The sequence below is a fragment of the Acipenser ruthenus genome, chromosome 13, assembly GCF_902713425.1.
Source record: "Acipenser ruthenus chromosome 13, fAciRut3.2 maternal haplotype, whole genome shotgun sequence".
In the NCBI taxonomy this organism is placed as follows: domain Eukaryota; kingdom Metazoa; phylum Chordata; class Actinopteri; order Acipenseriformes; family Acipenseridae; genus Acipenser; species Acipenser ruthenus.
Genome location: NC_081201.1, coordinates 32,293,550 through 32,831,346, shown reverse-complemented (window position 1 = coordinate 32,831,346; position 537,797 = coordinate 32,293,550). Strand labels below are relative to the sequence as shown.

Genomic DNA, 537,797 nt, shown 5'->3' with positions numbered 1-537,797 from the left:
ACTTATATACAAGTTAACGGTGGGGTGTTAGTGTAGTTTACCCGGTGCACAGTATTTTTACAGTTTCCTCCAATGCGTTCCCAATGGTATACTATGCATTTACCACAGTTTATTTTTATTTTTATTTGTAATATGCGTTCACACCTCTTTGGGTTTTCCAATGCATACCCATGCTTTACCACACTCTATTGTGCTTGTAAACTTTTCATAAAAGAGCAAACAAAAAGATAGGAAAATGCTGTACCTTTGTGCTGTACTGAGAAGGCATGACATATAATTATGCAAGTGGAAACAAAAACGATGCTGTAATCAGAGTGCAATTATACCTGCTTCGTATTTCGCTTTACTCTTTAATTACACGTATTTCTTTCTTTACATAATCCCTTGGATTTGGGATATTTAACTTCAACGAGCGGGTATTCCTTTCAGTTAAAAGCTGAAAATCCAACACAAAGTGATGCCAAGGAACCAAAGTGCTTACAATCGTCACTACTATTTAAAAGATTATGTTTTGACAGAGTAAAGCACGTTTTAATGGAATACAATGCTAATGTGTTCTGTTGCATTGTTTGGGTATTGCTGGAGTTCTGCACCAAGATTATGGAACGCTCTTCCTGGGTGACCAAGGACTCGGAGACTTCGGGTATTTTGAAATCACGTCTAAACGTCCTTTTATACACTAGCATGTCCTAATGTTTATATCTTTACATTATTTAACTGTACAATGCTTTGTGATGTTTGTACATGAAATGCGATATATAGAATCACGTTTATTATTATTATTATTATGAAACGATAAACCCTTGATAGTCACTGGTACATTTTGCACACTTGGTGTTCAGTACAGTTAACCTCCTGGATCAAGCCCCTTTTATTTAACCGCTGGACCACCAAGCCTCATATTTATGCAATTCTAATTAGCGTTTCTTTCTTTCTTCTTTCTTTTTTCTCTGTCATCCCCACTCTCACTCTCTCCCTCCCTCCACTTTTCCCTCTCTCTGTCTTTATTCTCTTTCTCTCTCCATCCCTCTCTCCTCCACCTCTCTGTCTACCCCCCTCTTTCCTTCTCTCTCTTCCTTTCTCTTCCTCTCCACCTCTCTCTCTGTTTTGATAACACTCAGTAGGGCGCTTATTAATGGATTGTAAATCTGAGTGAGTCACGTGATAGGGGCAAGAGCATTGTGATGCTGACACCATTTCCCTCTATGCTCTATCAGACCCCGAGCAAATCTTTGTTTTTATCTTAATTGTCATAATTAATTAATTAATTAATTAATTAATTAATTAATTAATTAAATTAGCAGGAGAGCCTCTGCCACAGTTTGGTTGAAAGTAGGAGTTTTGATTGGATACTATCCTACTGCATTACACTATATGGACGGTACAATGGTATTTGTTTAAACATACATACATACATACATACATACATACATACATACATACATACATGCATACATGCATACATACATACATACATGCATACATACATACACACCTCTTTCTATCCCCTTCTCAGTCTACTTTCTTTCCTTCTTTTTTTAGTGCCCCATCGTCAGTGGGTGTAATAAATAGTTCCTGCTGAGATTGAATTTCCAGACAATGACCGCCAGAGGGAGCCCTTTCACACTTTACTTATCTGCTGTCACAGTCTCATAGATTCAAATTCAAATTCAAATTCAAAAATGCTTTATTGGCATGACGAGAGCGCTCAGGTATTGCCAAAGCTTTTATAATACATAACAGAAATAATAAAACAGAAATACAATTACAGAACATAACAAACACAAAAAACCATTGACCCCTTCCCTTTGAACAATATAACTACCTCCCTCCCTCTCTCTCTCCCTCTTTCCACCCTCCCTCCCTCCCTCCCTCCCTCCTCATCACCAGTAACCCATGGTCGTGTATGCAGGGTGTCACACTCTGTCCCTCAGGTTGTGGCAGGCAGACACATACTGTGCTGCTAGATTTGCAGTTCGCTCCTCCTCTCCTAGAAGGATGGGGATTTTACTCGAATTGGAGAGGAGGTTAAACTCTGTCATTTGTTTTTTGAATTGGGGGATATATCTCTCCCGTATCTCTGTGTATTTTGGGCAGGACAACAGGAAGTGCATTTCTGTTTCTACCTCTCCCAGATCACAGTGACAGCACAGCCTTTTTTCTTTGGCAATCCAGGTTTTTTTGTGCCGGCCAGTTTCGATGGCCAGGCTGTGGTCACTGAGTCTGTACTTGGTCAGGATCTGTCTATGTTTTGTGTTTTTGACCCTGACCAGATATTCTGCCAGGGTAAATTCTTTTTTTAGGGCCAGATAGCATTGTAATTTATTGTGTGATTCAATTTCGTTATTCCAATGTACTTTATAATTGTTTTCCAGATTTAGATTAATTTGTTTCATTTTTTGTGCTGGGAGTTTTTTGTTGGTGGTGTTCTGAAGCTCGCTGGTATTAATTTGACTTATTTGGCTGAGCTTCAGTACCATTCTACTGAGGGGATTCTCTTGTGGGGGCTGTGAGCAGCTCCGCAGTGCAGTGTGGTGGTAGGACTGCGGATCAGCCTGCTGTAGATGGACCCAGTAGTTGAGCGCTCGTTTCTGTATGGAGTGGAGTAAGGGGAACCGGCCCAATTCAGCCCTGCAAGCGCTATTGGCTGCACTCCTGTGAACCTGCAGGAGGTGTTTACAGAATTCCAGATGGAAATTCTCTATGGGGCTTTGATCCCATTTTTTATAATCAGGGTTCATAAGGGGACCCCATACTTCACTACCATACAGAAGGATTGGCTTTATTATGCTGTCGAAAATTTTTAGCCAAATTTTTATTGGTGGTTTAATTTTGTATAGCCGATTCTTTATTGCATAAAAAGCCCTGCGCGCTTTATCTCTTAATGCATTTATAGCCAGGTTGAAGTTCCCAGACGCACTGATTTTTAGACCCAGGTAATTGTAGCTGGTGCTATGCTCCAGGGTGTTGTTTCCCAGGGTGAAGTGGTACCTGTTTCCCTGAGATCTGGCTAGAACTACAAACACATCACATTATTATTACCTCAACAAGTGTTAACACCAAGTCAATGCTTTTCAATGAGCCTTATGGGGTTCCGAGCACTAAAAGGTTACAGTGCTTAAATGCACTGTTGCTATAGAATATACACAAAGCATACACAATGTTGTTTGTATTGCTGTATTCTGAACTCTTCTGGCAATTAAACAAGTTTATTTGAGTGTCTTATTCAGTTTAATCTGCACTAGTAAATATAGCTAGAAAACACAACTGTGCTCTGACTTTTGGGGACTGGACCAATGAGGGAACCCTACATGTGACCTGTAGCCAGGACCAATCAGAGTACTATAAAAGACCAAGTGTGCTCGTTTTTTGTGGGGCGTCTTCGTTCACTAATGGGGGGGGGGGGTTGTAGGGGACGGGTTTGCGTGGAAGGAGTAGGGCTTGGGGCTGTGAAAGCTGCCAGTAATTGCTGAAGAGCAGCGAGCTCTCTAGGCAACGACTAAAGTGCTTACCTAACAGAAAGTTTAGTTTCTTTAGTTCTATACCGAGAAGGTATCGTGGCGGGCTGCAAAGGTAAGCCAAGCCGATTTCAGTTTGAAGTCTTCCGCTGGTGATGGGAAGTGGGCCCGATCGTCTATGTCTGGTTCCTCTGCAGCCGCCCAGGCGCACCGGGATTGTTGAAGACCGGTTGGATTACAGTAAAAACCTTTCCGAGGATTGTAGAGTTACTTCTATTTCCTGTTTAGTGGATTGGGTTTGCTAAAGGTCTGTAAACGATTCCATTTACTGAACAGACTGAAAGCCATAACTGTGTTATAAGAGAAATAAGAACAGTTATAAGAAAATAAATAAAAGAAAGAACGAAACAACAAAATAACTGTTACCATTGAAATGAAAAAAGAAAGAAAGGAAGAAAGGAATCAGTAGTGTTATACTCTGGCACTCCTGTGGACCCCTGACTGCGGCCCAGCAGCAGTCAGATCTCGCTCTCCGTTCCCCTGCACCACCTCTCAATAATTCAGTGACCGGAGGTTTGTAATCAATATCAATAATTCATGGATGATAATGTTCTACAACTTCAGCATGACAGTTTGGTTTAGTGTGGAGAAGTGTGTGCTATCCTTAGCTGGAAAAAAAGGGAGAAAAACAGAGCAGCTTGTGTTTCCATGACATCCAGAATATAAATATAACCCATCCCAGCTCCAATGTGAACTCCACAGCAGAGCCACTTCTGAACTTGCACTTAAATGACCTGGATTCAGTTCAACTTGACTAGGGGTTGGGGCTAAAGAAGCTAAGAGTCAGGCCTGGTCATTACTTCTTTGTCTTCTTCTTGGACTGTGATCTGGTCAGTTCGGGAACTAAGGAAGAGAGGGGTCAAATCTAAAGTGTTGTGTCTTTGAGAAGGGTTCACATGTATTAAAAATGAGAAGTTGAAATTTCAAACAACGCCCCCACACCCCAGACTTCGGTATGGTTCCGGACTCCGAATGAAGCTTCGGCATCGTGCGCACAGACCAGAGGAGTGGCTGTAATGAATTCCATATAATACAAAAAAAAAGTAAGAAAAAGTGTGAGCGTCCGTGTGGAACCCTGACTTAAACTTGAAAGATATTTGCATAACAAAAGCTCCACAATATCTGTTCAGTGCGCTCTGTCCTTCTCTTGAGAAATTGCACAATTACATATTAATATATACCTGTCAAAAAAGTGGAACAGGTTCAAGTCCTTTTCACTTCACTGACTGCCGCTGTGGATTAGAAACTCTTTCTAATTCCTATTCTAAATTTACAGGCTATCAGAGGTGCATCTTCTCGCATACTTAAAGGACCGCTACCCTGTTAGCATTAATAACAATATTATAGACAATAAATATAAAAAAAGACTGTGTCTGAGTAATTGCAATCACCCTTATACAAGTTTTCCATAGTAAAATCATGGCAAAGTGTAATAAAGCATGGTAAAGTCTAGGTAAGCATTGTAAAGAATAGTGAGGTTTGGTAAAGCATATTAATTAACATGGGAAACTAGGGTAAAACTATGGTAAATGCATAGTATAACCATTGGAAAAAGGGGGGGGAAACTGCAAAAATACCATGCAAAAATACAGTGGCAAACTTTTACAAGAGCATTACCACTTAGAAGGACTGAAAACATGCTTACCTAATCTTAGTATAAAATTAAAATATATTAGCCACCTGCACATCAGCATGATGGCTGCTTGGTATGCAGCAAAAAAAAATAGAGACTCGTTCTGATTAGCTTTAACCCTAACCCTCCAACCCCCGCTTCACTTCCTCTACAATTCCCAGATCCTCAGGGGGCCCGGCCTGGCCCTAGCCCAGTAGAACCTCCACAGGGAAGGCATCGTTGGGAAAGCGGCAGGGGGTGGAGGAGGGGAGGGGAGGGGAGGGGGAGGCTCATTGCCCCGTCCCATGGTTGAACGGCACTGTCAGCGCGTGATGGATGCCTCCTCGGAGACGCGGCACTCTACCGTGAGCTGGTGCCAGCGCCAGCACTGCTTCAGAGTGCTCAGGTATTCATACTGTGAGCCAGAGCGATCACGTCAAAGCAACAGCACTGTCAATAAGCAGGGCTGACTCTATCAGGAGATCAACAACAACCAGGCAAAAATCAGCACTGAAACACAGCTGAGTGGAGCATGGGCCACAAATACTGTCCATTACATTCTTCTTCTTCTTCTTCTTCTTCTTCTTCTTCTTCTTCTTCTTCTTCTTCTTCTTCTTCTTCTTATTATTATTATTATTATTATTATTATTTTTGGATTCTGTTGCTCCAATGTTCAGTTATTATCATTTTTCTCTCTAGATCTGTTCTTACATGCCTTTTGAGCTTGCTTGGAGAATCCTAACTGCTAGCCATTGAACTCCTCATTCCTTTCAAATCATCATTTTGACTTGACCTGTCAGCTTGCCCCACCTCCTCTCTCTTTTTCAATTCTATAGGAAAGACGGTCTACATTTTCAGTTGACAATGAGAAAGCCACATGTTTGGGCTTATTATTATTAAGGTGTGGTAATGACATCGCTGGAGAGCTGAGAATGTCATTTTTAATGCTCAATTATGTTCTTTTCACACAGAAATACAATTTCACTGGGGTATTTGCCATTCGATACTGAAAGGTGTTCTCAGTAGAAATGTAACTGCCAACTAATGGTCAAGTTAATTGACAATCTATACACAGCTGACAGCTCAGAAAGTTGGGGGAGAGATAATTGAAAATTATTATTCCGCAATAACTCATTCAACCCATCAGAAAATCTAATTATTAGTGGGAGGTGAGTGAAGCTGGTGTTTTTTAATAGACTTTATAGAGCTGTACAATACCTGTGAGCAGGCTCCCAGATTATCTGGAAATCTCCTTTTTTAATTATCTTTCCCATTCTTGGGGTGATCATTTCTGCACGGCTCCATTAACACCTTACAATAGGCTGTTGTTTCTTTTAATCAGTGCAACACTTGTGTATTCATTTTTTAAATAACAATTCATATTCAACACTGTGGATGTGTACAGTATATGCGTGTCTGTCTGTGTATTTATGTGTCTGCCTGTCTGTGTCTCAGTCTGTCTTTTTATCTGTGTGACTGTCTGTGTTTCTGTCTACATCTTTGTTTCTGCCAGTCTGCAGTCTTTCTCTGTCTGTCTGCCTTTCTGTCAGTGTTTCTGTCTCTGTGTCTGACAGTCAGCCAGTTTGTCTGCCTGTGTGTCCATCTATCTGCCTGTCTGCATGTGTCTGCCTGTCTGTCTGTGTATCTAGCTGTCTGTGTGTCTGCCTGTCTGTCTTTGTTTCTGTCTGTCTTTCTGTTTTTTTGTTTGTGTGTCTGCCTGTGTGTACGCCTGTCTGTCTGTGTTTCTGATAGTCTTTGTGTCTGCAAGTCAGCCCGTTTGTCTGACTGTGTCTCTGCCAGTGTGCCTGTCTTTGCCAATGCCTGTGATTGCCTGTCTGTCTGTCTTTCTATATGTCTGTCTGTGTCTCTGCCTGTGATTGCCTGTATGTCTGCCTGTGCCTGTGCTGGTGTGCTGGCTCTTGATGTAACCTTGAAAGGCTGCCAGGTGATGGATGGAGCGCTCCTGCTCTCCTGCTCCCCTGCTCCCCTGCAATCCAGTGGAGACGATGACAAAACACAATTTCATCTGCAGTGACGCTAACAGACATTTTAAAAGGTACGCTGCTTTACTGAATTAGAGCAGCACTACCTTACAGGGAACAGTGTGTGTGTGGTAGAGCAAAACCCAACTGCTCAAACTCTTAGGAACGAAGAAGCAGCTTGTGTTTATTATTATTTATTTCTTAGCAGACGCCCTTATCCAGGGCAACTTACAATTGTTATAAGAGATCACATTATTTTTACATACAATTACCCATTTATACAGTTGGGTTTTTACTGGAGCAATCTAGGTAAAGGACCTTGCTCAAGAGTACAGCAGCAGTGTCCCCTACCAGGGACTGAACCCACGACCCTCCGGTCAAGAGTCCAAAGCCCTAACCACTACTCCACACTGCTGCACATGTTTGCTGCATTTTGTTTGGTAATTCTGGGGAATCCTAAGTGCCGGGACCAAACGGCCTTCCTAAATTCCAGCAAGATTCAGACAGACAGACAAAGAAACAGGATGTGGTTCAGCATATACAGGCCGAGGGATCCCGGCCTGTTCCAGATGAAATGCCACAGCACATGGTGGAGCAGTGAAGAGATGCAGGTGAAGAAAGAAAGATCAGCCAGAGCCACTGAGATCCAAGGGAGCAGGGGGACTCCCAATCTCAACATTCTAGGTGTCTTTCCTTCTTTCTTTCTTTCCAGAGCAGAGGGACCCTTCTAAAAATGTCCCATAGTAAAAGCACAGCAAAGTGTAATAAAGCACAGTGAAAGTGTGGTAAAGCATAGATAGGCATTGTAGAAATAAAGCACAGAGGTATGGTAAAGCATATTAATAAACATGGCAAACCAGGGTGAACTATGGTGAATGCATAGTATAACCACAAGAAAATCCGGGCAAAACTGCAAAAATACAGCAGTAAACTTTTATAAGGGGAGGTTGTTAAAAGAGTATAAGAGCCTCCCCTTTTCTTTCTCTTCCTCTTTCTCTGCTCTTCTAACACAAAGCAGAAGGAGGCTGTTAAGTGAGTATAAGAGCCACACAATAAGAACATAAGAACATAAGAAAGGTTACAAATGAGAGAGGAGGCCATTTGGCCCAGCTTGCTTGTTTGGTTGTTAGTAGCTTATTGATCCCAGAATCTCATCAAGCAGCTTCCAACAATTCTCTGTGTAAAAAAGTGCCTCCTATTTTCTGTTTTGAATGCCCCTTTATCTAATCTCCATTTGTGACCCTTGGTCCTTGTTTCTTTTTTCAGGTTGATAAAGTCCCCTGGGTCGACATTGTCAATACCTTTTAGGATTGTAATAATAGCAAACATGTCAGTGACATTCATCCCTATTGCCACTTGAAGCAACTCTATTTGGCTGCTATTTATAGTAGTGACGTTTTGCTTTAGTCTACAGTGCAGACGTTTCAGTCTTTTTTTCCCCTCCTGTTTTTATATTTTGCTGTCACTTTGTGTGTGCTGTAATAGCTATCGATAGGTGTTGAAGGAGAATTGATGGGGAGGGAGATTTAATTAACCCTGGTGCCAGCTCCTGAGGTCCATGGCTCGGCAGCCTGTGTCCTGATAATGGCCAGGACAGCAAGTGCTGCTGGCTAGGAAGAGAGGCGAGAGGAGGGAGAAGAGAGGAGGGAGAAGAGAGGAGGGAGAGGGAGAGAGGAGGGAGAAGAGAGGAGGGAGAGGGGAGGGAGAAGAGAAGAGGGAGAGGGAGAGAGGAGGGAGAAGAGAGGTGGAGAGGGGAGGGAGAAGAGAGGAGGGAGAGGGGAGAGAGAAGAGAGGAGGGAGAGGGAGAGAGGAGGGAGAAGAGAGGAGGGAGAAGAGAGGAGGGAGAGGGAGAGAGGAGAGAGAAGAGAGGAGGGGAGAGGGAGAAGAGCTAATGAGAAAGAGGAGACCATACGGTCCATCAATGCTGGTAGCCGATCAGTTCAAAACTGTCTCTAGTAGTTGGGTCTTAAAGGATCCCAACATCTCCTCTATTGCTATGGTGATTACAGTGTCGCCTCTCTCTCACTCTCAGATGAATAGACGGAGAGGTGATGAGAATGAGACTCATTTTCACACCTCATCCTGCCTTCATTCACAGCAGGTATTGAATTCCTCAAGTCTTCATGTCCTGACACGTTATGGTACTAGGAAGGGGGGGAGGCGTGGGGCAAAAGTTTACCAAGCAATCAACGCAGGGCAAGGGTGCGCTGGGCTCTCCAGGGTATTAATCCTGAGATTCATCATCCTGGGATTGACAGCAGGGGTCTCACGTGATCTAGTTACACCTTTCATACAATACTACTGAAAAACAATATATTGAGTTATATATACAGTACACCTCAAACTAAAAACCCAGAATACCCCCATTCTATTAAAAACAAATAAAACATTAAAAACTGTTTTGTTTTTTTTTCTGGAAAACTAAAAAAAATGAATGGTGGAAAAACTATATAACCCATTTCAGTTTTTAGAAAAATCATTTTATTTTTTTTTTTTTTTTATTAAGAAGCAAGGGGAGGCTATTGAAAGAAAATGTAAGTGTGGGTTATTGTAGCTTTTCCAGGATAAGCCTCCGTAACCCCATCAGTGAGTAGAAAGTTGACTATACACCAAATGCAGTAATACTGCATGTCTTTATCACTAAATGAAGTTTGTGTTTGGGAGGAAGGACTGTCCCCTTACACACTGTAGTAATAGGGTAATAGGGGTAACATATACATCTGATGTTATTTCCAGAGAATGACATCACAAAGGATTGATATACTGTAATGAACGCTAATTGTTAAATTCCTTAATAATTCCCCTTACAGCATGTTACATCATCCAATTCTAGCCTATCAGAGCTATATAAATAGACTGGTATCTTACTGCTGTATTGTATTTGATTCACTCACATCCCTCTGCCTCCCCCAACTCCACCCCTGCAGCTCCCCCTTGGTACTATCTGTTAATATTTTATTGATGATTATGTGACATATAGAAATGAATAAGTGCCTCCTCCACCCGGCCTGCCGGATGAGGCAGCAGACCCTCAAACCACTGGGTTTGAGGCAGTTACTTATTTCTGTATGTTGCATAATCATCAATAAAATATTCATCATTCACATTACTGTGGCGTGGGCTTTGTCGTGATCTACCGATTGTGGCTTTTAGACGCTAAATTTGATGGCATCTCATTTTGAGTTTCTGGAAAATAGTGATATGAAGGGGTTGGTTTACATTTTTTTTAGAAGATGCTTCTAAAACTACAAGCACACCATTGCAGCACAGTCACCCACGCTTAGGAGAGACACATGAGGAACACATCTGCAGGGCTCCCCGTGAACAGAAGTGATGATTCCCCACAGTCATCGTCTCACACATCGCAGTGTAAACCTCGTGCTCTCTGTGTGAGGGGAATGAGAGCCAGACCCTGCTCACCCTGGATCGCGTGAGAAGCTCACTGCACAGCTGAACCACAGCTACTGAGCTACAGGGGGGCTTTACTTCCCAATTACACTCCCTCACCACAGCTATTTTCAATAACAGCTCAGGAGAACTGGAGCTTGCAATGGATCTCCTCCTAGCGGCTGATCAGTTAATGAGACTGACATCAGCATACAACCTGTACTTACCTCTCAACTCCAGAGCTTGCTCTTCAGTTGAATGGTAAGACATTCCTCTTTGAACCACATGGTTTGCAGATCGCGTCCAGCCTTTGCCTTTCCATTCAGTTCAATGGGCTGGGATTCCAATTCATTACAGTCTCACTGCCACGCCAATCGCTTCTTTATACCCAGGAGCTCAACAGAGGATGTCGACGAGCTCCCGGCCCCAGGAGGTCAAAGGCCAGCCCTGCATGACTGTAGGGGTTTGCCGGAGTGTGGTTCTGACTCCCTAACCTGCATCGGGTCAAATGCAACGCTCCGATTGGAATCGCTAGCTAAGACAGACGACTTTGCAAAGCCAGAACGTAATCCTGCACACCCCTTTACTGCATGACTCACCCTGCACACCCCTTGTAAAAGTTTGCCATAGTAAAAGCATAGCAAAGCGTAATAAAGCACAGTGAAAGCATGGTAAAGTATAGATAAGCACTGCAAAGGATAGCAAGGTATGGTAAAACATATTAATAAACATGGTAAACCAGGGTAAAATATGGTAAATGCAGAGTATAACCATGGGAAAAACATGGGGGGGGGACTGCAAAAATGCAGTGCAAATATATTGTGGTCAACTTTTACAAGCGACCAAGCAGGACCCTGGATTAAATACGCTTTTGGCATTCATGAAAATGTTCTTGGTGCTTGCGGACATTCTTGAAAAAAGAAGATTTAACTCCTTCTGTCTTGATGCTCAGACAAAACCCCATGAGTGAAAATGCATACAAAAAATACATAAAAAAGCAATCTTCAAATGGCTCAATCGTTTCTCTCATACCCAGGTTTAAAATAAAAAAAACAGCACCATAGGGAAGTGGAGCAGCTGAGAAAAGGGTGTGGCCATTTTACTCTCACCGGGTGAGGGATGCTTTGATGCTGTGAGTTTTGATCATGAGGAAAGCCTTATGATCGGTTAACTTAGTGACATTTCTTTGTAAAACATGAATCGCAAATCTCTTAAGGTGAAAAAAATAACTGTTTTGGCAAGAAAAATAAGCTTCACCCAAGTCAGAGTAAAAACAAAAAACATCAGCAAGATGCGAGATGGATAAGGGGCCTGTGAAAGCAAAGAGATGGATAAGGGGCTTGTGAAAGCAGCGAGAAGGATAAGGGGCTTGTGAAAGCAGAGAGATGGATAGGGGCTTGTGAAAGCAGAGGGATGGATAAGGGGCTTGTGAAAGCAGCGAGAAGGATAAGGGGCTTGTGAAAGCAGAGAGATGGATAAGGGGCTTGTGAAAGCAGAGAGATGGATAAGGGGCTTGTGAAAGCAGCAAGATGGATAAGGGGCTTGTGAAAGCAGAGAGATGGATAAGGGGCTTGTGAAAGCAGAGAGATGGATAAGGGGCTTGTGAAAGCAGAGAGATGGATAAGGGGCTAAGGTAGCCTTAATAAACATTAACCTTATGTAATACTTGCGTGAAGTTTCCGATATGTAGCTAGTATCCTCCTGGTTAAAAGCAGAAAGAATTTATTTAGGCGACAAGACTGGGTTCTCCCCCATGTACAGTTTCAAGCAGTGGTACAACTACTGTTAATGACAAGAGTCTTGACATAAATACATTTATTTAACATAATCCATGCCCTTCTGTGCTTTATCAAGATCTCCCTATGTTTTTATACTATGCTAAACTTTTGTGAGGGTTGTTTCTCTGACTCTCCGTCACACCTGCAGTATTTTGCTGCTCGGGGAGATGAATCATCCAGCAGCGACAGGAGGCTGGGTGCAGGGTGCTGGTTGCAGGGTGCAGGGTACAGGTGGCTAGCTATTCCCCATGCTGCTGCAGCTCACTCGGAAAGGGGACAGGGCAGCCTGCCTGTCAGAGGAGATAAATGAGTGTGGAGCTGAGCGAGGCTCATTCCTGCTGAACAGAGCGCTCACCTGGGGCCAGGTGCTGCAGTGATGTATGCGTGTAATGACAGCGTCAGGCTGCTGCCTTCTCTCCCGCTTGCCCCCGCTTACTCTCCTGCAGTCTGTCTCGCTCTGATTTACTGCACAATAACAGGTCCACTAGCTTTAAAACACAATGGTTAGGAGAGGGACTTACATTGCCCATTTCTCTCTACTCTCATTAAATAACATAAGAACATAAGAAAATAAGAATATCAGTAGCTGATTGATCCCAGAACTCAAGTCGGGTGTCAAAGAATCCCAATGATAATGTAGCTTTGCAGCCCATACTGTACCCTCATCACTGTGTATAAAATAGTCTCCTACCTCCTCTGCTCTAAGTATGTCTCCACTCCCTCCTGGGCTCAGTATGAGCTTGACTCCTTTCGAAAGTAATCAAGTCTCCACTCACCTCCTTGGCCTAATAGCTTCATGCCCGCAACCTATTCTCATAACTCATACCTTTTGGGATTAGTCTGCTTGCTCTTTGCTGGACTCTCTTCAATGTCCTTTTTGTAAACTTGAATAGATAATTATGTATATTATGTATATCTTCCTATTGAGAAAACCGTGCTTTGTAACTCAGAGGCAGAGTAGCCTAGCTGTTAGAGTAGAGGACTAGGAGAGTCTAGAGTTTCAAAATGTTGGTAGTGATGGGAGAAACTGGCCCCTTTGTCCAGTTCTGGTCACCACAATACCAAAATGGCCCTGGAGATAGCACAATGAAGAGCAACCAGACGAATCCCAGGGCTTAAAGGAATGATCCTCAAAGATAGAACTGAATCTATTTCACCTAGAACAAATAAGAAATAAGGGGGGCATGATTGCAGTCTTTAACATCTTAGAAGGATCTGACATAGTTAACCCTAATCAATACTGTAAGTGCAGCACAGGAACCAGGACCAGAGGACACTCAGCTGGAAATGAAGTGGGGATAGATGGTAGGTGAGGGCATGGAATGTATTACCTAGCTTTTATTGATTAATCAAATCCACTTATGTCAAAGTAAGTATAATATAATGCAACTATATACAAACACAAAAAAAAGTTAAACTAATAAATGGTGATGATGATGATGACAATGAGGAGAAAAAGAAGAAGAAGAAGAAGAAGAAGAAGAAGAAGAAGAAGAAGAAGAAGAAGAAGAAAGTCCCCTTGAGGAATAAAGTAGGTGAGTTTAAATGCTATGTTAAGATTGCAGGCACAGACCTCTTCAAACTGATAGGACTCACTTGGTTGGTGTTCGTCCAGGTATATCACCCCTGTGCTCCTTTGTAGTGGGATACTGAGCATGGGAGGGGAGGGGTTGGGGGATAACTTAGAAGCTGACTTGGCAACCAATCACATGCAACAGAATTCAAACAGAATGCTGTGAGGAACCCAGTCCGTGTGTGTGTGCATGTGCCTGTGTGCACACTCTGAGCTGAGGTGTGCTGTCACCGATTCTGAAAGCCAAGCTTGAAAAACAAGAAAAAGAAAACGCCTGGCTGATTTAAAGCAGCATTTGCTAATATTTTGAGAAATATATATATCTCAATAGATATGGAATCGTAGTATTAGTATACCCAAAACATTAACAGTAATCTACATTCAGAGAAAATTTAATTAATCTAATACACAGCTTGTTTAAAGTGAAACTTGGTATGGGAATAAAATATCACAGTTATCCTAACTAATGTATTCTGAAGTAATAACTAATAACTAATAACTAGTTTGTGTGATTAATTAAAATGTATTAATTAAAACTCCTCAAAGAAAGAAAGAAAGAAAGAAAGAAAGAAAGAAAGAAAGAAAGAAAGAAAGAAAGACAAGCCCTGTAAAAAAAACCAGCAGGATTAAATTCAGTTCTTCAGAGCGAGAGAGGTGATAATTTCAATGACGAAAGCCACCTGGCACCAGCAATAAACACCTGTGAACCCCTGCAAGTCTCGACCTGGCTGCCAGACCCCACCCCCCCCATTCAGTCCTGTTCCGTGCCTCCCAGCGCAGAGTCCCCACTTGCACTCAGTCCAACCCAGTTCATCTGTACTTTTAAACACTCTGAACAAAAGAACACCCAGAACTATAAACCTCTCAATGTAAGACTGTGTACTAATTCTAAAAGAAACTTCTTTCTTTTAGAATTAGTACATATTCTTTCACAGACTCTCAATGCAGTCTTTCCATGAGAAAAGGAGGCGCTAGGTAAGAGAGGATTTACTCAATTTCAGATGGGGATATGAACGGGATTAGTTGGCAAAGGCTTGTCAGAGCATGTTGGCACTGCCTCCGCGTCTGTCAACGCGCCTGCCCATCAACGTTGTCTACTATCTAATAGCACATCAATACCAGGCTCAGCTCGGACCCTCCAGGGTCTCCTCAAATCGACAGCTCACTCGACAAGGAAAGTCATTACCTGTGCAAATAATTCAGGTGACTATCTTCAAAGACATGCTTACAGCCATGCCCTTAAAGAAATCATACATGCTGTGCACTGCCATTCATTAAATAGGTCTCCAATGTGCAGTTTTGAAAGAATTCTATTTAAAAAAAATGATATCTGATCCTACAATAGGTTAAAGAAATCTATGTTTGCAAGTCCTGCTTTTATCTACTGTAGTGTTGATCACCTGGAGGATGAAATTGTCCCCACCCCTGTCATTAACCAACCAGCTGCTTTCCCTATTAACTGACATGCTTTCAGACAGTAACATGACACAGAATACACTGCTGGGGTGCAATTACATAGGAAGTACAAGTCTAACAGATTTCCTGAGAGTAAGGCATGGAAACTGAGAGCATTCTTTAACCCTAATATATGTTTTGCTAATGCTTTCATTGTCATTGCTGTTGTTGAAACCAGAACAACACAACTACAGTATAGCTCTGTTCATCAAATATGTTACACTGTACACATCAGCATCGAATTAGTGTTACAGCAAACAAAAAGAAAGCTAAGCGCTCACATCAGTGTTTTATTACACATCCAATTCTGTACCCTTCCCTGTAATTAGCTCCACACTAATTGCCTCTGTTATTAATAAGGCAAACTTCAAAATAACAGCACTGTTCACAGTAAAAGTGGTCTGCAGTAATTTAAGAGTTTAGGAAACAGAATTGTGAGCGGAATGACTTTGAGTTTTTATGACAGGGCGGCAGCTGCAGCATGTGGAGTTGAAAACATGATTACAGAATTACAAACGCTCCAATCAGATCTCATGCATATTTCATAACGCAAAATCAGACTGACGGGCCATGGCGGCTCACACAGATAATTGTTTAATTAATATCCTATCAATTTGAACACAAGCCGAGATGCACCCCCTAATCCCTGAGACCCTCCTAGTGTTAATAATACAGAGAAGCCTGGCTCCCCCAGCCTTTCCAATGCAACCCAAAAATCTATTTGTAACGTGGTGCAAAAACATTATAGCACCAAGAGAATTACCCTGCCCCCTATACCCTCTCTTTACAGGCAGCTAATGATGGACATAACTGAATATCGGAGCAGGCAGGGGGAGGGGTTGTTAGCAGCAACTAAGACTGCAGCAATATACATACATACAAAACTACACAGAAGAAAGCCCTCTGCTTCAGTGGCTCCGTGGTGACTAACACTTCATGACAGTCACGCTGGTCTCAGCAGTGAGCCTGTCACCTCCCATTCCCTGTCACAGAGCACAGGGACAGGGGCAGATACGAGACAGGGCATTCATCCCAAAGCAGGGCAGGCCTGGTCCGGACAGATTGTTATCCAGTCAGGGGGGAATAATGGGATGTCAATCCCTGGGGAGCGGTGAGCCAACTCCCGCTAACCTGATCAGGAAAGCCCCAGGCCTTTGGATCGGATATGGGCTTCAGGGCATTACCCCTTTTCTGCTACGTTAAGCGACACGCTGATTTGCTGGTTTGTGGTTACAAGTGTAAAGAGAGTTTAGTTTAAAATGAATGTCTGTGTACTTTTTGGTACAAATTTTAACTGGTTTTCAAAAGTGGATAAAGGGGCTGTATCACAAATATTCTGAAAGATAACACTTTTGTTGAGAAAGCTATTATAAGTGGTTGTAAACATGTTATTAAATATCCTATTAACAGGTGAATTACAAATGTTACACTTTTCTAGGTGATTCCACTCACAAAAAGGGCTAAAATCTCGTATCGTACAGCACTTAGTGATTTTCTACATATAGTACACCCCAATGACTTCTATGGAAATTACATCACTTTGAGATTAGCCACAGTGTTTAAACAGCACCTCTTTCTCTCTCTCTCTCTCTCTCTCTCTCTCTCTCTCTCTCTCTCTCTCTCTCTCTCTCTCTCTCTCTCTCTACTGAATCTCCTTTAAACTAAAGCCTCAATCCTAACTTGACGTGTCTCGTTCTGTATCATGATCAAAGATTAATAAATCCAGAGCCATACAGGACATTCTGCACAAAAGGAAAGAAACAATGATGCATTTTTAGCAGATAAAAACAACACACAACACATGTTACATAATAAGAACATGAGCAGGCGTCAGTCATCTCACACAAAATGCCATCCTAGAGCGAGATGGTCCAGCAACGCTGACATAATGCTCTTGGACACCTGATGGCCCGGGGTGAGGCTGGGGTTGAGTTCAGTGCAACAACAGGCTTACTGGAATATTTAGGTTTATTATTAAAAGCTATTTCCAGGAATAAAATGACTGAGCTGAAGCAGGAAGGAGCAAGGAGCAGTTAAATATTACAAGGAACCAGGTTTGGTGTTATCAAAATGATTATATATATATATATATATATATATATATATATATATATATATATATATATATAGTACCCTTCACTAGTGTAATTCTATAATCCATTATTTTATGCATCTTTCATTTTTTTTTTAGCGTACAGCACAAGGTCACTTGGCCATGTCACGCTGCATTCTGCTGAGCACTGAAATTCAGCAAGTGGAACCACCAAAGGATGAGCAGTAAGATTTCAGGACAGCAGCCAGGGACTCCTTTATAAAGGCTTACTGTGATATACAGTAAAACCTGTCTAATCCTGCACTGATGTGCTGAATTAAACAGTGTACTGGATTACAGTGGTACTGTAAAATTAATACTGTACCTCCCCCCCAAAATAGCTACCAATGACAAGCTGAACTTGATTGTAGAGGGGGTCACATAGGGATTTGGTCAGGACCCCCAAAACTATACAGAATTATACAGAATGCCGGTTTATAGAGATGCTGGATTAGACTATAGTTTTAGTGTACCATGGTAAATGAATAGCAACATGTACTAAAACACAATAAAGCACAGGCAAGTCAAATCAATCCCAGACATGCTTTATAACTCACTGTAAAAACTGCATATGCATGTGTTGGTGTTTCGGATTCTGCTGGTGAGATGAGGTTAAATGCTTTATAACCACAAACGCAGAACAACCTATCTTCTGTCTAGTGGTTAAGGTGCTTGTGTGCGGTCTGCATGGTCACCTGTTTGCACCCGAATTTCTCCTGCGTCACATGAGGAAAAAAAGCATAGTAAACTATAAAATAACCATGGTAAACTTTTAGTATTAGGATTCTACGAATCTCTATTGATTCTGCAAAAGAGCCAGCTGTGATTGTAAAGACCCAGTATGCAAGCATGGTGTAGGTTCGGCAGCTTTATAATGGAATCAATATTCTGGTCAAGCAGAACCAGGAGCGGAAACAGGATTTCTTTGGAGATAACCACGGCTGAGCTCCTGGGTAGCCCAGCAGAAACCTGGCAACTGAAGAAGGGTGTCAGCTGTTTATCCTCTTATCAGGATTGCCCAAGCACCCAGGGGCAGTGCTGCTGTAAGGGGGCTGGGGTATAGGAGTTCAGGATTCAGAGGACTGCTACTGGAAGGATTTTCATACTGCAGGGTCACAGTTCTATTGTTGTTAATGTTAATGTGAGTTTATATATGTGCTTGATGGCTACCTTTAATCATGTTGAGAGTGTATTTTCCAAATGAAAATCAGATGGAAAGCTGACATTAATAAGTTTAATCTGTTTGTACAGAACGTGTTGTGGTTTGAACATTTAGAATGTTTTGTCATTGACATTCTGAATGTGAGAACCACACTCTCGGTTAAATCATAAGCGTAGATGCTACTATTTCTGATCAAATGCAAATAAGGCCAGGTAAAAAAAATGGTTGACAAACATCAGATCCTAACTTCAAGATTGTCAAGCCCAGGTAGATCACGTCTTGCCAGTGCTGTAATGTTTAAAGATGTCACTGCAGGAATGTTTTGCAAATGTGATCAGTTTTTATATTACTATGCATTTTGTATTAGTTTATAAATAATTTAATATACAGAGTGTCCCATATCTCAGCCATCAAAGGCAACAGATTGGCAATATGTACACACTTAATAATAATAATAATAATAATAATAATAATAATAATAATAATAATAATAATAATAATAATAATAATAATATATAGCACCTTTCATAGTGGACCACTATCACAAAGCGCTTAGGCTGTGAAGTGTGCATTATATGCAGAGTCACTTACAATAGGACATTGATTTAACATCTCATCTGCAGGATGGAGCACAAGGAAGTTAAGTGACTTATTCAGAGTCACACAGTGATTCAGTCAGTGGCAGAGGTGGGATTTGAAACAGTGACCTTCTGGTTACAAGCCCTGGACTTTAACCACTGAACCACACTGTGACACAGATAGGGACACAACCAATATTAACAATTATGCTTATGATAATCCCTGATTTGTGAAACAGCCTGTATATTGACTAACGATGAACGTTGTTAACACAAGTTGTACCCTGCCCTTTAAAATAAAGCATGACTGCATAGGGTTAGTTGTCAAGTTGTGAAGCAGCTGTAGCCTGTGCAGTGCACCATGCGTGTGAAGTATTGAGCCGGATATTGAGATGAATAGCTCTGGGATTAACCTGAGTACATCAGATCAGCCCACAGGTTGCACTGCAGGTTTGTGTTTCTGCCATCACCCCCTCTCTCCTCTCCTATAATTAGCTCCTGCATTCATCCCCTGCCCTAGCCCGTCACTGCAGAGGCAGGGATCTCAAACCCTAATAGATTTTTAATTAGTGGCTTTTTCCTTTTCTGGAACAGGAAAAAACATCAGCACTTTTACTTCACTAACCTTTCCATGCTGTCTGCCTTCAGAAATCACTGTTTCTCTCTCTCTCTCTCTCTCTCTCTCTCTCTCTCTCTCTCTCTCTCTCTCAATCTCTCTCTCTCTCTCAATCTCTCTCTCTCTCTCTCTCTCTCTCTCTCACTCATACACACACACAGTCACATACATTATTGTATTAACGAGTTTCATCTATAACTTTAAACACTAAGGTATACTGAAGGAGTAGTAATCTCATATTAACATTTGACATGTTATTGAAACTCTTGTTTGTCTAATTTTATGACTTTTATTAGAAGTTTCTTTTGATCAGAAAAGTAAAAAAAGGCTAATTAGATTTTATAATACAGCAAGGAAAGAAGATAGTAAAGAAACACAGTTTGGTATGCAAGCATGTCTTTTTTAAAAAGAAAGAAAGAAAGAAAGAAAGAATGTCAGGCTGCAAGGACTGTGATGAAAGAGAATATAATTAAATTCCACTGCCCTCCCTCTCCAGTAATTCATGAATTTTCATCAGGAAGGATGGAGACAGGCAAATCTAAATCCAAAATCACAACAGACAATTAGGGCTTGTCCTTCGCCCCTGCGGCTTATCTTAATGTCTTCTTGAACAGAAGCCTTGGGATTATTATTATTATTATTATTATTATTATTATTATTATTATTATTATTATTATTATTATTATTATTATTCTCCACTTGATGACATTTTGCGTTATCTGTGAGCTAGTGCGGGCTCTTTTCTTAATGGCTCTGTGGAGTACGAGAGGGAGTATGTCATTACTGCCAAACTCCCTAAACAATCACGTCAGAGTGCTTTGATGGATACTGTGTATTAATGTTGACAGTGCACGAGACAGGATAGAAATGGATGCTTTAGACATGCTTCACAGTGCTTTCAAAAAGTGCAAATACAGCTTGGAGATGTTTATAAACTAGCCGTGCTAATCAAGGCTATCAAAAGGTGTACGTCAAACACTACTGACTATAGGCAGGCTCGGAGCTGGCAGGCAGCTCCCTTCACAGCTCTGCAAGCCTGCAAGCGAGCGAGAGAGAGAGAGAGAGAGAGAGAGAGAGAGACTGTCAATTGTGCTTAAATGTGTAGTGCTGTATGCTTTCTAATGTGGATTGCACTGGTGTCCACTGGGGGCTAGATTGAGACAGCACTGACCAAACTAATTAGGGACCTGAGCTGGATTCAAACGACCGCCAGAATTAAAAGGTGTCAAGGAGTAGTGAGTTAGCCTTTCTACCTGGTATGCAGTGTATTATGTAATCAATTATGTAATCAGACACTAGCAACAGTACAATTTGGCTCTGTTTCTTGCCCCTGAAGATCTTGTTTCTTTGCACTTTTATTTTACTGGAGTGCAAATCTGCAGTTTAAAAAATAATATAAACAGTAATACACAAGATTAACATCTATGAGCAGACTTCTTCCCTGGTAGTGGTTTACCGCCCCTTTGACAAAGACACACTCATCTCCCAGCTCCTGAATTGAAGATGACAAATCAAACTGAGTTCCCAGATGCTGTATTGCAGCCATTTATAACTTCCTTCACAAAACCAAGGCAATAAAAGAGGAAAAAAAATGACTGGGGTGAATTATTACGCACAATTTATAAGCCATTAAACGCAATGGATTTCAAATCTATTTACCGAGGTACAACCACTTTCAGCACAAGAGAATCAATTTGGGAAACCAGTTGGCACACAGTGATGTTATTAATCGTCATTGCGTTACCTCTGCTTTGTCGTTCCGTTATAAATAATATCGAGCCTGTGCCATGCAAGAGTGCTTCAGTAAAAAATAGAAAAAGACAGAAGAAAAAAAGAGTAAACACTCAGCACTCCAGCCACTAAATGGCTCTGTTCCAGCATGTAGATTGTTGTGTTATTGTGAAGCTTTGAGACTGGCTATCATAAAAAAGTGTCTCTGCAAGTGAGTTAGCTAGAACAAACCTCAGACCTGACACTGGTGCTGCTGCTTAGATTTGAGATCTGAGCAGATCATCATCCAAAAAGACAAAGAAGTAGAATGAATCAGGGTCTTGATCATATCGTGGGCCAGGCTTTGCCAAAGCTACTCTCCCATTTGCTCATTTTTATAATAAGAAACAGAACCTTTCTAAGCCTGTAGGGAGCCAGTGGCAGATACGGATGCATTCCTGGTCTCGTCCCCTCCCCCCCATTACTTCAAGAGCAGGAGACAATCAGCCTCTTAGAGACAAATAAAGACAGTCATCAATTGAAATCACAGCTCCAGACCTTGCCCACTCCCCAGCCGAAGACCTTCACTTTAAAACATATGGCACTACTTCCCGGCCAAATTAGCCATTCATCAAGGCATAAAGGGACGTCCATCTCGCCAGCTACCCGTGGCTTCCACAGGCACCCTGGGTAATCTTGCATGGCAGCAGAGTTCAGACGCGAACGATCCGAGAACGCACGGGGGGGGGGGGGGGGTTCCGGAGAATATTGCTTTGTTATTTATTGCTCACTTAACCCTTCCATGCCCTGGCGTCACTGTAATTTACAACGACAATTCCTTAGGAAGGTACGCTTCATGACAGCCTCGCAGAAGTTTTATTGTTATCTTGATTTCTGAAGATACAGAGGCACCATTGCTTTTTCACTTTATCTTGTCATGAGAATCAAGATTAAAGTGTGGATTTCTCTCTGCCTTTAACCTTTTGATTTTTGTTGATCATTTTTTTGTGAAGCACAGTGTGTACCTTTACCAATGATTTCCCCTACAAAATAACCAATAATTCAAACATCTCAGTGTCATTCCCTGGAGTAGAATGCATTGAATGTGTCAACGCTGGCAGGATTCATCAAGGTTATTGGTCCATAGCCCAGATCCCCAGTTCTGAATCCAATATATTTACAGATCAGGTCGAAGCCGTTGAAACTGATCTGTTGAGAAGAATTGGAAAAGGATATCTCTTAGTCTTGTACACAAAGCAGTACGGTGCTGTCGAGGAACTCCATATTATTTTGTGTTAAGGTTAGGGTTAGATTTATCTATTTATCTTTAGTGTAAGTGATAGGGTTGGGGTTAGAGATAAGGTCATCTGTATCTCTTTGCTCTGTTCATAATCCAATACATGCAATATGCAAATATATAAAAAGCACTATGCATCTTTGAACAAAAACAAGTGAAACCTTTTTTTTTGGTTAAAAGTCATTGCCTGTCGCTGGGCAAGTTAGCTGACTGTAAAGTTGTCAATTTATTTTTGTTGAGTGGGGCGAGGGAGGTCCTGTCACTGGGCAGCATAGCTGTTTTTACAGATGACACTTACAAGACTCAGTGATTCCTCTAGTTAAATGCCACTGTCTCGCCAAATGTCATCTGAATGGCACCTGCTTCGCTCTCTCTCAGGTTTCTTATTATTTCTCATTCGAGCCACTCCAGAGTGGGGCCCTGCCTGACCTTCATCATGATTCTCAACTGTGTCTATCTGTCCGTGCCTGCCAGTGCCATACACAAACAAGGTGCAGTATACAGAGTAACCCTTTCCTGTCTGCACTGGGGCTGCTCTCAGCATCTTGGGGGGGAAAATTAGGATAAGTGATTATCACTCTTTCAAAGAGTTTGGAGGGGTCTGTGTTCATTGTTCCAGCACTTATGTGAGGAAGAAAATACATGTAAATGCCTTGGATAGGACTACTTCAAAGGGGGTGGGCAGTGATAATGTTCCCAGAGCTTATAATAGGTAAGAAAATAAAGTCTCGGTTAACATTCATTTAAATGATAATGATGGAAGTGCTAATAATATCCATTATTATTTAATTTTAAAGCCTTAGTTAGTACTCCATTATAGGTGTTCCTTAGTGTTAATAAAAGATAAGAACATACATTTACAAGCTTTAATTAGCACACTTTTAAATGGTTTGGGCAGTGAGCATTTGTGCTAATGCAAGGTAACAGATTTGAAAGGCTTGGTTAGCACTTGTTTCAATACTGTCTCCCTGCCGTACTGCCTTACGCTGATCAGGATCCCCTGAGACCAGGCCAGGTGCTGATGGGGTTCATTCAAAAACTGTGTCGATGGCGCTCGGCAGCAAAGCTTTTCTTAACCTCTGCCGTCGAGGGAGTGAGCAAGCGAGTTTACACAGACTGCTTTATTGGGGCTGTGTGTAAAACTGCTACAGAGATTCAGGCATGGTCTGAACTAGGGGTGTGCAGAGACTCTTTAAGAAGTATTTATTGACAGATATTCAATAAATACATTCACTGACATGTTGTTTTCAAATCAAGAAAAGCTGTCCTTCCTGAAGTTTACAATTGAGTACCAATTAATAGCAATTAACTTGTGCATTGATTGAGAGTTTTAGAAGAATATTTTCCTCTCATCCGGGGAGCTGACATTTTTACTGTCGTACTTCTGTGCCAGACCTGTCAACTCTCCCCAGTTCAGCAAATGTGTAGTAGACATGTTGCAGACTCACAAATTGCAAAGCATTCTGCAGAAAAGTCTAAAAGTCACACAAATAGTGAAAGATAAGCGTTTTTATTATAACTTCAGCATCAACATTGCTTTAAAAATTCAGATTGATTGATAATATGTGTTCATATACAGCAATAGTGTGTTCATTTAAAATAGAAGATAGTTGACAATGAAATGTTACTGACAGTGGTATTATTGATCCACCTCATAAGTGCGGTGTAATGAATAATTAGGTGCCATAGAGTGTCCTTTGATGACGACGTCAATGTGCAGTATCAAACTCAGCCTTTAGGTTTGTTGTGTGATCAAAGTAACAACACCAACTGTCTATGCTTTGCTGTCGTGCAAAATCAACTACAGTGGACCTGTTTACAAAGTACTGGTTGCTGCCAAACAAGCCTCCTACAACTACAGTACAATAAGAACCACAGGGGCCAAGAGAGAATTGGATTGTGAAGGATCTCAGGGCTGTTTTCCTGTTTGATATTTTTCCTTTATAAAAGCAATTAAAGGAGCTGCGTATCACAGTCTACCATTCTACCAAGTAATAAAGTGGAATAGTTGTATGCCTTTAAGAACATAAGAGCATAAGAAAGTTTACAAACGAGAGGAGGCCATTCAGCCCATCTTGCTCGTTTGGTTGTTAGTAGCTTATTGATCCCAGAATCTCATCAAGCAGCTTCTTGAAGGATCCCAGGGTGTCAGCTTCAACAACATTACTGGGGAGTTGGTTCCAGACCCTCACAATTCTCTGTGTAAAAAAATGCCTCCTATTTTCTGTTCTGAATGCCCCTTTATCTAATCTCCATTTATGACCCCTGGTCCTTTTTTCTTTTTTCAAGTCAAAGAAGTCCCCCGGGTTGACATTGTCTATACCTTTTAGGATTTTGAATGTTTGAATCAGATCGCCGCATAGTCTTCTTTGTTCAAGACTGAATAGATTCAATTCTTTTAGCCTGTCTGCATACGACATGCCTTTTAAACCTGGGATAATTCTGGTTGCTCTTCTTTGCACTCTTTCTAGAGCAGCAATATCCTTTTTGTAACGAGGTGACCAGAACTGAACACAATATTCTAGGTGAGGTCTTACTAATGCATTGTAGAGTTTTAACATTACTTCCCTTGATTTAAATTCAACACTTCTCACAATATATCCAAGCATCTTGTTAGCCTTTTTTATAGCTTCCCCACATTGTCTTATGTAGGTATTCACTTCAATTCAGGCCACTAAGATTTCAGTTTACAAAAGCTCTCTTATATTGAAAACTCAGTGTTGACAGGTATGCTGTACTGAGGTTGTAAACCGACTTTTCCAGTGCGGTTGGTGACTCCCAAAGATCAACAGTCAACCGCCATTCACTCTGTCAAGCCACTTCTGTGGACATGTGACCCGACTATGCCTATGCAAGCTGTATGAGCGTTGTAAGCAACTATTCAGCAACAATCATGGGAAACTATTCAGCAACAATCATGGGAAAGCAGAAGAATCTCAGACATTGCTTTCACCAGCTGCAAACGTCCATCAAAACAGACTCCTGCCCGGTGTTCCTGGAATGGCAACGTTTGCAACAAAAAATACCAACCAGAAAGATAGAAAGCACATGGATCAAGACCACAAACGTGTGCGAGGTATTGTGAGAAACAACACGTGCACAACAGTGTCCCAAATCACAGCAAACTTCATCACTGGGCAAGGCAGATCTGTTTCAATTCAACACAATGCACTGGTCACTTTTTGGCCAGACAGCGTAAAGAAAACTCAGTTATGCCTAGCTTGGAAAAGAAAGTCAAAACTCACTGTGCAGAAAGAAAGAAAGAAAGAAAGAAAGAAAGAAAGAAAGAAAGAAAGAGCTTAAGTGAACCAGTTAACAGTGACTGGTGTATTTTGAGCATCCACATACTCGCAATGAATTATTCATTAATCACCATGCATTAAACTTAATTAAGAGAATCGAATCTGTAATGACATTTTAGACACCTACCGCGGTGCCCTTTTGTTAATTTATTTTTTAGTGGTTTGGTTACGGGCCGCAGTGCTGCAGGGGTGACTACCGTTGTGTAGAAAACAGGTGTGCCCTAGTAATTCCCTTTAAGACGTTTGTGGTATTAAATTAAATGGAATAAAAACGAGTTCATTACTCATCACAAAACAAAGTGTTCCCTCAGTTACCTCTGGTTTACACAAATATTAAATATCGATTGACAATCTGAGTGTTTTAATATAAAACCTGACTAACTAAAACCACTATGTTTTCTACCTGCAATCTACCAACAAGAACCCAAAAGAGCACATGTACTTGTCTTTAAAACACCTTTTCTGTACTTATCAGCGGGGTCCTGTTTTGATTGTGATATTCTGGTTGTTTGCTTTTGTTTTTTTGTTTTTTTAATAAGCTTTTTTATAATGTTTTATTACCATGTTTTATTGGTAATGTCCGTTTTTACAGCATGTTCAGTATTTTATAGGTTCTTTATTGCTCTTAATGTTGTGCTTTTACTCTATTTATTACTCTTTCATGAATTCTACCAAATGGTTTAAAAAAAGGACCTTTAAAAAGTCTCTCTCTCTCTCTCTCTCTCTCTCTCTCCCCCTCTCCCTCACACGTAACACAGAAGGGTCTGTATTACAAGCAGCAGATTGAGGGATTATCATTAATTAGCTGTCCAGGGCTGAAAGGACTTTGCCTGTCTTGGCCATGATACAGTTACTCTGCTGAGCACCCAGATCAAGGGAGACCAGTGAACTGACAGAAAAAAACAGAGGGGGAAACAGAGGGAAAAATATTCACTCAACATTCAAACACTTGTATTACTGGGAATTACTTTGAATTTATATAGTTAAAATAACTACTTTTTAGTTTTTAGTGGTTGTCATGTACTAGTAAATAAATTAACATACACTATGATTTATTTTTACTTTTTTTAAATCATCTATGAATTGCTAAATTCTCCTGACTTGCATCATTTAAAAAAAATAATAAAGCTAAGTACTAATGATTTATATTTAATGACTTTAATTATTATAATTTATTTATTTCTTAGCTGAGGTCCTTACCCAGGTGACTTACAGTTGTATACAAAAAATACATCAAGAATTACAGTACAATTAAAAGCAAGATACAAAATACAATGACTTCAGTCCTAATAAGATATCAGGGCAGTTCAAGAGCAGATAACAGTGTTGATAGATACATCAGGGTTAGATACGAGTGCAAATGAAATACAAATTACTTTTAATTACTACAGATGTTTCCATTTTGATTGCAGTTTTATTAATTGAAAGCCCATTATACTACTACTACTATTTTTAAATTACTACTAATTGTTTTAGGTAGCTTTAAAGTATTTTTTAAGTGGAGAGAGATAGAGGCAGAGCAGAAGTCTTTTAATAATATACTGTTATACTGTTAATTTGTAATTATGTATATATATATATATATATATATATATATATATATATATATATATATATATATATATATATATATATATATAAATGTTAAATATGTATGTACATTTACTACATTATCTTTGGCAATTTGGGAGAGAGAGAAAGAGGAGGAAGATTTGAGTTTGAAGGAGAGAGAGAGGAATAACATTTGTGTTTGAAAGAGAGAAATAAAGAAAAAGGAGGAAGAGAAATGATAAATATTTTACTTTGAAAGAGTAAGAGAGAAAACAAAATGGAAACATTTCAGTTTGATAGATAGAAAGAAAGAGAGAGAGGGAGAGAGAGGAGACCAACTTGTGTTACGAAGAGAGAGGCCTCTTCGATCAGAGCCTATGAAAGGCACCCATCTGTCCTGCAAATAGGATTAGTCAGGCCAGGCCTGTTTTCTGGATGGAGCACAACAAATTTATCAGCTGAACCAGAGGAGAATGGCTGTTCTATGAGTCGAGACATCACTGCATCACTGTGACTCATGACCAGGGATATTCTTCAATACATGCACCATGGGGGGGGTGGAGAGAGAGACTGGGGCATTAATTCATACTTAACCCTGGCACAAGTCATGAAAAAGTACACGTTTTAAAATACAACCAGTATAAGCAGGTATTGGGTGTATGCTAAATTGATGATTGCTTCATAGGAATTCAATAGGCTTTTTTTGTTAAGTCAAATAATATTATATTAGAATTACTGTAACCCAAACGTTTGAGCTAGTGATAGATGTTGTTCTTGAAGTTTCAAGTTGCAAGACTTTGAAAATATAAAAATTGTGCAACTTAAATGTTCAGTAAATTGGGGTAAGTAATCAATAACGTGCATCTCTGAATAGTCTACCAGTTCAGTCACAGCTTGAGATCAAATCCTGCACTTATTAAAGTTCCCCACAGTCAAAACATACCGAAGTGTAATAAAGCACAGTGAAACAGTGAAAGCATAGGTAAGCATTGCAAAGCACAGAGAGGTATAGTAAAACACATTTAAAAACCTGGCAAACCATGGTAAGCTATAGCCATTGTCCCTCAACTTTCACGAGCACCGAATTAAACATATCAAATAAAAACCTCTTAGAATCTAATAACACCTCTGATTCCAATTCTGATGGTAACAATGGCTCAGTCTGTTCTTATCTCCCATGGAAAGGTGGCCACACTGTCCCAGGGTGCTTTTAATCCGATCTGTTCAGTCTTTCCAGTCCAAGAGGAACGTCGGTCCATATTAATTCTGCTCTGACGGGCGCTGAGGCCTTACCTGGTTACAAAGGAGATGTGAGAGAGAGGGGGAGTGGGGGGGGGGTGAAGAGAGACAGACAGAGGAGTCCTCAATCCTCAGGAACTGGGCAGTTTCTAGGGCAGATCAAACACTGTGCAGTGCTGCAGTTCTTTGACACAATGTTGCTTTTTTATTACAAAATCGAATTAATGTTCAATTAAACACCGCATTTGCTTTCCTAATAAAAAAAGGATGAACCACATCAAAGTTCCCCTCCTAGACCCCCTAGAGAAATTTACTCCAATGAGAGGTAATCTCCTTGCAAACAACTTCCACGCTCATGACTGACCAGAAAGCGTTAATTAGTATCTCAAGTTCATTAAGACAGCGCTATTGGTGTAAACCTGTGGTAGCTTTTTGTTACCACTTCTATTTAATTTTTGTTCCCTTGACCCCATCCACACCATCAAAATAACATGTTCCCTATTTAGGTACTTTGGTTAATTTATAATGACATCATTAGCAACTTGAATTATTAACCCATCAATGAATTGAGTGTACATGCAATCATATGTTGATAATGACAAACTTCAGTTTTTTACAACACCCAAACAGGGATTTTACATATGTGTTGATACATATGTGTTACATATGTGCTGAATACTGTCAAGGTTTCTTTTTTTCACCTTAGAAATATTGCCAGCCTGCGTCCCATGCTTTCTCTACCTGCAGCTGAAAAACTGGTTCATGCTTTTGTTTTCTCCAGGATCGATTACTGTAACGCCTTGCTCGCTGGGTTGTCTAATAGCATCCTCACTAAAATTCAATTTGTCCAAAACTCTGCAGCCAGAATTTTGTCTCGGTCCCGCTCAAGAGATCACATCACTCCTGTCTTGGAGGCCTTGCACTGGCTGCCTATCAGGTTTAGAATTTTAAAATTTTAATGCTGACATATAAGGCTCTTCATGGGCTAGCTCCGACTTATCTGTCAGATCTTTTATGTTTTTACACTCCCACTCGCAACCTCCGCTCTGCTGATCTTAGACTGCTGTGTGACCCGCCTGTTCGCCTGCGCTCTATGGGCGACAGGGCCTTCTGTTGTTATGCCCCCAAATTATGGAACTCTATTCCACTAGAGATCAGGAACTCAGCTTCTTTGATTGTTTTTAAAGCTAATTTAAAGGCTTACTTTTTTAGAAAGAAGTTTTTATGATTTTTATGATTGTTTTATTTCCTTGTGCTTTTTTATGTATAATCTTTTTATTTTATTTTTGTACTATTAATTGTGAAGTGCTCTGAGATGATTGCTTTTAAGGGCGCTATACAAAATAAAGTTTATTATTATTATTATTATTATTATTATTATTATTATTATTATTATTATTATTATTATATGTTTTATTTTGCAGGTTTTAATGTCACTTTGCGGGTCTGACACATGAAATGCTGGTCACTTGGGTGGTCTATCGTATTTATTTTTCAATTCCCAGCTTGTAGCAGTGTGATGTCATAATAGTAGCTTCGCCAGGCTTTGCTTTCAGAGCTCCCCACAGCAACGCCAACCTTTTGTTAAATCTGTCATAAACAAACAGAAAATGCAATGGCTCTTCATGGATAACTCAAAGGATCAATTCATTAAGACATAAACAACTCGGAACATGCTCTTTGTTTGACTTCCTTTGTTGCTTTCTTATACAGTAAATAGCACAGTTGTTTTCCCACACTTATACTGTGCATTTAACCACGTTTGTCGCCATGCTTTCCATGCAATTTGCCACGCTTGCCTGAATATTTTTTCACCATGCTATGCTTTTGCCATGGTGTATAGCTCAATAGTTTTAGAAAGGTTTAACCTGAGTTAGGTGAAGGTGAACCATCTATCACTGCCAAGTGGTAAAAAGTCCTCCTAATTGACCATCTGTAGATGAAATGTCAAACTGCGCACACATCAAACTGACGCGCGTGGTGCATATATGGGGGGGGGGGGGGGGGGGGCCTGGGACGACCCTTAAAGGAACCTGTCAGGAAATCAATAGAAAAGTAGTGATGAGGGGGTCTGCTAAGGCATCCCTATAACTAACTACACAAGAAGAGTCAGGTGCAGAGATTCCTCATCCATTCCATTCCCAAGAGCACAGCCAGGGAACATCGGCAAGGATTAGGTACTGATATCAATGTTATGTGACAGAGAGTTACAGTTTGAAGTTTCTTTATATCAGACAGTTTGTGTGCAATGGAAATGACGTCACATTTAGATGCCACACTAGCCTGCAGATAGATAGACAGACTGACAAGACAAGAGATTGTGATTAACCCAGATACAGACTGCTTTCTAACCCCTGAATGGTATTTTCGCATTTCAGTTATGTTTTAGGCAGGACCTTCTCTACAGTAAATACACCTGGAACAATGACCGTGTGAAGGGCAAATCTTTGCAACCATCTCAAAAAGCCAAGCAGAGATCAGACTGGGCTGTGTAGTTTGGAGTGTCAGAAGATGGGTGAAGATGGTTTGTAACATACAGCTCCAAGTCTAACAAGCAACGATCAGTAAATCATTTCACCTTTTAGTAGGTGCTTCAGGGTACTGGTGGGTCTTGACATAATTTAACTGTTCATATTTGATTATGATTAAGCTGGTAGGATGTACTGTATCCCCATGAAATAAAAAAAGTGGCCCACTAATTAAAAATGACTGTAATACCATACAAGCTTGACAATACACAGATTGGTATAACACGTGTGCATTGGCAAAACAACAAAAATGGACCATTGTATGGTTCTCTATTCATTATTAGGGTCCTTGTTCTAATTGTGTCTGTCTGTCTGTCTACACTGGTGAACACGATAACCACCTTGATTTTACACCAAACTTTTATCATACCCTCGTAACCTCCTATTGACATTTCAGATTGCATTTGACTAAAATCAGATAAACTCTCTGGGTTATTACTCAGTTCCTAGGACCTTCTGTATGTGTGTGCACTGGCTTGTGTAATAACTGTTACCAACTAGCTTTCGGACATATCAAAAAAGCGTTTCATGGTTAAAAAAGAGCATTGCTGAAAATACATTCCTGGATGGCATTGCAGCAGAGCTTAGTAAGCTTTTGCTTTGTTAACTTAAATATCACTTAAATATTGCTAAATCCCTACGATAAAATAATTTCGCTTTTTGAGAGTTTTTGTTATTATACCAGTATATATATATATATATATATATATATATATATATATATATATATATATATATATATATACATACATATATACATACATATATATATATATATATATATACTCTTTTTAATCTCTCCCTAATTTATACAGTATTATACAGGAGATGAAGGATTTGACATGCATCCAGTTCCAGCAATGATATTGTAAATTAGTTCCTACTGCATTCTAATCACAATCTGCATGTAGAGTTTTTTTTTTTTTTTTTTATGAAACTTGGTGCTCAGTTTAGTGATCATTATTATGGTGAGAGAGAGAGAGGTTAGAGGGGTCACGATAATCTTTTAAAGGTCATGACTTCTTGGATTATGATCGGTTCAGATCTCAGAAACTGCAATGTCTGAGAAGAGGCTGGTGGCCCCACTCCGTACTCACAATCTAACATTGCCATTGCCCAAACCGACCAGCTCTATGAAGAAACAGCCTTCTTTGTGCTGTCATGATCTCTCAGTTAACACAGACACTAACATGCATCTCAATAATGTCCAGCACTGTCCAGAGAAACAATCGAAGCGTTCAAACTGGGCAACGAGGGTATGAGAGAGGACGAGAGAGAGAGAGAGAGAGAGTGGAGTTGGGAAAGTTCCCTGTGGGTTTCATTAAAGCATTACCTTTGATCTGACAGAAACGAAGTAACCTTCCCTTTATAAGAGGGGAGGTGGTTAGCCTTGACCTTCTACAAGCGGAGTCAAAGAGTACAGAGACACAGGCAGGGGGAAAACCTGGAGCTACAGAGATGATGGCTGGACCTCCGGGACTACAGAGAGAACCTCCTCCAGTCTGAGAGGGCATATTAGAACAGACTCAGCATAATAACCTCAGACTCAAAGAACACAGACAGCAGGAATCGTAGTGTGTGTGATAAACTCTTTCTAGTAGGTTAGTGAGTTGAGTAATACTGTTTAAGTTGTGTCTGTCTGCTCCTCTAAGGGAGTCTGGCTTTTTTGGCACATCAGACAGACAGACAGAGACAGACATAGTGTCCATGACAGCTTTCTCTCGTAACTGAGCATGCATCAGTAAGACTGAATAAATACATTTTTCTGAATGCTGATACTGTTTTTTAAATTGTCAAACCATATGCTCAAATGGTTTAATCAGACTGTAATTCTGCATATACCTATTTTTTGTCATACATTATCCTTATTGAAAAAGTCAATACCTTGTTCTCTTGATCCTGAACATTGATTAAAAAATTGTCCCTGATTTATAATAGATACCCGGACTAGCAGCTACATTGTGTAACACTATTTTTAATGTGAAACCTGGTTTAAGCCTAATTTTACCAACTCCATTCTGGGTGCTTTATAGTGTTTAACCTTAAAATCAGAACCTTTACATAGAGTATAGAGCATTGCATGTAATGTAATTTACTTACTCATTTCTTTCTAGTTTTAATACTTGGCTTTTACTGCTTCACCTGTTCATATATTACTGCTTCACCTGTATATATAGTTGACCATATCACAATACTGCAATTTCCACTGTATCACCATATAATGAACAAGATTCTTTTCTCTAACTTATTCTGTTCATTTCATAAGATGATGCACGTGTGTCATGATGACAAGTAATACATACTTATTTATTTATTGATTCATATTGTGTCTGGTGGTCAACTCCATCTTAGAGAACACTTTGCTTGCTCCCTGAGGGGTGTTCTCTTAGCCGGAGACTACTGTATTTATTTATGAAAGTAAAACACCAATTAAAATTGAAAAAGTGGGCTGAGAAGAGGACTATACTCCGAAATGAAATGAAATCTAATTAAATGTATTTCTGGTTTGGTAACTTTATTGGTCACAATTCACCATTAATGGCAATTTGGAGTGAAGATCTTTGAGAATCCGACCTATAGTTTGTTGCACAGTGAACTAGAACCGGATGGAATTATCAGATAACAGTAACTCAGTAATCGCCAGCTCCAACACCAACTGAGGCGCCTCACCCCCTGGGGTTCCTATCCATCAACCCAAACCTGAACTCTATCCTGGGGAGACAGAGGAGAAGGGAAAGGGGTGACAGGAGGAGGGAGAGGGGATAATTAGGTCATGGTCTCTGCAGTAAAGACCTCAAACACCACAGTTTCACAATTCTTTTAAAAATGTAATTCGGAGAGAAATTATGAAAGCTGACCAGGCAGGTGCAGTACTGGGCTATCAGTGCCAGACAGTGCTGAGGGATTAAACATGTATTTGATTAAACCCTCTTGTGCTGCGTTCTCCCGCTGGGAATCCAACCAATTATTACCTCCGTTTTTAAAGTCGCGTGTCATCCCTGTGTCCACATTTCTGTTAAGCACAGATAAATTGCCGGCAGACAAAGGGCATTACAGGAAATCTTATGTATGCAATTTGAATTTAAAAGCAGCCAGTTACACTTTTGTGTAACTCTTTTTTTTTTTGGTTTGGCCCTTTTCCCTCAAAATCCCCCTCTTTTATTTTTACTAGATTTGTTGCAGTGGACGCAATTGTATCTGTAGTAGCTCACTCATAATAGACCCCGGCCTGGTTATAATGTGAAGGGCTCTCAAGGGCTCAACAAGAACACAAGCATATGTCTTTGGCTCAAGCACTCAAAGACCATATGCTACTGTATAGAAAAGGGTCATTACTGAAGCATTCTTATTATTGCAAAGCTGTAGAAGAGGCCTTTGAGAAACATTATAGCCCTTGGTTATGTGGGCGCTGTGAGAGTGGCACAGCAGAGGGGATTCTGAATCTCTTACAGAAACAGAATGTCACGCTAGAGTTGTACAGAGCCATGTACACAATGTTTTTTCTGAGGTGTGGGTATTTGAGGTTTCTTGTGTGTAAAATGAAAAGCAATCTGCTAAGCTTTGTGGCGTCATCAGTTTGTTGTCTTTCAAGATAAAAAAAATAAATCCTACATTTGTAGTCCATAAACCCTTACGAGAATAAATAAAATAAAATATTGATGTATAGGATAGCTGATTCTGGGCTATTACTAGGGCAGCAGTGTGGACAGCAGTACTAGGGCAGCAGTGTGGAGTAGTGGTTAGGGCTTTGGACTCTTGACCGGAGGGTCGTGGGTTCAATACCAGGTGGGGGACACTGCTGCTGTACCCTTGAGCTTTACCTTGATTGCTCCAGTAAAAACCCAACTGTATAAATAGGTAATTGTAAATAAATAATAATAATAATAATGTGTAAAAAAAAAAAAAAATCTAATTGTATGTAAAAATAATGTGATATCTTGCAACAATTGTAAGTCACCCTGGATAAGGGTGTCTCCTAAGAAATAAATAATAATAATAATATTAAATACAATATTTATCTAATGTATGTTTGTAAGTGTTCGGTGGCTACTCACACATTCTTTGCTGTGTCAGGCCCACAAGCAAAGTGACTGTGTCACACAAAGAATGCAAGAAAAAGTGCACTCTCAACTTGATTAGAAATATTATAAATTAAAAAAACAGACGAAAAGCTGCTATTACTGCATTGATTCTGTTGTGTTTAAAACGTTTTGAGTGCAAAGCTACATTATCAGCAAAATTATAAGTGTCGTTACCGCTAATAGGGTCCAATGGGGACGTAACTTTAAAATTACATCAGCACAAATATCCTACATCATGGAATGAGTGGTATACATAGTCTGTTCAATACTATTCGTACATTAAAATATATTGTGGATTACAAAATCTATTTGGAAACCTGCAGTACAGTATATTGTATTACATCTTATTCAGATTATCATCCATAACTATAAAACAAAAGTGATGGTATATGTAGTAATACTAAAAGAAATGTATAAAATGTCAATGGCAAACGACATTCTCAAGGTCTTCAAATGTGGAGTTCAGTGAGCTGGCCATCCCTTTCTTTCTTTCTTTCTTTCTTTCTTTCTTTCTTTTTTCTTTATCTCGCTCTCTTTCTGTTTTGTTACATTGTGAGGACAGCGGATGGAGAGCAGAACATCAATAGAGGTGAATCAATGGAGTTCAGTTCACCGCAAAGTGCTGAACTAGAGAGAAGAAAAGAGATACTTGCAAGGCTAATCCATAGTCAGAAACTGAAAACTCAATCCTACAGCAACGATCACTGTGGTGGGTCTTACACACACACACACACACACACACACGCTCTCTCGCGCACACACAAAGCTACACAACTGGTATACTTGTCTCAATGTAATTGTTTTTGGTTTATTATGCTCAACAACACGTTTTCTTATGTTGTGCTTTTTTTGTTTATGGTCAACCTATTCATAAAGTAATAATAGAAAAAAATCAGATACAACTTCTTAGAAAAAAAGATTAAGAAGTAGCAATAATGTAAAGGTGGTAAGGTTTTATTTTATATACCATTTTTCTTATTAGATTTGATTAATATTTACAGGGTAATAATAACAAATGATCAACATTTGTTAATGCGTCAGTAAACTAGCTGTTAATAAATGAAAACAATCGAATAGAGTGTGGTACTAGAAAATCACACACACACTGAAACACACACCCACACACACTGATGTTCACAATGCGTTCAGTTCAAGGACATCAGGTTGACTCCCATTATATTTAGTGTACTCTGTAACCTAAAGTTTTTAAAGTACAGCCAATATTTCAGGAAAAGATCAATTCAAGAAAACTGTTGTGCAATTGCAGTTCGGACCTTTATATTCTGGTGCCTGTACTGTCTTAAATGTAAGCTAACAGCACACACACACACACACACACACACACACACACACACACACTCTACCTCCCTATCTGTACCTTTGCAGGCTAACTAAAGCCCCATCAGACCTTGCAGAAGTCAATATGGCTGTAACTTGTAATCTTTAGAGTCTATAATTAATCCATCCAGCCGAGGAGTTATTAATACCACAGCATTGCACTTCTTTCCCTTGGGACAGCGAGCCTTTTCCTGTGCAAGCCTGTGCTGTCTGTGTGTCTGTCAGGACCCATTACCTTACACACGCACCCTAATCAGGGCTGCCAGGAGAGCAGAAATCTCTCCAGTAGCCCCCAGCTAAAGCACACATTAACAGGGCCATTTAATCCCCTGTACAGCACAGCAAGTCAATCCATTGGGATATTTAGCCATCCAGTGGAGCCACCACCTACAGTACAAATCTATAGACTCCCCGCAGTAAAGTAAATCACAGTGAAAACATGGCAAACCATAGGAAAAGCTTGGTAAAAATACAGTGGTAAACTCTTATGAGGGATCGACACTTTCAGCAGCATCAACAGATCAACCTTAACCTTAAATTTCACCACAAACCTTAATCCTAACCTTTAAATCACTATCAGATTGCAATATTGCCATTTAGTTACCGCCATATTCAAACCCTGGTCCCAGATAAGAACAGCAAGAGAAGCTGGCGAATTAGCCCTCTGTGCCACAGAGACCCCTTGAGCCTACCTCCTGTCCTTAAATGTGTTCCAATGACCCAGACTGGCGAGCGTTGCTGACCTGTTTGGTGCTAAACTGTGCCGAACACAGTGAATAGAAGGCTCTTAGACGCAATCTATGAACTAGAAAATGAAGAGGGCTCTAACTGCCACGCAACAATGGCAGAAATAATACTTCAGTGTAATCTAGTGTGCTTTGAAATGCTGTTATTAGGCCCTCTTGCCCTTTCAGCCCAGACAAGGACACTAACACAGTACCCAACATCATGTACAGCTCCTGAGTGGGCTTTCTAATGAGTTTTGGAGTGCGGCAGGCCTACTTTTCTGTCATTGGAAAAAAATCTGAAAAAGCAAAAAAATAATACGAAATTTAAGAAAAAAGGGCTATTTCCTGACCTGCACGTTGCTTTGTTTGAAAATGCAAACAGCAACCCAGCACATAGGTGAGGTGGAGCAACCCCAGACACAAGAGGTCTAATTCACTGTGCTCTCCTGTCTCTCACCCTCCGATGGCCCGGGTTCGGATCCAGCTTGGTTCAGCTACAGTATATATATATATATATACACACCGGTATATATAAATGTGTTACCCTCAATAAGACTAATGTCTTTCTCATGACTGGTAGTTTAATTGAATTTTTGTTTTCAATTTAATTGAGATATCTTTTTCCAATTGATTCCATACTAGCGTTTGAAAAGACATGTCAGCTCTTGTTGTGACAGGTGAGCTGGTGGTGCAGCGATGCTGGGAGAGATTGTACTGTATCAGGTGAGAGACAGTGTGCGAGACACAGCCAGCCTGCATTGTCAGGCAATAGCACACCTGCTAATTACACAACAACCACACAGAGTCTGTCTTTCTTCATTCCTTTGGATTCTAACACCACCACCACCACTCAAGAAACTGTTCATTATTTCTTTCACGAGTACAATGTTGCTCCCAATAAAATATGTTCTTTCTTTCTTTCTTTCTTTCTTTCTTTCTTTCTTTCTTTGATTACTGTAACAGCTACGTGTGCTGGTTAATCCAGTGGAAACAATTAAATGCACATAAAGCAAATGGTCCACCACTACATGACACAGCCTTGTGTAATGACATGTCATTAAAAATCAATCAATAGGACAAACTAATCTTTATTATAAAATCCATACGGCAGACATGAATCACAGCACAATATATGTGACAGGAACTGATGGCTTACTAGACAGAGGCCAAGCTGACCAGCCCATCAACCCCATTGTGAAGTAACGGCATTATCACTGCCGGTGGAATATTGATAAAGCAGTGATCTCAAATCGCAGTTACATTGCAGTAATAGACTTCACTGCTAATACTGCACCAGAGGGGATGTAGCAGAAATCGCACATGAAGGAGCGTGGTTCCTTTCTGTGTGTATGATTTGTGTTCATATTGTGTTTCTGTTGGACTCCAAGGATATCCACCAACTTTGAGATCAGTGGAAAGACCCCATGAAGTGATTAAGTACCAGGAAGATCTAAAGGATCTTCAGCAGCAGAACAGGGCAACCAACGATCATGTTTTTACAACTTGGTAAGCACATTTTTTTTTGCTGTTGCTATGAGTTATTAAAGCAGGTGATTTCAGAAAACACGTGTTGCTGACAGTCAAGGCACACAACCTCCCACACACTACTCCACCCATGCAACCTCTTGCAGCAGTATGATGTTATACAGTGCTTGACATAGAAACCATGTATTGGTTTTGTTCATAATGTAATAACCCTATTTTGAATGCGTCACAGTTCAGTTTGAAATACAGTGAGGGCACTGACACTAAGGATGACAGTGTGAATGTACTGCAAACACCATGTGAATTAAGCATGTACTTCAGAGTGCTAGAGTCCATTTTGCCTTCTTAACAAAGAAAAAAAAGACTGATTTGCAATGCAAAGCGGCTAATTTAAACCGTTGTGAGCGTGAAACAGGACCGGCTGAATCTGGGCGTAATGAAGCCCACGAGTTAGATCACGAGCGTGGGGTAACTGGATTTACTCTTGGCGCTGAATGAAGACTAACTTATCTTTAGGTGGGTTAAAAAAGGGACGCAGTGCAATTTATACATTTTAGAGATGGAGAGCACAGCGTGTCCTGAAATATTTATTAATAATATTACACATTTTCTTCTTTTCTTTTCTTTTTTTCTCTCTGCTTAGCTTTGGTGTATTAAATAATATACTGTTCTCCGTTATCTTTATTCTTCGTGCCTAATGGGAAATGCAGTGTAAATGATAAAGATTAATCCTCTGAAATGCATTACCTCCTGTCTCTGTCTGTGGTCTGGTAAGATTAGCTATAAACATTTTTATGTGCCAAGGGCTGTGAAATAATGGTGCTATCTGTATGTTCTAATTGCCTTTTATCAACGCTGAGCATTGCAACATTAACATGTTGCCAATCTGTATTTAAGGTGTCAGGCTTCACGTGGCTCTACATGTTACAAGGGGGTCCTGGAAAACAATAAAAGCACAATTGCAACACAATAAAAACATGTGTGGTTCAAACTCAAACCAACAGCAATCAGAGATCAAATAACTAAAAAAACAACTAGTTTACCTAGTTAGAGCCCTGTGCTTGAAATAAGCTATGTGCTACCTTATATAATTTGAAGAGTGTAAGAAAAAACTTTATTTATTGCTTCCTGGACATTAGTAACCCCTTACCTGCAAGTGCTTTCTGATGTGCGCAGGACTATGGTACTCCAAGGATCTGTATGTCGTTGTCAAACCGAATGTGATTTTGTAAAACATTATGTCTTTTTTTTTTTTTTTGTATTTATTTATTTTTACATTGACACCAGCGCTCCTTGAATTGAAAATAAATCAATCAATTTCGTGGCTAGTAGGATCATTCGTGGGTCACGGGCTATGTGGTTCTGAATCGGATTGTAAACCTAGTCTTCACCACTGTGACACCAGGGATAAAACGGGTGTATTTCTCGTGCTGCAGGGCAGAAGGCAGCACTAATTGTTGTCTCTAGTGTGTTGCTGTCAAGCTGGCTAACCTTGTCAAGTTCTTTGGATTCAAAAGTGCATTCAAACTGGACTGGAAATCCATTTCAAAAGGATTGTTTTGACATGCGGAATGAATGCTAATATTTAGAGGTAGTGATTTCTCTCGCTTCATACTGTATACGGATATATTTAGTCATAAAGTTGGTTTTATATTAAAATCAATGCAAAACCAAACAACATTCACTCCTTTTGTGATTTCATTTCTCTCCATTTCCTGTCTTACCAGTTGTAAGCATTAGGTATAATGAAAAGGCTTTATTTTCTTGAATGACTGAAAAATGAATGCATTTATAATACAAAATGATTGATCAACTTCAATCTAGTTTTGATTGATTTTGTTTGAAAGAATGAATCATAAGATCTCAATTAAATATATACTGTTTACACAGATGAGGGAACTAAATCAGGCATTATACAGCTGTTTTGCTATTGAATCTGCACTCCAGTCACAGCACGAACCTGAAAAACTAAATAAAATCACAGCCTGTAAGAAACTTCTTTTCTCAGTTTCAAAAAGGACTCATCAAGTACAGTGAATATACAAAAAACAACACTCAGGAATGCTGGCTGATGGAGCACACACAAAAGTTCACACATTAAAATCTGCATAATGAGATTGTATGTATACTTTTATACGCAAGCATTGGTTGGCAGAAATATATCCATCGTATATCCTCATTAAGTTGATTTGTTTTACAGTATGTGTGTTTGTGTTTTCACAGGATACACCATACTGGATGAAGGTAAAGGACAGACGGTTACCCTAAACACTCACACACAGGCCTGGGAAGATCCAAGCTACCGCCCCTCTCTCCCCTCTCTGCCTGGCCCAGGGAAGCGATGCGTTGCAAAGCAGCCCCGTGCTTCTCCTTCACTGAAATATTTATGAAGAGTGGGCTTCTTTTCCTGGCTTCATCTCCTGCACTGGTCCCAGCAGGCTGGCGCTAAAGATTATTTCCCATAAATGCCTTTTTTTTGTTTCGTATCCTTGGGCGCTCTTTTTAAGACAGTTTTGTTCTTGTTAAGATTAGATTCATAGAAGGCCACCGGGCACTGAATATTTAACAAGCCGTGTCGTGTTTCTTTTCATATCAGGGCTCAGAGCACAGTGAGCGCTTGAGTATTTCTCATTGTTTTTGATCATTACATTTACTCGTTTTTTTCTTCTTCTTCTTATTAATCTGAGCTGATGAATGCTCTATTAATCGTTATCTCTTATAAGCCCCATATGATATAGAGCTGCAGTTATTGTCTACCCACAAAAAAACAATACTTTAGTTTTGAAATGCATTATAACTGAATAGAAGGTAATAATATATAACATTTCTGCACTGTAATTCAATGTCATTAGCCATAATCTATAATGTTTAACAGCATAATTAATAACCCATTTATACTGTAGATGTATATACCCACTTATAACAGAGATTGGGAGCACCACTTAAGCCTGACCTGAGCCCCCTGCACCCCTGACCCCCGCCCCCCACCTGCCATTCAGTCCTGTGGTCTCTCTCAAGCAGAGACACAGCGACAACTGAGCTGAATGCTGTGTTGGTGTTTGTTTTGTGATGTTCATCACAGTAATGACCGCTGGGGTTACTAAGTGCTCTAGGAGCCCTCACACTTAATAGTATCTGTTGTGTAGAAAATGGCATTTCTAGCAATCGTCCTTAAGGTTATGATTAAACTAAAGGGTTTGTGGTGAAACTGTGATTTAAGGTTAGAATTGGGGTTTATGTGTAGATGCTCCTGGGTGTTCCTGAACCACTCCAGACCCAAGGAGAATGTGTGAGACCCACTGACCACACTCACTTAATCTGTGAACTGAGTCGCATTAAAAACCAGGCCCACTGTCTGTGCCACCAAGCCCCTTTCCAAAGACGTTTCTCACACGGTTATAACATACTAATAACATGTTTATCACATGTTTATAACATGTCTATAACAACAAACTAGCACATTTATTACATACTTATATGTTGTTGTTTTTTGCATGCTTACGACACAAAAATACATTTATAAAGAGTTCCCATCAAAAGTTTGCAGTAAGTTTCTTTACTCGTCTCGGTTTGTGTTCACCCAGGCGTTAGAGGCTAGGGTGTCAGAGTACCCTCGTAGAGCCGAGACTAAAATCACCAGGGTCTGTATAGCTGCAGAGCATTATTAAATATACCGAGCCCCCCGCCCTGCACTGAGGAAGAATTAATAATAATTTTCTAACAAGCTGGTGAGGTTGCTATAGATCAGCCAGCTGCAGGAGGATCAATAGGGCATTGTAATTAAAGAGATGCTTAAGTGTTGAGGAACTGGCGATGCCAGTAAATAAAATGAAGGGCTGGGTCTGTTTGGAGTCAGGGAGGCGAGGAGAGCAGTGACACAGGACTCCAGAGTCAAGCATCCATTACCTGAAAAACACACACACACATACAAATACAGGACAACACACACACACACAAATACAGGACAACACACACACACAGACACACAAACAAACACACACAAATATAGGACAACACACACAAACACACACACACACACAAATACAGGACAACACACAAACACACACACATACACATGAACACATAAATACAGGACAACACACACACACACACAAGTACAGGACAATACACACACACACACACACACACACAAACACACAAATACAGAACACACACACACACACACACACACACAAAAACAGAACACACACACACACTGTATTATACTTAGTACTTATAAAGTAGCGCTGCATTTAGCTGAAAGTTAATCAGTGAAATACATTGAAAAGGCACTTTTTAAAAGAAAGCTGCTTGCAAGTGCGGTGAAAAAAAAAATCTTACTCTGCAAATCAGAAAAAAAAAAAAAAAGCTGTTTGCGATTTTTGGAAATATTGCCAGTCAAGTGGGTTTGCTTTCCACAGAATATAAAAATACTCCAGCGGATACGACATTGTTAGCAGGGACAAGGAGGTGAACTCCTGGCTGGCAACTCTTCTTTTACAAGCTATCGGGCTCCACTGATAAATCAATGTCCTCTCTCTAATAAAACACTACATTTGGAGACATCGCTTTTTAGAAACATTAACTCAATCTGCAGAAACATATTGATTGCTTTGGGATGAATGCATTTCAAACTGAAACATGGAACGCTTGTCAGGACTATAAATATGCCCTCTGGGTGTTATAGGTTGTGGGCTTCTCTATGAAAGACGAGGTAATGGCTGGTTTGCCTGGGTTGTATCTCTGTCTGAAAACCTCACAATCATTTATTCATACGTTTCTGTATTGATTGCACTTAAAAACCTCTACCGTTATCTATAGTGACCAGCCTAAGTAAACACACAATCTCAAGCTTTTTCGAAAACAGACAACTCCTTTGTTTTCTAGCTTTTACAATATCAAAGCAGATTTCACTTATATAGCGCCTTTCATATAAAAAGTAGCTCCAAGCACTGTGCAAAACAAAACAAAATGTCTGTAGAGTAAAAAGAAAGCAAGATCAAAAATAAAAACAGTTTGGTATAATATGGGAAACATAATTAAAATAAAAAAAAGGTTAAAAGTTAATTTAGAAAAAGTTAAACTATAAAAGTATGTTTCTAAACCATGAACTGATGTGGCCCCTCTGATATGAGGCAGTGGTGCATTCCACAATCTAGGAGCAGAGTAACTAAAAGCTCTCTCTCTTACTCTTTGTGTATACTTGTGGGACGCACAGCAGGCCCGCATCAGCTAATCTTAAATCATGTAGAGGTATATATGTGAATCAATGCTCCTTTATATATGTTAGTGCCATACCATTTAGTGCTTTATAAGCACTAAAGTAATAAAGCCAGCGTTTGCACTGAGCTGTTAACTCCTTGCTCCAGACTTCACTGAGTTTGTACAACCACGGTGTTGTGCAATACCAGTGTTAGCCCGTGACTGTAATGAATCTCCTTCAGTTAATAATACTGACATCAGCATAAGACCCGTACTTACCTCTCGACTTTGCAGTGGAATGGCAAGACGTTCCTCTTTGAACCGTGTGGTGTCCAGCACTTGCCTTCCCATTTAACTCAATGGACTGAGATGCCAATTCATTACATCATGCATGTTTTCAGTTGTATTTGAATGCTTTTGTGAAGAGTCTACATATTGTTTTTGTCATCTTCCTTTTGAATAATAGTGTTCTCAAAGCATCGGTTATTGTCGATTGTTACCAATCTGGTATTCATTCGATTAGGAAACTGCTGTTTGCACCACTAGGCCAGAAAATAAGTCATTTCTATTGGTTACACTATGTTTGAAATGTGCGTCTACACTTTTACATGAATGCACCTTTGCATTTGGACTATTAGGGTTCCTGGATATTTACTGGGGTCGTACTTTATGTAGGGGATGCAGGAAGTGAGACTGGAACAGAGAAGTGTGAGAGAGACTTGTAAGTAAGTCTGAATGGCTGCACTGTACCCTTTTGCTCTGTACACCTCATGATACTGTTTACTCTCCCACTCGAAAGTTAATACACAAGCCTTCCACTACGGATCAGTACATCATATTGAAGTACAAAAGTGAACTCAATTGTGGGACTTCCCTGTAAAATGCTGTCTCATACCCAGCAGAAGCTCCAATTTGATCTGTAACGAGTTGAAATACAATTAAAAATAAGAGAATCTAATCCCATTACAGTGCATCGCTTAGACAAGCACACTGCAGCGCAGCTCGCTTTAGACATGTCTTCACGGACGTGTAACGTTATAGCAATTCCCCTGATAGGGCTGTCTTGCCTCTTGTATATCAGTTCCTATTTCATTAAAGACCCTCTCTTCTCTCCCCCCCTCCCCTTTCCCTCCCCTTCCCAATTCAATCCAGCCTGGCTCCAGCTAACAAGCCTGTCTTGGAGATTCCAGCCGCTATGGGGAATATCCATTCATTGTCCCATAACCTGAGAAAGTCAAAATTGACTTTGAATCAGTTGCCGGGAAATTGGAGATCGGAGGTGGCTGGGATCTCAGAGATAGAGAGAGAGGGAGAGAAAGAGAGTGGACGTGAGTGAGAGTGACACAGCACCATCACACACAGTAATATTTAAAGCTATCAGGACAAATGCAATCGCACAAGAAGCAGCTAGTAGGCTAAAGGCCTGGGTTAAACTCGTAATCAAATTGAGAAGTCATAAATCTGAAATGATGGGACCCTGTTGTTAATGGACTGAAGCATCTCTTCACAGGGAGTCTGTCTGTGTGTGTGTGTGTGTGTGTGTGTGTGTGTGTGTGTGTGTGTGTGTGTGTGTGTGTGTGTGCAAGTACCTCAACACTGAGATACACACAAAATCACGGTCTTCATTGAGATATTGCTATTTTCCAACAAAAACAGTTTTGATTCCCATTTATTTTCACGCTGTGTGGATTTTTTTTTGGTAGGACTCCTAAGTCATAAGAAGACATAATAGGATGCCATGTACTTACTAAGATAGTAGATTGATCATGCATGTGAGTCTGTGTGTGTGTACGTGTGTGTGTGTATTATGTATGTTCGCATGTTTTACTGAATTTAAGTACAATGGGACAGATTTTCAAACCATTCAATTGATGTTTAATTAATACCTATTTTTTTAGAAGGAGAAAAAAATATATTGTCTATTTATATGAATTAAAGAAAGCTTGATATTCTCAATAATTTGTGCAAAACTGTTTTTAATAAAGCCAGCAAAAGTCATTGTGGCAATGTGGCCACGCCCTTGTGCGTAGTTTGTGTTATATGTTGTATGTTGCGTGTGTAAATGTTGGTGTATAGTCATTGGTACACAGGATATAAATGGGTCTGTGTAACACAAGTGATTTAAAAATGTAGATTTGTATTTAGGCACGAGGATGGCACAAATCACTTCACGTGCTGGTTAAAATGTAATGTGTGGTCACGGAAGTACACTTAATTAATTCACGTGCTGGGATTCAAGTGAATAATTAATTAGTAATTGAATCCCAGCACAACAGTATAAATAGATGCACGTTTCATTCACTCGAGGTTGGGTGTTCGTGAGTGGAGAACGGGAGAGAGAGGAGGAGAACTAAAAAGAAACTAAAAAGATAACAACTGCTACAGCGTGCTGGAAGTGCCAGCACGGTACTTGTTAACTTTCGTCCACTTGTTTTGTGTGTTAGTGCGTTTTGTTTATATATTTATTTTGGCGTAAGTGCAGTGTCCTGTTTTTTGTGTTCTCTTGTTTTGTTTATTAAATGCTGAGCACAACCAAGTGCTCAGCTTCACCAACCTCGCTGTCTCTGTCTGTCTGTTTCTTCCGGGTCTGACGTGTCACCACTCAGCCAGCCTTGTGACAGTCATGAACATCAAACTGTATTGATTCCATTAAAGAATAGTTTCTGTATATAGAAGTCCCCACTTGTAGAAGTGTCATGCGTTTCTGTTATTATTATAGTGACTATCTTTGGTGCGACATTGAGAGTCTTCATTACACTTCAGATTGATATTACCAGTAGAGAATGAATGTAGTGTGTAGGCCTCCCTATCAAGAACACACGCACACACGCACACACACGCGCACACACAGACGGTACACGAAGGATAGCTGCCCTCCTGCAGTGCTGTATGAAGATTAATCCCAGTCGTCAGGACAAACCATTATAACTCACTCTCCTATCACCCCCCCTCGGGAGTAATCCACTGTGCCGTGATTCCGGAGAGAAATCTTTAGAATATCCCACTGAACCCCGCCATATATCCTCTCTCTCTGCCCCTTAGAGTCTCCTTCTCTTCTATTCTCACTATCTCTCCATCGGGCACATGTTTCTTTCTGTCTGTCTTTGCTTATGTAATATGAACTGAACCCTAATATTGATGTGACACAGAGATACAGATATTATATCAGATAGTTTGTATACAATGGAAATTACGACACATTTAAATGCCACTCTAACTGATAGATGGATAGATTCCAAATGACCTTCAGTGACAATGCAGAGACACTACATTGGCAATGACAGCAGCTACAGCACAACTACAATGGAAATATGCTGCTCTTTGTAGTAAGGCACAGCAGTATTAAGGCTGCCACATTTACAATTTTTTGTAAACTTGTAATCTACCTGCAGTAAACTAAACGGCACATTTAAACGATAGGCGGGGCATTTTTAAGAAATAATGGTATAATACATAAATATATAAATTAATAATATTAATTAAAAAGTACCTTTTAATTGGGCATTAAACACTACTATTCGATATTTGCTATACAGTAGTATTTAACAGGCACCCTAATTCGATTTTAAGAGGGCCCCTGTATTAGAGAGGAAAGGTAGCTGGAAGCTAGTATTTATTTTGTGTCAGATTGATCGTGTTTCGCTGCGAGCCAACTCTTTAATTTAGTCAACATTAATTTAGTGGCCCCTTGATATTAGCTCATTTGTCCTGCAGTCATTGTGTCTAATCAAACCTAATAAGCATCATGGAGGGGGGGGGGGGGGGGGGGGGTGTTGGCACGCAGCTGTTGGAGTGATGCATGGCCCTGTGAGATCTCTAACTCCTGAGTGCATTCAGGGCAAAGAAAACACTGCCGTACCTGTCCACGCTCTCACAGCACTCATCATGCACAGCAGCTGAGCAGAGGTTCAAACGAAAATATCACTCACTAGCTGGCTAGACAAGGTCTTTGTTAAGACTCACCAGCTCCAGAGATCAAATGAGAAATGTGCAGATTATAAATGGAATTGTAATTATGAGGGACATGCTATCTGTATTTCAAACTTGTGTCTTCCAACGATTGTTCTTGGCTTGCGTGAAATCGATTTGCCTGATTGGATCATTTCTTTGTTATTTTTTATTTTAAACATGCAATTTATTCATCACCTTTCCTGCAAGGACCTCCTTGAAATGAGATGTTTAGAAAAGGGATCTGATGTGGTTAAATAAATAAGTGTATTGTTCTTATTAAAAAGGTGACTAGTAAGTGGCTAATGTGCTTTGATCTCCCGGTTCTGACTTAATTAGAATTATTTTTACCAAGGTTCTGGTGTAATTCAGGGAGACAGAGATTCAAACTAACATAAAATCATTGACGGATCAGAGGTTTTTTGCAAAAAGCAAGAGGACGGATTAATGAAACCATCTTTTATCCTTTATCATCTCACAGACATGGGAATGGGGGGGGATAGTTCAATTAAGATTGAACGGGAGGCTAAATTATTATTTCACCATCTGGTTCAGATTGAAATATCACACTGCTAGAACAAGCAGTCCCATCAAAGGGATTACCACTGCACCACTGGGATCAGAGACTGAGTTTTCAATTCCCAGTTCAAAACCACGAGGGATTCCATCTCGAGACCAGACTGTCCAGGCTGTAGTCAAAACCATTCAAGTCCAATGCTGTGTCTCAATGTGTCCCCTACATTGTCAAAGTGATGCGTGGCAGTCCAAGATCTCTAAGTGCATTGAGGGCAAAGAAAGCACTGCTCTACCAGTCCGCAGTTAAATGGAGGTAAAATGCAAGCAAATGAACTTAACTTCATCCCAGTGAAGTGTCCCTCAATGCTGAGTGAACTCCTACAGTAGCTTTCTTTCCATACCTCAATGATAAACGTTTTAGAAGGTTTCAAATATATGTAGTGAACAATACTCACTACATCATCCACCTTAGAAGGAAGAGAGGGGAAGGAAGAAGTTGAGCAGGGTATAGGGGGCAGAGGTCAAAGAACACATCGTTAACATTCCAGTAAATATTCCCTGGAATCTATTTACCAACAATTTGCTGGTCTCACGTTTTTCCGATATGGTTTATTTTTTAATGAGGGCAAAACTGTGTAAATCTATTCAATTGATCTAAAAAATGATCTGAATACCTCCATAGTTTAAATAAATAAGGGAATTTGACAGAACCAACATCTCTAACAGTGTGTGTGTGTGTGTGTGTGTGTGTGTGTGTGTGTGTGTGTGTGTGTGTGAGTGAGTCTCTTAAGTGTTTTTATGTCTTGAAAGGTAAGGTAAACATGATATCTTAACAGGGGTGCTATTTAGATCTGTCAGCTGAAAATACCCCATTCTATTATCTTAGGTGGAAAATGGAGAGAAGGAGCCAAGGCTATCAAATATAAAACATGCCCTAATGGAAGACTCCCTCCATGGTAAACATTAGCATTAGCGACGTGCCAGCTTGATTCCCATTACTATTCATTAAACTTGTGCGAAGCAGCCCCCCTTGCCCCTCTTTAATTGCCCTTCTTCTTATTCCAATCATAATGACTGCAGACCAGGTTATCTCATTATAGCTCCGAGCCCTCGTCAGTAAAACGCTCCACACTTAAACAGTTTTTCTTTTTTTTTCATCTTATTCTTATTATTTCTCTCTCTGTAATGGGGAACGCGTTGTTTTCCATGTTAATGACACTGTTATTCCTGCTGCTATCTTAGTCCCTCTGCCTTTTTGTTATTACTCATTTAAGTGCTCGGTCCCTGTCCAGAATGTCTGCTGCAATGATATATCGATTTCTTCTTCTTTTTCCTTTCTTTCTTTCAAAAAAGACAGGTTTGCATTCCAGACTTAGATGATGTCAGTTCATCATGTATTGCACATAATATTGCAATATATTTGTTGTTTATATATATATATATATATAGTGCTCCCTCGCTATAAAGCTCTCGGTTATAACGCTCCTCGGATATAACGCTCCTACAGCATGTCCCCCAATTCCCTATACTAGTGATTCATGCAATATTTCTACAGTAAATACAGCACCAGGTGTTGTTCAAACTGTAAACAACTTTTAGTCTAACTTCCGTTTCTGTCTCTCCCTTTTGATATTTGATATTGTGTGTCCCCTGAGACCCATGGTATAGCGAGGGAGCACTGTATATATATATATATATATATATATATATATATATATATATATATATATATATATATTTTAGCTCAAAGAGCCAGCTGCCCAACGTTTCGATATGTTGTACATATCTTTCTCATATTTGTAGGACATGAACACTGAGCAGTTTGCATACATTCTGCATATTTGCAGGACATGAACACTGAGCAGTTTGTATCCATGAAGCATCGTTAGATTGAGCAGCTTTTATTTGGATACAAATTCAGTTTTCAGGAGGGATCCAATATGCTGCAATCTGTTCAGCTTCATTCCCTAGTCGACTGAACAAGTCGTCCAGCCAGCTGCAGTCTAACTGCTGTTCACTGACACACACTGCACTGCCCCTCTCTGGGACACGACACTCACTGCTGCAGAGGGTCACTTTGCTCTGCTCGTAGGGTAATTGCCTCCACGCAATAGCATTCAACAACAGAACATTTTGTTGTTCTTTTTGCAAAAGCAGTGGGCTTCACTTGCAGAGCTGCGGGAGACATCAAGACATCAATTTAGAACTTAGATTAGTTTTTCTTTATTTAAATAAAAGAAGAAAGTAATTTTTGCCTGTGGGGGCAGGGGGATCTAAGCTGGTTGACCTTGATAATTACATTGATTGCATTGTATTTTCCAAATAATTACTATGTACAAGAAAAACAATATTAAAAATACATTCTATTTGAACATGTCCATCAAAGATAACCTGGACCTGAGAAAATAAGACACAAACCCTGAAAGATTAACTCACAGAAGAGTCCTCTTTGTTCTGCTTGTTGGGTAATCTGCTTTACACAATCGACATTCAACTGTAATGAAGCATTTAGCCTATTTCCTTTCAGAGAAGTTGCAGGGTTCAGTTCTATTCAGTTTTAAACTAGTGTGTACTTTACCACTGCAGAAAGTAAGAAAGATCAAGAAATAACAAGACAAAGAAAGAAAGAAACAAAGAAAGAAAAAAGAAAGAAAGAAAGAAAGAGAATCTGTTCTTCAAATCTGACATCAAGTGTTTGGCAAGCTTATGAAACAATTTTAAAAACAGTGTATGTTAATGACTTCAAACATGCAATTATAAATCCTGTGATAGACTTTTTGACTGTGGACACTATGCGCACTGGCTATGACCTTAGAAGATACATTTCTCTGCTTGAGTTTCTTATAGCATTGCATTAAACAGAATAGAACTCACTTAAAAAAAAAAAAAAAAAGTTCTTATTTAGTTGGCATTTATTAGAGAGTAAAAAAAAGTCTGTCACACTTGAGTTTGCTGGTGCCAAACATATTGCGTCTGTCACTCGATCAGTTTATTAACATACCCGTGTGATCCCCAGAGTATTTAATGCAGCAGCTGATGCTTGTGTCTTTCCTGTCGCATCCTCCGTCTCTTGATTACAGCTGCTATACAACTGCTAAGATCCTTACTAGAGCTGGGGCAAACTGAGGCAGCGAGGCAGTTCTTTATAAGCTTTAAATCTCATTCTATGTTTATATTCTATTATTCTGAGTGGTTCTGGCTTCTGTTGCACCCATACTAAGTTATTGGCATTTTTCTTCAAATCACCTGACTTTGATCTTGCCCTGAGAATTCTAAAAACCGGGATTAACACTTCTCTTCATTCCATTCAAATCATGTGACAGTGTGACATTTCAACTCTCTCAGCACCAATCTACTCTCTCTATATAGTAGAGTGGGTGGGGCCAGCAGAGTTGAAAAGTCACGTGATTTGAATAGACTGGGGAAGACTCTTTAGTCCCTGGTATTTTAAGGTTAGGATTAAGTTTTGGGTGAGGGTGAAAATATTAGATAGTAGGCTAATTCCACTTTATATTGTAGTTTAATATGTCTTATTTCAAGTGTTATTATATACAGTGTACCAAAGCCAGGTTCAAGGGGGAAGATATTGATCCAATTCTAATCATGTACATATTTGCTTTTTATTCATTTATTTTCTGCAATATGTTTAGCAGAAAATGTTTTGAATCTGCAGCTGTCACATAGGTGAAGGGTAAAGGATTAATGGGCATTAAAGTGAAATTAAAACAATATTAAAAATGATCAAAACAAGGAACGCACAGGCAGCAGCTGGTCTCTGATTTGTATATTAACGTCTGTCTCACTGATTATCGTCTTGGATTCCTTCTCAGTCCTGCTCCTTCCTCATGTTTCCAGTTCATTAGCAGTTTCTATAGGCGTGGTCGGCTACCATATAATCGTACAAATAAATGTGTTGGCTTACACCCTGTTTTCTGAGAAAAGGTTGTTAATCCTTTGCTTTCATATACAGACGTGTTCAAATTTGTTGGTACCCCTCCACAAAAAACAAAGAATGCACAATTTTCTCTGAAATAACTTGAAACTGACAAAAGTAATTGGCATCCACCATTGTCTATTCCATATTTAATAGAAATCAGACTTTGCTTTTGATTTTTTATTCAACATAATATTGTAAATAAGAAAACAAATGAAAATGGCATGGGCAAAAATGATGGGACCGCTAACCTAATATTTTGTTGCACAACCTTTAGAGGCAATCACTGCAATCAAACGTTTTCTGTAGCTCTCAATGAGACTTCTGCACCTGTTAACAGGTAGTTTGGCCCACTCTTCCTGAGCAAACTGCTCCAGCTGTCTCAGGTTTGATGGGTGCCTTCTCCAGACTGCAAGTTTCAGCTCTTTCCATAGATGTTCGATAGGATTCAGATCAGGACTCATAGAAGGCCACTTCAGAATAGTCCAATGTTTTGTTCTTATCCATTCTTGGGTGCTTTTAGCTGTGTGTTTTGGGTCATTATCCTGTTGGAGGACCCATGACCTGCGACTGAGACAGAGCTTTCTGACACTGGGCAGTACGTTTCGCTCCAGAATGCCTTGATAGTCTTGAGATTGAATTGTGCCCTGCACAGATTCAAGGCACCCTGTGCCAGGTGCAGCAAAGCAGCCCCAAAATATGACCGAGCCTCCTCCATGTGTCACTGTAGGTATAGTGTTCTTTTATTTGAAAGCTTAATTTTTTCGTCTGTGAACATAGAGCTGATGTGACTTGCCAAAAAGCTCCAGTTTTGACTCATCTGTCCAAAGGACATTCTCCCAGAAGGATTGTGGCTTGTCAATATGCATTTTAGCAAATTCCAGTCTGGCTTTTTTATGTTTTTCTTTCGCTCAAAAAGCGACGGATGGTGTGATCAGAAACTGACGTACCTTCACCTTGGAGTTCGGCTTGTATCTATTTGGCAGTTATCCTTGGTTCTTTTTCTACCATTCGTACTATCCTTCTGTTCACTCTGGGGTCGATTTTCCTCTTGAGTGACGTGCAGGTTTATATGGGAGGAACACACCCTTGCTTTCTCTGATATCATTTCCAGAATGCTAAAAAGGAGCAGGAGAAGGTGATTTCAGCACTTCAGAGCACTTCTCCCTGCGCACTCGCGAGCCGCGGGGAATTCAAGCTTGCCTCGCAGCTAATAGTTTTAATGGGGCTCGATTTGTAATAGTCAGACAAGGAGAACGAGACTATTTGTCAAGACTGAGAGACTAGAGATGGCTTTGACAGTTCTTTACCTTGGTCAAAGTGTTGGGGGCAGCCGGAGCTGTAGAAATAACCCAGCAGAAAGCACTTAGGCAGCGGGAGAGGCGGCAGGGGTTCTGTGTTACCAACCAGGACTGCTCGTCCCACACATTTCATCCTCTGTTGCCATTCAGATTATGGGGGACATTTGCTGATTCTTCTTTCAATTTTAAGTTTAGAAATAAAGTGTCTATATTGCATCTAGTATTATTTTATATACCTAGCAACGGCGTGTATAACTACTGTATATTGTAATTGTAATTAATGATGAAACCAGCCATTGGAAATGAAAATTAAAGATCATGATCTGCTAAGATAGAACATACCCTACTCCAGGAACATCTGCACACAAACTGAACATCACGAAGAGGTCGGGCTCATACCTTTAGGTTTAGTTTCCATTAAGCCTCTGAATGGTACAGGGGGTAGCATCTAATAATAATAATAATAATAATAATAATAATAATAATAATAATAATAATAATAATAATAATAATTATAATGGTTGCTTATAAATCCTAATTCAAGCAAAAAAGGGAGTTTAAGATGAGCATTTTATTTTGTTTTGTTTGGCTAGAGTTTCACTGATTAAATCGAAACATTTATATTTTATTGGCTAAGTTTAGAGAAAAAGGAAATGGGCAATTTTAAAAACAAATCATACCATTAAGTTAAGGGAATATTTAAATGAAATAAATCCCAGAAGCATCCTGTACATGAGTTCCAATTATTTAGCTAAAAGGGACAATATTCCAGCAGCATCCTGAGGAAAGAGGGACCAGCTTGTGCACAGAAGCACTGTCGATGTCTTTCGTTTGCATGTAGATGCACATTATGTAACTGCACTGTAATTGGCAAGATAACTTAGCACCCAGTGCCACCAGGCTTCCAAACATTGTAATTGCGACATTAAACTTTAAAGGAAAGTGACATCTGAATTGTGTGCAGAACTATACTGACAGAGCAGCATGCCTCCTCCCCCTGGTCTTCAGTGAAGCTTGTCTCTATTAGAGCTGAATACATCCATTCCCTGCAGCCAATCACACTGACAGTGCAGAAGCTAGAGTGAAGACTGGTGACTCACAGCGCATGGAAAACTGCTGATATTTCTGAGGACTGATGACCCCTGTCTCCTGCCCACTTCAAACTGCCCGCGGGCTCTCCGCAGAAAGTGTGTATTTTGGAGAAGATTCAGTGAAATAAAAACGATTTTTCAGAGAGCTCATTAAGGTTTGGGACAAGAGGGAGCGCAGAGATGTAGGAAGGGAGGGTAAGGGGAGTCTCTCCAAGGTCAAACCCTAAGGAAAATCAAGTATATATTTACATATATATTACAGTATTGCAAAGATCCCCTGTAAGAGTTAACCTTGTAGTTTACCACACCATGTTTCTTGTAAGAAATGTATTTAACTAACTACAAGGTACAAGGTAGTCCGGCTTGCTTATCCTGACACACAGGGGACAAGGGTTAAAAGATTCAAAAAAGCTGTTTATGTATATGTATATGTATATATTAACGTCTGTCTCACTGATTAGATGAACTTGAATACTTTTTAGGAAGGTTCCCTGTGGGTTTTGTTTGTCATCTTTTGTATTTAAAATAAAAAGTTTACAAATGCATTACTATATATTTGTTACACTAACGGTACCAGTTTAAAATAACAGCCACAAATTCATATGAAATTGAAATAGCGTTTCACAGGATTGCATAGGAGTAACCTTTTTGAGTGACTCCTCAAGATAAACAAATGACCACAAATTCATAATGAATTAGTATTAATAATACATTAGAATTCATTGGAATCATTATTTTAAAGTGTAACTAGACAAACTAATAACAAAAAAAAATTAAGTAAGGTAGTTGTTAACAATTCTTATTTATTTTATTTTTTTAAGCATCCTTTAAAACAAAATAGGGCAACAACTTTGACAAAGATGCAAGTGGAAGCTATTGCTCTTTGAAAGAAGGGGATTCAAACAGAATTCTCAAGTTCCCCAGCAGTGTGGCTCTTGTCTGGGTGTCAGGCTGACCGTTCCAGTAAACCCACCGTCCTGCTGCACTCTGCACCAACAAACAGACCTTACTGGCAAATTCCAGAAGAAAATCCAATTCCCAGGCTTCAGTTTCAACATTACCATAAGCAACTTCTATTTTTCATTCCTTTGCTTTCAAAACAAAGACGAGATGGAGAGCAAGATCTAATCCATCTGATATTGGAAACTGTTTATTTTAAGATTAGGACACAGAATAGCCACGCAGCCTATTAAACATTTATTAGGGGCTTATTGGTGTCATGCAGTGCTATACTACACAGTGGTGCGCATTAAAGAGTGACAGCCTTGATCTGTTTCAATATTATTGCTTTCAGTATCGCTTGGTAAATGTTGTTTTTGATTTTTCAACACTGTGGTCTCTCGTCAATCTCCATTTCAGACCAATGACTAGCATGGAGACTCAACTGCTCCCTCCTTCACCCCCTAAGAGAAAGAGTGCTCCCTCCAGCCGTGGGCAGGCTTAAGGCATGGAGACTGAACTGCCCCCTCCCTCACCCCCTAAGAGAAAGCATGCTCCCTCCAGCCGAGGGCAGGCTTAAGGCATGGAGACTGAACTACTCCCTCCTTCACCTAAAGGAAAGAGACTTTCGGAACAATTGTTAAAGTTGTGTGTGAATAGATCATTAGACAGTTTGAGATGAGCTCACCGACAGCGTGTAATAACAGGCTGCCGTTATGCAGTTTGTACAGGTAGTGGAACATTATTAATGTTATTAGGTATAATTACACAGGGAATCCGCAGAAAAGATCATTCAATCACACCTTTAAGAAGGGAGTCGGTCTGGCTGTCAAACCCATAATCAAAAGCACTTAGTCACCCATTCAGACATGGCAGTGAATACAAATGCGGGAGGAGCCAGGAAACGCTTTTGTATTTTCGGGAGAAGGAGGTGCCCCCGATGTTTGAAGTCAGTCCAGTAATTACACCCACGTCAGCCTGCCAGCCTTCCCTACAGAAACAACATAGACACTGCAATACATCGAGAAATGTGTGCAACGTATGGATTCATTATTACAATATACAATATTTTGTATTGGATAATGTGTTTCAAGCATATATAGAGTACCCATATATTACAAAATATATTGATAAGTACCATATATCATTATCTGTAAATAGCCCCATACAATGCTCATTAGTTTCCATTTTAATGAAACCCATATCGACAGTGTTATGGCAGGTTTTTTAAGCTTTGTACACACACATAGTAACACTTCAGCACACAGATCAATGAGTGAAACCCGGGCTGATTGCCCAGGCTAGATGGTGTACACACTTTATGGGGCTGTGGGGTCAAGCGACCAGGCAGGGTTGCCTCCCCAGTTCAGCCCCAGGGTCCTTCTATCAGTGCGTGTCAGCATGTGTCCCTCCACTTCATTCCTGGACAGCCCACTGAGACACTCCCAAATCAATAAGGGCTGTAATTGCTTTCCCTGTCCCGTGGCCTGAACCTCCCCCCAAACCAACGCCAAACTGGACCCCATGGCTTGGATGTGGAGCCGTGCTGCTGTCCTGGGGGCTGCAGCTACAGTAGTGGGACCGTTCTCTTGCTCCATTACAGTTAACAATATAAAACATATACTAGACCCTGATATTGATGTGATACAGCCATCTGAAATTTCTTTGTGTCAGATGGAAAGGACGTCAGAATAAAATTAGCTATACTATTTAAGTATTATTTTTAAACTATATATTACTAAAAAAAAATAGTACAAGGTTCTTTGTAAGATGCAAGCTGATTTTCACCCACTCAAGGTCGGAGCGGGCAATAAGCCCACAAGTGGGTAGCCAATCTTACCTTCCGCAGTGGATATTAGCTTGTATCGTACAGCACTTAGTGATTTTCTACATATAGTACACCCCAATGACTTCTATGGAAATGACATAACTTTGAGATTAGCCACAGTGTTTAAACATTACCTACACAACTCTCCCTCTCTCTCTCTCTCTCTCTCTCTCTCTCTCTCTCTCTCTCTCTCTCTCTCTCTCTCTCTCTCTCTCTCTCTCTCTCTAAACATGCCAACATTTGCACTTATAAAAACTATACTGTCTTATTTTAAAATCAAAACTCAGACAGTATCAGCTTTCAGGATGCGGTTGGGCTTTATTCATAAAACATTAGTGCTCTGGTAAATGCATTGAATTGCTTTTCTTTTACTGGCATATTAAAGATTAATTAACACAATATACTGTAAATAATAACGGTATTGTGTTGTTGTTGGTTTTCAGTTTTATTTAACAATATTTAAATACGGACAGAGACAACAGACAGACAGAACAAAGATTTATGGATAGATAGACAGACAGATAGATAGATAGATAGATAGACAGATAGATAGATAGATAAATAGATAGATAGATAGACAGAGAGATAACAATACAACTACAGTACGTGCACAGATACAGAGTTCACAATAACTTAACTTCCCCTCTTTCTGTGTAATTTTGTCTCCTCTCTGTGTTTATAAAGTGCCGGTGTGTGTGTGTGTGTGTGTGTGTGTGTGTGTGTGTGTGTGTGTCTGTGTGTGTGCACACCTTAACATCTTAACCATCGCCTCTATTAAATCTCAATCCTTGCCGACACGATTTTTCTCATTTGCACCGATCACACTGGGAGAGGTCTGCGTTGACAGTTTAATTTTTTATGGCTCGGAGCAGCAGTGTCGCGGCCAGCACAGTTCATGGAGGCTGATTGCCTCTGAGCGGGGCTATAATTAACTCCTCACACCTTGCCTGGGGTTCAGCTACTCGCGGGAAAGGGGGAGGGGTGGGGGTGGTTTGGAGAGGGGGGAGTGGCTTGTGAAAGGCAGGTGAATAAAATATCCTAATTCTCTCTCAGCTCTTGGGTGAGAATCACACCTCAGTGAAGGTTATAATTGCTTTGGGTGTCCAGTGGCTAGACTTCTCCACATGAACCTCAGACTAGCGTTTCCATCTGTTACTCAGAGAGAGTTGAAAGTGGGTTTGAAATCTGTATCATTCGTTTCCACCAGCAGTGGACAAATTGAGATCAGACTGGTTTGAGTTGGCACTGGTTTGTTTTGGCACTACACTATGTGTCCCCTGTTGGCTCATATGGTGCCGGCAGAACTCAATCTCTCCAATGAAGGAAGTTATCTATAACTATTCAACACTCGATAGTGCTGAATTTAGAAATAATAATTTAGAAATACCAAAAGAAATGGAATGAATTCAATGACAAATGTTTCTGCTTTTTCAATGTCTGAAGATGTTGGAATTGTAAAATGCTTCTTTCTGGTCAAAATGTTTGTCATTGAATTTATTCGATTTCTTTTAGTATTTATAAATGGAGGAAGTTAACCTTCTGAGCATCCAATGCAAAGAACACTAAAGGCAAAACGTGATGTGCACACAAAGAAATCCTTTAAAATGAAATAATGACTAAGTAACAGGAGTTAGAGAAATAAAAAAAAAAGTTTGTGATTTATTTAGCTAAATGAGTAATTCCCAACTTCTTTATCCTTTTTTTTGTTATCCTTTGATGTTTTGTTCTTAATCATGATGTATTACTGTTGCAGCACTCCAGAATGTTTCTAAGGCAAATCTTCAACAATCAAACTCACTGTTTCAGGGGGAAAGAAATTACCAGTGCACACCCCCAGTAGTCAATTTTATACCAGCCTTATTCAGCCTTGTCCAGTAATGACATTACTGAGCTGGGAAAGGTGAACGGGATCTGAGGAGGGGGGTGGGGGGGTGGGGGAGAGGGGAGAGGGAGGAGATGCTAACGTTAATAGTGTAATTAGACACCTGCCCTGCAGCATGCACTGATTCCCATTACCGGTACGCAAGTCAAAACCCTCTGCTTTCATTTAGGATTCATTTCATGTCTGCATTAAAACTTGAATCCAAACAGATATTATTGTTTTATATTATATATATATATATATATATATATATATATATATATATAGAGAGAGAGAGAGAGAGAGAGAGAGAGAGAGAGAGAGAGAGAGAGAGAGAGAGGTAGATAGATAGATAGATAGATAGATAGATAGATAGATAGATAGATAGATAGATAGATAGATAGATAGTTAGATAGATAGATAGATAGATAGATATAGTTTTTTTTTTTAAGAGTAATTATATTTACCCAGCTTCTCCCAATTTTATGTTTTCATCTCAGCGGAGGAGAAAATAGGTGAGAGTGTTTGTTGGTGAGTGCCTTTGTTAACGTTACAATGGTCGAAAAGTTTGTCTACTCTTTTTGGGGAGGCTTGCTGTGATTCTAGGCATGAGGCTACAGCTCCTGTCATCTCCTTTCAGATAGCTTTTAAATTCAGTGCATACCTTTTCCAAAATGCCTGGTTTCGTTCTCCCCCTCCACCCATTGCCTCCTTCGCAGCTGCGTCTCCCTTTCGGGGGGTCGATGGGTCCCATCATAAGAACATAAGAGCATAAGAACATAAGAAAGTTTACAAATGAGAGGAGGCCATTCAGCCCATCTTACTCGTTTGGCTGTTAGTAGCTTATTGATCCCAGAATCTCATCAAGCAGCTTCTTGAAGGATCCCAGGGTGTCAGCTTCAACAACATTACTGGGGAGTTGGTTCCAGACCCTCACAATTCTCTGTGTAAAAAAGTGCCTCCTATTTTCTGTTCTGAATGCCCCTTTATCTAATCTCCATTTGTGACCCCTGGTCCTTGTTTCTTTTTTCAGGTCAAAAAAGTCCCCTGGGTCGACATTGTCTATACCTTTTAGGATTTTGAATGTTTGAATCAGATCACCGCATAGTCTTCTTTGTTCAAGACTGAATAGATTCAATTCTTTTAGCCTGTCTGCATACAATATGCCTTTTAAACCTGGAATAATTCTGGTTGCTCTTCTTTGCACTCTTTCTAGAGCAGCAATATCCTTTTTGTAACGAGGTGACCAGAACTGAACACAATAGTCTAGATGAGGTCTTACTAATGCATTGTAAAGTTTTAACATTACTTCCCTTGATTTAAATTCAACACTTCTCACAATATATCCGAGCATCTTGTTGGCCTTTTTATAGCTTCCCCACATTGTCTAGATGAAAACATTTCTGAGTCAACATAGTTCATAGTTCCCTTCTTCAATTTCAGTATCTCCCATATGATATTTATAATGCACATTTTTATTGCCTGCATGCAATATGTTACACTTTTCTCTATTAAATTTCATTTGCCATGTGTCTGCCCAGTTCTGAATGCTGTCTAGATCATTTTGAATGACCTTTGCTGCTGCAACAGTGTTTGCCACTCCTCCTATTTTTGTGTCGTCTGCAAATTTAACAAGTTTGCTTACTATACCAGAATCTAAATCATTAATGTAGATTAGGAATAGCAGAGGACCTAATACTGATCCCTGTGGTACACCACTGGTTACCTCACTCCATTTTGAGGTTTCTCCTCTAATCAGTACTTTCTGTTTTCTACATGTTAACCACTCCCTAATCCATGTGCATGCATTTCCTTGAATCCCTACTGCGTTCAGTTTGAGAATTAATCTTTTATGCAGGACTTTGTCAAAAGCTTTCTGGAAATCTAAATAAACCATGTCATATGCTTTGCAATTATCCACTGTCGATGTTGCATCCTCAAAAAAGGTTAGTTTTCTAAAACCATGCTGACTGTCTCCCAGGATACTGTTACCATATATAGGTAACTTTCTGTTTTGGATCTTATTATAGTTTCCATAAGTTTACATATAATAGAAGTCAGGCTTATTGGTCTGTAGTTACCTGGATCGGTTTTGCCTCCTTTTGTGGATCGGTATTATGTTTGCAATTCTCCAGTCTGTCAGTACAACCCCGGTGTCAAGAGACTGTTGCATGATCTTGGTTAGCGGTTTGTAAATAACTTCTTTCATTTATTTGAGTATTATTGGGAGGATCTCATCTGGCCCAGGGGATCTGTTTATTTTAAGAGCTCCTAGTCCCTTTAACACTTCTGCCATCCAGCCTAGGATGCCCTCTCACAGTGTTTTAATATAACCCTACATTTAATGAACGTTTTTATTTCTAATCTTTATCTGAGCTGTTGTCTCGTTGAATGAGTTAGTTATTTTTAACTAGGATAAAAATCACAGAGGTAGCAAGCAATCTCAGGTCCAAGTGAGATAACATTTTTCACAGCCTAAGACTTTAACAGCCTATTCAAAAGATAGTAGACAAGTCTAACCATCAAACTGATAAAAACACACATGCCAAATTTGCTGAAGGATTAACGATTACATGCTGAAAAAGGCAAAAGTAAAAGAAATCCGTGCCTACGGCCATATCATTGTTGAAACATCAACCAGACAATTCTAATTCTTATAGGAGGCTGTGTGGTCCAGTGGTTAAAGAAAAGGGGCTTGTAACCAGTAGGTTCCTGGTTCAAATCCCACCTCAGCCACTGACTCATTGTGTGACCCTGAGCAAGTCACTTAACCTCCTTGTGCTCCGCCTTTCCGGTGAGACGTAATTGTAAGTGACTCTGCAGCTGATGCATAGTCCACACACCCTAGTCTCTGTAAGTCACCTTGGATAAAGGCGTCTGCTAAATGAACAAAATAATAATAGAATCTGTTCGTCGTTGCTGTTATTTATTTATTTTTTTTAATAATCTCTTCTTGTACTGTAGCCGTGCAATATCATTTTCGATGTAATCATTTTGAATAAAGTGGATGACTGGTTTTGTAACCTGCTTGCTTGACAACTGCTGTCCGTGTGTGACCTCTTTGACAATGAGATCAGGGGACATAGCCACAACAAACGAGAACGCCGATAAACAAGACTGCAGCCGTCTCCTGACGTGCTATTGCTTGGTATCCTTTCCTTCTTCACAGATCCCATCGAGGCTCAGTCCTGGCTCGCACCCCTTGCTGTTCGTGCCTCTCTGTTACTCAGTTTCCATTCGTGTCCTCTTGTACTACTCTCTGTGCTAAGTCAAGATTTATTTTCTCCATACCGTTTTGTTTTATAATAACCATTCTTGTCTTTTTGTCTGGACGAGAAGAGTTCTACTCATTACTGTTTCTCAGGGCGTTTGGTATGTTTAATAAAGAATGTTCTCCCTTTGCGACACAGTCTCTGTCTGAGCAAGCCTGAGCAAGCCTGAGCAAGGTGGAATTTCCATCATGAGGACAGCTTGGAAATGACTTGTGAGACCCCCCACCCCTCAATACACAGTGAGTTTGTTTAAAATTGTTGTAATGGAAAACAATTCTGTATCTCCTTAAAAATAAAGTGACTGTCACCAGATCCACCTTAAACCAAAATATCAAAAGCAAAATAAATAAGAGCTGCTTTGCAGGCAATTTAATTCACTTGCAAAACTAGAAAAGCCATCTAATTTTCCCCTCCCTGCTCTGTGCTTTTTAATCTCCTGTGTTTGCCGAGATGTTGCCAGCTAAAACGAGAACAGGGATCGCTGAGTGTTTGCAGAATTATATTGTGAGCATACGTTAAATTTACATGGATAATACAGCAAGTGTTTGTTCAGGGTTTAGACAAAGATCAGGAATAATCATGGCGATGACTGATTTGGGGGTGATGTGGGAAGAGATAGAATAAATAAATGAAATGAATAATAATAAAACAGTAACTGGCCTGGTCAATATTTCTTGGATTAATGAAATTTATAATTAAAGTTCGGGAGGAGGGGCATGCACCAATCTCGACGTCACCAATTGAATCATTCAATTTACACGTCAGTAATTAATACCTGTAAGCATTGTAAATACCCTCTCCACTTACTCCTCATATGCGTTTCGATTCATTCATTCTCGCAGTCATGGAGAACATTCTGGATGACTCCGTTTCGTCGGACGATGAATTGTTTGCTCTTTCCCCAGAGCAGAAATCCTTTCCTTCAGTTCAACCAGCTCCTCCCGTGTCAGATGTATCTACTCAAAGGCAACTGCGATCTATAGTTTTTCCAACTCCAGCCTTTTCAGTCCAGATGTCCGTCTCTCCATCTCCTTCATCGGATCCCTCACCTACTCTCCATCGTAGCTGCAGATCAGCCCAACATTCTGGTCACTCTCCTGTTCGCCGTGGCTCCCACCTGTCTACTAGATCGGCTCCAGCTTCAGACATCAAAGACTGGACAATCGCAAAGCTTCAACAGTTTTCAATAAGAAAATATTCTGGCAAAAAGAGACTGATAATTGATCTTTCTGCTCCCCATAACTCCTCTACTCCCAGCATCAATAGTTTAATTCCCCATGAAGATTTTTCACTACAATATGCAACAACTGACCATGCAATTTCATTAATCAAAGTCGCTGGGAGACATGCATGGTTGTCCAAGGCCGACATTTCAAATGCATTTAAGATCATGCCCATAGATCCTGCTCTATGGCACCTCTTCGGAGCACAGTGGCGTTCCAAATTCTTTTTTCGGTTCGTCTGACTTTCGGCTGTAGGAGCAGCTAAAAGATTTTTAACACTCTGTCAGAAGCCTTGTGCTGGATTCTTCTAAACAACTACCGCATTCCCTTCCTGCTGCATCTCCTGGATGACTTTCTCCTCATTGATTTTCTTCATGCTCCTCCTGCCCAGAACATCACCATTCTCTGATCTGTGTTTTCAAATTTTGGTGTCCCCCCTAGCATCAGAGAAAACTTTGGGTCCACTCACTTCTATTGAGTTTCTAGGCATCACTCTGGACTCTCAATCTTTTTCAGCTTCACTACCTCAGGAAAAAATAGATTGCATCACATCTATCATTTCTACTTTCCATGCAGGTCCTCCTCCTACCAAACGTGATCTCCTGTCTCTACTTGGCCATCTGAATTATGCCATGAGGATAACTCCCCAAGGAAGAGCTTTCATATCCTACCTTCTCCAATTGATCCCATCTGTTGAGTCTCTCAATGATGTTATATGTCTAGACTCTTGCTGAAAGAATGGAACGGAATCACATTTTTCTACGATGACTGCCTCTTGCTCTCCAAAGATATTCAACTCTTTACAGATGCAGCTCCTTGCCTCGGCTTCAGAGGATACTACAAGGGCAAATGGTTTGCTGCTACATGGCCCGAAGAATTCAGTGCCATTCCCTTGTCTGAACAGTCCTTGTCATTGTGTGAGTTGCCGTAGCCGTATTTCTTTGGGGGTCCTCTTGGGCCAGAAGAATATTCAGAAGAATTACCTGGTTAGCTATTTGCCACCAGTTCGTTCTCAGAGCCCAACACATTCCTGGCCACCTAAACCTAATTGCTTACTCTCTTTCTCGTTTACAATTTCAGAAATTCAGATAACTTGCTCCAGAAGCCGACCTGCTGCCAACTCTGGTTCCTCTCTGTTCAGACCTGATATTCCTGTGAGCCATCCTCTGGTTCTGCAAGCCCAAGACAGCTTTTCTCGGTATTGCTCCCCGCACCCTGCAATGTATCAATTGCTGGTATCCAGTTCTTTTTCACAAACTCTTATTTGGTTCCCCTAGTTTGACACTTGGCAACTCTCAGATTTCACTAATTCTGAAAGGACTTCAACGGTCAGAATCGCCTTCCCCCAAACCTGCCTACCTATCACTTTTGACATACTTTCCCAGTGTATCTCCTTTATTCGTTCCGGTTACTCAACACAGTTTTTAGACAAAACTCTTGAAGCTCTATTCCTCCTAGTCTTTTTTGGGTTTCTGAGGTACTCAGAGTTTACAGCACACTCTTATAAATTTAACCTTCATATCTACCCCTGCATTTCTGACTTATCCATCCTCTCCTCTGATGCACTAACCTTCTTGCTCAAAAGAAGTAAAACTGATCATGAAGGAAAGGGATCCCTAATCTATCTGTTTAAATGAAAATCCCATGTAAGCCCCTATGAATCCCTGTCTATCTTTTCTTCAACTCTGCCTTTCTCAGGGTGCCTCAGCTACCGACCCTTTGTTCGTTTCCCGGCATTAGTTTATTTTCCAGATCCTTTCCAGAGCCGGATTCTCAGCCAAGCAGTTCTCCTCATTCATTCAGGATCGGAGCAGCTTTTTCAGCTTCTCGTCACGGAGCTCCAGACTAAGCAGCTAGGTCGTTGGTCTTCTGGGGCTTATCAAGGTTACATCAGGACAAACATCTTAGATCTTAAAAATGTCTTTTCTAAGATGTGCTCTTAGTATTGGTAACCCCCATTAGGGCTAGTCCCTTAGTAAGCTAATACTCCTACTTGCTGCATTGAGACCTGCTTGTTCTTTTGGGGTCTCTGCCTCGTCCTCACGGCCAGGCGTGAGTCCTCAAACCAAGTTAGGTTTGATGCCAAATTAATGTATCTACGTAAGTCATGTATTGTTATTTCTTCCACAGCTATAGCATACCCTGCATTTCTTCAATAAATAGTTTAAATCAAAGTATTTTGTGATTGGTGTTTTGTCCTGAACTACTGAATTTACATTTAGTACAATATAGTACTCGAGCCTCTACTGTAGATCCATACGATTTAGCAAAACATAAAAACTATTACACACAGAATCTTCCTTAGCATGTCATTGAATTAGCATATAATTGAATACAAACTTAGAAACAATTACCAGATACCAGTAAGTCTGAGAATTCAAATGAAAACTGGAAAAAAAGCAATTGTATCATATTTACAAATAGTTTGAGAATCAAGCACTTCATGTCTGAATTAAGTGATTATTTTTTCCTTTTCCTAAAATAAATAAAATAATTCCATAAACTGATCCTCATAGCTAAATCATTTTTACCCCTAGGACGATCATTAAGAATATGCTTTGGACTGCCATTGCGGAGGATGGCCATTTATGAATGTAAAGAATGCCAGACAGTGGTATCTTTCATTCTTTATCCATAACTGTTAAACACTCAACAGTGAGGAATTTATACGTACTCAAAAAAAAATTCAGAAATTCAGAGAGTCAGACATCAAAAAATGACTCAGTGGAAGATAAAGCAGAGCACAGCAAGTAGTATTTTATAATTCCAACACCTTCCTCCCCTCCTCCCCCTACACCCACAGCAGAAATGATGGAAATGGAAACCAATTCATTTCACCCTTTACACATCACACACTACTGCTCCTAAAGTCAGCACTAGCCCAGGGCGCTCGGCTCAGTGCAGGGACGTGCCCTTTGCTTGGCAAAGTGCCCGACTGAGACTGCGCAGGTGAGGAGCGAAGATACCAATGTAATGCATGGTGGAGCGTGTTCTGTCTAGAAAGACCAAATCCCAGCTCCCCAACACAGTCCCCCCCCCCCCGTCCCCCCCCATCAAGCCTCTTGCACGGAGAGCGATTTTTTCTGAATCCCATTTAGAGACGTCCTGAATGCGTGTATAATTCTCTTAGGTTTCTTTTTTATTTTTACTATCACTATTATTTTAGTGCCTCGTCCTATGAAACTAATTTTAGTGCTGCTGGGAGATATTAAAGGTTAAGTGCTATAAAGAAAGCTATGTACAATGCCTCTGGAGGCCTGGGTTTGATTCTGGCTTGACTGGTCACTAGTTTAATGAGTTTGGTCAGTGGTCTCAACCTAGTCCCCAGACAGTGATATCAGAGTACATATATATATATATATATATATATATATATATATATATATATATATATATATCTGTATATATATGAGCATCACAAAACAAACACCAGCACATAACTCAGCACAATGCCACACTCTGCTTGTATTGAGTGACAGAATCATACCCAGGATAAATGGAATGGCAAGAAGGTAGGGCATGATCAGGTCAATACTGACGGGAGGGAGGGAAGGAGAAGATAGATGAAATGAAAGAGGTGGAGATAGATGAAGGGATAGATAGGCGGTAGGAAGGGAAGGAGGGAGATGGATTGAAGGAAGGAAGGAGAGATTGATAGAGGGAATATAGAAGGAGGAAGGGAGAGCTAAATGAAAGGAGATAGATGGAAGGAGGGATGTCTTGAGGGGGCAGACAGGCCTGATTGACTGGCACAAACAGGGGGTTCTGTGTTTGTCTGTCTGTGAGCCTGCTCTCTCTGTCTCTTGCTCAGTCCTGGGAGGGTCCTCTGACAGGACACAGGTTGATGCGTGTCCCAGCTCTCAGCACCCCAAGCTCCGAGCTCTGTCACAGAGGCCACCACGTCAATTGGCATTCAGATGCAACAGGCATGACTAAATACAGGATTGGAGCTTCTCGTTTTCAAACTGCAGCCCAGCCTGAAAGTTTACTACACCATCTTTCCCAGCTTCTTGTTTTGCATTTTTGACCTCACACCCTTCTCTCTCCTTCATAACACTTTCCTCGCTCCAGGCTGCATAGCTGTGTTTTTTTTTTAACTATCTTTACCAGGCTTTGGAATAGTCGCCCCCTCCATCTTTAATTGTAGCTCTCACTCAAAGTTGAAATAACAAATAGCTAATCACATTATAGTAAACAACATGTATTTCTTTTGTGTTTTTTTTGCAGCAATTAGTTACAAGCAGTTACTTCTGTGACGCAGCATTTCTTTTATAGAGTTATATAAAAAGGTGAAGAAAAAACGCTAAATAATGAATTATAAAAACAAAATGTTTGGTATTGTTTTTTCCCCATTACAAGAACTCCAGTGCGCTTTGTCTCTCCTTCTCAATAACCGTTCACTGCTTTTCCTCCAAGTCACATGTTTTTGACATCGCTGTGCTCTTTCACGTGACCCTTTACAAAACATGTTGGGTCGCAGACTTGCAGCACTGAAATACCTGAAAGGGGTGATCTGTACGTTTTTACCAGTGTGGTGAGCAGAATGTACCCAGCAGACACATATAAACTGTCCTTCAGCACACAGAAAATGATAAAGTACCCAGCAGATTAATGTAAACTGTTTACACTTACTGTAAAAATCAGCATATTCTTAGTTCTAAAAAATGATCTTCAGCGCAGCAATAATCTCACCAATTCTAATAAGAGGTCATAAAATGGATTTCAAGACCTTGGTTACGATACGAAAACGAGTTCTATTGGTAATAAAGATTTATAAAGATTTATTACCTTTGGGTTCCACCCCACCTATGCATTAAGAAATTAGATAGAAAAACTGCAGTGCATAGAAAATAGGAGGAGGGGTAGCCTAGCTTGGCATGTGTGTGTGTGCATTTATTTCAATTTTCTAGTATAGAAAACTGCAATAAAAAATGTGGTAAATTAAGAATGTTTTAAGAGACTTAAAAGATGTGCATAGGCTTCAAAATTCTGGTACTTTAACAAAGTGTAGTTGATATTGGCAACATGCAACTACAACACGATCGCGACGATGAAAATCCACACTGCTATACTGTTGCAACATGCATTGAACCCAGTGGTTTACCCCAATCGACAAATGATGGTGCTCACATAGATGTAGCTCTTTCCCCCAAAAATCTGCTTTAAGAAAAAAAAGGGGCAACAATAGTTTGGTTTCCCCTCTTCAGTAATTTCATCTGATGTGGAGTTTTTGTGGCTTGGTGTTCAGAATTATTGTATGTAGTTATAATGTATGTTAAGTGTTGGTGGCTAACTCTAATTAAATTGAGAGTGTATTCCTCGTTCACTCTTTGCTGTGCCATATCTACAATAAGTGCAAGACAAAATGCACTTGATTTGGTTGCAGGTAGCCCTCGAACATTGACAAACATCATTGAATCTAAATAAGAAAAGTTCATTTTTTTATTCCGTTGACGCTGAACCCAGTTTAAATGTTTGTTTTCTCATTGACATTCTGATTGCAGAATCTGCACACTCTGCCTAATTTAAGTGCTGCTATAGGTTTCAATTGGGACGGGACATAACGATAGTCAATGCGATGTCCTCGCTAAGATAGTAAAGTGAACAGGCCTGTGTGTGTGTGCTTGAATGTGTTCGTTCTGGGATAACCAGGACCTGCCAAAGACCCCACCACTGCATTTTAAGGTGCACCTGAATGTACCATAATGTAAGGGTCAAGTCTTTGTTGTCTGTACTCCTTTCATTATTAATTCTAATTTGCATTGGGTGCCCCGGGCCAAAAGTCTCCAGAATAACATTTTCTTTTTAACATATTTTATATGTTACATTCAAAAGTCTCGTCATGTCACATCAATGATTCTTATTCCCCCAGGTCTGGATAGGTAATATTTTTTTTTTTTAAAATAGATAATGTAGTCAAAACGCTTTAATGAAACCCCCTCGTTTGCAATAATGAAAGCGCTCTCTGAATAAATCAAGTCTGGTAATGCGTGATGAATATTGTAATCTCGAGACTGAGGGTTGTTAATATGATATCCGTGGTTGTCAGGAGCAGTTCTGAGCCCCCGGGCTACAGCGCTGAGTGATGGGCCTCAGTCCCGCACCCAGGCCCCTGGCTTCGCACTGCACCAGTTTTCAAGTAGGCCACACTTGACCTAGATTTAATTAACCTGGGCACCCAATTTATTTTTCTGATTACGAGTCATTGTGACCGACTGTTAGCGGATACACTTCTATTAAACACAGAGTGTCGACCTTTGATTCTGAACGAGGCCCCTGTGTGTTGTGCTTTCGAATATTTAATGTATGAAGCTGAGATTGTGGAAGGGTGAAGGATTCGCACCAACCAACCCCGGCAGATAATACTGTACTGTACTGAACACTTCAGAAAAAAATATAATAATTATTATAGGGATAGCTACTGTCTGCACACCAGAACAAACAACTAATAATAATAAAAATAAAAAAAATAAAAAAATAATAATAATAATAATAATAATAATAATAATAATAATAATAATAATATTAAAACAGGGCAAAAATGGCTAGTGCACGTAACTTAAATTATTATTGTTATAATTGTTTTTCACTCACAGGTAGACATGTACAGTGTAACCGTACCTTGTAGAGCAGTGATTTTTTAGGAGTTACTGATCGGATACTGCTAAATCATACTAAAATATACTGCTTCTAGTCTTTGTTTTATTTATTTGTATATATAGTCAAACCCATTTACAACGGATATAACGTACACACTGATATAAAGAACCAGTATCGTGGAACCGAATAAAATCGTATTAAATCCTGTTTAAATTCTCCTTTTAGTACGTACTCTTGATAGTGCATACTTCTTGTTATTGCGCACGCACCGTGACGGCACGTGGTGGTATGTGCTGCGCAAATTGCGTGCTCGTAGGCCTACTTCTTGCTCTCTATTACTGTAATTTATGCAGTTTTATCATGGCCAGCTCTAAACGATGGTCAGTTTCACTTAAGGACAAACTGTACATTATCGGAGTAATCTTAAAGGGACGAAAGCAGTCAGAATTATGTTGTCAAAGCGCTCACGTTTAAAAAACAGCAGTCGTCTAAGGCCTTGTCCACATTAGAGCAAAAAAAAATAATCGACAACCGAGTTCAAAACCGATTTTGAGCGTCTATATTGCTGTAATGAAACCGAGTTAGTTTAACCCATGTGTTTCTGAGAAAAACACTTCGTTGGATGACTGTATCCCAGAAACCACTGTCATGTATACACGTTCTCCCCCCCCGTAAATGTTGTTTATTTTCATTGAACACGGGAGCAGAACAGAGGAGCTACGAGAAAGTGCCTAAGTAATCTAAAGGGGAATAATTCGTATGGGGGAGGAAATGCCCATGCCTTAGTAAATAAATTTGATTTGCATTTGCACAAAGGGAAAATCTTTAATTTAATTAAAAGTCAAAATAAAGACATTTAACTTGCTAATATGTGATGTGATCTAAGATAATTTAAAAAGTGTTTTGGACACATTTTAAGTTTTGTGTACTGCAGTATATTAGCATATCTGACTGTACCAATGGAATATGACAAGAATAAATCCTCCTGTATTTTAATTCCGGCTCGTCTCATATAAACGGGGGGGGGGTTGGGGGGGGGTTATGGCAATGCTACCGCAAAGCACTAGGGGATATCGAAGGATACTATGTAACCAGCCTCGAACACGGTTCACGTCCAGATTACAGTTAAACCAGTTTATCTAACCCAGTTATGCCGACAGCCGAGTTCGAGATGACCTCCTGAGTAGGTTTCAAACTCGGTTGCTGAACTCAGTAATGAACCATGTTTAGTGTGGATGAAATCAATTTAAGCACTGTTAAACAGGTTTTGAACCCATAACGAGGTTCTAAACGCTAATTTGGCCAGGGCCTAAAAGACTTCTTAAAATAGCATACAGGCAATGGTTACTGTACTGTACCTGAACCGACAGTTTGTATGGTTATGTTTATTGACTTGCATATTATTTTTATTATTATTATTAGTTTTATTCTATAATTTAATTATTACTGTACCTGTATTTTTATTATTAATATGTTTATTTTACTAATTACAGTACAGTATTATTCAGTACATTAATTACATAGAAATACTGTATTAAATAATTAAAATACAGAACGTTAACGTTACATCATTTTATATTGTTTCTTCTGTAATAAACCTTTATACTACATACATTGTATATATACATTAATCAATTAGTACTGTACTAGTTTTTGATTTTTGTACTGATTTGGCAGGTATGTGCATGTATTACATACCTTGGTTATAACATACTGTTTTTACGGTCCCAAGGCAGTACCTTGCATCAGAGTTTCCCTGTAATTCATTAAAAAAAATCAGTAACTGTTTGAATTACTATTAAATTACAGAGACAGCTGTAAACGTTTCACACAGCTCTCAAATAATTATTACACAAGTTTCTACAGTTCCATTTCATTATGACAGAATGGTTCCCTGCATGTATAAAATGGGAAACAATTCAAAATACGTTATATACATTACCTAGACATAGTTATAGTGCAGTGACCATTTAGTGATATTTACTACATGTACTCAGCACACGATTCTGTGATTGCCAGGATGGGACTCCATACATTAGCAATATGAACTGAAGTAAGTTATCGTCCTGTCTGTATCATGATGTTGTAAGTGCATGTATTAAACACTGTAACTGAAGAGCAATTGCAATGTCACTATAGTGTAGTTAATGCACCAGCATGTTGTAGTTTACCAGGGTTTACTACCCTAAAAGTTTATCATAGTAAAAGCACAGCAAACTGTAATAAAGCGGCGAAAGCATGGTAAAGCATGGGAAAGCATTGTAATGAAGGACTGTGAGGTATGGTAAAGCATAAACAGGGCAAACCAAACTATGGTTAATGTATACTATAACCAAAACATGGTAAAACTGCAAAAATACTGTGCATAAAAAAATACATGGGAAACATCTCTAAGCAACAATAAAAATGATCCTGTAACACTGCAACCTTTCAGCTTGGGGGACAAGATATGAATCTCCTCATTGCAATGGTTTCTCAGATCTCACCACAATGCTCTACTGCCTCCAGCAGCCTCTTCATTAAAATGAATGTCCACAGCAATGCAGGAGCGCCTGAAACAGTTTATTAATACTGTAAGTCACTATATATTCATTCATCATTAAAAAGCACAACGTCTGATAACATGTTAGTGAGCTTGTTAACGGTTGATTAAAGGCTGATTGATCACGTTTGGCAAGAATACTACAAGCTGATAATTGTGTGTAGGGTGTCTCTTAGTGTATAAGAGATTGGGAGAGAGGATTCTGGCTACTCAAACTGCAAAATGATGGGTCTTACAATAAGAGGCACCCTGTTGTTGTTGCATATATACACACACACACACACTGCTGTGCAAAAGTCTTAGACATGTTGCATTTTTCTACTCTGATGCATTATCAGCATCAACATTTTTACACAAAGCCTCCAATAGTGTTTTCTACTATTATAACAACCTTGACTTGCATAAAGAAGGAAACACATTGTGTGAAATAACTCGATTTTCAAGGTGTGGTATCCGAATCATAATCAACAAGTACAGAGAAATATCATCTGTAATTGACAAACCCAGGAATGGAAGACCCAAAAAGCTGTTTAACAAGGATGAGCAATACTTGAAGATGATATCCTTAAGGAATAGAAAGAAGACAAGCGTTGAATTGACAACAGAACTGGCAGAAGGCACAAGCACCTTTGACCATTGTTCCATAGTCTAATTTCTGTGTTCTTGTGCCTATTTTAGCCTTTTAGTCTTGTTCCCCTTTCTAACAGAGGTATTCTTACTGCAATACATCATTCAAGTCCTGATTTCAAGAGTGACCTTCGTACTGTTGATTTGATGGACAACGACACCTGTGCTTAAGGATATTATCTTCAAATAATGCTCAAACATTGTTAAACAGCTTTTTGGGTCCAAGACTGCAGTGTGTGTGTGTGTGTGTATATATATATATATATATATATATATATATATATATATATATATATATATATATATATAAACTTAATTAATCTTGATGGTTTTTGCTGTTATAGTTTCACATGAAAGTCGGGTTAACACTCCAATTGGACACTGATACATATATACGCCAACACCACCTACTAGACAATTCACATATTACAACTGCGTGAATTTAATCACATAGCTTATAAACAATCCAGTTTTGTTTTGTTTGTTTGTTTGTTTTTTGCAATCCCATTAGAAATCTTTACAATCTCACTATACCCAGTGTTTCTTCAAAATGGTAACAAATAATGTCATATTATTTAGTTGTAAAACAACGTAAAGTCGAAGTCAGCGCCTAAGTGTCCTGTAGTCTTGTCTGGGAAGCTGGCTGTAAGTGATCTGTTTAACTGCAGTTCAGCAATCCTGAATAATTTCCATTATATTACAAGTGAACACCAGTGCAAATGCTTTTAAGATATTTCTAATGCATGTGGATTGTTTCCAGTTCTAATTGCGTGCATGTTAGCAAACGTATATTGCCAATAGCTCTGTTAGAATGTGTCATTCATTTTTATTACTATGGGGTTATTTAACAGCAATGCCGTCAGCTTGCATAGGACCCAAGACATTCCACTGACAGGAGAAAATTCTATTAAGCCCACAAGCTACATGCTCTCATACCATAACCAACAATCACACTGTCTTTCTCCAGAAATACATTTTTTTCCTGTTTAACAATTGTATGCAGTATTTCAAATAAGTACTCCATTTAACTTGCATTCTGGTACTTAAGAGAAAAGAAACAGGTGAAAGGCACCTGAATGAATGCATCGGGATAAGAAAAAACTCAACTGTTCCAAAACTGTTGCAAACAAGCAAGAGCCTGCCAACCTTCCCCTGCTCCTCGCCCCGTCCGCGCCCCCCCAATGACTCCCTTGTTATCTCATGGTATTTCTTCATTTGCACTTTCTCCTTTTTAAAAAAGAGCACATTACTTCCGCCACTCCACACTTGTCAAAATCAATTTGTTTTCCTATTATCCACCAACCGATTTCACAGCTTCCCGAAAGCATGCCCCCTCCCTCCTTCCCCTCTACCTTACCCCACAACACCACCCCCCTGCCATCACCTCCCACCCTCCAGTCCCGCATTGACATCCCCCCCAACTTCATTCTCCATCACCAAACACCCCCCCTCTTTAAATCAAAGCCTGAGATTCCATGTTAGCCAGTTAACCTAAAACCATGACCAAGGTTGAACAAATCCCCAAATATAAAAAGCACCTCTCACCCCCTCTTACTCCCCGCCCACTCTTAAATCGTCACGCCCATGCTCCAATCAGGGTCCTGGCCAATGCTTGGCCTCTTAATTAGGAGAGTGCTCAATTATATCAACCGATATATCAATTGATATTTGGTTCCAAAAGCAATTAAACGCGTTGCATGGCATTCAAAAGCAACCATTATTTGGGGCTTGTCTCTTTAGAGGAACCCAGCATTGTGTGATATGACTCGAGCTTGGCCTTCCCTCTACATCCTCCTGCCCTCTCTCTCTCCTCCTTTCTCCCAGTTTTTTCCTCACCTTTTCCCCTCTCCATTTCTTTCTCCATCACACTCTCTCGCATCTCCCCCTTTTCCTCACTTCCCCATCTCTCGCTCTTTCTTTGCCCTTCTTTCTCTACCCATTCTCATTCTCTCCCTCTATCCCCCTTTTCTCTTCTCCCTTCCCTGTCTCTCTCTCCTCCTACCTCCCCTCCCTCACTCTTCCCTTTTCTCTCTCCCTATCTTTGCTCTATCCTCTGCCTGTCCTCCACTCCATTCTCATAACACTGTCTGTCTGTCTGTCTGTCTGTCTGTCTGTCTGTCTGTCAGTTTCAATTAAAGCAGATAGCCTGTCATTAAATTATTCAACTCAGTCGGCTCCCAGGGTGAGTTCATTGCAAGTACTGACAGCCGTTCAGTGTACAGTATTTTTATTAATATATCATCTGGCCTTATTCAGTCAAGTTGACACCTAGATATATGGAACACATTTTCAGCTTGTTGTACTGAAGTTTATTAAGTTGCAGAATGTAAGACCTGGACTGTCTCAAACTGCTATGCAATGGGAGTCGTCATTATTATTATTATTATTATTATTATTATTATTATTATTATTATTATTATTATTATTAGTATTATTATTATTAATTTCATAGAATGAATGTAAATCTTGGACTGATTCAAACTGCTCTGAAATGAGATTTATTTCCATCACTGTTGCACGAAACATTTGTCTAACCACCTACACCTTAATTATGTATATTATAATTAATTTATATTTCCAAAGCTCCAACACAAAAAGACACTTGCTAATGCTAAGCCAGGGTTTAAAGTTCTGGGTGTCTGGCTATTTTACTACCTGCAGTTTATTTTGCACTATTATTATTGTTTCCCTTGACATTAAGCCTGGTACGCATGAGATCACAGGGACAAAACTTAAAAGGCAGCTAGTGAGCAGGGTGGCTGGTTTAGCAGAGCATGTCAGAGCATTCTCTCACAAGGTCCGACGCTGATGAAACAAAGCAGGAGGAGCTGTTTACAGAGTCTAATTTGTACCCCCTCTTTAATCCTTAGGCAGCTCTCTTTAATTCTGCTTCATAGATCTTTACAAAAGATGGGAGACCTCCAGCTCTCTTTAATTCTGCTTCATAGATCTTTACAAAAGATGGGAGACCTCCAGCCCTCCAAACCCATGCCTTTGAAGTGAACTCTACCCCACCGAACAGCACCACCAAAGAAAAAAAGAATGATCTTTGCTGTTGGCTTTATAACATCAATCTTTTTTGTTTGGAAACATTGGCTTCGATTCATAATCGTTTGCATTTTCAACATCATTTGCATTGTCTGACCTTTCTTTTATCCTCTTGACATCGAATCATTTTGATTTCACTTTGCTTGTGAAAGTAGCGCATTGATGAACAGGCTTGTTTGGTTTCATTTAATACCTGTCGACAAAAGACTGGGGTTGATGTTTATCTGATGGGACAGTGAAATATTTGTGCTACCCATTTTCATTATCGATATCAATTTCTTCAGCAAAAAAAAGAAAACAAAATTGTAAAATACAAAAGCAAAGTAAATGTATTATCTGTATTGCTTTAAAAAATAGCTTATTCCCAACCCAGACATGAACCCTGTTGTATACAGTGGCAGACCAGGGTGCTGTCTCCTGTGTCATTCGGAGGCTCCTCGAGTCTTGTTCCCCAAGTTTCACTGGACAACCTGCACTCCTGAACCAATGCTTTTTCTTTAAGAGGTCTATCTGTGTAAACTGCAGAGGATCAGCTGGAGATGGTAGCTGACCACCCCCTCCCTCCCCCCAATTTAGTGCACAGCTTTTAAAACAATGGTGATGTGAAGTGATAGGAACCTCCTCTCTGGCTAATGCCACTTAAGTGCATTCATGAGAGGGACAGGCACAGAGGCTACTGCACGCTTTCTCGGTTAACAGTTTGGGGTCAGACTTTATCCCTGTCTGGGCACACCGTTCACAGTATCACACTTTACTGTCAAAGGAGAGCCTAGAAATCTGAGGGAGGGGGAGGAGGGAGGGTAGACTGAGGCGGAGAATGTGTGAGACAGGGGAGAGGAAGAGGAGTGAGGGAGAAAATGATAGTGAAAGGGAAAGGAAAGAGAGAGATAGGGAATAGGGAGGATAAGTGTGAGAACTGGAATCAAACAACCAAGTGACAATATTCAAGGTCTCTGGAGCTGAGGGGGAGTTAGGGAGAGAAAGAGAGAGAGAAATGGGGGGGAGAGGTACATGAGGAAAGAGAGGGAGGAGAGGTTCAGAGAGCTAGAGGGAAAGGAAAAAAGAGACAGAGAAAGGTAGAGACAATGAGATAGCCTGAGAGATGTATCATGACGGTCTCCCTTTCTTTCAATCTCTGTCAGTCCCTAATGCACCTTTGCAGTATTGATTGCTGCAGGGTCATTGGTTTCTAATAGTCTCGTGGATTACTATCTGCTGGTTCTAATTCAATCAGAAGCACTAACTCTGAGTGGGGAGGTATTGGCTCTGTATCTGTGATGAAGGTACTGGATGGAACATTTGACAAAGTTGTATACCTCGGTATCTGTCTCCCTTATCAATGACAGCTCTATTCAAATTCATCAGAACTAACCTAATTATTTCTCTATTGTATGTTCTCATCAATCAGCTTTCTACAGATAATGAATGTTTTTCAGTAATCACTATTCAGTATATGTACAGGTCAATTTTACAACATGGTCATTCATATCAATACAAATTGATCAGCAAGAATAAACTATCTTTGCAATTGAAGTATTTCGTATTTTCAAGTTGCAGGATTTTGTCTATAGTAATAATTGTTCCACCTGGGAAAAAAGAAACCAAGCTTCTCCACAGAAACATGTTTATTCATGGTAATTACAGATTTACTTAATAAACGTAATTGTCGATTAGATATTCGCAATACTTCACAAACCAGCGGGGCTCCAGCTGCTTGTATTTTGTGTTTGTTTGTTTTGACCGCCTACAGTATCAAATGAAACCGCTTATAAACACAACTTAGGCTGCATGTTTCTTTTTCTTAAATGTTCATTCCTTTTTTTGTTGAAAATCTTGCTTTATGTTTTTTTGTGTTAGTTTTGTTAAGGATTAAATGCGCTGAAAGCCGATTATCACACAAACCCAGTTGAACAGGTCTGGTATAATTAGCAAAGATAATTAGCCAGAACAAGCCGTTTTAGTGAATCATTAATGTGATGTTCTCCCTGCTTTAAATAATGCACCAGGCACAATCTGGATGTTTACATCCATTCTCTGCAAATTCAATAAAATGTGACCCATACTCCCCTGCGGAACTGCGGCATCTGTCTGTGTTTGCTTGTTCTCGTAATGAAATGTACAAGTCCAGTTTATTGCATTTGAGATAATGGGGAAGTGTTTTTCTGCTCTCGTCTTCAATGAACTCCTGGCAATTGAGTTCATACATCAAGTGTAGGGTGTCTGTTAACATTGGGAGAGAGGAGAGGAAAGCATAGCGAAGCTGAAACTATTAAACAAATAAAAAGTGTTATTTTTCCGCCCACTTTAGAATTCTATTTTCCCCCCCACTTTAGAATTCTATTAGCAGAGATTTCTAACTAGAACCTGACGTCTCAGCCCCTGTTCAAACTACCTGTATTATGGGAGATGATTTTGAAAAGGCGAAGTGAATGGCTCGCATGTGTTTCGTGGTGTGTTGCCCGTGCATATTGAAGTAGTTTGAAGGGTATTAGTTGTATAGTCCCGGCTCTTTTACAGAGCAAGTTGGTAGGGTTACAAAAATGCAGCATTCAATTTACTCCAAGTGCTCCTCCAGCGCTAAGTTGCCTTTCCCTCATTCTTTGTTTCGATGTTTCGATTACATCCTGGCAACTTTGTACATCGCCTTCTAGCTGCTTTTATTAAACGTCTCCCTCTACATTGTAATTATACTGCACAACAGTGATTGCACAGATGGTGGTGCAGTTACAATGCAGCAACCCCAGTCAGGTTTTGAAATGAGGAATGCTGCGTCTTTTGCAACTGCACTGTATTTAATGGTACACAAGGATAAGAGGAGCTGTACAAAAATGCCACTGAAGCTATAACAGGGAGGAAAGAGGATTTTAAAACCTCGCTGACTACAGCTTCAATGCACTCTCTATTAGCTCCATCCCTACCTCTCTCTATCTGAACTACAGTCAAAGGTTTCCTGACTGATTAATCGGGGCTGTGAACTTCTTAAAGAGATGAATTAATTGGAGGTAAGCACCAGATAGATACCATCAGAAATATAATTAAGCCCTGCTCTCTTCCAGCCAGCCAGAGACACTATCTCTCTCTTGAATAAAAATCAAAATATAAGCAGCATTTAATCAAGAGATGCAGGGGTGTACACAAAGCCAAACACCACAACCCAAGCCACACCCTGCTTTTGAATCCATCCTAATTCACTGGCCTCTCCTGCCTTTTACCTCCGTAGACCTGGATTCGAAAATGAGTTTGTCAGCGGTGTCAAATCAGCCGACACAAAACGCACCCACAACATTCTTGAGCACCACATTGTATGGAAGAGATGTAATCTCAGGCAGTTTGATCCAACTGTGCAAAATTATGTTTCTTAGAAGATACACCTTACTCAAGATGCATTATAACTAGGGCTTCTGATTTTCCTACTACAAAAAAACAAAAACAAAATTACCTTTCCTAATGCAGTTGTACAATGTCCCTCCTTCCTGACTTGTATCTATCATTGATTCGTCTGAATAGTATAAACCCACCCCAACTACTGAGTGGCAGCAAATTCCTACATTTCAATTGGAGACTCTGCTTGCGAGATTTAAAACGAGATTGTTCGCGGGATTTCAAGATATATTACAGTTACAGGGAGAATTTAAAACAGAATTGTAAATTGTGGCGAAATGTAAAAAAATGCCTAGACACGTGACCATAAGGATTTTGTTGTGGAAGACAGCAAAGGAAAGAAGGTACAACTTAAATGTGCAAGTACTGTCAAGTTACTATCGATACAGTGACCAAGCATTTTGAAAAGTAACTGAAAACAATAGTTTCATAGTATATAAAAAGCGAAAGCCCTGAAAAAAAACAATTCTAAAACTCAAAAATAAGCATCAAAAAATGAAATTAATAATTTTAGAATGATGCCTTTTGTACAGAAATACATCTGCACATGGGATAAGATTAACTGGAACAGTAACAGTGATTGGTTGATTTCTTCATTAAGCTCTCACTCTCTCCAACTGAGCACAACTCCATCAGCCAGTCCAGAACAAACCTTAAAAAAACGAGAGATTTATTAAAGGCAGGTGCATACCTCTTAAAGGGAGAGGCATTAGAGCATTGTTAATCTCCTCTGGTGCCTGGTCAGAGAAAGGGCCTGGTGAACTTCAAAAACTTCTTGGTTTCAAAAAGCAGGTCTTATCAAGTACTAGCACTGGTGGCCTGGTTATTCCAATAGACTCAAGCCTGTTCTTCAACACTTCTTTAAAAAACCCTTGCAACCATTAGGAGAGCTGAATTCAGCAGAGGGTTGCAAATGGCATTTCTTGGACATTAAAAATCGTCACTATTACCCAGCCTGATGAACCTAATTAAGTAATGTAGCAGCGACACAGCCGGTTACCAGACTAATGGGTGAAAAACACATCATTTCCCCATGATTTGAGTCGTTATTTGTGCAGATGGTTGGTTGATTTAGGTGATACATTATTTTGTAACACAGATTCTCAGATATATATATATATATATACATATATATAGAGAGAGAGAGAGAGAGAGAGAGAGAGAGAGAGAGAGAGAGAGAGAGAGAGAGAGAGAGAGAGAGAGAGAGAGGGGTATGCAAGCTGCTTAAAACAAACACAGCCCCTGCAAGTAAAAAAATAAAGAAATGGAAATGAAATTAGATGCCTGGGATAATCAGCGCTTGTGATTATAAGGTCAGGGAGAAATCATCAGATGGTAATTGGCCTGAGAGTAGATTATACACTGGCAGCGATGATCTTTCAAAAAGTTCCTGGCATTTATTTTTTGCAAATCAATATTGTTCTAAGAATTCATATCAAGAACCTTTAAACCCCCCTACCCCCCCCCCCCCTCCCCACCCCCCCTTCTACTGAGCCCTTTCTCTGACTGTTGAAAGTACACAATGTGACGTCATTACCAGTAAACTCCTGATTGGTCCTTCCCTGCTGAGTTAAAGTCTTGCTCTGTAAGTCTGGACAGGAAGGCAAGGTCCAGTAGTTTATATGTAAACCTGTGTGTTTTACAGGTTGACACAGCTTTCAAGAGAACTCAGAATCGAATTTCATCTGCCTTTTGCGATCATTTCTACACAAATCTGCCCTTTAAAACGTAATCCATCAACCTATGAAACTAATGCAAGTGAGCTGTGTGTTGACAAAATTCATAATGGGGTCCAAGTGATCAATCATCAGACTTTACTCCACTCGTGAGCAAAGGCTTGTATGCTCAGGGATCTGCCACTCCATGGTTTATATCATGTCTTCCCACACCTCCCTCTCTCTATATACATACCGTTTTATCTCTCTGTCCATCACAGACTGCCTTCATTCAGACTTTCCCTTCATTTTGCCATTGCTGATCTCTGATGACTTTTGGAGCAGCCTAACCAACAGGGCTGTGCTTGCTCCTGTGGCACCTGCTCGGCGTGCCTCCACTGCCTCTTTCCAATTAAATCTTTCCCTGTTTGTGGTAGACTGTTTGCAATTGCAACTGCTTTATAGTGCTGCAGTGATAACGTCACATTACTTGATTAATCTAATGTACCCAGTGGTGTAGTGGTAAAAAAAAAAGTAGCGGAGCGGTCCCAATGAGAATCAATTAAATAGTTAACGAGGTATTAACAGTTACGCCCACTTTCCATTTAACGCGATTTAATCGGGGTTTTTTTAATAATAATATAACACATATTTTACTTAACAAATTTCTGTAAAATCTCCCCTCTCTATAGAAAATTAAAAGTTGCACTTACCAATCACAGGTTGTTTTTAGTCAACTATAGGAACTGCCACAGAGCGTCAGGGGAGTCGCTGGAAATTGGAGCTGCCACCCGTGTACGGCTGTCATCTGCGGATCGATGATTGTGTCGCAACCAAGTGGTCACATAAGGGCTTGGATTCCACTGTCTCAAAGGGGGTCCATGAAGCTTGATAAACATTAAGGCTGAAGCATGTTTGATTAAAATTTTGGAACGCTGATCAGTTATAATTAAGTTCATTTGGCTGAATCCCCTTTCACATTCAGCAGTACTGCACGGGATCACACGTGTGCAGTTAATAAGTGGAGCTAAATCATCTGGAATTCTTCCGTTGTTCTCCTTAAAATCTCGAAATGCATTTTTGATAATACGTTCATTTAGCTGAAAGCGCCGACACAATCTTTCAACTTCATTTTCGCCATAACCCTGGGGTAGTTCTGCAGGCCAGTGGTGTGGATCCAGGACCAAGAGCTCAGAAAGAAGACTTTCATATTTTTGGCAATTCACCTCGGAAGAAGCCTGAAAGAATAAGCTATTTGAAATTAATGGTAGCATTTCTAAAATGTATTTTCGAAACCTTAACTGTGTATATATATATATATATATATGCGTTTTGTAGTTTTGAGTAGGATTAAATAAAGTAAATAATAAAAGTGAGATTTTGCAGAATACATATACTGTGCGGGAGTGTTTTTCTATTCTTATATTTACATTAGTCTATGCACCTGCGATGAGACTGACAGGAGTGCAGATGTTTATAATTTATTTGTATATACTTCTCAGTTGCAGTTTTATACTACACATGAAACTGAAATTAACGCCCCCCTCTGCTCGTTAATTGCAAACAATTAGGCTAGCTATTAAAATTAAAAAAATCTGTACAAGGTTTATGAACATACCTTCTCATTTGATGCAGTGGTTGTAAAAAGTCGTTCTTTCATATGATTGGCGAGTTTGGTAAGGAATTGTTTATGATTTATTTTTACATGTTTGGGATTCGACGTCAGCACTGTAGATTTAAATGTTCCTTCCATGGCAGCTATCTGCGCTTCAAGAGTCTTTGTACCTACATTCTCATTCATGGATTCAAAAATCCTTACTGTTCTACGTGCCATTTTATCTGCATAAACCAATGTAGTAGTCCGTTTCTGGAGAATCTCTGACAGCAGTGAAAGTTCGTATAAGGCATCGTACATAACTCCGAGGTCAATGAGAAATTCTGGCGAGCACAGCCTTTTCAGTAGACCGCTGTATGTCGCTCTTTCAGCAGAAGTCCGCTTAGAGCTTACGGCAGCTTTAAAATGAGTCGACAGAACTTCAAAACTTTCCCACACAGCGGAGACAGTCCTGAACGAACTGGAAACCCATCTCACATCCAGTACACGACCAATTTTCCTCAAGACAGCATCCAGTTCCTTCGCACAATTTCGGAGTTCTTGCTGATTTAGTGCTGATCTACTGTAGACTGAGTATAGCTTGTCCATGAAAGAATGAAAATGGTTCATGCCAGTAGTCTCAGAAACACTATCGGCAACTGCAAGTTCGAGTCTGTGATTTAGACAGTGCCAGACAACAATGTTGGGGTACATGTCTGAAATTCGTTTTGCCACACCAGATTTTTTCCCAAGCATTACACTTGCACCGTCACTTGCAAATGCAACAAGATTCTTCTGTAAGTATGCATGGTCAAACCCGTGTTTTTGAAGACACTTAGTAAGCGCTAACACTATGGACTCAGCTGACTGATCAAAAAGTTCAACTAACTCCAAAAACATGAAGTGAGGGTCACGTGTCTTGTCTGTCTCGCATTTGAGATGCACAATAAGTGCTGGGGAACCATTCAGAGCTGTTGATTCATCAATTAACACAGCAATTTTTCCATCGATGTGTATTATTCTCTCACAGGCCTTTTTGACCATTTCATCAGAAACGTGGTTGATAATTTGAGTGGCGCTGTATCTGGAATGAAGACCAGTTCCCACATTAACACCATTTATTTCTTGCAGTTCCAGTAAGGCCTGATGATCAGAATAGGGTCGATTTTGTTTTGCAAGGTAGTAAGCAGTAGAAAATATTTTACAGGTAGTTTCGTGATCTCGCCTTTTTGCACTGTCAACACATTTCCCAATAATGTCCTCTGTGTTCTGCTGTAACAATGCAGTGGCCTTGTTATGAGCGCTGGATTTCTTGTGTTCAGCTATCTTTTTTCTCAAAGATCGTAGCTGTTGCTCTCGAGTTTTTCCATTGTACCCAACACTGTAATTTTTCCACTCAGAAGACAGAGAAACACCCTGACTTTTCAAAACTGACAGCGCAGAAACACGTCTACAAACACGACAGCCCAGATTACCATCCGCACAGTCAAGGAAAGTGTAAAGTTGTTTCTTTTCTTCCCATACCTCAGAACTCCAGATGTTTGGCCATGGCTGTTTCTCCGCGCTTTTTTCTTCAACTGCTGTAGGTTCTGGTTCCACTGTAGGTTCTGCTTCTGCCGTACAACAAACGATCTTCTGTTTTTTACTACTATTGCCAAAATATTGTATCAAAGTCTCTTGACGAGTTCGTTTACTACCTCCGAGACCAGACATTTTTGATTTGCGAGTTGTTTTTTATTATTATTAATACCGTTACTAATATCATCACCTCAGTTACGGCCAAGGAACGAACCGCCTCCTTCTCTGATTGGTTGTCAGCAACATCACTTTCAAAATTGATTTGCTAAAAAAAAAAAACTGGAATGACAGCATATTTTAATGGCATAATAATGGACCAATCAAAAGCAGCAACTGTGCTGCTTATTGTGGTGACATCGTTTTTCAGATTACTTGATGTTTTAGCCGACAGCTTGTCTTTATTAAACGTATAGCTAGCTGTCTGTCTGTCGCAAATTCGCACAGCTGGCACAGAGCCGCAGGCAATGCTTACTACAAGTGTTTAGACAAAATTCGAACACGAAAATATTTTAAATATATGTATTTATAAATGTGAACATTTGCAATTGAAAAACATGGATTGAAAAAGTGCCGGAGCGCCGCTCCGCCCCGCTCCGGCTCCACTACACCCCTGAATGTACCATATACTGTATATATAACAAAGTTCCCAGTCAAACTATACCATTTGTCCAACATGGAAGAAGTTAAATCACATAAACAGTTCAATCCAGTTTACAGATGGCTGGAAGACACTCCAAGATATTCTGACAGTTTGAATGGCATGCCTAAACAGGTGTTAAAAAACGCAATATGCTGCTTCAATTAATTAGTGTCAATTGAATGCTCGGTCAAGCTATTTATAGGGCAGGGTTAGCGATGGGCACGGAAGGAAAGTTTAACTGAAGAAAGAAGACACGAGGCATGAGGCTGGAGCAGAGCATGTGAGCGGAGTGGAGCGAGGAGTGGAGCGGGACCATTTAACTAGGCGCGTGGAGTGGAGCGGGACCATTTAACTAGGCGCGTGGAGTGGAGCGGGACCATTTTGCTAGGAGCGTGGAGTGGAGGGGTTAAAGTGCCTGTGCAGAGCGCGAGCGCGAAAAGCCTCTGGCACTGCTCCCGCTCCAAAAGATGTTTTGCAAAACATTTGACACTATACATATAAGATATGATAAACGATGCAGCTTTTGCGATGCTCCGACAATATTGTGCAATCTATGAAATCGCCATGTATAAAGTTAACAAAATAATCAATAATATCCAATTTGCACAATAAGAGTTTTATTACAACAGTGAAAGCCATTGTGTGCTTTAAAAATATTTAACCACATGGTATGTGCAAAAGGGTCGGTGTATGTTAGGATCCCTTTTTTAGACAGCTGAAATCGTATAGTGTTCGGCTTGGGGTTGTCTTGCGAATGATCCTATCGAGGTGCAGAAAATTCACTCTGCCCAAAGCATTTTCATCACTTCATGTAACAGTGAGATTCATATATTTATAAATCCAGGGAAATAAATATAATTAAAAACAAAACAAATGTAAAAACCCCGTTATTGCTGTAATAAATATTTTGCAGACTTTTTTTTTTTATAAGTGTGAACTTAGAGAAGTGTGAACTTGTTTTAATAATCCATTTTACTAAAAACATAACAGTACTCACTGGAACCCGATCCCTGATATTTGTATCCGGTTTGTCGGTACCAAGCAGGACCCGGAAACCCGATTTCAAAGGAACCGGTTCGCACATCTCTACATTTTGGAAGCTATTTACACGAGCAGTTGGAGCTGAGCGTGAGTGGAGTTGGCTGCAGAATTAGAATCACCGGAGCAGACTTGGGACATAAAAGCCTTGGAGCGAGCGGTTTCAAAGAGAAAGAGAGCGAGGAGCGACGTTTATGAGCGCTCCACTCCGCTCACATGCTCTGCGCTGGAGCGTGGGAGGCTTTGCATTTTACACAGTTGAACCTAAACTATTATAATACAGCTGCTTATTTTTTCTCTCAAATATCTAAGGTAGTGTTTGCTGTCCTTATGCAGCAGTACCTACAATATATTTACAAGTTTACACTAATAAACCTGCACATTAATCTAGCAGTTCTTCCCCATGCTTTCCACATGCTTGCATTTACCATAGTTTGCCATCTTTTTTAATAGGCTTTACCATACCTCGCTGGTGCTTTACCATGCTTTCACTGCGCTTTATCACACTTTGATGTGCTTTAACTGTGTGGAACTTTTATAAGGGTGTGCTGGGGTGGTGAGGGACTCTGGGTCCCTTGCTATGCATTTCAGACAGACCTGAGACGATTGCCTGACCTCTGATGTCAATTTAAAGCGGATGCCAATTGAGATTTGTTTTAAATGTGTCTTTAGAGAGGAATCTGAAGCAGCAGCCCCCAAGGATCTAATGGCTGCCAGCAGCGGATATATGGATCTATAGATATAGGCTACAGGCTATAGGCTTTCACCTCAGAGACCCTGCCAGTGAGTGAGGTCAGAGGGTAAGAGAGTCGTGATGCACTCACATCTATACAGTGGAGCCTGCAAGTACTGACACCCTGTGATGCCTGCTAATAAATATCCATCACTGGGCTGTCTGCTTGTGTTACCTTAGCTAGCTAGATGCATGAAGAAAGACACACATTTAAAAAGACCATACAGGTGTTTATACTGTGCAACATGTGTTAAGAGATCTTCATATTTGACCTTACTATCACAGAAAGTTGGCAGCCCAGAAAATAAGGACAGTAAACATTGCCTATACTGCACATGCATGAATTTCGGATTATCAACGAGACTGTATCGGTTTGTGGATAATCGCTGGTTCTGCTTTCATATTTTCAGAGTTCAGCTGTAGGTTTAAACATATTTCCATTTACTTCCGTTGTACTTGTTACATGAACAGAATACTCCCTGAACATTGAGGGAGCGCTGTGCTTACAGCACCCGCAAGGCCATCCTCCTTTATAATAAAAACTACTGTAGAGGACCCAGTGAACTTTCATGGTGTATCCTTCACTTGCCATTCACACAAAATGAGTGAACAGCTGTACACTTGCTTTCCTCCTGTACTGTGGACAGATGAATAAACGCAGAATTGGGGGGGGGGGGGGGGCATCTGCTTACCAAAATATCTTGGTATCACTGGCTTGACGCAGTTCCATTCGTGCCTTGTGGAATGTGGTTCAGAAACTCTTCATTATCAAGCTGCAATTTCACCAAGAAATCAAATGTCTATTTAGTACCCGAGAGGAATGGAAGTAATATCCACGCTCTACTGTTGATCCATTTCTCTAGGGCTAGACACAGATACCCCTGACAGGAGCGGGGTTCCTGCATTCCTCAAGACGTGCCCTTGTATCTGTTAATAAATAATAAATAATGTGTAATGAATAATGAATGACTAGTAAGAAGGGGCATCCCTGTCAGTCCCCTGTGGAAAGACCAGCAGCAGGTATGTTACTGTCTCCAGACAATTTCATCCTGGCTTGTGTGTCTTCACTAAATATAGGGGCTTGCATGAAAGATGTACGGACCCCAGGGGAGCAGAGGACAGAAAGCCACTATTAGTGTCCCTCGCTCCAGGGAAGAGGGGCGATTACTCTCCAACAGAAAGCTTTGTTTTCAATTAGCACCAGTCCCAGGACCTGCACACGACATCATGGATTTCTTTATTTAAGGCTCTTCATCTGTCAATGCTGGTGAGAGGGAGGACAGCCTTATGAACGATGGGAGAAAGTGATCTTATAAACACAGTGAAAAGGTATGGATTGCAATAGCAGATCCATATTCTGTTAGACCCAGGTTAGTTACTGTGGGGTGTTCTTTCTGTAATGAACTCTGTTGAACAATTGCACCTTCCTTTGTAACCAAACAACACATTAAGTCATTTAACTCCAGGTCTCTTCTTAAGCAAGTTTCTCAGTTTTGTAACGTTACCAATAAACGTTAATAAAAGAGTATGGTCCTTTATGTTTAAATACATTCTTTGCATGTTATGAAAAAACATACTAACATTTGAGGATGATGATGATGATAATAATGAACTCCTGTTTCCTTGTATCATATCACTTATGCTGCAGGTCAATTTACAGAACAGAGGTGTGAAATTGCTTGTGCTCATTGCTCACAATGCACCTGGCGTGGGTTGTATCAACATGTATTTATTGATAAGGTGTTTCAATAGTCCTGCTTGGGGACTGAAAAGCATTTTCCGTTTGAATATTTCCTTACCTCATGAATTGTTAATAGAACTAACTGTTTTATTACTCTCTCTAAATGTCAGTAACCTTTTTTTTCAATTTCTTCAGCCCTGATGTGAAACCTTAGCCAATCTACAAAAAAAGAAGTGGAGCATTTTTTCCTGGACACATATTCTGATATGTGTTGTTAAATCGCATTAGTCTCTCCTGTTCAAAAAAAGAAGAAAAAAAGTCAAGAAAAAAAGATTGGATTGAAGTTGTTATTATTCTTTTCTTTTTTTTTTACATACAAGCTCTTGTCAGCCTCTGACATCAGTCACAATCTACAATAAAGATGTCACACTCACACACAAATGAAGGAAGCAATTGATTCATCTGTGAAGAGACAGGTGACAGTACTGCATTGCAGAGGAAATTGATCTTTATCAGCTTCCAGAGTGATTTATTTGTATTTTGAATACCTATAGAACTTTATGAACAGAAGCCCAGCACAGTGAGTGAACAACGTTTTTATCACGGGCAATCAAACACAGGATACAGAATTATTACTAGCAGGATCTTACAACCTGCTGACACAAAGCACCCAGCTTCCTTTGTTTGTATCAGATTGAAACAGACAATCATTGTATGAAATAAGGTCTCTGAGCTTTCCACAGCACTGGAGTTTGGCCTGTCTGTGACCCTGGTCAGTACTTTTTCTTGAAGTGTGATCTGCTCTGATCTCAGAAAGCTGAGCAGCTTTCTTCTCTTTGGGCCAGTGCTCAACTCGTTCCACAGCATCATCTTAGTATAGTACAGTATAGTATAGGTTCACTGTGCTGTAAGCGACACTGTCCTACAGGTAAGATGTTCATAAGAAGTATACTCTGTAAACACTATAAATAAGGGCCAGATTCCCCTTAAAAAGGAGATGCTGCTGCAGATCTCTCAGAAAGCAATCAAGTCTTGATTTGGAATTGTGATACGGGAGTGATGTGGCAGTGACCCCTGGCATGGTCCAGAACACAAAAGGCTGAAGCGGTATTACAGCTAAATAGGTTGGAAAACAATGACGAGGTGTATTTCAAAAGCAATTGCTAACCTGTCTGAAATTGTTTCAGAGACAGGGCAACTTTCCTCCTATGAGAGGCACTGCATGTAATCCTCCTGACAGTGAGATTGCTTTTTCAGACTCACCTGTCGGACTGCATTACAGGTGTGGGGCTGCCCGCATGTTCCTGCTGTGGAGTCAGTAACAATCACATAATCCCTGCAAAGAGCACGGGCAGAGCATCCCTGGAAATGAGATGCTGAAATTCAACAGACCCATCCTTACACAGCCTAAAATAACACTTTTTTTATGGCAAGGAATAAGCAGTTATTGCACTTGAATTACATGTTATAACACTGTATTTCATCTCCTGTATACATTGTTATACAGTGATTATACAATCTATAAACATGTAATCTATAAAGTAATTTATTGTTTTGTCTAATTTTGTTTATAATATCCTTTATAAGATATTTATAGATGGATTATTGATTAAAACAGAGTCTTAAACTATTGTACACAATCTACTCTGAGAGGCCCCTGCTGCTCTATACCATCCCTTTGTTCAGGAACATGAGAGGCTGTTTCCATTTTTAACACAAAGTTAAGCTCTAATTTCTCTAGCTTTAGCACTTCAGTTTCTCTTTGGCTAAGCAGTTATTTTGAGTTCCACAATAAAGAAAGCATCTTGAGGATTCCTTGCCTTGCCATGGTTTTACGCTATACAAGTTTTAATTGCATTGTATTGTAAATAGTGTCAGTCATTCTATTTCATAGTTAGTGTATGCAATAACTTATGCTATTTTAGACTGGCTTTTAATTGCGCTGTCCGTGCTACATCTGGTTCTGGTGTCGCAAATAGTCTTGCTGTTCAAAGCCATTACTTTAACAAGGAGGCGCTTTGTATTTTAAGCGAGTGCCTTGACACCGAACACGCAGCAGTACAAGACAAGGCTTTTGTCTGGCAGATGAACAGGGACCCAGCGCTCAGAGTATGACAGCGCAACTGATTAATGAGCCTCTCAGGTGCATATCAAACAACTAGAGCTCATACCAGCACTGCTGCACTCACTGAGATAACACTGTCCCAGCCCGCCGCAGTGCACGGCTCACCCAGCAGGTGTCACTGTTGTGAAGCAGTGTTACAACACCACCTAGAGGGCTGATGGTGCAAGTTGACGCACTATTAACTCGTTTGAATGCAAAATCTAACCTGACTAAATCTTGAGGAATCGACTCTCAAATCCTCTGTATTAAGTTCTGTATATGAACCAGTTTAGAGCTAGAATCTACTTGATTTTAAATGGGATTCAAGTGCACACAGATTCAGGAGCATCGATTCCTCTGAGCACCATGGAGTTTTGCATGTAAACTCTGTACATTTGTTTTCAGATTCAAAACAGTCAATTACAAAAGGATCGCTTGAAGCACAAGGAAAGACAAGCTGCTACTGAAAAGTAAAACATGTCTCAAAATTAAATTCAATATCCATGTTTGTCCTGATGCATGTGTTATTTCAAACCCTGAGCTGATACATACACAGTGAGTTGCAGTGAAGGGAATCCTGAGTATTCATCAATTAATGTTACGTTATGTTTGAAAAAGGGTACCACTTAATCATGCATATATATATATATATATATATATATATATATATATATATATATATATATATAATGTATATAGGGCCCTAATATTTAAATAAACCACTGCTGATATAACACTATTGGAACTTCAAAGGCCTGAGTCACATATGAGTTTTTGATCTACACAATCATACAGAACTACAGGAGGTCCAGTCTGATAGGCATCAGCTAGACCAGTCATCCCAGGAAATTACAGAGATATGATAAGTTGAGATGAGGTCAGGTTTGACTGAAAGGTCCTGCAAGGATGTCAGGATATGAATAAAGGAGTTTGTGTGGAGAAGAAATTTGATCCGAAAACCCTCCCAAACACACTGCATTATGTCTGATTAGTCACAGATGTCCCAACATGGAAACCTCACGCTTGAGAGCATGCATTGAGTCTAACAGATTAGCTCTGCTTCTTTAACAGCCATTTCGTTTAAGTAAAAAAAAAATGTAACTAATATTGCAGAGTACAGCGGTCTTGCAGGTTACAGATTCTCCTATGAGAGCAGCTACAGGAGCACCTACACCTAAACTACCTGCTCCCCATCCACACACAAACTGAACACAGGGTCAGTATCTCAACTACCTGCTCCCCATCTACACACAAACTGAACACAGGGTCAGTATCTCAACTACCTGCTCCCCATCCACACACAAACTGAACACAGGGTCAGTATCTCAACTACCTGCTCCCCATCCACACACAAACTGAACACAGGGTCAGTATCTCAACTACCTGCTCCCCATCCACACACAAACTGAACACAGGGTCAGTATCTCAACTACCTGCTCCCCATCTACACACAAACTGAACACAGGGTCAGTATCTCAACTACCTGCTCCCCATCCACACACAAACTGAACACAGGGTCAGTATCTCAACTACCTGCTCCCCATCCACACACAAACTGAACACAGGGTCAGTATCTCAACTACCTGCTCCCCATCCACACACAAACTGAACACAGGGTCAGTATCTCAACTACCTGCTCCCCATCTACACACAAACTGAACACAGGGTCAGTATCTCAACTACCTGCTCCCCATCCACACACAAACTGAACACAGGGTCAGTATCTCAACTACCTGCTCCCCATCCACACACAAACTGAACACAGGGTCAGTATCTCAACTACCTGCTCCCCATCCACACACAAACTGAACACAGAGTCAGTATCTCAACTACCTGCTCCCCATCCACACACAAACTGAACACAGGGTCAGTATCTCAACTACCTGCTCCCCATCCACACACAAACTGAACACAGGGTCAGTATCTCAGCTACCTGCTCCCCATCTACACACAAACTGAACACAGGGTCAGTATCTCAACTACCTGCTCCCCATCTACACACAAACTGAACACAAAGTCAGTATCTCAACTACCTGCTCCCCATCTACACACAAACTGAACACAGGGTCAGTATCTCAACTACCTGCTCCCCATCCACACACAAACTGAACACAGGGTCAGTATCTCAACTACCTGCTCCCCATCCACACACAAACTGAACACAGGGTCAGTATCTCAACTACCTGCTCCCCATCCACACACAAACTGAACACAGGGTCAGTATCTCAACTACCTGCTCCCCATCCACACACAAACTGAACACAGGGTCAGTATCTCAACTACCTGCTCCCCATCTACACACAAACTGAACACAGGGTCAGTATCTCAACTACCTGCTCCCCATCCACACACAAACTGAACACAGGGTCAGTATCTCAACTACCAGCTCTGGGAATTGGTTAATTGTAACAGATGTACAGGCTCCACCTGGAATGTCTAATCTTAACAAGTTAGAATTTATTTCAATGTTTCAATTATATTCAGCCTTTATGTTAATCAGCTTAAAACCTTCAAAACTACAAAACAAATCTCAATCTTAAACTCCTTTTTTTTTGCTTGAAAAAGGAACTGTAATAAAAATGCAAATTAATTACATGACCCAATACATCGATTTATTTATCCTGGATGTTAATTAAATCAAGGAAACCCTGGCCAAACTAACAAATATCCTAATTTTAAGTATGTTAAAAAGAAAAAGCCAATTTTAACCAAAGCCACTTTCCAACCCCTTCATAGCATTCAGTTTATGTATAGATACTCCTGGAGTTTTTTTCAGTAGATGGATGGATAACATGCTTAATAGAAAGATGTATCTCTGTGCTGTGCTAATGGAGCATGGTTATTTTGGTGCACCAGACAGACAGATAGTCCCCTCTTCTATAATGCGTTAAGGAGGCTAACATGCCTGCCTTAGCATTATTCCCCTGGGACAACTCCACATTCATTAATCACCCCCTGACTAATTGCCCTCCCTCACTTTAATTAAATAAATTAATTTGCAAGCCATCAATGCTCTTTATAGCTCCACTTGTTTGAGACCAAATAAACTGTCAAAATCAGTCTGTGTCTATTTCTGATTTATTTATTAGTACATCCCTTTAATACAATGGCATACAGCAGCCCAGCTATCTCAGCTTTGACAAAACACCTTTGTCTTCAGACTTGATTTATTTAATCAAAATAGGCTTTAAAAAGCAGCCCTTAACTAAACATTCCCTAGAATAGTCGTTATAGTTTTGTGAACAGGGCTCTGCTGTTTGTTCTGAAACTCTACTAATAAGTTATGGATGAATGAATTGACGGCTGTCCTGGAAAAACTTAATATCCCGCAATTTCATATTCGCTAAATATTGCTTAATACTGAATTACCATCAAAATCTGCTTTCAGAAAAAAAGTGGTGGAAAAACTTGATAACCCACAAAGATGTCAGTTTTCAGAAAACTGCATTTGGTTTGGTAACATGAAGCAAGTATGAGGTGAGACAACTGACAGCTGTCAAGGGTCAGCCAAGGCCGGGCAATGAGACCCATCGACCCACAAAGGGGTGATGCAGCAGCAGAGGTTTCACAATCAACACTTTTCCAAGAGTTTAATTATGAAACAGAGTCATCTCAATAACTTTAAAGGGATATCACGCGATCAAAAATAAAAACCGAAAACAAAGAGCCCAATCCATGCCATACAAAACTCGCTTGAGTTGTTACATCAGCTTCCATACTGAACGCCAAAAGAGCATCTGCTGACTGCAGAGGCATGTTTTTAAAGAGGCCAGCTTGTTTCTCCTCAAATCTGATCCAGGAGGATATTCAGATGAAAATGTGTTGTGACATCTACAGTGTGTAACCAATTTGTTGCAGCTGAGACACAGAGGTTTACCACTGTTTGCAGTGAAAGCAAACTCTTCCTCCCATTCTGGCTTAAAGCCTCATACTTTCGTTTATTGCTCGTGGAGGGTTTGCTCAATGCCATTGTCTCCACGAAACGAACACTGAATTCAAAATTGTGAACTTCACTTTCAACTGCATATCCGGCTTCACTTGGTGATCGAAAAACGCATGTGCCAGTGGTTTGGCCACCTCAGCTCTATAGTTTACCATGTTTTTTTAAAATATATTTTACCATACCTCTCTGTGCTTTACCGTGCTTTATTACACTTTGCTGTGCTTTTAATATGGTAAATAATATAAAGCGGGATCGGGCTTTCAAAGTAACCTTGCCAGTGTCCCCTAGTTCTCCGGACCTCAACACTGTTGTCTTTTTCCATTTTTCTTCTTCATTCCTTGATTTGAAAACAGGAAAACTCCAGCGCTGTTCAGTGAGTCTCTGCTTCTCTCTATAGATAACCTCGCGACCGCAATCAGCCAGGGTCAGTCACTCTGCACGCTCAATTCCCTTCCCTCCCTCGCTCACTACCCACGAGTAGAGAAGAACAATAAGACCTGTCCTGTCTGTTGTGTCTCCTGAACTAGCGGCTGAAAGTGCCCTAGTGTGCCATGGCAAAAGAACTGCAACTGTGCAGTTCTGCAAATCAGAGACCTGGTACTGCAGTGTTAAAAAACGTGGTTAAACATGGCAAAAACGCTTGATGTGTAGCACACAGACTGGAGGATACAAGTAACGCTACATGCGTGTTAAGAAACCACTTATTTAACTTGGTTTGAAGGTACAATTATCAGAGGTACAATTATCAGATTCTCCTGATGTTTGTCTGTGTTATCCGAAATGTGAGTCTGCCTAACTTAGTTTTTTTCTGGTTTTACCTCAATAACACAGATGAAGGCATTAGCTGAAACATTTGTCTACTTGACTTTGTTTTCTTTTCAATTGATGAGTCAGCTCTGCTATTTCGTCTCTGGCTAGTGTAGCGGCAGTGACCTTCTGAAGGAAGGCGTCTGTCACTGCCTCTGGTACGAGGTTCCATTCTTCACTGTCCCGCCTGATAATGTCCCTCCATCCCTGGGCAGTCGGGGGGTCAGTTAGAGTCCCAGTCCGAGCAGTGAGACCAGGGAGACAAGATAGATAGAGTGTGTCAAAGAGTGAGGGAGAGCAGTGGAGCACTCAGCAAGCAAGGGTGTGTTTGTGTGTTACAGTCTGTCCGTATACGTGTCTTTGATTGGTGTGTGTCTGTCAGCCTCATTGTGTTTGTCTGTGTCTGTCTGTCTCAGTGTCTATCCGTTTCTCTGTGTCAGTATGTGTGTCTGTCTGTCAGTATGTCTCTGTTGGTGTGTAGGGTAGGGGTGTTTCCTTTTCTTAACAATATGTGTTAAAAAGAAAGTTCTTGTAAGAGTATGACTAAACAGACCCCAATTGTTCCCGATTTCCCCTGTGGCTTTGCGGAAGCCTGATTTAAAAAATTCTAAAATATAACCTGATTTTCTTATCAACGAGAAACAATAACAAAAAACAGACAAGCCCACTCCCTGTTGACGTGTTAGGGATAAACTTCTTCACAAAGACGACTGTTGCTTTAACTAACAAAAGCAAAGAAAGGTTCTGAAGCTGTGCCCTGCTTGTGGGATCCAGTAGAGAGTATCGGATCCAGCTGTCTCTGACAGTACCCGCCTCTGTTCTCTCCCATCCTGTCTCTCTAATGAAATGATTTATAAAACAGCATGCTGTCTCCCAGCCCAGACTCTCATCCATCACGGGCTGAAAGCGTGAGCCTCTGCTCCTTGACAGACACACAGGAATTACTGCGCCACTTAGTTTGGATAAAATAATGCAATGGGTCATAAATAATCTGTGTTAACCATCACTTTCCCTGCCTGATTACCTTCATGTATCATTCTCATCAGGGCTGGTTCATTTTACAACAGAAACCACTGCCGAGAATGGCACAAATGTTATCATACTTTACATGAGACTAAGTACATAAATATATTTTAAATAAAGAAAAAAAAAAACTGCTTCATTGTATCATTGCCAGAACCAATGTTGGATTATTATTTATTTCTGCTAAAAACTATGAATGCACACTGTCATTAATCTTATAATTTGGTAACGCCAGTTTAAAGGTGCTCCATCTAATGAAAAAATGTCATGAATCTTACCCGTTGTGTGCGACCCTTAATTCATTTTCCATACCTCTCTATGCTTTACAATGCTTACCTATGCTTTGCAATGGCTTTACTGTGGGAACCTCTCTCTCTCTCTCTCTCTCTCTCTCTCTCTCTCTCTCTCTCTCTCTCTCTCTCTCTCTCTCTCTCTCTGTGTCTCTCTCTCGTTCTCTGTCTCTCTCTCTCTCTCTCTCTCTCTCTGTGTCTCTCTCGTTCTCTGTCTCTCTCTCTCTCTCTCGCTCTCTCTCTCTCGCTCTCTCTCTCGTAGCTGACTGAGTCAAGTGATATAAAGACCTGTGTGTCTACTCTGCTAGAGGAGCCTGATGGACAGTGCATTAGTCTCTGAGTACTGGGTTTGATCTTCAGTCACCATGCCTCTATATTGTGAAAAAAAACCCTGACATACCTTCCCAGAAGTGCTTTACAAACTTGGTTGTTTTCTTCCATGAAAAGGAAAGCAAATAGATTATTATAAATAAATAAATAATGAACAGAGAACCATGGAAAGTAAACAGCCAACAGATCCTCCAGTATGTGGAATGAATTACTGGTGGAAGCCAGTTGCTGTCCTGGTAAATTTATAACTTCACAGGTGCTCAAGAAATTTGAGGGTCACAACACACTCTAGAACCATGCTTTATATCTATTTCTGTGCTTTACCTTTTTGCCTGCAGTCATTTCAGATAACACAGTATACTTCTGCTTGCTGGTGGAGATAAAGGAAACAAGGGAGTCAGTTTAACAAATCGCCCTGGATTGCATCAACCACCTATCCAGCGTTATCCCGGGATTACCCCGAAAAATAATCCAGCTGTGATTTATCCTGGCGGGGTATAGGCTGGTCAAATCAAACCCTGTAAAATACACAATTAAAATAAAGTTTTAAACAAAATACTTCCCAAGAGACCGAATGTGGGTTAAACTCCTTTGAGACAGAACACCTTGAGGTTTCTACAACAAACGCATTACGTTATGTTTGCTGGGTCCCTTGTTATCTGTATCGCAGCGTTATATTATTCAAACATACCGACGGCTTTTTTAGTAGATCAGCTGGGGAATGTATTTATTTCCATCGGAGCACCAGCACTGTTGCAAATAGGAGCATGATCTGGATACACTGTGATGTTTAGAAGAAAAACACTATCTCCTGACGGATATTAGCTATGTATGAATAAAAACAGTAGAAAGAATTATGTCAAAAAAGATATTGCTGTGATATGGACAACATGGGATACAGCTACAGTAAAGTAATGCGTTTCTTGTAAACACTACAGAGGGTCTGAAACACTTTAAAACTAAGGTCCTTCAAGGCAAAATAATGAATTCTGCTGAGGCTGCTCGGAAAATGAAACAAGCAAACTGTCATTGCATGTGTTTCTACTTAATATAAATGAAAAAAAGAAGAAACAAATTAATTCAATCTGATTAAACAGTTTTTTGTATTATTTCATGCAAGACCTTTTGAAAACTGAGCCCAATTTTGTTTCTGTTGATAGCTGTTGGTTTATCTGGAATCTGCTTCAGCATCGCAATTTTATTATGGTATACTTGAAAACAAACAAACAAACATTTTTCAATTTATTTTTTATTTTTTTATATCTATGAATGTAATTGTATTGTCCCATATCTATAATTATATCTCGTTGCACTGTTTCCAATAGACATTAGTGGGGCCAATCTCTCTCTCTCTCTCACTTACGCACTGTAATCCAAGCACAGAACTGACCTTTTGAAGGAAAAAAAAAACCCTCAGAAATAAATGACTTGTCTATTGTTGCATTGCTTTCCTTTTAGTGGAGTGGCACTAGGCAGTGGGAGATTTAAAGTGTTGTGGACAGATGTTATTGCCACCAGTGTCGGGTTCCCATGCGAACACTGAGACATGACTGAGCCTACTGGCATCCCTGCTCTCAGAGAGACACACATTTTAATGCCAGTGTTCCATCGAATCTGGTCAGCTAAATATCCTACAAAGATTGTTCTTTATCAGATTACTGAGGGGAATTACTGCCTCAAGGAGCTCAGTGAGTGACAGGGAGCTGTACAGAAACTGTCCAATATTGGTTACTTCACACTTCGGTCACTTCTCTGACCTTTAGGACAAAAGTAGCCTGCAGTCAAATAAACCTGGGGTCTGCTCTGCTCTGATCTCAGAACGATAAAACGAAGCAGGAGCAATGGCAGGCCTGGTCAGTTATTTTTGGATTGTGATCTGCTCAGATCTCAAAGCTAAGCAGCAGCAGCTGGGTCAGGCCTGGTCAGTACTCCTTCTTCATCTGAGATTGTTGCTTCATACAGATACCACTTTTTACAAAACACAAAATAAAGGTTGCCTTTACCAGGGGGTGGCCTCTCCTCAGGGAGTCCTGCAGCAGGAGCGCACTCTCTCTCTCCCATCCATTCGCTATACAGTAAGGGAGTCCTACAAAACATGTTCCTATCTCACTGTTCTGTTATTATTTCTCTATATTCTTATTCATCTCCGGAACTTTCAAGCTACTCAAGAGCAAAACTGTTCACAATTTTCCTTTTACCTGCTTACTTTTAAAATCTAGGTGTCATTGTGATCTGGATAACAGTGATCTGGATTTTGTAATCCTATATTTCAGTAGTTCGGGACAAACACCAATCACAAAATGTTTTAGTACAAATATTTATTGTAGAGAATGCGGAGTATGCGATTTAACAGAAAAGTATGCTGTATATACACATTCATTTGGCATCAAACCTAACTTGGTTTGAGGGTTCGCTGCCTGGCCAACTGGACGAGGCTGAGACCCCCATTTGAAAAAACATAAAAACTGTTAAGAAAGGAGGAGATGGGGAGGTGGTGGGTTACGATGAAATCAAAACACAACTGAGAGATAAGTGAAGCGGGTATTTATAGTGCTAACAATTTAAATTAGCTAATGTGTAAATTGAATGATTCAATTTGGTGACGCGGAGATTGGTGTCTGACCCTCCTCCCGAACTTTAATTATAAATTTCATTTTGTGAGCAAAATTACTTCAAAAAAAAAAAAAAGATTTCACAATTGTAATTATTTGAAATCTGGATAAATGTAATCCACCAGTGACATTTTCTGAAACAAAAAAGATCTAAACAATCCAGATAAAAGTAATTTTGATCACAAAATATAGGATTACAAAATCCGGATCACTGTTATCCAGATCACAATGACACCTAGATTTTAAAAGCAATCAGGTAAAAGGAAAATTGTGAGCAGTTTTGTTCTTGAGTAGCTTGAAAGTCCCAGCCGATTGGGAATTCGCTGAACCAATCCGCAGTCTCAGTTATACCATAGTCTTTTTCCTTCCCTATAGCAAAAAGACGTTGCAATTCCCAGTGACAGGTATAGAACAAGAGCAAGGATGTTAAGCAACGCATCCCGTCTCTTTTATAACCTCGTGCTATCCAGTATCATGCTCGTCCCCACAAGGCTGTCTTTGTATGCGAAAAAATCCCTTTGCAAATTTAAAAACAGATTGCATGTCGAAAAATAACCTTAAAATGCCCTCTGATTCCCCAAAGTAAGCTCCATTTGTCAAACCGAGTAAAGGGAGATCCACTTAATGACCATTTCCCACCGATTTCTTCATTAAACGCTTATTAATTAGATGTATCCATCACCGTAATGATCCAGACTGCATTTTGGGGAGAATTAGTCTTAATTTCCATCTTGGAAAACAAATGAAAGATTCTGAGTCTGTTGTGTGTGTGTTATTGAGTGTGTGGAGAAGGGCAGAGATGGAGTTGGGTGAGTGTATGGTCAAAGTGATCTCAGATTTAAACTCATCAGGAGTCTTTATTTGAAGTGGACATTCATATGACACTTTGTAGTGTCCTGGGCTTCCACTGTGTAGAATGGGGTTCACGTCTGGGTTGGAAATGTGCTGCTTCATTTTTATAAGATTGTTTAGATTTTTAATTTCTATTTTGAGCGAAAATGAAGTTTAAGATTAGGATTTGGTTTAAGGTTTCATTGATTACAAGACATTGACATATTTATATCTTATTGAGTATTACATTTAGAGAAAGGTTAAGGGGTTGTTGTGTTAACAATTCATCATATGAACAAAGCAGATATCCCAGGAGAATCCTGATGTAACAGCGTGGAGGCTGGGCCCTGCACACCAGACCTGGGATAAATATAGTTATACATATGGTTTGTGAAAAGTAACTATTTGAAAATAATTAAATACAGATTACAGAAAGTAACTTATTTGAAAATATTTAAATATGGTTTGTGGAAAGCAATTATTATTTGAAAATATTTAAATATGAGTAAAGTAGTTAAATACAGTGAAATACTTTAAACTCTTTATAAATATGTAACTGTAACATACAGCAGCCTCATTATTATCCTGCATTCTAAGCAGGTTTTGCCTTGTCTTTGTTAACCACTCAGTTATCTTTTGGAAACGGCTCTGTTTCAATTAGATTTGATTTGATCAATTAATTGAAATATTTGAATATTTTATTTCAGTGGGTAAATATTTGAAAACAATGAAATATCTTTAACCACTGGTTTAATGGCCTGTTTTGAAGTTATTGAATTGAACGTGTTTAGCATTTTCCTCGTTAGAAATCTTCCTCAACCACCATGTGGCAATTGCAAGACTTGGTACAGTTGAAGATATATATATATTTTTTTCCAAATAACTTACATATACTGTATTTTAATATTTTCAAATTGCACTTGTTTTCTTCAAAGAAATTTAAATATTTTCAAATAATGTTTAACTTTGTGCAATTAATATTTGAATATTTAAAAACAAAATCCATTTATTTGAGCATATATATTTAAATATTTCAACTATTTTAAATAGTTGGTGTTTACAAATAAATATCAAACACAACTGTATTTGTCCCAGGTCTGCCGCACACCGCAAGCAAGCATCTTAACCACTGTGCAAAGAGCCGGGCTGGTCTGCATTCATGGTCATAGAGCTTTGAACCTCATCTCATCTCAGCGACAGCGGGCACCGCATCACACAGCACCGCCCATTACACTGAGGAAAGAGTTGGGTTACTGGAGCTGGCATGACTGGATGTGCAGAATCGCTGCGGTACTGTAGGTCCCACTTGTTAGGTTGAGGTTTTTGTCTTTTTCTTTGAAACGCAGTTAGCTTATTAATGACATCTATTGATAGGATACCCCTACCACCCCCAACCCCGCTTACTGACAAACACTGTAATTACCTTAATGAATAAATGACTTAGAAAAGGGGGTCTCGGGGGAAACACAGAACAAGCCAAGTGTCAAAAGAGATAGAGAGAGGGGAGAGAGGGGGACGAGGGAGAGGGGAAGGAAGAGGGTGAAGAGTAAGGGGAAGTTGGGGAGACGAGGGGGCGAAGAGAACAGAAGGGAGAGAGAGAAGGGAAAAAGTGTGGAGAAGAGGGAGAGATGAAACAGGGAGAGACAGAGAGAGGAAAGGGACAGAACAAGGTGTGGGTAAATGCTTTGTATCCTTTGTTTGTATCCTGAGATTATAACAAGACATAGTTCAGTTTGGAAAATAACTGTCACAAAGGCTCTCATTGACAGTGTAATGGATAGTGTTGTGTGACTGACAGAACAAATAAAATTATAAACCTTAAAAAGGAGTTCAATGCACTTGTCAATCATAGAATAGCTACACCCTAATAAAAGTCACTTAATAGGTTACTTGGTTACAATGGCACTTAATAGGTTAAACAAAACATAGCAAACCATGGTAAATGCATAGTGTAACCATGAGAATAGCATGGGGAAACTGCAAAAAGACCATGCAAATTTACCTTGGTAAACTTTTATAAGGATCTCTATGAGTGAACTCAGGCTTGTATACATCCTTTGTTTCTGTGGTTTAAATGCTTCATTTTTTCATTCCATCCTCTGTATTACATGAGGTATTAACAGATTGGGCTAAACTAATCCTTTAATATCCCCAGTGCTGACATGAAAAGTCTCTGTTTATATTGCAAGATATTCAAAGATTCGAGGTTCACGACCTTCCAATTCACCGGAATAACTGTCCGTCCCTTCTCAAGTGATTTTCAGGAACACGACAATTGTGATGCGATGGTTCTGCACAGTACTATAGCAAGCCTTCCCAAGTGATCTACAGGGACAAGGCAATGCCAATGTGATAGTTCTGTACAGTACTGTAATCTACAGGGACACAGCAGTGGCGATGCAGTACTATAGCAAGGGGCAATGGCAGCAAAAGTGCAGCAATAATAGGATAAGGTTGCCATTGGTAGAAGAATGGGACCACAGTATGTTAACTAACTATACCCTTCAATAATGATCTTCAATAGCAATGCAGACAGACAGACAGTGGCACTACAATTGAATGCAATAAGGGTTTTGCATTATATTAAGGAGCAAAGAACAGCTACAATGGGAGAGACTGCCATTGGTAGAATGGGACCACAGTAGGAACACTTTCATTTTTTTTATTTTTTTTAAATAAAAAAATTTAAAACAAAACTACATAAAGTGAACAAACCAGTTAATTAACGACCAAGACATTTAAAATTGTATTTGATGTTTTTGCTAATAAAAACAATTTGGAGTACAAAAGCTTTGGCTCAAAATCTAATATACCCTAGATTAGATTTGTCTTCAAAGGCATCAGTCACTGAAAAGCTATTTCAAGGAAACCTTGTACTAGGCTTTCGACAAAATATACAAAAAAACAAGGTACCTTTCAATTGAAATAATAAAGACTGATTCTCTGCAGTTATTTCTTCTTACATGAATGAAATGTGTTCAAGATCAGTTAGGAAAAACAACCTGAGAGTGGACAACCCCCCACCCAATTCAGTGGCTCTCAAACTGAGGTCCCAGGACCCCCGTTTAAACTATTGCATTTAACCCTTTGTTTAAAAACATCTACAAAACATAGCAATAACTATAGCATATTCTTACACAATTATCTACTGTATTATGCTATTTTATTATTATAAAAAATATTTTAAGGGAGACATACCTGACACCAGTACAGCCAGGTCAACATGTGGCACAAAAGGACCCCAACAGGGTTAATAATCAAAAAGATCCACAGCAAAATAATTTGTACCCCCAAAACACTTTGCATATACCTCTGAACATAATGAACAAACTGCAGCATCAAAATACATTTTTCAATAAGGAAAGATAAATGGGTTATCCTTACACATACAACATACTGTATGTACATTATCTTGTGATTCTCATTTTTTACACTTTTCAGTTTGGGGGTGCTCTATTCAAAATTGCTTTTCAAAGGGGTCCCGCAGTGGAACCCTGCCTGTATAATGTTACAGTGTACCTATACTGTACCAGTGTGTTTCCCAACACTCAATCGCTAATGTGCCGCTCGTCAGTTGAGATAATAAGTGCCTGGCTAATAGGATGAATTAATCTCCGGGCAGCTCACTCACAGCACAGTTCCAGGGGTCATTTTAATGCAATGGCTCGGTAAATGTATTACACTAACACAGAGACGTGTCGCATTAGCAGAAGAGCAGAAGAGGGCTCCTGTATAAATCTCTACTTACCGTTTCATAATGAATTGGGGTCAGGGCACCTGAGCGAAAGGGTCAGGGCTGGGTTTATTTTACAAACTGGTCGGCTATCTGTCTTAGCTCTGCTACCCCCACTCCCTTCCTCACGCTGGCTCCTGTCCTAACGGCGCGGCAGACATGGCACGGGTGAATACAGCTCCGTTCCATACACATTAGGGGTCTGCTTAACAAGCTGCTGGATACTTTATACCATCCCTAGATAAAGAATGTCCCAACCAAGTGTCATCACAATCAGATAAGTGCTATTGTATTGCCCCTGTCTGTCTATCTGCCTGTCTGCATTGTCATTGTATTGCCTCTGTCTATCTGTCTGTCTGCATTGCCACTGTAGTACCCATCTGTCTGTCTGTCTGTCTGTCTGTCTGTCTGTCTGTCTGCCTGCATTGCTATTGTAGTGCCCCTGTCTATCTGTCTGCATTGTCATTGTATTTCCACTCTCTGTCTATCTGTCTGCATTGCCATTGTAGTGTCCCTGTCTATCTGTCTGCGTTGCCATTGTAGTGTCCCTGTCTATCTGTCTGCATTGCCATTGTAGTGTCCCTGTCTATCTGTATGCATTGCCATTGTAGTGCCCCTGTCTATCTGTCTGCATTGTCATTGTATTTCCCCTCTCTGTCTATCTGTCTGCATTGCCATTGTAGTGTCCCTGTCTATCTGTCTGCATTGCTATTGCATTGCCACTGTCTGTCTGTATTGCCATTGTGGTGCCTGTCACTGAATCTCATTTGGGAAGGGGGCACCTATCAAGTGTTAATTGGGGGACAGGCTATTAAAAGAAATCTAAATTGTTCTTCTCACTGGAGAGCAGGCGCTAGCCCTGTGCGCTGGACCGCTGGCTCTAAAGGTTAAGCAGTTTGCACATTCATTAGAATGGTTTTGCCTCTGGCCCTGTTCTTTCGCTCTCCTTCACGTCTTCCCTCTGCTCCCTAATTCATCGCGAGGGCGTCCGTCCTTTTCTCTAAATAATTACCCGGAGTCATCTGCTTTTAAATAGGACACGGAGGAAAACTAAGGAGATAGATTTTAAAATATGTTGTTAGCACTTTACCATTCTGATGTTCCGGCGAGACACTTGTCGATTGAGGGAGATCATCTTTAAAGATCTGTGAATAGGACCCACAGACCACATGCTTTCAAAAAGTCAGCTCCTCCAGTATTAAATAACTCCTTTTTGTTTTTCTAAAGGAGAAAAATCCATGTTGATGTTACAAGATGAGAAACAAAACACTTTTTTTATTTCTTAGCTGTTTACTATCCAGGGGAGGGAGAGAATGAGGGAGTGTTTGAGGAAGGAAAAGTAAGAAAGGGAGGGAATGAAAGTGAGGGAGAAGGAAAGGGAGCCCAGTATGGAGAGAGATTAAAGCCATCATGGCGTCATTACTGTGTTGCTGTTTTTACCACAACTTCCTATCTTTGTCTGAGCACAAGGACATCACAGCCACAGAATAGCAAAGTGCTGATGGCTGGTGTTTTAATGTTAAAACTTTTAATTCTTATATATCAAAACCATGGTTTTCATTAGCAACAATTTCCTTGCCCTCAGTGTAAGAAGTCTCTTGATCAAAGTGTTCAGAAGAGCTCATTGTTTGTTTGTTTGTTTGTTTTGCTTGTTTTATCATTTGATATCAAGATCAGACGAGGAATTGAGCTCCTTATGTTTCAGAGACAGATAAGAGAGGAGATGTTCACACACACACACACACACACACACACACACAGGGGAAGTGTTTCTCAACTCTGCCCTAGAAAGCGAGAAAGGCTTTCTTTGAGAAATAAAAGAAAAAAGCAGGGTTTCATCCATTAGTGATAAAGCGCCCTGAACATGTTCACTTCTCAAACCCGCTATCTTTCTACTCTCTTACTTGTGCCAAGGGAGAGTTAAAAAAATATATATATACAGCTGTAGTCAAAAGTTTACATACCCCAATGGAAATTTATAATTTCTAGAAATGTCTCGAGAACAAAGAATTTTAAGAAAAATCTTTTGTAGTAAAAATTTTGATTTTGTGGATGAGGAAAAAAAAAAGTTACAAGAAATAGATCTCTACAATTATTTATTTCAGCAGTTGTTTTATTTACCCTTTGATGCTATGATAGTATTGTCTACAAGGTGCTAGAAATTTAAATAAGATAATGCAGAACCTAATTCAAGAAAGATCTAGAAAATGCTGGATTGTAGGTGAACATTCTTAGAGAGTATAAAAGGGTTAGGCATATGATGATTGCTGTCATTACCAATAAGTCAATATGGGGAAAACTAAAGAGCTATCTGAAAAATGATTTATTGTCATAAAGCTGGAGAAGGATACAAGAAGATTTCCAAGCATTTGAGTATCCCAATTTCAACTATTGTTTCTATTATCAAAAAGTACAAGACTCATGGTACTGTCACAATGCTCCCTTGGTCTGGAAGAAAGAAGGTTCTTTCACCAATAACAAGCAGAAGAATTGACTGCCAAAGATATACAACGTGAATTGGCTGCAAGTGGGACTGGGGTTTCCATTTCAATCATAGGTCGAGTATTGCATGGTGAAGGTCTCAATGGTTGCAGGCCAAGGAAAAAGCCACTCTGAGGACAATCGCTTAAAGTTTGCAAAACAGCATTTGATTGATGGATATGAGTTCTGGTCAAAGGTTTTGTGGAGTGATGAAACACTCTGAATTAGCATTTTTGGAGTTTTGCAAAAAAAAACATATCCTGAAATAAATAATTGTAGTCTATTTCTTGGAACTTTTTTCCTCATCCACAAAAGCAAAACTTTTGGTACAAAATATTTTTTCCTATAATTATGTGTTTTCGAGAAATTTCCATAAATTATAAATTTTCACTGGGGTAAGTAAACTTTTAACAACTGTATATGTTAGATTTTTGTTTTTGCTGCTGCAATTTAGAAAGTGTTATTGATCTTCTTCTTCTTCTTCTCCTTCTTCTTCTTCTTGGAGAATAAATAAAATGTTTTCTGTGGCAAACCTTGGAGACCTTTGGAAGTTGGAATTTGGAAAATGGAAGTAACAGGCAGCAGCACTGAACCCTGCCCTCCTCTGAGTCACTGCGGGGAGCACGCTATAGCAAGTAGGTGCTATATGTACAGAGGTCTGCACCCAGTTTCTACTGTCGGTGTACTGGAGTACTGCTTAGAAGTATCATAAGAACACTGGAAAGTTTACAATTGAGAGGCGGTCATTCAACCCATCTAAGCTTGTCCTGTTCCTTGCAGCTGATTGAACTCAGAACTTTGTCAAGTTGGGTCTCCAAAAAAGTGTTGCTCAACAACATTACTAGGCAGCCCATTCCATACTCTCAACACTCTATAAGATTACCACTCTCTATATAAGAAAATCCAGACCCTAACCGAAATGCATCAGTTTTATTAGTGTTATCATTACACTAGGGTTACAAAGTTTAATTTACGATCCAGACTGCCTTGCACTTGGATCAGATACAGGAATAGCTGACAGATTTTTAGAACGATGGCACTCACTGGTAGCTATGGAGACAGCATCACCGGAATGAGAAAGGCAAGAGAAATGAGAAGTTCCCAACGACTTCGATGAGGACCTGGGCATTTTGAAATCGTTTGACGCACTCTCCCAGGTCAGACGAAAAAAATGGATAAACAGCAATGAAAATATTTGAGCAACGGCTCCAAGAATGTTTAACATGTCTTTGAAACTGCTTGTTTTTAACAAAACAATGAGACATGTTGCTTAGGGGTAAATTAGGCTATAACTATAAGGTGCATTGAGTGTACAAAACATTATCAGTCTTCTGAGTGAATAAAATCCGAGACAAAGCCAAGGTTTATATAATAGCGCGGTTATACGCCTAGGAATTATGTCAGACTTCAAATGAATCATTAATTCTGTTGTTGCTATGGAGCCTTTGTGATGTTTGTTTATCCAAACTGTACTGCACTGTGTTACACTTAATTCCAGCCTCTAATTCCAGGGAAAGCCTGGAAATGCTGTTAAATGAGCTGCCTGTCGGTAAGTGGTGAGTCTGTACTTTCATCCAGCTGGAGCTGCTTCAGAAAGACATCCCGATACTCCTCTGCAGGGCAGTATGTCCATGATAATACAAAATAATAATGCTGTCATTTGCTTCCTGAATATTACAGATAGGTATGGTTAGATAAGGGTGGGGGAGGGGGAAGGGGGGGGGGGGGTCAGGGGTCAGGTATGGGTTTAGGAGTAAACAAAAATTCTGCCAGATCCATAAATATATTAATGACAGAGGTAGGAAAGATGTAATTTTAGAAGGCTCTGGCAGAGTTAAGAGCTGCCTCTTCATTGAATTTAGTGTGATTAATTGGCAGAGTATTGTTTGTATGTGTGTGGGGGTGGGGGGGGGGGGGGGTCGGATCTATTCCTGTCTTTTCAAACAAAGAGAGAAGTTGATGTGGCGTTGGAAAGAAGCCGGGCTGAGCTGTCAGATCAATGGGAAGATTCATTTCCATAGTTTAGACTTTAAGGTACAGTCAGTAAACTTACTTTCTAATCACCCTGTATATGAACTAAAATTTAATAGAAAAGAAAAATTCTCTTACCACTAGCATAACAACGTTCTTTACTTTCATCACAGCTGGATAGTTGGTCCTCTAGTTCTCTAGATTAATCTTTAAAGGAGTTGAATGTTAACCCTAACCTATATTTTAATCATAGCTCAGTAACCAGGACTGGAAGACACAGTTAGAAATGAAGTAGAGACAGATTTAGGACAGAAGGTAGGAGACACTTCTTCACACAGAGAGTGGTAAGGGTATTGAATGGGTTACCAAGCCATGTTGAATCACTGGGATCCTTTAAGACTCAGCTTGACAATGTTTCAGTATCAATCAGCTACTAGGAGTCCAGCCCAGGCTTTTGTTTGCACTAGGTCCTGTTGATTCACATAGATAGAGCAGCGCCAAGCTCACTGTAGCCACAGAACAGTTCACATCTCTCTGTCTGCCTGTCTGTGAGTGATGTCCTGGAAAACAATGCAGACTCAATACTAATACCACGTTTCTGATTGAAAAAAAAAAGAGAGACCTGTTCTTTTCAAAACAATTTTATCACATGACCTATGATCTCCCAATATGAACATAAGCCGAAATGTTTGTCTACTGAGTCACTTGCTTAGAAGTTTGACCTTGTATTTGTGATTAAGTGTTTGGAAGTTATGGGAGCAGGGTACAGGGGAGCAGGTTACAGCACAGGGGGAGCAGGGTACAGGGGAGCAGGGTACAGCACAGGGGGAGCAGGGTACAGCACAGGGGGAGCAGGGTACGGCACAGGGGGAGCAGGGTACAGGGGAGCAGGGTACAGCACAGGGGGAGCAGGGTACAGCACAGGGGAGCAGGGTACAGCAGAGGGGAGTAGGGTACAGCACAGCAAGGCCTGTAACCTGATTTCTTGATGAGGGCTAGTGCAAAACTCTTAGACCTTTGTCATAGCCATCGAACTGCCTGTGCTTGTATCCCAAACTGGTCTATTATTATTATTATCATTAATTTCTTAGCAGACGCCCTTATTCAAGGCGACTTACAATTGTTACAATTTTTTACATACAATTACCCATTTATACAGTTGGGATTTTACTGGAGCAATCTAGGTAAAGTACCTTGCTCAAGGGTACAGCAGCAGTGTACCCCACCTGGGATTGAACTCACGACCCTCCGGTCAAGAGTCCAGAGCCCTAACCACTACTCCACACTGCTGCCTGGTAAGTCCAGTGACATGCTTTCATTGGTTTGCTTGGCAACGCAACTAACTGCTTGGCAGTACCACACTGCCACCTAATGGACTACCTAGGTATAAACCTGCCCAAAGGAGCTGCGCCCGGCCAGCAGACAGCATGCCAATAAGAAGCTGTTGAATATTAGGCATTTCAAATATAAGGGCAGCTGGCTCTTTGAGCTAAATATATATATATATATATATATATATATATATATATATATACAGTGTATATATATATATATATATATATACACACACACACACAAAACAATAATAAAAACAAATGCATTCCCTGCAGTGCATCTTGATTGACTGACAACAAGCGTTTTAGACAAAAATGTAACAACCAACCCCCAGTCCCCATGTCCCCCACCCCAACCAGTCATATGTATATATTTTGTATGTGTGTAGCTCTCAGTTGTTGTTTTTTTTTTTTTGGGGGGGGGGGGGTTGCAGAATTGGGTTAAATGGTGAAATCATCGTGTGATATGTTATCATCTGCTCAGTATTGCCATGTGTCTGCCTGCATTGCCAGTGAATGTCAAAGGCTCTGCTTTCTATATAGCATAGCATAGCATAGGTTAGGATAGCATAGCATAGGATATGAGAGTACTGTATAGGTAGGATAGTATAATGTATAGTGTATTGTACTGTAGTTTAGTATAGTGGAGTATAGCATAGAGTAGTATAGTATAGCTTAGCATAGTATAGTACAGCAGAGTAGAGTAGAGTTTACCTCCAAACATGTGGACTCCATTGATCAAATGACCAACTTCCGTTCCATTACTGGGTGATAATGGAACTGAAAAAATGTAATAATGTGAGCAACATTAGCACAGACAGACTCAATGTTCTGCCTAAGGCCTGTTATACAGGTGGTGCCAACAAAGCAGAGAGGACACAGCGGGTTACGAAAAGATCCTTAAATACGAGACTGTCACACTACATTCCCAGATGATTAAATCACTAGAAATCTGTGAAAATCAATATTCAAGCAAATCACTATCCCATAGAAAAAGGGGGAAGAACACTTGTGCAGCGTCAGTATCTCTTTAACTCATTGGGTAAGGTCTATTTATTGAGCTTTAGAAAGAAAGACAAAAAAAGAGTGAGATACGAGTACAGGTCTCCAGATTGCTTATCAGCAGCCGGGAGGGAGGGTATTGGTTTACAATTTCCAATCCAATCAATTAGTGAATCCAGTCCAGCACAGGCCAGTTGACGAGATTATATTAACTCAATTGCAGGAGCCATTAACCCACTGGGGCAACCTTTTGACCCAGGCCGAGGGAGGATGTCAAAATCAAGGCTGCTAATGAAAAACAACCTCCGGGCTTCATCAGGCAATATCACCTCGGAGTTGAGCTCGGTAAGAGAGGAAACAGGAAGACACTGATACTGAACAGGCTGGAGTCATTAAGAATGCATGCACACTGAGTTTCTTAGAAGAGGAGAAACACTGATTCCATGCTGGGGGTGGGGGGAGGGGGTCTACTGAAAGACAGCTGCCATTATTGACCAAGATTGTTGTGTTGCAACACTATAAAAGCAAGCAAAACTGCAAATCTAAATTACGGTGCATAATTTTACACCAGTAAGCTTTTAAGACTGCAGTATATTGTCTTCTCAGAAATCCAGAACAACAAAAGCTAGGATGAATGTTTTTTGCAAATACATTGTGCTACAATCTCAAAGCTTTCTCAAAACATCAACTGGCGCCTCCAGTGGAAGTGTGTCCCACTTATTTATTTTGTTTTTATAAAGCCCAAAAATCAAAACAAGCTCTTCATATTCTGTGACTGAATCATTATCACTGGACCCTTTAAAGGAGTGCTCATCAAGGCTTTCAAATCTATGTTCTTGACTAATAATAGCACTAGAAACGTTACAACTGAGCCCTTATCTGTCCTTCTAGAGTTGTAGGTTCAATCAACTGGTGAAATCAACTAAATAAATGAATGAATGAATGTTCCTGGGGTGCTGGTGTGTAAGCAGCACAGATCGTGGTACCCTGTGTTCAGGTGGGACGGTGTACAGTATTATTGACTCTGTGTGCATGAAGGGTGGGGGGGGGGTTACTGGGCTCCCTGTTAACCAGTGATTTGTGCCAGGTGGTAATTGGAAAATTGACCAGGCGTGGCTCTGTGTTCTGGATCATAGGGTGGCCAGTCGATAGAGTGATGAGCATTGACAGGGCAGGAGAGTGATGCAGCTCCCTTGTTTTTCTTCTTAGTGATGGCCTGTGGTCATTGAGTCAATGTATCCGGCTTGCAGCCAGTTCAGCAGATAGATAAATCAACTAATTAGCATTTTATTATCCAGTGACAAAACTTCATAATACGTAGACAGATTTTCCACTGTGAGATACTGTACACCAGTGTTTCCCAGATTGGGGATTTTACCAGGATCAAAACTATAACTATTACAGCTCCTGTAATAGAAGTGTTTCTCGGTAAAGAGGGGAATCTCCAGCAACAGCAGCTTGTGGCTCCAGCTCTCAGCCCTTGCTGCTCTAACTGATACACTATAGATCACCTGGCTGTCTCTAGCAGCTTGACAAGTGGAGACACACCAGTAACCAGTACAGATGGACAGTACAGCCATTCAGACTGGACACCAGATACTGATGAGGCCTGGGCAGCGATCAATACATATCAAGATAGCGGGGCTGCTCTGTCTGCTGCTAATGACCGCTCCCCACCCAGACATTAGCATCCTCCCTGGGGGGAGGGGGGGTCCCAACACTGGGGTACCGCCAAAGCCCAACCATTCTGATAGGTAATAATCATATAAACCTTTAATAACACATATATAGAGGTTTTATAAACAGATCCTTGAACTAAAGCGTGACCAGGACGACCTCCAGGGCTGACAGATCAGATACGGAGAAGACGGGGAATAGGGAGAGCTGGTTGTTGAGGATCAGAGGGAGCAGCCTGCTGGTTTAAATACAACAATATCAATCAGAATAAATCAGAATATTCCTCGCTATCACAACACAAATAAAAAACTTGATGGGTTTCTACATGTAGGTTAATCCCAGGATAAGCAAGTTTCACCCCTAAATTAAAATTGAAAACCCTTCTCTAATCGCTACGTAAGTCTGCTCCGACACTGGCAGAGGTGCACAGATAGGAATAGCTCAACAAAGCCTCTGGATTTTAATAATGCTTTCTTTCATACAGCCCTGAAGCAACTGACGTGGACATTTCTGTAATATCAAGATAAAGTTTGCTTATGAACAACGTACTATTCGTTACCTAGTTTTTTCTCTTTTCACAGGTGAATAATAAATAAAATGCAGATTTTTCAAATGCAAAATGATCATAAATGATAAGTAAGTGTAGGTCAAGTGTTGCAAATGTACCGTGTGGCCTTGTAATGCATCTCCTCCCAGCGGCTGATGAGTTAACAATACTGACATCAGCATACAGCCCATACTTACCTCTCGACTACAGAGCCTGCTCTTTAATTGAATGGTAAGCCATATGGTTAGCGGTTTGTGTCGTGCCCTTGCCTTTCCATTCAATGGGCTGAGATGCTAAATGATTACAGCCTCTTACAGCCAAGGTACCAGGAGACGGCAGTGTAAACAATGCATCTGTGAGGATGTATTTGAAAAATCTTTAAAACGATCATAATTTGCAGATTGAAAAACAATAAGAGATACTTAATGCATGCATAATATATGCTGGACAATTATAGTGTTTAATATTTAATGGGACTAATTCATGAAGGCACAATAAATAATGCGACAGGCACCTGTTGTAAAGCAATACCATATTAATATTTAGTTTTCTGTATTAACTTCAAATACACATGAAATATTAATTGAGCACATTTGTTGTGCTGGTGGACAGGTCTTGGACATCTGTTTACACACAGTACATATGCTTGGAATTACATATTAATGCACTGCACAGACACACGCATGTGAGTGTTGCTGTTATATTAGGGATATTGCATGTAGACTCATTAAAATAATCATTCCTGATTCCTAAACCACTGAAGTCTGTGCATTTATTTTACCATAGTAACTTTGCACACTAATGTTGAAGTTTTCCCAACCTTTTTCCATGATTATTCTTTGCACTTGTAATTGTTTACCATGGTTTGCCATGTTTTAATATGCTTTACCATGCCCCTCTGGGCTATACAGTGCTTTTAATATACATTGTTACATTTAACAATGCTTCTACTGGGAATATTTTATAAAGGTAATGCTCAAAACAAACTTGTTTTATACCTTATATTGATTGGACATGATTAGTGCTAATCTTCAAAGTAAAAATAAATAAGTCTGGAAAACAAAACAATCCACAGCAAAAACAACAAGGGACTCCACCACCCCCTACCCCCTACCCCCTACCCCCTACCCCCTACCCCCTACCCCCTACCCCCTCCCTCTCCCTCTCCTCCCATTACTACAGACTATGAAATGAAAAGCAAACATCTCCCTACTCTATCCTCCCTTCTCCCCTCCACTCTCCCTTCACCCCCTCTCCTCCCTTCTTTCTCCCCTCTTTCCCCATTCTCTTTACTCTCCCGACCAACTGCAAATGTTTCCTAAAGTTGAGAACATGCTCAAACACACACACACGGAGTTAAGCAGATAGTGTGATGTCATTAGAATATTGCATATCATAAGTAAATCCACAGGCTGCAGGAATGTGACTGATTGCACTGATGCAGAGGGTTATGTAAGCCAGCTCCAGTACCAGCGTTCACCCACAATGAGAGCAATTCCAGGACACCAGTGATTGTATTTCTTTATCTTCTCTTCTGCAGCAGCTGCATATGTTAGACTGTCCTTTCTCTGAAGATTAGTGATACTCTTCACTTGGTTTAGCACGTACACACACACACACACACACACACACACACACACACACACAGACACTGTTTCCCTTCACTGTCATCGTGAGGACATGACGCCACCTCACTGGTTATATATTAACTTTATGCAACCCAACAAAAAATATAACTGAGAAGTTCCACTTTTTTGAAAACCAAAAACAAAGGTGTTAGGTAAGTTTCTGGTAGACTTCGATTGCAATAAGACAGTGGACAGGTGCTGGACGGGTACTAAGACTCAGGTGAGACTTATTCCTATCGCAGAAATAGCTATCGAGAGCCTGATGGCTCAGGTTACTGGCCACTGATCATTTCAGTGACACTTCTCAACAAGGCAGCTCTAATAATAACCAGGACTAGAGGATCCCTCTCCATACTTAAGATGGGTTTTCTCAGAACAAATCACATAGACCAGGGGTGCACAACTGAGGTGCTGCAGGTCCGGAGCCTTCCTGCTCCTATTCTACTTGCACCCTAAATTGCCAGAACCAACTCATCCTCCTTCCACGTCTCAGCCAGTTAACGATCTAACGAAGCCTATAAACCCAGGAGGACTGCGGGCCTGCAGGGCTGGATTTGTACATTCAGTATTTCTTTGATGGAAATTGCACTTTGATGCTCCTGGTGCCCGGTCCTGTCAAGAGTTCACTTGCAAAGGAAACCGGATCAATCTCTTAACCAGGACTGGGTGAAGATGCAGCTGGTTCTCTTTGAAAGCGACGGGCGTGATCTCGGATCCAGTTTCAACTCCATGTCAGAACAGCGCCTCTACATCTGTACGGCGCTGACCTCTGACCTGACCCCCTGGTACAACAGGCTTGTTTATCTTGGCAGTCATGATGTCATCAGTAATGTGAGCACTGGGACACGATACTCAGAGAGGCTGCGGGAGAGAGGGGATCATGTGCATTATCCAGTAATGGAGACCCTGGGACACACTTAAATACAATCGGACAACAGATGGACTTTTACAGGCCCCCAGGCAACGCATGTATTCCTTTACACCTGACGCTTGTATGTTTGTTGTATATTTCAAATGGCTCCCATTTGAGCGAGTTTTCTCAAAGTTTCGTCCCCCCCCCCCCCCCGGGTTCATTTTAACTTGATTTTCTTTTCTATCCAAAGTCAAACACCTTACCATTCAACTAAAGAGCAAGCTCTGCAGTCGAGAGATCAGTACGGGTCTTATGCTGATGTCAGCATTATTAACTCAGCAGCCGCTAGGAGGAGATTCATTTAAATAACAGAAAGCAAACAGAAGAAAAATGGGATCAGAGGGATATTTGCTTGTATAAATAAGTGGCGAGAAATTAATTTTAAAAGCTTAGTTGGTTTAAATTTCTTTACCATGCACTGATTTCCCCTCCCTTATTCTCCAATGTATTTAAATATACATTTTCAATATATTCCCCAAGTGCTCCACGTGTGTCTATATCAAAGCCAGATTAAGATAGATGTCAGAAAGTTCGAGTTTTATATTTAAATTAATAGCAGAGCAAGAGTTTGTGGAGTCAAGTATCCATCTTACTTAAAAAAAAAAAAATTACCTGTAAATAATTATATACAGAGAGAGAATATTGTGAAAATCATCTTATATCTTACACAGAAACCTATACTAAATGTTTATCATGTATAGCTAAAGAAGAATAATGAAACAATACAGCTAATCTTAATGTGACATATTTTCCATCAGATACAAATAAATTTCAGATGAATGTATCTCAATAATATCAGGGTCTACTACCTTATATATTATAATATTATTATTATTATTTGTTTATTTAGCAGACGCCTTTATCCAAGGAGACTTACAGAGACTCGGGTGTGTGAACTATGCATCGGCTGCAGAGTCACTTACAATTACGTCTCACCCAAAAGACGGAGCACAAGGTGGTTGAGTGACTTGCTCAGGGTCACACAATGAGTCAGTGGCTGAAGTGGGATTTGAACCGGGGACCTCCTGGTTACAAGCCCGTTTCTTTAACCACTGGACCACACAGCCTCCTAATAGAATACAATACACCACCCATGTTCCTTAAAATATATCAATTTATATATATATATATATATATATATATATATATATATATATATATATATATATATATATACACACACACACACACTATTAGATCAATTGAGCACAGTGCCATCAAGTGGACGGATTTGATAATGCAATTCTGTCTGGCAGGAGGCTAGGCTTCACATAACTACTAACTAGATGACAATAGCAGCAAGCTTGTTTGAAGCTAAAGTCAAGTAGTAAAAGTTCAAGGTCCCAGACGTACTAACATAAAAATCTAAGAAACTGGAGTGACCAGATCATTCTGTACATTTGTATCAAAATATTTACACACCTATGGAGAAGAAATCAGGTAAACATAGGGAGGGACCCAATGATTGAGTATTGCTAGGTTTGTTTAGTGATTTTCAGTTTACGAGTCATTTCTGACCACCTGAAGACACGCCGTGATTGAGTGGGGTGGAGATCCTGGGATCCAAAGTGAACAACAGGAAAGCATCAGGTATGATTGACACCTGTTTCATTTGCTGTGATTTTCCTCAGCTTGGAAATCTCTGTCTCGGCTACATTTGGTCAGCTGCTGGTCAGAAGAATAGAATACATTGAAAATGATTGCATTGAGTAGCAGAGACCCTGCAACTCGGTGCACAATTAACAGGTTTCATGATGTTTCAATAAAGAACCTGAGTCAAATCAAAAATCAATTACTCTAAAAGGGAAGTGATGTAATATGGTGTTTTGTGGGCCCCTGAAAATAAACGTATAAAATGGAGCAAGCCTGTGCATTTGGTAAGCATGATAAAGCACAGAGGAGCATTGTAAAGCACGGAGTGCATGCTAATGCAAAGATAAACACTTAAAAAAGAACTGCTGAAGCTTCCGTCTCTCAGCGTGCCTGCAGATGTGCTGCAGTCTTAAAAGAATAAAGAAAAGTGATGATGCGAGCTAGGGCAGCTGCTGCCACCTGCTGGTGAAAGGTGATCTGCCACAGAAGCATGAGACTCATGGGTTCAGTCTGATATCAGCAGCTTAAATGGGTACCAGTGGCAACGCCAGGATTCTGGAAGGGGGGGGGGGGGGCAAACAGATGGGCTTGGGGGGCAGAGGGGTTTTTATTATTATTATATAAAGGATAAGGGAAGAGAAACCTGTTGAAGATAAATTAAGCTCTAAAAAAGTATGAGTTTTTTTTTGCAGAATACTTTCATGTTTTTTTTTTTTTTAGTAAACTTTTAGTAAATTACCAAGGCGATTCGCAATGTAATATTATGTATTCACTGCCAATAAATTACATTCAAGATTTACCAATTGTTCAAATCAAAAAGTCATCCAGTGCTCCCCTCCAATTTAAGTCAAATAGCTGTAGTTAATTTTCATAATGTGACCAAACGGAGTAATCAGTATTACTTACTTTGCATAAAGTATCAGTATCCTACATCAGCTGGATTCGTATGAAGTGATGATTACAAGCAAACTTTTCCACAACAGCATCAAGGTCCACTTGGTTTAGCCAAGTCACTTCCCACAGTAAGAATGAAGATGAGAAAGACGTTCATTGCCCATTCAGTTTCACAGATATGTCTTTAAACGTTTCATGCATGCAAAGGTACGCTCAGCAGAAGCACTGGATGGAGGGAAGGTAATGGCAATGACACACAATTTGTACAGCTCTTGGAAAGCAATCTAGCCTCAGCTTCTATACTGTCACATTTATAATGCAAAGCACATGGTTTCAGCACTGAAGTGTTGAGAAAAGTATCACCTCTGGGATTCAAACTGCTATTATTTTCACTGAATCTGTTTCTCAGCTCAGTTACAATGACCGGTAAGTACAAGTCGATACGGTATTCTCCTGCTGTCGATAGTGATGCCTCTTCTTCACTAGTTACATGTTTAGTAACACATTCCTTGAAATGTGCAGAAATCGACATGGAAAAGAGAATATCCCATTAGCTGTTATGCTATATACTACCCAAGGGAACATTTTGTCACCATTAAAACTTTGGAAATCTGGTCCATATTTTGTTTGTGAAAAAGATTTCAGATGGGGTTACTTTGGCCCATTAGATATTGCCTGGGAAATATCAGAAGGTGCAGATCATCTTCTCTAACGTTTGTTAATATACCTTTATGGGGGGGGGAATTTGCCATGACAGCGCCTGCCCCCCCTCGGCGTCGCCACTCATGGGTACTAATTATTTATTTGATTCTGTTTGTCCGTTCATAGAAGCTAACCAAGCCTGGGCCACGGCAGCGCCTGGATAGGTGAAGCTCCCCTTTAATGTGTAATGAATTACAGAGTTACAGAGCAAAGAAAGCAAGCTCAGTGCCTTCTGGCAAACAACACTGGATCACACTACTACCAGCACACTTCCAATCAGTGAATCCATGGTAAACAAGGCAACACCACCTGAAAAGGGAAGCCATTTAAGAAGCATTATTGTGGATGGAGGGGAGGGGACGATATCGCAACCCAAAGATTGTATATAGAGAGACAGACAGATACTTCACACTTTTTTTTTTTTTGGTTCATATATTCTCTTTATTCATTTAACAATATTGTAACAAAACCTACCAGAATAATACACTCTTTGTTTCTCTTGTTTTTCTCTGCTTCTCCGTAAGTGCAGATTAAACTTGTTTTATACAACACAGCTAGTTTTTGGTTTCTTTTCCTATGGCAATATGAACAGTGATGAACGTTTATCAATGCTTGGAACGGCTGGTCAGGTGACTGGATGCGGAGGAGGAATTCTGTTTTGTTGGTATGATTTCCATTTAATTTCATTTTAAAACAGGATCTTCTACTACACTAAAGTTAAAGAAAGCTGTCAGTTTTTTTGACTTATGCTCAGGAAGGCTAAAGCTATTTCACTTCCAACAAGTCAAAGCATGTCAGTAAGGGATGAAGCAGCTGATTGGTTAACGACAAGAAAGAAAGCATTGAAAGGGCGGGAACTATTTCACTCTCTGGCTGAATTGACCTAGGAAATGCAAGACTACTTGAAAAGCTTTAACCTAGAGTGGTACCACATGTATTGTACGTTTCAAAACTGCCCAGCTAAGGAAAGTGCATGACATGTCACAATACGATTGTGACGCTCCACATAATTCCTCCCCCTTTGGCAATATTGTCCCAAAAAAACACAATAAAACAATTGGCAGTTTTCTGGTATTAAATTTCCTTTGATTCCTTTTAGATCACAGCGCCCGCAATAAGGTGGAAGTACCATCAGCATAGCTTTGAGTTTTAAAAGAATGCAACTTCAATATATTTGTACTCAAGGACCCTGCCTTAAATAAAACAGATTGTGCAAAAGCTAACATTTAAGGTTCCTGAAAAGGAGGCAGAGGCCAGAATCACAAGTTTAAGGCAGAGCCATCATTTTGATTTAATCCAGACCAGAAGCACTTATAAAAGATACAAATATTCGAAGCAGAAAAGCACACTTGAAAGCATACTGAAATACCAGTTTTCTTTTCAATATAATCCATGGCTTACTCATATTACTAAAATCCTATCTTTTGTAAGGCAATCAAACCCTGTCCTCCACACTTGCATTAACACCAGGTGACGCTTTGCTGTGTTTGTGGAGGTAGAAGGGGGGCAGATCAAGTCAGTTCTATAGTGCACTCCCTGGGTTTAGCTTCTATTTGGTCAGTTCTAAGGCAGCATCACAGACATTACATCAGAAAGACTAAATCTAAAAGAAAGGCTGTTGTCAGCAAACGTTTTAGCTCTCAGTCTCTCTAAAATGTTTTGAAAAATAAAATATATATTTAATGTTGTAAAAAATAAAAGCACAAAAATGATTGGTCCAGTCTTCAGGCATCATGGCTTTAAATTGGGAAAATGTGTCTTTGGATAAAAATCAACCACGCAGTCGGTCCCATGTTTTAGAGCTGTTTTCATTCCAAAGTATTCATGATCACAGTATGTCCCAAAGCTGCTTCGTAGGGTACATGGCAACAGTGTAGCTGGTTCCGTTTTTTAGTGTTTACAAGAGATCTTACACTTTTAGCCTTTGATTCTTGTTGTCAGATGTGAGATACGAGTACCTCTCAGCAGGGTCAGGCTTGGCCAGTACTACTGCTTTTTAGATTGTGATCTACTCTGATCTCAGAAAGCGCAGCAGCAGGAGCAGCAGCAGCAGGGTCTGGCCTGGTCAGTACTACTTCTTCTTAGATTGTGATCTGCATGATTCATTAACCCCATCACCCCTGGACATGTTCCCAGGGAACACAGGCAGTGAGAACACGGCACACTTTCACAACTAAAACTAGAAATAGAAATCTGTCTCCGTCTCTGCAGAAACTCAAGTCCTGGATTCATTTGAAACTTTGGTTACTTAGCAACGTGCAGCATTAAACCGGGCTTTGGGGTTTGATTGGCGGGTAAGGAAGGGGAGGGTCAAATGACATTGTAATCCCCCTCACAATCCCACCCCCCTCTTGGAACCTTCCCCCTGTACTGGCCGGTCGGTATTTTGACAAGCACGCGTCTGTCTGTCAGTCTCTACAGCATTCCGATGCTCTCAGGTTGCTTGATTCGCTGCTGTTGTTGCGAGACTCCCCCTCCCCCTTGCAACCCCCCCTGAACAGCACCAGCAGGGTCTCACTTGACACCCCCTGGAATTCGAAGACGAACGTCCCGTAGAAGACGAGGATGATGAAGGAGAAGATCCACTCACAGATCGCAGCGGCGTGCTGCAGCTCAAAGCTCTCCTGCACGAAGAACACGCCACCTAGAGGCAGGGAGGGTTAAGGAGCCGGAACAGGCTGGTATCGCTGTGGGTTTATGTTTTATACGTTAACAAGGAGTTTATTCATTCCAGCGTAGTCAGCAAGACTACTTTTACTATCATCATCATTTCCTCGGCTAGCAGTAACACGTAATACTGATCAGGTTGAGGTGTGTAGAAGTACGAAGTGTTTATCAATGTCTTACAGATGATAGGTTAGGATGGGAAGGTAGGGAATAGGGGATAGGATAGGTGAGAATGACAACGGCGAGGAGAGGTTAGTTCTGTGACAGTGCAATAGATAGTACGAGCTTGATGAAGGCGAGCAGGGTCAGTGAAATAGGGGGGGTAGAGGGTGGAGTCTAGGGGGTAGAGTGTAGGGGGTATGGGGGTAAAGGGTGGAGTGTAGAGGGTAGAGGGGTAAAGGGTGGGGTCTAGGTGTAGAACGTAGAGGGTATGGGGGTAGAGGGTGGAGTGTAGGGGTAGAGGTAGAGGTCAGGGGGTGATTGGTACACAGGGTAAAAGGATACTCAGTACGAGTGTGATGAAGGCGAGCAGGGTCAGACTGCAGCGTAGATGCCCCACTCCATATTCACAGCCAGTCTTGGCCAGGCGGTACGTCAGCACAGACTGCAGACAAGCAAACAGCATGCTGGTGGGGAATGCAACACCGGCACCTACATAGTGTAGCACCTTCACATTGTCAACCTGTAGGAGGCAGCAGAGAGGGGAGGGGTTACCGTAGAACAGGGAATTGCAATACAATTCAATATAATATAAGTCAATGCAATACAATTCAATTCAATGCAATATAGCACACAGTAGCATCTTAGCGTTGTCAACCTGTAAGGGGCAGCAGAGACAGGAGGGCTTACTGTAGCACAGGGCACTGAAGCAAAATGTAATATAACATAATTAAATACGATTCAACACAGCACAGTGTAGCACCTTAGCATTGCACAGAGAGAAGACAGGGCTACATCTAACAATTTCTCATGTACAAAAGCAAGTCAACCCTCCTATAATGTTCAGAAGTTAGGCATGTCTTATGTTTCGGGTTATATTGACATGGTGCGATTCCAAAAAAATTGAAACAGCCTTAAATTGATCAAATAGTTACTCTTATGTTGCAGAGAAAATGAGCCCCTACTAACCTCTGCCTTGTAGAGATGTGTATAAACCTGGTTTATAAACACCTCTCCAGACAGGTGTAGACATTATAATAATAATAATAATTTCTTAGCAGATGCCCCCTTATCCAGGGCGACTTACAATTGTTACAAGATATCACATTATTTTTACATACAATTACCCATTTATACAGTTTTTTTTTTTACTGGAGCAATCTAGGTAAAGTACCTTGCTCAAGGGTACAGCAGCAGTATCCCCCACCTGGGATTGAACCCACGACCCTCTGGTCAAGAGTCCAGAGCCCTAACCACTACTCCACACTGCTCAAAGTTCTTATTTTCTGTTTATAAGTCTGTGACCCCAACCTAGGAAAAGTCATAAAATATTTCAGGGATAAAACAAAAAGTAACATTTAAGATCAATGGAAACCAGTGTTGGGTCAAATAGACCCGAAACATGACAGGAGGGTTACTGCAACAGGAATGGAAATAAGACTCCTATTGCACAGCAGTTTCACCCATTTCCGGTTTTACTATGAGCTTGATTAGCCACAGTTTATTGGCAACAAGCTCAAACATTCCATTTAAAACATGAAAAAAATATCATTTTTTTAGGGAGGGAATGCAGCTATCGCAGAAGCTGTGTTTACACAGAAAACAGAAAGCCAACACTTCACTAAAAACTTGGATCCACTCACTGCTTCATACTTCATGTGTATGACTTCATTTACAAAGAATACATGGAACTGGCTTCCAGGAAAATCTGATTGTAGGGGGAATCTGGAAGACGGGCAGAGGCGTGATGTGAAAGTCAGAAGCTTATCATTCCCTCTAAAACTATGAAGAGAGAGGGAAAGGGGGAGAGGGGGGAGAAGGAGAAGAGCAGGTGAGAGAGGGGGAGAGAGGATCTCTATTGGGGGGAAAAGAAAGATTTCCGCACAACAGACTGCTTCACCTCACTGGAAGAGCAGAGGCACGAATATAGCTGCTTTGGGCTTACTGTTTATTTCAGATACACACTGGGGTCTGGGGTCCAACGATGGTCTGCGCTTGCACAGAACTGCCCCGACAATGTTAGGAGGAGTCCCACTTTTAATCCTTATTTAAAAAAGAATCCCCCCCCCCAACTTAAAGCTTGTTCTGAAGTGGAAACACAAGCGCTCATCCACCTAAGCTCAGGGAGAAAACCGCTCGCCGTCCCCCAGGATTCTCTTTAGAAAATCCCGGATCTTACAAGCCAGCATGCAAGTTCGCTATTGAATCAAGCAGCCTGGCCTTCGCTGTCTGTCCCTGGTTTCTGAGTTTCTCTCTTGTGAAAAGAACTGGAGCGTAGGAGAAGGGCGGCTGATCCATCATTTATACCAATGGTTTACAGACCCTGCCATTCTCGTTTTAATAGAGGCTCCCTTGCCAAACAGATGGATGTTTTTAAAGCAATACAAACAGATCCCACAGACTACCAGGCAGCGCTTTGCACAGAGCGAACTCCACCCAATCCCCCACTCCTCGCTTTAACCCTTAGAAAAGATCGCCATAGTGAAAGCATAGCAAAGTGTGATAAAGCACAGTGAAAGCATGGCAAAGCATAGAGAGGTCTTATTGCCATCCCTGTAGAGAATATTTTCGCAGTCTGTTGTAATGGACACCTGCCTAATAAGCCTGCCTGAGGAATCCTAAATGCTGGATACCGAACAAACTTCCTCTTTACTTCTCAACCCGCCTGCCCTATCTCCGTTTATCTTTACAGGTAGACCCTTGAATGTATTAGTGTTTTTAAACAGGAGTAATCACCCAGACTTTCCTGCTTGTTTATTACCTGAAAGTTTCCAACGACAATGAGCCCGGCAGCACAGATCCAGCCAGTGGAGAGAGCGGCGGTGTTGAGGACACAGTTCTGGTGCTTCTCAATGACATGGGCATAGCGCAGCAGCCCGACCACCATCACTGAAATACAGTAGAGAAACATGACAAACACACACAGGGACATCACTGAGACATGGGCAAGCCAGGGAAGACTCCAGTTGCATTCCAGGTTTTAATGCAAGCTTCATTCGCCACAATGTACTGTTAACAAGCTCAGGTGTATCTTATTAAATTAAACGCAGTAAAGTCAGGAATGGATCAAACTGCTATCCAATGGGAGTCTTATTTCAATCCCTGCAAACACAGGCACACAGAACAGGGGTACCAGAGAAACACAGGCACACAGAACAGGGGTACCACAGAAACACAGGCACACAGAACAGGGGTGTCACAGAAACACAGAACAGGACACTGACAATGTTACTTGTGCTAACAAGTGTTTTAATGAAGCCTTGGCACTCGCAGCACTGCTAATAAAGAAGCAAAAACACAAGCAGTCAAGGTAATCTCATCATTCACTAGACTCCCAACTAGTCGAGATCAAAGCCCGCTTTCCCATCTCATCCCGCCCATTTCCTCCTCTGAAACCCTACGCTCCAGCTTGTGGGCCTGACTGTTTCCATGCTGCAGGGCTTCGCTTGTTGGGATTCTTCCAAGGATTTATTTTTCCAGTCATGGTACCACTTTCCTGCCAGCTGTCTGCTGAAATCCACCTAACAGACAAAACACATGCCTGTGCAAAAGCATCTGGATCAGAGCAGAGCGGAGCAAGAGACCCAGAAACAGTCTACACAAGAGACCCAGAAACACAGTCTACACAAGAGACCCAGAAACACAGGCTACACAAGAGACCCAGAAAACACAGACTACACAAGAGACCCAGAAACACAGACTACACAAGAGACCCAGAAACACAGACTACACAAGAGACCCAGAAACACAGTCTACACAAGAGACCCAGAAAACACAGACTACACAAGAGACCCAGAAACACAGACTACACAAGAGACCCAGAAACACAGACTACACAAGAGACCCAGAAACCACAGACTACACAAGAGACCCAGAAACACAGACTACACAAGAGACCCAGAAAACACAGACTACACAAGAGACCCAGAAACACAGACTACACAAGAGACCCAGAAACACAGACTACACAAGAGACCCAGAAACACAGGCTACACAAGAGACCCAGAAACACAGACAAGAGACCCAGAAACAGACAAGAGACCCAGAAAACACAGACGACACAAGAGACCCAGAAACACAGACAACACAAGAGACCCAGAAACACAGACAAGAGACCCAGAAACACAGGCTACGCAAGAGACCCAGAAAACACAGACGACACAAGAGACCCAGAAACACAGACAAGAGACCCAGAAACACAGACAAGAGACCCAGAAACAGACAAGAGACCCAGAAAACACAGACGACACAAGAGACCCAGAAACACAGGCTATACAAGGGACCCAGAAACACAGGCTACACAAGAGACCGAGAAAACACAGACTACAAGAGACCCAGAAACACAGACAAGAGACCCAGAAACACAGGCTACACAAGAGACCCAGAAACACAGGCTACACAAGAGACCCCGATACAAATACAGCATGGAAGAAAGATTCTTGGCAAGCTTCACCAGAACTGGATACGCACCTGATATGCTATTTATGCTCTAGTCTAGATATATACACACAATTGTATGTGTGTGTAACTAGATGCTGTCTTGCTGGCAGTAGTGTGACTAAGCCTTGCCAAAGCCGTCATGTACAAGGCTCTGTATACAAAATCACTGGGAAACACTGTAGAGGAGTCTGGTGCAGGTCTGAGCCCAAACCCACTGCTCGTCAGGGCCCATGCATGACTCAATCAGGATGTGGTTATAAGAGGAGACAGAAAAATGATAGCAGATAATTCCAGTGTTAGGAAGCTGGAAGGCTCGATGCACTACAATCTCAGCTCCTCTTACAACTCCACAGAAATATTCCTTCCTGGAAAATACAAAACACTAATAGCTGCAGTTTCTGTTTGAAATCATGAAGAGTTCCTGAAACCGACACATGGTGGTTAGTTTAAGAAAATCCCTCCCCCATGCAGCACAGGAGCATGGTGCCAGCGGTTCGTATTTTCAAAGCCTTACCTCAGTCTAACTAACTCCTATTTTTTTTAAGCGGTAAAACGGCTGATAATTATACAAAACCTCAAAGTTAAATATTTCGAGTTCTCTCAAGCGCTCTCAATGTCTTTGTTTCTGTAACATTAACATGGATTTTTTTCCTCCGTTTAAAAAAATAGGAAACACTTTGAAAATGCGGCCTGATACGCCTGCAGCGCTAGAAAAAAAATCACACATTTTAGATATCAATTCATATTTTCTACTGTTTCTTGCGGTCGGAGATATAAATTAACACATTACAGGACTATTACAGGTGGTGACATAAGCACGTTCAGTCTAGACTATATAATCAAAACTGCGGTCTACATAATTGCTGTCTATAGGGGGTTTTGTCATGTACAATCCTGCTTCACTCTGGGGGAGAGAAACAGTTCCGGAGCCTATTGTAGCCAATGCTGCATATCTTTTTATATAGAGCTGGGACAAATATTAGAATACTGAAACGATCACTGCTTGAAATGTATTCAGTGACAAATGACCATGATTACATTCATTCATTCAGCAGAATGTATAAATGACTGTATCAGAAAGGTAAAATGCAAAGAAAACCAGTGCATCAATGACGTCTGAAATAAATAACACACTCTACTGTACAGAAGAGGGCTGAACTCTCCTTATTCAGGGGCAAGACTTACTGTAACGTATATTGTATTTCAATTTTTTTTTTTTAAGCCCATGTTTGTCCCACCACAAGAATATTTACTTATTGCTTACATTATAACAGTGAAGTGGTTAATGAAACAACTGACCTGTTCAAATCTCAAAACTCAGGTCTGCAGTTTTTATGGGGGTTTTAACTGATTAGCGTAACAGTAATGATCATTCAATTCAATGGATTAATAGTTGCAGCTAGTTTTTTTTTTTTTATCATGAATGTGCAATTGTTTCTGAACCCCAATTCACTGAAACCCTGGAAAGACAGGAGAGGCCAGTGAATTACCCAGCAGTCTCCCTGCACCACCTCCCAGGAATTTCTTTTACCAGTTTGTCTTTCCCTCCTGGAAGAGCTTCAACTGTTAGTGGAACGTAGTTGTTTGTTTTATTTTTCCATGCATGTCTTCAGACAGACAGTCAGTCAGCCTTCCCAGTGTTTATCAATAAACATGCCCTGCGGCCGCCAGAGTGGCCTCAACGACCTCGCTGACCCCCTCAAGCCGAAGGTCGCGTTTGGTCGCTCACCTACAAAGCGGCCGAATGCTTTTTCACATCTTCCTGTTGAGTTCACTCTCGTGCCTTAAACACAGACAGGTCATCAGCCAGGTTCTAATGGTGCTAGAGAACGGCCTCAGGTTTCATCACAATCGGAGGTGGCTCTCTAGATACACGTGTAAAATTGTGTTGGTACATCACACTATGGAACATGCTTGACTTCAAACATTCAGACGAAAAAAAAGGCACAAGGTCAAATCAGAACAAGTAGACAAGTTTTTAAGTTCAGGCTTCAGTCGGAATGTCCAAATTCTTATTAGCTTTTACCTTAAGGATAAAAAAGGGTTCTTGGGAAACACAGATTCATGCAGTAAACAGTACGCATGCATGCGGGTTCAGGTTTATTTCGATTCGCCTTTGATCAGAATCTCCACGTTTTCTCTTAACATGCTTTTCCTGAATGCTAAAAATGAACTGTGAAATAAATTAGGTCATATTGTAATACTATAAATAATGAAATAAAAAGCATTTACTTCTGAAGCTCCTTCTCTTTGGAACGCTCACAGGTTCTATTCGGAGTGCCACTTCACCTTTTATTAACGAGCTGTAAAGAGCTTTTCTTTTCCTCAGGCCTCTTCGCAGGTCTGCAGTGCTGAATGTTGACTGAATAGTTTCCCCTGTGCTTTTGCACAAGAAGACGCTACATGGTGGGCTCCCGAGTGGCGTATCCGGTAAAGGCACGCCGCGTGGAGTGCAGGATGTGCCCTACAGCCTGGACGTCGCGGGTTCGAGTCCAGGCTATTCCACAGCCGACCGTGGACGGGAGCTCCCAGGGGGTGGCACACAATTGGACGAGTGTCGTCGGCTCAGCAACCCCTGTAGTCTGGCCGGGTGCATGCGGGCTTGCCTGTAAGCTGCGTTGTCCTCCGACACTGACTCTTCCCCCCCCCCCCCCCCCCCCAAGTCTGCGCAGGGGTGGTAACGGTGAGCTGACCCTAAAAAATAATTGACCATTCCAAATTGGGAGAAAATAATAAAAATAATTGGCAACGACATTTAAAAAAAAGATAAAGCGCTACAAAACACAGCAGTACTTGGGGTATCAGCAGAGCACGCCTCCTTTAGCTGCAGAGACCTCTGCATCTCAGTTTAACAGAGGTCTTCTCAGAGCAAGGTCACACTGAGAGCTCTGTCCGAGGAGAGGCAAGCTGCTGTTTTCATTGGCACAGCCCCGACAGTAGAGCTTTCAAAACTCAGCACTCAGGAGCACTGAAGCTACTGGAAATAACGCCAATAAAATCAGACACACACTCCATAATGTGAGCGCTGTTCATACAAATGAGAGACATTGGAAGTGATCGTATGACATGATAGTCCTGTAGCCTTTAGCAATACCAAACACCACTTCAGCCACTGCTGTCAGCAAGCGTGGCACTTTCAATATAAAGACCAGCTAATCATTAAGGGACTGATATATGTAGGGAAATGTAATGTTGTAAAAAGAAATGAAAAGGGATGAAAATCAGACACTCCTATTGCATAGCAGCATTGTACAGGTAACAAGCTCAGATGCGTTTTATCAAACTCCATTGTAAAACCAGGAATGGATCAAACTTATGCAACTTATTTCCATCCCTGATGAAGGTCAATGGTCAACAAGAGGTATAAATAAATTCTCTTCTTCCTTCTCTCCGATGAGAATTGTACTCCAGTTCTCTGTGGCTCTGGGACAACACTATAAAAAGGGAAAACAACAAGGAGCCAGAAATAGCGCCTGTTATAAAACCCAGCTGACCTCTCTAGCTCACAATCCCACAGCCCCGGTCCACAGTCTGTGCAATCAAACAAGCAGGCTCTGGCTAAACACAGCCTTCTCTACCGGCACCATGATACACTCGAGTGAGGGACAGAGATAAACCAGAGTGAGGGACAGAGGGAGGAAGGGAGAATGGAGAAGTCAAATTTAAAGTGAAAGAAGAAGAAGGAGAAGGGAGAGGGAGAGGGAAGAAGTCAAATTCAAAGTGAGAAAGGCGGGGGAGGGGGGGAGAGAGAGAGAAGAACTGTGAAATAAAAAAATGAGGTCATATTGTAAAAAGATAATCCTACTATAAAAGGGAGAGGGAAGAGAGGGATAGTAAAATTCAACGAGTGAGGGAGAAGTGAGAGAATGGAGAGAGGGAAGAGGTCAAATTCAAAGTGAGAGAGGGAGAAGGGCGAGAGAGAGTGTTTCATGTGTCTTTTAAACGACTTCAGTCTCCGGTTTCTAAACATTAAATGAGATACCTCACTCTGAGGCTGTGACTCGAGAGCCAATCGGGGGACGAGAAGCACAGGATCTGCAAAGTTACCCTCGTTCCTCGCTAGAATGGAACGCGCATAGAAAAGCAGCTTCACGCGCAAAGGGAAACGTAGCATTGGCCTAACAGAGATATGTGTTAGCTGTGCTTTGAGAAGCATGGAGCAGAAACTCCTGAGTTAATGTTGTACCGGGCAGAATAAGACAACAGATAAAAATCACCCCATCCACCAATACAGGCTGAAGATTTTATAAAATACTCTAATGGGTAGCCTGAATCCGATTCTACTGATAAACCAGGTAACTGCATATTAAAAGAGGTAAATGTACACTTAAAATAATTCTGCCAGGACTGATACGACACCGAGGGACAGAGTGAGGGGGCATGAGAGGCTGACACTTACCCATGAAGGAGCCCACGCTGCAGATGAGACTGAACAGACAGCTCTCGGGGGGCAGGGTCCCACACTTACTGCAGGAGACACAGACGGGCAGAGACAGAGACACGGTGCAAGGTTAGGAGCAGTCTGAAGCAGGAGTGTTCAACTCAAGACTCAGAGACTCAGTCGGGCTCCCAGAACAGCTTTATTCAGGAGGCCCTTCCGAGCGCGGAGGCTGCCACTTGGGTGGATGGGATTTAAGAGTTTTCTGATTTGGGGTCGAAATGAGTCTTGAGAGACAGCACCCCGACTTTCACCTGCATTTAAATGAGAGAACTTCAAATTCCGATCAACCCATCGGAATGGCCCTTAAAAAGGTTTACCATGGTATTTTTGCCATGGTTAGACTTTGCATTTAAATAGTTTACCGTGGTTTGCCATGTTTTTTTTTGTTTTGTTTTTTTACATGCTTTAACATACCTCACTATATTTTACAATGCTTGCCTATGCTTTAAAAATGCTTTATTATACTTTGCTATGCTTATACTATGGGGAATGTACAGTACAGCATTTGCTCTATTGCAAAATAAATAATTCTATTTTTACATTGCAATGATTATTTTTATATACAGAACTCCAGCTAGTCACCTTTCACCTACTTCAAACTCAGAGCAGAGGAAATGCAGGGAGGGAGTGGAGGAAGGGGGGGGGGGGGGGTCGGTCTGGAGCAGACAAAATCAAACCAGCTCCCTCACCGATTATTAACTCTTTCAACACTGCACATATGAACACGATTACAGGTCCGTCTAATTCAGCAGACTATTGCTATTATTATTATTAGCATTTAACTACATACCTATAAACTGTACCTGTTTACAGCTCCTCTCCATCGAGCTACAGAGGGGTTGGTGCGGTGTAGACTCCACATGCCTGCTGAGTTTACTTCTGTAGTAATACATACTTTGTGTGTGTGTGTAATATATTATATATATATATATATATATATATATATATATATATATATATATATATATATATATATATATATATATATAAGACACACACACCCCCGCACACACAGAGCTCTATATCTATCTATTGTATGCACTACTCATAATACCCTCCAGTTCCTTACCTGACCAGCGGGATGTTGTCTGGGGTGCAACAAAATTCGAGGCCTTCCTGCTCGGCTAGCTCCACCTTACACGACAGATTGTACACCCTGAGAGAGAGAGAGAGAGAGAGAGAGAGAGAGAGGTGGGGGGGGGGTTATATCACATCACTATCAGGGTCTCCTATATATTACATAGATTATTGTACAGGCAGGGTGACCCCTGCTCAGGGTGTCAGTGAGTCACCGCTCCAGTTGTGCTGATGTCACTTCACCCCACAGAGGACACTGAACAAACACGGGCTTGTTACACATCACCAGAAAAAAAAAAAAAAAAACTCTCCTCACCACAGAGTCAATGTGTCAGGGCCAAAGTAATCTTTGTAGGATTAAAAAATGAGGTAATTGGACTGGCACTTTTACTAGTTATCATGTACAGAAGAAGAATAGAACAACATTATGCAACTTTAACTGCCGAATGGAAGACTCCAGTATACAAAAAGGAGGTTCTTTCTAGTGGCACGGGGGACTCTCTGTGGATGGGGGCTCTCTGTGGATGGGGGCTCTCCTTGGAGGGGGGGGGGGGGGGGAGGCTCGCCTCTACAAGGGGGCCTGTCTCTCAAAAGTTTCAGGTTAATCTCACTACCCAGTCATCACTGCTGCCTGACAATAAATGAGCAGCTAGGAGCCACACAGCATACTCCGAGGAAAACAATTGCGTTCGGTGCAACATCAGTGGGACCATTCCCACGATAGTCTCTTCTGTCCCTTAATGCAACCCAAATGCACAGTTGATCAGGCAAGCGTTTTAGCTAATGCTTTCATCACTGTTTTTTCTTTTTTTTGTTTTTTTACAGCACTGGGTAACAGATTGCACCAACCACCTAGCCCAGGCTTACTGCTACAAATACAGAGGTTGATACGAACCAGGTGGATCCCCCAGTGCTGTAAAATACTCCAATGAAAATCAAGCTCAGATGAAAATCAAACACAAGCGTTTCAGCTCCATCAGTGTCACTGAAGCGCTTGATAAAGAAGTTACTGTACCAGTTCTCTACAGGGCAGACATGTTGATTGAACAGAGCCAGGGCATATCTGGAAAGAAAAATACAGAAATATATTAATACACAAGTACAGCTCTGTATTGTACAGCACATCCAAAAATATATGTAATAATAATTAGGAAATACTGAACACAGTGACTTAGTGGAGGGCCCTTATACTGTGAAGTATAGCAGATGTACAATTCAACGCTGACATGCCCAGGGATTGGAAATAAGACTGCCATTACATAGAACTGATCCATTCCTGCTTTTACTAGGAGTTTAATAAGACACACCTGAGTTTGTTACTTATACACTGTGGCTAATCAAGCTTGTAGTAAAACTTGGAATGAGTGAGTCTAATTTCCATCCATGTGGCCAATCGGTGAATTAACTGAATCTGGGAAATAACAAGCAGGGTTGTATTACAAACAGATGAGGCACTCAAGCATTGTATATCTGTGAAGCAACATGAGATTCTGTAGATTTAAGAGATGCAGGCAATAATACAAGCCACTTATCAACTGAAAGGGCTCTCACTAAGCTGAATAGAAGAGGGGTTTACAACATGTACTGGACTATACTGTGCAAGAGGGAATCCACCAGTGCAAGGACCTGAAGTTCTAGTTTTATAAAAACTGATTGTAATCCGAGTTAACAGGTTCCTGCTCTGACTGCAGACTGGTACACATGAAACAGTTCTGCAAGCATACAAGACCAGATGAGATCATGTGCTTGGTATTGTTCAGCAGAGTGTCACCTGTTGGATTTAAAACAGTAGAATGTGTCAGCTAGTATCTCTAGCGCAACTGAATGGAAGTTTAAGTTTTAAAATATGTTTTGCCTGATGTGATTACATAGTACTGCATTACATTGGACTCCATTGATAAATATCAAAAGGGTATGTGTGACTGACTGCCCTTATAAAACTTTACCATGGCATTTTTTCAGTTTTGCCACGCTTTTCACATGCTTATACTCTGCAGTTACCATAGTGTGCCATGTTTTTTTTTTTAATATGCTTTACAATGCTTGCCTATGCTTTATTACACTTTGCTGTGCTTTACTGTGGGACATTTTTATAAGGCTAGGCAAAGTGTCCGGTGTCCCCAGGCTGTAGAGGGGTCAGTGCCTGCGAGGTCATTCCCCTGATTAATCACTCGCTGGACGGTCACTGAACTTGTCACTATCTATCCCTTCTGTGTCACACTTACTTTAACACTTATCCAGCCATTATTTTTATTCCAGCTACAACTATTGAAAAAAATAAGCAATACACAGCATGCAAACGTGAGGACTGCAGAAGATGTTTGAGACCTTCTGAACTTCATTTCCATCATATTTTATTTGTACATATTTTGCAAACCCAAGAAAGTAGTGAATGTAACGCTGTGCTGAGACTGCAAGAAAATAAAACAGCAGAACACTTCTGCTTTGTTTTTCTTGTGCAATTGATTGATCTGTAATCTCCTACTGCTGCAAGCAACGGTAGGACGGACATTTCTATTTTGCTCACATAGCGGCTAGCAGGTTTAAAAGCGGGTAATACAAACAAGCTGGACTTCAAACAAGGCTAAAGCAGAGTGCACAGGCGGTTGAACAACAATACAGTAAATGGAAGCCGGACGATTATATTTCATTGTGATTGTGGGAAACGGTAGACTTGGGAACAATATATTTTTTTTCTCATGAAGAAGCTACTATTCCTTCTCAGTGTACCTGAAGCTGGAGATGGATTGAGAAGTGCGTCCCTCTTTCTAACAAGAGGAGCTGAATTGCAGAACAGGGAATGTGGACAACAGTCTCCAGCTAGAGACAGAGACCTTTGTCTTTTATGACATGAGCTGGCATCAAGCAAGTTCAACTGCAGGGCTAACCACCAATTAAAAACATGCACCATTCATCATCCCTTAATAGATTATAGCTCACAGATCAGAGACTATTGAAATTATTATAATGACCTAATCAAACGCAAACTCTTAAAGGGTATGGGATGTTAATATTAAGGTTAATTTCTTACTACTTTAGTGTCCTCTCACTAGTGTTCTGTATTCTTTATCGTTCTTTCTGTTTAGCTCACATTTGTCATGCTCCCTAACTATGCCACCAAAGATCGCTTCTGAAAAGACTCCTCAAAGCGAGAGGGGAAAACACATCAGTGTGGCAACCCCTTATAAACATTCCCCATATTAAAAGCATTGCAAAGTGTGATACACACCGTGAAAGCATGGCAAAGCATTATAAAAGACTAGCGAGGTATGGTAACACATACTAATAAAACATGAGCAAACCAGGGTCAAATCTTGATCGGCACTCCCGTTCTCTATCCTGGGGGGAGAGCTTGCCTGAACCCTGCATTCCAGCTGGCTGTGTGCTTGTGCTTGGAAGCCGACAGACAGGTAGAGGTTGTGTACAGAGCAGGGGAGCACAGAGGGTAGATTCCTCTACCTTCCTGGAATGCAGTGCCACAGGCCACAGAAAAGCAAGCTACAGCACACCTATGTCAGCTCCTCTACAGCAGCACTGTATGAACAGCAGCAGCTGTGACACGACACCTGTACAAACACGCTGCTTTTAATAAGCAGGCTGGAAGTCTTTCACGGGTAAAAACTCAAGCCAGTCCTTTACCCACCCAATTCTGGGTTTCAGAACTCCTTTTTCCTATACTACTATAGCGCTCTCCAAAGACATGCAAAGAGCTACTCCAGACCAGCCCTGGTCAACACCTGACGAGGAACGCTCTGAGATTCACCCCAGGATTAAACTTAAAATGATGGTGCCGCTATCCTATTATCGCAGCTTTGAAGAAAAGTACCAAATAACAACTGTGTGCAGTTATGAAATGCCAGCACTGTTGCCAGTGGACTGCCAGTGGGCTCCTTCTAAAAGTGTCTCTTAGTAAAAGCACAGCAAAATGTAATAAAGCACAGTGAAAGCGTGGTAAAGCACAAGTAAGCATTGTAAAGAATAGCATAGTGAGGTATGGTAAAGCATAGTGATAAACATGGCAATCCAAGGTAAGCTATGGTAAAGATATAGTGTAACCATGGGAAAAGTATTAGGGAAACTGCAAAAATACAGTGCAGAAACACTGTGGTAAGCTTTTATAAGGGCAAGGTATAACATTTCTCATCCCCCGGTAGCTGCATGAACAGTAAACATGTACTGTACTCTTAATGGGAGGCTTGTTCATGCTGTAGATTTAGCAGGGCTCTGAGTGCTCAAAACTCCTGGCCCGACCAAGCTCTGAGTGAGGGCTGGGTGCGGGGCTAGAGTCAGGCTCTCCTATCACCCCATTGGAAATGTGAATGTGTAAAGTAAATGCTGCTCACACTATCCACATCCCGGTGATGGTGAAGACAGGCAGGCTGGCCGGGAGGAGCATCCACAGGAACATTGCCAGCCTGGGGGTCCCTCAGAGAACTTCTACCTTCCCAAATATTCCTTCTTTTCTCCCACACAGCTGGGTTTTTAATCACCATTGAATCCAGGAACTCGGGGCATTTAATCCATAACCGCCAGCATCCATCCGCAAACAATAACAGCAACAAAGACACTGTGTGCGCAGCTTTCTTCTACCCTGAAAATGAAACAAGTCTAATTATTATTAGTGCTAACCGATGCTTTCAATTTTCTTACTTCTCAATGATCAGAGATGGAAATAAGACTCCCATTGCATAGCAGTTTCGCCCATAGATAGATAGTTTTAGTAAAGTATGTTTGTTATAATCGGTGTTTCAGGAGGAAATCAAGTTTTTTCAATCCGGCGTTCTTTTCTAGAACGGGACATCATCTCCGCTTCTGAGCGACACCTTCAGGACACAGCTTGCGTAAATTTAAAAAATACATTGCCTCTGACTTTGGATACACGCACCCAGTCTGCGAGCAACGAAATGATGACCATGTGAAGTGTACACACCGAGAAAGGCATTTTAAAAAACTCCAACTGCCACATGCGCTGCTGGTTAAAATAAGTTTTGTTTCTAAAGAACAGTGACAAGAACGGTTCTATTGAAAGCAATCGGAGATTATGAATTATGTAACCCGTACTACATCGAATCCCTATGTAAGACATGCTCTTAATAGAAATTAAAATAGTGTTCTAAAATCCAATGGCACCTGAGAGTTCGATACAGAACGCCCAGACGGTAAAGACTTCTGAGCTTACCTGTTCAGGTACAGTCTGTTCTATGTTGAAAACGTTTTAAAATAGAACCATCAAGATATTTGAAGTACATATTAGTTACATAATGAAATACAGTCCATGGTTTGTGTATTGGGGTATACATTTGTATTAACAGCTGCCAGGTAAATGTAAAATGAAATGAGCGTTTTTGCAACCGCAAACAAGTCACGAAAACTAGTGCAATAAATGAGTTTAAAAGTTGTGCCGTGCCAGACAGTAAATGTGTGGGTTTTTTTTTTACTCTTACCTTTCTACTGCTCCTCCGATTCTTCTTCCCAGAATGAAAAAGAAAAGAAAACACGCACACAGTCCTCTCAGCTCGTAAGCGAATGCAGCTTTCTTGGAAATGCGTGTCTCTTTTCCACATAAAAGCTTAATAACGCAGATCTTCACATAAAAAACCAAACTAAAACTCCCGTAAAGCAAGTCCCAACAATCCGTGCTCACTGTGCGCTTTCTGGATGGTTAGTTCCTATTTGTAATTTGATTTGATGTCTGTCTGCCCCTCCCCTCTCTCTCTCTCCCCCTCTCCCTCTCCCTCTCCCTCTCCCTATCCCAGCCCGTGCACACTCGACTCCCAGAGGATCACACGGCAAGTCCCCACAATACGAAAAACACGTCGGTCCGTCAGGTAACTGCGAGGTAACAATTCGTTTATTGTGTTGAAATCTGCGCCATTTCCCCGATGTAATCGACTCCAAATTGAGATGAATGCATTTTCATTTAAAACAAGAACCTCACTTGGCTGAAGAAATCTCTGTTTGCAAGCCTTGCTTAGGTAGTATCGCACTTCCCTGGTTTAATTCCTTGAAATATTATATAAAACCATAAAGTACATAAAATATAGGCTCTGTATTTTTTTAATTATTCAAATCATATTTCAAACATTATTATTATTATTATTATTATTATTATTATTATTATTATTATTATTATTATTATTATTAAGGGAATATTGACAGCAATATAATGTACATTGAATTATTATTATTATTATTATTATTATTATTATTATTATTATTATTACACTCATTCACACTCTTTAAAGACTTAAAAAGCAGGACCTGGTCTATAAAACGAGTGGATAGTTTTCATATAAAAATAATAACAGAGATGTTGTTCTTACAGAAAAAAAACGTACTTTAAATATATAGTTATTGTTAGAATTATTGTTTAATGTATAACTAAAACCAATACATCAAACAAGAGCATAACATACTGTTTTGTAATAATAATAATAATAATAATAATAATAATAATAATAATAATAATAATAATAATAATGGAAACTATTTTAATGAAAACTTAAGGAAAAAGGAATATCATGTTTTTAGAAACATTTATTTATTTATTTTTAATTACTCCAGCAAATTGTAGACATTTTAATTTCTTTGACCAGCAGTTGGCTGTTTCCTCAGAATCTGATTGCACTTCCCCATAATGTCCGCCAGAGGTCAGCAAACCCTCGCCAGATGAGAAGGCTACCACCCACCCTCACCCCCCTCCCAAAAAAGATGCGTGCAAAACGCTTTAGGAATCACCCTGAGCGTGACTAAGCAGTATCACTTCATTCCAGTCTGCATTGTTCTGTACGGTTAATGTCGCACTGATACAGTGAAAGAGTTATATTATACTGCAGTCATACTGTATCTCAGGCGCCGTAGCTTGTATTCTCTGTATGCCGTTCTATGCAATCGTGTGTACCTGAACTGAAACTGTGTCGCTTTACCAGCACACACTTTTAATTAACTACAATTAAATATTAACTTTTTTTTTTTTTTTAAATAACCCGTGGAGTCGCTTTTGACTGGACTGGAGAAGTGGCTCTTGTGTGACGGTAAGGCTACAGCCTTTTTGGGTTATATAACCACAGTTCCCGGATATGAGCAGTGTAATATAGACGGGGCTGCACCTACCGGGGGTCATTTCAAATTAACGTGGTACATAATTACGTGTGTTTAAAATATGATTTGAATAATCATTTAAAAAAAAAAGAAATACTATGACAATATTTGGTGTACATTATTGTGTTTTTAAATAATATTTCTAAATGTAGTGGAACTGAAGTGAGGCTGGTTGAACTATATGCCACATGTAGAGAAATGCCAAATATAGCGAAATTATTCTGCAACATCAAACCACCGCTTACTCGTCCTGCGACGTACCAGATTTCAGGACTGGTGCAATATAATAATAATAATAATAATAATAATAATAATAACTAGAACTGCTAGGCAGTATTACGGCTCCAAAGCCCCAGTACCAGTAACAAACACTTAAGCATTACTTGAAGAAGCAGGTTTAGTTCTTGATGTTTGAAATCAGTAACTTCACCAGTTCTTCAGAAGAAGATTTTGAAAGTTTTTTCCAAACAATGCGTCAGGCGGCCATCGTGGTTCACGCACAAACACCGTTTTTGAAAAAGTCAGTTGTATTGATACAGGCATGATGGTTTTCAGGTTTGGAGTTAATCAAGTATACCGTTTTTAAACTGAAGCAATTTTAAATTTAAGAAGATGTAGGTCTGGCCGCCACCTTGTTTTACGAAAGAACACCATTTTGACATGTTTGAATTCCATTTTCCCGAGGATGATGCCAACCAAGTTAAGAGTAAGTTGGTTAAACTGTTTGCAAACATAAGCAGTTTGATGTGTGGGGCACATTTTGGAGAATTTGGTGGCAGCCACTTTGATAGTAAAATTTATAGCAGCAACCTTGAAGCGGTTTTGTTTGCTGATGATGTATGCAAAGTTTCAGATCAATCAGTTCACCACTTCCCAAGAAGATTTTGAAAGGTTTTTAAAGAAATGTGTCAGGCGGCCATCTTGCTTTACGCACAAACACCATTTTTGAAAAAGTAAATTGTATTGACAAAGGGAGGTTTCTTGTCAACTTTGGAGTTAATCAACTAAACCGTGTTCAAGTAAAACGGTTTTAAATTTAAGAATGAAACATAGGTCTGACTGCCATCTTGTTTTACGAAAGAACACCATTTTGCCATATTTCAATTCCATTGTCCCCAGGATGAGGCCTACCAAGTTAGGAGTCAGCTGGTTAAACGGTTTGCAGGCGGAAGCAGTTTGATGTGTGGGCGCGCTCTGGCGAATTTGGTGGCAGACGTTTTGATTGTAAAATTTATCGCAGCAACTTCTGCTTCGCAAGCTTGAAGCGGGTTTGGTTGCTGATGACATATGCAAAGTTTCAGATCAATCGGTTCGCTGGTTCCCAGGAAGAAGATTTTGAAAGGTTTTTGAAAAAAATGCATCAGGCCACCATCTTGGTTGACACAGAAGCGCACTTTTTCTTCATTTTAACTGTAATCTCCACGGGATGATACCTGCCAAGTTTCATGTTGATTGGTTACACCATGTGCAAACAGGAGCAGTTTAAAGTTTTGGGAAGAAAAAATAAAAATAAAAATAATAATAAAAGCATGAGTTGCAACACACACGTGTTGCCATACACTGTGCTTTCTTAAAGTGTTTCACAAACGTGACTTAGTCAAAGGGACCCACTCATGACGTGTTTGCACTGTTAGGAAACAAGATCCAGAAGTAAAGTACAGCCAGTCACACCGGGCTAGCCAAAGCTACTAAACTGTACAATGCGTTCTGTAACTTTACAAAGTTTAATGCAAATTCTAGTGCTTCCCATGTGTTTAAAATAACTAGAAAACAGAAATATGTTTCTTTACAATCACACTTGAGAGTTTATAGAGAGACATACCCAGGGAGGAGCGACGCTGTACCCAGTGCCACAGTGGAGAGATTGAGACTGAGACCCACTTCATCCTCCACTGTGACAGAGCGGTACTCCCTCAGGCTGGCAGACAGAATAGAGGGCTGTCTGCTCCAGAGCCATGAGCAGAAACTGCAGGTCTTTCAGGGGGAGGGTATTTGAACTTGAACTTGAACGAGAGGGAGAGAAAAACAGAGAGAAACGCAGATACACAGAGAGACCAACAAATAGACAATCCAGTCAATACTGTATACAGAGAGAGATCAAGAGAATTCGGAATCATCGATACCCTCGGGTGTAGCGCTTTGTTTATTTGTTTGTTTGTTTTGTTTGTACTGATCAGGGTAGTTCCAGTCCAGTATGGGAGCTCAGCTCTCTGTGGACCCCAGTGTCCACGTCGTGATCGTGGGTGGAGGGTTTGCGGGGATTGCAGCGGCCCGGCAGCTCAAGAGCCAGGGGGTCCCCTTCACCCTGCTGGACCTCAAGGACGCCTTCCATCACAACGTAGGGGCGCTGCGGGCCTCAGTGCAGAGCGGTGAGCGGTGAGGGGGGAGGAGTTGGATGAGAGGGGGAGGGAGGAGGAGGAAGAGGAGGAGGAGGAGGAGGGGGGAGTATTGAAGTTATCACAGAGAGATCTTAGAGCCAAATAAATTGCTCCTCCCCTATAGCTGCAAGAGCTCCTCCCAATAGCAAACCGGCAGCCTCACAGGTCACACTCATTCACGCCCAGAGAATTGCTTTAGTTTCGATTTACGGCTGGGTGTGCCGAATGTTCTGTGAGATGGAATTGAATTCCCCAGCATTGCAGTCAGAGCACCAGCTCATGAGAGGCGAAGCAGGAAACATTGAGAAATGTATTCCCAAGCTGATTCGTGACCCAGGATGATATGTGAATGATTATATATATATATATACACACACTGAGTGTACAAAACATTAGGAACACCTTCCTAATATTGCGTTGCACCCCCTTTTGCCCTCAGAACAGCCTCAATTCGTCGGGGCATGGACTCTACAAGGTGTCGAAAGCATTCCACAGGGATGCTGGCCCATGTTGACTCCAATGCTTCCCACAGTTGTGTCAAGTTGGCTGGTAGTGAATAGCTTGTTCCATCTCATCCCACAGATGCTCAATTGGATTGAGATCTGGTGACTGGGCAGGCCACTACAGTAAGATGAATTCACTGTCGTGTTCATGGAACCATTCCTGGACAATCCTAGCCTTGTGGCATGGGGCATTATCCTGCTGAAAAAATCCATTAGCAGATGGATACACTGCTGCCATGAAGGGATGCACCTGATTGGCAGTGATGTTTAGATATCCTGTGGCATTCAAACGTTGCTCCACTTTTATCAAGGAGCCCAATGTGTGCCATGAAAACAAACCCCACACCATCGCACCACCACCACCAGCCTGCAATGTTGACACGCGGCATGATGGATGCATGTACTCATGTGGTTTTCTCCATACCCTAGTCCTCCCATCAGCGTGAAACTGTTGAGCGTGAAAAACCCAGCAGCGTTGCAGTTCTTGACACACTCAAACCGGCGCGCCTGGCACCTACTACCATACCCCGTTCAAAGGCACTTAAATCTTTTGTCTTGCCCATTTACCCTCTGAATGGCACACATACACAATCCATGTCTCAATTATGTTAAGGCTTAAAAATCCTTCTTTAACATGTCTCCCCTTCATCTACACTGATTGAAGTGAATTTAACAGGTTACATCAATAAGGGATCTAGCTTTCACCTGGATTCACCTCATCAGTCTATTTCATGGAAAGAGCAGGTGTTCCTAATGTTTCGTACACTCAGTGTGTGTATATATATATATATATATATATATATATGTATAATTTAAAAAAAACAGGACTGGATCAAACCACAGTGAACTCCGGAACACTGTAGCCAGCATGGCTTTCCTTTTTCTTTCTCTGCAGGGTTTGCTCGGAAGACTTTTATACCCTACATAGCCACGTTCGGAGAGAGTTTCAAGCAGGGCAGGGTGGTCAGGATCGACCTGGAGACACAAACAGTGGTTCTGGAGGGAGGAGAGGTAAGAGACTGGATTTACTGGGAGTAGAGGTAAGAGACTGGGCTTACTGGAGGAGAGGTAAGAGACTTGCCTGACTGGGAGTAGAGGTAAGAGACTGGGCTTACTGGGAGTAGAGGTAAGAGACTGGGCTTACTGGGAGCAGAGGTAAGAGACTGGGATTACTGGGAGGAGAGGTAAGAGACTGGGTTTACTGGTAGGAGAGGTAAGAGACTGGGCTTACTGGTGTCAGTGTGTATCATGTAAAAAGTAGATCCGTCGGAATGTATCCAGTCCGTTTGTTACTCTGATATCAGACTAATGGCAAGCTCAGGAGTTTGATCATCAAAAAGTCACGTCATTTGCCAGCACTCCGACTTACTTGTCAGATATCAGAAACACAGTGGCTTAACTACGTGGTCAAGCCTTGACCGGCAGAAGTCTCTTTCAGTGCCAGGCGCTTGTAGAAAAGTTTCTCTTCTATGCTAAGAATCTTCTTTGGGTTACAATAAAGTATACGGAATATGCGTTTTTTGTTTTTTTTGTAATCGAAAGGAATTGAAGTTCTCTCACCTCATCCTGTCCACCGGCAGCGAGGGAGATTTTCCAGGCAAATTTAATGAACCAGTTACCATGGAAACAGCCATCCAGCAGTATGAAGACATGGTGAAGGAGGTAAGCAGGAGCCTCCATTTTAAGCACAGGGTCAGGCCTGGCCAGTACTCCTCCTTTTCCCTGTCTGATCCTGTGTTCTGCTGTGTGTATCTGGCAGGTTCAGGCCAGTACTCCTCCTTTTCCCTGTCTGATCCTGTGTTCTGCTGTGTGTATCTGGCAGGTTCAGGCCAGTACTCCTCCTTTTCCCTGTCTGATCCGGAGTTCTGCTGTGTGTGTCTGGTAGGTTCAAGCTGCAGAGAGGATCGTGGTGGTCGGAGGGGGGTCTGCAGGAGTGGAGATGGCTGCTGAGCTCAAAACAGACCATCCCAGTAAGGAGGTGAGGAACCAGAGAAGACAGGGAGTACAGTCTGGGGGAGAAGACCTCTTCCACCTGACACTCTCCTCCTACTTGCACTACGTCTGCCCCTCCCCCTCTCCATCTCTGTCCTCTCTCCTCACCCTGTTCATTTCCCTGTCCTTGCCCTCTTCAGGGATGAAAATACGACTCAACATGCTTGATTAGCCCACAGTGTATTGGTAACAAGCTTAGGTGCATCTCTCTCCTCTCTCCCAGGTGACTCTGATCCACTCCCGCGTGGCCCTGGCTGATGTGGAGTTGCTCCCGAGTGTGCGGCAGGGAGTGAAGGAGGGGCTTCTGCAGAAGGGGGTCCAGCTGCTGCTGAGTAGGTGGAGAGAGTTAAACTGACCCCAGTGGTCTAAACTGTACCCCGTTTACATGGAGAAAAGCAGCCTAGAGCCCTGCTCACCTGGGGAACATTCAAACTGAATTTTTGAAAGGTGCCACATCGGTAATAAATATTGATTGTCCTTCTCCCTCTACAGGTGAGAAAGTGAGTAACCTGGCTGAGCTCTCCATCAACGTGACCCAGAAGGGCATGAAGGTGTTGACGGACAAGGGGTCGGAGGTCACGGCTGACCTCGTTATCCGCTGTACAGGGATCCGGGTGAACTCTGCAGCGTACAGCTCTGTGCTGGGTAAGGCAGAGAGACCCTGGAACTACAAAACAAGAATTTTATTTAAGTACCCCTCTGTTTAAAACAGGCCGTGATATTTGAATGAATCTTTACTAGTGTTACGCTGTGTGTACATGCGAGGGGTCCTCACTTAGATCATGCTCCATCACTGGGGGGGATTTCTGTGGCTCGCTGTGCTCGCAGCAATCATTACAAATCCAAGCAGTTGTTCCTTCACTTGTTTCACTTTGAACGGTAAATTAGCCCAGTCAACACCCAGGACCCTCACCTGATTTCTGTGGATACTCGATCTCAATGATCAGTTGATGCAGCTGTATTGTTTCTGATATGTTTTTAACGTCCCCTCCATGTTTCTCCCAGGGGACAGGCTGGCGGAGAACGGCGCACTGAGGGTCAACGCTCACCTGCAGGTGGAGGGGCTCCAGAACGTCTACGCCATCGGAGACTGCGCCCACCTGCAGGAGCCCAAGATGGCATACCACGCAGGACTGCATGGGGCCGTGGCAGCTGAAAACATCATCAACACCCTGAGAAACAAGCCACTGCGCTCCTACACACCCGGTATACACCCTGCAATACACACCTGGTACACACCCTGCAATACACACACTGCAATAAACACCTGGTACACACCATGCAATACACACCCGGTACACAACCTGCAATACACACCGACACTGGAACCAGACACCCAGTGCAGAGCATAAGACTCATTGCAGAGCAGTTTGATTTTACAGTTATTGATACTGTATAGTAATAAGACTCCCCTCTCTACTCTGCCCCCAGGCTGTCTGAACATGCTGGTGACTCTGGGCCGGGACGATGGCATCGGTCAGATCAACGGCTACAAGGTGGGCAGCCTGGTGGTCAGGATGGCAAAAAGCAAGGACCTGTTTGCTGGGAAGAGCTGGAAAGAAATGGGACAGCCCATTCCACAGTGAACTGGGACCAGTACCACACCTGGGAATGGAGCAGCCTGCTCCCTGTAGAGTGTTTTTTTTCTTTTATATACATAAACGAAATAAAACGTTTGATATTCATGAACTTTCCTTGACATTATTTAACAAGCCAATACCAAACAGCTTAAAAACAAATACTATTTCAATCATTGTAGAATACCACAGACCTAAGATATATATACAGGACTGGTCTTTTGCTGAGCTGTGTCCGCTGTGTTTTTGCTATGGTGTCTTATACTCATACTCGTGATTGCTGTTTTAAAATGAAAATACGTGTTTACTATAGTGTGTGTTTCTTTCAAAACTGCACACTTGAGAACTGAATAAGGCATGGCAGTGCACAAGCTGCAAGTCTTACACGGTTACTTTGTTAGCTACAACCCTCTTAAAGTTCTGTGAACAAGGGGCCCACTGTGACAAATAGGAATATGATAGATAATACACTGCTCAATTTTTGCCAGAGGCGGGGAATTGTCTACTCATTATATGGCTGCAAATGAAGATGAAAAAAACGCCTTCGCAATTACTTTAAACCAGGGACGGAAATAGCAGTTTTATCTATTCCTAGACTTACTGGGAGTTTAATAAGACACACCTAATCTTGTTACCTATACAACCTAGGATGGGCACAATTGCTATGCAATAGGTGTCTTCTTGCCATCCCTGCTTTAAACACAAAGCACAGTCATTTACTCTAGCACACTTGCTTAAAAAGAAAAGCATTTGTTGGACCAGTTATTGGAATACATTTTAATGGAACAAAACCCTGCAGGACTTTACATAGATTATCCTTAACCACTGCCGCTCCCTTTGTTGCACTGTGTCCAGTTAGACCCCACTGTACCAGAGTTTCAATATATCAAATACAATAAAACCCAGTAATGCTACATTATACAGATATGTATTGTTCTTTTATTTAAAAACAAAAACCTGATTTTAAACAAGTTTGTACGCACAGTTGACCACGTCTCGTGGTGGAAGCGCGTCTTCGTTAAAACCTGATTTCAAACGAGGTTGTACGCACAGTTGACCATGTCTCTTGTGGTGGAAGCTCGTCTTGTTAAAAACCTGATTTCAAACGAGGTTGTACGCACAGTTGACCATGTCTCTTGTGGTGGAAGCTCGTCTTCTCGTTAAAAACCTGATTTCAAACGAGGTTGTACGTACAGTTGACCACGTCTCGTGGTGGAAGCGCGTCTTCTCGTTTTTCACTTTGGATTCAGCTTCGCAGTCCTCTTGTCCAAATGAAGTTCTCACAAGATGGCTCTCTCATACCATAACATTAACACTGCAACAAGACCAGCAGGGAGGCTCGTTCAGAGACCCCTGGGATCTCTACTTGTTCTTATTTACGTTGGGACAGTAACAGTTTAATTTCTCAAAAAATGTTGCCAACTGCATTTTAGTATAAAAAGCTTGCTAAAGCTTACCCAAATTGTCCGTTAGTGGGTTTGTGTTTGTAATAATATAAGCAATCTGTACAGGGTCCTGGTAAGTTTGTACTGCTTTAGAAAAGCTTTGTTTTAAGCTTCTGTGGTGATTTCAATAAAGGCATCATCTAGTTTGTTTTTGCATTGACTAGGCATCATAAACACTGCTGATTGTAGAGGTCTCATAGAAACTGCAGTTTACAGGTGCTCAACCCAACTCAACATGCAAACAAGACATGAAAGCAGTACCACCAGCAAATGTTTCATGTGTATATGGTCAGGAAAGCCATCACAAGACCAGTCTCCTGCCACAGCAGTGAGAGGCCATGCACCTTTAATACAATAAACAAACAAGTATGTGTTTTTACAGCGAGGGTTCCACAATCTTCTGGGGACCCCTGGTTTAAGAACTGGATTAAACCACTCGCTTGCTCGATCCTCAAAGCTATTTACTCCAAAATCATTGCAATACATTTATGAAACCAGAAATAAAACAACATCGGGGCTTGTAATAAAACTTTTATTTATTATTCATTTTAGAATGGTAATGTGTGTATTTCACTTTCAGCAAATGACAATTTGAAGTAAGCAGTGAGTTGCTTAAACATAAGAAAGAAAGTGTAAAACAATTAAAACTAGGGGTGTGCTGTTACTCATGTTCGAATTGCTTTTAAGAAGTATTTATCTACAGGTATTCATTAACGTGTTGATTTCAGAACAAGAAAAGCGGTCCTTCACAATCGAGTACCACTCAATCAATGGCAGTTAACTTGTGCAGCGAGTGTTTTAAAAGCCGATTGGAAGTGAATTTCTCTCTCATAAGGGGCGCTGAGATTGTTTACAGTTTACTTATCAACACGTTAATGAATGGCATTGAATAGCTGCTGATAAATACTTCTATAAAGAGAACGGGTATCAGCACGCCTCTAATTGATTGGAACCCGGGTCTCTAGGGCTGGGACAGTGCATCCCCATCACAGATCTGCACTGAGCTTTGGAAATTTGATTTTTTTCAAATGGGAGCAAGCACTCCCAGCACCCTCCACCCATTCGCTACCAGCAATATTCGATTCAACATCATCATACTAGTCTAGGACACAAACACAGTCAAACGTTGATCAACACCCCACCACCCCCACACCTGATGGCTTTAAAACAATATGGCTTCTTTATACATATCTCTGAGCACTCAAACATAATTAGAGTTTTGTTTTTTTACTGTTTTATTAGTGTGTTATAAATCTGTATCTTCAATGGCCTGTAGGGAATAGCAACACACACATATATATACATACATATATATATATATATATATATATATATATATATATATATATATATATATATATACACATATATATATATATATATATATATATATATATATATATATATATGCACGAACCACAACTTAACAAAATCGCTCTGTTTGCCCGAGGCACTTCTAGTTTTGCTTTAGTTGTTTTTATTTTCCAGACAATTTTCACTTTCACAGATTTAGTTCCTGTCAAACCACTCTTGTCCAGGACTAATGTTACCGAGGACAAGGTAGTCTTGAGATTCACAGTGCTAACCGGGTTCCCTCTCCTTCCTGTGTTACATCTAATAGGACCCTCCCCCTCCCATGGCCTGAGCCTCACACTTGGGTTCCATCCTGCACACATGAGCTTGTATTCAGTCTCTACGAGTTACTTAACGCCTACTTTATTTGTTTTTTTGAAAAGGAGGAAATTTGAAGTACCAACTTCCAAAGAACTATCTTAGGAGGCCTTGAATTACACTGTTACTTAGGTGTTGGGTTGTAATTTGGTAAAATTCTACCTATCCCCTGAAGTGGGGTCAGGAGGCCCTGTGACCTGTAACACACCTAGTGCAGTACTCCTATCAAACTTATTCTGTGGATGCATAACAAATTAGTTGCAGGCGATTCAAAGCAGTAAAAAGTCTAGGCACCAAAAAAAGATCAAGCGCCATACGAACGTGTGCGAATTGTGTTAAACCAACGAGAGAGAGAGTGTTGTTTCCGAGTACTACAGTCACTGCACCTTCAAAGAACTGATAGAAATATCAGCTTCAATCAATGACAACTAATCACAAGAGCAATATTAAAATAATACGTGTACCTGGGCATTATTTGGTGCAAAAAATTAATGAATTATTTACAGTATTTTGTTAACAGAATTGGGGCACCTCCCTTGTAACCAGGTGGAATAGCCAAATTGTTTATTTTCATTTTATGTAACCATACAATTGTGTGAATGCTCCGAGGTATAAATGCACTTATTTTCTATATATAAATATTCATATAGATATATACAGTAAATACAGACTACTTAACACACACGCACTACATATATCAATATCGTATATAATAATATTGTAGGATACAGTAGAATTATATATTATATAATAGAGACTGCATGACATTGAATACTGTACAGTTCAGTAAGCAAAACTTTAATACAACAAGTGCTGAAGGTTCAGCCTTTGGATCTCATTTTTGGCGTCTTGAGTTCAATCAATCCCGATGACAGAACGACCGGGAGAACAGCACCGTTACAAATTCCATTGCTGAGCAGGTAAAGAGCTTGATCTAATTAAAGTAATTCCCCAAATTCAGTTTCTTTTATCTTATTTAGGGTTAAACATACAGCGTGTCCTCTTCATTTCGACTTGGAGGAGTACAATATAGGACTTTACTGTCCACGAAAAACCAAGGGAGCGCTGTACTTCGTTCTCTATACGTGGCACCGCCTGCTTGCTATATAAACAGAATACTCTGTGGACATACGCAGCACTAGGGGCGGAACTATACACTACTGTCACAATGCGGTGCATATCACAGTATGATGCGCCTCACAATATGCAGTGCGATACCAATCATGATACAGTGCGTATCACTATACATGTGATGATCCTGATGAGCTACTTGTACGATGCACAATAAGATCAAACGACCATGTAATAGGTTAGGGAGAAGATGTATTATTCAATACTATAAAAACACACGTGGTCTTCATTTCAAGAAACAATTGGTGAACTGCAATGAACCATGTTGAGCTTTCGATATATCATGCAAAGAAAGTATCGTGATTCACCAACAGGCGGAGAGTCGTTACACCCCTTTATCAGCCATGTCACTTGAGTTACCATGCGTTGAATCGTCTTATTCTTATACAACACGTGAACAAGCAGCTCAAAGTTCACGCGTACCCACATCACAACGGTCACCGATCTGGGGAATTTTTTTTTTTTTTTTTTTTTTTTTTTTTTAAATCACATAAAATGCACACTATTCATGATTAGTGTTTGAAATAAACTGCTGTTTTAATGTTTCTTTAACTATGAAAGCTGAAGCGAGTCACAATGGATGTTGACAGCAACAAAAATCAGTCTGAAGCAAGCGGAAAAGCACAGCTGTAAAAACCAGCTTGTCTCGAGTCTTATTCTGTGTGAAAGTTCAAACTATCTAAAGAATGAAAGGAGTGTCTCCAGGGCCACAGTGAGCTTGCTCGGTTACTTTTCAGGTTGTTCTGCATACCGTTGTCCGCTTGTTAAAAGGAAGGCGCTGCCTTTTTTTTTTTTCTTCACTTGGGCCAGGCGAGGCAGTTGAGACCGAGAGACGTGCTACACATTCTTCAGCAGCGGAAATATACCAGAGCGCCGTACCACTGCAGAAATGAACAGGAACATTTGGGAAATTGAAATGTACCACAAACTAATGCCACAGGGGTGTCTACACTGTCTGGTCACTTCATTAGGACCACTGGGTGCCCTGCTCACAATGTGGCATAGATGCCACAAGGTGCTGGAAGGTGTCTCAAGGGGATCCGTTAAGGGAATGGGGTAGCCCTGGAAGATGCCTGCAGTCTCAGTCATTCACAATTCGAGCATGGTAGAGGGCACGTTATCCTCTTGAAAGTAGCCACTGCCACCAGGGTACAAGTGCAGCATTCCAGAGTAATCAAGGAACCCAAGGTATGCCAGGAGAAATCCAACAGGGGAGACAGCCAAATCCAACAGGGGAGACAGCCAAGACCAATAGGGGAGACAGCCAGGTCCTAATAAAGTGACCAGGCAGTGTAATCACAGGGCAGGAATGCATCTCCCTCGCAGTGAAGCTCAGGGACGCTTCAGGAGATAACTTGAGTCTTCCATGCAAACCGTGATCTACTGTGAGCAAAGCAGCAACAGAGAATGGCATCGAGAGAGACGGAGAACATACACAACACAGGACATTAGATGGGTAAGTTCAGGACAATGTAGCAGATACAGAGTGAAGTGTCCCATAATTAGGTTCAATGATGCTAATTAGCATGTCGGTGACACCAACACCCCCCCCCCACCTCATCACCATGACCTACAGCCACTGTAAGCACATGGAAATAAGTATGTTTGGCACAGATACAGCTCGGTACACCCCCTGATCATGATACACTCAGTAATGTGTAGCTAAAGAAGGTCCTCAGCAAGTCTCATCACATTCAGACAAGCGGTTCTCCAGAAATGATAGATAGATAGATAGATATATACACACACATACCTGTACAGACCGATCCAATACAATACAGCACACTGTCCAGTCACCTACAGCACAGTCCGTTCCAGTCTGTACGATACGATGATACATTGTGAAAGATTTAAAGTTTGTCAAAGAATATTTTCTTCATCATTACAGTCCAGTCTTTTACAGTTTAGTCAAACACAGCACAGACCAGTCTAATACAGCCTAGTCCAATACAGGAAAGTCTAAGATCAACCAGTCCAATACAAAAGCCGTCAAAGACTCTGGTCCTAATCTCCTCTAGTCTGCCTTGATGGTCTTCTTGCTGCTGCTGCTGCTGCTCCCGCCCTTGATGTAGGTCTGATAGAAGAAGGAGAGGAAGAGGAACAGGTAGCTGAGGTACATGAGGGAGGCCCACAGGATATTATCTAGGTAGGAGAAGCAGCGTCCGTCCTGCATCCAGAAGAAGACCAGGCCACTGACCACCAGCCCCATGACCATCTGTGCGATCTGCGTGGTGGTGATGAGCATGGCGAGGGAGCGGGGCACCCGCACGCCCGCTGCCCGCGCCGCATAGTAGCTGTACATGAGAGCGTGGGCCAGGTAGTTCATGGTCATGAACCAGCCCCCTCCTGCCACGCGGTCCTTGTAGGAGTACCAGGAATACAGCAGCACCGTGATGTGGTGGTACCAGTGCAGGAAGATGAGCCGCTGCTTCCGGAGTACAATGAACACCGTGTCCCCTGCACAGAGAGAAAGAGACAGAGAGAGAGGAGAAGTTAAAGAGGGACTGAGATAGCGAGGCAGAGTGTGACAGACAGAGAAAGGGAGTGAGGGGTTGACTGGGAGAGATGGGTTGGACCAGCAGGCAGAGAGAGAAAGAAAGGGAGTGCGATGCAATGGTTATTCTGGGGAAAGGGGAATTCTTACCCAGTTCGGGAGCCTTGCTCAGCACAAAGGCGTACGCCCAGAACTTGCTGACAGGGCCGCTGTAGAAGCTCTGGTCACATACGGACTGCTTGAAGCCACTGGTGTCCAGAATGTACAGCATGTACCAGCCGGTCCGCACAGCCCCGATGATACTGCAGAGAGACAGACAGACACAATGTACAGCACGTACCAGCCAGTCCGCACAGCCCCGATGATACTGCAGAGAGACAGACAGACACAATGTACAGCATGTACCAGCCGGTCCGCACAGCCCCGATGATACTGCAGAGAGACAGACAGACAGACACAATGTACAGCATGTACCAGCTGGTCCGCACAGCCCCGATGATACTGCAGAGAGACAGACAGACACAATGTACAGCATGTACCAGCTGGTCCGCACAGCCCCGATGATACTGCAGAGAGACAGACAGACAGACAGACAGACAGACACAATGAATGAATACTAGCTGTGGATCTGTGACGTCACCAGAATGCAGATTTTTGGTGGGAGTGCCCATTAACACACCTATAGAACTGTTCACACTCAATTACCAATGACATTTTATCTCATTATAAAGCAGGTGTGTCACTAAATCTGTGTTGCTGTCTCTGTCTAGACTTCAGCCCAGTTCTGCCTAATCACTGCAGTCTGGGCGTGGGTTCTTGAATGAGAAATGTTAATGTGAAATCCACTGTTAACAAGCACAAGATAATAAAACAAAAAATAACAAAATAGTCAAATTAATTATTAAAAAATTCAACCCTCACACAAGCAAATCCACATGCAGACACACAGAGAGACAGGTAGAAACACACACAGAGACAGACACACACACAAAAAGAAAGATACAGACAGATGGACAGACATACATACACACTGCAGGGATGGAAATAAGACTCCCATTGCATAGCAGTTTGATCCATTCCCTGGTTTTACTCAGTTTAATAAGACACGCCCGAACTTGTTACCTGTACACACCATGCCTAATCAAGCGTGTGGTAAAACTGCTATGCAATAGGAGTCTTATTTCCATCCCTGATTGAATGTGTGAAAGCTTGCTACCTGAAGACTGCCAGGCTGAGGGACCACAGGACCAGGGGCTTGCGGAGCTCCAGTTTTTGCCTCTGCTTCATAAACTGCTGTCCCCCGAAAATCACAGCGGCGTAGAGGGCTGAGAACACAAAGGACTTGCTCCTGCAAAAACAAGGAGACCGTCAGTGATGTACAGCACCTATTGCCATGGCTGCAAGTTCAGACATCACAGCTACTGCAGCACAACACCCATTATTTGGATTGAGCGATCCAGAAATCAGGCACTGGCAATCAGACAAGTAAAACTAGTGAAGAAACAGCTCAATAGGTTTCTGGTGACTGCTTTATTTCTTGGATTTTGTGGAGCACAGCAATCCACACAAACCCAAGCAGCTGTTTCTTCACTTGGAATGGTAAATGAGCCCAATCAGCAGCAACGACCCTCACCTGTGGAGATCTTGATCTGAATAGGTTCCTGCAGCACTATTCCAGCCATCAGTGACCAGGACGACTGCATCAACAGTTTTGACAGAACATTACAGTGTGTTCATTTCATGTGTATTAAGAGAAATGTTATGAAGTCATGAAAAGTACGTCATGAACTCATGCTTGTGACTTTTTGAATTCAATAGGAATTTCATTTGAAATCAGTAGGAAATCATGTGTTAGTTACATTGAAATTAATAATTAAGTAAGTGTGGCACACTGATACAAATATAACGATAGACAGACACTCCTTTTTAAATGGAAACCACATTTAAAAGATTTTCAGAAGATTGAATTTCTCACTTCTTGTTTATCATGCCATGTGTTATATATGTTTAGTATAATTCTCTGTTGCAGTTTGTCTTATACCAGTAGTTAAGTAAAGATCTTTTTTCAACCACAGTTGTGCACTCGCACACAATGTGTGCCAAAGGATTTTCTTCTAGCTAGAATTTTCTGGGAGCCAACAGGAACATTCTCAAGGTCAGCATCAGCTGCAGCCGCCGCAACCACCCTTCTTAGATAATAGAAATATTAAGCCTAGCCTATAACTGTTGTCTTTTCCTAAATTCTAAACATAGAATTATTTGGTTCCGGAAGGTTTGGAATTTCCAGGAAGGTTTGGAGTCTGTGCCCCGAAGATTCTGGACATTCTGCTATCCTGCCCCGCAGCTCTCAACAGCTGTGTAACAGTCTTCAAAATGCACAAGAGGCAAATACAACGCAAACAAAATAAATTTCCAATCGTCAGCAACTTGGGAAGATGCGTATGTGTGTGTGTGTGTGCGGTGAAAGCAAAAAAAAAAAAAAAAACACTGAGAATCAGCTAAAACAGACAGCGAGAAGCAAGGGGGAGGGAGGAGAGATGGCGGAACAGAAAGGGGCACAACAGCAGCAAGGAGGGAAGAGGGAAAAAATAAGGGAGGAGAGGAAGAGAGAGGAGAGGGCAACAGACGGAGCAAGGGAGAGATGGGAGATTACAGGGAAAGATTGAAACAAACGAGAGGAGGGAGGAGAGAGTGAAAGCATGATGGTGGAGTGAAAGAGGGAGATGTTAACTACAGGAAACTAAGAAAAGAAGCGGGGAACGGTGACAGTAAGAAGGGCAGAGTACAGAAAGAGGGGGGTCAGAAAGGAGGGGGAGAGAGCGAGGAGGGGGAGAGTAAGTGGGGAGTCAGAAAGGAGGGGGAGAGAGCAAGGAGGGGAGAGAGCAAGGAGAGGGGGTAGAGTGAGAGGGGGTCAGGTGGGAAGGAGGAAGACAGAGGTGCAGGTATTTTCTTTGCTGATCAGCATTTTAGAGGCTGCTGAGGTAGCTCAGAGCAGCTGTGTCCCACTCATCATGTGACTGAGGTTGCTGTGCATCTGAAACACTACCGGTGCACACATCTGCCGCGACCTTCAGGAAAGACCCTGAATGTGTTACAGTGCCTTGAATGATTGTCTTGCAGCTCTTGACAGAAAGCTGTCATTTCTGTCCATTCTGATTTTTTGTATAGAGCTTTTCAATACTAACTCATATTTGCCACAGTAGCATAAGGAAATAAGACTCCCACTGTACAGCAGTTTGATCCATTCCCTAGTTTTACTGTGAGTTTGATACAACACACCTCAGCTTGTTACCTACAGTATACACGAATTAAGCTTGTAGTAAAAACTGGAATGGGAGAAACTGCAATAGGAGTCTTATTTCCATCCCTGAAGTCCTGATTTCATTCTCTCTACATTCCTTTCTGCAGCGCCAGTTAAGATTAACTCTCTCATAAACATTATGCTCTGCTCCCATATCGAGATTGTTATCATTTTCCTGTATTGTTCAATCTTGCACTTCCTTTTTCCCCACCCTCAGGTTGATACAGGTCCGTTGTATCACCGAGCACGCCCGCCTCGCCCAAAGCTCAGCGGCTTTCTGCGAAACTAACCAACGAAAAACCTCCTACCGGGCTAGAGAGTCGGGCAGGGGGACTGACAGCGGTGTCATTCATACCGGTGTGCCTACTTACAATTCGTCTCAGACATTCTATGATGTAGCGACGCAATTTACACCTCCATCTTAGAACCGGACGAACCCGTTTCGCCAGAACTATAGTTCTTGCTGAAGCAGGAATGAGTAGTTCCTGGGTGCCCGAGGCTGCTACAGTACACGTGCATTCACATCAAACTATAGTGCGTTATTCTAACTTGTGTGCTAGTCCAGTACTTGACTTTGTTTTTGTTATTATTATTATTATTATTATTATTATTGTGTACGGCACCAACACACGAGGCATTCCACACCATGCAAAAAATGTCCACATTTCTGGGTTCAGTACAATTTCAAATGCCCGAATCTCATTAAACTCGCAACACCGAGACAACATACAGTAATGTGGATAACAAGACTATTTATCAGCAAAAAACAAATAACAACAAAATGAGTTATATTAAAGAATATTCCATTATTAAAATTGATGTACTCGGATGAACCACGGAGGACAACACCGTTTGCTTTAGAACACAAGCAAGCATTATTATTAATAATAATAATAATAATAATAATAATAATAATAATAATAATAATAATAATAATAATAATGCAAACACCAATGTTTTGTTTTTTTGTTTGTTTGTTTTGTTTTTTTCCTGTTTATTGTAACCGTGATTCAATAGCGGTTGAATTGAAGTGGATTTCAATAGAAAAAATAGCTGTTATACACACACACTGCAGCAGGCCTACCTATCCAAACAGTAATACTGACTGTACCCTTACCAACCGGTACCACTAAAACAATACAAAAATCAACGCAACACAGTGCCGTGACAGCAGCACTACCAATCCCGTCAGAACAACATAGCATTAGGATTAATTCAGAGACGTTTCGCTAGCCTGCAGGGCTGGGATTCTGTACAGAATCTCCATGTTATTCCACACGTTACCTTATTAAAAACCCGTTCCGGTTACTCACCAGTTTTCCTTCATCCATTCGATCGCCGGTCGCTCATCAAAGCTCCGCTCAAAGTCGTATTCCTGTAAAGGTGGAAGGTGCTCGCTTGCATTCATTTCTGTATCTGTGCGGTATAGTGTTTTTAATGCTGTTGTGTTAATAATAATAATAATAATAATAATAATACTTCTTATGCAGTACTCTTCTGTGATCGTCCCCCTTTTTATACTGAAATGCAGAACTAGATTTCAGGACATATACATAAATGAAATGACGTACTGTACCGGTAAATACAAATATCAACCGTTAACCCGCTGACTATTTAAAAAATGGCTTGCAGTTTTACTATTATTAACCACTGTAATTTCCAATATAAAAAGCAGAATGCACGAGTAACATGTAAAGGTGGAGAAAGCTCGTCTGTAACACACACGCTATGCTACACCACTACACCGACACGCTGCACGTACAGCAGACAGACAAACAGACCAACTGAGCAACATTTTAACTGCTGGGTGGGGCGGAGCACCGGCTCCCGGGACCTCCCACAAGCGCACGGTGTTGGGAGGGGATGTTTGTTCTGAAAATCTGCGCCTCCCCCTCGAAACGGGCTTCGGGTAGCACATCTTAACAGAGACCGAACTGAATGGGCTACATCAATTATTATTATTATTATTATTATTATTATTATTATTATTCAATATAGGAAGGTGATTCTGAGAGGCAGAAGTTCAAAATAGGCTAACCTGTGGTTTAAATAAACTGTACAGGTTTTAACCCACTAGCTCATTTGGAGAGGCACAGATGAGCCGTGTTGACTGTCTTGACTTTATATTATAATAATAATATTATACGACGAATAAAAACATTGTAGATAATGAAACGTATAAAATGAATTCATTTATTTGTGAAACGCTGAAAATATTATCTCAAATTTTTGTAGGCGTGTCGCAAAAAAAGGGGTACTTCTGCAGAACGAAGGCTCACACAGGGTAGCTCGCGGTAGTACTGTGTGCGCAACTCGTTAAAGACGTCATCATTATATGCTTCAGCCCGATCACATGATAAGGGTGTTACGAAGTTTATTTCATAACAATAACCTAACCCTAAACCTAAGGTTCGTGGGGTATTGGTCGTAACTTTAAATACACACAACAATAAACTAGCCGTAAACCTAAGGTTAGTAAGGTATTATGGTCACGTGGTAGGGGTGTTGAGGGTGAATGAAGTACTTCCTAAATTTCGAGTTGCGCACGCAACACTACCTTGGGAGCTACCCTGTGTGGGAGCTACCCTGCGAGAGCTACGCTGTGTGAGCTACCCCGCGTGAGCTACCCTGTGTGAGCTACCCCGCGTGAGCTACCCTGTGTGAACTACCCTGCGAGAGCTACCCTGTGTGAGCTACCCTGCGAGAGCTACCCTGTGTGAGCTATGCTGTGTGAGGTACCCCGCGTGAGCTACCCTGTGTGAGCTACCCCGCGTGAGCTACCCTGTGTGAGCTACCCTGCGAGAGCTACCCTGTGTGAGCTACGCTGTGTGAGCTATCCCGCGTGAGCTACCCTGCATGAGCTACCCTGTGTGAGCTACCCCGCGTAAGCTACCCTGTGTGAGCTACCCTGCGAGAGCTACCCTGTGTGAGCTATCCCGCGTGAGCTACCCTGTGTGAGCTACCCCGCGTGAGCTACCCTGTGTGAGCTACCCTGCGAGAGCTACCCTGTGTGAGCTACGCTGTGTGAGCTATCCCGCGTGAGCTACCCCGCGTGAGCTATCCTGCGTGAGCTACCCTGTGGGAGCTACGCTGTGGGAGCCTTCTTTTTATGTGTATTTTAAGTCATTAGTAGCCTAGATAAGTACCACACCTGTATAAATGCCCTAAAAAAGAGGTACATCCAAGTTTGTGGTTCTGGTTCAAAGACACAGGCCCTATTTGCCTTTCTGACTTGACATACGAATATTATTATTATTATTATTATTATTATTATTATTATTATTATTATTATTATTATTATTATTATTATTTTAATAACCATTTAAGCTGTTACAAATACAATTTGTTACAGTGTTGCATTATGCAGCTCTTAGCTAAGGAATGAGCTACGGAGATAGGCTGAAAGAACTTCATTTTTATTTTATAGATCCCTGTTTTTCTGCCAAAAAAATGTATAAGAATGTATTATATAATCAATTGTTGTTGTCTGATAATGTATACATGCATATCTACATAATGACTAGAGTGTAAAGAGGTTTGCAGTGGAAAACTGTTCCCCTGAGGTAAATAACGTTTTTGCTCACTTGTCACATTTTGAGGTCACTGTGATGTCAGAGGGAAATAATAATTTTGCTGGATATTGGTCCGAGGGAATCGTTTTCATAGTGGGGGGGTTCTACATGTCATAAGAAAATCTGTTAAAGAGCCCAGTAGTGGTGTGGGGGGCGGGATGTCATTTTTCATAGGATAGTCTTTGAAAAATAGTCTAAGGGGAGCGGGATCATATTTCATTGGGGACCAAATTTCAGTGTTGACCGCTAGAGTGACTATTGGCTGGTTCGTTACAATATAAGTGTATAATAAAAAAAAAAAACTAAACGTTTACCGCAGTAAATTTGCCCAGTAATTTTGCAGTTTGCCCATGGTTATACTCCGCGTTTGTCATAGTTTACCATGGTTTGCCATGTTTTTTTTTTTTTTTAATATGCTTTACCATACATCTCTGAGCTTCACAATGCTTACCTATTCTTTTTTTCACAATGCTTTGTTGTGCTTTTACTAGGGGAACATTTTATAACTTGTGTGTAGTGACTGAGAAAGAAAGAAAGAAAGAAAGAAAGAAAGAAAGAAAGAAAGAAAGGCTATCGAAGCACATATTAGCGGTGTATCCAGTGTGCAGCTGGGGATTGCTTCTGCAGGGTAAGCAAGGAGTCGATGCTGCTGCTTCCTCAAATCCATTAATGTGTCTGGGTCTTAATGTGTGTCTCTATGTACATTTGGCCTACAAAACAAGGTTAGAAGACATTAGTAAAGTTTGTGAAGGCCACTCTGCAGCCTCAACGCGTTAATCTATTCGGCGCGCTTTTTTAGTTCTCCCTCGTGTACTGCTATTTATATTATTATTATTATTATTATTATTATTATTATTATTATTATTAATTCAAACCAATAAAACTACACGGAATTTCAAGGCAATTTAATCCAAACAGATCCAAAATTAATTTCCTTACACTAACAATATGAATACAGGCAGGTCTATTACAATTTCTAACTGGAAATAACCGGTTTAATTACTTTGGATCTCTTCCAAAGTTTTTTGTTTTTTTAATCACAGCAGGTGATGTGTTGCAACGCCCTCCTTCAAACGAGGCGTCATTAACTCTGGGTTGCCAATAAGAGCATTTCCATGGTAACGTGGCACTGCTGTGCCAAACACGTCGACTCTTGGCAAGCGGACACGACATTCATTTCTGTTATTAAAAGGTATGTCAATTCTGATACAGCAACGTTTGTAGTGTCCTCAGTTGTAAGTGGTAAAATAAAGCCCCTGTTTCAGTTTAATCACGGCTCACCCCGAGGACGGTTGTAAACGCTTGGGTGTTGTTTTGTTGTGTGGCTATGTGTGCGTGTTAGTCCGAAAATCATGAGGTGTTTGGATTTCAGAAATTGCTCAAGCAGTTAAGTCTGTTAAACACAGGTAAGGTTTCTAAATAACAGCATAGGTCCCAAGTTTCATCAACTAATCAACTAGAATACCTACAATTACATTTCGAATCAATAAAATAAAAATAAAACGACAACTATATATATATATATATATATATATATATATATATATATATATATATATATATATATATATATATATATATAGCCCCTTTCACAGGTCACAACCCCCCGTAGTGTGAAACTGTGAAACCACGTACCCGGGTGGGCAGCGACCCACCTCCATATGTTAGGAGGCTGTGTGGTCTTGTGGTTAAAGAAAAGGGCTTGTAACCAGCAGGTCCCCGATTCAAATCCCACCTCAGCCACTTACTCATTGCGTGATCCTAAGCAAATCACTTAACCTCCTTGTGCTCCGTCTTTCGGGTGAGACGTAATTGTAAGTGACTCTGCAGCTGATGCATAATTCACACGCCCTAGTCTCTGTAAGTCGCCTTGGATAAAGGCGTCTGCTAAATAAACAAATAATAATGTTAAGTCTCATTTTGCGAGTTGTACAATGACTGTCGCGGTTCTACTGGTTTTAGTGTCTTTAAATCTTTTGGGTTGATATTGTCAGCTTGCTTGTTGTCCGCTTGAATGACCAGGTACACCTTGCAATGTGTCTCCCGCCAAACCTGCTTCGAGCTGGTTAAGGTTGGATGGCCGTCTTTCATAGTTGCCAGGCTTTTGTGAATGGAGCCCCCACTTATTTAAACCACTCTGGCAACGGTAATAATTAATGACTTTGTTCAAAACCAGAGAAACTGGGGGTGCTGAAAATGGGGGATGATGTATATTTATATAGCCTACAGAAAATAGTATTTTTTGTGTATTTCATAATAATATGCACACCAACTCAAGTTTTATAGGGAATAAGACGAAAAAACGCGGGTACATTTTTTTTTTACTTTTTATGTAACATTGAAAAACCTCATTAACTACGTTCCAAAAGAGATGTTACGCAAATAAAATGCAACGACCTCCGGACCTTAGATTTTTGAAATACTAACATACAAATACAATACATTAATCTTCGGCACTAATGATTTGATTCTGTTTGACATGTTAATTGATGTCAATTCATTCACAGACTGGCGTATAGGTTACTATTTCCAATGTAGCCTATCCAAAAACGACACCCATGCTATGTTTGCAACAGCTATAGAAACAATATCCTAAACGCTTACATTTTGATTTCAAACAAAACCTTTTAAAAACAGTAACGGAATAAACCGTTGTGTCATGACGGAAATAAAACATCAACCCATTTTTTAATCAAAACCACATCTTTTTTTTATTACTGAAACCAGTCTAAAAGGTAGATCTAGTGCACTGCTAACGGCTTTTCAAAATATCCAGCTCACTGTTGTGATGATGATTACTTTTGTGAAAGACTGAGAACTAGAGTTTAGTTTATCCGGATACCAACTTCAGTATGCTTGAAATGTTGATAACAAATGAGATAGCCCGTTGTAAGAAGCCCTCAAATAGACTGCTGTTTTTTTTTTTTTTTTGGTTTTGTTTTTCTGTATTATATACAGTATTATTATTATTATTTAGTATTATTTAGTTTAGCTATATAAGTGAAATTATACCTAAGGGAGTTTATACTTAAATGAGGTTTATAAAAATAAAAAAAACAGTACAGTATTAAGATTGGATTCTGTTTAGATCATTGAAATAGAACCATGTGTGTGTACATCATTTATATTTAAAAAAAAATCGAGTATTACAACTTGATATTTAACAGGCATATGTTTTGACAAGGTGGCATGGTTCATTGGAGGCAAATGAAAAACAGTCCAGGGAGACCATATTGCACAGACTGATCTATGGAGAAAAAAATACAACAAAAAACAGATTAAGTAGTCCTTTGGGCATCATTTATTTTGGAGATAGTGCTCTAAAGAAATGTATTAGGTGATATAATCTTTTTCATATAGAACGTACTATTACCTTTGTCAATATAGGGGCCACTACCAGCATGGATATGTATTTCTACAAAACAGTTAACTTATATGTAAACAGTTAACTTATTATATAGACCTATTATCTTTAAACTACAACTGCACCATGTTTTTCTTTTTGGGGAAATCTTCATCAGGGATCAATTAATTGAAGATATCAGCTAGAGAAATAAGGAACACAACTTATTTATTAGAAGCTGTGCTGTGTGTAGCGTAGCATTCTGTTCCTGTATTTGCCTGCAGTTGATGCTTTCTCCTTGGGTGAGTTTGCCGCTGGTGAGCGGAGCCAAACACAGGGATCCTCCAATCACACAGTTTGGAGTGCAGAGGGCCCTGCCCTCCAGGACCAGCAGGTGGTAGATCTGCTTGTGATAATGAAGAAGTTTAAAGACGCCATGCAGAAAGGTAATCCGTTCAATCCTGGCTCTGTGTTCACTCATATACAGTTAAAAAAAAAAAAAATCCTTTTAAGGGCACGTCACTTATAAAGACCACCTCACAATGAAGGCCTCTCTTTTACAGTCCCTTCAACGTATCAAATCCCTGTTAAATCACCTCTGTTAAGACCAACATGGTGTAAACTGCCAAACCATCTGGAAAACTTATTGGAAAAACAACTTTTAGAAACTAAAACAGTGTGTTTGAACAGTTTGCATAAAATACAATAATAATATCTTATTAAAATTCCTTGTCAAATGTTTCGTCTCTGTAGCTTCGGTAGCAAGGACACCGCCCTGTTAAGTCCACATTCAATACTTAAAGTGCAGCACAGCAACCAGGACAGAGGACACACAGTTCAAAATTAAGTAGAGCTAGACTTGGGACAGACCTTGATAATAATGATATACAGACATCTGTTTTTTTTGTTTTTTGTATCGGATAGTTTGTATCAGATGGAAATGAGGTCACATCAAAATTAACTAATGTTTATTCTAAAAAAAGAAAGTACAGATGAAGATACAAGCTAATTTTCACCCCAATCAGGGTCAGAGCAGTCAAAAAGCCTATGAGTGACACAGCCTGGAGTGGATAACAACATGTATCATACAGCACCCTATAGCATATTCTATATGTATACTGTATGCATCACATTGCATTGGTCTATTCTATATGTATACTATATGCATCGCATTGCAGGGTCTTGGTTCAGCCAGTATGTCCGGTCTGGAAAGGATGCGAGGAACACTCCGGAGGTGAATATCCTGACAGACCCCTCTTACTCCCAGTCCATTCAGCAAGTCAACCAAGTGCTGGGCCTCTTCTTCTTCCTCTTATTATCATAGGTACAACGCATGCACTCAGTACACGAAGTCTCCAACAAGTATTGGAAACTCCCATCTTGTGCTGTTTGGTTAAGATTCATTACAGTATTATGTTGTTCCTTTTAACTGTGTTTTAAATAGGAGTAATAATTGACCCTCAATGCAGGGAGATTTAATAAAATACGTATGTGAAAAAAAAAAAAAAAAACTAACCCCTTTTAAGAGCTAGAATACTTATGCAGATGGGCTAGTCTTCGACAATCAAATATATTTTGTTTCTTAAAAGAATAGTATTGTTTAATTTATTACAGATTACGAAAATCATGATGTGCAATTATTTCAAGTAAGTTAAAGAGCTACTTTGCTTGTCCACCCCACACCCCTGAGAGTGCCATGCCAAAGAATATTTTGAACCCTAAGTGTATCTATTTTTATCTAACCCCAAACCCTCTATAAGAGCACACAATTGCTTTGGAGGTTACAAGATTTACATCCTTAAATGGAGTAGCATACTAGTCATTGTTTACACTGAAACATGAGCCAGTTGCCAACTGGGTGTAAGTGATACCTATCAACAGTTAAGAAATCATTGGTGCCTGTATTAAATTACATTTCTGTTATTTGCAAGCCACTCATCTATACCGTCTATACCAATTGTTAACCAAAAAAATAGCCTAATCTTTTGCTAGCACCTCCCTATGTGTGGAAACCACATATTAAGCAGTAGTGTTTAGTCATGCAATCTGTGCAAAAGGTTGCCCGTATCTCAAGCCACCAGAAAAACTTCATTCCACAGATTCTCAAACTTTTTTGTTTAGGGGACACCTTTTTAAAACAACAAGAAAGAAAAACTGTAAAGCAGTGAAAGTAAACGTTGAATTTGTATATTGTCTGTGTAAGTGTCACAATGCCTGTGTTAGACCACAACAGTGAAAGCATACGTTAAAAATGTGTTGCTTTACAAAAGAGACCCGAACCCCAGTTTGAGAACCTGCAGATTTAATTTCTCACCTGTTTAATACCATGTTCCCAAAGAGTGTAAGGATTTATTGTCTACTGCTGAGTTACTGTATGGTATATAGTATCGAGAGAGAGAGGTGTGTAATGTTTGTACTGTGGACCTTATTGCGCTACATTGCTACCTGTAGTGTGGTGAGTGGGTGTGATTTGTAGTGGGTTATGGATACCTACTCTCGCTTTCTCATTTAATTCTTATAATTTAACAAAATAGTTCATCATTTACCCTTATAAAAATACAGTACATGGTCATTTTGTACTTTTGCCACAGTTATATTATTCATTACACTTTGCTTATCTTTTGTAAGGGTAATGATGATTATACCTTACTACACATCATCATGCAGAGCAGCCCATCTTTAGCCTACCTGTATCATGATACCTGTTGTATCGTGACAGCCTGCATTTTGCAGTCCAGGTGGATTCCCTGCTACTGTAAATGTTCTTAAAAATCAAGCTGGCTATACAGTAGGTTGCTCGACCCCTTTGTTTAGTTCAGGATGAGTTTGTTCTGATTACGCTGCCTGTGTTTTGTCTGGCAGTGCTTCTCTACGATGCGGTGTGCATCTCTGAAGAGGCGCGCAGGAGATTAGCTGCCATCGCCGCCCTGCAAAGTCAAAAGAACCACGTACAGAAGTCAAAGCATAACCGTCCAGGTATTGCAATAATCATATATATCGGTGTATACAGCCCAGCTTATACATGTTTTCTTCTTTCAATATTTGTTTGTTTGTTTCTTTAAAACCTTGTGAGGTGTGTAACATCAAACGCACTATATAAATGAAATGTTGTTTTATTTATATAATGTTTTAGTACCCTTGGTCATGTCATTTTACCAGGGCAACATCATGAAAGCAGTCTGAATCAATTCTAAATAATAATAGTAACAATAAATGCATATAATTATATTTAAGGCAATTAACAATTAATACTTAGCTTCAAATGTTCCTTAGGCACCATCTAGTGGTGAGACTGCACCAGTGAATGCGACAAGCCTTAGGGGTATTTCAGAATGGGAGCCTCTGGAAAGTAAGGGGTAGGAACAGAGACTAAGCAAATATTCAAAGGGGTTCTAGCTTTGAAATAATTCCATAAATCTTACCTGTGCTGCACTTCTATTCCCTGAGAAGGTCTCAAATGTGCAACTTGGAAAAAATCAGTTGTGTTCTGCTTCTGCTCTCAGTCTGTGGTTGTGCGGTGATATGAATGGGAGACTTTGTGATGTTTGTTTATCAAAACTTTACTGAAAGGTAGAGGAGCTGCTTTGGTAACTAATGACAGCATGCTTTCAAATAGACTAATCCCAGGGCTTAAAGGAATGAGTTATGAAGATAGGGTGAAAGAACAAAATCTATTTCGCCTAGAAAAAATAAGAATTGGGGGGGCATGATTGAAGACTTTAAAGTCTTAAATGGAGTTGACAGATTGAAGGTGACACTTCTTCACAGAGAGTGGTGAGTGTATGGAATGGGTTACCTAGTCATGCTGTTGAGGCAGAATCACTTTAAGAGCCAGCTTACAAAGTTCTGAGATCAGTCAGCTACTCGGAACCAGATGAGCCGAGGGACCACGTCTCATTCTTGTGTTCTTATGAATATATGGTTATCTCCACTGTAGACATCTAGGAGGATTATATACACATAAACAATAGAAGAACGGAAAGACGAAACAATGCGCTGGTGTGGTGAGGCCAAAGATTCTGCCCGAAGGGTTTACAACAAAACAAACAAACAGAACTCCAAAAAGACTCTTTATTTTACTGTACAAAAAACAGGTCATTGTTGCATGCGTATCCTCTCCCCACCATAACACCTTGTAACAAAGATTCCTGTAGTTTCATCCAATTCAGACATCAGCTTTCCAAGATGTAGCCCTGAATAGCTCTTGACAGTCAGTTGTCAGTGAAACAGCAGGTCACGAGGCTGTTATTTTACGGTTCAGTGTGAGCATTGTATCACATTGTAACAGATGCCCATGGAAACGTATGCCTCCGATTGGATCTCACAGCAACACTCTCTATAAAGCAGAAATGTAAAAAGTCACATGACCTCAGAGGCAGCCATATTTGTTCAGAGGTCAATCCCATGGTTACCAATATATTTAGTATGCATGCAGTGTTTTATGTAAACCTGCAAGTAGAGGTCAGTACTTCAAACACTCTCTGAGATATGAAGCTTTCAACAAAGGGGTCATTTTTCTTACACAACATCCACAGCCGAAATTGACCTAGAGAACTCGAGCACACCGAGTACAAATCCAGTAATTCAAAGCGTTAGGTCTTTATCGCCAAAAACATGACCACAACGTGGCAGACATCTAAGGTCACGGGCCAAAGGGTACTGTTAGATTTTGCCTTGGGAGTTTTCATACATTTAAATCTCAAATGGGTTATGCTGCTGCTGTTTGGAATAGCGGCTGTGGCAGATTTACAATAATATATAAGCTCTGTTCACAGGGATGGACTGCTTAAAAGCATCTGTGTTCACACAGGCTGAACTCACTACCTCTGAAATTGAAATACTCCACTTTATGTTCTTGTTGACGGATGCCAGACGGACCACCATCTCTTTGTAGCTGAGAAGACTGCAAAAATACTGTGGTAAACTTCTAAGGGAAACACAGACACACACACAGTACTTAAAAGACTAATACAAATACACTTAAAAAAACGAAATTGCAATTTGCCCCTTATACATGGGCAAATTATTGATGTCAGTATAATAAGAATACAAATATATTTCCATATATAGTCTATAATATGTCCTATATATATTGTACAGTATATTTTAGTAATCTCCACTGTAGTGTAATATACAAACCCATACACTACAGTTTCCCCAAAATTGCTCACTTGAATGGCTGCTAATTGTGCAGAGTACTGTGTACCCATACTCAGTTGTGCTGTTTGCCGTCTTTCACCAAAATGTAGTCAAGCAGACAGATGTTTCGGCTTGTGTCTTCACCATCACTGTCAATTGCTTTGTACATAAGCAGAAGACTGAACGTTCATGGAGTGCCGTATTTATTTAACTTGCAATGCAATTATTATTAGTAAGTCATTGATAGAATGCATGGCATCCTGTTTTGTGTTTCTTGCTAGTTATTGTTAAGTTAGGGGCTGCTGGATGACTGTGCAGAGAGCCTCGTACAGCCCCTCCTCCATCAGGGTCCTCCAGTCCAGGTGCACGCCCGTGCCCTTGCCCTGGACCCACATGACGATATCGTACTGGTCCCCATAGAAAGGCACGCCCACCACGGGCACGCCCTGGTAAATGGCCTCGTAAACCCCATTCAGGCCGCAGTGACTCATGAAAGCTCGCACGTTGCGGTGTCCTGGGGTGGGAGGGTCAGGGAGGAGGTGCTGGTGGGGATGTCACAGCATGGTCTAGCGGGTTCTAAACTAACCTGTGTTTTTACATTGGAAAAACCTTCAGTCTGGTATTAAATACCAAGAACTGAATTAATTGAGTTGAAGGACAGCTGGACATACTGTATGTAGCCACACGAAAAGTAAAGACTTCTGTCCTGGAACGAGACATATCCAGTAGGGAGTGAGACATTTACACAGGAGAGAGTGAGACTGTGTAGCACTCAACCAGGAGATTGTTCTGAGGGAGCCAGCTCATAATACAAGTGTTGTCACCCAGACTGCTGGGTGTGTCCACAAAATACCTGCCGAGAGAGAGAGGGAGTGAGGAATAGGAAAGAGGGGTATAGAGGGAAGAAGAGGGGATTGACAAAAGGTGGAGGAAGATCGACTAACCTCCAGATGACCCTTTGCAGAAGCCGTGCGAAGGCAGTGGCCATCTTGTTGGCCAGGTCAGGGGGGAGCTTCTGGATTCCAATTCCAAAAGAGATGAGGACCACCCCCTCCGGAGCAGCTTCTACCCAGGAGAGGAGCTCCTAGAGATAATACACAGAGCAGAGCTCACACACACACACAGCACACAGCGCTGGACCCCCTCTGGAGCAGCTTCTACCCAGGAGAGGAGCTCCTAGAGATAATACACAGAGCAGAGCTCACACACACACACAGCACACAGCGCTGGACCCCCTCCGGAGCAGCTTCTACCCAGGAGAGGGGCTCCTAGAGATAATACACAGAGCAGAGCTCACACACACACACAGCACACAGCGCTGGGCCCCCTCTGGAGCAGCTTCTACCCAGGACAGGAGCTCCTAGAGATAATACACAGAGCAGAGCCCACACACACACAGTACACAGTACACAGCGTTGGACCCCCTCCGGAGCAGCTTCTACACAAATCACAGTAGAGTGAGCACAGATTTTACACACACAGTAGTCAGCACAGCGCCCAGACACGCAACAATACTACACTGTACCCCCTCTGCTTCACTTTCAGTTTAGTTTTGTAAATAGCGCCCAGTGCTGCATGAACTGATTATTCGGCTTGAACGCTGCACAGAAATCAGGTGCTGACAATCAGGTCAGGGTCACTGGTGTTGACTGGGCTAATTTACCATTCAGTGAAACTAGTGAAGAAACAGCTGCTTGGGTTGCGATGATCGCTGCTGTTTCTTCACTCGTTTCTCTTGGAATGGTAAACTAGCCCACTCGACACCAACAACCCTCACTTGTGGAGAACTGGATCTGAACAATTGGTTCATGCAGCACTAATGACGACTAATAAATAGATGAAGGAGCTGGGTGAGTATCGCCCCCAACGAGCTCCACATTGGGCAGGGAGGGCCAGAGGAAGTCAAGGGCGAGGACATGGCTGAGCATTTCTGAGAGAAGAGGCGAGGGAGAAGATATTTCCCGAGAATAATAATCAAATTCAAAATGTAATGCATTTGTATATCCTCCTGATAAGTTCTGACGTAGTAAAACGGTGTGTTTTCATTCTTATTGGTGTATTCATAATAATTGAATAAGCGATTCTATCTGTCAAAAGTAATGTGTGAAATAGGGATGGAAAGACAGGCAGGCAGGCAGACAGACAGACAGAGACAGGGTGCTTCCATATACCCCCAGATTGTGACTGACCCTCAATAACTTGTGCTAACGTGACAATGCTATTGGACAAATAATGAGCGTGACTGAAACACGTTATAAAGATTGTCCTTAGAAAAAATCTTAAAATGACATTGCAATTTTTTTCATGGGACCTGCAGCTGAAAATACCAGGAACCTTACATAATGTAAACAAGCCGGACAGCCATCGCGTTCTGGTGTTTTTTTTTTTATGGAGTACAGTGCCCACAGAGGCAATGGAATAAAAGGCCACTGGTATGATATTGAACATGACTCGATCAAATAAACAGTGCTGAGGTGCTATAGCCAGTCAAATATAATTACTCGCATCACCTCAAACTCAACCTCTCTAAATCTGACCTCCTTTTCTTTCCCTCCTCCTCCCCCTCCTCTGATCTCTCTATCTCTGTTCCTCTGGAATCTACCACACTCTCTCCATCTTCCTCTGCTAAGAACCTCGGAGTCACCCTGGACCCCTGCCTCTTTTATTCCCAGCACATCTCCACTTTGGCACGCACTTGCCGATTCTTCCTGAGCAACATCCGAAGAATCCGACCCTTCCTCACCAACTACGCTACCCAGCTCCTGGTCCAGGCCTTGGTACTCTCCCGCCTAGACTACTGCAACTCCCTCCTGGCTGGCCTCCCTGCGTCCGCCACCCGTCCGCTCCAGCTCATCCAGAACTCCGCTGCCCGCCTGGTGTCCTCTCTGCCTCGCTTCTCCCACGCTACTCCACTACTCCGCTCACTCCACTGGCTCCCGATCACCGCTCACATCCAGTTCAAGACTCTTGTACTAGCCTACAGATGCCTTGACCAGACTGCACCCAGCTACCTCCAGACCCTCATCTCTCCCTACACCCCCACTCGACCTCTCCGCTCCGCCTGCACTAGAAGACTGGCTCTACCTCCGCTACGCTCCCCTGCCTCCAGAGCCCGCTCCTTCTCCACCCTTGCTCCGCAGTGGTGGAATGACCTTCCCACAGATGTCAGGACTGCCCAGTCCCTGACCACATTCCGGCGCCTCCTCAAGACTCACCTCTTCAAACAGCACCTGTAGAACTCCTCTGTTTGTATCCTGGGACACTATCACCCTTCATTTAAATGCGCTTTATTTTGCTCTTATCTGCCCCCTATTTTACTGCATTTAATCCTGTACTTCAGAATACTGTAATCTGCCAAGTGTTTAACCTGTAGTATTTTGTATTTAATCATGATTTGTGTTCAATAGCGGTTAGGTTACTGCGCTTTGCCATGCTTTCTACTTTGCTGCGCCATTATTACTTATTACTCTCACCATGATTGGCAAGGACTCACAGAATCTTTTACAGGTAAAAGGTGAGTGGTTTTAAAACGGTAGCTCCTTTCAAGCAGAGCCGCTTTCAAGTGGGAAACACTGCCATCTCCCGGAACAAACAGATACTGAGTTTTTAATTGCATTATACCATACAGAGACGTAAGGTCTTGTTGCCAGAGGAAAGGACATTTGTACGACACGGCCCCAGAGGCGTGACAAGCTTGTGGTTTCAACCGAGGGACTGATGTGATTCCAGCGATGTATGTTATGCGCCAATAACACGAGCTGCTGGACTGCCCTGGAATTCTTCTAGTATACACAGCAATGGTTAGTAAAGTAAACAAGCTGGTAGACCGCAATACAGTTCAATTGCGGGGCGGCATTGTAAAGCACAACGAGGTATGGTAAAACATATTTAAAAAAAAAAAAAAAAAACATAGCAAACCATGGTAAACTATGTGACATGCATGGTATAATCATCGGCATGGGGGGGGGGGGGGATTACCGTGGTAAACTTGCACGTGATTTATGGCCTGTTTTTGTTTTTTGTTTTTGTGTGTCGAGACTGCATCCAGGATTGCTCCCCAGCGCTGTCTGTGAAGGGAACGCAACCAGACTTGTAAACTGAGCTGGGCATGCGCAGACTGCATACAAAAACAGATTGCCTGTAAGAGGAGACGGACGTGGAGTAAAATTAGACAGACAGGCTGGCAGGCAGGCAGGGGCACAGCCCTCGTCCTGACCCCGCTGCATCTCCCACCATATAGGAACAAGACTCCCTCCCAGTGCACAGCAGTTTGAGCCTGGGTTTTACATTCACTCTGTGAGCTTAATAATAATAATACTACTAATACCCCCATTGCAGAGCATTGTGAGCCAGTCCTGGTTTTACATTCATTCTGTGCATCCACCTAAAATGTCAGTAATGTGGTTAATTTATTCTCATAAATGTCTTGTATCGGTAACTATTACAAATCAATATCATCTAGTATTTCAATTACATGAGAGTTGGTGTTAAAACTCTCTTGGACTCAGCGCTCGCCAAGATAAGCACCAACTAAGACATAGCTTATTTAACTGTAAACTAATGCGATCCCTCTGCGTTTCCTTCCATCTGATGTAGATATCCTTCTGCCTGGTATTGATGGCTGAAGTGTAATGCTGGCTTCAGGGATCAGCCTATTTTGCCTCCCTGGCGCATCAGCACACACAACGGCTGTGATGCCGGCTCCTTAATCTATAATCAGGATTCATTTATTTTTAATGTAAATGTATCGTTTTTTAAATGTGTATTCAATGGGAGGACCCATAGTTTTGTGAATATGCAGGGTCTGTCGATGCCAAGCAAGAGAACAAATGTGTTTACGTCGGCAATACAGCACGACCTAAATATTGTCTTTCTAATGCAGCAGTGCAGAACCTACGAATTTGAATGTGAGTTTGTGTGTGTGTGAGTGGGGGAGTGTGGAGGAGTGTGTGAGAGTGTGAATGGAAGTGTTGTATGCATGCGAGGGGGAGAAACGTGTCCGTGGGCCCCTCATCGCTCCTTCCTTCCTGTGAGTGCGGAGCTGGGAAAGAAAGGAAGCAAGGAAGAAATAAGGGAACAGAGGGAAGGGAGAACGAATACGGAGCTGTCCATTTCAGAACCACGCACGGAGGCTTCGGAAATGACTACCCGTTTCTCGCGGGGAATACCGGTGTTTAATTAAGTTGATGTTTTTCATCGCCCGTGTCTATGTAGGTGGGATATTCCATCAATGATTAATAATATCACTGCCTGTTTTTAAATCTCCCCGGGACTGGCACACACGCTCGCTTACAATTCACTGGCTGTAAACTACGAATACTGCTTCCGAATTGCTCATCGCTGTCTGTCTGGTAGGATTGTTTTTTTTAATATATAGCCTATATATTTTGTTTCTGAGTCTTAGTAAATAAGAAGCGAGGTCTTCTTTTCGCCGATATAATAATGTTTGCATCGCTGCCTTTTATTTTGAGCACTGCAATATTTAAACGTCTGTTGCTGTGAATCCTGCAGTCCGGCTAATTCAATTGGTGTCTTCAGGTTTATATTTAGAGAATGGGGCTCTGTCTGTTTCTGTGATTCCTTTCCCTAGTGACATTCGACAGAGCTTGTAGTGTGCACAAGCGTCCAGTATCTAAATATTGAATCGTGAATGACAAACTGTGTACAGCATCTATCTTTCTGTCTGTCTATCTATCTTTCTATCTACACCTGTCTATATCTATTCATGGTATGTATATACCAGCCTGTCTACATGGACAGATGTTTATTTTGGTATTTTTGATTCCAATATGCAGCTGATGTAATTAAACAGTAATGTATCCCTATCATGAATGGGGTGCCAGCAAGTGAAATAATTCCACCTATAGACCAGCAGTCACAGTGAGCATGGCTAGCTGTATAGTCCAGTCACAGTGAGCAGGGTTAGTTGTATAGTCCAGCAGTCACAGTGAGCAGGGTTAGCTGTATAGCCCAGCAGTCACAGTGAGCAGGGTTAGCTGTATAGCCCAGCAGTCACAGTGAGCAGGGTTAGCTGTATAGTCCAGCAGTCACAGTGAGCAGGGTTAGCTGTATAGTCCAGCAGTCACAGTGAGCAGGGTTAGCTGTATAGTCCAGCAGTCACAGTGAGCAGGGTTAGCTGTATAGCCCAGCAGTCACAGTGAGCAGGGTTAGCTGTACAGTCCAGCAGTCACAGTGAGCAGGGTTAGTTGTATAGCCCAGCAGTCACAGTGAGGAGGGTTAGCTGTATAGTCCAGCAGTCACAGTGAGCAGGGTTAGTTGTATAGTCCAGCAGTCACACTGAGCAGGGTTAACTGTATAGTCCAGTCACAGTGAGCAGGGTTAGTTGTATAGTCCAGCAGTCACAGTGAGCAGGGTTAGCTGTATAGCCCATCAGTCACAGTGAGCAGGGTTAGCTGTATAGCCCAGCAGTCACAGTGAGCAGGGTTAGCTGTATAGTCCAGCAGTCACAGTGAGCAGGGTTAGCTGTACAGTCCAGCAGTCACAGTGAGCAGGGTTAGTTGTATAGCCCAGCAGTCACAGTGAGGAGGGTTAGCTGTATAGTCCAGCAGTCACAGTGAGCAGGGTTAGTTGTATAGTCCAGCAGTCACAGTGAGCAGGGTTAGTTGTATAGCCCAGCAGTCACAGTGAGCAGGGTTAGCTGTACAGTCCAGCAGTCACAGTGAGCAGGGTTAGTTGTATAGCCCAGCAGTCACAGTGAGGAGGGTTAGCTGTATAGTCCAGCAGTCACAGTGAGCAGGGTTAGTTGTATAGTCCAGCAGTCACACTGAGCAGGGTTAACTGTATAGTCCAGTCACAGTGAGCAGGGTTAGTTGTATAGTCCAGCAGTCACAGTGAGCAGGGTTAGCTGTATAGCCCATCAGTCACAGTGAGCAGGGTTAGCTGTATAGCCCAGCAGTCACAGTGAGCAGGGTTAGCTGTATAGTCCAGCAGTCACAGTGAGCAGGGTTAGCTGTACAGTCCAGCAGTCACAGTGAGCAGGGTTAGTTGTATAGCCCAGCAGTCACAGTGAGGAGGGTTAGCTGTATAGTCCAGCAGTCACAGTGAGCAGGGTTAGTTGTATAGTCCAGCAGTCACAGTGAGCAGGGTTAGTTGTATAGCCCAGCAGTCACAGTGAGCAGGGTTAGCTGTATAGTCCAGCAGTCACAGTGAGCAGGGTTAGTTGTATAGTCCAGCAGTCACAGTGAGCAGGGTTAGCTATATAGCCCAGCAGTCACAGTGAGCAGGGTTAGCTGTATAGTCCAGCAGTCACAGTGAGCAGGGTTAGCTGTAGTCCTCAAAGTGTGGAGTGGAATTGACAGGGTCAGGGATGTGTGATGGGTTTGTTTAAATTCAGGCCAAGTGTCATTGTAGTCAGGGAGTTTGAGCGAGCAGCTGACAGGCACGCTGGCTTTGCCCTGAATTCAGTGAGCTGCATTAGCATTGCACAATCCAGCTGCTTCCACATAATGATGACTCTGCTCCCATAAAAATTCATAGCACTTTTAATTTATTACAGACATAGCCTCTCTCAACAGCAATTGGTGAATGATTTTATTTTCTGTGGTTTATTAAAAGCGAGCCTCTTAAAGGTACAAACAGCGCTTGCTTGTGTTGTGAAAGACACTTACCTTCTATGAGTGCCGTTTTCACCTCTCCTGTGATCATTGTGGAACCAACAATATATGGAAAAGAAAGCTTGTTTAACCCTAAATTGATTATTACCGAGCTCTGCCTCTGCTTAGCACCGCAGTGGTGTGATTTGGAGCAGCACAATTCGCCCCCGGTCATTCTGTCGTTGGATTTTGAAAATAGTTATTCAACACTATACTGTATCTCTCAATGCTTGTTGTATAAATGTACATTTTATATATGTACAGTGCCTATAGTAAGTATTCACCACCCTTGGACATTTTCACAGTTTGTTGTGTTACAACCTGAAATCTTGATGCATTTAAATTGTATTTTGTTGTTTTGATTTACATAACCTACTCAACACTTTGAAGAGGCAAGAGAATTTTTATTGTGAAACAGAGATTGTTATTGGCCTCTTGCTGGCTTCTCTGACCAATGCCCTTCTTGCCCAGCTGCTCAGTTTGGGAGGACGACCTGCTCTAAGCAGATTCTGGGTGGTGCCATTTACCTTCCACTTCTTAATGACCAACTTGACTGTGCTCCAAGGGATATTCAATGCCTTTGAAATCTTTTTATACCCCTCCCCTGATCTGTGCCTTTCCACAACTTTATCCCAGAGTTGTTTTGAAAGCTCCTTGGTCTTCATGGTAGTATCTTTGCTTTGAATGCACTACCCAACTGTGGGACCTTATAGAGGCAGGTGTATTTAATCTGAAATCATGTGAACCACTTTTATTGCACACAGATGGACTCCATTTAACTTACTGTGTGAATTCTTAAGGCAATTGGTTGCACCTCAGCATATGTAGGAGTGTCATAGCAAAGGGGGTGAATACTTATCTAATTAAGACTTTTCAAGTTTTTATTTTTAATTGATTTGTTTTTTCTCCCCCCCATTTTTTCACACGTTGAAAGTATTGAGTAGGTTGTGTAAATCATTTACTACTTACTATAGGCACTGTATTTCACATTGTGAATGCAGCTTTTATTGCGCACGACACACACTCAAACCAGTCTCCTTGAATTGACATGAACAGAGTCGTACGCATACATGCCCTACAGTCATTTTGCAAGCCTTCTGTCAAAAAGGGCTGCCATTCTACCTTGTGCCCATGTATCAAATCAAATGGCAATCATGGGTGATGAAAATGAGTTGAGGGCTGATCCACACTAATCTGTGGTGGCAGGTAGCCAGGACAGCTGGGGCAGATCCCAGAGCCCAGAGCCCACACTTCATCCTCACACAGCGAGAAAATAAAACACAGCTTCTAAATTCAGAAGCCAAGCAAGGAGTTTAAACTGTAGTAATTACACTCCATTTCAAGCGGATAGAGTAGGATGACCAGAGGCATTGCAACAAGCAAGGTAGACAGACAGACAGACAGCACTCTTTCAATGGCAGTCTGCAAATTGGATGTCAGTTCAAAGAATCTGAAACATACCTAATTATTTTCCTGAATGCCCCATGCCAATCAGGGCTCTCTGTTCACTTGTATTAGATCCCTGATTTAAAAGCACACATGCAACTGGTAATAAAACAGTTGTGACTGTTGAAAAACTAGAAACAAAGCTTACGGAGCTGCGTCTTCTTAAAGCTAAATTTGTTTCCCAATTATTTCACACCCTGATGTTCTCCCCTAATTCGGAATGTCAAATTACAATTCCCTCAGCACAACAATTTCCCACAAAAGCTCAGGAGAACCAAAGGTCATTGGGTGTCCTCCTATACCATGACCAAGCCAATTGCGTCTGTACACCAAGGGATTTGAGAACGGATGTCAGCAAGCTCTGGAGGACAGTAAGGCTGGTGTAGAGCTGTGAGGAGAAACACTCCCTGCTGGTTTTGGCCCCCGAACTCACAGGAGTGCCAGAGCCAAAACAGTTTGCTAATAATGATTTGGAGAAGAGAGCTTTGAGAATTTCACCCAAAAAGGGTGCTTTCATTATTAGAACTAACTGTGTTAATTACCTTGTCACTGAAACCATCAGAATAAGTAAGGTGCTGCCTGCCTGCCTGTCTGTCTGTCTGTCTGCCTGCCTGTCTGCCTGCCTGTCTGCCTGCCTGCCTGTCTGTCTGTCTGTCTGTCTGTCTGTCTGTCTGTTTGCCTTTGTGTCTTTTTTTGCAGAGTGTAATCTTCAAGTAGAACTCATATGAATTGCAGGAAATGGACAGGACTGTTGATTTGATTGAAGCAGAAGGGACTTAATATTTGAATGCTCTCAGTAAGCAGAGCGAGGTACAGGGAGGCACAGGGACTTCAAATCACTGACCTCTTAACTGTGACCTTTGACCGCTAACCCACCTGGCTTGACCCAGAGCTCCGAGAGATTGAGGGGAGAGGTTGGAGAGAGGGGAGTAGCATGAGTCACTGCTAAGTCACACTCAGATGGTACTGTAGGTTTTATGATCATGACATTTGGATGAAAACTAAGTGGACGAGCCCTGTATGAAAATGAAAAGGCGACGTTTCAAAGGTTTTGAAGAAGTTCAAACTTTCAATCATTTTTTCAGAGTGTGTCTGTGTGTGGATGTGTTTTGTGTTTGTATATGTCTCAGTGTGTGTGTCTCAGTGTATCTGTGTCTCAGTGTGTGTCTCAGTGTGTGTGTGTCTCAGTGTATCTGTGTCTCAGTGTGTGTGTCTCAGTGTGTGTGTGTCTCAGTGTATCTGTGTGTCTCAGTGTGTGTGTCTCAGTGTATCTGTGTCTCAGTGTGTGTCTCAGTGTGTGTGTCTCAGTGGATCTGTGTCTCAGTGTGTGTCTCAGTGTGTGTGTGTCTCAGTGTATCTGTGTCTCAGTGTGTGTGTCTCAGTGTATCTGTGTCTCAGTGTGTGTGTGTCTCAGTGTATCTGTGTGTCTCAGTGTATCTGTGTCTCAGTGTGTGTCTCAGTGTGTGTGTGTCTCAGTGTATCTGTGTCTCAGTGTGTGTGTCTCAGTGTATCTGTGTCTCAGTGTGTGTGTGTCTCAGTGTATCTGTGTGTCTCAGTGTGTGTGTCTCAGTGTATCTGTGTCTCAGTGTATCTGTGTCTCAGTGTGTGTGTGTCTCAGTGTATCTGTGTCTCAGGGTGTGTGTCTCAGTGTATCTTTGTGTTTCAGTGTATGTGACTCAGTGTATCTGTGTGTCTTAATGTGTCTGTCACAGTATGTGTGTCTCAGTGTGTGTCTCATTGTGTCTGTCTGAATGTGTGTCTCAGTGTTTGTGCGGGTCTCAGTGTATTTGTGTGTGTCTCAGCATGTGTGTGTTTCTCAGTATATGTCTCATTGTGTGTCTTAATGTGTGTATCTCAGCGTGGGTGAGTTTCTTTGTGTGTGTCTCATTGTGTCTGTCTCAATGTGTATCTCAGTGGGTGTGTGTCTCAATGTGTGTATGTGTGTGTCTCAATGTGTGTATGCTTCCTGCCTCCCTCTCCCTTTCCCCATGCCTGGGGGAGCATGCAGCATTAAATCTTCCCTCTGACCTCCTTCCTTGAAGCAACAGACAGCGTGCAGCAGCTCAACTATCGCTGCCATCTGCCAGCCTGAGCAGAGCCTTTAACACCACAAAGGGTGGGGGGGCTTTGCTCCATGTGATTGGTGGAGCTCTGACAGGGGGCGGGCACTGTTTCAGGCAGGCAGAGCAGTAAGGTGCTGAGATCGGAGTCAAGCAGGTCAGAGGACCTGCAGGGGGAAAGGAAATGGAAAAAAAGACAGGATAAGTGTTGTGAGACTCAGACACGCAGCATGGACGTGTCTGCGAAGGGGGATACAGCTACTGGACTGAGAGAAAGAGAGAGACAGAGAGGAGAGAGAGAGTCACTCTGCTAGTGCTGCAGCTGATTTTTGTGGATAACTAATTTTGAACAAGATGAGGCATTCTCTAATTGTCTAAGCCTCTAAGGTAATATGCAAAGAGCTGTTTTTGAGCTTAGCGTGTGTTGGAGGGTGGGAGGCGGGCGGAGAGGGAGCAGTGAATCCAATTAGTTAGAACAGTGACAAAGTCGGGCCACCTGCCTAGGGTTTTTCTGTTTCTATTTGTGTGAATGTGTGTTTGTTAGTGTTGCTGTGTTGTGTTTTTGTGTACTGCAAAAGTGGTCAAAAGTGTGTGTGTTGTTTGGTGTGTGCGTGTGTGTCTGTGTGTGATTTGGTGTGTCTGTGTGTGATTTGGTGTGTGTGTCTTTGTGTGTGATTTGGTGTGTCTGTGTGTGTGTGTTATTTGGTGTGTGTGTGTGTGATTTGGTGTGTGTGTGTGCGTATGTGTGTCTTTGTGTGTGATTTGGTGTGTCTGTGTGTGTGTGATTTGGTGTGTGTGCGTGTGTGTCTGTGTGCATATGTGTCTGTGTGTGTGATTTGGTGTGTGTGTGTGTGCGTGTGTGTCTTTGTGTGTGATTTGGTGTGTCTGTGTGTGATTTGGTGTGTGTGTGATGTGTGTCTTTGTGTGTGATTTGGTGTGTGTGATTTGGTGTGTCTGTGTGTGTGTGGGTTGCTGTGCATGTATACCATACCATATTGATTTAATTTATAGAGCACTCTTAATGTGCAAGCATCCCAGGGCTCTTTAACAGCAAACCAAAAGAGCTGTGCTGTGCTATGTTCTGCTGTGCTGTGCGGTTCTGTGCTGTGCTGTGCTGTGCTGTGCTGTGCAGTGTTCTGCAGTGTGGTTCAGTGCTGTACAGTGCAGTACTGTGCTGTGTTGTACAGTGTGGTGTCCTACCCTCACCCTTCTCTCCTCCCCCAGCACAGCTCTGTGCTCTGGCTGCTCACAGTGTAGTAGCAGCTTTCTCAGGGATTACAGCTAGAGCCTGATTAGATAAAGGGATAGTGATGCTTGCTCAGTCCCTGCCCCTCATCCCCGTCCTCCTTCCTTTATTCTCTCTGCCTCTCATTCTTCTTCCTTCTCTCCCTCCCTCATTCTCTCTCCCTCCAGACACACACACACACACACACACAAACACACACACACACACACACACACACACACAAACACACACACACACACACACACACACACACACACACACACACACACACAGACACACAGACAAACACAAACACATACAGCAGCTGGTGCAACAAAAAAGAAAGACAAAGGACAAACGGTGGAACGAACGAAAGTTAGCATACTCCCTCTGTCCCTACTCCTGCGTTCCTCTGAGGCTGGTCTGTTGGTTGTCCCCCAATCCAGGCTGCACACTCAGGGTGACAGGGCTTTTTCTGTTTATGCACCCACACTTTGGAACTCCTTGCCAAATTAGATTAAAAGTTCAGACTCTGGAGTTTTTTAAAACTTCTTTAAAGACTTACTATCTTAAATTGGGTTTTAACTGTACCTAACTGTACCTTTTCTTTTTGTTTGTTTAAATCTTGTAAAGTGCCTTGCTATGAAAGGCGCTATATAAATAATTTTTTTTTTTTTTTTGTTGTTGTTAGCTATTTGTATTTAAGGAATACTTTTTATACCATTTACATTTTAAGGAAGTTCAGTTTCTTACCTGTTTATTATCCAGTTCCCTATCATTCTCGAACTTATTTCTGTTTTTCAGCAAATATGTAATTATCTGTAAACTAGCACTCAGCATAATTTGTATTTGAATCATCTCCAGTTCTTTTATTAATTCATTTTAATTTTAATTCTGTTCCAGGTGTGAAGAACAATGTGTGTCCAGAACTAGAGAAGAGCAACTGGCACTATCTCCCTGGGCTTCATGATGCAACAGAATCACACAAGCAGTGGGGGAGAGGGGGAGCAGCGCTAACAACAAAGAAGAGAAGGAGAGAGAGAGGAGGAGGACAGAGGGAGGGAGAAGGAAGACAAGAGAGAGAGGAGGAGGAGTGAGAGACAGAGGAGAGAGGGAGAAAGAAAGATAGAGATAAAGAAAGACTGCAGCCATGTCCCAGATGGGTAAGATCCTGCACCTCTACGTGGAAGTAAGATCAGTCCCAGAGGAAGTGGGGGGACCAGTAGGGGAGATGTCGAGGGGTATAGACAGAGGGGGGGTCGTCAGGACAGAATCCCAGTCAACACCCCCCAAACAGAGACGGCCAGCCCCCAGCCCCTCTGTCCCATCAGAAACAGTGCTCAAGCACAGCACCCAGAACACTCCCAGCAGCTCCAATAAGCCCCAGGCTCGACTGACTGCATCCCCCCAGCAACACTGCCAGCAGCCAGCCAGCCCCAGGGAGCAGGCTGCACTGCAGAGACAGAGTCTGCTTTCCGATTGGCCCAGGCGAGAGGGGGTCGGGGGGCCGGAGCTGGCCAATCACAGGACAGTTCCCCTGAAGCGTACAAGATCAGAGTGCAAGCCGTTCAGAGGGGGCTGCAGCTCGCCCATCCCAACTGGCAGGACCACCGCTCCAGCGACGCCGAGCAATGGGAGGAGGGGAGGGACGGGGGAAGGGGGATGCGAGGGCCGGAGGTCAGTGGTCACCTATGGCTACATCGAGAAGGCTAATGTGAAGACTGTGTCCAGCCCCTATCTGTCAAGCCGGCGCCCTGATAAGAAGCTGCAAGAGGAGCCGGTGTGCGTGGAAAACCAGGGGCTCTCTCCTGGCCCCAGCCCCAAACTGGTGCACCTTGGATCAACCAGCAGCCATCCTGCCACCGCTCCCGGGCTGCTCCGCAAAACTCTGAGCTCCATTGCTAAGGCAGCCACCAGCCGCGCCCTGGAGGAATTTGGGTCACCGCAACTGAGAAGGAGAGCAGCGACCCAGGTGGGTTACCAACAAACCCAGCAAAACCAGCAAAACCAGCAGCCGCGGTGCCAGTCCTGGACTGGGAGCCCAGTGTTGTCGGGACGCAATAACCCGAGAATGCCCAGGTCATCTTGCACCATGCCTAGGAGCCCGGCCAGCGACCAGCTCTCTTCCCAGGGCCAGGGAGCAGACAGCCAGGATCCCACCTCCCAAAGCATGACCCTGACACCCCAGGTGCAGCAGTGTTGGACGGGCAGAGAGAGCCCCAGACTGGCCTCCAAACTGAGCCCAGCCCTGGAGACAGGGCCAGGAAGGCCGGCCGGCATCCTGCACCACAGCCCCCAGCTGCAGGTCAGCAGCAATAGCCCCAGGCTCTGCCACAGAGTCAACTTCAAGCTGGGGGATTCAGGGCCCACTGAGGGAGGAGGGGGACAAATTTCTCCAGCCAACAGCCCCGAAGTGGCTCGCAAGCTGGCTCAGGAGGCTAGCAAGCTGTCCTCCATTTTTCAGGCCAGGAGCTCCCAGTCTCCCACTCCTCCCCTTGACAGTCCCAGGATGGATGCTCACAAACTGGGGCGCCCTGTTTCTCCTGCTGCTGGTCTCCAGTACTCCAAATACTCCCAACAAAGGATAGACCTTCAGAAGACAGAGCCGGAACACACTAAGGATTCAGCAGTGGAGTCACCCAGCTTGAGACAGCAAAGGAGCGACGCCCAGGGGACAGACAGTCTGAAGCCTGGACACAACACAGGGACTGTGTCCACGGTCAGGCCTGCAAAGTCCTCCCCCGTGAGAGCCAGGCAGCAGCAGCGGGACAGTCCAAAACCACGGAGACACCCAGATGGACATCAGCGGGGAGACACAGGGGGTGCTGACTGTCCAAATATCCAGAACCAGTATGTAGAGGACAGGGGCTCGCCCAGCGCGGAAATGAGACAAAGAGAGGATGCCCCCAGTCCAAAAGCTGGACAACATGTTGGACAGTGTCCAAGCAGAGCGTCCTCTGTGATGCACGTGAAACAGGGGGACTCCCCCAGCCTGAGGACAGAACAGGAGGGACAGAGGGACAGTCCGAGGCTTGTACATCGTCCTGGACAGTGTGAGGGTCAGGCGTCTCCGGGATGTGGTGGGAGAGACAGTGTGGTCAGCTCAGGCCAGCAGACTGGACAGACAGGGGCCCTCAACGTTTCACAAGAGTCCAACACCAGCCGCAAGAAGAAAGGGAGAGAGGACTCCGACTCTCAGGTACCACGGGGAGGGTGTGTGTGTTGCTGTGCGGGTCTGTGCTGTGCTGTGCTGCGTTGGTTGTGTTTCACTCTGTTGCATTGATGTCTCTCTGGTTGTGTTTCAGTCGGTCAGCCTGTCCTGCTCGCTTGTCCCCTCCATGCACTCTCAGAGAGTTGCCCGCGCAAAGTGGGAGTTCCTGTTCGGGACCATGTCCGAGGACAGCGCAGCTACGGGGGTCAAAGGTCAGTACAGCGCTAACAAATCCTAGCCACTTACAAACAGTAGAGCTAGAAACCTGCGGTCACTATTTTATGTGGCGTATTCATAACGTAGAACACTACAGAAGAGCAGTTTGAGAGCAAGTCGTTCACTCCGCAGTGATTGTTTCGAGACCCCCCTGTAGTTTTTCTGTATCCCTATCCTGCTACTTTGAGGTTTTGGGCCAGTGCTAGGGCCTCATAGTTGACGCTTACATTTAATTTAGAAAGCAACCAAGACAGCATAAAAATCTCCCCTTTGCACCCCCACCTCTCTTCTGTCCACTCTCCTCCTGCAGACCCCCAGGACTCCACCACGCCCCCTAGTGTCGACTCCTCGAGCAATTCTCACACCACTCTGACGCCCCCCTGCTCGCTGGCCCTGAGGGGCAGAGGTGAGGCTCTAGCCAATCACAGCGTGCAGCATGTGGAGGTGGAGCTGGTGACCCCGCCCCCTGCGGTGGGAGGGGCCTGCCCACGCACAGGGATAATCCGGCGTACACTGCAGTACTCGGAGACCGACCTGGACGCCGTGCCACTGCTCTGCTACCGTGAGACCAACATCGACGAGCTGCTGGCAGAGCAGGATGAGGCAGACTCCGCCTTCGGCAGCAACCGCAGCGTCATCGCTACTAGCGAGGAGGAGGAGGGGGGCTGGGGGGACAGGAAACACCGGCGCGCCGCCCCTGAGAAGGAGGAATTGTTTACCCTGGGCCTGGAATGGTGAGACTGTGGTGTTCTTTCTAACCCCTCTATCCCTCTCGCTCTCTCAGCCCCTCCTCTCTCTTTCACTGTCTCTCTCAGCCCCCCCTTTCAGTCTCTTCCTCTCTCTCTCTCTCTCTCAGCCTCTCCTCTCAGTCTTCACTGGGCACCACTCTCAAGTCCCCAATTGATATTCCGGCTCCCCGCCACGCCTTGGAGGAGGGTCTGGACACATTCAGCCGGCACTTTGAGAGCATCATGGAGTCCCACCGTGCCAAGGGCACGTCCTACAGCAGCTTGGACAGCGAGGACCTCCTGTCCTCGAGCCAGACCGTCTTCACCTTTGACCTGCCCACGCTGACCCCCGAGATCCAGGGTCTGATCTGCCAGAGCGCGCGCCTCATCGAGCTCAGCTTCGCCCCCCTGGCCCCCGGAGAGACCCCCGGCCTGTCCACCACAGACTCCGCCCACACCCGCACAGACTCCGCCCACACCACCGCCCCCGAGAGCAGCGGGGAGGAGGGCACCGCCGGGAATACTTCCAGGTCAGTGGCAGGGTGTGCTATCGGACTCGGAACTGCCTTGCATTAAATAGATCCATGCATTAATGTGTTGATTCCAAAGAAAATCTGGCCTTCGGTCACCATTACAGTTGAATACCAATCAATTCACTTCCACGCAACGTGTTTAAAAAAAACATTGGAAGCGAATTGTCCTCTCATCCAGGGCGCTGTAAATGTGAAATATTGGTTTTCTGTATCGGCTTCATCAAGATCAACCCATCACAACACATCTGAGTACTGGTACACTAGTGCCCTCATGCAATGTGCAGGGTGTAGTAAGAGGTAGGTGCCAATAGAGGCTGCCAAAGCTTGCATTTCCAGCACATTTTTCATCCCTACAGTGCTTCAGTTTAAAAAAGAATGGCAGATGGTGGGCCGTGTATTAGAATACTCAGATCCCAGAGGATTATACAGTGGCAGTTACTGTATATACTTCCTGGTTGCAAGACTAATAAATGTGATTGATATTAATGGAAGTGATAATATTATCAGGAGCTGGCTTCATTAACTCTCATGATATTCAACGTGGTGAAGACTCCCATACCAAAGCAGTTTTATCCATCTGTGGTTTTACTATGTGTTTAAGGAGACACACCTGAGCTTGTTATCTATACACTGGAGCTAATCAAGCTCTTAGTAAAGCCTGGAATGGGGGAAATTACTTATTGCCATCCATAGTAAGTAAACTACAAGTGATTTTAAGATATTGACACAGCACTTAAAACAAAGTTTTAACTCAACAACCTGCTTAAAGCAGAGTTGTCCACCATTCTAAATGTTTACTATGGTATTTTGTAATATGCTTTACCATACCTCACTATTCTTTACAATGCTTACCTATGCTGTATGATGCTTTTACTTCATTAGACTTTGCTGGGCTTTTATAAGGGAGGGATTTCTTATACAGCCATTGAAGAAAAACTATCACTAAAGAAATCATTTAGTTTACTAAAAAGCTGACTAGATAGCAGCAACTACACTCAGACACTGCTTAAACATCTTGCATCAGTGCTGCTGCATTTTGACTCTACTTGCTTCTGCCTAAGACTACAGATTGTCCTTGCAGTCTTTCACACACATTAAACCCTTTAACTTCAAGAGAGCCATCATATTGTGGCGCTCAATGAGCTATGTGACTCGTATGCAGCCCTGACTTAAAGATGTATCGTTGGGCTGAAAAAAAAAAAAAATTGAAAGTGTCCCACAGTAAAAGCACAGCAAAGTGTGACAGAGCACAGTGAAAGCACGGTAAAGCATAGGGAAGCATTGTAAAGCACAGAGAGGTCTGGTAAAGCATAGGGAAGCATTGTAAAGAACAGAGAGGTATGGTAAAGCATAGGGAAGCATTGTAAAGCACAGAGAGGTATGGTAAAGCATAGGGAAGCATTGTAAAGCACAGAGAGGTGTGGTAAAGCATAGGGAAGCATTGTAAAGCACAGATAGGTGGTAAAGCATAGGGAAGCATTGTAAAGCACAGAGAGGGATGGTAAAGCATAGGGAAGCATTGTAAAGCACAGATAGGTGGTAAAGCATAGGGAAGCATTGTAAAGCACAGAGAGGGATGGTAAAGCATAGGGAAGCATTGTAAAGCACAGAGAGGTATGGTACAGCATAGGGAAGCATTGTAAAGCACAGAGAGGTCTGGTAAAGCATAGGGAAGCATTGTAAAGCACAGAGAGGTCTGGTAAAGCATAGGGAAGCATTGTAAAGCACAGAGAGGTATGGTACAGCATAGGGAAGCATTGTAAAGCACAGAGAGGTCTGGTAAAGCATAGGGAAGCATTGTAAAGCACAGCGAGGTGTGGTAAAGCATAGGGAAGCATTGTAAAGCACAGGTAGGTGGTAAAGCATAGGGAAGCATTGTAAAGCACAGAGAGGTATGGTAAAGCATAGGGAAGCATTGTAAAGCACAGAGAGGTATGGTACAGCATAGGGAAGCATTGTAAAGCACAGAGAGGGATGGTAAAGCATAGGGAAGCATTGTAAAGCACAGAGAGGTCTGGTAAAGCATAGGGAAGCATTGTAAAGCACAGAGAGGTCTGGTAAAGCATAGGGAAGCATTGTAAAGCACAGAGAGGTATGGTACAGCATAGGGAAGCATTGTAAAGCACAGATAGGTATGGTAAAGCATAGGGAAGCATTGTAAAGCACAGAGAGGTCTGGTAAAGCATAGGGAAGCATTGTAAAGCACAGAGAGGTATGGTATAGCACAGGGAAGCATTGTAAATCACAGAGAGGTGGTAAAGCATAGGGGAGCATTGTAAAGCACAGAGAGGTATGGTACAGCATAGGGAAGCATTGTAAAGCACAGAGAGGTCTGGTAAAGCATAGGGAAGCATTGTAAAGCACAGATAGGTATGGTAAAGCATAGGTAAGCATTGTAAAGCACAGAGAAGGATGGTAAAGCATAGGGGAGCATTGTAAAGCAGAGAGAAGGATGGTAAAGCATATTAATAAACATGACCAACCATTCTAACTAGTGTGAAGTATAACCATGAGAAAAGCATGCTGGAAAACTGCACGTTTAACAACGAGAACAACGTCCTTTTGTTTAAAAATAAAAAAAACTTTTATAAAACAACCCCCTCTTTAAATAACTTGAGGGCGTGTCCTCTGAGACCCTCCCCTCCTACCATTTTCTGCCCTGTCAGCCAATCAGACCTGGCTTGCAGCCAGCCTATCAGGGAGCAGTCTCAATCTGTATCCAAACCGCAGATTAAGTTCCTGGACCAGGAACATACCGGCAGTCTGTATGTCACGTCTAGAAACCTGCTTGTCTGATTGTGCTGACTCTTGCTAAGGATCTTCTTTATTGAGAGTACCAGAATCTGGGGATGTATGGAGGCACTCTGTCTGTCTGTCTCTCTCTGTCTCTCTGTCTCACTGTCCTATCAAGAGAAGCTCTTATTCAGTTGTGATGTAACTTGGTATGGACATACATTAGCCCAATCTATAGAGGGTATCAGAATTCTGGTGTACATGAATCCGTCTTTTATATAGCAATAGTAATTCATATTAGGTAAAACTACATACTTTAAATTCCTATGAACTAGAGATCTTAATACGCTCTATTTGAATTATTTACATACACTGTGGCCCCTCTTTACTGAATACTAATCCTGATAGTGTGAAAGGGAGAGAGAATAGGAGGTGGGAAGTGGCACATACCTGCAGCCGTACAAAGTGCTATTGTGTGAGAGGGAGCAAGGGAGAAAGATAAACAGAGAGAGAGAGAGAGAGAGAGAGAGAGAGAGACGAGCTGAAACAGGAGCCGTCTGGAATTGGGCAGTGCTGGGAACCCAAGGTCAAAAAGAGAGAGCTCACCAGAGAAGAGAAAGAAGAAGAGAAAGGGAGGGAATGAGAGCACAAGAGAAGAGAGGAGGGAGAGAGGGGAAAAGAAGAGGTAGAGAGAGGAGGGAATATGAGATTAAAACAGTGGAGGGGAAAGTAAGGAAAAGAAGAGAGAAAAAAGGGAGAACGGGTGAAAGACAGGATAGAAAAGAAAGGTGCAGTGGAGAGAGAAAGTGAGGGGAAGAGGGATTGTGTACCAGGGTGGTACTGTTCACTTGTGGGTGTAACCTTGTTCAGTTGGGGGTGACCAGTGAATCTAGGTGTTAATTCTGAATTTGGGACGGCTGTTGAATTTAGGGGGTGTGTCAGTGTTGGTTTAGTTGTAACTGTAAATTTTTGGTTTGACTCTTGGAATGGCCCGGCCGCTGCTCTGCTGTTCAGGAGACAGGCTCGTTCGTCACACCAGGGGGCTGTGAGTATCCTGCTGTCAGTCTTCCTCTCAGCTCCAAGGTTGGCTGCTGTATTGTGGTCCTGCAAGCATTACCCTCTGTACAGCACTAAATACTAGGCTAGAACTTTATATAGCCACCATGTTGGGTAGCTGTTGTCGTTCTATTCAATGTTTTATAGTGTTATATAGTTGACCGAGGTTTTTTCATTTTTTTTAATTTGCTTTATGCTGTATTACACTTTGCTATGCTATGCTTTACTGTGGGAGACTTTTACAAAGGGTGTCAATGGAAAGATGGTGTGATTAATCCAAACTGAAGCATGTGATACATTGGCCTTAGCTTTTAACTCCTTAGTCAAAGTCTAGTTTTTTATCAGTGCAATAGAGTTTGGGACTGAGACAGGCTTAATTAGCTCCCGTGATAAAGACATGGATGTTGCCTAGGGTGCTGCAGCCTTGGTGCTGGTTGAAGAGCTGGTGTAACTGGTTCAGGACTCTGTTATTGCTGTTTTAGCAGAACCTTGATTGCATTGACAGCTCCTCTGTGTGTTTGCATTGAGCTTCTCAGTTTCACCTGTCTGTCTTCCAAAGGAGTAGCCAGGTGCCTCAGTGCTCTACCAGCTCTGCACCAAATAATAAGCAAATAAAAAAACTAGCCTAGGGAGAGGGCTGGTAGGATGATGCTGGGGGCTGGTGGGATGTTGCTGGGGGCTGGTGGGATGTTGCTGGGGGCTGGTGGGATGTTGCTGGGGGCTGGTAGAATGATGCTGGGGGCTGGTGGGATGTTGCTGGGGGCTGATGAGATGTTGCTGGGGGCTGATGAGATGTTGCTGGGGCCTGGTGGGATTATGCTGGGGGCTGGTGGGATGTTGCTGGGGGCTGGTGGGATGTTGCTGGGGGCTGATGAGATGTTGCTGGGGCCTGGTGGGATTATGCTGGGGGCTGGTGGGATGTTGCTGGGGGCTGGTTGGATGATGCTGGGGACTGGTGAGATGTTGCTGGGGCCTGGTGGGATTATGCTGGGGGCTGGTCGGATGAGACTGGGGCTGGTGGGTTTATGCTGGGGGCTGGTGGGATGAGACTGCAGGTATTGATGTGTGAAAGAGCTGTTTTCTGAGCTGTTTTCTGAGCTGTTTTCTGAGCTGTTTTCTGAGCTGTTTTCTGAGCTGTTACTGAAGACGCCTCTGAGCTGAGCTGGGCTGAGCAGCTACACAGAGCTCTATTGGAACTCAACAGAAGGGTTCAATTCCTTCAGATGAGACGTAAAAACCAAGGTCCTGTTTAAGTGACTCTGCACCAACAGTTATGATGCATAGTTCACTCCCTAGTCTCTGAAAGTTGCTTTGGATAAAAGCGTCTACTAAATGACAATAGTAATAAATAATTTCAGGAACTAACACAGCTTGTGTGTGATTGTGTGTCTGTGAGTGTGAGTGTGAGTGTGAGAATGTGCATATGTGTGCTTGTGTGAGAGTGTGCATGTGTGTATGTGAGTGTGTCTGGGTAGTTTATCCCAGGGACTCAGCCCTTACTGTCCTTAAAATTACAAACAAAGATCCGCCCCCTGCCCCGTGATGGTCTGCTCGGCTGAGAAGGGGAGGTGCTGGGAGGGCTCTTGGGACAAACCAAACCCGGTGATTGGGTGGGGGCTGGTTTGAACAGTGTTCAGTGAAGCAGGGAATGTGGTGTTGAGAGTTTGAGCAGAGAAAGGAGAGAGAGAGGAGAGAGAGACAGAGAACTCTGACAAAGAGACACAGGTAGGGACAGGCAGGGGGGCTGCAGCAAGGAGAATCATGAGATATAACTGCCTGTCTGTCTGAGCGTCTGTCCCTTTGTTTCTGTGTCTGTCTGTCTCTCCCTCCATGTTTGATGTGGATTACACGTTCCATGTTTTTAAGTTTGTGAAACTCGTTTCAGTTGACCCTGTTTCTTTGGGTGAGTTTTTGGGATCTTTTCCTATGAATGTGTGAGTATATGTGCATGTGACATTTATAGTGCTAATGGAGTCAAAACAAGTCCTCACAAGGTAAGCAAACCAGATAAAACATACCTTTATGAGGACATAGACCATGTTCTGTAATGTTTAAACGTGGATTTTATACAAGTGTTTTAAAAGAAAACTCAGTGCAAGGGTATTGTACTTAAGCCCCAGTAACTTTCATTATTGTGTTGATCCCTCTCCCCAGGCCCCTCTGGAGTTTAGAATAGGAAAACTACATTGTATAGAAGTCAATGCACAGTCCTCATAAACACTCTAAACAAACGTGTGCTTTTGCAAATGAGTGTGTGTGTGTGAGTGTGCGTGTGAATGTGAGTGTGTGAGGGTCTGGTGTCTCTGAGGGCAGAATCACTTTTAGCTAATCATTTCTTTATGATTATAAATTCAGAATACATGTTTTATTAAAGTATGGAGTAAACCCTTTTATACACTTCTGAAGTTTCACCTCACTAGCTGTTACTGAGGATTGGGTGCGGGGGTCAGCACGAGGAAGGGAATGTACACAAACTGGACCGGACAGCGAAGCAGAGCGGGAGGTAGACAGGCGGCCTGGCGGTTCTATTCATGGTTAGACTGTGCACTTACCTTAGGTTCCCCTGGTTTGCCATGTTTATTAACATGCTTTACCATAGCTCATTGTTCTTTACAGCTGCTTTCACTTTGCTTTATTACACTTTGCTTTTACTATGGGGCACTTTTCTAAGGGATGGCCTTGGTTGTGGATGTTGCCTCGGGTACTGGGTTGTAAATCAGGGTACAGTATAGTGGAGGCTGTAGCAGGACCTATGTCATGCTTTGCATACTTCCATACATCTGGGAAAGTGATCACTGGACACGAGAACGGCTTTTGGCTGTAAACTGATACACTCTTGCTCGCTGAGTCATTCTATATAAACAGATTAAATATGTTGCTATCAGCTTTTTGTCTGTTTTTATATTTTAAATGTAGATTTAATGACTAGTAGTATGTTTCCTCTAATCAAGATGAGAGTGTTTATTCTCTTGCACTCTTTGTATGGCAGAGCCCTGACACAGCAAGATGTGCAGGAGACACACTGTACACGCTCAACATGATTAGCTGCGCCTTATTTTCAAGTGATCCTGAGAGGGATAAAACAGCTGGAACATTATAAAACAACTGTCTCCCCTCCCTATCTTTACTCCCTCTCCCACCCCTCTCTCTCCGCAGTGAGCGCCCACCCACCCTGGACTCGGACCCGGAGTCGGACCTGATTGAGCGATTGTGCCTGGGCAGCACCGACACGCTGACCAATGGGAGCAGGGTGGACAGGAACTCTGCCAAGCGATTGGCTAAGAGACTGTACAGCCTGGACGGGTTCAAAAAATCTGACGTGGCCAGACACCTGAGCAAGAAGTAAGGGAGACCGAGAGAGGAAGGGGGGAGAGAGGAGGGATAGAGGAGAGGGAGAGGAAGGAGAGAGGGATAGGGGAGAGGGAGGGGGATGGGAGAGGGAGAGGGAGAGAGGAAGGGGGAGAGGAGGGAGAGGGAGAGAGGAAGGGGAAGAGGAGGGAGAGAGGGATAGAGGAGAGGGAGGAGGATGGGAGAGAGAGGGAAAGAGGAAGAGGGAGAGGAGGGAGAGAGGGATAGAGGTGAGGGAGAGGAGGGAGAGAGGGATAGAGGAGAAGGAGGGGGGTGGGAGAGGGAGTGATTGGGAGTCTTTTTAATGATGTAGTAAATCTTTCCCCCCCCTCTCTCTCTCTCTCTCTCTCTCTCTCTCTCTCTCTCTCTCTCTCTCTCTCTCTCTCTCTCTCTCTCCCTCTCTCCCTTTCTCCACAGTAATGAGTTCAGTAAGATGGTGGCGGAGGAGTATCTTCACTTCTTCAACTTCACAGGAATGAGTCTGGAGCAGGCGCTGCGGTGAGGCCCTGTCATTGAGCTCAGTCAACCAGACAATCAGTCAATCAATCAATCAATCAATCAATCAATCAATCAATCAATCAATCAAACTGCACGTCACCAAAACAACATTGCCTTATATCTTCAAGTGCATTAATGTACAGTATGTTCATAACTGTTCGGTGGCTACCTCTAATCAAGTTACAATATTTCTCGCACACTCATTGCTATGTCACTCTGTGTCAATCATATAAAGAATGATGCTAATGCAGTGCCTGTACCTGTGTATCTCAGAGCCTTCCTGAGGGAGTTTGCTCTGATGGGCGAGACTCAAGAGAGGGAGAGGGTGCTGGCTCACTTCTCATGCAGATACCTGACCTGCAACCCCAGCGTCATCACCTCCGAAGGTAAGAGGGGCTCTGTGTGTGTGTGTCTGTCTGTGTGTCTCTGTGTGTGTTTGTGTATTCTGTCTGGCTGTACTGAGAGCTGCCTTCATCTGTTTCTGTGTCTCCGTGATGTTGTGTTGGTGTGTTGTTGTGTAGGTGTGTTGGTGTGTAGATGTGATGGTGTGTAGATGTGATGGTGTGTAGATGTGTTGGTGTGTAGATGTGTTAATGTGTTGGTGTGTGTGTAGATGTGTAGATGTGTTGGTGTGTGTGTTGATGTCTGGTGTGTAGATGTGTTGGTGTGTAGATGTGTTGATGTGTAGATGTGATGGTGTGTAGATGTATTGGTGTGTAGATGTGTTAATGTGTTGGTGTGTAGATGTGTTGTGTGTAGATGTGTTTGTGTGTTGGTGTGTAGGTGTGTTGGTGTGTACATGTGTTTGTGTGTTGGTGTGTTCTGTATTTAGTGCTGCCTTCACCTGTTTGTATGTCTCTGTGTTTCAGACGGAGTACACACACTGACCTGCGCGTTGATGCTGCTCAATACAGACCTGCACGGACATGTGAGTGAGGGAGAGGAATGACAGGGGGGAGAAGAGTGAGAGAGAAAGTGTATGGAGAGGTGGAAGGGAGAGGGGATTAATACGAAGGAGGGGGTAGAAGGGAGGAGGGGAAATGGATACTTATTACAAAATGCAGACCTCAAATCTCATTCCTTCCAGTTCCAATTCTCATGCCCCCTGTCCCCCTCACAGAACATTGGGAAGAGGATGACCTGTCCTCAATTCATCGCTAATCTAGAAGGGCTCAACAATGGAGCAGACTTTCCCAAAGATCTCCTCAAGGTGAGTGGGAATTGTCCCGGGAATCTTATCTTTCTGCTCTGCTGGGTTTGAAAAGCTTATTCATGTATTTCAGAGCTCTAACACAGTAAGTAAATACAATGATATCTGACCAGAGGATAAAACAGTGTGGGCAGTGAAATGGTTAATTTCTTACTGAACACCACATATAATACAACTGTATTGAGAGAATCATAGAATGAAGCAGGGTACCATCTATGAAGATACTGATGCGTTTGATCTCCTCCTGTTTCCTTCAATGATAGTGCATTTGTCTTTGAACTGTGTGGTTTGTGGTTCGTGTCCAGCCCTTGCCTTTCCATTCGATTCAATGGACTGAGATGCCAACTCATTACGCTGTGTGAAAGTGTGTGGTCTGTATTATTGATGTGGACAGAACAATGTAACAGTGAATGCAGCTGTGTACCAAACTTAAGGCAACAACTCAAAGTGTACGGTTCCTATAGAAGTCACTATCTCAAAGTGTACGGTTCCTATAGAAGTCATTATCTCAAAGTGTACTGTTCCTATAGAAGTCACTATCTCAAAGTGTACGATTCCTATAGAAGTCACTATCTCAAAGTGTACGGTTCCTATAGAAGTCACTATCTCAAAGTGTACGGTTCCTATAGAAGTCATTATCTCAAAGTGTACGATTCCTATAGAAGTCACTATCTCAAAGTGTACGGTTCCTATAGAAGTCACTATCTCAAAGTGTATTATTCCTATAGAAGTCACTATCTCAAAGTGTACGGTTCCTATAGAAGTCACCATCTCAAAGTGTACGGTTCCTATAGAAGTCACTATCTCAAAGTGTATGGTTCCTATAGAAGTCACTATCTCAAAGTGTACGATTCCTATAGAAGTCACCATCTCAAAGTGTACGGTTCCTATAGAAGTCACTATCTCAAAGTGTATGGTTCCTATAGAAGTCACCATCTCAAAGTGCACAGTTCTTATAGAAGTCACCCTCTCAAAGTGTATGGTTCCTATGCAAGTCACTATCTCAAACGGTCTAAAATATATTAAGTTCTGAGACCATGTCTGCAATAGCTTTGTAAAATTGCTGACACTGTCATGTTCATTTTTCACCTGCAACACTAGAGAATTATTGAATGCAGTGCTGCGGTGAGTAGGAAGACAATATCTCAAAACGCTCCTTAAATGTGGTGTTTGTAAATTTAGATGAGGGTTGCGGGACACTGGCACTGGCTACAGTAAGGAAGCGAGAGACTATGAATTGTGTGTGTGTGTGAGACCTCAGGAGCAGCAGCAGTCAGCCTGCTTATTGACAATTTATGAATGCCTATGATTTAATGAGAGAGAGAGAGAGAGAGAGAGAGAGAGAGAGAGAGAGAGAGAGAGAGAGAGAGAGAGGAGAGAGAGAGAGAGAGAGAGAGAGAGAGAGAGAGAGAGAGAGAGAGAGACTTTTAAGATCCTTTATTAAATCATTGCAATTAAAATTAAAATCCATTCAATAACAATAATGTATTAAGATACTTGCTGGCTCTGGGGATCAGCCGAAACCCCCCCAGCATATCAGCATAAAATCCTAAAAAACATCATGTTCTCCTTTGAAAACAGATTTTAACCAAATAAAAGGATAATAAAATGTAATAAAACACAAAAAAACAATATTATCCAAAAAATCTAAATAGTGTTTTTCCTGTAAAAACATATTAATACCGAAGTAATAAAAACACTATAAAACAATAAAACTAAATTAAACAGGAGCTTTCCCTCCTCACTCAATGAGCACAAGGCATCTCCCACACTCCACCTCTCCTGAAAGCCCTCCAGGTTACTGACTATTTTAAAATAATTAAAATCCACCATTACCCGGCTAACTACTAAAATATGAAATAATCTGACAACATCTGTTAGTCCTGCCTCTAAAATCTTATTTTTCCTGGATTTTAAAAAAGCCAATTTTGTCTGCCCTAAAATAAAGTTCATTAAAACACTCCTAATCCTTGTTTTAAAACTATAGGGGAACCCAAAAATAAAAATCGCCTATCTGAAAGTCACCTCAAAAGATTGCAAGAGCAACCCCAGCCTGACACAGTCACTGAACGTGTGGAACACTGTCTCCTCCTCCCCACAGAAACAGCACTCAGCACTGATGCTGGGTGCACTCTTCCTGTAGACACAGCACAGTGCAGGATCCTCCACTGCAGGTCCCCTGCACTCTTGGTTAAGGGCAGTTTGTACAACACCCTCCACACTGGCTCTCTTTCTTCCGCTACCTGTAAATGGTTTCTCCATTTTGTGTCTACAATCCCTTTTAGCTGTTTGGACTGGACTGTTTTAACATTCAGCTCATATAGTTTTTTCCCCTCTGCTGCTTGGAGAGCTATATTTTTTACTCTCTCCACTTTCCCTATTCTCACTTCTTCCCCATTCTCTTCCTCACCTAAACCTGGGGATAAAAAAACTGTAGGGAAAAAGGGGTCCCCTCCCTGATCTGACCCCCCAGCTAGCCCCTCCCCCAAAGCCTCCTCGAGCTTCGGGGAGAGAGAGTTCTTCAGCTCATTAATCATTCTCTCAGCCAGTCTGTCCGAGCGCCAGCCCAGCCGCCCAGCCAGATGAGCCACTGAGATCCAACAGGGTTGGCCTGACTCGATCAGGTGAGCCAGTCGGGTTACATCGGCCTCGACGAAACTGGCACACAGTGCCCCTGACTGAAAAAACTGAATGGGAAAAAGGGGATTAAAGAAGAGGGTCTCCTCTAGTAAAGACTGCCCTGTCACTTACCCCCTCTCGCTCTCCACTCTTACTGTCTGCCACATTTAAAAAATATTAACATAAAAAGAGGGGGGAGGGGTGACCTGTCTTACCTAACCTGAAAAAATCAATTAAAAACAAGTTCCGATCTAGCCCCATTCATCCTACTCTTCTCAGAAAATTGGGCAGCAGTGTGGAGTAGTTGTTAGGGCTCTGGACTCTTGACCAGAGGGTCATGGATTCAATCCCAGGTGGGGGACGCTGCTGCTGTACCCTTGAGCAAGGTACTTTACAAAAAAAACCCCAACTGTATAAATGGGTAATTGTATGTAAAAATAATGTGATATCTTGTAAGTCGCCCTGGATAAGGGCGTCGGCTAAATAAATAAATAAAAATAAAAGGCTATCTCTCTCCAGTGAGCCCCTTCCTCGGTGTACAGGAGCCTTTTCATTGCCTGCAGTCTGAAGGCTGCCACCCTGATGGCAATGCTGACCAGGCCTTGCCCCCCCCTTCATCAGTGGGGAGGTACAGAACTGCCGACCTCAGCCAGTATCTCCCACCAGAAGAACTCCAGCAATATTCTCTGAATCTCCTCTACCATTCCCTGTGTAGGGTCCAGACAGCTTGTGCCATAACATGGAGGCCACCAAATTATTGATGACCAGGACCCTTCCCTTGAATGACAGCTGAGCCAGCAGCCCCTGCCAGCTGTGCAGCCACCCCCTCACCTTATCCACCAGGCCCTCCCAGTTCCTCTGCATGAACAGCTCTGTCCCAAAGAACACCCCCAGCACCTTAATCCCAGTCCTATCCCACTGCAGGGCCTGAGGCAGCTTGCCCCCCCCCCCCCCCCCCCCCCTCCTGCCAACCGCCTGACAGGAATGTGTTGCATTTTGCCCAGTTTATCCGTGCTGATGATGCTCTCTGAAACACTGCCAAGCTCTCCTTCAGGGCCTGGACGTCCCCATCACTGCACACAAACACGTTCACATCATCAGCGTAGGCCGATACCTTCACAGAGACAGGGACAGGTGAGGCAGGCACCGCCCAGCCAGACAACCTGCCCCTCAGAAGATGCAACAGTGGCTCTATAGACAATGAGTACAGCATGCCAGACAGAGAGCAGCCCTGTCTAATGCCCCTGCTCACCGAAACACTAAAAGTAAAACACTAAAAACATTAGAGTATAAAAGCTCTATGCAGGAAATAAAAACAGGGCCAAGCCCGAAGGCTTTCAGGACTTTCACAAGGTAGGTGTGGTCCTATCCTTTGTAAAATCTATAGTGCAATTAAAATCACCCGCAACCACTAGTACATCATTATTATTACATTTTAAAATGGTTTGATTCAACTTGTTAAACAATACAGTTATTTCTCTTAAGTTAAAACCAGCTATTTGTGTCTGTAGTTTTAAAAGCCACTCTTTCTCAATCTCTTCTACTTGCTTTACACTGACATCCAGGTCTGATTTAAAAAGCACCACTACTCCCACACTGATGCTGGAGCCGTGACTGAACACACACTGACCTCCCCACTCTGACAGCCTGACCGCCTCATTCTCCTGCTCAATGTGCGTCTCCTGCAGCAACACAACCCCAGCCCTGCTCTTTTAAAAGACTACAACCATTTACGTTAAAAGAAATAAAAATAGACTTTTCCATGGGGACAAAATATTTAAGACCATCAAGTTAAAACAACCACTAAATAAAAATAAAAATATCATATTAAAAAAATCCATTTTAAAATAATGTTTTTGATCGTATCATCATTTTCTTTACAGTCCGTCCTCAAACGTGGACTTCCTGGAGACTACATGCGCAGAATGTAAAAACAATTTTAAATCATGGAAAAAAACTTTTAATGTCCACTCCCCTCTTAACTTTGGTACTGTCAAGAAAATTGTTAATATACAGCAATGTATATAGTTTTTTCTTGACTGGTTGGCTGTCAGGGACATCTGAGATTAACGAGGAATCAGAGAGCCCCCCATCATCCTCGCCGTCTGCCCCGTCTTCTTCAGCGGCCTCGCCTCTCTCCACAGCCATAGATTCAGCTTCGATGCCCCCTGTCTTACTCCCTGTCTCATACTCAGACAAGGCCAGTTCTGTACTGCTTTCTTCCTCTGGGCATGGTGGCACAGCCTCCGGGGAAGACGTCAGCTCCTCCTCTGGCATCGGTTGGGGATTGCCTCCGCTCTCCGCAACTTTCACCCTGGGGGACTGAGTCTTCTCTCCGCTGCCCACAGACACTAACCCAGGGTCCCACTTTGGCTCTCCTTCTTCAGACCGTTTGTTTTTCTTTTTCTTTTTTTCCGCTACTATTTCTAACTCTTCATCGCTTTGTCCAGCCTCTTGCCCTGAGGCTGTTTGCGCTTGGCTGTTTCTCTTATGTTGCGGAGTCAACTCGGCTTCAGGGACCACTGCCTCTGGCTCTGCTGGCTCTGCTGACTCGGGCTTTGCTGGCTCCGGGGGCTGCTCGTCCTCCCGCTCTCCCCAATCGCCTCCAACCTCCTCTCCGCCAGGAGCTCCCTTATACTGCTCTGCTTCAGCCCGATCCCTGTTTCTCAGACACTGTTTCCTTTGATGTCCCTGAGCTCCACATTTAAACACCTCATTGCATCAGAACTGGCAAGAACAACATAATTCATCCCCTTGTCATTAAAATTCCGCGCTACCTCAATAACCAAATTAGGATCATGTTGTAAAATAAACACTTGTCTTCTAAAAGACAAAACATGTTTACACTGGGAGTTTTACATCCTAGAGGGATTGTCTTAATGGGATACATTAATTTTCCATATCTTGATAACTCTCTTTCCAGTAACTTGTTTTTTAAGAAGGGAGGGACATTAGACAGTATTACTTTATGGGTGTCACTAAAGGTGGAACTTCAATAAAAGACCCCTGCACACTAAACCCCTCCTCTTCTAGCTTGTTTACCAAATCTGTATCAGTTAAAAAATGACTAGAGCTTTATTCATCCTAAAAGCTGATTTTATTTTGTTAAAGCCCACAACCTCTCCTACCGCCACCAGGCATTCCTCCACCGACACCCCGATATCAGGCACACAACGGCAGCCATACCGGCGAGTCGGTACCCCCAGTCCCCCCGAACTACACGCCATATCAATGCTTTCTGCTGATCTACGATTAACTAAACAAACAACACAAACAAATTGGACATAAAACACAAATATATATATATATATATATATATAGAGAGAGAGAGAGAGAGAGAGAGAGAGAGAGAGAGAGAGAGAGAGAGAGAGAGAGAGAGAGAGAGAGAGAGAGAGAGAGAGAGAGAGAGAGAGAGAGAGAGAATTGCAAAAGCTTAGACTCTCCTGAATCGCAGCTCCTGTGCTCCACTCACCACCTGACTCCTCCCACAATCCCACAATCCGGGAGAGAGAGAGAGAGTCACTGGGGCTGCCTCTCACATTCACCACTACACAGTTATTGAATTCTACTGACAACAACGCAGCTTAAATCTCATACAGGAGAGAAAGAGCAGAGAGGGGTAGAGGGAAAGGGGGAGACAGACTAGGACTGGGTGAGGGAGACTGGAGGAGAGAGACTGGGGTGTCAGTGTGTGTGTCTCCGTGTGTGTGTCAATGTGTCTCAATGTGTGGGTTTAGTGTGTGTCTCAGAGTGTATCAGTGTGTATCTGTGTGTGTGTGTGTTTCAGTGTGTGCAGTCACTGTGAGCGGGGAGAAATCGAAACAGAGGTGCACTTCTCGCTTTCCTGCTGTCCTGCTCCAAATACTGCCAAATAAGAGACACATACCTCCCGCAATTCTCGCGTCAGTTGACCCAGTTTCCACACCTGCCTGACCCTGAGAGACTGCAGATCCTGCTGGGAGAGGAGGCTCTGACAGTACGTGTGTGCCTGTCACAGCCTGAGGGACAGTGTGGAGACACTCAATAGAAGTGCACTGTTCATGTTAAATTAGACAGGCGGGGGGTTGATATTGGAGGGTGGGAGGGATTGATATTATGTGTTATTAACATTGTATGTTATTTTATGTAACGTGTGTTCAACACTGGATCACTCATGTCATGCTAATAAAGCCAGTTTGAATTTGAATTTGTTTGTCTCCAGAGTGTCTCCATGTGTGTCTCAGTGTTTGTGTGTGTGTTTCAGTGTGTATGTGTATCAGTGTGTGTGTGTGTGTGTGCCTTAGTGTGTATGTGTGTTAGTATGTGTGTGTTTCAGTGTGTGTTTATGTGTTTCAGTGTGTGTGTAACAGTGTTTGTGTCTCTCAGTGTGTGTGTATCAGTGTGCGTGTGTTTCAGTGTGTGTTTATGTGTTTCAGTGTGTGTGTCTCAGTGTGTGTGTATCAGTGTGTGTGTGTTTCAGTGTGTGTTTATGTGTTTCAGTGTGTGTGTCTCAGTGTGTGTGTATCAGTGTGTGTGTGTGTGTTTGTGTGTTTCAGTGTGTGTGTTTCAGTGTGTTTGTGTATCAGTGTGTGTGTGTGTGTGTGCCTTAGTGTGTATGTGTGTTAGTATGTGTGTGTTTCAGTGTGTGTTTATGTGTTTCAGTGTGTGTGTAACAGTGTTTGTGTCTCTCAGTGTGTGTGTATCAGTGTGTGTGTGTTTCAGTGTGTGTTTATGTGTTTCAGTGTGTGTGTCTCAGTGTGCGTGTGTTTCAGTGTGTGCGTGTGTGTGTGTGTGTGTGTGTATCAGTGTGTGTTTGTGTGTCTCAGTGTGTTTCACAGTGTATCGGTGTGCGCAGTGAGAGTGCAATCAGGTTGGAGTGAAAGAACCAGGTCAGGTTTAAATCAAAGACAAGTCACACAGTCAGTGTGCAGCTTAACAATTCACAAGGGAAGAGGACAGAGGGTAGGAGAGAGGAGAGGATAATAAAAAGAGGATAGAGAGAGTAGAGGAAGGAGAGGAGGAGCAGGAAGGAGAAAAAGAGATAGGAGATTGAGGGAGAGGAAGAGAGAGAGGTGTTAGAGGGAGAGAGACACACACTCTAACTGACTCTTCCCTACCTGTTTCTCCTGTCAGTCTCTCCCTCTCCCCCTTTTCCATTTTCCCCATCTGATCTCCTCTCCCCATCCCCCCTCCCACTCTCCTAATTTTCCACATTTATCCCCCCTTTCCCTCTCCCCCTCTATTGTTTCTGTCCCTCTCCCTCTCTCTCTCTGCTAGCTTGCTGGAGACTAGTTCTGAATGCTAATTGGCATGTAAGGGTTGTAACTTGCTGCCTAGAGACAGGGAGGGAGAGAGAGAGCAACAGAGAGAGAGAGAGAGAGAGAGAGAGAGAGAGAGACGGCTTGGCTTCATCAGTTCTGTTATTCAATGCGATCAGGGCTGCTTTCATCTGCAGAAGAGGAAAAAAGCAACAGCTACTGGACGAGGCAGTGAAAAAGATAGAAGGAAAGAAACAGAGTGAGAAAGATATGGAGATGGGCCACAGAGGAGCCATCCTGTCGTAATTAGCAGCTTTGAAAGGAAAAGGAGAGATTGAAAAAAATAATTAACAAAGAAAAAAGAATATATACAAAAAAAACAGCAACGCATGAGCAATAGAAACAAGGGAACGAGGAAGGAGAAGAGAAAGAGAGGGATCACTGGAGAAGGATTGTTTAATCTGAAACAGAAAAAGGATTGAAAAGACACAGAAGAAAAATCTATTAGATATATAAAAAAAATATAACAATTCTGCTGATAGATTTTTCACGGCTGCAGTGCTGTCTCTCTGTCTGTCTGTGAGACAGAGGCTGACAGAACAAGGACGTCAGTTCATTTGTTTATATTTATATCTTAATATATGTATTTCTAGTGGCAGGCATCTGTTTCCTTCTTGATTTTCCAGATCAGACGCCTCGTACGGATTTCTTTATTCTTGTGTTCCGAAATTCCCAGAATTCGGTTTGTTTGGTTTTGCGGTTCAACGTGACATAATATTGCGTGGGAATTGGGATCTCAGCTTCGAGTGGGAGGCTGTCTATCTGTCTGTCCGTGCCTGTATGTCTGTCGATTTTATTATCTAACTGTCTGTCTGTCCGTCTGTGTCTTTGTGCTAGTCTATCTATCTATCTATCTATCTATCTAGCTATCTAGGTAGCTATCTTCCTACGTGTCAGTCTGTCTGCTTGTCTGTCAGCGTGTCTGTGTGTTTTGCACTCGTTCCTCTCGTTCTCACTGTGTTGTGTTGGAGTAGGTCTCTCAATTCCACTGCTGGAAACAGCCTGTTTAATATCTGACAGGTTAGTGAAAGGGGAGAGTGCTGATCTAGAACAGGGGGAAGGAGAAGGTTGAGAGGAAGAGGGAGAGAGAGAAAGAGAGAGAGAGAGAGAAAGAAGAAAAGTATAGAAGATATTATACAGTGAGTTTGTTTGGCTAGCTGAGGTGAGAGGGAAAGTGGGGAGGGATGGCTGGAGAAAAGAACCAGTCCATGTGAGATTCTGTCACAAATTACATTTTATAAATATTTTTTTAGCTTTATTTTTTCTTTTCTTTGAACTGGAAATTGGCCTAAATGAAATGTAATTGGTGGACTTTATGCTAAAAAAAATCTATATCTATATCTATATATCTCTATATATATATATATATATATATATATAATAATTTATAATAGTATAATAAAACTGCCTGCAGGATAGCCTGTTCAAATACATATTCTTCTATATACACCTGATCAACTAAGGGCTGGCAGGATCAATAACCAATTATCAGTAATCTATGATCAGTGACAAGATGGGGAGTGCACTGCAAGCAGCAATCTAAAGGAGTTACTACACTAGCGCCGCTAAAGAACCTTTGAGCTTCTCTACCTGTGAGCTGAAGGAGTGTCTACACTCGCTCATCTAAGAGCCTCAACCATCCTCAGTCTGGGAGTGACTGCTATCTCAGCTCAAGAGATAATCGCTGAACCCTGCCAGTACTCTACCTGTGTGTTCAAGAAGTCGCTCCACTAACACAGGTCTTCAACAGATCTCCCAGTCCTGTCTGCTCACCCTACCCATAATAACCTGCTCCCTTACCGGGGGGCTAAAGCAGTGAATCAGCCAAGCAGCACTCTTCTTAAGGGCTAAAGCAGCAATATCTCATAGCAGCAGAGATTCTCTTAGACACCTTAGCAGTACTCTATGTGTGATCTGAAGAACAAACTAAACTAGCTCAGTTCATCAGAGACTATCTGAACCATATTAGTACTCTACCTGAGTCAAATAATAGACGACACTGTCTCAGCTAAGAATCCTGCTCTACCTGCTAACAAGTGCTGAACAAGTGACTCTTCTATCTGGGCTCAACAGACAACCTCCCAAGAATAGCAGTACATAACCTGCAAGCTAAAAAAAAGTGATTCTACTAGCTCAGTCCAGCAGATTATCTCCAACTTTACCAGCACTTTATCCCTTGAGCTACAGAAGTGCTAACTCGGCCTTCCCCCTTCTCTACCTGTGCTCTGAAGAAGAGACTGCGCTAGCTCCGGTCTTCGCAGGGATGATCGGTGTGAACAGCCTCCACTCCACGGGGGGTCTACGCTCTCGCTCACTTTGCTCGGTACGGTATGGGCGAGACTTCCGTGTGATGGACCCCTTCCGCTACCCGCGTGCCCCCCGCACGCGCTCCCTCAAGCCCCTGATGTACCCGGATCTGCTGGGCAAAGAGCAGCAAAGCCACCCCGCACCGCGCGAGCACCACCGTGAGCACGGCCAGAACCAGCACAGCCAGCGCAAGAAACAACAGGTATAGAGGCCAGAGCAAGGAACAGCAGGGACAGAGCGCTTTCAGTGTCCCAGCTTCTTCACTTTGGAATTCACTTCCAAATTTGATCCGGAATGTCGAGTTTGCCAGTGTTTTAAAATCTAAATTCAAAACAAGTTTGATTTGGCCTTTCACTAGCAAACAGTTTGAGCTCCTTTGGCTTGCTGTAAAGCACCCTGGGATGCTTGCACATGAAGAACGCTATATAAATTAAATTGGTATGGCGTGGTATGTTATGGTAGACAACACTCCCAGCTCTCTAACCAGAGAGAGACACTGATACAGGCCCAGCTCTGTAAGCTGGCTTGACCAGGGGTCCCCAGGGTCTCCCCCAGTAAAGGCACTAGCGTGTGGAGTGTTCAAGGTGAGTCATGCAATCAGGAACTCACTGGTTTGAATCCCAGTGGTGCCAAGTTGCTGATCTTGACTGGGAGGCCCATAGGGAGGGCTGCCTTGGCCTTGCTCTCCTGTGGGGTTAGGGAGGGAAGGGGAATCGACTGGGGATAGTTCAGCTCATTGCACTGGATTTATTAATGACACCTGCTTCCTGAAGCACAGTTTTGGTTTATGTAGAATATTTTAAAAAAGTTCAAAATCAACCTTGAAACTAGGATTTTGATAAACTTGGTGATCAGGTTCTTTCAGCAAAATTCCCTGCTGCCATGCAATGTTGTTTACTTGGATTTTAGATTTTCTCATATTTGTTCTTATTAGTCCCACACCAGAAGCGCTGCCATGCTTTAGTAGTCTGGTTCCTGTAGATATGTGTCACATTTTACACAGACTATATCTAGAGCACTGCATATCCCATAGCAGTAACCTTGCTAAGTGATTTTTTTGGTACAGGTTATTAAGAGTATCACAATCTGGAAATGTTGTATGGAGGCTGTCTGACTGTCTGGAGTTTTACATAACATCTAGAGAACCAGTTGTTTAAAACCAGTTGCTATTCATAAATTTGATTATATATTTTTCTTCTTTAAGAAAATAGTTTGTAGGATTGTTTCAAGAATTTCCACACTTAATATAATTAATCAAAGATCAGACTTTAAATGTCTTTTCTTAAAGTAAAATAGTTATGTCAATGTATATATGGTTGCCATTAATATGCTCAATATCATTGGTTGCTTGTCTGCAGAAATTTCCTGTAGCATTGTGCTTGAAACTGTAGGGCAACTTGGCTTTAGCTTTTAACATTTAGCATTGGAGTCTATTGGGAAAATGGCACAGCTGTGAGCTGGGTTGAATATGTCCTCCAGGGAAGCACAGGCGTGTTTCTCAGCTTGGTCTGTTTTCTAACACAAAATAATCAACTCAGAGTCCTTTGACTGGTTTTTCTTTTCTCCTTTTTTTCCTATAGAGGTCATTGATTTCCTCATTCCAGAAGGTCATGGGTGGAGGTGACCTTTCAACTATGTGCAGTAAAATCTAGACACTGTCTGACCATCTGTCTGTCTATCTGCTTCCCTCACAGGCCCTGTACAGCGCCATCAAGACTGAGAAGTTACAGTGGACAATGTAAGATATTTCTTTCTTTTTTCTTTCTTTCTTTCTTTCTTTCTTTCTTTCTTTCTAGGTAACATGTGAAACACACAAAGACAAATGTGTTTTTCATGTTCAAGTTTCAAGTTGAGTTTAGGTTGCAGAGTGTGTGTTTGTATCTGAGAGTGTGTGTAGGGGAAGTGTTTTAGAGTATTTTAGAGTATTTTTGAAATGTAAAGAGTCAAAATCCCTGAGTAATCCTGGTGGTATCAGCATACCATAGCAGATGGCACCTTCACAATGGACTGGGAACAAACATATTGCAAAGCACAAGCAGTGGCCCTGATAGGGTAGTCTGTTGGTACTGGTATCATGCCACTGTAATTAACTATGTGCGTGTGTATTGTGTGTGTCTGTGTCTTTTTGTTTGTGTGTGTGTGTGTGTGCATGTTTTTGTGTGTGTGAGTGTCTTTGTATTCAAGTCTTTGTTGTGGTTCCAGTTCTCAGCCCCATAATTACAGAGAATAAGTGAAGAGTCGTTTCCATGGCAACGAGATACAGGAAGCCAGAATTTTAATTAGCGGCTCAGAACATCACAGAATAGAGACAAGAATAGAAACACACTCTCTCACTCACACTCACACACACTCACACACTCTCACACACACACTCTCTCACACACACATATACACTCTCACACACACGCTCACACTCTCTCACACACACATACACTCTCACACACATGCTCACACTCTCACATATTTCTTTCCCATGGTTATTCTATGTATTTATTATAGTTTACCTTGGTTTGCCATTTAAAAAAATGGTTTTGTCATACCCTTCTGTGCTTCACAATGCTTACCTATGCTTTCACTGTGCTTTATTACTTTGCTCTGCTTTTAAAATGGGCAGTGACACACACACATACATGAGACATTGTCACACTGACGCACTGACTGGCATACACAGACAGAGTGCCTCTGGGTCAATAGCACTGATCAATACCTGTTCCCCATCCAGTACTGGGACAGCTGTGGTCTGTCAATGGTGCTGTAAGCTAGTTCAAGCTGAAATCCGCTCAAAGAGACGCCAGAGCAGCTGCCCACGAGTGTGCTTACTGGCAGTTCTGACCTTGAGTGGGTGAGAATCAGCTTGTATCTCAATCAGCCCCCTGGACTAGATTTTTCATTTTATATAGTTAAATAACAATGGTTAAACAGTATAACTCAGTGAATGAGGCATCGTTTTCATGTGATACAAGACAGCTGATACAAACTGTGTGATATAATGACATTTCAGATGGCTATATCACATCAGGATCAGGGTCTGCTATATATTCGATGTAAATTTCAGATGGCTGTATCGCATCAATATCAGGGTCTACTATATATTATAAAGACATTTCAGATGGCTGTGCTGCATCAGTATCAGGGTCTGCTATATGATATAAATAAACTTCAGAAGGCTGTATCACATCAGTATCAAGTGTCTGTGTGGTCCTTCACACTGTGGAGTGGTGCGTGGGGAGGGGAGGGGTGTGAGAAGCATGAGTCCTCTCTAATTAAGGAGCCGGCTAACAAGCCAGTGGCTGGTTAATTAAAAAGCTGCTGATTGCAGGCACAGCTGCTCCCTCGCTGCGCTGGGATACTCTCTACAGACTCACACACTCCAGAAATTGAGAAATCCAAGCCTAGTCTCCCATTAAAAAACCATTCATTTGAATCCCAGACAAAACTGTGGGGATCATTTAAATAGGCCACTACGTGCACAGCGTGTCTTCAGAGTATTGTGAGGAGTATTGTGATATGAGTATAGTGAGGAGTATTGTGAGCAGTATTGTGATGTGAGCATTGTGAGGAGTATTGTGATGTGAGTGTAGTTAGGAGTATTGCGATGTAAGTATTGTGAGGAGTATTGTGATGTGAGTATAGTGAGGAGTATTGTGATGGTGAGTATAGTGAGGAGTATTGTGATGTAAGTATAGTGAGGTGTATTGTGAGGAGTATTGTAATTTGAGTATAGTGATGATTATAGCGGGGAGTATTGTGCCTGATGTCTGTTCTGCAGTCTTGAGTATTGTGAGAAGTATTCTTTTGAGTATAGAGATGAGTATTGTAACACTGTCGTTTTTCTCTCTAATTCAGATCCAAGTGGTCTTTATCAGCTTGACGAGTCATACAAGCAGCAAATGCACAGAAATATTTAACATTTATATTAGGGATGCACCAAATCTAAGTTTTTGGGATTCGGCCGAATACCAAATCTACAAAAACTGTCAAGAAAAACTGAAGGAAACTGTTGAATGAAAAACAGACTGGCAGCTACTACCAAGGGACGCGCACAGTGTATTGTTTTGAGCCTTTGAGTTCATAGCATTTTTATTACCGAATGGAAATGTATCCCTGAATAAGATTTCAGTTTGAAACTTGCACAATTTACCGCTAGCCCCCTCTCCCCACAACAGAAACGTCAAAATACAGAACTGTTTACTTTACCTTTACAAGAAAGGAGAGCTGCATCTTTGCCATAACCCATTATTTTCTTTTATGACGTTTCAACCCGTGTCAACTGATCTAAGAGCGATGAGGAGAAAATTACTGTGAGTGACCTGAATCTCCCTGCGAAATAAAACCCACATTGATTAAATGCACCGTGTGTGTGACCCATATCAAATAGGCTACAAAATGGATTAAAAATGATTTTAATAAAACACAGCAGTTCTCAAATGGTTCAGCTTGTACTGGCACATTACAGTAACGTCAAATGTCATTAAGTAAAGCATATTGTTCAACAACACATCTGACAGTTGTAAAGTTACTATATATATATATATATATATATATATATATATATATATATATATATATAATTTTATCTCAGTATGATCTCTAGAACACGTTTCACAGACAAAGCAACAAAGCACAGAAGCACTGATGTGACTATGCAGTGTTGCATATGGGGGGTATGTTTATATTCAGCAGCTATGTGACGTGTTTAGTGCATGCGGCACCAGTAATTTAGGGAGTCGAGAGCTGCGACAAAGTTCATCAAGCGTGTTCTTGTTCTTGAATACCTGTTATTAAACACAACAGTTACGTTCAATACCAGATTTGTGTCTTTTATTTAAAGAAGAGCTGCACACATTGGACAGATGTATTAAAATGGATGTGTGTTTGGGCGGATGTCTCAAAAATAACAGTAAGAGTAGATGCATCTACACTGCCCTCTCGCTCTTATCTCTGTCCTCTCTCATCTTTCTCTCATGTCTCTCAGTGACGAGGAGGAGCTGCGCAAGTCGTTCTCAGAGCTGGCTGACAGTCACAGTGACTCCACCTCCCGCACCATGAAGCGAATCAACAGCTGTGGAAACCCCTTCCTGAGCGCGTCCCAGCCGGCCAGCACGCTGACCTACAAGCAGGGCTTCCTGGTGCGCAAAGTGCACGCTGACCCCGACGGCAAGAGGAGTAAGAGACACACAGCTGCGATTACAAATATTATTACTGTTATCATTACTATTCAGACTATTACTATTATTACTGTTACTGTATTATTATAATTAGTAGCAGTAGTAGTATTATTAGTAGTATTAGTATTAGGAGTCTTGTGATGATGAGTATAGTGAGGAGTATTGTGGGAGTGGAGTGTTTCAATAAGTATCAATTTCTACAAAAGAAGTTCTGGATTAAGTATTGTGTGGAGGGTATAGTGATGAGTATTGTGATGTGAGTATAGTGAGGAGTATTGTGATGTGAGTATAGTGAGAAGTATTGTGATGAGGACTGTGCTGTTGAGTACTCCTGTTACTGCTCATATTTTTGCTGTTGTTATTACTGCTTAGTATCACAATCCTCCCCTCACGAGAGAGAGAGAGAGAGAGAGAGAGAGAGAGAGAGAGAGAGAGAGAGAGAGAGAGAGAGAGAGAGATCCCAAACAAAGACAGAACCTAACGAAGTAGAGACTCAGTGACCACAGCCGGCCATCGAAACAGGCCGCCATAAAAAGAGCTGGCTGGCCAGACAGAACAGGCTGTGCAGTCACTGTGAGCAGGGGGAAGTTGAAACAGAGGCGCACTTCCTGATGTCCTGATACAAATACTGCCAAATAAGGGACACATACCTCCCGCAATGCTCGAGTCAGTTGACCCAGTTTCCACACCTGCCTGACCCTGAGAGACTGCGGATCGTGCTGGGAGAGGAGGCTCTGACAGTACATGTGTGCCTGTCACAGCCTGAGGGACAGTGTGGAGACACTCAATACAACTGCACTGTTCATTGTTAAATTAGACGGGGGGGGGGGGGTTATACTGTTTACCTTCTGTTAAGAAGGAAGGAGGGGGGGTTGATATTGTGTGTTATTAACATTGTATTTAATTTTATGTAAGATGTGTGTTGAAATGCTTTGGCAACACTGGATCAATCAATTTGAATTTGAATTTGAATTTGAGAGAGAGGGCACAGTCAATAGGACTGATTATTTAGAAACTAAATGAATATCTACTCTGTGGGGCGTCCCTTATTGTTTCTGAGATATTTTATCTTCTGCAGTTTGGGCTGAGGGATTCTATCTGCTCAAGCTGTGTGAAAAAAAAGATTTCTGTTATAATAACAGAAATCTTGACTGCAGAGCGTGCTGTTTACTTGAATGGTAAGACGTTCCTCTTTGAACCGTGTGATTAGCGGTTTGTGTCCAGCCCTTGCCTTTCCATTCAATTCAATGGGCTGAGATGCCAGTTCGTTATACCTACAGACAACATATTGGCTTGTTAGGAATCATGAAAACGGAGACTGTACTGCTGGTAAACACGAGAAAGAGTTGCTGTTTTTCCAGCTTTAGAATTGGATTTCATGCTCTTATATCTGTACAAAGGATACTAACATCTACAGGAAGTGTGACTAATCTAAGCAGTGACTGGTTGGTTTCTCTTATGTGATTTCTAAGAGATGGGATGAATTAAAATCCCCCCTCCCTGACCTCTGACCCTGTGTCTGTGCCCCCAGCCCCACGAGGGAAGAGAGGCTGGAAGAGCTTCTACGCTATTCTGAAGGGACTCATCCTCTACCTGCAGAAGGTACAGCGCGCCTGTCTGTCTGTCTTCCTGCCTGTCTGTCTGTCTGCCTGCCTGCCTGCCTGCCTGTCTGTCTGCCTGTCTGTCTGTCTGTCTGTCTGTCAGTCAGTCTGTCTGTCTGCTTGCCTGCCTTCCTGCCTGCCTGTCTGTCTGTCTGTCTGTCTGTCTGTCTGTCAGTCAGTCTGTCTGTCTGCTTGCCTGCCTTCCTGCCTGCCTGTCTGTCTGTCTGTCTGTCTGTCTGTCTGTCAGTCTGTCTGTCTGCTTGCCTGCCTGCCTGTCTGTCTGTCTGTCTGCCTGCCTGCCTGCCAGCCTGTCTGTCTGTCTGTTTGTCTGCCTGTCTGTATAACTGTCTGTCTGCCTGCCTGCCTGCCAGCCTGTCTGTCTGTCTGTTTGTCTGCCTGTCTGTATAACTGTCTGTCTGTCTGCCTGCCTGCCAGCCTGTCTGTCTGCCTGCCTGCCAGCCTGTCTGTCTGTCTGTCTGTCTGCCTGTCTGTATAACTGTCTGCCACCCAACATGAAATAGACAAATTAGCTGCTATCAGGGAAGTGTGAGATTTTGCAGATTCCAGTGTATTTTCACACTGAGAGTTGGTTAAATCGCACTCTTGAATGTGAGCACAGCAGAGGGACCTCAGAGAGATGCAGTGGAAGAGCAGAGAGTTTTCGTTGGGCCTTGCTTAAGGTTTGTTAATACCCCTGAAAGAACGTTCTCATTCTCTCTCTCTCTCTCTCTCTCTCTCTCTCTCTCTCTCTCTCTCTCAGGGGGAGTACAGGCCTGACAAGCAGCTCTCAGATGAGGATCTGAAGAACGCTGTCTCCATCCACCACTCCCTCGCCATGAAAGCTGCCGACTACAGCAAGAGACCCCACGTGTTCTACCTGCGCACCGCGGACTGGAGGGTCTTCCTATTCCAGGCACAGTGAGTGAGGGGAGAGGGAGAGAGAGGAGTGAGGACAGGGTGTAGCGGAGGGTACGTCACAGCTGAAGGATTAACCCTGCACTTGCTGCTCTTGCTCCCTCAGAGATGCTGATCAGATGCAGTCGTGGATCACGCGAATCAACACTGTGGCAGCCATCTTCTCATCTTCGCCTTTCCCGGCGGCCATCGGCTCCCAGAAGAAATTCAGCCGGCCCCTGCTCCCTGCCAGCAGCACCAAACTATCACAGGTACCCTTCTCCCTGCACCCTGCTCCCTACAACCTGCACTCTGCACCCTACCCCTACTCAGTTGGTTCTGGTTTTGGTTCTGACCCTGGTTCTGATTGGATTCTCAGGAGGAGCAGGTCCAGTCCCACGAGGCTCGGTTCCGCGCCACCTCGGCAGAGCTGGCAGAGCTGTGCTCCTACCCCCCCGAACGCAAGGTGAAGGGGAGAGAGCTGGAGGAGTACAGGCAGAGGAACGAGTACCTGGAGTTCGAGGTGAAGGGAGAGGGGGAGAGTGGAGGGGAGAGGAGAGGGGAAGGGAGGTGAGGAGAGAGGGGGAGAGTGGAGGGGAGAGGAGAGGGGAAGGGAGATGAGGAGAGAGGGGGAGAGTGGAGGGGAGAGGAGACGGGAAGGGAGGTGAGGAGAGAGGGGGAGAGGGGAGGGGAGAGGAGAGGGGAAGGAAGGTGAGGAGAGAGGGGGAGTGGAAGGGAGAGGAGACGGGAAGGGAGGTGAGGAGAGAGGGGAGAGGGGAGGGGAGAGGAGAGGGGAAGGGAGATGAGGAGAGAGGGGGAGAGTGGAGGGGAGAGGAGAGGGGAAGGGAGATGAGAGAGGGGGAGAGTGGAGGGGAGAGGAGAGGGGAAGGGAGATGAGGAGAGAGGGGGAGAGTGGAGGGGAGAGGAGAGGGGAAGGAAGGTGAGGAGAGAGGGGGAGTGGAAGGGAGAGGAGACGGGAAGGGAGGTGAGGAGAGAGGGGAGAGGGGAGGGGAGAGGAGAGGGGAAGGGAGGTGAGGAGAGAGGGGGAGAGTGGAGGGGAGAGGAGAGGGGAAGGAAGGTGAGGAGAGAGGGGGAGAGTGGAGAGGAGAGGGGAAGGGAGGTGAGGAGAGAGGGGGAGAGGGGAGGGGAGAGGAGAGGGGAAGGGAGGTGAGGAGAGAGGGGGAGAGTGGAGGGGAGAGGAGAGGGGAAGGGAGATGAGGAGAGAGGGGGAGAATGGAGGGGAGAGGAGAGGGGAAGGAAGGTGAGGAGAGAGAGAGGAAGGGAGGTTAGGAGAGAGGGGGAGAGGGGAGGGGAGAGGAGAGGGGAAGGGAGGAGAACAGATAGAAGGGAAGAGAGAGATGTGAGGGGGTGGTAAAAAAGCAAACTTTTAATGGCGTTACATAAATGCCAATAGTGGTTATTGTTATATATACTATATAGGTGACTAAAGCTGTGCTATCACCCCTCCGTCTCCCTCCCTCCCTCTCTCCCTCCCCTCTCTCCACAGAAAACTCGTTACGGTACGTACGCGATGCTGCTGCGCGCCAAACTGCGCTGTGGGGAGGAGGATCTGGCGCGATTCGAGTCACGGCTGTTCGAGGGACCCGAGGCCGAGGACAATGGGCTCCAGAGAGTTCAGTCTAGCCCAACCCTTCCCCATGACCCCAGCCAGGGAGGGGCCGCGGGCCAGGGCAAGCGTAGCGAGGGCCAGCGACACAGCTATAGGCAGGCAGTGAAGCAGTGAGGGGAGAGGACCACAGGAGGGCGCTCTTGCACACAGGGGAAGGGAGGGGCTATGCACAGTCCTCACTGCTCCTCACTCTCACCGGCCAATGGGATCCATGGAGGTCACCTGACTGACAGGCTGACTGACGCGCTAACAGGAAGTGAACTGAATCAGTGAGTTGTCTGTCTGTCTGTCTGTCTGTGTGTAGCTGGTCTGAATCTCCAGCAGGAATGTGAAGCTACCATCCTTCAGTCTCATCGCTCGCATGTTAGTGTTTCATTCAGGAGGTTTGTTTTCACAGAATTATCTCTAAAACGCTTGGAGGCTCCTGTCTGAATTACCTTTTTTAAATTATTTTTATGAAAATCTGAAATATTTCCAGGCAAAATTTTCATGGAAGAAGTTGGAAGCTAAGCTCTGTGTTTCAGTGAATGATGCTGCTTGCTCTTTTCGTGAAGCCCAATTTGCATTTTTTAAAAGAATCAACTTTATCAAGTCATTTAAAGCTGCTGTCAGATTGACACTGACAAAGAAAGACTTCTTCTAGGAAGCGATCGCTACAGTCGGAATTGCTTTCGCGATCAACTTTCCCCTTTCCCATGAATGCTACAGATGTGCATGCTCTTTTTGGGGAAATACTTGTGAAAAGTTCAGCTCTGAACTTTTTCTTCCTGATTTAAAAAGGAATGGCTATATTCACTGTGATCAGAAACATGACACTCAGTGTTGTTGTCAGCACTGCCCAGCGCTTGGTTTGCCTGATTTCAATCCAGCTCCTCAGATTGACTGGCTACAGCAGGAGAATCATGCAGCCAGATTTCATCATGCAAACTTGGAAACTTCCCTTGAAACGTCATCTTTTAGAGATTGTTTTTATTATTGTTTGTTTTTACCTCCTCATAGGAACATCACACTTTCTGAACAACGTTTTAGGGATTAAAAAATGTTGATGTTTTGCAACAAAAAAAGATTTAGACTCCCAAATACAGTATATTTATCCAAAATGATTTATTATTTTATTAAAATGTTTGGAGAATACTGTACAGTGTAAAACACAGATCAGAACAATTCTTAGTAACAGCTTCTTAGTAATTAAGTGTGGATCGTTTTGCATTCTACACAGACGAGACAGCACGGACGTTCACAGAGTCCTGCAGTTATATACAGAGGAGACAGCATGGACGTTCACAGAGTCCTGCAGTTATATACAGAGGAGACAGCATGGACATTCACAGAGTCCTGCAGTTATATACAGAGGAGACAGCATGGACGTTCACCAAGTCCTGCAGTTATATATAGAGGTAACAGCATGGACGAATGGGTCGTGTGTTGTTTAGTGATCCTCACGAGTGAAAGAGACCACAGCACTCTGTGCACCTTCAGAGAGTACTCTGTTTATATAACAAGGATGACTATGGAAAAGAAGCTATGCTTAAACCTAAATTAAACAAGAATCGGTTTCTCTAGGTCGAGCTCTGCATCTGCTTAGCAACGCGCGGTGTGATTTGGAACAGTGTGATTCACCCGCTCATTCTATTTTTAAATGAATTTGAATGAATGCAAGATACTTTAGATTCCAAAATGAGAGCAGGTAAAAAAAAAAATGTAATAATAATTCAATCATTGAATGTGACAAACGTATTGCTGGTATGTCATGACTTGCTTGTATGTACTTCTATATTAAGGAATGTATTTTCTGAATTGTTTTATTTCTGTCTGTATTTATGTATTTATTGGTGTACAGTATATTTATTTGTTCAGGGGCCTGGTGCATCTTCACCCTACCCGTGCTTGTAAATGACGCTGAGCAGCATGTCTTTCAAAATGGAGCTAAAACGAACCCTCTCAATGACTCCTGTTCTCACAGCGATGTCAGACAACAGCGATGAAGAAAGAGTATTCTCTTTGATGGAGTATGTCTGTTATCCTGTGGGCTCGCTAGCATTGAGACAAAGCTGTTTACTCCCATTAAAACATCATTAGTATAATGTTTTCAGAAAGGAGAAAACGCACCTAATAACATTAGCAAACCAGAAACAAACAACTCTGACTTTTAATTTAAGGTCTGGAAGCATCCTTACGATTCTTCTTCATTTTAAAATCGTTATTGGGGTTATTTTTTCATGGGGATTAAAATTGCACAATTGTCCCTTGTTTCAGTCCATTCTGTATTGGGAATCTCAGTGAATCACATGCTGTCTGAATGGCCGTTTGATTTTTTTTCCCATATATTTTATTTTCTGAATAGCAAAAACACCAAGTATGCATCTCAACTAAATAACAAACAACTTAATACATCATTCAAGCCCCTAAATTGAAAGTCTTCTTAACTTTATTGGGTTAGTTTCTGTTTTCTGAAAAAATTGTGCTACTAACGAATCGGAGTAAACAGCTTTGAGAATTTAGCAACAACAAAGCAAAGGAGTAAAGTGCTGACCGAGATAGGTTCCGTACGGAGAACGACTGACGGTTAGTAAACTGAAGGGGATACTTTGTAAACTATTTACTCCCCGACTGTGTGAGCTCTAGGAAAGTGTGAGGGGTGGACTTTACAATGGGGGTGCACCTTTACCGTGCACGCACACGCTTTAAACAGTAAACACCAAGCCAACATCTTTACAAGGAGGAACTGAAGAGGAAATCAACCAGCACGAGAACAAGCAGGAATATTGGGTCCTCTGACGTTCTGACTCCTAAGCCATTGGATTTCAAAGCCATCCTCTGTGTCTCAGTTACACAGACTGCAGTGCTGCCCTTGCTTCTTCAGCCTACTAGGTGTCCCTGCTGAGAACTAAAAAAAAGTGTTGGAACTGTTCTCATCTGGTGATGTGTGGGGTACTGCAGCTACCATACTCATGGGCCAGCAGCTATCCTGTGCTGCTGTTAGAAAATAAAGAACTACAAGGGTATACACCTACATTATTTTTAAGGCTTAATTCTTGATTTCTTTTTTTTTTAATAAGTTTGTAAAATATTGTATCATTTCAAAATGTATTAAAGTTGCTGGTTTTCTGACCCTCCAATACCAAGTTCTCTATACTAGACTGTATTGAATTAGCTGGCTCTCAAATCCCCAGTACAATACTGAGTTCTCTAGGCTGTATTGAATTAGCTGGCTCTCAGTCCCCAATACAGTACTGAGTTCTGAATACTAGACTGTATTGAATTAGCTGGCTCTCAGATCCCCAGTACAGTATTGAGTTTTCTATATGTCTTTCTGAATTTTCTTTATTGAGAAGCACTTCCAAAGAATCTTGGGTGTGCTACAAGCTACATGTATTATTATTATTACTATTTTTCTTATTCTTATTACTATTATTATTGTTATTTATAATAATTTCTATTGGCTGTTGCTTGCTGACAGAACTGTGGTGTTGAATTAGCCCATTCTGTGTATGTAGATTTCACTGACGCGTGATTGACTGACTGTCCCCTGGAGGTGACGGGGTCCCTTACAAAAAGTTCACCTTGGTAAATTTGCACAGAAAGTCTGCAGTTTTCCCCCATGGTTATACTAGGCATTTACCATAGTTTACCATGGTTTGGCATGTGTTTTTTTAAACACGCTTGCCATACCTCTCTGTGTTTAAAGTGGTTACACTGTGCTGTATTACACTTAGCCATGCTTTTACTATGGGAAACGTTTCTAAGGGCCTCGTGGTAAGAGCTGAGGGACCTGGTCGTTCTAGTAATCTCAAGTTTTGTTCTTTATATATCTATCTCGCTCAATCCTACGTTTGGAGGTACAAAAGGAAAGGCACTCCCGTGGATGTGGTTTTAGAAACAGATGTTAGAAGAACATGCACGTAAAAGGTTTTTATTTATTTATTTTTTTTAAGAATTTCCTTCCTTTTTGGTTGCACTTTAAAATGTAAGATTTTAAAAGACCAGGCGTAGAGATTTGTTGTTGTCATTTAAAACAGGGCTATATCCTTTTGAAGAATCCATTTCTTCAACATCAATGTACGGAAACAATCCATGCTTGCCGATATTTCCTCATCAGGACCTCTGATATAAATTGTAAATATCTGGAGAATGATCAGTGTTTCCCTTGGTTTTTTTTTTTTTCAATCTAATAAAGTTACCAGGAGAAAACGCTCTCCGAGTTATTTTGCAGATAAATGAGATCTCTTGAGAGTTTAAAAAGATTGTATTTTAACACTGTTTTATATACATGTACTAAAAACACAAAGACTGTAGAAATTGGTGGTACTGCAGCTCCATGTTCTAGTTAGCTTCAAATGGTTTTATTTCTAATTAAACAGCCTGTAAACAAATGAATCTGTACGCAGAATATACTATTTGTATATTTCGCTTCTTTGTTGTTTTTTGGGAAGGTGTAGCTGATGAATAAAACAGGACATTGTTTAAAACAGGACATTGTTGACTCGGGTCTTTCTTGAGTGGTTCATTATTGATCCTACAGCACGGTTTCATCCCACTGGAATCTCAGCCCATTGAATAGAATGGAGAGGCAAGGGCTGGACGCGAATCACCAGCCTCAGGTTTCAAAGTTTCAGGTCTTATGCTGTTGTCAGTATTTTTTAAAAGGTTCACAGGTATATGCAGTAAAATAAAAGCAGAGCTCACTTTTCAAATCAGATTTTATTTAAAAATAAACGGAACACAGAAAAAGACATTAGCACGCTTTCTTCACTTTGAAAGTGACAGGCTTCCAAATGCACCTAATATGAATACATTATCTCTCTATATAAAAATCTTCTATGGCATCACATACACAGACATGGAAATACAATTAAAATAAAAGTCTTACGTGGTCTTGTTGAGTCAGAGAGAAGGATGGGCAGTGGACATTGTTATTCATCAGATACAGTATCCTGGTATTGAGATGTCCTCCACATTAATCCCACCCTATCACAGTAACAGATTCCTGAAGAAATCCAGACACAGTCCAAGCAACCCTGGTAATGTCACAGTGAGGGATTGTGATGTCATTATGAACTTGGGCGTGACCAGCTTTTGCAAAAGGGGGCGAGGGAAGTGGGGGGGGGGGGGGGGGTGGGGGGGGTGGCTGAGTGTCAACTGAACTGATGGCATGACAACCAAGCCATTATGATTTGTTTTGTGTTTTGTTTTTTCTTCAAATTAAACATAGTTGAATCCATAACTTCTACAAAAAAACACCCATTTATATAATGAGAAAACAACTTTGGCATACAGTAGACTGCTTCCTGTTTTCATCCTTTTAAGGATTGTATTTATTCTTCAAGTCCTGCGGAAATGTCGAAGTGTTCATCACACAGGGTTAGATAAAGGCCTCTGGAAATGTACATATTAACACAGCGGATGTTTTTAATTCATGATTTGGAGGCATACTATTTTACATGATCCACCTGTTTTTAAAAGCCAGGGGAATTATGAATTGTGATTCTTCCATAATGCAGCAGCCCCCTCTCTACTGCGCCAGGGTCTGCTGTCCCTCTACCGCACAGTGTAACAGAGACTCCTGCTCAACCTCTCAAAGGGAAAGGGGGGTTTGTTTTGGGGAGAGGGGTTTGTTAAAACTATTAACCTGGGGTCCTGGTTACAATGTCACCATGCTGGATTGTGATGCCACCATGCTGGATTGTGATGTCACCGTACTGGATGTGATATCATTGTGCTGTACTGTGATGTCACAGAGCTGGAAGGGAGGGAGGGATGTCTGCTGGTCTCAGGAGTTGGCTGGAACAGACTCGTCCATCTTTTCTTGCTCTAGCTGCTCTGTGGACTGACTGTCATAGCCACTGTCCACCTTCACCTCTGAGAGTGAGGGAGAGACAGGGGAGTGTTAGCACACAGAGACAAAACAAAGGAGTGCTCCCTCATTATTTCGGTATCTAGTATATAGTGTTCCACAGTCTGGGAAAATGAAATTACTGCAGCAGTAATGGCGAAAGACGGAGAGAAGCTTGGTGTGGAACTACTTTGGATTTCAGCAGATGACAACTGCTTTCTGGTTGAATAACGTTTGAATACACTGGAACCTGTGTTCAGCAGGAAGAAAATTAAAATATATAAAACAGCAAGCATTCCACCATGCTGTGGCATTATTAACTGTGTGTTAGCCTATTATACTCTTTGTACTTACAAAAAAGGAATGTGGCAGCCATTTAACATGTAATGGACATAAGATTCAAAGTATGGAGAGAGTATGGAATACCATGACACTGTGCATGGTATCGTATCGAGGCTCCCTACATGAGGTATCGCAGAACTAGCATGTAAACACACACGTTACAGTCCACACGGCCTGACAGTTAAACAGAAACATTCTTCAGATTAGGAATGATGAAACTTGTCATAAGGCAGCGCTGCCTCTTCTATGATCTGGTATTTTATGCTAAAAAACTCGTAAAATATAAAAAATTGTGAATTAGGGAAGGGTCCTTATACAGGTAAATGCAGGCATTCAACATGGTATTACTGTGAATTCGTGACCAAATTATCGAACTGTGAATTATCGAGGGAGCACTGTACTAAAAAAAAAAAATTGATCACAACCTTTACAACTAGCGGATTCTGCCGACGCCCAGGGAGCATAAAGTTGTCATTAAGGCAAAAGTGTGGGAGAGCGTTGACTCAGGTAGGGCGAAATTACAGGCATTATTACAGTGAAAACAGAACACTAAACAAAATAATAAATTAACATCCTAAGTAGCACTACAGCATTAAAATGTCCAATAAAAAAATGTGCCTGATTTACAAGCTCTTGCAGTGTCTAAAAAAATAAAGTAAAATCCAAAACCTGGATTGTAGCGTCACAACAGGAAAGTGTAATCAATCAGACTGCGGAGTATGGATCACCTGAACTCCACGTCTTCGTTATCTCAACCAAAGATAACCCTGACCCTGACCCTGAATCATTCACTGCACAGAGCAACTACTTCTAGGCAGTTTTTTCTACTCACATGAGCCGCGACATTTATTAAAAAACAGAAATTCCCTACTCACCTGTGGTGTGGGTCTTGTCCTTGAGCTCGGCCTCCCTCAGCACCCTCACTCCCTCATTGAGACCCAGAGCCTGCAGAGCATCAATCAGGCTCTCCACACGGCCACCCGCCACCTGAGAGAGAGAAAGAGAGAGGATAGGGAGGACACAATGTCAGAACTGTACAATACAATACAAAGTGCACTGAAATCTGAGATAGAGGAGAGGCAGATTTAAAGAAAAAATGATAATGCAGTACCTTATCTTTATTTCACTATCTGGCTTGCACATAACCCTCCCCCCCTCCCACCCCAAAATATTGACAAACAGTGAATTACTGAAAAAAGCAATAACACATGGCAGGGTGTTCAAAGATGGTCCAATATCCACACGTCTAGGGGCGCTGTTCACCCAGGCCTGCGAATTTTGAACAACTTGGAGTGTGTTATTGCTCTTATAAATAAAATGGCACCCAACCCACCCCTCCCAAAGTGAATTGGTTTTCAAAGTTCCAAGGGGGGGTCTGGCATTTCAATAATATTACTAAACAAGGAGAAGCAGTAGTGTGAGTTTCTAGCTGTATTTACTCATGAAAAGCATTTCAAGACAAAACATTTGTCATTGAATTTATTTATTTTCGTGTTTCTAAATTCAGTACTATGGCGTGTTTAACAGTGCTAGTTGTGAGTTTGCGTCTGTCCCAGTTGGAGCTGTGGGGCTGGGTTTGGGGATGTGTGGTTTTACCTGGTAGCCCTGCAGAAGACTGTGGCAGGGGGAAGGGCATTCCTCATACAGGTCAGCCAGGGTCCTCATGCCCAGCTTCTCTGCCAGCTGCTTCCACTGAACCTCCCCCGCACTCAAGGCAGTGCTGAGCCGGGCCAGGGTGTCACTGTCCAGGGGGCAGACAGTACCTGCAAGGGGGGCTGAGCGAGACAGAGGGTTAATAAATGAGTAGAGTGTGCCTGCAGGGAGCGGGGGAGAGAGAGTGAGAGAGAGAGAGAGAGAGTTAGGGTTAATATGGGGGAGATAGGGTTAACAAGGGGGATACAGAAGGGTAGACAGGGGAGGGGTGTCTGCAAAGAAACAGACAGGGGTTTAAAAGGGGGAGTATAGAGGGGTGCAGAGTGGTAAAGAGGGGTACAGAGGGGAGAGAGAATGCCTGCAGAGACACAGGGTTAACAAAAGGAGGTATAGGGGGTACAGAGTGGTAGAGAGGGATATGAAGGGTGTGTACCGGTCTTCAGCTTGGCGGGGGTCTTCCCTGGTCTTCTCGGCTTCCCCTCCAGGATGTCCTGCACCTTCTGGCTCTTGGCCAGGTCTAGGGGGGTGTGTCCTCGCGTGGGGGGTCTCTTGCGGGGGTTGGAGGCCAGGCTGTGCGGGCGTGCGGTGAGGGTCTGTGCCGACTCTGCCCCCTCTCTCCCCCTGCTCTCCTCCTCCTGTGTCCCCTCCCTCTCTTCCTCAGACGAGGATGCAGAGGACATGCAGACTGGTTCATCGTTCTCCACCAACCTCTCAGCACCTGCAGGGGGAAAGCAAAGTTGTTTTTTTTGCACTCACACCAAGGTTAGAAATCCACATTAGTCCTGCTCCCAGTTGGGTTTAACTGTGCTTTATTACTAGTGGTGCAATCGGCGCCCTCATTTCTTATTCGTTTATTGTATAGACATTTATCAACGATAATCGATGCATTGACGTTTTATTTTTCAAAGCATTAGTTTGTCTTTTTTTAACAGAAGATCCAATAACTAAAAACACTGTTGTGCATAATAGTTAAACAGAAAGGCACAACTTACAATCAAATTATAAAAAAAGAAATACAAAGGACTTGAGTTTTTAACAACCTCGTATCCTAGCAACGCGCTAATCTACTGTACTAGCACTGAAAGAAGTGCACTCTCACACACTCAAGGTTTTAATGCAAACCGGCAACAGGAGACTTCAAACTGGGTTCTAATTTGATGCATCAATTCACCAATATGTAGTCGAAGCTCGGGAAATTTAAGGACAGGTGACCAATAATTGATGCATCGATTATTACACTGCTACGCTTTTACTATGAGAAACTTTTATAAGGGAGGAGCTTGAACAATCGCCCCAGCTAAATCTACTTTGAACTGAACATAGCATGAAATAGTCACGGCTGAATCTGCAGGTTTACTAATAGGAGATGAGCCTGCTGTGTAGAGGCGAGCTGAAGGGGTAGTGACACAGCGTGACACTGAACTGACCTGCAGCGATGAGCATGGAGCACAGCACAGGGGAGCCCTGACTGGCAGCCAGGTGCAGGGGGGTGTTCCCACCGAACGAGCAGACATTCACATCAGCGTTCAACTGGGGAGAGGAGCGAGAATGAGGGAGATCAGTGCACTGTACAGCACTGTCACGCACAGACAAAGACAATCAGCGCACAGGTAATAAGCACACGCAAACAGTTAGGCACGCAGCAGAACACACAGAACACACAAAGATACACAGACAGACGGTCAGCCAGACAGACAGACACACCTCTGTGATGAGTAGGCAGGCCACAGCGAAGAGGTCCTGCTGTACAGCCAGGTGCAGGGCAGTGCAGCCACTCTTCCTCTCCACTGCATTCACCTTCGCTCCGGCACCAACCAGCATGCGCAAGCACTGCTCACCGGACCTCTGCACCGCGAGGTGAAGGGGGTAGAGACCTGACAGAGAGGGGGAGAGAAAGGGTGGGTTAGATCTGAGAGAGATGGGAGAGACAGAGAGGAATTAGCTGGCTCTCAGATCCTCAGGACAGCACTGCTTTTTATACTAGACTATTGAATTAGCTGGCTCTCAGATCCCCAGTACAGTACTGAGTTCCCTATTCTAGACTGTAGTGAATTAGCTGTCTCTCAGACCCCCAGTCTCCCAGGTGTGTTAGTCAGGTAGGCTCACCATTGTAGTCAGGTGTGTCGAGCAGGTAGCGGCTATGTGGTTTCAGGTGACTCAACAGTATCCGCAGCATGTGCTCGTCGCCAGTAGACGTGGCCAGGTGCAGCACTGAGTTGCCATAGTGATCCAGGGGGGTGGGGTCAGCGCCTGCCTTCAAAAGGAAGTCCACGATCTTGTACTGCTTTGTGATCACAGCCAGGTGCAAAGGAGTCTGGTGAGAAAAACAAAAAACGTATAGTAGTTATGCAGCACAGCTCCAACAGGTGTATTGATTGATGTATCGCAGGATGTATTGATCCACCTGCCTTGTGGAGCACTATATTGTGTATTGCTACATTGCCAGGCTGCTGCGTTGCTGGTTTGTTACCAGCAACTATATTACAGATGTGTTACCTGTCTCAGGTGTATTGCTGGTGTATTGCCTGTGTATTACCTCTCAGGTGCATTGCTGCTGTATTACCTGTCTCAGGTGTATTGTTGGTGTATTATAGATGTATTACGTGTCTCATGTGTATTGTTGGTGTATTATGTGTCTCAGGTGTATTGTTGGTGTATTGCCTGTGTATTACTTGTCTCAGGTGTATTGTTGGAGTATTGTAGGTGTATTACGTGTCTCATGTGTATTGTTGGTGTATTGTAGGTGTATTACGTGTCTCGTGTATTGTTGGTGTATTGTAGGTGTATTACGTGTCTCATGTGTATTGTTGGTGTATTGTAGGTGTATTACGTGTCTCATGTGTATTGTTGGTGTATTGTAGGTGTATTACGTGTCTCATGTGTATTGTTGGTGTATTGTAGGTGTATTACGTGTCTCATGTGTATTGTTGGTGTATTGTAGGTGTATTACGTGTCTCAGGTGTATTGTTGGTGTATTGTAGGTGTATTACGTGTCTCAGGTGTATTGTTGGTGTATTGTAGGTGTATTACCTGTCTCAGGTGTATTGTTGGTGTATTGCCGGTGTATTACCTGTCTCAGGTGTATTGTTGGTGTATTGCCTGTGTATTACCTGTCTCAGGTGTATTGTTGGTGTATTGTAGGTGTATTACGTGTCTCATGTGTATTGTTGGTGTATTGTAGGTGTATTACCTGTCTCAGGTGTATTGTTGGTGTATTGTAGGTGTATTATGTGTCTCAGGTGTATTGTTGGTGTATTACCTGTCTCAGGTGTATTGTTGGTGTATTGTAGGTGTATTACATGTCTCAGGTGTATTGCCTGTCTCAGGTGTATTGTTGGTGTGTTGCAGGTGTATTACCTGTCTCAGGTGTATTGCCTGTCTCAGGTGTATTGTTGGTGTGTTGCAGGTGTATTACCTGTCTCAGGTGGTTGCTCTGGTTCAGGATCCTCTGGTCTGGGATGCTCACGATGACCTGCACTAGCTTCTCCACCACGCTGGCCTGCTGGTGAATGATGGCTAGGTGCAGAGGACTGCGGGGACACAGGAACACATTACACTCTGTGAATTGGGTCATTCCTTCATTCATTCATTCACTCACTCATTCATTCCTTTCTTCATACATTCTTTCTTTCATTTATTCATTCCTCCTTTCACTATTTCATGCCTTTGTACACTCTTTCATTACTTCCTTCATGTATTCCTTCATTCCTCCTTTCACTCTCTCACTCCTCCCTCCCCTCCCCTCACTCACGTGTCCCCGTTCTCGTCCTGCACCCCGCACAGCTGTCTCTGCACAGCCAGCAGCATGCGCGCGTCTCCCGTGCTGGCGTAATCGAGCAGAGCGCGGGCCGTGCGCCTGGCCGTCAGTGTGGCCTTGGACTGGAGGAGCGATGCTGCAACACACACCAGAGTCACAGGGTTACAGCAGGGACAGACACCACACACACACACACACACACACACACACACACACCAGAGTCACAGGGTTACAGCAGGGACAGACACCACACACACACACACACACACAAACCAGAGTCACAGAGTTACAACAGGGACAGACACCACACACACACACACACACACACACACACCAAGCACAGAGTTACAGCAGGGACAGACAGACAGACACAACACAGTCACAGGGTTACTATAGACCAAACACCAAACACACACACACACACACACAAACAAACACAGTACACACAGACACACACACTACATACAGGGATACAAAGATATTAAACAGGAAGAGGAAAATCTTAGACAAAAGTTGCAACACAAAATCAAGCAGATAAATATTTTGAAAAAAAAGTTGTTCACTTGACTTTCCCTAGCAGAAACAGAACCAACAACAACTATGATTTTGACTACAACTGATCCTCTTTGTTACCCTGTGAACCCCCTGGCCTTACCGATCTGTATGAGCTGCTGCTGTGGGGTCAGCCCCCCTTGAGGGGCCCCACTGCTAGCAGGGGAGTCCTGTCGCTGCACTGCTCCAGGCATCTGGGTGCCCCCCTGGTAGCCTCCCCCCATGGGGTTGTAAGAGAAGCTGGAGTTCACTGAATGGGGAAAGGGGAAAAAACCACCGCCTGGAGACAGGGATGAAATAAAAAATAAAAATCAATATACTGACTGAATGTCCCACTGCCAGAACTTAAAACTCAAGGGAGTTATTTCAAATCCTTACAAATCAAGAAGACTTTAGCCTAGAAACGTATAAGGAAAGCATATGTTACTAAGGAGCTACACTTCAAAAAAGGGCACTGATAATGAGGCAGGCAATATAAAAGTCATGCTGATCAATACTCAACTAATGGATTCATTGTTGGATCTCTAGACAGCAGCCCAGGGCTAACCTGCTCCTTGAGGGGTACTCACCTCCTCCTCCTCCTGGCCCCCCTGCTCCGAAGCCCCCTGGCGGACCCCCAGCCCCCCCTCGCCCGTAGTGGTCCTGATAGTGAGGGAGGGGCTTCAGCTTCTTCCTCTGAACCTCCTCCTTGTCTGAGAGAGAGAGAGAGAGAGAGAGAGAGAGAGAGAGAGCAGTCAATATGTTGAAACTCAGATACCTGCAGATTAACCAAACAACACATCCAATCAACGCAGACATTGAATAGAACTGAACCCTGCCTCCCTCACGCTCCCTCCCTCTCTAACCCTCTATACTCCTCCCCTCCCTCTCTAACCCTTTCCACTTCCCCCCTCCTCTCACCTTGTATCTGGGGGTGGTATGTGAACTGCTTGGGCTCGCTAGCATCACCCCCCTTCTTGCGTTTCAGCTGCAGAAACACGGTGATGGGGCGATCGATCTGATTCCTCCTGTAGGGGGGGGTTTTGAACACGATGGCGTACTGCAGCAAGGGAGACAGGCACAGGGGTGCAGAGTCAGCAAGGGACAGGGGTGCAACCAGACACTCATATGACAATATGCAGGTCCCGATACGATAGGCATCACGATACATGTGACTGTCCTGATGGCCAGCTTGTATGATGCATAGTAAGATCAAATGGTGGACCATTTTGTTAAAAGACAACAAAATGAAATGAGACAGGGAGAGTATGTATCCATACCAACTATAAAACACACTCATTCTTCATTCATGAACCATTTTGGTGAACTACAACGAGCTACTGTATGTTGTGATTTTGGTTGGCAAGGTCATTTTGCAGTTTTTCCCCCATTGCTTTTCCCATGGTTATACTATGCATGTACCTTTGTTTACTTACCTATGCTTTACCATGCTTTCACTATGCTTTATTACACTTCGCTATGCTTTTACTATTGGAAAGTTTTCTAAGGTACAGCCAGTGGAACTTCCTTTGCATCAGATGGCTTGTATCAGTATCTCGCTCACCTGCTTGTGCACGTCTGTGGGTGCGAAGTCTCCGTACGCCTCCCAGCCATTGTCATCATCCTCATAGAAGCGCACCTCAATGTCATCTGCAGACAGACAGGGGGAGCGTTAAATCAAACATCTCAATTAGTTCTTAATTAGACGTTTACTTCTGATTTGGTTACTTTATCAGGCACATTTTTTTTTTTTTTTGTTTACTACCTGAAAGAAAAAAAACTTGCAATGACGATTCGGATTAAATAGCTTTGTGAATCTAGCCCTTTTAAAACTGTTTATTTCAAAGCGTTGCATGCGAGATCTGCACAGCGCAGGACAGGCAGGATTCATGGAGCTGTTTTGTCAGCCTGTGGGTGGAGGGAGTCTCTCTCTCACCTTTCTGCACTTTGTCACAGAGCAGGAAGATCTCGTCCCCTCCCGTTGCAGAGCCCGACGTCTTGTCCATGCGAGAGATCTTCAGGTTCGATGCGTTGGGAGACTCTGAGAGGAGAAAACACACACACACACACACATTACTGTACAGGCAGAGGAGAATCACAGTGACTGACAGAGAGAACTGTGAGTTTTGTATTGGGGTGTACTCACTGCTGTCGTAGATGGGCTGGGATACAGACAGACAGACAGACAGGGCACTGTGAGCTGTGTATTGGGGTGTACTCACTGCTGTCGTAGATGGGCTGGGAGATGACAGGTTTCAGGGCGAGGGTGAACCCCCCGTTGCTGTCCTGCAGGTACGCCATGAACTTTAACCTCACCACGTTCAGGTCCGTCACCTTGCCCAGCTCCCGAGCCTCGTTCGCTATCTCCTGCTCCTCCTGCGCTGAAAGACGACAGCACAATAGCACGGGATCAATACACAACACAGCAACAACTACACTACACAATAGAGAATCAACACACAACAATCTCCTGCTCTTACTCACCACCCTTAGTTTAAAGTGCTTTCTAAAAGTTTATAAATACCTTACATGACCAGGAACAGACAACTTAACACATTTGCTTAGTTAATGCGTTACTGCAGTGAGTTAATAAAACTGTGAGGCATGGTCAGCACACTGGAGCGGCATGGAGAGTTCATTTCAGGCTCTTACCAGTGATGACCGCGTCTTCCCCTCTCTGCCTCCTCCTCTCCGCCTTCAGCCTCTTGGTCAGAACTTCACTCACTCCCTTCTTCGTGACGTGTAGGATACCCAGGTTATTGAACCTGGACATGACAGGTACAGGGCAGACTGGTTAGAATCCTCACATTACGATGCTAAACAACATACAGCCCCAGCAGACACACAGACACACACAGCCAGGCAGGTAGGTACATTAGACCCCCACAAACAGGTGCACACACACACACACACACTCACACACACACATATACATATACAAACACAGACTCACAGATACTGACAGACAGACGCACAGACAGACTAATATAGACACACACACTCACAGTCACGCAGTCACAGAGACAATCAGGTATACCCACTGTGCAGTGAGGTCGTTGGGCCCCACGTTGACGCTGCACACCCCGTGTTCACTGCACTGCTTCCCCACCAGGCTGTGCGCGTGGACGCGGGGCGGGTCCGAGTGCGTCACCAGCTGCACCTCCACCCTGGCATAGCCCACGTGGTTATAGATCTGCAAACACACAGGACAGCACAACACAACAGCATGAGGAATGAGAGAACATCATGGACAAAAGAACACAAGAATGAAAGAAGATCACGGACGAGAGAACTCAAGTACGAGAGAACGTCACGGACAAGTGAACACAAGAACAAAAGAACATCGCGGACAAGTGAACACAAGAACGAGAGAATGTCACGGAAGACAGAACTCAAGAATGAGAGGATGTCACAGACGAGAGAATACAAGAACGAGAGAACACAAGAACGAGAGAACATCACGGACGAGAGAACATCACGGACGAGAGAACACAAGAGCGAGAGAACGTCACAGACGAGAGAACACAAGAACGAGAGAACATCACGGACGAGAGAACATCACGGACGAGAGAACACAAGAACGAGAGGACGTCACAGACAAGTGAACACAAGAACGAGAGAATGTCACGGACAAGCGAACACAAGAACAAAAGAACACAAGAACAAGAGAACATCACGGACGAGAGAACACAAGAGCGTGAGAACGTCACAGACGTGAGAACTCAAGAGCAAGAGAACATCACGGATAAGAGAATACAAGAACAAGAGAACACCACAGACAAGAGAACACCACAGACAAGAGAACATCACAGACAAGAGAACAAGGCTGCTATAGTAATCAATAACTACGGATCACTGATCAGTTTTAAATAAATCAATAACGTTGATCACTGTTATAGAAATGGGTTATATTTTTGACACTGGTTTCCACATGAGGCAGCATGTAGGAACATGTATTTAAATACCGAGATGTTGTGTATAGCGTAGCAGTCGAGAGCTTTGATTCACCACTCACCTTGACAGTGGGGTAGGTCTTCTTGTTCTTTTCACTGGACGCCCCGGGCAGCCCTCCGTGTGAGGGACCCTCGCACTCGTACCGAAAACGAAATCCTCTCTGCACAACAAAAACAACATTGAAATCACTGACGAAAAACCAATCTGAAAAAAAGTTGTTGCTTTCAGGTAGTTCCATCTCTTTTAAATAAAGTAAAATAAATCTCTTCTTACCTGTTTTGGCTCTTCGATTATTGCAAGGTAGGGACCATTAGCTGTGGGGTAAAAAAGAAGTTTAAAGAAAAAACAAAGCAGATTCAATGTATCTGTTTTCTCCCCATGGACCCTGGATTTTAAAACAGAATTATAAAATCCACATGCTGGCTTTGCAAAACGATTGTATTATTCTTAATAAAATGTCCACCTTCACAAAATGACATTTTTAAACACATCCGGTAATAGATTCATAGAGAAGCAAACTGTAGTAAGGCTGCAAAATCAGTAAATCAGTATTCAAGCCACAGTGAGAATGATTAACCTGCAATGATATCACTTGACTTGGTTCCAGTTTTTTATTTCCTTAGCTCTTCGTTGCTCAATACCAGCGCTCACCTGTCTCCAGGTACGGCTCTGCTTTAACGTGTATGCTTGAGATTGGTGGTAAAAAATTATACGTGGATAAATCTTCATAAGTCAGCTGCTGAGAAAGAGAGGGAGAATAACAACTGATCAAAGTACAGCACCTACACAACACATTTCTATTAGTTCATTCATGCATGGCTTGTAAGATGTATTTACCAAGCAGCATTTTATTTTCATGTTTGTACTCTGTTGTATCTCACTGCTTTGGCTATACTTGTTTCATTGACTAAGAAGTTTGCCAATATTTTAATATTAAATGTTTTGTGTTGCTGTTGAATTGCGTGCAACAGTAAAGGGGCACTAATTGATGTATTTCTCGTGTCTTAGTTTTAGATAATGAGATTCTGTATGGTGGATCAATCAATGGCATTTATTCCTCACTAACTTATCAGTATCTGGCAGATGCTTGATTACATTTCAGGTCCAATTCACAAAGCTTGTACAAAGAGTAAGTTTTGTAATAACTTACATCGCCTTCTATCATTAGATTGTCCATTCTGTGAAAAGGGAAAAATAAATCAATTAGTACCAATTAGTGATATAGAAATCAATATAGTGACCTGACACTCGCATCGTGACTTTGTCTACCAGCAGAATTCATGGGGTAAAAGCAAGCACACCAGTACAGAGACGGAAATAAGTCTGATCCATTCCTGATTTTACTAGGAGTTTATAATAACACACCTGAACTTCTACAGTACCTGCTGGGACCTTTTCTGACATGCTCACTCCCTCTCTCCCTCACACAGAGATTACAGTCTAATCTTTCTTTTTGCTTTTTTGTGTTGAGTCTTTTTGATAGTTTCACTTTCATATTTCTCTTTATCTCTCTCTCTCTCTCTCTCAGTGGCTCAGTGTGTTTTTTTCTGCCAGGAAACAGATTGAGATAGGAAAGCCCCCAGAATCCCGAGTCTGAACACTGTGATGTCACACATCCCGTCTCACTGCAGCGACTGGGGCTGTCACTCAAACTAAGGCACTGAGTTTGTTTAAAGACTGGAGTCTAGAAGAAAAAAAAAAAAAAAGACAAAACTGACCAAGAAAGCGATCGTTATGCATTATCCGATTCTAAATCATTTTCAGATTTGAAATTACTAACAAGTCTATTGCAGTGAGCACGTTCCAGTCTTCCTTGCAAAAAAACCTCAAAGCTGAGATCTAAACTTGCCTGTTGTCTTTTCCAGCTAGTCGCCTGGTTGTGTCATTTAACAATGTTAGTGGGAAATATACAAGTTTAGTTAGTTATAAAAGAAGCAGTTGAATGTTTTAAATGAATGTTTGTAACACGCTTCAAACAGTCCTTAACCCATTAAGTGCCATTGTCCTCATTTCAGGACAGGCTACTTACATTTTTTGGAGCACTTTTAATTCATCTACCTGTTATTTAAATGTTCTCTTTAACTACAGTGTTATGATAACTTGGCAGGCACACTGGCTACCCCAGAGTGTGACTGAAGCGCACTGTTTCTGAAGTCTGGGGTTTTGAATTACAATAGAGACGATTCCTCACACACCTGTGATGAGGAACAGTCAGAGCCCAGAACACTGGACCACTGGAGCACCATTCTCTCCGCTTTTACCTATTCTTTACCGTGCTTTCACTGGGCTTTATTACACTTTGCTATGATTTTGCTTTGGGAATCTTTTATAAGGGTTAGTGGGAATGATGTTGGCGGCACATTCACCACCAGACTGGCTGATGGAATTTCCAAAGAGCAGTTCTGTTTGTTAAGACAACAGGGCCAGGAGTTTCACTACAGGTGACTCAGAGTTCCTTCTAGCGTCTGAGCTTCTCCCTAAACTACAGGAGCTCCCCCATGTTGGGAAACCCAACAAGAGTGAGTCTCCCTGCATCGAATTACTAGTTTACCTGCCACACACAAACCCTGTGCCAGAAGGCCTGAGCAGACCTGACCCGGCTGCTGCTTATCTTTCTGAGACCCGAGCAGATCACAAACCAAGAAGTAGTCCTGAGGCCTGACCCTGCTGCTGCTTATCTTTCTGAGACCTGAGCAGATCACAAGCCAAGAAGAAGTCCTGAGCAGGCCTGACCCTGCTGCTGTTGACGTCTGAGCAGGTATATTTTGCCCCCAGTCACACACACAGAGTGACTGATACCTATTTCTAGCCTTCCTATACCTCACTCATCAATTCTTTGTATTTTATTTATAGGAAACAGAAAATCTCCCCGAAGAGCCTGCCAGACAATTTACTCATCTCTACTGTAGTTCTTGTCGGATGAATCAAACTCCTGATTTTAATTATTTTTTTCTTCCCCTGATTGATAAGTGACAACCTGATGGCTTTCTTCAGAGAAATTTAAAATTCAGAGATGACTCTTCTGTCCCGTGAACCAGCACACACACACACGCACACACATCCTGTTTCACCTGCTTTCCAGTAAGTCAAAGGTCCCATATTTAATTATGGTACAACTCATGCTACGAGTTTAATGTAAAAATAAAAATAATATATCAATTGTTTTTAATTCAAAAATATCATCCCTAGCTTAATAAATTTGGTCACAAGCGTTTCGACTTTGGATCTGGTGATTGCTTTCACAGTTGAAAAGGAGTGGGTTGCAGCAGTATGCGGTTATTGGAATGAGGAATTTCAACTTAAAACTAAAAAACTTGCGTGTAAATGACAAGAAAAATATTTGGGGTTTAAGCCTGGGTTTAATACTAAGAGTTTTGTTTTTATTGAATCCCACACTGCAACCACAGCGCTCCAGCAAGCCTGTGTGGTCTCTGCCAGGTGTGCTGCAGCACGGCTGACCTCTTCAAAGGTGAGTGCGGAGGCGACTCTGGGGAGATCTTATCACAGGCTCGTTAAAGGACGTGCGCGTTTACTGCGAAGGTCTGAGTCATTACACAAACAGAGGGATTTTTTTCAGGATTTTTGTGATGCAAAAAAAAAAAAATGATAAAAAAAAGATAATAAAAATGGGGCCACCAACTCTCACGGGAAATGGAAAAATAAAATTCCCAAAGAGAATTTTATTTTCAGGCAGACTGGTTTTACGCAGAATTAATTTCATAAAATAAATACCAACCCCTAAAACTTTCAATGACTTGAGTTGAGATTGTGTTTGATTTGCTCAACTTGCAAAGAGGTGAACATTTTCATTTACCCGCAAAAAAACACAAGTGCAAAATTGTAGGATGTCCTTGTTCATCTGCTCTCAGCATTAGTCATCCCTCCCTCCCAGTCCCTCTGCTCTAACCACTAGACCACACTGTACCCACCCTCCTCCCTTTCTCACAGTCCCTCTGCTCTAACCACCAGGCCACACTGCTTCCCAGTCCCTCTGCTCTAACAACCAGGCCACACTGCTTCCCAGTCCCTCTGCTCTAACCACCAGGCCACACTGCTTCCCAGTCCCTCTGCTCTAACAACCAGGCCACACTGCTTCCCAGTCCCTCTGCTCTAACCACCAGGCCACACTGCTTCCCAGTCTCTCTCTGCTCTAACCACCAGGCCACACTGTTTCCCAGTCCCTCTGCTCTAACCACCAGGCCACACAGCTTCCCAGTCTCTCTGCTCTAACCACCAGGCCACACTGCTTCCCAGTCCCTCTGCTCTAACCACCAGGCCACACTGCTTCCCAGTCTCTCTCTGCTCTAACCACCAGGCGACACTGCTTCCCAGTCCCTCTGCTCTAACCACCAGGCCAAACTGCTTCCCAGTCCCTCTGCTCTAACAACCAGGCCACACTGCTTCCCAGTCCCTCTGCTCTAACCACCAGGCCACACTGCTTCCCAGTCCCTCTGCTCTAACCACCAGGCCACACAGCTTCCCAGTCCCTCTGCTCTAACCACCAGGCCACACAGCTTCCCAGTCCCTCCGCTCTAACCACCAGGCCACACTGCTTTCCAGTCCCTCTGCTCTGACAGGCTCACAGGTCAGAGTGAAAGGGTAGCATTAGAGGCGCTCTGATAATACTGTCAATATGAGGTCTGCATCTCAAACATTTTGAGATGTTCGCAGCTGAAACAGTGGTGGATTGACAAATATGCTGTTTGAATGAACAATGAATAGGCTACTTTTCTTCTCACAATACAACAAAGTAATAATAAAAAACTAATACTAATAATAAGAACAAGACATGAATACAGTAGGTAATAACGATTAGTCTAGATAGACTACGTACCCCAATTTTCCTGTTCTTTTCAGAACTGCTTACATAACAAAAACAAGATCACAATGACCTCACCGAGCACGCTGACCTGTAAAAGTCATCTGCAGTATGATGCTTGTTTATTGACACTGGAGCAGCCCTGTCAGTTCCACAAACTTCCTGCAGTATTCCCCCTGAAGAAACGTAGGCTTGTGTGTGTCTTGTGTGCGTGTGACGGTGCTCATGTGAGAATGAGTGTGGGCATGTTAATAATGCTAACAAGGCCAAACCCTACCTAACAAGGACCTAGGTTATGTCCCTGTAACGTTTTTTTTTTATTATCTATATAATGAACATAAAAAAATGGCTTTGTAAACATCCTTTATTGCTAACACAGACCATTGTTGTCAGCTTGTCCTGTTCTAACACACTTACAGTAACTACACAAAACGAAATCTCAGCTAAAGGCTATTCTTGTCGTAGCACCAGGTTGTCTGAAAGCCAAGTTCCCAGTACAATGCTACTGAAATAAGCTGTAGACACAAGTGACAAATGATTTCTGTGAAGGAAACTACCCACTGTTATTGTATTGGTCAACCATACTGCAGTTTGCAGTGATTCGCTATGCTTGCCTGTGCTTTAGTATGCTTTCAATGCTCCACTGTGTACTGCACACACTTATCGTTGTTTATCCCTTACTTAAGCACCCATGGCCACTGTAAACTGGGCTCAGGGGCCAGTGCTGTATGTCTGCTGGTGTGAGGCTGGAATTAGGACGCTTGTAACCCAGCCTGTGCTGACCGCTTCCTGCCCACCTAGCACACGCATTTCCTGGACTTGTTTTACAAGAGTACACATCAAATAAACGTGCAATTACAAACTGAGTTGACTTTGGATTAGTTTAGTTTATCCACGATGTGTCGGCAGGACCAGCACCACTAACGTGCAGAGGACATTAAAAGCGCAGGGGCTCATTTTTCAAGCACCGCTTTGAATGAAAAGCATTGTTGACAATATTTTTATGACTGAGAAAAAGTGCAGTCTTGGGGTATAAGGGTAGGAAGGCAGGGGCTTAAGCCACCCCACGTTAATGGCCAGCACAGCTGCAGTGTATGCCTGACCATCAGTAGACGACACAGATTGATCTGTTTTTTGAAAAGCGTTCATTTTGTTTGGCTGCTGCTCTGTCAGGTGTGCTTACGCTTGCATTGTCAGCTACAATCAGAACACACACACACTGGACAACTCCCCCTGCTGGCCAGTTTCAAATTGGTTTGGTTTGTTTTGTTTTTTCTGAAACACACAGACTGTCGCTTAAACTTAATAATAATAATAATAATGAACACTGGACTGGGATATGACTCGCTGTAGCAGCAACAAAACACAACAGGCTTCAACTTTTACAATTATTATTATTATTATTATTATTATTATTATTATTATTATTATTATTATTATTATTATTATTAGACTTCCCGTCTCTTTTCAATACAGGAAGAGAATGGTGAACTTTAATTTCACACCACGGTTCACGCTACAGAGTGTAATTAAATACAGTAAGTACCACTAATTAAAATGAGTCAAGCGCAATTCAGCACAGTATATGAATACAGCTGTGTAACTAATAACAAGTTGCTAAACTGGGCCAAACATCAAAGCCCGTATCGGTCTCATTACCACAAAAAGGAGTAACAGACTCGCTACCGACAGTATCGGATCTTTGCGAAACTCACCTTATTACAGTCAATCCGTATCACAACAGTGATTTCTTAACTTTGAATCGTTTTTTTTATTTTATTTCCAAGCAATTTCCGACGCAATTTTTAATATCTGTCCCCACAAAAAAAAAAAAAAAAAAAAAAAAAAGGTAGAAAATCTAGATCCTCACTTGGCTTCAGAACATCGGAACTTGATTTTTGCTTATTTGTGTGTTAAAGCGTGTAACGTCGCTGAGTATTTCTGAATCTATACTTCCTGCACTTCAACCTGCTTTCCTTCAGGCGGAAAGTCCCGACTGTAGGGGAATTCCACAGAACGCTGCTTGTCAAATTTACGGCATCTCATTGGTTGCCCAGGAACAGTTATTCGCATACGAACTGGTACCCCGCCCACTAAACCACTGACTGAACTGTCAATGAACACCGGTATAGTGAATACATGACCCGAATGGATAGCGAGTCAACACGGTGAAAACGCTGATGGAAATTAGAGGATAGCTAGCTGGTAGTTGTGGTTCTGACCAGTATCTTCCAGCGCTGGTCACTGCTGGAATTTCCATCAGGGAAGTGTCCATTAGAATATACAGCTCAATTTCCTATAAGGGATTATATTCAGCTGTGTAGACATTCCACCAAATTCCTCATGTTATGCAGTTGAGGGAAGTCTGGCAGTCCTGTGGGGTTAATGGTAGTCAAGGAGGCTGTGTGGTCCAGTGGTTAAAGAAAAGGGATTGTAACCAGAAGGTCCCCTGTTCAAATCCCACCTCAGCAACTGACTCATTGTGTGACCTTGAGCAAGTCACTTAACCTCCTTGTGCTCCGTCTTTCGGGTGAGACGTAGTTGTAAGTGACTCTGCAGCTGATGCATAGTTCACACACCCTAGTCTCTGTAAGTCGCCTTGAATAAAGGCGTCTGCTAAATGAACAAAATAATAATAATAATACTGTATTTTAATAGGACATACCCCACCAAGCATGGATATGCCTCATGATCTAAAAAAAAGTCCATACAAGCAAACACACATGCCCAGTAACACACTGATGAACACACATCTGCCACACACACTCACAGAGAGAGAAGGTGGGGTGAATATGCAGCCATACCAGTCACAGCCTTAGGGATGCATTTTAAAAACACTGTAGTTTCTGTTTGGATGTGTCACTATAATATAAAACAGCATGCATGTTTTTACCATGAATCAAGTTTACTGGCATTGACTTTTCGTGCTTTTACTGATTTAAAACATGGGTGTGTCCTGTTTTACAAGAAAAGTTTCTAGAATTCCCCGGGGACCCACTGTAGAACCCCGTCTGAGAAGTACAGCTTTAGAGATCAGTGCTGGTGTACTCCCCACCCCCATCACTCTCAGAGCAGGACTGTGGGGTAACAGAAGAGACTCTCCTTATTGTTCTTTGGTCACACACGTTCTGTGTAGATTTCACACATTTGCAAGTGTTCGGTGAACTAATCAAGTTCACCGTGTGTTTCTTACTTCGCTCAGGGCAGAGTGCGAGCGAAAGTACGCTCTCAACATGATTAGAGGCAGCCACCAAACACTTAGAAACATATTATATGTCTCTAAATCTAAATAAAATAAAAAATAATTAAAAAAAAAAAAAAAAAACAAGACAAAAAGCTGATACTTATTGTGTTGATATAGAACCTGTCATGGTTTAAACATTTCAAATGCTTTGTCAGACATTCAGAGAGCGAGAGTGACACTGCTGGTGAAATCCCAAGTGTAGCTGCTGCTGATAGTTCCAATGGGGGACCTGGCTTCTAATGGAAAGCATAACTTGAAAGTGACAAGTATTAATAGTGATAGGCCCAGATGATTATTTTGGCTTCAAACAATTCACGATTCATACAAAGAGCTGCATTCCTTCCCAGAATTTGGACTCAGGTTATTTCCAAATTTGTGACTGTGCGCTGTGAAATTCTGCAATGGCACATCAAGACTGTAATGAGAGGTTTTCATCATGAGCAAAACATGTACCCGACGCACGTCCCAAGCCTCTCTCTCGGGAATGAAGGCTCCGTTCTGGGGGAGTAGTTTGTACGGAAAGGGGAAATTGCTTATTCACAACTCCACACCGGAAGAATTAAGTCCGAACTGGACAAATACATGCAAAATTCCAGATACATTTAGCAAAAGACTCAGCTGACATTGTTGGAATTGTGAGCCATAAGCTAAATGCTAGTTTTGTAAAATGAAAAGGCGTTTGTTCTCCTTTTAAAACGTTTTTTTGAAATATGTGGCTGAAAGGATCGCTGCTGTGAGATCTCATGGGACAGGTTCAGATTATCACTGCACTAAAGACAGTAATAGAATCCATTATACTCAAGGCCATTTCATTTTCAGTGTTTATTAAAAAATCAATTAAAAGAATTCATTTTGCCAGGTAAACCCCCAGGTAAGAGTCTATGCTTTGTGAATGTAAAGCTGGTGAAGCTACCCTGTATCAGGACTTCAGTTTCGTGTGTTAAACGGACAGCCCCATATAACTCTAAAAGTATATTTTTCTTTACATACATTTAGATTTTTCTTGGTGTAAGGCAGTATTTTCACTGCCTGAATGGGTCAGATTTTGCACCTTGATTATTGTATACAAGGCTATTTTGAAGAAAGGGCAAAAGCACATTTGCTGAGAGAGCCCTTATACAGTAGTTATGTCTTTCTTTCTTTTTTTCTGTTGTTGTCGTGAGCCGAAGTTAATGACAGTACAGTCCTGCTGAAGCTACATCCCCATCTAGTGGACAAAAACAGTTCCAGATCAACCACTTCTTCAACAGTGAGTTCCATGTTATTCATTTTAGCTGTATGTTTCCATGCATATTGTTTTTATGCTCTGCAGAATTATTATATATATATGTATGACACCCCAGGATAAACCGCATTGCATCAAACACCTGTCTGTGGTACTGCAGTGCCTCCATTCACTCCAGCAGTGGCTTATCAGATTAATAACAGCCTGTCCTCATGTCCTGGTGTTCTGCTCAGAGTTCCGGGAGGAAGTCCAGCAGCAGGAAGTGCTGACGGAGGGGGATGTTGTTCTCGTCCAATAGGAAGCTGCTCCTCAGGGTCAGGAAGAAGGTGTCAGCTGGGTGAAAGAGGAGGGAGAGGCACATCTCCGACACCACCTGAGAGAAGGAGAGCTGAGAGGAGGGGACTGAGAGAGTCGAACGAAGAGAGAGATGGACAGAGTCAGTTTTAACACTGCTACCCCTGAATTCAGGTGTATTCCTAAAGGCATCTCTACTAGATGTAACGGTCAGTGTTGTGTGCTGCACTGTTACAGACTTTTCAGCAACACAAATGCAGATGAGGCAGTACAGAGAGTCAGGGACCGTGGGCTGTTGTGCTCACACTGAGGCAGTACTGAGCCAGGGACCGTGGGCTGCTGTGCTCACACTGAGGCATTATTGAGTCAAGGACTGTGGGCTGCTGTGCTCACACTGAGGCAGTATTGAGTCAGGGACTGTGGGCTGCTGTGCTCACACTGAGGCAGTATTGAGTCAGGGACTGTGGGCTGCTGTGCTCACACTGAGGCAGGGTTTTACCTGCTGGCTTGTTGAGCTGTTCTGCTGGAATACAGGAAGATCTGCTCCACAAGCACGGGGGGATCCTCCACTGAGATTACACTGTCCTCGTCTGTCACCGTCATCACTGCTGGCCTGCCACACACACACAGAGGGACACAGAGAGACAGAGAGACACACACACACAGAGGAACACAGAGATCTCACTATGAAACTAAATATGGCGCCCTCAATAGCATGTGCCACATGCTAAATGTGCTTATTTCCAATCTGTAATCCAAGCCTCCACTAACAACCCACGTAAACTATTCTCTACCTTCTCCTCCCTCCTAAACCCTCCCCCCCCTCCTCCTCCCTCCTCTATCTCCCCTGACGACTTTGCCTCCTTCTTCTCTTCTAAAATCTCAGATATCCGCAAACTCTTTAACACCTCTCCCTCCCCCGCACCCCCTCCTGCTCCAACCCCTACACCCACTACATCCCCTACTAACTCGCCCTCCCTCTCCACCTTCTTGCCCCTCTCAGACTCTGACCTCTCCTCCCTGCTCCAGGGTCACAAACCCACCACGTGTGCCTTGGACCCCCTCCCCACTCACCTCTTTCAAGCTGCTGCTCCTGCTCTACTCCCCTTCATCTCCTCCCTCCTCAACACCTCTCTACTTTCTGGCATCTTCCCCTCTGCCTTCAAAAAAGCCTCTATCACTCCCCTCCTCAAAAAACCTACCCTCGACCCCACCTCCCTCCAGAGCTACCGTCCTGTCTCCCTCCTACCCTTCCTCTCCAAAACCCTCGAGCGGACTGTACACCGCCAGCTCTCTGCTTTCCTGTCCAACCACTCTCTGCTTGACCCTCTCCAATCTGGCTTCCGCTCTGCTCACTCCACTGAAACCGCCCTTCTCTCTGTCACCAACTCACTTAAGTGTGCCCGAGCTGCCTCTCTCTCCTCTGTCCTAATTCTCCTCGACCTCTCTGCTGCCTTTGACACTGTTGATCACTCTATTCTACTATCATCTCTTGCTGACCTGGGGATCTCTGGCACTGCTCTGGCCTGGTTCTCCTCCTACCTCTCCAACCGCACTTACCAGGTAACCTGGCGTGGAGCAACCTCCACACCTCACCCTCTCTTGACTGGAGTCCCCCAAGGGTCAGTCTTGGGTCCTCTCCTGTTCTCTCTCTACACCCGCTCCCTGGGCCCCCTCATCGCATCCTATGGTTTCTCATACCATTTCTATGCTGATGATGCTCAGATTTTCCTCTCCTTCCCCACCTCTGACTCCACCATCTCCTCCCGTATCTCTACCTGTCTGTCTGCTATTTCCTCCTGGATGCACTCGCATCACCTCAAACTCAACCTCTCTAAATCTGACCTCCTTTTCTTTCCCTCCTCCTCCCCCTCCTCTGATCTCTCTATCTCTGTTCCTCTGGAATCTACCACACTCTCTCCCTCTTCCTCAGCTAAAAACCTTGGAGTCACCCTGGACCCCTGCCTCTCTTATTCCCAGCACATCTCCACTCTGGCACGCACTTGCAGATTCTTCCTGAGCAACATCCGAAGAATCCGACCCTTCCTCACCAACTATGCTACCCAGCTCCTGGTCCAGGCCCTGGTACTCTCCCGCCTAGACTACTGCAACTCCCTCCTGGCTGGCCTCCCTGCGTCCGCCACCCGTCCGCTCCAGCTCATCCAGAACTCTGCTGCTCGCCTGGTGTTCTCTCTACCTCGCTTCGCCCACGCTACTCCACTACTCCGCTCGCTCCACTGGCTCCCGATCACCGCTCGCATCCAGTTCAAGACTCTTGTACTAGCCTACAGATGCCTTGATCAGACTGCACCCAGCTACCTCCAGACCCTCATCTCTCCCTACACCCCCACTCGACCTCTCCGCTCCGCCTGCACTAGAAGACTGGCTCTACCTCCGCTACGCTCCCCTGCCTCCCGAGCCCGCTCCTTCTCCACCCTTGCTCCGCAGTGGTGGAACGACCTTCCTACAGATGTCAGGACTGCCCAGTCCCTGACCACATTCCGGCGCCTCCTTAAGACTCACCTCTTCAAACAGCACCTGTAGAACTCCTCTGTTGTATCCTGGGACACTATCACCCTTCATTTAAATATGCTTTATTTTGCTCTTATCTGCCCCCTATTTTACTGCATTTAATCCTGTACCTCAGAATATTGTAATCTCCCAAGTGTTTAATCTGTAGTATTTTGTACTTAATCATATCCTGATGTAACTATCACTACTTAATCATATCCTGATGTAACTTTCACTATTATCTGCTGTATTATTGAATTGTGGTTTGTCACACTTGAGAATTATTGTATTTCTTGTTCTTATTGTATGACTTATATTGTAACACTTGAATGTATTTGTATTTGCTTGCGATTGTAAGTCGCCCTGGATAAGGGCGTCTGCTAAGAAATAAATAATAATAAATAATAATAATAATGTCCTAACCAAGTTTCATCACAATTGAAAAAGTGGTTCTTAAGGTATATAAAAAAAATGGTGGATTATTTAGTAAGCCTGGTAAATAAAGATCAAAGTATTGTCAGAAGCAGCCCCCACACATTAGTTAATATTCCTTGGTTAATTACAAAAAGCCAAAAAAGTCAGGATATTCTCTACAAAAAAATTACAATTAAATCAACTTCAAATGGTGCAGCTTGATGCCACAAGTCAGGAAATGCCATACCACCCCTAACCCAGCTTCATCCAGGCTAGGCTTGTAGCATTGATACCGAGATGTGATGGGTAGATGGATAAGGGTGCAGTGAAAATGGCAGAGCTAAGAATTCATTTTACAACCTTTAACAGAAAAAGTTCCACACTAGTGTGGCTCTGTAATTAAACAGGTAAGACATGAACTATTTCAATAATGTGGATTGGTTTGAATGATCCCTGTAAGGGTGAGGCTGTGCTGCTAACCTGTAGTACCGCTTCACTCCAGTGTGTGTCAGGCAGGGGTAGCAGAGCCAGTAGATTCTGTTGCCGTCGACTCCCAGCTCAGAGTCACACCTCCCGCACCCTACAAGGGTGATGTCATCAGCCACCAGTCCCACAATCCTCTGCAGTGGCGTGTCTCCATCCATCAGCAGCTGGGCATTGTGGGAGGTTCCGCCCCTGAACTGCAGAGCAGTGATGTGAGCCTTCACTACTGACTCCCCTGGACAGACAAGCAGAGACAGAGGCAGCAAGAGACACTACAGACAGACAAAGAAAGAGGCAGTGAGAAGCGTAAGAGAGACAGGGAGACAGTGAGAAAGAGGCAGAGAGGTACAAACACACAGGCAGACCGAGAGAGAGGCAGGCTCACAGAGCGATTATTCCTTTTTCTCTGCTCAAGAAAGTTAAATAGTTTTGTAATGTACTGACCCTTAAAGTTTAAATTTACCCACCTAAATTTGCACTTAAAAATTGTATACCCATGCTTTTCCTATGGGGTATACAACGCATTTATGGTAATTCACCCTGGTTTGCCATGCTTCTTTAACATGCTGTACTATACCTCATTGTGCTTTACAATGCTCACCCATGACTAACCACACTTTCACCAGACTTTCAAGTAAGAAAGAAAGAAATCTTTGCTTTGCTCAATTTTAAACATTTTCTTTAGGCATCTACAACCAATACTGTGTCTGCCGCTATAATGCAAGAAGAAAGAAAGAAGACAAAGGATGAGAAGGAAAGAAAGGAAAAAATAAAGAAAAACGGTCAAGCAGTCATAGACAGACAGAGAGACAAACAGGCAGGCAGTCAGATAGTCACACAGACACAAACACAGATAGTCAGATACAAACACAGACAGGCAGTCAGATAGCCGTGGCTGTACTGAGCTGCGCTGTGCTGATCTATACTGTACTGCACTGTGCTGTTCTGTTCTGTACTGTGCTGTGCTGTGTTGTTCTGTACTGAGCTGTGCTGTTCTGTGTGTGCTGTGCTGTGCTGTTCTGTACTGCGCTGTGCTGTTCTGTTCTATACTGTGCTGCACTGTGCTGTTCTGTACTGTGCTGTTCTATATTGTGCTGCACTGTGCTGTTCTGTACTGCGCTGTGCTGTTCTATACTGTGCTGCACTGTGCTGTTCTGTACTGCACTGTGCTGTTCCGTGTGTGCTGTGCTGTTCTATATTGTGCTGCACTGTGCTGTTCTGTGCTGTGCTGTGTGTGTGCTGTGCTGTTCTATACTGTGCTGCACTGTGCTGTTCTGTACTGCACTGTGCTGTTCCGTGTGTGCTGTGCTGTTCTATATTGTGCTGCACTGTGCTGTTCTGTGTGTGTGCTGTGCTGTTCTGTACTGAGCTGTGCTGTGCTGTTCTATACTGTGCTGTTCTGTACTGCACTGTGCTGTTCTGTGTGTGCTGGGCTGTACCGGTGAGTGTGGAGATGCGTGTGACCCGCAGCAGCGCATGGACCAGCGTGTCGGCTCTCAGGACCCCCAGACGGACGTGCTGGATGCTGTGGGGACTCTGGGGGGCTCTGGGGGGAAGAGAGAGGAGGTGGGGGTGCTTCTCCCTCAAATACCCCTGCAGCTCCACCAGGGCGACCCTGTCCATATATCCTGGAACTGCACAGGGCAAAACAAGACAAGGCCATGCTGCTTCCTTCCCCGTTTCCGAAGGGGAGCAGGACTCATTTTGACGGGACGGCTCGCTGGATGGTCTTGTTTGGTTAACACTCAGCCTGTCTGAATGATTTCAGATGCTATAGCCAGCGGCTCTTTTGTTCCAGCAGATCCCTGCATCCCCGCAATGGCTCCTCTCAGCTCAGACGCGGGGTGAAGTTTCTCTTCGCGGCAGGAAAGCTGAATCCGGTTCTCTTTTCCCGGTGTTCCCTTTTCCTTAGGGAAAATCGGAGGGCCGAGGAAAATGTGGATTCTCTGTTTTCCCTCCATGTTTTGAACAGGGGTGACAGAGGATTTGGGGTACACAATTCCAGGCCCCCCTCCCCTCCTCCCCCGAGTTCTCTGTGGACTGATCTGGATATGTAGCACAGTGCTGCCTGCTTCCTCTATCTGAAAAAATGGAAACACAAGAAGCACTTTATTTACATGCAGCCTTTGAAAGGCTCATTTGTAACGTTCAAAGACAAAAGTTTTGCTTGTAAGTCTCTCTCATCAAAGATGTAATGAGCAATGTTGTGTGATGCTCTGACTGCTAACAAGGTCTGCTTTCTTTTCTGAGAAAGCAGAGCACACTGAAGGCAAAACTACGCAACTTTAAATGGGTTTCACACTGGTACCTAAATAAACCTTCTTTTTTTTCACCAGTTCAGCTCAGCAGCAGTGCAGTCGCAGACAGCTTACCCCTGTGTGTGCTAGCACAGCCTCGGCTCTCAGTCTAATTGTGCAGGACTGGGAGTCTGTTGCTGGGGTAATTAGCAGGCAGGCCAACACAAACAACATTTTTCAAAACTGTTTAGATAGGGCCCACACCCAGTGCAGTACCAAGCAGCCACCAGCAGAGGGTGCATAGGCCCAGATTGTCAGAGAACGCAATGACTCACACAGACTGTACTGCAACGGAGACCAGGGAGGTCAAATACAACAGGTCTACATTCCTTTTTTGGTATTTCTGTTGAAATTCCTCATAGTTTCCAAAGATTTCATTTAGATTTATTTAGATTTTTTTTTTATTGCATAGCTGACATGAATAATGAAAACTGGAAAATAATAATTTGATGCATTGTGTCTATAATAGTTGACCACAGTACATTTTCACAGTAATTTAAGTTTTCCCATGGTTACACTATGCATTTACCTATGCTCTTCTATGCTTTCACTATGCTTTATTACACTTTGCCATGCTTTTATAATGGGAGACTTTTATAACGGTTACTTTAACATGGTTATTTTTTTATACTTTACCATACCCTTCTGTGCTTTACAATGCTTATACAATGGGAGACTTTTAGAAGGGTAACTTGATCAGTGAAGCGGTGTTGGATGAGATTAGTGAAGCCGTCCTTTCCACAGAAACACACAGAAAAGCTAACTAGGAATCTCTTAATGTTTAGCAGCTTCACAGCAAGCTGGATCAAATTTCTGCATTAGAATGTATAGAATAGTATCACATTTATGAAGTATGTGTTTATTTATACATTGTTAATGCTTGCTACCCTGTGTGATTGCTGTTGTTAAATTTAAAGAATAAAGGTAATTGTAAAAAGAAAGCCGACACCAGTGTAGACCTGCCCAGTAAATCTGCTGAGCCTTCCCTGTGCTGTAAGTGTGTACCACCACCCCCGCTCTCCTCCCTCCCTCCCTCCCTCCCTCCCTCCAGTCTCATCAGAGGGTGTTGTCCCTCCCTCGACCAATCACAAGGGGAGCTGCAGTGTTGAAATGCTAACATGATTGATTACTGCACACACCTGGGGCAGCTAGGAGCAGGGCTGTGTAGAGGATAGAAAGGAGGGGAAGAGAGAAAGAAAGGGGGGGGGGGGGGGGATGGAGAGAGGGTGAAGAAGTTTGAGTGATAGTGGCATGAAGAGTGCTATACTGAATAAGAGTACAGTTGTATTCTATTAGGTTGTAACACAATAATACAAGTTGTGTGCCTAAAATGTTCTTTACACAATTGTGTTCATTATTGGGACATGGATTATGTCCTCATAAGGTAGGTTTTTTCAGGTTTTCCTATCTTTTGACCCTGAAAGTACTATAAAACATGCCCACTGACAAACACACACACACACACACACACCCCTTGTCCTGTTAATAATTATGTGATTTCTCAACTGCTGAAGAGACCTTTTGAACTGGAAGATGTGGAAAGCCCCTGCTATCATATGAGTGTTACTGATCAGTGTCCAGTCCTGAGGTCTAGGGTACAATAACTAAACAGAAATCAGCACATTTACTGCAGAGAACACAAAATCCCACAGAGACGCAGTCACAAGTCAAAGCACTGAAGCTCTATGCATTTACTGGCAAGCTGTTGTTTTATGAATATGGCTCACCGCATGGCCACTTTACCAAGGGAACTGGGGTTGCAACAGCAGGACTTGACAGACAGACACACAGACGGAACCCCATGTAGCTATCACAAGGCCTGTCTCTCACCACCACAGTCAGAGACCACTTTCCGTATGACAAAAGTCAAAGAAAAGTTTTATAGGGACCTCCCTGTCCTGCCTACCGGCTGTGTGTTACTGTGGTTGGATTTACTGAGCTTCACTAGGCAGCATGTCTCTGGTAGAAGCTCATGATCAGAATAAACAGATAATACCAACAGCATCTTGAATACCTTTAATGACAAACATTTTGACTGGAAGTCTTTTCCAATGTCTTCAAAAAGAAGACCTTTAACGATGCTGAAAAAAGGCTTTCAGTCAGACATTTGATTAGAGGTAATATCTTCGGATTATAAGCATATATTACCTGAAAATGGAGTAAAGCTGATGACGTTACCCTGTATCCACACTTCATTGTGTTAAACAGACTGCCCCTTATTACATTCAAACTCATTTTTATTTACATAAGTGTTTCTACTGAATGTAAAGCCTTGATTCTCTTTAAAACCAGGATCACTAAATCAGTGTTTTGACATGCTTGAATTGCACTGAATTTTGGATGAAAAAAAAGTAAACACCAACATAGCTTTTTGAAAAACCTGGAATTTTCTAGGCAAATAAAGAAAGGGTCTTGTATATATTCTATCGTTTCCGACAGCCACAGATGAAGTTGTTAAGGCAGCGTCAAAACAGAGGTGTTTCAAGGTTGTATTACAAGAACGAGGCACAAACAACTTTAGTCAAAACAAAGAAGAGTTTGGCGTACAATTATGTTGCACTTTGAACATCTTGAAAATATATCTGTACAGTATAATTCAAACCAACTGCAGACTTAGCCCTCAACATCTGTTGTTCTTAAGAACACTGGCCTGACAGAATGATTCGGAGAGGGGAAAAAGGCTCCCATTGCTGAGCAGTATGAGCCAGTTTCAGCCAGACTGACCGGGTACCCACTTAGTCATTTCAATAATGTACCTAAACAAGTGGAGTTGTGAAACCCAGGACTGGATGCAGGTCAAGTCATTTTCAAGCCTTGGTACGAGCAGGGGAACAGGGTTAGGGTTAGGATTAGGGGAACAGGGAGTGAGCTGGACAGGAGGACACCAGACAGTGTATTGTAGAGCAGAATCTCAAAAACAATCCTGATATAAAAATGTACGAACGAGAGGAGGCCATTCTGCCCGTCAGTGCTCGCCCGATTTCTAATAGCTGATTGATCTCAAAGCCTTGTCAAGTTGTGGTCTTAAAGGATCTCAGTGACTCCACAACCTCACCACTCTCTTTGTGAAAAGGTGTCTCCTACCCTCAGTCCGTGCTGTGCTTACAGTATTGGCTATAGGATTGACTTTGTGAGCTCCTATTAAGATTTTATAGCCTTCATCCATGTATTATATATTATATACATATATATATACATATATATATATATATATATATATATATATATATATATATATATATATATATATATATATATATATATATATAATATATAATACATGGATGAAGGCTATATTTTCATCCTGAGTCATTAAAAAAGGCATAATACTGCAACTTTGACCCATTCGACTTCTAGAGACCATCACTTTAAATTGAAACACAAAATGGCTCGTTTTCAATCACTCGACAACACCCACAGTACAGAAATGTTCATTAATGATTAACAAAATGAGAATACGTTAAAAAAAAAAAAAAAAAAAAAAGCTGGTACATTCATATCTCAGAGAAACTGGGGAGGAACGGGACATTGAAACAAAGATAAGGCAATCATCCAAATAAAGCTGAAGCACTAACGGATAACGACACAGAACTGTGTTCTGATTGGTGCGAATGTTGTGTACACGCCCCCTCCACTCCATCGCGAGCACAAGGGAGAGCACACACGCGCGCGCAGCCTTGGGGGGGGAATGCATGTGTGTGTGAATCGCATAAAATAGAAAAAGATACTGTATATAAATATATTTGGCAAAAAAAAGCATAGCAGTGTGGTACAGCACAGTGAACGCATGCTGAAGCATTGTAAAAACCACGGTCAGCGGGGATAGCATAGTAAAGGACAAGGGTCTATAAGATGGGAGTTTATTTTTTTACATGCTTATCAAATCATATGAAGGCGCATAAAGTCATCTTTCCTACTGTGCATCCATTTTTAATGTCATCTTTATATCTATCACATGTTGTAATGTTAAATACTATTCTGAACACTGAGGCGACACAGTATTCTCACCATTGTGTCTGGAGCTCATTAATAACTGGAAACCTTTTAGACCGCCTGAGATCTGGTGGCTCACATTTCTGCTGCACAGATCCCTTAAACAACTTAATAGTGAGTGAGGACTGCAGGGCTAGTGTTGCAACCATGCTCAAACCGGTGCACAATCTTTGATAATGCTTTTCATATTTGGTCTACACACTGTGATGTAATAATTACGATAGTAGAAAGCGCGTTCCCGAACCAGCTGTCCCGCTCCGCGTGTCAATCGGGGTTTGGGCGCGAGCCGCAGGTCTCCTTTTTAAATCGAGGGGGATGGAATTTGGGCTGTCATCGGTGACAGACAGAGGAGAGGAGCTGATGTCTTGTGCGTCATTTCTTTTTTTATTTTCTTTTTAAACAACCTCAATAGCACTTAAAATATATGTATATTTATATAACCCTCCACCCCTTTAAAAAATAATAATTTTAAAGCTTTAACAGCAGCGAAGACAGCTTACCTCGTCTCCATTCTTTCAATAACAATAATAACCATGTACAGATATCTGGGCGAGTTTGTCTCTCGCGGAGCCGGTTCCGCTTTGGCCTCGGGTTGCGCTGACTCCGCACTGCCGGCCTCCGCGTCCCTGCTGCGGGTGCGCCACTACAGCGAGGCAGTCGGGGGCCAGAAGGAAGACGACCCCAACTTCTTCAAGATGGTGGAAGGGTTTTTCGACCGCGGCGCCAGCATTGTCGAGGACAAGCTCGTGGAGGACCTCAAAAATAAAGAAACGGTGCAGCAGAAGCGCCACCGGGTCCGGGGAATCCTCAAGATTATAAAGCCCTGCAACCACATACTGAGCGTGTCATTCCCTCTCAAGCGCGACAACGGGGAGTGGGAGGTGATCGAGGGCTACCGAGCCCAGCACAGCCAGCACAGGACCCCGTGCAAAGGAGGTAAGGGAACTGAGTCTGTATTGGGGGTGTCGGTTTGAATCGAAGAACATAAGAAAGTTTACAAACGAGAGGAGGCCATTCAGCCCATCTTGCTCGTTTGGTTGCTAGTAGCTTATTGATCCCAGAATCTCATCAAGCAGCTTCTTGAAGGATTCCAGGGTGTCAGCTTCAACAAAATTACTGGGGAGTTGGTTCCAGACCCTCACAGTTCTCTGTGTAAAAAAAAAGTGCCTCCTATTTTCTGTTCTGAATGCCCCTTTAGGAGTGAGTATGTACAAACGCAGACTAGCGAGTACAGAAGCGCCCTGTTGTGCACTAAAGAAATAAACAAAAAACCGTACAAGCACTAAAAAGTACTTCAAAGTAATAATGTTTTTGTTTTGTTTTTAATTAATGTAAAATGCATGTAGTTTGTTAGTTGACCTTTTCTGACTCATTACACCGGTGACCTCTAATGAATTGTAACCTCGAGTTCATACTCAACCAGAAAGCAGGCAAATAAGGAACTTTATTTTAAAATGTTTTATATATACTTTAGTGTCGTGTTTATCTCTGCTACAGTGTGGGTGCTGTTTTAATTTGTACATGTGGTAATACGTTTCTTTACACATTGTGTCATTTAAGCTCCCTCTCTTGTCACTCTGGTTACATTACTCTAAATGGATATACAGAAAGTAGAGAAACAACAAGGTACAGGTTTAATACCCCCTGTTTTTAATTAATTAATTTTTTTAAGCCGTTTGTAATACCAACAAGAATTATTTGGGCGTTGTAGTGGATCCTTATTTAAAATATGTATGCTCTCTTCAATCAATATGCTGGTAGTCTGAACTGACCTGTAATCTGAACCATGCTGCTATTATACATTAAATAGACACTGATTTCCACACAGGTCAATTGAAATCCATGTATTAGCAGTAACTTTAGTGAAGAAATGGCCACAAGCATGTTATAATTTGTTACAGCTTCCCCCACGGATTTGTTAACGCACGGCGGTCCACGTTCAGGCTTAGGGCTCTATGCCAAATTATTTTTCTGTGCTAGGTTTATGTCAAAACGTGTTGTGTGTGTGTGTGTGTGTGTGTTTTTTTTTTTTTTTTTAAAGCATAGGCGTATAATGTTTAATACAAAATATGTATATAGTTAAAACATGAAGTATACACACCAGAGGAACGTGCCTGTCTTTATTTATATACATATTGTTTTAGTTATTTTATTAATATGAAGGCATTACTGAAACAAAGTAATATACTTTAACGTCTGCTTCATTATTTAGATTAGTAAACTAAATACAATTGTTCTCCTTACATATACACCTCCAGGCCACATACTGTGCATACACCCCTATAAGCAACATGCCACACAAATAAGAAAATACTTGTATCTTACCTTACGGAATGAGCAGACTTCGCAGGAGTTTACTTCAAGGTGGAAAAGTTTCTCACAGGCAACTTGCGTGAAAGATAGTTACCAGGCCAATCACATTATAGGCATCAGTTAAAATATTGTATCGCAGTAGAATTTGTTAGCAGCAAATAGTGCAGTTGTTGCATGCCGAGCGTTGCTTATTCACCAGCTCCATTTCCATGTCATCACATTTCGTACACTTCTGGTCTTCCACAGGTGTTTCTCTTGCCACCCTGACTGTATATTCTTATAGTGCTGATGTCTTCAGCTTGTCCCAGTGCGACGCTAGACTTGTTAATTCACACCGCAAATTTTCAAATGTGGCTCTTTCATCAAATTTGAGCAATCTTTGTGCTCCTTAGAATCTCTGAATATGTCTCCATATGAGGGTCTGGAGGTAGCTGGGTGCAGTCTGGTCAGGGCTTCTGTAGGCGAGTACAAGAGTCTTGAACTGGATGCGAGCGGTGATCGGCAGCCAGTGGAGTGAGCGGAACAGTGGAGTTGCGTGGGAGAAGCGAGGCATAGAACACCAGGCGAGCAGCGGAGTTCTGGATGAGCTGGAGCGGACAGGTGGCGGACACAGGGAGGCCAGTCAGGAGAGAGTTGCAGTAGTCTAAGCAGGCGAGTACCAGGGCCTGGACCAGGAGCTGGGTGGCGTAGCTGGTGAGGAAGGGTCGGATTCTTCGTATGTTGCACAGGAAGAAATGCCAAGTGCGTGCCAGAGTGGCGATGTGCTGGGAATAAGAGAGGCAGGGGTCCAGGGTGACTCTGAGGTTCTTAGCTGAGGAGGAATGGCGATAGAGAGATCAGAGGAGGAGGAGGGAAAGAAAAGGAGGTCAGATTTAGAGAGGTTGAGTTTGAGGTGATGCGAGTGCATCCAGGAGGAAGTAGCAGACAGACAGGTAGAGATACGGGAGCGGATGCGTAAATAAGACAACACAGAGCGGATAAAAATAAATCAAACAAAAACAGAGCAGATAACTAGCTCATTGTTTTGAGTTTACATTTCCTATTTTTATTCATTTATTACAGTAGTAAGATATGGGTAGTAACTAATGATATGAGACAAACCAATATTTATGCCCTACTACACAAGTTTGATAATGGTAAAATCATTAGTGTAATGGCTGAGTTGTAGCTGATCCTGTAGGATTTGTCTCATGAGATTTGAACTTCGCCTTGTGTTACTGATATAACACTTGTCACAAATACAGTAGCTACTGCTTTGCACGGCTGACTGACCATGAAGGTTTACAATTCACAGGCTCTCTTACTGAGCAGAACACTTTTATTTATTTTTTTGCCATTAAACCATCACTCAAGTGCTGCAAACAGTTGGCTGTAATGTACTGGCACTGATCGATCTGTCTACGTTCCTGCAGCCAAAGGAAGGGGATTCAAATCTTAACTGTTCAGAAAATCAAAAGCGGATCTGCTCCAGATTGATTCCTAATTCTGGGATCCTTGTGCTATAATTGCTGTATTCATTGCACCTGGGGGAATTCTAACCAAAACTGTCTCCAAGCTTCAAATTGAGTGTCACCGAAACCTTCTGAATTAAGACAGTACTGCATTTCGCGTCTGCCTTAACATTGATAATACTTTTTTTACCTTTTGGTTTATATATTTTAAAAAAATAAAAATTAAAAAACCCTGTACTGTGGCAACACAAAACTAAAGCTATATGTATAATAAATATAAATCATGTTTTAATCGTCATATACTCTTGTGTTCTGACCAGCCGCTGGCTTGTTGGTCTAACTGACGTAAAACATGTAACGCAAAGAGGTGGGGTCAGCTGTGAGTTTTGATACCTGAGCCAAAGGCACCCAGCCGTTCTTGCATGTCACAGTAATGACAGGGTTCCCACCCACCCACGCACACAGACGCAAACACAATGTTAAAAGGACACTGTGTAATATAAAGCTGACATTTTGCCAGTACATGCATTTTCAAAGTGGAACATAGTACCATCGTAGTAGTTTTGAATCCTGACTACTGCCTTGTATCAAGGGAGTGCTGTAGATTTAGTTCTGTGGGCTTTGCTCTCATCAATTTTTCTATTTTTAGTTTTAAGCATTTTGATTCTTGATAGTAAAAATAGTTGAATTGCTTGAGTGTTCAAGTCCTGTGTGTTTCTCCAGACAGCAGGAGTAGCACAAAGGGCGGCACTTAATCCTTTTAAACAAAGGTGTTTTTAACTATGTAATAAATACTTTCAAACCTTTACGTGTATTCTTTATGCAAACCACCTCTACAATACAACATTTTAACAGGCAGCCAGTAGATTGAGTTGCCGTGCTTGAGGTTTAGCAGCGTGCTGGTTTCAGACCAGGAACTCTTTCCAGTTTTTGTTTTGGCAGGGCTGTGTGTCCATTTTAAACAACTAAATGAAAACTGCACAGCTATTCTGGGGCTGCAGCATATGAAAGAAAATAAATTCAGGATACAAAATGTGTACAGTACTACATTTGCAGGCTCAATGATTTACCCTAATACTGCTCTCTAATGTACTGTTGAATTTGCTGCCTTGGATCCACTGAGTTCTTTTGTTCTATAATATGCACATATTTAAAATACAAAGTTATAGACAATTCGCTGCATCCTGGTTACTGTTGCTGTTGATTGCAGCTAAACCATTGTTTAAACTGCAACACCTGAAGGATTAGGCACCAGTATTGACTTTTGAAATGTCTTCAGTAGTATAAAATAGAAGTAAGGAACAAGAAGATCCTCAACAGACCAGTGATAACAATGCTAGTGCTAACATGAGATAAGAAAATGCATTTCAAAACTTTGGCTAGCATTTCTTTAATAGATCATGCTGCATGCATGTTGATCCCAGTTCTGTTGTTCTGTGCAGCGATACCGACCTTTGTTAGAGGTCTGAATACTTGTGTGTGGTTGAGTTTCCCTGCTCTGAAATCTCCAATTTGATAAAAACACTCCAAGTGGCACATCCCCTGCTTCCTTCTTTAGACATTTTGTTGTTGTCTCATGGTGGGTGAAATTGTAACTTGAAGAGACAGTGAGCTTTTTGTTTTGTCTTGAGGCAAACACATTAGGATTCACTTCTTTATAAAACTCACGAGCAGAGGTGAATATAAAATGGGTTAGGAAATTCAGAAGCTGCCACGGGCACATAGCGAGGCATGCAGTACATCTACTACAGTACATACAGTAGACTGTTCACTGATCTTAGACACAGAAAATGGCCACCTTATCCCTTTCCACACGTGCTTCCCATTATCTTGAGTCTTTCTAGCGACATAGAATGTAGATATTTGATCCCACCACAACAATTTAAATACTGTATTTAACTTGCCTTGAGCCGTGTCATATCCCACCCTATTGTACTTTACCCACACGTTCTACTGTACAGCGTTTCTATCCTTTTGTTTAAAAAGTCATGTTGGGTTTGTTTTTTGTTTTTGTTTTTTTTCCCCTCGATGTTTGTAATGTGGTATAAATTTAGTTTGATCATCCGCTGTGATTTCATCTGCATTCAGAGGGACCGGTTACTGCACGGAACGATCCCTGTGATGCAGGATCGATGATGACGTAGGTAGAACATGGGAGTGCAGCTTATAATCCATCTAACAAAAAGATTAATCTTCTTTTCCCCCACTGGGAATAAAATCTGCAGCGACAAGGATATGTACCTATTGAAGACAATCGTCTGCACGTACATCACACATTTTGGCATAAGTATATGTATATATGGAGACTCGGTTGTGCAATTGTCATGAAACTTGATATTAATATTCTATCTGCTTTTTAATATCTTTAAAACCTATCGGATATTTCTCTCCTGAACTGTTGCTTCAAGGCTTTCACCTGGCCTTCAGTACTACTCTGCACAGTACCTTGACTACATGCATTACTGTAGTGTACCCCAGATACTCGTCTGTATGGAGCATGACCGTATTAAACTGTGGGATGTGCTTAACTGAACTACCCAAACGTGTTCTCTTCTCTGGATTAGTTCCAGCGACGCTGCTTGGAGCAGTACATGCTAGCTAAAAATGCACAGTGAGAGAGTCTGTGTTTGAATGATGTTTGTGAGGATCCCTCCAGAGTGAGGTCAGCGGGCAGCCCAAGTTTCCACGGTTACCTGTGTGTCTGGCCCTGGGAATGTGCTGCTGGGCTGTTTCTACTCCAGAGGAGAGAACCTGGAAGGGGGAGGGGGGAAAGACTGTCTAAAACAGTATCATCTAGTTTTAACTTGGTTTTGATTTAAGATGCCCATTACTTAGCAGCTGAAGTCACTCCTCCTTTTAGGGTGTAATGTGTTGGAGCACCAATCGAACTTCATTTTTCACTGTTACTCTTGTTTTGTATACAAGCAGTGCCTGAACATTTGCTCTGGTGTTTAAATGGTTCCAGTAGTTTCGTAGTTGTGCACCAAGCATTTGATGTTGCGTAATCAAACAGGAGCACGGAAACGACTCGCTTGTTTTCAGATTTTGTAAAATACAGATTGAGAAAGAAAAAAGATGCCAACAGTAGGTAATGATACAGTCCAGTAAGAAACAATTGCAGCCCAATCAAAATAAAAACAAAGATAATTCTCAGTCGGAATCTCTTTTGCTTTATGTTGCAGGTATCCGTTACAGCGCGGATGTGTGCGTGGATGAGGTGAAAGCCCTGGCTTCCCTGATGACCTACAAGTGTGCTGTTGTTGGTGAGTATTAGCGATGTTAACAGTTTGGCATCTAAATGTTGTGAAGCCTTAAATGTTTAAATATTGTCAAATATAGAGGTCGGCTGTAGTGTTTATACATTAGCATGAGTGCTGTGTAAGGTAATTTACTTATTCAAAGTCTTTTCCGTGACATCAATTTTGTACAAATAAGTAACAGCACTCCAATGGGGGGGCTTCTCATAGTGGCTTTTGAATGGTAAAATTTATAATATGTTAAAGTCTGAATGTGTTTTTCGTTTAGACGTTGCTCAGAACTTGCATTCCTGGTGAGTATTTATACTTGTAACAAAACTTGCTTATAAAATTAGACCAAAGTTTCCTCAAGTAGTCTTCTGTCCAAAAGATCTTTATGTTCAAAACAAATGAAAGTGAGAAGTATTCCAGCAGGCAGACCCAGGCTCTGGAAGAAATGAGTGCCCACTGCCTGTAAAAGTTGATTTTCATGCCTCGTCGCCCACATACAGGCAGAACGTGTCGATGCCTCCTGGCTGCTGTCTTCCCTGGCCTAGATCAGGATACCCTACTGTATAGGAATCCAGCTAATTCATGTTTGTGTTTCAGATGTACCATTTGGAGGAGCCAAGGCAGGAGTGAAAATCAACACAAGAAATTACTCTGTAGGTCCTCTCCGATGCATTCCAGACTTAATCAGCTAAATGTGGTGTTCTTGCTCAAAAGTCAAAAACGTCAAATTAAGAACTTTAACAACGGTTTTATTCTTTTTAGAAAGGAATTGGAGCAAACTGTGTGTTGTAGATCAGAAACACATTAATGTGTTTAATACTGTAGCTTGAATGGCATTCAATACTAAAGAACACTTTACCAGTTATTTATGAAGTAATTTGGTATTTGTTGGCACGATTTACTTGAGTACATTTTTACAAAACAACTTGAAAGTTGGTAGAAAGTCAATCTTGAAAAGGCATTCTGTGCCATGTTTCTAAGTGGGTCAACCCACCCTCACCAAAAAAAAAAATACAAAATACAGAGCGGCCATTTGTTAACACTGGCTAGCTCTCCTGCTCCATAAGCTAGTGTAGATTATAAATCCTGGTTCTCACTGTGCACCACGTTTTTCTGTTCGTCCTACTCCTTCCACAATATGCTGAGATATGTACCTGCCGTAATTCCAGTTCTGGGCTGTCTCTTCCCATATCCAGCCAGCCTGTCCTTACTGAGAACTGGTGTTTCCTGTAGATGCGCAATTAGCTTGGCATCTGAGTTGAAGGACTGGGATTCTAGCAGAAAGGCTGTAAAGAGAGTCTGCTATGTTTGGATGCAGGGGCTAGGGTGTGTACTGTAGGGTTTGCCTGCTGCCCCTTCTGGTACTGGACTGGTTTATTTCCAAATAAAAAACAATCTGCGTCACATTGTCCATTTCCTAGAAGGATTGGCCACAAATCCAGTAACCCAGTTTCCACTGCCGTTGTATTAAGCGTATTTCACACAGTCAGAGTTCTAATATATTTATTTTCTTGTGTTGATCTTTTGGTTGTTTACTTGTGTTTTTTAAAATTTATTCCGGATATTCAGCAGCAACTGTAAATATATCAACTGTAGTTCAAATATTGCTGTTGCCTCCTGGTTACTAATGTCTTCCTGTGCTTTAGGTCAAACTCACTCAAATGGTCTAGCAGGATTAATATGCAGCAGTTTATCTGTTGAATTGCTTGCTTATCCTGATTTGTATTGTTAAGTGAAGAACCAAAAGATTCCCATCACAATGCAAGGGGGGTGGATCAGTGATGTCAAAGTTTTATAAGTTAAAGCTTATAAAGAAAGTGTACTGCACAAGAGCACTAAAATGAACAGATTGTCCTTTTTATCTTGCATAGGACACTGAATTGGAAAAAATCACAAGAAGATTCACACTTGAGCTGGCAAAGAAGGGCTTTATTGGTAAGTTAAGTTTTCCATTGAGTTGTGTATATTAGTTTTTTTTTATTTCTCTTTTTAATCCATGCTCTAACCATACTGACCTGTATTACACTTGTATATGGTGCTTTTGGTTTTGAATTCTCAAATGTTGCTATACCTTGTACAACATAAGACTCCCTGCAGCTGAGGAAGGTCCATCCCAAACTTGGTCCCCTCTACTTCAGTCTGTTCCATTTCAAGACATTCTTCCAACCAGGTCCTAAATTGCTTAAATACACAGGAATTTTGACAAACTCAAACCAATTGATTTGTCTTTTACGTGATTTACAAAGTGATGTAACCAGACTACAGAAAGGGGTCCCACCTTGTTTTCTCTGAGAGTTCAAAGAGAGAATGATATTGATGTAATCTGTAGTTGGGACCCATGGAATTCACCCGGGCTATAAATAAAGCAGGGAGGCCAAACCATGTCACAGTTCAGCCTGCCAAGCGCACATGGTTATGGATATCAGAAATAACCTCCTGTTCTCAGAGCTGGGTTCCTATATTTCCTCCCTCCCTCCCTCCCTCGCTCCCTCCTCCTCCTCCTCCTCCTCCTCCTGGTCTATATATAAAAGTCCTGTGACACTGATCGCTTTCTAGGAGCCCTATTTTTTTTTTTTTTTTTTTTTTCCCCCTCAGTAATTTGACCTGACAAAGAGTGTATGATGATTCTGTTGGAAGTATTGCTGCGTTTGTGTGCAATCTATTTTGCTTTTAATAATTGTGTGACTTTAGGCCTCCAAAATCTGGACGGGTGTGTGGATTTAAAATGAAAATTAAATAATTTTCACTGTGGCAGACAATCCCAATTGTAATCATTTAGATGAGAACTAACTGGACTGATTGTTTTTTTTTTTTATATGTATAATATATATTTTTTTTGTGCAAGTGGTAGATGGAAACAGCATTCTAGTGTGGTGGTGCGCATCACTGATACAGGCAAGAAAAAAGGACTGTCATTGCTTTTAGAAATTGAGTTCCATGTTTTCATTTTATAAGCTACATAAACTACAGCATGAAGGAAACAATTTCAGATGTGTTTGGTTTAAGCCCTCTGTAAAACCTGGGACGGCTCAAACTACTATGCAATGGGAGTTTTATTTCCATCCCTGATAGTGGGAAGAGGGGCACTGTAGTAGGAGTTGTCTGAATCGTGGTTTCCTTCCCTCCCTGGCAGGACCTGGCATTGATGTCCCTGCCCCTGACATGAGCACCGGAGAAAGGGAGATGTCCTGGATCGCAGACACCTACGCCAACACCTTGGGCCACAATGTGAGTAACTGCCATGCTTATTAAACTCAGCCATGAGGTCTGTAATGATTACCTGCAGCGTTGCAAGCGCTGAGCATTATGCTGAAATGATTCCGTATTACACGCTGTCTCCCAATCCAAGCAGGTGGTGGAGGTCATTGTCACACAGGTGAGGGATTGTGGGAAGTCTTCATTGTTTGAATTCCATGTCTGTTGCAGTGTTCTAAAACCAGCAGCTGCTCGCAATGTTTTAATTTTTACTGCTCCCATCTGCACCAAATGTTGCTGTGGCTAATTTCCTAACATTTAAAGCTTGGGCTTTGTATTGGGGCTTTTTTTTTTTTTTTTTTAAATAAGGTTGTTCTATCTATACATGCAAAAAGCACACACAGCATTGTGGTTCTCAGCTGAGGTTAACTGGAGTGAAGATGGTTTAGTCTGTATTTTGCAACCCAAATATTCTTAATCGGTGATGACGCAGGGGCCCTTCCTTCATCCCTGGTTTGGTATGCCAGTTTTCCACCAAAAAAAATGCGGCTTACTTAAGCCTACCATCTGTGGGGGATAATGTATGAAGCCTCTATCTCTTTCATCCACCCACCTGAGCGCTTGAAGGATCAGCTCTGAGTTGCAGTGTGTTGTCTGTGCTGCTTCATTAGAGTTCTTTAAAATCCCATTGGGGGCATATGGGGATGAGAGTATTTTACTAGTGAAGAACCTGATCAAATCTTCGTTGGTGTTGGCTATTAAGAATGGTTTATAGTCGTGCACACAACATTAAGTATCCCTCCAGAAGCATCCAATGGAAGTTTGTGTGCCTTTCACCCTGTGGTGGACTCCGAACAAAACCTTGCATGCCTCACCATTCCACATTCCTTTCTAGGGTATGGCCTCAACTATGAGTTGTTTATTTGTAGCATGCCAATAGCTTTTCATTTTCATTCTAATGTAGGAATAAAAATGTGTGTAGTATATCTGAGCCTGCTGTTAACCTCACCACTCTAGTAATACTAAAGGAAGTTTCTAGTCCAGTTTCTATTTCTGCATATTCTACCACACCAATTCAGGGTTTTATAGTTCTGGATAAACTTGTGTGGTCGGTGTTTTTTTGTTTTTTTTCTCTGTAACAAGAATATTTTGCCTCTGGAGAGGAAAAAGATTCAACTACCATGCCAAGATTGAGGTTTATCATCTTCCCCACTTTTTTTTTTTTTTAACGGAGAAGTTTGTCTTGCGTAAAAGTTTTGCTTGTGCCCTTCCATACCAAACGAAATGCACTCTTAAAGTGATTTCAGCTGCACTGGCCCGCACAGGAAACCCTGTTACCACAGCAACAGAGGAAGTTCCATCAGGATTGTGCTGAAATTGATTTCTGGAGCCCAGTTCCCATAGTTAACCAAGAAAACAAAACTGATCTCTAACTCGCAATGTCTTCTAAATGGCAACATGGTGGGGTGGTTTTTTTTGGGGGGGGGGGTTGTCCTTTTTTAGGTTTTTAAAAGGCAAACAATATCAACATTGTGTGTCATCTGCGTTTAAGAAAAGGCTGCTTTTGAAATCAAAAAGTTCAGGGCAGATTTTTGTTTTTCTGAACAAAGTACACCAAGCACGCCTCTGTATTAAAGGTTCTTGCAGCTATAGGGGAACAGCAACTTATTTTAAGTTTGGCCTGATTGCTCTAGCTGCTGTCTCCTGATCATCTCAATACTATATCGACGGTAGTTATGAAACTCGGGACCAGTATGAGTTTGAAAACCTGAACTCGCCAGACTCAGGCAGTTACCTACCTAGGAGCCTCTCTGTTTGCTGTATTTACCAAAGAGAAATTCCTATCCAAAAATTACAACAATTTACAAAAAGCATCTTGTAACTCCTGGGAGTAGCAGTGGGTTTGTTCCGTGTGAACATTGCCCCTCTGAGTCAAAGCCTCTGAATTTCCGTACAGGTAAAAATACCATGGAAACGACAAACCATATCACAAGGGTAACAGAACGATGTCTTTACATAGCAGCTCACTTGCCATAACCCTTAGTAACACACTCTAAATACACAAGCCAGAACAAACTCTTTAATGTTCTTTAATAAATTCAGTCACAAACATTTCCACCACAGTGTGTCATTCTTGTATTGGTAATTCTACATTTAGCACTATTGTTTAAGTTATGATGTTAAAGTAACCAACCTTTTGGCCATCAAACTTTTAATTGGTGACCTGTTTGGAAATGTTCATGAGCTATCTAGTGGGCTGAGGGGGGGGGTGTTTATTGAATAAGTTGAGGATTGTTTAAACAGATACCTGATTGATCATGCCTGGTCATTAAAGTAATAAACCTAGAGGAGCGTTTTTAAACCCAGGACAGGGTTAGTGTCTAACTTTGAGGTTATCTTAACATCCTTTTAAAACGGTTCCCCCCCCCCATTATTTGTATGATAAACCACCCCTCATTGCAGAGCTGCAAGAACAATTAAAGAAGCATCTGCTTGCATGTCAGCTGCTCTTCACAGAGGCTCGGAAAAGCTTTAAATATCTGTTTCTTCAAGTGTTTCAACTAAAATAGCAAATCTAACACCACTGACCTCCCCTGACGAGTTTCATAATAATCAGCAGCCGTGACGGTGTAACAGTGTAACCATTCCCCTGCTGTGTGTTCTCTGTAGGATATCAATGCCCATGGTAACCATTCCCCCGCTGTGTGTTCTCTGTAGGATATCAATGCCCATGGTAACCATTCCCCCGCTGTGTGTTCTCTGCAGGATATCAATGCCCATGCCTGTGTGACTGGGAAACCCATCAGCCAGGGAGGGATCCACGGGAGGATCTCTGCCACGGGCCGCGGCCTATTCCACGGCATCGAGAACTTCATCAATGAGGCTTCCTACATGAGCATGCTGGGCTTGAGCCCAGGGTTTGGGGACAAGACCTTTGTCATTCAGGTACTATACTGGGAGCGAGGGGGGGGGGGGGGGGGGGCTGGGGCTGGGGCTGGGGCTGGCTTTAGATACAGGCTCAGGAGGAGGTTGTGATGTACTTTGCATGATACCTAGCTTTGGGGACATTGGGTATAGGCTAGTGTGGAAGGGAATGATTTCAATACACTGTATACTTTGTGTGGGATTATAGTTCAGAGCAATATTAACAGTAAACTAAAATAAGGATTTTCTGTCGGCTTCATTTTCAAGAAGACGTCAGGCTTTATTTAAATACTGCATGCAGCCAGTGCCGGCTTTATCTGAAATCCCCATGCAGAGCAAATTAATGTAATGCTTGGAGAGTCTGTTGCTGTTGTGCAGGGATTATCCAAAGTCTCTTCAGAATTCTTACGCAGGGAGGGATTTACTTAGTTGCGCAAGTGTTTGTTTTGTAAATCTTTCCATCTCTCAGCTTCTTTGAGTGTTTTTAAAGTTAATTTAAAGACTTACTTTTTTTTTTAATTATGTGTCTGTTTGCAGGTAGGGTGTTTGTGTTGTGTGTTTGCAACCAACCCCTTAGTAGTAAAGTTTTTGCAAGTTTCATTTCTTTACCTCTTCTTGGAACTAGCAGCATTATCACTGCTGCCCTTTGAGTCCAGATCAAGATTTTTAGATGCACCAAAAACAAATGAAGAATCAAAAGACCTCGGCACAATTTTTTTAATAATAAGAGGTAGGAAGAACAATTCATTAGTTAACACCTCTTTAATTTATTTTACCTATTGTCTTCTAGCTCTTTCTGCCAATTTTAATTTCCAGTTTTTGTCATGGCTAATGACTCAAAATGTTTGTCTAAGAATTTATTTTTTAGTAATCAAGTTGTGTCTTTCTCTGGCAGGGGTTCGGTAACGTGGGTATGCACTCCATGCGCTACCTGCATCGCTATGGAGCCAAGTGTGTGGGTATAGGGGAGGTGGACGGCTCCATCTGGAACCCCAATGGGATCGACCCCAAAGAGCTGGAGGATTACAAGCTGGTAAGGACTACAAGCTTCTCCCAGGCAGGAATACAGAACCTTTCCTCGCCAAGGTGGGGCATCTTGGAGTAAAACTTTTTCAACTAAGGTTGTAATGATTCATCTTCAAACAGTGAGAACATCATCATCATCATCATCATCATCATCACCTTTCTTGTTTCTGAAATACATCACTGTGTGAACAGCCACCAAGACAAAACTGGGGCAAGGTCGCCATCTAGGAGGGTCTCTGGTACTGCATGTGCAGTCCTTTTAAAACCAAAGCACACTTTGCAGGCCATCTGCTGTTGTATAACGAATAAATAAAGAAAAATAAACTTCATGTTGTTTGTTATACATTGCATAGATACCCCTTGATAAAATAAATAGATAAAAGCGCAATAGTTTTTGGTAATGTTTCTCTTGTCCCTTCCAGCAACATGGCACAATTGTGGGGTTCCCCAACTCCACCCCCTACGAGGGAAGCATCCTGGAGGCGGACTGCAATATCCTGATCCCTGCAGCCAGCGAGAAGCAGCTCACCAAGGCCAACGCACACAAGATCAAGGCCAAGGTGAGGCGGAGGGCGAGAACATAGCTAACCTACCCCCACTCTCTTTATACCTGCTACCCACACTGATTTTTTGCAACTGTGCTGCCACACATTGGCAATATTAAATAACTGCTTTTCACTGTGTAATATGTTTCTGCCAGTTAATTTCCAAAGTTATCAAAGACATTGATAAAGACTCACACAGAACTGTGCCCTCTATGCTGCTATACCGTTCTAGCACAGGAACACACCGGCACACAGAGAGTTATTCTCCCTGTCCTATGAACACACCGCCATTCAAACTGTCCCGCCATACACTGACTGATGCACATGCACGCACACACAAACCTTTTGGCAATGTACATTTGTTTTCTTTACACAGTTTGCTTGCACCCCTAAAATACCCTGCTGCTGAAATGCATGAACTTCTCATTTTTGTGATCCGTCCTCTGTGTGTAACCCTGGCCACCTCTTTGTATTCAGATTGTCGCTGAAGGTGCTAATGGCCCCACAACCCCTGAAGCAGACAAGATCTTCTTGGAGAGGAACATCATGGTTATTCCGGTAAGAGCTCACAGGGCCGTGTCAATCGGAAGACTCGCCCGCCTAAAGGGTTTGAGCGATGGGCCCAGATGCAGCTTACGAAACACTTCACGTGTCACTAGAACTGCAGGAAACCATCAATTTTGTGAATTAATCTATCTGTTATTGCTTTCGATCTATTCAGAAATATCACACGCTGACACAATTCTGTGTGTCTCTGATTTACCACAGCAGTACAACAATAATAAACATTGAGGGTGTTCAGTAACCGTATTGGGGGAGGTGGAGGGCTAAATCCAAAATTGCTGAATCATGCATCTCCTCCTGGTTTTCAAGGCTGCTGAGGAAATGAATCGGTGGAGGGGCTGCGGAGAGCCAGGGAAGGTTAATGTGTTGATGGAATAGATTAGGATGCAGCAGAGCATGGGATTGAATACCTGCCAAGTCGGACTGTGCTGCAGTCAGTTCATTGATCAGTGCGCACACACACAATCACGCACCCTCTGAAACCAAGCAATAAAAATGTAAATACTAGTCTGTCCTATAAAATATACTAGTCTCTGTAAGTCTCCTTGGATAAAGGCGTCTGCCAAATAAACAAATAATAATAATATATTTGACCAGTATATGTGGTGCTTTGTTTCCTGTAATCCAGATGCTCTCAGGAGAACTAGCTAATGCAAAACAAAAAACCATAGCAGTGGCAGTGTTTATTTTGATCTGTCAGTGAAACAGCAGATTGATAATGTGGGTTTACTGGAGAGGAGCAATGACTAAAAAGTAATGTAATGCTTCAGTGTGTGGACAAAGGGGCAATTAAAAATAAATAAATAAAAAACATTAAAAGCGCTCTGAAAGTGGGTTCAATGATATTAGCCACTCCAGGAAAGTCGTAATTTCATTCATCCTAGCCAAAAAAAAAAAAAAAAAAAAACCTTTTAAAAGCAATGTAAATGTAAATAATAAATGGTAGTTTTGCGGGAAAGGGAGGATTAATAAAATGTAATGGTGGGTCGTCATCCACCCAGGGCTAAGTTCTGAATTGTGAGGTCTGGAGAATATAAAAGGAGTGTCATTTTTTATTTTTATTGGGGTTTGCATGAAGTCAAAACACAAAGTGTACAATCCAAGTACATGGTACTCATTAAATGAAGATTTCCAGATCAATGTACATTAATACATATGTTTATTCTTGCCTATATCCTTCATAGAACTCTACATTGTATGACAGAAAAACTGCTACTGTAGCTTCCTGATTTGCATACTGTATTCCAGGTACTATATTTACATTTTACCCTTTTAGAATGCAAAACAAAGAGCAAGTGTACGAGAGAATTTTACCCTTTTTTTTTTTTTTTACAACAGTGCACCGGCTTAATTGAATTGTTTTGAATTGTTTTGAAATGCCTCTAGTCTGCAGTGAAGTTATTGTCTTTTGTTCCCCTGCAGGACCTGTACTTGAACGCTGGTGGTGTGACCGTGTCTTACTTCGAGTGGCTGAAGAATCTGAACCATGTGAGCTACGGCCGCTTGACCTTCAAATACGAGAGAGACTCCAACTACCACCTGCTCAGTAAGTCACCCTGGAGGGGGTGGGGGCTGCGGGAGGCAGGCAGGAAACTGGTCAGACGTCCTTTGACTGGAAGTCTTTCTCAATGTGTTGTGTGCTTGAATCTCTCAGTAGCCCTGCTGGATCCATTCCTGGATTTCAGAACTACCATCAATTAAGTGTGTTTAAATTCTCAGGATCCATTTGATGTTAAATTTTTAAATTGTTCCTCTTATGTGAGTTTCAACCCGTGTTGTAAATGCTAAATACAACAAGGTCAGCACATTTATTAAACTTAAATCGTTTTAGAAATGACAAATGCATTTATTGACGCAGCTGTGATTGTGCGGGTGTTATATAGAGCTCAGTTTTATAATGCAGAAGTTGCTTATTTCATGTTCTTTTTGGGTAGACTTTATCATACGGGACATGCAGTAAAAACACCAGGTATGTGATTGATCGATCGTTCACATGCTCAGTTTAAATTAATTAAAAGAATGCCAAGGAGGAGTTGTTTTTTTGTAAACCTCCTATTGTGCAAAAAATCTGCATGCTAAGCCAAGCCTTCAGTTGTGTAGCTGTGAGCCACAAGATGGAGCACTACACTGTCATTTGAAACCTTGTCATTTCATTAAAGCACAAACTGCTGAATCCTGCATGGTAGCAACATGTCGTGTGTGTGTGTGTGTATGTGTGTTTTCATTTGGAATGGTTTTAACCAGGTTATTCCCTTGGTATGAAACAGTTTAGTTTCTAGCTCATATCAATTTAAGTGAATGTTAAAAAATAAATCGACATTTAAAATAAAATGGAAAGAATTAACTGAAAACAGCTGTTAATTTAAGTTTAAATATGCTTTATTTTCCATATGTTGTACTTGGAGTCATTCATTAATGCTGACTCCTGAAGCAGGGGTGTCCAACTCCATTCCCCTCCAGTCCTATTGTAAATTGGGATTTAATGTGCCTGCATAATAAAGGCAAATAAAACTTGGCACACACGCAGAGCAGATTATAACTTAATTTAACGTAGTCTGAATAGCACAGAAACTACATGTGAAGGAAGGGGGAAGCCAGGAAAAGAGATTTAAAAACAAGTTGGACTTCGCTCTGCGCACTCATCTTCTGCAAATTCTCTCTCTTGTTCTCTCTGTGCTGGGCTCAGTGGGGTGTGGCATACCAACCCGCAGTGTAATAAATATCTGATCTAGGCAGCACTGTGTGCCGGCTCTGTAGAGCCTTTAACGTGTGTGTGTGTGTGTGTGTGTGTGTGTGTGTGTGTGTGTGTGTGTGTGTGTGTGTGTGTGTGTGTGTGTGTGTGTGTGTGTGTGTGTGTGTGTGTGTGTGTGTGTGTGTGTGTGTGTGTGTGTGTGTGTGTGTGTGTGTGTGTGTGTGTGTGTGTGTGTGTATCCCCAGCCCTCCCTCCATCCTTCATGTCTCTCTTTATTGACAAATCTAATAAGACTAAACGCTTGATGTCCTGGAGGGGAGAGGTTGACTGGCAAGGAACACTGCTTGCATCCACAGCTGTCGGTGAAAACTAAGCGTAGTCCAGTCTCTCTTGCATTAATTCTCTTATGTTTTTGTTGACATTTTCAAAGAGAATATCCTTGGTATTTGCTTTTTTTTCCCTGGCCACAATCTTACATAAGCAAACACGGTTATTTTGTTAATCCCTATCTTAACAATAGCAGGCAAAGCTTTATGTAAAATTGAAGACTTGTTTGTCCTTTCCTTTATATATCTTCCCTCCAAGGCATGAAATATAGCCATCTAGAAATATCCATAACAGTATTAAACACTGCAAACCACAGTCCATCAACCAATCCATAAAGCAAATCCATTTTGATCAGATTTTAAAACATTGATCATTCAATCCTTTGAAAGTGTTTCTCCTTGACGACTTTGGTGAAACTGTACAGATTGTGCTCTCTCTCTCTCTCTCTCTCTCTCTCTCTCTCTCTCTCTCTCTCGTCTATAGTGTTCTATATATGTTTTTAATCAAGTAATTTTTAAATTTGTTTGGATTTTTAACTTCTAAAAAAAGTGTCGTCAGTAATTGCACAGTACAGAACAGTGATTCCTGTATAATGTCCAACACTGAACAATGAGAATGATGGGTTGAAGCATAGGCTTAGTTTTCATTAAGACCTTGCTTACAGCGTTTTATATTATGTCATGTATGATTTCCAAAGTACATTTTAAGCCTTGAGCTACCGGCAATATTGTACGTACAAATTACTTGAATGCAAATCCAATGAATGGGGAGAGTCCACCAAAGAACAAAAGCATGTGTAGCCTGAACCGAGCTTTAATAGTTGGAAGTCAGCAGTTCTGCGGAGGTACAGTATTATGCGAGTTGCAGACAGTACATGGTTCCGACAGGCACACAGGTGTGACACGTACCCGGCTGTTGAACGGCTCTTGTGAATGGTCTTAGAATAGCCCTGTGACTTTGTATGTTGCACCCACATATCCCTGAATAATGTTTCCTCTGTTTCCTCATACAGTGTCTGTCCAGGAGAGTCTGGAGAGGAAGTTTGGGAAGGTTGGTGGGACTCTTCCAGTTGTACCCACAGAAGAGTTCCAGGCCAGGATAGCTGTGAGTATTTACTGTTACTCCGTATACAATGTAGATAAAGATGCCATACACTACCCATGTATGATTAATTTTATTACTGAAAAAAAAATAATAATAATAATAAAATAATGATGGAATATTCTGTTAAACATTGTCTGGGTCACAAAGTCTCAGTGGACATGCACATTAATGAATGAAGTCGGGTCAAAGACTTGCTCATTCTCTTTTCCGGAAATTGTATATTTATAAGCAGATAAACGACGCACTGGATAAAGCGCTTAAGTGCTCAGTGCAAAATAAACAGCTGTCAAGCTAGGATTTTAAAATGTGTTTGACTTGAGCACCAAGTTCAGATCGTAATGTATTGCATACTTGAATCGTTGTCTAGTATTTTGTACTGTGTTTGATAGGCCTAACTTTTTTTCACTTTTTACAGCTGCTTTTCACATGCATTTGTTTTGATATAGTTTGATTCAGATTAGGGCAGTTGGGATTACCAGGGTTCGAATTTGCAAGTCTGTTTACCAGTACAGTTATACAAACATGACTACTTATTGTGAGAATTTAATTTACCATTTATCTTGGTACTGATACAGTACTTCTCTGTCTGCTTATATTTTCTTGTGCTTTCCAAACTGAAACAAACCAGCATGATCAGTTAAACAAATAATCCCCCCCCATTTTTAAATATTTAAGTTTTTTGTGTTGAGGTAGAGCGCTGTGATCTGCCTGTGTCTCGTTGCACACAGTGTGTTTTGTAGAGCGCTTGTTTTGCATTGCGTGAGACCGACGGGGATTATTGCAAGCACCGCAGGGAGCATGTTTTGGCTACAGTAGAAACGGGTTAGGCAGCTGGAACTGGCAAGCACTTCACAGGATAGTTTTTGTTTGACTCATCTTTACTCGGGGCGTGTACCGCAAGATGGCAGCCTGAGGGTTCAAATGTACACAGATTTCTTTGTTCTAGAAACGTGCAGGGTTTTATTTTTAAACACTTATTAACTTAAAGGTGAAATCCCCCCTTTTTTATGTACTTCTCAATTTTACAAATTCTCTCATCAATGATGATCATGCCTCGACAGCAAGACTTTCTCACATGCTGTCTTCTGTTGAATCACGATTAAATCATGATGCTGGTACAATGAAGTATACTGGTAAAACAAACAAACTATTTTTTTCCTTTTGAAATACAACTTTTTAAAAATAATTAAATACATGTTTTGGATCTAAACTCATTCTATAACCCCCCCCCCCCCCCCCCCCTTCCAAAACAACCACATTTTTTTTTGTCTTTCTCATCCTGATGCATGAGAAACACAGTACAAACAGGGAAAGTATATCAAAGGTAGCAAAAGCTCCATTCAGCTAAAGCATGCAGCACCTGAATAATCCAGAGTTTTATCTCTTCTGTGTCCAGGGTGCTTCCGAGAAGGATATTGTCCACTCCGGCCTTGCCTACACCATGGAACGGTCAGCCAGGGTAAGTGATCATTGGAGTTATTTGTTTGCATTATGTTGGCTGTGTTTTTAAATGCAACCACAGGACAACGCTACTGCCAAGCTGCATTTGTTTGTGTAGTTTTATTTATATAAACACGTACTTTTTCAGTAGCACACACTGCAAACACTTGTTCAACGGGTGCTTCTGTATCCAAAAAAACTCGGAATTTACTGGTGATTCACAGGGGCGGAAGAATTTGACCCAATTGTTTTGCATTTGTTCACCTTCCTAGCACTGATACCATCTCGATGGTCATGGTGATTTCCTTTGATTTTGAAAGTGTAAAACCAATTGTTGAGGTTTGCAAGGGAACATCCAGCATGCAGTTATCCTTTTAAAAAGGGAAAGAAAATATTTAATGTCATGGGAAGGGTGGGGCAGGCGGGCGGGCGGGGGGTGGAAATACAATTTAAAATCTCAGCCCATGCTCCAGGGTATGTTTGAGAGATATGCACACATACTCCAGCTTACTGACAGTCACTGTTTTGGAGCAGTGTTGTTAAAGAACTGGTCAAAACTTCATTACAAGAGTTAATATAAGAACAACCGAGATTTATTGCAAATACAGTACACTGGAAATTATGTACTATGCTGTGCATGGACATTTTGCAAAAAGAAATCCTATAAAAAAAAAAAAAAAAGAATCCACCACCACCACTTAACCTTTCAGACCCCCAGTTTAAGAACTCTGCTGTATTGTATTTAAATTATTATTTTTTTTTCTTTTCCAGCAAATCATGCGCACTGCCATGAAGTATAACCTGGGATTGGACCTGAGAACTGCCGCTTATGTCAACGCCATCGAGAAAGTCTTCAAAGTCTACAACGAGGCTGGGCTGACTTTCACATAAATGCCTGTTTATCTGCCCTCCTCTCCGTCAGACCTGGGACCCCCACCCCCAAACCAACCCAATGCAGCCTTTATAACATAACGTATCAAGTTTACATATTGTGTATCTGTACTTATTTACACTAAATGTAACCAGAGAACCATCCCTGCTTTGTGTTCTTAAAGTTCCTTAGAAGTGTGTGTGTAATATTATATATATATAATTTTTTATTTAAAAAAAAAATAAATTGTGTGATGGTTAACTAGCATTTTGAGCATGCCCCAAGCTAAACTGCAAACTGTACCCCACCTCATGTTTAAGAAAGATGGATACACTCTAATTTTTATTGTTAACCTGTTCTGTTTCTGACTTCTTTTTAAGTATTATTCCTCCTCTCTGTCTTTTTTTATCATTCTGTTCTTAGTCGGTATCCATGGCAAAACATGTGTACCAAAAGGGCTGCGCCACTGTTAACACAGTGGTTAGCTGTACCAAAGCAGGTTGGGAATAACGCAGCTTATATGGCTGGTGTTTCTTGAAAAAGGAGCTCTTTTTTTTGTTTTGTTTTATGTTTCGGCCTTTTTGCACAGTGGGGAGGACAGGAGCTTAAACAATAAGCCCAGTTGAACCCCAATACGAATAGGAGATGCAGATTGAATTAATACCCAGTGGTGCTGTGAGCACTGCACCACTGTAGATCAACACTGGTGAATTTGGACGTATTGTATGGTAGTATACAATCTCTTTGCCAAAAGTTAGTTCATGGCAAGGTTTTAACACAATGCCAATTTTGTTTTTTGTTGTGTGTGTGTGGTTTTTTGTTTGGTCTCTGGTTTCACGGCTAGTGTCCAAAAAGTAATGCGACATTCATTTTGCCTGTAATAATGCATGGAAATTTTCCAAAAAAACAAAATCTACATAAATTAATCCACCCACCACCGTCTCCCTAAGGTTATCATGCAATTTCAAGATCTTGATTTGATACAGTGGTGCCCCCACACCCCCCAAGTCTTAATCACCAACCACTTCAGAACGGCTTCTCAATCTTCTCCATAGTAGTAACGCTTTTGCATTTTCTTTTTGGCTTTCCATACAAAGAGAGAGAAAGAAACGTAATAAAGGACTCACTCGGGAACCAGAGTTTTGTTTTGTTTGTTTTTTAAGCTGCCATGTGAGCCTTCATCTCCGATCTGCCTTGAGATGGATGATTGGTTAATTTGTACTGCCATTTCTCAAACTAAAAATACAATTTATAGAAGTTAACCATGTGTGGTGTGTTTTTTGTGTGCATTTTTTTGACTGGGTTTGTATTAATCCATGGATAAAAGGTATGTTTGCATGAGATGCTTCTAGACAAGTCCAGAATAATTTCTTGAATATCAAACTTTTTTAAAGTCTGGTTTGAAGGATCAAACACTTGTGAATTTACTTGTGAGCTTTCTGAACAGGGTCTGCAGTAACCTTTTAAAGAAGCTAGGAGATTTGAACCTTAACTACCATGAATAGAGTACAGCTCTGCCCTGCACATTGTTCCCGCACTGACTTGCTGCTTGGTGCAGACCCTTGTGCTAGGTATAAAATCCTTAAGTTTAAACTCTTTAATAAAAGGATTTAAATTCAAGCTGCTTGCACGGTATCTTGAAGAAAAAAAAATAGCTATCCCTTTAGATTAGTAATTCTTTTGTAAGGGTTATGTACAACTAATGAACGTGTTATTGGATTGTAAGTAATTACATGGAATACAATGCACTTTTGGGTGGGGGAAAAATGGTTACAGCATGTTGGAATATAAGACTTAATTTATAAAACAATTTGACACATCGATCAGGTGTTACTGGAAATATCTCGGCACATAAACTAAGTTTAACAATTTGGTAATAATTACGTTTTTATATCTGGCTGCTTTGTTTTTCTTTTTGTTTTGTTTTTTTTCCCATGCAAAACAGGATGAGGATTTCCCTGTGGTTTCTTGTTGCGTTACTGCCTTTTAATCATGTGCAAGGAAGTTTTAACCACTGGGAGACCGATTAGGGAGTGAGTGTGTGAAGGTACTGGGTTTAAAAATAAATAATAAAAAAGTTTAATTAGTAGTGAGAGGAGAGAATTTTCAATCTCATCACTGCAGACAGCTACTATATTAAAATAGTTTTTACGTTAGTCAGAAATGTATCGTGAAAAAAAGAAATATAAACTAAAGAAACGGACGTCGGAGAATTGCTGTCTGTATCGGTCTGCGTAGCGTGTCTGTACTATTGTTTTTTTCGGCATCCGTCAGTCCTGTATCCTTAGTTCTATGTAATAGATGGAACCTTTTTAAGAAATAATTTTGACCTTTCCAGACCCTTGTGCGTGGCTGGAATTATTTAACATGGGTTTATTTACAGGGATCAGCATTATCAGCTAAAGAATGTATTCATTTATTGTATTTAATTGTAGGGCTTTTGGTTGGGTTCATATAAGTTGATCTTGGATTTCTTCCGATGCATCTGAGTTTACAGAGGTTTTGTGAAACTTTCTAAATTCTCAGACAGAGTTGCGTCAGCTCGTATAACTGGTATCGACAGGCCAGGCTGCTCTCCTCCGTGGAAAATTCTCAGGCAGCAAGCAGATAGTCGCTGGCATCTTCCCGTCACTCGCTCAACAGGATCCACCAGACAGATGCCAAAAACACACCCGCATTGCAAAAACGAGCTCGATTTAAAAAACATAAATAAAATAAAATTGGAATGTGTACGTGCATGACCTCTTAACAAGCAGTTAAAATATTTAGTCGTTTTGCTATAAAGCTTTAGAGAAATCAGTTCCCCAGGTTGGTTGAAAATATTAGTGCAGCGGTCATGTTGCTGGTTGTGGACAGCTGACTGTGTAAAGGAGAAGAGAAGACAGAAAATGGTGCTTCCTGCTCCAAACCACGCTTACTCTTGCACCTGTACCTGAGGCTGACTGTGTGGGACACCTTTTTTTCCCTGTCTTCCCAGAGCTACAGAAACAATATTGTTTCTATGCTGCACAGACAGGGCTGCCTACTGTCCAGCTGAGAACAACGAGCAACCCTCAGCAAAGTGTTTGTGAACAGTTATTAAACTGAAGTCCCGTCCCGTCCCCCCCCCCCCCCCCCACCCCCACCCCCACCCCCACCCCCACCCCCACCCCCATGATTAAGTTAAGACAACAAAATATCAAAACATAAAGAAAAGCTGTGTGACAGTGAAAAGGTCATACAGCTGTGTTTGTGTTCATTGTATGTCTTTTCAAAGGTGTGTTTACACAAAACAGAATGGACTTTTTGACCAATTGACTTACTTTCAGAATCCTTTTTGAGGAAGAACACATACTGAAAGAGGATAACCTTTTAGTTTCTGTCAACAAAGCATCTGCAGGTTGTTATAAATTAAACTAGACAGTTATTTAAAATAATACTATTATTAACAGCAACATGCTCAGGATCAATTCCGTGTTTATATATATATATATATATATATATATATATATATATATATATATATATATATATATAAACTTAGCTGTGGGGCCAGCAGAAGTTACAACAGATGAAAGAAATGCACACACACAAGGAAAGATAATTTAAAGATAATTATAATTTTTATTACACATAATTATGCAGTTTTTGAAGGTAGGTTCCAGTCGAGTTGGGTCCGGGGCTGGTTCTTACAGCAGATCAGAAGAAACTCTTTGCCAGCTTCAAGGGGTCCACAGCAGCGTTCTCTGTCTGTTTGGTGCCTGAATCCTGCATTGCTCCCTTCACGGCATCCTGGGCTGGTTTAGCCAGATTGGATAAGAGACCGCCAACACCACCGCCAGCACCACCAGCATCGCCTGGGAGAGAGGAGGAGGGCACGAGAGAAAACGGTCTGGTTAAAACTGGTTCACACTTCAATCGCGAGTCCATGATTAAGCCCGATTTCTTTGCCTGTCTGGTGATCCGAGGGAGACTGGTCAGCAGAGTTGGCTCTAGCTGGACTTCCTGGTGGTCATAAGACGGAAGCATGAACCAGACAAAAATACTTACATTGTAATATATGTTCTATATAAAAACAAAAAGCCTTATATTTAAGATGATAAATAAACTAATTCATTAATTATTTGAATGATTTAAACCTATGGTTTGGAGAAACCAAAAGTTATTATAAATAAAAAGTATTCCATCAGTTTAGATGTCATACCTATAGCAGTGTTGAAGGGCAATTTCATTCTGCTAAACACATGAATCGGTGTCAGCTGAATGCTAGTCTCAGTGTGGTGTTAGTAATGTTCAGCACATACATAAACTGTCTGGTTTGTTTTGTGAGTTTCTTCTTGTCAGGGTTTGGAAAATGCCCTGGGGGCTCTCATATCTCTTGGGATCCTCCGCGCTCATTTTACATTATGCAAATGTTTTGTTTTGTTTTTTAATTTTCAAAGGACAAAAAGATAAAGGGACCAGTGATAATGTAGCTAAAAAATAGAAGTTAAAGCCACACTGTGTTAACACCAGGCTAATTAAGAATTTAAGCTTGTACAGATGAACGCACCCTTATAAAAAATGTCCACAGTATTTTTGCAGTTTTCCCATGGATATAGTATGCATTTACCATAATTTACCCTGGTTTGCCATGTTTATTAATATGTTTTACTATATCTTGCAATACTTTACAATGCTTTACCATGCAATCACTGTGCTTTATCACACTTTGCTGTGATTTTACAATGGGACACTTTTATAAGGAATTAATAATGGCAGATAGACGTGAATGTCTGAACAAAGGAAACTCACACAGGGTAGAAGAAGAGATAAACTAACAGATATGGTAAACATCTGAAATAGGAAATACCAGTTAAAAGAGTAAGAATGGCACAAATATGCTGGCTGCATAACTGTGGGGTTTCAGCTTTTAAATTGCAACCCTTTAATGATGGGTACAGATGGAGGATAAGATCTGTTTTAGAATTAAGATGGACCTCACTGTAAACAAATACATCCTTGTTCAATAAACTTTGCACAGAATGGGGCACGGCAATGCGGCGTAAACAAAATCAGAGAATCAGCCGTTGAGTTGCTAAGTTAGAAATCCTAATAAAACAGCAGCATTTTGGCCACAAGAGAGGTCCTCCTCTCCACACACCCCCACCCAAAGACCATTTTAATCCCAATTTAAATGCTCATGTTCAACTTTTTTTCAAGAAGTTTTGTTACCGGTCCCAGGTTTCTTCTGTCCGCCTCCCATCATGTTGTCCACCACGCCCTGAGCACCTTTGGCTGGTGAAGAAAGAAAGAAAAAATCCATTAAAATAAATAGAACATCTCTAACAAAACAGAGCTCGTTTTCTGAAAAATGCGCCGCAAGTAACTGTACATACACCTCTGCCCCCTGCTGGACATGTAATATATGCCAGCTTACTGAATCAATAAAAGAAAAGAGCACTCTCTTCCATATCTTTAAGCACTCAATCATACGCTACCCGGTGGTACTTCCAACGTGATTTCCAACAACCAGGGCCAACGTCAGGGGGGGGTGCAAGGGACGCAACTGCACCCGAGCCCGGGGGGCCAGCCTTTATATATATATATTTGCATACCCTTCAAAATGCAGGTACACTAACCCTGCTGTGCTTACAATGTTGTTACATTACTGAATATACGTACTTGCAACAAAACGATAGTCAGGAAAACCACGGTATTAAATGCATGCTGTACACAGTGTGTATGGAGTCCCGTCCTGGCAAACACAGAATCGTGCACTTTGTGCATGTAGCAAATATCAATGATAACTTCAGTGTAACTATGTGTATGCAATGTGCCTGCGGTTTTTAATATGTTGATTTACTTAGAAGTGCCCAGCAGTCTGGACAGCTGTGTGTATTAACAGTGCATTGAAAGAGAGAGATGAATCAAGGATGGCAATTAGACAGGAACTCCAGCACATAGACATTATATAAATGTGTTCTGATTAAAAACACGCGCTCTCTGTACCATCTGATTTAAAGTCCATGCATCTGATCAAACAGCTTTAACAAGGGTGACACTTCAAAACGATCTGTAGTGTACTGATGTAAATGAAAAATAAAAAAGATCTTTACAGATATCTGTCAGTACATTCCTCTCTCTCTCTCTCTCTCTGTCTCTCTCTCTCTCTCTCTCTCTCTCTCTTCACCCCCTAACTCACTCTTCCCGTCTCTCTCTCTCATTCTTTTTCTACTTCTTTTCACTTCCAGTATTAATAAAATAACCCCTGTGTCCTTTCTCAGCATTCTCTCCCCAGGTCTCCCTGAAACTCACCAGCTTCGGTAATGACCACATTGGCTTTCTCCCTCAGCATCTCCTTTCCGAATTCCATCTCTGTGTGTGTGTGTCTGTCTGTCTGTCTGTCTGTCTAACTGTGAGAACTCTGACTGTACTGGCCCCTCTTGCTGTGCCCACTTTTGATCTTATACAAGTTTAACTAGCCCAGACCCTGCCCCAAGCCACAGAACCTGCCCTGGAGCCCCTCTACCATTGGACAGTTGGCTTGGGAGGGGTGTGCCACTCTTGAACTGAAACTGGAGTGAGTGAGAGAAAGAGGGAGTTGGGGAAGGGAGGGGAGGAGACAGAGGGTAGAGCCTTGTGCATAGGCAAGGCTTCCTGTTATGTTATTTTTTGTTTTGTTTTGTTGCTGTTGCTTGAGCTCGTTAAGGTCGAGGGGCAATAGCAGAGGCAATCAGCAGACAAGTAATGTTAAGTTATTTGGAGCTGTTTGTTTTTGTTATGTGGATTACAGGCATGTCCACTGGGGGGCTGTATTGAGATCTATGATCAAACCTCATTCCACATGTGACCTGAGCTGACCCGGATTGGAACCCAGGCCTCCAGGGAATTGCATCTGCGTGTGATATTCATGAAATTATGAAACTTATTCTATAATGTCGTTAAATATGCCAACTACAGTCTATAAAGTTTTTTTTTTTTTAAAGTGTGTGTGTGTATATATATATATATATATATATATATATATGTGTGTGTGTGTGTATATATATATATATACTTATACTTATACAAACACGTGAGAATTCATTTTCATAGATAAACCATGTAATTTGTGCTTAGAAAAAAAGAACATTTGTTCTGCGTGTCAGTACATTTTGCTCCTTAGCCGGATCTAATTATACTGTATTTCATTTTAAGAAGAACTGTAGTTTTTTTTTTTTTTTTTTATGTGTGGTAAAAATCACTTTTATTGTTGAATTACAGTTGGTTAAATACATTACACTATAAACCAAACCCCTTGTCCACAGTATGTTTTAAAAACAAAACAACAACAAAAAAATATCATTATATATATATATATATATATATATATATATATATATATATATATATATAATTATCATGGCTAAATCCCGTACAACACACATTTTTAAAATACCGTTTTTTCTTTTTCATACACAGAGATTGGGTTTATAAAAACATTGCCATATTCAGAAATGTTTGAGAAGGCATATTCTCTACCAAACTAGACGACGTAAAACCCATTGTGTAAAAATCTTGAATACTGCAATGTGTAATGAGTTGGCATCTTAGCCCATTGAATTGAATGGAAAGTCAAGGGCTGGACACAAACCGAGGAACGCCTTGCCATTCCATTAAAGAGCAGGCTCTGTTAGGTAAGTACGGGTCATATGCTGATGTCAGTCTTATTAACTGATCAGCCACTGGGAGGAGATTCATTACAAGTGGTTTAACCTTCAGTCGTCACAATATACCCAGGTAGCCTAATGTATGGTCCCTCTGCTGCTGACTCTGCATGGTCTCCTGGACCAACCTGGTTGTACTGGGCAATGCAGAGGAATATGCAACAGTGTTGAGTCAACAGTGTTCAGTCATCAGTGTTCAGTCAACAGTGTTCAGTCAGTAGTGTTCAGTCAGTAGTGTTCAGTCAGTAGTGTTCAGTCAACAGTGTTCAGTCAACAGTGTTCAGTCAGTAGTGTTCAGTCAGTAGTGTTCAGTCAGTAGTGTTGAGTCAACAGTGTTCAGTCATCAGTGTTCAGTCAACAGTGTTCAGTCAGTAGTGTTCAGTCAGTAGTGTTCAGTCAGTAGTGTTCAGTCAGTAGTGTTCAGTCAATAGTGTTCAGTCAGTAGTGTTCAGTCAGTAGTGTTCAGTTAGTAGTGTTCAGTCAATAGTGTTCAGTCAGTAGTGTTCAGTCAACGTTCTGCCCACTATGAGCAGTGTCTGTTTATTATCTTGGCCTTGTCACGTGTGTATTTCACGATCGTGTAACCAATACCTGATAATAGCACGTTCTTGACAAATGTGATATCAACTTAAAATCAATGTGATGTGCAAACCTCACTAGTTTTTTTGGTTTTGTTTGCTCAGAATTTAAGGTTGAGTGCTTGAAGGTATAGATGATATAGGGTGACTCATTAAGATCACAAGATAAATTACATAAACACTGTAACAAATTCTTTATCTTTCTTTACACTCAGTCTATAAGTCATTTCAGTGCATTTCTCTAAATCAAGAAAAGTAACGTGTTTAGAACCACCGTACTCCTCTCCCCTTCCTCACATGCGCCCCACAGCCCCCTAGTCTACTCATACTCACCAGCTTCGTTGATTACAGTTTTCGCCTTCGTCCTCACCAAGTTCTTTCCGATCATGTCCATGTCTGTCTGTCTGTCTGTCTGTCTGTGACTCTGGCAGCTCCTGGTGAGGGCAGAGGAGTGATGAGGGCAATATGTTTGGCATGCCACAGTGGACCAGTCTTATACAGACAGATACAGCCCTGGTTCCACCCCCACCAGGAGGGGCTGGCTTGGAACTGGACTCCCATTGGACAAGCGAGTCTGCGGGATGGGTGTCAGAGATCTGGATTCCAGTCAAGAACTTGAGCTTGCAGGCAGGGCCAGGGGCATGGGCAAGGCTGCTGTATGTTCTGTGATTTTTTAAAATGTATTTATATTTTTATTTGTAATACTTTTCGGCTCTTGTACAGTCAGGCAGATTTTTGGCGAACTTCATTTCATCGTACTGTTGCACGAAGCAAGTATGTTAGCAAGAGGGCCAGTAAATCTCTGAGTTAAAGACCGGAGGTGTTACGATCATGATTGAAGTTCTTAAACTCAGCACAGAAACCAGGACCAGAGGACACAGTTGGAAATGAAGTGGAGACAGACTTAGGACAGAGGATTGGAAGACACTTCTTCACACAGAGAGTTGTTAGGGTATGGAATGGGATACCAAGTCATGTTGTTGTTACTGAATCGTTGGGATCCTTTAAGACCCAGCTGTAAAACCCATTTCACTACCCCTTGTTAGCACTGGCAGCATTGTCCCTCCTCCCCTCTTAAAGGGGTGCTAAGCAAGGCCTCTTTAAAGAATGCATTTCACTACCCCTTGTTAGCACTGGCAGCATTGTCCCTCCTCCCCTCTTAAAGGGGTGCTAAGCAAGGCCTCTTTAAAGAATGCATTTCACTACCCCTTGTTAGCACTGGCAACGTTGGCACTGCAGAATATCTTTGGGTTTTATTGTCTGATTTCTGTACTTTACTTTGGGATGCCCTGGGATTCTGTGCTAGGCGTTGCTAAGAGAACAAGACTTTATGCTCGTGCTGTTGCTTTTAATCCACAGGACTGAAGAGTTTCTATCAGCTGACACAGGGCTGTTACTCCCTGCATTCCTGCTCAGGGCTCTGTCTCTGTGCCAAGGCGTTTCCATCACTCTGGTTAATAGCTGGTTTCAGGGCAGAGCCGGCTTGTGTTGTTATAAACAAGGCTCTTTATTGTATGTATATAAACAAAGGGGTTTGGTATAAAACAAAAAATGTTATCCCTGTTTGAGCTTAATACTACTACTACTACTACTACTACTACTACTACTACTAATAATAATAATAATAATAATAATAATAATAATAATAATAATAATAATAATAATAATAACACCACCTCATATTGCAGAGCAGTTTGAGATCCAGAACAGGTTTTACTGTGATCACTGGATAATCTTAATTGCAAGTAAGACCTTTTATGTTGGAATGAAAACACCAGGATTCAACCCCAAATGGCAGTAACTGTCTGCAGCTTTACCTGAAGACACTGTCACGTGAGGTCACAAAGTAAAGTGCATGAGATCTAATATTGCAAGTACATTCAGATCTCACAGCTTATGTTTGTTGTTGCTTTTTTTACTGCCCCCTTACTTGTGAATGGTGTTTGCAAGCTTCCTAAGTGGTTCTCATTGACATTACTAATTCCAACTCTACAAATGCAACCCGAAGCTGCCCTGTAATCACGTGCATGTATTTGTGCAGTCTGTGGTGTTGTAAGGGTTAACAACGAGTCCCGTGCGCGGAGTCTGATTCTCAGGGAGTGTTGATTTTTAAACAGTGAAAACATCCAGCAACAGCTGCTTTCAACAGGGCGTTTGAAACAGGTGCCACCGGATTCTTACACACCGGCTACTACAATTAAGATTATATATATATATATATATATATATATATATATATATATATATATATATATATATATATTCCAGTGGACCACATGAAGGTCGTTAAATATCAGTATAAATTCACACATACATCATGTCCTGTTTCTACTGTTTCTGCGTATTGTTTTAAAACGTTTTATTTATTTATTTATTTATTTATTTATTTATTTATTGTTATTAACTTAGGCTTATTCGTAGACTACGAGAGCTGGTATTTTGTCATCGGCAAAAACCTCTTCAGGTTTATTGTTTTATGTTTTATGGTCTATTGTAATATTAATTTCCATGTTTATAGTAGTTTCAGCTGCCATCCACGCGGTGTTGCAAAAGATGCAGATTTAACTTGAACCCCAAACCTGAGTGTACCGTAAACAACACCAAGCTACAGGTTGAGTTCCAGGATTTAAACAAACGTGTTTCTGTTTACAGGTAAGAAGAACTCAAATGTATTATGACAATATTGTGTTCTTGGCAACATATTGCGATAATTATCGTTATAGTAATTGTTTGTTTATTAATAAAAATGTGGATATTTTATGCCAAAATGAAAAATAAATAAATAAATACATAAGTAAATGAATACATAAATACACATAGAAATAAGTAAATACATGTTGAAATAAATATATAGACATGTATTTATTCATATATTTGTTTATTCATGTATGTGTTTGTTTATTTATTTATTTTGACATAGCAGATATATTATCCCTTTAGCCTCTAAAATCGCATTACTCTCTAGCAGCACATTGGGCCCTTTTTATTTTACACAGAGCCTGTTTGAAGTAAGTTCCCACCTCTAGGACTCTTTGAAACAGACGGAACCACTTTAGACGGAAGCTGCTCACTCAGACCACGTTAACCCTCATGATTTAATTAGGCACCCACTTCATCCGAATAGCATTCCTCATACTGTCGGAATTGTGTCCGTTTTTAGTTTTTTCTCAGGAGGTTGAGAGACGTTTTGTTCAGCGTCACTCTCATTAAGAAATTGTTCAAATGACGGTCCTCCTAAAAGGTCAAAACTAACCTGTGGAAAGTCACTAATTTATTATTATTATTATTATTATTATTATTATTATTATTATTATTATTATTATTATTATTATTATTATTATTATTAAGGCGTAGTAATGTTAATAAATTAGGTAATTGAGTTAGACTATGATGTCATAGCCGTGTGGTAAGACAATTATTGCCTTACGCATTGTGTATTTCTGACAAAGCCCTTGTTTTAAACCACTTTACCAGACTTCCATAGATTTGGATTGGACAACTCATGGTATCCCAGCTGGAACCAGTCCAATGCAAACGTGCATTCATTCAAACCTGTAATTTAAAGGTGTGTAGACACACATTTCAAACATAGTGTGACCAATACAAAGGACTTATTTTTTTCTGTCCTACACTATTACCTTTCTTACCACAGTAAAAACAAATCTCTTTCAGCAATCTTTACTCCAACAATCCTTTTTTTTTTTTTTATTTTGGCCAGATGTGTTTCCTGGAAATGCTGCTGCAGTTGCTCTAGCCTGACCTCTGGTGTTCACTCCGGGTAATGCAGGTGGCTGACACAGGCTTTGTTTTTGTTGCTGGGGGTGAAATAGACAAACATGACGGCAAATGTCTTTAATGGAGGTGTATAGGTGTGTTGTAATCACGGACAGGACACTGGTGAAGGCTAGCTGAAACGTTTGCCTAACTGGCTCGTTCTCGTTAGATTTGCCTATGATCAAGTTGGCGGATAGTCTTATCTTTTAGAGGGATCCCTCAGCCTGCCTCCCAGCTTTCTCATTCCACTCCCAGTCACCATACTGGTTTAGCAGCTTGCACAGAACATAAATAATGAGAATAAGACTTTAACTGCTGGGTGCGGACTGGGCTTGGACTACTGCTAGCAGCCCAACATGGTGCTGACAAACATCACTGTAATGCAATACATATAAAAATGTGTTTTACAACCTGTGTGTTTGTGAAGTTCCCTGTGGCTAGCACATTGCAGTGATGAGCGGCATGAATGATTTGATTCCTTGCTAAAAGTTATTTTATTTTTTAAACGATGTAGATCTCCCTCTGTCATGCACTTCCATTGCAAATCCTGCCACCCTGCGATTGCAACACAGGACAGGGTACAGGTTGAAGGCATATTTAGTTCTTAAAAACATGTTTTACAAAGTGGGGACATGCCCACAAAGTCGTTTTTTCAGGAGTTACTATCTTTGTGGGGACATTTTCTCAGATTTTGTCCGCACTCGTTCGTAATACCTGCCCACACACACACACACGTGAATAAATACCAGGATGCCAGGGTTTGGTTTAAACAAAACAATTGTATTTATTTTAGTAGGTGGGTTTATAAAATCAACTTCTTCTGCTTTGTATTGTTAGATGCCAGTAAATATATTTTCCCTATATACTGTGTCTGTGTAATGTATGTGTGTGTTTAATTGTGTGTTGTTTTTAAGGCAACATGCAGTCTTAAATTTCCGTTGACTTCAAAATAACAATAACAGTAAAGGTTTTGTCATTGAGACCTAAAGCAGACACAAGGGGACAGACATTGGACAAGGACATATACAGTAATTGAGGACGGAGGGGACAGGATCAGTTTTTGGACAGTCCCAATAAGCAGGCTCCTCAGCACTCAAAACAGTGCGCTTTGGAATAAATAAGTTAATCTAGAGAGAGGTCAAACACTGAAACAGAAAAAAGGGCACAGATGTGTTGCAAACATGTGGGTCTCACACACAATTTCAAACCACAATCATTCTGTAATACATTTAAACATGTGTTTCTGTTTTCTTAAGGTTTAAACTTCTGTTAAGAAATGAAACAGAATCTTTCTGTCACCCCTAGCTGAGAGGAGGAGGGGGAGGGGGTTGGGGTCACTGAATGAAAGAAGAAGGATTTAATATATATATATTTTCTAAATCAGATTTCGGCTTCCTTTCAATTGGAAAAACATTTATGTCGCCACCTGGGACTGTGGGGGTGGAGAAGCAGCTTCCTGGGGTCCCCTGCTGGCTGGAGGGGGGGTGGGGGCTCCGCGAGACAAGGCCTGAGGGAGAGAGCTAGTATCCAACCTGTGGAGAGGGGAGAGGAGAGAGGGGAGAGGAGAGAGGGGAGAGGGGAGAGGAGAGAGGAGAGAGGAGAGAGGAGAGAGGAGAGAGGAGAGAGGAGAGAGGGGAGAGAAGAGAGGAGAGAGGAGAGAGGGGAGAGGAGAGAGGGGAGAGAAGAGAGGAGAGAGAAGAGAGGAGAGAGGAGAGAGGGGAGAGAAGAGAGGAGAGAGGGGAGAGGAGAGAGGGGAGAGGGGAGAGAAGAGAGGAGAGAGGGGAGAGGAGAGAGGGGAGAGGAGAGAGGAGAGAGGAGAGAGGGGAGAGGAGAGAGGGGAGAGGAGAGAGGAGAGAAGGGAGAGGAGAGAGGAGAGAGGGGAGAGGGGAGAGAAGAGAGGAGAGAAGGGAGAGGAGAGAGGGGAGAGGAGAGAGGGGAGAGGAGAGAGGAGAGAAGGGAGAGGAGAGAGGAGAGAGGGGAGATCATGTCAGGAGCTGTTCCACTGGACGGGTGCTGCACTGCCTTGCTGTTTGCTGGTAAAAACATTTAATGTGGCAGGTAGCTGCTTTTTTGTGTTTCGGAGGTGGCAACCATTTTAAGGAACGTTAGAGGGACTATTCTCATGTTTAAAGCACTGTTTAATCATATGGGCCAATTAATATACAGGCTACATACTGTGTATTGTTAATATTTTGAGTGCCTTTTCACAGGGACTGTATTTTTACAGAAAATTGCATACTGTATACCCAGACATTTATTATACTGTACCCAGACATTTATTATACTGTATACAGATACATGTATTATACTGTACCCAGACATGTATTATACTGTATACAGATACATGTATTATACTGTACCCAGACATGTATTATACTGTATACAGTTACATTTATTATACTTCTGATATATCCCCTTTGGACACCCTTTTTTTAAAATGTCATTTTTAGAAATATTTCCAACTGTTTAAGTGGATTATTAATACTATGGAGTAATAGAAGCTGTCTTGCCATGAAGACACATACTGTATCTGCATAGACTGGAAATGTTAGCATGGTATAATTACACACGCAGTCACTGAAGGGGTTATAAATCCGGAACTCTACTCCAGTTCCCTCACCTGCTGTGCCGCATCTCCAGCCTGCTCAATAGCACCCTCTGCTGCCTGGTGGGCTAAGTCCTCCTGTGGAGAGCACAGAGAGAGAGAGAGAGAGAGAGAGACAGTCACAGAGGCAGATGCAACAGCAGCAGCCCTTATAAAAGTTTACCGTGCTATTTTTTGTACTTTTCCCAAACTTTGCCATGTTTATTAATATGCTTTACCATACTTCACAGTGCTTTACAATGCTTGCCTAGGCTTTGCCATGCTTTCACTGTGCTTTATTACACTGCTTGCTTCTACTATGCGACACTTACGGCACAGACATCATGCTAATCCCAAAGTTTACAGCAGGAGAGATGCAATGAAGAAGGGAAAAAGCAAGAAAAATATATATATATATATATGAGAAAGGATTTGGGTAGTGCTGGAGACTGCTGTGCAGACAGTAGGGTGCAGTGCAGGCAGCTCAAGAAAATAAAACACGGCAGGAATTGCACTGCCTGTTCTTTTCAAGGGAGATGAAAAATGCGCTGGTGTTTAGTTGCTATTTAAAGCCTCCTCAGACTGCAGTGCAGTTAGTGCATGCTGAGTCACGGCAGTCACAGGTTAATGCATTAATGCAGCCCCCTCCTCCCCATCCTCCCTTCTCCATGCACTCCTCTTTCTCTCGCTCTCTTTGCCAAGTGCTTTTCATTGCGGTCGACTGCTTTCAAAGCTGAATGTCTGCGGCAGTGAGGAAGTGTCTCAGGGGAGGGGGGAGGAGGGGCTCTGTAGAGAAGAAGGCTGGTTTAAATACAGACATTGATTTTTGGGATGTTCTTACGGGAACCAGCAAATGGAGATTTGAAACAGAGACAGAGAGTGAAGAGGTAGAAGGATCTTAAGGGAGGTCATTGCCTTTTGAATCTGACCAACCTTAAGATAAAATTCTTACAGCAGCCAGAGCCTCTCAAAAACCTGACTGTGATACCATCTAGCAACCCGGAACATTATAACCCCCCAGTTTAGCAGGTGTTACCCAATAACAGCCTCGATGAATGCTTGGTCTCTGACACCTAGTAGTAGAGATCTTTTCGCAGTTACCCATAATGCCCTACGCATGGCAAGGTTCCAGTTTGAAACAGCTTAGGCTGTTCATCAAAATCAAGTTTGGAGATTATTGTGTTGTTCTCCTGCACAGTAGTTGCTGTTTATTTGCAAACGAGATCACGGGCAACTGCAAAATCACAAACAGAGTAAAAGATGAAACTGCTGCTTCCTGTTACTTAATCACTTCCTGTGGTGGATCTCTCTCTCTCTCTCAACGGGCTTGTTACAATCAAATCACACATCCTATGGCTGAGGAAGTAAGATACCAGGAACCAGTATTTTTTTTTTTACTTTCGAAGCAAAGATATTGAGCACAATGAGGGGAGCCACCAGCAGAAGCTGCCGTGAGGTTAGTACTTAATTACATCATTGCATCACTGCATCATTACATCATGACTTCATTACATCACTACGTCATTATATTATGACTTCATTACATCATTGCATCATGCACCTCATTCACCAACCCCCCACAATAAACAGCACCTGGTTCACTGGTACATCCTGAAAGGAGGGAGACAGACACAAATCAACAAAACAAAGGCTAGCAAAACCAGGGAGAACATTTCATCAAAAAAACCCAAAACAACTACAGGAACATGGCTAGGGACAGATGCATTATAAATCACTGGTCCTGGGAAACAATGACATTAATTCTGCTCTACAAAAAGAACATCCTTGGAGAGAGTCCAGCGAAAAGCATCTCATGTCAGGACTTAAAGGTTATGCAGACAGGTGGACAGAACTGAGTTGGTTTAGCTTGGAGCAAAGAAGGACAACATTTTTTTTTATGTCATTTAGTTAGAAATACAGAATGTAAGAAATGTTCAAGTAACAAAAACATATATTGAATGTACTGGCTGATGTATGTATGAGTTTAACAGTTTAGTAAAAGGCTAAATGTTTAACAGTTGTAAACACACGACACAGTTAAATATGGCACCCTCTTAAACTGGAGTCAAATCTTTGACAAACAATGAAATCCCCTCATACATTAAATCTCCTCGACTTTAACTCACAATGTTATCCCAAACCCAAACCTTAATCCTATAAGTTACTATCAGATATTGTAAAATTGCTGTTCTTTCATCCACTAGGGACAAAAGTGTTAAAGTGGTTAATGGTTACACACAGGTGTAGCAGAGGTTAGATGTGATTCTGAGAGCTTGGTTTAAGGATATTAATTCTCAGAATTCAGCTGTTTTATTTAGTTTTATAATAAACATACTTTCTTTTCAATATATTGCACTTGCTGTTATATAAACCAAATACCCCATGAACGTACATGGAGTAATTGCAGTACTTTGTGAATGTTCATGGGGTGCCCAGTCTTCATTTATCCCCTGTCATGTTAGAGGCACTCACCGGGTTTACCAGTCCTGTAGATGCTGCCACGTTCTCCACCCCTTCCACTGTCTTGGCGGAGACCTCGTTAGCACCTGCCACGATGGTGTCGCCCACGACGTTAGCCTGCTCCCTGGTCTTGTCAGTCACTGAGCCCCGGGGAGAGAAGAGGTAGGGGCATTATCATAATGCAGTAAAACCTTGATTATCCAAACCCCTCTGTTATCCGGGCAGTCCCTTGTTAACCTGTCTTGTTGTGTGCTGTGCTCTTCTGCCCTGCTATCAAAGAGAATATATATATATACACACACAAAGGTAATGGGGTGAATTATATATTTTTTGATTGGGAAATGAATGTAAAAAATGTCACTGTCACAATTCCCAATTACTTTGGATAATAGAAATGTTACTGTAACAAAGTAACATGAGAAAGTTCCATTCAGTGCTCACCCGTTCCTGGTAGCAGCTGATTGATCTCAAAACCTTGTCAAGCTAGGCACTCCATTCCATTCAATCAGCACTCTGAGTGAAGAAGTGACTCCTACCCTCTATCCTGATTGCATCGCCACTTTATTTCCAACTGTGTCCCCTCTGGTTCTGGTTCATTTACTGCGCTTAATTACGATTATTAGACTATTATTATTTCTTATAATTTGTAATTCATTACAATTGTTTTACTTTTGTGTGGTGTGTGATGTAATACAAGTTTTTAAAACTTTTAATTGCATCACAGGGATGAAAATAAGACTCCTATTGCATAGCAGTTTCACCCATTCCAGGTTTTCCTACAAGCTTGATAAGGCCCAGTGCTCGGGTGTGTCTTATTAACCTCATAGTAAAACCAGGAATGGATCAAGCTGCTGTGCAATAGGAGTCTTATTTCCATCCCTGAGTTCAACAGCAGTGTTGTTGTGTGTGCCATACCTGTGTTTACACCCTGCACCATGCCTTCCTTTGTCTTTGAACCTGGAGAAACAAAACAGACACAACACTGTCAGCCTCTTGTGTTGGATTTCAAAAGTAAAGCTCTCTGTTAAAGGCTTCATCAAGTACCATTCAATTGCATTGTGCTGCTGTTCTTCTAAATTACAGAAGTGCCAACCAAGGATTTCAATTCCATGTGTTTTTCACATCATACCTGAACAGTCAGTATTGTATTGGACTGGTATTTATTCAGGGTATGCAGATATATCAAAAACCATGCTATGGGTGAACTGCTGCGTTTTGGTACCATTGCTGCAGGTCACAAGGTTCCCACGATGAAGTGCTAGGAGGCAGCAGCAGCAATCTCACCCATATTGTAGTCTTTGAAGCAGGGGGGCAGAGGGTTACAGCTACAGTGAATCTCTATTGTGATTCTATTGAGATACTTTTAATTAAGCTGTCCCGATCCCTGGCTAATGAATAGAGCCAGTCGCCTTTCAGTAGGGTGAGTGAATAGGACTCAGTGTCCTTGCTCTGCCATTGGTATATTTTCAGTAGGGTGAGTGAGTAAGACTCAGTGTCCTCGCTCTGCCAGTGGTATATTTTCAGTAGGGTGAGTGAGTAGTAAAACCGCACTGCAAGCTAAACCTGATTACAAGAATAAGAAAATAAAGTACAGGTTTTTTTATTTGTATTTCATGCAGCTTAAAACACATTTAGATGCTGCTTATCTTAACTAAGTAAAAGCCCTCTGAGATGTAATGCACACAGTAATACTGTAGCTGGGGGTCTGCAATTTCACTGCAGTGTCTAAGCAAGCCATCCTCCTGCTTGCTCCAGCTCGCTGCATTTTTACTGCAGTTTGAACTGCATGCAACCCTCCCCACCCAATCCTCAAGGTCCTGATCGCTGACTATTTGCATATCGTTCACCGTCATCCAGTCTATTTCCCAAGCTTGCTAGAGGTGTAGCATCGCCCCGTTTTGACCTCTGCACTAACCTCTGCCCTTCCTAATCCCCCTGCTCTACCACACCACACCCTGTCTTCTCTCTCTTCTGTCCCACACCACCTCTTAAGAAGAAAAAAGTCAACTGCTGTAAATTACTGCTGAAAACAAGACCTGCACATCTTTTCAATTAGATGACATTCAGTATTTTTGTCAGTGCTGTAAAAAAAAAAATGGAAAAAAAAGCTGATTGTTATTGTTAGCATTTTTTTTTTTTTAAAAGGGGTCGCACCAGTAGAGGTCAACACTCCCCTTCCCTCTTCCTCTCTCTACACCCCCTTCTCTCTGTGTTTGCTACCCCTCAATCTCAGTGCTTCTCACACTGGAAAGCCTTGAGGTTCAAAGAAGGGGTCCTTACAAAAAATCCTCCTGTGACACTTTAAATACACATTCAAACTTCTACTGTCACTGCGGATTTTGCAGGTACCTACCTACGTACATGACCCCTTCCTTGGTCTTGGCTGCAGCCTCCTCTACTCCCTGCTTGGTTTTCTCTGCAGCAGCCACCACTCCTTCCCTGGCCATGGAAAACCCTTTCTTCAGCACGTCCATTCTGCAGACTCGGCTCCTTTCCCTGCCTCGCTGGGTGAGGGGGGTTTGGTCTCTTCGTCTGTGTTTTGTAGGGAGTTCACCTAGAGATTCTCGATGGGTGTAGATTGGTATGCGTGTGTATGTGTGTCGGCTACAGGACAGCTAGCTGCTGCGACAAACACAGGAGAGACAGAGAGAGAAGGGACCCTCAGCAGGGACTGGATAAGTGAGTGAATGAGTGAGTGAGTGACAGAGAGAGAGATAGAACAGTGGATGCTGAAATACAGTTGGTACTGGATGCTCAGGCTCTATTTATGTGACAGCCTCCCCCACCTCCTTCTTTAACCACTCCCTCTCCCTCTCCCTCTCCCTCTCCCTCTCCCTCTCCAGAGCGCTCACACACACACACACACACACACACACCCTCCCTATGCAAGCGAATGTCAAGCCTGCTCTGTTCACATTAGTAATAAGATTGATTTTTTTTGGATAGATTGAATACTGTTTTTTGTAGGGGGATGTCTGTGTGTGTCTGTCTGTCTGTCTGTCTGTCTGTCTGTCTGTTGATTGTGGTGAGCTCTAGTTTTGTAGTTGTTGCAGGTCACTAACAGTCATGTTTTATGACTAGTGTTTTACTTCACAGTAATTTTGCACAGTAAATTTTGCATTTACCATTGTTTACCTTGGCTTTTACTATGCTTTACAATGCTTACCACTATGGTTTATTACACTTTGCTGTGCTTTTACTAGTAAACGTTTATGAGGGTTTTATGTGTGTTCTCTTTTAGCAAAGCTGTGGATACTGTAGAAATCCTAACAGGAAACTCAACAACAAGCGTGTACGTTTTATAATAGGATTTGTAATTTATAAAAGGGTAGTAAGCTTCAATCCAATAACACTGCAGGAGAACTTCTGTGCTTGAAATCTGAAACTCTCTTTGCTTTGACCCTCTTTCTTCATGTAGATCTTGTCTGATTGTGACACAGAGCGGTTCACTAATGGCATGATGTGAAAACTGTCCTTGTCTTTGTCTATTTCAAAAAACATAGAGAGGAATACATTGCATGACCCGTTCCCTCCTACCATCTCCTCTGTCTCGTTTATATAGCCTGCCCTTCCCGGTTTGGGTTTCTTTTTTTTTTTTTTTTTAAAGCTTTTCTGACATAATCTCTGTTAGTTGAGATATTTTATTAATCCTGTTGGTACTCCAAAAAATGATTACGTTTGATCCGGGTTACATTTATTTAGTATTATTTTTAATGTATTTTTTTTTGGTTTTGCGATTCCAAAGTCAAATCTGAATTCTGTCCACGTCTTTCTTACGTATAGATTTTTCACTAAGGGCAGTCGCTTAAACATCAGAGCTGAACGAAGGTCAGAAAGAAAAAAGCTGAATGTTTCAAATAATCCCTGGCCTACTGTATGTGCTTTTCCCTCTGAGAGTGTGAAATGACATGACTCAGTGAAAACGCGTCAGTGATGGTGTGGCCCCTCTTGTTTTTAGGCACCTCTCTTCTCATTGGCTCTCAGCCAACGCAGTCTTATTTATAGAGGTGCTAATTTGCCAACACGCGGCCACTTTGCCTGTTTATTTGAGGTCTTGTGACTTTGGGCTGATTACCACCAGTGAAAAGAGGCCCACCTCAGCAGCATAGCTGGGGGGTTAAAGGTCAAGGACATCATTTGACGCATCTTTGTGACATACCCCAGGCCTTTCATTCCTGGGGCCGTAGTACAGAACAATTTCCTAACTTGCTTTCCTGTCTTATCTTTCATGGCTCAGATAGGATTTTTCCTAACTTGGTTTTACAGAAGCATTTCCTAAGCCAGCAGTGCCTACAATTTCCTAAGTGTCTCTCCCTAGCCTTACATTAGTTAGGAAATCCTATCTAACGCCAGTCTTATCCATAAACGACTGATCGAGTCTGAATAGAGTAGGTTACAGAGTCTAAAGCACAAATGTGCATCATCTTTTTTTTTGCAGGGTTTGTTCAGATCTTGCAAAATAACAATTTTATTTTTCTAACCGACAGATAGGAAAGGTTCTACCGAGTCCTAAATGTTAGGAAAGAAACTTAGGACACGACCAAGTTCGGAACATTCTGTGATATGCTATTTCCTATCTTAAATTAAGACAGGAAAATAAGTTTGGAGAGCATTTTCTGTAATATCAACTCTCCTAAACTTGTAGTTAGGACATTCTATCTCTGAAAGTAAGAATGTCACCGAGGATGCTTTTGTAATGTGGCCCCTGAACAGATACAAGAAAAACAAACTAAAAAACAATACAAACTAACCACAGCAGCAGCAATGAGGCCTGTCATTGGATTATTTGCTGATATCAGATGGGCCGAGCTCCCTCAGTCACAGTGCTGAGCTCCCAAACCCTGCAGTGGCTCAGGGTCACTCTCAGGCTGAAACAGCTTTCGTAACATCAGCCTCTTGTGTTAAAAAAGGCAGAGGAGTAAAAACGAAATGTTTGTTAGCGCTTTATTTGATTCGGAGAATGCAGCACTCATAACCCCTTCGTAAAGGCTACAAAACACCCCGGCACAATATTTATTTTTCAGCATTTCATTCCAACATCTTAATAGGTTCCCTACCTTTTGCACTGGAGAGAAAACAAACAACATTTACATCTGCCTTTGTGTATTTTAATCAAAGTTTAAAAAATAAACAAAAAATGAAACACTAGACAAGGCATTCATAGAATGGTGCAGATTAAGATCATTGAACAAATCGAGAATCTTAACAGGGTCCAGTCCCAACTGGTGCGGACTAGACAACGATGTATTATTATTATTATTATTATTATTATTATGATTATTATTATGATTATGTATTCTGTTAATCAGCAGAGGATGCTCACCCTAACCGACCTGCTGCTGCCAAATTCACAAATCGATAAGGAGGTTCCTTAAAACCAAACAGAGATGAAATATATATGAAGACAGCAATCCGGTCAAATTGAAGTGTGTCATCTATTCATGAAACAGCCCATTAGTGGGCAAGTAGCATAGGGGTGGAATGCACAGACTTCCTGCATTCATTGATTTATCTTTTCTTATTTTTAAGCTTGGGTTACTTGGCTTGGTGGAGCTCAGCAGAGGTACCGGTGCTGCTGCTTAGTAACTAAGGATCATAGCTCATACAGCACAGAGGATCAATAAATCTGTGACCATGTAGTTAGCAAGGAGCACTGAACTTTGACAATGCTGGAGTTTCAGGTACATCATTATCACCTCAGTTATGGAGCAGCTCATTTATCTGTGTAGTACAATAGTTCTGCAGCACGAAGCATGTAGATATCACAGCTGAACAGATTAACAGATAACGTAGAGCTCCACCCCCTTCCCTGGCTGGACCAATGACACCAGCACTGCAGCATCCTGCTGATCTCACCCACAATGCACTGCTTCTGCTGCTGTCGCCACGCCCTGTCGACTGCTGTAACTGCAGTCACTCCCACAATCCCCTGCTCCCCTGCTCCAGACAGCAAGAAGATGCAGAGACAGCAGTTTAGCAGCTCTGGGGAGAAGGGGGGAAGGAAACAAAATCAATACCTTGAACTCTAACAGATATTAACTCATGACCAACATTAATTGCAATTTTGTAATCCGTCATGTCAGAGTACGTCTGCAACAACACTCCTCATCTAAATATATAAGCAGCTGTTTAAAATACCTCTGTGTCAGATCAATAAAACAAGCACCTAGTCATTAATTTCCTTTTTACTGTCTGACAAGAGAACAGATTCAGCATCACCTGAGAATGTGTAGCTTTTGCCTCGTCAGGTTGTTCTGTGCTTGCGAAGGTGCCGCTGTTAACTTGCCATCCTAGCAGCGTCACTGCTGGGATTTTAGAGGCTTGCCCTTGTTAATTTCATCCTGTAACAAATTCAGAATCTTAGGTCCAGCATAGAGAATCTGAGAAAGCTATTTCAATACAGTCTAGTATCGAGAACTCAGTACTGTACTGGGGATCTGAGAGTCAGCTAATTCAAAACAGTCTAATATAGAGAACTCTGTACTGTACTGGGGATCTGAGAGCCAGCTAATTCAGTACAGTCTAGTATCGAGAACTCAGTACTGTTCTGGGGATCTGAGAGCCAGCTAATTCAATACAGTCAGCCCAGTACAATACACTTTCTTGTGTATTTATTTTTGTGTTTCAGTCTGACAGCTTTAGCGGTTGGATGATTACATTTTTGTGAGCTGAAAGAAATTGGTTTTATCATGAAATAGGAATGGGGGGGGGGGGGGGGGGGCAGGGACAGTGTCACCCTCTGCGTGTAAGTTTGGCGCCACCTGCTGATGATTTCTGGAAGCACAACAGTTAAACAAGGGCCTAAACCTTTATGATTAAAACAGGCCATGTGACCCTCTTGGCTAAGGCACTAGGAAGCAGCAGTTCTGTTGACCAGAACACTGTCCATGGAGTTAAATAGGAAGTACTGATTGCTGCTGAACTCTCCGAATTAATCAAGTAGTAACACTCGAAAGTGTTTCTTGTGCACAAACATGAAGGCATGTTGGTGTGCAACCCTGACTAAGGCACTGTCTCAAGAGCGTCCACAGTTGATATTGAGTGGAGACAGACTATGGTCAGAGACAGACACTTATCGTCCCCTTCCCTCTCACACACACACACCCCCTCTCAAGATTTCCACTAACATCCCTTTCCTGGTCTTGTGAAGAGAGGAAAAGAGGGGGTGTTGATAAGAATTCCAGAGACCTGCCAAGAGCAATGGACAGTTTCCTAGCGGCTCCTCGCACTTTCCCTGCTCCTGCGAGGACCTGAGCTCCCACCCTCTCTGCTGCCTGCTCTCTGTCTCTCCTCTGGAAACAGAGCCAGCTGCATTGTTCGAGTCCTGTGACCTTCTGGAGAGAGGCTGACCAGTTAGGAAACTCATTTCCGATCATTGTTGGAGGCTTGAAAACTAGGAGGGGGGGGGGGGGAGGGAAATTCCAGGGATCTTAAAACAACTCTGTTTAAAACTTTAAAGCAGAGCTCTGAGTTAGCTGTGAGGAGACATGGTTTTAAAGCTGCTCGTTCTGTTGTCCCTGGCAGTGCTGGTCCGCTCTGACCTGAGAGCGAGGGACCTGGAGTTAGAGGAGGAGCCGGAGGAGGAGCTCCTGAAACAGGGTGACAGGCACCCCCAACACCACTTCGGGGTACAGCCTGAGACGCATAGGTTTGCGACCCCTGGGGACCCCCCAGCAGAAAGCACTCCAAAGATTGCGCCTTCCACAGGAGAGACAGCAGCCCACCAACTTACAACCCGGACCGGGTAAGTCAAGCGCTGTGGCAACAGAGTGACCAGGAGGTACCGCTCAGGTCTCGTTGTTTTATGTGCCTTTGACTCCAAGGCACATTTACTGTTGCTCCCAACGCGCCAATGGGGTGAGTTCTATCGAGGTTTTTGTTCAGTGTTTGATGAAGTTCGGCGTGCTGGGCTGCAGTGTGGAAGGCAGTGGGTTTGAGTAGCTCAGTGGTTAGAGTGCTGGGCTGCAGTGTGGAAGGCAGTGGGTTTGAGTAGCTCAGTGGTTAGTGCTGGGCTGCAGTGTGGAAGGCAGTGGGTTGGAGTTTTAAGATAAAGTGAGAGGTTCATGGGAAAGCATGCTGTGCTGGTTCAACTCATCGCTGTGTGATGTATACAAACATGGGTCTGTTACCATTGCATTTTGCCTCTCTGCTTTACAACTGTAGGCATGGTGATGGTCCTAGAAACTTCCAATCCATGTTAGCAAGTTAAGTTAATGAGCATAGTATTTAAGGAATATTCCTTTTATGAGATCAAAGATAGATAGGCCAGACATGTTTAATGTACAGAGCTTCTGAACTCTGGAATCGGTTACCGCTTGACATTCGAAATGCTGTGTCACTGCGTACATTCAAATATTTGGTTCATAATGACTTTCTTGTTTAAAGTATATGTAATTACTGACTAAGGAGAAATGCGTGTGTGAGAATGGATGATGTTAAATGTATATTTGTCTGTATTTTGTTTCCTGGGTCCCTCTTGAAAACAAACCAAGGTTTTATTCTTGTGGTGTGTGAGTGTGTGTGTTTGTGTATATTTTTTAATAAATCTTATTGAGGGGCAGGCTCTGTTACCAATGTCTCCTCTCCACCAAACCTGAGCAGAGCTTCTTACTAACGCAACCAGGATCCGAACCAGGCTTGCATGACTCGTCCTGCACTCCAAGCAGTGGTGCTTTTACTAGAGGAAACTGTCTGAAGAGACTGTAAAGGCAATAGCTGGTGACAGATGAAAGAACATTCAGTGAATCGAGTTTAGTACGTTGTGTGGAGGGGTGTCTCTTCTGGTACAGGAGATTACCTGCAGTTTAGGGGCAATAATTTCTGTTATAATACTAGACTACTTCACAAAACTAAATCACAAAAACGAAGACCTACCATTAATCGTAAAAATGTGTTGTTTTTTAAGTTTAGAATTAAGCAGTGCGTTCCATGCACGGGATGACATCTGTACACAGGATAAGATACAGTGTAACAGTGATTGGTTGATTTCTCATACTTGACAACTATATTATGATATAAACCAGGCAGATGCAAAACAAGGCAACCAGTAATCCCACTGGTCCCCAGCAATCCAGCAGCTGTTGCTACTTGTATATACCATAACAGCACTGTGGTCTGCATGAACAGTGAAACAATGGGCATTTTTAAGACAGCTATTCACTGCAATAAAACAGAAGTGCAGCCACTCTAGAGGCAGTCTAAGAAAAGCTGCATTGTGAGCGACCCTCAGGCTATTCAGACTGACCCCTGGGAAAGGACTAGGTCCAGGTGTGATGTAATCACAGCTCTGTGTGTGTGTTCATAACTGCGTCTTTTTAATTGAAAGCATCATGTTTAATTTTAAGAGTTACTTTTTGTGTTTGTTTATTATCTGTTTACTAACGCGTTAACATGTTCATTTTGTTTTATAGTTAATTAATACATAATTATTAACTAATAAAAAAAAGGCTAGCTGAAATTGTGTTTGGTTTATCATTGTATGCTTACCTATGCTTTTCCTTGTTTTCACTGTGCTTTATTACACTTCGCTGTGCTTTTACTCTGGGAGACTGACGATGTTTGTGTTTCTATTGTCCTTCAGGAACTGGTGTGCCTTCGTCCACTCTCGCATAGTGACCACCGTGGTGTCCGGCGGCACAGAACAATTCACCACCCGATCCCAGAAGCCCTGCCCCCATGGGACTCCCGACTGCCAGCTCGTAATGTAAGATTCAGACACCACTGCCAGCGATGGAAGTAAGACTCCTATTGCATAGCAGTGTCATCCACTCTCCAGTAGCAGTGCTGAGTCCACACTCAGATAGTAGGGACTTGGATTTTGGACTTTGGCAGTTTGTTTAAAAAACAATCCATGTCGTTGGTTGTTTTTATATTTGAATCGAATGCCTTATTTATTTGTCTTTTCTAATTTCATTTGAAATTGAATTCTCCCTTTTTAAAAGCGGTATTTATCACATTGGTGTTGCCAATGAGGCTGAAGCTGTACTGTGCGGTGTTGAAATGAGGCGCTGGTCTCCTCGCTGTCTCTCAGGTACAAGCTGTCCCTGCGGCCGGTGTATCGGCAGAAGCAGAAGGTCTTCACAGCGCTGCAGTGGAGGTGCTGTCCTGGCCACATGGGAACAAACTGTGAGGACACAGGTGCGGCTTCACTATCATTACTCTTACTGTTACTATCACAATTACTACAATTAGTACTCAATTCTATTACTACAACTCTACTTACTCTTACTATTACTAGTATAACTCCTACTACTGTTATGAGTATTATTATTATGGTGCTACTATTACTAATATTATTCCCATTTTTATTACAGGTATTATTATTATTATTATAATTACACTAGAAGATGTAAATGAAAAATAAAAAAGATCTTTACAGATATCTGTCAGTACATTCCTCTCTCTCTCTCTCTCTCTCTCTCTCCTCTCTCTCTCTCTCTCTCTCTCTCTCTCTCTCTCTCTCTCTCTCTCTCTCTCTCTCTCTCTCTCTCTCTCTCTCTCTCTCTCTCTCTCTCTCTCTCTCTCTCTCTCTCTCTCTCTCTCTCTCTCTCTCTCCTCACAGTTGCAGCTTCGAGCCACTTGTCTGTACCGATCAACCAGACAGCAGGAAGCAGGGAACAGGAATCTAACCAGTCTCTAGGCCCAGGTACACCAGCTTGTTTGTTTTTTGTGTTTATCTGCAGAGAGCAGTTGTTTCTTTCTCTCTATCTCTCCCTCTCTTGTGCTTTCTCTTAGCCCCCCTCCCCCTCTCTCCCCTCCACAAACAGAGGAAGTGCTGTGGTTTTCTGGAACAAACTGGATCTGATTGTGTGCATGGCTTTATATGTAGAGAAGAGGAAAAGGTGTGTGAGACTTTCCCAGGGTTTCAATCAAAGCTGAATAATACACAGAGGCAGGTGTCACCCCAACACATACGTACACACACAGCCCACTGCTGAAACCACTGAGCTGCTCAAGCTCAATTCCTTCACCCATGACTTATTTTTACTCAAAACCCACTACCTTCCACACTGCCCTGCAGCCCAGAGTTTGCTTTCTTTCAGTAAACATTGAGCCCCTAACCCTCTCTCCCTCACTTCCTCTCCTGACCCCTCACCCCCTCCCTCATGAACCCTGTTCCTCCTCTGTCCTGGCCACTCACCCCCTCATCCCCTTCCGCTCCCTGCAGATCCAGGGAAGGTGATGCGGATGGCTGGAGAGGAGGGAGGTCTGCCAAATGATATCCAGCACCCAGGTAGCTTGCTGCACGACCTTCACTCACTATTGGGGGAAAACAGGACCTTCAGGCTGGACCTGAACCAGAACAGAACAGGTACGGGATGCCTGTGTGTATGTGTGTGTGTGTGTGCGCCCTTATAAAAAATGGTTATACTCTGCGTTTACCATGGTTTACCCTGGTTTGTTTTACCTTACCTCCCTGTTCTTTACAATGCGATGTGGACAAAGCACAAGAGCAGTGCACAGCGTATTCATTCATGCTTAGCTGGTTGATCTCAAAACCTTGTCAAAGTCAGGACGTAAAGGAGTCCAGTGATTCAACGTCGACAGAATGGCTAGGTAACCCATGGTAACCCTTTCCATACCCTCACCACTCTCAGTGGGAAGAACTTTAAATGATTTGGGTAATAAAGAACACATGACGTGCTGTTTGAGGATCGCGTAAAGGATTGTGGGGTGGAACCCTTCATTCCTCAGTACAAAGAGCTGCAGAAGGTCTTTCTTTTCTGATCACAGCAGCTCCTGCAGGATATCCTGCCTCTCTTTCAACTGGGGGTGAAGCTCACTGTCAGTGATGTCATCTGACATGTGTCTGAAATAGCAACCCCTGTTTATACAAGTTTAAAGAAAAAAAAAACTTCCAGCTGTTACTTCCTCATCCTCAGTTAACCGGTAGTAACAGCAACATAGTTGTAATGCACGGTTAGCAATTGCTATAAAGCTGGGGTACGGCATGCATGACCATGCGTGTTTACAATGTAGAGATCCCCACCAAGCCCAATTAACTAAAACACACACTTGTTTTACCCCCACAGTTTTCGTTCCATAACAAAATAAAGCTTATAAAGCTACGATTTCCTGCAATCTGAGATAGAAACAGGGAATTACTAAGTCATTGCTGGACGCTACAGCTGAAGCATGAAATTATTATTAAACAGTTGTTGCATGTTTCCAGTTTAAACAACTCCCCTCTCCCCTCTCCCCTCTCCCCTCTCCCCTCTCCCTTGTGTTTTTGCATTCACATAGGAAATGCCGTGACTTTTTCAGACAACACAGAGAGTGTGGTACGTGTGGGTACAGTACAGTATGTGTTGCTGTGCTAGTAAGTAGCAGATACTGAATGAAACAAAATGTACAACAAGTCCATTTTTGTTAAGTAGCTTTTCCAAGCTGATTAAAAAATATTACCGGTAAAACATACAATACAGTGCTCTTTTTAAAAACAAATACGAGGTACTCCTGACTAGGAAAGCACACAATATGGGACCGTACTGTACCACTCGTGTTTACAAAACTTCACTTTACAAGCAATGGTAGCACAACGGAGAGAACCCAGCCATGACAGATATCGCATCACTCCATGACCTACCAGAATGTGCTGTGTGTGCAAAGCTTAGCAATGAGAATGCTGATTGTATCAGGGGCATAGCTAGGAATAGATTTTTACTGAGGCAAAAATCTAATTTTTGTCTAAAAAAAACCCCAAAAAACCTGCATATCCTGTTCATGAAGCCTGGAGACTATTGATGCTAACTGCAAAGCAATATAAGTCACTAACTATTTTTACTCAGTGACCCACCTTGGATCATGTTTGAAATTTCATGACACATATTTTGAGATTTTTTAAACAAATCTCCCATCAAAAACAACACCAACCTAAAATGACTCTATTGACAAACTGGGAGCTGGATTTAAACAGCCATCTTCAGGGAGAGAAGGCCATGGGATTAGCCCACTGCGCCACCAGCTCCCACAGGAGAGCTGTGTTTCACATTGACAATAAGGTAAATAAACCAATTCTTTGAAAAAAAATTAAGGAAACAGCTGGATTTGAATCCAGTCCCCCAAGGAGAACAGCACAACATACTAGTGAATTAACCCACTGTGTCATGGGGCAGCAGTGTGGAGTAGTGGTTAGGGCTCTGAACTCCTGACCGGAGGGTTGTGGGTTCAGTCCCCAGTGGGGGACACTGCTGTTGTACCCTTAAGCAAGGTACTTTACCTAGATTGCTCCAGTAAAAACAAAAAAAAACTGTATAAATGGGTAATTGTATGTAAAAATAATGTGATATCTGTATAATGTGAAATAATGTATAATGTGATATCTTGTAACAATTGTAAGTCGCCCTGGATAAGGGCATCTGCTAAGAAATAAATAATAATAATAATGTCACTTTTATTGCAAATGAGAAGTAACAATGACAGTAAGAATCAAACAGTAAGCGAGAAATACACAGTAAGATTTAAACAATTAGAGAACAAAGTGAGTTAGTAAGACTGTTTGAGAGAGAAACACATACTGTAAGAATCTAACAGAGATCACATTAAGACAGGAAGTTAGAAAGATACAGTGCCAAACTTTAACAACACGTTTACATTTACTAACTATTCAACTGTGTAAATAATAAATCATTAAATAAACATTTTACAACAGGTACAGCTATAGTTAACGCTATAAAGAAGTCGATAAAGTTTTGAGATCAGTCAGCTATAAGGAACCAGACGAGCATTTAATGGGCCGAATGGCTCCCCTCATTCATATTTTCTTGTGTTCTTAAAGAGGTTCTCTCTCTCTCTCTCTCTCAGACTCAGCTGCTCTGTTGTCTCTCCTGGCCCAGCTGCTCCTGCCTCACCTGGAGGCCCTGGTGAAGGAACATGTGCAGAGGGAGTGGGACGGCTTCAACAGGAGCCTGCAGAGTCTGTCTCGAGAACTGGGGGGGCTGGCCCAGGACGTGGAGGTGCTGCGAAAGGGGCCGGGGAGGGGGGAGGAGGGCAGGGAGGGAAGGCAGGACTTTGAGTCGAAGCTGCAGGAGAATGTGTACAAGCTGGACCAGCTGGGGGCATTACTGAGCTCCCAGGGCTGGGAGCTGCATGAAAAGCTTCACTCCCAGCAGGCCGCACTCCACTACAACCTGACCGCTATCAAGACAAAAACGGATGTCAAGGTGAAGCGCAACCAGAAGATGATCCAGGTGAGTGCCCGCACTGAGGGAACTGGTGTATCCGATACAGGAAAGGAAAGAAGACTCCTAGTGCATAGCAGTTTAACCCATTCCAGTGAGCTTGATTAGTGTATAGATAACCAAGCAATGGGAGTCTTATTTCCATCCTTGTATCCATCCAGGTCTTGCAATGTGTTTTGTCTAGTAACAAACACTATAGCCAACACGTTTGGGTCCTTAAATTAAACATGTTTGTTACTTCTTGTTGTATAAATTGAATAGTTTTATAGTTTTATTTTACTACCATAAGACTGCCCTCTAGAGGGCACTGTACTCCTTCTGCAGTATCCCACAAGCCAGTTCAATTTCACATCCCTGCGTTATTTTGGATGCCACTGCCTCATTAATGCCACTGTTTGTACCATTAATATCATGTTATGCTGTAATAATGTGCTTACACCACCATACAAACAACACATGACATAGCCCAGTGTATAGGTATCAAGCTCAGGTGCGTCTTATGTGTTCTCGTGCAGGTGAAGCTACAGGCGCTCAACGTCTCCCTGGCTGAGGTGAAGAGGGAGCAGGAGAGGCTGGGAGAGGAGCTCCGCAGGCAGAGACACAGTGGGAGAGAGGAGGGGGGGGAGGAGGGTGGTGTTGTGGGAGGACAGAGCGGACAGGGTGGGGTCGAGCCAAGTGTTTGGGAGGCAATCCGGTGGCTGGAGCGGAAGGTGTCCGAGAACTCTGGGAACGTGACCTACCTTGTGAAGGAGAATGACTTGTCCGCGCAAAATGTCCAGGACCTGCAGCGGGAGTTCCTGAACCTGGAGAGCACCCTGCAGGAGACGACCAGGGAGATCCGCGTGCTGTTCATGGAGTCCGGGCTGACGGTGGAGGACAGCAAGGTGGAGGTGCTGCAGGGGGTGAGGGGGCTGGCAGCCAACCTGAGCACCCTGGAGGGCCAGCTGAGGAACGTCAGCGACAAGGTGGAGGAGTTCTCACTGGACATCGATGACCTGTACGGTCTCTACCCCAGCCACTGCAACTGCCAGAGTCTGGCTGCAGAGCTGGCCCTGCTGGGGGACGAGCTGAGGGAGGAGCTGAGGAACTGCACCCGGGTCACAGAGAACAACAGACACAAGCTGGAGGAGGCCAGCCACGGGGCCTGGAGGCCAGGCCTCACCAACTCCGTGGAGGACCTGATCGTGGGGCTACAACAGGTGCAGCGCTCCCTGGCCTTCGAGCAGGAGAAGCACAGGGCACTGCATCTCAACATGTTCCAGCTACAGGGGGCCGGGCTGGGGCTGCAGCGTGAGGTGAGCAGGCTACGGGACAAGGAGGGGTACTGGACAGCAGAGATCCAGAGGCTGTCCAGCTCCTTCCAGTCCCTGCTGGCGGACACTGTGAGACACGCCGAGGTGCTGGAGGCCATGCTGGGGGCGGACGTGCTGGAGTTCACCAGCGAGATGTCCTCACAGCTGGGGGAGCTCTCTGTCCCCACCCTGCAGGAGAGCGTGAGGGAGGCCCTGGCCGGGCTCCGGGCACACAACTCCAGCCTGGTGTCCCTGGAGAGGAGGGTGGAGGGGCTGCTGCTGGAGCTAGGGAGGGAGAGGAGTGAACGGGCTGCTCCCCCCATATCCACCAGCGAGGGGCCCCCCAGTGGGGACTCCAGAGCTGTGGAGCGCAGGAGTGGAGACCTTAGGCTAGGGGAACCCCTGATTGGGGACCGGTCCCTAGACAGAGAGCTTTCAGACCTGAAGGGGACACTGAAGGATCTAGGGGCCCAGGTGATGAAACTGAAGGAGCAACAGCAGCCCTGCCCCCAATCCTGCTGTAACTGTACTGTGGTGCCCTCTGGTGGTTGGGCAGGGGAGCTGCAGAAACTCAGGCAGGATCTGGAGAGCCATCTGCAGGTTTTCCACGGAGTCTTTGGGGACACAGAGGCACTGGCTGTCTCCAACGTGACTGTGGATCTGAGCCAGCTGTGGAGCGCAATGAGGAAGATGGAGAGGAGAAGGCAGAAGGGGAGAGAGAGAGGGCGCAAGGGAGGCAAGACATCGCGATTGGGGGACGTGGTCAAGCGCAACACGAAGGACACATGGCTAGAGACACATGGTAATTATTGTTATATTTCTTTGCTTTCCCCCTTTTTATTTGTATTGATTTATACAGGGTATATATACAAATCATATGTGAAAACGGAGATGACAGTGAGGTTGCTCAGGAGCCTCTTGAGCTGAATAAGACTACCCTCTAGAGGATACTTTCATTTCTGCAGTGTCTTACAAGCTTGTTCAGTTTCACATTTTACTACATTAATTCGGAGATTATCTTTTTGCAGAGAAGCCAATTCAGAATGTCCAAATGAGTGAGATTCGGGAAAAAAATAAGTGAGATTTGTGATTTTCTATTAAAATGCATTATCATCTTTTAATAGTGAGAATTCTCATTGAGTGTTTTGAATGTATGGATATGTATATATATCGAAACTAATTAGGATTACTGTCAGAATGTTTTTTTTCTTGCTATTGTCTAATGAAGTCTTCCCCTCTTATCTGTCTCATTCCCTTCCCACTCTCACCTGTCTCTCATCCCCCTACTTCCCCCTCTCACAGTGTCCCTGGACCCCCCCGTTGTGTTCCTGGCCAGCATCCTCAAGGTGTCCAATCAGACCAGGACGGCGGTGTTCAAGCGGGCGGTGCTGAACACATGGCAGTGTTACTCCCCCGAGACGGGGGTCTTCACCGCGCCGGCCCGTGGCCTGTACCTTTTCACACTGAGCCTGGACTTTGGGCCAGGCCCAGTGCTGGGGCAGCTCATGAGGGGAGGGGTCCTGGTGGCCAGACTGCACCAGAACCACAGGAAACCCGTGGGCCCGCTGACCCGGGTCTGCCTGCTGGAGCTGGTCCGGGGTGAGCAGGTCCGACTGGAGCTGCTGCAGGGGTCCCTGGAGAGAGGCAGCCAGGCTGACAACACATTTGGAGGGGTGCTGCTGTTCAGAACGCCCTGACAGCTGTCCCTCCACTTGTCGCCTTTAAAACAGACAGTGGCCGGTTGTATAAAAAAAATCAAAACTCTTCATTAGAAATGCAAGTTATTATTCCCAAGGTATTTATTTAAATGCATGAGGATGGTTTGTCTAAACTACCTGTGTGGCTGGTTTCACAAATTAGTGTAAGGTACATTAGTGTCTGATTGGGGTCTGTGAAACCAGTTTATAAATCCCAATTTTTAAGGCAAAAAACACAAAGGGAACATTTTAATTTAAGGTGTTTTATGCAACTATCCACTGGCCCTGAAACCGCCTCACAAACTTAGACACATTACTTTGATCCAGAAACTTTTTATTTAAATTTAAAAGGTTGTTTTATTTTTTATGCCATAAAACCAGCTCTGTTTAAGGAGTTTTGCAATTCGGTATTTCTTTAAAACTTTTTTGCTTAAAATTTTCTCAACAAATTGAGTCAGAGTGCAATGTATAATAATCTATAAAATATGGGGACAGAAAATCTAATATCATCCTTAAACAGCAACAACTGGATAGTTTGTGCACAGAGAAATTAACACTGACTAGATACAGGCGTTAGCTCCAAATATTTTTTTGTCTTTTCGAATGAGCCAAATGTAATTTATAGCTTGTTCTGTAACTTTTTTAAATGGATTTCCATTGGTGTTTTATACCAATTATTTCCTGTAGGTAGAGCTGCTGAGACATATTAATGTTGTATACCCACTTGCTGCAACAGGTGAGGGTATTGTAATAAATAATACATGTGTATGTTTCTATCTCTGTTTAGCAGTGGATTTTACTGTACTTTGCTTGCTGTAACACAATGTTTGCTAATGTTACCAACATTAAAGAATAAGATGTTCAAGTGGGCCAGCATATAGCCATCAACAGAAGAAAAACAAACTCAATAATCAATTGAAGGCTAAGTAACTTTAAGCCAATTTTTAGCATGTGTTTTAAGTTTGAAGCATGAAAAGCTGATCCCCATTGATTTGACAACCTGGGGAAAGGTGTGGAGAGCTGCTGTCTCTGTTTCATTGATCAGAGACTAATAGGACTGTATGACTGTCAATCTTGCAGCTGTGAAAACAAGCCTTATCTGAAACGCTGATCCCATTCTGAACATGACTGAACAGCTCCTGATCTCAGCCTCTTGCTGAAACCATGTGGCTTTTTTTCCTGTTGATTCTCTGGGGAACTTGTGTCACTCCTGGCATTATATCTGACACTTCTGCAAATGAGAGCCTAGTGTAAGCAGGCTTGCAATAACTTTTAAAAACTTAATAGTTGTTTTTTCTACATACAGGACAGGAAAGAAAAATAAATATACATAAAATAAAACCAAAACTGAAGAGGACATACAGGGATTTCGAGTTTGGAAAGATGGACTTTCAAAAGTAGAAGCAGCTCACAAAAACAGAAAGGGTTTCTCACAGAGATGAATAAAAGCCTTACCTACCTTTGTGAAGACAAGGAATGTCACTGGAGTCCAAAAAAATAAAAAAAAATAAAAATAAAAACATCAAGACAACAGTGGTGTGTACTAAAATAAGGTTATTTTTACTTAAAAATTGATACATTGGACATAATCTGTGTACAGAACATAGTTCTCGCAAAATGCTATCCTTGGTAAACTTAATAAGGCACCTTTGAAAACTAGATGCTGTACAAAATACATTTGAAGAGTTACATTGGTTTTAAATTTTTTCAGGTTATTCTACAGGTTTCTTTTTCTTGCATATACAACACAGGCAAAAGAGAGACCGCTCACTGCTCAGTGTACCCATCTTACAATTACTATGTACAAATCTTCTAAATGAACTGCATTCATTTTTTATAATTCCATTTGTATTATTTACTATACTACAAACTCGCTGGGCATTGGGCATAGTGCACCCAACCAAAAGGAAAAGGAAGGGTCAGCATACATACAAACACGGACATAAAGGGCATCATTTTTAATGGGGGAAAAAAACAAACATGCAAAGGGGTCAATTCAATTGATCTAACACAGCGGTGGATCTGTGAGTCTCTTATATCTGGATTCACTGACCTTGATTAAAAGTGGTGGACTACCTTACTACTAATGGATAGTTCAATATTGGTGCTAATCAGGGTCTGTCAAACTAGCCTCCAGTGTATTTAACTTTAGTCTCGAGGAAAATAACCAGTCCTACTTATGACAATGCATTTAGACCTGCCGCTGTTCAGATCAACTGAATTGACCCCAAATCCGTTCCACATGTAATAATAAAAAAGTATTTTGTATTGAGGGGGTGGGGGCAGAATAACACAATCATGGCAGATAGATAGCAGGTAGGGTTAACAGAGATGCTCCTTTAGACTTGCCATTGCTTGCGCCCCACGTTTTCTAACTGAATCCAAACCTCTCTGCTTAAATTTTCGTTTGTAAACTCTTGACACCAGCCCCCAGCCAGTGTTCTCTCTGTAGTGTGACATCACAGGTACGGGGGAGTGTACAGTAGGTGTCCGCTAGGATGCCTGCAGCAACGTGCAGGGAATGCAGGCACAGAGGGGTCGCTAATCTCAGTGGCAAGGATAGCAGGAAGGTAAAGGCAGCACTTTTATCCCACCCCACATTCAAATTAATAGGTACCCCTTCCCATCTACATGTAGCATATTGCAGCCATGATGTTTTTGGCTGAAGCAAAACAGAACAGAATACATTGTTGTCTGTCTGGCTAAGTTAACATTTTCAAATGTTGTTTGGCAATAAATAAATAAAACCTGCACCTTTCTTCAGTGTTACAGATCACCAACGCTTCTGAAGACTACAGGATAACTGAAATATGCCAGAAGTTAAGCTCTGTAACACTGAAGACAATTAGGGAAGACTTATAACACAAAATATTCAAATTAACTTTGAACATATTTAGTGGCCAAAGGCAAAATTGCAAGCTACTGTAAAACCAGAAGCGCTAGGAGATATTTTGACACGTTTAAATATTTGATACATTGTTTCACTGCTTAACAGACTTTTCACAATGGATTACTCAGGTGGGTTTTGACACAAGTTGTTTAAATAATGAAGACACAATGCAAGTAAATGGAAAGTCTTCTTCAACAGTGCCAGCAAACACATAGCAAGCTTCCCCTGCTAGATAATCGACTCTGGCGACAGTGAGATGATATGAGACAGCAGGAACTGGATGGCATTAGACGAAACTAAGCTGCCAATTAAGATTCTAAAGTATGCCAATGAGGAGAGATCTGATCTGATTGCATGGCATGATCTTTGAGGTTTATAATTAAGCACTAATTGGCCTAGCTTTGAGTCGAGGTTGAGGGCGCTTCAAGGAGACAAGGTAAATTATCAAACTGGAATGCCCAATGCAGAGGGGGTTAATGCTATTGAGAAAAACGGAAAATATTTAGATTTCTTAACCTTTTATAAGACAGACAAGCATCTTCAGGTTTGGTTTGAATGACTCTTAAATAACAGTTTCCCGGAGACACAGGAGGAAAACCAGCTACACACACTTCTCTATTGTAGCCACGGCCTGAATAGGATTTTGTTTTAATGATGAATAATACCACTGTAATTGTAATTGCATTGTATCCGTCTCTGGGATTATTTTCCCAGACTACAACACACATTCATATTAGCAAAATTAAATTTCACACAGAGAGTGTGCAGTATGCAGGAGGTAGACCCAATACTGTTCAGTATATGGCCACATGGATAAATACATAGCCATTAAAACTACTACATTTGCTGAGCAGAATGAGGCATTCCTCGAACATGCGATGCCAAACAAACAATTCATACTAGGTTGTCCAAAGTTAATCTCAGGTGAATTTAGGGGTGTCCAAGCTCACAGTAAACACCTGCCAGCTGATACACAATAACAGGATCCTGGAAAATACAGGTACAAACAGGAACAACTCAAAAACAGAAGAGTCCTGAACAGCTGCACACAGAAAGCATCTCCTTTACCTTTACCGCCCCATTGAGAATATGCAGGTCTACATCCATTCAGCATTTCAGTTAAAAAAAAATAAAAAATAATAGTAACAACAACAAAATAAATCCTGCAACTTATGGCTTCTCCCACCCCCCCCCCCCCAAAAAAAAAACAAAAAAGATTCTGATCAACTACAGGTAAAGAAAATTTATTTTAACAATTACAAAAATAAAAAAAACCGGATTAATTATAGTTATTATTCTTTTTAATACACTTTGCCAATTAAAAATCACACTTGAGGATGTTTTTTTTTTATTTCACTCATTTTAAAGTTGTTGTTTTTCTTATAATAAAAAGTGAAAACTACCAGATCTGAAGAGGGTCGTAGCTTTGTTTGAATTTAAGGCATCCTCACCAGAGATGTTCTACTCTCTCTGTGTAAGAAGGGCTCTGTATATATTTTGCACAAAGACGAATCGGCTTCTTTTTCCAAAAGGGTGCGTTGTGATTACGTTCACAGCTAGTGGCACAAATTAAAGTCAGTCAGGCTTAAAACAACAGAACAGTCTTAATGTAGGCACAACGTCCTGGGCCGGTTGAGTTTCTACTTACATGTTAAATACAAAGAGAATCCTGTTACCTTTCCTTGTAATTATTAATTTGCATTAAAACTTGGAAAAAAGTTGGGAATCCGTTTTTATTTTTTTGTATTTTTTTTTGTATTTTTCTTTTTTAATATGGCTGGAAAAAAAATACAAATAAAAGTCCTGGCACTAACAATTAGCTTGGCTGTAAACAAACCAAAAAAACACTCAAACTATGACTCGACTATGTTCGTTTTCAATGTATATAACCCCTGATTGATTTTTTAACCTTTCTTTTTTTCCTTTAAAAATGAGCCAGCTGCAAAGTAAATTCTTTTTCATAAAATAATATATATCTATATATATATATCTATATATATCTATATATCTATATATATATATATATATATATCTATATATATATATATATATATATATATATATAGCTTTCACGGAAAGCACTAAATCTGTGGAGTTCATCCATCTCCCATTACCAGAGTTTTTTGCAGTTGGAGATCAAGAGAAGGGGAACCAAGTTCTGCATTGTCTTTTTCACTCTCCCCTTACAGTGCTGGAGTATATAGCGAGCAACACAGAAAGCTGTCCTCAACAGTAATACCAAACACAAGCTCCACGTGTCTCCACAGCCATGCCCAGTCCTGTCGCTCTCTCTGCACTGCCTTTCAGCTGAAAGTACTTCAGTTTAGCCTCCTTACCTAGGCATGCAGTGGGAGTGAATATGAGTTTTCACGAGGCAAATCCATTCAGCCCCATTCATAACAACTGTAATTTTAGCAATAATAATAATAATAATAATAATAATAATAACTACAACAATAAGAATCTTCAAGAGTCTTTCCTCCTGTCTCGAGTGTGCTCATATCTTGATGTCCTGCGATTCTACCATTTTGGCAAGTGTCTTTTTGACCCGTAGAGCTGTCAAGCGGGAGGCGGGATTTTGGGCCCAACACTCAGACATCAATTTCAGCATCGCCCTCAGACACTGGGGAGAGAAAAACACAAATGAGGATGTTATCGTTGCTTTATCCATCCTCTTGTGCTCAGAGACTTCCCCATGTTACTGTATGGTTATTATAACTTTCACAAGGGAGTGACGTGTGTTTGGAAACAAACACTGGTGAGAAGTACGTTAAAAAGCAAACAAATCCAGGAAATAGGAATTGCCTCATAAACAGTTAATTATTTTGGTCTGGTGGTATGTATAGACAATAATTTCCTGTGTGTGTGCGCTGTAAGTCAGAATCACAATGATCAATGATCAAACGGCAAAATACCATATTATTTACTTATAGCACTTGTCAAACCAAACTTTTAAATTTTTAGCCTGAATATAAAGCCCTGGTTGGTACTCCATTAAACTGACCGAACCCGAGTACTGAAGTTGGTGCTCCAGTGCTCTGCCAGTGCTTACCTCATCACTGTTCCACCGGTTGGACACAGCGGGACGGACACATTTCACGCACACTACCTCCCGCATCTCCTCATAGGATGGGTCACAAGGCACCATGTCGTGGTAGGGCAGCTGGTACTCCTCCAAGATACCTGGGCAAGGAGAAGATCAGCATTAAAAAAAAAAGCAATAATTTGGTGAAAGTGTCACCTTTATTATAATTATTATTATACAACTTAAAAATGTGTTTATTTGCATATTTTGTCTTGAACTGCACCTGTTTTGTTTTGTTTTCAGGGAGTCTATTTCAGTGAACTAATCCAGCACTTTTAATGATCTCGTTTGTGATGTTAATGAGGAGGGTCAATAAAACACCAGAAAGATTAGAGTTAAAGACGGGCAGTATTTCGATCGTCCGCGGGTTGGTAAGGGCTGGGCAACTCTGGCCATAGTAGATCATCCAGGTCCTAAAGCAAACAACTACTTCATTAAACCCAATGCAGAAAGGCCCTCCAATCCCTGGTTCAGGTCATTAAAATAGACTGTTCATATCTTATCTGACCTGCCCCCAGACCCCTCGTACCTCCAGTGACGCAGCGGCGAGCCATCTCCCAAATGACGAGGCCGTAGCTGTAGATGTCCGCCATGATGTAGGCCTGGAAGTGGTTCTTATTCAGGCTCTCGTCCAGCACCTCGGGCGCCATGTAGCGCTGTGTACCAACGCGCGTGTTCAGCGGGATATCAACCTCATTCGTGTCACTGAAGACGAAACACACAAACATAAGTACACAGACGGGAAAGACACACAACATACAACACACATTCCATGCTTGTAGCCGCTGGAACAAGTTCACATCATTTTCCCAATTTCCACTGCCTGGCTCTCCCGGCAACAAAACCGGGTGTTTCCACGGCTCGCCCAAGCGCGGCTATCTGGTCAGGTTTTGTACCTCATACTCCATGCAGCCAAACTGGCTTCAAAGGAAGTGTATCATCATGTAGACAGGTGCGTGTAGAGAAGAAACTAACCGGGAAATCGCTACCATTGTGACTGATTTTCTTTCATATAGGTAAACACGAGAAATCCTGGCAGATTTTCTTGGCTGTGCTCACTTTTACCTAGATTGCTTTTTATTTGTAATGAGCCTATTGTTGGATGTATTTGTTACTGCATCTTTAAAACAAAACAATACAGCAAGACGGTTAGATTTTATTCTTTCATAAACTAAACCATACTGTACACAATATACTTTATAGAGTATAGGATCAGATGACAGTCTTGTAACTTCACTATTTAATTTGACCTTAGTTAACCAAGAGTGTGTGTTTTCAGTCCCTATATCAACTGGAATGAATGATGAGAATTACATTTATAAAAATGTACCAAATTAACACAAAAAACACAACACAGTTGAATGATGATGTATGAATGAAAATCCCAGCACCCTTTAAACTGGATGCAATGGGCGGATTCAGGAGGATATAACATGGGAAAGTTAAACTGGCCCAACCCTTTGTTTAGTGCTGCATGAACCAACTGAAGAAAGCTGCTTGGAGTGTGGATTGCTGTTCTAGACAGAATCTAAGAAAAGCAGCAATCACAAACCCAAGCAGCTGTTTCTTCACTTGATTCACTTTGAATGGTACATTAGCCCGATCAACACCAATGCACCTCAGCTGATCGTCACCACCTGATTTCTGTGGAGAGCTCGGGCAGCACTGGCTGTGTTCACGGGGCGAGGCGTACCTGTTGAATTTGACGGCCAGGCCGAGGTCAGCGATGCAGCAGGTGCCGTTCTTCTTCATCAGGATGTTCTTGCTCTTGAGGTCACGGTGCGCAATGGCGGGCTTGCCCTGCGTGCCGTAGATCTCTGTGTGCAGGTGGCACAGGCCGCAGGCCGCCGAGTACGCCAGCTTCAGCAGGGACTTGGTGTCCAGCGTGGTGAACTTCAGATAGTCGTAGAGAGAGCCGTTCTCGTGGTAATCCGTGATCAGGAAGAGCTGCGTGAACGTACCCGTGCCTTTGATGTCCGCAGCAATAAAGCCTGTGGGCGAGAGAAAGAGAGAGAGAGAGAGGTTTCAAACCTGCATCTCCAGAGCTGCAATCAGGTAACTCTTATTTCCTAATCGAACATCAGTCAGGTAATAAGATGGGTCGATAACACTATTATTCAAAAGCAAGAAGCAAAATTAAATGTGTAGACTTTTAACAAAAGCCTTAACAAAATACATTTGTTTTATTTAAAATCGGTTAATGAATGTCACAAAATAAAATTCACGGCAATCAAATGTTGCATCTCCATTCATCACTAATCACTGCTTTCACCACTTCAACTTTCTATAAAGAGGACCAAGCCTGCATCTTCTTGTTCCAAATTATGTAAGACTAGGGCTTTGAACATGTTTAGGACCAACCACCTGAAAATCCTCAAATCAAGACCTACCCAGTATGTTCTCGTGCCTCATAAGCACGGTCTGGTAGATCTCCGTCTCCCTGAACCAGCTGGCCTCCTCTCTGGAGAAGAACACCTTGACCGCCACCTTCTCTCCTCGCCAGCGCCCGAGCCACACCTCACCGTAACGCCCCTTCCCGATCTGGCGCACCATCTGGATCTGCTTGGCGATAGTGCGCTGTACCTGTGTGACGAAAGAAAGAAAAAGAAAGGAGGGAGAAAAATAGAACAAGAGAATGAGAAACATGATCAAGCAGGATCTGCTTCTGCCACAGAGCAAAGACATTTCATGCATAACTATATTTTGTCCCAATTATATTTGATTGTTTAATTGTTATTAACTTTCTAGAAGAAGAATATACGTACAATTTAATAGGAATTTATTGGTACCCTACTGGTTTTCAACATCTGAAATGGACTGGTCTGTAATGGGATATCTGGATATTAAAACATTAAGTGATTTACCATCAGCGACCCCACCCCCTAGTTTAAATGAATGAAGTTTTTCCTCAATCTTAATTGGCATGTTGCTATCTAGTTATAACAGAATTAAAACATCACAGTTGGCTCACTGTGATATTTGGGAATCCATTTCCATTGTATTTGCCAGCAATACAATATTGAGGATATTATATTTAATAAGACAATACAAATCTGAAAGTTTATAAATCAATCTTTTCAATACTGCTGCACTAGGTTTTGCTGAAAGTTTGTCTTCTTACCAGCAGAGGGAGCCCGGACCCACTCCCAGAGCTCTGTGAATGGTCAATCAGATCTTTAAGCGATTCCCCAACAGGGATGAAGGCCTCGTCCTGCTCCATTTCCCTGTTATAGCGCCGTCTCTCTGTCTGCCACTTATACCTACACAAGACAGTCAAGGCATCCTCGTTACAGGCTCGGCTTGCACATGAACACAGTGTGGGGGGTGCAACGGTACACACATACCCTAAAATTACGATATCTCTCCCACTGCGTGCTCCTGAAGAGCTACTTTGCATGATGTGTAATAAGACAGCATGATTACTGACATATTATTTTGTTAAAAGGCAGAATACAGTATTCATGAGAACTATAAATCACTAAATTGTTCATCATTAACAAGAATAATTTGATGGACTACATGTAGATATGCAGTGATTCTGATCTTGTATCACCGCACACACCTCTGTTCCGTTGCGCTATGTCATGTAAAGGACGTATTGCAGTTCATCGATATACAAAGGATCCTCACATCCTCAGTCTCAAGGTCAGCTCAGTGTTTTGCACTGAATTGAACATGACAGTTTACCATTATACAATCTATTAATCAAATCAAATGTGTTTTTTGTTTTGTTTTTTTTTAAACCAAAAGCACAAGAGTGCACCAGGTAGTTATGAGTTAACATGGTCGGATTTTCCAATTAGTCTTCCTCTTCACAAGAAACAGTAAAAAAAAAAAAAAGCAACAAACAGCTCCTTCTCAGGGGCTTCATGTTTTCCTTTCCTTGTTTACTGATAAACAACATTTTACTCAGTTTATTTTTATGTTATGCCTGAAGCAGACCTAGTAAGCACAACTCGTGGTTCTTGGTCATAAAATGCTTTAAGCTTGAGATGATGGTTGTAACAAAACAACTTTAAATCAAATCTGTTGCCTTCAAAAGCCTATTCCCCTCTCCCCCATGTGTGTAAATATACTAAAGTCAGATATTCTCAAATAAAAGCTCATTTGAGGACCATGCCTAAATTAGTACTTCTAGTTCTGGTCATCTTACTACAAAAAAGACATCACTGCACTTGAGAAGATACAGAGAAGGGCAACGGCTGATCCTAGGATTTCTACTGACATGAGCTATGAGCTAAGGTTAAAAGCATTACATCTCTTCAGCCTACAAAAAAGAAGGGAAAGAGCAGACTTGATTGAAGGCTATAAAATCATGAATGGTATAAAGTTAACCCAAAACACATCTTCATGAGATATAAATGCATGGAACAGCCTACCAGGGTAAGTATCAAACTCCAGGAACATTTTCTGTCCTTTTAAATTGGATCCCCCTAATCAGGGCGAATGGCGTGCTAACAAGGGAAGAGCCTTGGTGGGCCGAATGGCCTTTTCTCTAACCCCTTTGTTCTAACCCCTGCACATGGTAATGAAACTCTGCATCAGGTTTCTTACCTGTAGTAGCAGATGACAGTGATCACAATGAGCGCGATGCTGCAGACTGTCACAGAGATCAAAAAGGCAAGCCAGTGGGCACTGCCAAAGAGGGGGTCTATGTAAAAGCAAATAAAGGCATTAAGGTTAGTATCCCTTAACCGTCACAACACAATTATTATTGCTGGCCTAAAAGGGGTTCATACTGGTTTACACAGCCACTTCTGGAACACACCTTTCTCAGTGGGTGGTGGCAGTGTGGGCTGCAGGTCCCGGTTGCAGAAATCTGTTTGGCAGCAATCGATAGTCCGCCTGGGTGTCACTCTTGGGGAGTCCTTTAAAACAAACAAACAAAATAAATAAATAAATAATAATCACCTTTTTAAAACAACTGTCTAGCAAAAGATACACTTTTGGCATTGCTATATAACTATAGCAGCTGTAATAGGGTTTGATATTACTAGCTATGACACTGCAGCTATGTGTTTATTATCTCTAGCTATAGTAGCTATATACTGTTTAGTAGTGCGCGGTACAATACAAATATTCTATGAATTATACAGTACTTAAGATTTCCAGCCAACTCAAAATTAAAGAATTTTCTAATATTAATTAAATGAGACACATTACCTTGCACTGAAAGTCAGAGCCTTCATACTTCATGCAGCCTGATGTCAGGAGAGTCTCTCCATGCTCATCCTCCTCTATGATGGCAAAACACTGCCCGTTCGTCCTGCAACATGCAACACAATATCAGTATACAGCACACAACAACAAATTATACGCAAAGCACAACACAGAATCAGTATACAGCACACAACATAAACTGAACACAATGCACAAACACAGAGGCCTGTAGCTGACTAACCTCAAATGTTTTAATGAATGAGAAAGAGCTACAGAGGAATCAGAGAAAGGAGGATCGATGCAGCAAAAGAAAAAGGTGCAAGAAAACAGGGTTAGAAAACCTGACTGTCTGAGTGGCTTGTTCATACTCTCTGTATTTTTGTATGGCACTTGCCTGGCTTGTTCTCCATCTAGCTTTCAGACTGCTCTCATGTGATTTACTAATTAGCTGCTTCATGCACCAGGCATGTCTTAGTGAGCTACTCACTCGCAGGTGTTGTTAATAGCGTCTTCGGGACAGTGCCCTGAACAGTAACAGCTCAGGAAGCGGGGAGCGTCCTCAGGAGACACCGTCGAGCCGCCCTGAGCCCTTTTGGACTCCCCGGGTTTTACACCCGTGCCGAGGAGCATGTGGTCTGGGTTCTGACCCGCTGAAGGGAAAAACAGAAACAAACCGGACAGCGCAGTTAAAGACAAACAGCACCTTAAGACATCTTCAAAATACAAGGTAAAACTTCTCAGCTAGCACCTTCTGATAAGGTTTGTGCGGCAGTATTTAGATTAGCTTGGTTTAAAAATCAGTTAAGACTTTAAATTTTCCCCAGAACTGACTAAGAATTAACAGCTTTGCTCCAGGTGTTCTCTGCTGCTGTTTTCCTTTTACTGTTGTTCCTGGAATTGCCTGATCAGAAGAATTTCGCTTTTAAAGCCAAAACATTTAAATGGTGGTCTGGTTTAAGAAGCAGCAGCACAATGGGAGTGTTAACGTCAGCACGGAAGAAAGAAAGAAAGAAAAAAAAAAAACTACAAAATTAGGAAAAATGAACCTTGAGCATCCACCTCCCTCAATAGCTGCTGAGACTAACTTTCCTTCTGCTTTAAAAAATGGATTAACTGAAACTTCCAACCTATTTGTCCTGGGCACTACGCAACACTGTGTATAGCCGCTGTAGTTGGTGATACTAAGCACTAGTTTTTAGTTTTTGAAATGGCTGTTCCTCTTGACAGACATTGAGGAAGCTGTATGTGCAGGAAGGTGGTTTGGCATCCACCCTAACCTTTGTTCATTCACAGTTTATCACTTGCGAAAATCAAGAGAAATATAAACAGCTGCGTTGCATCCTGCAGTTCCCATGTGGGCAAGAGAAAGCTTTATATTGTGGTCATGACTCAATAATAAGAGCTATGAAGATATCACGTTTGTGGAATGGGTTATCTAGCAACATTGTTGCTGCTGAATCACTGGGATCCTTTAAGACCAGACAGAGTTCTGGGATCAGTCAACTACTAGGAAACAGACGAGCACTGATGAGTTGAATTGCCTCCTATTGTTTGTGACTTTTCCTATGTTTTTCATAAAAACACTTTGTCAATGACACAACCTGTTTAAACAACTAAACTACACAATTTACTTATACTACTATATATAATGTGTGTCAGTGACAAACTTCAACAAAATGACATTTTATTTCAGAATTTCTATCCGATGGATAAAATACTGGAGATGAAATGTTGCATTGTACAAAATAAGGACCTTGTCTTGCAAAAAGCACTGTAGGAGAAGAAAACATGCCACAATTACCCCCACAATTACAGTAAAATCAGTGTATTGTATGATTCTATAAATCTCGATCGCCTGTCCACATTTATACTCTGCCTAATATATAAAACAGAGCTTGCACTATAAATGTAAAAAACCTCACTTTCACTCCCCCTCTCTCTATATGTATCCATAGCTCGAAGACATTCCTGTTACGACGCTCATTTCAGGACCGGACCCCCCCCCCCCCACCCTCCTCCTTTAATTACTGCCCTGAAAAACACTCCAGCCACAAACCCAATGAAACCCGATCCTCCTGTCTGCCTCCGCGCCAGGCCACACTCCCTCTCTCAGCAGCTCTGCAGACTGGCCTGCAGCAAGGCAGGGATTGCACAATGCTCTGTGTGTAGTGCGTGGCTGCAAGCATTTCCTTTTAAAACAGTGTGATCCTTTAGTTCGAGCTCAGACATGTCTGCAAGTAGCCTAATCAGCAGCTCAGCAGCAAACCTACATTCTTAAAAGTCTAGGCTGCAGCACAATGCTATACAGTATATATATACACACACACCCCCCCCAAATAATAAATAAATAAATAAAAATCCAGCAGCTTCTGGTGATATTGGCTTGCAGATTATCAATTATTTTAAGACGAGGATTATTTCCTTGGGAGGGATTGATTAACACCACACTAAATATTATGCCCTCATTAGCAAGATGAAAATATGTTTTGTTTATAGTATTTGCTTACCTATTTTACTGGACGACATCCTTTCGAGGTAAGAAGACTTTTCTTTCACAGCAACTTAATGTAAACACAATTACACAGGCTTACAAAGCTGATGACTGATGACTGATTAAGTGGCCTTAATTGGTCACTGCGTTTAGGTAAACAAGCTCAGGGATGTCCCTTTATAGCTAAATACTTCCTAAACGCAGCTTTCTAATATAACCAGGAAGGTCTTTGTTGATAAAAACCCAATTTTGGCAGATCAATCAATATTCTCAAGGAATGACTTAATGTTTCACAGCAGTGTCAAATCAGAATGTTCACAGAGCAGGAGTAGAGCTTCTCAAATCAGCCAAATAGGGAAGAGAGAGTTTGAGAAACTGTCTGTGTACATTAGAGGCTTACTTAATACAAAGGCATCACCGTGTATCAGGTATAGAATTTTAAACATAGGCTAGCGTTCAAAAGTTATTTTTCTTTGTGCTACATTTCAGGTAAGTTAATAAGTACAGTTGACACTGTTTACAGTCATAAAAAGACTGTCTTGTTGAGCACTTCTTGTGGGCAGGAGGACCACAAAGCCAAACTGAACACTGAAAGTTTGGTTGTGGAAGGTACAGCAGACCGAATTGTAAAATAATGTGCGTCATAGCTGATAGTTTACCTTGCACAAGAGAACACTTCTGGCAAAATAAGATGTACTGGAATGTGACTGTTTGATTGCATGAGGGGAGGATTCATGATTTATAGCTGCTTTAGTGTGAAGCATGCTTGTGTTGCTCCATACTTATTCCCCAGCGTGCACACCATGTTGATCCAGAAGCAGCTTTCTAAGTGAAGTAAAGAAGAACTTGTTTAGAGTGCACTCTCTCTCTGCTTTTTTTAAAAAGAGGAACTGAATAATAATTTGATACATGTTCATGGAAGGTAAGAAAAAAGTGCTCAAACAACAAGAGATGCATCTGACTCATTGTGCATATATTAGATAGACAGAGAGATAGAGAGCTAGATAGATAGATAGATAGATAGATAGATAGAGATAGATAGATAGAGATAGATAGATAGAGATAGATAGAGAGATAGATAGAGAGATAGATAGATAGATAGATAGATAGATAGATAGAGGTCTGGATGTAATAAATACTGCATTTTTCTATGGATCACCATCAGGGCAATAAATCAGAATCCTGCTACCTACCACAGTGGGATGACTGCACATAAATAACCCATTAGCAGGAGCAGGAAGGAGGAGGCACTTGAGATGTAGCTTCTGGCTACGTCCCTAGATATTTTATAACAGGACTGCAGGCAGCAGTGGAGCCGCTGTGATGTTTTTCGTCTGTGTACGAGTGTACAGTACTTGAGCCTGTTTGTGAGAGTGCAAGTTCTGTGTGCACAGCACTGTAGGAGTTTTGTTATTTATGGGAGGGGGCCATTTTAGAATATTCAAGATTTTATCTTGAAGTAGTTATTCAAGCAGGAAAAACAACATCAACTTCTATATAACAGAAAAGTTATTCTGGGTTGATCCTGGAGTAAATGTGATCAGTGCTTAGAAGTACATTAGTAGTTTAAACTGAGGAATCTTTGTCCTCTCTTGCCATTTATTATGTGTTTTAATGATTTTGTAGAAGGATTTCAGTTTGTACTCTGCAGGAATGTAAAATAAAAAAAATAAAAAAAATAAAAAGTCTTGTAAAATGAGCATTCCTGTATTGTGCGTTTAGAAATACAAAGCTTGAAAAGAACCAACGCATTCTACCAAACCTTTGAAAACACAATTATAATATAGTGAAAGAAAACAAAAACAAAACAATATGTACTGTACCGGTTTGCAGTGAATATTTTTACTCGGCTCCTACTTCAATTCCAATTAGAAAATACTAATGTTCTTTCCATAAATTCAGCTTTTTTATATTTTTATTAGCTATAGGGAGGGAGTATTTGGGATCACTTTCCCTCCTCTTTCTCTCTCTCTCTGCCTGTATCCACATGTGTGCTTAATTGTGAAGCCCGTCAACAAGGAGTCTGAGGTCTGGCAGCACTTTCAGTAATGAGCCTTTCCAACTCCACTTCTCTTTTCTGCCATCAGTAACACAACACACAAGAGAGAGAAAGAACCAGGGAAGAGAGAGGAGCGGTTGATGCTGGATAAGCAAACTGCATTTTAACCCACAAGTGATGGCAGATTTGTACTTAATAGTTTCGAAACACCTCTTTTTTTCTTTTAATTATTAAAATAAATAAAATACAAAATACAAACATTATTTCTCAAAAAAGATACAAAATACAGTCACTTTATGGAAGATCCTGCAGAATTCGGTACAGTCTAGTCTTATTATGTATACTGATATATGTTTTAAAGCTTACCCTGTGTTTCAAACAAAGATTTTGAGTGGGTTAGATTGTGATTGTGGTTGTGAATGCAGTACTGGACATTTCCAGCAGGTGGCAGCTGCACTTACCCAACACAATAGAAGTAGTCAGACAACAGTGCAACAGCAATGGTGTGGCTCAAGGGACTGTTTCACACCAGCTGGTTCCACCCTTTTGTCTCCGAAACAATAGATAGCAACATTTGCTGTACACACCAGAAAGTTATTAACTCAGCAATACCCATTTAAAAAAGGCATTGTATTATTTAATATTATATTATTATTTTTTTGTTTTTAATAAAATGTACACTTAGAGAAACTTCTTGGTTTTCTTTGTCTAGTAAGACACACACTTTCTCTAGGACTTTAGTTGAACATTTTAAAGCAGCTCAAAATCTGACACCATAAATTGGAATGGCAATGTACATTAAATGATATCCATTACACTCCGTCTTTAAGAGAGCATTTAACTGCAACATTAGCTAAAATTATTGGCGTGTTAATACAATGCCCTTTATAAAGCATCTCACTAATGGCCTCTTATGTATAATCATGGTACTAGTCAAGTTACACTGCAGGACACCACAGGCAAACTACGTCTCATTACGAAGAGTCTTTTGCAACATCTTGCACATGAAATAAAGCTATAAAAGTAAGTTATTTCTGCCAGGGTTTTTACTTTATTATTGAAATGATTTAGACCCAAGACACCTCAAGTGTCAATTACTACAGCAAAGCCACAGGTAGCCATAAACCTGTACAGGGCTGAAACTTCAATCCTAAATCTTCTCTCCCCCTTAGCTGCTGCCCAGTCACTGAAGTAACTCTGCCCAGGATCCACACATCTGTCGGCTTGTATAAACGATAACTCATTAGCAGTTCTCATTGAGTTAAAATTTCCGGAGAACAATGAATGTTTGGAGTTTTTTTGTTAAATAACGACTCCAACAATGTCATTCAGGAAACAGTTAATGCGTCAAAGAATGCAGAGCACCAACAATCAACTCAACAACTTCCTGTTGTGGGGTTTCCGCACGCCCAGTGGACAGAGCGCCAAGTGATTTCAGGCTTTCGGAGCGCCAAGCTACCTCTGAGCAGCTCCAGCAGGGGTTTCTACTGGGGATTCAAGCTCACGCGCACAAACAACGCTGCTCGCAAACAGTGCGCGTCTGGCATCAGATCCTCAGATCTCTAAATGTGAAAGTCGTGCGGAGAAGGCCCGTCCCTCGCCTTGTTCATTACTGAAAATGCTAAATAAAGGGGAGGGAGGGACTCGGCAGCAGGCGTTAATGTTTAGCACATGTTTCTCTTCATGTTTAACAACTGGGCCGTTCAAACAGAAACTGGGTTCTGTGGTTGTTGCATGACAAATTGAAGTAGCCGTTTCTATTAACATGCATTTCTCTGAAAATATATACGCATGTGGACACACACACACACACGATCACACTGTGAATTTTCTTACGATACCATTTGCGTTTTTGAGTTTGGATCTCCAAAAACTTCAGTCTTTAGTTGGAGAGATGCGACAGCGAGAAGGCTGGTATGCATAGATCACCAGGCACATCCAGGAATATCGCACTACAAAAGGCAAATGTACAGCTTTGTATTACAGTACCATGTCCTGCTGTTTGGGTAGCAAATCTCCTTCACTCATACAGGTATTCCACTCTCCACAGTTTATCTAGGCAATTTTGCCCAGCACACCCACACAAATACAATGATCGCTCTAAAACTGCTACAACACGAGGACTGAAAGAGATCAAATTGTTGCAAACAAAAAACATCAGGCAAGAGACAAGGTATTTCCTAACTTAAGAAATGGTCAACATCCCCATCCAAGGTGTTAAGTGCAAGGTAAACACTCTTTCTCTGCATGTACCAAAAGGTGCTAAAAGCAATGGGTGCGCCAAAAGGTGCTAAATGCAATTCCAGTATTCATATCCTCATCAGATGACAATCTGAAAGTTAAACCTAACACCTTCTGGCAGACAAATCAGCTCACTCAAACCCCACTTTAAAGCATGATGGCTACAATTTTGTTTTATTTTCCATTAAGCACACAGTTTAAGATTTTGCATTCATGAATTCATTCTACCACCTACTGCCCACGTGGGTCTCAAGTTTGGCCCATAAAATCATTATTCACTATTATCCTTGCACCCATGAAACAAATTCAGAACTAAACAATACACTGATCTGTGAAATGTTCAATACAGAACAGTCCATTTTCCACTCCTAAAGCAGTCATGGAAAAAGTATGAATGAATGCAGCCCCTCAATAGAATCTGGGTTTGCTGCCAGGTGACACTGACAGCCACAGTGATGTTGGTGGGACAGGGAACTCGATTTAACGCTGAAATGTGGAACTGGAAGCCAAGGTTCATTCTTGTCTCACGATGGCAATGATAATTAAAAGGTAAAGAGACTTTTTTTTTTTTTTTTAAACCATTGTTTTACAGAAGCCAAGTCGTTTCAGATTCAAAATTTATTTTACAGGAAAACAGGTCCAATGTTTAATATAAAGTGCTAATTAAAACATGTATTTAAAGAAATCTTAAAACAAACTTTATCAACGTGTGTATGATTTTACTGTGTTTAGTTTTTATTACTTGTACATCTGAGGAATGCATTAAACCTTCAATTACTCAATAATACTTAGAGTAGTACTAAAAACATGGCACAGGCAGACAATAGTGAATACTTAGTTAAGGTGGTTACTTTGATTGGATCACAGTCAGAGTGAATAGTTTTCATAATGCTAAAAACGTATTTAGTGAATGTAAAGAACTGGGCTGTCAAGTGTCTATTTTGATACTTAAAATAGAGTGCAGGGAAGGCTGAACTGAGGAGTAATGTAGTAAACACCAAGGCACTAATGATTTATAGTGCAACACTGAATACGATCTGGGAACACTGTTGCTTAGTATGAAAGGTTCATTGATACCCAACATCAATTTGTATTTGCAAATTATCTTTAATGGCACCTCAAGGTGCTGAAAACCCATGCTCTCTCACACACACGATTTCTACATCTTCTGCAAGCAAACAGATAAGAAGTCACAAGTTTCTTATATTCAAGATAAGATTAAAATATATTAGATAATTTCCCAACCTCCTTCAGAAAATATAATGATCATGTATCACATTTGATTTGGCACAAGCTTTTTTATTATTATTATAACTGACTTAGTCTTATGGATTAGACAACATGAAATATTTGATACTTGCAAGTGACAGCTTGTGCACTTCTAGTCATCTCCCTCCACCTTCAAATAATAGAAAAAAAAGAAAACAAAACAACCCGTCTAGAAAGTACTAGAATTACTCCGATTCCAAGGTATCTATCTGTTTAACATGAAAAGTCAAGGCACACTGGGAAAGGTATGATTGTGTTCATTGGTGTAGCTTACAATGTTATATGAAACTATAAAAATTACTGCTGGAAAGTTTGTTTGTTTCTGAACTTTGTGTTTTTGGTGTTATGAATGAACATCCAATAGAAACATCCCAACAGCACTGGCTCTGAACTGCAGGCAAACAGACAAACAAACAAACAAACAAACAAACGTAGTAACATCTGAAGCGGAGTGTGCTTTGCTGAGTGACCATGCTTCTGGAGAATGAAAGCCTCACACAGGGCCATGAGGCGGCTTCCTTGCTGAAAATTACACAGAAGCTGCTTGTTCCTTTGTGACGTATTGGCAGCACACTGCATGAGACATCTACCATGACAACACATTTTGAAGTTAACCACTTTTTTTTGTTTTTTAGCAAGTAATACATTTAAAATCAAAATAATTTCACATTTCAACACATCTGTGCAAAACTGCTGCAAGGTCAAATAGAAAATAAGGAACAATGCCCCTCACCTTACTAACCCTCCTATTATGTTCAGAATTTAGGTCTGTTATGTTTCGGGTCATATTGACCCAGTGTAATTTCAAACAAATTGAAACAGCCTTTAATTGATACGATATTTATTTGTTGCATAGCATTTACTCATATGTTGCAGCGAAAATGAGCCTCTACTAACCTCTGCCTTGTAGAGATTTATATAAACCTGGTTTATAAACACCTCTCCAGACAGGTACAGCCATTTCCAGACATCTTAATAATAATAATAATAATAATAATAATAATAATAATAATAATACGACCAAACTACTTAGATAAATACCTATGTTTGTATACAAGATACATTTAAAAACAAAATAAGCATCTCAAAAGTTCTTATCTTCTGCTAATAAGTTTGTGACCCCAACCTAAGAAAAGTCATAAAATGTTATAGGGGAAAAAAAACAAAAAGAAACATTTAAAGTCAATGGAAACCCACGTCATGTCAAATAGACCCGAAACATAATAGCAGGGTTAATTGCAGACTGATATTGAGGTAGAGTAGTTATAGCAATGAAATCCAGCTTACCTCTAGCATGGAGTACCAGGAAGACATAGGCCCCAAACATGGTGACGCAAACACGAATCCAAGTCATTCTCGCAGTGTAGGAATCAGATCTCGAATCTATCGCACTGCAGACAGACAGTCAGCCTCCTTCCAAACTGTGCAATCAATCTACTGGTCAGGCACTCCTGTGAGTTTGCACAGCAGCAGCAGCAACAGCAACAGCCAGTCAGTCAGTCCTCAGGTCCTGGGTTGTGAGCGTGCGTGCGTGTGTGTGTGTGAGGAAAAAGGGGTAGGGAGGGTGGGGCTGCTTCTAATGTGTACTTCTCACTGGCTCAGCACGTTGATAAGGCTGAAAAACATAAAACAAAAAACAAGGTTAGTCCATACAGTAAAAAAGAAAACTAGGTTGGCAGCTTTTTAATATTGTGCACAGTTCATTTAGAACAAGGTTAGATTCATTACCCCGCCAGAAAGAAAGACTATATTCGTTATAAATTAGTTACACCATGAGGCAGACAGATTAGCTTTTAAATCCTAATAAACTTGGGATACAGCACAGGCAGAAATGTATCCGTTTGAATGGTGAGGGCGTTGGGAGTGGCGTGACCGAGGGGCTTGCTGGGATGCAATCAGAAGTAGAGCGCATACTGTAACGAGCCTGGTACTGAGCTGTTATCAGAGGTCCTATAGAGCGCATGAAAACAAAAAACACCAGAGACCTGCCGAGGAATTACAGCTCAGGTTTATCAATACAGGAACCAGCTATACAAACATGAAAACAAACACAGAGAAAAACTCAAATCAGCAGGGTATGGGAGGCAGCAGATAGGATAAGATTAAAAACATTACAAATTAAGATCTTTGGTGGGGGGGGGATTTAAAAATAAATAAAATAAAGGCAAAACATTTTGTGGCGGCAGGATGCAAACTTTTAAATTGAATCACTGTAGACAAGATACTGGGGAACTGATTGTGTTCACATAATTCCATCCTTTGGAACAACTACAATACATTCTACTTGCGTTGTCTTCTCAGTGCTGACAAGTAAGAGGTTTTTTTTTTTCCCTACAACAAAAGTGTCTCTCTGTAGCAAACCTACTACAGAAGCAATTGTATCCCAAAAGCTTCAGCTACAGTAGTACCTCCACCCACTCATAACCAAAAGGGGACCCTCTACCATACTGGAAATGTGGGTACCATAGTTAAATTGCTGGATCAAATGTTTCACACAGATTGTTACTATTAAAGTTAGCTCAAAAGTTTCAAGGGTGCTTCCACAATAAATCTGCTGTAGACTCAGGATCTAACTCATGATATGATGTAATTGTCTGTAAAAACAATGTGATATCTTGTAACAATTGTAAGTCTCCCTGAACCGGCTGCCTCGCACAACCAGGGTTCAAACTTGCGATCTGCACACTCACTCTGCACAATGCGCAGCAATGCTTTTACCAGGTGAGCCATTCAGGGACTCCTATTGTGTTTTTAATCTCTATACAAAGGTATTTTACTTTGACATTTTTTTGTTGTGTCTTGTACAGTGCTCCGATACTTTTTGTATGAAAGGTGCTATATAAAGAACATTTGATTGATTAAAAACGCCATGTACAGTAGCTACTTCTTGTATACCAAATGGTTCTTTGAATGATGAATGCATACATGATTTATAATAGCTATGAAATACAGGACACTTCCTGCCTATCTTTTCAAATAGCTTCCAGGTTTTATTCAAAAGGCACATATATAAAAGAGCAGATGTTGAGATTAAAGTTACTGCAAAACTTGAAATGAAGGTTCTGGGTTTCACTAACCTGACCCAGTCATTCTGTTCACACAATAGGTTCCGTTGTGACATTTCAGCCCCTGGGCCAGACATTTATACTTCCACATTCACACTGCACTGCTACAGCCAGTCTGCCACTCAGCACCTCAGGTGCAGTGAGAAACACATCAAGCTGTTGAGTTAGATAAAGGAGTTCACCCCCATCACCTACATCCTCCCTCATCAACTTCTAGAACAACAATTTTAAAAATCTGATCATTGTGATCATTCTCTTTTCTGCTATAGCTTAATTGGACAATAAAGGATTTAAAAAAGAAGAAAAAAAGCTTATAAAAATGGGGAGAGGTTGACACAAAGATGATTTTTGTTAAAGATAAAACACAACTTTTTTTGTGTTTTTTGTTGTTATCGCCTGTCTTTGGCCTCTTGTTTTTCACGGGCATGACTCTCTGACCCCTGTCCGCCTGGCGCTATTCTTGAATGGCTAAACATGTCCAAATTACTTGTTCAAGGACTTTTCGTAATTACCGCCATTGGCCCTGTCCAGCGTAAATAACTTGATCTGTCTGTTCTCTTGTAGCTCCGTGCCTTTCTCCGCAATTAGTGCGCCGAGTGGCATTTCGGACAAGGACAAATTAGTGACATAGCGGGGTGGTGTCTGTCACTTTAGATTTGTGTACAGGGGACAAAGAGCTCCGACCTGTGCCCTACTTTTCACACATCCATGACTTCTGGGTAATGAGAGAACAAAGGAGGGTTCCTCAAGACAGAGGGACAGGACAGCTAACCAACAACCCTTAATTCTGGATTGGGGTGGTGGGGAGCCTGGGCCCGAGATTTGGTGGGGGGGGTTGGATCTGTGTTTGGACAGTTTCCCAAACTGGTGGCACACTTTGACCCTGGCCACACCCTCCCCAACTCAAGGTAAGTAAAGCCTGCGGTTAGCTGGTGGTTCCTGCAAAAGACTAATTGTTTAATTAGAATTAAGGCTTCTGTTTTTCTTGTTTTTATTCATTTCATTTTTCTGTGCTTATTTTTTGCTATTTGAGTTATATGTAAATTGCTTTTTTTCAGGGCTTTCACTTTTTATATACTGTATGAAATGATTGTTTTCGGTTGTTTTCCGTCACAATATGTACAGTAACTCGACAGTACTTGCACACTTCAATAGTACCGTCTTTCCTTTGCTGTCTTCCACAACGAAAGCCATACAATCCTCCAACAGAAATGTACGAATTTGCTGCCACTCAGTAGCTGGGGTGGTTTAAAGAATTCAGAACAAATCAATGCAAGACACAAGTCAGGAAGGAGGGACATTGCCCAACTGCATTGGGAATTATTGTTTTTAAAGGGGTCAAGTCAACGTGAATTGAGTAACGATTTCCATTGTTTTTTCCAGTGTTCATTGGATATACACCAATTTCATTTTTTTGGTATCGGGGGTGTTAAAACCAAAAATCAGAAGCCCTAATATTTTCTGTTACAAGTGCATAGGCTTGTGTGCGCCTAGGGGTACTGAAACACTCAAAAGAAAGGAGATTATAATTAAATCTAAAACTAGTATGGATTAACAATCTGAACTTTTTGTGGTTTTACTATGAACTTAATAAAGGCCCACCATGTAAACTTTACCTATCTATTGTTTGGATAAGTAAGATCGTTTGAGAGAAAGGTCTGCACGTGTGTATTTAGCAGATCCTAAAAGTTGCACAAAGAAAACCCACTACAACAACTTTGTTGTAAATCTAAAATGTGGACCAGCACAGCTTTTCCTGCTTTAATAATCTGTTTATACTGTGATCAGTGTCGGGCCCCCAGGCCAGGAAGCAGCAAGGAAACCCTAGCCACACTGCCCTGGCCGCAGAGCTCACAAACACTGACAGTCACGCTCAACTGTGTGATTCTCCTCCTCCTACTCAGGTATGATGAAAACAAACTGCTCTCTTGACACTTTCACAAAACTAGACAGCCAAAGAATTTAAATTAATATTTAAAAATGTATGTATTGATGTATGTATGTATGTATGTCATGTGTCACTGTACAAAACCACATAGGTCCTGCAAAGTTAGATCTCAGAGTACACACTCAAAATCCCTTAACTGCATTAGCTACAGAGTATATAACACTACTAAAGATAGCCTGGTAGAACTAAAGGAAGCCATTGCATAAGTAGAGCTCACAAGAAGGAGAGGAAACACAACATGTGTGTTCTGTTAATAAAACTGTTGGGTTGTCCATCCACTGACAGATAAAGATTAAGGTTAAATCAAGTTATGATATACTATGTTGTGGAATGCACCACATGTGTGTTCTATTAATAGAAAACCGGGCCCCACTAAATATACAGTAGATATTTTAAAATGCTCAGGTCTCACAAGGCTATCCACATGGGTACTCTACACAGCAAAATACCTTGTGCCAGATTTACTGCACATTTTCAGCCCACCTGATGTAACAAAGTGTGTTCAATATCACTTCTGTAACCAGTGGTAGATCTTTAAAGCAGGGTCCACACCTGAGCGTTCAGTTGCGCAACCCAATTGCTCCCGAAATCGTGTCTACAAGTTTCATTTTATTTATGATAACTGAGGTGACGGGTTTTTTTACATTTTTATTCCATCTACAAGGTGAAATAGTTTTTTTTTGGTTTTGACAACTGAGTCTACAAGTTTAGAATTGTATTTATTTTTTGACAACAGAGGAGACACTTTTTTGGTCAGGTCGTAATGTGTCCAGTAATTAACAAGGAAGAGTTGGCTGTTATTATTTTTTCAACTACTGTTATTTTAAATGCCATATTCCCTAAAGAAGAAACAAAGCCATGTAAAAGCTGGATGAAACCGTATAATTTTACCGCCGACATTTTTTAAATTAGAGCTTCTTTATGACAGGATATGCAAGCCGTGCAATCAGCATTATAAGAACCAATCAGAGTTTGCGAATCACCTATGTCTACAGAAGTCGCTCAGGAGGTTGCTTGGAAAGTAGAGCCCGGCTCTACTTCAAGCAACTGGTTGCGTAACTGCTCGCAACTGGTTGCAGGGACGTCCACATATAAGCGACTTGGTTGCATGCAACTAATACCCCGTTTACACTAGCACACCCGTACCGTGAGGGCTCCACGCCCTCACAGTACGGGTGTATTTACACTAGCAAATACCCGAGCCGAGTCGGAACCAAGCCGTGAAACTCCAGCCCTGCAACATATCTGAATCTGGTTCGGGGCCGAAGAAGGCTGTGGGCGGGGTTACTGCATTTTGTCATCACAATCAAGCGCCATTACAAGAAAAAGTGGCAACCCCCAGGAACTCAAACGGTAAATGTTTTCGTAAATCCTTACCTTTACGCCGCGGGACACATAACACACATCTGACTGAAATAGAAAATAAAATAACTCCCTCTCTATAATATGCATATAGTGAATCAAAAATGTAAATTTCCGTGAATTAACCATGCATAAAGCACAATGTAATCTACGCTATATTTTTTACAAAAAAAAAAAAAAGGTAACATTCCCACTTGAGGATAATTTTAATTAGCAGTTTTTAAACTATAAATGGCCTGGCTAAACGGCGGTCGGGAGTTCATTTCGAAGCGACAGACAACCAAACCAACAAAGTGCGAGAAGGAGAGCGGGTCGGGAGAGGGAGAAGAGGGAATGGGCTCGCTCCAGGTTCGGCTGCCAGAGCGGGGCTGAAGCGTCTTGTCTCCAGGAGAAAGCTGCAGCTCCTCTCGCAGCAAAAAAGTAAATACATTAGGAAAGATAACCATGTAATAGACCTAATATTTATTTACTAATCCTGAATAAGACGTCTGTGTTATAAAGTGCCAGCATAGCTTTATAACAGAAACGGAAGTTACACTGATAAGTTGTTTACAGTTTGAACACCGGTACTGTATTTACTGTAGAAATATTGCACTTGTATAGGGAATTGTATTTCCACGCCCCCGCCACGCACATTTTCAGTACTTCTCCGCAAAAAAAAAAAAAAAAAAGCATGGTAAAAATATTTTATTAAATGAATGCTATTTTTACAGTCTGTGATTATTTACAGTATTTAACCAGTCACTGGCACTGTTTAGCACTGACCCTCCGGTTTGCGCTCAAGTCTGACAATTCAGAAAAATCATTAGGTTTTCCTTGGTATCTATCACCATATATTGAACCCACTTATAAATCGAGGCAAAATAAGTACAATAGACATACTTTTCAGATTACCCCCTTTTGGTATACATAGAGCATTCCTCTCCAGCTTTTCTAGTTTTCTGTGTCTCACACTTTCCTTCTCCCTTGCCCTTCCTGAGGCCCCTCCTTGCACGGAGGCAAGCCCACCTCCCACCCCCACAACCCCCTCTCTTTCCCGGCGCCCTGCCTGACATGCCTTTCAAGGCTCGGTAGACTGCAGAGCAGACTTTCTGGCTCCACTGCCATTGTTTGCTTGGCTGCTTTGCGCCTCATCCAGAGCTGGATTAGCATAAGAAGAATACTGCTGTAGTGTGGAGAGCTGCTACTTTCCTTTACCCCCCTTTCTAATCTGTCACTCCCAGCAATCACTCCTGCCATCTCCTTTCATACGGTGTTGCCTCCCTGCCTTGTGACTTTCCATGGGGGGGAAGCGAAGAAAAAAAACCCTCCCCCCAAAATATTTTACTCTGTAAACATCCTGAGATTTAGAAACAAACACTTGCATTTTTTTTTTTTTTTTTTTTTTTTTTTTACACAATAACTTGCCATGTTAGTTTCACAGATGGTTAATCCTCAGATTTTTAAAAACACAAATATAATACTGAATATTAAAAAGGTATTTTTTACAAGCAATATGGGGGTACCAGCAGGTCAACAACATTCTTCATTTATACAGCACCCTTACAGTCATTGCCCTCTCCAGGTGCTTTCAAACTTCTTCATCTGCTTTGAAGAGGGCAATGATATGACCCCTCTTGCACGTCTTCAGTCAGCACGTCTCTCAGCTATCATATTCCTCCTCGATAAAGCAGAGGGAGCCGAGACTCATGTAGCTGCCTGCCCGCCCCTAGACTGCATGTCTTAAAACTTACAGAAAACATAAACAAACAATGTAATAGATTACAAAAAAAATAAAACAAAACATCCAACACCTTCATGTCAAAAATAAAATAAAAAGATTTAAGGCTTTTCCCAAAATATCAGGTCTCTCTTTCCTTATCTGTATGGCAGTGCTTCAAAACCTAGGAGACCACGAATAGATTTCACACCAGATTTTCAACTGTGATTTTATACTTTCTTGCAGACAATAATGAAATTTCCACTTTCTAAATAGACAAAATCAGACAGAGTTGCCATGACTAGCACTTGATCAAACATTTTTGGTGTTTGTCTCACCATTCAAGACAAAGCAAAATTCACGCCACCAAGTAGCGCTGACTACAAGCAGGCACAACGAAGTAAGCACCAGAACAGCTTATGGGCCAATCTCCAAATATTGTAGTGGTTTGTTTCGTGATGTGAATTACACTACAGTCCAATATGGGGCTTGATGAGACTACCCAAGGTTTAAAGCAATGGATCACAACTTTGGCCTTGTGATCCATTCCAGTGTCTGTCTTTATTCTTAGCAGGTCCTAAATTATTCAAATTGTAGAGTTAATTTAGGATCCGATTGGAATACCCAGATTAGAATGGATATCTAGAGCCATACTTTAGTTGTGCACCACTACTTTTTTGAAGGTGGACGTTATGTTTAAATCCACACTGAAGTCCACTCCACGTAAGTCCAGTGCATGTATTAATTACAGCCCTAACCCTGCACAGATGACAGCACTCAGAAAACCCCTTTTCTCTAGCTGACTTGGGCTCATTACTGCTTAAAAAGTAAGGATGCACCGAATCCATGATTCGGATTTGGCCCGAATACCTACTTTTTGAGCAGGGTTTGGATTCGGATGAATACTTAGGATTCAGTGAACCGAATCCTATATCTTCCCAGACGCACATCCATTTTAATTTATCCCTCCATTGTGTGCGGTTCTTCTTTTAATATATGTATATAAAAATACATGAATCCGGTATTGAACGTAACTTTTGTATTTAATAGCAAGAACACGTTTGATGAACTCTGTCGCAGCTCTCAACTCCCTATTAGTGGTGGTGCACGCAATAAACACGTCATGCAGCTGCTGAATGCAAACATACCCCCGTATGCAACAGCACAGTCACATCACACTTTTCAGGGAGTAAAGTGATGCAATAAACCTGTAATATATAGTAATGGCAAACTTTTGTGCTTTGTTTGAGACGTGTTCTAGAGATCATACTGAGAGAAAAAAAAAAAAAAAAAAACTGTGCACAGAAATATATATATATTTTGTAACTTTACAACTGTCAGATAAGGGCGTCTCCTAATAAATAAATAATAATAATAAAATTTGACGTTACTGTAATGTGCCAATAATGAGATTCTGGGATCAATAAGCTACTAACAACCAAACGAGCAAGATGGGCTGAATGGCCTCCTCTCGTTTGTAAACTTTCTTATGTTCTTATGTTCTTAATACAAGTTGAACCATTTGGGAACTGCTGTGTTTTATTAAAATCATTTTTAAACTATTTTGTAGCCTATTTGATATGGGTCACACACACGGTGCATTTAAATCAATGTGAGTTTTATTTCGCAGGGAGATTCAGGTCACTCATCACGGTCATTTTTTCCTCATCATAGCTCTCTCAGATAGGGTTGTCAACAGGCTCCAGAATCTCAAGACACTAAGGCTTGTCAAGTTTTTTTTAACTCACCACGCTAAACTGCAATGTATTCAACATGTAAAGTGAGTGTGAATTGCTTGAGAAGTTTAGTAAATGTATTTAATTGTTTAATTGTGGTGGTGATTCTATCCGGAGAGCCTCGTAACAATTAATCGTATTGCTTGAATTTTTGTATACAGTAAACAATAACTATCAAAATAGTGCAACACCATTTTTATAGATAACTTTGCACTCACCTGCACTCTTTCATTTAACCTTGTGGCAGCAGGTAAAGTTTCTATTTGTTTAATATTTCTTGCTTCACAGTCCCGCCCAGTCAGAGACTCAAAAAGCCAATCAGCTGTTGTATAGGTCTGATTGATGGAAACGATCCTCGCAGGCATGTGTGTGCTTTTGGTAACAACTAAGTAAACAATTCAATTAACTTAGCGACAGTTTACACAATTCAATCTCACTTTACTGAATACATGGCAGTTTAGCAAGGCGAGTTACAAAACCTGACTTTCCTTAAAGTGTCCCGAGATTCTGGAGCATGTTGGCAACCCTGCTCTCAGATCAGATGACAAAGGTTTAAACGTCATTAAAGAAAATAGTGGGTTAGGGCAAAGATGCAGCTCTCCTTTCCTGTAAAGGTAAAGTAAACAGTTCTGTATTTTGACGTTTCTGTTGTGGGGGGAGGGGGCTAGCGGTAAATTGTGCAAGTTTCAAACCGAAATCTTATTCAGGGATACATTTCCATTCGGTAATAAAAATACTATGAACTCAAAGGCTCAAAACAATACACTGTGCGCGTCCCTTGGTAGTAGCTGCCAGTCTGTTTTTCATTCAACAGTTTCCTTCAGTTTTTCTTGACAGTTTTTGTAGATTCGGTATTCGGCCGAATCTTATTAGATGGATTCGTCATTCGGCCGAATCTCAAACTTGGATTCAGTGCATCCCTATTAAAAAGCATTCTGTAATCACTGGTTATTCCCAGTGCTGAGGGGCTATTATTGCAAGGTATTTGTTCAGATTGGTCAACAGATTCAACTTGTATTATTATGATTCGATCTCTAGGGCTAGTGTTTGTGATCCTTTGCTTATTCCTTCTTTAGCCAAGTACAAAGGCTGAATTCAAAGGATGTTTGACAAGTTTGTATTCCAGGTTAGGGATCTCAAATTGGCCCTAAACTTGCTATTTACCACACCTCTTGCTAATTAACATGTTGCCCTAATCCTTAAAACAATGGGCAGTATAAGGAACTTAGAAAAACACTCAGGCACATGTAATGAATGGCTGTAGAAGGTGGGTTATTTTGGTCCCAATAACTTTTCTCCAAGGTTGTACATCTCCTTTTAAAAATATTAAATGTTTTGTGAAAGTGGTTGTTAACCATTTAATCCATTATACACATTTTCAATAAAGATTTCATTACAGTAGTCATATCATATTTCTTGTATTTATGAATTTCTAATAGCATCAAATTTAACTTTTGAAAATAGAAAACCCATGCAATTATAGTCAGAATACAAGACATTTTGTTATTAAAAAAACAAAAATGTGAGAAATAATGGTACTATTGAGTTTAAGGACTTAAAAGAGCTAGTGTTATTACTTTACCTTTCTTTATTGCACACACACACACAGAGTTTGGTTTTAAAATCAGTGAGTTACAAACAGTGCAGTGCTCTCCTTTAGTCGTCAGCCACGTCTTAATTTTCCATTACCTGCTAACATGTTTCCGAGGCCAGCTTGATAAACAGAAGCTAATATCTACAGCACTCAAGAGGCCAGCCCTCCCTTCTTCGCTCTCTAAAACCAGGATGCTGTTATAATCACGGAGCTTCAAAGGGCTGGCTTACATCCTCAGCAAGCAAAGGCAGCTCACTGAACAAAGGACGACTGGTCAAGCAGTGTGTTTACTCAACAGACGAGTGTTACAGTCTCCACTTATCACTTCTTTACATATCATTTCCAAACGTTTTCATTCAGGCCTTAAACGAAGTTTATTAGAAATTGTTAAGAAAAGGAGAACAGTTTGGTAAATGTTACAATGGATGGACTGCTGCCTCCAAATATATCTCCAGATTCTGTTACTCTAAATAATTGTTTGGAGGTTCACTAAAATTTGGAGATATACAAGTTTTTACCTGTTACAGTGTGGTTCCCACTCGTTTTTTGTAACACTACCAGATTTATTTTCCTTCCACAATAAGGTTTTAAACTAAACACAGTTGTAAATAATGTATTTATTTATTTTATATTTTTTTAAACGGGCCAGTGTCTTTTAGAATGTCCTGTATGTTTTAAAGTTCTGACACCTAAACGTTTGCCCTTTTTTTTTAAATTCAGGACTTTAATATACACAGTAGAAGTTATGGCATGCATGCTCTTTTATAAAAAAAAAAAAAAATAACAAAGAAAAAAGATGCTCAGTACACCAAGCTGGCATGCAGCATGCCAAATCAAAGTACAACAAAATGCATCAAGTTAAAAGTGTCTGATTACACACCTAAACAGCAGTATTAGCAAGAAACATTTCACTCAAATGGGTACACAAAACACATATATAGCAGATTTTCCTAAACTACAATGATCATTTAATTCTAGCACAGCACTGTATACATTTAACTTCAATCAGCTAATTTTCCAGTACAATACAACTTTTACAAGATTTCAAGAATTCCCATTTTAAAACACATCACTGTAATACTTTTCAGTTACTCTGTCATTTCAATACTACCGCTGACGGAAAAAAAAATGTATTCACTGCAACAGGTTACTTTCACTGAAGCATTCATTTGCTAGTCAGGCATGTCATTTCATATGTAAAGTCCTAGAGCCAGCTCTGGCACGTCAAATCAAATTGTGAGACAAGGCACAATCTAAAAAGCAACTGCACCTCTATTTTAAAGTGTGTCGACACACAAATTAAAAAAGTTAAAATCACTGAAATAAACTTCACACACCCTCCGATCCTGTACCAGTTGTGGAGCAATAACTCTTCACAAGGGTCACAACTTACCTTTATAGTTTAATTCCCCCAAAAATGGGAAAGAAATGCACACTCTTCAAATCCTGTTAACTTCCAATATGTTCCCAAAAATGACCCAAACACAATAATATCCATGAGAAATATTCAGGAAAGCAAAGGTTCACACAGAGATTCCAAGGACTGATAGATCCTCCACTACTTTAGGCATCTGGGAGAGTTTTGTGTGAATGTGTGTGTGTGTGTGTGTGTGTGAGATAGAGAGAGAGGGGGAGGGTAAGGAGAGGGAGGGGGGGGGCTCTTCCAATCTAACTGGCTATCAATCACGTCTTCCTGACCCTGTCACCGCACACCTCTGTCAGTCAGTGCTGAACAATGCATTACCTTCTGAAATACCTCACAGCAACTGACCATGGGGCCAAATGGCTTTTTCAGATGCTCCATTTCCAAAAGTAGGTGTCAGATTCACTCACTTAAAGCAGAAAGGAGAATGGGACGAAATGGCATTCTTTTTCACAGTGTTGAAGCAGGCTCGGTGCTAGTTCATATTTAAAGTGTTATATTAGTCTGTGCTGAAAATTAAATCACCAAGCCCATTTGCAGTATGGTGTTATGTGTGGGCACAATTGTATTGATAACTGATGCTTGTAATGGTATTTGTATTTTATTTTTGCAAGCGTATTTAATTTGCTAATTTGCCTTCAAAATTGACTTACCTGGTTGATTTATTAAGGACAAAAAGAAACAATTTTCCAAAAATTAATAAATAGTCAAAATTCAGCTTGTTAGTTCTGCCTCCTTAGCGCTTCGGAAACTAATCACAGGTTTAACCCTGCCAGGATCTGTAATTAACAGAAGGATGAGTTTTCAATGCGTCTTTTTTTCAGTACTTTTGCAAAACAGGCAGTACCATCTATCTTCCAAATTCTTTTTAAGAATTCATAAACTGTAACTTGCCTAAATGCACAAAATATCCTCTTCCATTTTTAGTAAACAATGGTACAAGCACAGCTGAGTACAGTAGCAATGTGTGTGAAACTTTTTTCCACCCAATTTTAAAATTCACAATAAAAAAAGTTTAAATAAATGATACTTTAATATAAAGTTACTATTCAATCTTATTTGTTAAGTCCTACTACCACTGCTGCCTTTGCAGTTTTTTTATCATCAGACTGTGACAACGAACTTAGGATATTGATGTACTGTACAGACAGACTTTCATAAAGACAAAAACAAATTCAAACCTGTATGTTTTTTTTTTTTTGAGGGGGTGGGGTCAACAGCACACCTTGTACCTGTGTGGTGGTTTGTGGAGAGAGAGAAAATAAAAAAAAAAACAAGCAATGAGAAATGGGCAGAGACTCTGCCATGCCACAGATGCCGAGGCAAAGGTAGCCTATATGCTGTAATTACACAGCAGACAGATGATGTCACTTCCACATTTCGCAGCAGTGAGTAAGCATAACAAGTGCTTGACCTGCATGCTGGAAACATCATCTCGGGACTGCCCATAGGCCAAGTCCTGCTTAAAGTCTGGCATGTCAAATCATTTTGTTCAGCCTAATGTAATCTACAAACATATGGTTGTGATTTTACAAAACAGGCTCCCCTATCCCCTTTGCAAGTCTTGTCTGCCTGCAAACACATTTTGTTAACTCCTGTCTTAATGCATTGAAGGAACTATTACGAATTAATTATACAAAAAAAAACAAACAACAGTAATTTCTCAGGGTCGTCATGAAGAATATACTGTGGTTTTATCTAACAGTCAACTCTGAACCAAATTGGCCCAATTGCCTGATCTAGCGTGGAAAGAGGTGTGTGTCTATGTGTGTATATACACATACAGACATACACATAACTGCTCTGTAAATAGACTCTCTGATGAAACTGAGCCTAGCAATTAAAAGGCAGGAAATGTGTTGATTACACAGGGCCTTCTGTGGCACTGCTTGGGTTAAAGGTTAAACTTTGCTACAGACAGCTACAGTTTAAGGTAACTAGACCTTACAAACCAGAATTGTGCGTGATTAGAACCTTACTGTCGAACTAAACAGATACAAAGGTTTTAGTATTTCTTTTTTCTTTACAATATAGTAGCATTTTATAAGTTTCCACTGTTGCTGAACAAATTCTGCAGCATCTTGAATAGTCATGCCATTTCTCATATGACTGATTAATCATCTGGATGGTCATGTCAGCAGTGATAGATCTAGTGTGTGTGTGTATGGAGGAGCATGAGCAGTTTCTTAGTTTTTTTGTTCCCTACCAGACCTCCAACAGAATCCCTTTACTGTTTTGTTACTGTTTGTTTTTGTTTGCTTGGGGTCTCATTACCTGTAATACACTAAAGAAGTGAACTTTTGCTCAAAGTGAAAATGAAGAAGTCTGGAAATCAACAAGATCAGCAACAAAATGATGGGACTGGCAAGACTGTCGTCATGCCAATAAACAGCGTTCTTCGAGAATAACACAAAATCCTGATTTAAAAAAAAAAAAAAAAGACATTTGAGTCTTCATCCTAACCTTAAAGGTATCAACTGTCTGTGCACTCCTAATTTTGTTGGAGAGAGAATTTCAGAACTGTGGAGCACACAGTAGCATATGATCTGAAAGCAGTTCTGTCTCTAGCACATTTGATTATATTTTTATTATTTGGAACTCTTCTCATAATTCCTTTTACTGTGATCAGCTGCTATAAAAATGCAAAATGCAGTGTCATGACACAAGCAATGCTCTGTGCACAGTACAACGCAGCTCTGCCAAGTACACAGATGATAATGTAAGGGCAAGAGTATTGTATAGGAAAATAACATTAAACACAGGACAGTAGAACTGTTTTAAGAAAGAGAACAATGTGAAGCAATAGGGATGGAAATAATACTCACTGTTGTACAGCGGTTTCACCTATTCCAGGTTATAAAACATGCTTGATTGGCCAGAGTAAAGGTAAAAAGCTCAGGTGCGTCTTATTGAATTCACATTAAAACCAGGAATGAATCAAGCTGCTATGCAATGGGAGTATTATTTCCATTCTTGAGCAATTACAAAAAGCCTATTTAAAGGCTTTACATTAACCTGGATAATGCTACTTTGTGAATGAGGTTGGTGGGTGCATTGAACTCAACTGTCAGAGAACTCAAATAGTAAAATGAAGAAATTAAAGGGGAATTGTACTCAGAATAACAAGGCTTTGTAAATGCTCTGTATACATAGCAAATGTGTCTCGCTGCGCCAGTTTTGTTAAAAAGGCAAGCGTTTGGCCAGTATTTCAATTTTTGTGTCCGCTTTCTGGGTCAGCTGGAAATGCAGGCTGCCACCATATTGGAACCTTTCTGGCACCGCTGTTACGTCATATCGTTGACAGCCCCCCACACCAGTGAACGCCGGCAGGGTGAATTATGTCAGAATGCAAAGCGTTCGGGTGCAAAAATAACAAAAGGAAAAACAGTAACAAAAAGTATTTTTGTGTGCCTAAGCCTTTAAACCAACAAAGGGTGGCCATAACAAAACAATGGCTACATAATACAGGAACGGGACGTACACGCTCAATAGAATACTATGTGTGACTATAGAGCGAGTCAACGACAGGACGTTACACAAAGCGCGACGGAAGAGTGCTCCAATACATTCAATGTTAATTTGTTTTAATGGTTTTTATACAATATACTGCTCAAGGAGAGGCTGAAAATGCATCAAAAGCTAGTTAGCATTTTTTCTATTGAAATGTTCATTTGCAGTTCCCCTTTAAAGGTACTTTGTTAGCCTAAGAGGACAAGGAGGTTCATCATTACCTCTCCAGTATTTGCAGTAATGAGCCGTTAAGAAGCCCCTCATACCACCCCCCACAAGATTGTGTCAAAGTCATCCATTCGTGGGGAAATAATGTACCATGGAGACAGTAAACCCTGCTGAGAAGAGTCACAAGGAACTCCAGAGTAGGTTTTGATAAGCCCAGCTCCACACTGTCAAGGCGTTCATGTCATTCAATACGAATGGGAACTTCTAACAAGAGCAGAGCTGTTCCAAACACATTAGCACCCACCACCCTTCCCCAAAGTCTGTATACAAGCCAAGATCTTCCACAGTAAATCTAACAAATACAACTACATTTAATTAGAATAATTAGAACTATAACTTACACTAATTGCACAAAGCTAAGCTGTACCCTTTTATTTTAAACGTTTCGTCAAGTGTTGACTAAATAGAAAAGTCTTACCTCATTTGTAAAAACTCTGACAACGTAGTCTGAAAATCTTCAAAACTAGTCCAGATTGGTACCATTGTCTTCATCATCTGTATCCTCGCCGAGTCAATTCCAGCTTTAACTTGCAGGACAAAACCAACATTGCAGGCAGAATACCTAAAGGGGAGAAAAGGCAACATCATGGTTAAATGACACCCAACATCTGGAAATACAAATACATGTTAAACGGCATCAATCCTCAAACACCACCATTCACACACACCCCGCTAGGACCTGCCAGTGAAAGCACTCTTTGTTCAGCAAAGTTGGTAGTGCAAAAAAAAAAAACAATTAACATTACTCGATCACATTTCAATGACAGCTAAGAAGTCTTTATGCCTTGAAGTTTTTAACTGAAGTGACACACTTGTCTTTAATACCCCAAAGCACACAGAACAAGTGGACGCTGAATGACTCATTGATGCATCTTAGAGTAAAAACATGTACTGTACACCACACCTATTTCAACCAGTGTCAGTCACTTCACATCCACCCCTTTTTTGTTAATACTTTCCAGTCCTTAATGTAAAGCCATCCAGCTCAAAATAGACAGACACAAAGTTATATTTGTACAAAAACAAGTCATCCCTGCCTACACCAACACAGCATCAGAGCCTACACAGTGCCACTTCCCTGAACTTGCATTTGGCTCATCACGGTTAGTGCATTCTTAAGCAAAATAGAGAAAAACAATACACTTTCACAAAAATATTTGTTATTTAACATATCATTTTGTATATATATTGATAGAGTTCTGCCAAGGTTTTTTTTTTTTTTTTTTAAATCCAACAATTACAAACTACACCTACAATGCAACTCTGGCAGCCCCCATTTCAAGGTCAAATAACCTCATTGTCTCAAGAACCATTTAGAAATTGCTACTTCTCTCCTTTGCTTTTTCTTTTTCCTTTTTTCCTATCCCCCCCCCCACCCACTGAGTTTAAGGTGATTACACAAACAGTCTCTGCTAAATCACTGCACGGTATGGCAACCTGAACCACGCTCAGATATCAGATGGCCTGACTGGAGTCACTGCGCACAGACAGACTGTCACCGGACGGAGAAGCTAAATCTTTTCCAAGACAAACCAGGGGCTGACCCCTGCGACCTCTACAAAATGAGAGGCTTATTCAGCCTCCTGGAAACCCACTGTCTCAAGTAACAAGAAAACAAAACAGAGGGGGGAGAAGCGGGGAAAAATAACAACCCGTAACGAGAGGAAAATAACCCTTTCACCTGGGGCCTCACGTTTCGGTTTCATTCAGCCGCTATATAGTTTCTACACAAACGTTGTTTTGTTATGGCGTTACTTGCAGGGGTGGTGAAGAGGGAGTTTAATAGCCAAACCTTCTCAGCAGTTTTCTTTTAATGAAATACTCAAATAATGCTGGTGACAAGCCAAACAACTTGGTACTTAAATAAAGTTTACAAAGCGTTTAAAATGTGCTGGTTCCCTCAAGTTTACTTTTTCGCTGCTCTTTTGTAATCTTCTCACATGCATTGAAATGCAACCTGTGACTGGGAGTACAAGTAGTGTAACACAATTTTGTTTCATTGTATTTCTGTAAGTTTATTGCACTGACCGGCCACGCTGTGCCTGAATACTTTGTGCGGACAGCTTTAATATTTAAACAGCACAATATTAACCTTTATATAGCGCCTTTGCATGTTTAAGCATCCCAAGGCACTGCTTGGTACCAATCAACGAGTATCTATAATTATAGGATAAACGGTGCAACGAAAACAGTTCAAGAACAAGCTGCACCATGTATTTATCCATGGAGTTTTTCAGCTGTGCCAATTACACACTATAAATTAAAGTCTGATGTTTTTAATGCAAGTCCCTTCCCACAGGCTGCAAAAGACTAACTAGTATGAAACAGGCTGCGTGATGACTACAGCAACAAGAACACCAACTTTGCTCTTCTAGATGCAATACAATTTAAAAACGGTCAATCATTGCAACAAACACCTCAAGATTATTATTATTATTATTATTTTTTTTTTTATAAAATTTATAATCTCCAATTAATTTTACCCCCGATTTTCTCCCAATTATTATTATTTCTCCTTCACCGCGGCCATTCCCCACACAGCTCAGGGACCCGAGGTTCAGTGGGCGTCCTCCGATCCCACGAGCCAATCGGCATCTTTTTTACACCCAGGAACTCGAGAGCGGATGTCCGCCTCTGGAGGACAAAGACCAGACCAGCAAATCTCCGCCCTCAAGCTCACTCAGCCTGACCTGTAGGGGTCGCCGTAGAGAAATGAAGAGAAACAGTTTAAGCCGGATCCCCCCTCCCCAACCCCGGGAGCGCCAAAGCCAATCCGGCTCCCCCACGAAATCCCCAGCGAAGACCGGCTGCCTCGCACAACCAGGATTCGAAACACTTGAAGATTTATGCAACCACCTGAGACAATCTGCATTAAAACATATTGATGTAAATATGAAAGTTTTTGTAATCCCCCTCCCCCAATACACTGGTTTCAGACAGCCCAGTATTAATAAAATGTTGTCCTAAAAATAAGACCTTTAATATTTTTTATTTTATCCCCACCCCCACATACTGTAGCTCTCTGAACAGACATTATGTATATGTAGTCCTGTACTTTTAAAGATAGTGAGACAAAAGTGAGGGGGAACAAATGGAAGTCAACAAGTCTGAATCAGATAAATCACTGTGTTGTGAAACTGGCCAGAATAAACTTATTTAGTTATAGTTTTTCAATGCGTTTACCAGATCAACGTCTCAAGATTGCCCTATGGATCTCCTTTAGAGGGAGCAGTAATACAGTACATCAGAGTCAAACAATAGCTCACCCCATCATTCACATAAACAGCAGCCAGAGAAGAGAGCACAGAGCTTTGCCAAATATAAATCGAAAATGAACAACTACCCCATCCCACAGCCACGATCTGCGTTATCTGTATATAAACAAATTAGACATCTCTCCCTTTCTTTCTCGTTTCGCGTTCAGCATGCAGACTTCTTCCACAGGCTGGCAAGCAGAGGTCACTTGAGGGGGCAGAGGATAATTGCATCACTCTTAACCACAATGGCTATTTTTAGAGAGCTGTCTGTGTGTATATAGGAATATATTTGGGTTAGCTCTGTTACGATCCTGAGTAAATCATTCCCCAAAGACAGACCTTTACTGAGCCACACCAGCAAATAAAAAAAAAAATAGATCAGAAAATCACCAACAAAAAAAAAGAAAAATAACAGAGAGACAGACAAAAGAGCTTTGCTGTCCAGCGAGGTTTTGGAAATCCCATTCATTCGATCAGATGTTTGATCCTTTTCAGTTTCAAATACATTTCCTGCTTTACTGAAAAGTGAGACTGGTGAAAGGATGGTAGAGAATTAAACAGATTTTTTTTAAAGGGTCTACAAAGTTTCCATTCAGCTCTAAATTTAAGTGGGGTTTAGCAAAAGCAACTGGAGTAATAAATATATGAAAGAGTACACCACGTTGAAGCTAATGCAATCACAGTGGTCAATCAACCGCAGCTAATTGAGAATATAAACCATGAGTGAGAATAAAAACCACGAGCATGAGGGGGGATTCTCAGCTTATACTGTGGACATTTCTGAACAAATTAATATAGGGTAGGGGGGTTGTTACACTTAGACTCTTGCTTTTCATTAAATCTTTGCTGACCTAAAAAAAGTTAGAAAACCACCTAGTGAAATTTTAACTGGACAATTACTCAGTGTCATGTCTCTATACAGCAGAAACGTCACAAATATGATGTGAACATCTGAAATACTTTATTATATCAGCTCCCAGGGATGCTTAATTATTGTCTGTAAAACTGTTTTCTTCTTTCCAACTCCTATCGTTTTTTTTGACAAATAGGACGACTCAGGTCGGTCCTCATCTGTAAAGAGAGTCTGCAACAGCAAGTCCCCCCTGACACCACCCCCAAAAAAGTTATTACTGGTAAGTTGTAACCTACGATGAAAACAGATGTTTATCCAACATATAGTACAAGCAGAAACAAGAATACAAAGGCATTTGAATTCACCAGCACAAAGCTGACCCTTTCCTCTGTCCACGAGCACAATCATGGGAACATCTGCAAGTCATTACACAATCAAGCAGCTCTAGCATGGGGCCTCATTGAGAGTCCCTGGGGTCCACTGGCCAGTGCGGGCCAAGAGAATCTCTCGCCATGATGTAATATCAGACTAGGCCTGCCCTTGTACATCGAGGGGCCCGCAAACACACAGGGAGCAGGGGGCTAGCCTCAACTCTCTTAAATACTAGAGTCAGAACCTTAATCCTGCATAGCTCCTTCGTAATGAAACAAAGATTACCGAATCAGGCATACTGGTAGGATTAGAATAGAGGAAAATAGTTTTATTGTTACGTAGGAAGCCCACTGGTTACTAGAAAGCTTACACTTTTTCAAATGGTGTATTTTATTTCTATATTTAACCAAAAAAAGTCCAGGATTTAGCAAAATACATAAATGTTAACAAACCCATTCTTTAGTCAGAGTATAACAGCAACTCTGCAGCATACAATGCAAAATCAAACGCGTCAATGGGCATGCATGTTAGTTTCAGATTTAGCTAGCATAAAATATCTATATTTTTTTCGTGAAAATCCAGATTTATTTTTTCAGATACATTTTTTTAGTTTTAATTGTTGAACAATAAATGTTCTTCAGATGTATCTGTAAATGTTGAAATCGCCAAAAAAATTAAATTCACCGATTTATTTGTTATAAACCCAATTTAACATGTCAGCTACATGTTCACTCGCTAAGTGTAAGATTTATAGACATTTTAAATCTAGAATTTGCGATATGCTTATGTATTCAGTTAAATCTGGACTTTTTGGGGTTAAATCTAGGAAAAAATATGAGATTTACATGAAATCTGAAAAAAATAAATAATAAACTACCTATATAACGGTAAGTTGTAACATTTTAATATGTGTGTCAGCGGCGGGTGTTGCAAAAATTGTACGCTAAAAAGGGGGGACCGCACTGCTGTAGAGTACCTATGCATGCCAGAGGTTGCAGGGTAAACTGAGGGAGTGCTGTGGAAGTGGGCAAGAGAATTATACAGTGAGTCAAGTGAGTGATGAGTTTAACAGTCTCACACCGACATGCTGGTATTGTTTCACTGTGCTTTCCTATTTGCTTTTCCACTTCAATAAATATTTAGCTTGACAACTTTCCCGATTGGCTACAATCTCTGTGTTGACAGACTGAACCTTGGATACTGTGACATTTTGCAAGAGACCGTGAGAAAGCAGCGACTGACTCGCTGAAAATAAATTGCATTTTCACAGAGGCATGGTACAAGGCAACTTCTCCTCTGATGAAGTTTCAGCAGGATATGGGTCTGTTTTAATCATCTAGACAGTGGCAGATCTACATAGCCCCTTACACTAGTTATGTCTACTTGTACAGTTCAAGCCAGGTCAAAATTGTAGCCTGTGTTTAAATATAATTATAGACACCAGGAAATGCTGCTCTTCTTTGCAGGAGAGCAATGGGATCTATAAACTTCATCTTGAAGGCGGCACAGAGGGTCTACCAAGCCACCAACACCACTTCAAGCCCTCTCAGAAGCAAACAAACCGTGCTGCAGTGCACTAAGGAACACAATCCAAGAAGTTACACTGACCAGGCTGCTTACTTTTTTTTAGATCTGTGCATCTTAAAATCCAAGCACTGACCACGCCTGAACCTGCTGCTGCTTAGCTTTCTGAGATCTGAGCAGATCACATTCCAAGGTGGAATACAAGAAAAAGCACTGACCAGGCCTAACCCTGCTGCTTTACTTCCTGGGTACCTACCAAATCATATCCATTTACAAGTGCTTACCAGGCTTGGCCTACACTGTAATTAAAGTTGATACAGTAGTTGCAGGATTAATCAATGCAACAATAAACTTGTTACATGTAGATTTAGCATTAAAAGAATGATTCATGCAGTTACTGCTCAAGTCTTGCTGTGACTTGTAACAAATCTGTCAAATCAATACAGGTCCTATGCCCCAACCAGGCTGTTGGTTTTCAAACAGAACTCATTAGTTAATAATATGTCCAACACCTAAATGTATTCCCATTTACTGCCACTAGTGTTAAGGAATAACAGCCAGTCTGCTATATTATTATTTTTACTGCAATACTTTAATATTGGAGAAGCAATATCCTGCCAAATTCACTTTACCCTAAATCAAAAACTTAAAACAGAATACCTTTTTATTTTTCAAATGGAGAGGGCATTTCTGTGACTGGGATGTAAGATTCTGTATGACTGCTTTACATGCATTGCCCAAACACTCAAATTCAGCAAGCCAAGTGAGGATTTTTTTTTTTTTTTTGCTTCAATTTGTATTCCCACCAACTACAACTACACGCTTATAATAAACACAAAGTGTCTTTAAAAGTATCATGAACAGACCACGAACAGTGTTTCGAACACAGCAATGGGAATATATTATTGCAAAGTTTGCCAACTAAAGTTGGGAAATATTAAGGGGTTTCACAACTCTGACTACAATGAGAATATTAACCCATATATGAATCTATCTTTTTTTTTTTTTTTTTAATCACCCAATATGGTCACATACTTTACGTGCATTGAAACATCCCAAAACAAGGACAGGTCTGGTTGATGGTACTATATTTTAAAAGACAGACAAACTCCATACACCTCCATTACAAGCCCTGTTTACTTCCAATTACTTTTCAATATGTAAAAGCAAATCAGTGTTGCAGAAGACATCCAGCCTCATATCGACAGCAGGACCGAAATTCATCTTGAATTCACAGACATGGTCTTGTCTGATCCCTCCGGCAGACAGTGCTTTAAAATGCATCGCTTTAATCCCTGTGTGTTAAAATGTAAATTGAAATTTCTCAATTAAAAAAAAAAAGCTCAATTAAAAAGGAAGTAGCTACACACTGGATACCTGGTGTAAGTGTACTCTGCTTGCTCAAGCTACTTTCTGACAACACTGGCCTTTTGTTGCGTCTTGCGTACAAAAGACACACTCCATTGAAAAACCATAATCATGGAGGAGAGGGCCATGTTTCTATGCAACAATGTGCCTTTAATATATCCATGCACGCAAAGTTAAGCAACTCTGAGGATAACCAATTCTATATAAATTTGCCTGAGCTATACAAAAGAAAATGATGTTTTGCTTTGGGCAAAACTTACAAAATAAAACACAATTAAATGGCAACCTCCCATTATGCCAAAGCATTCCTGCAAAATAGAGCCAAATGATTCATTCAAATGTTGGTGTCTGTGGGGGCACTATTCACAAAGAACAAAAAACACAGCCTGGTACAGTATTCATGAAACTGATCTAGACAGTTACCCTCAAACACTTCTGTATAAAAAAAAAACACAATCATTCAGAAATCTCCAAATGGAGTTTAATATTACACTTCATAAGGAGGTTGCTTGATTCTGATATGAATGAAATATGCTGAGATAAGGTTGTTTTAGAAAGGTTTATGTTTTTATAACCTCATGATCATCTTGTGAACTACCATTGCAAAATATTTCCCTGACAAATAAAATACCAAACATTTTTTTATTAACATAATGAATTGTATTTTAAATAAAACTTACAATTTAAATTTAACGCTCGAGAACCAGGTGAATAAATTTAAGACCTTGAAAAAGTGTTCCCACTGCTTGCCTGCAAAACAGTATCTAAGTTGTTCTGAATTAGCTGGCACATAATAAACCAGATAAAACCATCAAACAAAAACCTCTCTGTGCCACAACAGTTCTGAGTCACAGACTCCATGCCTGATAAGACAGGTTTCTAATAAATGGAGAGGCTATAAAGAAACCAATAAAACACTGCAAAGCTCATTTTATGAGTTCAGATTATGATTTACATCATTAACAACAGGAAACCAGGATGCTTCAGAGTACAAAAACCGGCTTCTAAAAAGAAATAATTTACGCTTAGAATGCAATTAAACTCCATATTATAAACTACTGTCAAAATATGCCACTGTCCAACTCACACAACCATTTTAAGCATCTTGTGCAGATGGGGCCAGAAGACCCAGAAGCAAAGCTTAATCTGAGACTCCCCTGTGAAGGAGTGGAATTTCTACTATTTTATCTTCAGGGACGACAATCTGGGAGGCGTTAAAATAGTCTCTGGACAGCTCAATGTGAATATGTAGCCCATTCCATGTGTTACAGATGAAATAGCGAAGCAACAGTTTAGACTAGGAAAGCAGAAACAGTTCATCATGCTAGACAAGTTATCCCACAGCAAATACTAAACAAGCATTAATTTCTACACTGAACTTTTTTTTAATTTTTAATTTTTTTTTTTTTTAATTTTCATGTGGGGGATGAACTTGATAAAAAAACACTGTTATAATTTTAAAGCTTGAGGCTCTCAAACCAAAAAGAATTAAATGAATTCCTGGGTTGCGCAACCCGCTCCTTCTTGGTACACCTGAGTAGGAATGACCCATATGCAACACTGGTTTGCTGTTCTGCTGTATTGAGCAAGTCACCTTTCCTACACCTGTATATGGTTGAGCATTGTTAAATGTGTTAAAAGCCTGTCTATGGATTGAACAGTCTTGTCTTTATTTTCTTCCACAGAACAGGCAAGACCAGGCAGCTCCATGCTGAGCCACGTTTCTGTCAAGGCTGCTTTAGTGTGGTTCCTCCCGTATTATATAAAAAAATAAAAAAAATCTCATTCTGGATTATGTGGATAACATTATACAAGAAAACAGATATAGCAGATATTTTCACACTGTTATTAGACAACAAAAATATTTTTAAAACAGTATGGAAGGGATTTAATTGAAGCAGCTATAACAGGAAATGCATCCATAACTATGAACTCAATAAAAACAAATTTATTAAACTTTTCATAAAAGTCTTTGAGAAACATTTGTCAAATATTGTATCAGGAAGTTGTATACCAACTTGCTTTAGCCCAAATTGTGACTTGTGTTTGTTTGTCTTCCAGGACAACAATGAAAGCACATTGCATTGTAATGGACCTATCCTGTGGTTTGAGCCTTACCTGACCATCATTTATGAGCTTGAATAGTCATGCTGGAGCTCGATTTGCATCATTATGAATTAAAAACTTTACATATTCATTATGGTATAAATAAATTCAAATCAATCTATTACAGGAAAACAATACTGATCAAAGCACATATCCACTTTGGTCTGATGCAAGCAAAATAAACAGGTAGCTGAATATGAAATCCCATCTCAGGTTACTGCTGGGGCACAGTGTCTCATTATATCCAGTAGGAACAAAACAAATGCCGGTAAAACTGAATTAGAGCGGTCTAAAAAAAAAGTTAAAATGTGATCATTGGATCACCAGAGATGCATTACCGTAGACAAGACATTCTATCTCTGATTATAATCTTAGCCATAATGATAAAGATCCAGTTCAGAATGAGTTCTTGAAGATATAAAATATACCAGTTGCGACAAATTCCAAAAAAAAAAGTGAATAGATCTTTGATACTAAAAGGCACGTCTCTGCAGTTAACACCAACTTCCAGTCAAAGACTTGCTACCCGACCCGAGCCCGACAGGACCCGACAATGAAGTTTATATATTATAGTTTGGGCTCGGGTCGGGTCCGTGTGTTATCAGTGAGTGGATCATGGCGTTTTTAATTTTAAAGTGACTTTTTTTTCTTGTGCTTCCTAAAACACTTCCTGCTTCCTTTTTTGCCTGTCTATATCTCTCGTGAGTGAAGCACTGCCGTGAGTGGCAAGGACTTCTAGAGTGCACGTCAGTTAACCACAAATGTGTACGAGGGAGAGTTTATTATCACGATTTTTGAAAAACCACTCGCCATGCACCATAGGTTCTTTGAGAAATTACCTCTCCTAATAATCATCTCACAAACCTGCTTATTCATTTTGTACAGCCTGTCAAATGCTGTGTGTCCGGGCTTTACTAAGTAACTACAGGATATAATTAATTTCCAACGCAACTAACAACCAATATTCATCTCGGCTGATAAACTGACATTTTGTGCAGCCTGTCAAATGCTGCGTGGGCGGTCTTAACGGGATACAGTTCAGTTACATAATACCAACAGTACCAAATTTTAACAGGTCAGTCTTATACAAATGCACACACACACACACACACAAAGAAAAAAAGCACCAAGTGCAAGGCCTAACTGATAGCTCTCATCAGGTTGACAATTGATGCCCTTTTTAGAGTATTTTTTAGAGTATTTCGCCAAACATACCAGAAAGCATTTTGGGATATTGGAGGATACACAAAAAATGTAGTTCGGTATTAGAGCGTCCACACTTCTGACAAACCTCACTACCTGATGCGACCTAACTTAGAACCGGATTCGAGACTGCCCCGAGATGGTCTCGAGTCCGGTTCTCCAGTACGGTATTAAAAACTGCGTAGTGTGGATGCTAACCGTATTTAGCACTTTTAAGCCACTTTTAAGACTGAAACCAGTAGCTTGTTGCTGACAACCACAATCTAGTCATTGAGGGCTTGATCCAGCAGACAACCCTTTTTTCACGTAAATGACTTATAAGACAGCCGATACGACACTGCCGCTATCCAGGAAGCTGATCTAGGGTTGTCTAAGCTGCTTATGAGGCAGTCATGTCAGCAGGGAGTCATTCGCTAGGAGCTGCGTATGTTAAAATTCTTCCCGGATACAGGCCCTTAATGAAACTAAATCACACCTAAGTCATTATCTTTGGTTTTTCTAAAACATAAAAATCTTAGATTTAGGTGTGCTTTAGGGTAATTAAATGACTAATTTTGTACAGGTTTTAAATCTTCCTTTAAAAACATTTTTAAAGCATTGATAAGAGCCAGTCAGTTTTTGGCAAATTACTTTTTCTGTTGTCCTGGCTGTCTGGGGTTAAACCACATGCCCACACTCAGTTGTAACTCCTCCTATTCCCTCACAGTGCTGTAAAAGCTACTCTCCTTTAGTAAAACAACACAATTACAGAGTACTTCAAGACAACCTCCCTTTGCACTGTCTGTGTGCCACATTTAATACAAAAGACATGCAGTACAGTAAAGGCACTTTGCATGGGAACATTTACCATTTTTATTTACATTTAACAGCCTTTGTCCTATAAATTTTAAGAATTACTACTTTTCTAAAATGCGTTGATTTGAATACACGTTTGCAGTTAAAATTCAGACATACAACATACATATCAAGTACAGAACAAATTTAAATCCAACACAATTATTATATAAACATACAAAATAAGCTGGCTTAATTATTACTGAGCGACACTAGAACTCCTCCAGGCTACTTCAGACATATAAACAGCATCAAACACCTAAAGTGAGGAAGAATAAAAAGGCACAAGGGCAGATTAGCGGACTGATCCCTCCACTCCGATCTGCCCCATGGCTACCAATTTAAATCTGCAATAACAGGCAATCACTTTAGATTTTGTAACAAAACGATGATTCTTTGGTGTCCAGTTATTTTTCCTGCAATCTACTGTAACCTTCTGAAAAGTTGTTTACATGCCACATTTGCAGCATTAGATTCAGGGACAATACTCCACAGGTCGAGTGACACATCATAAATGCCCGTTCAGCCTATTACAGAATTGCACGCGAGAGCCGTATCCAATCTAAATAGAGCTAGAGGCATCAGTCATGTCATTCTAACTGTGTCAACTTCACGTGATGGAAAGGGTAACAAAGGTAAAAGATGTTTAGGTAAAACATGTCAGTACTTGCCCCCGCTGCTGAATCCTGAGTGTTGGCAGGGCTATTAGTCTGGACTCAAAAGATCCTGTGTTGCAGGTTACAGGGAGACACGCTTCCTTGGACATTTGAAACACCAGCCAGTTAAATTTTAGGCGACAAGCTAGCAATTACACTTCTGCTACTGTATCAGTAGGTGGATACAGTATAACATATCAATGAGAGTAAAAATTGTTTAGGTATTTTTTTTTCCTCCATCTCAAGGAAGTCACTCCAGAGCTCTTGATTTTATGTCTGCCACCACAAAGCAATGATCAAAGGTTCTGCAGAGGAAAGCAGTACCCATCTCTCCATGATGAGTGCTACCAAATAATGTACTGTACTCCTTGGTCAGATTACCCCCTTAAAACAGTGTTTATTCCCTCAAGCAGAACTGAAACCTGTGCTCTTTTCTCAAGGGTTACAATACAACACGTTATGATGAGTATCACGATACTCTGGACACAATACAATGTGTATCACGGTACATGCGATGGTCCTGATGGGCTACTTGTGTGATGTAATATACGATAAAATTGTGAATAATGGGCTATTTTGTTACAAGGTAAAATTACTTAACAGGAGCATGTACATTTATACCAAATAAGAAAAAAAAAATTACAGTAAACTACAAGTAACTACCTAGTGTTTCTAGCCATGAACAGGAAGCATCACTCAAGAACACCTCCAATAAAAACTGTGCTGTGATGTTCACACCAAGGTCAGTGGAAAGCAGGAATCCATAGTCTTCAGGGCTAATGATCAGACTGGAAGGAAATCACAGTGCTTCAGGGAATCAATTACAACACTGCAAGTCCTTCCCGGACACTGGCTGCAGTCTGATTGCAGTATTAAAATCCATCCATAACTTTTAAATACTCAATAGTGCCAAATTTAGAAACATCATTTTTTTATTTTTTTTTTAAAACTTCATAACTTCAATGACAAACTATTCCACTAAAAGTCTTTTTCAATGTCTTCAAAAAGACCAACATTTAGAAGACATCTGAAGACACAAAAATATAGACTTCTAGTTGAAACGTTTGTTGTTGAATTTATTAAGTTTTTACAAGGGTTTTGTTATAGTCATATGTTCGGTAATCTTCCAAGAGAAGGGGTAATGCTAATGTTTAATCTTTACTGGTAATGGTTAGGGACTAGAGAATAATAATAAAAATGATAATAACAAGTAAATCATGTTTGTAAACAAATACCATATTCATGCAGGTTAAACAAATACATATAAATAAGAAGAAACATGTGTAATGTATTTAATATTATTTAATGCTGTGTCTTTCCTTAGGAGGAAGCAGTAGTACTATTAGGTGGTCAGTCGTGAGTTTGTCTTGTGAATGTCAGTCATTGTGTACAACCTGATAGTCATTTGCAATCTGAGTGAAGTATCCATTACGAAAATAAATATCTATACCTGTCAAACCTAGCAAGTTGCTGTTTCCCGCATTATAAATACCTCTGTGTTCTTACGAGAATAATGTGATTGTGGGTGGGGGTAAGCTCGGACCGTCACCCTGTTACACACCATAACAGCAAGTCAAAATAGTCAATATTTTTTTTAATATATACCATAAAATTGCTACTGTGCTGCATTGAAAACTATATATATATATATATATATATATTACACACACTATATTAATAAAAAAAACATCTGCTACAAAAGGATTACTGTATATCCCGGTAGCTCTGAATGTAGGCTATCGTTCCATTAAAAACGCAAATGTGAACGGGGTTGCAGACCTAATATATGGGGCGGGTTCTAAGACACACGAGCGTGACTGCATGTTTCTTGGCTCAGCCAGAGTGTCTCCAGACTGTGAGCAGGAGAGCAGACAGAGGAACGCAGAACCTGAAACCTAATCTTTAAACTCTCCTCCCCTCCCATTCCCTCCCACACTGCCTCTTCGCAGCAGCATTTCAAAAGCAAATCAATCTCCAATCTTCCAAAAGACAAGAGATTTAAATGATTCAGAAGGAGGACTGTTACAGTAATAATAATAATTTCTTTCTTAGCAGACGCCCTTATCCAGGGCGACTTACAAGATATCACATTATTTTTACATACAATTACCCATTTATACAGTTGGGTTTTTACTGGAGCAATCTAGGTAAAGTACCTTGCTCAAGGGTACAGCAGCAGTGTCCCCACCGGGGATTGAACCCATGACCCTCCGGTCAAGAGTCCAGAGCCCTAACCACTACTCCACACTGCTGCCCTAAAGAGCAGGAAGAGAAGTATTAAAATAGCTAACAGTAAAACCAAAAAGATTTAATACACAGCAATTTATTTTTAGAAATAAAGTAGTTTTACTACTCTCTCCTGATGTTAACTAACTGCAATTTTCTGAGCAAATTTCTAGTATGCAGGTCTTTCGGATACCCACAAGTCAACACAACTAAAAGTAATATTTTGCGTGGGGGAAAATCTGAATAATAAAACAACAATTCGGTTCACTTTGGAAGATGGACATCCAATTTAAGTACCCTTCAAACTGGGACAGGTCCATTATGTGTGCTGGCAGAGCAGATGAGGTCCAAGGGGGAAAGGAAAAAAAGGCATGCAAAACAAGCCAAAGACGCAATGTATTAGTCTTTGAACACATAGCTTGATTTTTAAGTTGTTATCTGCTAAACCTACCATTTATTTTTCTGCTTTTTAGAACTCAAACCTCCCAAATAAACCAACCAAGACCGTGGCTGGTTCCATTATCTATATTGCTAAATGATAGCTAGAGATGCATGAATCAGTGTATTACCTCAAGTAATGTTCGGTTGACATTAGTTTCAGAGGGATTTGGGTAAGAAGCCCAAAAAGAAATAACTAATGGAACTGGAAAAAAAAAAATCAAATCAGCAGTTGTACAAAAAAAAACAAAAAACAATCCCATTTTATTACTGTTTGTACAGATAGTAATATCAATGTGGCACAAGCACTGAACAAAGTCCAACACAATGCGTGTTTAACCCTCTGATACATACTGTACAAAACACAAATGTTTGATTTTCATGTTTGTAGAGAATACACTACTCGGGTATACAAGACAGGGTTAAATGATGCAGCGCTGTAGCTTGCCTATAGTACTGCAGCATATAAACACACACTCTGAGCTATTATGTCATTAGCAGGCTTCCTTTGGGACACAGATGCTACAGTACATTAGAGAGAGGCTCTCTCTCCTCATCTCTTTAATAAAAGGGTGAAGCATTTCTATTGGAGTTACTAATGATACAAACTAGCCTCACCCTTAAATAGTGAGAAAATGCTGTTTGGGTGTGTACAGCTTTCTCACTGCCTGCATTTTGTGTTATTGTGTGTATTGATCACTGCCTTTCAGACGTAACACTCCTCTGCTGAGTACATTTAAAACAGACCGATCAAACGCTTACCACCATGAGTGCCCAATTGAAACCTTTGCTTTTATCCTTCAACTAATTAACCTTATATACTGCAATACACCGATATTACAGTCACAAAAAAAAGGAAAAACATTTTATTCTACCATTCAGCACATACAGAACTATTGTAAACTATACACAGTTCATCAATACTTTGATGCTCCTAGCTGTTGCTGCTCTGCTGTCATGTCATTAGCAAGCTTCCTTTGAGACATGACGGCACAGATCAGAGGGGCTTTATGTTTCCTTTCTAATAAATTATACAATAAAGATAGTCTTTAAAAAAATCAATCATAGATAAGTGGAGATATACATATATATATATATATATATATATATAAATAAATAAAGACAACAATATCATCACAGCATATACATTATTTTAAAAACAATCTGTGTATTACGTAAGTGCGTTAAGAATCTCTCTGAAATTTCTTACGGCCGATGGAAGCTGGAAGAAGTCTTTTAAAGCTTGGTAAAGGTTGCCTTTTTTATTTGAAGGATTATAATTAAACATTTGTACAAACTGCTTGGCAAAAACCACCTGAATAGATTTGAGCAAAGGTATCAAATATAATTAGGCAATACCAGAAAGAAAAAAATAAGTAACGCAATAACGGAAACGCATTCCCTTCAAACACCTGTTAAATGTATTTAGAATTATCCTCTGAGCAGTGTGGATAAAAGGAGAGTACTGCCATGTCAAATTATTATGATTAATTTATATCTGTTTTGCTTGAGTTTCTCTCTAAAAGACTAATAAAATGTGTGTGTTATTCACAGCGTAGGTTTGAGGCAACTGCTCTCCCATCCCCAGGAGAAAGGGCAGTTCCTCCAGTTCAGGGCAGACTTGAGGCATGAAGACTAAATTGCTTCCTCACCCCCTAAGAGAAAGGGTAGGCCCTCTAGTCCAGGGTAGGTTTGACTATACTGTTCCTTTCACCAACTTCACATTTATACTATTTAGGCAGAAAAGGAGGAGCCACTCAGTTTAGACAGAAAGAGAAAATGTTTAACGGATGAAATCCAAGATCAGTTTTTTAACATTCCCATCCCTGTGTTTCATTTTACCACCTTATTTTTTTGCCTTCCGCCTTCTAAAACTGAGCTCCAAACGGACACCTTTTTTTGCAGCACCGGCCCCACAAACCACATGAATCATTAAGCCAAACTAAATAAACAACCAGACGCACCAATTGACTAATTTGAGATGGAGAGAGAGAGAGAGAGAAGAGGCCATTGAATCTGAACCCAATTAAAGCAATAACCTCCCTGCCTGCCAGACTATTATAAACTATTTCAGCTTATTTTCATTGGAATACATAGAGCAGGCCTCACCCAGCCTTTCCTGCTCCTAGATACTCAGTCGTGTTATTTTTGTAACTGAGAACGCAGAGCAAGCCCTGGAATGCACAGCTGTCTGGCATATGTTTAATGTTAGCCTGTATATTCCATTTCTTTTGGTGCGTCTTTCTTTGCACCAGCTGCTTGCACAAATTTGTTTTTGTTCTTTTTTAAAATCTGAAAATGTTTCATATTATGTCAATCAGGTTTTTATAACAAAACCTTCATCCAAAACACCTAAAAAGCCCACCAGCTGTCTTTTAATAGATCTATGAGCGTAATCATTTGAGTCTGCATTGGTATGACATGTTAACACCCTACTAGTTATTTTAAGAGCTGCAAGGTCCACAAACCATGCTCCATTTTACAAAAAAACCCCACAAATTCCTTGATGTCCGTTTGCTAAATTCTTTTGTAGTTAAGACTTCTCTGTACATCTCAGACTGAAAGTACACCTTGTTGACATGGAGAGTACAGTCTGTTTAAAGTCCCCAAATGTAGTCTAAGGTCTAGGGACACAAGCTCCACCCATTTACCAGAAACCGCGTGACGCTACACCACGCTGAGAAAAATAAATAAGTGGTTTGAATGTCATCTACGAGCTCTCTAAAAGTAGCACATAAAGCAAAACAATTAAAAAATGATTGCTTTCAGTTTTTGTGTATTACATTTTACAGAAAATACCTATTCTCATATTTTCAAAAGTGGTTAAAGTAAAATTGTATGAATAGCATTCTTTCTTTTTTACCTTAAAAATGTTCATAACACTTCAAATTCTACTTTTCATCCTAGCATTATCCAGGTTCTTTTTTCCAGAACCAAGCATTTTCACATTCAATATTTCCATCTGTTTTCTGACCTGCCCTCCTCCATTGCATTGCTCCTTTACTTTGTCTCTGCCTTGAGCACAAGGGGGGCTTGCCAAAAAACAGTCCTGTTCCCTTCTGCCCCCCCTCCACCTCTCCTGTCTAAATTAAAACCAGCCCTCCACTCTCCCTGCTGCAGGGAGAAAAACAACATCGCCAAAAATGGCCTGTTCTAATCAGTCTGACACTGCTGAAGTGAAGGGGCTGTGTAACAGCTCAGCAAGAGAAAACACAGAACCCAGATCAACCCGACTACCCACAAAAAAAATAACATACATGACAGAAAATTAAATATAAAAGTAATCAACAGATGCAATCAAATGTTCTTTCCAGAAAAAAATATAATTTGAATGCCCTTTCCTATTTACTTAGATGTCAAAAACTGTTGTTCAACATCTTAAACAAGATTCACCACGATTGGATAACAGATAGGTAGGACTAAGGAAAGACTTAAGAAATAACTAACAGATGGATTATTTCCATCTTCTTACCAATTATTTAAATTTCTGGGTAATGCATCAATACATATTAAAATATGTATTCTTTACCATTTTTGGTCTGAAAAATATGACTGTTGAATTTTGTTTTGTGCACTTTTGCAAAGAAGTGCCTCATTTGTTTTTCCATAAACATCCAAGAAAAACACAAAAAATAAAAAAAATACGTCTTTTTTTTGCTCTGGACTCTTGACCGGAGGGTCATGGGTTCAATCCCAGGTGGGGGACACTGCTGTTGTACCCTTGAGCAAGGTACTTTACCTAAATTGCTCCAGTAAAAACCCAACTGTATAAATGGGTAATTCTATGTAAAAATAATGTGATATCTTGTAACAATTGTAAATCGCCCTGGATAAGGGCGTCTGCTAAGAAATAAAAAAAAATAATAATAATAATAATAATAATAATAATAATAATAATAATAATAATAATAATAATAATAATAATATTTTTTTTCGTCAGTAAAAGCAATTTCTGTTGTAAAGAATTCTGCTGTAAAGTACATTATGCTTCAGAATCACAGCTTCTGTAACCTTTGGGAGCTCCAGCAGTTCTGATTGCACCTTAACATCTTCTGCTGCATGATGAGTATCAGAAGTCTTTGTGACAATAAGCCAGACGAAAGAAATGAAACATGTTCAATTTTATCTTCAAGATTAATGGATACTGCAGCATGAAGTAACAGGAGATGACAACCACTCAAGGAACAGAAAGTGCCTCTTTCAAATATTGCGATGAAAGATTCAGCCTTGTGGTACAGGGCATTTCCAATCTTGTACAATCCTGTTATTTGTGTTACATTCTTTGGTATTGGATCATTTAGAATTAACTACTAACTCCTTTAATTATATGCCACTCGTGTTTGAGTGGCATATAATGGATGATGGATGTACAGATGCCATGCTATGGTCCATTCTCCCACTTCGAGAACATTTCCTGCTCACTATAACATTCAGATTCTCGTTAGCATTGCTGCTTCCCAGGTTTAACAGCTTTTTCAAATTGCTCTCTAATGCAAGGGTATCATACAGTTTCAATAAATCAGATTTGAGGTATTTCTTCACATTCAACCCTTTTTCCTTCAGTTTCTTCATAACTCTGGCAGATGAACGAGCTTCGATATCTTTAGCTGAACCAGAGTAATTATTTCTGCAGTTGTGTAGCTTAGGGGGTTTGCCTTTCCTCCTGGCAACATCACAAATGTCACATCTTTTTTTACATGTTGCATATGCAACACATTTCTTCGTCGTCTTGCCCACTGCAGCGACATGGCCAGAGAGGCTGTTGTATGCCTCTAGTCTGAAGCACCATCAGTGCTGATTTCCACATTCACTGCTGTTGAGAACAAGGATGGCATTACTCCACCTTTCCACAAAAATGTGTAAAATCAATTAAATAGATTACAAATGTTATATTTCATTAATTTGTTCAACTGTGCTTCATTCTTTCCTACCAAATGTTAAAAACTAAGACAATAATAAACAATTACCTTTTATCTGATGCTTCAATCTCAGCTGCATTAGCCTTGTAACACCCTCTGCCACAGACTCATGAGCCCTCCCAACCTCCCATGCCCTACTTTTCAAAGAAGGGAATGAAATACCCAAAATGTTCATTCCTGTGAAGACCATATTGATTTGGTGATGTCTTATTCCTGCATTGATCATTGCTACAAAAACAATAAAATGATAAAGGATTTAATAGCATATGTAAATTATTATTATTATTTTTTTACTCTTAACCGGCTGCGGCACGGCAGAAAAGCCCTGTGTGTAAATAGGAGGCAGGGCAAAGCCCTGCTGATTAAATGTGTTGTTTGTTTGCACGGGTGAAGGTATTATGATTTCAAATGTATTGTGGTGTACTGTATTATTTAAAAAGAAATGTATTTTGTGTTTATTTAAAATGAGTATGTTTTGTTATTGTTTGGTTTAAATGTGGTCTGGCAGAGGCAGTGTTAGCAGCTCGTGCTAATGCATGGTCAGCAGTCGGCCATGCAAACTAAAATCCTGTGCAGAAGGTGACCATCTCCAGATTAATAATTGATTAATTTATTGTTAATCTGTAGATGGTTGCCGGTAAAAAAACAGCAGATTTTGTTGTTCAGGATGGGTGTACAGAGAGGAGGTACATGAGAGCATGAGAAACAAAAGTAAAAACGAAACTGAAAGAAAGCAATTGCTACGCATGCAGGAAGCACAGTATTTTTTTTAGTGTCAGTTTGTGTTCGTGATTTTGTTTTTGTTTGAACATTTATTTTTGTTCTGTGTGCAGTTTTTGTACAACCTTTTTATTTATTTTTGTTTGCAAGAACGCTTTGTCTCGGTCAGCTTTCTGATCTGGGAACGTCATCACTGTTCGGCTACCCTGTCACATCGGCATATAAATCCAAAGTATTATAATTCCTAATTACTAATTTATTTATTTATTTATTTTAACATGATTTACACGCGCTGTATTTTATTTATAAGCACCACAGCTTTGGAAGTGGTTCAATTGTTCTGCAAGGTATTCAAGCTCGACAATCCTACGTATACTACTGCATGTACTTGCTATGGCAGGTTGATCGTCTTTTTTTGCATATATGCGATTGCTGGTTGTGATCACTTCAACTTCCTCCGCTGGCACGTGTGATTGAGGACGTTTTTCTAAATGGAATGCGGTATAAAAATGTTTTGGCAGCAAACTTACCTTTCACTGGGTACTGACATCTTCTTCACGCGGTGTCAGATGTGCCGTAAATGATACAAAACATGACAGAACTTAGCAAACGGTAATGATTCGTCACACACACGTGACCTTTCCGTAGCCCTTCATTAAAGTAACAGTTTGGCTTAACTATGTCAACTCTTTTTAAGACTTACATCAGGTCCACCTTGTTTTTTCTTTTTTACAGGCTAAATAGGTTCAGTTTGTTCATCCTTTTTTCACAGTTGTAGTCTCTTAAATCCTGGGATTAGTCGAGTTGCTCTTCTTTGGACTCTCCTTGGATTTGTACTCTACACTTTTGGCTATGTACCAAAGCATTCTGTTGGCCTTTTTGATTGCCTCTCCCCACTGTGTGGTTGCTGACAGCGTTACATATTACCACACAAAAGTCTTTCTCATGGTGTGCCTGTTCTAGTTCTATCCTCCACCATTTGGTATTTGTGGGACCGAAGTATAACACTTTACATTTCTTGACATTTAAATCAATTTTCCACTTTGGATACGGTTCTTTTACAGGCGCCTCCACCTAATTTTATTAATCTTTTTCAATACCAGTAAATACATTAAATTAAATATAAACAATTAAATATATGGTATGACAGTAAAGAGAGGGAAAATAAACTTAAGGCATATCCAGCGTGCAATCTTTGAGAGGTGTGCTATAGGTACATTTCTTACTATTGCCAAACAGGTTTTTTTTAAAGCCCAAATAAAAGATCTTTGATGGGCTTGGTTTCTTCTGCCAATTTCCTGTGCCTGAACACTGGTGGCCACATTGCTATTTTTTCACATGCTGCTCAATTCCCAGCTAAATCTAGCAAATTAAATTGATTTCCAATACTACTTATCCTAAAACTATATGTAAAACTGTAGTATTCCAGAATAGGCTGTGAAGGCTTTATTTTGCTCCACTGAATTAACTATACTGAGCATCAAAAGAAACTTATCGCTTACATTTGAGCATCAAAAGAAACGTATCACTTGTATTTGGATAAAATTCACTAGATGTGATCGAAAAATGACAAACTCTGTTTTAGAGCAGGTGTAGTGACTTTTTATTGTGCTAATTAACAATTGACTTCACGAAGATGCTGCAAAATGATCTGTCGTTCTTGGGCAGGTGTTGTGACTCTTGGTCTCCCAGTTCGTGGCCTGTCATTGACAAAGTGTTATACCGTCTCGCCACGTTTGAAATTGCTGGCTGTGAGCTCCCAAGACTGCGAGCCACAGTACGGTGCCCTAGTCCAGTCTCCAACATGCCGATTGCACGAAGACGCTGCTCTCTTCACAGACGTGGCACTTTGTTTTTTTTTCTGTGATTTTCTTTATTGCTTTTATTCAAGCTTGCAATTCAACAGCTGAAATCACTCCATATCCAGTGTCCAATCAACTGTCTTACTAATTAGGTGATTAAGTGCATATGCTTCAGTCATAGTCACTCAAGCGTGTCATGGTCAAGGATGAATGATTGGGTGATTAAAAAGAAACCAAAAACACTGTCAATGTCCATCATTTACCTTATTTTTTTCCAAAAATAAATGTGTTATAATAGTATTATCAATATACTGAAATAAAGTCCCGTGGGAATTTTGTGATACAAGCAAGCCACTAGTCTAGATGTCTTAAGGGGACCCCAAAGAACAATAAAAAAAAACTTGTTTGCAGTCTGGGAATCTGCTCTGGTCATGGTGATGAGTCAGTGCAGGAAACACTTGATTTTATATCAACTTAACCTGACAAAGTCATCCGTTTGCTCTATATGTGGTTCAGATTTCATCCAGTCAACTCTTCTCTACTCAAGGGATTCCAACAGGAATATACACACTCTACATCTGTGGTGGGAGCACATGCATCACCCAACATAAACAGCATGAGCAGCACAGAAATCAACCTGAACAGTATAGTCTAGATCAGCGGTTCTCAAACTTCGTGGCACTGCGACCTCCTTTTACCAATAAAAATTACTTTGCGACCCTACTGCCCTGTGTTACTGCAGAATAGTTAGTATTGATAAGTAAAATATGCATTACAAGGCAAAATCAACAAAACTAAAATATTGCTTATTTTTTACAGCCAACAGTATAAAAAATAATAATATATTTTTAAAAAATTACATTACTTACCTAATGGGAAGGGTGAGCTTGCATGGATGAACACAAATGCTTGAAACGGGACAAGGGCTTGCCTGTGTATCATGCATGGAGTCTAAATGGCTTGTGGTGCAAGAGCCTGCACTCTGGTGACTAACCCGCTGTTTTTTCCTCTATTGGCATGAGAACCATCACTGCAAATGCCTACACAGTGCTGCCATTCCAAGCCAGCAGGAGACAAAACCATCCAAAAGAAAACACTCCATTTTAAAATACTGTAGCAAAATATTATTGCTATGGCGTAGAAGGAACACAGACAGATACTGGGTAGGGAGGGATAGAAAATAAAAGGAGGTATGCACCAAAACACACAATAAAATAAAAAGGGTAAACAAAAGTCTCGTACACTACACTTTCTTTATTGTTTTCCAATCAGACAGAAGCTCCCGCCAATTTCCAAACTAGCTTGTCAAGCTCATATTTCACACAATATTTATACCCCACAGCCGCCCTACAACTGCAACACTTAATCAGCTCCCAGCCAGTCACACCCCCATTATCCTGTATCAGCAAACACTACAATACAGTAAAATGTTCTTAACTCTCTAACATTACATAAGAACATACGAAACTTTACAAACGAGAGAAGGCCATTCAGCCCATCTTGCTCATTTGGTTGTTAGTAGCTTATTGATCCCAGAATCTCATCAAGCAGCTTCTTGAAGGATCCCAGGGTGTCAGCTTCAGCAACATTACTGGGGAGTTGGTTCCAGACACTCACAATTCTCTGTGTAAAAAAGCACCTCCTATTTTCTGTTCTGAATGCCCCTTTATCTAATCTCCATTTGTGACCCCTGGTCCTTGTTTCTTTTTTCAGGTCGAAAAAGTCCCCTGGGTCGACACTGTCAATACCTTTTAGAATTTTGAATGCTTGAATCAGATCGCCGCGTAGTCTTCTTTGTTCAATTCTTTTAGCCTGTCTGCATACGACATGCCTTTTAACACTTTGCGGTCCATTGTCGGACTGGGTCCGACATTGCAATTATTCCTCACAGGTCCTTTGTCGGACTGGGTCCGACATCATTATAGCAACGCAATAAACGGGTGTTTAGTCGTTTTTTCTACGGAAAAAGCCGAGAAAACTTCAATTGCCGAGTGGGAGCGACAGGAGCCGAGACAAGTCGAAAAAAAAAAAAAAAAAAAAAAAGGCGTATCTCATGAATAGTCATACATGGTATCAGGTATCAGATAACGGGGCGGTCACAGTAAACAAGCTGGCTGAGTGCGTCAGCGCACAGAGACTATCATGGACATTTGCAGAGCTTTTTTCAGATGTTATAGTAATAAAATAATGACTTGGATCGCATTATTGAGGAGTTTGGTGATAAAACGAGTGATCCAGAGATGATCGATCGGTATGTACGACTACTATTATTATTATTATTTATTTCTTACATAGGTGAACGCTATAGCAAATGAAAGGGTGGGGCGGGGCTGGAGATGCCTAGTGAGTGCTTTGTTGATATGCAGGGCCATTTAAACCCGTTTGACTGTGAAAAAAAAAATTTTTAAACAGCGCGTATAAAATTAACTGCGCGTGTGAAAATAAATTAGACCTGGCGTGCCTGACGCGCAATTAATAAATGGACTGCAAAGGGTTAAACCTGGGATAATTCTGGTCGCTCTTTTTTGCACTCTTTCTAGAGCAGCAATATCCTTTTTGTAACGAGGTGACCAGAACTGAACACAATATTCTAGATGAGGTCATACTAATGCATTGTAAAGTTTTAACATTACTTCCCTGATTTAAATTCAACACTTTTCACAATATATCCGAGCATCTTGTTGACCTTTTTTATAGCTTCACACATTGTCTAGATGAAGAGTTCTGAGTTAACATAAACTCCTAGGTCTTTTTCATAGTTCCCTTCTTCAATTTCAGTATCTCCCATATGATATTTATAATGCACATTTTTATTGCCTGCATGCAGTACCTTACACTTTTCTCTATTAAATGTCATTTGCCATGTGTCTGCCCAGTTTTGAATGCTGTCTAGATCATTTTGATCTCGCTAAGAAGATGCTGGAGAAGGCACACGCAAATGAGAAGCACATGGTGGTGGCCTGGGGGTCTCAGTGCAGAGCACTTCCAGCATCAGCATTCACACACTAGATACCAACGTCTTTTTGCTGTCTATCCGACAGTATCCAGAATTATGTAAGGACACCAAATTTATAACTGGATCTGGTCAGAGGCGCCGTGTCATCCCAATGAGACCCATCTATGAAGCCCTTGGACGGCCGCCTTGCCAGGATTCCATGCCATCAGTGGTGCAGACAATACAGGCAGTTTTGCCATAAAGGGAAAACTTGTTTTATGGAAGGGTTTCCAAGATGCCAGTGATGACAGCATAACTGCACTTGCAAGCCTGGGCACAACCTCAGTGCCCACTGATGACACCTTTGCTGCTATCGAGCAGTTCATCTGTAGGTGTACCTACCTCAAACTCAGATCTCAAAGGAGGAGAAGTTGAGGTGGTGGCTGTTCACAAAGAAGCAGGCACAATTGGAAAGCCTACCACCTACACAAGATGCACTACATCAAGCAATTCTACGGGCTCAATGACACCATGGCAAACCCTGAGATCTCATCACCACAAGAATATGGCTAGAAATTAGAAGGGGAAGAGTGGGTTCCAGTCATGACCATGCAACTTCCAGCACCAAAGTCTGTACACCACTTGGTGAAGTGTGGCTGCACCAAGACGAGATGCCAAACAGCAAGGTGCACCTGTCGGAAAGCAGGGTTCAGCTGCACTGACATCTGTGGCTGTTCCGACATTGCGGAGGTGTGTGACAACATGGAACAAGCAAACCCAGTGCATGAGGAGGAGGGAGAAGATGTTCCTGTGAACTCTCTGGTGTACTTGCAAATGTGGACATTGCTTGTGTGGTAGCAGTACACAATATTAAGCCTGCAGTAAATGTACATTTCCCTTTAACACTAAGATCTATCAACAAAGACTATATACGATACACAAAGTTTATATGATGAGTGATAGTGATGAGTGATAGCAGTACTTTACACACTGTTCCATACTGTTATTATTATTACATTATTATTATTATTTATTTCTTAGCAGACACCCTTATCCAGGGCAACTTACAATTGTTACAAGATATCACATTATTTTTACATACAATTACATTATTTTTACATACAAATACCCATTTATACAGTTGGGTTTTTACTGGAGCAATCTAGGTAAAGTACCTTGCTCAAGAGTACAGCAGCAGTGTCCCCCACCTGGGATTGAACCCACAAGCCTCCAGTCAAGTGTCCAGAGCCTTAACCCTACTCCACACTGCTGTTAACATATCTGGTAAATCGTACGAACTCCATCATTGTTTTACATGAGTGAATTTTATTTTTCATAAACTCATGTCATGAATGCATAGCCAATGCCTGTGGTCACTTCGATTGCTGTATTTTCATTTTGCATACATATTGACATATTTAAGGTATAAATGGTCCACTTTATACACTTACAACTGTGTTTATCTCTTTGACTGAAATGGCTTCAGACCGATATTTTGGATTTACTTCTCAATAATTCACAGCCAGCACCAGAGCAGATTGCCAGACTGCCAAATACTTTTTTTATTGATGTCTGGGGTCCCCTTAAGACATCCAAATGGGTGGTTCGCTTTCATCACAAAATTCCCACAGGACTTCACATGCTCCCTGAACTCAACAGTGCACATCCAGCGATCTTTTAAAAACTGCATCTGCACAAGCATAGAATCATGTAGGGATACATAATTATATGCTGTACAGAAATCTGCGTAACACATCAGAACAATTTCATTTTGAGATACATGCCTCGGTTCGAATGTCAGTGAGTGAAGTTTTTCCAGTTTTGGCGCAAATCTGTATATGTTAAAAAAAAATAAAAGCTCGGACCCTAGGAACATGTCTAGTTTGCCTATGCGTTAATTCGGCCCTGTAATCAATATACATAGGGTCGGTAAAACAACAGTAAATACTTTTGAAATATACCCTTAAACCTCGAAAACGTTATCAATCAAAAACCTGTTTCTTTCTGTTCCTGATATGCAGTTATTACATTCCTGTTTGATGACACCCAAGTCACGGAGCATTCAGTACATAAACAATTAAATTAGAGAGAGCTAAAAACTGCTCTCTACCATCTGTAACGACTGCGACTAGTGCTGGTGCCAATCTGCGGCCTTTTTTCAATTACACACAGGTCCCTCTACCTCATTCTCAGGCAGTGGCGCAGTCGGGTACTGGCTGGTAACAGTAACACGCAAACTCCGCATGCATCATCAGTATGTATCACGCAAACTGACTGGCAATTCTAATAAACAGCAACAAATCAATTCATACACCACAGAACACATACATGGCTAGCTACCCAGTCGTTTTGAAAATCCCTACATACTGTCTGAAGTATTTTTACGTTTATTTGTTACTTTGTACATTAGGAAATATCTTTATTGAAAAACTATTAAAAGCACAGTCGTTTATTATATATAACCAATAGCACCATTTTAAGAAAAGAAAAATACTGAAACTTGAATTTTGCAGACCTGTAGTCCGGTACACGACCAAAAGCTGAATAATGAAAGTACTGTAATACATAACTAGTTATCAACACTACAATTCACACTACAATTTCACAACGAGTATCTTAATGCACTGTAATTAATTAAACCGTACTGGTACTGTCACACCGTCCGATCTGTTCTTGTTTTGACTAGACATGGTGTTGTGATAGTGTGCGGAAATAAGCACATTCGCGTTTAAAATAGTTTCCTAATCGTCAGTTTTATAAAGTACTTTTAAATTATTCCCAGAAAAAAACAACTCCCCAAATCAACAACAAACTTCTTCTATACTCTCGGCTGAGAAAACAGAAAAAAAAAATTACAAAATGAATACGGAATACACACTTACCGCTCCAGATGTTAGTACTAGTACTGTATAATCCCAATTCAAACGTTAAACGTGTGAGCCCGATATATTTAGTATTTTTAATTACAATTTTGATCGTACGGCGATCCTCTCTCGGTCTTGGTCTCCCTCTATACCTTTCTCTCTCTTTCCCTGTCTGTCTCGCTCACTCGTTTTCGTTCTCTATCTCTGTCTCTGTCTCCGCCTCGCGCAACAGCGGAGAATTCCAACCATGCGCGAGACACAACCGTCCAATCACTGCAGCCGGTGCACGCGAAAACATTAAATACGAAAAATAAAAACAACACACATTCGAAGAGACGCTACCTAGAGGAGAATAACAAAAATGCTTCGCGTGTGTGCGTGTGTTTAATTTAACCCAACATACAGCTGTCAACTGTATTTTAATTACTGTATGTTTTTTGTATTTGTATGCTCAATGCTAAAAAAAAAATAGGTATTTTCTCTTTAAAATAAGAGAGTTAAATTGTATTAAAAGTGTGTTAAAATGTAAAAAAGCTGATGTTTTAAGAGTGATTGTCATTGTTCAAAAATAGGATTTTGAGGTCACGAACTTATGAACATAAAATAAGAACTTTATTATTTTGGAGACGGCTTTATCCAAGGTGACTTACAGAGACTAGGGTGTGTGAACTATGCATCAGCTGCAGAGTCACTTACAATTACATCTCACCCGAAAGACAGAGCACAAGGAGGTTAAGCGACTTGTTGAGGATCACACAATGAGTCAGTGGCTGAGGTGGGATTTGAACCGGAGACCTTCTCATTCCAAGCCCTTTTCTTTAACCACTGGACTACACAGCCGCCTGATATGTTTGATATGTTTATTTATTTTTATAACTGATGTCAATATGGTGGTCAATATGACCAGAGGTATTTATCGATGTAACTTTGTATGCAAGAAGAAAATAAAATGCTTTCACCTGGTCTATTATTATTATTATTATTATTATGTCTGGAAATGTCTGCTCCTGTCTGGAGAGGTGTTTATAAACAAGGTTTATATAAATCTCTACAAGACAGAGGCTAGTAGAGGCTCATTGTCTCTGCCAGTAACAGCATCTCTCTGATAAAGAGGTTAAACAATGAGCAGCTGAAGTGGTTATCAGACCAGTACATCTTAACAGAGCTGGACAGAGACAGTGAAGTAGAAGAGGAAGTGTCACAAACTCAAGACAATAATCCTCTGATGAGTCTGAAGACGCTGAATCTGCCATGGTTTCTCCTTCAACATCAAAGGGAAGAGGTGGAAAATCAAACTCTCCCCACCAGCCCATTGCTTCTAATGTGGATGAAACACTCAAGTCAGAAGATGGAAATATAACATTGTATGAATTAAGGTAGGCTGTCAATTTCAATGTCATCAAAACGTTTCCTGGGCCTACTTTAAGCTGTTACTCACATTCATGATTTAGCCTCAGTAATGTTCATACCACCAGCAATGGAAACTATAATACTGGAAATGACCAATAATACTGGAAATGGTGAAAAGTGGAAAGAACTTGATCATGTTAATATGCATGCATACCGTGGCTTACTCTCTGGAATGTACTTTAGCTCCCCTTGAGCAGCTGTACAGGTTATTACTGTGAGGTGAGTTGTTCTGTTAGTGTTTTATTGTGGCCAAGGTAAATGGCTTAAATGTTCTTTTTTTAAGAAATGAGGTTCACATATATCGTGAAATATATTTGTTGCAACTGCTAGTAATGTTGTGAGTTTCTTCCAGGATTACCCTTATAAAGGTTTCCCATTGTAAAAGAATAGCAAAGTGTGATAGAGGATAGTAAAAAAAATGGTAAAGCATAGGTAGTCATAGTAAAGCCTGGAGAGGTGTGATCAAGCATGGCAAACCATGGTAAACTATAGGGGTGTAACCATACATCAATCTCACGATACGCGTGTATCACAATACATGTGATTCGATTGATTGGCTTCTTGTACGATGCAAGATCAAATGGTCATTTAATGATGGACCATTTTGTTAAAAGACTAACATTAAATGAGACAGGGAGAGTGTGTATCCATACCAACTATAAAACACACTTAATATTCATTCAAGAACAGTTCGGTGATCTACAATGCGCTATGTTGTGCTGTTGTTCATGTATCACAATACAAACGATACATAATTCAAGCACGATACATCATGTAAAAATGTACCACGATTTAACTATACACAATGCACCGTAACACCCCTAGTATACTAGGGTCAATGGATAACCATGGGAAAAGCATCAGGAAACTGCAAAATTACCTTCCAAAAATACTGTGGTAATCTTGTATAAGGATATAAAGGGTTTCCATTGTGTAGGGTGTATCTGCTTCTTTCAGTGGGAGGAGGTGTCACCCTGTAGCTGCTGTAAACTTGGCCATCAGCTCACCTGCAGACTAGAATTCCCAACAGGACTAAAATGATGACAGGAGACTCCAAGTTATTGCCAAAAAACAAAAAGAATCACTCCTATTTAATTGAAGCCAAATCATGACATCCATTCATGCACTCTTGAGTAACACACAGAAGGAGCTAGCTGGGTACCACAGTGAGAGACCAAGTTACACAGGAGGGCAAAAAAACAAGTGCAATTCAAATGGACTGAGATCTGGAACATTCTCAATACAGTTACAGAACTAGCATATACAGAACAACCTTCACAAAGACGCATGCATTGTCCACTTACTGCCCTTATAAAGGTTCCCCACAGTAGAAGCATAGCAAGGTGTCATACAGCACAGTGAAAGCATGGTAAAATATAGGTAAGCATTGTAAAAGACAAGCAAGGTGAGCCTTCACTTTGTTTGGTGTCGGAGCTCTAGTATCCCTTATAAAAGTTTACCAGGGTATTTTTGCAGTTTTACCTCGTTTTTCCAATGGTTATACTATGCATCTACCATACTTTACCCTGGTTTGCCATGTTTATTAATATGCTTTACCATACGGTACCTCGTTATTCTTTACAATGCTTACCTATGCCTTACCATGCTTTCACTGTGCTTAATACACTGTGCTGTGCTTTTACTATGGGAGACTTTTATAAGGGACGTAGTCACTCACCCCGATGCTGCAGGAGAAATAGTTTTTCCACAGTATTTGAGGAGTCGACATGTGTCATGTTTTTTTTTACATATTTCTCCTGTTCCGTTTGGTATTCCAAAATAAATAAACCAGCTCCCTCGATCACCGCAATCACCTTCTGTATTAGGTTTTACCGAGACCCGCTTTCCATATAAGAATGTGCGATCGCCGAGCGTTACAGTCACGTGATTGACATCCACCTCATTAACTCACATTTTCAGAACACCATGATCGCACATTACTTGGGGAGTATGGATAGGGTACAAGGCTCTGTCTGAGACTTGAATCACCACGAACAATTGTTAAAAAAAAAAAAATCCTAAGTTTACATAGTTGCTGCAGAACAAAGATACAGTAAAATATATTTTTCTTTCTGTTAATCGTGTCAATCACAACCCCATGCAAAAAAAATAAATAAAAATAAAAATGTTCAAAAAACACGACATGAACTCGAGAACGCAACACACAGAAATAACAGCGAGTTCAAGGCCATGTATTGGTAACGTTTCAGTGCATTCAAAAAAAATAACACCACATTAAAAAGTGACACAATCACTGCATGCTTAAAAACACTCTTAATATTTTGATTTAAACATCAAATGATTTCATCATCATCATAATAATAATAATAATAATAATAATAATAATAATAATAATAATAATAATCAGCTGTCACAATACATTAATACATCTGGCAGATGACATTGTGTTTAACATACAGCAGCACAGTAGACAATTATTATATTGTGTAAACAGACGCCTGAAGGACCAAGAGCTCCACAAGATTTGTTTTGTTTTGTTTTTTTCTTGGCTTGAATTAAAAATAACAATAACAATAATAATAATAATAATAATAATAATAATAATAATAATAATAATAATAATAATAGAGCCTGTTATGGAGAATGAGAGGCAAATGAACAAATAAAACAAAAAAGGGATGCGGGAGAGATTGGGAGTGCAAGCCTGATCGGAGGACTCGGATGAAGATAAGGGAGACAGAAGGGAGGAAGATATGGAAAGAAAGGAGAGAAAAAAATACAAAAACCAAAGAAACAAGCATGTAGAAATGATGAAAGAAGCATGTAGAAATGATAAAGAAACAAGCATGTAGAAATGATGAAAGAAGCATGTAGAAATGATGAAAGAAGCATGTAGAAATGATAAAGAAACAAGCATGTAGAAATGATAAAGAAACAAGCATGTAGACATGATGAAAGAAGCATGTAGACATGATGAAAGACACAAGCATGTAGAAATGATGAAAGAAGCATGTAGAAATGATAAAGAAACAAGCATGTAGAAATGATGAAAGAAGCATGTAGACATGATGAAAGACACAAGCATGTAGAAATGATGAAAGAAGCATGTAGAAATGATAAAGAAACAAGCATGTAGACATGATGAAAGACACAAGCATGTAGACATGATGAAAGACACAAGCATGTAGACATGATGAAAGACACAAGCATGTAGAAATGATGAAAGAAGCATGTAGACATGATGAAAGAAGCATGTAGAAATGATAAAGAAACAAGCATGTAGACATGATGAAAGAAGCATATAGAAATGATGAAAGAAGCATGTAGAAATGATGAAAGAAGCATGTAGAAATGATAAAGAAACAAGCATGTAGACATGATGAAAGAAGCATGTAGAAATGATAAAGAAACAAGCATGTAGACATGATGAAAGACACAAGCATGTAGACATGATGAAAGACACAAGCATGTAGACATGATGAAAGAAGCATGTAGAAATGATGAAAGAAGTATGTAGAAATGATGAAAGAAGCATGTAGACATGATGAAAGAAGCATGTAGACATGATGAAAGAAGCATGTAGACATGATGACAGAAGCATGTAGAAATGATGAAAGAAACAATTACCAAATAAATAATGTAACAATTGCATACCACTGGAGAGAAGAAAGAAAATAAATACTGCAAAAAAACAGAAAAATGTTAAAGGAAAAAGAAAGAAAAATACAGAAGAACTAAATAAATAATTGGTTACCGGTGGTGGAGAAATAGACAAGTGTGCCAGAAGTACACGGCAGCAGATGAAAATGGAAAGAATAAAAAGAAAGAATCATTGGATGGTCAATGAAAGGTGGTAAATGTGGAGGAGAGTTAAACACAGAACAGTTGGAGAGACAAGAAAGAGAACGAGACGGAGATGGTGACAATGGCTAAAAGTCTAGTTCCCATAAGAGAGAGGAAAGTAACCAGCGAACTTAAACAAACACCTCTCTTACAACTACAGCCTTTTCACTCATATGATTGACTTTGAATTAAGAAGGGACCCTAGGCAGCATTATTATGTAAACCAGTCTCAGTATTGGAGGGTACAGAACTCAGAATGGTTGCAAACATCTTAAACAGATAAGGGGAGGGGTAGAGAAAGAATACCCCTTCCTTCCCATGGCATTTAAAGAACGTCTGGGAGAACGTGGTCCTTCACACATCAAGAGACATGCAGCAACCAGCTGCATAGTGATCTAATTCAAACAACCTGTCTGTATCTCTAGCTATAACGGAACAACAGCTGCATGGCTCTGTCTGTGTGCGTGTGTGTGTGTGCACCCTTATAGAAAACATACAGAATTCTATAGCAATATACATCTAAAACTTATAATGTACTTATAATATCTGTTTCATTTACACATCGATGTGTAATTACGATGCACAAGGAAGATTTTTTTTTTTTTTGCAGTACCTGTCGGCTCTGTTTTGTTTTGTTTTCTGTGCACAGTGAAAAGTTGTAAGTGTTTACAGGTGCTTGATTAAACAGCTCCCTTCTACTGTGGAAGTCATGCTGACATGCCACAGGCACGCAGTCACTCCCTCAGGAGCACAAGGCTTACCTAGTACATGCTAAACCTTGGGATGGAAAGAAGACTCCCACTGCATAACAGTTTGATTTCCTGGTTTTACTACAAGTTTAATAAGAGGAGAAAGTGTCGGTTTCCTAAGTTCCTAATTTACCAGGAGCACATGCTTGAACACCAGGCTTTACTCTTCCGCCACCTAGTGGTGTCTCATTATATATAGCACACAGACTTGCACATGGAGTCAAATATTGATCAAGCTGCTTTTTTTTCCACAGCAGTTTAAGAATCAATCTTAAGATAATCGTTTTCTTCTGTTTTATGTTTGCTTTCTCTTGTGATTTTTTTTATTATCTTAAAAAACAACAGCTTTTCACCGATGACCACTAGTCTGTTACTAAGAAAGCACTTAAGGTGCAACTTTTTAAGTCTTAAGATGAACATTTCATAAATTACTGACCCAAAGAAGAGAGCGAAATCCAGACAATTAAATACAAATAAATGAATACTACTACTACTACTACTACTACTACTACTACTACTACTAATAATAATAATAATAATAATAATAATAATAATAATAATAATAATAATAATAATAATAATAATATGGCTACAGCATTAATGCAGGTGAAGAAAGCTGGATTTCTTTAACAAAAACTTTCACATGCCATTCACTTAAAACACATTTGATTGAATGTCGTCATAGAAAAGGTTAATAATGCAGGTGCTATATTTTCTGATTGGACCCCCCCCCTTTACTACTATACGTCTATATGTGTTATAAAAATCTAAGCATCTGTTTTCAGTATTTCTAAAGAATCTTTAAAAAGTCTGTCTAACTACATTTAATTACACTGGGCTGTATGCATTAAACATTAGCGTTCCAGTAAAATGCATCGAAGCCCTAAGCATCTACTTACATGTCAGTGCTTTACGAATATGGCGCAGTGTGTCAATATATTAAATCGTTATTTCTGCCAATATAAGTCATCTCTATCTGCTAACCCATGTCAAGAGTGAGCTTGGTAATCTGGACTGAGGCAGATCTTAATACATGCCTTTCCCTTTAATGAATCCTGTACACCTCTGCTTGCATCATTAGCATAGTACCAGTTTGGCCATATTGTCAAAGCGTTTCCTCCATTCTTTAATTAACTCCTATTTTGTTAAAAGGAGAAAAAAAATGTTGATGTTACAAAATGAAAAACGCAAACACATTGAGAGTGCTAAAGAGGACTTGAAATATATATGTTAGCGGTTTGGTTCTAGTTTTGTAAAATTAACAGGTGTTTTTACCTCTTTCAAAAAACAGGAGTGAATTAAAGACTGGTGTAAACGCTTTGAAAATATGGCCTGTTGTGTTTCTGGGACGAGGCAAACAGTCACAGGTCAGGTGTGTACAGGGCAAGCCCATATAATGTATGCACTGGACTGGGTGAATTTCTTGTGGGGTCAGATAGATCTTGATCTGTACTACACCTTCAACATTATAATAGTTATGTATTTTATACAATACACCTCAAAAGAGCTGAAAACCTCAAAAGCACTTCCCAATTATTATTAATTATAAAACTATAATTATAGTTGGGAATACCTTGTAATCTAAAAAACAAACAAACTAACTAACTAACTAACTAACTAACTAACTAACTAACTAACTAACTAACTAACTAACTAACTAACCAAAACAGCAGTTGTGCAATAACAAGCTAATACTGCTTTTAAAAACCATCAATATATTATTGTAATACATGTTTGTCGCTTCTGGTCGTAAACCTCCTTGAAATGAGTCTGAGTCGTGTTTTTGCCCTTTCCTTCCTTCTCACCCCCCCTTTCTCTCTCTCTCTCTCTCTCTCTCTCTCTCTCTACACGTTGATGGCGTGAGCGTGCTTTTTACACAGAGGTTTGTCCTTCTTGGAGTAGAACGGCTTTCCTTCCAGATTCACGTTGCACACCTGCAAGAAACCAAAAGATGCCTTCAGCCCTGGAGTTCCAAACGCAGCACATTTTAAAAAGCGATGCATGCTTTTATTGAGATCAGGCATGGGCAACTCTGGCCTTGGAGGGGCATTCTGTTTTAATTATTTTTATTAAAATAATTTCAAAATTATAATTTAATGATAGAATTACAAACCTAACACTAACAAAAATAAAAAATCATGAATGTATAAATATTTTTTAAATAAGCTGGCATATCATTAAAATATTTTGCCTAGAATAAGAAAGTTTAAAAATAGAATATAAAAACAGGAAATCTTCACTTTCCTGTGGATCCCATGTTTGTAAAAAGTAGTTCAGTTTACCACGATCACTCTGCTACAACCTTTCTAAATGTAACACACAAGATGGTTCCACTCTGAGAACCATGGTCCCTTTCCTCCTTCCCAGTGTTAAGAAACTAATTTGAGGGTCACTCTGCCCCAGATTTAACATGTTTAAATGAGTATGAATGGACTGCTTTAGGACTTGGATGGAGGTTTCACTGGTTCAATTAAAACAATCACGAACTGCATCACCCATTCATTTTTAGGGGTAATCCCGGGATAAGGAATCAGAGACGCCACACTGCCCCCTGCTGCAGTGGAGGAGAGACTCACCGCGCAGACGAAGCAGGAGTCGTGCCAGGTCTGTCCCAGGGCCTCAATGAACTTGTCACCTGCCTCCACTGGGAAGTCACAGCCATGGCACTTAGTGCTGAACAGAGCGATATAGTCTGGAGACGGGAAGCAATGAGACAGAAGAATCACGAGGTGGGATAAACACAGACTTCTGGTTACATACTTTATTATTATTTAATTATTATTATTTATTTCTTAGCAGACGCCCTTATCCAGGGCGACTTACAATCGTAAGCAAATACATTTCAAGTGTTACAATACAAGTAATACAATAAGAGCAAGAAATACAATAACATACTGTACAATAACCCAGAAAAATGGGAATTATAAAGCCATATCTATCGCAACTAGAGGAACTGATGGTTTAGTTTAAAGCGCTTTGTCAAATCTGCAGCCCAAACATATAGGTATTTTTATCCCATGATCTAAATGCTGTACACGTACAGTCTTGTGCACAAATACACGTTGCACTCATTTATAAAATAGTCATGGAGGGCTTCCCATGATGGCTTTTCCGATTGGTTACAAATATCCCCGCTACGGTAAAATTTATGTTTAAGAAATGAATTGGAAAATAAAAACACCCCTAATCCCGGTATCTTTCTCACAGCAGGGCTTAGTAAATCTACAAAAATCTTGAAAAATTAATGGGTCCTATTCACCAAATTTTAAATACTGTTTTAAGGAATGTTTTTTTTTTTTTTTTTAATTCCTTCAGTCTTTAACAAAACATTCCTTTAAACAGTCTTTAAAGTGAACCAGCCCGGGTGGAGGTACCTTTCTCGCAGTAGGGCTCTCCGTCCTCCATGTGGAAGAGGCTGTTTCCGAAGGGCTTGTTGCAGGCAGCGCACACGAAGCAGGTGGTGTGCCAGGTCTGCCTCAGTGCATGCATCACTTCCTGCCAGGGACAACAAAGGAGACAGGAAGTCAGAGCAGCTCTGAGGCACTAGGGCCAGGGTACGCACGCCCTTATAAAGCTTCCCCCCATACTATATTATAATTTTTATGTTTATCACACACTAAGGGTTTAGACCAGGGGGGCCTTTTACTGAAAGACAGTGTTAGCACAGAGAGCCCTGTGTCGTGTTTAGAAGGAGTAGTGTGTGCCATTAGCCTTCACATCAGAATGTGTTAAAAACAGGAGAGACGGTTAGAGGACGAAGAGTTTTATACTTAGTCAGTTCACATGCTGTACAAAAAATGATTTACTTAAAAAAAAATTAACTTTTTGGGTGCGGATTAGAGGAACATTAAGCAATGCTATCTGGTAAAATAAAAACAGGAAATACAGTCAACATGCATAATATTCGAAGTTATCAGGTCATGCGTAGGGTGTCTTATTATTATAAAAGATACCTTGTGCAGTCCGAGCGAGAGAGGATCGTGACCGTTTCTCTGCTCTAACCGTGCTGAATGATTTGTGGTACAATAAGAGACACCCTGCACACGACACTTATTATAAATCTCAAAAAGCGAACTCACAAAACTACTGTAACGTTTTTTTCCTTTATAACTGGGCTGTATGTTCTGTGCAGGGGATGACTTCTACACACAGGATAAGATGGACTGGAACGGTGATTGGTCAATTTCTTGTATGTGATTTGTCATGCAGTTTTAAGTTCTTTAATTGAATATGAAGTTGTCGAGCTGACTTTGAACAGTCCTTGCTTGCCCAGTGCAGGGGGGGCCCGGGCGCACTCACCCCCATGATCTTGGTGTTGCAGCGGGCGCAGGTGGGAGCAAAGAACTGCCCGTAGCAGCCCTCGCAGTACACGTTGTTCTGCTCCTCCACGAAGGACGCGTCCGCCAGGGAGGTGTGGCAGTAGTGGCAGTTAAACTCCTCCGGGTGCCAGGAGCGCCCCAGCGCCACCATGAAGGGACCCCTGGAGTAAGAGATGGGGCAGTTAACAGATAATGATAATAATAATAATAATAATAATAATAATAATAATAATAATAATAGCTTCAGGCCTTAAAGAGCACTTTGGTGAAGGTATATAATTGTCTGTTTCAGTCATTGTATCTTTCTGTAAAGCTGTTATTGCAAGGACTGAAATAGTAAGCCTGACTGAGCTGGTGCAGCACAGCAGTGTGGTATGAAGCAGGCTACCTGATGATGCCGTTGCAGGAGCTACACAGCGGGGTCCGGTTGCCTGCCGGGAAGCGCTCTGCCCTCTGCAAGATCCCGCGGCCTACGGAGGGGGTGGAGAAGGGGGCGGGGCTGGGGGCTGGGTGCTGGGGGAGGGAGGAGTTGGGGATGATAGCAGGAGGAAGGGGGGCAGCCTGGGGGAGAGGCTGGATGTGTTTGGTGAGGGTAGTGGTGCTAGCCCCAGGAACAAACTTCTGAGCGAAGGAGTCGTCCATCACCCAGGGGGGGCGACCAGAGGAGGCCGGGGCAGGGGCAGGGGCAGGGGCAGGGGCAGGGGCAGCGGCTGGAACTGGGGCAGGGGTGTATACTGGAGCTGGGGCAGGGATATATACTGGAGCTGGGGCAGGGGTATATACTGGAGCTGGGGCTGAAAGAGAGACAGAACATAGGGGTTGTTAAAAAAAACAGCATCATGATGATGATGATGATGATGATGATGATGATGATGATGATGATGATATCTAACTGTGACAAAATGAAACTTAAATGCAGTGCACCTAACACACACTTTACTGCACAGATGGTTTTTGCATCACTGTACTACTGACCAAGCAGATCACAGACAGACAGTGCCTCACCTGGGGCGGGGAGGTTGGCAGTGGGCACAATATTGATGGTGCTGACGACCTTTGGAGGAGAGGCAGGGGTCTGCACTGCTCTCTGCTGCACCGCCGAGGGCTGGGGGAAGGAGCTGGGGGGTTGAAAGGGGAGCAGTTAAAGAGCATTGAGAGGCAACATCACCTCCCCCTCCTGCTCACCGCTGCTGCCCGGACCTCACTTCATACTTCACCGTAGAACTTGTGCATTATAGAACGAGGTCGGGAGAGGTGTGGGACTTTGCTTGCATGGTTAGTGGGGTTTAACATGGTTTAACAGTGCAGAGAGATCCACAGAGTAGACAGTGAAAGACAGTGTTAGCACAGAGAGCCACGTGTCACGTTTAGAAGGAGAAGGGGCAGCGTGCACAGTTAGCCTTCACATCAGAACGTGTTAAAAAGTCAATCCACATACTGTGCTAGAATAGGGACAAAGGAAAAGAGAGAGTAAAGAAATCCCAGGTGTTATTCAGAGGTTACACAAGACGTCCCCCAGTCTCTACCTGGTCGTGGTGGTTTTGGACTGGACACTGTAGGAGGAAGAGGAGGACTGCATGCTGAAGCTGGCACTGGAGAGAGACAGGTTTCTGTGTTAGAAGCAATCACGTGTTCTGCTACTGAACAGCAACAGACAGCAGGGGCAGAGTCAGAGACTGAGAGGCTGCATCCCACAGACACTCGCCACTAGGTGGCAGTATGGGGTTCGATCTGCAAAACTGCTTTGAATAAAATTCCCACTGCGTAGATTTAGGATGTGATCATTTGGTGCTTTTTTAATATTTTTATAAAGTAACATTATTTGCTTATTGTTTCCAACATGTGTGACACATTCAGATAAAACACAGTAAAACTGCATCCTGGGCACGAGACTGTTGAGAGATCCATGTACCTCAATTACATGGCTATTTAAGTCTGTTTTATGCCATTTTTAATGAGTACAGTTACATAAACTTGAAGTGATACTTACATAATGTAAGTAAACTCATCTAATGTTCTAATATTTATAGATGTACAGGATATAAAAAATGTGCCTGCATTAAAAAAAAAAAAGTTTCCTAAATATTTGTCGCAGTGCACATGTCGACATTCTATCCTGCCTGAGCTAAGCATGTTAAAAGTTCATGTTAAAACGTTTATTGTACACATTTAGCTGCTACAGTAGTATTGGTCCCACAACCCAGAAACAAGAACAAAATGAAACACCCACACAGAATCTGAAAGAGAAGGGAAAGTGGAGCCCTACCCTCAAGCCCCTCCCCCTATGAAGGACGGTTAGAACCCCCCCCCTCCCCCCCCCCCGATGAGCATGGTAAAATTCCAAGCTGCTACAGTAGTGCTGGTCCCTGAACTGGAGACAGAAACACATGCACACAGACTCAGACACACAGGATCTGCAAGAGAAGGGAAAGGGGAGGGGTGGCGAGGGTACCTAGCCTGCGCAGTGATAGCGGAGGAGATGGCGGTGGCTGCCAGCGACAGGTTCCTGGACCCCGGTGAAGCCTCGGGCTGTGCTGGAGCGCCCCCTGCTGGGGCTGGAGCGCTGCGGAGGACAGAGCGACAGGCAGGTAAGCAGAGGAGAAGGGCAGTTGCTTTCTGTCTCAACAAGCAGGGAATGATTCTGAGAGGGTTTGAAATGTACTGGGGGCTCTTAGGAGAGCCAGCCAAGATCAGCAGTGACAAGTGTCTCTATTTATTTCTAAATCAAACATAGCTTTTACAGTATATACAGTAGGATATGGTATGTATCATTAAAAACACATGGAAAGCTCAAAAGCTTTTAAAAGCAAATTGAGCTACCCTCACTGTATGAATCCTTAGCATGTGCTAACATATCCTAAAATGTTTAAAACAAATCATTATTCTTTATCAAAGGACACCAGTTCTAATTGTTTGTTTGGGGGGAGGCGTGGCCCCTCGGGCCCCTTGCTGTATTTAGCTATTTTTTCTCCTTTATTTTTTGGGGGGTTTCAGAAGGATGTCTTTGCAGCTCTCCTGAAAGAAAGAGGAGTGAGCCGAGGAGGAGAGCGAAGGAAAATAAAACAGATGAGAATCCCTGCTGCAGTCTTAAGCGCTGGCTGGCTGCTGTCCAAGTGTGGGTCAGGTTCCCCAGTCCTGGGTTACAGCGGCTGGATCTCTTTGAATATTGTAGTCAGACTGACTGCAGAACTTAATAGTGAATGAAAGGGACATTGATATGAAATTAGAATTACTATTAATATTATTTTCCAGTATAGTTGACATTGCAGATTATATATAGATAGATAGATAGATAGATAGATAGAAGTATGGCTTTTGCCAGTGTTGTACTGAGAGCTACACCTATCAATCTTCACACTGTGCGGTCCTGTTCTGTTCTGCTGGCACACAGTACTGTCCTGGGTTTAGCTCACATTGCGTGTGTGTGTGTAACTCTTTTTCTGCGACTGGGCTCTCTGTGGTAACAGCGTCCTTGATATTGGGGTCACCTCTCTGAGGTTCTCCAGGTATTGCTATTGAATCCATCTGGGGTCTCTCTGCCCCCCAAATGCCCATCGTCATGCTGAATGCTCATGGAAATGGGATCAGCGTTGGGAACTCCCTCTGTGTGCAGTCACATGAACTGCCTGCTACTTTCTGATTGAATTTGCAATGGAGCATTCAGCAAATTGGCGATTTATTTCTTTCCCTTATTCTCATTGTAATTACCAGAAGGGTTGGTTTCAGGCTGGCTTTGACTGTTAATGAATGGCTTCATTACTTCATTAACATACTAAAGCCCAGGAAACAAGAGGAACTTACCTGTTTCATATATTTTATTGTGTGTTCTGTATAATTCTCTATTGTCTTATTGTCAAAAACAAAAAGGGCTTCTGAAAAGAAGCGAGGCGGGGAAACATTAGCGTTGTGCTGTGCACTGAAGCCTCTAGTTATATGCTTTTACTATGGGACACTTTCATAAGGGGAACTTTCTTAATGCTTCTCCGCCATTTTCAGAAGCCTTTATGCATTAGAATAGTTAGCAAGTCTGACAAATAATAATCAAAACAGATACAGCAATAGAGAGCGATAGAGAAGGAACACGACAGCCCGTAAGAACTTCAACACAAAGCAGTGCTTCAAAGACTTTCCACCTCATTCAAAAATTCATGCTCATACTTTACACACACACCATCCACACCACACCCCTGGCCATACCCACAAAGCATTCACCACTGTGTAAAGTTTGCATCCTTTTTTTGGTGAAAGTAAAATCAAAGTGTTATTTATTAGTGAGCTAGCAAGGAAAAACTAAAAGCGTGATCTCCCGAGCTATTGTGGAAAGAGACCAATGAACAGCAGTCAGACTAACCCCAGGGCTTAAAGGAATGAGCTACGAAGATACTGCAGGGTGAGGGAACTGAATCTTTAGCCTGGAACAAAGGATGGTTTGGGAGGACATGATTGAAATCTTTAAACCCATAGTCACTATTAGAACCAAGACTAGGGGACACACAGATGGAAATTGTGTGGAAATAGACTTGGACAGAGGCAAGGAGACACCACAGAGTGGTGAGAGGCTGAATCACTGGGCTCCTTTAAGACAGGACTTTAAATGTTCTTATGTCAATTATTTCTTTAAATATCAATGTTTTGTTTATTGTTTAGAAAACATATTGGTGCTAAACAAGCACGATGGTTAATGCTTTGTGAATGCGGCCCCAATGCGTTTCCAAGCACATTTCAAACACTGCCGCACGATGCAAACATCCCATATCAGAGACACAGACTCATCCCAAATCAGCCGTTTCAACTCAAATCAGCCATTACCTTTGGTGGGCGGGTGCTGCAGGGGCCGGTGGCTGAGGGGACACCTGATTGGCCAGGTTCTGTGCAGCAGAAGCAAGCTGATTGGCCGAAGCGGCAGGCACAGTATCAAGAGCAGGGCTTGTGGACACTGGAGCATGCTCATTAGGAGTACTGGACAAGAGTTATGTTATAATGAAAAGAGAAGTCAGCCTCTTAGGACAAAATACAGAAATAAATAACTATATAGACACACAAGTACATATACACACACACACACACATGATATACATATACACACATGATTATATATAAAGTAAAAAAAAAATGAAATAAAAGAACAAAAAAAACTTGCAAATGATAAAATGCAAATAGAAGCATCATTGTTGCACAAGACAATGCAGATATTCATTGAAAAAAGGGGAGGGGGGGTTGTTAATTATTGTTGGTCCGAATTTCAGTTTTGCACACCTGTTGAAGGGGAGGTTCAACTCACCACAAGTCGCTCTTGAAAATAAATTCCATTTATGACAAAACGGTAGGTTAAGTGCAGTTAAAAATGCATTAAAACTATAGTTGGACAGTACAAACACTCTGCACTCTCTCAATCGCAGTAAGCTTGACCTGGCAAATGTACATGTGGCAGGGATGGAAATAAGACTCATAGCAGTTTCATCCATTCCAGGTTTTAATACATGTTTGATTAGCCACAGTGTGTTGGTAACAAATTCAGGTGCATCTTATTAAACTCATAGTAAAACCAGGAATGGATCAAACTGCTATTCAATGGATCTTTTTTTATTTTTTTATTATAAATTTAGTCGTCGCCAATTATTTTTACCCCGGTTTTCACCCCAATTTAGCATGCCCAATTATTATCTGTATCCCCGGCTCACCGCTCGCAACCCCCCCGCCGACTCAGGAAACGGAGGCTGAAACACGCGTCCTCCAAAACGTGCTCCTTCCAAGCCGTCATTTTTCGCACTGCAGATCCACAGCAATGCTACCAGACCTATAGTGCCGGAGGACAACACAGATCTGGCGGCTCCACTGCAGAGCCATAGGCGCCCTATCGGCCACAGGGGTCGCTGATGCGCGGTGAGCCGTGGATTCCCCTGCCGACCTAAGCCCTCCCTACCCGGGCAGCGCTCAGCCAATTGTGCGCCGCACCCTAGGAACTCTCGGTCACGGTCAACTGTGACATAGCCTGGATTCGAACCAGCGATCTCCAGGCTATAGGGCACATCCTGCGAGGAGCGCCTTTACTGGATGCGCCACTCGGGAGCCCCTTAATGGATCTTATTCCATTCCTGTTGTTGTGAGTTGGGTGTATTTAGCAGTGGACCTGGGTGACGGTGACATCAGAGGTGATCAGGAAAGCTGGGATGGATATTCCCTGTGGGGCATGAGGGCAATGACCAGCTGGATCAGAGGAACAAAAACATTTTCCTATTCAAAGCCCTGGAGGTGTGCTCAACTGATTCTAATTCGGTGTCATTCTGAATGTGGGATCTGCACTCTCAGGGTAGATGCTGCTAATCGGCTCCAATGGGAACCTGACACAGAATTAGTGGTGTGAAGATCTGTTTCTATCAGTTGAAACACTGGAGGAATGCAGAATCCTAAAAGGAGTTTTTTTTAAAAGACCAGCATTTTTTTTTAAGTGATCGATCAGGTTGGAAAATTGCCAGCGTGAAGACTGAAATACTGGTCGTTATAAAGAATGTATTTTTATTTTCAAAACCTGTTTTTATTAATAAAATGAGTTTGATATTTATGAAACTGTTCTTTATGAAACTGTTGTTAACGAAACCATTAGCAGTTCAGAACAGTTTATATAATTCATAAAAACAGACTTTAACAAAACAACACAGTCTTTAAAAGCCTGTTATTCTCAGAAGATTTTCAAAGTGTGGAAACCCTCATAGCATTTAGTAGCCGCACACACCGATAACCTGCGACATTGATAAAACAAAAAAATAAATAATTAATAGTAGTACATAATAAATGAATGAACAAATACAAAAAAACAAAGTGACACCGTTTCTGCAAGAAAACAAAATATACCAAGAACCAACAAAAAAAAAAAAAAATGAACCGCGTGTACGCTTACAACACAGCAATACACCAATCACAACAGCAAATGAAGCTCCATGCAGGGCTAACAGTGAAAAGCAAACAATTTAAACAAGTAACTAAATAAAAGATTAGTCAGGTTCAAGCTTTCGATCTCCCAGTAGGATACCGTCAGTTAGTTCTTACATCCCGGGGTGGTGGGTGGGTGGGTGGGTGGGGGAGAGATGGGGGTAAAGTATTTTCAGGAACCAGAGTGTATACAAGATTCAGGGAGGGGTGAGGGGCAGGCACCTAGCAGCAACAGGCCTTGTGAATTTAGCTGACTAACAGCCTTGTGAGAACTCCATACTGCTTTGCAATGGTATTTATCATTTTAAGGTGTACTGCTTTTACTGGTGTGTGTGTGTGTGTTATACACCAGGACACAGTGTAAAAAAAGAAGCATGCCTGGCTTGTCTTGTATACAACGAATTAACTGAGCTTGACCACATTGGTCAGTAAAAACAGTAGTAGCACAAACACAAAACGTCAGCTGGAAATCTCATAAGGAATTGTACCCGCGATCACTTGTGTGTGTGTGGTTAGGTTCTCGCGTGTTTTGCGTGTCGTCTGTCGGCAGGGGAGGTGGGAGGAAGCACAGACAGAAAGGGAGCCTCACACAGAGAGAGGACAGGGAGAGTACCAGCAATAGAGACTGGACAAAAACAGAGAGAGGAGACTGAGCAATGCAGCAAGAAACACAGGCACGCAGGCAGACAGGACCTCGCTATTCTTTACAATGCTAACCAATGCTTTACTGTGCTTTCACTATGCTTTACTACACTTTGCTGTACTTTTACTATGGGAAACTTTAATAAGGCATAACAGGAAAGAAATTAAACATTCGTAAACTGTAGGTGCCACAATGCATCCCTTTAACTGCTTATTAAAAGACATATACGTAGAAGAAGCCATATCTCTCTTCCTCAGCCACAGCACATGGGAAAGTTGGGAGGGAAGGGGGAAGTCAAGGCCCACGGCAAGGCTGGGCTGAGACCTACAGAACAGCGGCCTCTACTGGCCAAAGTCTACTTGGATTGTTGAACAACATAGGGAATCTGCTCTCTCCCCAGCCAGCAGGCAATGCAGTTAGTGCAGCCCTGCATGCAGACACCTGAAACCACACACAGGCTTGCAATATCCAATTCTATTACAAAAACCTTCAGAGTTAAAGGGGTGAGAAGCCAGGGTTTAAAACATGTCACATGTCCTTTCCTCTCTCTCATTAGCTCAACAACTTTCTTTGCAAGTCCTTATCTTATTCTTTCTGCACATCGCTGCAGTTTTCCCAGACACCTGGTGAAGCGCTTTTATCATTAGCGGTGTAGATTCGCACTTCCTGTCCAGTGGGTATTAGGGGCCCAGCTCACACCGGGGATCCTAATACCTGCTGCACAGGGGGGGGGTGGAGCTACAGTGCGGTGTTGTGAGCAGCAGAGTCAAAGTGAGCACCTGGGAAATTAAATGACAATGGACTTGTGCTAATGAGAGGGAGGTTTAAGGATTTAAAAAAAAAAAAAAAAAAAAAAAAACATTAGTTAGCGTCCATTTAAGGGGGAATTTCCTGCACACTCTTATTACTGCCAGCAATGTGGATTAAGGGGATAAGGGTGCAGGGGGTGAGGGAGTCAACCAAACCACATGCAGCGACAGGACAGTCAGGGGGGAACTATTAGTTTAGGGAAGAAATCAAGCAAGCCAGGGGACTGCTCGAGCTATCAATGCTACATTAGCAGCAGTCAGAGTAAGGGGATGTGAGCGTGAGAGATAACCTCAAACACCTACTGAGCTACCTAGCTGTATATCACTGAAGTTATTATTATTAGTCATTCATTTTACTGCTAGTTCTAGGTACCAGAGTTTACAGTTTTCTGTCTAACTCCCCACCCCCCACACTGACAGCTAAGTGATCTCTTCACATCCGGATTTGTTAATCACAGCATGGTCAGCACAAACACGCCAAGGCATGGAGTAAGGAAGACAAGAGAGAGAGAGAGAGAGACAGGCAGACAGACAGAGAGAGACAGACAAATATGACAGGACAGCCCTGGACAGATGGAGTCACCGTGATGTGTTGGACACACAAACAGACAGCCCGATTCCCGCTCACTAGCTAACAAACCCCATTTGCATTAATCTGACTAGAAAACCCACTGCCGACAGGAATACAAGCAAAAAATGAAGGAATCTTGAGCACTGAATGCAGAAGAACAGCAATGCTTACAACAGGTGGAGGTGTACTGAGCTGAGCATTGCCTTCGCCATTTCCACCCTTTACCCCAATCACTGCGTAGCTAAAATGGTGATTTTTTAAAGCCTGTTAATGCCTCTGATTTGTGTGCAGCCGCCTGCCAAATGTACTCAAAAGAGCTCAACAGCTCGGACGTGAGAACTTTAACTGGGCAGAGAATGAAAATGGACCAAAGTAAAGAAAGCAAGCTGTTGGTAGAGTAGTTTATACTCCTTCTGAAGCAGTACCGTGACCCTACTGGGCTAGATTCTCAAAACTATGATCTCCAAATTGTCATTAGCATTATTTTACAGAGAGGCTTGTAAGCAGTCTCAAGTCGTTTCCTATTTGTTTTAGAATTGTATTTTATACACATTGTGCTAATGACGGTATGGAGTAAATAGCTTTTGAGAATCTAGCCCAATGTGTTTAAAACCTACAGTGCAGAATGTGCTAGAATACATCACTCTCCAAAGCATTCTAGGCTTGCAGCTAAAACCATATTGTCTGTGTCTCTAGAAATATGCCAGTTCACTGTTCCTTTATTGGGAGTGAAAAATTCAAAGAAGATGAATGGGAGTTTTCAATGTATTTCTAATATTTACAAAGGCCTGGAATGAGGTGTATTGAATCAGGGTTTAATAAAAAAATAAAGGGGAGGTTCTGTGAGTTTTTCTGGGCGCCATTTTGGATCCCCTGTGACACCCTGCACACAACGGCACAGAACAGTTCGCTCCAAAATGGCGCCTAAAAACTCTTGTTTGCATAAACCTTGCATGGAATGATGGAGTGGCCTGCGTGAAGAGGAGGCATGGAGGGAGAGATGGAGGGAGGGAGAGAGGTGGAGGAAAGAGAATCAGCCACTTGAATGCACAAGCACACACGCACATCCACTCTCTATACCCAGCATGCAGTGCAGACAGCAGCCCCCCTCCTCAGCTGGGGATTGAGGGGTCAAACAGCAGAGAAAAGGAAGGAGGTTAGCTTTACTATCCAATTCAATACAAAAAGATTAATCAAGAAGCCCACAGCAGCCCTAAGGAGTTTCCCTATGTCACAACCAGACAAGCAGAATTACCTGGTCGGTCTTTAGCCACAGCTTCAGCCTCTTCTCTTACTAATCACGGACTCGATTTCTTTTTCTTTCTTTCTTTTTCTTTTTTTGGCGCTATATTTTTCAGCAATACAAAGGTGCCACGTGCCACGTGTCTTCATATAAACTCCACACAGTAGCATAGCCTCTTGTGTTGTTCTTCATCAGCGTGTCGCTTCCTTTGTACCCTCGCTGAACCGCCTCTTAAGTTTTCCAAAGCCTCAAGCCTGTTCTAAAGCATTGGCTATACCTGCTGGGGGTCTTACTGGGCCCCCTGTTGTCTGTTTTGATGAATTAAATACCTCTAGACTACAGTAGATTCTCAAAGCAGTTTACTTCAAATCACCATCAGCAAAACATTTTTGTATGGATAAAAACACCAATTACCAATATATAATTAAAAAAAAAAAAAAAAAAAAAAGCTGAAGACTTTTGACCAGCTCCAGCATTTAATGTCAGAGTTGGTTTATTTCTGGTTTGTTGGCTGTATTGGGTGTGTTTCACCTTTCTGAAAAAATTGTGACGATTTGGAGTATAGAGCTTTGAGAACCAAAGTTCATTTTGTAACGTCAGTCTATAGAAAAGTTTCATGCTTTCAAACAATATTCAACCCATCAAAATCAAACCTTTTAAATAACTAGTGAATCTCAGCTTTGAACACAGGGATATGGAAACTAATATACCTGCTCCTGCACTGCGTCCTCCTCTTTCAGTAACTATTCCTGACACTCGCAGTGCTGTAGGCAGGAGGGAGGGGTGTGGGCTGGACTGGAAGAACCTATGCAACCCTGGCCACCAGTGTAACTAAAGCATGTATAAGAAACCTTTACAAGAGCAATGTGTCAGAAATGGAAATTGTAATAAATTGCTCTTCCCTGTTTAATAATCCTCATAGCCGTTAATAACACATGTATAGATGTTTTATAAATGGTTACATTACAGTATTCCACACTCCAGTCTGTGTTTTACTGTAATTCTCTGTATTGTAAAGTATACTAGTGTGCTGTCCTCTGCTAAAGCATTCTATTTGTATTGCAGTTGTCAAGTGTATATGTAACTTGCAGTTGTCAAGTGTATATGTAACTTGCAGTTGTCAAGTGTATATGTTACAAGCTCTGATGTGTCGAATTAATCCAGGACTGTCTCAAACTGCTCTGCATTGAGAGTCTTAATAATAATAACAATAATAATAATAATAATAATAATAATAATAATAATAATAATGAATGTCTTATTTTACACCCCTTTAATACCAATGGCAGTACCAGTTACAGTAGTTGCCCAATAATAAAAGGAGTTATTACAGTAACAGTACAGTGCAAGGGTGGGCTCATGAGGCAACTGTACTAGTTATGAACGTCACAGATAATTATCATCAGTGGGATGAACACAGTGTGACGACTCTGATTTGGATACACAATTTTATAACCTTTCCAACTCATTTTGAATCGTCCTCGGTGGTTCTGTGTTTTGTTGTTTAAATATGAATGTTTAGTATTTACCTCAATTACTAGGGGCAGCAGCTTTAAACTGGATACGAGACCCCAGCCTGCTTTTTTTTAACAGTTCAGTGTCCCCTTTTAATCTGAGAAGTGTCTCTGAGTGCACAGACCGGTTGCTATTTAAACATCAGGACTCAGAACCACCTTGAACGATTCAATACCTCACAGAGAAGATACGGAAGGGACAGCTGCTCTGCTCAATTGCACTATTCAATCAAACTGCCAGTCATAGGAGGACACCCCCCAAGTGCCCATCTACATTAGCAAAAAAAAGAGTCAAGAACTTGTGATGACATTCTATTAGTCCTTAACTGAAAACACATCTATACAGAGTCTCTGAAAACTCTGATTGAATGCTGCCACGGAACTCTTGCTCCTTAACAAAACATTCCTTAAAACAGTGCTTGAAGTTTTGTGGATAGCAATATTTCAACAAAGAGGAGGAAATGTTAAGAGAAAGTCTGCTTGAGCAGTGCCACAGAAGAGGCATATAACCCCCCCTCTCCCCTCCCCCTCCTGGTCCCCATTCTTAACTACCTCCACAACAGCCACAGAGTTTTTTGTTGTTTTAAGAATATCCTTTATTTCAGAAGAACCGTGCCACTATGTACAGGGTGATTTCGATGCTACAGCAGAAAAGTCAAATGGAGATTGCATGCAAACCTCTCGACATCCCCGCCTATCCGAGGGGTACGTAGTGAATGTGGCCTGGTGCTCAAGGCCCATGTAATTGTCAACAGATCTTATGTTATAACAAGATATCATTTGAAATTCATTGTGTAAAGTTGCATATTTATTTTGGCAGGTACACTACATAATGTCTGACCAACCTCGAATTTGGTAGGGACAGTTCAATCAGCTTACCCAATACTCCCTCTGAATAGGAGGAGAGCTGAGAGGCAAGCAAGATCCCAAACAGGTAACTGGCTTTGTACAGAAAACACAATAATTTCTGCTTTTTTTTATAGTTTGATGCAAGTCTAAAACCTTCCTTGATCTTTTCTTATTCCCTACATTTAAACCCCCCCCCCCCCCCCCCCCATATATAGCAGTGCTTGAATAGTGGAGAATGTAGGCCAGACAAACGAGACACAAACCCTTGTGTGAGCAACCGACAACCAACCCACCACCAATACAAACCTGCCTGTGTATCACCGTGTGCTGGGTCATTTTGGTGTGGAATTCAATTGTATATCCTTACGGGTAAAATGTATCCTTCTTAACGGCGTTTGGAGTATGAGTACAAGTATCAGCACACTGCTAGTAACAACGTACCCAACTTCCAGCTTCCAGACAAAGGGGGCTTACAGCCCTTTACACAAGTCTGTACCAACCACCTATATCAGAATCGCCCATAACCCACGGGCACTTTGGCAGGATGGCAAAACTGACCAGTGTCAACATTACCCACTACACGGTGCTGTACAGTCAGACCAAGCCAGCATCCTGACAGTGGTCTTGAAAACTGAGGTTTTGAGCGGTTTGAATTCATTCTAGATTTTTATAAAATAATTTTCTCCCACACATCCAGAGTTTAAGCACGGACTATAACAGAGTGCCCGTCCATATGAAAAGTAACTGAAGTTTAACTGCAGAGGAAACTGGAAAAAAGTGTAGTCAGACTGCGGATCAACTGGACTGTAAACGCAATATAATAGAATTACACTGATCTTAAAAGTACAGCTGTTACAGGGCAGCTAGCCTGCAGTCTAGCCATGCCGTTTCTACCAATTGAAGTTTTCCAGCAGTTAAAGTGCAGCTGTTTATAGTCCCCATACAGGTGCTTTACATCAGAAAATAATTCTACTTCCACAAACCTGCACTGTCCTTCACCGAGTCATTCAACGCCTTTTCATTCAGCACAAACTTTCATTTATGAAGAAAAAAATCCCCTGCAACCGACGATCTGATCACTACACAGTATTACCAAAACCTGCGGCTCTGCTCGAGTGTGTGATAGCCTGTATATTCTTTAAAAGTATTTCACATTTCCTTTTCACTTCCTTGTTAAATAGGAAATCCACAATAAAAAAAAGTGTCACCTGTGTTCACAGAGCGAGTAGGAGAGCCTACCTATACCTGCAACGAGCAGCACACAAGCAGAAACAATGAGATGAACTTCTTCTCAGCAATGATTACACAAGAGTGAAAAAGGACCGAAAACGATTAGCTTCTAAAATGTTAGCTGGTACGCCTTTAAAAAGCGTCTACACCTTTAAGCAAAATATCTGGAATACAGTGTATGCCTTGCTACAGCAGCAAGATAAAAGCCACTTTAAGGAACTTAAACTAAATTAAAAAGAAGTTAAATCGGGTGTGCCATCTGTCTGATTCAAAGGCTGAGCCCGGTTTTATCTTTTAATCTTTTTTAGCTGATCTTTATCTGGCAGCTCGCAAATTAACTTTCACAATTAGTGTTTTGGTTCAAGGTCAAAAGTAATTGAGCAATTCTCTTATTGAGCTCTTCAGACTTAAAAAATGCCTGCCCAGTTGGCAGCAGATGTTTAGTTTTAGTCTCTGCAGGCTAAAACACCCTAGGCATCAAAAATATATATATTTTCTCCACAAATAAACTTTTTTTGTTTAATGAACAAGCGGGTGATTAAATTGTTTTGTTTTTTTAACTGCCTTAGTTTCTAATAAATCCTGTCTTTCACAATACTGTGGGTAAAACATATCATATCACACACAAACACACACACGCCTTTTTCATTGAATTTGCCTGACAATATATAATGGTGACATTTCTGAATATGTGTTTTTTCTGCCACATTTAGCAGCCAATTAAAAGTAAAGGTACTTTGATGTACATTTGAGTTCCTTCAAGGTGTACTTCCCAGCATTTTAAAAGAAACATTCCTGCCTCTTATTAGCTGCATCAGTGTGTCTGATCATGGTGGAGCTGAAGCAGTGCTGGAAATCTCTTAACCAGGGAGGTGGTGTGCTGCTCACAGTGAGTACAAGAGCCTGCCTCCCTCCCTCTGCTCTGTGTGTCCTCGCAGCACAGACAGACACACAGACAGAGGGAAGCTTTGACATGTGCACACTGGATCTGGAGACTTCATTGAATAAACACGGGGCTGCATGACCCAGGAAAGAATCTTCAGCAGGAAAGTGTGTTTTAAAATGCTAGCAAGTACACGCCCAACACAATCCAGCTCCTCCAATTAAAATGCTGGAAACCCCACTCATATTCACGGACAATTTCTTTCAGTGATTATAAGGACACTGAATCAGACGGCGTCAATTTTGGGATGAAACAGTAACTATTGTATTGCAAAATTGCAAAGTATGCAATCAGCAAATTAGCTGCCTTTAAAAAGGAGTGACAAGCAAGTTTTAAAATCCATTGTTTTTTCACATGAAAACTGCTGCTGCTTCCTATCACTTCCTGGGATGTATTCAACCTCACTAAAATGGACCAGTTTCAATCGCACCCTGTGACCTTAAGCACAGGAAGCAGCAGTTTCTTTTTCATTTTTTACCTGTAGCTTTGTGCTAGGTCGTTAAAATTGTAATATCACTAAATCAAAGCAAAGGACAAATGGATTTTAAAGCTCTGGTTAGCGCCCCTTCGAGTATAAATGGACAAGGTGAATTAAGATCAAGTGAATGGCACAGTCTAAAAAGGTGGTGCTGGAGGTGGGTGGGGAGAGGGTTACATTTTAATACAAAGTCTTACGCAACAAGGGAAAGCTGCCAAAATCTATCCATTTATTTTGAATATTCAAACTGGGAAGGAAAAAAATATCAGAAGCTCAATATCTTTTTACACAACTTAAAGAATGAAAGGAGCTGAGCGCTACTGCGTTACAATGCAGAGGGATATACAGCACAGAGAACAGACACACAAAACTGATTAGCTCTTCTACCACCCACATCACAGAGGCTAAACACTCCTCCAGTTCAGAACTACTCTCCTCCTCCTCCCTCGCTCCCTTTCAAATCTCAAATATAACCCTAAACACTCCTCCAGTTCAGAACTACTCTCCTCCTCCACCCTCGCTCCCTTTCAAATCTCAAATATAACCCTAAACACTCCTCTAGTTCAGAACTACTCTCCTCCTCCTCCCTCGCTCCCTTTCAAATCTCAAATATAACCCTAAACATTAAGGATTTGCGCAGACAGGCCATTGTGCCAGGTTTTCAATTTAGCAAAACGTGGGCCTTTTACTTCTGTTTCAAACTTTTCCCTGTGGCGTGAAGAAAGAGAGAAAATAAAGAGATAGAAAGAGAGACGGAGAGAAAGAAGGGGAAAGAAAGATGGGTTAGGGTTTGTGGCCTCCACTCCCCTGCCTGAATTATTTTCGGGATTCAGAAAGGATTTGGATGTTTTCGAGTTTTAATCAGCCAACCCACCTACCCAACACAGGGCTTTGCTTACAGTGGGGTGGGTGGTTGGGGGCTTTAACCCTTTAAGGTACAAGGGTCATATGTGTCCCACAAATAAAATTATATTAACTTTCTTTTTTATTTTGTTTAAATGAAGTGCACAAAACTGGGTTTAAATTTTACTGACGGGTTGGATCTGGTCATCCACGTGGTCAGTTTTCTTGTGATACTTGAGTCACTCTCAAATGTATTTAAGAAGAAACTGCTTGAACAACCGCTCAATTGCTTGTGTATCTTAAGGGGTTAAAGCAGGCGTTCGATATTTCATCTTCATACTGTGCGCTACAATGCCCATCATCGTAGGGTCTTGTGATATGTTGACATCAGAACCTACCAAGATGAGCCCAAAAACAAGCAAACACAGTCTTGCAGTTTTGTTTTTTTTTGTGTTTGTTTTTTATAGTACTTTGGTTAGTCCAATAAAACAGAGGGTTGGAATGCAGCTCAAATGTGTGTTGCCTCCATTTAAATGAGATCTAGAGAGCACAGAAAACAGTGATTAGGTTTTATAATGAAATCCCGACATTAAGTGGTTGCTGACGTGTATATCCATATATCTGGTGGAGGGCAACAACCACGAAAACATCCAAACACCTCAGCTTGCCCCTCACTCCAATTGTACGGCACTCCTAAATCACATCGTCAGGTTGAAGTTTAACACAGAAAGAATCGGAACTGGAAGTCTCTCAGCTCTCGGGATGGCAGTCCTATCAACGGTAATCGCAGCCATGTCTATTGAGATCTCCCGAGAGCTACAGGCCGGAGTTTCAGTTCTGTAATGTGTCTGGCAGGTCTCGAGGTATCGATAGACTGCTGAATTGGTATTAAAGGAAAAGGCCAGGATAGAGAGCTGCTGCTGCTAGCTGCCTACCTTGATTTCCTCAGAGCATCCACATCTGGGTCTTGCACTGAAAGAGAGAGGCATGATCAGCACTTCAATGCATTACAATTATATTTATTTATACATTTTTATAGATTTATATCATGTAAAAATATTGACTGTCATTTTCTGTCTATGCTACCATCATTTCTGTTTAAACTTAAAGTTGTGTGTGTTATGATGCGGTACGGATAAGAATTTTCTGTGACATTCTATAATGTAAAAATAGTGGAATCACATAAAATAGAGGAATCACACAAACTGCTGCCAGGATGATGTGAAACTGCAACGAATATAAAAGGGGGGAAGCTAAAGAAGTCAACCCAACAGAGGAGGCCACTTCGCAACTAAGCCTGGGATGAAGAACTGACTTCTACGGTTGCCTGGTGACACTGACTGTGAGTGAACGGTCTGCTCTGTGTATTTTTTGTATTCTGTAAACTTGCATTAATAAAAGTGGATCAACTTGTTTGAGACTCTATGTCTGGACTCACTCAGCATCTAAACACAGTGGAGAGTGGTATACTCACTGTACTCGGTTCCTGTGATGTGGGCCAGGATGCGGAAGGATTTGGACTGTAGGTTGGCAGAGCGGCGAGACCATTCCTCCATCTCCTGGTTCTCCCCCTTACCCTGGTTCTGGATCACAGCCTGATAGACTGGGGAGGCACTGTCTATGAGAGGGTCTTTAACTGGGAGAATACTGCAACCACAGAGAGAGCAGCATGTGTGAATGGGAGCTGGGCAGGGGTGAAGGGGGGGGTCCTCTCCATCTCACCTCTCCACCTGTCCTCATTTACCCTCCTCCCCACCCCTCTCTTTCTCTCACACTGCCCCTCCCCCTCACTCTCCCTTTTCTATCTGTCCCCTCTCTCTCCTGACACCACAGACCACTCCATTCCATTCCCCCTCTTAATTTCCCCTGTCCGTTTCCCCCCTCCTCTCTTCATTCTCCCTCTTTCCCTCTCCACTCTCTCCCCCTCTGGTCTCTCCCTCTGAGCAGCAGGCTGTGTTGTGTTGTGAATCAACGGGACTCTTTGTAACGTGTTTATCCACACTGCTTTGATCCCTGTACTTTATAAAAGGATACTTCAAGCTCAGTGGAAATTAAAAAAAAAAAAAAAAAAAGCCTAAGTAAAACAAATTTCAGACAATGCCTAAACATTTTTATTGTAAGGATTAAGGGCATTATAAATCCAATATAAAGGGTTTTAGAAGAAACCTTCTCATTGTAAGCGGTCAAAACAATTTTTCACTGGCAACCTTGAATCTCAAATGTTTAAATAAAAAAGTAAATGACAAGACACCATATATCCTTTACACAGAGCACAGTCACAGCTATGTAATTCATTCCTCGTCCCTGCACAGCTGGCCATATTTTCAAAGCTTTTACTCCAGTCTTTAATTAATGCCTATCTTTTGAAAGCTAATTTTACAGAACTAGAACCAAACCACTAAGTAACATAATCCAAGTTCTCTTCAACACTTCAAGGTGTTTTTTTTCTCATTTTGTAACATCAACATGATTTTTTTCTCCTTTCAAATAGTTCATTAAAAGACTGGAGGAAACACTTTGGAAAATATGGCCCAGTGTGTCTTAAACAGGAGGTGAAAAGAACTCAGAACATTCTCAGGAAAGTCGATCTCGTCAGGTTTAAATGCAACACACAACCACTTAGACAAACTCTGCGATCCTCTTCCCGTGGGATAAGCCAGTGTTTACTCTCAATAGGAATGAAACCTGTATCTGTGTTATTTAGTTTTTTCTTGGTTCCTGGTATATTAAGTGTAAGCAATCAGGGCAGAAGAATCACACATTTGGTCACTTTTCTTGTTCTCTTTAATTAATCCTGCTATGGTTGTGTCCCGTCCAGGCATTTTGATGCTATGCACAACGTGACACACGGGAGACACTCAATTTCAGTTTTTCTTCCTGCCATTTCCATTGCAAAGATCTTTAAGGGAATGTCAGTTTTCTGCACCCCTCCAACAAGCATCCCTGTCTCTCAATCCCTAATGTGATAACATCACGTGTTTGTGACCTCACTTCCTGTACTAATTCAGCCACAGGTGGGATTCTGGGAACTGTAGTTCCAACCGAACTGTACACATTTTATTTTCCTTAAAACATGTAGATAACATTAATATAGCTAATCATTCCAATCTGCACCCGCTGGTTCCCAAACAGAGTAACCAAAGATCTCATTTCAAGAATGAGGAATCATATATCTCTGCTGCTGTCAGTGGAATAGTGAAGCTAAGAGCTCCACAGCGAAGGAGGAGAAATCTTGTAGTTAGCAAGGAAACGAAAATGAATGCTACACCGAGGTGGGGTGTGGTGGGGGAAGAATTGGAAAAAGCAAAGCGAAAATCTATGCAACCTGCTGGAAGTGCATGAAAGGAGTAAACTGCCGTAAACATAGACGGAGCTTGATTAGTAACAAAGTGTTTTAGAAATGCAACAAACCAATTAGAAGTTCGAAAAAGCCCTGAAAATTGTAGAACGAGAGGGCACAAAAGGGAACCAAACAATCCTGAACAACCCAGTTACAAATGAATGGAATAATTTACCAGGTGAGATCTAATACAACAATTAGATTCTGCTTAAAGGGGCAAATGGTGAGCTAGCCAAGCACAAGCTTTGATGGGTCAAGCCCCTCTTTTTTCAATGACATCATCGCTGCATCGGTTGCAACACAGACTACCTAGTATCAACAGTAGCGCTGTAGCGAAGCTACTGCAAAACACACAAACAAACAAACAAACAAACAAACAAACAACCTGACATACACAGGGTTTTCTTCACAGGTCACACAAAGTCATTGCAGATGAGAATGAGGCTGTTAGAAGGAGAAGGGGTTTGTACACACGCACGCAAGCAAGCACAGGAACGAAACAAGACACAGACTAGCCTACTTACGCCAGGGGAGAGCCAGCCGCACCAGCATCACTGTGTATCACATGATCAATCACCGGGCAAGGGGAGGGCGGGTCATTGGTTTCCACAGAAATGGGAGGTGGTAATTGTGGGGGTAGGTTGTGGGGGCGGAAAGGGGTATGATTGGTGGAAGAGTGGTATAGTGGTTGCAAAGGGAAGAGAAAAAACAAACAAACATGAGATTTGTAGAAATGCAGCAGAGGAAAAACAGGCTGCAATGGAGCGGAAAGAGTGAATGATTGATGGATTGGCTTATTGATTGAGTGATTGATTGAATGAATGGATGGCAGTCACAGGGGTTTTATTTAGTACCGCATCATACCCTATGCTGATAGAAAGATGTACTTGAAAAGCCTTATCTTGTATGCTAGTGATGAAGTTCAAGATGTGAGTTGGTGTGTGCCATTTGCATTACACAGATTTCTTATCTACAGTGTTTGCAGTTGCTCTTGTAACCTATCCAGGGTTATAACATAAATATAATTCCTTTATACCCTTCATACATGCTAAACCTTTGCACAGCCTGCTGCCTCCGGGGCTACAAATAAAATCCATTTCTACTTTCGAAGCCCATCTGCCTACAGTAAGTATATCATTTTATTTTTCTCTCAATATAAATATAGTTAGAATAGTCATCTTATCAATGAGAACATGCCGATTACCTGGAACTCACGAAAGAGCTAAACGCTGCATTTCATCCATGCTTTAAACCATGCAGGCCACATATTCTGGCTCAAGTGTATTCTGGTACCAGTTTCAAAGAACCTGTATAGCACCTACATGTACTCAGTATTTAATGTGGGATCTGTTTAAAAGCTCATGAGAGCTGTGTCTCTCGGAGATTCTCTATTGCTGTTTGTGCTCACATCATTAGCCATGCTTGCTAACTATTCCAGCACAAATATTTCTCAAAAGACTGATTTTCTGAAGCAGATCAGCGTTGCGCAGGTTTCAGTGCACAGTGCTTTACCTAAGGGCTTCAGGGCACGGTGCTTTACCTAGGGGCTTCAAGGCACAGTGCTTTACCTAGGGGCTTCAGGGCACAGTGCAGCAATGTTAATAGGCTTCCCTGAAATGTGCAGATGATATGAAGCACCCAGTAAGAGAGGTGGTATACAGACCCATTAAAAACAGACCATGATGTTTCATCCCAGCTCCCGAAAGATCACAAGAATCACGAGACACTGAAAGCCGCCTCACAACAAAACAAAACCGCATCCATTTGAATACATCTTTATCATGACAACTTCATTGCTACGGCTTGCAAATTCAAACCCAGAAAAAATGTATCAACATCATTATTTTTGACGGCGGACTCGCCACCACTGCAAACAAAAAACACACTCGCACACACACACTGAACTGACTCTAAATCCTTACAGAAAACAAGCACATGCAAAACAAACTGCAAGGTGTTGTCCTGATCCAAAAGCAACACATTTTAAACTAATAATCTCCAAATGGAGAAAGACAAGAGTACAACCAAGTCAATACACAGCTTTAAAATCTCTCGAAGGAAGCATGGAGAATGGATTGTAAAGCCTTGGTTAGCACTTCTTTAAGGCTCTTCCTGTGTGCCCTGTGCAAACACAGCACAGCAGAGCATGCAGGTTCAGGGTTAGAACAATTCCATCCACTACTGTGATATTAGCTTTTACATCTCATTAAAATCGGCAGTCGCACCATTTCTGACAGACAGGCAGTGATGAAAGGGATCAGCCGCACTGCTGCTGCAGAGATGTTCCTCTCTCGCCTTGTACAGAACCAGCTAACGCCATGAAAGAACTACAGTCAGAGAATCGTATTGCATGATTCAGCATCCGAATTCTGACATAAAACCATAAGAAACGTAACAAGTAAACTAATGGTTTGGGACAGCACCTTCTTCAGAGTACACTACAATAGACTGAAGAAGGCACCAGCTGAAACACTTGTCTACTTGTCTTGTGTCTGGTTTCACAGACCCCAATTGGCACTAATCCTGGACCACCTGATGTTACTTTAGGTAAAGGTAGTCCAAGGATGGTGCCAAGACCTGGCAGTTTCATACAGTTTGAAGTGTAAATATATCTGCTCATGGTCCAGCCCTCCCTCATTGAGGGGAGGCTGTGGTCATCCTCACCTGGATATGTCGCTGCCCCTCGCCTGGGTCTGACCGGCTATGGCATCCATGATAGCGTCCTGTGAGTACATGCTGATGGGGGTGTTGTACTGGGCGTGGATGATGGTGGCCTTGCCCCCCGGGCCCTTCACCTCAATGGGCTTATGTGTGGACAGGGCGGAGTCCTTCAGCACATTGGGGTTGAAGCTGGGCACATACTCGGTGCTGGAGTGGAGCGGAGTGTCCGAGCGAGGGAGTGAGAACATGAGAGAGGGGGGTGAGGAATTGCAAGGGCAAAGAAAGGGAATGGAAAAGAAAATAAGGAGACAGGAGAAAAGAGGGGGTAAAAAAAGGAATAAAGAAGGTAAGAAGCAGAGGGAAGTGATGTTAATTGTGGCACCATTTTATCTGAGGTGTGATGAAAGATTGAACTAAAAAAGTATTTGATCCTCTGATAAGAATTGAAAGGTACCCAACCATCTCCACTGTAGGTCTCTAATAAGAAGACAGTGTTCAAAACACCCACTAGCCAGTATATAGTAATTAAAAAGACGATGACAAGCAGCAGTGCACGCTGTTTTTCTTCTTTTCTGTTATTTATTGTTAGTTTGCAATGCTTTTCAAAGTTTGTGCCTGCTTTGTGGAAAGAGGAAGTGACATGCAGGATATAACGGTGGCCGCACCGCTGCGCTCATCCTGTTTCCACATAGAAGGTGCACACCTTAAAACGCAAATTAGGCACATTGAAGGAAATAAAACAAATACACAATAAATAAACATAGAACATGTATCTGTAAAAAAAAATAAGTCTGAAAATATCACAGTAACACAACAACAACATATTATTTTATATGCAATCTGTCTTAAAGAAGTCTCAATCTCACCTTGTTTAGAGAAAGAAAACAACAAACAAACCCTTTGCAGCATGCCAACTTCGAGCTCAAACAAAAGAACACACTCCTATAAATATCAAATATTAACAACACTGTAAAATGTGTCAAACGCTTCTAGGGTAAAGCGTTAGACTAAAGCATCCATCCTCCCTTGGTAAGCGAATTGCATGCATGGCGACTTACAACAGCGCCACCAAATGGACTGGAAAAATACATGCTGCGGGCTAGCTTCTCAAAGATTTATTTTACTCAAAATCGTGGGCAGCAGATTTTTTTTTGGGGGGGGGGGGGGGGGATTGTTTTTAGGATAACACAATTAAGATATCAAGATTTCCATTACACGAGCGTAGATGTTAAAACTTCATGCTGATTTGAACTCGGCTCTCGCCAAGATAAGCACCAACTAAGACGTAGCTTTACAGTAAACTAATGTGATCCATATGTGTCTCCATCCATTTACGTTTCCTTCCATATGATGATGTAGATATCCTTCTGTCTGGTGTTAATGGCTGAAGTGTAATGCTGGCTCCAGGGATCAGCTTATTTTGCCTCCCTGGCGCAAAATAAATATCCAACTCAACGATTTAAATTTAGGGTGCTTGTGCAGTAAGTAGTTTTGATGTGTTTCTTATTAGTTTTAGAATTGCTATTGGTGTTTTATCCTTCTCACAGAAAAATCATGCGAATACCGATTTGGAGTAAACAATCTTTAAGAATGTATTCTCCCATACAGGAGTAATTCATCATAGACTTGTAGCCCTCTACTCAACTCTAGTGGCACACAGTACATGCTAATAAAGACTAAAGCAAAACTACATACACTGATGGGCTCTACAACATACTGAAATTCTGTGGGATGGCTACAAATCAGAGAGTAACTGAACTGCAGGTTAGCTACACTGGTCTAAACTTCAAATGCAATCATTATACAAAGAGATATACTAGAAAGTCATGCTGCAGACTGTGCAAGAACACAGCAGTTTAACTCCACGCTGCTGCGCTGATTGTACTGACACACTGCACGGTAGTCTAGCTAAACTGCAGCCATGCACCTCTGCAATGTCACTGTTTGCTTTTGCTGCATTTTCACAGCGGTTTAACCATGCCCCATTACATCACCGCCCACTGCACACAGCACGCAGGAACTCATACTAACTTGGCAACAGTGTTGGCAATGATCTGGGGAGGGAAGAGAGAGAGAGAACGGCAGCATTATAAATGAGTCTTGGTAATAGACAAGAAAGGCAGAAGCACTGATAGGACCTTCTTAGAAAGGAGATGTTGTCCATATGGGCTTTTGGGAGAGAACTGAAGGAATCAGAAAGAAGGAAAGAAAGAAAGAAAGAAAGAAAGAAAGAAAGAAAGAAAGAAAGAAAGAGCAACAGGGCTCTCAACAGGACAGCTGGTTATCCTGGTTAGAAGCTCATTGGAATTCACTTATCTGGGTAATGCATGAATTGGGATAGAGAGAGTACAATCAAACCTGTCTGCAGCCCCTAAAGGAATATCACAAGGTGTACCTTTTTGCCACCAAGGCACATTTACACACAAATAAAAAGCCCTTGCTGTCTGTCTCCCAGGTATGTATCATGTTTAAAACATGTATTCATCATGGTTTTTACATGCTCACTGTATGCTTCACAACACACTTACCACAGTACAGCAGAGTCAACTTCTCTCATTTCTGCATCTACCCTATAAAAGTTTACCACTGTATTTTTACTGTGCTTTTACTATGGGAAACTTTTATAAGGGTAATTACAAAGTAGTAAAGAAGCTGAACTGCAGTCTAACTGCCTACAGCTTGCTGTGCCAGTTTATTCCCTAAGGGGCCTGCCTGCAGCTCCCAGCTGAGACCGGGAGAGATAAATTGGGAAGGCTTGTTCCCTCAGGAGCTTTCACATTCCATAGCCTTTTAAAGGGAGGGAGGAACAGGTGGTCTCTGGGTTGGGGCAGGGAGCGTGTAACCTTATCACACTGCACAACGAAGACCAGACAACATAATCCTGCCAGCCCACCGCCAGCACGCAGATGAAATCATTCTGCTGTCTCGCTCTCTTGCTTGTTTTAAGGTGGTTTCAATATGAATATATAATCTTTTTTTTTTTTTTAAACTAGAAATATACCTTCTGAACATACTCTGAAATTAGCCAAGGTTTATGAACATGAACCCGCAGCTAACATTACATTTCTAGCTTGAAAAAACATAAAAAAAATATGCATTTGAGAAATACGAGGTTGAAGAAAGTCAGCAGGTACAGTACTGCAGCAAAGCAAACCGTGCTTTCCTACCGAGTACAACGCGCAGAGAAGAGAAACGTCAAAGTATAGATTCCCGCAGTCAGCTTCTGGGGTTACAGAATAAATAAAATAAGGTTACCTCTATGGTAATTATTTTGTTAATTTATTATTTTGTACAACATTGGTGCACAACCTGTTTTCGAACAAAACCGGTATGAACAAACGATCGACCAAATGAATGAGTGAATGTTCTGAGTTTCTTGCACCATCCTGGTTAGAAGGAAGTGCCTCTCGTGCCGCATGCAAACACGCAGAGTGCTCGTGATTCACGCGTGATTAGCGTGTCCCGTTACGTACCACCACGGAACTCCAGAGACCCTTCCTTTGAAGCTGCCCTGCGCCTCCGTCATCTCCCTAATGGTCTCCGCGGAGTAAAGCCCGATGGGGTTGTTATACTGCCCCCTCTGGCCGGAGGCCGTTTTGCAGGCAGGACTTCCGGGAGCCGACCACGACAGTCTCTTAGAGGGAGACGGGGTTCCGCCCTCAGTGAGAGTCACGCTACGCGATTCGCCAGTCTCTTGCTTGCTGTAGATGAAGGAATTTGTCTCGTTGGGAGCCCCTAGCTGCCCAGAGGTGGTATTGCAGGCTGAGGGGCTGCCATTGATTTGCAGGATCTTCATCGGGGGAGGCGGGGGGGATGGGGGTAGAAGCAAGACAAGACAAGATGAGCGTCACGCCAATGCAAAGTTCAAATGAAACTGGGTGTCGTTCAAAGGTCCAAACGTGGAAAGCCTAAGAAGGTTTTATAGCGTGCAAATGCACAAACTATCTTGGACTGATACCTGTAATTGTTAAATCTGCAGTGAACACATCTCTACTGTTTTGTTTGACTTTTTGGTGATGTGTTGTCATTTATTGTGTGTATTGTATTATTGTATTGTAATATTGTTTTTTTTCTCATGATGGATGCTAATTATATGTGGTCTTTGCTGCAGTCTGAGCCTTCTTGGCCGGGTCACCATTGTTCTCCACTGGCGAATTCTATTTGGGGAGTAAAGACATAAATGAAATCAGGCCCATTACAGCTAATCGTAATCTGTGAAGTGATCCCAGCGTTTGAAAATCTCTGCTATTTCAAACTCAGAATTGTCTGCTGTACCCTTCTAAAAGTGTTAACACAAGATTTTTGCACTTTTCCCTTGCTTTTCCTTTGGTTATATTCTGCATTTACCATAGTTTACCCTGGTTTACCATGTTTTTAATATGCTTTCACATACCTCTCTGTACTAGCTTACTGATGCTTTCACTGTGCTTTATTACACTTTGCTATGCTTTTACTGTGGGAATCTTCTTTAAGGGGAGCAGAGTTCTGTCCACACAGCAGCTATTTCATCTAAACAGCTCCTGGCTCATGGCTGTCTTTTCTCAAGGAATAATGGCACATGACCTTCAACAGCTAATTCCTCAGAGACTGCATTAAAGATATAGACGTTTACTCTCAATCTCTTCTTTTTTGTTTCCACTAGGTAGAGCTGATAGATTATCCTAGCTACAATCTTAAAACATTTTGACAACAAAAAGCGAAAGAAAAACAATTCTAGTGGAAACGTTTGTCATTTAATTTCTTTTTTTCTTTTTTAGTATTTCTTAATGCAGCACTGTTGAGTGTTTAATAGTTATGGATGACAGATCTCTGTTTTGAATTAGCTGGCCTAGTTTCCCATGTTTAATTTGCTTGCTGTAATCACTCATTATCTTCAGTGCAGTTCCTGTGGGAACTGGGAGAAAGCTGCTCCTTACCTTCTGGTGTGGGATGACTGACATGGGGGAGTCCATTCGGGGGGTAGCTGTGGGCACTGGGGCGGGGCGCTTCGACCTGACAAAAAAAACAAAAAAAAAAAAACTTTAACCAATAACTTTCATAAACCTAAAGTTGTGTCAGATATTAAAATGAAAATATATGTAACATAACATGTGTTTCTTTCAAAACTGCACACTTGAGACCTGTGTAGTCATCAGAAGTGCAGAACAGGAAAGATGTATGGAATGATGTTGTTAACTACTGCTTTAAAATCAGGTAGATGGATATGAAAATATCCAGGTACTGTATCTATCCCGTTAATATGAATCTCATTACAAAACACACATTCCATACTGTACCATAAACCTCAAGTTCTGTTTTGAGTCTGCTTTTGAATCCCTTTTATGGAAACTACCAAACCTAATTTTAACCAGCACTGGTCTAGACATTTAATAACGCAAAGATGACAATTCTGTCATGACTTGCTGTTAAGAGTTAAAAATGCGTACATGGTCTGAGACAGGTTGTGGGAACAGCATAGTACAGCCATGGGAAAACTGCAAAAATACCGTGGTAAACTTTTCTAAGGCACAAAACCAGGAATGAGTGAACTCTAATTCATCAGGGCTTCTAAATCGTCATCTGGGAAAAATACACAAACATTTAAGAAAAGTTGATCCCCCTACAATCCAAGATACACAAAAAAAACCTTGTTTCTAAGTAGGTTGCCGTATTAGAAAAAACTGAATTAATCGAAGATACTCCATGAACTGTTGTTCCACGAATGAAGAAGGACAAATAATAAAACCAGTTTCGTGAAAAATTATCACTTAAAAAAAAAAAAAAAGGTAAAAAGATGGAGTCAAATTGGAGCCTTTTGAATGTGTTTTTGTGCATTGTCTTTAGACCAAAGAGGCAGATCACGGTTATTGTTCCGCCGAAGCATTCCAAACTCAGTTGGTTGATTGTACCGTATTCAGACAACTCTGACTGCACAAGGATCAATGAGAGACAAAGGTATGTGTGAAAAAGCAATGTGTGCAAAAAAAACAACTGCTGTGAAGGTACTGTTAGTCTTCCCTGATGTGGGAGAGGCTCAAAGCCAATTAATAAGTGTTGTCAGTCTCCTAACAAAAACACTTGTGCCCCCTCTGCAAAGGCCTTCATCCAAGAAAGCGCTACAATGCTGTGCCAGCGACAGGAACACAGCTCCAAACATGCCTCTTCCACACAGCCTTCGGTTCCACAGGTCTCACAAAGGGAGGCATACCTGACTTAATGATTTGTTTGTAAGCTGTAGTGAAAAAAATTGCTAACCTTTAATTTTAGCACAAGTATTTAATTGCAGAAAAAGCCTTTTATTGCAGCAGGGAGGGGACCAGATCTCACTTGCTAAGAGCTTCAATGACCAACTCTACAGACATTCATTACAAAAGCAAAAAAGCAGGGTCCTTGTGCAAACAGTGGACCCTTATGTAGTGAATCTGTCTGTCAGCCCATCAGTCTGTCACACAATGTGATCATGATGAATAAACAAAGTCATACAGACCTTTCGGATTGCATGTGGAAGTAATCTGATAAAACACAATTTTGTATTTGTTTGTTTGTTTGTTTGTTTAAATTAGGGGTGCCCAATTATTTAAACTCCAGTTGCTGATCTGAAACAAGCATTGCAAATATTTATTCAAATAGTCAGTGGAGGTTTAATTGCACTGAATCTGCAGATGAGCCAGCGAGAATATTGGCACACCCAGCAGGGCTGATTATTAAATTGTGTCTCCGGAGATCAGTAAATATCAGAGAAATTAAAATCGCCATGCTTCACATCTCAAAAGGCAGTAACTGGCATTTTGAAATACCAATTTATTTGACATATAGGGGCAGCAAGACTATCAGACATTTTTAATGCAACAAAATCAATTGCAGGGGCACCCATTACTCAAACGCAGTGCGCAGTGCATGGTTGCACGACAGAGCAGGCAAGCAGAAACAAGGAAATGCTTTACAGATCTTTGAAAGTTGGACGCAGTTTCCTCCAATGCAGACTCGGACAGGCTGTCTAGCTGCAGGGTTCCCGTCTTATCACAACACATGTCTCTAAACAGTCCGCACTGGTATCTGAAACAGATTCCTTCAGTTTCCTACTGGGCTTTCTGAACATTCAGAAAAACTCCAACCCTAACCTCTCTCTCTACCCAGGTGGGAAATAGGGGACTGTGATGGGGTGCAGCCTATTTTGTGGTGGTTTTGTGTTTTTTGTATTGTTTAGAGTGAGTTTGGGGTGTGGTTCAGTGAGTTTTTGTGAGGAATGTGTGGAATGTGCCTGGGCAAATGAGGTGCGAATTGCCCAATTAGTCCAGGCACCTGTATAAAAGGGAGTGGTTGGGTATGTTAGCTGGTGAGTGTTGGAAGATCTGTGTGACAGAGTGAGTGATTCTTTTTTGTATAGTTCGGGTTTAAAGCCTGTTTTTGTGTTTGTCTTTTTTGGTTGGCCATCATGCCTTTTGTTTTGTGTATTCTGTTTAATTAAAAGTCTTTTATTTTCCCTGCATATCCTGACTCTGAGTCTCCTTACCTTGGTCAACCTGTCACAGCTGGCCAAGGTAAGGAGACTCAGAGTCAGGATATGCAGGGAAAATAAAAGACTTTTAATTAAACAAAATACACAAAACAAAAGGCACGATGGCCAACCAAAAAAGACAAACACAAGGCTTTAACCACGAACTATACGAAAAAGAATCTCTCACACAGGTCTTCTAACTCTCACAAACACTCACCAACTAACATACCCAACCACTCCCTTTTATACAGGTGCCTGGGCTAATTGGGCAATTCGCACCTCATTAGCCCAGGCACATTCCACACATTCCTCACAAAAACTCACTGAACCACACCCCAAACTCACTCTAAACAATACAAAAAACCACCACAAAATAGGCTGCACCCCATCACACGGACATAAATCCTCAGCATCACCTAACCAAATCCAACAGGATTTATATTGTCAAGCAAGCATTGCCTTGGTTGCAATACAGCGAGGCTCAGACATCTTTCAAGGTCTGTACGGTTTAGCCTGTACTAACTGAAGAAAGAATTACTTGAAAACAACTAACACAATTACCACGTAGTAGAGAAATGAACACAAAAAAATCACTAAAGTAAGTAATTTGATTACTTATAACAGAAAATGACAATTATGCATTACTTTAAGCTTTGTTCATTTCTGCCAGTATTAAGTTTTTAGTCTTGAGATCTTGGCTGGATTTATTCAAGCTAGCAGCTAAACCCGTCCCTCTGGCTGGGGTCTGTGTGTTTTGGGCCTGACGCTCTTGTTGGCATGGTGCAGGAATTCCGAGCCTACGACGGATGACAGCCGTGTCCTCTGTGAAATCTAGCACTGGCAGGCTGGGACTGCAGCCCTAAAAGTGTGGGACATGCTGCCCTCTGCCCTTTTTCAGGGGCTTTTCTGTTTGGTACTCACTTACATTAGGCATGGCAGTCCAAGATGAGTGTGAAACCAGACGATAACAATGCAGTTCTTTTTTAAAATTGTGAGTTAGATTTTTTAATTAGCCTCAGAATAAAGAAATGCTCCCACCTTTGCCCCCCCCCCCACCCACCCCACCCACCCCACCCCACCTCACCCCACCCAGCACCCATACACCGAGTGTCTGTATTTACATCTGCTGGAGCGGAACTGCTGGGAAAAGGGAAGCGAGTAGAAAGGAGCAATTTAAAATAAGATATTAATTAAACTCATCAAAACTGCTGCTGGCTTATTTTAGTGACCCTCAAGAAATGTTTTATAATCACCCCAAACTTTATTTAATTAAGTTAGCGCTGCTTTCTTGAATTCTTTCCATGTCTCGCTTACAAGACAGGCTACGCTTGAACAGACACCATGTTCACAATTCTATGAGCCAGCGTTCCTGTAAATTGACACCAAATCCACCTGTGGCAAATTAATTTATGCCTCTGTCAATCAGATCTGTATCATGCAAGATGGGCTCGCGGGCCCCCAACTCCACAAAGTCACTCACCCTTCAAAGCTATCTGACGATAGGGTAACATTATAATATATATGACCCCGATATTGTTGTGATGCAGCCACCTGGGACTTCTCTGTAGCAGATAGTTTGTATCAGGTGGCTTGTATCAGAAATGATGTCAAATTAAAATGATGGATTCCTTTCCTCGCCAGCGAGCTGAAGCAAGATTAAAAGCCCAGCATTCATTTCAAAGGGTCTCGCTCCCCTTTTACCTTCAACTTTAATCATATCCTGATGTAACTTTCACTATTATCTGCTGTATTATTGAATTGTGGTTTGTCACACTTGAGAATTATTGTATTTCTTGTTCTTATTGTATGACTTATATTGTAACACTTGAATGTATTTGTATTTGCTTGCAATTGTAAGTCGCCCTGGATAAGGGCGTCTGCTAAGAAATAAATAATAATAATAATAATAACTCAAAAGCTATATGATACAGAAAGGCTCATCTCACTGAAGTCCTTTTTAGTGTTTTCAGTATTTAGTTGATATTATTTACTTCTGCATGGTGAGGGCCAGGTTGTAGCTGGCACACTTGATCTTGTTCTGGGCATCCAGGTGCGTCATGCCCTCTGTGCTGACCCCGTCGATCCCCACGATGATGTCACCCTGGATCAGGTTGGCTGTCGCCGCCTTGCTGCCGGGGGTGATCTGCAGAGAAGAGAAGTGGGGGAGCGCAGTTTTAATGAACACAGAAATAACACCAGTCATTGACAGTGGGCTAAGTGATCCGATCGCCCCATACGCAGATATTGTTGGGTGATCAGAGACCCCCACATATATAAAGGGTGGAGAAAGGGGGAAGAGGGAATTGCGTTACATTTCCCTCAACCCACAAAAGGGATGCTCAAAAATTTCAGATGGCTCAGGGACTGAAAACTATTCACATTCCCAGAAATACCAACACAATAAAAAAAAAAAAAAAACTCCTTGGCTAATTTTGGGAATTCTGGAAGTTGAGAACTACCCTGAGATAGATGATCTGAAATTCCATCTTTCAGGGGGGAGAAGGGAACCTTATAGCCACCTCGTTAAGTGTTAAAAATAAAATGGGTTGTGTCACCCCGCACTCCCTGCATCTGATCCCTGCTCCCCCCACTCCCCTCATCCGGCTCCCTGTCCGAACTCACAGCTGCTCTCTTTAGTCAAACGCCAGCCTCTCCTGCGACCCTTTCACCTTTTAGCACAGGCTGTAAATCCATTTTGTTTCACTTAGAAACCCTTTCCTTAGGGTAGCCCAGTCATGACGCCACTGCAAGCTTGTTCAGTTTAATCACCTGCTTTATATAGAGGATGCATCATGGCAATGCGAAGAAAACCTTGCTGCCAGTAACATTTCAACCCACTGTACTCAACAAACTGCATATGCTGTTTATTAAATTTGATTTACAATAAGTTGTGTAGCACAATTGAAGCTGTCCTCTCATGTTAGAAGACTTTGCTGTCCCCCGCACTTTATGCTTATGTTAAGATATAAAGGGACACCGACAAATTCTGCATTCTAAAGCCAGTTCAAAACAGATGCGTGCTGTGTTTGAGTCAAGCGTTGCAGCTTAAACCGGTTTTAAAATATGTTCAGCCGCTAGGAGGGCAGGTTGGAAAAGCAGTAAGAGGGAGGTGGGGATTTATTTGAGGTGGTGAATCACAGTGGCTCTAAACTCTACCTGCCAATCCGTTCCAGTCCAGGACTTTGTTGCAATCAGGTCCTGAATTACTTAACTGATACTTAGCTGGCTTAATTAACTAATACAGGATCCGGTTGGGAAAAAATATCTGGACTGGAATGGAAGGGACTAAAAGGGGCAGAGTTGGGGAGCACTGGTGCTGATAAAGTTAACCAACTTAGTAGAGTCAGACGAGAGGGCAGACATTGTATTCTTTTTTTGCTTTGGTATTAATGGCCCACTCAACCTAAGATGTTTAAAAATACTATTTCAACTAAAACGACACACACACAAACACACACTGGGCACATGACTGTAGCCCACTTGTTTTTTCAGAGGGATTCAGGAGTGTTTGATCCGATAGCACTGGTGACCCATTCTGAACAGTGCCCTGGGAATGAATGATAACCAATGGGCCTGGTCTTCACACTGAGACAATGAGCACCGCAGTACTGTATGCACATCTCCTCGCATTCTGCTGCATTTTCAGAGTCAGAATGCGCTTTAATTAACCCTGTAGCTCTATCCTCTCCCTCTCTCCAGTAGTATATGTAGCCCTCACTATCTAATGCAGCTCACTTCCTTCATCTCTCTGATAAAAACAGTTCTGCCTGTCAGCACCCGCAGCCGATTCCTTTTAATGCGCTCATCGGCAAGCAGCGGGGAGGAATTGCAGGGTCTCTGAGATCCAGGTTAACCTCAGTGACATGTGTTATCTTAATGGAGGCTTTTTATAGTGCGCCGCTGCGAATTGTGTCTCATCAAAAAAGTACAGTCCTAGATAGCTGGTAGACTGAAGTGTCTTTTAGAGATTGATATTGTCACACCCATGACCCTCCCAAGTGGGGTGGGGCTGGGGGGCAGGAAATAATAACAATAATAATAATAATAATAATAATAATAATAATAATAATAATAATAAACCAGATGAAAGTATTTATTTTCTTCTTGCATACAAAGCTGCATTGATATGTACTGATCTTGTTTGTATAGAAGATCAGTTTTAATATATAAATATATATATATATATATATATATATATATATATATATATATATATATATATATATATATATAAAATCAACATTCTTATTTTCTGTCCATAAGTTTGGGAACCCAACTTATGAAAACTTATAAAATATTATGGGGGTAAAATATTATTTAAGGTCAATGTAAACCAGTATTTCCCAAGGAGGTTTAAGGATGTAAAAGAACCCTACATTTGATCTGTTGCTTTGCAATCCTTGTATTGGCTTTTAAATAGTTCCAAATAATAAAACAAGCAACAACAATTGTGATCATGATAAGTGATGGGTTTTGGTATTTTATTATAGATTGTGTTATTCCCCAACCCAGGAGCTGGCCATTGCAATGCCGAAAATAAAATCAACCAATAGAATTTGTGCAATTTTGCTTATTATAGAGACAATATTATATAGAGAACTTTTACGTAATATTTAAAATTGCTTTTTACTAATTAAAAAAAAAATTATAGTTGATTTGGTTACGAATCAATTTTCAAGAACTTTCTCAGAAAATATACACCAGAAATACCTGCAGTGATGAAGGCACCACGTCCTAATTACCCAAATAGAGGTAATGATGTGGAATTACTTTCTCTGATTTCTGACTCCGACAGCATGTTAAGCAATCACTTGTCAATAGCCACAGTATTCTCGGGTACCTGTAACAAGATTCCAAATGGCTTCATCTCTTCGGAGCCTCAGGCTCTGCTAGATTCAGAAATACAAGGAAGCCAGGTACATAGCTATGGAAAAAACCAATGTTCTGTGAAAATGTGTTCCATTTACTAAAATAAAAATAATAACATAAATGCTTTTAAAAAGACCAAATTACCATTGGGATTTTTTAGTATTACTATGCAGGACAGCCGCTATAATATCGTTACCTTTACTAAAAATGTGCAAGGATTAATCTACCAATTAATCAACTGATTAATCAACTAATGTCCATAAATTAACCGATCAAAAATTGTAATCGATCGTATATTGATATATAAAAGAGGTGACCTTTCAACTCTCTTAGCGCTGCCTGATTCTATTCTAACTACACCACAGAGCAGGTGGGGCCAAAATGAGCTAAATCTACATTCAATAGAGTAAGCATTTAAACCATTTGCGAGAGCAGTCATCTACTGTTTAAATGGTCACATACATTAGCATTTAAAAAAGCAGACTTTTTTTTAGTCTAACCTTAACCTTTCCTTAACCCTAACCCTTAACCTTTCCCTAACCCTTTCCCGAACCCTAAATAACTGAATATCGGCACATTTCGTCATTTATATTATCTTTCACAACGAAACAGCTGCTGTGTAACGTTTACCGTCTCATCGCTGCAATTGACATTGTCACTTCAAACAGAAGAGTGCAGCCGCTGGGGATGAAATAGCGCGCTGATGCGTCTCAGCGTCTAGACCTTCCCCTGTCTCTGCACCCTCACCACAACCAACACCATCACTGTGGAATACAGCAAGACACCCACAGCTAGATTTTCAAAGCCTTTACTCAAGTCTTCAGTTAACAACTATTTTTTGGATGGAGAAAAACACCTGCTTAGCCTAAAATAAGGCTTTCCCAGCAAAACACCCTTAACAAAAACATTCATTAAAACAGGGCCCTGTGTTTTAAACTGCTGCAGGTTGATGGATTAAATAAAGCTTGATATACATTCAACTTGTTTAGACTGAAAAAAATTAATAAACCATCTTTAACTCCCCAAGTTAAAATCTTTATGAAATGGTCCCATTCTCCTCAGTCTCAGGTTTTACTGTTCATTTACCATGGTTTTAAATTTGCTTTACCATACCTCTGTGCTTTACAATGCCTCCCTTTCTTTCATCAAGCTTTAATTGCCATTCATTAGCACTAGTAAGATTCCAATATTTTTTTTTCTGGTATCGAAGTTCAGTAGCAATCAGACCCGTTGACCTACAGCGGAGGAAGTGGATTGGTAACAGGGAGCAATAGTATATTTGTTTGGTCTATCCCATTGCACTTGAAAAAAATATGTATACTGCCAAATTAATGAAGTACCAAAATAGTAATATATGGTTGCTGGTGCTTATAAGAAGCTACAATAAAGATTCTAAAAGGCTTTGGTCAGCACACTCTTCCTGTTCAGTTTTGGATGGATCTCACATAGAACTTTTCAAATTATCTGTAAAATGTAAGAAAGAAAGAAAGAAAGAAAGAAAGAAAGAAAGAAAGAAAGATCTGACACTTATAGGAGGCCAGGAGTGCATGATAAAAGTCTGGTAGAGACTGGTGCAAAATCAAGGCAGTTATCTTGTTCACCCTGTAGTAACAGATGAACGAATGTACACAAAGCATATTTAGTAGCTAGAAGTGATATACAAAATATAAAAAATAATTTGGGGCCATTAGGAGGCAAAATCAATTTACTGCAAACTACATTATACTAGTATAAGACCACAGAAAGTTAAAGGTCCTTTATTTGTAATGCTTATTTGGTCGCTGGATGAAGACAGACGACAAACTAAACTCTTGAGAAGAATAATCATTTTGCTATCGTCTACACAACAAGGCAAACAAAGAAAGTTTCCCACAGTCCCGCGAGTGACCTGCAGGCGGAGTGAACAATCCTGCATGGCGGCTGACATCAGGCAGCAGCAGAGTGCTCAAAACCTTAAGATTCAGGATTACAAACATCGCTTTCATTGTTTTAGTAACATTCAGATGAACTGCAAACCCATAGCAGGAGAATTTGTCCCTTAACATTTAATCAAAATCGAAACTAAGAAATGAACACCACCAAAACAAGGCCTCCTTGTAGACTTATCCCTAAATAAATAAATATAATGAAAAACTACAAACTAAATGTCAAGGGTCTGCAGTTGTAATGGTCTGTGTAGGAATGTTAAAAGCAGGACAGTGTCAAAGTACTCGCTACAGAACACATTGCCAGACAAAACTGAATGTGTAATAATAATAATAATAATAATAATAATAATAATAATAATAATAATAATAATAATAATACGGTATTGATTACAATATTTTTATGCATAGACCAACTACTCAAGCTGATGTAGGCTCCATTCTCAAAGCTTTGACTCGGAAGTTATTTAAAGAATATTTTTTCGTCAATGAAATCAAGTTGGACATTCCTGAAAGTGTTCTGGACTATTGGCGGGTTCATAAACATCAAACTTCATTGTATTCATAAAGACCGACTTTGAAAAAACATTCTTTAAACAACTCACGGGTTCAAGTTCTGTGAATAGTGCCCTGTGCAGCATCTTTATTGTGGAAGCATCCCAAGACATTATGCAAAGAAACGTAGTTTACTGCAGTAAGTTTGCTCAGTAAGTTTACACTTTTCCCCCATGTGTTTGCCTTGGTTAAACTGTGCATTTACCATTGTTCACCATGGTTTTTAATATGCTTTACAGTGCTTACCTGTGCTTTACAGTGCTTACCTGTGCTTTCACTGTGCTTTATTACACTTTGACACTTTTCTAAGGGTATCTTTATGAATGAATAAGTAAGTTCCGATCCGTTCCACTCACCCTGGAGATGGTGAGCGGCATGTTGAAGTCTTTTCCTCCTTGGAGTCGGAAGCCCCACGGGGCAGATCCAGAAAGGGTCACTTTGTAACTGCTCATATCTTTTCTCCCAAAAAATAAATAATTATTATATGTTGTTTGTCTTTTTTTTTTCAATTTCTCCTCCCAAGTCTCGGAAAAAAACGGGGGACAGGCACCAAGGAGCCGCTGCTAAACAAACAAACAAACAAACAAACAATAAATCAACAATAATAATTGATAGAAATGAATTAAAAATGTATTTGATTACATTTTTTTTTATTTTAGAAACTCAGGAAACACAAAAAAGCAAAGCAGAAAAGTTAAAAGCAGATTGAAAGAGAGTTCTTGCCTGTTCGGGTGGGTCGAAGTACGAGCCTAAGAATAGCACCCCTCTGCAGTGGAGCAGAAAGTGATAGCACTCCCATCTAGGGGACCCTTATAAGGTGTGTAATGGGACACCCAGAATGCAAAGCCTCCATGATTCACACGGCTAATATAGACTCTTCTAAGGCCAACAGATTCTTCTAGACCCCCCAGATGCCCCCTCCTTCCCTCCACAGGGTATCAGACAGGCTAAGATAACAACCAATTAATAGAAAACTTCATTTTTTCAATGGATGGGCTACTGGGAGGTACTGGGGCGCTGGCTCAGTAAAGGGAAGGGTGGACGTTTGTAACCCAGACAGGCTTACCCCTGCTGCTTCGTGTTGTGAGGGTTTGTTCAGAGATACAGTAGTAAAGAAACGTTCCTGATACCAAGTAACAAACAAGCAAAAAAAAAAACAAGGCGAAAAACGAATAGGCGGTTGGCACGATCCAGGGTTAGCCCCCAGTGCTGTGAAATGCTTCACTGTAGCTTGTACAGGTTGACCCCCTGGTATGAGTTTAGAAGGTCTCAAACTGGGGTGAGCAGCGTTTGCTCAAGGTGGGGGGTGCATGTATTTAAAAGTGGAATTTCGTTTTTGTGTTGAGAGACAGACATTATGCGTTTAGCATTTACTTTCACTGCCATGCAGTTTTTGTTCTTGTTTTCGATTTGCCCTCTCCTCAGTTTTCAGTTGAGGGTCCCTATTGAAAATTCCAACTTTTTTGGGCAAGAAGGGTAGTATATGGGGCTGTCACCATGTATCAGCCCTATAGGGGCAGTGCTGGGTACATGGCAACCTTCTATGGCTAAATATAATAGGATTCCATTGTCAGCTTTCCTGTATCAGTGCTTAAAATTGAACTAACGTTTAAACACAGCAAACCAATTAAAAATCTCAAGCACTTACATCTTTTATCACTGAACCAGTGAATGAAATTAAACAGCCAGCTCTGAGTACAGGCTGTCCTGATAACAGCGCACATAACTGCCATCCAGAGAAGTCTCATCAGGGCTCGGACGCAGTTGACGCAAATGCTGGCATTCTCAAACCTGAAGATCTGACCTTTCCAATGCAGACTCATTTTCAGACTGAATATTGAGTTTGGAAATTTACAGCTACTGCATTCATGCACGACAATTCCAGTTGGAATGCTACATATTGGTGGTATATGGATTCAGTTTCCAACTTCTTATTAGAATTGGTTAAGTCACTGATAGGAAGACCTGCCAAATAGTGACTCAACGGAGACCTTGTGACGTGAAGCTTGAATGCGATTGGTCGTAGGTCTAATGCATGTGACTGGAATCATAGTGTATTATAATTGGTCGCCACCATGCAGCGCTAACCTCTGATTAACTGAACATACTGTTAAAAGCCAGTACACTGAGTGGTGAGTGGAGGCTAGGTTGGCTTGCCATATACTGACTACCTCAATTAGAGTAGAGTAATGTGGATTTGGACACTTTAGGACAGATTTGCTAAGCTTTTATTCAAGTGAAGTAACATTATATATATATATATATATATATATATATATATATATATATATATATATATATATATATATATAGTTGTAAATAAACAAACACTTATCAAAAGAGTGTGACTTGGCACTGCACCACCTAGTCTATAGTGGCACGTCTCGCTGTCCAAGGTACTTACAACAGAACTGATTACAGTACGAACGTGCATGAGCAAGAAACTCACCTTGGGGGTCAATTACAGCCACTGCGTGTAGTGTTATTGGACTGTGAAAAAGACTGGGGGTGAAAACTGTGTGACTGGAATAAGACATTCAAGTGAAAAGTAGAAACTCAATGATTAGGAGCTTAAAAATCTCTCTGAGCAGAAATGTATAAAACCCTGCAATCTCAGGAGATACTAGACTGTCCTGTATTGTTAATTCAAATCCCTAACTTTCTGATCTCCAGCTGCATTTCAACTCCTGAAGATGTGGGGGCTAAGTAATTCTCCTATGCCCAGTTTAATCACATGGCTCTCAACACACACCACCCTCCCCACCCCCACCACCACAGCATCTCTTAGATTTAGATGAATGTCATAAGTGCAGTTATTGCAGATGATATGATTACAGAGAATCATGTTTCAAATAATACCAACAAAAACAAGTACAAAACCAATTCTCAGTAATATCAAGAAAACGGTTTATCATTTCACTGCTCCTCTTGTCTCCCGATGGCTCGAGGGCTTTTGAACTGCTGACCCCTGGGAGACCTCTACATATCTTACTGATTTCTTTTCAGTCCATTCTGAAAGTCCCTATAAATCACCTTGTGACTGAGCCACTTTAGAGGGGTTAGATCACTGGTCTGTGTTCCCACCACCACCACTAGACAGCCCGCACCCAATTCATTATCCAAAACAAACACAAAGGAAGGCTCATTATAATCCGAGTATATCCAGCGTCTCCTCCTATTACACGTTAGGGAAGGCAAGCAGGCATTACTGGGATTCAGAGCACAGGGGGAACCTGCATTTCACAGACAAGTGTGACCAGAGACAGACAGACAGACAAACAGGCATGTACAAAACTAAAACCAAGCAACCACAATGGTCAGTTTACGGCCTCAGTATGGCAGTAAAAAGGTCACAGCTACGAGCGAGAGGAAAATATTCTTCCAATCGACTGACTGTAACTTGTAAGGTGGAAAACAAACAATGTTTTAAAACAAGCACAACTGAAAATAATAGCACCTGTCTGTATCTTCAATATTTTGTATAAGTAGGATTTATATTTTATTGTATCGGGCACGACTTTTAAGCATTATCCACCAAATAGGGGCTCATAGATAACACGGCTGGCAGGGGATGCGCTATCGCACGCTACACCGGTGTCACGTCAGTTAATGCTCCCTACTTTGCACACTGCGCATGCCCAGATTATTTTACCCTCGCACTGCGAATGCCCAGATTTTGTTTTCTTTGCACGCCCATCAAAAATAAATACCCGTCTTTGGATATTAAATGTGTTTTGTAAACGTACATTTTATCCCGCATGTAACTAATTTGTTTTATACTGAATACAGACAGCTGCTGTTAATGAATGTTAAAGTGTGCTACAGAGGCAGTTACATTTTTTAATAAAAAAGCCAAATAAAACATGCACCTATAGGCTGATTGCACATTTTTTACACTGAAGCGCAGCGTTTTCTCAAAACTATAAGTAACCTCAAGTACACATTTGTAATATTGTTTTGCAAAAGTAGCATACTTATTATTATTATTATTATTATTATTATTATTATTATTATTATTATTATTATTGCTATTTGCCTGGTGTGAGTTCGTTGTTGATATTAGTTTCAAAATAAGTTATGTTAATTATATTACATAATTTGTGTTATTGCTACAGATAAAATGTTGGTACAGGTATCAGATTTTGACGCTTATACATGTCATATTTTGCTACTACTGGTAACAAATTTTGACGACGTAGCAAAAACTGATGATACACCACCGGTATTACTGTATTTTGCTACCCCGGAGGTCCGCTCAACAGTCCACTGTCCCGTCAACCTCTCACCTCTCACCCCTCATCCGGGAAGAAACATTACAGCAACTGCTCGGTAGCCTCTCCGCCACCGTCTCGCAAAAAGTTGTCGAGCCCAGTATCCTACTCTTCTGCTTGCCCCAGCAGTGCTACACACACCAGCAGCTGACCTATCTTAATCAGCTCCACTCAAACCGGCTCACTAAGCGACATCCCATCTGGTGCTTTGAAAAAAAAAACCCAGCTAGTATTAATCCCGATCTACACGCAGGCGAGTAAAAGCAACAAAAAATAGTTTAGTTTTTTTGTTTGTTTGTTAGTTTTTTTGTCTGTAAAGTATAACATACAACGACACTGTTGTATCAGCTGTCAAAACGGGTTTATCCGTACAGATATGCTATCTATAGAAGCAGTACTAGCACACTGCAGGTTTTCAATGCATTATTAATAGCGCTGCTCGACTCTCCAGTGACAGTGCGTACCTGTTCTGGTTCTTTGAAGAGCTCCTCTCAGTTTCTTCTGTATCGCGCGATGACCCTCATGCGGTCTTTATCCGATCCCTGGGACCAGGGTGACGTAATCCCATGGGGGGGGGGGGGGGGGGGGGGCACTTAAGGTGGAATTATTAAAGTGGAAGTCTACCCTCTTTTTTGTAAATACTGTACATTGTGTTTAATAATAATTAAAATGTGCAACTGATTAGCCCAATACAACATACAGTGCAAAGAAGATACCTACAAACCCTTGTGATCACAGACGTATGAAACCACCTGTTTGGAGCAGTTTAAACACTGTGCAAACTCGCAGTCGAATCATACCAGCGCGGTTCTGGCTGTCCACGACAACTCTACACCTTATTGACAGTGTTATGGCAGGTGTTTAACTTTTTTTTTTTTTTTTTGCTCCTCTATAACTACACAAAAAATATGAAAGACAGAAAAAGTCTTCAGTCTGGCAGGTAAAGACTGCAAAAATAAACAAACCAAAACGTCAAATATTTACAGCTATTGAGCGTTGAAAAAGAAAACGAGCACGTAATCTACAGCAGTGTAGTAGCTGCTGTAGTATCTCACTCTGCACTTGTCTAAAAGTGTCTTTTAAACGAGTACTAACCAAGGGTTAAAAATCGATTCCCTTGACCCCGTATTAACACCAGCAACATTATGAGTGGCCCCGTTAAAAGGAGTGTAAGAGCTCTATTCTAGACGCCAGCCGTGGAGGAGAATGAACAGCGATTTCAGGACCAAGGTAAAACCGTGTTTTGTGTTTTGTTTTTCAAGTATGTTTTCTGTGTTGAGGTTCTTTAACCTGAGTTCAGGAGCTGCTCATCTGTCCTATGTACCAGCCACGGAGATACTGTATGTAACCCAGGCTAGATCAGCTTGCACAAGTGACTTGTTAGGTCATCGCCACCTAGTGCACAGCTGTGTATTCCCTTGATCCTGATTTCTCTGTTCCCTCTTCTCCATGGCTGGCAGCTACAATGGATGAGCAGCTGTGGAACTCATTACAGAGCAGCCTGGTACTGGCATTAAATACAATATAATATTCTTCTTGTGTAAATTCACTTTGTATCACGACTGCTGTAATTTAGGCCTACTGTCAGATTAGACGCAACACAAGTGAAGTAATTAGCAATCATAAAATAATCATCCAATTATTTATTTCAAGCGTTTAATGAATTGATCAACCCTTTACTACAAATGACAGCTTACCAGTCTATTAAACGGAAAGATTTAGACGACAGTTGAATTCACTTTCTTGGAATTTAAATCCCTTTATATAAGTACAGATTGGTTTTAGAAGGACGTTTTCTTTTCTTTCTTTTCTTTTTATTTTGTACTTATTTCAGAGAATTGAAAAGTATACTATTTAGGGTTTAACTACCGTACATTTTAAAGTAAATCATTTTGTCTAAATTGGACCCAGATGTCACAGTGTCTTACATTGGAATTGAATCCGCCCTTTTTTGAATTTAAAGCCCTCTCAATGGCTAAACGGATATATGTGGTAAGCAGGCACCAGGCATCATGCTTTAGTAAAGAGTATATGTCACTTGTTATCTTTTTTTGTTGCAAATAAAATCACACAGCCATTAATATCATGGTGTCTGAGCCTCTTCAGGAGGAGTTCTGACTTCTCAGTGAGTTAAAAACATGAGCCGCGTCACAAAAATGAAGAGAGGGCTCGCTTGAAATACACCCCCCAGCTCCTCCATCCACTGCTGCTGGAAGTCAAAGCAATACTGGGAACTTGCGTTAAAACTTCCAAACTACCAAAAACAAGTATACATACATACATGCATATATACATATAATAATTAGAACCCTCAGAACTTTCATCCACCAATCAGGAGGCTCCATTGCAGGGCACGCCCACACTGTAGTTGACCATGCTTTATAAAGGTGAAATGGAAGGAAAGCAACCAACAGAAAGTTATATAAAACTGTAAATGAAAGATTTAAAATGTTTACAGTAACAATAAAGGCACTGTTTACCAGTTTCTAATGGTAATAAAACCCTGATTACCAGGCATTGCCTTGGTAGATCACTTTGTCTGTCTGGTAGAGCTTTCTCTAATCTGGCTCTGCTGTTCCAGTAACAGCTGTAATATTTTCCAGCCCATCCCCTTGGGAAGCTCCAGGACCGAGATCACCCAGGAGAAAATAAGAACCTGGAATTAAAAATAGAATGTGAAGAGGCAGCATTGTTTCCTTTCGCATTCAACTCCCTTTGTGAGGCCGAGCGCAGGCACTAAGAATAGCCTCTCCCCTCCTCCCCTCTCATTCCACCCCTCCCCTCCTCCCCTCTCATTCCACCCCTCCCCTCCTCCCATCTCTCATTCCACCCCTCCCCTCCTCCCCTCCTCCCCTCTCATTCCACCCCTCCCCTCCTCCCATCGCTCATTCTACCCCTCCCCTCCTCCCCTCTCATTCCACCCCTCCCCTCCTCCCCTCTCATTCCACCCCTCCCCTCCTCCCCTCCTCCCCTCTCATTCCACCCCTCCCCTCCTCCCCTCTCTCATTCCACCCCTCCCCTCCTCCCATCTCTCATTCCTCCCCTCCTCCCCTCTCATTCCACCCCTCCCCTCCTCCCATCTCTCATTCCTCCCCTCCCTCTCCCCTCCCCTCCTCCCCTCCTCCCCTCTCATTCCACTCCTCCCCTCCTCCCATCTCTCATTCCTCCCCTCCTCCCCTCTCATTCCACCCCTCCCCTCCTCCCCTCCTCCCATCTCTCATTCCACCCCTCCCCTCCCCTCCTCCCATCTCTCATTCCTCCCCTCCTCCCCTCTCATTCCACCCCTCCCATCTCTCATTCCTCCCCTCCTCCCCTCCCTCATTCCTCCCCTCTCCCCTCCCCTCCCCCCTCTCATTCCTCCCCTCCCTCATTCCTCCCCTCTCCTCTCTCATTCCTCCCCTCCTCCCATCTCTCATTCCTCCCCTCCTCCCCTCCTCCCCTCTCATTCCATCCCTCCCCTCCTCCCATCTCTCATTCCTCCCCTCCTATTCCACCCCTCCCCTCCTCCCATCTCTCATTCCTCCCCTCCCCTCCCCCCTCCCCCCTCTCATTCCTCCCCTCCCTCATTCCTCCCCTCCCCTCCTCCCATCTCTCATTCCTCCCCTCCTCCCCTCCCCTCCCCCCCTCCCTCATTCCTCCCCTCTCCCCTCCCCTCCTCCCCTCTCTCATTCCTCCCCTCACTCATTCCTCCCCTCTCCCCTCCCCTCCTCCCCTCTCCCATCCTCTCCTCCCCTCTCTCATTCCTCCCCTCTCTCATTCCTCCCCTCTCCCCTCCTCCTCTCTCTCATTCCTCTCCCCTCCCCTCCTCCCCTCTCTCATTCCTCCCCTCTCCTCTCCTCCCCTCTCTCATTCCTCCCCTCTCCCCTCCCCTCCTCCCCTCTCTTATTCAACGGAGAGCATATAGCTATAGCTATAATAATGCAAAGAACACAGACGTTAATTACCTGTTTCAACCACAGGCGTCAGGATACTTGCCTATAGGGCCCCACTGTAATGAATTGGCATCTCAGTCCACCTTCAATTCAATGAAGTCAGCGGTAATGAGAATAAAAGGCTAGTTCATAACTCAGGCCTGCCACTGCCGGGAGACGTAACCAGCAGGCGATGAGAAATTCAACTCCGGAGATCTCTACAGAGACCAGAAATCTCCCCTGTCATTTAACTGTGAACCGGCGTTACAGGTGTGAGAATGGACTGACTGTAAAACTACCAGAGACAGAGAGACACCAAGTGTCCTTTTTGAGTGCAGGGTAAGAAGACTGCATTAAAGAAAGGCTACCCAAGGCTTGTTCATCACATTCAACACAACAGCATTCTCTGTTGTTCTAGTCATCTTTTTGTTTCCATTTTGACACAAGTGAAGTTCACCTATCAAGCCACAATACTCGGCTGCAGTGGTGTAGGATAATAAAAAAAACATGCACATCCCCAGATGTAATTATACAAGAAATAAACAACTGAACAGCTGCATCGCTACCTCCTTTAATACACTGAAAGAATATATTGATAATACAACAGCCAGCCACTGCTATCCCATTGTTTTCTATGGAGGTCAGCCATTCTGTTATTACTCAATAAGGGCAATATTTACTCAAGAGTTCCATTAACCCTTTAACACACTCTAAATAATGGGAGTGTTTAACTATTTTAAAAGGCTGTCATCTCGGCATGGACAATTTTGCCGGCATATAAAACAGAACTTGTGCTAAGCTGACACGTTACAAGCTATGACAGTTGTATAAAAACTGCATGCTTCCATTAAATTATAGACTAATAATATTATATAAAAAGCTGGAAGAGAGGTGGTCCCCTCTGAATGAGACCAGCTCCTTTCATTGTTTGTGAGATGCACCACACCAGTGAATCAGCAGCCTGGCAGTCTGGCAGTTTCGCCTTGGGATCCTGAGGGAAGAGGTTTGTGGTGCCACTCCCTGTTCTAGAACTGGTAATCAAATCAACAAATAAAAAGCGGATATGAGGCTCTGGACATCAGCTCCTTCACAGAGGCTTACTTAAATAAACCACTGGTCTTTCAGAAGAATTTCATCACAACAGGCTGAGGGCCATGCGGACAACTGATGTCACTCCCTCACCTTTAACAGGAACTGAAAACAAACAGACAGACAGATAAGCAAACGGAGAGAGAGAGACCACAGGCTTATAGCACAAACATGTTATAGCAACTGTGTATTTTTCATTTTAAACTGTGATATCTGGTATTACTGCTGGTTAAAGACAGTTCTCAGTTTCCCATCCTTCTCAGAATATCTGCTTTTGAAAGCCTTTCCTCCAGTTTTCAATTAACTCCTATTTTTAATCACAGGGGTCAGCTCTGTACCCTTTCCTCTTACCTCGAGTTACATTAATGTGGGATTTCTACATGGGTTTTTCAAACTGCCCACATGTGACTCTTAATTAAGAGCAGACACATGGCTCAACGTCCTCCCAGCATGTGAGGGATCCCCTCTGAGGAGGTCGTGTTCTGAAAGCCTGTGAAGGTCGCGGAGCACGTGTAGCGGGCGGGGGGGCTGGGCACACTACACGTTCCCTGTTGAAGATCGCTCTGCTGGGGTCCCACCAGCTTCTCTATCAGCATTCTCCACGGGCTGCCTTTAGGAATTATACAACAGGATGCAAACTCAGTATGAAGTCAAGGTAGCAACGTGCCCTCGTCTGTATAGTCTCGATCGGGAGAGGTCAGCCCCAATCACACCGACCATTAGATCAGGAGAGTTCACAGATAGCAGGTGCAGGCTCTTTACTGCTGGGCTATCGGCTCATTGCAGAGCGCGGTGACGTCACACCATTGAGAAAATCAATACATTTTCACATCGGAAATCAAGGAGGAGAAATCAATACAATACTACATAATATAGTCAAGGATTTGACATACGTCATCCATAGGGAAACTAACTCTCAAACTTTTAGTTACTTGGACACGGCTAAAAATGCTGGAAATTGAAAATAAATAAATGAATGAATGAATGAAACCAAACAGTGGCACTGCAGTGACCTGCGGATGGGGGGGTTCTGTATCACTGCAAAAATACTGCGGTAAACTCCTCTTCCAAGGGTCCTTCTGGAAACTGGTTGCTATGAATGCTGTTGTTTTACCTACTTAAAGAAGTGCTAACAAGGGGTTTAAAATCTCTAGCACAGAAACTTGTTGCAACCATTGAACCAGTGATTCCCTTCATTATTGAACTGATAGGCTCTGATACCAGGTGTGTGGAATAGACCTCGAGGACTGGAGTGGTGCAGCCCGATCTAGATTTGAAAAGAAAGACATACGACAAACTGCAGCAGAGACACAAGTGAAAGGAAATGTGAAAGAAAGAAAGCAGACAGCTCATTGTGCAGTGTGTCTCTGGGAGCACATCATCATCATTAGTATTATTATAACTTTATTGCAAAAATACAGGTTCCATCCTCCAGCACAGCATTTACAAACACATTTTGTTTTGAAATCCAATTCACATTTCAAAAGCTTCTTAATATATATACACACATTTTACATACATAGCTCTCTCTCTCTCTCCATATATATATATATATATATATATATATATATATATATATATATATATATATATATATATACACACATAAGCATTCTGCGTAGACAAAATTGCAAGCTTCAGTACTGCCATTTGGTCAGCAGGGAGCAGAGTTGTACAAAATGTGAATTTACCCCAACAGACATACAAAACATAACGGTATTGATAATGAAGATAACGGACTTGCCATCTCTTTAAAATCTTTGGTTAATTAGAATGGAGTAACCCATAATCTGCCATTGCTACGTGATGTACATCATGATGCTCCTCTCACTCCCTGTACAGCAGCAGGGCTGCAGCTTACAGTGTAGTCTACTTTTAAAAGGTATAACCCCAAATATCTTACATTCCTTTGACATAAATAATAACAAACCTTTTCAGTCTGTTTGTCAATGCTCCAGTCCATAAAAGCATATGTTTTTATATTCTATATATATATTATAGAGATTTTTAAATCAGGCATTTTTTAAGGGCACCTGAAGAACCTTTCTGCTCTATTCTAAAAAACAAACAACAGAAAAACAACAAAAAAAACTTTTAAATCTCAACGTCTCTTTTTTATACACACGCCGTTCTGAACACAGAGTACAATTCTCTTGGCACAGTTTCTACTCAGCTGCCCTGTTGCAAAAGTCTTACAATAACATTATTTTAACTTTTTTAATAAAACGTCGGCCTGCGCTGTCAAAAATATTAGTCTCCTAAAGCACAATATAAGGCCCCAAGAAATTAATTTTTAAACTCTCCAGCTGTTAAACACCGGTTTTAAAACAAACACACAAACAAGGCAATCTATTTTAATAGGTTATTCTTTTTGTTTGTGAAGTTAGATTATAATAGCTACACATCTGCCACAGAATGAAAACACAACGAAGGCTGTGTCTGCTGGTCTGTTTGTTTATTAAAGACTAGCCCGAGAACCAAATTGGCTTATTAAAATACATGTAACCCCCATTTAATTAAGCAAAGATAAACCAGGCTTTCATTTTTTTATTTCTGTAAACATTTAATTGATCTTGACAATATCTGGTCTGGTCTTTTTGCAGGTTGAGTTTTGTATTTCCTCTGTTTGTTATGCTACAGTGCTATTTATTTTATACATCTATTGCCCGTATATATGAGCTCTGCAGAGGAAACAGTACAGTGGGTGGAAGCGCTGTGTCTAAAGACGGTGGAAGCATTGTTCAGGACAGGAGGTTATTCTCCATAGCAGGGTTGAGAGAGCCCCTCTAGAGCTCTGCTTTGTTCAGTTAACTGCGTTTACACTGCCCAGAAGTTAGTGTGCTGGGGGTGTGCTCACTTCCAGTCCTGACCGCAGTTCTCAGTTAAAAGCCGCTGTTCAAACAGAAACAGTTCAACATGGCAGAGTCTGGTAAAAAGAGCCATTTTCACAAGACTGAGATCTCTCTTCTTGCCTCACACCCAGTGAGAGTTCCTGGATCTCCCCAATGAAATTGGGAAAAGTTCAGGAAAGGAAAACTGATCTTTTTAACTGCACAAGCGGGAGCGCTTTTAAAAGTGTGCTGTGCCGATATTGGCTCCACAAACGTGATTAATAAAGGAACTCAAAACAACCAATCACTCGGCACAGCAAACAACATGCTACTGTAAATAAACAGGGCTTCCCTTGGCTATGCAGCTAGCATGGATTGATGTGATACAGCTATTGCAGCATGGGCAGGTTATTTACAACATGTAGCTTACAGTACAAACACATCGACTAGTCTTGAGCGGCACTTATTAATTAGAAGAATTGATACAGATATTTTGTGTGGAAGCAGACTCTTCATCCTTCTCCACCTGACTTTAAATGAAAAGGCTGAACTTGGGTTCAAAAGTCCCGTAATCCAGCCACACACTCCCCAATAAACCACTACATTAACCTGTATGTCTAGCTGTCTCCCAGTCCTCCCCACATGACCCAGAAAGGGTTACCCAGTAAGCAGTGTAGCACTTCAAATCAAATATATGCACTATGGCACTAAGCAACAAAAGCTACATATAGTAAAGCTGTGGCAGCGCCATAAACTTTGATTTAATTCAGGTATGAAACATATGAAGCTGCCGGGTTATTCAAAATAAATGGTTAAAATTTAAAACAGTTATGCGGAAGACTTATCACTTTTTATTATTGATATTAATATTGTTTTTTTTGTAGGTTTTTATTCCTGAAATACAGGAGCTACACCTTGCCAGGCTTACTAAAATACATACAAGGTAAACACAGTGATTTTGTAAACGTGTCTATGTGAGAATACAGTTTAAACACAGACACACACACACAATTAGACCTACACAAAGATGCTTTCAGGTAAAACACAGCACACATTACGGCAATTATTTACTAACGACAGTGCAGTTAATGTGGCTTTCAAACCATGTAAAATAAATAATTTTGTTTTAACCCAGGCTCAGGATTGTAGTGTCGGTAGGTAGGTGATTTCCTGGTTTCTTTCTGCTCAACAGGAGAGCAGAAAATGTTTGTGCAGGTTGTTTCTCTGATTGTAATAATCATTTTAAATATATATATATATATATATATATATATATATATATATATATATATATATATATATATATATATATATATATATTGGATAGGGGCTAAAGTGATGTGTAGGGCAGCAATTTTTATTTGATTTTATTTATAAATTATATATTTGGCTTTTTACAGCACTAGCAAAAGGTAACACAATTTCACATACCCCTGTATAGTAAACTCTCCCTGTGGCGATCTCTCTATTCAGACCACAATCTGGAGATCTCGCTCCCTCTTACAACAGGAATGGCTGGAACTGTTATATACACCACCAGTGAATGAAATGACCCAACGATAACAGTACAAGCAGCTTGTAACAACACTGCAGTTTCCAAACCAAACTGTTCTAATCAATTACCCTGCAGTACAGCCCCTGCCCTCGAAAGCTGTGGGGTTGCGAATGCTGCTGTATACAGCATATGAAATGCACAACTCGGACTGCTGTTAGGAACTTGTATACCAGTATATTCCTATGTGTACTCAATGTACAATACAATTGTTATTATTATTATTATTATTATTATTATTATTATTATTATTATTATTATTATTTATTATTATTATTATTATTATTATTATTAACTAACTCTTTAGAAACTCGTTCTGAAAATAAATACACCAGCTGGATCACCTATGTTAGCGTCATCTCTAATACACAGGAGAGCAATGCAGCAGTGGACTTCAGGGATTTCTTTGATCATGTAGAGCATGTTGCACCCCAAATTAAATGTGTGGATATAGATTTTATTTCTATTTATTTATATAGTCATTCTTTGGAAAAGGAAGAAAAGCTGCGAGTCGAGCAGGCTGTTTTGACCACTGAAAGTGCTAGCCCGAAACATCTACTCGACTAGTGTCTTTGAATCAATGGCGTGTGTGTTTGAAGCTACAAATAAATTCAGGTTTCACACTGTTTTGAGTTCAGTGCTGTTTTAGGTACAGTAGAGTTCCTGTGCTTCCTCCCTTACTCCTCAGAGACACAGAGAGTTTCCTTTAGCAGGATTCCATAAGTGGAGCTGATGAAAATGAGAGCATCCTGGCTCGAATGGAGAGTCAGTCCTCAGTAGTGAACTGCAGAGCTTCCACGGCCAAAATGGAGGGCACAGAGACATTGCAATTGTTTGGTGCCATGTGACACTGTCAGTGGCCATGGTGCTGGTTATAAAACAAGACTGAACAGGAACGCCTGTCTAACTCAGCAAGCCCCCCTCCTTCTCCTCAGACCCTGGCTCTGCCGAGACAGGCAGTAGTGAAAGGTAAAATTAAAAAATAAAAGAAACTACAATAAACTAAAACATTCATGGCTTTAGCCAAAATGTTTTTATGTCTTCCTGACGTGGGAGTTTCTTGTGCAATGATGCGTCCCTTATAAAGGCTTTATAATTGTGTCTGTCTGTCGTCCCCCCGCCCCCCTTTGATAGAGGTTATCGGGATGACATTTTTATTTTATTAATAGCAAAACTGCCGCCTTCTGCATAACCCTAGCATCTCTACAGCACACAAACAGTAGCCTAGAGAAGCCTGGTTGTAGTTTTGCAGCGCGGCTGTGTGTGTAGTTTCACCTCGAGCGTTTGTAACATGGCTGACACACACCTGCAAACACACACACAGGCATGTTTCTCATCTCCCGGAGCGGAAGTGTGCCATGTAGGCTCCACAGTCCTGGCAGTAGCCGAGGCTGGGCTGGGCTGGAGCCTGCTGGCACAGGGAGCAGCATTGCTGGGCAGAGCTGGCAGGGAGGGGAACTCTGGTGGAGCGGGGGCCGGGCCTGCTCCCAGTCAGTGCAGCGCAGGGGGGTGCCGGAGCGTGTTTGGGGCGGGAGTGCTGCTTGGGGGCGAAGGGGCTGCTCCTCCAGTCTTCATTGGGGGGCACGTCCATGCGGCGGGGCTGAGAGTAGGAGGGGGAGGGAGGGGGTGGTGCGAGGCTGCGGTGGTGGCTGTGGTGCTGCTGAGTCCTGTTCAGGCTGGGTTGAATGGGGCGCCCCAAGCTGTGGCTGCTATACGGCTCCGGAGTCCTGCATCTCTGAGGGGTGTGGGAGGGGGGGGTGAGGGGGGCGTGTCCGAGGCGCGGGGTGTTCGACCGGCTCCACTGTCTGCTGGCTCCGGGGGGGAGTGACTGGTGGTCCGAGCGAGGGAGGACGGTCCTGTCTGGGGCCTCATTCTTGCGGGTAGGGTCCCGGGAAAGGGTCCCGTAGCTCAGGGCTGTACTCTGGTAGTTTTTAAGGGAGAAATCTTCATCCCGGTCAAGCACAGCCAGAAACTTCTCGACTGTCGAGTGAGCTCCTACAATGAGAGTGTCATAGAGAGAGAGAGAGAGAGAGCGAGAGAGAGAGAGAGGAGAAAAGGGGGTTAGAGGTGGTAAAGATAAAAAACCTAACAGACATCCACAGTCCCAACATTCATGATTAAAGGAATACTAAAAGAAACATTTAGTAAATTCGGTAACACTTTATTTTCAATAATGTTTCGATTTTGAAGTCTTGAATATTTTTCTTTACTGATAAACTGCTACTACTACACAGATATCTTCAGAACAAGCGTATAATGAAACAGCCAAACTACTGATTAACCTGACATAAATAAAACACAAGGTGCTGGTGATTTCCTTCACAACCCATTTTCTTCAAGGTGATTTAAGAAACCCACACCCTCCTCTCTGCAGACCTGGAGGACCCCTGCAAGTGGCGCTGAGCCCTGGTGATTTACCTGGCAGTGTCTGGCGCAGTGGCTGCTGGGATAGGTGCAGTGGTGAGACGGGGTGGTGTTGGGGGTCAAAGGGAAACACAGGAGGATTGAGGGAGGAAGTGATGTGGGGAGAGGTGTTAGCGTGACGCGTGATTCTGGGGTCGGCATGCTGGGTCCAGGCAACCTGGGGTTCCTTTTCAACAAAAACAGACATGGAAAACAAAGAACGTGATGAGAAACATGCATAGGAATTCTGCAATGGTGACTGACAGCACAGCTCCAACATTCAGTGTTGCTATGTGATGGTGTGTGTGCAGGAGGTGGCCATGGTGTGATAGAGGGAGAGCCTGAGTGTGAGTGTGTGCCAGATACTCACAAAGTTAGGGGATGTGGTGCTGGGTTTGAGAGCGTGTGTGAGTGTGTGAGAGTGATGGTATGAGGGTGTGTGATGGAGTGTGAGAGAGTGTCCGGTACTCACTAAGCTGTGGGAGGTGGTGATGGGCACGGGGGGGTGTGAGACAGTGTGAGAGTGATGGTGTGAGAGTGTGTGATGGAGTGCGAGAGAGTGTCCAGTACTCACGAAGCTGCGGGAGGTGGTGATGGGCTCGGGACGGCCCGCAATCACAGTCCCGCTCAGGCTGCGTGCGATGCGGCGCAGGTTGTCAGCGCTGTAGGATTCATCATCGCACTGAGGCAAATTGCAAGACTGGAGAGACACCGGCTGAGAGACAGACAGACAGAAACAGTCAAGATTCATACAGACAGACAGAGACAGGAAAATCAGGATTCAGACAGGCAACTGCATCAGGATTTACACACAGACACACAACAGCGTCAGGATTCACACAGACAGACAACAGCATCAGGATTCGCACAGACAGACAGACACAGACAGAGGGTGTACCGTTGGAATGTATGCGCAGGGGCTGCTGTACGCTTTCCTCTCAATCTCCGCAGTAGGAGTCTTCGATCGGCCCAGTAAGGTCGCCCCAGAAAACAGCTTCCGTGTTGTGGCCGTTGCCTTGGAAACTGAAACGGACAGATAGTTCATAGACATTGTTTTAGCTTAAACAATGCTTTGAGAAAATGAGAGCAAACATTTCTTAAAACAGTCCCTAAAATGTTGTGGCCTTCCAAGACATACAGTATCAGGAGACACCTCTGACTTTTAGCTTTTTATTTTAACCTGTGTGGTGTGCACTGCAGGGCTGTGCAGGTACTTGTATTTTCAGAGTAATTCCCTTTAAGAGGTTTTAGATTTTTAGGTATTGATAAAATAGAATACAACGTGTTAATTACTGAATATAAAACAAAGCGCTCCCCAAATCCGTTTCCAATCACCTTTTAAAAATCATTGTGGAAGTTATTTGACATTGATTGATACTAAATTGTAAAGGTGAGGGAAGGGCAGCTTTTCTTCTTGTGAAATTGACATAACAGGCTTGTTTGGCTTAATTTAATACCTGCAACAAAAACTTCTCAAAAGGGAATTAATCTACACAGCCCTTGTACGCTGTACACACACACACAAGCTCAGACTACCATCCAGAACTATAAAAGACGCAATGAATATGTATTAATATTAAAAGTAATCATTCTATAACAAATAACTCAACTGGAATCCAGATTCTCAAAGCTATTTTCTCCAAATCTTTTTGTGAAAAAACCCCACCATGTACAATTCTAAAATTAGTAAGAATCCACTTGTCCTGAGTTGCTTATTTCTGGTTTGGTAACTTTAGTGGGTGCATTTGTTTGTTTGTTTTCCATTTCTGATCATCTTGCTAATGACAATTAAAGTTCAGAGCTTTGAGAATGAAGCCCTTTGTCCCGAGATCCTACTATACCATACCTGGCTTAGTACAGGCCTGCTGACCGGGGCCCTGCAGAGCCCTGGAGCTGCTGTTAGCCTGCAGACTCGCCTGGTACAGACACTCCAGCTCCGAGAGCTCCTCGTCGGGGGGGGAGGGTGGGCGGTCCCTCTGGGAGCTGTAGTAGCGTGTGACGTTCTCTGCCCATCGCTCCACTGGCATGGCAGGGCCGGGGGGGTGCCGGTGGGAGGGCTTGCTAGGGATGAAATTGGGTTGCCCTGGTGGGGTGGAGAAGGGTGTGTCTGCCCCATCTGGCCTGTCCAGGTTAAGGGAGGACCAGATCCTGTGGGTATGGGGGGGAGGAGCAGGAGGGGGAGAGGGGAAGGGAGCCAGCCTGGGACTAGAGATGGGGAGAGGGTCTGGGTCTTTGGGTGTCTGCTGCCTCACTGGAGACCTGGGGGAGTGTGGGGTGCGGGGGGAGTGGGGGGAGCACGTGGCCCAGCTGGGGTACCCTTGGGGTGCATACCCTCTCTCTTCCACAGGTAAGGGGCTCCTGTGCTCGGTTGTGGGCTTGGTGGAATGGGAGGTGGAGGAGGGGGCTGTGAGGGTGTGAGGTAAGTCGCAGTGGAAGGAGCCCTCGTGAGGGTGAGAGGGGAGCAGAGGCAGCTCCTGCTCCTCTTCCTCCTCCCCCTCACTGCCTTGCCTCTCTCTGCTCTGGGTGATGCTGGAGAGCTCTGCACTGTCCCAGCGGTTCATGGAGTCTCCCCCACAAGCTTTCTGCCTCTCCCAGTGCCCAGGGCTGGCGGGAGGCGGCAGATGCTCGCAGCTGCCCCTGGATGCAGGCTGGGTGGGGTAGGAGGATGAGTGAGGGAGATCTGGGGGGATGGGGAAAGGGGAGGAGGAGTCTGCTTCCTGACTGGAGTCCTGAACCTCTTCCCGGCATGATGTCAGCAGTACTTGGAACGGGATAGGCTGTTCACTGAAAGCGAGAGAGAGGTGTCAGTGCTCCGGTATGCGATACAAATAAGACTAACCACACAAACACTCTACAGCATCCCTCCACTCCCGGTTTAGCCAGGTCAAATAGAAATGTTTCTAAAAAGGATGTTCATAATATTGGTTCAATTAAACGATTTGGAACAGCTGGAGGGGACAACCCATCGCCGCGTTACAGAGGTGAAGACGTTATTTCCTTCTTTCTTTCTTCTTCTAAAACCTGTTTGCTTTGGTTCCAGATCTGGATCCTCAGTACTGGCCATGTTGCTATCTGACATATTTATTCATTTATTGAAATATCAACGGGAGCGAATTAGAATAAAGCATCCTGAGACAGGACTGTACAGTACAATTTTCTGTCTACATGCCTGCCAAACCTGTGAATTACCGTATTCCTTCGAATTTAAGATGCAGCCCAAATTTCCCACCCTCAATTTGAAGAAAAAATAAAACATAAAATAAATATGCATTTACAACGATACAACCTCAATTAGGCATATGGAGGCAGTCTGCGGTCATCTGCTATCGCACAGAGCATTAGCTATGTGCTGCTTCTCATTTCCAGTCCTGATTACTCACACCTGTTTTTCTCCGATTTTGTGAACTGTGGCATTACTTGACATGTCATAAAATACAGGGGTCTGATCAGCTGTACTTTTTGTTAGAAACGCTGGAATTGTAAAAGCTTCTCTTTGAATTCCTCAGGAAGCTAATGACGCTAATGGCTGCCTGTATGTCATGGATGATTCGAGATCGTGCAGTGACGTCTGTGTTCGTTTTTTCTCAGCAGTCAGTCACGTTGCTGTTTGTGTACTCGGGTAGTCACGTCGTTTGGTGGTGATTTTAATACACGCATCACTACCGAACTTCAATTTAAGATGCAGGCAATACGTAACTGAATTGTTGAATTACCGACTCGTGAACTAACCAGGGTGCTTTGATCCCAGTTGATCTGAAACCTGGATTCTGATGGGCAGGCACATAGGAACAAGGCCACAGAGCCCCCTGCACAAACAGCACATCAAACTGCAGAGTCTGGAGTAGATAAACACAGTCCTGCAGTTGCCTGATTCCAGTCCAGTGCTTTTCATTGGTTAGTAGCCAGCTCAGCCGTTTCACTGGACTACAGCGATACAGAGCTTTTTGTTAATGGAAAGCATCTCTTTCTAGGAATGTTTACATTTGTGCATCAAACTGTCAGTTTAAACCGGCTTTCTTTGAGGGGTCTGGAAGAGTCTGGATAGACTCAGTCATCCAATTCACGAGGGTGTTCTTAGTGCCCCTAACTGGGGTTAAGACTGTAAGTAAACAGGGGTGCCACTACTAATATACAGCTCCCAGACCAGTTAAGAGTTCAGGTTGTATGCTGTATGAGCTACTAAGCTTAGCAGAGATTAAATTATCAGTACTACCACTGCTAAGGATAGTAGCTCCTACAGCATCCAGCCTCTTGCTTTTTTTTTTTCTTCTTCCAATTACATATAGTTATTCATCTTTGTTGTTCATATATAGTGCTGCATGAACCGATTATTCGATTATTCACATCAAGCTCTCCACAGGCGAGGGTAATCGGTGTTGATTAGGCTAATTTACCATTCCAAGTGAAACAAGTGAGGAACCAACTGCTTGGGTTTGTGTGGAGTGCTGTTCTCTGCAGAGATGATGAAAAGCAGCCACCATCACAAACCCAAGCAGCTGTTTCTTCAGCTGTTTCACTTGCAATGGCAAATTAGCGTGATCGACACCAATGACACTCACCGGATTGTCAACACCTGATTTCTGTGAAGAGCTCAATCCGAATAATGGAATAATGGAATAACGGAATAATGGGTTCGCGCAGCACTAGTCCCATATAGAAATACCTTCCCTGCAGATCTGAGTGCTGTGGGCTAGCTCACTTAAACCAGCTCTGAGCACACTTCTGAGCACAGTAACAGTAGTAAGTGGAGACACACTTGGTTTAGCCCGTGATAGAAGCAGGACATTGTACCATACATGTATGAAATCAATCAACCCTCCCTGTTCCCTCTATAGTGTCTCTTTAGGAGGGCACACAGACAGCCTATTGGTTCTGAAGAGCCCGTTATCCCTCCAGGGTCTAGGTTCCACACACAGACACAGTGCCGGTACCTTTCAGACTGTGCCACAGCGCCCTCATGTGGCCGCGATGGCTCTGGCGGCTGCATGCGCTGCTGTAGGCTTCGAGCTCTCCTCATACAGTTTTGCAGCTTCTTATCAGCCATTGTCCTGTTATGAGTGTTAGCACTGCCCTCATGCATGGTAAGTCTTAGTTTAGCTAAAATGCAAAGGAAACAAAAGCAGAAAATAGAAAAACAAAGGACAAAAAAAGCAGAAGAGGGCTGAGTTATGAGTGCATGGAACAAATGTACGAAACGCACACAAAATATAAGATGTTATAAAGTATTACAAAATAAATTTAAAACAACCAAACAGAGGTGTGTCTCTCCACGGGTTAGACGTGTGAGGGTGTTAGAGAGGCGTGTGCGGCAACCCCCACATTTACTTATTTGTTCATGTTCTTTTTTCTGTTTACTGAATCCCCATCGGTTACTGCGTATATCTGGACCATGTTTAGTTTCCTATGTATGTATCTACTATACGATGCATACATGTTTTTCACCTGCTCGCACCCTAGAGAGTTCACAAACAATTTTTAAAAAAATGGGCTATGTACAGCAGGATGAAAACAGAAAATAACACACATGTATACGAAATGTGAAATTAAATAAGCTGCAAAGCTAATATTAATAATAATAATAATTCAAGCTGGTCCTCACCCACTCTCTTCAGTTCAGGTAGTAAGGTGCACAAGTACAATATGCTGATGAATTTCAGTGCCTTTTACTCAAAAATAAATATCTGCGGATCATTTTAGTTTACTGGGCTGCAGTTATCTTTCCTACACTACAAAAACAGCCTGACAGTTTGAGTGGAGTTTCCTAGACCTGTATACACACCTGCAGTGTTGAAACAATAGTTTATGCTGCATCACAAATGAATGTACATTTAAAACACAGATATAGAAATAGAGATTTCTTATGAACTACTGTTTACACAATAATATGTTCTCAAAAAATTCTCTGTATCCTGGCGCCCCCTCTAGTGGTTGCAGAAGGTAGTGATATCCTGCATGAACAGCTCCATTGGCAGTTCTGACTGCGGCTGCTACAGATGTTATTAATGAAAACTATGAAAAAAAGTACCTGTTTGCTACAAATGAAGTGCAACGCCAGCATGCGCGATATATATTAAAATAGTGGTGATTTAAAGCTTGTTTTTTTTTAACTCCCGTTACTTTTACAGTGGAAGCAGGTGTTCAGCGACCTACAGCTGATAATTATAATCCTGTGACTCTGATTCCAGCACCAACAGCCTCTTGTCATTGCAGCGTGAGCAGTTATTAGCAGCGGCCAGGCAGGCACACACACTCCCAAATAACCAGGGCCCAGGCTGGAGCCTGAGTCCGTCAGTGTGTCCCTGTTGAGTCTCCTCACTCAGTCACTTCTGCTGAAGAGATCTCCTTTCTCCTATGTAACTTCCACACAGTTAGCCTTGTGGAATTTTTTCAGGAGCAACAGAGAATCAACATTAGAGAACAAAAATCGGGGAAGAAATGAATTATTAGGGAAACGTAGACAGTTTAAATTCCTTTCAGCTGGAGTCCCGGTTTCAGTGTAGGTAACACACACACACATAATAATGGAATTTGGGCACTAAAAGTTTCCTTTTTTTTCTTACATTCACATGTGTTCAGACATGACCTATGTCTTTCTAAGGTAAGTTTTGTCCAGTTTTTCAATCACTTATTTGACCCCATACACCCTATGAGTGAGCTGACACACAACACTGAGACACACACAGGCAGACACACGGTTAACAAGATCCTCATCACAGCAGCAGTAGTACAGTAGTAGTAGTTGAGCAGTAGCAGGCAGAGGCAGGTTAGGGTTACTTACACACAGCTTCGTTACAGACAGAGAGCGCTGCAGCCACGTCCTCTCCCTGCTCTAGCCGCAGAGACTGCTCTAACAGCGAGTCTGCCTCCTGCAGAGACTTCTCAAAGCGGTCACACTTCCCTGTGGATAACACACCAGACAGGGCTTTAAACACAGCACAGTCAGGGGCAGGGGACAGGGCACAACACCAACAACGCAGAGGGGCAGGGGACAACACCAACAACGCATAGGGGCAGGGGACAACACCAACAACGCACAGGGGACAGGGCACAACATCAACAACGCACAGGGGCAGGGGACAACACCAACAACGCACAGGGGACAGGGCACAACACCAACAACGCACAGGGGCAGGGGACAACACCAACAACGCATAGGGGCAGGGGACAACACCAACAACGCACAAGGGCAGGGGACAACACCAACAACGCACAGGGGCAGGGGACAACACCAACAACGCACAGGGGCAGGGGACAGGGCACAACACCAACAACGCACAGGGGGAGGGGACAACACCAACAACGCACAGGGGCAGGGGACAACACCAACAACACACAGGGGCAGGGGACAACACCAACAACACACAGGGGGAGGGGTGAGAGGAGGGGTGTGTCAGTATGTGTCGGTAGAAGTGGGTGTGTGGTGTGCAGTGAATGGGTGTATGCGAGTGTCCGTGTGTGTTACAGGGCGTGCCAGAGGGTGTGTATCAGTGTGTGGGTGTATACGAGTGTCAGTGGGTGTGTTACAGGGCGTGTCAGAGGGTGTGTATCAGTGTGTGGGTGGGTGTCAGTGTCCTTGTGTGTTAGAGGGCGTGTCAGAGGGTGTGATGTGGACAGGCTTCAGGATAATCCAACAGACTGGATGTGTCTGAGTTCATCTGGCACAACACTTTGCATACTGCTTTCAACTATTAGACAACACTGCCCTTAGCTCTAACCACTACAACACACTGCCTCCATTCCACCCAGTCCCTCAGCCCTAACCACAGTGCCACATTGCCTCCCTCTCTCCCAGTCCCTCTGCTCTAACCACAAGACGCATGTTCTGCAGCTGGAACCCTCTCACCTCCCCCTCTCTAATCCTCCTCCCCGGGTCCCTCTCCCCCCCTCCCTCTCCCATTACCCTGGTTCTGCAGCTCGTCCAGGTCCATGTACTTGCTGGGTTTGGGGTTGAAGGCCATGGCCGCCTCCCTCTCCTTCTCCTTTTTCCTCTGCAGCTCCTGCTCCCGGGCCCTGCGAGCCACCTCCTCCTGCAGCTCATCTAGCTCACTGCGCCCCTCCCCTGCAGGGGCCGAGGGAGAAAGAGAGACGATAGAACACACACACACAGCTCCTGCAGAAGGGCTGCACATGAGTAAATGGGGGTGTGTATGTAGGGGAGTGTTTATCGGGGTGTGGGTCTCTCTCTTACCCAGGCTGGCCTGGCTCGCCCCCCAGGGCTGGCTCCTCAGCCCCTGCAGAAGGGTGCTGCTGCTCTTGGATTTGGGGACACTCCTCCAGGATGGGCCGGAGCTCAGCGGCTTCTTAGAACTTGCCTCCCTGCAGGACAGTCAGAGGGTTACAGGGAATACAATCTAGGCAGAGCTGATTCAGTAGAACAGGGCTGTTCCCTTTCCCTTCCCTTGCCTCCTCCCTCTCTCTTCCTTCTTTCTTCCCTCTCTTGTATGAGCTCCCCCTTTCCCCTGGTTCAGCGACAGCTCCAGACACACCGGGCTGTTCCCTCCTTCCCTCCCCCCTCTCACCTGTATGAGCTGGCAGTGGACCCCTCGCTCAGGGGCAGGTCCAGACTCACAGGGCTGCTGCTGCTCCTCTCGCTGCTCTCGTATCCGCTCTCCATCCTCTGAATGAACCTCGCCCCCCGGTCCAGGCCTCTGATTTGGGGAGGAGGGGGCTTGGCTGTGCCGAGGGGGGTTGGTGGTGCTGGCCCCGTTTTGGGGGGCTCCTCTGCGCTTTCCTCGTGCAGGGCCATGGAAGCCCCCAGCTGGGTGTAGCCTGCCTGCCGGCGCCTCTCCCTGCTGAAGAGGCTGTCGATGTTCAGAGCCTCTCTGCGTGGGCGCCAGGCAGGCCGGTACCGCCCCCCGGAGGAGCTAGATTTCGATTCGCTGCTGGTGCTCTCCTCCTCCCAGTCAGCCACGCCCCCCTTGCAGGAGGAGGCGGGGCTGGGGAGCGTGCGGTTGTGGATGATGTTGCTCATGGTCTCCTTGAACTCCTTCAGCCGACTGATCGAGGGCTTGGGGGCAGTGCGGGGCACCTGCTGCTCCTTCAGGGTCTCGCCTGTATATACAAAAAAATGGACCATATTAAATGAAAGTACGACCTACTGGAATTATTTGGGTTAGCTCTAAATTACTGAGTTCTTAATCATTTAAAATATTTTACAGACTCATTCTAGCTTTTACATCCAGGGAGACTAAGACTCCCGTTGCAGAGTAGTTTGAACCACTTTGGCATCCAAAAGGATAGAAGGGGGCACACACACATATACACCCCTCTCACTCCCCCCCTCTCGTACCCTCGCTGTGATACCCCGCTGATGATGCCTCGTCTCCCCTCGCTGCTCGACTGCGCTCATCAAATCGTCTCAGTCGGCTCAGGTTGCGCTTCCTGTCTCCAGCCCCGCCCTTCCTGTCTCCAGGCTCACCCTTCCTGGGTGGGTAGCGCTGAGAGGACTCGCTATCCGTCAGTTGCCCTGGAAACAGAACATGGGGAACACTGACTATGGCTCCTCATGGAAACATGGTCTAACTTCAAAACCAAGATATTGTGTGTGTGAGAATCTCTCGAAGGTACTGAAGCTGTGGGTGTATTGAAATGTGTAGGTATGGGACTGCATGCCTGTGTGTAATTCTGTGTTACCTGTGTCTACACTGCTCTGTGTGTCGGTGTGTGTAATTCTATGTTACCTGTGTCTACACTGCTCTGTGTGTCAGTGTGTTACCCATGTCCACGCTGCTCTGTGTGTATGGGAGCGTGTGTATTTCTCTGTTACCCGTTTCCACGCTGCTCTGTGACGCTGTGTCGTTCTCGGGGTTGCAGATGACAGTGCCCTGGGAGTCGGAGGAGAAGTGGCTGGCCATGGACTCGTGGTGGGAGTGCTTGAAGCTGTAGCTCTCCGTGGAGGAGTCTGTGCGAGTGTCACTGGAGATGGAGGGCTCCCGGCCTGAGAGAGAGCAGCAATCATCATCATCGTCAACATTATCATCAAAGAGTTACGGAACACTTGTTTTAGTGGTGCAGTACACAGAGCCAGACAGACAAGACAGCTGCTCAAAACAATTATTCGGATCAAGCTCACCACAGGCGAGGGTCATTGGTGTTGATTGGGCCAATTCACCATTCCAAGTGAAACAAGGAACTGCTGTTCTCCACATAGTCTAAGAAAAACAGCAGTCATCACAGATCCAAGCAGCTGTTTCTTCACTTGTTTCACTTTGAATGGTAAATTAACCCAATCAACAGTGATGACCCCCACCCCCACCTTTCTGTGGAGAGCAATTATTTTGTGACGCATTAACAGATAGGCAAAGGGGGACATAGAAAGACACACACACACACACACTCGTACCCGAGTCCTCGCTGTCGTAGTAGGCCTTATTGTAGTGGTGCAGGTCTATCTGAGAGGGCAGGTCCTGCGCTGACACTGGCGTGCCTCTGGGGTCAGCGTAGAGCAGCAGCAGGGGCTGGTAGTGGCCCTTGATACAGCGGGATACCACGTCCTTCCACTTGGGGCCGATCTGCAGGAAGAACAACATGGATGGAATTAAAGACTCCCACTACATAGCAGTTTCACCCATTCCAGGTTTTGCTACAAGGTTGATACGCCATGTACAGGTAACAAACTCTTAAACACATGATAAAACCAGAAATGGATCAAATTGCTATGCAATGGGAGTCTTATTCCCATCCTCAATATTCCCAATTTTAGCAGAGCTGGACAGTGAAGTGTCAGGAACTGAAGACAATAATCCTCTGAGGAGTCTGAAGATGCCGACACTGAACCTGCCATCCACTAATGTGGATGAAACACTCAAATCAAATGATGGAAATGTAACATGTATGAATCAAGGTATGCTGTTAAATTTCAATATCATCAAAACGGTTCCTAGTTCAACTAGACATGCACTTCTGCACTTTGCTCAAGCTTCGTCCATTCCCTTCTCCAAATATTAAGATACAATACAATTTAGGTTTCTGTGTAATGCAATGTTCATAGAACTCTATGATGCACTATATATTTCAGCATAATAATGACAGTTTACATACATTTCTAATATTCAACATATGAGTAAAAGCTATGCAAAGAATATATTTTATTAATTGAAGGCTGTTTCAATTTGTTTGAAATTGCACCAGGTCAACAGGACCATAAAACATAACAGACATTAACTCAATTCTGAACATAATCAGAGGGTTACAGAAATCCTGTAGTTTATATTTAGGCCACAAGGTGGGGCTGCTGTATACTACAACAAAACAATACATCGGCGTTGAATGTACATTTGTGTCCAATATTTCTGTTTCTCATTCAAATAAACCTGAATGAACCCCTCTTATTATCACCACATACCGATTGTCAGAATGTAATGGGAGTCAATAAGACTCCCACTGCATAGCAGTTTGATCAATTCCTGATTTTACTGCGAGTTTAATAAGACACACCTGAGCTTCATAGCTATACACTGTGGCTAAATCACAGATTGTATTAAAACCCGGAATGGGTGAAACTGCTATGCAATAAGTCTTATTTCCATCTCTGAATTATCACACTTACCACTAATCACATTTACCAGTCATACAACTGATTTTTCACTCCAATTAATATCAAAATAAAAGCATAAGAGGATGGGATGGATCGCTCAGCCTTAAAATGAGTCAGAGCTGAGACAATGTGCGGTTTTGACAGCAGAGAGAGTTTAGAGTGGAGAGATGGATTTAGCCATCGCCCCTGCCCTCCCCCTCCCCTCTCCCTCCTCCCGCTAGGAGGCACAGACAGAGAGACAATGGAGGGGATTTCCTTGTTTTTCATCCTTTTGCAAAGCTTGTGTGTCGGCTTAGCGCTGAAAGCTGCTTTGTGTGCGCTGTCCCAGATCCAGAGCCTCGCCTCCATTAGCAAGCTAACCCCTGCCAGGAGAGCTCTCTCTGGGGGAGCTGGCAGAACTGACCCGAGTTGCTTACCACCCTGCTCAGGAACAGAGACAGACCCTTATAAAAAGTTGAAGACAGTATTTTTGCAGCGTTACCATCATTTATGCTAGTTTGCTATGTTTTTTAATACGTTTTTTTTTTTAACATTACTGTTAACAGGTTGTTGCTCTTGATGGCGCCACGAAAGCCACAGCTCTGCAAGAGAGAGACTGCACCTCAATCCACCTCAATATGGTGTGGATTACACTGGTACCCACTCTCTCGTCTGTGTGTCCGGGGGCTAGCTTGAAACCTCTTACCAAACTAATTTCAATTGTAACCTAAGAAGCCAAATTCAACCCAGGCATCCGGAGGTGAAAGGCCTGTGATGCCAGTGATATAGCTTGCTGCCTTTCTCCTCCCCTCTCCTCTCCTCTCCTCTCCCCCCACCCCACCCCTACTGCTCTCTCCTCCCCCCTCTTCCTGCCCTCCAGCTCGTGCCTCCCGCAGCGCCCTGTGCCCCCTCCCCCTCGTCAGTACCTCTTTGACGTGCGCGTCGTCGAAGTACATCCAGCGACGTATCTTGGTCTGGAAGAAGAAGGTGGAGTAGTGCTTGCCGTAGTAACACACCATGCCCACCAGGTAGAGCTCTGACTGCTTCGCCTTGTCATCCGTCACCCGGTAGAACAGCTGCAGAGAGGGAGAGAGGGAGCGAGACAGGGAGAGAGGAAGAGGGGGCGATAGGGAGCAGAGATAGAGAGAGAGAGGGGGAGAGACAAGAAGAAAGAGAGGGGAGAGAAGATTATATTAAGTATTGTGTTATAATCAAATATCTTTGGCAATAACTGCTGTCCTGCTAATGATCTGTGAGTATGGGTTAAGGGAAAAGGGAAGAGGCAGGAGCTGTGAGGAGAGGAAGGTTGAAGGGGAAGGGGAAGGATGGGGAAGCTGTCCTTACGTCTCCGAGACGCAGGCAGGTGCCCAGGCTGTGGATGACGTCCTCTGCCAGGTCGGAGTGGTCAGAGTCCCAAACCAGGCCGATGGTGATGATCTCAGGGGAGTTCATGAGGACGCGACGAATACGCAGCTTCTCTCCACAATTACTCTGAGCAAGAGAGAGAGAGAGAGAGAGAGAGTGAGAGAGGAGCACAGCCAGTCCATACAAACATTATTTACTGACCAGGCCTGCTGCTGCTGCTGCTCAGCTTTCTGAGATCTGAGCAGATCACAAGCCAGGAAAAAGTACTGATCCTCCCTCCCTCTCTCTCCCTCTGCCCCCTCCTCCTCCTCTTGCTCTCTCTGCCCCCCAGCTCCTGGACTCACCGGGCAGTTGCGCAGGTCCCCCATGGTGCTGGCGTTGCGGAGCAGCTCTCCGTACATGTCCGGAGTCAGCTTCTCTCTGCCCTCCAGCATCTGGATGGCCTGGTTACTGGAGGGAGACACAAAAACAACGGGATTCAAAGCTGCACTGTGTCTGACCTGAACCTCCACACGCCTGTATAACGACTACACCATTCCACTTATATAGCGCCTTTCACGGCCACAACACAGTCAAATAAGTCTTGAGGCAAGATTTATTATAATCCCTTATAATAAGTCATGTCCCTTTTGGCACTTATTAGCAGCAACTACACTTAGAATTTCGCTGTTTCTTATTTAGATTTAATAACCTGTATGTTTGAGTGTTCGGTGGCTGCCTCTAATCAAGTTGAGAGCCTGCCTGACACAGCAAAGAGTCCGCGAGAAATACACTCAAATTGATTAAGGGTAGCCACCGAACACTTAGAAACATACATTACTGTGTTGCACGGTCATCTGGTGCTGTAGGTATAACTGCACTTAATCCTCAAGATTGAGCTGGATTCATGCTGCGTCGCCGTGTCACAATAAATGAATGACTATCCATGCTCCGACAGCCTTTGTATATAATTGACATGAACCTTTTTAAAAGTGGGGTTTTTGTGTGTGTGTTTTTTTTAAAGTGGAATGTTGATTTCTAAGTTCTGTACTGCAGTGCCTTCTTGTCAGTACCTCTCCCCTTCTCTTTGCATTATGTCCTTTAAATGTGTCCTCTGAGCATTCATTCAGTCAGACACACACACACACACACACACACACAGCCCTGTGGCAGCCTTGCCCCTACACGTGAATTACGCGATGATGTTTATTAGATAATATCTAATCTGTGGCAGCCTTGCCATTGAATGAGATTTACACAATGATGTTTATTAGATAATATCAGATAGCCCTTGCTTTAGGCAGCTGGGGAGAGTGGAGGGCGATCTGCTCAGATCTGCTTATCTCAAACTCAGCCTCTCTCTCACATAACACTGCTCTCAATTTCAGCAGCAGAGCAGACACACACACACACACACACACACACTGACATGCTCGAGGTAAAAGTTTTCCACTGTTTAGCGTTTTTGAGCCTCAAATCCATTGCCTTGAATGTTGAAATGCAGTGGGATGCTTTTTCGTAAGGCATTGCCCCTCAAACTCAAACTAGGGGAAACTTTTTTTGCAATTTACTTATTTTATGTACAAACAGGATTTTTTTTATTATTTTGTTTTTTATTAGACGCAAACAGAACACATTTTCTCTTTTATAGATAGAGGGGGGGGATCTATCTGCTACTACCCATAACTAGAAGTGTAGAACCGTTTCATTTCACTGCAGTGCAGTTTCGCTTTGTAATTTGTGATTGCCCTATCTGTACTTCCAAAGGTAAGGGGAGGCGAGGGGAGAGAAGAGAAGGGGATGGAAGAGGAGAGGACGGGAGGGGAGGGAAGGGGGAGGAAAGGAGGAGAGTACGGGGAGAAGAGTAGAGAGAAAGTCCCTCTAAAAAATCTCGAGGAGTTTGGGTTGATGTTGTAAAAGCTCTGAGAGCAGAGTGCTGCACTCACCACAGCGAGGTCGTAGAGATGTAGTGTACCATCTGAATGAAGGGCAGGGGGTCCGACGTGGCCCCACAGCTGTTACACACGCACTGCAGAGGAAACACAGAACATCATGGGCACCACACACACTACACACACCCTGGAACACACACAAGCTACACTAACCGGTTACTCCATTGTTCAGATCAAGCTCTCCAAGGGGGAGGATCATTGGTGTCGACTAGGCCTAATTTACCATTGCAAGTGAAACTCAAAACTGCAGACCAATAAACTGATCTAGTCTTCTTTTTCAGCGCAGTCTAACACTAGAACCATTTCATTAGCTATCCCAGGGTAGCGCAGCGCTGAAGGGGGAACAGGGCGTCCTGGTTTACCTGCTCAAAGAGGGTCATGGCGAATTTCTGGTGAGGGATGCAGTGCTTGGCTGTGCAGATATCCTCCTTGCTTTCGTCTGAGATGTGGAAGTGAATGCGCATCAGGATGTTCTCCTGCAGGAAACGAGAGAGAGAGAGAGAGAGAGAGAGGGAGAGAGAGAGAGAGAGAAAATAAGATTCAGCTCCCCCTCCGTAATTCACAATCAATCCGGTTAACAATTCACATTTTCATAGTCTTTACGATTTCACTAAATGGCAAGATATACAGGGAGCATTCTCAATGGCTAACAGGTGTTCCAAGCTGTGTAGATATGTCACCACATCAACACAGCTTGGAACTTTCAGAACCACTCAGACTGAGTCACTTGACAACCAATTCACTTAGGGAGGGGCGTGTTAGGCTGAGGGGGACATCTAATAAGAGCAATAACACGTGAAGTGCCAGTGGAATTGGATTATGCCAAGACCACAGCACCTTATAACCTGTTCTGCTGCATAAAGGCCGCCTTATAAAGAGAAGGCGCTGTGATTGAGAAGTGGAGGAAAGCAAAGCATTGCTTACGAAGCACTCAGCAGCGTCGTCCATGATGCCGAGCTGGAAGCGCTGCTCGTCCTGGAAGGTCTTGGCCAGGGCGCTGCGCAGGGCGTCGGAGGGCAGCACCTTCTCACTGCTGAACTGGAACTGCGCAAAGATGCTCTGAAACACAGGGCAGGAGAGGAGAGGGGTCAACACACTGCAGAGGAGGCCAGAGCCGTCCCCTGAGGCTTCCTATATCCCTGTGCTTTACCATACCTAGTTATTCTTTACTATGCTTTATTACACTTTGCTATGCTTTACTATGGTGAATTTTTATAAGGGATACCAGGGCAACATCAGACATACAGCTTCCCCAAGTTTCAATACCCTTCGTATGACGTATATTATAGTCAGTCAGCATGTGTTGTGTTGATCCAGTTTATTGGAAGCACTGTTTTATTGGTCCAATGACAACGTATTGCAAACTTGGGACATCGCTGGAGTCATTTTAATATATCTCATGCATTTCTCACCAATTAATTACATCCAACTTTGATCCAATTTATTTCATGAGCAATGCTTTTGATGTATTCAAATATGTCCAAGTTTACAGATCTCGTGCAGTCACTGCAAGCCTGTTAACCAAATGGAGGCGACGTTTCAAAATAAAACTAGATGAGTCTGAGCCTGTTCTCATTTCTTTCAAAAATTTGGATTGGCTTGGAACGTCTGTTCTCATGGTCAAAGAGGCTTTAAAGAAATTGGATCCACCACCACTAAAGCCAGTTTATACTGGGTGCTTAACTTAGGATTTGTCTTGCTTGTCACAGACTCCAGTTGCCCCTAATCTCTGAATACCTTTGCTAACATTATTGGAGTGAGCAGGTCTGGATAAAAAGGGATTCTCATTTAAACAGGTATTCGTGAAAACATCCTTTTAGATAGACGTGGATTAATATGAAAGACAGACAAGGATTAGCTAGGTGAAGAACAAGATCTAATGCATTTGGAGAGAAACGTGCTTTATGAATCTGTGTGAAAAGTAACCACAAATTTTCAGAACAGCTAACATATTTACATGGGACACGACTGCGGGTATATGCCTGTACAGTACTGTACATTTAGGGACCAACTTAGCAAAATCCTATTCCTGATAGTTATATATTTGCACACCCTGATTGAACTCAATGTAAGAGTTAGTCAGAGGGGTGAGAAGACGACGAGGTAACCGTGTTCAAACAGTGCTGTTCCATTCCATCTCCTTTAAAGGGAGTTTCTAATGGAATGGCAGCCTGGTTGGCTGGCTGGCTGGCTGGCTGGCTGGCTGGGAGTCAATTGGGACCGGGCCGACCTGCTTTTGAAGTCAATGAGACTGACTGTAACACAGCAGCAGAGTCAGGGATATGGACACTGTCCTCAATAATGGATAACTGCTCGAGGCACAATCACAGGAGCTCTAGAGCCATTAGAACAGAGCCTGTGTTAATCCTGGGCTCTGTGCGAGGCTACTGGTAGTGTACTCAAGGGGAAGCACAGATAAACTAGGTTTACCCATGTCTCATTTGGGGAATATGGAGTGTATCCACTTCTCATTTAAGGAATACCGTGTTGACTCATTCCTACTCTCCTGTGATAAGCAAATCCTGGCTATACTAAGGGTTAAAGCCAAGGCATATTCCAATGTATTATATAAATCAACTCGAGCTCATTTAATGATGGGCAGAATCTCTTCCGATTAGCCTTTGACCCCCAATTCTGCACGACCGCCACACCTGACATGCGTGTAATCTGCTACGGTCATCTCTGTACACCCTCAGTGCCGACCACGCCACTGCCTGGCCTGGAACACCAAAAAGGATAGTTTACCCACTCTCGGCACTACCAGAATCTACTGTACATCACTGCTTGCAAACATTTATTTAAAAACAAAAAGGTAAAATGCTGTTTTAGCTGTGGTAGAATATGCAGTTCCAAGCATGGTTTGACAATGGTTTAACCATGGGAAAAGGAAAGTATCAGTCTGATAGCGTTATTTAATATAGAACCTGTCGTGAAAAACGAGGCATCAACGATTTCAAATAAATTGTTATTGAAGATTTACAAAGGTTATTTCATTAGTCTTTACAGCAGAACAGCAAGTAGTACTCCCACAGTCTACATTACCTTGAGCGCGCAGAATATACAGGAGTCCTCCATACACTTGTGAGTGGTCAGCTGCCTAAAACTCCTGCGGAAAATATCCAGGTGCCAGAGAACCTGTGAGAGAAGAGACGAGGAGATGAATAATCGCGCCTTTGTTTTACCACTTCTGTCACTTCTCATTTACAATACCACAGTACACTGCAATCATGAAGTGACCAGCTCAACATACAAGCAGCTCACAATTCAGATCTGAAGACGGTGCTCTACTACTGTAGGAGGCTGTGGGGTCCAGTGGTTAACGAAAAGGGCTTGTAACCAGGAGGTCCCCGGTTCAAATCCCACCTCAGCCACTGACTCATTGTGTGACCCTGAGCAAGCCACTTAACCTCCTTGTGCTCTGTCTTTCGGGTGAGACGTAATTGTAAGTGACTCTGCAGCTGATGCATAGTTCACACACCCTAGTCTCTGTAAGTCGCCTTGAATAAAGGCGTCTGCTAAATAAACAAATAATAATAATACTGTACACTAGATCAGTCTCTCTCAGGTCATATACAATGTGTCAAACGCCAAAGCACAATTCACCCTAGCCTGATTTGAATTCCCTGCCGTTCAAATAATACAATTAGCACAGAGTCAGCTATATATCAAAGCAGAATAGAGGGGGAATCACAGAGGGGAAAACAATATAGAGGCTGTCCGTACTAAAAAGTTTAAAAAAACGTGTGTTTAAAAAAAGAGGCAAAAAATAAAAGGTTAAAAGATGCTTTTGACAAGCCCAATACAATACCTGCTTCCAGTAATGCGCTCCCTGCTGCTGTATATATCAACCCCACACAGAAAGTCTCCTCAATGGGAAGTCTGCTTGCCTTGCAAACCGTTGTGCAATTCCCGCAACGCAGTAAGACCAGCAGATTGCCTTTTTCAGCCTCACTAGACTCATCCGGTAGATTGCACTGCAACAGGACCTCGATCTACTCAACACCAAGTTATGTCAATCTGCTTCGCAGCCTTAGGAATTGTCAGATGCCCACTTGACTCAAAATAATCCACAAGCGACCTTGACTCCCAGTTCAAATGCTGATCTAAGTTTCATTGCCAAGTTTCTTTTTACAAATATATACTATTTAGCATTATAATACAGAAGAATTTAAGGCAGTTTTTGGAAGAGTGAATTTCTGGACACCCACTTTTTAAGAAGTAAGAAGTTTTTTATTTATTTATTGGGTCACAGTTCCCTTATCTTCTTCTTATGTCTACAACCAGTCTCAGTGGTCCTCACGTCTGTCGCTCTCTAGTATTAAGCTATAATCATTTCTCTCTGTATTAGCTCCTTTTGCAGTACTTCCTGATTCCTAAGAATGGCTTGGAAGCTGCTGTTTACCCTTCAGTGCAACCTTCGCGAGTGGTCCCAGACTATTCCCACATATTCCATCCCAGACAGACACACACACGCAAGTAGTCTGTTTCACTCACTGTCACAGCACACAAACACAATGAAACATGCCAAAGCACAGCGGCCAATTCCCTCCCTCCAGCCCTGCTGAGGACAAGCAGAGTGCACCGAAGGTCAAAGTACTGGAGTGTATACACACATACGCATATGCACACGCACACGCACACGCACACACCTGTCAATCGAAGGCACTCGAACCAGCTTGTTTGTTTTATGTTCTAAACCCTTACTTTTGGGTAGCAAGTTCAAATGCTGTCAAAGGATGCTGCCTGCAATACTGAGAAATGATCAGCAGAGGGCAGTAGCAGTAGAGCCACCCCCCCACCACCCCAACCTCCTTTTTCAAGAGCAAGCCATTCCTAAACAGCAGTTGCCCATATAATACCCAAACTAAATAGCACTTGGCTCGCAATGCTGTATAAGCGCTGGTGTCGACCCCAGACTGATGCAGCATATGGAAGTGGTGGGAAACGGCCTCCACATGACTAATTCATTAACGACCAAGGATGTGTCTGGCACCGACGGACCAGCTTCACAGGGCCTGTGTGGAACCTTGCCAGGGGTATTACGGGCCTGGTTAAACCCAGCTGGAGAGATATACTGGAACCACTGGGACCGGGAATCATACTTCTAGCGAAACGGGATAAGCAGATAAAAAACCCCAAAAAGGGGTTATTGCAAAGGGAAATAAGACTCCCATTGCAATAAGACTCCCATTGCTGTTTATCCCAGGTGTTGTTTTCACTGGCTGCCACAGATCAGACCGGTGTGAGCCAAGCGAGTGATGTGTTTTCAGGTCTCCGGTATACGACTAACAGTAATTACTACCTTTGGAATTGAATCGAACTTTTTAATTTTAGTTTTCATTGTCCTCACTCTAATTAACAGGTATTACCGGAGAAAATAACAGGTTACCATGAGGATCGTTAGTCTGTGTCGAGTGTTTGCTGCTGTCTGCAAAAATGCAAAACGAGAGAGAGGAAAGGATCCTTCTGCTTTTTAAACTGCTCTCTTAGACCTAGACGGGTTTAGATTTAGTTTTACAATAATGAAAAAAAAAAAAGAAATTTAATATGAATGCATTTGGATTCTTTGCATGCCATCAGATTCCAAGAAACCCAATTCTGCTGAAAGTAAAATGCACAAAACCAACCATTTATAAAAAATAAAAAAAAAAACAGTACAGGCACATTCAGAGGATCTGTAGAAATCTGAGATTACAGTGCAGCTGAAATGTCTACAGGAGGCAAGGAGTGTATAATAAAAGTTTGGTGAAGATGAAAAATTAAGGCAGTTATCGTATTCACCACATAGTGTGACAAACAGACAGACGTTATTATTAATAAAGGGGGTTGTATTATTATTATGAATTGGGAGAAACCGGAAGCACCTCAGAACACAGTCATTTAAAAGATGATTGGATTGAAATTAAACTGAAATTGACCTGGACCCTTACTCCTTTCACATGTGTCTTGAACTGAACCAACTACAGCAACTATTTTTAAACCTGCCTTCGGGGATACTTACTGTACATAGAAATATCTGCACATGGACAGGCATTTATTTCAAATAATGCATGACTCCAATCTGAGCAGAAGAGCTCTCTCAGTCAAAAACAGCTCTTTTTCCTGTTTTCTTTTATTTATTAATAAGTGCTCGGTGACGTAAAAGCATCCCCGGAACGTGGTATCCAGAGCCTGTTCTGCACAGCACATTAGTGGCATGTCTCGAAAACTCTGGAGCATACCACTCCTCGCCCTGAGCTTCTTAAGCGATACAGTGTTGGAAATAAGACTCCTATTACATAGCCGTTTCACTTGTTGTTGTGGGGATGTGTGCAGCTGGGACACGTTGCTAGGCAACCGATTAAGCAGGTAGGCTTTCTGAGCGCTGAGCTGATCGGGAGGTCCGGATTGGCTCGGGGCCGTGCCCGGGGAGGCTGCGCGCAGCTCAAAAGGCATCTGCGCTACAGCTAGAGCGACTGCACTGCCATGCTACACAGAGGGGCGCTTACTTTACATAGAGGAGTGCGTCCACGCCGCAGGACAACTACTACTGAACTCTTCAACTGCAAGACGCTGCCCGTGAAGGCTCTGTCCAGCCACGACCGTCAGGAAGACCTGGAGTCACCGGGAGGCCAGGACTTCGGGAGCAACAGCAGTAGGTTAGTTTAGGCGATCTGATCCCAAACTAGGTATAGAAAGGGTTTTGTAATGTAGTAGGTTCCTCTTATAGTGAGGCTAGCATTTGCCTTGTGTGGCAAACTTTTATTTTTATGACATTTGTCACTGGGGCTAACATTGCTGGTACCCTAGTGGCAGCACCTGTGTTAATTAAATCTGAGCGCCTGTGTGGCGTGTCAACACCCAATGCTCTGTGTCTGCCTCATTATTATTCAGTGACGACCCACGCACGTAACACTTCCCCTTGTTACAGAGTCAAACTGCAATGCAATGGGAGTCATATTTCCATCTACTTACTGGGATTGATAATGTAAGAGAGTGTGTGAGTCAATGAGTGAGAGAGCGTGAGTGATATTATAAGATTGTGAGATAGCGAGAGTGCAGGTGGGTAGTGTAAGAGATGCTGCACAGTGCAGGCTTTTGCAGCTGCTGACCGACCCAGGCATTATGTGAGCTGGGGTCCACTGAGGTGAAGGCAGCTCAGAGATCACAGCAGTGCAGTCAGGGAGAGGACAGGCTTGCACTGGGTCCTGAAAAGGTGAACCACAGGGCTCCCCATCACTGCAGTGCAGTCAGGGAGAGGACAGGTGTACAGTCTCACCTGCAAGGCGCTGTTCAGGAAGCAGCTGTTCTGGCCGGGCTCGTTGATGAGCCCCTTGCTGGGAGCGATGGAGGTCATGGTGCGCGGGGCCAACATTCCCTGCAGGGCGCTGCTCCCTGATGCAAAGTAGTTCCGCTTCCAAGACATCCTCCCGTCTTCCCGCTGGGAAACAAACACCAAACACCAGTCTCTCTCTCGCTGTCTCTCCCTCTCTCTCACTCTGTCTGTGTGTCACTGATCTAAGAAAGATGGAAACGATAAAGGGGATCATCCTCATGATAAAACAATAATAATAATAATAACAATAACAATAACAATAATAATAATAATAATAATAATAACAATAATAATAATACTAATAAAGTACTGTTATGAATAATATTTATACATTTAGTAAAGGTTTGTAAAACTCTAAGCAGGGTGTGTGAGCAGGGCACTGCCAGTGCTGTTTCGCTGTCGCTGTAGTCGGGGGTCCATGAGGGCTGGGTTTAACAGAAACAGGGTTCATTAGCCAGGGAGGGACCTCGAGGTCTTGGAGCTCTTCTTGTGTGTCATTTAAATAAAATTCCCCAAAAAAGAAAGGAAGGATTCTGTTCAGATCTGCTCTGTATCAGTTAGCGAGGGTGCACAGAGAAAGACAAGGAGACAAGATGGCATTGGCTTAATAAATAATCACATAGCCTTCTGCGTTAAAAACCGAAATGGGAAGGAGGAAGGGAGGGAGGGAGGTAGGGACATGGATGTGGCAAGCGTGAAGATAAAACTGCTCTGTTTGAAGAAAAAGGGTGGTGTGAGTTATCCGACACTGAAAACAAGAAATAACAGCAGGCATGCAGAAAGACAGGCAGACTGTCTCTGCACTCTCTCTCCTTGGCTAGTTCATTCAAGGTGGTCCGTTAACAAGTTTCCTCCTCAGCGGTGCTCATTAGCCTGGGGTGTCTTTGCTCAACCCCCCCCCCCCCCCTCCCCCCCCCCCCCCCCGAGACTGGCTCACAAAATCAAGCGCAAGGGTTGAGTCACGCAGTCGAGTGCTCGTGCGTCTGTTTGCTGGTGGTGTTTCTGTCGCTCAGCCCAGAGGCAGCATCACTGTTCCCAGCATCCTCTGCTTCAGTGCTTATCCAAGAGACGCTGTTGCTTCTTATTACTTTCCTGATAAACAGCAGCCCTGCTGTGCTGTGCACTGTGTTTGTCCCTCAAACACATCAACGCTGGTTCTTTGCTCAGGCAGTTTCGTACGGAACCAAAACAGCAAAAAATAAAACAAAAGAAAAACAAAAATGTTTGTAGTCCGTTCTTCTGAAATCTGTAAAAGAAAACAAAATGAATGAATCAGAATCACAAAGGAACAGCTTACTTATTCACAGGACTGAGCTGTTCTCGGTTCCATGAGAGCACAGTGCTACACCTGTAGTTGCTAGCAGACAGTTTAGTGGGGGAGCGAAGTCCATTCAGGCGTCAGTGCAGAATGTCTCATTCCTTTACTGAATGAGTAAGCCTGGGAAAAGCACTTTCACCGTTCAGCAGATTGACATTGCACAACACTGGGCATTTATAACAACATCACAGAGATCACAGTCATCAGAGAACTGAACTATTTCAGTTAGGTTTCTGGATAGTGTGCAGTAGATAGGAAGGGAGATTTGGAGGTAGGGAGTAAGGACGGGAGATAGGGAAGGAGGTAGGCTGGAAGGGAGGGAGGGGGTGTTTGCTGGTATGAAGTGAATGTTTCCTGCTTTCCGTGATTCTGTTTTGGGTTCATGCATTGAAAACTGAAACAAGATGGACACATGGATTCCTTAACTGCAGTTCGATACTCTGTACAGCGGTGGCTCTCTCATACCCTACACTATCTGAACAATGCACGATCAATGATAGCCGCACACTACATTCACAATCACTGCACCTTTTTCAAAACGCGATGATCGTGCATTATTTATGTATTTAGAGGAGGACTCTCAACCCCTTCCCAACTATGACCTTAATCCAACCATTACTTGTTGCAGTGGGGCGCAACTTTGAAGATTTGTTCCAGGCTGGGTTTGTGTTCCAACAACTAAATTAACCTTACCAGGTTCCATTAACTTATTCAGAACCTAGATTGGATCTCGAGGGCTGAGCACCACTGACTTAACTGAATTGAGTAGTTTGGGTCTTTTTTGGCTTGTTTTACGCCTCTGCCTTTGCAGCACAACTTCCTTGCAGTAGCAGGAATAGCTGGGGGTTTCCTCTGCACAATGAGGAGGGAGGGCAGGGCAGAGTTTCACCTCCCAGGCAGGGAGGCCGAGTCACCTGCAGGTACAAACAACAACTCACACACACTCCCCACTCCCTGACACAGGCTACACTGATCATGATGATGCTAACATCTGCTGTTGCTTTTCCTAGAACGGATTTATCCATAAATAAAAAAAAATCATCATTCTAAATCTGGGGAATGTAGGTCGGTAAGGAGATTGTTTTTTGTTGAGAGTCTGTCTGCTTAACACAGTACAGCACAAACTGTATCTAGAAAGTTCTAACCACTAGGTCACACTGCCACCCTCTTTCCCTCCCAGTTCCTTAGCTCTAACCACTAAGCCACCCTCCCATCTTCATCTCTAACCATTAGACCACACTGTCTCCCTTTTCCCCTCCCACTACTGGTTAGATTGATGGTTTGACTCATTTCTCATTCTGCAAACATCAACATGGACCCCATTCAAAGACACAGGAGTTCATTAGACAGCAGTAATTCCTTACTGTGGTCCCTGGCAGTGCCACGACTCAACTGATACACCTTGACAGGTCCACACCTGTCCCCAGCGCCAGACAGACTCGCGCTTCACACGCTCTCGGAGCGATTGCTCCCCGTGGGCACAGCTCTGCCGATTCGACGTATGGAAGGACCTGAACTAAACCACAGGAAGTCCATCAATGTGCACGAGCTGGCTGCCCGAGCCGTCACATCTACCTACACAATGCAGTACGCAGGGCACTGTAAGACACAAGCTGACACCCACCCCACAACTGAGCGGTCAGAGCGGCTTTGCCACAAGTGGGCTTACTGGCCGCTCTGACCTTGATTGAGGTTCAAATCAGCTTACAGAGCACCCTATAGGAGCCATAGTTCAACAACAATAGTAATAATTCAACATCAAAGCTCATTTTAATGTGATGTCGTTTCCATCTGATGCAATTTTTCAGGCGGCTGTATCACATCAATATCAGGTAATGTATATAATGAATACATCTTTTTAATATTTTATTGCAAATAAAAAAAATAAAAAAAACACAACATATACAGCCAGTTTCTGCATCACAACAGAGCCAGCCTCCAGCAAGCCTGCATATTATTTTGTGTGGCCCTGCTGAGTAGCAGAGTGTGGGTGTCCTTAGCCTGCTATGCAATACGGCAGCTAACCCAGAGTACAAAACAACACGGCCCTCTGCTCTCAAACCTGGTCTGACTGCTAGGCTACCACACCTCCTTACTAAGGACTGTTTATTGTTGAGTTTGTAACCTAGGAGGCAGTGTTATTACTATCATCACTACTATCAGCAGTAGGAGTATTTTCATCTGAATGGTTTATTTTGAAAAAAAAAAAGATAAATAGGTGTTCCTATCATTGTGTCCTCTTGGCAGATCCAGTTTATTTATTGTGTTCATTTATTTAAAATATTTAACCTGGGAAAGAACCCTTTGAGATGAATCATCCCCCTTACAAGGGTGTCCAGCCATTTGAAATGTATCGTTAGGATCCCCCTCCTCTCCCCCTGCCCTGGGCAGCGATTTCAAATTGCCATCAACACAGCCTGACGTGCCGATACTCGAACTTGCGCTTGTCTTCAACAAGTCTTTAAAATCAGCAGGTATGAAGTAAACCGTGTATTCCCACCAAATTATGAAGTGTTAGCATTAAATAATATTCAGTCATTTCCAATGCTCCTCAAAAGCTACTCATCCGCAGCCATCACGTCAAATGATGACACAATGAAAACGTTTCATATATCTGCAGTAGAAAACGACCCTCTCTTTAGCAGGTCTGGTCTCGATGGGGCGAGACACAAGCTACTGTAGCAACACTGCAGATACAGATCCTGTTTAGAAAACTGGAACATCTCTCAGCACTGGCAGTGTTAACAGCAGGCTGCACAATAATAAAGGCAATGCCATGGGTCTGGAAGAGGAAGCTTTTACTGGCAGTGCTCACTGAACCACAGCTTTTACAGCCACTTTTACGTACTAATGTTTGGATGAGTGACACATTGACAATGACGTCTTGTTTAGTTTGTCTTTTCTTTATTACTGCCCTATTTATTACTGTAGTGTAAGGGACGTATTTTAAAAGTGTTTACTCCAGTCTTTAACAAGTGGGTTCTAAATAAATACACAGTTTGTGCCCCTATAGCTGCACAAACAACCCCTCCCATGAGTAAACCCACAGACCCACAGGTGAGACAATGTGATGAGAAGTGTGAGCTGCCAGTTCATTCAGATCAGGGATATATCAAATTCCAAGCACAAACCTACCTACCCAGTCATTTTCAAAAACAAACTATACAGAAAACTGGGTCAAAACAGACAAACACGAGTGTCTCAATATGTATCTTCATTCGAGTCCAGGGAGAGGCCGGGTCTTGTACCAGTTAACAGATAAATACAATCATTATGATGAAAACTGATCGATCACATACAGTAATACAATACAGCACACATCTACATTTATTTTTCCTAAACATAAAAAAGGGCAAGTTACAAGTCCTGCAGCAAATGTAGGTGCAATATTTTCTCCAGCCCATCAAACAGCATTATAAACTGTAAGACAAGATAATCAATGAATTCCTTGGGCTGGGGAGAGCCCAATGAAAGTGAGTGCACAGTTTAATTGAACAGTGTGGTGAGCAGTCCTGCGTGTGGCCAGCCTAAGAGCTGAGCACAGCAAAGCCACTGGGAGCTGCAGGACAGGAGAGAGGATTGCTGCTTCTGCTGCTGCTACACTATCCTGCAGGATCACTCAATGCAAAACCAACTAAACTGGATTGAAGGCAGCAGCTCCATTATTTTAACTAATAACTCCCCTGAATGCTCTTTTATATGTTTCTTATTCCTTGTCATGTGAGTTTCCATATTACAAGGGGCAGCATTTAGTACTGTAGTGTAAGGGACACATTTTTAAAGTGTTGACAGTCTTCTTTACCACCTATTTAAAATAACAATCTGTGTGAAAGTTACAAAATGAGAACACAAATGACTTGCGATGTGAGACCCGACCCCCCTCGCCCCCAAGAGAACGAACTAAAACTAAAAACCCATGCACACTGCATTTGCCCCAGGTACAGTAATGCATTAAATAATATATATATATATATACATATATATATAAACACATGCACATATGGCCCAATCCCGTTCAAACTTGCACGCAGATATAATTATTGTTAACCCTGTATTATCCCTGCAGTTCCTGGATGATTAAACTTTAACAGCATGGCACAGAGGCACCATTCCAGAATAACAACGGGAACAGGATTACACAGCGACCACGCTGCAAGTTATTTTTTTCTGTGTTGGGTGTTGGTTTGGGAGCCTGTGATATAAGATGCCGAAATTGTGAGCCAGTGCAATAATCAAGGTCTTTCTGGAAACGGATGAATTCAAATCAAAGGTAAAGAAGCAGCTCTCATAGAGTAAGAAAGTCCAGGGAGATGTGCAGGTCACTGGTAACTGTGCAGGGCAGTATAGGGCAGCAGGATCCAGGGAAGACAGCCAGGCTGTTGGAGGGCAGTGTATTTCTGTGGAGACGAGGGATTGCAATACTCAGATGCAAAGGCAATTTAATATAGGTTTACTTATTGTATTTGTCTGGCTGTTCATTGGAAACCATTACCAATCCTTACAACCCTAAAGCAGCAATGAAACTTCATGAAAAAAAACTAATCAATACAGCCAATGCAGCAGCTACTGTATTGTAATATAATTGAGTGTTCAGCTGAACTGTAAAAAACAATCCTGAAACTGGGAGGGGCGCTCCTTCCACCCATTAATCTGACTTTACTCAGTTCTAGGCTCCTTCAATTTGGAAAAAAAAAATGTTCACGTGCGCATAAGAATCACACAGTACCTAAACGGTTACAAATATTTGATAAGTTGTATGTGTGATGTATCCTCTTGCTGAAACACTAACCACCCCCACCTCCCTTCCATGTGCATCGACTCTCCCTCATTTGTGTGCTCCACTAGGATGCAGCCAATACCAGGTTTTTGGGCCAAGTGCTTTTAATAACTTGACCCCCAGCCAATTTAGAAAAAAAAAAATCCCAAAAAAGCTAGCAACACATCTGTCAGCTGCTTGCATGCTTTTAAATCTCATCTGGCATTGCGAATGTCTTTAGCGCTGTATTATTGTATTTGGATAAATTGACCAAACAAGCATTTTGCAAAAAATAATTAAAAAGAGCGCCGTGTTGGGAGCGAGTTAAGCTTGTGTGTGAGAGAGCAGGAGAGAGAAGAGAATGAGACCAGACTATTTCATGACCATGACTATTAGACTGCGCCATGTGGAATGCAGCACGAAAATATTTGCAAGGAGCAATCTGAAAAATTGTTATTTAGTCAAAAAAAAAATATATTGTCTCTAGATGACAGTACAGCAATTTGTATTAGATAAGACTCACTGGAATTATTTGGGTTACCTCTAAATGACTGCATTTTTAACCATTTACAATATATTACAGACGCACCTCCCCTGTCTGCACTTGTCCTTCGTTCAAACAGAAACCTGAAGTGACACAGGACCAGGACAACAAGGGGGGGAGGGGGGGGGGGGGGGCTGTGATGATTAAAATGAGTACATTTCCGCTAAGCAAGAGGCTAAGCAGGAGAAGGGCCGCACAGTTGCCGTGGCAACAGGGCAAAGCTGAGGCACATGATTTGAGGGCGACACACACACACACACACAAACTGCTCCCCACCCCCTGGAGGCCCTACCACAGTAGACAGACTCACTGACAGAGAGAGCCTGCACAAGACAGGGAGGGAGGGAGGGAGAGAGGGAGGAATGTCCTGAATCTGCCAGTCATCACTTAGAGAAAGGAGAGAGAATACAGACGTGCCATTCTATGAAAACTGTCAGTTTGTTATGCTGACGGATATCCAGAGAGAGGAAGCGAGGTGGGGAACATCACTCTTTAAATGACGGGTTTTTAAAGAATAAAAGGGCCTCTTGAAATGACTTTAACAAGGCCTGGGGTGGCTTATTCACAGCACGGACCTCGTTGACACTGAAGGCCTAAACAACTGCGGTCCGCTGAAGTGCACAGAGTTCAGTCCTGAGTTGAACAGACTGCTCCCAGTGCCAAAGTGTGTGTCTCTCACTTGCCATATGCAAACTCATTTTACATCTTTGCACTACACAGCAGCAACCTCCCTTGCATGAATTATTCACATTGATTGCTGAACCCTGGCAATTCTGTCAAAAGTTTTACATACATTTTTTAAATGTTTTTAAAAACACTGGAGCTTTATGCTGTGCTCGTTTTTGTACAGTGGTATTTTAACTTGTAGGGTTTCCACTTCAGACAACATACTGAATGGTTTACGCAGTCGATATCTCAAGAGTTTGCCCACTGGTCACTGGTCTGAGTCTGTAGGTTTACTATTAGCAGTTGTTCATGCAGCTATAGAGAAAGGGGGGAAATGACTAACATCGAACTCCTGGATCATTTAATGAATTGAAGTTCTGAAACGCAGGACTGGGTGCAGGGCCAGTGTGGGAGTTTCAAGACATGCACTACGTTAAAACAGGTAAGAAATTAAATATTAGAAAAAATACAGATGCAATAAGAAAATAGCCCTTTAACAATCTATTCAAACATGAATGAGCAGTTTGGATAATCAGACTCAGTTGGGTTTGGGGATCATTCAGAATCAACTTTTCACTGTTTCAGACTTGTTTTAGTGTGGCCGAGTGAGTGAGCGAGCGAGTGAGTGAGCAAGTGAGTTAGTGAGCGAGAGTGAGTGAGTGAGCGAGTGAGTGAGCGAGCGAGTTAGTGAGCGAGAGTGAGTTAGTGAGCGAGAGTGAGCGAGTGAGTGAGCGAGAGTGAGTGAGTGAGCGAGCGAGTGAGCGAGAGTGAGTGAGTGAGTTAGTGAGCGAGAGTGAGTGAGTGAGCGAGCGAGCGAGTGAGCGAGAGACTGAGAACAAAACTGTACAGAAACCCCGTTGAACACATTAGAAGTGCATAGACTTGTGCTAAATTCAGCGCTTAGGTATACTAATTCTCATGTTCCAGCTTACTATCGCTCTATTTGCTCACTCGGTGTCACACACACACACACCTTAAACATAAATAAATACATTCAGAATTGATCCGAAATATACAAGCCGTAATAATTATTCAATTATGTTGCAGTGTGATTGGCGTTATTTTGATAGCGAGCAGCAAAATACCTCTGCTGCTAATCAACGGGCTTAATTGCTTTTAAATGATTAGTCCCACTTTTTTTGGCGACTGATTAAAAGAAAAGCCCAGTTAAAAGATGTTAATGCACGTCATCCTTGCGTCCACCCAAGAAGCATGAGACAAGAAAAACTAAAAGCAAACAAGAGTTTAGCAAATATTTGATTTCACTGGGGAAAGAGATAGAGGCGTCGCAGTGGCACATTCGTAGCTACCTAACTGCCCGGTTCAGCGGTGAGAGAGCTTCATTGTATAATTATCGGCAGGCATTTGGGGTTTTGCCTACTGCCCTCAAAGAACTGTAGCCTGGCTACTGTGTAGTTTATTTAAGAACAAAATGGACTAAAAAGTTCAAACATTTTGCATAATGATCTATTCGTTACTTTAATTTTTTTAAATATACACACATTATATATATATATATATATATATATATATATATATTTTCACGCAGCACATTCTCATGTTGACGTTTTGTGTATAACGGAAACTCAGTCACTTACCTCTCGCATTTTTTCAAGATCTGGTAATTTAAGAAAACGTACCTTGCTGTACTGAAAAAGCGGATTCCGAACAGAGACTTAAAACATGAAGCGTTGTAGCTCTAATCATAAATAATAGACAAGTGAGGTTGGGACACTGCTCCTGCTGATACTGTCGTACTTCTGTGTAAACAAAAAAAAAAAAAAAAAGCATTCCATACAAATTACTGGGCGCATTGAATCTGTAGTAATGGGATTGAGTGGGTTTGGCAAGAGAGCAGAGCCCGGGGGGGCGTGGTAAGGGGCAGCACCACTACCTGCGGTTCTGAACAATAAAGAGCGGTTCTCAGACGCCGAGAGCAAGGAGGCGGGTCGAGAGGAGGGGTTTGCCACTAGCCACTTCAAAACTGCTCAACGGAGGGGCAGGGTTTCCAAACTCTTTAAGGATTAAGGAACCAAGGAAAGTAAGGCAGCTGAACTCGGGGGGAGGGGCAGGATCTAGCAGTGCGGTTAATACCTGCAACAAGTAAAAGACCTTTGCCTGCTGTTCTAAGCACAACATTCCATGGGGCGGGGAAACAGGCGTGACTTTGTATCTGCAGCCAGCGCGATCTCCCCCCCGAGAAAGCAGCAGAAAGAACCTACTAGGAGAAGGCAGATTTGGGGGGGCTCTAGCAAAAACCGTTGACCCACTACCACAGCAGGAGACGGCGAGCTGTATCTGGCATTGAAAAGTAGTTGGCCAGCGCCGGTGGACGCTGTCTACCTAACCCTATAGCTAGATACTGTATTTTAAAATGTGAATTAATTTCACGTTTTACTATAGCTAGCTAAACAGACAGATAAACAGGCGATCTACCCTCGCTGGCACACAGCCTGTATAACGTTTAGCCAGTCAGACATCTCATTAAATTCCCAGACTATTGAAATGCAGACCAATAAGCCATTTCAACCATCTATACTTAACCGGTACAACAGCTTTGTAAATCCTAGCTTTGTTTGTATAGTGGTGATTGTTACAGGACTACATTGCGTGTGTGCTGTGGACTGGACATTGCTTTAAGGAAGTTGCCCCTGGTTTTCTGACTGCATTCCAGCCGATTCACAGCACACTGTTCTAACCTTTTTATCTGCTTCCGCCAGGCAGCCAGGATGCAAGTCAATCAACAGCAATACTGACGTACCAGTCTATTTACACAGCTCTGATAGGCCAGAGATGGATGACATAATGTGTGTAGGGGGCAGTCCTTCATAAAATACTGTAACTACTTGCACATCAACACAAGTCTCATTGTTTTGCTGTTGCTTTTTAGGGTCCTTATACAAAAAAAGTGGACCCTTATGCACTGATCGAGTATGTCTGTACGTCTGTCTACATGGTAAACAAGACAGCTGTCTTGATCTTCACCAAACTGATCTGATGTTATACAAATATTGTTAAAATCTCACGGTGCTTACTGCAGGGTTATGAGGATCCTCTCTCTCTGTGTGCACTGGTTTGTTTTCCCCCTGGCCCATTTATCCTGCCGTCACAATCGAAATCCACTTCCTGTGCAACAGGTATTATGACCCCAGGTGCTGAGCCTCACTTACTTTCTGTGCAGCATACACCATCCTTTAGGAGGTGATGGGGGGGCTTGTACACCTGTACAGGAAGAAAGTAAATCTATAGTGTGGTGGTGGTGAAATCAAAGTGAGGTAATAACTATGAAAGTCTGGAAACCTAAGCAAGCAAACAAAGATACGGGTCTTTAAGCCAGGGTGAAGATAGAAAAAGAGAAAGAAAGAAAGTTGGAGACTGTTTGGGGGGGGGGGGGGGGGGGGCAGGCGAGCTGCTGATAATTTAATCAGTTGGCTCTTTAAGCATGACAGAAGCTGCTGCATTCAATGCCCTTTTGTTCTACCGGGTACACTTCCCCATAATGAGCTATTCACTGGGAGAGACAAAAGCTGCTGCTCGAATACAAAGGGATCCCAGCAGGACTATGCGGCCGCTCACACTGCCGATACGGGCACTAACAGCCCAGCCAGCACTCTCGGTCAGGCAGGGTACGCGACAGGTTTAAAGAGGCGTTCCAGCTCTCAGGAGATGGGTTATTAAAACTGAGTGGAACAGAGTTCCCCAACCTGTGGCCCAGGAAACAGTTCCAGATGTGGTTCCTGAAACAGGGATGGAAATAAGCCTCCAATTGCATAGCATTTTCACCCACTCCAGGTTTTACTACAAGCTTGATTAGTCACAGCGTATGGGTAACAAGCTCAGGTGTGTCTTAAAACTCACAGTAAAACCAGGAATCATCAAACTGCTATGCAACTGGAGTCTTATTTCCATCCCTGCTAAAAGATTCCCCAAAGTTAGCCTCCTCCGCTGCACTACACTGTACAGGGAGCACAGGGTCTCAGCAAACAAGCTCTGTGTCTCCAAACAACATCCTTGCTGTTATGTGTCCATCAGTTTCCAACATTGGTTAATTACAGCATGAGAAATATTTAACAATCACAGATAAGGGTGTGATTTAACCAGTAACTCCCGGGTCAGCACCCCTGCAAACCTTCTTTAAAAAATGCCATGGGGAATTTTAATGTTCACAGAAAGACCAGACAGGACCTCACTGAAATCAAAGCATAATTTCTCCTTTCTCATCGACTCTGCTGAAATACTTCCATGCATGTGCTAATTACCTGGCGTATAGGCACACCCTTGCATTAAGCCAATTCAGCTATTTGAATGACTATTACAGCAAGGTGAAATTCGTCAGGAGCGGCGCCCTCTATACTCATCTATGAAATAAACTCACCACCCAGCTGTGATTATTTCAGAGCAGGGGTGGGCAAAGTTGGCCTTTTCAGTCCAAGCTTTTACGTTGGTTTTCCATGTTTATTAATATGTTATAACCATACCTCACTATTCTTTACTATGTTTTACCATGCCTTTACTATGCTTTATTAAACTTTGCTGTGCTCTTAATATGCTAAACTTTTATAAGAGTATTGAAGTGTTGAACTGAATCACTGACACCCCTATCCAGGCCCTACAGTAGTTCACTATGTAACTGTACATCCTGTTAAAGCTGGCGTGGGCTGACTCTCCAGGGCTGGGACTGGGGACCTGAGCTCCAGATACACAACTGTGCTGCTTGCTTGAGTTTCCCTAATCTACTTGCTTTTCATCATCCAGTCTATATGTGGGAAAGGCTCTCTCTAGCAGAGGCCATGTCATTTTAATGACATATTTATATAAGCAGATCCATTAGGATCCTCTCTGTGGCTGCACTTTGCGCGGTTTACAATCTGGTCCCCTGTAAAAGGCTGCGTCGTCCGCCATGGAGATATACAGCGTACCACGAGTGTATCACGAGTGTCGGAGGTCAGGAACGAGTGCAGCTCAAAACCATGACAAGCATCCACTAGCATGAGTGAAAGAACATTGATGCTGGCACCAAAAAGAGATCCATATATAAAAACAATAGAAACCTGTTTATTCACGTTACAACAAGCCAGGAACATTGAAGGAGATTGTCTATTTTTAATACTTGTTATTGGGCCCATGTTTTGTAGAAGAGCAGTGGTGTTAACCTCCAAAGTCTGTAATAACACCCACGATCCGCAGAGCCCCCTCAAAACCACATTTTATACACAGCAGCACCCAGGGTTCACTGGGGGAAGACTTTCATTTGCACAGCAGTTTATTCCAGGGTTTATTACAAGCTTGATTAGCCACAGTGTATAGGTAACAAGCTCAGATGTGTCTTATTAAACTCAAATTTCCATCCCTGAAATACTTGGGGGCAGACCTCCAAGGACAGGGAGAATTGCTGCCTGTGACACACCCAGCCCGCCACTCTGACTACATCTCAAATAGTTTCTTATGCACAGTGTACTTTTCTCATATTTGTAATTGCATTCAAAGAAACAACAGCAACTTAATCGCGAAACAGAAAGCAAGAAAGATAGACAAAAAGCTGAAAAAGTCATTCTGTATCAACAACTTCTTTGCTGTAATACACAGAGGGAGGGGAGCAATGGTTTGAATGGTTACCCTGTAGTGTTACCTAAGCTGTGGCTAATCAAGCTTGTAGTATGCTTGGAATGGGTGAAACTGCTATGGAATAGCATAATAAATAAGGTTCAGAGTTGTAAAGTAAAGAAGTGGAACTACTGAAGGGGGAAATCACACTAACAGAATCACAATTAAAATACAATTTTAGCAGCCACATCAAATATAACTGCAGGTATATCCGGATTTAAAGCACTGCCCAGCTGGAAAATGCGTTTGAAAAAAAAAAAAACTTCAACCTACAGATTCAATTATTTGTAAAAGGTCTGGCCTTCTATGACCACAATATGCTCTCTATCACTACTTCCTCTATGTGTGTGTGTGTGTGTGTGTGTGTGTGTGTGTGTGTGAGTGTGTGAGAGAGAGAGAGAGAGAGAGAGCTGATCTGTATGCAGAAAGGAAAAACACAGCCTTCTCTTCACTTCACTTATAAACAAGACTATGCTAACAGCAGCCTTCTTTCTGTTTCCAGAATAGGTATCGTATAAACAGTAAAGAGTGTTAGTGTTACTCACCTGTCCAGCAGCAATACCTGTGCCTGTGTGCGCGTGTTAATGTGTATATCTGCTCCACTGTGTCTAACAGCTGTGTGCCTGTCACTGCTGCAGCAGGATCTCCCAGGTAAGGCCAAAAGAATGACATCATCGCTGTCAGCACACACCTGCTTCCTGAGGAAGCCCCTCCCCCTCTCTCTCCCACTGCTCGCTCATCTCTTAAAGCTGCAGTGTCCATTTTGCCAGCTTCTGCATTTAATTTACAACTGTAATTCTGTAACAGTGTTGCCTACTTTTATTCGCTCTCTGACTTCAAAAAAATCATGAAACACTGACATCAATGAATTAGCAAAACAATGCTTAAACATTAAATAGTGCACATAGAGTTTACTGTCAATACTGCCTAACCGTGGGTCTGGAAATTGGCAAAAAACTGGATCCTAGTTCAGATTTCCAGATTATATTTCTTCCCTGTGCAGCAGGTACCGGATCCAGATGAAACCAGCTGCAGTCCTGTGGCTGCAAAAGCAGTTTAACGTTTCGGATGGGGCCGATACCTGCTGCACAGTGAGTGAACAAGTAGGGGGAGACGAATTTAGTGTTTAAATCGTAAAATAAGTTGGCATAGTTAAGCCTAAACACCATTTTAAGCACAGTACAGAAACCAGAGGACACCACTGTAAATGAAGTGGAGAGCCACTGCCTCACACAGTGTGGTGAGGGGATGGAATGGGCTACCTACTCATGTTGCTGTAGGAGACTCTTCATCACACAATCTGGTGAGGGGATGGAATGGGCTATCTAGTCATGTTGCTGTAGGAGACTCTTCATCACACAATGTGGTGAGGAGATGGAATGGGCTATCTAGTCATGTTGCTGTAGGAGACTCTTCTTCACACAATGTGGTGAGGGGATGGAATGGGCTATCTAGTCATGTTGCTGTAGGAGACTCTTCATCACACAATGTGGTGAGGGGATGGAATGGGCTATCTAGTCATGTTGCTGTAGGAGACTCTTCATCACACAATGTGGTGAGGGGATGGAATGGGCTATCTAGTCATGTTGCTGTAGGAGACTCTTCATCACACAATGTGGTGAGGGGATGGAATGGGCTACCTAGTCATGTTGCTGTAGGAGACTCTTCATCACACAATCTGGTGAGGGGATGGAATGGGCTACCTAGTCATGTTGTTGAGGCAGAATCACTGGGATCCTTTAATATATTTCAGCTACCAGGAAATGGACGAGCACTGATGTGGCGAACGGCCTCCTCTCGTTCGTAATCTTCTCTTTTTACAGTGTGGCGGGGGGAGGTGAAATGGACTATGACACAGTCAAAGTGAAACTAAGGAGTTGTAAGAAAGCTATTATCCTGATCACAGTTTTTTGGTGACATCCTTTTAAAGGTTTGGGAATATAGTAGATGGCTGCATTTGCATTATTTTGTGAATATGTTTGGGATTTACCAGGGATGAAAAATAAGGCTCCCATTGCATAGCCGTTTGATCCATTCCTGGTTTTACTAGGAGTTACCTATGCATTGTGGCTAATCAAGCTCATAGTAAAACCTGGAATAGGTGAAATTGCTATGCCACAGGTGTCTTATTTCCATCCCTGTAGGGTTGTTAATGTTTTGTAATTATTATTATTTCCAATTTCATTAAACAGTATTTAAAGAGTTTGGCTACAAAGTAGCTGTCTGTCATTCTCAATCCCCTTTTTGAGCGCTGATGATTATTTTTATTGAATCTTATTTTTATTGAATCCTGCCGGTGACATCAACACACAGGAAGAGAAAGAGGCAGAGAGAGATGAAAAGAAAAAAAAGAAACAGATTTTAAAACCAAGGTTAAAACATTCCTTTAAATATGATTTTTTTTTTATGATAAAACTATATATGTGTTTGTCCCTCTGATAAAAAATTTAACAAATTCAGTAAATCGTGAAAACATCATTAGGAAAGTATGGATTATTATCTTCCAATTGAAATAAATGCATTCTAGAATTAGCCCAGTATATCAGATGAAGCTAAGAATGGAGCTCAAAACTATGTCAGACAACGAGACAGAGACAGAGACAGAGACAGAGACAGAGAGAGAGAGAGAGAGAGAGAGAGAGAGAGAGAGAGAGAGAGAGAGAGAGAGAGAGAGCAGGCTGCTGACAACATTTTAGTTTTTTTAATCTCCATGCGATGTATATGGTAGGACCCCAACCCGAAATACGCCCCCATCGTGTTGGGGTTAATTACAATTTATAGAACCCCGAAATCTATTGGGATGATCTTCTTCAGATCGGGTTCGGGTTAAGTTAATTTTCTGCATCGCAATGAGGTCGTTCACAAGTCAACCCACCCCGAACAACCCCAAGTAACCCTGTGTATCATCTGTATTGGGATACTAGACCAAAAGCACAGCAACGTGGCTCATTGTATTGAGCCAACAGGTTCTTGAATTAAGTGTGTATTATAGGTCAATATGAATGCATTTTCTCCCTATCTCACTATTTATGTATTTTAACCAAAACAGTCCCATCATTAAATAACCAAATGTGTGCATCATGCAAGTAGCCCATCAGGACTGTGTCGTGATGCTTATCTCTTGGTGCCCAGCATACCTTGATATGCATCGTATTGTTACAATAGCGTAGTTACTAGTGCAGGGCATCATTCTGGATATTGCAGTAACAGTATGGGACTCCTAGCAGGGTGTATATTAATACCGTGGTACAGCTCTACAATATCGATCCCGGACAGGGTGTCAGGAAGTGTTGCTTTAATAAAGGATCCGATTGACTGCTTTCCTGACTGTCTGGGATGGGTCACGCTGAATTAATAGGTGAATGAGGAGACAAGTTGCTCTCGCTAATCTAATACAATCACTTTCTACCCTGACCGTCTGAAATCCTGCTGAGCCTCCGATTCCATCTCCCGCCTAAGAGATTACTGCAGATATGAAGCATACAGCCACGGCTCGTAACAAAATTAAATTAAATATATACATAAATCAAAATAATTCATAAATTAAAGACCCGACAGGTGTGACAGCAAGTTGCAATTGAAGGCAACAAAATCTAAGCACTAGATTCGCAGTGGCATTCCTTGATGACAGTCCAGTTTGTTTGCATTCCCCCAATACCAAGTAGTTTGAGCTGGAGGGTCACACCCCCCCCACCCTCCTCCTCCTCATTCACATCACAGAGGCACAGATTTTTTATTTCATTTTAAGTCTTACATTTATTTATTATTTTTTTTTAATTCATAGACAGCTGTAAATGTTTTACACCCTTATGATAAAATTGTGAGACCGAAGATCTGTTTCTACGGCTGCTTTGTGCATTCACTTCACTCATGACAAGAGCGTGGTTCGGATTGTGGCTCAGTTCATACCAGTGGGGTCCAGATTAGCATTTTTTTGTACAAAAAAAAAAAAGTTTAAATTTCACAACAAAAATAGGTGAGAAACATACTCAAGATGTGTGACACAGCTCCCAGTCCAATTATTATAATATAATTCAATAGGGATTTACTGTATAAAGTGCCTTTATATATTTATATATTTTTAAATACCTTGTCAAACAAATAGGTTTTTAATCGAGATTTAAAAATTGGCACAGATGCCGAGTGCCTTTAGAACTCCAGAAATATGAAAATCTGAATAATGAGTCTGCTTCCTGTATCTGTCTATCTCAACACGCCATCTCTGCATGTTTGGAGGCAGTGTGAGCTTGCATTGTCCCGCTGGAGTGCAGAGTTATTACAAAACTTAGAAAAGTTTCCCATAGTAAAAAGAGGGTTGGAAATATATTGCACAGCAGTTTTACCCATTTCAGGTTTTACTACGAGCTTGATTAGCCACAGAGTACAGATAACAAGCTCAGGTGTCTTATTAAACTTATTAAACATAGTGAAATCTGGAATGGATCAAACTGCAGTGCTACACAATGGGAGTCTTATTTCCATCCCTAAAAAGCACAGCAAAGTGTAATAAAGCCCAGCAAAAGCATGGTAACGTATAGGATAGCATAGTAAACAAAAAACAAACAAACAACAGAGCAGGCTGTTTGAGTCTGTATTGTATGAAAGCATTTGTATGAAAGGCGAATCATTTTGAGAAAGGGGACAAGCTGCAATAGAAAACACAATAAGAAAGCAGACAAACGTTTTGACAAAAAGTCTATCTTTTAATCAACGTAAAACCTGCTAGGAAAAGGGTTTCTTTAGAGTGTTTTAAAGCACTGGTAGCACAGGATGCTTGGGTTCAACCACCACACCCTCCCTGACTCAAACATGGGTCTCTCTGAAGTCCCTGCTGGGAGGAAATATGCTTTCCTTCAGCAGGGAGAGATAAGCAGCTTATCCCTTTGCAGTGATACAAACAATCACAGGGTTAGAAAACCTCACACTAGCCCTGCATCTGCAGCCTCTCACCCAGCCCTCAGCATTGCAGCCTCTCACCCAGTGCTCAGCAATGCAGCCTCTCACCCAGCGCTCAGCAATGCAGCCTCTCACCCAGCCCTCAGCAATGCAGCCTCTCACCCAGCGCTCAGCATTGCAGCCTCTCACCCAGCGCTCAGCAATGCAGCCTCTCACCCAGCGCTCAGCAATGCAGCCTCTCACCTAGCCCTCAGCAATGCAGCCTCTCACCCAGCGCTCAGCAATGCAGCCTCTCACCCAGCGCTCAGCAATGCAGCCTCTCACCTAGCCCTCAGCACTGCAGCCTCTCAGCCAGCGCTCAGCAATGCAGCCTCTCACCCAGCGCTCAGCATTGCAGCCTCTCACCCAGCGCTCAGCATTGCAGCCTCTCACCCAGCGCTCAGCATTGCAGCCTCTCACCCAGCACTCAGCAATGCAGCCTCTCACCCAGCGCTCAGCAATGCAGCCTCTCACCCAGCGCTCAGCAATGCAGCCTCTCACCCAGCGCTCAGCAATGCAGCCTCTCACCCAGCGCTCAGCAATGCAGCCATCACACAGACCCTGAATATGGTCATTTTTTCATCTGTGTTTTTTACATAGCAATCTGGCTCCTTACTTAGCCTGCACAGCAGGGCTCCTGTAAAGACTGTATTTACCCGCAAGATGCATTCAAACATGACAAATTTGTCTGGAAAACTGCCAATCTGGCAGCACTGACTGGGGAGTAGCCTATAAAAGTCGCATGCATTACCTATTAAACGTTATCTCAAGCAGCGGGTCCTATTTCTAATCAGGCTGCTGCCACTGATCAGAAGAACCGCATCACGATCTTCTTAGGGACTTTTTTTTTTTCTTTGCAGAATCATTCATTTTTTATGTACGTATGCAGCTCACGCAGAATGAATGGTATATTTATCTACACAAGGCATTGCTTTCTGCACCGAAGCAATTGTAATACTTTTTTAAAACAACTACATCAGCAGGAAACGAAAACAAAAGTCTCTTCATAGTTTTCACTACGAGCAGAGCTTTGGGTCATGCGAGTTTAATAAAGCGCAGAATGAATGTAAAGTCTGGACTGCCTCAAACTGCTCTGGGATGGGAGTCTTAATAATAATAATGATAATAATAATAATAATAATAATAATAATAATAATAATAATAATGTATTCAGCAAGCTGAAAAGAAAACAAAAAAAATCATGTTTATGTTTCATAACGTTTTACATTATATATATATATATATATATATATATATATATATATATATATATATATATATATATATAAAAGCTTATATATTAAATAATGATGAATCCTCGCAGTGTATTGCAGTTGTGCGTCAGGCACGTTCAGAGAAGATAATAAACAAATTTGCCCATACTGCGTAGCATGAATTTATTAGAACAAATGTCAACAGCAACACAATCAAAATTCTGTAACATAAATAACAGACAAACTGTAAAATACAAACAAATTCAATAATTACTGCTATATAACTGAAGTATACGTATTTAATTTAAACACACGGAGGACAGCTGCAGCAGTTCATATAACTGGATTTAAAACATGCACCCTTAGTTATACAATATCTAAACAAACTGGATTTTTAAAATGATTAAACAATTACACACACAACGAAAACGCACTTAAAGCTTACTGCAGTTACACTACGGTACTGCATTGTCTAGTTTGCTGTTGTGCGTTTGCAAGCTGCACAGTTTACAATAAATAAATAAATAAATAAATAAATAAATAGGCTAGCGGAAAACAGCAACACAGCGTAATATAATATTCAAAGCAAATGCATGGCAGTCAGACAATATCTAACTAAGTGAGTTAAGACATCACGTCAATAAAAAGTCATGTCATCACACATTGCAATCGCACCCAGTACGCACGTCTTTATCATTGGCAGTACATCCCAGACCGCCCCAATATATTGTTTGGTTTGTGCACGCTTGTTTTTTTCTTTCTTTTAATTATGAGCCAAATTAGCTTTTCAGCTCCCCCATCTGTTACCAAGTCCCATTAATCACGAATTAAAAAGCCGCCAGCCGGCTGCTTTGCTTACCTCAACGCTTCTCTCTCTTTCCTCCTCTTTAACACAGGCGATCGATCGTACACAGCCGCTCTCTCTCGTCCCGTTAGCCGAAGGGACTCGGGGAAAATCGGCAGCGCCGCTCGACCTCTGACGTAACGTCACCTGGCACGGCAGCGGAGGCAACCGTCTTACCTCTCGCGAGACCACCGCGCTGCCATTGCCAAAGATTGCAGAGGCGTCAGGGTTTCGCGCGAGATTTGTCATGCATACAGTCACCTGTGAAGATGCTGATGCTGCGCAGCGCATATACAATGAAAGTCTGTCTATCTGTGTGCTACATTTCACACAAAACTGCCAATTAAAGGAACAATGCATTGCACTATCTATCGCTTTTCTCGACACTAATACAAGCCGTCAACTTTTAGAAATTAGCAACGTCATCAGTTTTAGTGCGAGTCCATAAACTGTGACTCACCAGCGCCATCTAGTGTTTGAGCAATGTGTGCATTAAAAATTACGTATTTACTATGTCATGTTACCCGTCATATAGGTTAAACAAATACGAAGTTATTTTGGAATGATACGCAGCATTATATTACGAGAACACTAAGTGAAACTGTACAGTGTGGTGGTGACGATATATTATTTTATTAAAAATCTATATATATATATATATATATATATATATATATATATATATATATATATATATATATATATATATATATATATATATATATATATTATTAATATTTGGGGTATCATATTATTAAGTGAAATGGTCAGGCCATAGTTATATCAGCACCATCATAACCATTAAAAATGGGAAAGCAAAAAAACCAAAAAAAACATCTGCTGTTTCTGATTTATTCAATTTATTCAAAAAGTGAGCATGCAAAATCTTAGCAAGGGGTGAATATTTATACAGATTGAAAAAAAGAAACAACGAGAAAACAGAATTTTTAAAATGTTTCTTACGTTTAATAAAGAAGAAAAAGAAGACAGATGCACTTCCATCTGATATTTTTTCTTTCCGTTTTGATATATTCCAGTGGTAAGAGTGAGACAGAGAGAGAGTGCTGGTGTAGAAAGCAGCTGTGAGCTTGTCTGTGCGAGGGGCTGGGTAACACAGAGCCATTCTCCTGTTGTATCTAACCAAGACTTTAAACAGCATTCTTGCACTCTCCTGATTCTTTGCTGTTTACCTGTCTTCTTTAAAAATGACTTTATTTTCCCTTCATTGGTGAAGAGCCTTATCCTGCCCCCAACACTGTAGAGTCATTTCATGTCTGTGCAGCAGGTATTACAGTCCCCAACAAAAAGAGGCTCAGCACGGGGGGCCCTAATACCAGCTGCGCAGAGAGGAAGTGACCCTATAGTGTGGAAGTGGCAAGATAAATGAAAGTGATAAATTAAACCTGGAACCAACTGGTTTGGAAAGGCATTTAAAGAACCAGAGCCCCACAATCTCTAATCTGTGGCATTTCCTAAAACAAGGACGGGCAAGGCAGTGCAAGGCACACATTCAAAGAGAACACAACTACCAGTCTAAAACTCTTTATAATATTCATATCCTTTTTATTAACAGTGCTATTCATTATTATTATCATAATCATAATTCGAAATATTGCACTAGAGGGTCACCATAGAAGGGTCTGGATTGTATGGTTCCCCTAGGTGAAAAAGTCCTATATAAAGCCTATAGAAATATAGAAATCTATATTGATTTGTTTGGAAAGGGGGGGGGGCTAAAGATGACATCATTAAGTCCTTTAGGGTAATAAAATAATGTATTCAGGGAATATTAGTGCCCAAGCAAAAATATGTGAATATTGAAGCCTTTACTTTACCATGCTTTTACTGTGACTTACTACATTCTTACCATGGTGTACAACAGTAGCCTTTTCAAACCGTTTCTTATAGCTAATTAAATAGAGCGAATATTCAAAGATTCATCAGAGCACTAATAAATGAAGCATCAAGCTACAAAAGGACATTTTGTGTGCATGCGTGTGTGTTTCCGTGTGTCAGCGTGTGTGCATGTTCGTGTGTCTGTGTGTGTGTTCACATGTGATTGTGTGTCAGTGGGGATTGAGTGTGTGTCAGTGGTGTGTTCACGTATTTGTTTGTGTGTCAGTGTGTGTCTAGGTGTGTCATTGTGTGTGTTTATGCATGTGTCAGTGTGTTTGTGTCAGTGTTTTTGTGTGTGTATGTATTTATGTGTGTCTAGGTGTATCACTGTGTGTTTATGTGTGTGTCAGTGTGTGTCAGTGCGGTGTAGTTCACAGGTCGTCGGTCTCCCCTTCAAAAGGCACGTTCTCCAGATCCACAGACAGCTGGCAGGGCTCCCCGCTTCCCACCCAGCCGATGGGAGTGCGGTTGAAGCAGGGGCGGGAGTTGATGTCGTGCTGGTAGATCACGGGGTGCTCTGGCTCCTCCGGCGCAGTGTCGAACTCCGGCAGCTGGAAGGTCATCAGCTTGGAGGCTTTCTCGTACCCTCCGTAGGGCATGGCGGTCCTGGGGAGAGAGAGAGTGCACACTCAGGGGGAGGGGGGGGGGGGGGGGGAGACACAAAACAGAGGCACAGACACATTCAGAGCTCTAATACTGATCCACCCACCGACAGAGATGAAAACACCACACTTTGTACAACACAGGCACTCAGCTACTTGCCACTCTGAAACCGAATAATAACACCTCGCATGCCCACCTCACGGGGTTATCTGGTGACATGCACATTTATTTCCCCTTCTAATTACTTGGGATTTTCAGATGCTGCTGTATTGTGTTCTGGATGGTACTGTAATAATTTTGTTTCCCAAAAACACCTTACAATTCTCCAGTCTCCTAATCCTTATTATCATCACACCCAATAAAGCTCAGATAAACAGCTCAGAAATCTAAAAACTTGGGGTCCCCAAGTGGCTCATCCAGTTAAAGTGCTGTGGCTGGGAGTGCAGGATGTCATAAAGCTTGGACGGTGCCAGTTCACGTCCGGGCTGTGCAAAGAGACCAAATTTTGTTGAGAACTCCGAAGGGGGCGTCACATTGGCTCTAACGCTCCCAGGGGTGGGGGATGAGAACCATTTCTCCTCATCGCACAACAGCGAACCCTACTGGCCAAACACTGAGCACAATCAGAGTGGATAAAAGCAGGGCTGATCTCTGTTCTCCAAGATCAGTAGCCCGCCCACCTCTGCTCCTTATTGCTCAGCGTAAAAGTAATTCTGGCTTCAGGCTTGTGAGATTGGAGGACGCTCATATGCCTTCAGAACGTCTGTGCTGTGTGGAGACCCGCTGCGGTGAGGAGAAAAAACATAATTGGACATTTTCAAATTGGGGAAAAGATAAATAGAAAATAAATAAATACAAAGAAATCTAAAACCTTTTTCCTTTCAGATAGCACATTTGTAATAAATGTCTTTTTGAATCTGATTTGATCGGCAAGTTCCTGAGTTGGGATTTGGGATTGTGGATCCTGATTATTTTTCTGTTTAGCATGTGAACAGTCTGTAGTGTGTGTCTCTGTCCCGCGGGGGGCACTCTCTACCTGTTGAAGCTCTTGTACTTCACCAGGTCCTTGTGGCTGCAGGGCCCTGGCATGCTGGATCTCATGGTGGCCGTCAGCTCCGCATTCCCTCGCATTGCCCGTTCCCATGGAGATATGTAAGTCCTCACCATGGTAATGCTCTGCTTCGATCTGCCCTTCCCTGCACTCTGATGAGCTTCGCCCTCACCTGGGGGTATCACCACAATCCATTCTCATATCACAAGATATCAACAAGACCCATTCTCATATCACAAGATATCAACAAGACCCATTCTCATATCACAAGATATCAACAAGACCCATTCTCATATCACATGATATCAACAAGACCCATTCTCATATCACAAGATATCAACAAGACCCATTCTCATATCACAAGATATCAACAAGACCCATTCTCATATCACATGATATCAACAAGACCCATTCTCATATCACAAGATATCAACAAGACCCATTCTCATATCACATGATATCAACAAGACCCATTCTCATATCACAAGATATCAACAAGACCCATTCTCATATCACAAGAGATCTCAATATAATCCATTCTCATATCACAAGATATCAACAAGACCCATTCTCATATCACAAGAGATCTCAATATAATCCATTCTCATATCACAAGATATCAACAAGACCCATTCTCATATCACAAGATATCAACAAGACCCATTCTCATATCACAAGATATCAACAAGACCCATTCTCATATCACATGATATCAACAAGACCCATTCTCATATCACAAGATATCAACAAGACCCATTCTCATATCACAAGATATCAACAAGACCCATTCTCATATCACATGATATCAACAAGACCCATTCTCATATCACAAGATATCAACAAGACCCATTCTCATATCACATGATATCAACAAGACCCATTCTCATATCACATGATATCAACAAGACCCATTCTCATATCACATGATATCAACAAGACCCATTCTCATATCACATGATATCAACAAGACCCATTCTCATATCACAAGAGATCTCAATATAATCCATTCTCATGTCAAATCAGCAGAATCCATTCAGAAACATAATTTATACCAAACTTTTAAAGTCACATGCTGTTCAAGTGTAGTAATCAGACAAACCAACAGGCTGAAGTTATTCACCAATAACTTTCAACTCTCAGTCATACGATATACAGAAAGTAGTCATGATGCAACTGATACTCCTGTATGATGTGTCATAGGATAAGGGCATTTAAATGGCAAAATACCTAAATGAGGAATACCAAAAGAAATTAAATGAAATCAATGACAAACATCGAAAATACTTATATTAGAAATCTTTGTCATTGAATTGATCAAGTTTATTTTAGTTTAGCACTATGAAGTGTTTTTTTTTATAGTTTGATGGATGACAAAACTTTAATGGGTGTGAGCATTCATACCAGCTATAAATCGTAAGACTACAAGTAACTAATCCTTTCATCACAAGAATCTATCATAATACGATGCATCTTTCCCAATACAATAATAATAAGAGTGTATCTCGATTGAGCAATACTGAAAGGTCCAGCCCTGGTACCCACCATGTCCATGGCTGGTCTGCATGGTGACATCCCCTCCAGCTCCTCCTCCAGCCCCTCCAGCTACTCCCCTAGCCCCTCCAGCTCCTCCCCCAGCCCCGCCCATGCCTGGTTTGGGAGGAGGGACCGGCGCCTGCTGCTGTCTCCCTGTGCCCGCCTGGCCCACCATCTGACCGCTGACCAGGTGACCCCCCACATCCATCATGCTGTGGCCAGACTGCATCGCCCCGCCCAGGCTCGGCACAAACTTCTGGAAATTGTCCTGGAAGAGCAAGGCAAGCAGACCAACAAAACGAGTTCAGACCCAATTGAGTGGGGTCTATCTCATGTATTTATCAGACCTGAACAGAGGTCGATTCAACTACCGTCTGCCACTGTTTAAATAATTAAAACAGACAGAAACACTCTATAGAGACCATGTTACACAAAGAGGCCAAAACACATGTGATCAATTGAATACTCAAATCCTCTAAATGGGAAGTGTAAACAAGTGATTCCAAGTTCTAAGGATCTACTAGTAGATTTTGAACGCCTTTTACTCCAAATCAGCATTGGTGAAATGTTTTTTGGAAAGTAGAAATGCACTCAATAAAGTTATCAACACCAGAGATAAGCAGCTCAGGTATTTGATTCAGTGGCTTGTAGTCTCATGCCGTTTCTTATTAGTTTTAGTAATTGTACAGTAGTTGGTGTTGTTTTTCTTTCATTATGTCATGGTTAAGTCCCTGTTTGGGCTCCAATCTTTATAGTGAACTACTGGAAAGGTACAGCAACATCATTAGCACAATCTACAGTTATGGCCAAATGTTTTGCATTACCCAGAATTTTAGGATTGAGACTTTTTTAAAAAAAACTATTTGAATATAATTTAGATCTTTTATTTAACATCATGTAATCAAAGAAACTACAAAATGATACAGCAAAAGTCTACTGGAAGCCATAATAGTATTTCATGTTAGAATTGTATCAGTTTTTCGTTAAGTAGATGGAAAACTACAAAGTGGTATGTAATTCAATATGTTAGCGTAACATTATTCAACAGGTTTTATTCGACTTTATGAAGAAAAATAAATTAATTATATTGGGTGATGCAAAACTTTTGCCACAGTTGTAGAGGCAGTGACTGAGAATGGATACCGCTCTCCAGCTTCAGAGACAAATGGTCTCTGTCTGTCTGCCTGTCTGTCTACTGTGCCCAAAACAGCCTGGCTCCATTAGAGGGCATGACGTATGTATTACTCAAAGTCTCAGTTTGGGAGAGAGTTCATTACACACTGATGGCTACAACTGATATATTGAAGTTTCTAAAGCCTTTGAAATTTTCAAGCAATTGTCACCATGTGCAGTGTGCTTTATCATGAATCCAGACTAGCGTCCCTACCATGGACTCATCATTGAAGATGTCAGGGTTGTTCTCCCAGATGAATTTCTCCACCCTTTTCTGCCGTTGTTTGAACATCTTGGAGCCCTTGTTCCCGAGCAGAGACAGCTCCTCCAGCATGATGTCTTTGGGAGTGCTGATCTTCTTCCCCAGGTTCAGTTCTCCCTCATCCACAACTGGAAAACAAACGCAAAACCAGTCATACAGGGGGACACACTCCAAAATAACTATACTTAGAAATGCATACAGAGGAGACAGCATGGGCGTGGCGTTCACAGAGTCCTGCAGTTATATACAGAGGAGACAGCATGGACGTTCATAGAGTCCTGCAGTTACTCCACCAGTGGGGATGAGGCTGAATAACCTGGAAGAGCCCCCGAATGAGTTGTGTGTTGTTTACAGTGATCCTCACGAGTGAAAGAGACCACCGCACTCTGTGCACCTTCAGAGAGAACTCTGTTTATATGACATGTACAACGTATGGAAAAGAAAGTATGTTTAAAATGAAATTCCAAGCAGCTGAATTCAGACAATTACTTTCCTCCCCATCTGCTTAGCAACACGACGTACTTCTCCCGGTCATTCATGTATTGGAATGAATGAATCCAAAATGAGATCCAGTAAAACGCAAATACTCACTGAGCAGCATTGGATGTTAAAAAATGAATCTGTTATTCTGTGAGCTCTTGTTGTATAGTAAAAGAAATGTCTTTTTCAATATCTTCAGTGCCTGCAGTGTTTGTCATCGAATTTCTAAATGCAGCAGCACTATGGAGTGGTGTATATGGGTAACAGGATGAGGTGCATTAGACTGTAGCTATGCGTGACTGTCTGTTTATGCATGTCTATGCATGTCAACTTTTTACCTAAAACACACACACACACACACACACTTCAAAACACAGGTACGTTAACTACATTTCGAAACACATAGAGGAGACACCATGGATGTGCGTGCAGTACTGTTGTTATTCCACCGGGATAGATGAATAACCCGGACCAGCCCCAGGTGGGGTTGTTCTATACAGAGGCAGTGTGGTCCTGTGGTTAAAGTCCAGGGCTTGTCAAATCCCACCTCTGCCACTTGACTGATTCACTGTGTGACCCTGAGCAAGTCACTTAACCTCCTTGTGCTCCATCCTGCGGATGAGATGTTAAATCTATTGTAAGTGACTCTGCATATAATGCACAGTTCACAGCCTACCTCTGTAAAGCGCTTTGTGATGGTGGTCCACTATGAAAGGAGCTATATAAAAATAAAGATATTATTATATATATTATTAAGATATTACACAGTGTAAGCCAAGGACGCTGCAACAACGAAACAGCAATCTAAAACCAAATCCCAGAGCCTTTTTCACAGAACGAATGGACAGCGGACTGCGCGATAGAGACAGTATGAGGTGAACGTGTCTGATCTGCAAAGCCAGCGTTCCCTCACCCTGCATGATCTTGGAGATCACTTTCGTGGACTTTTTCCTCTTGTTGGGTGCTGGGGTCCCGGACAGAGGCATGGCTGCTGACTGTAAAGATAACAAAAAGTAGAAGCAGCAAATTCATATGAAACCTCATGAATATAGTACATTCATATGAAACCTCATGGATATAGTACATTCATATGAAACCTCATGGATATAGTATAGTACAGTACCTGGGGGTTGCTTCAATCAAAACGTTACATCCTGTCACAGAACATGGAAAGATCTATTGAATAGACCTGGGAATCTTTAAATGAGATGTCTGTAGTTGTCTGTCACTGGACTTCCCAGGCAGTTACAGTTTCCTGTCACTATAATAGGTGTATATTACACACTGGAGTAAGAAGCTGGGGTCAGTGTAGCTGTACAGTGTAATTAACCTGTACACCTACTTTAAATGTTCAATATCTTCAAAACATGCTTTTACTGTACAAGAAGCTCTATGCTTGGCTACTCCACTGTGGGTGTGGCGCCCCTTTTCTCTGAGAGTGAGAGATGGAGCAAGGTGGAGAGTATGGTGGATCTGTGAACATTCGCTCTGAACAGAAACACTGTTTAACTAAGACATCCTGTCAGGAATCTCTATTTATGTTGTATCAGTCCTATGCATTGCAAGCAGCATGTTTACTCAGTAAATGCTTCGACTCAGACCAGCTGGAAAGCGCTACGTGTCGTCTTGGATTCCTGTCGGTTAATAAGCACGGCCTGACTGCCGAACCCTGGGAGTTTGTCCTTTTATTCATCCTACTCAAAAGCATACAGTTCCAGCAGCCCTTACACCAAAAGTTCTTTGTAGCAGTACAGTCATTATTGTGTTAGATGGGCCTTTTAACGCACACACAAAATACAGACATTATTGTGTAATATGGGCCTTGTCAACATACACACACTGTACAGTCACTATTGTATAATACTGGTCTGGTTAGCACACACACACACACACATGCACACGCACATGCACACACACACACTCACGCACATGCACACACACACGCACACGCACACGCACGCGCACACAGATAGCTGAGTTTGGATTTACAGAAACTCCTGAAACTTCAAGTCCTTGTGGAGCTGTGAGTGGAAAGCGAAAGCCTCACAGTCCAGCTACCCGGTTCAGGTTACCCCAGATGGGTATTCCTGGCTCAGAGAGCTATATAAATCTGCTGCAGAGAGCTGAGCTGGAGGGTCAGCAAATTCCCACAGCCAATACAGAGTTTAAGACGTGGGCTTAAACAGAAAAACACATACCCGTATGCAGTTACCGCTTAAAAATAACATAGATTAATAAAACATTTAAATATGACACTTAGCACATGACGCAAGTGACACATTTACTACTGACGGCAGACAGTGCATCGTTATGAACCTGCTTGGCAATTTATTTCTTTAGAAATGTTTATACTTTTACACATGTCCATTTCTTTTTTGTTCCTTCCTAGTTAAGCATGCAGTTTGCAAATAAGCTTGTTTAAAAAAAAACTTACTTGGAGTGGAGAATCCTTCTTGAGAAAAGTTAAAAAAAAAAGTTTCAAGAAAGGGGGAGAAATCAATCAATGACTCAATAAATAAAGACAAAGAAATCCTGCGGCTCGCCTCTCTGCATCACAGTCTGTGGGGGTCTGCACAGGACTAAGGGCTGGTTAAAGGGCAGGCAAGTCAGGAGACAGATACTTTCTTGCAGATGCATCATGGACCTATATATAGAACAGGAGCAAAAGAGAGAGGGGGGAGAAGGAGGGAGAGAGGGCAAGAGGGGGAGAAGGAGGGAGAAAAAGAAAGAGGGAGTCTGGGAAGAGTTATTATTTAAAATGACATTGAGAAAATGAATCAGCACCCTTTTCAAATGTGCACCCGCTGAACAAAGGCACACTTTCAACTCGGACTTGGGTGTTTCCATCAAACAAACGCCTCAGGTTTACACTAAATTTAGAACAGCTTATTTAAAATTGTAGCTTTATGGACACAGTAAAAGTGTAATAAAGTGTAATAAAGCATAGTGAAAGCATGGTAAAGCACAGGTAAGTATTGTAAAGAATAACAAGGTATGGTAAAGCATATAAATAACAACCTCAAACCAGGGTAAACTATGGTAAATGCAGAGTATAACCATGAGAAAAACATGGTAAAACAAATAGCGTGCACAAATACTGTGGTAAACTTTTAGAAGGGATTTATTTTTCCTAGTTTGACCTACATTTTGCTTGGCTATTTGAAATGCTCTATGGGAATGTGAAGCACACTTACAGGTCAGTCAGCAGCCATGCTTTTATTAGGTGGGCCACTCTGTGTTCTAAGTGTTTACTACTTTATACAGAATGACGTGTTAAAGGCAAGGATGCCTTTGATGTCCAGCATATCCTCACTGCAGTGCCGTGGGGCTGTGGTGCTGCCCCTCACTCACCGTGCCCTTCCTCCGTCAGTCCTGCACTGCTCACGGACACACTGCTGGGCACTGACCAACCCAGTCTGTCCCTGACCAACCCAGCCTGTCCCTGACCAACCCAGCCCCCCCTCAGAGGCAGGCAGCGAAACAATGTTTGCTCAGAGTTTACTGAGTGCCAAGAGAACTTCAAAAACAGCGAAACGCATTCGCCGAACACACACATAAACGCTTGGGAATGAACTGTGTTAAATATAGAAGGGGAGGGTGCCTGCTGAAGATGCCTTGGATTCACTACTGTGGCTAACCCAGCGAGGAGCGAGGAGCCTGCAGTAACAGCCTCCTACCAGCAGGTGTTGATGGAGAGAGGGGGTAGGGGGCACTGCATGGACAGTCTTGCCCTTTTGTTTGTTTGTTTACATCGTCTAAGGTAGTTAGCAGGTAGACCCTTATAAAAGTTTCTCACAGTAAAAACATATTGAAGTATAATAAAGCATGGTAAAGCATAGCTAAGCCTTGTAAAAGCACAGAGAGGTACGGTAAAGCATATTTAAAAACTTGGCAAACCATAGTAAACAGCAAAGGGGTATAAATGTTAAGGGTAGGCTGCGGTAACCCAGGGTAAAAGTCTATCTATGTTTTGTAGAGCATAGGGGAAGCATGGTAAGATACTGTATATTGCACAAGCAAGCTGGGTAAATCCCACATGGTAGATTATGGTAAAGCCTAGTGAAGTCTGGGAAAAGGAAATATTTTGGATATGGAGGGTCGGGGAAGGCATGAGACATAAACTGCTCCTCCCTCTCCTCCAGTTTCTATAAATAGAGATTCCTGGCAGAGTTGTACTGACCGATGAGCAATCTGCCCCAGCCCTCCCCTGTCCCTCGCTCGTCTGAAACACACTCCTCTCTCTCACACTCACACAGCCCCTGGCCAGTTTTCCTGGTAGTCTTGTTGGTTCCCCATGCTTTTCCCAGGTAGAATGCTATGCATTTCCTTTGCTTTACCATGGCTCATGTATAACCCCTCTGTAAAGTCAAGGACCCTTCTTTGCAGCCCCGCCACTCTGCAAACTAAACGACACAGGCGTGCTCCTGCTACAACAGTACCTGCAGCAGCAGTGGAGACGGTCAGATAGCCTCCCTCTATCGTCTCTCAAGTGAGCAACACAAGCATCGTGATCCATGAGCAATAGCACCATCTTGTGGTTGACTATGGCAAGAGTGCCTGCAAACATTTCCTACAGTAGAAGCATAGTGCAGTGTAATAAGCCACAGTGAAAATATGGTAAAGCATAGGCAAGCATTGTAAAACACAGAGAGGTATGGTAAAGCATCTTAGAAACCATGGTAAACTATGGCAAATGCATAGCATAACCATGGGAAAAGTATGGGGGAATACTGCTAAATTACTGTGCCAATTTAAGGGTTATTTTCCAATACTATTTTAACATTTTTTCCTAGGGTTGGGGTTATTATTATTATTATTATTATTATTATTATTATTATTATTATTATTATTATTATGTCTGGTCCTGTCTGGAGAGGTGTTTATAAACAGTTTATATAAATCTCTACAAGACAGAGGCTAGTAGAGGCTCATTGTCTCTGCCAGTAACAGCATCTCTCTGATAAAGAGGTTAAACAGTGAGCAGCTGAAGTGGTTATCAGACCAGTACATCTTAACAGAGCTGGACAGAGACAGTGAAGTAGAAGAGGAAGTGTCAGAAACTCAAGACAATAATCCTCTGATGAGTCTGAAGACGCTGATACTGAATCTGCCATGGTTTCTCCTTCAACATCAAAGGGAAGAGGTGGAAAATCAAACTCTCCCCACCAGCCCATTGCTTCTAATGTGGATGAAACACTCAAGTCAGAAGATGGAAATATAACATTTTTCAAAGTGTTTTTCATAAGCAGGTTCCTTCTGTAAACTTCTGCAGCTGAGAATGGTGGTATGGGCTTTGTGAGTAAAACGAGGCAACACTCCTGTAATAACCCTTTCACATACCAGGCACTGGCTGCACTGTGGGACAGCTGTGACCGTGTGCATTCACAGCAGCTCCTAGTTTTTTAAAGAAGAAAATTTCATGCTATTTTTTTGCTGCATTGGCCAACAGGACGGGGATCATGTAGGGGTGCCTCAGTGTGCCACAGTGACCCCTACTGGTCAAGTGTCACACAGGTCCAGACGGAGAAGGGATTCAGCATCTGCTCTGATGAAAAGTAGGAGGGGTCCAGTGCAGAAGTGACATTCAGGGATACAGAATATATAGATATATAGACAGACACACACAGGCAGATAGAGATTTACACATACAGTAGATAGATAATCCAAACACACAACACGTAATATTGTTTTTTCAACTCTCTTTATTTCACTGTCTCACTTTCCATTTCAATCCCCTCCTTCCTCAGCAGCACTGCTCCGCTGTCCTCACAGGCCCCATCAATCATCACGTCTTTCCAATCGCTTTTGAAGATTTATTTTCACACCAGCAGCATTTTCATTTGTTTCTTCATTTTTTTTTTTTTTTTATTATTAATAGTTCATTTTACTACAAAGCACAATCATATCTGCCTTGGAAAACACAACAACATATAAACCAGCGTCTAGCCAGGGAAACACTCCACACACACACACAAAAAAAAAAATAGACAAGGAAAAAAGGAGCAGACAGCTAAATTGTAGTTATGTGAGGCAGAAAAAAAATAAAATAATAATAATAATAACAATCATAATCACAAAATAGTGCTGCTGCTGCTGCTGTTTCAAAGTCCCACATCTGCAACTTGTTTCAGAGAAGGAGAGTCATTGCAGAATGACTTCATCCTTCAGCTATCCTCCTGCGTCGGCTCTCACTGTCTTTCCAAAGCACTTACTGCTGTCTTCAAAGGGGGGACTCATAGAATTGATCAGCAGTGAATTGTCTAACAGAGAGTGCTGACAAAAGGCACACCCCCCCCTTACTGAAAAAAACAGGTACCTGCAGTGGTTAACAGCTGATTCAATAATGGCCCTCTATTTGCTATGCAGGTCTCACATGTTATAGCAAGCTTGTATTTTCATTTATAAATGATATCTGTTTCTTATCCTCCTGCCCCACAGCTGCAGTAATGATGGAACTGGAAAAGACCACACCCAAACTGTGCTGCTTCCTTTACTGAAGCTCTGGGACACAGAAGGCAGTTGACACTAAGAAAGAAGCAAAGTATTGGGGCAGGCTGAAAAAGTGATACCTTTAAATGGAGCAGCATAGGTAAGGAACGTACCATTTTTTAACCACAGCAGCATCCGTCTTGCCTGCCCCCACCCCCTCCATGTGGAAAAGCCCATTGTTCCTCATCGCCATTAACTCAAGTGAGTACGTCATTAACACGCTAACGTCATCACAACTATTACCATAATTACAATCCTTCTTAATATTATTATTAACAATTACAAACAAGCTAATCAAACCGTTTATATATACTGTGTTAAATTTAGCAAAAACAAGGTGACGGGTGTTGCAGCGTTTCAAACACAAAGCTCAGTGGAGACGGTCCTTGACAGGTTGTGGTGCAGCCCTCTTGCTTTCCCCCGTTCAACCCCCTCTCCTCAGTGTAAATCTGCCTCTTCTAAGGAGTATGTGTGGATATGTAAAGCGTCTCTGTTGATGTGTGAATGTGAAGCGTCTCTGTTGATGTGTGAATGTGAAGCGTCTCTGTTGATGTGTGAATGTGAAGCGTCTCTGTTGATGTGTGAATGTGAAGCGTCTCTGTTGATGTGTGAATGTGAAGCGTCTCTGTTGATGTGTGGATATGTAAAGCGTCTCTGTTGATGTGTGAATGTGAAGCGTCTCTGTTGATGTGTGAATGTGAAGCGTCTCTGTTGATGTGTGAATGTGAAGCGTCTCTGTTGATGTGTGAATGTGAAGCGTCTCTGTTGATGTGTGGATATGTAAAGCGTCTCTGTTGATGTGTGAATGTGAAGCGTCTCTGTTGATGTGTGGGTTCCTGTAGTTCACTTGCCTCTCATTCCTATCTTTCACCTTTCTCTGAAAGCCGGGGTTCTAATCTGGGACTAGGTGTTGTTTTTTCATTTTGTGGAATTTGGGTACAAAACTGTCTTTAATAGGACCACATAATATATAAAAATATTTTCAAATGAATATTTAGTTGCCAGTAAGGGCACTTTTATTTGCCACAAAAAAACCATCTTAATTTTTTTCTTTTATGTGCTGAAATATATATTTATATATATTTATATACTCACACACATTCTACTTATTTAATACATTCTTTTTTTTAGTTATTGCATAATTGTATTTATATTCTATATAAAACCTTAATAATTAACAATCTGAGCCAAATCATGCACTGAAGTAGAAGCTGAGAAGCTTAGCCCCATGTCCAGGATATACTACACAGTGCACCCGTGTGTGTGTGACTGTGTTGGAGACTCTGTGTGTGTGTGTGTGTGTGTGTGTGTGTGTGTGTGTGTGTGTGTGTGTGTGTGTGTGTGTGCATGTGGGAGACTGTGCCGGTGATGGCCTGACTCAATAGTGCAGGGAGCCTGGCCTCCACACATTGGCTTGATTCCCGATCCTGGAGACTTGGAATCGCCGGGGCACCTGGATCCCCTGGGGGCTGGAGGAGACCAGAGGGCTGAGCTCGGGGGCGCTCTTGAACTGCTTGGTAGCCTGGAAAGAAGGGTAGAGAGGGGCAGGGGCAGGAGCTGGGGCTGGGGCTAGGGGGGTCTTGGTCTGAAACACGGGAGGAGCGGGGTGAGAAGGGGGAGAGAGTGGGGTGGGAATGGGATGAGCAGAGGGAGTGAGTGGGGTGGGAGCGGAGTAGACAGGTGGGGGGGGGGACCATGGGGTGGGGGGCGGTGAGCAGATATCTGATCGCCAGAGTGGCTCCCCCAGGGTAGTGGCGGAGCGCGGCACGATCACGGTGGGCATGTGCGAGGTGGGCGCGGACATCGGCGTGGGTGTAGAGAAGCGTTTGATCTCGTAGACGCGGGCGGCTTTGACCGGGATCTGCTGCGGAGGGGTTAGGGAGCTGCCCAGCATGGGGGCTGCCTGCTGCTGTGAGCCCCCCACACCCCCAAACATGGCCGGGTTGAGCTGGTATGGCTGCCTCTTCATGAAATCCAGAGCTCGGATACCCTGTTTCTGGGGAGTGGCTTTCCTTCCACTCCATGTCGCTGGTTGATTAGCCCCAGTCTTGCTGCCCTTCTGAGCCCCAGGGGGGCAGGAGGGGGACAGCAGGGGGTTGTAGCCGATGGGAGGTGGGGCACGGATATTGGGGGAGTATTTCCAATGGGCGGGGAGGGAAGGGGTGGGAGAGGGGGCGCTTGGCTGATCTTGCTGTGAAGAGGACAGCTGCTGCTGCTGTCCGGGGGCTCCTCCTCCCACCACAAACCTGTCCATCCGGCTCTGTCGACGCGCAAACAACTCCGCCCCCTTCCCACTCATCTGGGGGACCTCAGGGGCTCGCAAGTGGGGCTTGGGGGCCACAGGCGGCGGGGTCCTGTGCTTCTGCGCCTGCATGAAGTTGCAGGCCTCAGCCCCCAGATTCAGCAGGTCCTCCTCAGGGCCTGACTCAAACCCGGCCTCCCCGCCCTTGGGCGGCTTCTCGTCCAGGTTCTGCACCAGGGACAGCAGCGCCGGGTTGGGCGAGTGGCTGGGCTTCTCCTCCGGCAGGCTGAAAAGGGACTTCCTGGTGCCTCTCCTGCGGGACTCTAGCAGGATCCCAGTGCGGGCCGCGGGGATGGAGATGCGCTGCTCTCGGGAGGCCAACGCTTCAGAGGAGGAGGACAGGAAAGGGGCAGGGAAGGCTGGGGCTGCAGAGGCAGGGAGAGAGGTGAGAGAGGCGGAGGTAGGGGTGAGGGTGGACGCAGGGGTGAGAGTGGAGGAAGAAGGTACAGGCTTGGCACCGTTAACAGCAGGAGCGGAGAGATAGGAAGGGAAGGAGGCTGTCGACATGGAGGGAGGAGAGAAGGGAGTGGAAGGGAGAGGGGAGGTGACCTCCAGGGGGGCTCTAAGAGTCATCGAAGAGAAGGAGGCGATTGGCATGGGGGGAGGAGAGAAGGGAGTGGAAGGGGGAGGGGAGATGACCCCGAGAGGTGCTCTAGGACTCACTGGAGCAGGAGGAGGGGGGGAGAAGAATGGGACTTGCGTGGTGTTGGCTGCGGGCCTGGGCGTGATGTAGAGGGAGGAGGTGGAGAGGGAGGGAGGAGGGGAGAAGGGAGGGGGGGATAAGGGCGGGGGCGCAGGGGCAGGCTGCTGGGGGGTGGGGACGGCTGCTTTCTTTCCCGGGCGGAAGACCACAGGAGCCGTGGCAGAGCGCCCCCCCACAAAGCCCGGGGTGAAGGGGCGGGCGGTACGGTTGGTTCTGTCCAGCAGAGAGTTGGCGGGCTGCTGGGCCGGCACTGAGAAGGCACCTGGTACAGAGTGAGCCGGGGGAGCAGGAGGAGCAGGGGCAGGCGGGGACTTCACCAGATCAGGATGCCTGGCCGGGGGGACGTCTCCATTCATCATGCCGAAGCTGGGGGGCGGCTGGGCTGGCGACATGGAGGGAACTGCTGTGGGGGTCCCCTGGTTCCCCTGTGTCCCCTGCTCTCCCTGCCGGGCTGCCTCACTGACAAAGTTCTCCTCGGCACGCCTCCTCTGCTGCTGCTCGTACAGCTGCGCCCCCTTCCCCACGGTGCCAGACAGGCCCTGTGGGGGTCCCTGCAGAGTCTGGGCAGGGGTCTTCTTCCTCTCCAGGATGTCCAAGTAGTTTCTGTCCCAGTCGGGGTCTGTGTCGGGGGCTGCGGAGAAGCCTTCCTCGTCGAACTCGGACTCGCTGGTGGGGAAGGCCCCTTCCCCCTCCTCCTCATCCTCCTCTCTCGCCTCCATGTCTCCCTCGACACTGCCGAAGCTGATCAGCGTGTACTTCTTGGAGCGCTGCCGGCGCTTCTTGAACATCAGCACGCCCTTGGAGTGTGGGTTGGGCGCGGCGGTGAGCAGTGAGGCGATGGTGCGGCACTTGGAACGGGCTTCCTTCACCTGCTTCTCCTGCACGCTCTCGCTCCGGTGCAGCTCTGCAACAGACAGGACCCACGTTTAATAGACTCCCCTTAATAAACTCCCGGCAATAATCTCCTGTTATTAAACTCCCCTTAATAAACTCTTGCCATTATACCCCTCTTGAAAAACATTTTTTAATGGTCCCTATTTCTCTTGTAACAATTAAACATATCTTATTTTCTTTTAGTTGTCAAAAAAGATGCAATAAACACGCTTTCTGGAATTATACCTATTTCATATTTTCCTTTTATTTACTGTAAGTGTGTCTGATTAAACTCCTTGTGAAGCCAGGAATGGATCAAAGCGCTATGCAATGGGAGTCTTATTTCCATCCCTGTTATCCTAAAAGGGGCATTTGGAAAACCAACAGTTCCTTTTAGTTGATTTTTCTCTAATTTTCACCCAGCACACACCCTTATCCTCCTATAGACATTTCTGATTGCATTTGTCTATAATCCAAAAAACACTCGATTTGATACAAATATCAGGTCCAAAATAATCGATCAGTCGGTCGAAGCACTCCCCAGCACTCTAAATAGCAACCTCCAGAACGATTATTGGGCTCTAAAAGGAGACTGAAATTGATTTAGCACCGTGGTTGGCACTCCTAAAGCCAGCACTGCTTAAAACATAGTGTACAAAGCTATTAAAAGAGATTTAAACAAACCATCCCATCACCGGGACAGTATTTTGTCCGGATGGAGGCAGACAGCTGCCTCGGATTATGCGTGATGAAAATGGGTGACAGTAAATCTCAGCGCTCATGCTCTATAAATATCACGCCTTGTGCTGCTGTGGGTTCTCATGCTAGGCGATACCCCTGTGTTGCAGTTATCCTGTTTGTTTATTATTATTATTATTTATTTCTTAGCAGACGCCCTTATCCAGGGCGACTTACAATTGTTACAAGATATCATATTATTTTTACATACAATTACCCATTTATACAGTTGGGTTTATACTGGAGCAATCTAGGTAAAGTACCTTGCCCAAGGGTACAACAGCAGTGTCCCCCACTGGGGATTGAACCCACAACCCTCTGGTCAAGAGTCCAGAGCCCTAACCACTACTCCACACTGCTGCCCTACTGTTTAGTATTCTTCCAGGTAGGTTTACCACCATGACTCTGCACAGCAGTTTCGAGGTTTTATGGTGCATTTCCCATGCTTATAGCGCATATAAGCTGTACCATGGTTTCAACAAATGACACCAAATTTATAAGAAACCATCACTTTATAATTCACCCCAACTAAGGGGTCTAATGTAACAGCACAAAACCATATTGGCTATTCCATGCATTTATAACTCTCTGTGTAAAAAAGTGCTTCCTACCTTCTGTTCTAAGCGTGTTCCTGGGATCCAGGTTCAGCCCGTATCCTGGTATCTATTCTTTACACATATCAATGGTACATTTAAGTTGGAAAAGTATATGTTTAATACAAAAACCTAATAGAAATGACTGTAATGAGTTAGTGTGGAGTTCACCATTTTACTGCAGGGACAGGGAACTCCACAAGCCCACACTGAATTCCAAGTCTGATTTAATATAGTAAAGTACAGTACATGGCCAAGCCATGAATGTAATATTATTAGCAATGAAGAAATCATCATGTATGATCCACAGCAGCTTCACAGAAGTTTTCAGAACATACTACAGAACATAATAATAATAATAATAATAATAATAATAATAATAATAATATTATTTGACTTATTATTTGATTCCTATGAACCTAGTTTAGATTTAACCACAATGGCAAGAATTATCCAGCCCTCCAAAACACTTACTGCTGATATCCCATGGGAAAGGCACAGTAAGTTACGGTAAAGCATGGTAAAGCAGAGGCGAGCAGTGTCACAACCACCACAGATGATGGATACAACTGTACAAACCTGCAGTAAACCACAATAAACTAACGGTATTCTCACAGACAAACTGCAAAAAATGTCTGCGCCCAAATTGAAACTTGTAATCACTTTGAAAACTGCTCGACACTCCTCGTGTCTTGTTTCTTTAGTTTCATTCCCAGTTAAATAGTTCCTGGCCGGTCAGTCCACAATGAAACAGTCACCTCTTAGACCATTCCAATTACCCTGTCTGCTACAGAGATCACTGGAACCACACTGCCATGAAAACACCAACATCATTAGCCCTTCTTGTAAGTTTTACCTCAGAGTCAGTTGCTACAGTACCTGCGTAGACAGTCTCTCCTCCTGCATTGTAGTCCTTGTGAAGGAGTCCTGGTCCCTGCATACTGTGGAGCCCCAGCCTGACACACTACCTATAACCTGACTCCGATGTGTGGCTGGAGTGAGGCCAGCATAGCGTAGTGGAGGCAGCCAATGACTCAAAATCTTTGCCCTCCAGAGACACCATACAGCCTTTTAAAGCCCCATTGTCTGCCCGCTGCCTTCCTTTGTCTCCACGAATGCATGATGTCACTGCAGGGCTATTTTTATCAAGATACTTGTCCGGGGTGCAGCCTGGGACAACCGCAGGGTGAGAGACAGGGACAGGCAGGGCACGCCTGCCTGCCTGCGACCCTGACCTGTGACCTCCCTGCAACCGGAAAACAGCACTCTTCACTCTATCCTTCTCCCTATCTCATTCTCTTTAGCTCCCCCCCACCAACCCACCCACACACGCCTTTAAACCCTCTCTCCCTCTCCCTGCTTCTTCACTCCTTTCTGATCACCCCTTCACTCTCTCTCCCTCCTCTCTCCTGATCACCCCTTCACTCTCTCTCCCGATCACCCCTTCACTCTCTCCCTCTCTCTCTCCCCCTCAACACCGGGACACAATTTCATGATTTCTAAAAGCCTGTATATCAGCAACAGCAGCAGCAATCTACAGCTCTTCCGCAGACAAAGACATATCAATGCACCTGTACAGTACAGGAGTACAATTATCAAGAACACACTGCTGCACCACTTCCCTTCAACCTCTTTCCCTTCCCTCCCTCTTTTGTTTCTCTTAACCTTAAAATATATGTTGTGTAATGATTTCGCCATACTTTTATTCTTCTTCCCCACTATTCTGTGTTCTGGCTTGTCCACTTATAGAAGCAGGCTCTCTCTCAACTGTGAGACTGTGAGAGTAAGTGCGCACAACACATGTACAGCTTACACTTTCTCTGCTATTTCCAGTTATCGGATGCCAAGGAGATTAGCTAAAGTGCCCAGGAAACACTTCTCGATTGCTTTCATTAAACACCGGAGACACAAATGGTGTCAGGGAGCACTGTCAGTGCAATGGGTTACCCTCTCCAGCTCTAATCCAGCTCCACTCTCCTCACAGGAGACCATATGAGGAATGCCCCCAGGCATTCCTCATATGGTCAAATATTTCTCTGTAGACGGTGAGGGAAACACAGACCTCTTAAGTTATTTGATGAATAGTTTGAGGATTATACTGCATCACAACACAGCATTGAGTGGATTGACCTGCACTACCCCCATTTAGCTAATTCTCTTCATACAGGTGTTGAGAGTTAAAGTGTGAAGTAAGTTATGTTTTCCCACTTTGGTATCTATCTTCCTGCATTCATTAAAAATCCAATGAAACAATGACGAAATGCACTGTTCCTAATTACGCTGCCTAATAGTTGAGGTTTGAACACACGTTCCTCTCTTGCGTTACATAAGCAGAATGCACCATGAACACACACGGATTGCCGCTGGGTTTTACTTCACCCTTTAGCAGATCCCTAAACAACTCCTCAGGGCTCGTCCGGGGTATTTGGCTCCGGCCTCATTCCCTGTGAACAATGCATGGGATTGTAGTCTGCAAAAGTTGAGGAGTGTGATGAAAGTTTGTAGAAGCTCAGGTTCAGAGCATCACCCTGCAGTGTGTGTGTGATCAGGACACAAACGCCCACGTTACGATGGAGGACCCTAAACACAGACTGAAAAAGTTTCTTTTTTTTAATGACTTGTGAGTGAGATCCCCTGCACACAGCTCCCCAGTGAATCTAGATCTAGCTCCTTTCTGTAATGCTGCTGTTCCCTCAATATGCCATTCATTTAATTCACAGCCTTGTTGCAGACAGGCGACACAAGGAAGGAGACACTTCTTCACACAGAGTGGTGAGTGTGTATGGAATGGGTTGCCTAGCCATGTTGTTGAGGCAGAAATACTTGGATCCTTTAAGACCCGACTAGACAAAGTTCTGAGATCAATCAGCTACTAGGAACTGGGTGAGTTTAGATGGGCTGAACAGCCTCCTCTTATTCAGGAATGTTCTTATCTTTGTATGTTCTATGATGTGTGAATAAAAATATCAAGTAATCAGGATTATATGTTGAACATACATCACTGCGATACGGACACCATGGGACACAGCGATGGTAAAGCCAGCGCTGTTTGTAAACAGGGGGGTCTGTAACACCTTAAGCATTGCACTGGTCTCCGTATCGCCGTCATTTTGGAGAATCATATGGTTACCTAACAGAACTACTACTCCCAGAATGCTATTCTGGAACAGAAGTCTTTCTCTGGGCTTTTAAAGCAAATACCATACACACTCCTTCATTATCTTGGGCATTCATTTGAACTCGCAGGCTTGCTATTTAGTACTGGTACTGGACAAAATGACACCGTCTAATTTTTCTTGTAAATCTTAAAAAAAAAAAAAAAAAAAGAAGGCTCAGATATTAACAGGTTTATTTAGAGCACAGCGTTTTTTCCAAACCGTTTAAGAGTTAACACTTTTTAAAAATAAATCGCTACCCAGTAATGCTAAACTTAACCCTACGGGATTCTGCAGATGCCTCAGCTTGAAGGACGTCTTTTTAAAACTCCACAGAATCAGCATCTGTGTGTTTGCTTGTTTGTAGCAGGCAAGTCCCTACAGGCCTGAGAAGGGGGAGTGTATAGATAGTTGAACTAACATAGGGATGGAAATAAGACTCCATTGCATAGCAGTTTTACCCATTCCAGGTTTTATCACAAGCTTGATTCGCCCCAGTGTAGAGGTAACAAGCTCAGGTGTGTCTTATTAAACTCCTAGTAAAACCAGGAATGGATCAAACTGCTGTGCAATGGGAGTCTTATTTCCATCCCTGTACCACCCAGCACCCTAGCTTGGGTTTGAATCCCATTCTGTTCGGCGCACAGCTGTGCTTGCTACGTGTCCCGTATCCCAGTGAATCAAGGGGCTTGTTATGAGTGTTTAAAAGTGATCGGTGTCGACCTCTAATCAAGCTGGGAGTGTATTTCTGTATTGCTGTGTAATTAAAACTAAATAAAAAACAGTAAAAAAGCTGATATTAATGTATTCAGTCTGTTTCTGTAGATTGTGTTGTGGTTTAAACATTTTGAATGCTTTGTCTTTCACATTCTGAGTGCGAGATCAGCACTCTCAATGATATTAGAAGCGTAGTTACTGCAAATAGGTTCCAATGGGGACCTGACTCAGAATGTTAGTCAGTGTGTCGGTGAGTGATAGGGATGCATCAGCGTTGGACGAGGAGGGCTCTGCGGAGGGAGGGAGGGAGTGTGGGACAGTGAAAAAGAGAGCGAGGGAGATAGAGAGAAGAGAAGGCAAAAGGGAGATGGAGGGAGATGGAGATGTCACAAGTAGAAGTGTATCTGATAGCGGACAGCAGCTGGAAATGCCTTTCCCAGTCCTAAGCTGAAGCACTTGTGTTATCTGTCTGATTCACTCAGCAATATATAGCTCTGCGCTCACCCCCCCACGCCCCCGATATCCTTTCATTGCCATGTTACTGTCTCAACTAACATGCCTGTGATGAGAGGTCTCACATTCAATTATAAATATATTGTTAAAACTGCTGCTTCAAACAGTGTGTAATCTACAGAAAGATATATCACAGTTTTATTCTGAACAGGGGGAGCCAGTGAAAGTGTTTAGCTAACGCTAAACTGATTTTAAAAAGCCTTGGTTAGCACTCCTTCTATTAAACTAGGCTATACTCCTTTAAAGGGAATGTCAGTCTAGCTTTATTCTAGGGGCACTTTTCCACTATACCCACAGAGTGATTAGAGAGCGACTTACTGGCTTGCCTGGCCTTGTCCTTGTAGCTGGTGGTCAACTCTTCATCCACTGGCCTGTCCACTGGACCCACCATGGGTACGAGCTGACTGCTGGAGAACAGCAGCCGGGAGGCGTCCTTCGCTCTCTCGGGGGAGACCAGCGGCACGGAGGGGGGCTCCTGGAACCCACTGTCCACCTCGGCAGCCCCCTGCCCATCACTGGGGTAAGAGAGAGCCTCTTCCAGGCCGGCCTCCTCCTCCTCCTCCACTGGCCGGGGCTGGAACAGGATCTCTCTGCGGGCCACTCCAGGGCCTGCATCCTGAGGCTGTGTGAGCCCGGGTAGGGTCGTGTGGGGGCGCGCGTCGGGCGCGCTCTCATAACCGCTCATCTCTGACGTCTCCTCGGGCGAGGTGTGGCCAGAGGGCTTGACGGGGGTGGCGCTGGGGCTACGACGTTTTGGCCGCCGCTGTTTCACAAGCGCTGTGTCCGCATCACTGTCTGTCTCGCCATAGTATGCCTCGCTGTCCAGGGGTGAGATCAGGCAGTCCCTGTGGGGGTCCAGGGTACGGATCAGGCATTCCCCCCCCGTGGGGGACATCACAGCGCTGCGGTCTGGTTGCCCGGTGGCAGCGGGCTTGGTTACTGGGGGCGACAGGGCACGCAGGGCCGCGCGGTAGTCCCTGTCGATGCGCGGAGAGGGGGAGCGGGTGAAAAGGACCACTGACTGGAAACCAGCTGGAGACCTGTGGAGCAGAGGAGGGGACTGTTTATACAGGGCTTACACTGTTTCTTATTGATGAACCCTCTCCCTCACTCACTCACACTCTCTGTTTCTCATTCTCTCACCCTCACTCTCTCTGTCACACTATGAGTAAACACTTAATACCATCATCACTCATGTTAAACACCATAAAACGCTGAGTGCATTTACTGAAACATTATTTACTGGTACAGTGCTCCCTCTGACTGACTGACGCATCAGAAAAAATGGTAAAATATTGAAAACAGTAAATAAGTGAAGGGCTCTTATAAGGAAAATACAGGACTTGTACAATTGACTGTCAACAGAGACTAACCATGAATTAACCAAATGAGGGAATTCTGAAACGTGAACTAGGTAGGGAGTGCTGTATTAGAGCCTTGTTTATATGGGAATCAAATGAATCGATCAATAAAGCGATATCGCAGTGAGCCCGTACCTCCTGATTCGGATGCGCAGAGTCCCGGGGGCGGAGTCAATGAGGGTCATGGCCTGGGCGTGGGACAGCCCCCTGCACATCTTCTCGTTGATTGACAGCAGCTCATCTCCCTCTCGCAGCCCTGCCCGGCAGGCCTTGCTGCGCTTGCGCACCTGTGACAGCAGAGGAGACAGAGACACTGAGGAAACAACATACAGGCCAGGGGCAGGTTTTCAGAGAGGAATAAAAACGATTTTACTGTATAAAGCTAGCACTGCAATCAAAGGAACTCATTTTGCCTCTTTAAATATATTTTTATTAATTAGTATAAATGACATTACAAAAAATAAAAACCCTATAAATATCTGTATATCTCCCTCAGCTCTAAAAACTAGACCACAGTGACTTCTCTCTCTGTCCCAATCCCTCAGCTCTAACCACTAGCTTACAATGACTCCTTATGTTAAATGTAATTCATATTTTTTCAAATTGGCAGAAAAAACTGTAATTAAACTTGTAATTTTCTTACAGTTAAGCTTACCATGATGTGAACCAGTAAGACTGTAACACTTTACACAGTGATTAATACTGTGAACAAAAATCATTTGAGTTCCACTTCCAGTTACAGTGTCAAGTGGTCTCTCATAATGTTTCTATGAAGTATTCATGAGGCCTGCTTCTCAGACGCTCTCTCTAGACGTGTTGATCTCTCTTTAATTGCGGTCAGAGCCGTACAGATCTCCCGGTTAATTCTCTATTTAATATCTAGTGTAAAGTGCATTCATCAGCAATACCAGTGAGGAGCAGAAATACATCATTTCCCATTAAAGGCCATTTGACACTCATTAAATACATATCCTGTCATGTTTCGGGTCTATTTGACCAGACACTGGTTTCCATTGACCTTAAATGTTACTTTTTGCCCTTATGATATTTCATGACTTTTCTGAGGTTGGGGTCACAAACTCTTGTATACAAACATCTATTTAGCTTTGTACGTAGTAATACAATAAAATGCTTTATTATTATTATTATTATTATTATTATTATTATTATGTCTGGAAATGGCTGCACCTGTCTGGAGAGGTGTTTATAAACAAGGTTTATATAAATCTCTACAAGACAGAGGTTAGTAAAGGTTCATTTTCTCTGCCAGTAATAGCATCTTCCTGTCTTGGCATTGAACACTGTGTCCCAGTAAGCTGCTTCAAGTAAAAGCACTGCAATATGTAATAAAGCACAGTGAAAGATTGGTAAAGCATGGGTAGGCATGGTAAAGTATGGGTAGGCATGGTAAAGCATGGGTAGGCATGGTAAAGAATGGGTAGGCATGGTAAAGCATGGGTAGGCATGGTAAATGTATTACAAGAAAAGCATGGCAAACATTGCAGAACAATGGTGCAGATTTACTGCTGTAAACTTGAATAAGGGTGCTCTTGAACTGGGAATGTCTCTGCTGCTCTTGCTCTGAAGAGAGTTCCAGTAAACAGGTCTGGCAGTGCCAAGGTGCCAAGGTGACACTGCCACACTCCACTCGCCCCTCATGCCTCCTTCCCTGCACTGCTGCCCAGGCCAAGAAAACCAGCCCCTCACCCTCTCTCACACAATAGCAGGGCCAGCTGCAGTGCAGTTAAAACTGCAGATTTACCACACTCTTCAGCTGTACTATACCAGGGCTGGCCCTGCTGCACCGTCCTGGGTTTCAGAACTGCCCTCAGTGAAGTCTAGCATTACTGAAATGATCAGGAGCCAGGAGTTTGAGCAGGTTTGAAACTCACACCAACCCTGCTGCAAATCTGATTTGAGAGCACTTGCAGGGCAGTTCAAATGCAGTTGAGGTAAAACTTGTAAGACATGGTGAAGGCAGACAAACATTATGATAAAGTAATGAGCTGAAGCATTTGTTTCCTTGACCTCGGGGTTGATTTGAGAAGATGAGATACAGAAAGAGAGAGGAAGACAGACAGACAGGCATAAATATACCTGGTGTGGGAACAGCAAGTATGCCTCTCCACTTCAGTTATCTTTGCTGTGATTATTGCTGTGAGAAAGTGCTGGATTACCAGCGTAGCACCCATATTTACTACGGTAAACTAGTGTAAGAGGAGCTGCAGTTCTCCCAGACAGAGAGGAGCAGTGAATGATGGAAACGGAGGGACTGGGATGACCCAGGATGGTCACCCTTACAGCTTTGTGCTCCTCAGGGTTCAGTCTGAGAGATCGCAGGACTGGCCCCTGCCTATTGATAGCACCATTGACCTGCTACCAGGAAAGGGTTCTCACTCCACTGTGAAAGCAAATCCTTCTTTGACCTTAAGAGAAACAGTGAGAAGAGCCTGTGGTGTGAATCAGCACTCCAGAATAGAGATCAGTGATTCTTCACAGAGTTCTTCAGAGTGTGTGCGACTATGTGTGTGTGTCATTGTATGAGACTATGTTTGTCAGTGTGTGTGTGACTGTGCCTATGCGTCAGTGTTTGTGCTGTGTGTGTCAGTGCAGTGCATTTGCGATATATATAAATAGGATATGCCTAATGGGGGGGGGGTGGGGAGGGAATTCTGATAAATATTTCAAGAGCAAGGGAAGCCAAATAACTGACGATGTGATGAAGTCCTGAGGGAATAGCCGTCTCTCCCCGGGAGAGGATCTGAGGGTTCTGCCTCGTGCTGTCTCCTCCTCCCACAACAGCCTTGAGTGCATTGTGCCGGTTCGGTCAGTGGTGTGACTTTTGTTGAGAACTCATACGTGAGAACGCACTGCAGACTGAATTGCAGGCTGCTTGAGAGATGCACAGTAAAATACTCTGTGGACCAGAAAGGGGGAGTAGTTGGGCTTGATCAGTGTTGAGAGAAAGATCCTTCAAGATGGCCAGAAAAGTTAACTTCTCGTAGGGTAGGGTGCACACTAAAGCCTGGTCCTGAATGTTTCCATCAGCAGCAGCAGAGTAATATCAACACGGTTTGAAGCTGACTCTGACAGGACCAGTTTGGTTCTAGCAGGTGCTTAGAATGCTTCTTCATTTTAAAATAGAGCTCCAGGATACACTGCAGCAGACAATTAAGAGGGAGGCATTCGGTCAGGAGTGATCCTGAGGTCAGGGCAGCCGAGCGCAGTGTGGGTAGATGACCCCTGTGACCCCTGGGGTCTGAGAGCGGCTGAAGTTTGAAGTGCGCTCTTTCCAAAACATTCCACAATGGCAAATGGAAACTGCAGCAGCACTGCTCATAAAACTGCTGATCACCGGCCCCGCGGCAATAAGGGAAACGACAAAGGTGTCAAGGTCAGATCATCCAAGCGAGTGGATCTGAAACAACCAGGGGAAGGGGATACTGATGCTTTGTCCTTCTGGTATGTTCTGCCAATGTCACCTTGAGCTTGTTATCATTGAACGAAAGCGTCCCGCTACAGATTTTAATGGGGGGGTCACTCAATGCAAACAAGCTTCTGATATCATACACCACATTGTTCGCGGTCTGTGAAATATCAATCAAATGTATCTGTCATACAACCATAATTAACCCAGGACACGGGAGGGGGGGGGGGGGGACATGTTTTACAATAACTCTCCTTATCCCGTTATAGCAGGCATAACTTTTTGAAACGAAAGTTACTTCCATGCATACAACTGATTTTCCACTGAATACCACTTTGGGAAATAAACTTTTAGTCCAGTCATGAACTAGGAGGTATTTCACCTCTGTGTAACCCGAGGATGAGTGTCCCACCTTGAATTCAGGTCTCTTTATGCCAAGACAGAACTGAAGTGGTGTCACCTACTGCCACAGCTATAATAAAAAAAAAACATGAGTGTGCAGTGATACTGCAAAGACGTGATGCAATAGTGGGTTTAAACCAGACAGGTTACGTGCCAGTTGCTGGTTGAAGTTGATGTGCAATATTTAGAAATACTGAAAGAGGCTTTGTCAATTCAATGACAAACATTTAGACAAAAAAATGTTCTCAATGTCTTCTCAATGACGTATGTCATTGACTTTGCAAAGTTTCTCTTTCACCACTAAGGAGTGTTTTATAGTTCTAGACATTCTGATACAAACACAGTTTTGTTTGTTGACAGATGTTTGACGTTGTAGCGCAATGCGTTGCACATATACAGTACAGTAAGTATAGAATATACACAGCATTAAATATAGAATGAGTAACGTAAGTTGTATCAACACTTCATTTGTTTATGTTTTGTCATTTTCTCTTTATTGGTGACCTCTTTCATAGTTTTACAGATTGTTTAATTTGAACACACCAAACCCCCTTTCATTTCCGTGCCATTACATGTAGCACACTCTGCCACATCCAGCTAATCTAATCTCCAACTTCAATTGCAGCGCACTGTGCAATGTGCTGCTGCATATTACCAAACGCAGCGGTTTTATCAGATGTCCTTCACTGTCGTGAATATAAAAGGTTGCGTCCAGAACATACATGAACAGGCCTCTAGAAGAAGGCTGGTTACACCATACTATAGACAAGTACTGAAAAAGATGAGATACCTGCCCCCAGATTTCACATTTCAACACTACCCCAAGTCTGAAACCTCATCCAGACATGCAAACACAGCTGACTCATGCAGCCCACTTGCTCCCTCTCCCTTCCCTACACCCCCCTCCTCTCTTCCAGCCTCGAGCCCCTTACCTTGGCCACCTGGAGGGGCTTGCTGTGCTCGGTGCCTCCTTGCAGACGAAACCCCCACGGCGCTCCCCCAGACAGGGAGATCACAACCTGCTCCTCTGTCACCATGACACACTTCTCTGGTTCTCTCTACCCTTCCTCCAAAACTTCTCTTTCTTTCTCTATTTTTCAGTCCTTCTCTCTCTGTCTTGCCGTCTCTCTGTCTCTCTGTCAGCCTCAGTCCTCTCATGCCATGCTTGGTCAGTATCTGGCTTCTCTGAGCCAGTCGTTCCCCCTTGGTTCTAGCTCGGTGTGGCCCCAGTGCACCGTCCTGAACGCTGGGCTGAGCACAGTGACACTGACTGACTGACCGACCGGCCGTTTCTCTGCCTGACTGTCTCAGCCTGTATAAAGGAAACAGGCTTGGAAAATTCAGAAAGAGAAAGACAGAGTGTGCTGCTGGCTATGATTAGGAATGCAATGAAGCTCCAGTGGAGGCAGGGGGAGTTAGGTTATGCCACACTTGTCCTGTCAATCTGAGCCGGCACTGTCAGGGGACGGTGTTATCAGCGCCCAAAAATAGCCCTCCCCAGCAAAGCTGTGCCTGATCTCCTCTAAACGCGCAGCTGAGAAGCCAGCAGGGTATTTTTAGGGACTGGTGATTGACTCAAGTGCTAGACAGACACACAAAGGGGCAGCCAAGCGCACCAGTACCAGGGTGCTGGAAAGATCTTCTCTGGGTCTAGACGTTTATTTATTTATTTTTTTTGTACCTGCATTTATTAATCTAATAACAGACCATCACCAAAGCAGCAAACAAGACAGTTCCTCAGTCCTTCAGTTATCTAGACAATACAGCCAGGATATCATCGGCTATTTTAAAGGTTGCAGCTTGTGATGCCATTTGTATGAATCAGTCTATAGAAGATAAAGCAACAGTTTTGCGATGACGATGATGTTAAAATGGGAACTATTGATCAACTATCCTGAGTCTCTTGCACTCTCCAGACCTCCACTCCACAAGAAGGCGCGCTGCTTGACACATTCTCCTCTGTTTAACTGGAGCTCTTGTCTTGCTGAGTTATTTAAAGAGTTAGTCAAATGGTTTTAAAAAAAAACACCAGGAACAGCTGACTGTTTAACAGAGAGACTAAACCATAAAAAGAAACAAAGAAAACAGAGAGATCTAGAATCCCACGGAAACATTTGCTTCCGAGTGAAAATTCCATACCAGAAGCAATGTTTCTGTTTATAGGGGCCTATATAAAAAAGTAGTAATAATATAGTAGTAATATATTTCAAAGGACTATTTATTATGGAAGTGGTTTCACCTGTAAGGGAACTACCTCCTAAGGTATACTTTAAGAAACTAACTTGTCTATTATCCCATTCTTGTTTGTTCATGTGTATTGAATCCCACCCATTTTAAGGTCATTTTTTCACTTTGCAGACATTCTGCAAATTTTTTACAGCTCATAAGCCTTCAGTGTGATACATATTAAAAGCTGGTATTGTAAGGTGAAAGGGTTCAAATACTACTAACTTGAATTAATCAAAATGATCTTTCAAATAAAATAAATCCATAAATAAAAAACAGTCTTGAACAATACATTCCTAAAAACAGTCCTTACAATTGTATTAGGCGCTGTGCTGCTCTGCAGTTCATAAGAACATAAGAACTTTTACAAACAAGAGGAGGCCGTTCGGCCCATCTTGCTCGTTTGCTTGTTAGTAGCTTATTGATCCCAGAATCTCATCAAGCAGCTTCTTGAAGGATCCCAGGGTGTCAGCTTCAAGCAAGTCGAGCAAGTTCGGCTTATGTGTTCATTTAATTGCGTCACCTACCAGCCCTGACCCCTACCCCTGTGCAAAGATGCAAAAGACCTAAAACAGCAAAACGTACCAGATTTGAATGTGCGCTTCCCTGCTTTCTCAGCGGGAGTTGTTTAGGCATTTTTTACGCATGCGCGATCAAGCGCAGTGTGCTGTGTACCACTTTTTACCGCATACCTCAAAATAACGCTACACCTGCAGCAGATGAAAATTAAAAACATAAAAACAAAAACACATTTGCGAGTTTATAAAATTCAAATTTAAAGTTGACAATTCAAATTTTATTTAGATTCTCTTTTTTATTATTGTTTTAATTACTATAGCATAAACGTTCGCCACGATCCCAAGCTTGAGTTTCACATGCTCCCCCTCAGGAACCGCTGCTCAGGGAAATCTGGGTAGTCGTTTCTAATTCATGAATATGTAATTCTGACATATACAATGCAACTGAATAAATAATTAAATAAATAAGAAAAAAGCTTTTAAAACCATTTGAAATTGTGTGAGCGTGTGTTATCTGTACCGATCTACTCGCCTCTTGTCTAAAAGACTGAAGAAATAGGCTTGTTTTTGTAGCTGCCCTCTTTCCGATTTCTTATTTATTTAAAAAAAAAATTAATAATTTGAAGAATCGGCGCTATTGTTGGCGTTCTGTGACTCCCTTCATTCTAACCACGCTATCGCTTAATGTAGTACTCTGTGTACATCCGGGTGCAGACGTGGCAGACTGCGACGGCACTTCCGGTGGCTGTATCAGCCAATGAGAGTCAGAGGGAGGGATTAACTGTGATTGAGCTTCGGCACTGGCGAACTGAAACTGGATCAACCAAACACTTACTGCAGGCGACTGAAACCGGGACACGAACCGACTGCTCGGGCTCGTTAGTCGCGCTGTATTGAACCGCGCCGGAGGTGAGTACGACAGAAGGGGTCTATGTTCCGAAGCAGCCGGAATGGAAGGGAGGAAGAAGCCGAGAATTGAAAGCTTATCTCCGGCAGTGCAGGCACTGTGCCGCACGGTTGTACTAGGCCCTGGACCTGGGAAACGATATGGACAACTTTTAAATAAAATTTAAAAAATGTAATTTAGAGCCACGGAAATAAGAAATAGAACCACGCCATTAATGTCAGGGCGTTGTGTATGTGGTCCCTGTCGCATTTCTACACACACTACCGAGGTTGTACAAATCTAGTGTGCTAACAACACACACGATCGTTTCCAATATTACTTTGGTGTTTTATAGTTTAAAGGTGGAGAAAGCATTATAAAGCGAGGGACTGTCATGTATATATTAATAAGAGTCGTTGAGGACGGATTAAATGCCTACGGCGTATGCGACTACGTGAAGTGGACAGGAGTGGGTCATTCAACGGGCCGACCCGGAGGAGGGTTTGGTCTAGGTTGGTTTGTTTTTAACGTTCATTGATAATGTTGTGTATCGCTATGATACCCAATACCAGCGTGTAGAGTGTACACCTGTGCTGTGTAACGTGTCGGTAGCTTTGATTGCATTTAGGGTGAGAAGTGCTACTGATGGCATGACAAACTAGCCGTTCTCACACTCAGACAGGCCGAGATTGCAACACTCCTATTGCATTGTGGTTTTCCCCATTCCAGATGTTAAGCTTGATTTGCCATTGTCTACGGGTGTTTCTTCTTAAACTCATAGTAAAACCAGCAATGGATCAAAATGCTATACAATGGGAAATTTATTTCCATCCCTGCAACAGAAATGGGTTAAATGTATTGCCTTACATAACGTGTTTTATTTATTTATTTATTTATTTATTTATTTATTTTAAGAGTTCAGGAAGGGTTTTCCATTATTTTTAAAACCTATAGGTCAAATGTAACAACTAGTTGTTTTCTGTAAAATGTTATGGTTTCAAATACAATGTGTTAATTCAGCTTGTTTTGGTTTTGCTTGCTGTTGTGACTTGGGTCTTAATGGTGTCATTTCTAACCTCCTGCTGCCGGTTGTACAGAGGTGGCAGGCGCATGCTCATTTGATGTCAAAGCCATCATAAAGAGGCACATGAATTGGATAGGTTGCCGGTTCGAGTGCAGGCTATTCTATTGCACAATTGGCCGAGTGCCGACCAGGGAGGGGGGTGGCTTAGGTCGGCCAGGGTATTCTCGGCTCACCGCGCACCAGCGACCCCTGTAGTCTGGCCGGTCAACTGCGGGCTGCCTGTAAGCTGTCCAGAGCCGCGTTTTCCTCCGACACTGTAGCTCTGAGGTGGCTGCACAGTGAGTCTGCAGTGTGAAAAAAAGTGGAATGGATGAAACTGCTATGTAATAGCTGTCTTAAACAACAGGAATGACTCAAATTGCTATGCAATAAGACTCCTACTGCATAGCAGTTTCACCCATTCCAGTTTTTAATATGAGCTTGATTAGCCCCATAGGTAACCAGCAGAAGTGTGTCTTCTTAAACTCTTAATGTAACTGGGACTGGAGCAACTGCTATGCAATAGGAGACTTATTTCCATTTCTGTAGATTTAGGTTTGGTTGTCTGGCTGAGATTGAAGCTTGTGTCCCTGCTACAGCTAAAACTGCCTTTTAAGGAATGTAAACAAGACAGCAAACAAACTCTGCATTCTAATCCACACACACCATCGATTGTAAATCACCCTGGATAAGGGCGTCTGCTAAGAAATAAATAATAAAATAATAATCTGGGGGGTTAACTATTGAAGCAGGTAGTGAAATGAACAGACACCAACAGTGAATGCTATTGTTACACATTCTGCAATAATATGGGTTTGAGACCTTGCAGCTTATTGATTTGGACCAATCAGAATACATAAAACCAATCAGAATACATAAAATGCTATGTGCTTTAAATAAATATAAATTAACTACGCATTTTCTACATACTGGCTTGTCATTTTACAGTAGTACCTGCGTAGGGGCTGGTCATTTTACAGTCATGCGGTTTAATTACAAGAGTAGCCAATCACCTTCTAGATAACATCTTTTTAATTTCAGACATGAAATATGCTTTAAAAAAATCAAGAATAGGGAAAATTGCAAATCGTGGCAGATTTTCTTCAACGGTGCAGATCTAGATTTGAGGAGTGCTGCCGACTTCTTGAGACAGACAATGTTGACCGTGACACGGTTCACTTTGTATTAACAATGTTCACAATCGTTTTTTTTATTCTCTAATTATATTTATTTCAGTTTTATACTAAAATATGGAGTTACCATAACCAATATTAGATTCAAAGTCAGATCTTTCAACACTTGTTTAAAATTACATATTCGTTACAGTGTGGTTACTACTGAGTTAAGGTGATTTCTAATGCTCTGAAACCATTGGTTGATGCTCGTCTCGGAGGGTCTGGGTCTATCCATCTTTCACTAGACTTTACCTAATGCCAAGTCCATATACCACCACTAATTGGGCGGGAATTAATGTAAGACAACTTTTAATTGGATAATTTATTACACATACTATTTTCTTTAAATTCATTTGTTCTTATTTAATTTTTAGTGATCTGAGTGGCCAAATCAGTACGTTACAACATGTACTAACGTCAAATTAGAACTAGATATTTGAAACATGTACTAAATAACATGCTTTTGACCCAGCTGGCTTTCCATAAGTTTGTTGCCTATAAACTGTGGGTAATCAAGCTCGTAGTAAAACCTGGAATGGGTGAAACGTCTATGCAGTAGGAGGCTTATTTCCACCCCTGAATTGTAATGAAACCTGGTAAGAACCACCTTTTGCACAGATTATTGAGGTAATTGGTTTGTCTTTTCCAAGTGTATCTGGAGACCCGCTTGTCCTATTGTGATAAGGAGGTTTATTGGGTGTTTGTCTGGGGTGTATGGCAGGTATTAACCTCCTCCCCCCTTTGACACGTGTCAGCTGCGGTTCTTATTTTTAAGCAGTGCTTGTGTGTGTCCTCTCCCCAGGTCTGTTTTGTTTAGGGATGAACTTGGAATGAATGTAAACCAGCAAGCGCACATGACCTCACCATACAGGCAGCCACAGCCTGCCCTTCAGGGGTATGCCCAGCCCGGCTATGGGGGACCCCCCACTCAGTACGCACCTTACAACGGTCCCAATCCGGGGTACCAGCAGGGACCAACTCCAGCAGGTAACTGGGGAACAACAATTTTTTAGATCTCCACCAACAGATTATTCAGGTTGAGATCTCCACAGGTGAGGGTCATTGCTGCTGATTGAACTAATTTACCATTCCAATTGAAGAAACAGCTGCTTGGGTTTGTGTGGATTGCTGTTCTCTATAGAGTCTAAGAAAAGCAGCAATCATCACAATCTCAAGCAGCTGTTTCTTCACTGGTTTCACTTTTAGCTGGCTTCACAGACCTCGATTAGCACTAGTCTTGGACTACCATACCCAAATTAACATTGGATAGTCCACGATTAGTGCTAATCTGGATCTGTGAAGCCCGCCATTTCAGTGGTAAATCAGCCCGATCAACACCAGTGACCCTCACCTGATTGAACTGTTTGTGCAGCACTAGACAATTTTTTATGAACATTTGTCAGTGTCACTTTATATGAAAAGCTTTTTCTTGTTCTCTTTTCTCTGTTGCAGGTTATTCTCCTTACTCAAGCTTGCCCTGTAAGACTTTTCCTGCTACTCTTGCTTCTGACCTCTCCTCCAACTCCTCCTCTCCTCTTGATCTAGGTAATTCTCTCACTCACCCCTTTGCCTGGGCCTAACCATGCTTACAGCTTTCCCTTCCTGCTCAGTTTCTGGTTCAGATCTTTTTTTTCATGGGGTAATAACCAGAATTACAATACTCCATTAAGTCCCCGATCCATTTGTTCTAGTTTTGTACTTTATTTTTCACTTTTGTGTTTGTTTGTTCCAGGTCCAGTGCGACCCCCACCTAACTCTGGGCCCCCCCCTGTGTCGGCCTCCCAGGGGTACAGCCAGTACACACAGGGAGATGTGCAAAATGGCCCCCCGACCATGAGCAGCCAGCCTCACAGGTGAGAACACCCCCATCTCTGTGCAAACGGGGGGCAGGGTTTACATGCAGGCTATTGTTTCTTTAGACATTCATCCCAAGTTACTGCATAAGAGCAAATCTGCAGCATTTCTACCCTCTCATTTCCTTCTTTCTCCTTCTTTTTGCACCTCCATCTTCCCATCCCCCACTATCCACCCCTCAATCTTCTCATCCTTATCTCTTCTATATTTGCGACAGTCTTGGTTTGTAATATAAAAGTCCCTCTCGTCTGTATTTGGGTCTTTCACTGTTTTGTTGTGACAATATCTGTGTAATTTCTCCTCTCTGCTCTCCTGTATATTGGAATAGGCCCCCAGTCTCTCAGTCCTACCTCCCAGGTAGCCAGCCAGCCTACCACCAGCAATATGGAGCCCCGCACACCAGCATGCAACAGATGACCAATCAGATGTCGGGGATGCAAGTCTCCGCCCCGCCCCCTGCAGTCTCCGGCTATGGTATGCCTCAGTGTGTCTGATTTTTTTTTTAGTTCTCTCCTAAACTACAAATTTGTTTTTCATCTCATTCTTGCATGGTGTGGGGTTGAAACACGCAATATAGCATTGTAGCATAGTACTAATGAAGCTCTTGTTTGTGTTGCAAATGGGGCTTATTTGCTTCAGTTCATATTTATTTTTTGTAAAACTCTTGAAGTGATAAAATAATAACATTGTGTTTCTAGGTCTTTCCACCACATGGAGAAAAATTAGCTAATTTCAGCAAAATTGCAATTTTGACCACCTTCAGACACTTTCCTTAATTGTGATGAAACTTGGTTGCGATGCTGTTTTGCACCAGCTGCGGTATCAGAATCTGGGGAATGCCTTATCATACATGCGTGATGTCGCACTGGGGTTAGTGTTTGAGAGCCATGTGTATGTAAATACATCCCATTCATGTATGTGTTTTAACCAAATCTAGAGAACATCCTAGTCAATTTTAATGAATCTTGGTTACAGTGTCATTAAGAATATCTGGACCGGAGGTCTAGGCACACTTGCTATTGTTATGATTACAAACCCAGTCTGATAGTTCTCTTTCTTTTCCAGCACCCCACTCTTCTAATCCTCAGACCTCCGTCAGTTTCTCGGGCGCTCCCTCCTTCACTCCCCATTCCGTCTCCTCACAGCAAAACTCCCCAGCAGCCAGCCTGACACATGGCCAGCCTCCCTCACAGTCCCCCTTCCCTGGGTCCCCATCTTTGTCACAGTCACCCTTCCCAGGCGCCCCACCTCCTGTCTCCCAGCCCCAATATTCATCAGCCCCTCCAGCCTCTTCACAGCCCCATTACTCAGGAGCCCATCCTCTGCCTGCTTCCCAGGCTCAGTTCCCTGGGGCCCCCCCACCTCCCTCCCAGTCTTCCCCCTTCCACGCACCACCTTCCAGCTTTGCCCCCCCGGCAGGTGCCCCCAGACAGCCCGGGGTGCAGCCAATGCAGGCCCCGCCTCACTCCCAGTACCTCACTGGGCCCCCTCTCCCTCACCAGCCCATGCAGGGGCCCCCGCTCTCCCAGCAGAACCACGCGGCCCCAGGGATGCAGGGCCCCCCAGCTCAGCCGGCAGGACAGGGGCAGGGCGTCCAGCCTCAGCAGAACGGTGAGGGCACAGTAGAAAGGGAGTAACGATGGATCACGATGCATGCTACAGCCCTGATGGGCTACTTGTAGGATGCATACAAAGGTCCAAATAGTCACTTAATGATAATTTATTCTGTTAAAAGACAATGAGCTAGGTTGTGTGTGTGTGTGTGTGTATTGTGTGTGTGTGTAAGTTGTATTGTAATTCAATTACCTGCCTAATGAGAAAGCTGCTTGCAGAACAGCAGTCCTGAATTTCTCAGGGTGTAAGGAGATGGCCAGTGTTGAGTTCCACAGTGAATTGGGGTGCCTCTCCCTGGCAGAGCCTCTTTGTCAGAGTTACCACCTCAAATTTCCAGCAGCAGAGACTGTGCGGTGCTGGGTTACAGGGTTAGAGTGCCGGGCTGACATGTTTTACAGTGCTGTCGTCCATGGGCACACCCCACTGAGTACACAGTAACAATGGGTGTACAACAATAGTACGGTACAGTGAAGAGCAAACCAATGCTTTGTCTTCCCTACCTGCATTCCTCCTTCTGAATAAATTGAGGCTCGGGGGTATTGTGGCTTTTGTGCCAATAAGGCAGCGATTTTTGTTTTGTAGCAAGTCTTAGTGTCATATTGTGATAGCTGGCAGTGTGCCTGCAGCTCTCTGTTCTCTAGCATTGCAAGAGAAACTTTTTACTGGGTTTAACTTAGTTTGAGACATGCAACATGATAACAGTAAAAGAAGAATTAAATGGGTTTAATTCTAATTGTTGCAGCACTGTGGAACTAGGCCTGCCTATATTACTTTGGTTTGGTTCTGGTTTTGTAAAATGAGCAGGTTATTCTCGATTAAAGACTGCAGAGTAAACACATTGAGAAGCCCCTCGTCTGTGAGGATGGGTAATCCCTTCTTCAGGCAGGGCTCTGAGCTGATCAGGCTCATGTCTGACATCACTTTCCTAGGACAGCTATGCTCCCTGGGCAGGGTCACTGGCAGATAACTGACTGTTCTGTCACCATTTCTTTGTTTGTTTTTTTTAATATGAATGAATGTTAAGAAGTTAAATACGTTCTGTATTGCCATTTTATTCAGGCTTCTTTTTAAGCTAAATTGAGTCCCTACTGCTGCCGCAAGTAAGAAACGTTATCTATCAGTCATTTATAAACGTTTTACGGTAGTTTGTTTCAACAGCTGGGAAATAATCAATATCCAGTTTATCATCGATTTACTGTTTGCTGAATCAAAAACGTGCAATTTAGCAGGTCATTGTCATTATTAATTTTTTATATATATATATATATATATATATATAATATATATATATATGCAGTGCCTTGCAAAAGTTTTCAGACCCCTGACCAATTCTCTCATATTACTGAATTACAAATGGTACACTGAAATTTTGTTCTGTTTGATTTTTTTTTTTTAAAACACTGAAACTCAAAATCAATTATTGTAAGGTGACATTGGTTTTATATTGGGAAATATTTAAGAAAAATAAAAAACTGAAATCTTGCTTACATAAGTATTCAACCCCCACACATTAATATTTCATAGAGCCACCTTTCGCAGCTTTAAGTCTTTTGGGGTAAGTATGTACCAGCTTTGCACACAGTGTCGGAGTGATTTTGGCCCATTCTTCTTATTTGCTCCAGGTTGTTCAGGTTGGTTGGACGACGCTTGTGGACCGCAATTTTCAAATAGTGCCACAGATTCTCAATGGGATTGAGATCAGGACTTTGACTGGGCCACTGTAGGACATTCACCTTTTTGTTCTTGAGCCACTCCAATGTTGCTTTGGCCTTGTGCTTGGGATCATTGTCCTGCTGAAAGGTGAATTTCCTCCCAAGCTTCAGTTTTTTAGCGGACTGAAGCAGGTTCTCTTGCAGTATTTCCCTGTATTTTGCTCCATCCATTCTTCATTCAATTTTAACAAGATGCTCAGTCCCTGCTGATGAGAAGCACCCCCACAGCATGATGCTGCCACCACCATACTTCACTGTAGGGATGGTGTGCCTTGAGGCATGGGCAATGTTAGGTTTGCGACACACATAGCGCTTTGAGTTTGGCCAAAAAGCTCTATCTTGGTCTCATCTGACTACAAAACCTTTTCCCACATCGCAGCTGGGTCACTCATGTTTTCTGGCAAACTCCAGACGTGCTTTCAGATGGTACTTTTTGAGTAACGGCTTCTTTCTTGCGACCCTCCCATACGGGCCAGTGTTATGCAGAGCTCTTGATATGGTTGACTGGTGCACCATTACTCCACTCCCAGCCACTGAACTCTGTAGCTCTTTCAAAGTGATTGTTGGCCTCTCTGTGGCTTCTCTCACAAGTCTCCTTCTTGTTTGAGCGCTGAGTTTTGAGGGACGGCCTTTTCTTGGCGGTGCCTGGGTGGTGTGATGCAGCTTCCACTTCCTGATTATTGATCCAACTGTGCTCACTGGGATATCCAAACACTTGGATATTATTTTGTACCCTTTCCCTAATCTATGCATTTGTATTACTTTATCTCTAACTTCTGTAGCATGCTCTTTGGTCTTCATTTTCCTCACAGCCTGACCAATGATCCTTCAACAGTGGGGTTTTTCTCCAGAAAATGTGACAGCAACTTTAATGGTTCACAGGTGGAGGCCAATGGCAAGGTAATTGTGTCCTCGTTAGGGCAATTTCTTTCATCGGTGTAAACTGGGATAGTAATATGAGAGAATTGGTCAGGGGTCTGAATACTTTTGCAAGGCACTGTGTGTGTGTATATGTATGTGTGTGTAATTATATATATATATATATATATATATATATATATATATACTATCCAAAAAAATATATATATATTCTATCCAAAAAAAAAAATATATATATATATATATATATATATATATATGGTGCACACGACTTGTAATGTAATTCTCAATAGAAATATGTTTGCTTAAACCCCACCCCCCAGGTGCGTTTGGACAAATGAGCAGGCCACAGCCTGGCTATGGGGGTTCCTACCCGGGCCCCCAAAACTACGGGGCGCAGCCCCCTCCTCCTGCAGCGCCTCCGCAGAAACGGCTTGACCCAGACTCCATTCCTAGCCCGGTAAGTGAGCACACCAGCAAAGGTCTGTGTGTTAGTGTAGAAGGAACGTATTGAGCTCTCCACAGAAATCGGGTGCTGACAGTCAGGTGGGGATCATTGCTGTTGATTGGGCTAATTTACCATTCCAAGTGATGAAACAGCTACTTAAGATTGTGATGAGTGCTGCTTTCCTTAGACTGAAGAACAGCAATCTAAACAAATCCAAGCAGCTGTTCACTTGTTTCACTTGAAATGGTAAATTAGCCCACTCAACAGCGATGACCCCCACCTGATTGCCAACCCTCACCTGTGGAAGGCTTGATGTGAATAATTGTTCGTGCAGCACTAGTGTGTGTGAACTGGGGTTACTGTAGAGGTACTTCATACATAATGTTTTGTTTTGATTTTATCCTGCGAGATATTAAGGGTCTATTGTATTGGTTGCATCCATAGCTATGAATCAATTTAATAGTGCTACTATTACTCTTTCTCAATGTCTTCAGTGTTGAAAATGATTGGTCACAATATCCTGTCTCCATGTATTATAAATAGGGCTTCTGATTTTCGGTTTTAAACGATAAAACAACCCCGATATCAAAAAAATAAAAGTAAAATCAGTGGATAGCCAATAAATACCAGAAAACACAGGAAAAACTGGAAATGGTTAATCCGTTCATGTTGACTTTACTCTTTTCCCAGTAAAAAAAAATAAAACCCACTACAAAAATAATAATAAATAAATGTCCCTGTGCTGCTGGGCAATGTCCCGCCTTCCTGACTTGTATCTATCATTGATTTGTTCTGAGTACTTTATACCCACCCCAACTACTGAATGACAGCACATTCCTACATTTCTATTGGAGACTCCGTTTGCGAGATTTAAAACAAGGTTACAATCAGGAATGGAGGCCTATTAGTGGGATTTAAAGCTCTATTACAGTTAAGATACAGAGGATTTAAAACAAAATTTTGGCGAAATGTACAAAAATTCCTGTGACTCTGACCATAGGGATTTCGTTGTGGAAGACAGCAAAGGAAAGAAGGTACAACTTAAATGTGCAAGTACTGTCCAGTTACTACTGTACATATTTTGACAGAAAAAAAAAACACTCAAGCATTTTGGAAAGTAACCGAAAACACTAATTTCATACAGTATATCAAAAACAAAAGCCCACCAAAAAAACAATTTACATAAACCTCGAAAATAGCACCGAAAAATACAATTAATAAAAACCGAAAAACAGAAGCCCTAATTATAAAGAATAAGAACATACCGCAACTGTACACATTATATAAAGCATCTCTTGGGGTGTAAGTTTTCATTTCATTTCCCCAAAATTTAACATACAGTAGTTTCATATTAATTAGATAACTCATAACAAACACTCTGATAGGTTTTAAAATAAATGGCTACAATATGAATGTGTGTGAGAGTACGTGTGTATACAACACTAATGCGTATATGGAATAGGCCATGATAAAACGTTGCATATTATATAAAGAACTTGACACCATATAGTTGTGTGTCGCATGCGTATTTGCAAAGCATTTACACTGACCCCACTGGGGAGCCCCTCTGTAGGAAGCATTATATTATAAACACTTGGGGTACCCACAGCTAATGTATTGCACTTAGGATATGAGACTGCTGCTGTGCTTCTGCTTGAACTCTTGCATGTGTGATGTGTATCCATTCAGTGGTATCTGAAGATGTAAACTACTACAACTAATAATGACAATGCTGATCTGGCATAGAAAGGAGTAACAACTGTTACTTTTCTTTTTCTTTCTGTCCCTTTTTTTTATTATTTTCTAATTTTGGGACACCTTGTTACCTTATTTTTAAAAATAAAAAGCAAGTCAGTGCGCTGCCTGCTGTGCAGAAAACAAGACACAGAATAGACCCAGACGCAATCCCCAGCCCAGTAAGTGCAGCGTCTGTCTGTGTGTCTGTCTGTCGGTCTGTGTGTTGGTCTGTCTGCCTGCCTGCCTGCTGGTTAGTTTGTCCGTTGCAGTAACCCCCTTTTTGTTTTTTTTAATCCCCTGCTATCTCTTGTAGTTCCGTTGCCTGTGATCGCATGCTAACCACCTCTCTCCTGCCTTCCTATGTCTACAGGGACACCTACACTGAAGGTGTACATAAGGACCTTTTTATTTTATTGTGTTACATGGGAACGTGCAACACAATTAAATAAAAAGGTCCTTTATATACCCTTTAAGCAGCTGGGACCAGTTTCACAAATCACTTTGCAGGATAGTTAGCAAGTATTAAGGCTGTTAGTGTATAGGTTTTAACTAAGCAACAGTAACAATTCTATTTAGTTTATACTAACTATTTAGTACAGGGCCCCAATTTATAAGGCAGTCTATTATACCGTGGAACCAGTTTTAAGGTGGTATGGTCGTGGCTTCAAATTTCCCCATAATGCCATTACACCAGCACTTTCATTCTGATTATGAGATGGAACCCAAATAACACAGCCTCATAACTGTGGATCCTGACCCTGACTACAGTGTTTTAAGGTGTTTAATTTTACTGAATGTTTAACATGAAAATGGCCTGTTTTATCATTCAGATTTTTATATAAATGCAATAATTTAGTATTTTATGCATTGTAAACCATGATGAAAAGATGTCTAAATACATAACTGTTTAAATACCTTAGCTAGCTTCTTTTCTGGATTTAGCGGAGTGGCTGCTACCTAGCAGTGGTAGGTGAAACTGGAGAACACCATTGAACCAATCTGTAATGTGTAAAAGTATGCATATTAAAACTAAGACTGTAAAATGACAATCATATTTTTTGGTTCCACTGTGTTTCCTGTAGAAAGTTGAATTTCGGAACGGCTTTGAATGCTGCTTCTGTGCAGAAACCGTTACTACATAAATCTGTCAATGGGAGGGAGAGTGAGGAAGGTGCTTTTTGATTCCCAATGCAGCTGAGGGCTCCCACATCTCTCCCCTAGTAGAATCACTACTGCTTGTAGTGCTGGGTAGTCAACATGCAAGCATAGTTCAAAATCCCACTCGCTCAGAGTTGCTGTTCTTGTTTTGGGTCGGGGTGAGACAGCAGTTAGTGCTGCATTGACGATAGCTTCCCTGCTGGGTTGGGGTAGTTTATCTCATCATTGTGCTACAGCGAACCCTGCAAGCAGATTCCTGGAGATCTGTGGTTCTCTGGATCTGTAAGTGGGTTGCAGCAGTGAGTTGCCCCCTCGCACTCACTCTCCACCCACCCCCCCCCCCCCCATCCGGTCTCTCTCTGTGTTTCAGATCCAGGTGATCGAGGATGACCAGGCGAACCGAAGCAGTGAGCCGTTCGCAACAGGGGTCAGAGGTCAGGCACCACCGCTCGTCACAACCAACTTCCAGGTCAAAGATCAAGGTACCGTAACAAACGAATAGACCATTTTTTAAATGAGCTTGTTCCCTCTACAGTATAGCCAGTCAAGCTGCTATTGCAACCTGGAATCATGAAACTTCTATGCAGTAGGAGTCCATCCCTGACCTATTGTTTCATTAAGTAAGGCAGTGCAAGACTAGTGCTAATCTGGGTTTATGTTGTGTGTTTTTTTGTTTTTTTTTAGCAGCTCATTTTGAATTTGTATTTGTAATGTAGGGAACGCGAGCCCGAGCTATATAAGATGCACAGCTTACAACTTCCCCTGCACCTCGGACATGGCGAAGCAGTCTCAGGTTCCTCTGGCTGCAGTCATCAAGCCCTTGGCGACTCTGCCCCTAGACGAGGTGAGCACAGCTTTAATCTCAGTAACAGACTTTCGTTTTAATATTGATTTATTTTCCTGTTTTACTATCCTTCTCTTAATATCACCCCCTACGCAGTGTTCTACTGTGTATCACTAGTCGTGAGCCACAGGTGTGATCCGCCTTATAACAAGGATACAGGTGCTGGTGCAACAATGGCACTGTGAGCCACGACCGTACTGCCTTATAACCTGTTCCACATTATAAAAGAGCAGCTATAACAAAGGGAGCACCCAGAAAAAGTACTTTTATTTATTTAGTTTTTTCACCTAGTTTTTTTTTTATGTATGGTTTTTTTTTATTATTTTTTATATATAATAACAGATACATTTCCATGAGTTTTCTTCAATAAAATAAAGGGCCCTTATTTAATTTAAGGCCGCTATCCTGTCCTTGCCTCCCTCCCGTACCAAGAAACACATAAGGCACCTTGTCAAGCAGCTTTCACTAAGTAGCTCAGATGAAATGGTTTAGAATTTGTGGCTCGCATGGTAAAAATTGAATAAAAATGCCCACAATCATCAAGTTGTTTCATAAGTGGCCCAAGAGTTGCCTGGTGTCTCGTTGTCTTGAGGCTGTCTCCCCTAACACTGATATTCTAAAAACAAGGCTGCTGTAATGCCTGTGAGCCCCTCCTCCTCCAGGGACAGTGCCAGTTTGCTACAGGGATGGAAGTAAGACTCCCGTTCAAACTCGTATTAAAACGTGGAATGTGTGAAACTGCTTCTTGCCATCCCTGTGCTGTATTCAGTGATTGCTCTATGTGTGCTGCTGCTTCAGCTGTGAAACACAGCATATGGAACAAACACCTTGCAGCTGGACCTCCGGCTAATTATAGAAGCTGATAAACTCCAGTAGTACCCATCCTGATTGTATAAAGGGGCTGCAGCGACCTTTGTGGCGACTTCACTCCCCTTCACACTCCTCTCCCTCCCACCCACCCCCTCTCTGACATTCATTATTGCCAATCCAGTGCAGTTCAGTTTGTTTTTCCTGCCGTGATGAATTTGCGGCAAAGAGGGTGCATGTCTAAATATCTATTGTTATTTCAGTGTTTGATGTTCTGTGTGTTCACAGCCAACGGCCTTGTAGGAAACACAAATATCCATTATCTTTCCTAGTCTCCTCACTGTTTGTATTGTATCGCTACTCCCTTCTCTCCTCCATTTATCCACTACTCTCACAGTACCCATCCTCCCTCCCTCTCCGTAATCCCCCTGAATGCTGCTGTGTTGCCAATGATAGTCTCCAGTTCAGCCGTGCTTGCTGGTGCTGCAGCTGTTTTGAATAAATCAAGTGCAGAAAGTAATCCTTGTCAAATGTGAGGGGGAGGGGGAGGGGGTCAACTTACTGTATGACTGTTGAACAGCAGAGACCTCCAGAGGACAGATACCGAACTGCAGCGAAACACTCAAATGAAGACGGAGGTCCTCGCTTGTTGCTCATTTGATCAAATTTCAGTCTGGAACTTCTCTCCAGCCTTAAGCATTCATTTCTGCTAAAGTTAATAAAGCAGTGGTTATACGTTGGGGAGCACCCTGACACTGGTGGTAAGCTCGCTTGTACGCTGTGAGATCAGTTGGCAATTGCATGACTGTGTATTTAACAATAGCCCAGCATGAAGCCAACCATTTTATGTAAAGCTTAATGCAGGTCACAGTCTATTTCGGGTAGTCGTTTCCAAACCGGTTTTACTGGGAGTGCATCCTTTTAATTATTGCATTTAGCAGCCAGAAATCCTCCTATCCAGGTATTTATTTATTTATTTTTTTTTTTTTAAATTGAACTGAAAAGTTGAGTTGGAATCTGGAGGTCCTGGATTGGAATGTATTGCTCACGAACTTGCTTTAGATACAAGCTGGGCTAATCATTCAGTAAAATACAATGCTGTTTTAAGGGTTATTTTTGTGCCTGCCGTTTTTTAAACACTTAAAGTAGTTTCAGATGTAAAATGAAAAGATTTATTTTTCACTTCCCTCTTTTTACTGTTGTATGTTTGCAGTCATTCTGAGCAGGACTGAGTTCTGTTGCTCCAATATTGAATTATCGTCTTTTCTCTAAATCTCCCTTTACCTGGCTGGCTTGCTTGCTTTGAACTTCACTCAAGACAAACATCAGGGATGGAAATAAGACTCCTATTGCATAGCAGTTTCATCCATTCCTGGTTTTAGCCACAGTGTATAGGTAAGCTTATATGTGTCTCATTAAACTCCTATAAAACGAGAGTGGATCAAACTGCTATGCAATGGGAGTCTTATTTCCATCCCTTAAACATTATAAAATAGTAGTGGGGAGGGTATCTTATTCAAATCACCATTTTGATGATACTTTTTTCACCCAGGCATTAACTTGGGCAGGGGTGAAATTCTGCCGGTACTCACTGGTACTCTGTACTGGGACTTATTTTGATGCCGGTACTGGGTACCGGGACTTATTTAATTTGCTTCTTATCCAACACGAATGCATTCCATCCACTCACACAGTCCACTAGCGCAACGTTTCTCAAATGCGCTTTCATTCAGCACAGTTCATGCTGCTTGCATTCTGTTTCCGCATACTGCTTCTGTTTCTGTTAGCTGCTGTTGGCCACCATTAACGTCAGTATAATCACTGCATGTTGATTGGCCGAGCTTTCATTCTGATCGGGTTTAATTTTGGCATGAGTCACAAATCTCCACCCATTTTGCTTTGTCAGTGCTCATTCGTTTATCGCGAGAAGACCTTAGCAGTGCAACGTGAAAACAGCGGTATGGAGTAATTTTTGTTTGTTATGAAGTAATTATTTTCTTTAGTGTGGTTGAGATACTATCTGAAATATTCTAAACGACATTGCTGCACATGAATTTGAAGGCGAAAAGCCACATCAGTCTTCTCCATAAATTACATAGTTGATTAATACTAGAAATAATTATAACCGATTTACTACGTTGCCAGAACGTGCATGAAAGTTTCTAAAATGGCAAGTGATGTGTGGGACAGTAGGGATTAACATGAAAAAAACAGGATCAAGAAAGTGCTGCTTCAGATTTGGTAAGAGAGTCCGAATCAGGATATAGATGTAGGTGTGCTTCACACTTTTCAAACATGGGCCCAACTTGCAAGGCACATGTTAAGTATAGTGATCAACGTTGTGATCCTAGTATTTTCTGTTATGAGGACTGTAATAAACGAAAAAATACCTCACCGTTTTGATTTTCTTTGTACAATGCCCCCTTTTTGAAGAGTTTATTTAAGATGAACATGAGTTTTCACCAAGTAATAAGTAAAAAAAAAAAAAATGCATAAAAGAAACAGGCATATATGTTTTAATCCAAGGCTATTATTGTAGCATGGCCAGGTCCTGTTGTAGGTGAGTACCCAGGATCTGGAAAGTATGGGGATGATTGCTGAGAATACTATGGAGATTAAAATGGCTAAGTACATCATTAGTAGTAGTAGTGCCTGTTACATAAAAGACAAATCAAGGGGTATTTTAGCTTAGACCTTTTTGTATAATTTGTATAAAACAGTTGTTTTTTTATACAAATTTTTTTTAGCATCCTCCCCTTTTTAGGATAAACAAAACTCCCTCTCTACAGCAGTTACTGCATAGTGTAATATTTCTTAATGCTTGTCATTGAAGGTTTATCTTAAGTGTTATATTACAGTACATGACTGAATGATACAAGCAGAGGATACAACGCTTTCAGTATTTTCAGCTTCCTTGTTTATGGTGAATTGGTTATAATTGATCAGTTATTTAAGACTTATTTTGTATTAAATGTGTCGTGTACTGATCTTTACACATTTTAAAAGTGTTTTATTCATTGGCACTCGGATTGTCTCCATTTTTAAAATGTTTACACCTGGCTGTGCATACAAGTACCTGCACCTTTTTGTTGAGAATTTCACCCCTGGACTTGGGGTTGTGCATGTGTCTTGATGTCTGTCTGTGTAGCTCCCTGTGTATTTTATATACAGATGACTTGACTTTGTGTTGTCAGGCTCCCCCGTACATTGTAGATCACGGAGAGACAGGACCAATCCGCTGTAACCGGTGTAAAGCCTACATGTGTCCCTTCATGCAGTTCATCGAGGGGGGCCGGCGCTTTCAGTGTGGCTTCTGCAGCTGTGTGACCGAGGGTGAGTCCACCACACCGCGCCATGCAAACATTTACTAAAACTAGCAGGCCCCTTGTCACAGCTTCACACTAGCAGTTTTACATAGGTGTACTTACAGACCTAGAAGTAAAGTTAACAAGGAATTCATGCAGAATTTTTTTTTTTTTTAGTAAAGTGTAAATGTGTACTATGTGAACATAATTGATGTTTTATTTAACAATCTACAATAGTCTACAATTGTAGTACAGTATTTCATGTTATACTTTGAAATGTCACATTTTTTTCATTTTTGGAAAACTGCAAAGTGATATGTAATTTCAATATGTCCACGTAACATTTTTAATTCTATAAGGCGTGATGCGAAACTTTTGGCCATAGCTGTAATGTCCCCCATATAATCTACTAAATAAAAAATGCTGGTTTGTTTTTCAAAGTTGTTTTTCTGTCATCTATATGCCGGTGTATGAAATGAGCCATCAGCTTAGCAAAGAAACATGCCATATGTTGCTGACAGCAAGTAGCCTACTACTAGTGTTAGAAAATAGGCAAAACGTGATGAGTGTCAAATTGGCTACAGGAAGGATGCTTATCAGGGGTGATGTATAAAATACTGACTTGCCTGTACTTGTATGAAATATGGGAGTGCTCAAACACTTCAGGGTGGTTGGACACCTCTGTAGACAACAGTTTCATTCATGATTTTTCCTGGCAAGCACGTGTTGTCAGCACTTGGCTGTGATATCGATTTGAGCAGTACCAGTCAGCAGGACTAGCAGTATCGTCCCGCGCTGATCTGTCCGACACCATATGAAAGCAATGCTAGCGATACAGGTGACAAAATGCCTGTCCTGGGCTTAACCCTTTGCGGTCCATTGTCGGACCTGGTCCGACATTGCAATTATTCCTATCAGGTCCATTGTCGGACCCTGTCCGACATCATTATAGAAACGCAAAAAAACGGGCTTTCTCCGGAAAAAGTCGAGAAAACCATTCAGTGGCCGAGTGGGAACGACAGGAGCCGAGACTAACGGCTATTGGGTGAAAGCTATAGCGAACGAAAAGGTGGGGCGGGGCTGGAGATGCCTAGTGAGTGCTTTGTTGATATGCAGGGCCATTTAAACCCGTTTGACTGTGAAAAAATACTTTTAAACAGCACGTCTAAAATTAACTGCGCCGTTGAAAATAAATTAGACCTGGCGTGCCTGACGCGCATTTAATAAATGGACCGCAAAGGGTTAAGGCAGCTTTGTGTTTCTCATCCTGTCACCTAACCTCCTCCTCTCTCCCCGCACAGTGCCTCCCCATTACTTTCAGCACCTGGACCACACTGGAAAGCGAGTGGACTGCTACGACCGACCGGAGCTCTCCATGGGGACATGCGAGTTCACAGCAACTGTGGACTACTGCAAGGTAGGTCCTGGAAACCAGTAACACTGCCTTCGAGACCAAACCAACCTGTCGCTGCATGTTTTTGATGTATTTTGGATTTTAACACATTTACCACCACTGTAAAAAATTAAAACCTCTTCAACTCTAAACTCCAGTAGAAACAACATTTTTATATATATACTGTATATATATATTAGTACTTTGCAAAAGTTTTAGGCAGGTGTGAAAAAATGCTGTAAAGTAAGAATGCTTTCAAAAATAGACATGTTGATAGATTATATATTTATCAATTAACTAAATGCAAAGTGAGTGAACCGAAGAAAAATCTAAATCAAATCCATATTTGGTGTGACCACCCTTTTGCCTTCAAAACAGCATCAATTCTTCTAGGTACACTTGCACAAAGTCAGGGATTTTGTAGGCATTTAGTCAGGTGTATGATTAAACAATTATACCAAACAGGTGCTAATGATCATCAATTCAATATGTAGGTTGAAACACAATCATTAACTGAAACAGAAACAGCTGTGTAGGAGGAATAAAACTGGGTGAGGAACAGCCAAACTCAGCTAACAAGGTGAGGTTGCTGAAGACAGTTTACTGTCAAAAGTCATACACCATGGCAAGATTGAGCACAGCAACAAGACACGAGGTATTTATACTGCATCAACAAGGTCTCTCCCAAGCAGAAATTTCAAGGCAGACAGGGGTTTCCAGATGTGCTGTCCAAGCTCTTTTGAAGAAGCACAAAGAAACGGGCAACGCTGAGGACCGTAGACGCAGTGGTCGGCCAAGGAAACTTACTGCAGCAGATGAAAGACACATCATGCTTACTTCCCTTCGCAATCGGATGTCCAGCAGTGCCATCAGCTCAGAATTGGCAGAAAACAGTGGGACCCTGGTACACCCATCTACTGTCCGGAGAAGTCTGGTCAGAAGTGGCCTTCATGGAAGACTTGCGGCCAAAAAGCCATACCTCTGACATGGAAACAAGGCCAAGCGACTCAACTATGCACAAAAACACAGGAACTGGGGTGCAGAAAATGGCAGCAGGTGCTCTGGACTGATGAGTCAAAATTTGAAATATTTGGCTGTAGCAGAAGGCAGTTTGTTCGCCGAAGGGCTGGAGAGCGGTACACGAATGAGTGTCTGCAGGCAACAGTGAAGCATGGTGGAGGTTCCTTGCAAGTTTGGGGCTGCATTTCTGCAAATGGAGTTGGGGATTTGGTCAGAATTAATGGTCTCCTCAATGCTGAGAAGTACAGGCAGATACTTATCCATCATGCAATACCATCAGGGAGGCATCTGAATGGCCCCAAATTTATTCTGCAGCATGACAACGACCCCAAACATACAGCGAAAGTCATTAAGAACTATCTTCAACGTAAAGAAGAACAAGGAGTCCTGGAAGTGATGGTATGGCCCCCACAGAGCCCTGATCTCAACATCATCGAGTCTGTCTGGGATTACATGAAGAGAGAGAAGCAACTGAGGCTGCCTAAATCCACAGAAGAACTGTGGTTAGTTCTCCAAGATGTTTGGGCCAACCTACCTGCCGAGTTCCTTCAAAAACTGTGCAAGTGTACCTAGAAGGTGTGTGTGCGTGTGTGTGTCCAGTGCCCCGGTCCCATATATATATATATGGGAAAGTCTTTGAGTAACACAATACACATATTACTAGAATGTCTACATTTGAAACGTTTAACTCCAGAGTGGACATAAGATTCCTACTGAATAGGAGTTTCGCCCATTCCAGGTTGTAATACCAGAGTGATTAGCCACAGTGTGTAGGCAACAAGCTCAGGTCTGTCTGATTTTTAAACTCATGGTAGAACCAGAAATGGATGAAACTGCTATGCAATGGGACTTATTTCCATCTCTGGTTTAACACAAGAATGTATAAAAAAAACTGTAAACTTCATTAGAGTGCTGTTTTTTTGTTTGTTTGTGATGCGCCAGGGAAAACCTAAGCTTTTAAAAGTTTTCAAACTTTCTCTGTTCCAGAACAACAAGATCCCACAGCCCCCGGCTTTCATCTTCCTGATCGACGTCTCGTACAACGCGGTGAAGAGCGGGCTGGTCGACCTCATCTGTGCGGAGATGAAGACTCTGCTGGATTACCTGCCCAGGTAACACTCCCTGCCGCTGCAGTGAGCAGGAGGAGGAGGAATAATATTGTTTTGGTTTCATACTACAATAATAACAAACTTGTAAAGAGCTTTTCATCTAAGACACACCTCCTGAGCGCTGTACGTATTGACTAAACTACACTAATAAAATTGAAGATGCAGGTCTAGGCAGTTGAAAGGCCAAACTATATAAATAAATCTTTAGGTTAGTTTTGAAGGATTGAACAGAATCTGTCCCTAATACCTTTTGGGACTGCATGCCAGAGCTTGGGTGTATAGTTTGAGAAGGCACGTGGATAGAGAGTTTAATTCTGTGCTCTCCCAGTAATCCAAGATCTTGAGAGATTGCAGGGCACGACCAGGGACTTACGGAATGAGCATCTCTGCAAAATAAGCAGGAGCAAGACCATGATGGGTGGTTGAAGATCTGCAAAGTTCTGGGGGAGGAAAAAAAAATAAAATCCAGTTCTGAAAAATGTGTTATTTAAATAGCAAATGTTTAAACTGCGGCTCCTGTGGCTGTCCTGTTCAGGGAGAGCAGCGAGGCGGACTCGTGTATCCGGGTGGGCTTCGTCACCTATAACAAGGTGCTGCACTTCTACAACGTCAAGAGCTCGCTGGCGCAGCCCCAGATGATGGTGGTCTCAGACGTAGCGGACATGTTCGTCCCCCTGCTGGACGGATTCCTGGTCAACGTGAACGAGTCGCGTGCCGTCATCAACAGGTGATGGCGGGAGGGGAGCAACAAGAGCAATGCAGGGATGGAAATAAGACTCCCATTGCACAGCAGTCTGATCGATTCGCTCCATTTACGAGGAGTTTAATAAGACACACTTGAGCTTGTTACCTATACACTGTGGCTAACCAGCTCCTAGTAAAACCTGGAATTGGTGAAACTGCTATGCATGAGTCTTATTTCTATCCTTGCAGTGTATGTGTAAAAACAAATTGAATGAAATCATATCCGATTATTACTCAAATGCAAACCAAAACGTTTATTCGGATGAATCTTTCCATGGGTGAGGGACATTGCTAGTGACTGGGCTAATTTACCATTCCAAGTGAAACCAGTGGAGAAACAGCTGCTTGGGTTTATGTGGATCGCTGTTCTCCACATTTAAAAAAAAAAAAAAATCATCACAAACAAAAGTAGTTTCTTCATTTGTTTCACTTTCAATGGTAAATGAGCCCAATCGACATCAATGACCCTCACTTGATTGTCAGCATGTTATTGCTGTGAAGAGCTCATGTTCAGTATATGGACAACATGCAACAAAAACTAAAAACTAAATAATAATAAAAATACAACAAATGGAAACAGGTTTATCTAATGGAGCCCATATGAAAAACTATTCCATCAGATATCTGTGAAGTCTTCACTTAGCAGCTTGGAAACGCTCCAGTGCTGACCCGCTGTGTTTGTGTTTTGCATTGCAGTTTGCTGGATCAGATCCCAGAGATGTTTGCTGACACGAGGGAGACAGAGACTGTGTTTGCCCCTGTGATCCAGGCTGGCTTGGAGGCCCTGAAGGTAGGCCAGCTGTGCTTTAACTGTCCTCATAGTGCCATGCTAGTCTGGATTCTTTTTTAAATGAAATAAAAATGTATGCTTGCATGAAGCAAAGTTTTTAAAGTTGTGTGTTTATAAGTACCTGAATCCAATTTTACACTCATTCAAGGTAACTTTGCATACTTATTACTGTACTTTGGCAAAACTGTAGAATTGGTATTCTATTAGTATTAGCAACCTCCCATCTTACCCTTTGCATCTGTTTGATCTCTCTCTCTCTCTCTCTCTCTCTCTCTCTCTCACTCACTCACTCACTCACTCACTCACTCACTCACTCACTCACTCACTCACTCACTCACTTCCAGGCTGCGGACTGCGCAGGAAAGCTCTTTATTTTCCACTCGTCACTCCCCATCGCTGAGGCTCCGGGGAAACTAAAGAACCGGGAGGACAAGAAGCTGGTCGGCACAGACAAGGAGAAGGTGAGCCCAGCGTTCACAGTGCACTGAATTCAGACATCCTGTACAACAACACCTGTCCTGCTTTTCACATGGTATGCTTAACAGGGATGGAAATAAGACTCCTATTGCATAGCAGTTTCACCCTTTCCAGGTTTTACCAGGAGCTTGATTAGCCACATTGTGTAGGTAACAAGCTCAGGTATACCATGTAAACTGGTAGTAAAACTAGGAGTGGATCAAACTGCTATGCAAAGGGAGTCTTGTCTCCATCCCGGCTGTCCATTCATACATCACTATAGCATTTTTACTTGTACATGTATTAGATGTAGGTCATGATGATTTACTTTTCATGAGGCCTAGGTGCTCATAACTTGTATGTATGTTACTAACGTGCTTGTATTTGTCTGCCTGTTCCCTTCTCGTGCTGCAGACCCTGTTCCAGCCCCAGACCAGTTTCTTTGGCAACCTGGCGAAGGAGTGCGTGGCACAGGGTTGCTGCGTGGACCTCTTCCTCTTTCCCAACCAGTATGTGGATGTGGCGACACTGGGTGTGGTGCCCTCCCAGACTGGGGGCTCTGTGTACAAGTACACCTACTTCCAGGTGAGACACGGCACAGATCAGCACATTGCAACTGCACTGGAAGGAATGACTAACATTCTACTAGAAGCCTTTCTCCATGTCATAGCATTTTAGTGTCATAGTTTATTTTAGTATTACAGCAGATCAGTACACTACACTAATCTGCAAGACATAAGATTAATTCAGCACAGGAATGGAAAGTAGACTCCCTAGCAGTTTGATCCATTCCTGGTTTTACACACCAGAGCTTGTTACCTATGCACTGGTGATTAATCAAGCTTCTAGTAAAACCTGGAGTGGATAAAACTGCTTATTTCCATCCCTGGTTTATTCATTTGGTGACTTATAACTAAAACTGAAAGCACCTTGATGTGGGGTTTAATCACAGTGTTGTTTTTAACTTTGTGGTTGGTCCCTAGATCAAGCTTGTGTGAATCTGTTTGTCCTCTCGTTCTCTCCTGTGCTCAGGTGCCATCAGATGGGGATCGCTTCCTCAATGACCTGCGCAGGGATGTACAGAAACAGGTCGGGTTCGACGCAGTCATGAGGGTCCGAACCAGTACAGGTGAGTCTGACTTTTCAAACTCCTGGCACCTACCTGGTCATTTCATCAGTATACCTGAACAAGGGGTTCTGAAGCCCAGGACTGGGTGCAGCAGAGCTAGTGAGAGTCTCAAGTCCCTTTGGTCCCACCTATGTCAGATCCTCACTGGCCTCACTGATTCCTATCTGTGTGTTTCAGGGATCCGTGCGACAGACTTTTTCGGCGATTTCTACATGAGCAACACGACGGACGTGGAGCTGGCTGGGCTGGACTGTGACAAGGCCGTGACGGTGGAGTTCAGACACGATGACAAGCTGAGTGAGGAGAGCGGCGCACTCATGCAGGTGAGATGGAGCAGTCCTAATGATCTGAACCATAGCGATGATCCTGGAGTTTTGAAGAGCCATGAGATTTAAAAATAAATAAACAGGGATGGAAATATGACTCCCATTGCATAGCAGTTTAATGCATTCCTAGTTTATTAAGACACACCTGAGCTTGTTGCCTGTACCCTTGTAGCAGTGATCTCTACATTGTGATACTGACAGTCTTGCTTGTCTGTCCTGTTCACAGTGCGCAGTGCTGTACACCAGCTGCAGTGGTCAGAGGAGGCTGCGGGTTCACAACCTCTCTGTGAACTGCTGCACCCAGCTGGCTGACCTCTACAGGAACTGTGATACCGACACGCTCATCAACTTCTTCGCCAAGTATGGTAAGAGCATTGTGTAGCACACAACGTGCGAGGAGAACAGCAATTCAAAACTAAATCATCCATAACCCTTGTGTAATGCTGGCTGTCTGTCTGTCTGTCTGTGCAGCCTACCGCAGCATACTCAACTCCCCCACCAAGACGGTGAGGGACACCCTCATCAACCAGAGCGCTCAGATCCTGTCCTGTTATCGCAAGAACTGCGCCAGCCCCTCCTCTGCCGGACAGGTAGGTGCCACTGGCCGAAGGTTTTGTTATTGTATGTTTTAGTGTTCAGTGGCTACCTCTAATTATTATTATTATTATTTTATTATTATTATTATTATTATTATTATTATTATTTATTTCTTAGCAGACGCCCCTATCCAGGGCGACTTACAATTGTTACAAGATATCACATTATTTTTACATAGAATTACCCATTTATACAGTTGGGGTTTTACTGGAGCAATCTAGGTAAAGTACCTTGCTCAAAGGTACAGCAGCAGTGCACCCCCCCCCCCCCCCCCCCCCGGTTATACCGCTGCTATCGCCCTGGCCTATGCAGGAGGAGTCTTACTTCAATCCCTGTATTACGGCGTTTTGCAGCTCATCCTGCCCGAGTGCATGAAACTGCTCCCAGTCTACCTGAACTGCGTGCTGAAGAGCGATATACTGCAGCCCGGCGCCGACATCTCCCTCGATGACAGAGCCTATCTGCGCCAGCTCGTCACCTCCATGGATGTGGCAGAGAGCCACGTTTTCTTCTACCCTCGCCTGCTGCCGCTGGTGAGTGTCAGTGCTGTTCCTGTGTCTGTGTGTAACCCTGTCTCTGGTGTGAGTGTGTAAGATGTCTCTTTATTGCCATTGCTGTGGCAGAGGATCACACATTCTTACGTGTGACCCTGTGTGTTTTTGTTGAGACTGGATAACTCTGCCTAGCGCAGGCTCTGTCTCCTTGTGTGTGTGTGTGTCCGTTTTGCATCCCACTCCTATATTATAACCCTGTATCTCTCTCCTGTATTGAAACCCTGTATCTATCTCTTCCCCCTGCAGCAGAAGCTGGATGTGGAGGGTGACTCTCTACCCACGGCTGTGCGGGCGTCTGAGGAGCGGCTCTCGAAAGGGGGGCTGTACCTCCTTGAGAACGGGTTGCACCTCTTCCTGTGGGTAGGGGCCAACGTGCAGCAAGAGCTGCTCCAGAGCGTCTTCAACACCCCCTCCTTCGGGCAGATCGACCCCAGCATGGTGAGGCAGCTCTGCATGTGTGTGTCTTTTATTATAGGAACACAAACAGACCAACAGCACTTAATGCTTTTATATGGAAAGTATGTGCAATTGCAGCACGCAAAATGTATTGCAGTTTGTGATACAGTTTGTGATACACGCAGATTATGATACAGTATTTATCACAGTACTTGTGTGATGCATGATATGGTCAAATAGACCATTTTGTTAAAAGATAAATATTAAGTTATTATTTTATTAAATCCTTTGCTTTTCCTTCTGTTGGCCTGATCTTGGTACGAATGTGTGGAGTAGCGTGTCTGTCTCCTTGTCTGTCTGCAGACGAACCTGCCGGTGCTGGATAACCCATACTCGCGGAGACTGCGGGCCATCATCGAGTCCTTCCGGGCTGAGAGACCGCGATACATGAAGGTAGGGGCCCTGCGACGCTACTGGATCATCTGGATCATTCACTTTTATTGTGTGATTCCTATTTTAATAATTTTTGGTAAATTCAGTCAAACAAGCAGAGTAAGGTTTGTCAGCCTGGCTTTGTATCTAGTTGTATCATAGAATCCATATGCCGTGATCCCTGCTGTGTCTGCCACTAGTGATGCTAACCCTGTCTGTCTCTGTCTCTGTCTCTGTCTCTGTCTCTGTCTCTGTCTCTCTCTCTCTCTCTCTAGTTGATGGTGGTGAAACAGGATGACAAGCTGGAGCTGATCTTCAAGCACTTCCTGGTGGAGGACAAGAGCGCAAGTGGGGGGGCTTCCTACGTTGACTTCCTGTGTCACATGCACAAGGAGATCCGGCAGCTGCTGAGCTAGGAGCAGAGCGTGAGGGCAAGCCGAATCACCCCCAAACCAGGCCCCACCCATGATCTAATCACACACTTCCTTTTTTTTTTTTTTTTTTTTTGACAGACTATAAAAACAATAAACAGAATGACCTTTGTGAACTGAATTGTTCTAAAAATCCGCTAGCCCTCCCTCTCCTCACCCCATCCTATCCCTGTTTATATATTCTCCTTTAATGGGGAGGTGTGCAAGGAGAATGGATTTGTCAAACCAGAGGAGGTGGGTTAATGCAGCTGTTGTATAATGTATGTGAATGTCCGTTGTCGTTTAGCATACTGGTGGGAGAGGGAGAGAGATTTGTAATGAGAGATTTGAGGGTGAGATTTTGTTTGGTTGGAAACACTGGTACTGATTGGAGCTCTCGCAGGTGGGACTTAGCACTGATTCGGTAGGTTTGAAAGGCGAGTCTACGGCGACACACTTAATTTACAATTTAGAAAAGTTTCACCCAGAGCTTTTTTTTCTATTCTGCTGTTTCTTCACCTCCTCTTCACATTTACTACTCTTGAACAGTGATTTTGTGCTGTCTGTCAGTTTGTGTGTTTGAGTTATTTTTAAAAATATTTAATGGGGTGGGGAGGATGCACATTCGTTCTGACAGTATGCAAGCATCATCTCTCCTGGGGTAAGGCAATGCCTTAACCAGGACAGGACAAATCCACTTGCCCTCCCTGTTCTGTGTTTTTGTTTTATTATTTATTTCTTATAATTATAACTACAGTACACTCTGGCTAATCCAAACCCTGTTCAGATTTTAACATTCAGTAATCTGTACCTCGCAAAAAAAAAATTGTCCTGTCTTGTGTTTTTGATACCAATTCTATAATAAATCTTTAAAGAAAATGTATTTAAAAAGAAGATTCACTGACTGATATTGACCTGTACTATAATATACACGTCTGCAGGTCAGAGTTTTCAGTAGTAGTTAAATTGCCTGGAAGTTGAGTTTCCGCAGCTGCTGTCATCCTGCGTTTCATTACGATAGCATCATGGTTTGGGTTAGAGGTCAGTTAAGGACTAGCGAGACTGCTGCGCCCTGTTGAGATGTTTTATTGAACTGATCAGGACTGAGTCCCTGGATTCCCAGTTTTATGTGATTTGCGCAGAGCAGGGATGAAAATAAGGCTGCCATTGCATAGCAGCTTGATCCATTCCTTGTTTCACTAGGAGTTTAATCAGACACACCTGAACTTGTTAACTATACACTGTGGTAGATCAAGCTCGTAGTAAAATCTGATTTCCATCCCTGGCTCACACTGCTGCCATCAATCAGGCAAGTCTAAAAACTAGCTAGCAAATAAATAGTCATTCTGGGTGCAGGACCACTGTTTTTGTTTCACTTCCGAAAGACATGTTTTTTAATAAATGAAGGATGAGGGTGCAGGGACAGTTTCTGTGTGAGAGGAGAGACAGAGAACACTACTGCCCCCTCATCCCCAACCACGCTTTCTGGTGCAACGCGATTCCAGTCCCAGTTTTTAAAATATATATATATAAAATGAGAACATAAGAAAGTTTACAAACGAGAAGAGGCCATTCGGCCTGTCTTGCTTGTTTGGTTGTTTAGTAGCTTATTGATTTGCTGAGGAGTTGGTTCTTGCTTGCATACAATGTATTATCATCCATGTTTGTTTTGCAGTGCGTTTTGAGAGACCACTGTCTGTCCCTCCTTAGGCTCCTTTGCTGTGTGTCCCCATGTCCCTGCCTTCTCAACAGCAAGTCATGATAGTACCAGCCTGAGCGACTGCAGAGTCAATCCACCAAGACCTAAAACAAACATACACATTAATAAATAAAATTGTTTTATTTCTTATTTCTTGTTTTTTTCCAGCTGTGCAGTAGGTTAGTAAGTCAGTCAGATTCTTTGTCCCAGCATTGCCATTGCTGTAAAAAAAAAAAAAAAAACAGAAAAAAAACCATAAATGACTGATTGCACACCTTCTGATAATTGCGACCAGCATTCTCCCAAGCACTCCTCCTCTTGTATTTTCCTGTAAATTATTATGATTATTGTCCTGATTTTATTAGTTATTAAAACAATCCTGTATGTATATACCATGTTAAAAAGTGATATGGGATGGGATGGGGGGACCCTTGAAAAATCTATTGCATTATAATAACAAAGAATATATAATGAAAGGGTTTGAGGAGATCCTTCTTAGGCTTGTAGTCACTTTGGCCTCTGGTAGAACTACACTTCCCACAATCCCCACTACCCCTTTTACTTACTTTTACAGGCAAGACATGGTGTTCGAGGATGTTTGAGCTGTGGTGCAACTCCAGTCTGTGAGGGCAGTTTCACTCCAGGATTTGTAGATTACCATGGAACAATAAGGATTTAATTGTACTGTGATACTTTAACAATTGTAAGTCTCCCTGGATAAGGGTGGCTGCTAAGAAGCAAATAATAATAATTGGCTAACCTAGCCATTTTAAAGGTGGTGTGTTGAACAAATACCTGGAATGGAATAGTCATGCACCGCTTTGTGCTATGGGACCTACTCGTAGAAAAGCAAATTCGAGTCGCTGCTGTCAAACATGTTCTGTGTACCTGCCTATATCCTATAAAGAGTGGAAGAAACTTGTAGAAAAAAAGAAAACTGAACCAGTTTTGAGAAGCATGCACAGCTCTGTACCCTGATCCTAGTGAGTTTCTTACCCGAAAGTGAGGGATCAGGCTTCAACTACATCATTGGGTGAAGCAAATAAAAATTCATGCTGCTTTATCTTTTATAATACAGCTTTATTTGTATTAGTATGGGGTGTTTTTTTTTTTTTTTGGGGGGGGGGGGGGGTATAACATCTTGGACTACCTAATGCCTCAGTTAAGGTAGTCCAAGATTAGTGCTACTCAGGGTCTGTGAAACCAGCCGCAAATCATAACTAACTACGATTGCAACTCCTGGTAACAGTAATTATGTGGTGGCACTGCACATCCCAGCAACAGCAAGCGAAGAACCAAAGAAGAGCTTTAGCAAGATCTATTTCTGATGACAAGAATTCTATTTTTGATATCAAAAATTCTATTTTGAATATCGACAACTCTATTTTTTTTTTTATCTAAAAAATGAGATGAAATCACTGATGTCAGCAATAGAATTGTTGATATCCACAATGTAAATTTTGACAGCAAGAATTGAGGATTCAATGTTTAAATGTCTTGCCGTAGAAGGCGCCCGTGATCGTGCTGCCTGGGCTGATCAGTAAGGAAATTAATTTTAAGTGTGGTTGTAATTGCCTCCTCAGACTGCAGTGCCCCGCATCTATTCCTGCGCTGCTCAATGAAATTCATTCCTTTTAATGGCACAACGCATCACATTATCCTGCAGCGCTTCACCTCGAATGGCACAGCTCTGATTTCCATTTCATAAAACAGAATTATGCTCTTGCGTAACTCAGGTTTTAAAAGGCCTTCCCTTTTCAAGTACAGGATCAGGGATTTAGGGTCCATTTACAAAACACCAGGAAAAGAAGTTTATTGATGCCTTGTTGACTTTATGATGGATGCTTAAACTATCGTGTTACTGTATGAGTTTGGTAAAGATTGTTTTTGTTTGTAAGAAGCTGGGTTTTGTAGCGAGGTGCAACTCAGACCAACCGACCTATCAATGAATCAATCAATCAATCATCATGCCACTTTATTAGCGACACCTGTAATTAAAGGCGGCGGCACATTGCGCAAAGAAGATGGGCCATGTCGTGTGACCTGCTAGCTGTCAGCTAATAAGTCTTCATGTGATAAATGTGTGGTTGTACTGAAACTCTTTCAGTCTGTTAGTTACTATGCTTATAAAATGGGCTACATCAGAGCTGTCTAACCTTTTTGACTGCAGAGAATTGTGATATCTAACCGGTGAGTGACACAAATGCAACAGAAGAACCCAGACACTGAACATGCAGCAGGGCAGAGGCTGGGCGCGAACCAGTGAGCAACTTAACCACTATGCTAAAGAGCCGGGCTCAGCTGCATTCATAGATTTCCGACACAACACTGCACATACTGTCCTGTTCCAGCAAATAGCTATTTTCAACTACTGGGTTCTGCTTCTGAAAAGACTCCTAAAAGCTGAATTTCTTAAGTGAAGTGGTTAAAAAAAAGGCCACATTTGGGTTTGTGGGCCACTGTAATTGCTGTCCACTCTGACAATCTTTTGTACAGAACTTTTTAGTTTAACACCCACACTTGCTACAGTTACAGAAATAACAGTCGCTCGCCCACTAGCGATCATTTCTAAAACCACCTCGCTTTAGGAATTCAGGTTTCAGGAGTCTTTGCAGAAGCAGAACCCTGTGGTTGCAAAAAGGACATTAGTTAGCAAGCCTGGTAAACGGTGATTCGCACAGAAACAACAACAGTATCGTACAGAACACATCACATAGGGTATTAAACAGAGGAGAAATTATGGTATGATGAATTCATTTAAAGCCTTGAGCTACAAAGCAGGTTTCAAGAGTTGAAAGGTCACAGTGTCACGTGATTTCTCAAGACCAAACAAAAAAACCCCACACAGCATAAAGCAAGAAGACAGTCCACGATTTAAAAAAAAAAAAAAAAACTTTCCACTGTTCTAACAATAAATCAACTCTTACAGTGCGCTGCGCATGAAAAAAAAGCAGCTGGTGAAGACACTTTTGGCCACTTCTCTGTATGCAGTAATACACAATGTGACCAGCAGATGGTGACCGAGCCCTTATAAAAATAGCTCCAAAATAATAGTAATCTGTATTCAGAGAGGAATTGAAACAATAGGTGTCACTGCGGTTTAACTTCTTTAACAATTAAAATGTTTTTCAAATACAGAGGTTGATATGATCGATTTAAGATGTCATTTCCAAGATTTTAAGTATTCCTGCAGTAACAGTATTGCTGTCTCCTGCTCTCTCTCCCCTCCACCCCTCTCTTTCTTTCCCTTCCTTGCTCTCTCTCTGTCAGGGCCATCTGTGACTCCTCCACCTCCCAATCTGACCAGTACCCCCCCGCCCCCCTCACCCCCCCTCCTCTCCACTGTCACTGGTATCTGGGTCACCTTCCCTCACCTGAAAGGAGGAGGCTTGAGGCTGCTGAAATCAGGACATCTAGGGCACACTCACCCATACAAACACACACTGTACAAACACACACACATTTACACACCTACCTATAGACACATGATGAATAAGCACACACTCATGTTTGTATTGTTATCTTTCTACAGACATTACATTAACACTTCTTTAGTTTTAGTGTAATTTTTAAGGGTTTGGGGGGAAATTACACACAGACACACACACACACATACTCACTGACACACTCACCCTGCTCATTTATTCCACAAGACAATTCCCCACACAGTGTTACAGAGGCAGTCCTCGTTTATTAAAACCAGCTTTTTTTAGGGTATGAAAAGCAGCTGCAGCACAGCACTCCCCACTGCAGCACAGCACTCCCCACTACAGCAAAACACTACCCACTGCAGCAAAACACTCCCCACTGCAGCACAGCACTCCCCACTGCAGCACAGCACTCCCCACTGCAGCACAGAACTGCCCACTGCAGCACAGCACTCCCCACTGCAGCACAGCACTCCCTACTGCAGCACAGCACTGCCCACTGCAGCACAGCACTCCCTACTGCAGCACAGCACTGCCCACTGCAGCACAGCACCCCCCACAGCTTCAGAGGGGCTCCCTCTATTTTATGAATGAACCCCATGAAATCGATACATAGTGCTATTTTTTTTTTTTGCATCAACACACATTTCTATTTTTTATGTTGATTTAGCCAGCTTATTGTTATAGTGAGTACATTTTAAGCAGTATTAAAAAGGGTCTGACGTAATCGATGTGACATGATCAAAAGTTGGAACGAGAGAGAAATTACCCAGTAAGCAAGTGAAAAGTTGGAAGCTACGCCTACGGCAGTGAGTTTGAGTTTGATTGTGTCTGTATCAGTTCAGTTTACAGAGCTGTATAAGGGGGTGGGCCCCTCATAATGCTGCCTAGTACGTGTGCCTGGGCTCCCCTATACCCCTGCTCAGGACCCTCCAGCTATCCCGCAGTCCCTGCTGATAAAGTCGTTTCCTCTCTGTTTTCCCCATGCAATCTGTCTCTGCTGGCTGCTTCAGTTCCATCCTGTCTCATCTCTCGCTTGTCTCACAG

General features: G+C 42.1%; 16 protein-coding genes across 47 annotated transcripts; 5 read left to right on the top strand and 11 right to left on the bottom strand.

The window, feature by feature from the left end:
- Nucleotides 1–82,498: 82,498 nt before the first annotated feature.
- Nucleotides 82,499–85,758, bottom strand: LOC131696878 (E3 SUMO-protein ligase KIAA1586-like). The gene is made up of 2 exons (XM_058985164.1): nt 83,600–85,758; nt 82,499–83,219 (listed from the first exon to the last, which is right to left on the bottom strand). The coding sequence occupies exons 1-2, from the start codon at nt 85,286–85,288 to the stop codon at nt 82,719–82,721; spliced, it is 2,190 nt and encodes a 729-aa protein (XP_058841147.1). The 5' UTR covers nt 85,289–85,758; the 3' UTR covers nt 82,499–82,718.
- Nucleotides 85,759–120,083: 34,325 nt separating this feature from the next.
- Nucleotides 120,084–138,123, bottom strand: LOC117417740 (transmembrane protein 150A-like). The gene is made up of 8 exons (XM_034030024.3): nt 137,889–138,123; nt 136,788–137,035; nt 133,460–133,507; nt 132,437–132,523; nt 131,326–131,393; nt 125,248–125,375; nt 122,832–123,009; nt 120,084–122,304 (listed from the first exon to the last, which is right to left on the bottom strand). The coding sequence occupies exons 2-8, from the start codon at nt 136,850–136,852 to the stop codon at nt 122,069–122,071; spliced, it is 810 nt and encodes a 269-aa protein (XP_033885915.1). The 5' UTR covers nt 136,853–137,035; nt 137,889–138,123; the 3' UTR covers nt 120,084–122,068.
- Nucleotides 138,124–138,216: 93 nt separating this feature from the next.
- On the top strand, nt 138,217–146,103 carry aifm2 (apoptosis inducing factor mitochondria associated 2). Of its 3 annotated transcripts, none has more exons than XM_034030015.3 (9): nt 138,217–138,283; nt 141,723–141,914; nt 143,322–143,437; nt 143,969–144,088; nt 144,312–144,404; nt 144,642–144,750; nt 144,911–145,063; nt 145,424–145,624; nt 145,850–146,103. In XM_034030015.3, exons 2-9 carry the CDS (start codon nt 141,740–141,742, stop codon nt 146,002–146,004), a joined length of 1,122 nt encoding a protein of 373 aa, XP_033885906.2. In that variant the 5' UTR covers nt 138,217–138,283; nt 141,723–141,739; the 3' UTR covers nt 146,005–146,103. The 3 variants fall into 3 exon arrangements, with proteins under 3 accessions (XP_033885906.2, XP_058841146.1, XP_058841145.1); XM_058985162.1 differs by lacking the exon at nt 138,217–138,283 and adding an exon at nt 139,160–139,478; XM_058985163.1 differs by lacking the exons at nt 138,217–138,283; nt 144,312–144,404 and adding an exon at nt 139,157–139,478.
- Nucleotides 146,104–147,958: 1,855 nt separating this feature from the next.
- Nucleotides 147,959–157,818, bottom strand: LOC117417739 (elongation of very long chain fatty acids protein 6-like). Its single transcript, XM_034030023.3, has 4 exons — nt 157,351–157,818; nt 153,953–154,084; nt 152,887–153,038; nt 147,959–152,699 (listed from the first exon to the last, which is right to left on the bottom strand). The coding sequence occupies exons 1-4, from the start codon at nt 157,443–157,445 to the stop codon at nt 152,257–152,259; spliced, it is 822 nt and encodes a 273-aa protein (XP_033885914.1). The 5' UTR covers nt 157,446–157,818; the 3' UTR covers nt 147,959–152,256.
- Nucleotides 157,819–171,743: 13,925 nt separating this feature from the next.
- Nucleotides 171,744–217,958, top strand: LOC117417700 (PH and SEC7 domain-containing protein 1-like). 5 transcript variants are annotated; one of them, XM_058985154.1, is made up of 17 exons: nt 171,744–171,891; nt 181,339–183,634; nt 183,741–183,858; nt 184,173–184,596; nt 184,719–185,120; nt 192,069–192,254; nt 192,678–192,758; nt 193,032–193,144; nt 193,628–193,686; nt 193,879–193,968; nt 205,886–205,929; nt 209,167–209,357; nt 210,891–210,961; nt 211,721–211,878; nt 211,982–212,126; nt 212,234–212,377; nt 213,362–217,958. In XM_058985154.1, exons 2-17 carry the CDS (start codon nt 181,586–181,588, stop codon nt 213,596–213,598), a joined length of 4,512 nt encoding a protein of 1,503 aa, XP_058841137.1. In that variant the 5' UTR covers nt 171,744–171,891; nt 181,339–181,585; the 3' UTR covers nt 213,599–217,958. The 5 variants fall into 5 exon arrangements, with proteins under 5 accessions (XP_058841137.1, XP_058841136.1, XP_058841135.1 ...); XM_058985153.1 differs by lacking the exon at nt 171,744–171,891 and adding an exon at nt 173,101–173,442; XM_058985152.1 differs by lacking the exon at nt 171,744–171,891 and adding an exon at nt 179,360–179,597.
- Nucleotides 217,405–251,928, bottom strand: LOC117417705 (nuclear factor NF-kappa-B p100 subunit-like). 8 transcript variants are annotated; one of them, XM_058985157.1, is made up of 25 exons: nt 251,160–251,928; nt 243,984–244,625; nt 242,542–242,779; nt 239,636–239,749; nt 230,705–230,732; nt 230,206–230,293; nt 229,828–229,868; nt 229,616–229,714; nt 228,642–228,793; nt 228,253–228,365; nt 227,823–227,981; nt 227,537–227,641; nt 227,165–227,250; nt 226,522–226,660; nt 226,191–226,313; nt 225,725–225,901; nt 225,064–225,205; nt 224,728–224,842; nt 223,419–223,626; nt 223,017–223,186; nt 222,740–222,842; nt 221,746–222,030; nt 221,256–221,434; nt 220,535–220,646; nt 217,405–219,343 (listed from the first exon to the last, which is right to left on the bottom strand). In XM_058985157.1, exons 2-25 carry the CDS (start codon nt 244,165–244,167, stop codon nt 219,255–219,257), a joined length of 3,249 nt encoding a protein of 1,082 aa, XP_058841140.1. In that variant the 5' UTR covers nt 244,168–244,625; nt 251,160–251,928; the 3' UTR covers nt 217,405–219,254. The 8 variants fall into 8 exon arrangements, with proteins under 8 accessions (XP_058841140.1, XP_034781658.2, XP_058841142.1 ...); XM_034925767.2 differs by lacking the exon at nt 251,160–251,928 and having other exon boundaries at nt 242,542–242,816; nt 243,984–244,170; XM_058985159.1 differs by lacking the exons at nt 239,636–239,749; nt 242,542–242,779; nt 243,984–244,625; nt 251,160–251,928 and adding an exon at nt 238,985–239,172.
- Nucleotides 248,866–271,797, top strand: LOC117417721 (glutamate dehydrogenase, mitochondrial). Its single transcript, XM_034029954.3, has 13 exons — nt 248,866–249,770; nt 255,781–255,861; nt 256,444–256,499; nt 257,718–257,781; nt 258,980–259,074; nt 261,808–261,987; nt 262,862–262,999; nt 263,415–263,552; nt 264,015–264,095; nt 265,524–265,647; nt 268,133–268,224; nt 269,621–269,683; nt 270,436–271,797. Exons 1-13 carry the CDS (start codon nt 249,368–249,370, stop codon nt 270,553–270,555), a joined length of 1,635 nt encoding a protein of 544 aa, XP_033885845.1. The 5' UTR covers nt 248,866–249,367; the 3' UTR covers nt 270,556–271,797.
- Nucleotides 271,798–283,313: 11,516 nt separating this feature from the next.
- LOC117417748 (synuclein-like) lies at nt 283,314–290,357 on the bottom strand. Of its 2 annotated transcripts, XM_034030037.3 has the most exons (6): nt 289,952–290,357; nt 288,514–288,555; nt 287,611–287,738; nt 286,732–286,749; nt 285,175–285,237; nt 283,314–284,086 (listed from the first exon to the last, which is right to left on the bottom strand). In XM_034030037.3, exons 1-6 carry the CDS (start codon nt 290,070–290,072, stop codon nt 284,075–284,077), a joined length of 384 nt encoding a protein of 127 aa, XP_033885928.1. In that variant the 5' UTR covers nt 290,073–290,357; the 3' UTR covers nt 283,314–284,074. The 2 variants fall into 2 exon arrangements, with proteins under 2 accessions (XP_033885928.1, XP_033885929.1); XM_034030038.3 differs by lacking the exon at nt 286,732–286,749 and having other exon boundaries at nt 289,952–290,356.
- A 4,698-nt stretch (nt 290,358–295,055) lies between these two features.
- LOC117417706 (multimerin-2-like) lies at nt 295,056–305,543 on the top strand. The gene is made up of 8 exons (XM_034029917.3): nt 295,056–295,342; nt 297,179–297,301; nt 297,629–297,735; nt 298,160–298,243; nt 298,766–298,909; nt 301,402–301,787; nt 302,294–303,872; nt 304,373–305,543. The coding sequence occupies exons 1-8, from the start codon at nt 295,086–295,088 to the stop codon at nt 304,765–304,767; spliced, it is 3,075 nt and encodes a 1,024-aa protein (XP_033885808.3). The 5' UTR covers nt 295,056–295,085; the 3' UTR covers nt 304,768–305,543.
- A 760-nt stretch (nt 305,544–306,303) lies between these two features.
- LOC117417723 (bone morphogenetic protein receptor type-1A-like) lies at nt 306,304–370,869 on the bottom strand. 3 transcript variants are annotated; one of them, XM_034029960.3, is made up of 14 exons: nt 368,563–370,869; nt 340,886–341,029; nt 325,190–325,517; nt 319,053–319,218; nt 316,390–316,552; nt 315,906–316,008; nt 315,511–315,610; nt 315,297–315,393; nt 313,864–314,002; nt 313,133–313,325; nt 312,436–312,733; nt 311,272–311,447; nt 310,710–310,840; nt 306,304–310,280 (listed from the first exon to the last, which is right to left on the bottom strand). In XM_034029960.3, the coding sequence occupies exons 5-14, from the start codon at nt 316,530–316,532 to the stop codon at nt 310,155–310,157; spliced, it is 1,506 nt and encodes a 501-aa protein (XP_033885851.1). In that variant the 5' UTR covers nt 316,533–316,552; nt 319,053–319,218; nt 325,190–325,517; nt 340,886–341,029; nt 368,563–370,869; the 3' UTR covers nt 306,304–310,154. The 3 variants fall into 3 exon arrangements, with proteins under 3 accessions (XP_033885851.1, XP_033885850.1, XP_033885852.1); XM_034029959.3 differs by lacking the exon at nt 319,053–319,218; XM_034029961.3 differs by lacking the exons at nt 316,390–316,552; nt 319,053–319,218; nt 340,886–341,029; nt 368,563–370,869 and having other exon boundaries at nt 325,190–325,254.
- A 143-nt stretch (nt 370,870–371,012) lies between these two features.
- LOC117417743 (LIM domain-binding protein 3-like) lies at nt 371,013–383,588 on the bottom strand. The gene is made up of 8 exons (XM_034030028.3): nt 381,279–383,588; nt 380,353–380,418; nt 379,832–379,944; nt 379,215–379,620; nt 378,807–378,987; nt 377,882–378,002; nt 377,084–377,199; nt 371,013–376,441 (listed from the first exon to the last, which is right to left on the bottom strand). The coding sequence occupies exons 2-8, from the start codon at nt 380,403–380,405 to the stop codon at nt 376,352–376,354; spliced, it is 1,080 nt and encodes a 359-aa protein (XP_033885919.3). The 5' UTR covers nt 380,406–380,418; nt 381,279–383,588; the 3' UTR covers nt 371,013–376,351.
- A 10,656-nt stretch (nt 383,589–394,244) lies between these two features.
- Nucleotides 394,245–420,120, bottom strand: LOC117417738 (LIM domain-binding protein 3-like). 2 transcript variants are annotated; one of them, XM_058985150.1, is made up of 10 exons: nt 419,993–420,118; nt 416,063–416,269; nt 410,349–410,500; nt 405,797–405,872; nt 402,912–402,934; nt 400,884–401,087; nt 398,744–398,773; nt 396,354–396,526; nt 395,815–395,851; nt 394,245–394,744 (listed from the first exon to the last, which is right to left on the bottom strand). In XM_058985150.1, exons 2-10 carry the CDS (start codon nt 416,156–416,158, stop codon nt 394,654–394,656), a joined length of 882 nt encoding a protein of 293 aa, XP_058841133.1. In that variant the 5' UTR covers nt 416,159–416,269; nt 419,993–420,118; the 3' UTR covers nt 394,245–394,653. The 2 variants fall into 2 exon arrangements, with proteins under 2 accessions (XP_058841133.1, XP_058841134.1); XM_058985151.1 differs by lacking the exon at nt 398,744–398,773 and having other exon boundaries at nt 419,993–420,120.
- Nucleotides 420,121–429,065: 8,945 nt separating this feature from the next.
- On the bottom strand, nt 429,066–474,393 carry LOC117417699 (inactive ubiquitin carboxyl-terminal hydrolase 54-like). 8 transcript variants are annotated; one of them, XM_034925773.2, is made up of 24 exons: nt 467,323–467,413; nt 464,209–464,395; nt 454,827–455,135; nt 453,833–454,071; nt 449,617–449,709; nt 447,499–447,633; nt 446,937–447,050; nt 446,569–446,651; nt 444,988–445,093; nt 444,623–444,769; nt 444,205–444,354; nt 442,106–442,274; nt 441,530–441,700; nt 441,053–441,229; nt 440,283–440,814; nt 439,952–440,079; nt 439,664–439,822; nt 438,542–438,661; nt 436,695–436,860; nt 433,610–434,547; nt 432,662–432,786; nt 432,338–432,478; nt 431,779–431,950; nt 429,066–431,355 (listed from the first exon to the last, which is right to left on the bottom strand). In XM_034925773.2, the coding sequence occupies exons 4-24, from the start codon at nt 453,977–453,979 to the stop codon at nt 430,694–430,696; spliced, it is 4,635 nt and encodes a 1,544-aa protein (XP_034781664.2). In that variant the 5' UTR covers nt 453,980–454,071; nt 454,827–455,135; nt 464,209–464,395; nt 467,323–467,413; the 3' UTR covers nt 429,066–430,693. The 8 variants fall into 8 exon arrangements, with proteins under 8 accessions (XP_034781664.2, XP_058841129.1, XP_034781665.2 ...); XM_058985146.1 differs by lacking the exons at nt 464,209–464,395; nt 467,323–467,413 and adding an exon at nt 473,786–474,392; XM_034925774.2 differs by lacking the exon at nt 464,209–464,395 and having other exon boundaries at nt 467,323–467,428.
- A 220-nt stretch (nt 474,394–474,613) lies between these two features.
- LOC117417736 (myozenin-1-like) lies at nt 474,614–483,382 on the bottom strand. 4 transcript variants are annotated; one of them, XM_034030017.3, is made up of 6 exons: nt 483,203–483,378; nt 481,682–481,763; nt 480,241–480,416; nt 478,863–479,121; nt 477,306–477,492; nt 474,614–476,272 (listed from the first exon to the last, which is right to left on the bottom strand). In XM_034030017.3, exons 2-6 carry the CDS (start codon nt 481,752–481,754, stop codon nt 476,038–476,040), a joined length of 930 nt encoding a protein of 309 aa, XP_033885908.2. In that variant the 5' UTR covers nt 481,755–481,763; nt 483,203–483,378; the 3' UTR covers nt 474,614–476,037. The 4 variants fall into 4 exon arrangements, with proteins under 4 accessions (XP_033885908.2, XP_058841127.1, XP_033885909.2 ...); XM_058985144.1 differs by lacking the exon at nt 483,203–483,378 and adding an exon at nt 481,316–481,380; XM_058985145.1 differs by lacking the exon at nt 474,614–476,272 and adding an exon at nt 476,306–477,052 and having other exon boundaries at nt 483,203–483,382.
- A 3,070-nt stretch (nt 483,383–486,452) lies between these two features.
- Nucleotides 486,453–504,937, bottom strand: LOC117417703 (synaptopodin 2-like protein). Of its 2 annotated transcripts, none has more exons than XM_058985142.1 (4): nt 504,853–504,937; nt 498,348–498,499; nt 497,170–497,891; nt 486,453–491,166 (listed from the first exon to the last, which is right to left on the bottom strand). In XM_058985142.1, exons 1-4 carry the CDS (start codon nt 504,901–504,903, stop codon nt 488,636–488,638), a joined length of 3,456 nt encoding a protein of 1,151 aa, XP_058841125.1. In that variant the 5' UTR covers nt 504,904–504,937; the 3' UTR covers nt 486,453–488,635. The 2 variants fall into 2 exon arrangements, with proteins under 2 accessions (XP_058841125.1, XP_033885800.3); XM_034029909.3 differs by lacking the exon at nt 504,853–504,937 and adding an exon at nt 502,974–503,534.
- Nucleotides 504,938–505,538: 601 nt separating this feature from the next.
- LOC117417701 (protein transport protein Sec24C-like) lies at nt 505,539–533,712 on the top strand. 4 transcript variants are annotated; one of them, XM_034029905.3, is made up of 25 exons: nt 505,539–505,694; nt 508,712–508,896; nt 509,362–509,454; nt 509,642–509,762; nt 510,092–510,237; nt 510,829–511,374; nt 514,292–514,428; nt 516,264–516,332; nt 517,682–517,793; nt 518,028–518,155; nt 522,157–522,295; nt 523,569–523,684; nt 525,668–525,792; nt 526,325–526,516; nt 527,230–527,323; nt 527,668–527,784; nt 528,194–528,364; nt 528,812–528,908; nt 529,086–529,231; nt 529,461–529,599; nt 529,706–529,824; nt 530,185–530,364; nt 530,632–530,823; nt 531,145–531,234; nt 531,489–533,712. In XM_034029905.3, the coding sequence occupies exons 2-25, from the start codon at nt 508,740–508,742 to the stop codon at nt 531,627–531,629; spliced, it is 3,567 nt and encodes a 1,188-aa protein (XP_033885796.3). In that variant the 5' UTR covers nt 505,539–505,694; nt 508,712–508,739; the 3' UTR covers nt 531,630–533,712. The 4 variants fall into 4 exon arrangements, with proteins under 4 accessions (XP_033885796.3, XP_058841123.1, XP_058841122.1 ...); XM_058985140.1 differs by lacking the exon at nt 509,362–509,454 and having other exon boundaries at nt 505,541–505,694; XM_058985139.1 differs by lacking the exon at nt 516,264–516,332 and having other exon boundaries at nt 505,541–505,694.
- The last annotated feature ends 4,085 nt before the right edge of the window (nt 533,713–537,797 follow it).

Excerpts from the sequence above, each read along its gene's own strand:
- LOC117417706 (XM_034029917.3), top strand. The coding sequence starts at position 295,086 with ATGGTTTTAAAGCTGCTCGTTCTGTTGTCCCTGGCAGTGCTGGTCCGC. Across the intron at positions 297,736-298,159 it reads AACAAACTGTGAGGACACAG|TTGCAGCTTCGAGCCACTTG; the intron begins GTGCGGCTTCAC and ends CTCTCCTCACAG. Across the intron at positions 303,873-304,372 it reads CACATGGCTAGAGACACATG|TGTCCCTGGACCCCCCCGTT; the intron begins GTAATTATTGTT and ends CCCCTCTCACAG.
- LOC117417743 (XM_034030028.3), bottom strand. The coding sequence starts at position 380,405 with ATGCAGTCCTCCTCTTCCTCCTACAGTGTCCAGTCCAAAACCACCACG. Across the intron at positions 379,945-380,352 it reads TCCAAAACCACCACGACCAG|CTCCTTCCCCCAGCCCTCGG; the intron begins GTAGAGACTGGG and ends TCAACCCCCCAG. Across the intron at positions 378,003-378,806 it reads GCAACACCAAGATCATGGGG|GAAGTGATGCATGCACTGAG; the intron begins GTGAGTGCGCCC and ends TGTCCCTGGCAG.
- LOC117417705 (XM_058985157.1), bottom strand. The coding sequence starts at position 244,167 with ATGGACAGGGTCGCCCTGGTGGAGCTGCAGGGGTATTTGAGGGAGAAG. Across the intron at positions 228,366-228,641 it reads CCCAACGACCTCACTGCACA|GTTCAATAACCTGGGTATCC; the intron begins GTGGGTATACCT and ends TGTCATGTCCAG. Across the intron at positions 225,902-226,190 it reads GGGGCCAGGAGGAGGAGGAG|GCGGTGGTTTTTTCCCCTTT; the intron begins GTGAGTACCCCT and ends CCCTGTCTCCAG.
- LOC117417739 (XM_034030023.3), bottom strand. The coding sequence starts at position 157,445 with ATGAATGCAAGCGAGCACCTTCCACCTTTACAGGAATACGACTTTGAG. Across the intron at positions 154,085-157,350 it reads GAATGGATGAAGGAAAACTG|GAGCAAGTCCTTTGTGTTCT; the intron begins GTGAGTAACCGG and ends TTGTTTTTGCAG. Across the intron at positions 153,039-153,952 it reads CTCAGCCTGGCAGTCTTCAG|TATCATCGGGGCTGTGCGGA; the intron begins GTAGCAAGCTTT and ends GTCTCTCTGCAG.
- LOC117417700 (XM_058985154.1), top strand. The coding sequence starts at position 181,586 with ATGTCCCAGATGGGTAAGATCCTGCACCTCTACGTGGAAGTAAGATCA. Across the intron at positions 184,597-184,718 it reads TTTACCCTGGGCCTGGAATG|CCTCTCCTCTCAGTCTTCAC; the intron begins GTGAGACTGTGG and ends TCTCTCTCTCAG. Across the intron at positions 212,127-212,233 it reads GCAGCACCAAACTATCACAG|GAGGAGCAGGTCCAGTCCCA; the intron begins GTACCCTTCTCC and ends TTGGATTCTCAG.
- LOC117417703 (XM_034029909.3), bottom strand. The coding sequence starts at position 503,078 with ATGGTGACAGAGGAGCAGGTTGTGATCTCCCTGTCTGGGGGAGCGCCG. Across the intron at positions 497,892-498,347 it reads CTGCGCATCCGAATCAGGAG|GTCTCCAGCTGGTTTCCAGT; the intron begins GTACGGGCTCAC and ends TCTGCTCCACAG. Across the intron at positions 491,167-497,169 it reads GGACAAGGCCAGGCAAGCCA|AGCTGCACCGGAGCGAGAGC; the intron begins GTAAGTCGCTCT and ends TGTCTGTTGCAG.
- aifm2 (XM_034030015.3), top strand. The coding sequence starts at position 141,740 with ATGGGAGCTCAGCTCTCTGTGGACCCCAGTGTCCACGTCGTGATCGTG. Across the intron at positions 141,915-143,321 it reads GCGGGCCTCAGTGCAGAGCG|GGTTTGCTCGGAAGACTTTT; the intron begins GTGAGCGGTGAG and ends CTTTCTCTGCAG. Across the intron at positions 144,089-144,311 it reads ATGAAGACATGGTGAAGGAG|GTTCAAGCTGCAGAGAGGAT; the intron begins GTAAGCAGGAGC and ends TGTGTCTGGTAG.
- LOC117417736 (XM_034030017.3), bottom strand. The coding sequence starts at position 481,754 with ATGCCTCTGTCCGGGACCCCAGCACCCAACAAGAGGAAAAAGTCCACG. Across the intron at positions 480,417-481,681 it reads GATCTCCAAGATCATGCAGG|TTGTGGATGAGGGAGAACTG; the intron begins GTGAGGGAACGC and ends TTTGTTTTCCAG. Across the intron at positions 476,273-477,305 it reads AAGTACAAGAGCTTCAACAG|GACCGCCATGCCCTACGGAG; the intron begins GTAGAGAGTGCC and ends CTCTCTCCCCAG.
- LOC117417721 (XM_034029954.3), top strand. The coding sequence starts at position 249,368 with ATGTACAGATATCTGGGCGAGTTTGTCTCTCGCGGAGCCGGTTCCGCT. Across the intron at positions 257,782-258,979 it reads GGCAAAGAAGGGCTTTATTG|GACCTGGCATTGATGTCCCT; the intron begins GTAAGTTAAGTT and ends CCTCCCTGGCAG. Across the intron at positions 263,000-263,414 it reads AGCTGGAGGATTACAAGCTG|CAACATGGCACAATTGTGGG; the intron begins GTAAGGACTACA and ends TGTCCCTTCCAG.
- LOC131696878 (XM_058985164.1), bottom strand. The coding sequence starts at position 85,288 with ATGTCTGGTCTCGGAGGTAGTAAACGAACTCGTCAAGAGACTTTGATA. Across the intron at positions 83,220-83,599 it reads CCACTGCATCAAATGAGAAG|GCTTCTTCCGAGGTGAATTG; the intron begins GTATGTTCATAA and ends TTATTCTTTCAG.
- LOC117417699 (XM_058985146.1), bottom strand. The coding sequence starts at position 453,979 with ATGTCTTGGAAGCGGAACTACTTTGCATCAGGGAGCAGCGCCCTGCAG. Across the intron at positions 444,355-444,622 it reads CCTGCCTGCGTCTCGGAGAC|CTGTTCTACCGGGTGACGGA; the intron begins GTAAGGACAGCT and ends CCCTCTCTGCAG. Across the intron at positions 434,548-436,694 it reads GCTGTGGCACAGTCTGAAAG|TGAACAGCCTATCCCGTTCC; the intron begins GTACCGGCACTG and ends TCTCGCTTTCAG.
- LOC117417723 (XM_034029959.3), bottom strand. The coding sequence starts at position 325,256 with ATGACTTGGATTCGTGTTTGCGTCACCATGTTTGGGGCCTATGTCTTC. Across the intron at positions 313,326-313,863 it reads GGTCCGGGCTCCCTCTGCTG|GTACAGCGCACTATCGCCAA; the intron begins GTAAGAAGACAA and ends TTCGTCACACAG. Across the intron at positions 310,281-310,709 it reads ACCGGTGGAACAGTGATGAG|TGTCTGAGGGCGATGCTGAA; the intron begins GTAAGCACTGGC and ends TTCTCTCCCCAG.
- LOC117417748 (XM_034030037.3), bottom strand. The coding sequence starts at position 290,072 with ATGGACGTGCTGAAGAAAGGGTTTTCCATGGCCAGGGAAGGAGTGGTG. Across the intron at positions 288,556-289,951 it reads GGAAGGGGTCATGTACGTAG|GTTCAAAGACAAAGGAAGGC; the intron begins GTAGGTACCTGC and ends TTGTTTCTCCAG. Across the intron at positions 287,739-288,513 it reads GGTGCAGGGTGTAAACACAG|TGACTGACAAGACCAGGGAG; the intron begins GTATGGCACACA and ends CCCGGGGCTCAG.
- LOC117417738 (XM_058985150.1), bottom strand. The coding sequence starts at position 416,158 with ATGAGCAGTTACAAAGTGACCCTTTCTGGATCTGCCCCGTGGGGCTTC. Across the intron at positions 402,935-405,796 it reads CAGTCATCCCACACCAGAAG|ATCATTGCCAACACTGTTGC; the intron begins GTAAGGAGCAGC and ends TTCCCTCCCCAG. Across the intron at positions 401,088-402,911 it reads ATTGCCAACACTGTTGCCAA|CACCGAGTATGTGCCCAGCT; the intron begins GTTAGTATGAGT and ends GCTCCACTCCAG.
- LOC117417740 (XM_034030024.3), bottom strand. The coding sequence starts at position 136,852 with ATGTTCCTGTGGATGCTCCTCCCGGCCAGCCTGCCTGTCTTCACCATC. Across the intron at positions 125,376-131,325 it reads CAGCGTGGGCTCCTTCATGG|TGATGGTGGTCGGGCTGCTG; the intron begins GTAAGTGTCAGC and ends ACTGTATTTCAG. Across the intron at positions 122,305-122,831 it reads CTTCATCACACTCGTACTGA|GTGGCGTGTTCTTCGTGCAG; the intron begins GTATCCTTTTAC and ends CCCTGCCTCTAG.
- LOC117417701 (XM_034029905.3), top strand. The coding sequence starts at position 508,740 with ATGAATGTAAACCAGCAAGCGCACATGACCTCACCATACAGGCAGCCA. Across the intron at positions 511,375-514,291 it reads CGTCCAGCCTCAGCAGAACG|GTGCGTTTGGACAAATGAGC; the intron begins GTGAGGGCACAG and ends CCCACCCCCCAG. Across the intron at positions 527,785-528,193 it reads TCGGCACAGACAAGGAGAAG|ACCCTGTTCCAGCCCCAGAC; the intron begins GTGAGCCCAGCG and ends CTCGTGCTGCAG.